At 48.7% G+C, this 576,716-nt stretch overlaps 6 protein-coding genes, 1 long non-coding RNA gene and 1 other non-coding gene across 9 annotated transcripts; 4 read left to right on the top strand and 4 right to left on the bottom strand.

Annotated features, from left to right (window-relative positions):
• The first annotated feature begins 18,766 nt into the window (after positions 1-18,766).
• On the top strand, positions 18,767-35,639 carry GPAT4 (glycerol-3-phosphate acyltransferase 4). 2 transcript variants are annotated; one of them, XM_052661271.1, is made up of 13 exons: positions 18,767-19,311; positions 26,972-27,041; positions 27,165-27,465; positions 28,156-28,230; positions 28,979-29,068; positions 29,205-29,298; positions 29,929-30,044; positions 30,789-30,844; positions 31,330-31,415; positions 34,507-34,635; positions 34,719-34,798; positions 34,978-35,055; positions 35,106-35,639. In XM_052661271.1, the coding sequence occupies exons 1-13, from the start codon at positions 19,147-19,149 to the stop codon at positions 35,203-35,205; spliced, it is 1,440 nt and encodes a 479-aa protein (XP_052517231.1). In that variant the 5' UTR covers positions 18,767-19,146; the 3' UTR covers positions 35,206-35,639. The 2 variants fall into 2 exon arrangements, with proteins under 2 accessions (XP_052517231.1, XP_052517233.1); XM_052661273.1 differs by having other exon boundaries at positions 34,978-35,639.
• Positions 35,640-51,228: 15,589 nt separating this feature from the next.
• NKX6-3 (NK6 homeobox 3) lies at positions 51,229-55,970 on the bottom strand. The gene is made up of 3 exons (XM_052661515.1): positions 55,378-55,970; positions 53,111-53,280; positions 51,229-51,468 (listed from the first exon to the last, which is right to left on the bottom strand). Exons 1-3 carry the CDS (start codon positions 55,757-55,759, stop codon positions 51,229-51,231), a joined length of 792 nt encoding a protein of 263 aa, XP_052517475.1. The 5' UTR covers positions 55,760-55,970.
• Positions 55,971-58,613: 2,643 nt separating this feature from the next.
• Positions 58,614-297,120, bottom strand: ANK1 (ankyrin 1). The gene is made up of 44 exons (XM_052661555.1): positions 296,995-297,120; positions 162,607-162,708; positions 139,986-140,084; positions 134,654-134,752; positions 133,993-134,091; positions 132,839-133,024; positions 131,725-131,823; positions 131,210-131,308; positions 130,849-130,947; positions 129,697-129,894; positions 127,630-127,728; positions 127,113-127,211; positions 126,549-126,647; positions 124,150-124,347; positions 123,667-123,765; positions 122,310-122,408; positions 118,964-119,161; positions 116,168-116,266; positions 113,851-113,949; positions 113,016-113,114; positions 111,884-111,976; positions 111,339-111,411; positions 110,556-110,579; positions 109,178-109,271; positions 107,683-107,761; positions 105,516-105,613; positions 105,206-105,430; positions 103,954-104,108; positions 103,457-103,668; positions 102,747-102,951; positions 102,360-102,456; positions 101,868-102,096; positions 100,105-100,230; positions 99,715-99,834; positions 98,417-98,495; positions 98,110-98,184; positions 95,400-95,531; positions 93,196-93,342; positions 77,664-78,222; positions 74,385-74,622; positions 69,190-69,273; positions 68,147-68,287; positions 67,772-67,905; positions 58,614-61,109 (listed from the first exon to the last, which is right to left on the bottom strand). Exons 1-43 carry the CDS (start codon positions 297,118-297,120, stop codon positions 67,807-67,809), a joined length of 5,778 nt encoding a protein of 1,925 aa, XP_052517515.1. The 3' UTR covers positions 58,614-61,109; positions 67,772-67,806.
• Positions 169,770-176,096, top strand: LOC128068406 (uncharacterized). The gene is made up of 3 exons (XR_008201476.1): positions 169,770-169,873; positions 175,303-175,415; positions 175,502-176,096. It is a non-coding gene; the product is annotated as an uncharacterized LOC128068406 (long non-coding RNA).
• Positions 297,121-333,594: 36,474 nt separating the features above from the next.
• On the bottom strand, positions 333,595-438,007 carry KAT6A (lysine acetyltransferase 6A). The gene is made up of 17 exons (XM_052661309.1): positions 437,926-438,007; positions 434,527-435,439; positions 385,270-385,378; positions 382,559-382,674; positions 381,720-381,801; positions 380,536-380,671; positions 378,890-379,206; positions 376,316-376,434; positions 357,590-357,705; positions 350,367-350,508; positions 348,607-348,768; positions 347,488-347,581; positions 345,416-345,647; positions 344,498-344,735; positions 342,500-343,132; positions 339,304-339,616; positions 333,595-337,811 (listed from the first exon to the last, which is right to left on the bottom strand). The coding sequence occupies exons 2-17, from the start codon at positions 435,124-435,126 to the stop codon at positions 335,167-335,169; spliced, it is 6,054 nt and encodes a 2,017-aa protein (XP_052517269.1). The 5' UTR covers positions 435,127-435,439; positions 437,926-438,007; the 3' UTR covers positions 333,595-335,166.
• On the top strand, positions 422,402-422,505 carry LOC128068424 (U6 spliceosomal RNA). The gene has a single exon (XR_008201487.1). It is a non-coding gene; the product is annotated as a U6 spliceosomal RNA (small nuclear RNA).
• Positions 438,008-510,006: 71,999 nt separating the features above from the next.
• Positions 510,007-529,076, top strand: AP3M2 (adaptor related protein complex 3 subunit mu 2). The gene is made up of 9 exons (XM_052661363.1): positions 510,007-510,051; positions 511,766-512,103; positions 517,384-517,555; positions 518,566-518,703; positions 523,064-523,149; positions 523,395-523,528; positions 525,097-525,304; positions 525,551-525,695; positions 527,035-529,076. Exons 2-9 carry the CDS (start codon positions 511,831-511,833, stop codon positions 527,133-527,135), a joined length of 1,257 nt encoding a protein of 418 aa, XP_052517323.1. The 5' UTR covers positions 510,007-510,051; positions 511,766-511,830; the 3' UTR covers positions 527,136-529,076.
• Positions 529,077-532,437: 3,361 nt separating this feature from the next.
• Positions 532,438-556,236, bottom strand: PLAT (plasminogen activator, tissue type). Its single transcript, XM_052661449.1, has 14 exons — positions 556,160-556,236; positions 543,660-543,754; positions 542,458-542,500; positions 540,775-540,912; positions 540,427-540,537; positions 539,980-540,154; positions 539,060-539,151; positions 537,564-537,744; positions 537,143-537,228; positions 536,499-536,694; positions 536,269-536,405; positions 535,994-536,134; positions 534,746-534,912; positions 532,438-533,210 (listed from the first exon to the last, which is right to left on the bottom strand). The coding sequence occupies exons 2-14, from the start codon at positions 543,729-543,731 to the stop codon at positions 533,052-533,054; spliced, it is 1,698 nt and encodes a 565-aa protein (XP_052517409.1). The 5' UTR covers positions 543,732-543,754; positions 556,160-556,236; the 3' UTR covers positions 532,438-533,051.
• Positions 556,237-576,716: the final 20,480 nt, after the last annotated feature.

Genomic DNA, 576,716 nt, shown 5'->3' on the forward strand with positions numbered 1-576,716 from the left:
ACTGAAGAGTAACTGGACTTGACGACAATCAAGATGACCCTGGTCAGACCATCGACGACCAATTTCAAGATGACGGTCAGAGCCGACTGCGCTGTTTCTACGAGTAGCCCACTCCCTCAGCTTATAAAAGCTCCTGCCCACTGGTTGGGGGCAGGGAGCCAGCCTTTGGTTAGGAGTCTGCCACTCCTCACGTTCCCCCCACCACCAGTTGCCAGCATCCAAAATAAAGCAAACTTCCCCTTCCACCAGCCTGGCCTCTTTTTTGGCTTTTGAGCAATGAGCAGCCAAACCCCACTTTGGGCTACATTAGATTGTAAATAGCACAGCGGTTGTGTATTGCCCCCTTTTTCTATTAAAATTATTAATTTCGGAAATATATATGTATTTTGTGTCACAACTGTAATCCTATAAAGTTTTTTCTAGTGATAATCTGAAAAAAAGAAAAAAGAAAGTGGCTCAGGACCCTTTTGACCTTTGAAGAATCGAGAGTAAGATAAACTGGCCTAATTTATAATGCTCTTTCTGTCTGGGTAATGTGTCCATTCACTGAGCTCTGGTGTTTTTCCTGTTAAAAACCCCTTTTACTATTTTTCCCTATATGGAGTATGTATTGTCTACCAAATTTCATGCTTTCAGTACTAACTTATTTCATGATTTCATTAACTGCATAATTTGTCATTTCTGATAGTTAAACTGTATAGTTTTTCCTCATTCAACAAACATTGATTTTTGAGCAACTGCTATGTGCCAGACTTTATATTCACTGTTAAGAATGGAAAGATGAATTTTAAAAATTCACAGCCCAGCAAAGGAAGCCAGACACATAAAGAGATAACAAAACAATGAAGAGGGAATTCCTTGCTGGTCTATGGTTAGGACTCCCCAGTTTCACTGTCAAGGGTGCGGGTTCAATCCCTGGAGTAAGAGTGTTCGGGACACTAGAGAGAAATCAGAGAACACGTCCTGTTGGAGTTGACTGCTAACATGAGTCTCTAAAGGGTGACCAGATGTTAGCCAGGAGAAATTGCATTTTAGTTAGCTTAAACTAAAGCTACTTTTTGAGTTATTATTAAACCAACTGAAGCTCTCCTTTTTTCTTTTCTTGAGACTCTCAGAAAGGCAACTTAAAGGAGGTGGTAATGACAAGTGGGTGTGAATGTTAGAAAACAAAGAGCTGGATGAAGAGAAGCAGTTTCCCATTTTCATCCAAGAGGATGCTCTGCTCAGCCAAGGTTTTCTCAGCCATGTGGCAGGTAGAAGGCTGTACAAGCAGACTTTGAGGGCGGCTGTATCCAATTAGAGCCTTTAGAGTCACACATTCCATTTTTCTTTTCTTAAATTTTATAGTCGTCAAACAACCTATTGATGTTGGTTTAGTTTCCCAGGTAGATTTCCTGCTACTAAGAGTATGAACTGATCTATGGATTCTCTTATCCCAAATCTACTATTATGCTAATTCTATTAGTTAATTTAGCATTTTCAGTTATCCAGCTAAATTAATGAATGAGCCTTATCTTGTTCTCAGAGACTCCTGTAGGTTTGATTTCTACAAAAATCAGTACCCAAAGCCAGATCATCCTGCTGTGAACTGGCAAAATCGAGTTCATGTATTTTTATACTGAGGACCACAAATACAAACTGAAAACCTTGTCTTCATTTTGCTCTTACCTGCAAAGTCCTACTGAAGTCCGAATGTTCTTGTATTACTCTCATCCAAAATCTATATCATCCATATTCTGATGAGTCTCAAATTTACATCACAAGCTTGGATTTCTCCTCCCAACTCCACACTCATGTATCGAAGAATAACATCTCAAATGGTGGTTCCCCTCAATATTACAAATAGAACTAAACAGTGCAAGCAATACAGCAACTCCATTTAGGGGGTGTCTAAATAAGAGAATTAAAAGCAGGATCTCATATACTTGTACATTCATATCATACCAGTGTTATTCACAGTATCCAAAAGGTGGAAGCAACTCAAACGCCCACCAATGGATGACTGGGTAAAGAAAATGTGATCTATACCTACAATGAAATATTATTTAGCCATAAAAAGGAAGGAAATTCTCGATGAAATTGGAGGACATTATTCTAAGTGAAATACGCCAGTCACAAAAAGACATGAATCTTATGACTTCATTTACATGAGGTTTGAGTATCAAACTCATAGAAACAGAAAGTAGAATGGTGGTTGCCTAGAGCTGGGGAAAGGGGGGATAGGGAGCTTTGTTGAGTGGATATAGTTTTCTTTTTTCAAGATGATAAATTTCTGGAGGTTAATTGCCCAACAATGTGAATATATTTAACACTACAGAATTGCATACTTAGAAGTGGTTAGGATGGTCAATTTTATGTGTGTTTCACCACAATACATTTTTTTAAAAAGAACCCAACTCTTGCTTACTTTGACATTTCCTCTTGAGGGTTGGAAATCAATGTTTCTAGTTGAGGATTCACCTCTCAATAAATGTCAAAGCTTTGCACACACAGCAGGTGACTTGGATAGGAGGAGAGAAGGCATACAACACACTTGCAGGATGTTTGTACTGGAGAAAGAGTATCTTTTGAAAGAAGTATCTTCCCAGTTCATAAGACCATGTGTCAGACACACGGTCACACACAACACACAACAAATACAGTGATTGTAGAGGCTCATTTCGGGAAATGAACTCAAAGTTAGGATAGTGTGGGAGGTTATTAAACTTCTCACTGAGCCTCTGAACCCTGTGATCCCCAACTCTTAAAGGACTATCCTTCATCAGGTTTTTAAAATTACTCATGTAGTTTTAGTAGTATGAGAGTATGCTCATTCTAGAATGTGAAAATACCTTTAATAATAATCTAAAAGTATAAATTCACAGTGACAAGGGATTTGCTGTTGGATATAAGCCTGATCATGCTTTCAGCAACAAGCGTCCTCTGTAGATAAACCTACTTTGTGTCTAATTTTTCAAGCATTCCTTGTTCATTTTCTTCCTCCCATTTGTATTACCCCTGCCTAGAAATGACCATGACAGAGATGTGCCCAGATTATCAGCCTTTGCAAACAAAACTGGAGCCTCATGGAATTACATTAACCCAGTTCTTATTGGCTTCCTCTTTGGGATGAAGTTTGATTACTTTCCTGAACTCAAAAGGTTTAGAGACAGTCCCAGGGAATGTGTGTGCCTATTCTCACATGTGTGTGTGTATGTGTGTGTTGATAACCAACAACTGAGTCTACTATTTGGCTGGGCAAAGAATCGATCAACAGCATTTGTGTTCATTCTCTAGTGTGTGTAAAATATTTTTAAATTTCAGAGTTACTATGCACAATGAGCAAAGCAGGTGAATGGACGACTTCTACGTTTTGACTGATCCTGGGTCAAGAAAGGAGAGCAGATGTAAGAACCTGAAAAGCAGTTATGATGGTGGTGGCCACTTTAAAGCCCGACCCCTGATACTGATGATGTCCAGTTTCTTCTTTTATGGAACTTAATCTAGTTGAAGATAGACATAGTCAGGCATCATTCAGCTCTGCACCACTGAGACCAAAGTTCGTTAAACGAATGAATAAATGATTAAGTTAGTGGATTCGGGAAAAGTCCCACAGGTATGGTAGCATTTAGCATGAGGAGGAGCAGCCCCGTGTCTGGGAGCAGAGCCATCATTCTTATATGTTGTTTTTGAGGTCTAAGAATGTGGACGTTACCTTCAAGACCCACTGTCAGGTCATTTAGTGTGGACTGGCAATCTGACAGCAGTGTGCAGAATAAACTAGGAGAGAGGGCTTGACCTTTTAAGAAGGAAATGGCTTATTTTTTTAAAAGGAGGATCAACTTTAAGACAGATGATATAAGCTCGGGTCAGGCATTTGAAGTTTGAAGACATGGTGAGAAAAACAAGTGCAAACTTCAGCAGGCAGTAACCAGACTTTAGCAGAGAGGTTGGTTCCAAGTTGAGGTAGACATTGGAAAGTTGCACCTTCGAGGGGACTCGGAAATACCTACACCAACCCTTGAACTCCTTGGCTTTTCGCTAGCTGGCAAAGGAGACTCTTATGATGGTGGTGGTGGTGGTGATGTCAGCTAGCATTTCTTGAGCGTGCCGACCGTAAGCGACCTGTATCTCACTGTATACTCACGACGGTCCCAAGATGACAAGGCCATTTGATGACTCAAGCCTCTTTAAGCTAATCAGGGCTGATTTCACTCTCTTCAGAACCTACAACGAGTGTTCCTAGGGCGAAGCAGCCAGTATTCAGGTCCTGGCGCAGCGCAGAAGCGTGGAGACCCGTCTTTAGGAAATGGCAACCCCCTCCAGTTTTGTTGCCTGGAGAATCCCATGGATGGAGGACCCTGGTGTGCTACAGTCCACGGGGTCGCAGAGTCGGACACAACTGAGCGAGTTCACTTTCACTTTTTCACTTTCCCCTTATTAGAGCAGGAGTCTCGGGAAGGCACGCGCCAGGAGCGCCCAGGGCGCTCAATACTGGTCTCTGCAGCAGCTAGCCCGGCGGGGTCAGCGGTCTTCGCCGCCAGCTGGCAGCTCCGCAGCTCCTGGGCGCGCCCACTTGGAGCTAGTGACGCGACAGCCCGTCTCTCCGCCTCTCGGAGCCCCGCCCCTCGGAGCCCCGCCTCTTCAGCCCCGCCCACCTCTGACCCCGCCTCCTCGGCCCACCACTCTGCGCCCGGTCGGCCCGTCTCTCCGCGGCCCGCCCCTCGAATCCCCGCCCACTTCTGGGCTCCGTCTCCCCTGCCCACCACTAGGCTCCCTGTCTGTCATCTCCCCGCGCCCCGCCCCTCAGAGCCCCGCCTCCTCAGCCCTGCCCACCTCTGGGCTCCGCCTCCCAGCCTCCCCGGCCCACCACTCGGCGCCCCGTCTGCTCATCTCCCGGAGCCCAGCCCCCTATCTCCCCGCCCCTCGGGGCCACGCCCAGCTCTGCCGGGCGGGGGTGGGGCTGGGACGCGAGGGTCACGTCAAGGCGGCGTAGACAAAGGGCGGGCGCGCGCACGTCCTTACGCACGCTCGGGGCCGGCGGCGGCGGCGAGGGCGGGACGGACGGTCCGCGGAGGGATTTGGCGCCCGGAGCCCCACGCTTGGTGAGTCGTCCGCTGCCGGGTGCTTCCTGAAGGTCACGAGCCTCTAGCAGGGCTGGGGGTTTGGGCGGGTACCCGCGAGGGCCTGGTCGGGGGACCGCCGTCTCCCTGCGCCGCCCCGGCGTCGGGAGGCACCACTGCCGCTCCCGGGGTGGGGGGTTCCGGGCGGTGGAGCGGCCCGCCCGTCCCCGCCGCGCCCTCCGTCCGGGGCCGGGCCCGCGCCCCCGCGCCCTCGCGCCCCCGGCGTGTGAGAGGTCATGGGGAGGCGCCTTCGCCGTAACGGCTGAGGCGGCCCCAGGATGTTGGTTTTCCGCTCTTGATACCCAAAGGAGCCCCATTTTGCCTTTCTTGGGGATTTCCCAAGCCTCGAAATCCTTGCCTTTTGGTTTTGATTTCACGCCCCGCGAAGCATCCTCCTACCAGAGGAATTAGTGTATTTGCTGGCTTACCGTGTCACCGAGGGCTTTTAACTTTTGCCGTTGAAAAGTTAGGGGAAATGTACACCGTATGAAACACCACACTTCTGTGGAAGACAGCCCCGTACCGGACCTTAGTGCCTCACCGCCCAGGGAAGGTCTCTGTGCCGTGTGGACCTGCTCATGAATAACTTTATTGAGGTCCGTTGAGGATTTCCCTTTCTGGTTCATTTCCCTTAATTTTGGTTGAAGTTCGAGTACCTCTGCTTAATTCCGTGTCGTGTAGATTCTACCTCAAACCAAGAGAAATGGCATGAAAAGCAGTTATCCTTAGACCAAAGATTGTAGAAAAAGAGCCCTGTGTTAATAACAGTTCGATATTTTCTCATTTGCACAACGTTTTTTTTTTCAATCTTGTATTATGTAGATTTTCAGACAGAGAAGTAGGTAGAGCAGTGAACCAGCGTGTATGCCTCATCCAAACTCAAGAGCTCACCTATGATTGAGCTTGTCTCATCCCCCTCACGCCGCCCCCATATCTCTGGGATAAATCCTTGATGTTAAAAGTAGCTTGAGAGTCAGAATAAGAATCTTACTTTATGACTTTGCATTGAGGCTGAGCCTACCATTACAAGGCCTTCAACTCAGAAGCACATAATGGCATTGAAGAAGGATCAGAAAAGGCATCTAAAATAGTTAAGCGGCTGGAGGACAGGTTAAAACAAAAGGTGGGGATGAGAGCTTCCAGAGCATCTTGTCTTAGCTTTCATTTCTGATGAGCCCTCAAGGCCCAGAGAGATTCAGTGACTTGTCCCTATCTGCAGAGAATGTAAGAAAGAGGTTGAACTGAGGCTGGAAAAGACGTCTCCCGAGGCTGCGTCTACCTCCTGTACCCTGCTGCTTGCCTTTGGGCGTTTTCTCTGGAAAAGAGAAAAGTGTGAAAGGGCTGTGATTGAAAACTCTTCCGATGAAGGGCTAGGGTGGGCAAATAGGATCCTTTCTGCCAAAATCTGGAATAACGAAACTTTGGGATAGATCTTAAATTATTTCTTAAGCTAGACTTGGGACAAACTGAGGAGTTTTCATCATAGCTTTGAGGAAACATGGGAAGATGCTGACCTTAAAGTGGAATTCCAGACTGAGAATGAGAAGAAACTTGAAGATTGAGATTAACACTCATAGCTATTTAATGAAGCATGACTAAGAGAAACTGGAATGATTTTTAGGGGGGTTTACCCTTGGCTTCCCTGGTGGCTCAGACAGGAAAGAATCTGCCTGGAACACAGGAGACCCAGATTCTATCCCTGGGTTGGGAAGATCTGGAGAAGGGCATGGCAACCCACTTCACTATTGCCTGGAGGATCCCATGCACAGAGGTGCCTGGTGGGCTACAGTCCATGGGATCACAAACAGTTGGACACGACTGAGCAAGTACCTTACTTACACTTGATGTTATGCTCTTGGTAGCATCAAAAACAATATCACCCTCCCATAAAACATCTTTCCTTGACATGAGCAGATAAGAATCCAGCACTATGTTCGTTATAGGTTAAACTTTTTTCTTTTGAACCATAATCTGCATTTTCTAGCATACTTTATCCAGTAAAGTTTCCTTGTCTCAAGTAAGACAGGTAAATTCAGTACCTGGGCCTTAATTTTTTTTTATCCTTAAATGCTGCCTGAGGGATGCTGTGAATTCTTGTATGTAGACTTCTCTGAGTTTGCTTGTAAGTTCAGTTTGTATGATATGACATAATTGTTTATAAATTTACTTTCAGGATGGAATTTTCTTCTGTGAGTTTGTGACCTAAATACAGTAATTGTCATGCACATCTAGCTTATGGAAATGCGGCTCCAGTGAACAGCATCTGGGTATCTTGGTAAATCATTACCCCTGAAGACATGGGGGGTTGGGGGAATTGTTTTGTTTTGTTTTGTTTTTGAGGGGCAAAGGTGGTGTGTGCTGGAGAATATGGTCCTGGTCAAGCTTGAGCTGTACTGCAGAACTGTTTCTTCAGGTAAAACAGAACCTCATCATAACAGGTGATTTACATCTTACTGTATCATTAGGCTCATGGCCGGGTGGGTACCTGAGCAAGTGTCGTTAATGCCCTGTATAATAGCGCTTACCGTAGCATGAGGAATGAATTTTAGAGTTAAGAGGAGCATTATCAGTTCTTGGGGTTCCTCATAAGTCCTTCAAGGCGCTCTTTCCTATAAAACATAGACATGCACATGCCAGCAGCCATATGGAGGCTGGCCTGCTCTCTTGGGGCACTAAGGCAATGGCACCCCTCTCTAGTACTCTTGCCTGGAAAATCCCATGGACGGAGGAGCCTGGTAGGCTGCAGTCCGTGGGGTCACTAAGAGTCAGACACGACTGAAGTGACTTAGCAGCAGTAGCAGTGTAAGAATTGTTAGGCTGTTTTGCTTCCTATTAAATGGTGAGCTCAAGATCTGCAGCTCCAGAAAAGTACTTTGTAAAACGTAGGCATATAGTACACTTCTGTTGACTTTTTAAATAGGAAAACAAACCAAAAAACCAGTGAGGGGACTTAAATCCACAAAAGGTGAATGACTTATTGACGGTCACACAGAGCAGAGAGTAACAGAGCTGAGCGTCCAACCTCAGACTGGACTCCTGAGTCCAGTTCTTAGCCCCTTCCTTTGCACGGTTCTCTTCACACCTCAGAGGACTAGGGAGGGGAAGGTACTATATGTGTAAATGTTTTTCCTTACCCGTTAGAGATTTCATTATCTTCAGGGTCTGCCTCAAAAGTTTGTGGTCAGTGTTGAGTAAAAGAAAACAGGTAATAATCTTAATAATTTAACTCAAATTATCCAGACTCTCTCTTCAACATGTAATCAACATACAATCCCTTTGTTACATTATCTGTTTTGAATTGGAGAATAATTGCTTTACAGCATTGTGTTGGTTTCTGGCGTGTATCAGCATGAATCAGCCATAGGCGTGTGTCCCCCCTTCCCACCTCCCACTGCATCTCACCCTTCTAGGTTGTCACAAAGCAGCAGACTTGAGCTCCTTGTATCATACAGCACATTCCCACTGGCTGTCTAATTTTACATACGGTAATGTATATGTTTCAGTAACATACAAGCTCTTAATGAGATCTTTTACATTCCTCTTTTTTCACCCTGAATCATTGAAATTCCAGTGTCTGTTTTTACAGCTCATTTCAATTTCGACTGTCCACGTTCTCCAGTGCTCAGGGGTTATACGTGGTTAGTGGCTGCTGTATCAGACAGCACAGAATCACTGTCAACTGAACACAGAGATGAAAGAGTGTTTTATGTTCCTGGTAGAATGCAGGTCTGAGGTTAGAGGGTTTTTTTCCATTGCACTGGGTCTTTATTGTGTGAGCAGGCTTTCTCGAATTTCGGTGAGCGGGGGCTGCTCCTCCTTGCAGCACACAGGCTTCTCACTGCGGTGGCTTATTTGTTGCAGAGTGTGGTCTCTAGAGCTTGGGCTTCAGCAGTTGAGGGGCCCAGCTTTAGTGGCTCCATGGCATGTGGGATCTTCTCAGACCAGGACCCTGTCCCCTGAATTGGCAGTCAGATTCCCATCCACTGTGCCATCAGGGAAGTTTGTGGTTTTGGTCATGAGGTTGTTTTTTTTTTCTTTCCTGTTTCAGAGATTTCTCTTTGCATATTTAGGGTTGTTTCAACCTTGTGGCAAGTTGAACAAAGAAGTCCCATGTTTTACAGATTTTGCTTTTGTGATGAAATGCTTTCTCATTTTAAGTAAGACTGCTTAGTCATAGGGGTGAGGGAGCTTGACTTTTAAAAAATGGGTAGCGACAAAACTCAGTAATAAAATAACCGAATAAAAAATAAAGATTTTCACACTTCACCAGGGAAAACATACAGATGGCCAGTAAGCACACGAAAGATGCTTCATATCGTTGGTCAGGAGGGAAACAAAACTGTGAGATAAACACCTCACGTCCATTAGCCTATCTAAAATTAAAAAGATCGATCGTAACAACTGTTGGTGAGGATGTAGAACAGATGGAACTTTGGTCACTTTCGGTGAGAATTAACAATTGATGGTCCAACCAGTTGAGAAACCGGTCTGGCAGTTTCATCAAAAGGTAAATGCTACCTCATTCCACTCCTAGGTATTTAGCCAGGAGAAGTGAAAGTATGTGTCCTTACGTGGCTGGTAGGTAGCGGCTTTATTTGTAACAGTCCCTGACTGGAAGGACCAATGGCTGGGTGAGTGGGTAAAGAAGCTGTGGCCTGTTCTACCCAGGGCCACAGCTCAGCAGTAGGGACTGACATGGGCAGCAGCTGAATGGTTCTCAAAGGGATTATGCCAAGTAAAATAAACCAGACACAAAGGTCCTGAAAAAAGAAGGGCAGGAAGTTGCTTCCAATTACACATACAATACTCAGATATCAAAGCACCAATTTTCAAATGGAGTTCTGAGAGTAGTGTTCAGGGTCTTAAAGCCCCAGCAAATCAAATTGTCCTTTCTTCAACTGATGACTCCAGAATAGCAATGTGTCCTGTATCTTTGTCCTTTTTTTTCTTTTCTGGTGATGTTGCTTTATGTTGAACTTGGTTCCACGTTACTTATTACCCAGACCCAACTCACATGAGGCCTTTCTGGGCAAGGAGAAAGTATTTAGGCCTTAACTGAGGTCGACCTCAGTTAAGATAATGGCCCTGAAGCTGACCATATTCCTGTCTTCTTCCCAGTAAGTTGAGTCATCCTTGAGCCTGACATGTCCTGGCTTTGTTTTGGACCATCTGTTTTATTCAGGATTGCTGTCGGCTGTAAGCGTATCCCTGGATTTTCAGCAGTTGAGGTTTGCTTCACCTAGCAGCTCTGGGCTGCCTGTCTCCTTGGAAATGGGTTTACAGCTTTCCTCCTGAGCAGCAGCATCCCACTCAAGCAAGTTTCGTACACTCCACTCCTCTGACACGCTCGACAGCAGATTCACCCCAGTGTACGTTTCCTCTGTGTGCATGCCTTTATTTACCATCACATCAAAATGGCATTTGCTGGTCTGTGACCTGACCGAGTAAACTCAGAAAAGTGGATACCTGCCCCAGAGCAAAGGAGAGGCTAGGACATAGAGAGACCCCTAGGTGGGGACACAGGTCTGAGGTGTAGTCCTGCCTCTCTAACGGGCCAGCTTTGCAGCTCGTCTCAGTCACTTAACTCTTCCAAGGCTCAATAATTTAAGCCATTAGAAGAGCTTGGCTTAGAGTTCTTGGTGATTGACTAATAAAGTCATGGCTTGCTCTAGCCATCTTTGGGGTTGTAAACGCCTTTCTGCAGCAGTGGTGTCAAAAGCAGATTTCTCCTTAGTGTTACGTCATGGCTTGGGAAACACATTCCAGTGCCCCTTCTCTGTAGTAACAGGAGCTTAGCATAGTAGTAATGATGTGTTTTGAACATTTCCCTTGTTCTAGGCACTGTGAAAAGTGAACAGGTTTTTTTGGTAGGTGGTGTTGAACAGAAGCTTAAAGAAATTAAAGTAATTTACTCAAAGTAACAGACTGGGCTTCCCAGCGCGGTGAGTGGTAAAGAATCTGCCTGCCAGTACAGAAGACTGGAGTTCTGTCCCTGGGTTGGGAAGATCCCCTGGAGGAGGAAATGGCAGCCCACTCCAGTCTTCTTGCCTGGGGAATCCCAGGGACAGAGCAGCCTGGTGGGCTGTAGTCCACGGGGTCGCAAAAGAGTCAGGCTTGACTGAAGAGCAGAGCACCCATATGCGCATGCACACTCAAACTAGTAAAGTGATCAAGTTAGGGTTCAAATCCTAGTGTCTTTCTTTCAATTCCTGTCTGCAGACATTACCAAATGGTCCCAAGGTGGGTAGAATCAATTGCCCCAGGCTGAGAATTACTGCTCCAGTTTATGTTTAGTATGAGTTTTTAGAAGTAGAGTTGCTGGACCTAAGGTTATATGTAATTTAAATTCTGATGGTAATTACCGAATTGTTCTCTGTAGACGTTGTACCTTTGTGCATGCCAGTCAGCGGTGTTTGAGGGTCTTTTCTTTTTTCGCCAATAGGACGGGTTATCAGAAACTTGTTTTGCCGCCTCACTGTGGTTTTCATTCACGTTTCTTGACAGCTGACCTTTGTCTGGGCTCTTAGTGCTTGCTAGGCACCATGTAGTAGCTTGTGGTCTGTGGATTTTGTGACATGCTTTGAAATGCCTTCCTCCCCATTCAGCCTCCTAAAGTTTGGTACTTAGTATTGTGGACAGCACCCAGGGTGTCCCCTGATCTTAATGAAGTGATCGTAGGTGCCATTTATTGAGATCTAACGCGTAACAGACGTTGTACTTAGTATGCTTTAAAAATACACTATCTCTGTGTTGCCTAAGCACTTACTTTTCATACAAAGGCCTGTCTCCTTGTTTCTGAGTGGGTGTGTGACATCTCCCTGGACAGCAGGTGTGGCCTCCTGAAGTGCAGGGTGTGTCACAGAGCCACCGAGAGCTGACAGAAAAGCAGTTTCTGCAGCCGGGAGTGTAGTAGTCCCTGCCTGGGCTTCCCAGGTGGCGCTAGTGGTAGGGACCCTGCCTGCCAGTGCAAGAGGCGAGTTCATCCCTGGGTCAGGAAGATCCCCCAGAGAAGGAAATGGCCACCCTTTCCGGTATTGCCCGGAGAATCCCAGCAACAGAGGAGCCTGGCGGGCTGTAGTCCATAGGATCCAGAGGGTCGGACACAACTGAAGCAGCTCGGCACACACATGCCTGGTGATTGAGTCAGAATTGGTTTAGAAGCCTCAATTTAAATTTGTAAGATCCCTCTGTTATTTTCTCTTCCAGAACTCGTTTTTTTAAATATAAATTGAAGTATAGTTGATGTATAATATATGTTACAAGTGAACCATATAGTGATTCATAATTTTTAAAGGTTATACTCCATTTATAGTTATTAGTATTGTAGAATATTGACTGTATCATCAATGTTGAATAGTATATCCTTGTAGCTTATTGTATACCTAATAGTTTATACCTCTTAATCACTTACCCTTTTACTACCCCTTCCCTCTCCCCACTGGTAACCACTGGCTTGTTCTCTATATCTGTGCGTCGGCTTCTTTTTTGTTACGTTCTCTAGTCTGTCTCTGTCTGACTTATGTCACTTGGCATAATGCCCTCCAAGTCCATCCACATTGCTGCAGGTGGCAGCATCTCACCTTTTTATGGCTGAATGCTGTTCCACTGTGTGTGTCCCGTACACCATCTCTGTGCGTTCATCTGTTGGTGGACACTTAGGTGCCTTCTGTGTCTTGGCTGTTGCAAACGATGCAGCCGGGAACATTGCAGTGCGTGTATCTTTTTGAAGTGCTGTTTTTTGTTTTCTTTGGATGTGTGCCGAAGAGTGAGATTGCTGGATCGCATGGTGCTTCTGTTTATAGTTTGTTGAGGAAGCACTATACTGTTTTCCACAGTGGACACGCCAGTTCACATTCTCACCAACAGTGTATGAGAGGCCCCTTGTCTCCACCCACAACTCTTCTTGTTGACAGTCATCAAAGTGTGAAGTGATGACTCTGTGTGTGCCTTTTTGCGGAAAATGTGCCTGTAGGTGTGTATGTTTACCACGACATGCTTTCATACCTAACGTGGTATGTGGCATGGAGTGTGTGTCCTGAGCTAGTCACCCTGAGAACTGAGAAGCCCTGAGAAGTGGCCCATTTGAGGGCTCCGGTTTGCACCCCAGGGTTGAAGAGTCTCGTTAGCTTAGAGGTGGACTGTCAGCTTCCTGGGATGAGGCCACCTTCCCTCCCGAAAGGCTCAGAACTCGTTGGTTCTTAGGGTTTCCTCGGACTGGCTGGACTCCTGGGGGAACGTTGGTCCAAGTGACTCTGGATTTGGCTGAAAGTGGGGGAGGTGAAGAGAAGGAGTGACTATTGCTTTGAGCTGATGACTTCCCCTGCTTCCTGTCAAGGAGTTGCAGTTCTGTTTACGTGAAGCAAAATGGTTGCCTTTCCTACAAGAGCATTTATCTAGACACTGGTGTGACAGAGTTCTGATGTGAGCAGTTTGCCACATTTCCAGAGACTGGAGTCCGTGTTGAGGGGCCTTAAGGCACCAGGACCTCGCTGTGACGGCTGCTCCGCGATCCAGCAACATGTTTGGGGGCCCATCTGATACCCACAGCTTTCTCACCTCGTCCCTGCTTCTAAGAATCCACAGGAGGATTGTTCAGCGTTGGCCGCAGAACTTGTTTGGCTGGTTGCTGTTCTGTGTTCTGGAGTCTGGTACTCCGGGGTGGAATCTGGGTAGGGGGCTAGGGACAGCGGGGCAGTTTGCTGCCTCTGAGGGGAGGAAGGAGCAGTGGGGTCAGGGGTTTGCAGGCTGCTGCTGTGAAGGGTCGCCTAGTAGATAGCTGAGGCTTTGCAGGCTGTGGTCTTGTCACATTATCCTTTAAGACTGTCTATAAAGATGTAAACACTGTTCCTAGGTCATGAACCTTGTCAAAACTGGCTCAGATTTGGCCTGGGGACCTGATGTGCCCACTTCTGAACTAGGTGAAGTAATTAGTTTATTGCTAAATGTGTTTACTTTCATGTTTTGAGGACATGAACCCAGAATAACCTTGGGAACTCTCAGTTGGTTGTGGTCCAGAGTAAAGAGATCTAAGCTCTGACTTGGGAAATCAAAGTCACCCTGGTGTCTGTCACCTTGGGCCCATGGACGTCAAGGTGACCGTGGCTACTGTGACAGCAGCTATCCACTGGCACAGGGGTGGGGGAGTCGGATGGAGATGTGGCCCTGGGATTAGGCTGGAATTTGACAGGTTTAAGGAATACAGTGACTCAGCAGATTGACTTGATTTTAGTCTCAGAAATAGATCTAAATTCCTGAATGTCCTTTGGGACACTGTTAGAAATCTGGCGTGTACCGACAGCTTGACCAGTTTATAGAAATGGGCAACCAGGTTTGTACCTTGGATTCTGAGAACAGCAAATTCTGCTACAGGAATCCAGATTTGTCTTGTGGTTTCTCCCTGGTCACAAGAAGTTCTACGCAGCTTGCCCGGCATGGAGGAAGTGTTAATGTAGCTCAGGGTGTTTGAGAGAGAGGAGGGCCTGGGGGTTACAGAGCGGGGCTGGGAAGTGGGCACCCTTGTCCACGTGCCTCCTGTGCTGGTTGCAGCTGTGCAGCCCCAGGCAGCTTCCCCCTCTCTTCCTCTGTTCCCTCACCTGTCCACAGCAGAGCTGACAGTAACTCCACTGTAGGGTGCGGTGGGAGTTCGGTGAGCTCAGCGTCCGTCTCGGTAGTGTTGCATGAGCGTTAGCAATGACCGTGTGGAAGCGGAAGTGGAGGACCACTGCCCCTGAAACAGCGTTGTCTTAGTTTCCCTGCCAGGGGTGTGGGACGTGGTGGGAGCAGTTAGGGGTCAGGGAATGGGGTCAGGGTCTCCCCCGCTTAGTTCCCTAAGTGGTAAAATGGAGAGAATACATATTGACAGGTTGTGAGACAACACAAGAAAGGCCTCTGAGCTCTGTACTGCAGTGGACAGGACTCATGGTGAAGTCAGGCACCTGCTCACCTGTTCCATTTCTTGAACTGTTAAATGTACTGGAACCAAGCCAGAAGGAGATTGGTATGAGGACAGAAATGTTTGCCAGAGAAAAGTGAGAGGATGCTCCCACGTTTGGAACAAGGGACAGTATTAAGTGAAAGAAGCCAAGAAGGCTACATCCTGTAAGATTCCAATTAGATGACATTCTGGGAAAAAATCTTAACTGGAGACAGTGAAAAGATCGGTTATTTCCAGGGGTTGAGGGCAGGGAGGGATGAAAAATCAGAGCCCAGAGGATTTTTAGAGCAGTGAAGATATTGTGTGCGCTACTGTAATGATGGGCACATATCACTGTCCACTGTGCAGTTGCCAAAACCCTTAGCATGTACAACCCCAAGAGTGAGCCCTAATGCAGACAGCCTTTCTAATAGCAGAGCGGGCGGAGCCCCTGGTGGTCTAGTGGTTAAGAATCCGCCTGCCGATACAGGGGACACAGGTTTGATCCCCAGACCGGGAAGGTCGCACCTGCCGCAGAGCAGCTAAGTCCACGCACCCCAGCTCCTGAGCCTGGACACAGCCCTCGAGCCAGGCGCTAGTGAAGCCCGTGCACCTGGAGCCGAGCTCACACCAAGGGCAGCCGCTGCAGTGAGGCGCCCGGGCGCCGCAGCTGCAGAGCAGCCCCTGCTCAGCGCAGCCAGAGGGAGCCCGAGCGCGTCAGCCAAGACCAGCACGGCCAAAACCAGAGCCAGAATAAGAAATCTTAAAAAAAAAAAAAAAAAAAAAAAAAAGTGGCCAGAAAGCCTGGAGGAGTTAACCTACGAGGAAAATGTGACGGTATCTCGTGAAACTAAAACTGTACTTCTGGGAATCCCCTGGTGGTCCCGGCATTAGAACCCCGCACTTCTACCACAGGGGCCACAGGTCCGATCCCCTTTTGGGGAACTCGGATCTCACAAGCCACACAGTGCAGCAAGAAAACTCCCTGTATTTCCCAAGTCAGAAGTGGAAGACAGATGCGGTATATTCTCACATAAATGTGGCGTCCAGAAAATACGAACTTGCAGAAACAGAAGAGTGGTGGTTCCCAGGGGCCAAGGGGTAGGAGAGATGGGGAAATGCTGGGCAAAGGGTCAGTGTGCACAGTTATGAGATGAGAACGTTCTGGCACAGTGATTACAGTTGAAAGTTGCGGAGAGGGTAGATCTTACATGTTCTCACCACATACACAGAAAAGGTGACTCTCTGACTAACACTCTGCTGCTGCTGCTGCTGCTGCTGCTACTGCTAAGTCGCTTCAGTCGTGTCCGACTCTGTGCGACCCCATAGACAGCAGCCCACCAGGCTCGTCCGTCCCTGGGCCTCTCCAGGCAAGAACACTGGAGTGGGTTGCCATTGCCTTCTCCAGTGCGTGAAAGTGAAAGTGAAGTCACTCAGTCGTGTGTGAGTCTTAGCGACCCCATGGACTGCAGCCCACCAGGCTTCTCCATCCATGGGATTTTCCAGGCAAGAGCACTGGAGTGGGGTGCCATATCAAATCCTGCTTTGGCTCTGCAGAGTTGCTCAGTGTTAATGTGTCGGTTTTGTCAGTTCAGTTCAGTCCCTCAGTCGTGTCTGACTCTTTGCAACCCCATGAATCGCAGCTTGCCAGGCCTCCCTGTCCATCACCAACTCCCAGAGTTTACCCAAACTCCTGTCCATCAAGTTGGTGATGCCATCCAGACATCTCATCCTCTGTCGCCCCCTTCTCCTCCTGCCCCCAATCCCTCCCAGCATCAGGGTCTTTTCCAGTGAGTCAACTCTTTGCGTGAGGTGGCCAAAGTATTGGAGTTTCAGCTTCAGCATCAGTCCTTCCACTGAACACCCAGGACTGATCTCCTTTAGGATGCACTGGTTGGATCTCCTTGCAGTCCAAGGGACTCTCAAGAGTCTTCTCCAACACCACAGTTCAAAAGCATCAATTCTTCGGCGCTCAGCTTGCTTCACAGTCCAACTCTCACATCCATACATGACCACTGGAAAAACCATAGCCTTAACTAGATGGACCTTCGTTAGCAAAGTAATGTCTCTGCTTTTGAATATGCTATCTAGGTTGGTCATAACTTTTCTTCCAAGGAGTAAGCGTCTTTTAATTTCATAGCTGCAGTCACCATCTGCAGTGATTTTGGAGCCCCCAAAATTAAGTCTGACGCTGTTTCCACTGTTTCCCCATCTATTTCCCATGAAGTGATGGGACCAGATGCCATGATCTTAGTTTTCTGAATGTTGAACTTTAAGCCAACTTTTGTCAGTAAATCAGGGGAAATAAAAACAAGGGTTACTTTTTTCCCTTAAACCTAGATTTCCTTTTCCCCTGCAATTCCATCTCTAGGAGGTTATCCTGAAGCTATATTTGCACGTGCATTTTGTATGCTAAATCACATATGCTCATTGCATTGTTTATAAGAGCAGAAGGGCAGAAACATTGGTGTCCACCCTCAGGAGAGCGCCGTAACCGACTCACGGAGCATTCTTGCAGCTGAGAACTGTACACCTGTCTACAGGAAGGGAGCTCCGTTGGCGCGGAGGCAGCACTGTCTCAGGACGTGTCAAGCTAGGAAACAGGACAGAAAGCAGCGTTCAGCGCAGGCCTCCTGCTGTCTGGGCGGCTGGGGCAGGAGCGGTCCCTGACGGTGTCCCGGGGTGTGCAGGGTGGTCTCAGGAAGCACCCGGAGCATCCTCATGTTGGGACTGCTTCTGCGGCCCCGAGCTCCAGGCAGTGGGGGACAGCGAAGAGGCCTGTCTTCTCCTCCTCGGAGTGTGCCCTCTTTATCTCTTGAAAGGTGTCTTGTGTCCATATATTTTCTTTTCCTTAATTCATTTTTTAAATTTGAGGTCTGTGATGATTTTTTTAAATTGAAGTGTGCTTGATTTATGGTGTTGGGTTAGTTCGTGCCGTGCAGCAGAGAGACTCAGTTTAGGCATATACATACGTTCCTTTTCATGTTCTTTTCCGTTATAGTTTTATCAGGACACTGCATATAGTTCCCTGTGCTGCACGCTGGGATCCTGTTTTCTGTCCAGTCTACATGTAGTGGTTTGCATCTGCTGAGCCCAGACACACGTGTATTTCCTGTTAGAAAAGTGTGAGCGGCCCCAGCTGGTACTTAGACCAGCGGGGTTGAAATCTAGATGAAACGCCTGCGGTTTTCGTCCACGCCCGCACACACCGCCTGTTTGCCCTGCCGGCTCCCCTCGACCTTGGGGAAGAGGAACGGCCGGGCGCTCGGCCCCCACCCCAAGCGCAGTGCACCCCTCCCCTCGGCGCCGTTTGTGTCGCATGCCTGACGGTGTTTCTGTCTCCTCCTCCAGCTTCAGCAGCATGTAAGCAACTTCCTGCCAAGAACCCAGGTCACCGCCGAGAAGAGGGCCTGAGGGAGGAGCATCCAGAGGAGCCTGATGCCAGGCGCGCCTGGGATTACACTCCCTGCGGGCAGCATGAGTCGTTCCCTGCCAGCGCCTCTGTGCCCCTGGCAAGGCCTGTAGCTCTCCGGGGAGGAGGGTCCCGGGAGCAGCGCACCAGGAGCCCCCAGAGGAAGGATGGGGCCAGATGTGAATGCAGTTTTCAGCTTATGAAGGAGTTTTAAGGAAAACAATTATTTAATTTCCACTTATTCACGTTCACAAGACTTCTGTGGGAAGTGCCAGCGAGTCACACCCCCCCTCCCCATCCCCACTGGAGTTATCAGGCTTTTTCTGGCAGCACGTTGAACTCTTCTTGGTACTTCTGGCAATGACGGACCTTCAGGACAGATTTATCTGCTAAATGCTCTTGGGCAGGAGATACAGGGAAACTTCTGGAAGCAGTGCCAGCAGAGCAGAGCCCAGAGCGCGCCCAGGGTGCTCACTGGCCGGGCTGCCCCGCCTGGCCTGAAGACTGAGCCCGCCCCGTCCGCTTGCAGCTTGTCTGCAGGGAGGCCCTCGGGGCCCCCTTCTGCTCTCATCCTCTGCCCAGTCTCCGTTCCGGCCGTCGAGGGATGCGAACTTGGGAATGGAGTTGGCCCTCCCCAGGCCGGTGCTGACGGAGAGGACCATCTGAGGCCAGCTTTGTTCACGGGGAGGAGGGCGCTGGCCTGGCCTGCATCCCCCACCATGTTCCTGCTGCTGCCTTTCGACAACCTGATTGTCAGCCTCCTGGGCATCTCCCTGACTGTCCTCTTCACCCTCCTCCTGGTTTTCATCATCGTCCCCGCCGTTTTCGGAGTCTCCTTTGGTATCCGAAAGCTCTACATGAAAACTCTGTTAAAGATCTTTGCGGTGAGTATGCTGTCTACAAACGGTTGCTTCCCCGAGGAGAGGAGAAGTGCCATTAGCCCAAAAAAAAAAAAAAAAAAAGAGTTGTTTCTGTCTGATTGGTTGTGAGCTCTCGGAGGGATGTGGAGAGTATGGGTAGGGTGGGAAGGAAGTGGCATTTTGAGCAGAAAGGGTAACTAACATGAGCTTGTGAAGCCTGTAGCAGTCTTTTCCTTTGAGCTCAGGTACTTGCATGTTTGGTCCATCTGAGCAGAGGGACCACACCTGGCCTATATGTTTCAAAAGGAGGGACTTAGAAACAGTCACTGCGGGACACCGCCTGTGATTATGTAACAGATACTGAAAGTCAGAGCTGCTGCTAGCGTGCTGCCTCACTGATAAGTATGGGAGAGTCTCTCTTTTCTGTTTCAAACATCTATCTTAAATAGGTTCTTAGACTTCAGGCAAAAAGAAGTCACAGAAAAGGACATTTGAAGAATTGTGCTAGTTTCTTTAAGACAGAGGAGAGGAAAAATATTTCCTAACATATGTCAGAACCTAAGTAGTTAGACCGCAGAACAGAACTGGTCATGGGGTTAAGGAAATGGGCAAGAAGTGGTATTTCCTGGAAGTTGATCTGTGCCGTGAGCTTTTCAGTATCTCTTCGGAGGTTTGGTAATTGATGAGCAGCATCTGTTTTCAGTAATCACCAGATCTTCAGCTGTTCTCTTCTACGGCTGAGACCATGTGTAACTGGGGAAATGCACTCGTAATAGTGAAAACACTGCAGGTGTATTTGTTCAGATAGTATCTTATAGTTCAGAATAATTTCACTTGCTGTCCTTTGGTTCTCTGTAGTTCTGCAGTGGACCAGGGTGTCTTATCAACGATAGATTTTATCAGTGAAGAAATAGTGATTCAGAAAGATGAAGTGAGCCAGATGAAATGCTCCATTACAGCAAAAAATATTTCTATGTATATTATTGAAACTTGTGTTTTGATATTTAATATTTGTCTAAGAATATAACTTTTTCACGTTTAAAAAATTGAGGTGAAATTGACACTATAGAAGATTAACCATTTTAAAGGGAACAGTTCTTCAGCATTTCCTGTAGTCACAGGGTTGTATGATAGCCACCTCTGAAGTCCCAGAGCCTCTTCATCACTCCAAAAGGAAACCCCATGTTCATTAAGCAGCTGCGTTTCTGTCCCCTCCCCCCACCCCCTGGCATCTGGCAGCCGTGAATCTGTGTTCTGTCTCTGGATTTACCTGTTCTTGGTATTTCATATTAACAAAATGCTATAAAATGTGCTCTCTTGTGAGTGCTTTTGTTTAGCATCACTTTGTAACTCGTGTCAATACTTTGGTTTTCGTGGCCGAGTAATATGCCACCGTGTGTTTGTACTGTGATGTGCTTATCCACTCATCCACTGATGGGCTGTTCACCTTTTGGCTCTTGTCCATCGTGAGCTATGGTGGGCTTGTACGTATTTGAGCACTCGGGTTTGGTACGAAGATTTCTGAGCACTCCATATGGTCTCTGGGGGTATCTTTGCTACTCAGAGAATGCTCTGAGACCAGCAGCTAAGTGTCACCTACGACATTGGAAATGCAGGCCACAGGCCCCCTTCAGACCTACTAATTCGAACCTGTGCTCCAAGAAGCCCAGGTGTGCAGTAAAGCTTGAGAAGTGGCAATCTAGTCAGTCATTAGTATTTGTTTTAATTAATTATGAAATGTAATTTTCTTGAACTTTAGTCCAAGAAAATCTTCAGCAGAACCCAGGGTTCCTGTGAACCAAGTAACTGCCCACACCCCCTTGCTGCTGGAAAGCGCACATCAGTATGGAGCGAGTCGGGCACCTGATAGCTCACAGCGATGGCGAGTTTTCATTCACACTTATTTAAGCACACGATTAATTCATAGACTTATGGGAATCCTTATTTTCAAAACAGAAAAATAAGAGTAATCAGATCAGAGTCCTTTTGTAGTAGCTAAATTCTTAAAGTTTGGGTCACTTTGGGTGAAGAAGACCTAGAATATATGTACATTCCCTATTCCATTTTGAAAATGTCTCCTCAAATCAGTATTTTAAAGTTCCATGGGACAGGTATTCCTGAGCCATCAGAGACTGCTGACCACATCTTGAAAATCACTGGAAATGGAAGTCGTGTATACGTGTGTGTGTGTGTGTGTGTGTGTGTGTGTGTGTGTGTGTGTGTGCGCGCGCGCGAGCACGCGTGTGTGCACGTGCTCATTGGTGACCTCAAGATTTCAGATTTCAGGATCTCAGTTTGTACCTCGTATTTCCTGGAGGTGTGTGTCAGGCACTTGGAGGGTTCTGGGTATCCCAGGGCTCCTGTCCTGTTGAGCTTCCTGGATGATGATAACAACTTGGCTGTGAGCCCAAGTAAGGGGTGGGTGAGGAAGGGCTGATGCGTCCCAGCAGGGCCAGTGGGTGGTTCTGCAAGAGTGGTCCTTCCTCACCGTCTGAGCAGGGTTGTTGCTCTCATTTGATCTTGGTGGACATTAAGAACTGAATGCCATTTTTATCAGCAGTATGAAATACAAGTTGGAGTTGGCCAAACTGATTTTAGATCTTGGAAATACATCAGGGTATCCATGTATACATCTGAAATACACCTAAACTTGTGGGTGGGTGCTTTTAATAAAGACAGCACCTTTAGTTTGCCTTTTTTTATCGTCTTCATCCCTTCATAAACTGGGGTGCTCTGTATGATTTTGCAGTGGGAAGGAGGCTTAGAGATCATCTTCATTTCATGGGTCTCTTCCTAACTACACATCTGAATGACCTGGGGAGCATTTAAAAAATGACTTGTTTGGGAGCACTCGACTACCCCCTGGAAAGTCTGGTCTAACTGGTTTTGGTGGGCATTTTTAAAAAGGTCCCCCAGTGACTCTAACATCTACCATCACGAGGTGGAATCTGATTGACTTCCTCCAGAGTGGGGCCCTGCCTTGGTGAATGTTTCTAACCTACAGAGCATGGTGGCCTTGACGCTGTGTGACCTGTGCGGTTAGGGTGGAGCGATAGCACAGCTTCCACCAGACTCTGGAGACTTGCCCCCGAGCCCGGCCGCCACGCCACGAGGAAGCCCAGGCCCCGTGGCGTTCCAGCTCCCAGTTCTGGGGAGGCTGTGACGACAGGCTGATGGCATCAGCTGCCACCCTCGGGAGCCCACGGGCCTTCAGGGAGTTCCAGCCCCTGCCTTCAGCCTCCACCAGCCCATGCCAGACCCTGTGCGGTTTGCAGATTCAAGAGCAGAGTAAATAGTGGTGGTCTTTTAAGCCAGTGGTAGATAACCAGACAAATAATAATAGTTTTGTGTTGCCTTTTGGTTGTGGTAATATTTTATGGGGGTCTTAACAGCCTGTGCATATAATTTTCTGTCTGCATTTTCTTTTCCAATCTTATCAGCCAGCTGTTCTGCACATTTACTCGATAATCTTCATCAGGATGAATCAAGCTGGTTGTCTGGTAGTCTGCACGTTGCATCAGGCTGTGCTTTCGGAGGGCCTGAGTCAGTGCAGCTGGTCTGCCACGATGGCACGCCTCCCCGCGTGCCTTGGTGCACCTGCCCAGGGGCTGGAGGGATGCGTAGTCGGTGTCTTTCCTCCTGGAGGACAGCTGGCAGGTCCTGTTAACGCTGAGTGGAAATGCTTTAGTTTTCTTAATGTTTGTGCTTCAGGTTTATTACACAGCACAATGGTGGTGATAATGTTTGGGGTACAGTTCCTAGAAGTGGACTTTGAACTGAGTTGAGAATGATTTGGGAAAGCAGTGAAGAAAGTCTGTATATAAAGGAGAAAGATAGGGGTGAGGAAATGACTTGAATTTTTTGCCCGATGTCAAAGCGATTGACCAGGTCAGAGGAGGCGGCTGTAATGTGCTTTGACGTCAGGCTCCACAGCAGAACTGGTTGGAAACCAGTGATGGAGGTGAGGAGGTCAAAGAGGCTGAACAAGCGGTGGCATTGTGGTGGGTAGGTGCGACCCTTTTGAGGGTTTTCTTACCAGCTGTGGGACGACGTAAGTCCTCAGACCTGGCAGTCTGCTTCCTCCAGGGAGTGGGAGTGTGGTGCATGCCTCCTTCACATGGTGCAGGTCCAAGAGGGGATGTGTGTCAGCGGCACCCCCTTCCCACCCCCGTGGGAAGGGTCATTCCAGTGTGACGGGGGGAAGTCGCTCAAAGGATGAACGGAAGGAGATAAGAGTGAGATTACGGCGGGGAGGATGCTCAGAAGTGGTTTTGGAGACCCTGATGAAGAGAAACCTTGGTCATTGGTGAATTAAACCCAGTCCTTTTTGACTGCCTAAGTGCTGCATGGCACTTGATCAGACTCCGCTGCCCCGCACGTCTGGGTGGATTCTGGCTTTTGCCCACTGACGCAGCTATAGTTGAGTAGGAAAGACCGATGTCTGCCTACAGAACCGATTCAGAATGTGACACCAGTTAAAATATGCGGGTGGGGGTGAGCTCTGACTGCAGGAGTTGGGGAGGTACCATTTCATCTAAGATGTGGCATTCGAATGGATTTACAAAGGCAGCAGTGCTCTAGGAATGCAGTGGGTAGAGGCGAGCAGGGGCAGTCTGGTTTAGAGACAGTGCCTGGCTCAGGATAGGAGAGCCATCGGGTTCCTGGAGGGGCTGGGATAGCTTATAAAACCGGCTGTTCTTTAGGCTTTGAGAAGCCATTGAAAAGCCCCTGAAAGCCCAGGCCAGGGGATGAGACCAGTGTGCGTCATTTGGCTTGGAGGGAGGAAGGAGCACAGTGGAACCTGTCGCACCTGTGTAGGAAAGAGAGGACGGTGGTGGCCTGACTCAGGCAGCTGGGGAGGAAGCGTCCGGGGCGGGCTGAAAGGACTGGGTGGACGCATGGGCAGCTTGGGGATCCCAGGAGGAGGGCGGGTGACGGGGAGCACGGTGGGGTCCGGGCGTGTGGTGGGGTCCGGGCGTGTGCATTTGCCTCTCCCTCTCACACCGGCTGTGAGGGCGGAGGGATGCTAGCACATGGTCACGACCAGCAGGTGATCAGAAACGTGAGGTGTGAAGTCAGGATTGTGAATTTGATAGCAGCTACCAAGTTATGGAGAAGGAAATGGCAACCCATTCCAGTATTCTTGCCTGGAGAATCCCATGGACAGAGGAGCCTGGTAGGCTACAGTCCACCGGGTTGCAAAGAGTCGGACACGACTGAGCGACTTCACTTTCTTTCTACCAAGTTATTCCCTCATAGCTCAGTTGGTAAAGAATCCACCTGCAATGCAGGAGACCCTGCTGGGTCAGAAAGATCCTCTGAAGAAGGGAAAGGCTACCCACCCCAATATTCTGGCCTGGAGAATCCCGTGGAATGTATAGTCTGCGGGGTCGCAAAGAGTCAGACACTTTTTCACTCACTGAGCGATTCTAGCCAAAGCAGGGAGGGAAGAGAGACTTGTTAAAAGATGCTATCTCTGTCGGGGAAGTGGGAGAGGGTGGGGTGCTGGGAGCCTGGCTTCTCTGGGGGCTGATTCTTGGGCATCCACAGTCTGGTCGGGGAAGGGGCGGTGCAGGCCAGCTGGAGAAGAGGGAGGTCTCACTGAGGCAAGGCTGCAGAGGCTGTCTGGCCTTCCCCGGGTGCTGGGCTTCTGAGCGGCAGCACAGCAGAGTGACTAACCAGCAAAGATGCGCCCGTCACCCCGCCCACCTTCTAAGGGTCCGGCCTGCCTGTCACCTGCCGAGGGCTGTCTTGGGTTTAGTCTACAGGGCAGCGTGTCTGTGCCCCTAACAGTCTCTGTGCAGGAGAAGCTGAGAAGGCAATAATTAAGTAATCTGACCCTGAACAGGGACTCAAGTGGCATGTTGGATCAAGGGAAGGAAGAGGAGATTTTGGCGAAATGAGCTCTGGACCTGGGGCTCTCACTTTATTCTGGATATCTGCATACGATACTTCTTAAAAATGAGGCTCAGAGAAGCCAGGCGTGCCATTCTCAGACGTTGCTGATGCCAGCACCCCCTCCCGAGTCCCTTCGCCTGGCAAAGCAGCCGGTCACTGGGTGCCTGTCCCAGGCGGCCCCTGCCCTGCCCTCTGCCCCTGTTCTGCTGACTTCATCCTTCATACAGACACATTTTGTGATGTCCCCGAAGTTTGGAAAAGCAAAGCTGGAAGAACAAAGCAGGAGGACAGGAGGATGTTTACCATGGAGCCAGAAGCCACAGGCTCACTGAACCAGCATCTTTCCAGTTAAAGCAGAAGCAACAGCCTTCTGGAACTTTCCATCCTGAGTCGGTGCTCACAGCTGTCTACTCTGGGGCTCCGGCGGCCTGGGGCGTGTGCTCCCTGCCTGTCACAGTCTGACCCGCGCGCCAGCACTGAGGTTCTCTGACTTGGGCCTGCAGCACTGAGGCAGTCTTGGCCAGAATGGAGACGTTTTGGGCGATCGAGCTGTGTCTGTACCAGGCTTGGCCCTGAATCGCCTCTTCCCTAGATGGCATTCCCGGGTGGGAGTTCGTCTTCCTGCACTGCAGCAGTTATGTTTACATTTTCTTCTAGAAAAAATGTCCTCCGTGCCAGAATCCATCAGGGGCTAAGAACCCGACAGGGGTCGTGTGTGTTTTCCCGCCTCAGACCTTGGCGTGGGTGGCTTTGTAAGCGGCCTGTCTTCTCTGGACCATGGCGTCCGAGAGGTTTCTGCACGTGCTCAGGTCGCTGAGGAGGCGCACGTCCTGCTGCTCGCTCCGCCACCCTGCTCACACCTCAGGCTCTACCAGCAGGGTCTCACAGAGGCTTTGGGCTGTGTGGATTCTGTGGCATCGTGGAGGGACAGGGTTCTTCTCTCCCTAGCATAGCTGTGGAGACAGGAGTTTGAAAGGACACCTTTGAAATGCGGGTTCTGTGTCCTTGTCATCGCGGTCCCAGCGTCGGGCAGGTGCGAGCTGGCATGCTCACCCCTCCCTCCTGCTAGTAGGAGCCGCCCAGCCCCGGGCTCTCGGTTGGCACTTAGGGTTCTGATGAAGGGCGAGAGGCTCTAGGAAGAGGCTCCCCTGTGGTCCCTGTTACTTCAGTAAGATGAGGGCACTGGGGGCTTGCAGTCTCCCAGAGCCTGTCACACACGGCCTCTCATGTCCTCGCCAAGGGAAGGTCGATGCACCTTCATCCAGTTTTGTGGGTGAAAGACCAGCGCGATGGGATGAATTGCTGAAGGCACACAGAACTCTCGAACTTGGGATTTGAACCTAGTTTTTTTTGCTTAACTTTTTTTTTTTTTAATTAACACTAAGCTACTTTCAAGCTTTTTGTGTCAAATTGTGGCATCTCCCGTTACATATTTATTACTCAGAGGGTAAATGGACAGTCCACGTATACATAGTATTTAAATCTTTTATCAACTTAAAAGCTAAAATTGTTGCTTTCTTGGAATAATTTGGGAAGCAGGCAGTACCTTCCCGGACGATTGGCTTGGCAGTTGGCGAAGAGCTGTCATTTGGCAGAAACGAAGGAAGCAGTCCAGGTCGTCAGGGACAGGTCTGCCTGGAGGAGAGGGCTCCAAGCTTCCCCAGAGCCCGCGCTCCAGGTGCAGTCTGATCCGGGGTGATTGGGCTTGAGGCTGCCACAGATCGGAAGTGGAGGAGCCCCCTGAGAGGAGAAGGGGCTCACCCTGTGTGTTGCTGTTCCCCTGCAGTGGGCTACCTTGAGGATGGAGAGAGGAGCCAAGGAGAACCACCACCAGCTTTACAAGCCCTACACCAATGGTAAGACAGGGCCCCGGGACCCCCCACCCCACCCCTGCTCCCTGCGGCAGGCAGGGAGTATGCCCTGAGCATTTCTGATGCCCTTCTCCCAGCGGACCACCTGACAGGGCTGTTGTCTTGCAGGAATCATTGCAAAAGACCCCACGTCACTAGAGGAAGAGATCAAAGAAATCCGCCGGAGCGGGAGCAGTAAGGCGCTGGACAACACTCCTGAGTTTGAGCTCTCGGACATTTTCTACTTCTGCCGGAAAGGAATGGAGACCATCATGGACGACGAGGTGACCAAGAGGTTCTCGGCAGAGGAGCTGGAGTCCTGGAACCTGCTGAGCAGGACCAATTACAACTTCCATTACATCAGCCTGCGGCTCACCGTGCTGTGGGGCTTGGGCGTGCTCATCCGCTACTGCTTCCTGCTGCCGCTCAGGTGAGGCCCGGCCCACGCCCCGTGCTCCCACTTCAGAGGAGGCTGGTGGAGTCCTCCCATCAGCCAGGCCGTCCGGCTCTCGGAAGGGTGCCCGGGCTTGTCCTTTAGAAAGGCCCTGGGTTGTCTGCATAGCAGACAGAAATAAGAAATAGTTGAGTTTCTCAAAGATAAATTGCTTGTCTGGACGGACTAAGCCCAGGGACAGGAGCACGGTGTTCTTTGTGGCCCCCCTCCCCGGGCCTGGCTGGTTCTTTCCTGCAGCTTCTTCTCCAGGACAGAGGCGATATTGATCTCCCGGGTCTCTGTGCCATGTGCTGTTCTGAGTAGGCCTTGCCGGCTGCTGGCACCTTTGGACCCTACTTCCTGCTGCTTCACAGAGAAGCTGTGCTTTTGCCAGGGGTTAAAGCCAAGGGGAAGGGGGAGGCTGCAGGACAGCAGGTGCCTGAGGGCAGCATGGCCAGCCATCGGCTGCCCTATCCTGGCTGCTTCCTGGTGCCAAGGCGGGGGTGTCTGTCAGCTGAGAACCAAGTCATGGCGCCCTGTCCCAGGAGAGTGAGCAGCCCCGGTTCCAATCCCAGTGGGAGCCCTGTGGGAGCCAGCGATCGCGTCTGGCGTTCTCACACATTCAGGTCTACACTCAGGGCAGGAGTTTGTCTGTCTGCTGTACTGTAACTTGTCTTCTCGTTACAGGATAGCTCTTGCTTTCACGGGGATCAGCCTCCTGGTGGTGGGCACAACGATGGTGGGGTACCTGCCAAACGGGAGGTGAGCGGAGCGTGGGCTTTGGACTCTGCGGGTACCACAGGGGGTGGGCGGTGCAGCCCAAACCACAGGCTCTTAGATGGAGTCAGTAGCTCCATGGTAACTGACTCGGCAGCAAAGCTCTGTCCCCCCTCACTGATCTTACCTGTGACTGTTCTTTTTGCCCTCCAGCCTTCTCATTCCTCCAGCTTTAAAGACAAAACAGAGAAACCACAAAATGGTAGTGTCCAGGGCTCGCAGGCTTTACAAAGCAAGTAGTTGAGTTTTGAGCATTCTACTGTGTTGATAAATTGTCGAGAGGGTAAGAAGTGTAGGTAGGTAGGTCCTTTTTGTTTGCTTTTTCCTTTTTTTTTTTTCTTTTTTAAGAAATGGGATCCTTCTGGGAAGTTCTGGGGCTGGCAGACCTCTCTTCTGCCCCAGCTGGTGGGGAGGTTTGACTCTCTGGCCTCCGCCTGCCTCTGGCTGTCACTGGCAAAGACTCTAGGGGACTCACCTTTGCTGGAAATTCTCAGGCTGAGACTTCTGAGTCCATCACCCGCGGTGAATGTGAGCCGTCCTCATCATTTCTTCCTTTGTCTGTAGACAGAAGGATGCTAATACTTACCGTAGACGCTAATAATTATAAAAATACTTCTATATACAGTTGTGAAGGGCGTAGGCAGAGATGGTTAGATGGTTAGACCCGGCACCCTTTGCTGACTCCCTGTGTGCACGTAAGGTGAAAGCAGAGCTCTCTGTCCCGTTGTCGCAGGTTCAAGGAGTTCCTGAGCAAGCACGTGCACCTCATGTGCTACCGGATCTGTGTGCGCGCCCTGACAGCCATCATCACCTACCACGACAGGTGAGCGTCCACGGGGGCGCCACGTGGCACGCGGGGTGGCGCTGCTGAAACTTGGGGGGCTGGACCCCGGCCAGATGCGCGTTCCAGACGCATCGTCTCACGCCGATTCCCCTTGCTCCTCGAACCTTGTGAACAGGAAGAACCGGCCTAGAGATGGCGGCATCTGCGTGGCCAACCACACGTCTCCCATTGACGTTATCATTCTGGCCAGTGATGGCTACTACGCCATGGTAAGGCCTCCCTCCCAGAGTCCTCTAGCTGGTCACGGCCGGGAGCTCTGTCTCCAGGGGGTGAGCGGGCAAGCGTCCTTTCAGACTCGGGCCCCAGCCTAGGCTGTCACCTTGGTTTCCGTGGCCTCAGGGGCTCCTTGGGACCTGGGTGCTGTGAGCCGAGTGGCTGAGCATGTGGGGAAAGTGGAGGTGGGCAGTGGAAAGGCGGGTGGAGGTGGGGAGGGGGGTTTTCTTTTTTCCCCCAGACTTTACACTTTTTATGTCGGGGTGTAGCTAATGACCAGTGTTGTGGTAGTTTCAGGTGAACAGCGAAGGGGCTCAGCCATATGTATACATGTATCCGTCTTCCCACAAGCCCCCCGAGAGGGGATTTGAAGGGACGGGGCGCAGAGGCCTTGGAGAATCCGCACAGGGAGGGCATTTGGACACAGGGGGCTCTGGTTCACGGTTCTTTGTAGGGTTTTCCGTTGCACATCTGCTGTCACAGGTTAGAAGGAGAATTTAAATTCAGAGAGTCTAACTAACAGAGGAACCTCTGGTTACCAGCAAAGCGTAGGGGGAAGGAGGTTGGGGACCGGGTACTTTGTGTGAGGATGGTCTCGCTGCCCTTGCCCCTTCCTCTGCGAGCAGGTGGGGCAGGTGCACGGCGGCCTCATGGGAGTCATCCAGAGAGCCATGGTCAAGGCCTGCCCCCACGTCTGGTTCGAGCGCTCCGAAGTGAAGGATCGCCACCTGGTGGCCAGAAGGTAAACGAGCGACACGTACACGCGCACAGCCCGATTTTAGGGGAGGTTGTGCCTCCAGCCTTCTCCACTGAGCCCAGCTGCTTCCGAATCTGAAATGTGGACTCTAGACAGTATGGAAACTGTAGTGTTAACGAGTTAGTAGTGTTTTTAACCTTTTTTTAATTGAATTCCTTGAACCCATTGTCATAACAACCTACAAACTTTTAATGTGGGTTCAAATCTCAAAATGAGCTCACTGTCACACGTGAAAGCACACTTTGAGCAATAGAATAAAGCGCAGCTCTGTTTCCAAGGAAGATAAAAGGCAGATGTGGCACAGGTTAGGGTGAGAGCTTTGTGTAACTCGAGGAGTCGAGGCTCCCCTGAGACCCGCTCCCCAGGGCCAGTGGGCCGCCCTGTTCCCTGCACTGCGTCTCAGGGCTGCAGGGCCACCCAGCACGGCCCTAGGAAGTCGGGGCAAGCGTTTCTCGAGGCTGCTCTGGCGGGTGAGCCCGTTAGGCAGTCTCAGATCAGAGCCAAAGGCTGTACACTCAGACTCACGTGCTTCACTCAACAGCTGTTCGTGCTAAATAGTAATCAACCCGGGTTCCCTGTCCAACTTAGGCCTTTTGTCTGTTAGATCGAGGGTTTATAAAAGGATCGTGTTCATTAGCCTGCTTTTATACCGCACCCAGCATCGCATCTAGGTGGATGGTGATGGACGTGAGGCTGTCTGGCCCTCCCTTCCATTTCTCTCTTCTGCAGGCTGACCGAGCACGTGCAGGATAAAAGCAAGTTGCCCATCCTCATCTTTCCGGAGGGTAAGCTGCTGTGTGGGGAGGCCGGGCAGGCAGGGGAGTCCAGGGCTGTGTTGGAAGAACCTGTCTTCACCGCCTCAGCTGGGGGCCCTTTGGGCTGGTCCTGGAACTGAGAGCTCAGGGGACTCAGTGTGGACTGCGAGCGCTGTCGTGTGGCCCCCTCCTGCGTCTTTGCCCCCAGGCTGCTTGAGCTTGTGGCACAGTCCTTCCCGGGCCTTCCCACCTCAGCGGGGGCTCTGGCCTCCCCTCTGGGCTCCCCGGGACCCTGGGACCCTGGGAGGGGGTCCTGTAAGGAGAGAAGAGGAGGCAGGGCGATGGTCTGCTCGCCCCCCTCCAGCGTGTGTTCCCGCGCTGGGGAGGCGACAGGCTTATCCTCTCGGAAGAGCTGTCAGAAGGACTTTTACTATTATATTGAATCCATAAACTGTTACTGATCTCTGAGGTAAAGGACTGAAAAGAAAAGCATTTTATTCTCTTCTGCATTTTAGGAACCTGCATCAATAATACATCGGTGATGATGTTCAAAAAGGGAAGTTTTGAAATTGGAGCCACAGTTTACCCTGTTGCTATCAAGGTAGGAGCCCTCCGAGCGCCAGTGGCCATCACCGCGGCCGTTGCGGAGAATGGGCGGCTGCAGCCCACGCCTCAGAGCCTTCGGGGTTTGGCAGAGCTCCCCACGTGCTCTCTTTGTTCATAAACCCACAGCTCGGAAGGCACTGCACCTGAAGGGGGCTTCCTGCGGGGCGGGGAGGCCCGGGGGTCTGCGCGTTTGCCCGGCGATGCGGGTGGGTGGGCAGAGGCCGTGTGGCCTTGTCACCGGAGAAGGAAGCAGCTCCTCGGCTTTGGCTCACGTGGCCGCTCTTGAGAACAAAGGGGCCTCAGGAGCCTGTCCTGTCTGCCCCACCTCTCGAGAATCCGAGCCTCTGGCTGTTCAGACCCGCTTGGAGAGAAGGGACGCACTTTGCCAGGCTTCCTTTTTCCTCCTCCTCTCCCCTCCTAGCCCTTTGCTCTTATAAATAGATGCACGTTGTTATTCATAAAAGAATGCCCAGTTACATTACTACCTCTACAAATACACAGCCTTTGTCACTGTGTTTAAATTATTTAGGTTGACAGATCAGGGTGAGGGTGAGCTTGAGTCAGAGTGGTGTTTGGGATCTCACGGGCCTCGGTCATCTGTAGGAATGGTCCTTGTTTTCACCTGGCAGCAGCTGGTGCAGCTGGGGAGGTGGCGTTGCCCTGGGGGAAGCGCAGGCTCCCAGGCCACGCCACTTTCTCAGGGAGGTGACAGGCCAGGCTGGTGGGGAATGAGTGGCTGCCGGGTGAGTAACGGGTCTCTGGACCAGGGCTGCCGGGGAGTTGTTGAGGATGCTGGTCTGGAGGAACAGGAGAGGCTCTGTCTTCAGGGTCTGCCGTGGTGTGAGAATGGGGAGCGTTGGTGTGGCACGCATGACGTCCCGCAGTGTAGCATCCTGGAGGCTCACGGCCTCCCCCTGGGTGTCTATTAAAAACCAGCTGCTGCACAGAAGCCCTTCTTCCTCGCTCCAGTGTTGGGCGTGTTTTTCTGGTTGTGGTGAGTCGGGGCTCCTATTCCTTGAGGTGTGCAGGCTTTTCACTGTAGTGCTGTTCTTACTGCAAGCACAGGCTCCAGGCGCACGGGCGCAGTAGTTGAGGCTCCCGGGCTTAGTTGCCCCATGGCAAGTGGGATCCTCCCAGACCACAGAAGTGGAGCCCGTGTCCCCTGCGTTGCCAGGTGATTCTTACCCATGGTGCCTGGAAGCCCCGGTGTTGGGTCTTCGCAGCTGTGTCAGCATCAGCTGGTGGGGCTATGAGCATGCCCGTCGTTGGGCCCCACGCCCAGAGTTTCAGAGCTTGCATTTCGACCCCATCCTGGGTGCTGCTGGTGTTGCTGGCCGGGAATCTCAGTAAGAAGCTGCCCTTGGTATTTTCAGAGTGTGGACCCTTGGACAGCTACATCCTCTCTGGAACACGGGCATGGCCATTTTCCTTACATCCGAGGCTGAGGAAAGCCCACATGTGATTAAGAACTTCTGCCACCCAAGTAGTTTTCTAGTTTTTGTGAAGCTGTCATTGGTAACCAAACTTGCATAACCTCAGCGGTTTCCAAGCTCTCCCTGCATTTCCACCAAAAGGAAGCCGTTGTCTGATCTGGAGCAATGTATTGCTGATCTGAGTGTTGGCCTTGCTTTTCTCTCCACGGTGTCTGCCCAGCGTGGAACAGAGACTCAGGCCTCAACAGAGGGCTCTCACACGTGAGGCCAGGGTTTCTCTCTGGTCCTGCTTCGTGAACCGTGGCAGTGTTTCCTTGCCATCCCACGTGAGATCCGTTCTCCCACATTTCCTATAAGTAAGCCTGAGTGCCTTCATCTCTGTAGTCGGGTCTGCAGTTAGGCACAGCTCTTTTAACCTTCACTCTAAGAGTCATAGAATGCAGGCTTGGACGTCCTGCAAGAAGAGCATGCAGTTCAAACCCAGCCCGCCAAGCGTGAGCGGCTGCGTGCGGGCGTCTCGGCCGGTGTCCCTCCCCGAGGGCTCCAGGGGGCGCCCGCCGTGGTGGCCACCGAGTCTCGCGGGGTCTCCTCTGCTTTTTCACTTGGGTCCTGGGTGCTTGCGCTGCAGTCACTCTCCGTCTGGCGTCGCATCTGGGAGAGCCCCAGACCCCGTGGCGGCCCAGCCCTGGCTCTTCTCAGGCTTTCTCCTCAAGGATGCGGCCCCGCACGCTGCCTGTCACCTCCCATCCCGCCCACCCCACTGCACTCGTGTTTGGGAGCATGTGGCTCACAGCAGTGGCCGCGTCACCCGCGACGTGCCCCTTGCCAGGGCCTCCACCAGAGGGGCGGGCAGGGGACAGCGTCTGACGGGCACTCCCCCGGGGAAGGCCTCTGTGCCTGGCCACCCAGGCGGCCTCTGGGCTTCTCACAGTCAGTGAGCCCCGTGAAGGGTCAGGACAAAAGCAGAGCTTCCTCGTCGTCTGCTCCCAGATCTGGGCCCCAGAGGTGGGCTTTGAAGGCTGGCCACCATGTAAGGTCTCTCTCTGGGGAGCTGCATGTCAAAGTGCTTGTGAGTGTGTGACGTGACGGGAGCAAGTGTGGGCATCCTGGTGATTGTTGACTCGGGGCTGGATCTGTGGCGCCGTGGTCCCGTCCTCTGCGCGCTGGTCGGTTGGCTTGAGGACCTAAAGAGTAGATGCTGGACGCCCGTGAGGGAGACAGGACGCGGCGGGGAAGGGCTGCGTCCCCGCTCTGCCAAGGAGGCAGGCACTGCTGGAGGCCAGCGGTGCCTGGGCTGCGCTTACTGGGGAGTGTTCGGGTCGTGGGGCGGGGAGCTGTGTCCTCCTGCTCACCTCACCCCGGGTTGGGGGCACTGTTCGGAAAGGTTGCTGTTCACACACACACACATGCACGCACACACACACACAGCCTGTTCACAGACACACACATAGAACACTGTTCACACACACAAACACACACTGTTGACACACACACACATGCACACAGACACATGCAGCCTGTTGACACACAAATACTGTTGACACCCATGCAAACGCACACACACTGTTGACATACACTCTTGCACGTGCGCGTGCGCGCGCGCGCACACACACACACACACACACACACACACCCCGCCCTGTCACCCCGCAGTATGACCCGCAGTTCGGGGACGCCTTCTATAACAGCAGCAAGTACGGGATGATGACCTACCTACTCAGGATGATGACCAGCTGGGCCATCGTCTGCAGCGTGTGGTACCTGCCCCCGATGACCAGACAGGTGGGTGCCCAGCCCATGCCCGGGGCCCCCGTGCTCTGTGCCCCACGCCCGGCTCGAGGGCTGGCACACGTCCTCTCTTGCAGGCGGAGGAGGACGCGGTCCAGTTTGCCAACAGGGTGAAGTCCGCCATCGCCAGGCAGGGTGGCCTGGTGGACCTGCTGTGGTGAGTCGGGCCAGGCTCTGCCCGCCGAGTCTGGGGATGGGATTTCTGAGGCGGGTGCTGCCGGCTTACTCCGTCCACTCAGACACCCCCTCCCCGGGTGTGGGGGGCGCACAGCTGGCCGGGAGCGGGGTGGGCTTGGGCTGCTGCTCGGATACCCAGCCCTGCCGTGCTCTCGTCAGGGACGGTGGCCTGAAGCGGGAGAAGGTGAAGGACACATTCAAGGAGGAGCAGCAGAAGCTGTACAGCAAGATGATCGTCGGCAACCACGAGGACCGGAGCCGGTCCTGAGCCCCGCCGCCGCCTGGACCGGCTCCACGCAAGGACTCCAGCGTCCGAGCCGCCCAGCCGCCCTGGGACAAACTGCCTTGTGTCCCTTTCCGCCAAGTCCATTGGAGGAATGCCATTAAAAGTCCCTCCCCACCGAGCCTGAGCGGCCTGAGTGCTGGGCGGGAGCCCGCGTCCCTGCAGGGGCCTGGGGCACCGTCTGTCTGAGGCCCGTGTGTGCGGGGGACCTCTCCGGGCAGCGCTGCCCCAGGAGCGCCCGGCCTCAGGGCCAGACTCATGGGAGAGGCTGTGTCTGCAGGGCCGGGGGAGTGCTGTTCTCCCCCCGAGGGGCCGGCGCGGCAGAGGCTGGTCCCCCCGCTCGGCAGCTGCCACACTCGTCTGCCCCCAGACCGGGGGGTGGGGACACCTGCCTCCCTGGGTTGTTGTGAGGGAAGGGCGGCCAGCCCAGTGTGGTGGTCCAGGGCTGGGAGGGGGGTGGGCGAGGGAGAGCCAGAGCCGTGCAGGGTTTGGGGTTCGTTCCTGTGAGTCAATAAAGCTGTCTTTGATGGTGACTGAATCGAGGGGTTTCTCCCTTCACCCTCTCTCCCCCGGCTGTGACCCTGAGTAGTGGGTTTCTCACCAGCATTGCGATTCTCTGAGTTAACCGGCATGGGGGCTTGGCTTCCAGAATGGGGGCTTGTGGTGTTGGGAAGAAGGTGATGCCCCCCTGTCAGATGTCTGCGCATCTCTGGGTGACTTGGAATCCCCAGCACTGTTCAGATGGCGTTTCCCCCCACATGGGTGCCGCAGGGTTGAAAGTATGTGACGTTGGGGGGTAGGAGATGATCTGGAAGTACGGGTAGGGAGATCCAGGCAGAGATCTGGGGGCCAGGTGGGAGCCGGGGCGGGCAGGCATGTGGTACCCTGCGGGCTTCGTGCAGCCAGAAGGAAGCTGTTGGTCTCCCTTGCCCGCCTGTGGTCACTGGAAGGCAGGTCCAAAGCCAGGCCCCTTCCCAGTGTCCACGTCCAGGCCTGACTGGGTTCAGTGCGCTCAGGACAGAGCTGCCTCTCCCCCCGACTCGTCCATCTATCCATGCATCCGTCCCCCGCCCCTGCCCCACCCCACCCCCACACTGGCACAGCAGCTCCCGCACCTTTGGGGGTCTTGCAGCAGCTGTGGGAAGTGTCACCTGGCCGAGCCATCCTCTGGACTCAACGTGGGGAAGTGGTGGCTCCAGGAGGAGCCTGGCTCAGGGAACCCCAGACTAGCAGCAGCATCTCCTGTGACCTCAGTCTGACTCTCAGCCTAGCTGCCCCCTTCCTCCCTGAACAATCTCCCGTCTCCTCCCACACATCCACCGCCAACCAGCGAGGAATTCTCTTTCTGCTCTATTCTCAAACCAAAACACTGTTTTAACAGTAAGAACATCCTCTTATGAACTGTTTTACAAAACGTGCAAGAATAAATAGTGATTTTTTTAGACTTTTATAGGCAGTACTGTTTGGTGGTTTAAAAGCTCTCTGGAATGATCTTCGCAAAAATCAAGTTCCCTTTTGGAAAAGCTTTCTGCCATTTGGTACGTTTGCTTCATGATTGTCATAGGTACTTTGAAACATGCTAGTTTTCGTTTTCTCGTGTTTTTTTCAGCACATTAGTTTGTTGCTGATCACACAGCAGAGTATTCTAAGAACCTGATCTAGAATAGCTGTTATGTAAAGAAATACTTGAGACTAACAGTTATTTTTACTTTCACCAACTGAGGAAGGATGGGAATTAACATTCCTATAAAAAGAAATCTCTGAAACTTCTACATAGTGCTTGTTATAAGCATACAGACTCATCAGACTGCTCCATCCTTTGAAACGGGGGACCCTGCTGCCCCCCAGGTAGTCATCAGTTAGTCATGATTGGTTTGGGGTAACTGTCAGTCAGTCATGTGGGAAGTCAGACAAAACCTCTCGACACTCGGGAATGACAAAAGAAACAGAGCAATGTGATGTACAAAACGCACCGGCTTCTGGGACCCTGGCAGCCATGAGGCCTGTCTTGGAGTGAAACCACGTGGTCTTAGTGGGATGAGCACTGCCTAGCTCCTAATCCCACCTGTGGGCCTGCTGCCGGTTTGCCGTTCGGGCCTTACTTCTCTGTGTCTGTTGTGACCCAGAACTAGGGACTTGGGCTGGATGACCTCTAAGGCCCTTCCCATGTCTGATATACAACTTTTAAATCCGTTGTTCAGATTTGAGCTCTGAGCTCTGAAGTGGTCTAGGTTCAGTCCTAGGTGAGCTTGGATCCCTTTGGTTTGTGCAGAACATAAGGCTAGTGAAACTCAACCCTTTCGGAGAGTGTCATACGTGTCAAGGAGGGTCCCAGGGTTTCTGGTGGTCGTGGGGCTGGGTGGATTTGATGGTGGATCTTAGATTTTTTTCACCAAAATGTGAGAGACTCCTTCCTCAGCTGTTTGGAGAAGGAACTTTGTGAAAAGGCAGGCAAAATCCCCTTGAGGGGAAGCCCTATATAGAAGTCTGTTTCCAGGCCAGGGCTCAGCGAGCAGCTTGGGATGAGGTCCAACTTGGGGACCTGATTCTTTACTGGGTCGGACCCTGCTCCAGGTTGCTGCCCTGCAGCCTGATGTGAAGGGGTGGGGCGGGGAACTGCTCCGCAGAACCCTCAGTGCCCAGACCAGGCAGCGACGAGGCCATGGGCATCAGCCTGGCTCAGCCCTTCTCAGCAGCATCTCCCCAGGGCACTAATCCTGCTGTCCTGCGAAAGTCTTCTGGGTCCATACACCCTGTTTCCTTCCCGAGTTGACCAGAACCTCAGATCTGTGAGACGGTGCCTCCCCACAAGTCCTTAATGACCAGATCCACCTGGGGTGCGTCCCAGGCAGCCAGACCTGAGTTCTTGGGTTGCCCTCGCCCCGAGTGGCTGGACGCCCGGGCTGGGAGGGCAGCTGCCCGCACACCGACTGTGGACGGGCTCAGAGACGACCATCCTGCCATCCATCTTGCCCCGTGCTCACCCCCTCTCCCCCTGAGTCAATACGTCTCTCTCCGATGGGAAAGTTAATAAATTTTGCTCTAGATTAAAAGTATTGATCATTTCATTTGTAAACGATAAATAAAAAGGGGGAACTTTTCATTGCACCAGGGGTAGCGTCTGGTGTGTGTTGCGAGTGGAATTGCGCCGGCCGGCCTGGGGGAGGGCTCCTTGTATGCATCCCGGCCGGCCGGTGCATCGATTTCCTATTAGTCTCCCAGCACCACCCAGTACCACATCATTCCAGTACCTGCTATTAATGGTCTTTTGATAAATAATCACTTGTAAGTCAATAAATTTTTATTAAACAGTGTGGCTCTCTGATTTATTAAAATCCGACCATGTTTGTCTGGGAGAAAAGGGATGCTGAATTGAAGTGGAGGTTTTCATACATCTTCCTGACGGGTGAGCAGTCACGGCCACCCTCCAGAGAAAAACAATTGCATTTTAACAGAAACAAAACAGCCGAGTTTGGAACTTGGGCTCGGGGAAACTTTATCTCCGTCAGCCTGAGGCTCACTCTGCAGGGAGAAGCTGCCAGCACCGGGGGGCTTCTGAGTCCAGAAGTTTGTGTTTGCTTCCAGGAGGGCTGAGGTGCCGGGGCTGGGCCTCCCCCGAGATTACTGTCTGGATAGCGCAGACCTTGTGCCGTAGACGGCCTGTGTGTGCCCTAGACGGCCTGTGTGTGCCCTGGAGTAGGCGCTCTCAGCAAACAGACTGAGATCCACGAGATCGCAGTCTTGGGATCCATGAAAAAGTTGCGTGGCGTCTTAGTTTCCTACCTGGCCAGATCACAGAAGTCACAGCTTGTGGCAGAGACTGCCCAAGAGATGGTTTGTATTTCACATGGAGATCTCTCTGTGCAGAGTGTCTTAGAAAGTGGGCCAAACTGCTGAAGATTGGAATCTTGTTTTGTCTGAGACTGTATGCTTTTTGTCATCAGCATACAGTTCGCTGGAGGAAGTTTAATTTGCGGTAGAGGGTTTGGCAAGTTTTCACTGAGACTAGTATGGCCCCAAACAGACTTGGGTCCAGAGAGGCCCGACCACGGGGTACAGAACCAGAACTCCCAGCCCAGAGGGAAGCATGAGGCTGGGAGCTCCCCGCCCTGACCCACCTCCTCCATTCGCATCCAGCGCGACCTATGTCAGCAGGAAGGGGTTCTGAAGCCAGGATGGCTAGTAAGTTCCGCTGAGGGCTTTAATGTTTTTAAAACATGTTAGCAAATCTTTAAATCACGTGTTAAGATGTCCTAAAAATTGAATGTTTTAAACCTGCTGTGAGATTTCTCTTGTTGCTTGAGTTCCTCTTCTGTCCTGGTCTTGGGGGCGACAGCCTGTGGCCTCAGGGGCAGTGAAGGTGGGCGGGACGAGGGCATTCAGGGGACGAGTGTGCCGCCGTCCTGCTGGGTGAGGCGGTGGTGACACGGCTTTCCTGGAGCACGGCCCGTCCTTCCCCCTGTGCAGGGGGTGCCCAAGGAGCTCTGGCCCATGCCTAACGCTCGGGTCCCCTCCCCTCAAGGGGGACGTAGAGGTGACCCCAGGCAGGGGAGCCACAGGACAGCCTTCTAGGACATGGTCACAGTAAGTATATTCTGCACTTCAGTGTTGAAGTGTTTGTCCGACTCTTTGCAACCCCCATGGAGGTAGCCCACCAGGCTCCTCTGTCCATGGGATTCTCCAGGCAAGAACATGGAGTGGGTTGACATGCCCTCCTCCAGGGCATCTTCCCGACTCCGGGATCGAACCCGGGTCTCCCGCATTGCAGGCAGATTCTTTACCATCTGAGCCACCAGGGAAGCCCATTCTGCACTTTACACACGCGCAACTCAAGTCCACTTCAGAGGTGAAACGGGAGACCTGGGCCTTGCTTCACCCGGGGTTCGCCTCTGGCCTTTGTTTATTCTCCCTCTCTTCTCTTCCCCCATCCTTGTTCATTCCACTCTGCGTTGGGGACACCGGAGAAGATCCATCTCAGGGTTTCTCCGTGAATCTACCTGCAGGGGAGTCTGAGTCAAGTACATTCATTACCTTGGGAGAAGGTGAGCCCTGCCGTGTGGCTTCTGTTAACCGCTGCTGGTGGTGGGGGCAGGGGGAGTGAGTGAGGTTGGCACGTGGAGTTACAGGGGCATCTGGGCAGTGCCAGGCAGGTGCTTGCACCGCCTGTAGGCAGAGCCAGGCAGGACAGTGGACAGGGTGGACAGCGAACAGGCTCTGTCTCTTGAGAATAAGGGCGGAGGCCTGAACCTTCTAGAATGGAGGACCTGGTGATAACAGAGTCCAGAGTTCTCAAGCTGCTCTTCACTGCATGTGACCCTCTGTGGGCTGCAGACTCAGTGAGGAGTGGCGGGCGGGAACTGGGGTTGAGAGGCAAGCTGGTCCCTTTGCATCTGATGCCATCCAGAGCCCTGAGCCTAGATGTTCTGTTCCCCCTGACCCCTCCTGCCCCCTTTTGGGGGGTCTGGGCAGACACTGCCCCTCCAGAGCTGAGGAGCTTCTTTGCAGGAGGGCCCCGGCGGGGAGGCCCAGCTCTTGGGGCGCTGGGTTGGGCGGCTGCAGCCTGGGCTCAGGAAGGGCTGCAAGCCCTCAGATTGATCCCCCAGCCGTGATCTGTCATTTCTGCGAGGCAGGCGCTGTTTTCTCTTGCTTCAGGAGCCCCTTCGACACCTGCTTTATTTTTCTTCCTGCGCTGACGTGACGGGAGACAGGTGTTAAACTACTTAATCACTTTAAAATTGTTTTAATTTTCTGTTTTTTATTGATCTCTCCAGCACCAATTAATCAGCTCACTGGACCAGGCAGTTAGTACATTAAAAATTGTCAGGGAGGCCGTGCATCTTGCAAAATGTCTAAAAAATATTCAGCTGGCAAATTTCGTTTTTCTTTGGCATGCAACAGTCAGGCGGCAGAACTCCCACTTATGAGGGGCCTCTGCCTCTGAGGCTCGCGTCCGGAGTATTCAGGGTACAGGGAGGCTTCCGGAAGGAGGTGACCTTTTCATCCCTGATATGCATCTTTCCTTCCACTTTTGTTCCCAGCATCCCACGCAGCGTGGGTCTCCTTTCCCCAAGAGCATTGGGAATTTCCAGGGAAGGGGCTCTTGCTCAGAACCTCCTTTCTGACCGCCATGTGGACAGGACCTCCCCATCTGTAACTGCGCTTGGGGCCGACCGGGCACCAGGCCTACAGTCAGGTCTCCTGTCCCTGGGATGTCGGCACTTTTAACGTGTCCTGATGGTGCCAAGGCCAGCTCTCTGGGGCACGGTCACTGCTAAACTTGGTAAACTCTGTCTGTTGGCAGGTGGCTGCGTATCACACTGCCCTGTCCCTGGCACCCGGCGATGCGCCTGAAGTCTGTCCATGGAATGTTCTGGAAGCCCCACCCACACAGTCACGCTGTCCTGTGTGGCAAACCCTTGCCACTTACCTTTTATCACCCCTCTTGAAAATGATTAACAGCTTGGCTGTACTTTCTTTTTTAATTTAAGTTTTGATTTTATTGAAGTGTAGTTGATTTACAAGGTTGTGTTAGCTCCAGGTATACAGCAGAGTGATTCAGTTATACAAACCCACGCACGCACACACACACACACACACACACACACACACACATATATTCGTTCTTTTTTAGATTCTTTTGTACTTTCTGAATTAAGTAAAACATGGGCAGCATAACCAGGGGCTTCAACATCATTTCTTGGGGGTAGAAATTTGTTTTCTGGTTTTCCCATTATTGCCATTGTTTTCCATTTTTTTTTCCGATCACTTTCCAAAGAAAGCCCCTTTTGTATTTTATTTCTGTGTGTGTACGGCAAGTGAAGTCCCAAGCAACCTACCTGCATGGTCTGAGCTGTCTGCTTCGTTCCGGAGGACTCCGTGCCCCCTCGCTCTCTCATCCACCAGGCCCTCTCCCTTGGCTCACCCCTGGCTGGGGGAAGCTCTGTGCATCTTCCCTCCCAGGCTACACAGTTCACTCCGGGCCCCCAACTCTGGAACCAGGGCTGGCAGCCCCCATCTGAGCCGCCTGTGGCCCCTGCCTGTGGCCAGTGGGTTTATCTCCCCCCTGCACCCAGCGCCACCCGCCCTTATTAATTGGTATACAATGGGGCTCAGGCATATAATCTCGTATTGATTTTCTCTCTGGACCCCGCAGCTTTATTTGCTCACATCTGCCTCGTGTTTAACAGGCGCTTTGCTCTGGAAACGAGAGACCTTATCGGGCAGCTTGGTTTCTTTTCCTGGGGCACACAGGCACGCACACACCCTCATGCTCGTCGGTGGCCCAGCCTGGCCTCTCCCTGACCCTCCCTTGGCGAGGCATTCCTAGGGAGGCGGGGCGGGGGACAGTGACCCGGAAAGTCCTTCTCCGAGACTTCCTGTCTTTGCACTTGACCTCACGTGCTGGGTCTGACCCTGCCTGCTGCGAAAGTGCCTTTGGCTTTGGGGATCAGACCTGGGTTCAAGCCCACTTACTCTCCGCAGATGCCCTTGATGTTGGCGTTGTTCTGCACCGCAGTATCTTTTTTAATGAATGAATGAATCTTATATTTTTAAGTTATTTATTTTGGGGTGCTCTGGGTCTTCGTTTCTGTGTGCAGGCTTTTCTCTGGTTGCAGCGAGTGGGGGTGTGCACTCTCGAGTTGTGGCGCACGGGCTTCTCACCGCGGTGGCTTCTCTCGTTGCAGAGCGCAAGCTCTAGGGCGCTCGGGCTCAGTAGCTGTGGTACATGGGCTTAAGTTGCCCCAAGGCATGTGGGATCTTCCCAGACCAGGGATCGAACCTGTGGCCCCTGCACAGGCCGGCAGAGTCCCAACCACTGGACCACCAGGGAAATCCTAATCTTAGAAGTATAGTTGATTCACAATGCTGTGTTAATGTCTGCTGAACAGCCTGCAGTATCTTCTTTATCTGAGAAGAAGACAGCATACCTGCTTTGTAGGACTCTTAGGAAACGAGTCTCAGGAACCATGCACAGTGCCAGGCACTTAGCAGGTGCTCAGTAAACAGTGGCCACAGTCAGCCCCCACTGGCGTGAGAGATCACAGCCTTGTGTGCTGGGGAGAAAAGGAAAAAGATACCCCTGGCCTGCCACCACGTCCCGTGGGGTGGGGAGCACATGTCCCCAACCCCAGGGACAGCGTCTGTGCCCTGAGGCACTTCTGTCTCTGCCCCCATGTCTGAGCCCCACCGGCCTCTGGGGGTTTTGATTTTCTCCTCTGATTACCTTCCTGCCTCTGGGCTGGTCCGCTCTGGGGTTTTGGTCGCAAAGGGAAGGCGTAGAGGCCAGAGGTAAACAGGAATTTCCTATTGACACAACATTAATTCTCCTGCTCAGACAGGTGAATGTGCTTCACTCACTTTACCAAGATTAATGATGTGTGTTTGCCCCACTAGAGAGGCCTAATGGGGGGTTCTGAACACGGGCCTTCTGGGGGACTCTGCAGAAGAGGCTGGCAAGCTGCTCCATGTGGGAAGGACCAGCCCCTCCGCCACTTCCAGCATCATCCCTCCCCCTGGAAGGAGCAGGAGGAATTGTTGGTTAAAGAATGTGTCCCGCCCCGGGGGGACTCTGACTGAGGGGGAGGCCTTCTCCCCACACCTGCACCGTAAGGTCTGGAGGTCAGCTCCCCACCCACCCCCTTGGCTGTCTCCTGAAGCTCTCTTCCCACCTGTGCAAGCTGGGGTCCTCACCTCCGCTCGCACCCGAGGCTGTTGTGAAAGGTCGGGTCCGTTTCTGGTGCATTGCTCTGAAGAGTGACAGAGAATTAGAGTGGACAGGCCAGGCCATCTGAAGTGGGGCTTCTGGTAGAGAAGCATCAGGACCACCATGGGAACAAGTTTGGACCCTGGCAGCTTCTGTTTTGTTACTTTGCAGGTTCAGTACAAAGCTTCCCTGATAGCGCAGTGGTAAAGCATCTGTCTGTCAAGCAAGAGATATGGGTTCCATCCCTGGGTCAGGAAGATCCCCTGGAGAAGGAAACGGCAATCCACTCCAGTATTCTGGCCTGGGGAATCCCATGGACAGAGGAGCCTGGTGGGCTACAATTCATAGGGTTGCAGAAAGTCAGACACAACTTAGTGACTGAACAAAAACAGTAGGTTCAGTACAGCTCAAAGACGGCAAGAAGCGGCCCACAGCTCCACTCTCTGTAGCCGAACAGCTCAAGACAGAGGAGGCTGGGGGGTCGGGGAAGGAAATGGAGGAGGTTGCTACTCCAAATCCTGGACTGTCAGGGTCCCCTGACGATGTCCTCAGCCTTGAGGGTGACAGAAAGACCAGGCCATCTCCTCCAAGGCAGCCTGAGTTGGCAGAGCCCCGCAAGGAAGCCATGTCGCTCCCCACAATGAGGACTGGGAGCTGCTCTCATCAGGAATTGACCCTGGCTTGGAGCTAATAAACACCCGAGAAAGGCAAAGTGAAAGTGAAAGTCGCTCAGTCCTGTCTGACTCTGCAACCCCATGGACTATACAGTCCATAGAATTCTCCAGGCCAGAATACTGGAGTGGGTAGCCTTTCCCTTCTCCAGGGGATCTTCCCAACCCAGGGATCGAACCTAGGTCTCCCTCATTGGAGGCAGATTCTTCACTAGCTGAGGCACGAGGGAAGCCCCAAGAATACTGGAGTGGGTAGCCTATCCCTTCTCCAGCCGGTCTTCCCGACCCAGGAATTGAACCAGGGTGTCCTGCATTACAGGTGGATTCTTTACCAACTGAGGTATGAGGGAAGACCGAAACACCCAGGATGGGAGGTTTAATCCAGTTTAACCCAGTTCCTTTCTGTCACTAAGGATGGTCCATTATCTGGGGGCCAGAGCTGAGAGAAGAGAGTGGGGAGTAAAGAGAGGGAACCTGGGAAATTCGAACCCAGGCAGCTCCCCTTCGTTCCTCTGTCCCCTTGTCCCCCACAGGCTCCGTGGCAGGGCCAGCCTGTACGCAAACAGCAAGGTTAACAGAAGCATTTTCTTGCTTTATTAGTATTCTTTCAGCTATAAATTTTAGAAGCCCAACTCATCAAGACACTAGAATGTGTCTTGTGTCCTGAGAAGGCTAGAGGGACACCACGCCTGGCTGAAAAAAGCGCCACTGGTCCAATTCCACTCTGTCCCGCCTCTCAGGTGCCCCTGGGGTGGCCCCCTTCCGGGACAGGCGGATGGCCAGCCCACAGGGTCCCGCGGGTAGAGCGGGAAGCCGGCGCTCCCAGAACAACCCGGTCCTTCGCTCATTGGCTGGGACCGAGCCGCAGGCCCATCCCTGGACTGACTGGTCACATGACCAAGGAGGTGGCTTTCACTGATTGGCTCAGGGCTGCGTCACTCATCCGCACCTGGAGATGGGGGTGAGCCCGCCCACCCAAACAGCATCAATCAAACGTGGCAGGAGGGTTGTTCTCGGTGGAAAATCAGGGTGGCCTTATCAGAGGCTGCAGGGATCCATGCTCGGCGAGCCCAAACCACACAAGCGCGTTCCTCCTTACAGGAAGGAAGCTGCCGTTCACTGGGCAGGGCACAGAACTCTACAGTGGCGCTGCAGCTGGGCCTTGGAGACCCCTGCCCTGGCCTGTTTCTTCCGTGGTCCGCCAATGGGCGCTGGAAATGCGAGGCCGACACTGCTTCCACACCAAGAACCTAGCGGTGGCGGGTGAGCAGATTCCCTAGTTCGAGCAGGGTCTCTCGCAAGAATCCTTGGAGGTTTGAGTGTATCGGACCTTCCCACAGAATCACAGCCACAAGGCTGATGCCGGTGACGGCGGAAAACTGGAAGGGTCCTGCCATCTCTCTGTCTTTCCTGGGGATGAGCATCTTTTCCACGTACACCCTGGCTGCCTTCCATGACTGTGCGATTCTCTGTCCCCTGGGCAGGAAGGGAAGGTTGCGGAACTCTTCGCGGGTCACCGAATAACTCAGCGAGAGCCGAAACTTGTGGATGTAAGTCAAACTGGCTGTTGAAGATCACCATTTGTGAGGGACTTTCCTGGTGGTCCAGTGGTTAAGACTCCACCCTCCCAAAGCAGGGGTCCTGGGTTCCATCCCTGGTTGGGGAGCTAAGACCCCACATACCTCAACTATAGAAGCCCTTGCCCCTCAAAGAAGAGTCCCATGGCAGCAAAGACCCAGCACAGCCAAAATCAACTGAGAGCTAGCTAGATTAAAATGTATTTGTTAAGATCACCGTTTGCCAAATTTGTCCATTCCCAAGTCCTGGGGCACTTGGTAAACCAGGCACATTCCAAGACATCCCATCCCAGAAGGGCCCTACGAATCTCTATCTCTGGCAAGTCCTGTGATCACACAAGCTTGGGAAACTATCGAAATGAACATCTTCTCTGGCTGTGGTGTGTCTGTTCCACGCAGGGATACTGGATGTCAATTATACAACAGCAGAGACCATGCGGAGGGAAACGGTATGTGCTGTAGTCGCACACTGCAAAGCACTGGATCGTGAGCCTTTGATGAGGGGCCTCACCAAGCCCTCCTAAGTCCTCTGCAGCTTTCGGGTTCTCATACACCTGCAAGGTGACACAGCCCTGGCTTTCCAGGGTGGCTCAAAACAGCAAAGAATCTGCCTGCAATGCGGGAAACCTGGGTTCCATCCCTGAAGAAGGGAATGGCTACCCACTCCAGTATTCTTGCCTGGAGAATCCTCATGGATAGAGGACCCTGGTGGGCTCCAGTTCATGGAGTTGCAAAGACGAGTGAGCGACCTTCGTTTTCACTTTCACATACCTGCGAGTTGACACAGCCCTGGCCTTAGACTGGAAGTCAAGGAATTCTGACCTTGGGTAGGTAGACCCACAGCATTTGAAGCCACGTATTAATAAAACAGGAGAAGGGAATGGCAACCCACTCCAGTATTCGTCTCTGGAAAATCCTACGGGCTACAGTCCACGGGGTTGCAAAGAGTCAGACATGACTGAGCCACTGAACAATAACAACAACAACGACTATAGCTGATTCACTTTACTGTATGGCAGAAACTAACACAACATCGGAAAGTAGAGATACTCTTAATAAAAGTGATAATAAATGTTGTTGTTCAGTTGCCAAGTCATGCCCAACTCTTCGTGACCCCGTGGACTGCAGTACACCAGGTTTCATAAATAAATACATAATTTGTTATTTAAAATAAATAATTTGTTATTTAAATAATAAATAAAAGGAGGAAAAAGGAGAACGGGGCATTTCAGAAGTATAGGCCCCCAGTGGGCATTTGGCGATACAAAACTCAGCTTAGGTCAGTGCACCTCTTTGCATCTAAGTTTTTCTGTTTGGTTTTGGTTTTGGTTGCACTGTGTCTGTTGTATTGCACCCGCTTTCTCTCTGTTGCAGAGCATGGGCTCCAGAGCACACAGGCTCGGTAGTTGCAGCCTGTGGGCCCCTCGAGTTGCGCAGGTTGACTTGCCTGTGGGATCTTAGTTCCCCAGCCAGTGATGGAACCTGTGTCCCCTGCCTTGGAAGGTGGGTTCTCAACCAGTGCACACCGGGGCAGTCCCCTGACAGTTTTTTTAATTGAGCTCCTAACTTGGGCCACACAGTGTGCTCTGCGGAAGGAATGGCTGTCTGCACCCAGTCGCGTGGTCATACCCACCCTCCATCTTCTCACACTCCCGTCATGTTCCTACAAGCCAACTGGAGAGCTTGTTAAAAATGCAGACATGGATTTGGGAGGATTGAGATGGGACCTGAGAGCCTGCCTTCCTGACAAGGTCCCAGGTGAGGCCGCTGCTGCTGGAGTGTGGACCGTGTCCAGGGTATCCAGGCTTCAGATCAGGCAGGGGATGGAGCCCATGGGGTCTAGGCCCAGAGATGTGCTGGGAAAGGGGGGGATCACTCACTGGCTGAGGTCTGCCCTGCCTATGGACCAGTTAAAGTTTCTATAGAAGGCACAATTCTGTCCCAGAGAAACATATATGCAAGCTGAATTCAGCCCTTGGCATCTGGCTTGGCACCCTGTCCCAGAGTCCAGGACCACAAGCTTTTATTAAGAGCAGGTAAATAGATCTGGTCACACACCAAGCCTTCTACAACCTCTATAGATAGCGACTGACTGGCTGGTGCTTGCGTACTTTCAGGAGTGGGTATCTGTGACTTTGAATCTGCCTGTCCCGCTGTACAGAAGACCCATTTAGGATGGGCTCTGCCACTGTCTGAGCTTTGCAGGTGGCGCTAGTGGTAAAGAAGCCCCCTGCCAATGCAGGAGAAGAGACATGGGTTTGATTCCTGGGTCGGGAAGATCCCCTGCAGGAGGGCAGGACAACCCACTCCACTATTCGTGCCTGGAGAATCCCATGGACAGAGGAGCCAGGCGTACTACAGTCCATGGGGTGGCACAGAGCCGGACACGACTGAAGCGGCTCAGCACGCATGCACTAGCACTTCCTGGCGGTCTGAATTTGAGGAGGAAGGAGAGGGCGTGAGCACCCTGATATGGGCGTGCCCACTCCATTTTATGCCTTGTAGGGGATTTCAGTGCATCTTTGCCTGGGTCTTGCTGACACCCATGTCAGCTTCACTTTACAGACTGGACTTCAAGAGGTTGCCTAATTTGGTCACAGTGACCCCGAGACTACTTGGTGATGTGGCAACGCAAACTGGGGACTGTTGGGGTCCACATCCCTCTCGAAATAACATAGCAGATGCTGTTGGGAGTCTGTACAGGTCAGGCATGCCTGTGGATTCTGATCTTGAAGACCCTGCAAGCTGTGTATAATTAGTCCCATCTTACGGATGAGTAGACTGAGGCTCAGAGGCCGTCACTCATCCAAGGACACAGAGAGTGGTGGTGCCAGCATTTGAGCCCAGCTCTAATGGAACACAGTTCCCTCTGCCACACTCAGGAAAGACTCAGGCCGGCTGATGTCTGGGGCAGGAAGAGGGGTTGCCAGCGGTGTGATTTTAGTTCCCAGTCTTCTCATTGATTGTCACCATTGGGATACGGCCACTCAGAACCTGCTAAGATGCTGCCATCCTTACCTTCACCCTCGCCCTACTCGGGACAGGCAGGTCTGGGTTCTTTCTACACTGGAAGCCACCGACAGGAGGGCTGTGGATGGGGCAGAGTCTTGCCTGCTTGCAGGAGCCTAGCCTGGGCTGCTGGCAGGGCAGAACTCTGTCACTCCTGGGAGCCCAGGCTGAATTGCTTTCTCTTTGCTCATCCCCAAAAAACTTGTCATGTGGTCAAATTGCAAAGCATGAATATTCTAAAAGTTGTGCTGTTTTGTTTCTTTGACTCAGCATATACAGGAAGGCCCTTTGTGACCAGGAATAAAAAGAAGTGAGGGGGAGTCTATGGCTTATGATTTCTTTATGATGGTTGAAGCAAAACAGTCCTGAGTTCCCCCCAGCTGCTGTTAGCACAGGTGGTTACAGCTGAAGGTGCTGAAAGCACTCTCCTCTCACCTCTTGCAAGAGGCCGTGAGTGGCATCAGCTCAGGTGGCCCCGCCCACTTCCGGGACTTGGTCTAGGGACTTCCTGGTGTCTGTTTTCCCATCCCAGGTTTCTGGTGGGGTCATGGGAGACGGTCAGGGCCTTCCACGTGGGAGGAGTAGTTGGTGTTCAGTGGGGTCCGTGCTGCTCTTCTCTGCTCTAGGATCTTTTCCTTAAGGTACCTCATTCCCCACAGATAAGTTCTCCCAGGAGGAAATTCCTGGGGGAACTCCTGGGAGGACTCTTGGGGGTCAGGGACCCCGCTAAACGCCCTTGGGTTTCTCTCCCACCGTGTTGTCTGGCCTTTACTAGCTAGACTTCGGGTTGCCCAATGCCCTGCAGGTTCCCTAACTCTGGAAGAAGAGATGCTGTCATCGGGAGGGACACCCACCCCCAGCCAGCACACCTGGGACCCCCACAGCCAGCACACCTGGGACCCCACAGCCAGTTTCACGGAAACACATGAGCCTTGGGGAGGGTTCTGGGACTTTTATTTTTACTTTTTATATTTTAAAAGCCAGGGAAGATGGGCCAACTCTTGGTCCCTTTTGCTGCTGCATGCCTCTAAGGCCACCCCCTCCCCCTCCCAAAGCCCCAGTCCCTCCCACCTGGTGGACAGCGCCCCCCTCTGCAGCACCCGCTCCAAGGCCTTGCCGCAGGGCATCCCAGGAAAGTGAGGGTCGTGGGTTCCATGCAAGCCCTGGATGCCATCCTTTCATCTCCTGCAGGGGTACCCCACCGGAGGAGCAGGGGTTCTGAGGTCCCTTCCAGCCCCGAGTGTCCCCCCAGGAAGGATGCTCCTCTCTCTCCAAGGGTCCCGTCCTTGCTTTGGCCCCGAGGGCTGCCCAGTGGGAGGCTCTGGGACAGCATCACTGCCAGGAGCCTCTCCTGTTTTCTCTGCTTCTGTCCACAGCCTTCCTCTTTCCCAGCCAGTGGGGGCTTCTAATCTCCTCCTGTCCTGGGTAGAGGTGGGGGTGCCCTCTTAGGGCAAGGTGGAGAAAGGATCGCAGGAGGACAGCTCCCTCCGGGAGTGTGATCTTTAAGTTGGGGTGTGGGGGTGTTCCTTCTTGGCTAGAACCCATTTTCCCGCCCCTGGTGGAGGTGGTGGTCCTCCAGCCTGGATTCAGCATTTAGGTGTTGCCTCTAAGGAGGGATCCTTCTTGTGCCAGGGTCTGGGGAGAGGCCCTGGACTTGCCTGCTCTTCTAATCAGCCTAGAGGGAGACCCCTGACTGAGCCAGGGAGGAAAGGCGCCCCCCCCCCCCCCTCCACCCCAGCTACCACGGTGGCTTGTCTGGGACCCCGCGGCCAGTGTGTTGGCTGCAGAGCTTGGTCGTTCAGGCCTGGGCCCACAGAGGCTCGCGTCTCCCTCTTGGCTCCCTCCCCGCGCCCCCCACCTGGAGGAGGGCAGGGCAACGCACTCCAGATTCGTGCCTGGAGAACCCCCATGGACGGAGGGGCCTGGAGGGCTACAGTCCATGGTGTCGCCAAGAGTCGGACACGACTGAGCGACTGAGCAGTGCGCACTAAGCACGCAGGCCCCGGGAGGCTGGCTTTTCCTCCCCCTCCTTCTTCCTCGCCATCTCCAGCTCCTCTCCCTCCTCCTCCTCCCCGCCCCCTCCGCCTCCTCCCCCCGCCCCCCCACGCAGCCCCCGTTAGTCCGCGCGGGGACCGCGGGGACCCCGGAGGCGGCAGGCGGGCGAAGTCACACGCCGTGCGCGCCCAGGCCGAGCACCGAGAAGGCGGCGCGATGCTTGCGCAGCAGCAGCCGGATCTTCTCGTCGTCCGAGTCGGGGTCCAGGGGCTTGTTATACTCGTCGTCCTCGGTCTCCGAGGCCGCGCGCTCCCCGCCCGCGCCGGCGCTGCCCGGGGCCCGCGGCGTGGACGACGAGGGCTCCAGGGCGCTCTTCTTCCGCCACTTGGTCCTCCGGTTCTGGAACCACACCTGGGACGAGAGGGGCTCTGAGGCTGGCGCACGCACGCCCCTCTTGGGCCGGAGGCTCCCCGCGGCGGCAAGCACTCTGCATGCTGGACTAGGCTCAGCAATGGACCAGGTTTTTTTTGTTTTTGTTTTTGTTTTTTTTTTTTTTGAGGAGGGCAATAAAATAAAAACTGAGTGCAGCAGCTTTTTCGGCTTCCCTGTAACCCTTCCGTGTGGTATACATCTTCTCCTTTGCCATCTTGGTATTGGGGTGGAAGGGGCTTAAAGGCTTTTAACCTCCTAGACGTGCACTGCACTTAATGAATAATTTCTCCAACAATAAAACTTAACATATGCTTACTGCTGGGGATAGAACCCTGCAGAAAGGACCCTGAGCGACTGAGCACCATGTGGAAACAGAGCCATGTGGAGAGGGCACTTCCTCTCCAGCCAAGTTAGTATTGGGCGGAGAAGGCTGCAGGGGGAGAAGGGGTATGGGGGGGACGGAGGACGGGGGATGACGGTGGTTTGGGAGCCCTGGGGGTGCCCAGACCGGGTCCCCAGCTGCCCCTGTGCCTCCCACTCCACTCAAGCCCATCACCTTGTCACAGATCCAGGCAGTTCCAGCACAGCTCAGAGCTAGCGGGAGATGGTGCCCCAATCCGAAGCCCCTCAGGGCACAGTGAGCCTCAGAGTTGCCAGGGTTGCCCTAGGAGCCCGAGGAAGCAGAAGCCTGCATACTCACTTTCAAATGAGAGGTGTGCAGTGAGAGAGAGTACCCGCGCTGAGCCTTGCCTCTGGCTGGGCAGTGAGGTTCATGGGCAGTTGTGGGGAGGAGTTATATTCACTTTCAAGTTCTTTAAATTTATTTTATATTGGTGGTGAACCAAGGCCAAGGCTGCCTAACAGAACAAGCCTGAAGTGAGTGCTGATCTGGCCCAGAGGCTGCCCATCAGCTCTTGAAGTTTCCAGCCTTGGCCGTGCAGGGGCTGGGGAAGGCATGGGGTTGGAGCCCTGTAATCCAGGTTTGACTCCCAACACTTACTAGCCAGTTACCTTGGGCAAAATACTTGGCTGAGTCAGTGGGTGGCTCAGACAGTAAAGAATCTGCCTATTGTGAAGCAAGTATCCTTCAATTAAAAAATAAATACATTAAAAAAAAAAAAAAGAATCTGCCCGCAATGCAGGAGACCTTGGTTCGAGCCCTCGGTTGGAAAGATCTCCTGGAGAAAGGAATGGCAACCCACTCCAGTATTCTTGCCTGGAGAATCCCGTGAACAGAGGTTATAATCTATGGGGTTGCAAAGAGTTGGACTTGACTGAACCATTAACATGTTCACTTTTCACTTTCAAGTTGGGTAATAAGTAATAAGACCCCACCATTGCCACCCCACCCCCAACACACACAAGGTTGCTGTGAGGTTTAAATGGGCAGTTACACATCCAGCTCTCAGAAGAGGGTGCCACGGACGACTGCCATCGGGGTGATGGTAACTGTTGCCGTCTCCAGGGTTGGGCAGGCAAGCGGTGCCCACACACCTGGACAGCCTCCCACTGAGCTGCAGTTGCCACGAGCGCGGGGCTGCCTCCCTGCCAGGCAGTGGCACCCCGTCCCGGCAGGCTCCTCACTGCCACACAGACAGCCTCTTCACCCGCCCGGACTCACCTTGACCTGCGACTCGGTCATCCCCAGCGAGTACGCCAGCCGCGCCCTCTCGGGGCCAGCCAAGTACTTGGTCTGCTCGAAGGTCTTCTCCAGGGCAAAGATCTGGTGGCCCGTGAAGGTGGGCCGGGTGTGCTTTTTCTTGTGGATGCTGTCGCCCAGGGGGTCCGCGGCTGGCGGGAGGAAGAAAGTGTGCCCTTAGTGCGTTGAGTGTGGGGGAGTCCCAGCCCTGCCCTGCCCTGCCCTGCCTGCCCCACAGGGTGAGCGCCCCTACCTAGAAGCTGCTGAGGTTGCGGGGTCATTGGGGCACCTCTCACCTGAGCAGCCTGCCTCTGCCTTGTCTGGGTGGGCAGGGACCTCAAGGGCACCTGCCCCCAAGCTGTAGCTAACTGCGGTCAGAGGGTGCTTAGAACTGCGTCTCCCTGTGGAACATCCTTGCTCCTCAGTGGTGTCGCCCTTAGGGCAGGAGAAGCCTCCTCTGGGTCTCCAGGACGTCCCTTCAGGTCACCAAGAAACAGATCTAATGCCTCTACCAACGATCAGGACCCCGGGGGCCTGGGAATTCCTCCATTTTCTTGCTCTTGGAATCCCGTTTCCAGGTTTCTGGGAAAACCAGAGCCTTAAGCTCCAAGTGACTGCCTGGTCCCCAGGCCTGGGAGCCACGAGGCTTCCACCCCACCGGAGAGTCTGAAGGTGAGGCCTCAAGAACTGAATCCTGTGTCATACAGCAGCTTCTCGCCAGCTCTCTGTTTAACGTGTGACAATATATATGCTTCAGTAATGCTGTCTCAGACACAGGGAGTTCAGCCCGGTGCTCCATGACTACCTAGAGGGGTGGAATGGAGTGTGGAGGTGGGAGGGAGGCTTAAGGGGGGATATATATATATATATATATATACATATATACTTATGGCTGATTCACATTGTTGTACGGCAGAAACTAACACAACATTGTTAAGGCAGTTATCCTCCAATTAAAAATAAATTTTAAAAAATACCCAAAAAAGCGTGGGAGGGGCATGGGAGAAGTGACCCCTGCCCATCCAGGGCAGCCTCTCAGGAGCTTGGTGTGGGGAGGGGAGGGGAGGAGAGTGTGGATGAGCCCCGGGGAAGCAGAAGGCCCATATGCTGGGCCTTGTTCAGCATAGTCTGACCTCCAAATCCCACATCCTCAGGTCACAGGTGAGGAAACCGAGGCAGAGCCAGGAGAGGAGACCTCCCGAGAGACGGTTACCTTTGGTCCCCTCCCCTTGAGTGAATCCAGCCCCTGACTCTCAGATGCTTTGCTGTGTGTGTGTGTGCATTCGGGGTTGAAGGGCAGGGTGCAGAGAGGGGGCTGTGTGTGCGAAGGGGGACATGGAGGGGAGGGTAAAGCACCCCCAAACCAGCTGTAAGATAGGCCCCCTGTGGGCCTTGCCGTGTTTCAGGCCAATGGGGGCCGTGGGGACCCCAGAGCACACAGGTGGGAGGCAGGCATGCTCCAGGCTTTCCTGGGCCACCCCAAGCCCCCGCCACAGTGGAGGCCCCCCAAAGGGGGACAGAAGTGGACGCCCCCTCTGCTTCTGCCTAATGCGGCCCGGGGGTGGCTCCGACAGCCACGGTCACCCCCCATGCCTCCCAGGGGAGGCCTCCCTGCCTCTGCACGACCCGCCACCTCCCCCAGGCCCTGACTGGCGGCCCGAGGCCCCCCACCAACTCTCTGAAAGCCACAGTCTGGAGAAGGGTGGGTGAGGGCCCCCCCACAACAAGGAGGGCCCCGCAGGATGGGGCTCAGCGGCGCCTCCTGGAGGCTAGGCGGCCTGCCTGCTGCTGTTGACCTGAACCTCCACCCCCCCCCAGGAGGGAACCGGCCCCCTGGATCGGAGCAGGACCCAGGTGGGGTTGGGGTACATTCCCTGAGTGCTGCTGGGGCGTGGGGGGACTCTGCGAAGGTGATGAGGGGGGAAATTCTCTTCACTGGCGTGAAGTGGTGACACGGCTCTGGGTGGGAGAAGTAAGGTGAGCAGGACCTTACAAAGGATGGGGTGGGCCGTGTGGTCCTCTCTGGACCTCAGGGTCCCCAGGAGGGCGGCTGGTAAAAGGGGTAGGTGCAGGGGTCAAGATGCCCATCCAGGCAAAGCCGGGGCGGGAGGGGGAGGGGAGAACCCCACGCTGGCCCGGGTGGAGGGACAGACCCAGGGTCTGCCCCAGGCAGTCCAACGGCTGCCAGGGGAACCCCCCCTACCTGCGCCCCCATGAGCGTCCGCTCCCCTCCCCCTCCCGGTACTCACTGCTGCCGCACTGCCGCCCGCCTCGCCAGTCCTGGCCCGCGTCCGCCCAGCAGTTCCGGGTCCGGGTGGGGTACTCGCTCCCCGCCTTGGAGAAGCTCCCCACCTGGGGGCCGTAGTAGACCCCCTGGGAGCCGAGGCCACCGAAGCCGGCCACGTGGGGGTAGCCAGGCAGGAGGCTGCTGTTGGGAGCGGCCACGGGCCTGCTCAGGATGTCCGTGATGCCGTGGGGGGTCCCGGCCGGCAGCTGGGGACCCAAGCCCGGGGGGCTGAGCTTGTAGAAGGAGTTCTGCATGGAGTACTGGCACACAGGTGCCTTCATCTCCGAGAACTGGGCCAGCGGCGTGTTGTTCAGCAGGAAGGGGCCCTGCAGGTTGGATTCCATGGCCCGCCCCCCACCAACAGGCCAAGGGGAGGCTAGAACTCCAAATCCAGGCCCCTAGAGCCCTTAAGGTCCAGTCCAAAACCCCATGACAGCTCCTGAGGGTCAAATCGGCTCAAGCCCTGGGCCGGCCTCCCCCCAGGGCGTCCAGCCCAGTCCTTGCCCTGGTCCCTGACCACGCCAGACACGGGAAGTCAGGTGTCTCCAGGCAGGTGCCAGCCCCCACCCCTTCCCCAGCGCCTCTGCCTTCTCCCCCTGCCTGGGGAGAGGCGGCTCCCCACACCTCAGCTCAGGCCCCTCTCTGCCTCAGAGTCCGGGGACCCTCCATGAGAAGTTTCCAGTTCAGAGAAGCAACATTTCCCTGATAAAGATGGGGCCCATTAGAATACAAACCCGAGACTGGCTGAGCAGCCGGAGTCGCCTCGCCATTGGTGGAAACCCTCTCGGGCCTCACATTGGCTTTTCCTAGACAAATTGCACTTTGAAAGATTGACTATAAAATCAGCCAGTGTGTGTGTGTGTGTGTGTGTGTGTGTGTGTGTGTGTGTGAGACAGAGAGAGAAAGACAGAAAGAGAAAGAGTGAGTGCTCAGGAACCTCTGTTCATTCTGAGAAGGTCTACCCGCTCCTGGTTCAAGTGAGTGTCTAGGAAAAAGTGAGTGCCTCGGGGGTGTCTCTGGGGCAGCTGGAGGGCACAGCTCCTCCCCTGTGGTCTCGGGAGATGCTACCCTGAGGTGCCTAGGCCCCTTTCTGAGCAGATGCCCAGGCTTCTTGGGGGAGTGTGCAGAGTGGACACGGAGGCTTGCCGCTCCTTCTCCATGCTGGGATGGGTAAGTGGGGAGGCTGGGCTTTGGGACCAGAGAGCCTGCAGGTGGGAGCCTGCCAGGCAGGCTGGGCCAGGGGTGGGAGTGGGACCCCTCTGAGGGTGCTGGCTGGGTGCTTCCCAGGCTCTGGCTCCGCCTCTGGCTCTCCCTGATCCCCTCTGTCTGCCCTTCCGCCTCCAAGGACTCATTTGTGCTTCTGCCTCATTCTGCCTGGCTTGGCACCTGGGTTGGATGGGTTGATGGCTTGAGATGGCCATTGATTCAGCGATGGGTGCCTGTGCCAGCTTTTGGTTGGTGCTCAGTAAATATTTAATGGGTGAGACGAGATTGAATCATAGGGCACCCATATGCCCTTTTTTTTTTCTAATAAATTTTTACAACATACAAGGCTCCATCAGGGTCTCTCTCTCATTTTACAAATAGGGAAAACACAGTAAGTACTTGGATCATTTCTGCATGGAACAGCATCCTTTCCTGCAGTTTATTTTTATTTATTACTTCCTTTTTTAATAATCAAATTTGTTTATTTTTAATCGATGGATAATTGCTCTACAATATTGTGCTGCAGTGTTAGTCGCTTAGTTGTGTACAACTCTTTGCGACCCCACGGACTGTAGCCGACCAGGCTCCTCTGTCCATGGAGTTCTCCAGGCAAGAATACTGGAGTGGGTTGCCATTTCCTTCTCCAGGGACAATATTGTGCTGGTTTTTGCCAAACGCCAACATCACTCAGTCATACGTCCCCTCCCTCTTGAACCTCCCTTCCACTCCCTCCCCGTCTGCAGTTTCTTTTTAAATGCCCATCAGCATGTTGCTGGTTTGGACATGCAACATGACAGGGAACACAGTGGCTGCCAGACAGATGGACTTGTGTCCCTTCTCTGCCTGGCGGTCCCAGAGCCCTTTCTTTCCAGCCCCTGGTCGCCCTTTGGCAGGCAGAGACAAGCCTGCTCCTGGGTTTTCAGCAGGAGGCCCAAGGCCCAGGTTGTAAGAATGGCTCCCCTTTCACAAAGAGCTGGCTCTGCCCACACTTCTGTTATCTGCTCGGGCTGGAACTGGCTGTGACCCTGCCACGCAAGTGACAGGCTAAACACAAGAAAGACTTCACTCCGGAAGTTTGGATTAAACACAAAAGGAAAGGTTTTTTTATCCATCTGAATTGGCTGGGCTACAAAGTTGTCCATCACCACCCTTTGGGAAGCCATATTCCAGCTCCTCATGTGGCCCCCAGAACCCACCCTGGCTGTTATGATTCAGAACCTGTGTCTTAAAATCCCTCTGGGTGATGGTGATGCACAGCATGGCTGGCCGCTTGGCCTGGATACTGACAGAGACGCTTCAGGATCAGACTGAGGCTGGGGGCGCTCCTAAGACCCTATGACTGTGACTTGGCTATATACCCTGCCTCCCGCCTCCACCAATGATGCAAACTTAGGAAGAGAAGCCAGAGTACATAATTTCTTATTTCACGCCAAGGTTGACAAAGGCGTTTGCATTCAGTGATCCCAGGATGACAGACTGAAGAGGCTTGACTACTTGCTTGATCCCTTCCCCCATTTGATGGGTGAGAAAACTGAGGCCAGCATGGTGGCTAGCCTTGCAAGAAGTGTTAGGAACTAGTTAGGATCAGAGCCATTTTGTTGGAAGTTCTTGAACTTTGGCACTGAGTGCAAGGCTCAGATACCTCCACAGGGAGCGCTGGGGGTCCCTCTTAAGTGTATGCCTGCTGTGGGCTTACCCACCTGCCTTGCTGTTTGTGGTTCCCTCTGCCCCTCTCCAAACATCTTGGACTTGCCCCCATCGCATGGTCTTTATGGGGTGGGACAGCAATCTGCTCTACCATCTGGGGGTGGTGAGTGGCCTCTAAGAGAATGGGTGGTCCTGGTTAAGGGGCTGCCCATGTTCCCAGAAGGTGGGCAGGTGGGGTGCAAGTCTCCCTGCAGACTGATCACCCCCAGACTCCAGTCTCCTCCAGCGCTGCTCCCCCCAACCCCCAACTCCCTAAAGATGAGCCAGAAGGAGAGAGGGCGCCTGTACCATGAATCGATTTCTTTATTAATTTTGACATTTGTTCAGCTGGTGTAGGGAGAATGGTCTATACATCAGAGAGGGGTGGGTAGGGGGGAGATTCCCTCCAGAGAACAGAGCCGTGTGGGAGAGTCAAGAAAAGAATCATTTTCATAACAATTTAAAAAAATCAAGGTAATTCCAAAACTTCTAAAAAGCGTCTAAGGTGCAGACTGCAGCATTCTCTAGGCATCGTGTGGCGACCCCAAACCCCTCCCCTACAAGCTCCTACTAGCAGCGAACGCGGCATGCCGCCGAGGGCCGGGGCCGGCGGGCCAAGCAGCCAAGCCAGACAGAGCGAGGGGCCAAAGCGCAGCCGGGGCCGAGGCCGGGGCTCTACCGGGGGCTACAGGGTCGGGGCGCCGGAGCGAGGCGGGGCCGATGGCGGCGGGAGGCGGCCCTGCGCCTTGTCTTCCTTGGCCTTCAGCGAGTCCAGCCGGCCGGGGGCGCTGGAGGGGTGGGGGGCGCCGGAGCCGGGCGAAGGGTCAGGCCGGCAGCGGCGAGGATGCTCTGAGCGCCACCCCGCGCGCTCGTTGGGGGGGGGGGGATCCTCCCTCTCCCCGCGCGCCCCTTGGAGGCCGGGCCGACCCCGACCCCGCCTGGACCCACGGGAACACGTGTGCTCCGGGGCCGGCCGGGGCCGGGGGGCGCTGGGGGTCGGGGGCGCGCTCTGCCGTCGAGGGAGCTTCTGTGCTACTTGGAAGGTTCGGATGTGTTCAGAGGACACCTCGGCAGAGCGGCGGGGAGGACGGGGGCGGACATCCACACACAGTGTGGCCCTTGGGCGGGCGAGAAGAGCCTGCAGTCTCTCTCCGGGCCTGGAGGGCGCCGCGGGGCGGGCGCGTTGTGCTGATTCGGGCCTCCCTCTGCCGGGGGTCGGGGTCGGGGGCTCTGGTGTAACTTTAAGGCTCTTCCCTGATGGCACCGAGGCGAGGAACTTCGTCTCCTTCCTGCCCTGACGGCGGGGGCGCCCTGGGCCGGGAGGGTCTCCTTCCTGGCTGGAGCCTCCAGGTAGTCAGCCGTCTGTCCCCCTGCGCTCCGCCCGCGCGCCCTGCGCTGCCTCTCCAGGAGGCGGGGGACGGAGTACCTTGACTGTCCAGCCCAGACCACCCCCACCCCCCGCCCCATCCCGCCGTCTACCTGGACTTACAGCACCAAGTTCGCTCCGGGAGACCTCGGGTGGCGGCTGACCTACGAACTGGGCAAGTCCGTATTCGCTAGCCCTATGCCCTTCCTTCTCTTTCACTGAAAGACAGGCTGTGGAGTTCCTTCTCCCGCAGCCTGGAGAAGTCCTCAGGAGCTGAGCTGTTTGTGAGTGCTCTGTACATACTGCTAAAGTGTTTCTATTGGTTTGCATAGTATTTATTGTTTTTCATATACACAAGGCTTGATTACTGTACAGTTTACACTTTGAACACAGACTAGGATATAAGTGCTTGAAGGTATAGAAAACCTCTTCTCTATTGAACATGCTGGTGCAATCCTGGGACAGCCATCGGCCCTCCCCCAGCTGAGAGCAAAGACCCTTCTGGATGGGGTGCTGGCTCCCTTGGAGCCCTGAAGCTAAGCCTGGGGGGTCCTCGCCTCAGATTCTTAAGTCCCTGACACAAGGAACCCCCAAATGCATTCTGAAGGTAATGATTTTCCATTGGAAGATGATTAATACTGGCAGAGAGAGAGAGAGAGAGAGAGGGAGAGAGAGAGAGAGAGAGAGACAACATAAAAAAAATTCCAGTTTATCCACAGGAGAGTCTATACAGCCTTGGACATCACAGTAAAATCTGTGTGTGTATACTGAGCAGAGGGGAGAGGTGTGCATATGCGGGCGTGTTTGTGTGTCCTGATGCCGTGTTGCACATTCTGGAAGGTTCTGGAAGGTTCGGTCCACCGGCAAGGATGGTCACACATGGAGCATGGAGGTGTGTGGGTGTGGAAGGCTGGCAGATGAGGGCAAGGGATTAATGGTGTGGAACTGATTTCATGTCTAGTTTTCTTTTTTTTTTCCTTTTCAGGAAGCTCTTTGTTTTTTTTTTCCCTTTCCAGGAAGCTCACATGGATTTCCTACAGAATGAGGTTGGGAAAAAAAAAAAAAAGTACCCTGTAACAAGTTGAAATTGAAATGATTTTAAAAATATCTCATCCCAGCCACAAAAGAGCCCTTGTTTTGCTGTAGCCTTCGGCGCTCTCCTGCGTGTGTTTTGCGTCCCTCTCTCTCTCTGCACACCCCCTCTTGCTGCTTCCGTCCACATTCCCCACAGAGATCCACCGTCGCTAGAGGCAGGATTGAAGACTGTAGGTCATGCGTCTACAGTCGTTCATGCGAATAGGTGACTAAAGGAAGTCCCTTACAGAGGTCATGCCGTCAGCCTCCAGGGACGCGTGCGCGGGGCCTCCGGGCCAGCTCTCCTCCTGGGTGCGTGGCAGAGTGTGTGAAGTTCAAGGGTTGGGTGTTGAGGTGTGATCCTGGGGGACACACAGAGAGGAGTCACTTAGAAGAGGCGCAACCCCCAGCAAAAAAAAAATAAACCCGCCATCCTGAGCTTTTGCACTGGTGGCCCCCGGGCAGGAGTGAATCAGGAAAAGCGGCCTCCCCAAGCAAGGCAGGAGCTGCAAGGTGCTGAGCCCGGCGGGGACCTTCCTGAAACCCCGGCTGGCCCGCTCCCAAACCCAGAGGCTGCCACTCATCCATGCCCTCGGATGAGTTCCCTGGATGGCACGGTCACCTGGGGAGAGGCCCCCCCATGTACCCAGCCCCCAGGAGAGGGGCCAGGCTAGGCGGCACTGCCCCGGCTCGTTCAGTTCAGTCCAGCCAAGAGGCACGGGTGTCTCCTGTGTACCAGCCTGCACGGAGTGGGCGTGGCCTTGGGAGCTCGTGGCCTCAAGGGACCTCAGTGCCGCTTCGGTTCTGTCCATGACTCTTCCTGTCAGCGGCCTCTGGCTCCTCTCCCCATGTCTTGTGGATGGACAGCCTCAACTGGGGCCAAGAGGTCTTTGAAAACCAGAGGCTTTCTCCCCAGGAGACAAGGTGTATCAGGCTGGAAGATGGCAGCTGTGTCGGCCTAGTGAAGTTGAACTCTGCAGCCTACAAGTCACAGCCACATGGCATGCCTGCCACTCCATGGGGCCGCATCTTCCAGCCTGGCGGGGTGGCATAAAACTCCAAGTTTGCAAGATCGGCCACCCGGGGTTCTATTTGTAGGAATTTAACACGAAGAGGAGCTGACAGCCTCCTAAGCGGGGCCAGAAGTGATACAGAGAGGCAGAAACTCATCTGAGGCACAGCTGTCTCCAGGCAGGGAGCTCGTTGTGGGTCCCACAGGAGCCAGGGTTGGGGAGGGGGCTGGAGATGACCAAGAGGAACTCAGCCCCGAGTGGCTCCCCAGGGATGGAGAGCGGGCTTAAGCTCCTCGCCAGACCAAAAAGCCAGGCTTGCTGCCGCTATGGTGTGAGCAAGCTGTCGCCCTGGAAGGGACCCCTCCACCACGGCCCATATCCCTGTTAGCAAAGCCACCTCCTCGGAGTCCAAACCCCTGTGCCTGCTGCTGCCTGCCTTTGACCTCGGCTCCTCTGTCAAGGACGCCATCCACTTTCCTCTTGGCCTAAGTTCAGCTCCTTGCCCTCCAGCCCTCTCCTCCAGGAAGCCCTCTCGAAAACTCCAGCTTCCCTTCTCTCTCCCATCTTGTGTCACTGCCTGGCATGTAACGAACAGCCTGGTTGAGAGCATGAACTCTGAAGCCAGGCTGGCTGCACTCATCTCCTGTCTCTGCCGGGTTCCTGCTGCGTGGTCTCGGTCAAGTTACTTATACTGTCGGGGACTCGGTTTCCCTTGTTATAAAGTGAGGCCATGAGGAGGACGCAGCTTGTTTGACTCTGTGATGTTGGACAGCTAACCATCTAGGAAGCGCTTGGGACACGGAGCGGTGCTGGATGCCGCCATGGTCGGGATCCAGAAACACTCCGTCCTGTCTGTCCTGTCTTTCATCTGCTTACCTCCCTGGCCGGAGTATCAACACTCTGAAGGCAGTAGCCAGCCTTTACTCTTCCTGTGGGGGGGGGGGCTTGCCAGGTGGTGCCAGTGGTAAAGAACCTGCCTCCCACTGCAGGAGATGTAAAAGACTCGGGTTTGATCCCTGGGTCAGGGAGATCCCCGGGAGGAGGGCATGGCAACCCACTCCAGTGTTCATGCCTGGAGAATCCCACGGACAGAGGAGCCTGGCGGGCTACAGTCCATGGGGTCGCAAAGAGTCGGGCATGACTGAAGCGACTGAGCACGCACATACATACCCTTCCTGTGGGCCCCGGAGTGCCTACCCTAGCGCTGTGCACACCTCATGTAAGAGCCCTTACAAAATCCTGAGCCTGGCGAAGATAAGCTAGGATCTTCCTCCCGCTCTTTGGCCCTGACACAGAGCAGAGGAGAAGGTTCAAGGCGGAGAGGGATGATTCTGGGGTAACTGCTCTTCCTGTCTCTGGGTGAGCTCAGCTCCAGGAGGCGTTGGGACCAGCCGGCAGCGGCAGGGGTGGCCAGGAAGTGCAGACCTCTGGTCGCCACTGCCGTGGGTGCCCCTCCAGAAAGGTCTCACCCCCCAAAACGCTAAGACGACAGCCACCTGCAGCTCCAAGTGGCTGGGCAGGTCAGGCTTTTCCCCTCATGTCATTTCTCTGTGTGTGCCACTGGCCCCCACCCCTCCAAGAGTCTGGGGATATCTCCTCTATCCTGCAGCCCCAGGCTCCACACCTGCGGAGGCTGGGGGTGAGAGTGGACTGTCACTTAAAAGAGGAAAGTAAGCAAAATATGACCTCAGCCCTCCTCGTCTCCTCCTACGGAGACTGTGCTGTGCTAAGACGCTTCAGTCGTGTCGACTCTTTGCGACCCCATGGACTGTAGCCCGCTAGGCTCCTCTGTCCATGGGATTCTCCAGGCAAGAATACCGGAGTGGGTGGCCATTCCTTTCTCCAGGGGATCTTCCCGACCCAGGGATTGAACCCGAGTCTCTTAGGTCTTCTGCACCGGCAGGTGGGTTCTTTATAGGTTAACTTTCATTTATTAAAATACTCTGGACTTCCCTGGTGGCTCAGACAGTAAAGAATCTGCCTGCAATACAGGAGACCTGGGTTCGATCCCAGGGTTGGGAAGAGCCCCTAGAGAAGGAAATGGCAACCCACTCTAGTATTCTTGCCTGGGAAATCCCATGGACAGAGGGGTGTGGTGCGGGGGTTGAAAAGAGTCAGACACGACTGAAGCAGCTAACAGTTACTTATTTACTATTAAAATACTTTCTTTGGTCAGAGCTAACACAAGGCCTTACAACCACAATGTCTGAATGAAAAGTGTCTCTTGAAAAAGGAAACGAAAAAAGCGACAGCTGTCCCATGTGTGGCACTGCCCAGCACCCAGCTGGGCACCTCTAACCTAGAGGGTATAGGCTGCCTGTTCCCTGCTGTGCCCTGGCAGCGCTGACACCCTGATTCTTGGACCTAGAGCAAAACCCACCAGCTGCTATTGCCTGCTGCGCACTGACCAGGCTTGACTCCACGGCAATTACCTCGATGCTTCAATGCGACTAGGAAGCTCCCTCCCCGACCTGCCAGAACTCATGGAAAATCCTCCCCTAGGGCAGGCGAGATAGGGGCAGAATTGGAGTGGGCACCGGGCGTCAGGGTCTTCTGCCCTCTGGGCTGTTCCCCTGCTTTGAACCAACTGTCACCGTCTCATCTCAGCTCACCTTTTAGGCGTCAAGTCTACAACTGTGCCACAGGATCTCTAGGCAATTTGGGAAGAAAAACCAGAACGGGTCCTACTAACCCACTCTTCAGTCTGCATCAAAATCCCTGGAGCTTGCCCCAGTCCCAAGCTCCAGGACCATGGTTCAGTAGTGCTGGGCAGGGCCGGGAGTCTGCACTGCACCAGGTGCCCAGATGAGGGTGATACAGGGATGTGGGCGGCACTTTGAGAATCAGTGGACGGGGACTGGACAATTTAGAAAATCCTTTCACGAACATAAACCCAGAGGTTGCCATATCCACCCCACAGGGGGAAGATGCTGGGGCACCTGAGGCTTGGAGAGGTCAGCTGACCCGCCTGGGTCACGCTGCACATAAGACCTGCAGTTGGCTGAGTGCCAGGATACACCTTGTATTCTCCTTACTCCTCATGGTTGCCCTCACGGTTACCATGGTTATTTTTAAGCCTAGAAGGAAATGACAACCCACTCCAGTATTCTTGCCTGGGAAATCCCATGGACAGAGAAGCCTGCTGGGCTATATAGTCCACGGGGTTGCAAAGAGTCAGACACAACTTAGTGGCTAAACAACAACAGCATCGGAGTGACAAGCATTCAGAGGGAGTAATTTCATCCTCCCCGTAGGAGACGGAAGCTTGAGAAGCAGGAGGAGCCAGGCCTGGACCCTGGACCCCTGCCCAGCTTCCACTCTCTCTCAAACAGTTAGTTCTCATTGTCTGCAGGGGGCATGTTCTCTCCAGTCGCCAGGACCCTTGAATTAGCCAGGCCTGGACCACTGCTCCCCAGCAAAGTGCTGCTCAGGGTTCCTGCCAGCCTCTGGTCATGACATGTTTTTCAACCTATGAACACACAACCCTGTGTATTTCTGATCAAAGACAACATATTTAATGTACCACTGACCCTTGAACAATATGGGTTTGAACTGCACGGACCCACTTATACATTGGCTTTCTTTTTCAATAAATACAGTACTTGCATTTTCATTTCACAGGATCTTTAAAAGAACTGAGGGTGGGGTCAAGTTCGTATTGGATTACAGATCACAGCACGTAGAGTTGAAAGAATGAGGGTTTGAACCCAGGATTCTATCCAGACTGTTCCAGCTTCTTGCCCTGGGGGTGAGTCTTTCATCAAAGCCTTTATTTTTTTAGGCAGACAGAGCAGTGCTGAGATTTTTAACTGCCTGGAGGGTCAGTGCCCCCTAAGTCCCAAGTTGTTCAAGGGTCAACTGGATATTGTTGCATTATTAATACTGAACTCGTGTCCTGCAGAGCTTTAACTCATGACTGAACGAAGCTCATCTAACACACGGATTTTCTGCACTCTGCCCACCACAGCCCTGCTGCTCTTAGCGACACTAGATGGCAGGACCATTTATAACAGCAAAATCACCCACCAAGAGCACAAAGATGCAAAAAAAATTTTTTAAAAGGTGGCACAAAATAGACACCAAAAGGACACTGGATCTGAGTGTGATCTGAAAGAGGGACAGAGAGACGGTCGCCTTGTTTGACCTCCACTGGGAACAGGCCCGCAGGGGACTCAGTGCTTCACCCCCTGCACATCCCTGAAAGGCCCCGGGAGGGAAGCGCTGGGCATGCTGGGTTTGGGGGTTACAATGAACTGTAGCTAGTAGGCGACTGTGCAAGTTAGCAATTGTTTGGAATCCATGAACCCCGGGGGCCTGTGCAAGCTTGCAAGTGGCAGGTAGCAAAGCATGAAGGACTGAGAGCCCTCAACCCCTTCCCCATCTTGTCTGCAGTCTGTCTTGCTCAGAGGGTAGAGCATTGCAGGCTGTCCCCTGGGTTCTTGGGACCTGACAGGAGCCTCCTCCACGCTGGCCCCAGCACTGCACACTTCCCTGGCCTCTTCCTGGCAGAAGCCTCAGCCCTAGGTGGTAGCCTGGCCGCTCTGCACCCCACCACCCACACCCGATGGTCTTGGACCTGCATCTCGTGCGCGCGCGTGCGTGTGTGTGTGTGTGTGTGTGTGTGTGTGTGTATGGCGGGGTTCAGCCACTTTGCAGATCTACAGAAAAAAATTTCCAAATGTTTAGGTTCCGTCCTTCCCCCTGCCTGCAGTCTAGGCCACCTGTCTCCTGTTCAGGAACATCAGCAGAACCCGAGCCAAACGTCGCTGCCCTACGCAAAATAAGGCCCAAGAGTGTCCTCTGCCTTCCACTGTGCTTTCGCAAAGTATCTGCACCTCTGGATTATTTCCAGGACTGACCACAGCTGATGCTCTAAACCAGCAGCCCACTGGGACCCTGGCAGTGTGGGGGTTAACACAGTGACCTCCTTAAGCTGCTGAGAAGTCAGGTCTAATTTTATCCTATGACTGGATGGGCCAGACTTTTTTTTTCCCCCAAGTGCTGAGGGAAGCCCAGAGTCAGCACTTCTGGGGGCTCGGGAGACAGCAGCCCTGCGTGTTTTGTTTTTTTTTTTTGCCGAGTGCAGAAAGCGAGCCTGCTGGCCGTGGGCCCAGGGCCAGGCCCTGGGGGTGTAAGTGACAACAACCCTGTGTGCGTGTGGGCACCGGGGCCACATGCTTCCTGCTTCCGGCCGACTCCCACCCCGACGCGCCCGGTACTGAGCTGACCCGAGCTGGGCACAGCGAAGGGCCTCGGGGCAGCTCAGTACAGGACCCGTCAGGGAGGACGCAGGTCCAAGCTGGCCTTGAAGCCCGCCCCCCACCCCCACCGCCCCCGCCGCCCCCGCCCAGCACTGCTCAGCCCACTGGAGAGCTTTCGCGGCGTCTTCACGGCCTCCTTCCCTCCTTCACTTCACATCACGCCCAGGCAACGCCCGCCCCCAGCCACCGTCGCCCCTACAGCCTCCTGTTGTTAACTTTGCCTCTTCCTAGAAAGCCAGGGAGTCACATACTTCAGGAAACACCAAGGAGGATGGAAGCCTTGGATTCCGGGTTCAAGGCACAGATGGATTCTAAGCCTCTCCCCAATCTTCCTGGGCACGTGCACTGAAACCTCACAGCTAGTGGACCCCAGTGTGCCCTCCGAGGCCCTGCCCCCCGCCTACCCGGGCTCCCTTGCTGGGCTGGGCTTCCAGGATAACGATCCTGCGGAGATGCACCCTGTGCTTCTCACTCAGGGAAGCACGTGTCCCGCGTCTGTTTTTGCACTCCCGAGGAACGGGTCAGCAGAGGCTGTGACGGTTCTCTCGGGGAGGAAACAGCTCAGAGGGCACTGTTAGTAAGCGGGAGTCTGAGCTTGGAGACCACAGCAATGCCTGGTCCTCCCACTTCATGCTGGGAGAGGCGGAAGTTGGCGGAAGGATGGGGATGCGAAGTGAGCGGCGTGGCGGAGGTTGGGGGTGGGGTCAGCGGGAGACCGGGCCATGCAGACAAGACTGATGCCTGTGTTACCTCCAAAGAGGCCATTCCACAGGAGGGGCTGGAGATCACTGCTTCCCCCTTTTGAGGCTGGCCCGCTTCACTATCTGAGCCCCCTTCCTGCCCTCTATCAGGTCCGGCTGCAGGCCACTTCCTCTCCGCTCCACCTGGAGACAGCAGTTCAGACAGAAGGCAGGACAGATCACACAGAGAGACGGCGGGAAGGCCAGAGAGGACAGACACCCTACAGAGGCGGCGGGAGAGGGGCCACCAGTGCCAGGAGGCTCGAGGGGGAGCCGGCAGACAGGTGAGAGGAGAGCCCCAGGCGGGCTGGCGCAGGGGGCAGCGGAGGTCACGGGCCGGCCCCTCGGAAGGGTGAGGGCCTGGGAGGCCGCGGCCCGGCAGTACCTTGGCGTGAGTCATAAAGGAATCAACGTCCGCCTCCATCTCACTAGGGTCCTCCGGGGGCCCCCTGGAAATCACCTCCTCGAGCTCCTGGGTGTCATCGGCTCCAGACGGGTCTATCTGGCGAACAACTTTGCGAATGATCTGGAAAAATGAGAGGGAGGGCAGGAGGGGGCTTGGGGAAGCCGTCGAGGAAGAGCTTGAAAGGGGGCAGGTCCCAGGGGGCGGTGCGGTGGGCGCGGGCTGTGGCCCCAGGCACCCTTCCCTGTGGTCAAGGTCAGGGGCAGCCTCTGATCCCCCTGGTTGGGTGTGGAGCCTGCACTGGGGGGGTCTCAGAAGGCCTGGAATTTGTGGGGGGTCTCAGCGGGGCTCAGGGACAAGTGGGTCTGATGCTGTGACTTCCATCTCTAGCCCAAGGGGTCCATTCTGCCTGCTGGTGTGTGACGGACGTTTACCCTGTCTTCCCTGCACGACAGTGAGCCCCTGATGGGGAGGGCGTGTCTGTCACTTCGACTGTCTGCTCCCTAGTCACACATCTGAATATGCCAATGACTATCTGCTCTGCACCGACCGTGTGCAAGGAGTGGGAAGGTGAGAATACGCATAAGCATGAAGCTCCTTGTGCGAAAGGAAAGACCAGGCCCTGCTCCAGCCGAGTGTGTGCCCTGGAGCCACACCGGTCATTCTCAGCCAGCACAGCCCCTGTCCGGCAGAATCACAGCTCCTGGTGTAAACTTTCGGCCAACCCCGTGCGTTCTCACATCCTTTTTATCTCAGGAAGCTCCATGGGGACCCCAATACTATTGTCACACAGCTGTTTTCAGGGTCAGGCATCACAGGACTAGGTTTGGGCTGTATCCACAGGGCCCCATCCTTCTGGAACACAGCCGCCCCAGATGAGCTCAGGCTGTATCAGGCAAAGTAAGGACCACCATGTCTGGAACTGTGGCAGGTACCCAAACCGTCCCATCTGAGCCGGGTGGCAGCAAGAAGCTGAGGGTGAGCCCAAAGCCCTCTGCCCGGCTCAGGGGGGACTCCGCACCCACCTTCTTGGTGACGACGTTGCCCTGCTCATCCGTAAAATGCTCCTCCGTCACCTGCTCCCCTGGAATATTCTGAAGCTCATTCCCCTGGAATCAGAGGAAGGGAGAAAACTCGAGATGGATAAGGGGGGATGAGATGGAAAGAAAGGGGAAGCGAAAGTTCCTCCGTCGCGTCCGATGTAGGCTATACAGTCCACGGAGTTCTCCAGGCTATACTGGAGTGGGTAGCCGTTCCCTTCTCCAGCGGATCTTCCCAAACCAGGAATTGAACATGGGTCTCCTGCATTGCAGGCGGATTCTTTACCCACTGAGCCATCAGGGAAGCCCGATTGGGAAATAAGTTAGCAGTAGCAGCAGCAGCCAGAGTCTGATCAGACCCCACCCTGGCAGGAAACCGAAACTCAGCAAGAAGTGGACTGACCAGTGGCTGCTCCAAGTTGAGGCGGGGGGTGGGGCACCGTGGGGGGCCCTGGGCCTGAGGTCAGGAGGGGAGCCCAGGCTCAGGAGTGCTGAGTGACAGATCCCTGCCATCATGCCCCGGAGTGGGCAAAACAGGTTGACGGAGGAACTCCCAGGAGAGGGAGGGAGAGCCTGACGTCTACTCAGACGGCACATCAAGGGGAAGAACGCCCCAGCCACAGATGCTTGCGCCCCGAGGTGCGGGGTCTTGCTGCCTCCCTGAGCTGGTTGTGGACAGAAGCAGGAGGGCCAGCTTCCTGAGTCACAGAGCGGAGCCTTCTCAGCCATCGTGAGGGACGGGGGATGGGGAGGGCGGGGAAGTGCCACCCAGCTCCGGCCTGACATCCCCAGCACCCTCCAGCCAGGCTGCGCGACCTCTCTTCCTGCGGGGCACCCGGTCTGGCAACCCCCGTGCCCCCACCCCACCCTGGGTTACCTTCAGGAGGACCCGGCGCCGGACCACCCTGGTGGAGATGGTCTCCTCGTCGTCACTCAGCCCCTCACTTTCCCCCAGCTCCTTGTCCAGCTCCTGGTGGACGTGCTTGAGCACGAAGCCCAGGGAGCCCCGGACGATGTGCGCCACATTCTGGCAGCTGACCAGGAAGAAGCCCAGCAGCACCAGGGTGACCAGGAGCTGGGTGATGAAGGTCCACATCCTTGACTGCTCACCAGCCCAGGCCTCCAGGGCCTGCGGAGCCAGGGCGGCGGGGCCAGCCACTCATTCTCCCCGGGGACTCTGGAGGCCCCCGGGGACCCGCTCCATTCTCCCCCGTGCACGGGAGGCTGCAGGGCCCCCACAGTGGAACTGCCGCCCGAGTGCCCGCCCGGCTGAGCACCCGCCTCTGCCCCCGGCCTGGCTGACGTCAGGCCCCAGTAATTCTAGCTCCCGAGCCAGCTGCCCCGGGCTGTCTGGCGAGGCCAGAGGGAAGCCGGCAGGTGTGCGCGTCCCGGGCACCAGACCTGCGTGTTAAAGGGCGTTGTGAACAACGCCACCCCCACCCTCACCACTGAGAGCCCGCCCCTGTGCCAGCCATGGGCAGCTTTAGCCGTGCCCAGGTAAAGGGTCCCGTTCAGGACTCAGGAAAAAAAATCAGACGTCTGCAGAATGCGGTTCCTGGTGTGTGTCCTAGGCGGCTACTGCCAGGACCACGGGGATGTCCACTCGCTTGCTCATGGGGTGGAGCCAGCTAACACCCTGGAGGGTGCAGGGTTTGTTTCAAAAACAGCACCCCCCCGGGGTGAGTGGTCAGCCCCAGGAGCACAGGCGTCCAGCACTGGTGGAGGGGACCTTGGGAGCCCGTGTGATTTCATGAGCCCCGCGGCCCTCGTCAGCCCCCTGCCCTGCCTTAGGCAGCTCAGCCATCCTAAATGCAAGTGAGTCCCCGGTGTGTCTATTTAAGGCCTCTCCGTCACAGCTCTTCCCCGGGCGGGGCTGGCAGCGCCAGGGTCAGGAACTAGGCACCCGCAACTCGCCTCTGCAGGCCTGGCTCCCCAAGGCAGCCCAGCAGCTGAGGCTCAAAGGAGTCCCATTTCCAGGATGGGGCTGCTCCTCTCTGGGCAGCAGCAGGCGTGGCAGGAAGAACCTGGATCAGGACTGGCACCCCGACCCTGCAGAAGTCTAGTGGGGTGGCTGGAGGCCTAGCAGAGTGGCTGGGAATGGGGGGACGCTCCTCTGGGCCTCGGTTTCTCCAGCCGTCAAGACAAGGGTGGGTTGTGAGCTCACCCACCGCTAGGGACCGTGACGGCCCTCACCCCACGCGGCCTGCTGCCCGGGGGGGGCTCTGCATGCCCTTTTACACATCAACTCAGGTTAACACCATTGTGTCTCTGGTGTTCCCACGTCACACAAGGGCAGCTGACGCACAGAGAGGTTAATGACTTGTCTCATCGCAACACAGGAGCACCGGGGACGCAGACACGGCGCATGCAGGGGGCCCTGGAGCCCTGGGTCTGAGCCTGGGCCAGGAGCCCAAGGTCAGATGCTGCCCACTGGGTCGAAGAGAGGGGCTGGCTGCCTTCCAGGTTGAGGTCCCTAGTTACAGTCACCCCCCCACCCCGAGTCCCCACTGTGCTTTGAGGCTCACTGAAATACCAGTCAACAGGTACTCTGCATGCTGTCACCTTAAACAGGCCTCTCGATTAATCAGCCCCCGGGGCCCCAGGAGACCGTGAAGAGACAGTTCGCCCACCCTCCCATCCGCCCTAGACCGGGAGGCACGGGCCCTGCCCGCTCCTGGGACCCGGACCAGGAGGTCTAGGACTCTCCCTGCCCTGGCGCCGGGCCTCCTGGGACTCAGTTTCCTCATCTGTAAACGAGGCAGCTGGGCACAATGACCCTGGAGGGCTTGCTTCTCCAGGATCCTGCCTTCTCTCCAGTCCTCCCCTGCCCCACGAAGCCGAGCACAGACAGGCTCCTGTGCGGTGTCGTCCCCAGGACTCACGGTGGGGTGGGGGGCACAGACCCAGGGTTGGGAGGGTGGGCCTGGTGCTTTGGGACAAGTGTGCATGATCAGGCGTCGCAGAAGCGGGTGCAGTCCGACCACCAAGAACGCCTGGGGTGGCCTGGGGTTACAAACGGGTGCAGCGGCCCGGCCACCGGAGGCGTGTCCTTGGCAGGGACGCCTTCTAAATAAAACCCTGTTTAATTCCTGGCACCTCTTGGCAGCCAGCAGCCCCGGCCATGGCGGAGCCCTCCTGGTCCTGGGGTCCTCAGAGGCGCCTGCGAGGCTCGGGCTGGGACAGGGGCGAGGGGAGAAGCCGGCAGTGAAGGGGAGGGCAGAAGAGGACATGCGCACATGGAAGACGAGGGACCGGGGAGGCGCGGAGCACCCGCTCCGCATGTGCTGCAAGTATCGATACGCGTTTACAGAGCAGTGACTCGCACTTCATGCAAACACAAATTAACACGATGTCGAGGACTTCCCTGGTGGCTCTGTGGATAAGAATGCACCTGCCAATTCAGGGGCTACAGGTTCAATCCCTGGTTCGGGAAGACTCCACGTGCCGCGGAGCAACTAAACCCAGTGCGCCGCAAAGACTGAGCCCGAGCTTCAGGGCCCATGAGCCCGTGAGCAGCAACGACTGAAGCCCACACGCCTACGGCCCGCGCTCAGCAGCAGGAGACGCCACCGCAAGGAAGAGCGGTCCCCGCTCATTGCAGCCAGTGAAAAGCCCGTGCCAACGAAGACCCAGCGCAGCCAAAAGTAAACAAATTAATAAAATTATTATTTTTTAAAATTATGTCAAGATCATAACGGGGTTCCCAAGTGGCACTAGTGGTAAAGAACCCGCCTGCTGATGCAGGAGATGTGAGAGAGGAGGGATGGATCCCTGGGTTGGGAAGACCCCCTGGAGGAGGAAATGGCAACCCACTCCAGTATTCTTGGGCTTCCCTGGTGGCTCAGAGGGTGAAGAATCCACCCCCAATGCGGGAGACCTGGGCTCCATCCCTGGGTTGGGAAGATCCCCTGGAGGAGGAAATGGCAACCTTCTCCAGTATTCGTGGGCTTGCTTGGTGGCTCAGAGGGTGAAGAATCCACCCGCAATGCAGGAGACCTGGGCTCCATCCCTGGGTTGGGAAGATCCCCTGGAGGAGGGCATGGCAACCCACTCCAGTATCCTTGCCTGGAGAATCCCATGGACACAGGAGCCTGGTGGGCTACGATCCATGGGGTTGAAAAGAGTCAAACATGACTGAAGCGAATGAGCACGCAGTGCAAGATCATGACATCTGGGATTAGTTTCAGGATAACGTCAGGGGGAAGTGTGTGTGCGCTGGAAGGTAATAGACTATCCTATCTGGTTTTGTATCTATTTGTAAGTTTTCACAATACAAAAAAGTTTCAAAGAACACATTGAAACAGATGTCCACAGAAATGGGGAGGAGTCAAGACAAAACAGAATAAATAAAGTAAGTAGCGGGACACGACTGAGCAACTGAACTGAACTGAACTGAAGGGAGGGTGGAGGCCACAGCCTGTGCGGGGGTTGCCCCCCGTCCCAGCCTGTCCCTATGGGGATCCACCTGCGTGGGCACAGACACCCCAGGGAATCCTGGCGACAATCCTTTCTCTACCCCATTTACACAAGGGGACCCAGGGGCCTGGAGGAGAGTAGCTGGTTATTGGCCCCAAAGACTGGGTAAGACCCAAATCAGCCAGCGGCCAGGCCTCTGGGTTCTAAGCCCTTCTTCCTAAAACAGGACGGAAAAAGAAAACAAACAAAACCAGCCCTCCAAAGACCCTGATGCTGGGAAAGATAGAAGGCAAGAGGAGAAGGGGGCGACAGAGGATGAGATGGTTGGATGGCATCACCGACTCAATGGACATCAGCTTGAGCAAGCTCTGGGGGAGATAGTGAAGGACAGGGAAGCCTGGCATGCTGTAGTACATGGGGTCGCAAACAGTCAGACATGACTTAGCAACTGAACATCAACTACAGAGCCCCCCTCTGATCCTGTGACCACCTTGGGCATACGAAGAGCGGCCGGCGGTGGGGAGCAGGAAGGGGGCATCATAGGTGTGCTTGGGAGTCTCTGGACCCCCATCAAGGAGACCCCCTCCCCGCCCTCAGAGGGGTCACAGAGGCCGACAGGTGGGCAGACAGAAAGAGAAGCCACTGCCCCAACCTTTATAGAGAAACCACTCCCAGCGGGGGTCTGAGAGAGTGAGCAGATGCCGGGGGCCTGGTCCTCTGGGCGGAGCATCAGGGGGGCCCTGCCCGAGGGCGCCCACCTTTACCTGGAGGGAGAAGGTGCCGCCAGCCTCCTGCGTCCACTCTTGGGGGCCGGGTGGTCTCCGCTCCCTGCCGACCTCGGACTGCTCAGCCACAGGCCCTGGGCCCTCCTCGAGCTCCGGCGAGCCGCCGACCGTTCTCTGGAATGAGCGTGGGCCCAGCGGGGCCTCCTCTGGCCGGGAGCCATGTGCAGCCTCTTGCAGGTAGGAGACGATAGAGCCTTCCGCATCCCAGTCGTGCACCCTGGCCCCCGGGAAGAGACCGAGGACACCGGTCACCCCTACCAACCTCTCTCGGGGGTCCTCCCCGTCCGGAGCCTGCCCTGCGCTCTGGAGGCTGGGAGGGCATGAACCATCACACAGCATCTGCCCTATCCAGAGAGACGCGGACGCCAGTGCCGCTGGGCCCCGTCCTCTGAGTGGACACCTCCGCTCCTGTGGCCCCGAGATGGCCTGGTCATTGGGGGTCTCCATACCCGCCATCCAGCTCCCACCCCACAGTCCTCATGCCAGGGCTCAGCTGGTGAGAAGAGCCCCCCCGCCCCTCGAAGCAGGCTCTCCCGCAGCCTCGGGAACACACGTGCCTGCTCCTCCCTCCCTCGCTGGCTGTCCCTTCTCAGTGTCCTCTGTGTCTCCTCCTAACTTCCCCGGCATCTGACCCTGGAAAGGCCCAGGCTCAGCTCTCAGACCTCTCTCCCTGTCTACACCCGCTTCCCAGGTGAGGTCATTCAACCCGTGGCTTTAAGCCCGCCGGCGGGTCCCCAGCAGCTTTTCCCTGAGCTGCAGGCCTGTGTGTCCGAGAGCCTCCTCGACACCTGCCCTGGAGGTCTCTGATGGGCATCTCGGGGGCTCAACTTCACTGACGGGCTCTTCCCCATGCCTGTTCCAGCCCCCTGGGTCCTTCAGGTGTCAGCTCAAGCTCACCTGTGTCCTCTGGGACACCCCCTCTTTCTCTCAATTGGTACATCTTCTTTGCCAGCAAATCCTTGGGATTCCACTTCCAAAAATACATCCTGAGCATGACTACTCCCAGCCAACCATCTGGGTCCACGTCACTGTGGACTCTTTCATGCAGCTCGTCTCTCTGCCTCTACTCCTGGCCGCATCTGGCTGTGGCCCGATCACCTTGGATCTCTGCTCAAAACCCTCTGATGGTTCTCCATCCCACCCAAGAAGCACCACAGTCCTTCTAGGACCCCAAGGCCTGCCATGTCGGGCCCCACCACCTCCCTGATCACCCTGCTCCGGGCACAGCCAGCTCCTTGCTGTCCCTGGAGTACAGTGGGTGTGCTCTGCTCCAAGGCTTTGCACCAACAGAGCCTCTGAGGGCACCTCTGCTCAGATGCTCACAGGGCTTGTCACCTGAATTCCTTTACGTCCTCCTCTGAGTCACTCTCAGGCGTCCCTGGCCGCCTTCTCTATAATTCCAACCTTCCCCTTTCCTGTTTTCTTTTTTCTTTTCCTTTCCTGCTTTATTTTTTCTTTTCAGCACTTGGCACTAATGAGCATTTCTTTTTTAAAATTAGTTTCCATTCCGTTTACTTTAACTTTATTGTCAGCTTCCCCCCCAGAACAGGGGTCCCCCACCTCCAGGATCCAGTGCCCGATGATCTGAGGTGGAGCTGATGTAATCAGAATAGAAATAAAGGGCTCAGTAAATGCAATACACTTGAATCATCCCCAAACCATCCCCCCCGCCCCCACCTCATGGAAAAACTGTCTTCCACGAAATCGGTCCTTGGTGCCAAAAAAGGTTGGGGACCGCTGCACAAGAACATAAATGTCTTGCGGGTGGGGACAGTGTTTTGCTTAAGGCCACAACCCTGGCTTGGAGGCATCTGCACAGGGGCCTGGCACACAGCTGGCCTCAATACACACTGTCGGGTGAATGAATGAAATCCATCTGTCCCCACGGGAGGGCTGGCCCAGGTCACAGAGCCCGCCAGTCATGCTCTGAGGCTTGGCCGCCAGGCCCCTGGTCCCTGTCTAGGGACACTGCTGTCACAGTGGTGCCCTGGCCAGCACACACGGGCATCCAATCCATGCTTGTTGAGCAAAGGGCCACTGCAGGTGCTTAGGAGGCCCAATTTCACCTTGGATCCTCACTGCTCAGACTGCCCAATTTTCCTCAAGAATCAAAGTGTTCATCTGGGGCACTGAATGAATCCCGGCTATCCTGTTTCCTATATGGCCTTGTTTGCCGTCCTGCTGGGGGATGGGGCCACACTGAGCAGCTGCTCCCTGGGGAGGCGCCATCTGCCAGGGCTTCTGGGAGGGGCACACAGGTGGGAAGGGGAAAGAGGAGCAGGTTTCCCACGGTCCGGCCGGACCTGAGCTCCACGGGGGTGGCCTCGGCCTCCCGGAAGCACAAGAACCGTGTGTGCTTTGGGGAAACTGAGGAGCAAAGCAACAGGGAGGAGAGGGCCTTGGCCACGCCCTTCCTGGGCCAGCCCCAGAGGCCACAGTGATACCTGTCACTCATCTGTCGGTCTGTCTCGCTCTCGCCCCAAGACCCCTCTGCACTTAGGCCAAGCGCCAGGGTGCGGCGGGCTCTCCATTGCATGGATGTAGCCTGGACACTCTGTGTCCACTGAGGTGCACGAGGCCCTTCCGCCTGCACTGCCAGCCTGGCTGAGTCCCAGGCCTTCTCACGGCGGGAAGCGTGGCCAGGAGCTACCCAGGAGAGGAACCATCTTCAATGGCTGAAGCTTTGTCCCGCCCAGATAAGTCCAGTCGGCCTCGCTCCTCCAGAGAGGCGTAACCAGAAAGGGCAGCCTTATCAGCTCCGTCACATGCAGGCCCTGTGACTGCCCACCCGCTTGCCTGGGCCCTGGAGCTTCCACGTTTCCAATTATGGTTTGCTTTCAACCATCAACACAGCAGCGACCGGGGCCCAGGGCCCCCGGCTCTGCTGTACTGCCAGGGCTGTGGCTTGTCCCAGCCTGACAGTCGCTTTCCCCATCCCAACACCCCCAGCCTCTCTCCTGGGGGCTGCACAGGAGTTGGGGGGTGGCTGGTTCGGGGAAGGGCTGGCCTTTGCAGACGCAGCTCCAGTCTTTATCACAACACAGAGGCCTGCGTGCCGGCTGGGAGGCACAGGGGCAAGCTGGCACCTTACTGAATTATTTCCTCCAGGGCGTTTGGCACACAAGGTTTTGGGGACAGCAGCATATAAAAGTCCCTCCTTACTCACTGCCAGACACAGGACCTCCCCCCCCCCCCCCCACCCCGGAAGCCCGGGACGGCAAAAGGCACCCCACCCGGCAGCCCAGCACTTGCCCTTACCTGTCCTGGCTCGAGTCCGTCGCCCAACTCACTGTGGGGGTTTCTGAGACGTGGGCATGTACCCTCTGCTGGCCTGAAACAAGAGACACTTCACGCTCTGAGTCCTGCCCTGCACTTGTCGAGTCCTCCTGCCTCTCATGACCTGGCAGCTTCTCTTCTGACCTCTGACCTTCCTCCTGGTCAAGCAAATCGATAAGGCCATTTGTGGCATCTGAATCCACCGTGTCGTCCTCCACGAGGTCCAGAGAGCCCAAGGTGGGGCCCCGGGGTCCCTCGGAGAGTGCCCCCTCCAGCTTCCACTCGTGCCCGGTGGCGTCCGAGTCCTCGGCCTTGCTGCACTCCAGAGAGGAGTCCTCAGCAGTGACCAGCGAGGGCGTGAGGCCCGAGGACCACACCTGCATGTCAGACATCTCCAGCAGGGCGTCATGCTCCGTGCCCGCCAAGGGGATGGCGTCTAGGACGGCCACCTCGTTCCAGTACTGGTCTGCGCGCAGCGGAGAGGGGAGCGCATAGTGCAGGGAGGCGGGGGACAGCAGCTCGTCCTGCAGCGACGAGTAACCTGGATGGGCAGACAGAGGACGACATGCTCCAGCGGCACCCTCCATCACGCGCGCGCACGTGCAGGGCCACTCACTCGCGCACAGGCTCGGCCACGATCGGGCATGCGCATTCCAGGGCGGGGCTGCCCAAGCCTTGTGGCTGAGACCCAGGCACGTGGGCAAGAGGACAAGGCTCTGGGGCGCGGGGCAAGCCGGGGGTGGAGGCTGGACGCCAAGAGAAGAGGATGGAACGCTTGCTCTTCCGAGTCCAGAGCAGGATCAAGACGCCTTGATCCAAAGGCTTGCACCCGAGCCTTCTGACAGCCTTGCGGAAGGAGGGGCTGCTCTCTCGTTGCACCCACGTCCCCTGGGCACAGCTCTGGGCAGGGGCGGGGGGCCTCTGTTAGGGAGGCACCTCCAAGGGAGGGGTGCAACCCCAGAGCCTCTGTGGGTGACTGTGCCCTCGCCGGGGATTGTGGGGGGCCGTCTGGCGAGCACAGAGAGCATCCGCAGACCTCGTCGCGGTGGCCAAACGGGAAACCCCGAGGAGGTTTGGGATGGGGTCAGCCGTCTGCAAGCAGCGGCGTATGGATTCCAGGAACTGGGAAGGGTCTAAAGCGGCACCGAGGTTGGCGGGGGGGTGGGGGGGTCCTACAGGGTTAACAGCCGGAGGCTGGGTCAGAGGGCCCACGAGGTGCCAGGCACATCACTGCTTCCTCGGAAGTCTGCCTACTCCGGCCGGGTCAGCCATGAACCCGTGGGCAGGGAGCCAGAGGGCCCGGGCCCCTGACTGCAGCCTGGTCCCACGCCTGTTCCCTGGGGACGTGCCCGGACCCTGCCCTCAGACAGTTTCCTGATTGGGTCTGGTGTGGAGATGTTAGGATCCTGTGGGGGTGCAGGCGTGAGTGTGAGATAGGTGTGTGTGTTAGGAGCCTCAGCCCTCCTCTAACTGAGGTGAGGGAAGGAATCACTGCCCTTGCTTTGGAGCCGGTGCTGATCCACAGGCAGGGGAAGGGCTAGAAGCCAAGATTCTCCACTGGGTCCAGCTAGTCTGGGGCCCCGGGTGCACGCCTGTGCCCACAACCTGTGAAGATCTGGCAGAGCCCAAAGGGACCTGCGGCGTGGGTGGGCTGCCCTGCAGGGCCTCCAGGGGCCCTTCCCGCAGCCCAGAGAGGCCCCTAACACAATGTCCACACTCTCCATCCCGCCACTCGACGTCACTCGGCCCCCTCCACTGTGTCCAGGCTTTCCGCCCCCCTCCTGGCCAGACCGGTGCACCTCATGCCCAGCTGGGCCTCAGCTCCTGCCCTCCAGCTGCTAGACTTCTGACAGAGCTCAGCTGTCCTCTCCCTCACTTCTCCCACCAAAAAATACTGAGGTCCGTCTCCATGACAGGCCCCGTATGTACTAAAGGGTTGGGGACTATAAACACACAGGTGCGCGCACACACACACACACAAACACACACAAACAGCGGCAGGTTCTCTTCCTCCTCTTTCTTTCACGACGTTTTCCCAATGACTCCAGCTCACCTGGATTCTCCATCTCTGAATCTGCCCCATGATCTCCCGAGCTGGTTCCTGGGACTGTCCACTCAGAGGACAAGGAGCCTGTCCCTATGCGGAGCCTTCAGATACGGGAGGGACACGGAAGCCAGGACGGATGACCTCGCCCGTAAATCATGAAAAGGCAACGGCTAGCCAGGACAGGTGCACAAGGCTGCGGGCAACCAAGCTACGTGCTTGACTCTCATCTTCCATGGGAGCTTTCCTCCTGCCTGATCTACAAGACTCCTACACGTCTACTTGGCTTTGCATCCCCAAATTAGGAGAAGGAGGAAGAAACCATGGTATCTGGGGGTGGTGTGAGCTGGTGGGAGGGCTGTGCAGTGACAGGGACCAAGGGAGCCCCCCAGCTCCGGCCAAACTGGGAGGGACAAAGCGGAGGGTGGGGGACACGTGTGCATCGGAGCTTCCCACAGTAGTGACGCCGAGTCATCATGTGTGAGATTATGACCGAACTGGGAAACCAGGGCCACGGCCTTCCAACCCTCCACAGAAACCTCTGCAGGGAGAGGTGAGCAGGCAGTTTAAGAATCACATAATTAGTTTTCTTCTTGTTATTATTCTTGAAAGCATTATTCCATTATTACCATTACTAACTGAGTTCTCTCTCATGAAAGTATATCCAACATGTTATTTTTATTTGTCACAATATTACTCCTACCTTATAGATGAGGAAACTAGAGATTTAGCCTAAGGGACACAGAGTGGTTCTAGATTTTGCCAATACAATATTTTAAAGATAGCTTCATGGAGGTACAGCTGGCATATGATAAATGCACACTATATATATAATTTATTTGGCTGTGCTGGGTCTTCGTTGCTCTGCAGGCTTTTCTCTAGTTGTGGCGAAGGGGGCTACTCTCTAGTTACCATGCGAGGCCTTCTCATTGTGGTGGCTCATTGTGGAGCACAGGCTTCAGGGTGTGCAGGCTTCAGCAGGTGAGGCATGTGCGCTCAGGAATTGCGGCTCCCAGGCTGTAGAGCAAAGGCTTAGTAGTTATGGCACACGGGCATAGCTGCTCCTCGGCATGTGGGATCTTCCTGGACCAGGGATTGAACCCGTGTCCCTTAGGTTGGTAGATGGACTCTTTATCACTCCATGAGCCATTGAGGAAGCCCTAAATGCATGCATTTAAAGTAGATAACTGGAGAAGGCGATGGCACCCCGCTCCAGTACTCTTGCCTGGAAAATCCCATGGACAGAGGAGCCTGGAAGGCTGCAGTCCACGAGGTCGCTAGGAGTCGGACACGACTGAGCGACTTCACTTTCACTTTTCACTTTCATGCATTGGAGAAAGAAATGGCAACCCACTCCAGTGTTCTTGCCTGGAGAATCCCAGGGACGGCGGAGCCTGGTGGGCTGCCGTCTATGGGGTTGCACAGAGTCGGACACGACTAAAGCGACTTAGCAGCAGCAGCAGCAAAGTACATAATCTGATAATTTCAGACACAGGGAAACACCCAGGAAACAAACCATCAGCACAGTGACGAGGAGGCCGTTCATCCTCCCTGAAAGTTTTCCTCAGGCTTCTTTGCAGTCCTTCCTTCCGCCACCCTGCCCCCAGGTAACCACTAATCTGCTTTCGGTCACGGTACGTCAGTTGCATTTGCCAGAATTTTATCTAAATGGAGCGATTCAGTGTGGAATCTTTGTGTCTGTTTTTTTTTTTTTTAAACTCAGCTTAACTTCATCCATGTTGTTGCATGTATTGACAATTCATCCATTGTTTTTGCTGAATGACTAGGTCACACTGTAGGGATATCTGTAACTTTCAAAGAAACAACCAAAGTTTTTTCCCAAGTGTCCCATTTACATTCCCACCAGCAGTGCACGGGGGTCCCAAGTCTCCCACATCCTCAACACTTGATGTGGTGAGTCTTTTTCACTCTAACTCTCCTTACAGATGTGTAGTGTAGCTCCTTATATGAATAGTTTTAATTTGTATTTCCCTGATGACTAATAATGCTGATTATTTTTGTGTGTGCTTGTTTGCCATTTGTATATCTTCTTGGTTAAGTTAAAATCTTATGCTCATTCTAAAGCGTGGGTTTTTTTTAATTATTGACTTTTGAGAGCTCTTTATATATTGTGGGGACAAGTCCTATAGCAGATGATTATTTGCCAATACTTTCTTCCAATCAGTAGCTTGTGGTTTCCCCCCCCCCCCCCCCCATTTTTTGTAGTGCATTTTGAAGGGCAGAAGTTTTTGATGAAGTCCAACTTGTTGATTTGTTCTTTTGTGGGCTGTGCTTTGCCTTATCCAAGATCTCTAAGGTTTTGGTTTTTTTTTCTTATGTTTTAATCAAGAAGTTTTATAGTTTCAGGTTTTACATTTGATCTATGATCTAGTTTGATTTTTGTATGTGATGTAAGGTATGACTCAAAGTTCATTTCTGCATGTAAATGTCTAATTGCTCCAGGATGAGGTGTGGTAAAAATGATCCACTGAATTCTCTTTGCTGAATATCAGTTGTTCCTGTATGTGCGGTTCTATGTCTGGACTCACTGACTTATCTGTCTTTATGGCAATACCACACTGTATTGGTCACTGTTGCTTTGTAATAAATCTTCTTGTTCAGTCACCAAGTTGTGTCCGACTCTTTTGTGACCCCAGGGACTACAGTCCCCCAGGCTCCTGTGTCCATGGGATTTCCCAGGCAAGAATACTGGAGTGGATTGCTATTTCTTGAAGTCACTGTAAATCCTTCAACTTTGTCCTTTTTCAAAGTTGGTTTGCATGTTCTAGGTCTTTTCCATATAAATTTTAGAACAACTTTGTTCACTTTTTACAAAAAAGCCTACTGGGGTTTGATTGGGCTGCATCAGATATTTAGATCATTTCAGGGAGAGCTGACGACAGTACTGAGTCTTCTGACCCATGAGAACAGTGTATCTCTCCATTTGTTTGTCGCTGCTCAGTTGCTGAGTCGTATCCAGCTCTTGGTGACTCCATGGACTGCAGCACATCAGGCTCTTCTGTCCTCCACTGTCTCCCGGAGTTTGCTCAGGTCTTCTTTCATTTCTCTCAGCAGTGTTTTCTAGTTTTCAGTGTATGTCTTCTACATCTTTTATCAGATTCACCTCCAAGTATCTCTGTTTTTTCAATGCTATTGTAAAGGCTATTTTTTTTTCAATTTCAGTTTGTACTTTTCCACTGCTAGTATATAGGATTCAATTGATTTTTTTATATACTGAAATTGTATCCTGCAACCTCACCAAACTCATTTGTTAGCTTCCATTGGATTTTTATATACATCACGTTGTCCATGAACAAAGACAGTTTACTTCTTCCTCTCCAGTCTAGCTGCCTCTTATTTCTCTTACTTGCCTTATTGTACCAGTGGCACCTCAAGGACAGTGCTGAACAGAAGCAGGGGTAGTGGGACTTCCCTGGTGGTCCAGTGGCTAAGACACCTCACTCCCCGTGCAGGGGGCCGGGTTTCCATTCCTGGTCAGGGAACAAGATATCGCATGCTGCAACTAAGAGAGCCCACACACTGCAAGGAAGATTGAAGACCTGAGTGGCCTAAGACCAGGTGCAGCCAAACAAATAAATACTTAGAAAAGAAAAGGAAAAAAGCAGCAGCTGGAGGAGCGGGCATGGCTGTCTTGTTACTGAATGTGGGAGGAAAGCATTCAGTCTTTCACCATCAAGTGTAATGTTAGCTTCAGGTTTTTTTTGTAGATGCCCTTAGGTCTCTGCTCCAGTCAACTGCTACTCTTCATATTCACTGATCAGACTGTCCGATTTGGGGGACAGTAATTTGCCCTAAGTCCTCACTTCTCCTACAGATTCTAGAAGAGTTACTGATTTTTCAAAGTGTTTAGCTTTTTACTTGTCGTCAGCATGGTGTGGTGACATCCACGATCCTTACATGCAAAACCAGATGCTGATTTATTTTTGAATATTCAACTATTTTGCATCCCTTGGATGAACCCCACTTGATCATGATGCATTGTCCTTTTATATAATGTTGGATTTGGATTTGCTAAAATTTAGAGTTTCTGCATAAATGCTCACTCCTTATCAGTCTGTAGTTTTTTCTTTAATGAATTTCTTTCTTTCCTTTTCTTTTTGACCAAAAATGTAAAGCGGCCCTCATAGGATGAGCTGGGAAATATTATGTCCTTTAAAATTTTCTGAGTGAGTTATTTCTTCCTTAATGTTTGCTAGCATTTGCCAGTGAAGTCATCTAGGCTTGGAGTTTTCTTGGTGGGAATGTTTTCTTTTCTTTTCTTTTTTTTTATTAATTTGTTTTATCGAAGTATAGTTGATTTACAATGTTGTCTTAATTTTCACTGTGCAGCAAAGTCATTCAGTTATATATATATATATTCTTCATATTCTTTGCCATTCTGTTTTATCATAGGATATTGAATATAGTTCCCTGTGCTATACAGTAGGAGCTTGTTGCTTATCCATCCTGTACATAATAGCTTGCATTTGCTGATCCCAAACTCCCAGTTCGCCCTTCCCCCAGCTCCCCTCCCCACTGGCAACCACAAGGCCTTTCTCTATGTCTGTGAATCTGTTTCTGTTTCACAGATAAGTTCATTGGTGCCATATTCTAGAGTCCACACATAAGTGACATGACATGGTAGTTGTCTTTCTCTGTCTGACTTACTGCACTTAGCATGATATTTTCTGGGTCCGTCCATGTTGCTGCAAATGGCATTATTTCATCCTTTTTCGTGGCTGAGTAATATTCCATTGTATATGTGTACCACATCCTCTTTATCCATTCATCTGTTGATGGACAGGTTGTTTCCATGTCTCGACAACTGTAAATAGTGCTTCAGCGAACATTAGGGTGCATGCATCTTCAAATAATAATTTTGTTTGGATATACACCCAGGAGTAGGATTGCAGGATTACACGGCAACTAGTTTTCTGAGGAACCTCCGTACTATTTTCCATAGTGGCGGCTGCTGCTGCTGCTGCTAAGTCACTTCAGTCGTGTCCAACTCTGTGCGACCCCATTGACGGTAGCCCACCAGGCTCCCCTGTCCCTGGGATTTTTCAGGCAAGAACATTGGAGTGGGTTGCCATTTCCTTCTCCAATGCAGGAAAGTGAGAAGTGAAAGTGAAGTCACTCAGTCGTGTCTGACTCTTTGCAACCCCATGGACTGCAGCCAACCAGGCTCCTCTGCCCATGGGATTTTCCAGGCAAGAGTACTGGAGTGGGTTGCCATTGCCTTCTCCAATAGTGGCGGCACCAACTTACAAACTGGTGGGAATGTTTTAAATTATACATTGAATTTCTTTACTATATTCAGAGTATCTCTTTCTTCCTGTGTGAGCTTTGATAGTTGGTATTTTCCAAGAACTTTGTCAATCTCACTTATGCTTTCAAATTTACTGGAATAAAATTATCATAGTATTATCATCCTTTTGCTGCCTATAGAATCTTTAGTGATGTTACCTCTTATTCTTGACATGTAATTCTTTTCTTCTCTTTCATGATCAGTCTGGCTGGATGCTTATCAATTTATCGATCATTTCAAAGAACCAGCTTTCGGTTTTAATGATTTTCTTTAGTGTTTTCTGTTTGTAGTTTCATCAGTTTCTGCTTTGATCTTTATTATCTTCCTTCTGCTTACTTTGAGTTTAATTTGTTCTTTTTAGAATATCTTAAAATATTACAAACCTGAGGTAACTGACTTGAGAACTTTTCTCTTGTCTAACGTGGATGTTTAATGCTATAAATTTCTCCCTAATACTGCTTTGCTGGCATCCCACACATTTTGCCATCTCATGTTTTTATTGTCATTCGATTCAAAATACTCTCTAATTTCCCTTTTGCTCTCTTCTTTGACCCACGGGTTACTTAGAACTGTATTATTTAGCTTCCACATGTCTGAGAGTTCCTACGTATCTTTTGGTTATTGCCTTGTAATTTAACTTACTGCGGTCAGAGAATATACTTTGAATGACTTAAATTCTTTGATATTTATCAAGACTTGCATTATAGTCTAGGGTGATGGTCTCCAACCTTTTTGGCACCAGGGGCCAGTTTCGTGGAAGACAATTTTTTTCATGAACCGGGTGCAGGAGATGATTTCAGGACCATTCAAGCACATTACATTTATTGTGTTCGATTTGTTGAGAATCGAACACCACGGTTGCTCTGACAGGAGATGGGGCCCCAGCAGTGATGCGGGTGTTGAGGAGAGCTGTACAAACAGATGAGGCTTCGCTCACTCGCCCACCACTCAATCCTGCTGTTCCTAACAGGTGGACTGTGGCCCAGGGGTCGGGGACCTCTGGTTGAGAATATGATCTATGTCAGTTTGTTCCAGGCGCAATTGAAAAGAGTGTGTATTCTGCTGTCGTTGGGTGGAATATTCTATGAATGTCAATCAGGTCAAGGTGAATGACTGTTGCTCAAATCTATTTGGGTACTCATTTTTCTACTTGTTCTATCAATTAGCAAGATGGGGGTATTGAAATCTCCCACTATAACTGTGGTCCTATCTATTCCTCACTGTGGTTTTCTCAGATTTTGCTCATGTATTTTAAAGCTATGTTACTGGTGCGTTAACATTTAAGACTGCAATGCCCTCTTGATGGACTGCTTATCCTTATGAAATTGTTTCCTTTATCCCTGATAACATTCTTTGTTCTGAAATCTACTTGTTTGCTATTACTACAGCCACTTCAGTCTTCTTTTAATTAGCGTTAGCATAGTTTATGTTTTCTCGCCCTTTGACTTTTAAGGAATTCGTGTTTTTACACTTAAAGACATTTCCTGTAGGCAGTATATAGTTGAAACCTTTATATCTGCCTTTTAATTTGTTTTTTTTTTAGATAATTTACAATAATGAGATTATTAATATGGTTAGGTTTAAATCTATCATTCGTTAATTTCTACTTCTGTCCTATCAGGTTTTTTGTTCTCTTTTCCCTTTCTTTATGCCTTTTTTTAAAAATAATAATTTTATTTGTTTATTTTTGGCTTCCTAGGTCTTCGCTGCTGCACAAGTCTTTCTCTAATTGTGGTGCGTGGGCTTCTCAGTGCAGCGCCTTCCCTTGTTGCAGAGCACCAGCTCTAGGGTGCTTGGACTCAGTAGCTGCGGCTCCCCGGCTCTAGACTACAGGTTCAGTAGTTGTGGTACACAGGCTTAGTAGCCCCATAGCATGTGGGATCTTCCCAGATCAGGCATCAAACCCATGTCTCCTGTACTGGCAGGTGGGTCCTTTACCACTGAGCCACCAGCGAAGCCCTTTTTATGCCTTCTTTTGGGTTAATTGAAAATTTCCATTTTATCTCTCTGGATGGCTGATAAGCTATGATTCTTTGAGTAGTTTAGTAGTTGCTTTCGGGCTTCTGGCATACATCATTAAACTATCCCAGTCTACTTTTAAGTGATATGATAACACTTTGCATATAGTATAAGAACCTTACAATAATATACTTCCGTTTTCCTCTCTCAACTTTTTCAACTTTTGTACCATCGTTGTAATACATTTTACTTTTATATATGTTATAAACACATCATTATATTATTTTGTTTAAACAGTTATCTTTTAAAGGGATTTAAATAATGAGAAAGTTATGTATTCTCCTTATAGTTAGCATTTTGGGCACTGTTCATTCGTTCATGTAAGTCCATATTTCTTTCCGGTGTCATTTTTCTTTTGGCCTGAAGGATGTTTTATGAAAAAAAAATTGCTTGTAGCAGTCACTTCCTGTTGACGACTTCCTTCTGTTTTCGTATGTCTGGAAATGTCTTTATTTGCTTTCATTTTTGGAAGTTATTTTTGCTGGGTATAGAATTCTAGGTTACTTTAGAGATGTTCTACTTTAAAGACGTGTTCTACTTTAAAGATATTGCTCTGCTGACTTACTTCCATTGTTTCCAGTGAGAAATATGATGTAATCCTTATCTTTATCTCCATATATAATGCATCTTTTCCCCCACCTTTGGCTACTTTAAAAACTTTATCACTGGTTCTAACTAATTTGTTTAAAATGTGCCCTGGTAAAGTAAATTTCATGTTTCATGTGGTTAACGGAACTTCTTGGATCTGTGTAATTATTGTTTGTGTCAACTTGGAAAATTCTGGGCCATTAATTCTTCAAATACTTTTTCAGCCCCTTTCTCTGTTGGAAACTAATTTCACAAATATTAGGGCACTTGAAATTGCCCCATAACTCACTGATGCTTTTAAAGATTTTTTTGTTGTTCTTGTGTTTCATTTTGGAGAGTTTCTATTACTATGTTGCCAAGTTCACTTTTTCTCCTTTAATGAAATTTAATTCAGTGTATTTTTCAACCTAGATCTTGTAGTTTCATCTCTAGGGGATTGGTTTGGGTCTTTAAAAACATCTTCTAAGTTTCTACTTGACTTTTAGAACATCCGAAATAGTTATAATAACTGTTTTACCATTCTTGTCTACTAATTCTAACATCTGCATCGGTTTTAATTGATTGATTTTTCTTCTCATTATGGGTTTTGTTTCCCTGCTTCTTTGAATGTGTGTCTGAGAATCTTTAACTGGATTATTTGAATGTCAGACACTGTGATTTTTATCTTGTTGGGTGCTGGAGATTTTGTATTCCTGTAACAATTCTTTAGAGTCCCTTGGACTGCAAGGAAAGCAAACCAGTCAATCCTAAAGGAAATCAACCTTGAATATTCATTGGAAAGGCTGTTGTTGAAGTTGAAGCTCCAATATTTTGGCCGCCTGATATGAAGAGCTGACTCATTGGAAAAGCCCCTAATGCTGGGGAAGATTGAAGGCAAAAAGGAGAAGGGAGCAGCAGAGGATGAGATGGTTGGACGGCATCACTGACTCAGTGGACATGAATTTCAGCAAACTCTGGGAGATAGTGGAGGACAGAGGAGCCAGTCTATGGGGTCATGAAGGGTCAGACATGACTTAGCACTGAACAACAACAAATGATTCTTGAGCTTTGTTCTGTTATGTCATTGAGTTACTTGAAAACAGTTTGATCCTCTTGAGTTTTGTTTTCAAGGTTAATTAGGTGGGAGCATTGATCAACCTAGGGCTAATCATTCTCCATTATTGAGAAGGACCACTCTGTGTTCCCTATGCAACGTCTGTGACAATCAGTCTGACTGTTGGGAATAGATGATTAATAATCAAAAATTTGTGGGGGACCTTCTGAAGCTCTCCAGAGTGCTGTCTCTGTGCAGCTGTCTCTTTAGGGAATTCCAGCTGCCCTGATCTCCTTGGACTGCCAGCAACTTCTCCTTAACCAGGGGGTCTTCTGGATTTCTCTTCCTTCCTCCATGACTTAGAAACTCTTTCAAGGCAGTAATCCAGGCAATTGTAGGGTTCATCTCATTTATTTTCCACTTTTCATATATCACTGACCTTTACTGCCTGATGTCAGTGTCTTGAAAACTGCTGTTTCACATAGCTTGTCCATTTTTTTGCTTGTTTTAAGCAGGAGGGATATGGTCAGTCCTTGTTGCCTTATCTTAGCCAGAAGTGGACTGCATCTCAGACAGCTCCTCAGATATGGTTGGATAAACATTCTATCACTCCTGGGAATCTCAGTAAGATTTCATTAAGGGTGAGAGAGGGTAATAACTCTGCCAGTCACAGTATGCCTGAGTCTCATTTTTGGTGACTTCACCACATTGAAACTTCCTGGGGTTCACATGAATGGAATTTCACCCAAATGAAAGTGTGTCCACCAAGAGAACTCATGCACACCCTTCCTCAGGACTTCTTTCTGCCTCGTGCTTATCCTGGAGCCTCTTCCCTGATCACAGGATTTGGGGGCTATGCTCCCTGTCCCCTCTCAGTCTCCAGAGGACCCCACTGAGCCCCCCGCCACACCCCCACAAGCATGGATCTGAGGCTGAGGTGGCCATACTCGATGGAGTGGGGATTCCTACTGAGCAGAGGCCATGCTCAGCGAGGACTATCAAACACAGTCTGGGTGGACTGGAGCACAGGAAGGTTGGCTGAGTCCTCTGGTTGAGATCCAGAAGTGCCTGTCTCTTGAGCAGTCTCTCATGACCCTACCATACCTGGGTCACCAGCCCATCCCTCTGTCTAGAGCTGTCCCCTAGGGGGTTGTATTTTGGGGAAATCGGGTAACAGGCAATCAAACACACAGCCTTGGGGCAGAACAATCCAGTAGTACCCACCCCCTGCTTCCAGCCCCTCCTTATCTCAGCTGTCACCCGGGGTCTCTGTTAACCCAGATGTAACGACGACCCTAATAATTTGATGTCAGCAGCAGACTCGACAAGAGGGGGACAGACAGCCTGACCTCAGATGGAAGCCACACTTCCCTAGCTGGGCTGAGTCGAAAGAAACGACATATTATATTTCCAAGTAGACGTTGCATCCAACCCATGAAATCAAATGGAGTTGACTGAATGGGATATGAGACAGCCATCTTTCCCTTTCATATGAGAAATCTGTTTTATTTTTAGGAACACTTTTTTTTTTTGCTCTATGGGCAAGTTTTTTTCCTTTACATTTATTCCCAGGGTCTGGGGCAGTTCCCTCCTGTACAGGAGAAGCAAACTGGCCCTTCTGTCCCGGCCAGTCCAGACAAACCCAGCAAGAAGAGCCAGGAAGGAAGGATGAGAGACCTCAGGCTCCTATCTTCCTGAAACCACAGAGCAACCAATCACCACCCCAAGTGCCCACGGTGGCCGAGGGAGGCTCAGACGAGCAGAGGGCAGGGAAAGCACAAAGGAAACAAGGGAATGCCGTGGCCATCAGCATGAGGGCCGGGCTGGCCCGGGGACAGAAAGCCAGAGGAAGGGCAGGGGGCAGCCGTCTGCCTGCTCTTCCACCTCTGATCCTTCCTGCTCCTCCTCTCCAGGCCAGAAGGGCATGGTCTTCCCGGGACAGGAAGGCAGAAGGCAGGAAAAACACACAAAGCCAGCTCTGGTGCCCCGAAAGGCCAGGATGGACCAAGCGGACCTCTGAGTGTCTGCTCCGGCCTGGCGGAAGTGAGCATGCAGGGCACACGGCCCACGTCTGCCGGGACACCCGTGGAATGAGGGGTTCGGAAGGGCTGACAGGCGACAGAGCGGCCAGGAAGCACACAAGTGTTCAGAGTATGTCTGCAATCAAAGCGGGGAGGACCCCTGGTCAACTCATCAGATCTCGGGACTCTTCTGCTCAGACCGGCCATGGCTCTCCACCACCCTCCCAGCAAAACCAGCGTCCCCACTGTGGCCTGGAGGAGCCGGCCTCCCGTGGCCCCTGCCCTCTTGTCCTCCTCTCTGGCCCTCCATGCTCTGCGGATGCACCAGGCTCACCTGCTCGGGGCCCCTGCCCCGACTGCTGGTCGGGGCTCTCTCTCTCCAGTTCACATGGCCACCCCGCCCCTCCCTCCAGCCTCTGTTCACATGCTACCCACTCCCACCCCACTATCTAACCCCTCAATCCCACACGCCAACCTTGCTTGACTCCAATTTTTTCCCCCCATCACCCTGCTAGTACATTACCTAACTCACTTCCATAAATTTTTGTTTGCCTGTCCCAACAGAAGGCAAGCTCCATGAAGACCGAGTTTGGGGCTTTGCTCCTTTTGGAGTCTGACTTATCTGCCTGGCTTAGAACAACCTCTGGCGGATGACAAGTGTTCAAAGAACATTTGCCAAATGAGTGGCCCAACTGGACTGCCCTTCCACAGTCACGGGGCACGGGGCCCAGGCCCATGGGGGTTAGAACTCTCTGCTCGGGCTTTAGAGTCTCCAGGCCCCACGGGAGTCCCAGGGCCAGAGGGACATTGATTAATACTTGGGTATGCAACTGCCCTTAAAACAAACCCTTTTTTATTGTGATAAGAACACTTGGCGTGGGATCTGTCCTCTTGACAGGTTTTTAATTGTTGTAATTGCCTTGTTTACCCTCATATAATTCTATGTGCACAGTGTCCATAGATTTGGGGTACCAAACCCCCAAAACATGCTGCCTTGCCTTGACTGAACCAACTCTGGGCTTCTGCTAATAAACCCAACCAAGTGACTGGTTATCTAGTTAAAAAAGGGAAAAGTGTCTTATCTCTTGATTTCCCCGTTTGCAGCGTTTCTCAGCCACTCTCCCTCCGTCCTTGTGAAAGCGAGTCGGTCACTTAGTGGTCCTCGTCATGTCCAGCCAGGCCCCTAAGGGGCAGGAAGAGGGCTGGTCTAGGAGCCCTGGACGCTGAGGCTGAGAGCGCGCCTCCTTCCTGGGCACAGCCCAGAACTTGCACACACAGGCCCGGGCCGGAAGGGCAGCCCCCTGCCCCCGGGGGGTCAGGCCGGGGATCTTCGGGAAAAGCATTTGGGAAGGCTAAGAGCCCTGAACCCCGGCTGCGGGGGGTTAGGCAGTGAAGGCAAGCAGTACGGGCCAGAGCAGCAGCCCAGGTGAGGTCAGAGGCAGAAGAGAAAGGCCCCAGGATGCGGTCACCCGATGAGCCTTGCGCTCGGGGGCGCTGGACGTCAGGTTTTGGGGAGAGAGACCAGTGTGAGGGGCATAGCGTTCACTGGGGAGGCCCATGCCCCCTGCCCCCTGCCTCCACTCTCTCACAAGCTCCGGTCACAGGGGCCTGCATGGGGGCATGCACGTGGGAGTGGCCAGGATGGCTGGTGACCTAGGAGCGGGGGGAAGTCGGTGGGCAAGCTGGAGGGGTAGGGTGGGGGGGGGCATACCCTGCACCTGGAAAGCCGGTCCCCAGAACCAAATTGTTTTTCGAGACCTGTAAGGAACCTCAGGTCTCTGATCCAACTTGTGGGTTTTAAAAAGAGTGATGGCTGAGCACGTGGAGTCAAGAGATCAAGAGGAAAGGAAGGGTCCCAGCTTCCACCATCCCAGCAGGAGGCGGCCGGGCCTGCCTCTGTGCGCTGGGATTACAGATGCAGATGGAGGGGAAAGGGGATCTGGGCCCTGCTCCCTACACGGCCCGTCCTCTGCTGCAAGGAAGGTGTCCTAAAGGCCGCAGAGGGGGTGCTGGAGGCAAAGGTCAAGCCCCCGTGGAGCGGGGTCACCGGAGGGGGAGGGGCTCCGTGCCAGGCCAAACCGCATCCAAACAAGTGATCCAGAAGGGATGGGGCGAGAAAAAAGGGAGACAAAAGCAGAAACCAGCTTGATGGAAAAAGCCCGCTTAGCCCCAGAGAAGGGGTAGCCCGAGGGCTTAAGGACACCTCTCCGCTGGTCCCCAACCGAGACCTGCGCCAGAACCTCGTGCCTACGGATGGACGGGGGTCGCAGGTGGGTCTGCGCAGAGCCGGAGGGCGCGGCAAGCAGGGGAGGGTAGCGGAGCGGGGGCGGCGGCCGCCCCTCTTATCCTGCTGCGCCCCCCTCCCCCGGGACCCCCATCACCTCTGCTCTCACCACCGCCCATCCAGAGGGAGACTGACCAGCCACCCGGCGAGAAGGTTCCAGGGAGGGTCAGGCGGCGGCGGCGGCTCGGCCTGCCCCCCACGCCCGGGGAACACTCACCATTCATCTGGGAGGGGGACGACGAGTAGTCCCGGTCGGCGGGCCGGCGGTCGGGCTTGAGGCTGCGGCCCTGCCTGCCCGAGCCCTCCAACATGTTCACAATCTCGCCGCGGTCGATGTTCCGCAGGGCGGCGTACAAGTTCTCCACTGCGGGCAGAGCGGAGAGAGAGGGCGCTCGCGGGCCGCTACCCAAGCGGGCCACGTGGGCCGCCCGCGGGCTCTGAATTCGAGTATGTGTGGTGTGGGCGGGGGTGAGGGGCTTGCAGGCCCCTTCTCTTCTAAAAGTCCAAACAAACTACCTCTAGGAGAAGTCAGGCAGACCTGGAGATGATGCAGTTTCCGTCCACACTATGCAATAAAGCCAACAAGAGCCAGAAACCAAACTTTCTGATTTTCCAGGGGCTTCCCTGGTGGCTCAGATGGTGAAGAATCTGCCGGCAATGTAGGAGACCCGGGTTCGATTCCTGGGTGGGGAAGATCCCCTGGAAAAGGGACTGGCAACCCACTCCAGTATTCTTGCCTGGAGAATTCCATGGAGGGAGGGGCCTGGAGGGCTGCAGTCGGTGGAGTCAGACACAACTGAGCAACTGATACACGGTGCATATGAAAGTTACATTTACACTACACTCTAGTCTATTAAGTGTGCAATAGCACTGTGTCTAGAAAAAAAAACTAGGTACATATCTTAAAGCTATTTTATGGCTAAAAAATGCAAACTCTCCTCTGAGCCTTCAGTGAGTCTTCATAGTCACATAAGGACCCTGATCACAGATCAGCGGGACAAACGAAGTCGTCATGAGAAAATGTGAAACGCTGAGAGAATTCCCCAAATGTGACAGACACAAAGTGAGCAGATGCTGCTGGAAATTGGCACCAACAGACTTGATGAATCTGAGGGGGGCAGGGTGGTGAAATGCAGTATCTCTGAAGCATAGTAAAGTGAGGGAGGCTTGGGTTTTGTTATCCTTTAACAGATCTTTTCCAAACCTGAAGGTGAATTTCAAGGCATGGAAAGACTGTTTTTTTCTTTTTTCTTTTTGTAACCCAAAAGGAATACTGGGGCTTCCCTGGTGGCTCAGCAGTAAAGAATCCACCTGCCAATGCAGGAAACACTGGGTCGGGAAGATCCGCTAGAGAAGGGAATGGCAACCCACTCCAGTATTCTTGCCTGGAGAATCCCATGGACAGAGGAGCCTGGCAAGCTACAGTCCATGGGGTTGCAGAGAGTTGGACACAACTTAGCGACAATGACAAGAAGAATACTACAAGAAAATGAGAGTGAGAAGAATTGGATCCTGTCCTTTGGAAATCTTTGGTCCTTGCCAGTTGATTTGAGATGCAAATGTAAACACTCAGTTTCTCTTAGTGTTTTGTGTTCGGAATGTGGTTGAGGAGCTGAAAAGAGTGAGTCACATCTTCCCTCCTGGTTGAAGAAAACCCTGGGGGAACAAGAACTGCATCCGAGGGGACTCCTGGCTGGGCTCTGAGGGGACAGTCCTCGTTTGAGAAATTCAACCAAGAGACACACACCCTACACAGATGCGATCTTTTAGGGGTCCTAGTGAGCGACTTCACTTTGACTTTTCACTTTCATGCACTGGAGAAGGAAATGGCAACCCACTCCAGTGTTCTTGCCTGGAGAATCCGAGGGACGGGGGAGCCTGGTGGGCTGCTGTATATGGGGTTGCACAGAGTCGGATACGACTGAAGTAACTTAACAGTAACAGTAACAGGGAGGGAGGTGGGAGGGGGGTTCATGTTTGGGAACGCATGTACACCTGTGGTGGATTCATGTCAATGTATGGCAAAACCAATACAGTATTATAAAGTAAAATAAAGTAAAAATAAAAATTAGAAAAAAATAAATAAATACAAAAAAAAACAAAAAACAAACAAACCAGTAACAGTAACAATGTGATTGCAAACTCATTCTGAGAATGGGAAGAGGTCATGGCCAAGGTTCTGATGTGCCCTCCTGGCGGGATTGCCCAGAAGACCAGGGACCCTCAGAGGTGTGTGCCTGAGTGTGTGTGCACTTGTGTATGTGTGTGTGAGAGACAGAGTGTGCAGAAGAGATTGGCTCCAAAGGTCAACAGCACCCCGGGAGTCTGGAGGGAGAAGTTCTGGAGAGAACTGCTTGGTGAGCTCCTGGCATGGGCTTTGGGGAGAGAAGGGTCCCAGCTGCGCCCCTGCCTGGTACTGACTCTTGGCGTCTTGGCCTTCACGGGTGACCCAGAGGTTCAGCAAGGCCAGGCTCTGCTCCAGCAAGGAGTTGGGGTTCTCCACGCGGATCCTGTTGATGTCGTCCACGCTGAACTGCAGCTCCCGGGCCAGCTCTGCACGCAAGGAACCAAGACCAGGGTGAGACCAGCTGGAGCCGGCCCCGGCCCCGAGCCTGAGTGGGGAGCAGGGCGCCCCGAGGAGTACCCCGAGATAGAGAACAGTCCCCTGTGGACTTGGAGCCTCCTTCCCAAGGGTGCCTAGTGTAAGGTGCCACCTGCCCTGTGGCATCCCCAGGAAATGCGCCAGGAGGAGGCGTGATCACGGGAGAGTAGTAAGGACTGACTAAATGAATGAACGGACACTCTCGCTGTCGTCACTTGGAACACGGGTGATGAGGCTCAGCCGCGGAAGGTCGCAGGACCGGCTGGGGTCCTGGGAGAGGGCTGAACAGCCGATGCCCTGGGCACTGTTGGTGAGGCAAAAGCCACCGCCCTTCCCTCGGGAAGCAGTCATAATGGAAACGCATCTGTGTATTTGTGTTTCTTCAGGGAAAGGCGCTGTTTACATTTAAAACGGGAATACAAGTCCCCATCTAAATGCAAGGCACCATCGCAGAAGGCAAGCTCTTCCTCTCCCGCTGTCTTCACGGCTGTTTCTCGCAGGTGCCTTAGAGGAGAGCACAGGAGCTGAGCCTCTTCAGGGATGAGGAAGACCAGTGTGGAAAGTGATGGTGAGAACCAGAATGTGCGTGTGCCACACACACCACACACACACCACTCCACGTACACATACACAACATGCCACATACACACACCACACACACACCACTCCATGTACACACACTACAGACACAACACTCCACATACCCACACCACATACACAACACACCACATACACACACCACACACACACCACTCCAAGCACACACACCACATACACAACACTCCACATACGCATACCACATACACAACACATACACACACCACATACACACCACTCCATGCACACACACCACATACACAACACACCACATACACACACCACATACACACCACTCCATGCACACACACCACATATACAACACTCCACATACACATACCACATACACAACACACCACATACACACACCACACACACACCACTCCATGCACACACCACAACACTCCACATACACATACCACATACATAACACATACACACACCACACACACAACACTCCACATACACATACCACATACACAACAGATACACACACCACACACACAACACTCCACATACACACACCACACACACAACACTCCACATACACACACCACACACACAACACTCCACATACACATACCACATACACAACAGATACACACACCACACACATACCACTCCATGTACACACACAATATACACAACACACCACACACACAACACATACACAACACTCCACATACATACACCACATACACACACCACACACACCACACACCACATACACATACGCACCATATACACACCACACTACATACATACATCACATACACAACACACCACGTACACACACCACACACACAACATTCCATGTACACATACCACACACACAACACTCCGTGTACATACACAACACACACACAACACATACACACCACATACACAACACACCACATACATACACCACATACACATCACATATACACACACCACACACATCACACACCACATAGACACACACACCATATACATACCACACTACATACACACATCACATATACATCACATACACACAAACCACACATACACACACTCACCACATACACAAAACACACACACCACATACACAACACACGGCATACACACAACCCATATACATCACATGCACATGCACCACACATACACATACACACACTCACACACCACACACACTACACACCACACACACACTCACATACCACAAAAACACATACCACATATACAATACACATAAACACACACACTGCATACACATACCACAATACACACTCACAAACCAGAAACACAACATATACGCAACACACACAGGACACATATGCAACACATATATACCACACACACACACACCAGACACATACATTACATACACAATACACATACACAACATACACACTCACCACATACAGAACACACACATATGAACATACACACCCATAAAACCAAGAACCAGCAGCAGAGGCTTTTTGCCCTTGTCTTTCCTCCTTTCCCTCAACAAAGCCCCTGGCAGGACAGATAACATGTGTGGTGTAGGGAGTGGCAGGCAGGCAGGGCACACATTTTGCGTTTGCTTGTGTGTTCTTGGTTTGCTTGTCTTTTCAAGGCTCTATCAATAACTCGCCGCACAACCAAAGTCACCCTTGTTAGTGGGATCTCAGCCTTCCCATCTGTAAAATGGGCAGACTGGATCTGCCCTAAGGTCTCCTGTAATGTCAGAAGTTGAGTTTTCAAGAGGAAAACTAGAGAGAAGTGGAGGAGGGCGGGAGCCACCTCCCTTGGTACCCAAAGGCATTATCTGGGCAACAGGCCCATCAGAGACAACCCTGGGTCAGGTGCTCAGTGAACGGTGGGAAGAGGCTTAGCAACACTGTCAGCGCTGCTATTCAGAGGGGAGGCGGTGCAGAGGGAGGTGTGGACAGGCACCCTGCTCTTTTGCCCCAATTCCTGACTCACCGGTCCAGCTGAGACCCAGGTGATCTGATATGAGAGTCATCTTCATGTCGGCCCGGTCTGTGCCACTGAGGAAACCTGGGGGAAGCACGGCATTCTGTTCAGAGCCCTTGGCAGGACACAGAACTGCCCAGCATGGGTGGGGGACCTAGAGAGCGCTCAGGTCACGCTCCGAGTCCCCCGATCAGCAGCTGAGCCTGGTAGAGACCCCAGCCGAGGGCTGAGCCAATGGTGTCTGCTCGGGGAGCTCCCGGCGACATGACCTCCCTCGCTGCCCCCTGGAAGCGAGTGAGCACAGAGAGGTGAGTACCCGTTGTGGACTCGCTGAGAAGGCTGTATCTCAGGGCCAGCGGTGTCAGCGTCCTCCTCCGTTCATCGGCTCCGCTGCCCTGCAGGAGAGAGACCAGGAGGGGGTGCTGTGGGTGTGGGGAGGACACCCTGGCGACGGGCAGCCCCATAACACACAGGCTGTAGGGGGCGGCGAGAGGGAGTCGATGAGGTTCACGTGCTTTATCTCTAGTGATAATAATAAGCTCGTGAGTGCATGCTAAGTGGCTTCAGTCATGTCCGCCTCTTTGCAACCCTGTGGACTGTAGACCGCCAGGCTCCTCTGTCCATGGGATTCTCCAGACAAGAATACTGGAGTGGGTTGCTGTGCCCTCATCCAGGGGGTCTTCCTGACTCAGGGATTGAACCAGCATCTCCTGACTTGCAGGTGGCTTCTTTACCTCTGAGCCACCGGGGAAGCCCAATAATAAGCTCACGCAGCCCTAATCACGTGCCAAGGCCTGCCTGATGGTCAAAGCTGCCTGAGGCAGGTACCAGCATTCTTCCCAAGTCACCAGCCCAGAGGCTGGGGCAACCCACCCAAGGCCACTCAGACAGTAATCAGTGGAGCTGGGGTTTGAATTCTAAAATAAAACAACAACAACGAGCTTTTCTTTCTGAATTCCTTTCTGCTCAAAAGACCTGTTTTGATGCCCAAGCCTTTGCATGCTGGCCCTTTGGCCAAGCAGCGGGGTGCTTGTTCAAGGCTTTAGGAGCCCCTCTGGTGAAAAAGAAGTTGGTTCCCCCTTGTCCTTAGGAAAGAAAACTAGCCTCGACATTTGGACGTGGCCTTGCTTGTCTTGTTGGGCATGAAAGGCTGATGGTGAAAACACCAACATGGGAGAGGAGGCCCCTCCATGCCTGGTGCAGCCTGGTGCTCCCTGGCCCTGGTGACGCGCGGTCCTCATGCCTCCGCTGAGCTCAGAGCCCTGGGCTGAGACACCAGGCTTCCCTTCTCTGGGGGGGCCTGGCCCCTCAGCAAGCTCAGGAGAAAGAGGCTCCGAAGAAGCCCTGCTGTGGCTGGGACACCTTCAGCCACCAGCCATCCGGTTCTCAGGCCTTGCCTTCCAACCTCCTGGAGGAGGCGTCCTGGGGAACTCGGGGCCTTGGGGTGGATACAGGTGTCACCCTTGCAGCCTGACGTTTGTTCCTGAGCTTTGCAGGAAAGACTGGGCCACAGCCTGTGTCAGAGAAGAGCCCAGGGCCTTTCTCCGCCCCGGGGGGTGGGGAGTGGGGGCTCTCGGGCCGTCTGTTGGCCGAGGGCCCCAGTGGGGTGCTCACCTTGGTGCAGGGCGGCATGGTGATGTTCAGGTGACAGAGGATGTGCTGCGTGTCCTCGTACTTCATTGCCTTGCGCAGGAAGGACAAGGACCCTGCAGGCTCCCGACTGCTGTCCCTCACCTGGACTCAGTGACACAGAACGGAGGGTCAGGGGCCACCCTCGCCCCACCGAGCCCAGCCACCAGCCCGGCCGGCTCAGAGGACCTCCCCTTCCCCGACCACCAGCCCGGCTGGCTCAGAGGACATCCCCTTCCCCAACCCCGGCCACCAGCCCGGCCGGCTCAGAGGACATCCCCCTCCCCGACCCTGGGCACCAGCCTGGCCGGCTCTGGAGCCTCTGCCTCCTGAACTTCTAGACCTGGGTGATAGGTGGGCGAGAGGAGGGCACACCTTGACGGGAATGGCCAACCGGTTCTCCCGGAAGGACTGGAAGAGGAAACTCCGTTGCTGAGTGGCCTTCTTGATGGGCACCAGGTTCCCCGAGAGCTCAGCAAAGAGGGGCATGCCCTCCAAAACCTGCGGGAAAGAGGCAGCAGCTGGGAACATGCAGACACTCGGTCCCACCTGGCAGCCTCGGTCTCTTCCTCCCCATGACCCCAGAGGCTGTGCCCTGGGAAGCCCCATGGAGGGTTTTAGAAAGGTCACGGCAGATGCTTCTTTACTTCAAAGGGTTTTTATAATAAGCAAGCCTTTTCATGTCTCCCTGTGTGGTTGATCACCACTGCTTATCAAAGGACTCCAGAACTCCACTGCTCCTGCTGCTGCTAAGTCGCTTCAGTCATGTCTGACTCTGTGCGACCCCACAGATGGTAGCCCACCAGGCTCCCCTGTCCCTGGGATTCTTCAGGCAAGAACACTGGAGTGGGCTGTCATTTCCTTCTCCAATGCATGAAAGTGAAAGTGAAGTCGTGTCCGACTCCTAGCGACCTCATGGACTGTAGCCTTCCAGGCTCCTCTGTCCATGGGATTTCCCAGGCAAGAGCACTGGAGTGGGGTGCCATCGCCTTCTCCACTAACAAATCATAATACAGCTCCCGAAAGCATTTCTCTCTTTTAATGCCCGTCCAGCAAGGTTTCGTTTATGCGAGTGCCAGAAATCACGCGGTATTTTCATCTAACCTATGGTATAACAATCCCTACTGTGTATATGATACTTTCCATGGAGAAGTTACCAAGAACCCATTTGACAGATGAGGAAACTGAGGCCCAAAGAGACACAACCCTTTGCCCGGTTAGTGCCCCAAACAGCCTTTGAGGCAGGTCCCAGCCTTGGGCTCCTCCTTCTGGCCCATCAGAACCCCCGGAAGGCTTAGGACAGCCTCTGAGGCCAGATCTTGGGCAAAGTCCTTGCTTGTTACACATCTTAACCTGAGTGAGGACTCCAGGATTGGCGACAGCTTCACACCAAGGCCCCGCATGTCACGGCTCTCCCGTTTGCCTAAGCTCTCCCCTGCTTCCCCGTCTGGGCACCGCCCAAACCCTGATATGGCGGAGAGAGTAGGACAAGTCCTTTCTCTACCATTAACTTAGCTGTGTGACCTCAGGCAGGTTACCTAATCTGCCCAGCCTGTTTCCTCATCTGTAAACTGGGGATAAGAAAAGGACACCCCTTTGTAAGAATCAGGGGAGATGATGTCACTTGAGTCTTTTTATTTTCTATTTTTAAAAAAATTTTTAAAGATTTTTTTGTCTTTGGTGTGAACCGTTTTTAAAGTCTTTATTGAATTTGTTACAATATCTCTTTTGTTTCATGTTTTGGATTCTGGGCTGTGAGGCATGTGGGATCTTAGTCCCCCGACTAGGGATCGAACCCATGTCCCTGGCATTGGAAGGTGAAGTCGTAACCACTGTACCACCAGGGAAGTCCCTCAAGCACTTTTAATAGCATCCGGGAAGTGAGGATTTTAATGAACGTCAGCTCTTAGTACCACTAGACCGACAGCCTGCTGCCTCCCTGAGAAACACAGGGCGGTGTCCTCAGCTTTGGGGTGGTCCCCCAAGGATGCTTTTCAAGAGACTCAGAGGGACACGCCCAGGAGCCCCCCCCCTCTGCAGAGGCCGCCCTCCTGACGGCTTGGGGCTCCAGCGCCACCTCCCCCCGACCCCTGGAGGTGCCATCCCCCTCGAGGCATGCGCCTGGGCGGGGCCCCCACCTCGATGTCCCTGCTCCGGGCCACCTCCACGAAGTTCTCGTGAAGCTCCAGCGTCTTGTCCACCTTGTCATCCGTCATGCAGTAGCATCGCAGACGCCCTTCCCGGGGGTCATTCATCTTGGCGAAAATGACAAACTTGGCCATGTAGGGCACCGCAGTCAGTTCCTTGTACAGCTGGTTGGCAAAGTTCACGGCTTCAGCCGTCCGGGGGCAGTCCGACAGCCAGAACCTGAAAGGAGGGCAGCTTTGAGCCAGTCCCTAAGTGTCCAGGGTGGGGGCGTCTCCTCCATCCAACAGGACAGGCTGTGAGCAGGGCGGTGGCTGCTCAGACAGCCCTGGTGGGGGTAGGGGGGCGGCGCTTTCAGGTGGAGAAGGGGAGGGACAGCGGAGGACCCTCGGGCACAAAGTCAGCCTGAGTGCGGCCGCCCCCAGGGACAGCGCCACCCGCTTCGTGCAGGGCCCGGGGAGTCGGGCCACAGGGCGGGGTCTCACCTGGCAGAGACGTTGGTGGTGAAGGTGGCGCACTCATTGGCGTAGACCAGCTTGGTGGTCCCCGTGATGTCTTCCCACTGGGCCTGGTCGGTTCCTCCTGGCACAGGTGTAGACAGGGCTGGGGGACCGTCTCCAGAGGCCGACGCAGGGCGTGCACACCTGGCTGAGGCCCTGATCCCAGGCCCCCCCGCACCCTGCCACCCTGCACCCCGTGACCTCGTCCCCCCTGGGAGGACCCCCTCCTCTGGGGTCTGGGGGCTCTTCAGCGACAGGGAGACTCTACCCAGAGGCAGAACCCCCATCCCTCCGAGGGCCCCATCACTCCCCAGCTCCATCCCCTCCCGTCTCCCCAGACGGCAGGACCAGGACCAAGGGGGCGCCCCTCACCGATGACGCTGCAGAGCAGCCGCAGGCTGGTGGTGTCCCCCTCCCCGCTGTCCCGGGGGTTGTCCATCCAGGACGGGGGCAGCGGGATGCGGAGGCCAATGGGGCGGTGGAACTTCCGGCGCCTCGGCTCCACGGTGACGATGGGGCTGAACGTGGCCTGGTTGCCCAGGAGTTTGGTGACCAGCTCATCAGGTACAGGCTGGGCCTGTGAGGTGCCCAAGGGGGATGCTCAGCCCGGAGCAGCCGAGGGGCTCATGGGCGGGGATGAGAGCAGCTGTCCTGGCAGGTTTGAAGGTCCCCTGGGGGCGTGTGGGGCCATCCTGCTGATGTCCTGCCCAGCTCCCCTGTCTGAGCCCCCACCCCCATTTCCCTGCTGCTCCCCATTCCTCGGGGCCTTGCTCGACATTAGGCACCTGTCCAGGGAGCCACGTGGCTTCCCCTCAATGCTGACCTGGCGGTTTGAACACGCCATCTAGGGTTTCCTGCAACTTAACAGAGCATCTGCCCTGTCCCGGCCACCCAACTCTCTTCTGAGCTTAAGGTCAGAGCTCTGACGAGATTGTTTTAGGCAGTGGACTGACAGGTGGAGACGTCCTGGGGGGCATGAAGCCTCTCTCCAAGGACGCGGGCTATCTCCGAGGGCCCTGACACCCTGAACCCAGTCCAGGTTGACGGGGCCCCAGCAGCCAAGGAGGGGCCGCGTGCATCACCTGCAGGGCCAGCTTCACCCTCTTGGTGACCGCATTCTCGGGGAAGGTGGCCTGCACCAGGGGCACCAGCTTGCTCGTCAGAGAGCCGCCCTCGGGGCCGATGGTGTCGTAGTCCTGGTAGAGCCGCGACATGATGACGAAGTACAGGGGGAAGTCGGTGGTGACGATGCGGCAGACGCGCTTCTTCTCCAGCTCCTCCAGGCTCCCTAGCTCTGCAACCACACGCACACGCCCGCCCGCGGTCACAGCCGCAGGCCTCCAGGGCCCCTCGTCCCAGCTCCAGTGGCCCCCTCCGGCAGCGGTGGGAGAGAGTCTAGGCCCCGAGGGAGCAGCAAAAGGAGACCAGGCTGCAGGGGGCCTGGGCGCCGGAGCTGGGCCGTCCCTAGACTCTCAGGGCGTCCCCTACCCCAGGAGGCCCCACCAGACCACCCCCAGCGTAGCCTCAAACCCCTCCTCCAGGAGGAAGGTGCTGCTTGGGCCCCCGGGCGCTCGCTCACCTTCATCCATCCCATTGAGGATCTGGTCCAGGTAGCTCTCTCCGTAGCGGTTCTTGTGTTCCTTCCACACGGAGCCGTTTTCACTCCGCAGCACCACGAGCTCGCGGTCCCCACGGCCTTGGGAGGCGAAGTGGGGGATCTCCACGATGACAGGGCTGAGGCGGACAGAGGGTACGGGGAGGGGCTGGACGAAGGTGTGTGTGCCGTGTGGGTGATGGCCGTGGGCTCGGGAAGCAAGAGCAGGCAGGCGGGGTGCAGCGGGGGGCCCCCAATGGGCCGGTCCTGACAGCGGACAGACCTGCCTCATATTCCCGGGACGCCCCAGGACCCTCTCATCAGGCCCAACCTCACTTCGCAGGGTGCATCCTGCCATGGCCAGAATAACCCTGACCTTGGACCTGACTTGGAGTACCCATCCATGTTCTGGACAGGGGACCAAACTCCTCTGAGCCTCAGCGTCCTCCTCTGTCAGTCTAGACAGTGGCATTTCCTCCGGAGAATGGTTGTAGTCATTGCTGTTATTTAGTCACTGAGTCGTGTCTGACTCTTTGCAACCCCATGGGCTATAGCCCACCAGGCTTCCTCTGTCCGTGGGATTCTCCAGGCAAGAATACTGGAGTGGGTTGCCATGCCCTTCTCCACGGGATCTTCCCTCTCCTGTACTGCAGGCAGATTCTTTACCGCTGAGCCACCAGGGAAGCGAAGAAGGACGGCTTTGAGCGTCACATTTAAAGGGGAAATGAACGTGAAAGTTTTTAGCTGCTCTGCAGCTGCTGGAGGAAAGACGGGGGCGGGGGGCGAGCCAGGCCACGGATGCAGACGGGAGGTCAGGGCCTCCTGGGCCAGGCCTGTGCCAGCATGGAGCCTGTGGTGCCTGAAGGATGCAGGGTTGCCAGGAGAAGCAGGTCTGTGGCAGGAAAGGTGAGGGGGGCCTCCGAAACCGTCAGTCTTGTCCTTGGGAACAAGGCTACAAGGCTGTCTTCTAGGAAGACCGTTTCAGAACTTAACTAAGGAGCCCCAGGTGGTCCTTCAAAGTAGCCGTCTTCATCCCCTTCTAAGAGCGTCACCCAGGACCTGAGGATGCTAAGCTCGCGCCAGGCACCAGCCTCCTATGTGTACCTAGGAGCCCAGGGGCTTCTAGTTCTGACAAGTCAGGACACAGAGAAAGCAGGTGGGGTGGGGACTCTGGGCTCGCCTCCCCTCAGCCCAGGCGCAGCAGGGACCGGTCAGGGGCAGGGGAGTGACCTCTCACCTCAGAAACTGGACGCCCGTGGGCCCCAGCGCGATGACCCTGCTGGCCAAGCCCTCCTCCTCGGCCAGCGGCGGCGGCGTGGGCAGCTTCTGGGGCTTCACCAGGCGGCAGGTGATACGGGTGGGTGCCGCGCATGTCCGCGGCGGGACCACCACCCTCAGGCCGTTGTGCCGGCTGCCCCGCATGGAGCCCCCGCGGGCATCCACCATGAAGCTCACCAGGAACCTAGGGCACAGCGGGTCCGTGTCGGCCTCTCCCAGGCAGGTGGGCGAGCGGGGCCAGGGCCGCCAGCCCCTCCCGGGGCACTCACCCTGTGTGCACCGGGCTGGCCACAGGGCTGATGTTGTCCGAGGTCTCTGTGGCCGGGCTGCTGGGGATCAGAGAGTCTTCATCGTACTCTTTGGACACCTGGGGACAGGGTGGGGGAAAGGCCAGCTGTTATCACCCGCGGACCATAGCTACCGCCGATAGTCCCGGCCAGTGGACCTCTCGCAGAGGCCAGGGAGGCTCGGCCAGCCACCAAGGGCCCAGAGAAGGAGGTGCTACCCGGAACTCACTGACCCTTTGGGACAAAGCTTACCCAGAGTCTAAAAGGGAGCACAGGCCTCCTGGGACCTACACAGCCTCTCCTTGGCTCAGGACCCTGGGCCAGACTTCCGATGCTGGAGCGAGTCCTTCTTCCCGTCCAGCCTCGGTCTCAGCTCACGTGCCACATGCACTTCCGGCCTGCCCCCTGCCCCACCTGCCCCGTGAACCCTGCCATGTGAGCTCCACACAGCTCCTTTTCACACGCAAGTTGGCGCCGGAGCCCACGCCATCACCTACGAGCTGCTTGGCTCTGGGCAAGCCACGTGAACTGGGGCATCAAGGGAAAAAGAACAGACCACCCCCCCGCCATCCCAGGGGCAGGGGCACTTCCCACTTCTTCCTCTGCAAACGGGCGGCTCCCCCTCCTCACAGTGATGCTGTAATTGCAGGCCCTCAGGGCTGCCTTGGCCCAAAGCATGTCCATCGTGAGGACTCGAAGCCTGTCGGTTCGGATCTACCCCTCCCGCTTTATTCTCAACTTGGCCCTCACTCTGGCATCTCCATCAGCCCAGGTGCCCATGTCCGTCTCCTTCGTTGGACCACTCTGTGCATCGTCCACCTCTCGCCTCCTCTGAGAGCCCTTGCCCTTGACTTTGATCTGGAAGGGCTCCCCACCACCGCCAATGCTACTGAGCCCTTGGGTAGTCACCCCCCTGCGTTCTGAGACCCTCCCCAGCTGGACCATCTGCTCCTGCATCCTCCCACACAGGGTCCCCTCCAGGGCGCCTGGCAGGACTCCAGGAAGCCCCTGCTGACTCGGTTCATGACTTAGAGGGCCTCAGAGCACACGGTTGGCCGGGGAACAGCAGAACCCGGGTCCCCTTGGAGCTTTCTCGTCGCTGTCTTCGGAAGCACCAGGCGAATGTGCCGTGGCAGTGCCAGGGCCGTATCTGACCGTATCTCCCAAACTCCCTCCCCGGCCCCACGGCATGACACCACCGTCAGCCCTGCGCCCTGCCCTAGGGTGGGAGGGCTGACCGGACCACGTCACAGCCATCCTCTCCCAATGCCACACTTGGGTCCAGGGCTTCCGCCGCTGCTTTCAGACACGCATCCCTTCAGGGTGGAGGCAGAGACCAGCCTTAGCTGGAAAAGGGACACAAACCGACACGTCTGGCTCAGTGACCAAGCTCAGGGCGGCCGTTTCCAACCTCTAAACACTACACTGCTTCCTTCTGATCCCAGAAAACCTCTTTGCCGCTGGGGGAAAAAAAAAGTGCCAGCTGGCATAAAAATTAAATCAAGGAGCATTACATTGTTTTAAGCCATCCCACCCATTTGGGGGACAAATTCAAGCAGCATTGGGGGAAGCCACAAATAGGGTACTATAATGAGTAACGGCCACGCCGGGGACAGCTCTCCTTGACATCCCCTTTCCACCTGGACTGGTATTTTTAAGCTCCCAGTAATCCCTTGGGGAAAGTGAGGCAGAAACTGTCCTGTTTTTATGGATGTGAAACAAAAAGGTGCTAAGTTCCAGACTTGCCCGCAGCTCCACAGAGGTGTGGCTGCAGCCTGGGGCTCCCTCTCTGGTACCGGGACCCATGGCCCCAACGGGTGCAGACAGCGTGTACTCAGGGCGTGAGTGCAAGAGAACACAGGCTTAGGAGCCAGAACTTGTGCTGCCAGTTCTCAGCCCCGCCGAGACTAGCACGAGGGTGTCCCAGGCACCCTCGGGCTCTCAGAGACTCAGATCTCCGATAGCTGGGGTTATATGAGTGCTGGGGGCGCAGCTGCTGCAGAAGAGTCGTGAAACCTGGGATCCGTGGGGCTTGGTAAGTGCTGTGAGCTTTATGAATTCTTCCCGTGCTTCAGGTCATCTCAGAGCAATCACTGCCCAGGGAATCTGTTCCCCGCCAAGAGGAGGTAAGAGAAAGGACGCGTCTCACCTGATCTGCCTCTTCGGCTCTGATCACCACTGTCTCAGGTGTGACGCAGGGAATCCGTGGGATGGCTGGGGATTCCACCCTGTACACCGAGGACATTGGGACATCAGGGCACAATCCTTCTGCATAGCCCGTCATCTTCCACTGGGCGCCTCAGTGAGACATTTCCGTACCCCCAGGATCACCTATCCAATCCAATCCCGCCCCTCCACCATCTGAACCCTACTGGCATAGGTGCTACATCCTGGCCTGCCCTCCTCCACCTTTAGGCCTTTCCCCAGAGCCTGTCTTGAGCCCGAGTTGAAAGACTGCCTCCTCCAGGAAGTCTTCCTGCACGCACCACCCCAGTTTTGTAGCCTTAGTCCCCTTGTTGAGGGAACTCTCGCTCTGGCCATAACATCTTATTCTGCATCATGGTCTGACCACTGGGTGTGTGTTTTCATTCTACCAAATACATATGTAGGTTCTCTGTGGTTGAGGTCTTGGTTTTGTGTTTCTAACTGAAGTTCAGTAATACTAATCACAGGGTCCCTTCTCCTTGGTCCGTGGCCCTCATAAGCCCTGGGACCAAGCCGGCACATGTCTGTCTTTTCAGAAAACCCCAAAAGGGCTCAGTGTTTCTACAAAGTTGTCACTTTCACCTTCGTTCACAGAATCCCTGTGTGCGCCAACACACGCACATGGGAATAGCTCACCGCATTCCCGGAGGAATGAGAAACACGTGCCAGGCAGATGCAGACCCTCTGTGGACGTTCCCTAATGGACCAGCTGATGGAGGGACGTGGCTGGCCTTTGAGCTCAGCTTAGCAATAGTTTCTTTCTTATTATTTAAATTTCTTAATTGAATGAAAGGTTCTCTAAATTCTACGGTGCTTTACAATTTCCAAAGTTTCACACATGTGATTTCATGTAATCCTATAATATGTGTGTATGTTAGTCACTCAGCTGTGTCTGATTCTTTGCGACCCCATGGACTGTAGCCCGTCAGGCTCCTCTGTCCATGAGATTCTCCAGGCAAAAATACTGGAGTGGGTTGCCGTGCCCTCCTCCAGGGGAATCTTCCCAACCCAGGGATCGAACCTGGGTCTCCTGCATTGCAGGCAGATTCTTTACCCTCTGAGCCACCAGGGAAACTCCATCCTATAATAACCCACCCCTTTTTTGACAATGGTTTCTAATGGGATTTCCCTGAGTGGATATTTCTGGTGCAAAACTGAGTGTTTGAAAGCGGGAGAGGTGTGGAGAGAGCACTGAGGGAGGGGGAGGAGGAACAGTGGGGGGCAGGGACCCCAGAGAGGGTGGCAGGCTCTAAGGGAGGCCTCGGCCCCCGCCTGGCACCCCCGGTGCAGGGCTGGCTTATACTAAGACACTGGACCGGCTCTCTGTCCAGGCCTGGGCTTCCTGGAACCTCCCTGCTCCGGAATCTTCTACCCTGAGTCTGGGGAGGGGGACCACCGTCCCCCCCCCGCCCCCCGCCGCCGATGGGAGCATTTCTCACACTTGGTCCAGCTTCGGCACGAAGTCCAGCAGCTCTTTCTCTTCATCTACATCCCTGGCATCCGGCCTCTCTGCCCTGGAGCCAAGATCCTCCCCTGAAACCACACAAGTTTAAGTGAGTGATAGGAAGGAAATACCCTCTTTCTTTTTAAAAAGTGTTTTTTCTGCTCCTCCTCTCAATGCTCGCCCCCGCCGGGGCATGGGGCAAGGTCTCTGATGCTCGAAGGGGACCATAGCAACATGTTCATCTTCCACCAACAGCCCTGGAGCCGGGCAGCCAGTCCCTAACATAGACTGCACCAGGCTTTGCAGAAGATAACAACTCAATCAAAAAGAACTTTCTTCCTTTTGGGGGTTGGGGGGAGGGGTGGTGGCGTGCCTCGCAACATGTGGGATTAGTTCCCTAAAAGTACAAGTCGCTCAGTCGTGTCCGACTCTTTGTCACCCCATGGACTATATGGTCCATGGAATTCTCCAGGCCAGAATACTGGAGTGGGTAGCCTTTCCTTCCTCCAGGGGATCTTCCCAACCTAGGGATCAAACCAGGGTCTCCTGCACTGCAGCTGGATTCTTTACCAGCTGAGCCACCAGGGAAGCCCAAGAGTACTGGAGTGGGTAGCTGTTCCCTTCTCCAGGGGATCTTCCCAACCAAGGAATCGAACCCAGGTCTCCCGCATTGCAGGGGGATTCTTTACCAGCTGAGCTACCAGGGAAGCTCTGACCAAGGGCTCAAACCCACAACCCCTGCTCTGGAAGTGCAAAGTCTTAACCACTAGACCACCAGGGAAAACCTGGAAGGAACCTTCTTTGCCTGACAAGTTCCACTTCAGAACAGCCCTTGAGGAGGGTGCTCTTTCTCTAAAGAGGTGCTTCTGTTCTTTTCCACACCACATGCAACAGAAGAACAAACGCCCGTGGAACACAGCCCCTCCGTCTGGAGAGGCACTAGGGACTTGTGTAACCTCAGCGGCTGAATCTGCATTCCCGAAGCCCATCGCCGGGAGGTTCAACCTCTGTCTGCAACCCCAACTCTGCCTCTTTGATTCTCTCTCCTCCTTGCCCTGGAGCGGGGGCCCTGGACCTCGCAGGGTCCTTTCCTGCCCCTCAGCGGCCCCTCCTGGCCTTGTTATCAGGAGCCTACAGGATGGAACCACAGCAGCTCATGCAGTTATGACCGCAGACACAGTGGCAGGTAGCACGGACGCAGACGTGGACAGGCTGGAGCCGCCCACCAGGGCGTGGACCTTACAGGCGGAAATGTCCTGTTTGAGTCAAGCTCCGATTGTTATGGAAAGCAGGGGTGGATTAGTGAGAGCTTGGGTTGCTGAGGGTGAAATGCACTCATGAGAAAGGACCACAGGGAACAGAGAGTTTCATACCCATTATAGTTATATGAGCAGTTCCTGGAAAGCAAAGAAAGAGCCACGTTGAAGGAAGGACAGGTTTGAAGTCAGGTAAAGTGAGGGGTGTTTCATTCAAGGGCGTTCAGGAGAGCTTTTACCACCTAGCCCACCAGGCTACACAACCCCTGGGTTACCAAGATGGAAGGGGGCAGAGAGATAATCTGGTCCAGCTCCACCCTTCTTTATCACGAGGATTCTCTTCCAATTTAAGCAAGGAGACAGGTGTACTTGAGGCAGGAAAAGTACTACAAGTACCCTGCGGCCCACAGAAGTGGGAAATATGGTCATTTCATAATGGATCCACCCCCAAAACTGACTGACCCACCATGTGGTCTGAAGAGCAGCTGATGAAAAGGAATTCTTAACGCATTTTATATCGAACAGCTTGCTATTCGTTCAAAGCACGAGGAACGCACCAGGTGGAATTTTATGACAGTTCCTTACAGCTCTGAGAGCTGATCTGAGCAGAATCACACTCCAGGTATGCTATATGCAAACACTCATGTATTTATGCAACTTTCTGGGATTTTCTATTTTTAATCTCTGTGATGTAGATTTCCTTCTCTTAAAATCACATTTAAGAAGCCCTTTCGATAACGGACAGCATCATTAGAAAGTGGTTCTGTCCAGCTGTGACTCTGATGACCTGGTGACCCGGGGTGGTGGCCAGAGGCCCCCTGAGTGAGTGTTCAGAGCCCCGAGTGCCCCCCTTCATTCAGCCTGACTCGACCCGCACGTGGTATGGATCCCAGCCTGTACCTTCATCTTCAGAGACATCCAGGATCTCATCCACCGTCTCTGGGAAGCTCATCCGGTGCTTGTCTGTGATCAACTGAAAAGAGAAAAAAGCGAGGAATTCAACCCCAACACCACAGTGGGCCTGTTCACCCAGCTGGCAGTTATCTGGTTATGACAGTGGAGACCAGAAGGAGATGAGAAAGGAGGTCTGTCCCAAACAAGGAAAAGGACAGCTAAGAGGGCCTCCAGGGGTCTGGCAGGAACTGTAAGGAGAGATGAAGGGAACCCCAGCTGCTGGTTGCCTGGTCCCTAACCTCAGCTCCATCTGGGCCACCCCTTGGTCTGATCGACACCCCAACTCTTCTGCCCACCAGGTGGCAGTAAAGCCCCACCTGATAGAGGAGGACCCCGCCTCCACTGCACCCCCAACCCTCAATTCTTTGGGCTTCAAGCTTCCCTCAGGAATCCAGGACTCCAGAACACGCTCCACTTCCTGGGGCACCCCCTGGGGCATCCTGCAGGCTGTGCGTGTCTGAGGTGGGTGTGCAGGGGAGGAACAGACGTACCTCGACGCTGGTTTCATCGGTGACAACCTTGAGCACGTCTGTTACAGAAATGTAGCCCAAGCGCTTGGCTATGGCCAGAGGCGTGGTTCCATCCTGGGGAGAAGAGCAGACGGACGGCGTGATCAGCCGAGACACACACCCCAATCGTTCACACTCAGAGCAAGACCCTGCACACGTGGTCAGTGGTGCTCAAGGAGACGAGGTGCCGAGGTACTTAAACCTCCAGTGCTGGATGTTCAGAGGAGATCTCGCCACTGAAGCCAAGAGCGGCCGAAAGGGAGGCAGTGGGAGGTCAGAGCCGGGGAGATACTAGCTGGGGTTGCAGGAACAGGAGGGCCCCGGGTGGTACTGCCCACAGCTCCCAAGGCTTGTTCTTCGGGTGTCAGTTACTGCTCATGGAAACGGTTCAAATAACCCACATACTTCGGTGAACTCTTCTCAGGCCAGCCGGAAATCACAAGTCACCAGAAAATAAGGGAGGGGTAAATTTCTACTCTGATTTTAAAGGGAAGAGCTAACTGAAACTAAATGGATAATGAGGCTTTCCTTCTTTTTTTAATTTTTTGGCCATATCACATGGCATATGGGACCTCAGTTCCCTGACCAGGGATTGAACCCACACCCTTTCAAAGTTCTCTGCTCGCAGGGTCTACCCCATGCAGACTGGGCCCCATCCACAGCGATGGCATCAGCAACCACAGTGACAATCAAAGGTCCTCACGCTCTCCAAGCTGGAAGCAGTCACGGAGATAAGCCAGTATCTCTGACAGTCCCACTGCTTGGGGAGGAAGTGACTGCTGAACAGTGACCACTGATGTGGCTGAAGACCCCGAGGCCCCCAAACATCAGGACCCACCCAAGACATTTGGTTCTGTTCACTCTCATCACACTGAGAACAGCTTCACAGATTTTAGCAGGGATTTTGCAGAAGGTTTTGACAACATTTAAATAAAAGTAAAAGGGAGAGGGTAAGCGGTGCTACTAGGATAAACTTCCACCTTCCCCATGCCCCGGGGAGCCTGTTCGGGCCCCAGACACACTGGAGGCTGACCTAAGCTTCCCGGGTGAAGGGACGTCTCAGCGGCCCCCATGAGAGCAGGTATCTGGAATCAGGGCCCCGGGCAGTACTCACCGAGCTGACCTCGTTTGGGGAAGCACCATGTTTGAGAAGCAGTGTCACGATGTCTGTATGGCCTTGTTGAGCCGCCTGGTGCAACGGGCTGTATCCGAGCTGTAAAGCGGGTAGACATTTGGGAGGATGAGCTAGCAACAGAAATGACCTAGCACTGCCCACCCACCACAGAGCCTATGTCTTCTGTATGCAAAGTTAAAAAAAAAAAAAAAAGCATTTTCCTCATTTCTTCCTCCAGCGTCAAAGCTGAAAATTGTGGCGGAGCCCCACGTGTGCCCAGAGTGATTATAGGTGCCTCTGAGTTTGGCACTGGTCTTGTTACTGACCAGGGTCCTTGGCTTTTCCAGTCAATAGAAATTGATCAGAGGCCAGACAAGAAACTCAGGCAAGGCTTTACTGGGGCCCCTGCTGCAGAGGGGATGGGGGGTTGAAAACAAGTAACAGGCTTCCTTGCTTGCTCCCCAGGGGGAAGGGACAAGCTGGTTCCTGACATGCAGCGACAGTAGGGCGGGTCCCAGGGTCAGGCTGGAGGGGTGACTCAGGTGGTTTGCCTTTGGGTGGTGTTGCATGCAGGGGGCATGCACAGGGCGCTGCTTTTGCTTCTGATAGCCTGTTTTTGCTCCCGGCTCTTTAGAAGCGGCAGTTGGGTTTGTGGTCTCTGTGTATCTTGTCGTCCATGACTTGCCCCAGCTGCTCAGGCACGCGGTTATTTTTAGTCCCTTATAGATTCTCTGTATTTTTGTTGCTGGAGGAGATGTTTGTCCAGGTGCAAGCCCTGCAGCAAAGGGGGGTGGGGGGTGGTCCCAGCGTGTCTCTGCCTCAGGCATCCCCGTACCTTGGTCTTGGCATTGACGTCTGCCTTGTGCTGCAGCAGAAACTTCACCAGCTTGATGTTCCCGTAATGACTGGCCACGTGGAGTGGAGTGTAACCCATCTGGAAAGTAAGAGAGGAGAGAGGGTGACCGGCAGGGCTTCTGGGGACAACACGAGTCACTCTGAGCTGGACGAGAAGGAAACTCGCACGGTAACGGCGGTAAAGGGGAGGATGGATGAGGAGGCCTTGGCAAGGCTGGCAGCGGCTCCCTGGGCTCAGCTGTCCAGGCTGTCGGAGGCCAGGGGCCTGGGAGGGGCACGGGGCTTGGCGTCGGGCAAGCGCAGTGTGAGGTGAGCAGGGGAGACTCAAGGCGGGCGGGCAAGCGGGTGATGGGAAAACTGGCCCTGGGTCTGGGGAAAGGGCCCGGCAAGGAGGCGCCCGTGGGTGTTAAGCCTTGGTGGTGAGTGAAGTTCCCCAGATGAAGTATGGTGAGAAAAAAGTGGGGCTCATGGAACTGAGGCAATAGTTACAGGGAGTTCAGAAAAGAGGGTGGGGAGGGGGCAGCAAAGAAGGAGGAGGAAAGCCAGGAGAGATCCGTGCTGCCGAAGCCAAGACAGGTCCCTTGGAGAGCCGGGGAAGCTGGGAGGGCAGAGGCCTTGCATGAGAAGGAGGTCCCTGCTGACCCGGACAAGACCTGCCTTGCCCTGCTGCCTGGGCTACCAGGTGGTACCATGAGGGTAGGAACTGGCCGTGGCTTGGAATGAATGGACTTTGGGTATTTATTCACTTGAATTTTGTCCGCAGGGGAGGTAATTCTCAAGGAAGCTATTTTGCTGAATATTTTAGCGCTCCCTCCACAAGCTGACAGGCCAAGGCTCTCTCGGCCCCTAAGTGTCCTGGGGAGCCTAATCCTGGAGTTCACCTGGATCCAGACCCTGCAGGCTGGACCTGAAGTGACGGGCTGGCTTTGAGATCTCAAAGGTCTAATAAAGGTCTGCCTAGTCAAAGCTATGGTTTTTCCAGTAGTCATGTATGGACATGGTAGTTGGACCATAAAGAAGGCTGAACGCTGAAGAACTGATGCTTTCCAACTGTGGTGTTAGAGAAGATTCTTAAGAGTCCGCTGGATAGCAAAGAGGTCACACCAGTCCGTCCTAAAGAAAATCAACCCTGAATCTTCATTGGAGGAAGGACTGATGCTGAAGCTGAAGCTGCAATACTTTGCCCACCTGGTGCGAAGAAACGACTCACCGGAAAAGGCACTTATGCTGGGAAAGATTGAAGGCAGGAGGAGAAGGGGGTGACAGAGGATGAGATGGTTGGATGACATCACTGACTCAATGGACATGAATTTGAACAAACTCCGGGCGATGGTGAAGGGCAGGGAAGCCTGGAGTGCTGCAGCGCATGAGGTCGCAGAGTTGGACAAGACTTAGCAACTGAACAAAAGCAGCAACAAGTTCTAACTCACAGTACAGGATCTCTCAGGGCAAGATCCCAAAAGACTAAACTGGGCTGGCGAGAGAACCTCAAAGGTCCAGAACATTCTTGGGTTTTAAGCAGGTTCCTGTAGAGGCTGTAGGCAGTTGGGGATAAAATACGTCTTGGATTTTTCTGGGAGCCTTTAATGTCACACTGCCGACTGGTGTTCCTGGTGGGCTCTGGAGGGGGCTGGGGCTGGAGGGGTGTTGCTTTGTCTCTTTCATTTAATACACTTGCCTTGCAGTGAAAAGGAACAAAATGATGCCTCTTCCAGGAAGCCTCCTTTTCCCACCAAATGGAGAGACCCTCCCCTCCCTCTATGCTCCTTCTGGTTCACTAGCGCCCTCCTTGCACCGGACATCACACCTGCTGTCCCTTTCTGCTCTTACATCATCTGCAGGTGCCTCGAGGCAGAATCCACTGTGTGCTGGGCACTGGGTTGTTCTCTATCCCCCACCCCAGAGCCGCCCCCCCAACCCCCCTGCCAACCCTCTGCACACAGAGGCTCAAGGAATGCTGACCTGCTCCGAGCCAAATGCCAGACTAGAAGGCACAGAATTCTCCAGTGCATCCAGGGAAGCCTGACATTTTGACACCTGGCTCATGTAAGACAGGGATTGGAATCATGACTTGCTACAGAGGCTCAAAGGTCCAACCAACTTCTTCAACTCCCCACTGGAAAGTGAGTCCGTTGGCCTGGGGTCCACTGCTGCCCCTAGGAAGTGGCAGACAGGAATGGGCCGCTGTGTCCTTGGGGTTTCCAAACTCCTGGGATGGACCAGTGAGGGAGGCCAGAGCGAGCAGGCACGCGGGTGCAGGGGGAAAGTGTGGACAAGATGCAGGCTGTGAGTCTTACCCGGGTGGTGGCATCTACCGTGACACCGTGTTTGATCAGCACGTCTGCCACTGGAACATGGCCTTCTTGTGCGACCAGATGGAGGGGAGTGAGTCCACTCTGGGAAGGAAAAGAAGTTCATCAGTTTGCAGCCAAGACAGAGTTCTAGGTCACGCTGGGAAAGCATTGAGGTTTGGGAGTCACACTTGGCTCTGTAGCCACCAACCAGCTGTTTGACCTCAGGCAAGCTCTTCTAGGCCTCGACATCCTTAACGAAAACATGAAGTGGTTGAACTAAACCAGAGGTCAGCAATGGCTTCTGCTAAGGGCCAGATCGTCAATATTTTAGGCTTAACTCCATCAGTTATAGTAAGAAAGTGTGCATGTCAACAGGTAAACAAATGGGCATGGCTGTGTTCCAATAAAACTTTATTTATACAAACAAGTGGTGGGCTGGATTTGGCCTTCAAGCTGTAGTTTGCTGATATCTGAACTACATGAACTTTATTGTCCATTTCAGTGGTAACATTTCTTATTTCCACAACTTGAGATGAGCTTCAAAGTCTTGGTTTGCTTATCAAGAAAACAGGGATTAGCAATGACAAATCTCAAGGGCAAAGGAAGGCTCACTCGAGAAAACATAAACAAAAACGTGTTGTAAAGCAAGATGTGCCATTTAAATGCAGTCTGTGATCTACACACCCAGCCAGTGATTTGCTGGAAAAAGGATGGAACGATAGAAGATCCTGCTGGGACTAAAAAAAGCCAGATTCTTGGAGTTCTTATCACTTCCTTCTCATAGTGCATAGTATAGTGTTAGTTGCTCAGTCATGTCCAACTCTTTGCGACCCCATGGACTGTAGCCCGCCAGGCTCCTCTGTCCATGGAATTTTCCAGGCAAGAATACTGGAGTGGGTAGCCATTCCCTTCTCCAGGGGATCTTCCTGACCCAGGGATCAAACCCACGTTTCCTGCATTATAGGTGTATTCTTTACCATCTGAGCTACCAGGGAAGTCCATCTGTCTCACAACAATGATAATACTCCAGAAATCTTGCTTGATATGTGGGCAGCACTCACACAAAAATGCCAGGAAAGCCTTCTATCTCCTGTTTCTGACTCTACAAGCCTTACTAACCATGGGGCAAATGGGGCTGCCCCCTCTCCAGAAACTCCATTCGCCTCCCCTGCCATCTGTCCTTTCCCCCTCAGCTGAAGGGAGGCCCAGGGGCAGTGCCCCCCCACACTGAAGCCAGCACAAGTGGGCAGGGAGGCCCAGAGAAGAACAGGTCCGGGCTCAGCCCCAGCTACCAGGCGCCGTGCCTGACCCCTGGGAAAACACAGAAGCCTGCCTGGTGATGGTGGGTGTGGATGGGTGGGCATGTCTCCAGGGCAAAGCTTCGCCATCCGGCCCCTGGTCCCCGACAGAGCTCACTTAAATGGCACCAGCAGGAGACCAGTATAATGGTGCTGCCCTAACGGTTCCCTCCTGGGGTCACTTGTTCAAACCTGTCCAGAAAGAGCCAGCAGATCCAGTAGATTCATAAAGAAATATTAAGTTATCTGAAAAATGCTTGCCCTTCTGAAACTGTATTATGTTCATGTATCATCTAAAGAAGTGACTCTTTATAGTGTATGATTCCATTTACAAGAAATGTCAGGAACAGGCAAATTCACAGTGACAGAGAGCAGATGAATGGTTGCCAGGGGACGGGGGTTTGAGGGCGATGGGATGTGGCCACTAATGGGTCTGAGGTTTCCTTTTGGGGTGGCGGGAATGTCTGGAAGTTAGGTAGTGGTGGTGTTCATTCAATTCTGCAAATATACCCCAAACCACCAAATAGTACAGTTCAAACCAGTGAAGTTTATGGTATGGGAGTTATATTTCAATAAAACAGCTGCTTAATGAAAGAAGTGACTCTTATAGACTTAGAGAACAAACTTATGGTTTCTGGAGGGATGGATTGGGGGAAGGGATAGTTAGGGAGTTGAGGATTGACATGTACACACTGTTATCTATTAAATGGATAACCATCAAGGTCTTACTGTATGGCACATGGAACTCTGCTCGATGTTATGTGGCACCCTGGATGGGAGGGGAGTTTGGGGGAGACTAGATACATGGATATGTAGGGCTGAGTCCCTTCACTGTTACCTGAAACTATCATGATGTTCCTAATTGGCTATACCCCAATACAAAACAAAACGCTTAAAAGTTACAAAACAAAACAAAAAACAAAAGAAGCGACTCTTAGCCTTTCTTGGGCCATGCATTCCTTGGAGACGCTGATGAAAACCACGAGGACATCAGCGGGGAACAAATTCCCAGGTGCCCCCTCCACAGGTTGCTACACCAGGAGGGTTTTCTACTCACACGCCAATAGTCCCTGGACTGATAATCCCATTTAAGGGACAGGTCAGCATTGAAAACAATGCCTTCGCTACAGAAAAAGAATATTTAGTTCCAACTTCATCGATTCCTGAATGTAGAAACTAACCTCTATGTGGGAAAGCGTGTGGTGGATTTCAACAGTGATCTTTGTGTGGGTTCTTGAGTCATTCTATTTAGGAAGGACCAGCTTTGGCATCAGGTAGGCATGGGGTCCTACAATCTTGGAATTAGCAACCTTTCTGAACCTGTTCATTCATTTATAAAACTGAGATAAAACCTACACAGGGCTGTTGTAAGGGTCACACACACATGCACACACGCGCACACACACACGTGCATCACCGGATTCAGAACCCGGGCACAGCACAGGCGCTCCCAGGCTTCAGCTGACCCCCAATGCGATCGAGTCTACAGACTCATGTTTACCTTGTTGCCCAGGTTACCGTTGGCCTGTTTGGACAGCAGGAGAGCCACCATCTCCGCGTGGCCCTCCTGAGCCGCCAGGTGGAGGGGGGTCACGCCTTGCACCGACTCTGCGTTCGCCGAGCCCCCATACTGTAGCAGACTGCGGGCCACCTCCAGCTGGTTCTGCTTGGCGGCAATGTGCAGAGGCGTGTAGCCATTCTGAAATGGAAGGGGCCCCCGGAGCCTGCTTACAGGAGTGCTGAGTTGACAAGCTGAGCGCATGCCTTCCGGTTTAGATCCTCCAAGGCGGGGCCAGGAGGTCTGATTTAAGGCTGGTGTCACCCGGGAGGGTCACTTCAGTAAACAAACAAACTGACCGAGTCCACTGGGTTTGGAGAGGCTCCCAGACCAGCAAAGCCCTGTTCCCGTTCTCTCCATCTATGTTCCGGGCGTGAGTGCCCTGTCCCCAACAGATGCTAGGATTCAGCCAGCCAGCCTATAGAACAACCAGCAGGCTAGGTGCGGATGAAAATACAAGACCTTCTTTCCTGCCATGAGAACAGCATCCCAGACAGTTCATGGAGGGGAAAGAAGAGAGCTCTTTCTGGTTCCCTGTGCGGCTGGCCCAAGAGCTCCCCCGAGCTCTGTGGCTTCAGGCAGGTGGCGTAAGAGGAGAAGCCCCTGGCGAGGGACCTGTGGACGTGGAGTCAGTCCTTGGCTCACTTTTACTTTATTTTTATTAATTTTTATGCGAGGACAGTTGCTCTACAAGTCCCTGATCTACTTTGACCAGCTGTGTGACCAGGGGCAAAAGAGTCACTGACCTCTACACGCCCTTTTGTACTTTTTTAAGCCATTAAAAGTGGATAGTGTAGCTAGGACATGGAAGCAACCTAGATGTCCTTTGACAGATGAATGGATACAGAAATGGTGGTACAAGGCGGAGGTGGACCAATACAGTAAAATTCCAGTTTAAAGCACTGAGGGACAGGGTAAGATCCATCTCCATAGTGGATTTTATGGGGAAAGGAAAAGTTGTCACTTCCAAAGAAGGAAACTGAATAACAAAAATCATTCTCTTTTGAGGAATTATGTAAAACCATTCTAGTGTTCCTCCTTTTAGATTGGATTATGTTATGAGAAAACGCTAAATCCTTTGGAGGCTGTGTTCCCCTGACAAGATTGGCATTTCTATTGTAGTAAAATTAATTAAACAAAATGAGTTTTGTACTGTATCAAGAGGGAGCAAAGGAAAGAGGCGGGATTCGGTGGATCAGGCCTGAGATCTGGAGTCAAGCCCACATGGAGAGCCTTCTCTCTGAGCATCAGAGAATCTTCTGACTTCAGAACGCAAGTGCTTTTAGCCAGAGCCCTGCTTCTCAGACTCGAGTGTGTATGAAATCACGTGGGATCTTGTTAAAGTGCAGATTCTGACTAGGCAGGCCCCGGATTCTGCATTCTGAAAACCTCTCGGGTCAGGATGCAATGTGGTGAGGCTGATGCTCACCCAGGGTGCCTCTCTGCAACCTGCGTTCCATTCCCTGCATGGAAGCAAGGATCAGGGACTCCCACTGTGAAGAGGACAGGAACTCCAGCAATTATTCTTGTTGGTATAATCAGGAGTCCAGGCCACTAGGGCAGACGGTGGAAGATGTCTGCTGGCAAGAACAGCATCCTGTCCTGGCAATGGGCAAGCTTGCCCTGGAGCTCAGGCTGCCAGGTGACCCCCGGTTAAAACTGAGATACAAGAGCAGTGTATCTCTGTCTGTCTCAAATCAGGGGCCAGCCCCTCGGAGCTCCCTCCAAGCCAGGACTACAGGGAATGAATGACCTTCTGTAGGTGATGAGAGAAGGGGCAGGAGAGTCAGGGAGAGATGATGTGAGCCGTAAAAGGCTCCTCTTTCCACAGGCAGTGAGCTTGTCCAAAGGAACGCACACAAGCTGGAGAGAGAGCTGCCTCAACGTTAAAACAACATCAGCATCAGAATTAGAAAGGGGCGGGTTTGGTTTGGGTGCAGAGAGATTTGCATGTGAAATTCTACAAAATTGCCAGACTACTTTGGAAACTATTTTTTGCCATGGAAACAAAACCCATCTGTACAGGGTTTATGTGTGGATAAAGCTCTCTTTAAATACCATGGGGCTGGCTCTGATTTCTTTTATATAAAGGGGGGTGCGAGGAGGAGGGGAGTCCAGCAGTTTTATTTTTAGAGGCAGGAGTAAGTCATGTCCCCCATGGGGCCGCATGCTGTCTGTGCAGCGATGCAGGCTCTGCTACAGCAGCGCAGTGGGGGGGGACTGAAGCCCAAGGAGACAGGGTGTCTGGGAGAGGCCGTGTGCTGTGTCTGCAGGAAGGTGATGCTGTACATTTCAGACGAGCATCCGATCTGAGCAGGGAGGGCAATCTGAAGGCTGACACGGATCTTCCCTGAGCCGGTTGTTTCCCCACGGGGGTCCGCAGGGGTGGGCTGGAATCATACTCTGACCCACCCGAGACCCCTCCTGCTGAAGGGCTGAGCACGAGGGTTCGCTCCCCGGCCCCAAAATCCGTAAATTATCCTCACTCTCACTTTCCTTTCTTCTGAGTCTCGACTGTCCATCTAACAGTGAGCAGAGAAACCGTATGTGTCCTTTGCCCCCAAGCCCTGCTCCCTCCCTTCACCCTCCTCCACATGGCCACCAACCCTCAAGGCCCCTCTGCCCTTGCAGATCTTGCCACCCTCTCATCTCATCCCGCAGGGGGGCAGTCTGCCCCCGCCAATGATGCTGGTGTCCAGCTTCATCTCTGTACCTCGTTCTGCCCCCTGCAGTCCACTCTAACATAAACCCCACCTGTTGCCTACACTCAGGGTCCCTCGGGGGTGATGGACCCGTGACTCTGAGGATCTCAAGGGCTGGCATGAGGCCGGCCAGTGGCCACGCGTCCCCGTGGAACATATGGACAGAAGGAGTACCACTACAGAGCCTGAACTCAGGAGGAAAACAGCTGGGGGAGACTACCCGTCTTTAAAACAGGTTCTGCCCTTCCAGGTTCTGGCAAGTTTACCCCCTGCCCCAAATATTCTCCAAGTGTGTCTGTCCCCTGTCTGAGCATCAAGAGCATGAGATCACCCCCCACCCAGAATGTTCTCCAGAGGGGCCCCTGTCCCAGCATCAAGAGCACGCTGTACATACTGACGTCTGACGTCAGGCTTGGGGACACACCTGTTGTGTGAACGAGTCCCCCTTCTGGGAGGTGACCTGTGGTGGGAAGTGCCCCCGCCTCCCGCCCTGCTCCTGGTCCCCCAGCAGCAGCCACAGCCCACCCCGGGGGATGAGAGCAGGGTCCTGAGGTGGGGCCGAGGTGGGCACCGGCCGGGAGGCTTACCCAGGCGGGGCTGTGCGGGGAGCCGCCCCGGGGCAGCAGCCGCTTGACGACGTCCAGGTGGTTGTGGTGCACGGCCACGTGCAGGGGGGTCAGTCCGCTCTGTGGGGGGACAGGGACAGCCTTCACTTGGGGAGCGGCCCCCTGGCCAGGCCCCAGGAGCGAGGCCTAGGGGTCCATGTTACTTCTGCTACCCAGGAAATCCACGCAAGAGCCATGTCAGAGCCAGGCCACTGGAGAACACAGCCAGCGGAACCTGGGCCACCTCCTCAGTCCTGGGGGTCACCTCCTCAGTCCTGAGGGTCACCCTCTCAGTCCTGGGGGTCACCTGCTCAGTCCTGAGAGGGTCACTTCCTCACCCCTGGGGGGTCACCTCCTGAGTCCTCGGGGGTCATCTCCTCAGTCCTGAGGGTCACCCCCTCAGTCCTGGGGGTCACCTCATTCCTGAAGGACCACCTCCTCAGTCTTAGGGGGTCACTTCCTCACTCCTGGGCGGTCACCTCCTCACTCCTGGGGGTCACCTCACTCCTGGGAGCCACCTCCTCACTCCTGGGGGTCACTTCCTCACTCTTGGGGGTCACCTCACTCCTGGGGGCCACCTCCTCACTCCTGGGGATCACTTCACTCCTGGGGGCCCACCTCCTCACTCCTGGGGATCACCTCACTCCTGGGGTCTACCTCCTCACTCCTGGGGGGTCACTTCACTCCTGGGGGCCCACCTCCTCACTCCTGGGGATCACCTCACTCCTGGGGGCCACCTCCTCACTCCTGGGGGCTACCTCCTCACTCCTGGGGATCACCTCACTCCTGGGGGCCACCTCCTCACTCCTGGGGGCCACCTCCTCACTCCTGGGAGGTCACCTCACTCCTGGGGGCCACCTCCTCACTCCTGGGGATCACCTCACTCCTGGGGGCCACCTCCTCACTCCTGAGGGGGCCACCTCCTCACTCCTGGGGGCCACCTCCTCACTCCTGGGAGGTCACCTCACTCCTGGGGGCCACCTCCTCACTCCTGGGAGCCACCTCCTCAGTCCTAGGGGGTCACTTCCTCACTCTTGGGGGGTCACCTTACTCCTGGGGGCCACCTCCTCACTCCTGGGGGTCATTTCACTCCTGGAGGGTCACCTCCTCAGTCCTGGGGCCGACGGGGCAGTGCCCTCATCACTCTGGCTCAGAGGGGCCAACCAGGTCTTTCTAGAAGGGCACAGTGTTGTCAGGAAGATCAGTCCCCCTAGAGGCCACTCTCCCCGGGTGGCTGCCCGTTCACAAGGTAGAGATGCCACCACCCGCGGGAAGCTGCGCCTCCATCCTGGCTCCACTCTGACCCCTGACCCCGGATGGGGCACGAGGTCAAGCTCACCTTCCCGGCGGCGTTGGGGTGCGCGTCATGCTCCAGCAGCAGCTCCGTCATAAACACCTTCCCGTACTTGGCTGCCACGTGGAGAGGGGTAAATCCTTTCTGAGGAGAAACACCAGCCGTCAGAAGCCTGGGAGCCCCTGCTGTCCTCCCCAGGGAAAGGGGGTGCCCACCCCGGCTGGCACAGAGATGCAGGAAAGGGCACGGAACAGGCGATCCCGCCTAGACACCTGGACCGGCAACCAACCACCGCCCCTCTCCCTCTTGTGACAGAGTCAGAACCGCTGGTGCTGTTATTTGACAGCCAGCAAGCTGAGGGCCGGGACTGGACCATCATCCTTCTCTCATCCCAGAACCTGCATGGATTGTTCATAGCAGACCCTGAGACATTCCATGATGAAAGGATGAAGGCTGGGTGGGTAGAAGGAAACTACAGTTCAAGGCAACACAGAGGCGGGACGGCCCTCCCCGGCCCGGAACCCATACCTTGGTCATGCACGCCTGGGACGCCTCCTTTTCCAGAAGGGCCAGTGCCGTCTCCATGTGGCCCTCTCGGGCTGCGATGTGCAGGGGGGTGTGCCCGGCAGTGGTGGCCAGGTTGGGGTTGGCGTTATTTTCTAGCAGGAGCTTCACCATGTTTGTGTGGCCAATGCGAGCTGCACAGTGAAGCGGGGTCTGGTCATCCTGGAACCCAGAGTGAAAACAAAGAACAGGAACGCTAAGGTTACCTAACCCAACTCTTCATTTTACACAGCAGGCAGGTGAGGCCCAGAGAGGTTAAGCGACTTTCTCAAAGACACATGGCTAGTAAGAGGAAGAGCTGAGATGCAAGTCTCCAAGTTACAGAAACCAGTATGTTCTTTCTCATTTAATCTTTATAACCCTCATTTAGTCCTATAACAACATTTCAAGTGAGTTCTTATTCCTACTTATTTGCCTAAAGCCTTAGCCTTCCCATCTGTAAAATGGGAATAATGGTATTGACCTCATAGGGCTGTGGTTAGGATCAAGCAGACTGCGTATATAAGAAGTCTCGCCCAAAGTATGGCGGAGTCAAGATTGCCGGGAGAAATATCAATAACCTCAGATATGCAGATGACACCACCCTTATGGCAGAAAGCGAAGAGGAACTAAAGAGCCTCTTGATGAAAGTGAAAGAGGAGAGTGAAAAAGTTGGCTTAAAACTTGATGTTCAGAAAACTAAGATCATGGCATCTGGTCCCATCACTTCATGGCAAATAGATGGGGAAACAGTGGAAAAGTGTGAAAGACTTTATTTTGGGGGGTACAAAATCACTGCAGGTGGTGACTTCAGCCATGAAATTAAAAGACGCTTCTTCCTTGGAAGAAAATATATGACCAACCTAGATAGCATGTTGAAAAGCAGAGACATTACTTTGCCAACAAAGGTCTGTCTAGTCAAAGCTATGGTTTTTCCAGTGGTCATGTATGGATGTGAGAGTTGGACTATAAAGAAAGCTGAGCACCAAAGAATTCATGCTTTTGAACTGTGGTGTTGGAGAAGACTCTTGAGAGTCCCTTGGACTGCAAGGAGATCCAACCAGTCCATCCTAAAGGAAATCAGTCCTGAATATTCACTGGAAGGACTGACACTAAAGCTGAAACTCCAATGCTTTGGCCACCTGATGTGAGGAACTGACTCATTGGAAAAGACCCTGATGCTGGGAAAGATTGAAGATCCAAAGATTGGTTGGATGGCATCACCAACTCGATGGACATGAGTTTGAGTCAGCTGCGGGAGTTAGTGATGGACAGGGAGGCCTGGTGTGCTCCAGTCCATGGGGTCGCAAAGAGTCGGAGCGGACTGAGTGACTGAACTGAGCTGAACTGATCCATTGTGGGTCTTCTTACATGCAGATCTCAGAGACACTGTGGGTTCAGCCCCAGACCACGGCAATAAAATGGGTTATCACAGTAAAGCGAGTCACACAAATTTTTTGGTTTCCCAGTGCATATAAAACTATTTTTATATGATACTATTCTCTGTTGTGTGTGCAGTGTCATTATGTTCAAATATATATATATATAGTAATTGAAAAATACTTTATTGCTAGAAAAATGCTAACTGCTTAGCAACCTGGGTTGCCACAAACCTTCAACCAGTAAAAAACACATGATTTGCAAAGTGCACTAAAGCAAAGGGCAATTAAACCAGGGTGTCTGTCCTGTCTGAGTGTTTGCTTGTCTTTCTGCCTGAAGGCTTTCCCCGGCTTTCTCTATGCCAAGGGTGATGGAGGGTCAGAACTGGGAAAGGGCAAGATGACCTTTCATCCCCTGTCCCCCGCCGCTGCCCGTTTCCCCCTGAAACGGAAGCAGTTGGTGGGCCAGATCTCTGTGTTATTGGGCCCAGGGGTGGAGGTTCTGTCACACGGTCCAAACCCAGACTGCAGTCCTGATACTCAACAGCACCTCTGTAGCCTGTTCAGTAGGGACATCTGATGGTGACCAAAGCCGGCCTGCAAACTCAGCAGCAATTCTTCCCCTTTGTTCACTCAGTTCTTCTGAGATGCCTGTTATTACCACCAAGGGGAATCTTTTGTTTTCAGGTTAAGTAATTCCTGATTTTCACCGGCAACACTTCCTTGAAAAAGTGACTTCTCTTCTGATACTGTGACTGTAACCATCATGCATCCTTTCAGCTCCCAAACACTGCTCACTGGGCTTTTGTTTTCCTAAAGAAACAGCTCTGATGCCAGCACACATCTGGCCTTCTCAGAAGCCCTGTAAAGCAGAACCTGAGCACTGGGTGCAACCACGTGGGTGGGACAGGGAATCTCGGCCCCATGAGCCCTGCAGCCCGGCCTCAGAGCTCCTCCTGCACTTCAAGGCTCATGTCCAGGACTGCTGCTGCCTCCGGAACCCACCTTGGCCTTGGCGTTGACTTTGGCTTTGTTCTGGAGCAAATATTTGGCCACTTCCGTGTGCCCTGCTCTGGCTGCCATGTGTAGTGGGGTCTCCACTTTCTGCAAAACAACAAAATTATAGAAGTGTTAACTCGCGCCGGGTTTCTAAAAGGGAACAGACAGAGCTCCACAGTGCCAGCTTGGGGGGTTTTCACCCAAGAGGTGGAGTTGCCTCAGCAAGCAACATCAGCCTTTGGCCCGCTGATGCCTGGTGTGTGTGTGTGTGTGTGTGTGTATGTATGAGTGTGTGTGCATGCAAGATACACTTAAAAGTAAACCCCGGAGCAAAGGAATGTTTATAAATGCACATATATTCCTAGAATAACACAGAAGTTTCCGAATAATTGTCCAAAATAAAATCCCAAGACTTACAGACGTGTAACAAGTTTCACTGAGATACAGACATTCTCCCCAAGTCAGAAGTCCCTGCTATTCTGAGATTTCTGCCTCTGTCCGGGAAAGGAAAGCTTGGGCTCCTCTGAGCCCTCGGTCCCCAGCAAGGGCTGGCTCTGCCCACGGACTCACCACGTTGGAGACGTTGGGCGATGCTTCCCGCTGCAGCAGGCTTTTCACGATGGGCAGGTGCCCCATGAAGGAGGCCACGTGGAGAGGCGTCAGGCCGGACTGGAACAGACCATACGGGAGTGAGACAGGAGCCCTCCCGGTTCCTCCAGAGACACAGTCAGAGGGAGCTTAGGCTTTCCTGCCTCTAAGTGCTTTGGAACAGTTTTCCCAGGAAAGGGAGTTCAAGGAAATGGGTCTGCTTCCAGGAAAAGGGTTGGGGAGGGAAGGGGAAATCCCATTGCAGGGTGATTCCATCCATATTCACAACTCAGAATATTGCATCTGACCTTGGACAGCTCCCTGAGCTCTGACACAAGCTCCGGGTCTTATCCATCCCTGATTCATTCCTTTGAGAGTTCTAGACTAGTACACATGCGGACATGGGCACCACAGAGGCAGCCACAAAGGACAACTCTGAAGATGGCTATTAGAAGAAGACCCTCGGAGACCCTTGGCTCGCCCACGGGGTTCCCCTTACCTCGGTGACTGCGTCGATGGAGGCCCCCATCTTCAGCAGCAGCTCCATGACACGGATGTGGTTCTTCTTGCAGGCAATGTGCAAGGGGGTAAAGCCATTCTGCAGCCCCACACAAAGGGAGACAGAGAGCAGGGGCTTACCCGCGAGCCCAGGGAAAACCCCAACCACCTCGCTGATGAGAAGGAAGCCTCGGGCCCAGCCCATCAGTGGTTCCCACAAACTGGAAGTGGCAGGCGGCATGCACCATGCACCAGGCATGGTCCTGAACATGTTGTCGGCACAGCTTTTTTTTTTTTTAATTTGGTCGTGTTTTTGGATGCACTGAAAGAGCCTGCTGTTTCAAGTTTCCTTGAGGGGAAATTTACAATGAAGAGAACTTCTACAAAGCACATCACATTCCCTCGTCCCTGGAACCGCTGATCAGCTTTCGGTCAAATGGATTCCTGTACCTCATCCCTACTGTAATGTGTCATGTGTGTTAGTTGTCCGATTCTTTGCGACTCCATGGACTATAACCCGCCAGGCTCCTCTGTCCATGGGATTCTCCAGGCAAGAATACTGGAGCGGGTTGCCATGCCCTCCTCCAGGGGATCTTCCCAACCCGGGGATCGAACTCAGATCTCCTGCACTGCAGGCAGACTCTTTACTGTGCAAGCAGGAAATACTAGAATATAAACTCCACAAGGGGAGGGATTTCTGTTTCCTAGGCTTTGTCTCTCTGCTTAATTTTTCAGTGCTTTATCCCCTAGGGCAGCAGTTCTCAAGGTAGCGGGAGGGGAGTTTGTCTCAACCATTCCCAACCCCAGGAATATTTGTGAATATCTAGGTGTTGGAGAAGACTCTTGAGAGTCCCTTGGACTGCAAGGAGGTCCAACCAGTCCATCCTAAAGGAGATCAGTCCTGGGTGTTCATTGGAAGGTCTGATGTTAAAGCTGAAACTCCAATACTTTGGCCACCTGATGCAAAGAGCTGACTCATTGGAAAAGATCCTGATGCTGGGAAAGATTGAGGGCAGGAGGAGAAGGGGACGACAGAGGATGAGATGGTTGGATGGCATCATCGACTCGATGGACATGGGTTTGTGTGGACTCCAGGAGTTGGTGATGGACAGGGAGGCCTGGTGTGCTGCAGTTCATGGGGTCTCGAAGAGTAGGACACGACTGAGCAACTGAACTGAACTGAACTGGGAGACATTTTTGATTGTCACCACTAGGGGAGGAGTGCTGTCAGTGCCTAGCGGGTGGAGACGGGATGTGCTAAATACCCTACTATTTGCAGGCCAGTCTCCACACAACAAAGAATCCTGTTTGTGCTCAGTTGCTTCAGTCGTGTCTGACTCCTTGCAACTCCATGGACTGTAGCCCACGAGGCCCCTCTGTCCGTGGGATTCTCCAGGCAAGATCTGGAGTGGGCTGCCGTGCCCTCCTCCAGGGGATCTTCCTGACCCAGGGATCAAATCCACGGCTCCTGCCTCTCCTGCTTTGCAGGCAGATTCTTTACCACTGAGCCACAGGGGAAGCCCACAACTAAGAATATCGGGCCCCCAAAGTCAGTAGAGCTGAGGTTAAAAAACCCCGACTGCCCCAGACAGTGCCCGGCTAGAGGGAGAGCTCAGGGAAAGCTTTCTGAATGAACGAATGAAGAGTGGACGAGCCATCCTTGTGGACCTGGAGGCTGTCCTGTCTTCTAGATTCTCCTCCTCTGGGAAGGGGCAGAGGGGATGGGGGCCATGGGCAGGCTCTGTGCAGCGCTCTGGCCCCACCAGGAACTTCCCTGGGAGCTCTCAGCCTGGGGCAAGGGAAGAGGAACCACGGACCCAGGAGGGAATTTGCTTTAGGCTTGAGCCCCTCTCTGCTTGAGCCCCACGAGCACTGTGTGTGCCCCTCGGCCTGTTATGGGGGCACGGTCATGAGGTGCAAAAACATGGCAGGCAGGGAGGTCATGGCTGCTTGACCCCTGGCCTCAGGACCCCAGCCTTCTGCCTGCCGGGAGTCTCCAGGGTGGAGACTCCGCCCTGCAGCTCTGGCCCTCGCCCCTCCAGCCCCTTCTCCACAGCCTCCCACTCACCAGGGCTCTGGAGTTGGGTTTGGCCCCTTTATCCAGAAGCACCTTGGCCACCCTGTGGTGGCCGCAGTGGGCGGCCACGTGGAGAGGGGTCAGATGATCCAGCGTGATGTCGTCAATCTCTGCGTTGTATTGCAATAGGAGTCGGACACAGTCGAGGTGGTCTCCCTGAGCCGCCATATGGATCGGGGACAGGCCATTCTGGTGAAGAGGGAAAGCAAGCAATTGCCAAGGAAATGAACACGGATATTCAGGGCACCGAGTCCAACCTCGCTTCCCATCTCCTCCCTAGCTGCAGTGCCTCCACGTGGCTCTCGAGCGAGCCTGGTTTGTTCTGGCCTCCACACTCCTGCTGGTCTCGGATAGCAAACTTTCCCCTTCCCACTTGGCCAAATCTTCCAGGCCTGGAGGTGGTGTACGCAGCACTGGGGCAGCCTGCCAGCTTTAGTCCCACCCAGGAAGATTAAGACCTCATATTAGAACTGAGGGCCTTCTAGCCCTGAAAGGACTTTGAGAACAACTATTTTGTTTTCCTTTTAGTATCATCCAGTCCACCCCAGGCTCTGAAGACTCCCTGACTGCTCCGTTTCTGTCTTCTCTGGAGCTCAGGTAAAAGAGGCGAGGCCTGACCTAGAGCTGAACAGACCAATGACAGCCCGAGGCTCAAATCTGGCCCACTGCCTGTGCTTGTCAGTAAAGTTTTATTAGAACAGGGCTGCTTGTTTACACATTTGCCAGGGCTCCTTTCCCACTACAGTGACGGACTTGAATCATTGTGACCTTGACCATGGCCTGCAAAGCCTAAAAGTATTTAATATCTGGCTCTTTAGAGAGAAAGTTAGCCAACCTTGATCTAGATAATAGAGCTGAGTGCCTCCCATGTGCCAGGCATTGGGGTCAACATTGCACACAATGGCCAAGTTAGTAGTATTCATTTGCCTGTCTATTTCTCAGAAATGGGATTCTACTCTGGGTCGGCCTGACCTGGCTACTGCTAAGTCACTTCAGTCGTGTCCGACTCTGTGTGACCCCATAGACGGCAGCTCACCAGGCTCCCCTGTCCCTGGGATTTTCCAGGCAAGAACACTGGAGTGGGTTGCCATTTGACCTGGAGCCCTGCCTAAAAGATGCTCCTCACAGAAAGGAAGCCCACACCTTGGTTTTGGCTTGGATGTGTGCCCCGTGGTCCAGCAGGATCTCTGAGATTCGCAGGTGCCCATTCCGAGCTGCACAGTGGAGAGGTGTCAATTCATCCTTTAAAAGACAGTCAAAAAGAGAAAGCCCCAGAGGCACCCATCAGAGGCTGCTGGAGAGAGCATCATCCCAGCCGTAGGGGCACGTCGAGTCCCTAAGGATCAGCTCCATGGAGCAGTCTGGTCTCCAGCTGCCCCTGCGGGCTGCTCTGGAGGCTGGATGCCCTTCCCCAGCTGGCCACGGAGAGCCCACCTCCCGGAGTGGGGCCCTGGCCAGTAGCACTCCCTCCCCTGGCCTCGCCGTGCAGCTTGCTGGCACCCACCTTGGTCCTTGTTTCTATCTGGGCCCCGCGATCCAGCAGCAGCCGCACCATGATCACGTTCCCCCTGCGGGAGGCGATGTGCAGCGGCGTGATGCCGTTCTGGAAGGAGGGATGGACTGTCAGGACGCACATCCTCCTGGGGGGAGGAGCAGCTGCCCCGTGGCCCCCACCCCCGTGCCCCCACCGCAAGACAGACAGCCAGCCTGAGCCCACTGTTAAGACTCTTCTCGCCTAAGAAAGATTTCCAAGCCTCTAAGGACAGGCCAGCATTGTGGTTCATCCCTGCAAGCTAGCCAAGCTGGGTCTCCTGGCGAGTCAACAACACGGGCTGGCTGCAATCTCTTTGAAACCCACCTGCTAGGAGCCTAAACAGACTCTAGGCTGTCCCACCTGCACTGCGAGGATGTCCTCGGTGCCACAAGAGGTGGGGGCACTGGATTCTAGACCCTCAGTCACCACATGTATGTGGGCACACACCCCCACCCCCCGCCCCACGTCGCCCCTGAGAGCCTCACCTGGGGCGTGAAGTTGACGCTGGCTCCGCGGTTGAGGAGCAGTTGGGCTACGTTGAGGTTCTCGTAATGAGCTGCGATGTGGAGGGGGGTGAATCCCGTCTGGGGCGCAATAGAGGACAGCAGCATTGTACTGCGTGTATTGTCATTTCTACCCAGGATCAGCCCAGGCTCCGAAAGGCTGGCAGGACCAGAGTACCCCTCACGTGGGCAGATTTGGACCGAAGGGCTCATCAGACATCCCACGGCAAGTTACATCCAAAAATGAGGTGCTGCCTGTAGGGGGGCGCCCAGTCTCTGGGTTCATGCGGACAAACCACAGACCAGGGTCACCTCCAGCCCTTCAGATAGGGCCCAATCTGAACGGCTACTTCTGAAGAGATTTTCATGAATGAGAGAAGTGTTATGGGGTTATGACTTTAATCCTCAAGACAGTTTCAGCCCCTACAGGGCTGCAATGACTCAGCTGGGTGGGCGAGGCAGACCTCTGACCTTTGGTGTGTCCCTTGCTATTACTCTGTTCCTGACCTTGCCCCACGACAAATAACCCAGGTAGAGTTTTCCAGATGGAACCCCGTGACTTAGGGGTGGGAGGTTGGTGGGTGCTGCATGACTGACTCGGTGCAAATACATCATCTCCCCTGGGAGGGAGACACTGACAGCCTAAACTTACAGACGGTGTGAACATTGAACAGTGTGGGCAGGTGGTGGGCTGGGCCAGGCCCCCAGGAGCCGCTCCAGGGTCCCCTCTCTGTGTGGGGACCCCCGCCTCCCTCTACCAGGGGATGGCCAGGGAAAGAGCTGGAATACAATTCTAACACACCACCAGGGGTCAGGGGCTGGATTCCAAAGCCCTACTCTGGTCAGACACCCCTCCTGTCTCTCCTGGACGCTGCTCTGAATGACCCAGCACGTGTTTCTCGGCATTGCCGGGGGATTTAAAGCGGGGCGCTCGTGTGGCTGCTGGGCATGGAGGGCGTGGCGCGACTTGCTCGGGGTGCACTCTGGGGCTTCTCTGGTGTGGGCTGGTTCCGGGGAACTAGCGGGGAACGCGTGGGGCCCCCGAGGCCTCCCGACCAGGGCCCCAGGGTGCTCCCAGCCCCACCGGGAGCCTCACCTTGGAAAGCACGTCGGGGTTGGGGTCGTTCTGCAGCAGCACGGCGGCCGTCCGCGTGTCGTCGTTGCGAGCCGCGATGTGCAGGGCGGGCAGGCGCACCTTGCCCTTCGTGCCATAGTTGATGAGGTGTGCCACCACGTTCTCGTGGCCCTGCTGCAGGGCCACGGCCAGCGGGGTGAAGCCGTCCTGGCCGGGCAGAGGAGAGACCCCTGTGCGCCGACCGTCCTGACCGCTCGGTCCTCGGGGACGGGACCTGCGCTTCCGCGCTTAGGGCCCTTGCCCTCGGCCTGGGAGTGCCTCCCTCCTCCAAGTCCTGCAAGCTCAGCTTAGATGCCGCCTCCTCCCTAATGCCTTCCTTGGCTCCTCCTTATTCTCTGCCATCTCACAGCACCTGCGATAGCACTCCTTTAGCACTTAGCTAACTTTTCCTTTATGACTTGCTTGGAGCACTTTTACCCAGCGCTTCACTGCCCTGTCTCTCTGCCTCCCTCCCTCTCACATCATCACCCAGTGTCAGGACAGGGCCCTGGACGGATGGCCGACAATCAGGCCTTCATTCATTTCACAAAGGTTACTGAACACCTACCAAACGCTGGAAACCACAGCCGACACCGAGGTTTCACTTCTGAGCTACTGCTATTAACGTCCTCGGTGTGTACAGGGGCACAGGGCCCTCTTGAACTGGTAAAGCAGAATGAAAATAGCCATCTAATCATTGAGTCGTCTGATGCTAAGAGTCAAGAGAAGCTTTGGTTTCATGTCCTTCATCATTTCACCAGTGACAAAACTCAGGGTCAAACAACTTGTCCAAAGGTGTTTGTGGGCTCAGAGCAAGACCTTTATACTTCTTATAAAGGTCCGAGGCACACCTGTCACCCACACGCACACATGCCCCCCACCCCTGCCCAGCCTCCAGTGTTGGTCACAGTGGGAATGACAGATTCACCCCTGCGGTCATTTCTCTGGTGTGTGTCTGGGCATCCCACAACAGCCATGACTTTGTCTCTCAGCTCCTTGCAGGGTCTGATAGCACCCTGGTCAGTCATCACGACAGAGGATGCGTACCAACCCGTGTCCTAGGAACCCATGCCTCCAAGACCCTGTCCTCCCCGAAGACATGTTCAGCCATGAGGCCACGTCCCCAAGGTACTTACTTCTGTGGCTACATTCTGATTAGCTCCATTTTCCAGCAAAAATTTAACCACCTCCAAGTGATTCTCCTGTGCTGCCATGTACAGGGGGGTAAAGCCTTTCTGTAAACCAAGAGGAAAAGCCATTGGAATCCAGCCACGTCACTGACCGATGCTAAAACCGATGCAAAATCCTCCGAACCGAAGGACGGCTCTTCCAACATCCTGTTTCCACCCAGCCCTGGGGGCAGCATCCCCACCTGTGTCTCCAGCTGTCAAAACTCATGACACTTTGCAGTTGGCGTAGCCAGGTTACTGCAAAAGGCCTCCAGGTGGGGCGACCCTCCCCAGAGGTCTGCTTCTGCCCCTCCCAGAATGGTCAGCCTCTTCTGTGCACACACACATCTCACTAATTTCACTCCCTTCTTCACACCACCCCCCTCCCCAGCCATAATACATAGACGAACCACAGCTAAACAAGACATATTATTCAACTCCAGGAACAGGGTCCACAATGACCCAGCCCACCGTGCTCAGAATGCCCACTGAAGCAGGAAAAGGCAAGAAAGCGCTTGGAGACACCTGAATAAACCCGGATTTGGCCACACAGTGTGTGTACCCCCCTCTACTCCCTGGGGTGAAGCGGACGGGCAGCCCCACCAGCCCCCCAGGGCCCGAGCATCACCTGGGACTGGGCGTTGACGTTGGCGCCATAGTTGACGAGCTCCCGGACCACTTCGTCCTGACCCGCCAGGGCTGCGATGTGCAGCGCCGTGTTCCCTTTCTGCAACACAGGGGAGGACAGGAGGTTCCCGGGACCTGCTGCAGCTGAGGAAAACACGCGCCAACCTGGGGCAGGCAGCAGGCTTCCTTTACGGCCCCAGGGGGCACAGAACACACACTTGTGTGCCTGACCCACCAGACCTCGTGAGCGGCAACGGAAGCCCGGGGAGGGAAACGCTTCCTGTCCTCCTGAAAAAACAATGCTCTGGAATAAGAGCGCCTCCTTCTCAGCTGATCGGCTGCAGGCAGGCTCAGGGTCCCATCATCGGCGGAGACCCGCTGAAGGACTGCCAAGCAAGCCGGCTCCTTGGATGACCAGCTCCTCGAAGGCCGAGGCTCTGCAGGAAGGTGTGGAGCCCCGTGAGGCCCGGAGCTCCGGGACAAAGGAGGCTGCAGATCCCGCGGGCCAGCACCCTGTGCCGTGACGGTAACACCCACTGGGCAGGGGATGGGGAAGCGGGAGGGTTGATCCTGTTGTTGTCGCCTACTGTGTCTGACTCTTTACAACCCTGTGGACTGTAGCCCGCCAGGCTCCTCTGTCCATGGGATTTCCCAGGCAAGAGTACTGGAGTGGGTTGCCATGCCCTCCTCCAGGGGATCTTCCCGACCCAGGGATTAAACCCACATCTCCTCCCTTGCGGGCAGATTCTTCACCGCTGAGCCACCAGGGGAAGCCTGTCGACATTGGTAAAGGGGTAGGGGAGGTTATAAAACGGACTATGTAATATATGGAGAAGAAAAAATATGAAATTAAGTGTGCGTGTGGGGGGGGATAAACAAAATAAAATCTGGCAACAGAAAATCCAAACAAAAAATATGAATAATAAAATACAGCAAGTCAGAGACCAGCAGGCAAGAGAGGAGAGAGTCCTCCTGTCTCAGAAGGAGCGCTAGGCGAAAGGGAGGGTCACAGCTGTTTCAAAGCCAGCTTTTCAGAAGGCCGCCTGTCTCCACTTCATTCAGCTGTTTCTCTGGGGTTTTATCTCGTCCCTAAAACCCGGGGCGTAACTTTCTGCTTTTTCACACTGATTCACTTTCTGTAACGTGGTTTGGTTTTAGTTACTGTGAGACTGTGATTCTTTCTTGCTTCTTCTGTCTGCCCTGTGATGGAGGAGACTGAGGCTTGTGTAAGCTTCCTGATGGGAGGGACTGGTTAAAGTAAACTTAAAAGCTGAGAACTGAGAGCCGAGACTAGGAAGCCAGGCCGGTTCTGAGAAGGTGGGGGGACAGGCAGGGTTTCTTGTCTGGCTCCGTCCTGGGTGTGTGTAACTGCACTTTCTGGACAGGCTCTGGTCCTGTAGGCGTTGTTTGTTTCCAGGATGCCGCCTCCCTGCTTGGCTCCTTCCTGCTTCCCTGTGAAGTCCCTCTCGCCCATGTGACTCCAAGGGCACCTCCGCTCCAGGAGGGGCAGGCACTTGACAACGTCCATCAAATAAGGACCACAGCTGCACCCATCTGGCCCTCTGCTACATAAGGAGCAGAGATTTCTCATGACCTCACTTTTTCTAGTTCAGGCGGATCAGCTCAGTTCAGTCGTTCAGCCGTGTCCAACTCTTTGTGACGCCATGGACTGCTTCCCTGTCCATCACCAACTCCTGGAGCGTACTCAAACTCGTGTCCATCGAGTCAGTGATGACATCATCGAGTCGGTGATGTGGCATATAGTTTTTAACTATAGTTAGTTTCTAACTAAACTAGCTCAGTTCAGTTCAGTCGCTCAGTCGTGTCTGACTTTTTGTGACCCTATGAATTGCAGCACACCAGGCCTCCCTGTCCATCACCATCTCGCGGAGTTCACTTAGACTCATGTCCATCGAGTCCGTGATGCCATCCAGCCATCGCATCCTGGGTTGTCCCCTTCTCCTCCTGCCCTCAGTCTCTCCCAGCATCAGAGTCTTTTCCAATGAGTCAACTCTTCGCATGAGGTGGCCAAAGTACTGGAGCTTCAGCTTTAGCATCATTCCTTCCAAAGAAATCCCAGGACTGATCTCCTTCAGAATGGACTGGTTGGATCTCCTTGCAGTCCAAGGGACTCTCAAGAGTCTTCTCCAACACCACAGTTCAAACGCATCAATTCTTCGGCGCTCAGCCTTCTTCAAACTAATCCACTTGCTAATCCATCTTGGGAAACCCACCAAACTGGGATTTCAAATTCGGTCCCGGTGATGGGACCAGTGACCAGTCACTAGGAACCAAGTGCCTCCCATGGGAGTCTGAGCAACAAATCCAAGCATCTGGGGGGTGAGGGGCCCCCACAGGTCACCACTGCCCCAGGGCCCCAGGGCTCAGGTTCTTGTCTCTACCTCGTGACATGATTCAGGCAGGAGTGTCCCTTGGTTACCTCTCGAACTTGTCTTTCTGATTTCTCCTTTTTGATAAGCAAAAGGGTTCTTTCTCAAATGTCCATCAGAGAGCAAGAGCCAGAAATGAGTATATAGATGCTAATTAACTGTTTTTCTTAGAAGTCCAAAGAGCCTACATTTAGAGGCCTTGGCACCTGGGTCTGACTCACTCCCTGTACCGAGAGGAACAGGGTGCTGGCACCAGAACCTTCTCTAGGAATCAGGACTGGGACCTCCGGGCCTCCCCACCTAGAAGGGGGCACGCTGTGTCCATCCATTTATTTGCACAGGCTGAGCACATGTGTGCCAGGCACCGGGCCAGCTCAGGAGGGGTTATCAAATGTTTCTTTCCATCTGCTCCTTCCTGCCTGATCCACTGCAACAGGGCTCAACCTATGAACCCACACAGAGGAAGCTGGCCAGGGAAGGCTGTCGGGCCCCAGCTGTGGGTCTCAGCCCGTGACATATTCAAGACCTGGGCCGAGGGCAGCCCAGGTTGAGGAAGGGACGCCCCACCCCCATCCACACACTTGCACACGCTGCAAGGCTCAGGATGAAGGCCCCAGCCTCGGGCTCAGAGTCACAGGGAGATGGGTTTTTCTCTGCCCCTCCTCTCAGCATGAAGGAACATGCCCTCAAAGCAGCAGGAAAAATTACTTAGCTATATTTGGATCCACAAAGACCCAGTTTCTCCATTTCCAGGGAGTCCCAGAGCTCACGGCAGGGCGGGTGGCTGCAGTGGGTGCTGAGTGAGGATGCGGGTGGGGGTGGGGGGGTCAACGATGTTTGAGCACCACCAGCCTGGATGCTCAGCTGGCCTCTGGAGGTGGAGGTGGGAGGCTGGGAACACATTTGCTTCCCGCTTTTAAAATTTCTAAGCACAGTTTAGGAATCTATATTGGTTTTGGCTCTTCAGTCGTGTCTTTTTTTAATCTTGCTCCTGCTTGCGAGACCCATTACAATTCCCCAATCTGTTGTGATTCTTGCTTTGCCCACGGTTTCAGCTTCATCTTTTTTTTTTTTTTTTAACTCCCTCTGTTGGGCCCTCAGAAACCACGCCAGCTTATACCATCTCTATAAATAACAAAGACACACCAAGTGTTCGCTTGCAAAATACCAATCAAAGGGGGAAACTCGGAGCTTGTAAAACGTGCTGAAGCGTCCTGTTTCTGCAGCTCCTGGGGGGACGCCAGAGAAAGCACAGCCGCTCCGCCCCCCACAGCCGATCAGATGGCCTTGTGCTTGCAGCCAGGTAGGCGAGAGCATCAGGAGAGAGCCACAGACCCTTCACGCACAGAAGAAGCGGGTGGAAACAGCCAGTATCCATCATTTGTCTGTTGTCAGTTGCGAAGCCGAGTCTGACTCTGCGACCCCAAGGACAGTCGCCCACCCGGCTATCCTCCACTATCTCCCAGAGCTTGCTCAAATTCACGTCCATCGAGTCGCTGACGCCATCCAACCATCCCATCCTCTGTCGTCCCCTTCTCCTCCTGCCCTCAATCTATCCCAGCCTCGGGGTCTTTTCCAATTGGTCAGCTCTTTGCATCAGGTGGTCAAGGTATTGGAGCTTCAGCTTCAGCGTCAGTCCTTCCAGTGAATACTCAATTTGTCATGGGGTTAGAAAATAAAATACCCTGTACACGTTCAGAAAGAGCAAGTCAGTCTATTTCACCCATGAGATCTCTTCACCTTCGGGAAATGACATGAAAATTACAGACTTCTACCTCAGAGATGATTCTACTTTCATAATATTTTGGTAGCTCACTTCATAACCATAAATTATGTCTGTTCTCTACGTGTTGTTCTTCTTGTTCTCAGCTTGCAAGGCAGCAAAACGCTTGCTGTGTGAAACAAATCAGTGCTGTGCTCGAGGCCACATTAAATAAACAGCAAATGAAAAATAAGACACAGAGAGGACCAGCCAAGGGGGGAAAAACCACCGGATGTACGTAACAAAGGAAGAGGAAGAGGAAACAGTACTGGACATGGTAAACAGAAGTGACTTTTTGATTTAATGTTGTTTGTCTTTAAACGCTGGCCGAAGGGTGCTGAATAAACAAATAAGATGCATAAGAAATAAAACTGATTTCACAACATGTATAAATGCACGTGCAACATGTACCAGTGCATCAATTTCATGATTGTAGTTTCCGGACTTGAGTCACTAGTGTTTATAATCTACTGCTTTGGGGAGAAGCCTCCTGTTATGAGAGGTGGGATGCCAGCCATGCTTGGAGTAAAAGAGAACTCTGTTTGCTGTTCAAGGGACCCAGTAAAGAGAGCAGATGGGTTTGGAAGTGATCAAGGAGCAGGGTCTCAAAATGATCAAGAACCTGCTGGAGAAGAATGAATGGGAGGGATCTGGATTCTTCCGAAGCCCTCACAAATGACATAGTCACCAATACTTATTGATTTATTTCTATGTAGACATTTTCTATATAGTACCATGTTTAACTTTCATAGCAATCCTGCAACTAACTATCAGAATTCCCATTTTAAAGATGAGTAAACTAAGGCCTCTCACTGGTTGAGTCACTCGCTTAAGATCACAGAGTATGAAGCACCTCAGCAAGGATTTGGACACAAGGCACCTGCCTGTGGACCTTCCAGTGCTCTCAGCCTGGGACAGTGTGAAGCCACCGGGAGAAAGTTTGTGTTTTTAGATTTATAGTCTAGCGATGAGGATAAAGGCCCCCTGAATTTTTGTGGAAATGGGATCCTGTGCTTTCCAAATGACTTCAGGGGCTCATAGACCTAGAAAGCGACTGAAAGAAGGAGAGGAATTCAGAAGCAGGACTGGGTTTCTGTCATGAAGGACTGGTTTCTATGGCTTGCTGGTTTGGGGCAATGCGTGAATTTCAGCGGAAAGCTCTGGCTCCCCAAGGGACGTACCTTGGTTGTGGTTTCCAAGATGATCTCTTTGTGCAGAAGTTCAACCACCATCTTCACGTGGCCTTCTTTAGAGGCCAGATGTAAGCCGTTCAACCCATTCTGTGGAGAGCAGAGAGGCAGGGAGGATGGGGTTAGAGGGTCTGTGTGTCCCGCCGGTCTGTGAGGCTGGACTGAGGCCCCAGCCCCCGAGGGGAAGCGAAAGGGCTGGAAGGGGAGAGCCGAGGAACCCCGTAGGGGTGTCTACACAGGCTCAGGACTGAGCCAGTCCGGCTCCAGAGCAGGGTTTCTGCAGCGAGTCAGATGGGAAGAAAGAGGGTGGTAACAAGCCCCCCATCCCCAGGTGTGAATGAAGTGTGGAAGCTCTCATAAAACCAGCAGCGACCTTGAAATTCACGTCTTAGCCAGGCGCAGGCACCACTTAACTGGGATGGTCTAGCTTTAACCCCCTGGTTAATTTTCACAGCAGCAACCAGAAACGGCAAAGCAGCAACACCTGGGTCTCCTAAGCATTTGTAGAGCTAGATGTTTGTTTAGTAAAATAATGCATTTCGAAAGAAGGTCATCTGAAAACTAAATAGCATCAATCATCTGGCTGTAAGATTTCCTCTACAGAAGAGTTAGTATTAAAATAGCCCCGTGGGGGAATTCCCTGGCAGTCCAGCTGTTGGGGCTCCTTGATTTCATTGCCAAGGGTGCAGGTTCAATCCCCGGTCAGGGAACTAAAATCACACAACCCTTGCAGTGTGGCCAAATAATAATAATAGTAAGATAAAGCCAATACTTTATTTAAGAAATAGTTCTAGGGTATATCATAAGTCTGAGAGAAAAAGTATATGATATCATTTATATGTGAAATCTAAAAAATAATACAAATGAATCTCTTTCCAAAACAAATAGGCTCACAGACACAGAATAAATGTATGGTTAACCAAAGAGGAAGTTGGGAAGGGATAAACTGGGAGTGTGGAATTAACAGATACAAACTACTATACGTAAAACAGATAAACAGCTAAGATTTACTGTACAGCACAGGGGCTATATTCAACATCTTGTAATAACTTATCATGGAAAAGAATCTGAAAATATATGTAACTATATACAGGGCTTTCCGGGTGGTGCTAGTGGTAAAGAACCTGCAAGCCAAAGCAGGAGATGTGAGAGATTCAGCTTCCATCCCTGCGTCGGGGAGATCCGCTGAAGGAGGGCATGGCAACCCTCTCCAGTTTTCTTGCCTGGAGAATCCCAGGGACAGAGGATCCTGGCAGGCTACAGTCCACGGGGTCACAAAGAGTCAGACACGACCGAAGCGACTTCGCACACACTCGTATATAATTGAATCACTTTGGTATATACCTGAAACTAACACCATATTGTAAATTAACTATACTTCAGTGAAACAAAATAGCCCCTTGGCCACCCTGGCATTTCAAATAGGACCAAAACTTGTCTGACAGTTACATTTTAGGGGAAAAAAAACCCAAGCAAACATTTTTCAGGCCCAACCATCAGTCCACAAAAGCAGAACTCTCTCAGTCAGCAGCTGCAGCTCCAAGCCACCCTGCTGGAGCTCCTCTGGGCCCCAGAGTCAGGAGCCAGGGCAGTCCCAGTGGTTCCTCTCTGCCTTTGATTCTTTTGCCCTCGCACTCAGATGTCTCGAAACTTCCTGGCAAAAGCTGAATTCAAAGAGAGTTACTCAGAGCACAGATAAGTGACTACATGATGGCTGTCAGTTCCAATGGAGAAGGAGATCTCGGTTCCACGTAGAGAATGGTTTTCATCAGTCACTGATCTCCAGCCACCTCCTTCCCCACCAGCAATTCTCCCTTCTTCCCACTTTCCCCTTCCTGTCTCCTCTGCTGCTCAACCCCGTGCTCACACGTCCCCTTTCAGGGGGTGCCCCGGGGCCACCCGGGCTCTGGCCAATAAGAAAGACCCTCGCCACCAGGATGGAGGGACTTGGTTCCTGCTGATGTGAGCGGAGGGGTCTCTGGCTCACCCATCTTCAAATACCTCTGCAGCTCCACCTCGGGGTCCCGAAACACCCTCTCTCACTTTGCATCCGGGCATCATTTTCAGAAGATTCCAGTTAAAGCACACATATTCTGCCTGGGAGTGGTAGTGTTCCCACCCATGAACAGATGGGTCCTGTTGCTTTGCTAAAACCACAGAGGAAAGTGCTGAGCGACCACTGCAGGCACGCGACACAGGTGCCTCGTGACGGGAGAGGGGGCCGGAGAGTAAAGACGTGTACGAGACCGTCTTTACGCTGGGGTCTTGGATGCAGCAAATACAGCAGGTACCTTGGGTGTCAGAAGACAGCCAAGAGTAGGCTTGAGGGCATCTCGGGGTTGAAGTACACCAGCCCCCCTCAAATCATCTTGGGAAACACAAACTTGCCGAAAAGCAATTTGTCAGGTGACCTGCTGGTGGCTCCAGGACCCACTCTCTCCAGCTTTGCATCCTGACTCAGTACTGGGCGGGGGGGGGGTGTCTTCACGGCAGAAGACCCTCTCCCTCCCCAGCACCGTGAGCTGCAATCCCGTCTACACACCCAACAGCCACCTAGTCTGGAAGGTTCAGGGTGCTCAGTGCAGGCACGCTGAGCGTGGTTATGTGGGTACTCGGGATGGCGTGTGCAGTCATGGGAATCGCAGTCTGCTCACTGCAGGGGTCTCGGCTGTGGCTGTGCATGTGTGTGCGTGTGTGTGTGTGTGTTTGTGTTGGCTGCTAGGGTTTCAGTGGTGTTGTGGGTTGCAGTCACCTTCCGGGGGCAGTTACTGGCCCTGAATATGCCTCAAAGCTGAGGAAGTGGCAAGTCTAGAAAGAAGACACTCATGTCTGCTGCTGAAGCCCCAGGGTGACTGTCCCTGCTCTTTGGAGCCACCGGGTCAGCGTGCTGTCTGCCCGGAGAAGGCTGGTGTCCAGCAGGATGCTGGAGATCCCTGGATGCTGCGGAAATGGAGGCCCAGAGCAGTCAAATGACTGGCTCAGGTCACACAGCCTTTCTAGGGCGCCACCACAGGCAGAGTTAACTCGGGTTCCCCAGAAGAAAGGGTTTGCATTTTTGTTTCTTTTCATCCAGAGGGAGAGGGACTACAATGTTTCTTTTCATAGATGATGAAGGCACAGTTTCCCTTTGTGATTACCAGGCAGCCTAGAGGGACTTCCCAGTCACCGTAAGCATCCCGGTGGGGCTGGCCACGAGGGCTGGAGATGGTCCCCAGGATTTTACTCGTCCGCTGCCCTGGTCCCCAGGAAGCCCCTCTGCTTCCCTCTGTAAGTCACATGCACTTCCCGAAGCTGCACTCCGGCAGAAGACAAGGGATCAGCGTCTGCAACGGCTCTGCTCAGCTTGCACCTCAGCTCCTGGTTCAAAGATGCCTTCTTGATGGCTTCATTTTTCTCACTTTGTAACACAGTCACCCTAAGGTCCTTTTAAGTCCATTTCTGGGATGATCTGAATCCAACGCCCTCACCAGGACTCCAGGGTAAGCCCCATGTGGCACAGCTATGACAAGCGTGCAAAAGGCTCCAGAGGTTTGTACAGAGTAAACTCACACAGGTCACGGCTGTGACAAACTCCTGTCCCAGCGATAGTCACTTCAGGCCGAGCACACGATTAATCTGCTTCAGCAGACATTTACTGAGGACCTATTCCGTGCGTGGCACCATGCTAGGGAGGCCTGAAACACAAAGCCTGAGTCTCAAAGGACTTCGTTTTACAGAGAAAAGAGATGCATAGCCAAATGCGAAGTCATGTGGAAAATGCCCCAAATGTAGGTATAGGACCACGCGGCACAGACAAGAAAGGAGTTGCTTGGTTAAAGGGGTCAGAAAGCGTTACGGAGGTCTTTTCAGGGCAGCCTGCACACAGCCACGGGTGCAGGTCCACTGACAGTGGCAATGCGAGCTTGAATTCCAAACCCATGAGCTCAAATTCTAGAAGCCATTCTCATCAAGCGCCCTCCTCTTTCTTCTGTGAAGTAGCTGAACACAAGGGATGCGCAAACCCCCAAACCCACTCCAGCAAGTCTTCTCCAGTAGGTGGCCTCAGAGGGTGGATGACTGCTCACCTCTAGCAGCTGAAGTCACTGAAAGCCTGAAAATGACTTTACTGCACATGTAGACGAAGAAACTTGTGCAACTGACTTCTTAGAGGCACAGCTAGTCTGTATAGGAGACTACGTTCAGTATTTCAAGAGCGTTTTATGAATAAACACCTCATTTCATACTACCTTTTTATTTCAGCAGACTTGTTATTGCTCAAATCCAAAGGGGGAGGGGTACAAATTCTGGGAGCTTCTTGTTCTTAGCTGTAACTATGGACAGAGGCGGACTGTAATCTACCACCCCTTTAAAATCAGGATCGTGTGCTGTATTGGAGTTAAATCGAGGTTCAAGTCGTTCAGTTCAGTTCAGTTACTCAGTCGTGTCCAACTCTTTGCAACCCCATGGACTATAGCATGCCAGGCCTTCCTGTCCATCACCAACTCCTGGAGCTTGCTCAAACTCATTTCCAGCGAGTCGGTGATACCATCCAACCATCTCAGCCTCTGTCATCTCCTTCTCCTCCTGCCTTCAATCTTTCCCAGCATCATGGTCTTTTCCAATGAGTCAGTTATTCACATAAGGTGGCCAAATTACTGGAGTTTCAGCTTCAGCATCAGTCCTTCCAATGAATATTCAGGACTGATTTCTTTAAGGATTGACTGGTTGGATCTCCTTGCAGTCTTAGGGACTCTCAAGACTCTTCTCCAACACCACAGTTCAAAAGCATCAATTCTTTGGCACTCAGCTTTCTTTATAGTCCAACTCTCACATCCATACATGACTATTGGAAAAACCATAGCTTTGACTAGATGGATCTTTGTCAGCAAAGTAATGTCTCTGTTTTTCAATATGCTGTCTAGGTTGGTCATAGCTTTTCTTCCAGGGAGCAAGCGTCTTTTAATTCATGACTACAGTCACCATCTGCAGTGATTTTGGAGCCCCCCTCCCCAAAATAAAGACTGTTACGCTTTCCATTGTTTCCCCATCTATTTGCCAAGATGTTGGCTATGAGTAAAAGGCTGCTGAATCTTCCTCGAACCTTTTCAGCTGGTCCAGCTAAACTGACAATGACTCCACTCCATGCCGAATAGCAGACAGGCTATTGAGGGGGACTGTGGGGAGAAATCACCTATTCCTTCGCTCAAATAACTGGGTGTAGAAGATAAACAAGAAGGAGATGGAGGGATATTAGAGGGAAAGATTCAGCTAAAGTAGAAACTGGGGAGCAAATCAGCAGCTACTTGTGGCCGTTTTCTAACGCGTGCCTTTCTCAGGAAAATGCCGGCTTGCCATTTCCTCTTCTTAAAGACACCTGCCTCTGGGTCTCCACCTACATACAGGTTAAACCAACTGCTTTTGTTCCAACAGCGCTTGCCTGCTCTGCTCTGTTTTTCTTTCATTACTCTTTTCCTCTTTTGTTCCAGTTTCGATCATTTCTATAGACTCATCACCAAGTTCTTTGATTCTTTTCTCAGATGCAACCAGTCTACTCTTTGGCCTGTTGAAGAAATTTCTCATCGCCAAGAAAGTGGTTTTTTTTGTTTTGTTTTGTTTTGAATTTCTAGCATTTCACTGGGCTCTTTCTTACAGTTGGGGCTTCCCTGGTGGCTCAGATGGTAAAGAATCTGCCTGTAATACAGATGTGGGTTCAAACCCTGGGTTGGGAAGATCCCCTGGAGAAGGAAATGGCAACCCACTCCAGTATTCTTGCTGGGAAATCCCATGGACAGAGGAGCCTGGTGGGCTACAGTCCATGGGGTTGCAAAGACTGGGACAGAACTGAGTGACTAAGACCTTTCTACATTCACCACTCTGCTAAAACTTCCTCTGTTCCTGAATGGTGTCCATTTTCCCTGCTGGATCCGTATTAAGCAAGTTAGAGTCCATCTGCTAGTTCCAACATGCAGGTCGTCAGCTCTGAGTCTGGTTCTGTTGATGGCTTTGTCTATTGACAATGCTGTGTTTTCTCTCACTTTGGGTGCGTGTGTGTATTGTAATTTTTAATTGAGTGCCAGACATTATGCACAGAAGAACAGTAGAGACTGGAGCCATTTGTGTCTGAAAACGGGCATGCTTCTTCTTCTGAGAAGCTGTGAGCACAGGAGTGGAGGTGGGGGAGCTGAGCCAGTCCACTCAGGAGTTGGCCTGCGCCTGGGTGTTTTGTGACCCCTGGCGCACACAGCCTTTGGCAGGCTGCTGTCACCTTGAGTCCAGAGCCGGAACTGGGACACCAGAGGCCTGTTCAGTGTTCCCGATCTCCCCTCAGCTTCCAACCCATCCTGGCACACCTGTGCCTCCACTGGGGTCTTTCTCCACACTCTTGCCCTGTTCCCTGCAGTCCTACGTTCTTCCTTGTTACAAGGTCGGAGCAGAGAGCTTCTCTTCTGTCCTGGGCCAGCTTCAGTCTTAGGCAGGCTTTGCTCTTGGACCTCAAAGGTGGAGGTTAATTTTTTTTTTTTTTTGTCATTTCTTCCCCTCTTCTCCGCAGCGAAACCTGCCTTGTGTCTATACTTGGTGCTGAGTGACAGTTCCTTGCTCTTCTTCCCCTAGCAGAAGCAGACCTCTGCTTTTTCTTGGTACAAGACAGTTACTGGCCCCAGGCTCCTACCTTCCCTAAGGGTGCAGAGGTTGTGCCCCCTTTTCCTGCAGGGGTCTCTGCCTGTGTCCTGGGGCTGGAAGCTCTCCCACCCTCACCAAAAGCAGAGGCAGTGTGACTCCACTTCTCCCCTCAAGACGGGATTTCTGCCTGGGGTCCGAAGGGGAGAGGCTCTATTTTTGCTTCACTTAAATGAAGAGTCTGAAACGTAGGCAAGGCTTTGTCTGTAGTCCCCTCCGCCCCGATCCCACAGTCACAGGCAACACCTGCTCTCCTGTGGTGAGCTCTCTGCTTGCCAGGGATGCTCTCTGATCTGATTTGCTCCAGTATTTCTCAGGAGCACCTCGTGGAGGCCTAAGGTTCCAGACACACTGCAGCCACGCTGGCCTGTTAGCCAAGAATCTGTTAAGACTTTGGTTTTACGGCAACTGCTTTTCTCTCCTGCATCTACCAAAACTGAGACAGTGGCCTCTCCTAGGAGGGTTTGTCCCTTTTGAGAATTCGGCCAACCTTGCTGCCTTGCGATCTCAGCCTTCTGATGGGCTTAGGGGAAACTGTAATTCTGCAGAGTATCCAGGTGTTTTTTTGTTTGTTTGTTTGTTTGTTTTTGCTGTTAGGGCGGGAGCAATGTTCTTCGAAGCTTTTCACATCCTAGAAACTATATCCTAAGTTTCCGAGGCCACCTGGCCACCATATGATCTTGTCCCACGTGGTCTTAACACGGCAGACAACCATTTTAGGATCTCTCTGGCAAAAAGATTCATGCCAAGCAAGCACACCTGGAGTTTTTCATCTGCCTTTGCTCTTCTTTTTTTTTTTTTTTTCAGGTAAAATGTCAATTTAGTGGGTTCTTCTGAGCAGCAATCTGTCTGATGGGAGGGAGATCTCAGCCAGGCTGTGTTTCTTTAACATTTTTAAGAAGAAAGGGAAAAAAATCATTCAGCCTGAATGATTTAATTTGCAGTATTTTCTTGTACCAACTGTGAAAAATTCCACTGGCAAAACAGACAATTCTAGACATTTGTTCTCAGTAAATGATCCCTCTGTTTCATGTCTCTGATTGCCCCAGTTACGCTAATTGATTTCTCAATGTACAAATACAGTAGACGTGTCACAGGAAATTCCAACTCTCGTCCTGTCCAGAGTAGAGGACTGTTCCAGATGGAGAGGCCATGGTGTCTGGAGACCCTTGGCCTCTGGAAACTCCAGAACACCTCCAAGGCTGACGCCGGCGTGCTGGTGTGGACATGCTGTGTTCCATGCCTTTTCTCACACTTGGTGATTCTTTCACCTGCACACACAGCTGGTCCTGCCCACATGGGTACAGTTTCTGGCTGTGTCCTAAGGGCCTCGTGCCCACCGCCCTCCCACCCCACTGCCCCCCCCAAACTCATGATTCTAGCTCCTACCCCTTTCCTCTGAGCTAAGCAATGTCGGCTCCTATAGCAACTGGGAAGCATGGCCTTTTTATTCATAAACACCTACTACCCTACTATTGATTGGGCTTATCAGATTAATTAGCTGTGCTACCGCCACAAGCAATGGAGCCCTGGGCAGGGGAAGCTTTGATGGGGAAGGAAAGGAGTGGAGTCCTGGAAGAACAAGCCAGAGTAGTGGCAGAGAAAGCCAAGAAGTCAAGGACCTCAGAGGGGAACAAGAGGAAGCCGGGGAGGGGCTTCTAGGTAACTTGCCTTCAGGTGGTCGGCAAAGAGTGAGAGCCTCTCCCATAACGCACAAGGACATGCACACAGCATCATACACCTCTAGTTCTTATATGTTATACCCTACTTTCCCATTCACTCTGGATCCTCTATTAGCTTGTTATATCTGTCCAGAGAAGATAAGTATTCTACTCTATGTTGCTGCTGCTGCTAAGTCACTTACAGAAGCTTAATTTCCTGAATAACAACTTGCTGATGCATCTGTGACCTCTGGCTTTGCTCTATTATTGGTTCTTATTCATGGAGCAAGATCACTGCCATTATATATTTGCAGGTCTGCAGCCCTGGAAGAAGTGAAGTGAAGTGAAGTGAATTGGAAGTCGCTCAGTCGTGTCCGACTCTTTGCGACCCCATGGACTGCAACCCACCAGGCTCATCCCTCCATGGGATTCTCCAGGCAAGAGTACTGGAGTGGGTTGTCATTTCCTTCTCCAGGAGATCTTCCCGACCCAGGGATCAAACCCAGGTCTCCCGCATTGCAGGCAGACGCTTTAACCTCTGAGCCACCAGGGAAGCCAGCAACAGAGCAGGAAATAAGAATCTGAAGGGGGCGCTGGAGAGAAACAAAAAGGTCGAAATGGTGGCCATCCCTCCTCTGAATCCTGAAATTGATGGGAAATAGAGAAAGGGTCAGGTAAGAAGGAGAGGCAGAGACCACGGAAACCAAAGGCCAAGGAGACGATGAGCAACCCAAGGTGATGGGGAAGGAGAGATGAGGCAACTGTTATCCTGGGCTCACGAGATAAGGGCTTGAACTAAGCTGCTGACAAAGAAATGGCTACAACAATGTAAATCTTGGGGCTTCTCCTCAAATTGGCTGCATTAAGTTTTCAGCCCAAACAGAAACAAAATCAAAAGGGAACGGGGATGTTCCCATCTTCCCTTTTCTTCCTCTTCCCTTCCCTCATCCCCCAGTCAGAAGATGCTGGCATCTGAGGATGCAGAACAGTGAACCAGAGGGGCGCCCTGCAGAGGCCTCTGAGAGGGAGGCGGGGGCTGCTCGGGAGTGCTTGGGAGGTGGGTACACAGAGCAAATAAACAAGAGCTTTGAAGGTGGTGCAAATCAGTGGAGTCAGGCTTCTCACTGAAGAAATCTAATCCCTGGAAAGAGGAAAGGCTGGGAAGAGCCCTGAGGTCTTGGATTAAGATTAGAAGTATTGGCCTGATCGCATGGATTTTTAAAAACACGCACACAGACAGATGTAGAAGTCGTTACAGATGTGTGTACACGCATGAAAGCAGCAGCCATGGGCACAGCGAGTGACCAGATTTGGTGTCTACATACCAGCCTCCACTCAAAGGAAACAGAGGCCTTGGAAAAGTGACTGATTCAGGACTGGGGCAGGGAAAGTACAAAATGGGATAACTTGCACCATAAAGTAAAGAAATCAAAGAATGATGCAGACATGTCAGAGAACACAGAAGCCAGCGTATTGGAAAGCCTGCTAGTGGCCTGGTTCCGATTTGAACATCCGCGAGTATCAGACTACAACCCACCAAATGAACCCATGAGTCTGAACAAGTATAAATAAATAATGAAAAAATGAATCAGTAAGAAAGAAGGGAAAGCTTATCCTTCAGTGGAATATCAGCTAATAAATGTAGAAGGAATGATGAAGATGGAGAAGCATTCCCTGGAACCATCACAGTGGTAACCAGTGCAGGCAGAAGCTAGCCGTGCTTGCCAAGAATGGTGGCTGGAAGTCTGATGAGAAACAGACTTGTATTGGCAATACCTGGGAATATTCCTCCCCAAGAAAATACTGAGGGAAAAATCGATGATTTTACAAGTTTTAGAAAAACTTGGCAGACACCAATATCAAGGTTAACATCCTCAGATATGGAAAGAGAGCTTGATTTCTACGGGACTCTGCCGAGAATGCATGGCCTCAGCCTGCTCACCAGGAAACATCTGCAGACACAGATGAGGTTCGAAGTACAGAATGGAAGATGGTCAAGACGGTGAGACGGGCCAAGACTGAGGAAGCATTCCAGATCGAAGGAGACCAACAAGACGTGACAAGTGACCCAAAGTGTACTCCTGGATAGATCCTGTATTATGCAGGAAAGTGTCCTGACTTCCGTATGGTACCCACCAGATGTTTAGCAGTGATGGGGAATGACACCATCTCTGTACATCTTACACATGGACAGACAGGAAAGGTCAGAGGATCTGGGTGACGGAGGATTCTTTGTAATATTCATGGAACTTTTCTATACGTGCGAAAGTTTAAAATTTTAAAAAACAAAGCCAGGGGCTGGGTAGGAGGGAGCCATGAGGAAAGGGTAGCAGAGGATGTCGGTGAAGCCGAGGCAGAGATAGGGGTGACCCTGGGCGCTGGCTATGGTGAGAGAGGATGGGCAGCCCACTGGGGTTCCTGCACGCCTAGGACCAGAGACGATGTGGGAGGCTGAGCACACACATCCCTGAGTTCTGCAGGCCCAAGAGGTGCCGCCTTTATCAGAGTCGAGAGACCGTTCTAGGCTAGAAACCCCAGAGAGCAGCCTAAGCCTTGTGTGGGAAGCAGCTGACGGGAGGGCAGGCCCCCCACTTGCAGCCTCCTCCTGACGCGGATATCATGTGACCGCTTGGTGGGAAAGGTCTGCTAAAAATACCTGATCCTGGATCTAATGCATTGGAAGCCAGAAAGAGCCGACGTGATGGCTATCACCCTGGCGGGAAATCACCCTTCGTCTCCTTTGCCAGCCTCTCTCTGGTCCAGGACCGGGGAAAGGAGGAGAAGCTCAGAAACTGGGGAGAAGGTGCAGGGCCCCAGAGGAACGCTCAGGGCCAGCTCTGAGCACGCCCCTTCTCTGCTCTATCACAACCGGAGTTTATCTACTGACCCAGGTACTGTTTGTGATTTTGGGTTTACTGGATATTCGCAAGGAGGGAAATACCTGAACGTTTTTCATTATCTTAAGAAGAAAAAAAAAAAAAGAAACCCACACGTCTTTGGGAGCTCTGGGAGGAGACGCTTCAACCTGGTCCCTTGTCCACTCCTCGCTGGACACACCTGGGCAGCCTCCCAGCTCAGCTGTCCAGCAGCTGCAGGGGCTGGAGGCCCCTAGGGACATGCAGAAAAGGGTGAGCTCAGGGCAATGAGACAATGGAACTCTGACATGCAGCTCCGCCACTAAGAATACCTCCTATGGACTGGACAGAGCGTCCATGTCCGAGATCTTGGCCTTCCTTTAAAAGGATAAAAACAGCCAGCCCCTCAGAAGCAGAGCAATGGGGTTTAGGGGATGGATATCAGATACCAAACAAAGCCCTCTCAGCTGTCCTCCTAATGTCTAGACATGTCACTTCACCTCCGGGGTCTCCGTCTGTGAGTCTTCAAAGTGGCAGGCCTGCTTCCTCTTATTTTGTATTTTTAAAATATTTATTTATTTGGCTGCAACAGGTCTTAATCGTGGCATGTGGGATCTAGTTCCCTGGCCAGGGATTGAACCCGGGCCCCCTGCATTGGGAGCGTGGAGTCTCAGCCACTGGACCACCAGGAAAGTCCCGGCCTGTTTCCTCTTAATTCCTCAATTCCAGAATCAAACAGTTGTATGCACTCTCAGGAGACAAACAAGAGATATGTTTCTGCTTGCAGAGATGCAGAGAAAGATACAAGACTGACGCCAAAGTGCTCACAGCGATCTGGGGGAAGTGGGGGCAGAAGGGGAGACTTACAGAGGACCGACTTTCTTTATTTATATAAAGGGTGACTTTTTCAGCAACCACCCTGTATTCATCTGCTATTATATTAAAAATCATGAAACAATGAAACCTAGGAAGATGGTTCTCACAAATGCCAAAAACGTGCTTATTAGAGAATTCACAGTTGAGTGTCAACGATGCCAGGACAAATTCACACGCCTGGTCGATTCTACTCGGAAAGAAAGCGAACTGTGCTTACACTTCCTCTGTTAGCCAGGGAGATAAACCTTCTTCCAAGGCCCAGACCCCGGGTCATTTTCCTCTGTGACTTCCCTTGTCCCTCCATCATCCCCCCTCTACACTGTATTCCCAGCTCCCTAAGTTAGTCGCTCTCCGACCGTGTCCCCAGGGCACTTGATGACTACCTTATCACTGAGTCTGCCAGCTCTCGTGTCTCTGACCCCAAGTAGGACTGTCAGCCTGGGGCCTGGGCACTCACTGTGTGCTCCCCAGGCGTTGGCAGAACTGAACTCACACGCGTGCCACCCGACACGCACACACAGCTATCTTTCTTTTCAGTCTCCTGAAACGAAGATGGCACATCTGGTCTTCACGTTATAAACTCAGAGCAGTCAAACCGCTGAGTGGACTTTGGAAACTGTGCTTTCCTTGTGATGCATGCCAGATCATTCCTGATGATGCTGTCAAGGTTTCTAGTCCCTAGGATCCCAGAGATGTCCCCATTGTTGCTACAAGTGGGCATCTTTATTTGCCCGAAGCAGGTCTGTTGACTCTTCCTTCACCAGGAGGGAAGGAAAATGAAAATAAAACCAGCTCAAGGAAGGACACCCAGAGAAGGGGGGGCCCACTGCACAGTCAGCCCATCCTTGGAGTTCAGTGTTGGGAGATCCCGGCTCCAGCCCAGGAAGACCTCTCTGCCGACCTTCCTAATCAAGCACCTGCTCTGTCATCCACCCCACAAGGGTGATGCGGGCCTTCAAAGTGGACGTGCCTGGAGGGGCTTGAGAAAGCAGAGACACCGCAGAACTGAAACCTACGATTCTTAAACACCACAGGTCACTCTGACTCCCATCAAGCAATCAACTTCCTTTCAAACGATAAATTAGTCACTGTAATTAGCAAGATGAACATCAAATAGCTCATTTCTGCTGCAATGCAGAAGTAATTTACCTACTTAAAATAATTCAGGGGAAGGAGGTTTTCAGGTTCTGGCTTTTTACAAACATCTTTTTCTGGTGGAAACTGGAATTCCAGGAAAGTCCCTGGAACTGGATGCTGGGGTATCTGGCACTACCCCCATTCACCTTCACTACCCTCCTCCCAGGACCACCTCTCTCCCCCAAGGGGGCTGCAACTACACATCCTTCCCCTCTCCTCATCACTAACCCAGAGCTGCACGCTTCCAGAAGGCTCGTGCGTATGCGCTCAGTTGCCTCAGTCGTGTCCGACTCTGCCACCAGGCTCCTCTTGTCCATGGGATTCTCCGGGCAAGAATACTGGAGTGGGTTGCCATGCCCTCCTCCAGGGGATCTTCCTGATCCAGGGATCGAACCCAGGTCTCCTGCATTACAAGTGGATTCTTTACCCATGAGTCCCCTGGGAAGCCCACCAGAAGGCTTAATGTTTTACCCTGTCATTCCATGGAGAGGCTTTCTGCGTGAGTTTGGGGGGTGGGTACAGGTAGAATTAGGGGAGGATGGAGTTGAAAACAATCTCTATGATGATCAGCAGTTCCTAAGCAAAAGATGAAGCCAGAGGGGAATTCCCCGGGGGCCCAGAGGTTAAGACTCTTCAAGTCCACTGCAGGGGGTGTGGGTTCAGTTCCTGGTCGGGGAACTAAGATCTTGCAAGCCACACGGTGCAGTAAAAAAAAAGAAAGAAAGATAAATCCAGAGGAGAGTAACAGGCTGCGTATCAACCTCGATCCAGACGTACCCTCCTAGCCTGACTGCCCCCATCCTGCCCTCTGACATTTCATTTCCCCCAGCCTCACTCCCTGCCTACTCCCCACACCCTTCACCATCTCTGCCTCTGCAGCCACCGCTCTCTCTCTCTACAATTCCCCGTGCCCAGTCTCCCTGGCAGACTCCCACTCTTTCTTCCGAGGCTTTCTCTGACTCACTGGCATCCTAGCCACCACCCCCAGACTGGGCGCGACAGGGTGTCGACGCCGGGACTCCCTCTTAGCGGCCAGCACGTGGCTTAGTACAGCAGCTCAAGAAGTGTGTGGAGTGAATGAATGAAAACAGCCTCTGTATTCCTCCTGGATGCTACTAGACGTGTAAGCTTCTATTTCCGAGCTGGGCTTCTTTACTAGCCTTCGAGTTCTTTGAGAGCAGGGCATGGATGAATTAAGTGTCTACCAATGTGCTGGGGGCGTTGTAAGTGCTCGGTTTATGTTTGCAGAACTCGTATATGTGCAGTGGGTAAAGAGCAAGGTCCTACTCTACGGCACAGGGAACTATTCAATGTCCTGTGGTGAACCATAATGAAAAAGCACATGAAAAAGTATTTATGTGCATAACCAAGTCGCTTTGCTGAACGGCAGAAATGAACACAGCATTGTAAATCAACTACACTTCAATAAAATGAAGTCTTAAAAAGGAAACAAACCAAATAGAAAATAAAATTTTAATACATCTAAAATTTTTAGAATGAATGAATGAGCAGAGAAACTTCAAGGGGTCTTTGCCAACCCGTCTCTCCAAATCCAAAGTCATAAAGCTCAGCAGGCATTCAGAAGCAACCTCTGAACCTCAGCTTTCCGAGCTACAAAAGTGAGAGTTGAATGCCCCGCTCTCCTCTAAGCTCTAAGTCTGTAATTTAGAAAGGTAGCAATTATCACAATCACCAGAGCCCAACGCATCCTGATCGGAAGACTTGGCATTTGGCTGCTGCAGAAAGGATTATTCTGTGGCTCTTGTTCAGGTGCTCCATGTATCTGAGATGCTGAGAACCCTTCACCTTGAAGATAAACGAGTACCCAGCAGTGGTGGGTTGTGTGTGGAAGGCACACGTGGAAATTTAGGGAACATCGATGGAACTCGGATGGTTTTACACGCTCTCGTGGGCTGTGCAGGAAATTGTTTATGTTTTTGTGATTGCTCAGATGGTCGAGCTTCTGGCTTCAGCAGCAAATATTGCCACATATTTGACGCATGTGGCTGGTGCCAAAACCGCCATCCTGCTAAAGAGTCATTATCCCGAGAGCGACTATTTCATTATGCTCTTAAAAGCGGCAGTGCTTACATTTGCAACGACGTGGATGGACCTAGAGATGATCACACTGGAGGAGGCAAGCCAGACAGAGAAAGACAAACACCATATGATATCACTTATATGTGGAATCAAAAAAAAAAAAAAAAAGACTACAAGTGAACTCACAAAACAGAAATAGATTCACAGACACAGAAAACAAACTCATAGTTACCAAAGGAGAAAGGAAGGAGGGAGAGATTAAAATACACACACTATCGTACGCAGAGGCTTCCCAGGTGGCTCAGGGGTAAAGGATCCGCCTGCCGATGCAAGGAGACTCAAGGGACATGGGTTCGATCCCTGGGCTGGGAAGATCCCCTTGGAGTAGGAAATGGCAACCCACTCCTGTGTTCTTGTCTGGAGAATCTCATGGACAGAGGAGCCTAGCGGGCTACAGCCCATCGGGGTCACAAAGAGTCGGACGCGACTGAGTGATTGGGCACATAAGCACACTACCATACACAAAAGAGAGAACCACCGAGGACCTACTGCATAGCAAGGGGAGCTAGAGTCAGGACCTTGTAACAGCCTATGATGGGAGGAAATGTAAGAAATGAATTATATGTCTATATATTGGAGAAGGCAATGGCACCCCACTCCAGTACTCTTGCCTGGAAAATCCCATGGACGGAGGAGCCTGGTGGGCTGCAGTCCATGGGGTCGCTAACAGTCGGACACGACTGAGTGTCTTCACTTTCAATTTTCACTTTCATGCATTGGAGAAGGAAATGGCAACCCACTCCAGTGTTCTTGCCTGGAGAATCCCAGGGATGGGAGAGCCTGGTGAGCTGCCATCTATGGGGTTGCACAGAGTCGGACACGACTGAAGCGACTTAGCAGCAGCATATATATATATATATATATATATATATATATATATATATATAACTGAACCACTTTGCTGAATCCCTGAAACTAGCATAGCATTGTAACTACATTTCAATAGAAATGCACACATAAATAAATTTTTAAGACAAAAAATAGTGGCAGTGCATAAGTGCAGTTCCTTCATGGGCTGGGCACCAAATACACAAGCGTTCACCTTTGGTGGTGCCAGCAGACTATACAGCTTGGGACTGAAATTATGAGCACCTGCCACGAGCCAGGCAGGATCCCTGACAAGGAGCACTGAACAGAGCAAAGCCCTGGCCCATCGGGGTGCCTCCACACCAGCGGGGAAGACAGAGAGTGATGACGAGACACAGAGACGCGTAGCAGTGGGTCAGGCAGCAGTAAGGGCCACGGAGAAGGATGACAGGCTAGGGGGTGGAGGTAACTGGGATGCTCCAGCTGATGCCCTCCTAACGCTCTGCCTTGGGCCAGCACTGAAGATGTGCAACTTCCCCCAAGGGTCTCAAGGAACTCTCCTCCTATCAAGAAGGCCAGAATTGGTCAGCATCAGAAGGACAGAGACGAAACCTCAAACAGTGAGGCTTTTCGTCCCTGGAGTTAGAGCAGGCTGTTCCTGGTTGGAGCCCTGTGTAGACCTGGCAATTCTAGGAATTCGGGAGAACAGAGGACTTTTGACTTGGTCTGCTCTCATTCTCTTTTCATTGGGCTGATGGCTAAGTGCATACAGCCAATCAGTTCATCCCAGAAAAGTATTATTTTACCTTGCTATGGCCTCCATAACAAAATATTTTAATTTGATACCACAATCTAGCACCCATTCTGGAAACTGGACGTAGGAAGCTGATGTCAGGATGTGCCTAATTATGCAGCCATTCATTCAGCTCAGTATTGACCACATGACACGTTGTGTGCCAGGTGCTGTGGGCAGAGGCAGCCGTGGACTTCGCCCCTAGACACCTAGAATCTACTGGGACAGATAAGACACAGCCGCTCTGGGCAGCTGGACACGCCAAGCTGTGAGAGGTATGGAGTGACCTTCAGGCCCTGAGAACCATGGGGTCTTCATGATGGCCTCTGAGTTTAGACACAGCCCAACCAGTCCGTTGCCGTGTGGTAGCCCCGGTGATGAGAATGAGACGGTCCTGGGCTGAGTGAGGGTCCCCAGGCCCCACATCCCATGTGCCCTAGCCAAGGCGATGACCCTGTGACCCTGGGGAGGCAAGCCACTGGGCTTTACCCTCTGCTCTGTCTCTCCCTTATTCAAAGCCCCCTCAGGGTTCTGCCTGGCCCCTCCCTCACACCCCACCATCTCCCTGCTTCCATTTCTGTGTCCCGAGACGATCCTCCACATGGCAGCCAGGGTGACCTCTTAAATATTAAGTCAGACAGAGCACCTTCTGAAGACTTCCCGTCACCCTTGGAGCGAAGCCCAGGTCCTCGCCGTGACCCGAAAGCCCTTCAAGATTCAGCCCCAGCAATGTCCCCTCCTCCCGCTCCATGCCTCCCTTCCATCTCTCCACCCTGTTCCTGCTCGTCCCCAGAGAAACCAACCCCACGCTGCCCCAGGGCCTTTGCATATCCCCCTGTCTTCCAAGACTGCTTGCCTCCGGAGACCACATGGTTCTCCCTTACTTCTTTTCAAATCACCCCCTGAGAGAGGCCTGCCTTAACCACCCTCGAGATGACACCCCTCACCCCCTCTCCTCCACGGGCTGTCTCACTAGCAGGCGGTAGGTATCTGCTCTCTCACTGCCCGTCTTCTTCACCAGATGTAAATGTTACAGATGTTGTCCCTTTAGACTGTCTTGCTCAGTGCCCAATACTTGGCACAAAGAAGGTGTTTAATAAACACGGGTGCACTGACCGCCACGTGTGCTGATTGACGCTGGGGGGTTGGCTTTGACATACCTCACCATCTTGTTCTCAACAGCCAATGGCCAGAACCTTGCTTCCTCGAGTGCTGAACAGTTTCCAAATATCTATCTTTGGGTTGGACCTCTTATCTGGGTTCCAGGCTCAAATATCCAGATTCCTCAAAGACTCTGTAAGAGGATCCCCACTCTGTTCTCGTCCTTCACCCCGATTCCACACACCGGCTCCTAGTTCTTGGGTCAGTGAGTGACGGTCACTCCCACCCACCCCCGGCACAAGCCAGACATCTGAGGGTCCCTTCTGAAGTCTCCTCCCCCTCCCCCCACACCTGTCCAACTCATCCATCCCCACGGCCACGACCCTTACCTGGGCCACTGACACGTCCCTCCCAGACCACTGCCATCGTCTGAAAACCGGCTCTCCTGTATCCGCCCGTGGGTCCTGCCACCTGCCGCCCCTGCTCCTGCGCTTGAATCTGTGGTCGCCCCCCTCGGCTCTCAGGGTAAAGACTGGCGCCCCTCACTGGGTCTATAGGCTGGGTGGACGCTCTACCAGGACACACGGTAGTGTAGGAGGTCAAAGGCTGAAATGCCTCCATCCCTCTCGGTCCGTCCCCCACCCCTGCCGCTCTGGCTGCTCCGGCCCTGCCCCGGACCCCCCGCTTCACTCTGCAACCAGAGGGTTCACATGCGGTGGAGCAGGAATCACACGGGCCCACACGGGCCCACACGGGCCCACACGCATGACGCACACACGCGGCTTGGGCCCTGACCCAGGTGTTGGCCGCTGTGACCGTCACCCCTGCCTCTCGCGTCCAGCCCCGAGGTCACCTCTCCTGCCGCATCTGGTGCCTGGTCTCTCCTTCCCACCTGCAGCCGCTCTGCCACCCTCCCCTCTAAACTCTCGGGGCTCTTCTCCACTTCTGGAATGTTCTTCCCTCTCTCCCCTCATTAACCCTGACTCACCCCTTAGCTCAATAGCTCTTCCTCCAGGAGTCTTCTCTGACGTCCTGCCCTACCCTGAGTCTCTCTTGCAGACTCTCCTAACTCCCTGTGACCTTCCTCCTGGGCTCCTAGCATAGCTTGTCTGCAGATGCGTTTGTGTGATTACTCGATTAACAGCTCTCACAGTCAGCAGACTATGGGTCAGAGTGGATGAGGAGGATGGCTTTTGTTTTTTAACTATTAAATCCCTAAAGCCCAGCTCTACACTTGAGGAGGTATCCAGGCAAGACATGGACGACGTGGGTCTGAAGCTTGAAAAACACTTGGATAAATGAAAGGAGTATATATGTAGAGATACTGGCATGGACACATGTGGCTGTGTGTCCCTGTGTGTGGATTTGTTCTTTTCTACAACCGTAATCATGGTGATAAAAATCAGTAGACAAAAATCTATGCACCAAGGAAGCTGCCCTGAATATTCAGATGTCTCTTATATAAGCCTCTTTCCACACTACTTAGAGTAATTATTTCCGATTATGGCAAACGACTCTCGTTCTTTCCACGAAACATCCTCTGAAAGTATGTTACTTATGTAAGGATCAGCGTTTGCCCTATCACTGTGATTGCAATCCATCAGTTCAAAAGGTTCCAACAGAAGCAAATTCTCGAGCAGTGACCCCAGGACAGGAGCCTGTGTTTTTCAATCTTCTCAGAACCTTGAACATGTGCTCTAAAGAGAAGATGCTCTCTTCCCCTAAGGGGGATGGGTCTGTGCACATCACAAAGTCAGGGCGCTGTCACAGGGGTGCGCCAGGGTGAGCTGAGCTTTAGGTTCTGACCCACCTTGCCCCAGCCCCCAGTGCCCTGTCATCCTCTCCACCTGTATCTCCACTCGGAGCAAAAGCCGGATCGCCCTGTAACACAGGAAGGAGGGTCCCGGCGACACTGGCGGTCCTGGGGCAGCTCTGCAGCAGGCACAGAGGGAAAGACGAGGACCAGCAGAGCCCAGATCCGGGGAGGGGGTGGGGGGGTGAAGGAGCTGCAGGACTAAGCCGACGGGAGGGGATCTGCTCAGTGGGGAGCCCTTCCTTTAACCATCATCCTCCCTCTTTCCTCGCTGGCAGCAGTTAGCAGTCTCCTCCGGCACTAAGCCTATCAGGGACGGCGCCCATAACGTGCAAATGTGGCCTGGGTGCTGGCTGAGCCCGTGATGGACCGAGGAGGGGCCCTGCGGAGTGGCGGCCCAGGGACAGGCCGGGCGCATGGGGCCTCACCGGCAGCAGCCCCATCAGGAGAGAGCCCTGCCCGTGTGCTCAGAACCTGCCTGTGGCTCAGGGCTCAGGACCATGCAGTTGCCCCTGATCCTGCTAAGCGGTTCCTTGGAGAGCGGGCATCTTAACCCTTGGAGGGCCTCTGGGGGACTGATGCTTCTCACTGGGAGCTGCCCTGCAGAGGGATGCTCAGCTGCATTTCTGGGCCTGAATGAGGGAAGTGGGGAGCTTGCTTCCTGGCCTCCCAGGAGTGTGTGTGCAGGTACCCCCACCTGGAGGGGGCGGGGACACCATGACGGCTCACACAGCCCCTCTCCTGAGCCCGCTGACCCCAGCACCCTATTGTGGCCCCAAGACTTTGCTCCTTTGTCCCTTCCCGAGAAAGAAATGGGGCCAGAGTGTCCATTTCCCCAAAGGCAACCTTTCACACTGAACCTATCAACTCAGTTCAGTCGTTTAGTCATGTCCAACTCTTTGCGACCCCATGGACTACAGGCTTCCCTGTCCCTCACCAACTCCCGGAGCTTACTCAAACTCATGTCCATTGAGATTGCAACGCCAACCAACCATCTCATCCTCTGTCGTCCCCTTATCCTGCCTTCAATCTTTCCCAGCAAGAGGGTCTTTTCCAATGAGTCAGTTCTTCGCATCAGGTGGTCAAAGTAGTGGAGCTTCAGCTTCAGCATCAGTCCTTCCAATGAATATTCAGGACTGATTTCCTTTAGGATTGACTGGTTGGATCTCCTTGCAGTCCAAGGGACTCTCAAGAGTCTTCTCCAACACCACAATTTGAAAGCATTAACTCTTTGATGCTCAGCCTTCTTTATGGTCCAAGTACATTTGTACATGACTACTGGAAAAACCATAGGTTTGACTAGATGGATTTTGTTTGTAAAGTAATGTCTCTGCTTTTTAATATGCTGTCTGGAACCGCCCAGAATGCCTCAGGTCGGGGATGTTTGGGGGGAGGGATGACAGAAGCAGGGGCTTGCTTCTCCCCATCCAGTGTGCACCCCGAGTCCATCCACACGCGTGTCTCCCCTCTGGAGTCCACTGGATGGCTGCTGCTCCGTATCATCCTCCCACCTCTGTTTTCTATCCCACACTCCCCGCCCCATCCTCTCTGCGCTTCCCCGTATGGATCTAGACCACAAAAGACCAGCTGGATCCTAAAGGAATCTCGGCACGTGGTCCCGTGCACTTTAAGTGGAGTAGGGGGAAGGGAGGCAAGGCTGAGGGGCCCGGACCGCCAGTGGAAAACTTAAGCTGCATCCTGGGTGTTTCCTCAGCTGGTTTGTGACAGTCACCCAGTCCAGCACCACACGGACAGACCCGGGGGAGCCCGTGCTCGGTGAAATAAGGCAGTCCGCAAAGCCAAACTCTGCGTGAGTTCACTGCCATGCGATTCCCAGAGACAGATAGGAGGGTGCTGGTCATGAGGGGCTGGGGAGTTAGTTTGCTGGGTGCTGAGGTTCAGTTTTGCGAGATGAAAAATGAACTGGGGATGGATATTGGTGATGGCTATGGATGTAACTCAGGCCACTGAACTGTATACTTACAAATGCTTAAGACAGTCAATTCTATGTGAGGTGCTTCTCAGCACAATCAAAAACAGTTTTTTAATGGTTAGGATGGCTTTTTATGAAGCCGGAAGGGGTAAATTTCTTCTCAGTTAGAAACGGAAATGGCCATGTAGCCGAACAACTCAACTGACTGGCAAAAACAGACAAAGGAAACCAAAGGCATCGGATCCACAGCCCTGGCCACACCCCGTCCTCTGTTCCCCAGGGAGCGCGCTCCTCTCGGTTCAGGCAGTGCCTCCAGCCTCGGGCCCCACACCTGCTGCAACTCTGTCCCCCTCCATCCCACGCACCTTCAGTTTCCTCCCCACACAGAGCCCCGTCACTCAGCACCAGAAACGTCCAGAGAACCCTTCCAGCCGCCCTGGTTCTCAGTCGGGCAATACCCGACGGGGAATCCCCAGCACTACCTCCTTCTCAGTGGCAAACCCACAAAGGCCGCCGGCGGACAAAGGAGATGAATGCCGCCGCAACACAGCATCCTTCAAAGTCTTTCCGCCCCACTCCCCTGCTTCAAAGGCCACAAAGTCCAAGACTGCAGCGGGCACCAGCGGGCACTTCTGAGGAGAGAGGCCTCGGGGAGCGGATGGGGGGCGGCCCACGCTGTTGGGGCACTAGCCCTTCGCCGTGGGGCCGTGGGCCATCTCAGGGCAGCACACACCCAGGGCAGGGCCTTCCGCGGGTGGGAGCCCCAGGCGGTGTTTGAGGCCACAGGAGAAAAAGGTTAATAGAGGCAGAGCCTTCAGGAAACGGCTCCAGGCAAGAGCCACTCTTCAGAGACCACATACCCGCCCGCGTCTCACTTACCTGGTTGCAGGTGTTAATGTCTACCCCATTCCGCAGGTGATCCAAAGCTTTGTCCAAGTTACCTGATCTGGCTGCCCTCAGAAAGCTGGTAGCAGCATCGGCCTGTGAGGACAGAGAGCAGCTGTGAGTGGGTCTGTGTGCTGAGGGGCTCACGGGCCGCTTGAGCCCAGGGCTGCGCACAGAACCGAGGTCCCAGCGGCAGCCACTACCCCCTCCCGTTAAGTGCCCACCATGGTCCCCAGTCGTGCACGGGTCTGGAGCCCCCCAGGACGGACGGCTCTTGGCCTGAGGGTGAGGCTGCCTTCAGAGCACGGCCTGCCTTCCTTCTGAAGTATTTATAAGGGACCCAGGAGGGGCCGCCTTCTAGAGGGTTCCGTTCCACCCAGGAGACGTCTCAGCAGGCCTGGCGTCTCCCTGCCTTGGGCCCTCCGCGGACTCCACCCTCCCACTCAGGAGCCCGGCCCCCACCACCCAGCCCCCATCACCCGGCCCCACCCATTGAGACAAGGGAGGGACTCCACGGGAACCAAACACAAGCACTTTGGTGCTGTTGTGCGGGTTTTGTTTTCACATAAATAGCACACAGCACTTACTACATGCCGAGAACCATTATCAGCACTTGACTATAATATGCATTTACACGGGGGGGCGGTGGGGGCGGTGGGGAGAGAGATGAATTTAGCCATTAAAGACATCCCCAGGAGGTAAGTACTCCTGCTATCCCCATTTCACAGATGTGGGAACTGAGGCCCAGAGAGCCCAAGTGACTTGTGCAGGGTCACAGAGTGGGGAAGAGGCGCAGCGACAGCCTGGCCCTGCCCCTTGACTTGGCAGGTGCCCCTCGCCAATCTTCCAGAACGAGAGTAAAGCACTTAGGGTCCGTAGGCTGAGGGTCAGCCCCCTACAGACGCAAGCAGGCCCTGCCCGGGATGCTGGCTCGTGTTAGGGATGAATGACAGTCAGAAAGGGAGAAGGGGTGAGAGAGTGGAAAAGGAGGTGCTAGACATAAGGTCTAGCGTGGCAGACAAGCGCAGGGGGCTCCGAGTAGCTCCCCCGAGTCTAGGGGGTCCTACGGTCTGCAGGTACCTCCATGCCTGCGTTCTTATCTGTAAGGGGAGGGCAAGGCTTGTCCCATACCCTGGCTGTGAAACTGAATGGAAATATTACAGATTATCTGTGATGATAATGATTACATCAGTGCGAGCACTGAGCACAGCTTGCACGTGGTGGGCACTCGGGGTGAGTGTAACAGGTGAGGGCTGTCACAGGACAGGCTGCGAGTGAAGGGGAGTGTTTAGGTTTGGGGGGATTGTGCCGCTCCTTCAGAAGATCCATCCGGGGGTGCTGTGTCTCCCTGTTTCACACTCCCCTCATCCAAGAACGTGCTGTCGTGGGCTGACGGGTGGTGCCCAAGGTAGGTCTGTACCCCAACCCCCGGAACCCCAGCATGTGCCCTCTGTGGAAAGTGTCTTTGTGGATGTAATGGTGTTGTAGGTCTTGAGATGCATGCCCTCGATACCCTGTAAGCTTTTGTGCTAAGGCACTTCATTTGTGTCCTACTCTTTGCCACCTCTAGTCCTACTCTTTGCAGGCGTCTCTGTCCCTGGAATTCCCCAGGCAAGAATACTGGAGTGGGTTACCATTTCCTCCTCCAGGGGATCTTCCTGACCCAAGGACTGACTTACATTTCTTGGGTCTCCTGCATTGGCAAGCAAGTTCTTTACCACCAGTGCCACCCGGGAAGCCAGCCCAAAATCCAATGATAAGTGTCCTTATAGAAGACAGAAAAACACGCACGTGGACACGCGCACACACACACACACACGAGATGTAGGCAGAGATAGCAGTGATGCGGCCACAAGCCAAGAAAGCTGGCAGCCAGCAGGAGCTAGAAGCGCAGAATCTCCGCTGGCACCTCCAGAGGGAGCTCAGCCCTGCCCACACCTTGAGTTCAGACCTCTGGCCTCCAGACTGTGAGAGAAGCTTCTCCTGGTTTTAAGCCACCAAGTTTGCAACAGTTTGTTAGAGCAGATGATGGTCCCTGACCATGGAAGATTCAAAATCTACAGCCAACAACTTCAACATCCTGCAATTAAACCAGAGTGGGGCTGCACACCTTTGCCAATCAAACAGCTAATCCAAGGCAAAAAAAGAGTCTCCAGCCTTACAGACCTTTACCCCCGAGGGCTGCTCCCAGCCATCTCAGCCCTCCAGTCCCGCTCCAAGACTCCTGGCTGATACTTCTCTACTCGACCCCGCTGCTCTTCCTAAAACCCTGATGTCCTGCCAGTCCTCCCCGACTCCAGGCCCGCGAGGGTCCTGGGACATTAGCTCCAAGCCAAGCCCTGAGTTTGCCGGTTCATGACATACATGCATCCCACACCCCCAGCACAGCAAGAGGGCGGGTTCCTCCCCGTCCTCCCCCACCCCGCTCCCCGGCATTCCCATCCTGTCTCCCAGCAGGCCCACACTCTGATGCGCTCTCGTTTGTTAAACCCAGTCTTCACAGCCCACTCAGGCCCTGTGTCCTCTGTGATGCCAACCTTGGACACTCAATCTTTACCATCTTTAAATCTAGGAACAAGAGCTTGATTTCTTAAAGTGCATTTTCAATAGACTCTCCTCTTTTATTCAAGTCTTGTTTCCCATGGGCAAATTATTTGCTTCTTGGGTCAGGGACCAAATCTTCTCTCTTTTGAATCCCTCAAAGCATGAATCGTTTGCTAGGCCAAGACATCCCTTGACCTAAAACACAGGGCACCTAGTGTCCCCAGGCTTCTTGGCAAGGCATCTGTAAAGGAGGAAGTATTTCAGAAATGAGGACCAATCCGTGGGTTCCCTATGAGCTGGATTCCCAGAGAAATCAGGCTCAAGGTTTAGTCCCTGGAAAAATGTCTGTGCCTGCTGGTTCAGAAGGCCTGTGTGGACTCAGCTGTTTAGAAAAATACAGTATACTACTCCCGGAAAATGAGAGTACTAGAAACACATCTCCCACCTGCCCAGACCATCTTCTGCAGCATACTAAGCATGGTGGATAAAAACAGATGCAACGCCAGCTAATGGCACTGTCACTGTTCAAAACAGTGAATCTAGGCAGCAAAGGAGAATATTTACAACAGACAGACAAGCAGATAGAGGGCAGGGGAAGCCCGACCTAGACTAGGCTGAGGAAGGCTGAATACTTTCTGTTGTGTATATAATTGAACGGTGACATTATAATATTTATACCAGTGACTGGGCAAGTATTGGGCTGGCCCAAAAGTTTGAGTTTTTCTGCAAGCTGTTAAGGAAAAATCCGAATGAACATTTTGGCCAATTCAATATATGACCAACATTCTATCTTTTAATCCTGATCACAAACTGGATTGTTGAGGTTGGTGTAATGATGACGTCCATTTTAGAAGTTGGGGGGAGGTGAAGAGTTTGCTCAGGTTCTGTGTTAGTTAATACTCGGGGATTCAGGCCACCACGACTCCCTGAACCAAGCCGACACCTTCCTACTGCCTTTCATCCCGAGGTGCATTCTCTGCAATTTCAAACCTGAGGGTGACCAGAAAGCCCTGACAGATGTAGCGGCGAGGAGGGGCCCATGCCTTTTCTAATTAAGCAGTGAACCCACAGCAGAGAAAGGGACCCGGCAGGTCTCTGCTCTGACCCTGGCCACTGCGTAGAGGTCACGACAGGTCCCTAGAAAGGAATCATCTAGTCCCAGTCCTTCCCTTCTCTGATGATAAAACTGATGGCAAAAAGGAAGTGACTGGCTAAGGTCACCTAGATAATCAGAGGTGAGGTTCAATTGCTAAGTCTTTTTCATTTCCTCTCTGGTCTTCTCTGGGCACAGGGTAGTCAGGACCTAAGCAGGATCCTGGGGGTATCTTACAGGTGGATTGCAGGTAATAATGGTGTCATTCCACTGGGTACCCCCTCAGTTAACCCTACAAGTATTTCCTGAGGTCCTGTTGCAAGTCCAGGATCCTGCCAGGGCAAAGACGGAAAGAGTAAAAATTCTGCATGTGGGTCCCTGCCCTCAAGATTTGAAGCGCAACGTGACAGAGTTAGAAAGTGACCCATTCAACAGGCATGCAGTGGGCACCTCCTGGGTGCCAGGGACTATCTCAGTTGCACAGCAAATGACCCACTTTGGAGTATGAGACCACCTCTTGCCAGCTCATTCTGCTGAGCCGCTAATTCAGTTACCTCCAACTCAGTGACATGTCCTGGGAACCGCTTCCTGGTGCATCTAGGAACAGTCTATAATCCAATAGGGTGGAAAGTCAAAAGACTCCAATAGGCTCCATTTTAGACTGTTCACATGAGTAAACACCAACCAGAAAAACAACAGGGGCAAATATGCACCAGACTGCCTCAGTGGTCGGACAGACCGGAGCAGAGTCCCTGGCCCTTCCTGAGCGCTTGTCCCTGCAGGGCAGCCTCTGAGTGGAGAGACCAGAGGGGCTAAAGAAGGCTGTTCTCTGCATCCAGAAAAGTCAATCCATGATGCCCCTAACCTCTGCATCACCCCCAAGAGCTGTCCCCCCTGATCACCCCACCAAGGCTTCCTGCGCGTACCTCTGCTCCGTCCTCATCTTGAGCTTTATTGAAATCTAATTTTTCCCATGAGAGAACCACCAGCACTGAGGGCAGGAGGGGACACACACATCTCATGGTGTCCCCACCCCCATCCCTACAGGTCAACTCACATGATGTCCCTGAACTTCCTTCCATCACAACAGGAGTTACCTTCATGAAGCCCTTCCTCTGTGTTAAGCCCTCTCCACCAACAGATTCATTGGCTACCCCCAGTAGTTTCTGGAGGCAGGTACTTCTTGTTTCCCCAGGGTCCTTTTTGAAGCTATCCACCCCGGTGCGAGGCCTGGGGGAAACCAGCCGTCCCCTTTCTGTGCTCCTCCGGCAGCGGGCTCGGAGGAGCTAAACGAGGCACGGAGAGGTTAAGCACTTTGTCCGAGGTCATACAGCGAATCCTGGCCGGGTCAGGACGTAACTTTCAGCAGTGCTTCCTCACTGCCCAGAGATTCCTCTCCAGCTCAGCTCTGGCTGGATGTGGGAAGCCTTCTGCCCACGCTCAGAGACTGTGCCCACTTCAGCCCTCCCCTCTGGAGGAAGGAAGTGGAAGGGAAGAAAGGGACCAGGATTCCTCCTGGGAGTCAAGTTCCCATCAGGACTGCTCTTCGGAAAAGGGAGGTAAGCCCTTGGTTACCTGAGACACCCAGACTATTATTAAACTTGCACTTCCTGAGTGGGGCCATACGAATATAGCAATAGATAGTAGCCCAGGGGGCTCCAGTGTCTCCAGGAGGGAGAGCCAGAAACCAGCTGCCAAATGTCAGCAAGCCTGGTGTCCGGAGGTGGGGGTGGGGGGAGTTGGGGGGGAGATTGCATCTAGGGGTGGGAGAGGCTCCCCAAGACCAGAGCCCAACACCAGAGCGAAGCTGAGGTTTAGACCAGGCGGCAGGGAGAACCCACGGTCTCCGCAGGCCTTGTGTGGAGCTTGAGAGGACCTGAGCGTTCCCAGGACGAATCATGACTTTTTCAAGGTCTTTCAGTGCAAAATTCTCATCTAAAACGATGACTAGAAACTGAGATCTTATCAGTTTCTGTACACAGCGGTAAGACGCGATCTCCTTCCCAAAGGGTGCTGTCTGGGCAAAAGGCAGTTAGTTGGCCAGAGTCAGGTTGGATCTCCCGGTCCGGGCTCTGGACCCTGTCCTAGGGGGCTGCGGCTCTACCAGGAGGCCAAGCAGAGCAGGGCCTGCGCGTCTGGCTAGCCCTCCAGTTCCGAGCGCCCTTGGGACTCAGCGCTCCTGGCCGTCCAGGTGGGGCCTCCAAAAGGAAGGCGCAGCGCCCGCGGGCGCACACCTGCCTGGCTCCTGCCTCAAGCCCACCGACCACAGAGAAGCAGCCGTGAACCCCTGCGGCCCCAGGGTGCGTTTTCATTGGGTCCCTTTCCTTTTTCTCTCTGGAAAGTTGAACTGTTAAAGGTGTCACTGACGAAACGAGGCGCGGAAGCTGGAAACCCTAGGGTCCTTTTTGAAGCCATCCACCCCGGTGCGAGGCCTGGGGGAAACCAGCCGTCCCCTTTCTGCGCTCCTCCGGCAGCGGGCTCGGAGGCTGGGCGATGCCGGAAGGGAGAAGAGCCACCCGCAGACCCTGACGGTGGGCAGCGCCGGCGGGGAGCCCCACTCTGCCACCTGATGCTGTGCCTCGGACAAGTTCCCAACCTCAACGTTCCCACTGCTAAAATGGGGACAGCACATAGCTCTCCGGGGGGAGGATGAGGATGACAAAGGACAGGCGGCCAGCTCCCTCTCCCCCCATTCATTTCCCGCTGCTTCTGGACGTCCGGTCCCTCGCGTTCCTGAGGTCTAAGGGTCAGGCGCGCCGCAGGCTAGAGAGGCGGCCCTTCTCCAGCCAAGGCCAAGCCCGGGGCATCCCAGCGGGTCCGAGGGGGTTCCCGCGAGGGGCGGCCGGGTGCCCACCCCGTCCTCCTCGCCCAACCGCAGAGCCGGCCCGGCGGGATTCTCCTCCGGGCACCTCCGCGCGCCAGCCCGTGCGCCCCGCTTTGCCCGCCCGCCTGCCCGCGGGGCACGCGTCCCGCACCAGCCCCTCCGCGGCGGTGGCCTCCGGTCAGAGGAATTTTCCTCCGGCTCCGGCTGGAAGCCTCGGCGCCCGCGGGCGTGAGGCAGCAGAAGGGCGGCCGGCGCGCGGCCCCGCCCGCGCCCCGAAAGTTGGCGCCCGGTGAGCCCGCGGCTGGGGGCGCGGCGGCGGCGGGGACCCCGCGCGGGCGCGGCGGCCAGGCACTCACCGCGGCGTCCGGACCCGACCTGCCCTGTCGCGCTGCCATCGTCCGGCGCCCGCGCGGAAACCCGAGCCCGCGCGCGGCTCCCCTCCCCCGTTATCTGCTCGGCGGCGCGCGGAGCGCCAGCAAGTTCCCTGGCATCGGGCTAAAAATACCGGCGCCGGCCGCTCGGCGGGGCCCGGCGGGGCTCCAGCCCCCGGGCCCCCGGGCCCCCGGCCCCGGCCCGCCCGCCAGCCCCTAGAGGGGTCTCTTCACTCTGTCCCCCATCCTCGCGTCTGCTGGGCAAGTTCACGCGAAGCGGGCTCCGGAGACGAGGCGCCTGCGGCCGAGCCCCGCGGCGCGGGCGCGGGGAGGCTGCGGCGGGCGCGCTGGCAGAGCGGCCGGGGCGGGCGGCCGGCGGGGGTCAGCGTCCTGCGGCGGCTGGAGGGGCGGCACCCACGTCCAACGGAGGTGAGGCGCTCCCAGCTGCATGGCGTTGCCGCCCTGCCTCCTGCCTCCCCGGCCGCCCGGGTGAATGGGCCGCGGGGCTGGCGGGGCCGGCCAGGGTGAGCTCAGCAGAGTCTATTTATGCCCATCGCCGCCTTGCGCGTTTCCAGCTCTCGCCCCGCGTGTGTCCCGAGATTTCAGCTCCAGCCGAGAGCGCGCAGCGGCGGAGGGAAGCCGCGAGGCCAGACTCTGTTACTACGTCTTCCTTCATCCTTCCAGGCTGACGCTGGGTTTAGGGCATTGTCACCTAGGGCCGGAGAAAGTGCCCAGATTCTGCTCCCGGACCATCCTCCCCTTCTCCCGAGGTCATTCCGGGGCGGGGACGGGGGGCGATGTCAAAGGCATGTCGGGGAGATGGGGGTGACACCAGGAATTACTCTGAGCGATGCCCGCAGAAGCACCCTGGGAGCTGTCACGGCCGCTGGCGACACGGCTTGCTCCAACATGAGTGTTTTGTATCGTGAGCCCAGCTTCACGCTTTCTGCAAAGAGCAGTCCAGATAGCATAGGATCTTCCCCCACCCCTCCCGCCCCGAAGCAGGGGCACAGGAGGGAGGGCCGCGTGTTTGGGAGGCATCAACCCCCGTTAACTAACTGTGAGGTGAAGGACATATGGCCATTACCTCATTTAACCCTCGCCGCCACCTCTTGAGCCAGAAGATGCTATTGGAGTTGTATGGGTAGACAAGCTGCGCCCAGAGAGGTTAAGGTCAGGTCCGAGGTTACTACTAGCAAACAGAGGGTCCAGCCAACCCAAAGCCCTTCTGTTAGCAGCACTGGCAAGATCCCCAATGCAAGTGCGGACAGTGCCAGGAGGGGACACCACGCGAGATGCTCTGAGGTTAGAAAAACTGACTGTTTTCCAAGGTAAGGTGCTCTTGCAAATTGGTGCAGCCACTGTGGAAAACGGTCTGGAGGTTCTTCAAAAAACTAAAAATAGAACTATCATATGATCCAGCAATCCCACTCCTGGGTATTTAGCCCAAGAAAATAGAACCGCTAATTCGAAAAAATGCATTCATAGTGGCACTATTTACGACAGCCAAGACAGCCAACCCACTCCAGTATTCTTGCCTGGAAAATCCCAAGGATGGAGGAGCCTGACGGGCTACAGTCCATACAGTCACAGAGTCGGACACGACTGAGTGACTTCACTTTCTTTTAAGACATGAAAGCAACCTATGTGTCCATCAACGGAGGAATGGGTAAAGAAGATGTGGTATATACAATGGAATATTGTAGCTGCTGCTGCTGCTGCTGCTAAGTCGCTTCAGTCGTGTCCGATTCTGTGTGACCCCATAGATGGCAGCCCACCGGGCTCCCCTGTCCCTGGGATTCTCCAGGCAAGAACACTGGAGTGGGCTGCCATTTTGTTCTCCAATCCATGAAAGTGAAAAGTGAAAGTGACGTCACTAAGTCATGTCCGACTTCTAGCGACCCCGTGGACTGCAGCCTACCAGGCTCCTCCTTCCATGAGATTCTCCAGGCAAGAGTTATGTGCTCACTAAGTCATGTCTGACTTATTATGACCCCGTGGACTGTAGCCTGGCAGCCTCTTCTGTCTAAGGGATTTCCCAGGCAAGAATACTGGAATGGGTTGTCATTCCCCTTTCCTGGGGATCTTCCCAATCCAGGGATTGAACCCGCATCCCCTGCGCTGGCAAGTGGATGCTTGATGACTGAGCAACTAAGGAAGCTGGTAATGGAATATTACTCAGCCATTAAAAGAATGAAAGTTTGCCATTGGCAACTGTGTGGATTGACCTGGAAGGTGTTACACTTAGTGAAATTAAGTCAGACAGAGAAAGACAAATAGCCATACATTTTCACTTATATGTGGAATCTAAACAGTAAAACAAACAAATGAATATAAAAAAAAGAGAAATAGCTTCACAGATACAGAAAACTAGTGCGGAGAGAGGTCGGTGAGGGGGAAGATAGGGGAGAGGGGAGAAAATTAAGAGATATAATCCACTAGGTGTTATATAAACAAGATATAAGGGTGTAATGTGCAGTGCAGGGACTATAGCCAATATTTTATAATAACTTTAAATGGAGTACAATCTGTAAACATTCTGAATCACTATGTTGTACACTTGAAACTGAACACTAATATTGTAAATCAACTATATTTCAATTGAAAAAAAAACAAGTAAGGTCCTCTTCAAAGCTATTCGACAATTAGGGGAAGGTCCCCAATAAAAGGGATAAATAGGGATCAAGAGAGAGGGATAGGAAGATCCCAGAAAAGAGTGACTTGCCGTGTATAATGCAATGAATTCGTGTGTGAGTGACAACACTGGTATTTGAAGACAGGGCATCAGAATTCTGCAGGCCTGCAAGAACCTTATCACCACCAGAGGACAGGCAACCTCTGCAAGGTGGAAAACATCACCTCCCTGTACCAAAGACAGGTGCCTGGGTGAGGGGGATTCACCACAGGCCCTCCTTCAGGCACAAAAATGCACACATTTTAAAAACACGCATTCTCTCACAGGTCTTTTGCTCCGGTGCCCCTTAAAACTGCCTCTCAGATTTGCTAAAAGCCTCTACACAGCGAACTTCAATTAATAAATGATGGTTACTGGAACAGCCCCGATCATAGCCCAGCGCAATATCTCAAGGGATTCCAAAGCACTGTTCCAACAGTAACATTTAGAGAGAGAGAAATGCCCTACTCAAATGGAAGAAGAACAGTACTTATAATTGTTTCAAAATCACGAATACAATTGACTCACACAATGAACTGAAAAACAGAGCATTTTGAACAGCTGTATTGAAGTATAATTGACACATTATAAACTACATATTTTAAATGTACTTGGTAAGCTTTTATACATACATAGCCTTATAAAACCATCACTACAGTCATGAGAAGGAACCTCCAAGATCACCTCCAACAGTTTCCTCCTGCCTGTTTGTAGCCCCTCCCACTGGTCCGTATCCTTGCTAATACTTGGTATTAGTTAGTCGCTCAGTCATGTCCAATATGTGACCCCGTGGACTGTAGCCTGCCAGGGTCCTGTGTCCATGGGGTTTTCCCAGGCAAGAATACTGAAGTGGGTTGCTGTTCCCTTCTCCAGGGGATCTTCCCGACCCAGGTATCAAACCCAAGTCTCCTGCATGGGCAGGAGGATTCTTTACCATCTGAACCACCAGGGAAGCCCACCCCAATGTTGATTGCAGCACTATTTACAATAGCTAGGACATGGAAGCCCCAACTTGGTATGGTCAGTCCCAAGTTAGACATTCTAATTGATGTGTAGTAGTATTTCATTGTTGGAGAAGGCAATGGCACCCCATTCCAGTACTCTTGCCTGGAAAATCCCATGGACAGAGGAGCCTGGTGGGCTGCAGTCCATGGGGTCGCTAAGAGTCGGACACGACTGAGGGACTTCACTTTCACTTTTCACTTTCATGGATTGGAGAAGGAAATGGCAACCCACTCCAGTGTTCTTGCCTGGAGAATCCCAGGGACAGGGGAGCCTGGTGGGCTGCCGTCTATGGGGTCGCACAGAGTCAGACATGACTGAAGTGACTTGGCGGCAGCAGCAGCAGCAATAACTAATGACGCTAGACATTTTTCAGGGGCTTTCTTGCCATCCACATATTGTCTTCAGTGATGTGTCTGTTCAAATGTTTTGCCCATTTTTTTAACTGGGTTGTTTGTCGTCTTATTACAGAGCTTTTTTCTAAACAGCACATCTATTTTTAAAAATTATTTTTATTGGAGTAGAGTTGTTTTATGATGTTGTGTTAATTTCTGCTGTACAGCAATATGAATCAGCCATACATATAGGTATATTTCCTCCCTTTCGAATTTCCTTCCCATTCAGCTCACCACAGAGCATTTAGTAGAGTTCCCTGTGTGCAACAGTATGTTTTCATTAGTTATTTATTGTATACCTAGTATCAATAGTGTATATGTGTCATTGCCAACCACCCAATTCCTCCCCAGAGCACAAAAACTGAGATCCTTCAAGTGAAATATTCAAAGTTAAATAGCAAAAAACTCCCAAACCAATTCTGATGCCCAGGGAATCTAACTCCGAAACCCAGGGTTCTTTACAGCATAAAGCTATGGGGTATATATTCAATGCAATCACAAACAAAAAAGAGAGTGGAACCAGAAACGGAATACAACCCATGGTTCTGCTGAGAATGGGAAAGGGCCCAAGATATTATCAGAGGACTTTGAGGACTCAGGACTTCCAAGAATTTTTGAGGTTGGTTGTGACCTCGGAAGGGTTGAGGTTTTTGCAACTTAGATATGCAGAGTCAGACAAAGCCCAAGAGGAGAAGGAAACAGCTCCAGGCACATTACTCAATAAAGGACCTGCGGTGGCTGACACTAAAGAAGAGAAGGCACGAGGCTTCCCTGGTGGTCCAGTGGCTAAGACTCTGTGCTTCCAATGCTGGGGGCACTGGTTCCATCTCCAGCCGTGGAACTGAGATCCCACATGCCACACGGCCAAAAAATAAAAAAAGACAGAAGGCTCGAGAAGATGGCTCTTAAGATGTATGCAACCCCCTCCAGCACTAGAACCCAGATCCCAGAGTGGGACGAATTATACGGCGCCCTTTCCCCAGCTGCTGCGGGCGCCATGACTCAGCTATAAGCTTCCCACAGGTAGAGACAGCTTGGTAAACGTGCCCTGTATGCCCAGCCCCTCTCCCTCACTCCACACAGAGCTGGGTGGTTGTGCCAAATAAATGCTTGCTGACCGATGTATGAATATTTCCATGGGTCATAAGGAAACTGTCAGTCATGGGGTTAAATTGATGTGAGGAAGGTTAGATCAGACAGAAGAATTTTCCTCCAGTGCTAAGGGATGTGGCATAATAGAATTCATTATTCAGAAAGAGCTGAATCCTTGCTGGGGGGCAGGGGCTTTGGAGCAGCAGAGAAACATAAAACTCATCATTTGATACAGCACATAGAAATGCAGGATAAACTTCATGACTTTTAAGGGTCTCTTTGGGCTCTAAGGATTCAGAAACATAAGCCCTTATTTTTCCCTCTTAATGGACTGTCCCTCTTCAACCTTCCATTACTCCCACATCCTTAGACAACAAGGAATCATACTGCTGCTCGTCCATTTCCTATATATTTTCATGCCTGAAGGCTGCTCTTCTCAATGTGTCTTAAAAAAAAAAAAAATTGGAGTATGATTGCTTTACAGTGTTGTTAGTTTCCACTCTACAACAAAGTGTATCAGCTATATGTTTTATATATCTCTCCCCTCCCTCTTGGACCTCCCCCCACCCCACCCCATCCCACCCCTCTAGGTCATCACAGAGCACTGAGTTGGGCCCCCTGTGCTATATAGCAATTTCCCACTATCTGTCTGTTTTATACATGGTAGTGCGTTTACATATTCAGTTTTATTACAGGTATTTAATGTGCCTGGGAGATCTGCCAGGAAAGTCACTGAAATCAAAGCAAACAGCCAACGCAAAGGAGCAGAAAGGAATTGATGGGCTAAGGAAAACATGAGGGCTGCTTGGTAAGGACCACTTGTTCCATCTTCTGGGTTCACGGCGTGTGCAGTTTTTTCCCAGTCGTGCTGAATATTTTACCAACTGTCTGCAGTTCCTTGCAGATGAGCCTAATGAGGTGCTGAAGGAGTTGTGGAGTTCTGTGCTCCGGGCCGCATCACCTACGCCAGGCAGAGATGGCACAGAGAGAAGAAAGGGACACGGCTCCCAGGCGCCCTGCCACGGAATCCCCTGTGAACCTTAGCTCCTTCCACAAACTGGGAGAATGCTTCCTTTTGCTCAGAAGCCTGAAGCAAAGGATCTCGGGTGCTTGGGGTCCTTGGATGACTGCCTCCCCAGAAGCCTTTCGGGGGAAACAGGAAGAGGCGGCTTCTGACAGGAGCCAGCTGTGACCCAAGCTGGTTCCTCTTTTCAGAGATGTCAAAGCTGAGACTCAGGGCAGAGCTGGGATTCCAGAGATGGCCCTCCTGGCAACTCACACCTGGAGCAGTGACCACGCCTCTCCCCCTGCAGGGAACTGGAGGACTCATGGGGCTCCTGTCCCTCCAGTTTTAATCCTCCTCTGTAATCAAGTTAAGCTCGGTCCTCGTGGAATGGCAATGTCACGATCACCATCTGCTTTTCTGGGCAGCTTTAAAATACTCTAAGTTAGCAGGCTCATGTACTTTTGATAAAAGGAAATAACTTTTCTGAGCATTTGCATCCTCATCGGTGAAATGAAAATAACCTTCCCCTGTCCCCTGCCCCAGGTATTGTGCGAATAACGTAAAAATGCCCAGCACCACCCCGGGCACGAAGTAGGTCCTCAATGAATGGCAAGGATGCTCTTTTCCTTCCTTCCCTCTAGCTTCCTTCATGAAAGCCTTGGTCAAAGGTGACCTCCTCCCCTCCCACCCTGAGACAGGGGGTATGACTGATTTGGCTTCTACGCTGGAAAATTAGGGCCCGGTCACTGCTTCTGCAAGGTCAGAACCGCCATGGCTGGGAACAGGATCCCAGCACCCCAAGCACGCTGCTGTGATGCTGTAGCAGCTGCACCTCCTGGGCTTTCTTTCGCTGCATTATTTTCCATTTCCACTTTCCCTGCAGCGGAGGACCAGGTCTCAGGGTATGCGTACAGCTGAAGCCCTGCTCCTGAGCCCTGCTCCGAGCCACAGCTCCTCCCCTGCCGGCAAGGCTGGCTTTGCCCCCGACTATTCTTCTATCTGCTGGGCCCCGCACCCACGCAGGGAGGTGCCCCGGCCCCGAGTCTCTGTCCAAGGCCGATAAGGGTGGGCGCCAGGGCTCCGCCCTTTACTGAGAAAGGCAGGCTGGCTTATCTGCACCTGGGGCAGCGGTCAGCCACCCCGGGACTCTGCGAACTGTCTAGAGCATTGTTGCTGCTGTGGGGGGGAGATGTCTTCCCTCTTGTGGACAGCATTGCACCCTCCTGCCCTGGCCCCCTCTCCAGTTAATTAGGAAGGGACTTCACAGAACAGATGGTACAACTGTCATGTTGAATGAACCGAGAAATCCAGTGGACCGAGAAATTCAGACCTGCAAAAGTGAGGAAAGCGAGAGAGGCGAGGGAAAGAGAGCCCGGCTTGCTCTCCTGTTGAACTTGGTGTGGGGAGTTCCCAGCAGTCAGTTCAGTGGCCGCGGGACCCAGAGCCCGGGGTCTATTTAGGGAGCTGATGAGAGCCGGGTGTCAGGTCCTACGATGCTGGCACTCCGCTCATCATGTTCCTTTTAAGAGGGTTGGCAGGCCTGGAGTCTATTTTTAAACCTACGAGAAGGTGCTACATGGATTCCAGGGAGGGCCAGCCTTAAACCCGAGCTCGCAGCGGGGAGGCGGGGAGTGCGCAGCTGAACCTAGGATTTTCCCTTCACCTACACACAGGGGTTCCCGTCCGTGCTGGAACTAGAGACCAACTGTCCATCACAGGCCCCTCTGGGACCTGACCTTGTGGAAGCTGCCCACTCACCATGAAGCCTTGAGTTGCCTGCTGGGTCTGTGTTTCAGTATTGAGATTTTAAAAATATACCCCCTCTCAGTGTGAAAAATCAGCCTGCCTTTATAGGTATCAGTCACCTCCCTCTCTTCTGGTTTTCAGATCAGAACTGGAAACCCCCTCTCCCCCTGCCCCTTAGTCCTGTGAGCCCACAGCCAAGCTTGCCAACAGGAGGAAGCAAAAAAAAAAACACCCTGACCCTTGAAGGGGTCTCTGTGCCCAGTCCCCACCCTGGAAATCCTGCCCTGTGCTGGAGAGAAGGTGGGGAGGGGGCTCGAGGGGCGTGTCTGCAGGGAACGAGATTATTTCCCCAATAGTGAGAAGCCAACATCAGTTTCTCATCAAATAGCCAAACAAAGAGAACAGAATGTTTGATGTTCAATAACAAGTTTCAGCGTCACTATCCATTTCTCTTTTGGGGTAAGACATAGACCCGGAACTCCTAAAGGATGAACTGCCTTGAGAACAAGCAAGTGCTTCTGCTGAGCAGCCCTGGGGCCACCGGACAGGGCAGTAAAGAAGCAATGAGGCATCTTCTCCTGTGCATCTCAGAGCCCCTGTGCCCAGCATGGAAGCAGCTCTCAGTACGTGTCTCAACCAAACGGGAGCTTTGGCCAGGCCGGGTCAAAACAAGACGTGAGTGTTAGCATGATTCTGCCTACACACCAGAGGCTCCAGGAACGTTAGCCAAATTGGAATCTGAATTGATCAGTTCAGATTTGTAAATGTCACATCAGTGAAAAAATAATCAGATGTCCAGGGCTATTTGACCCAATTGTTCATTTCCCTGTAAGCCACAATGGTGCCTGTGGATACAGCCTAGGGACCACTGTGGTTTTCTGAGTGGGGAGGTTACGGTCCTTAGGGGGGCTGCATTGCAGACAAGGGCCCCTCACCCCAGCCTGTGGCTCCCAGCCCTTCCCCCACAATCTCCATCAGCTCTAAATTGCCAGTCCGGGCCCCACAGAGCAACTCCAGCTCCTCAGGTCTGCAACAGTTCACATCTCTCTGTGGAGGCTGGGAGGGGGCGTGAGATGCCATGAGAGGCGTCGGTATCATTCCAAGAGCATCCCCCATCGGCAAGTGAACTGGCCCCCATCAGAACATCACACTTCACTTTCTCCATGGTGTGAGGTGCTAGCTACATTCAGATCATGTTGTCTGACTGCTGAGTGCAGAGCCCAGACCTGGGGTGGAAACTGCACGTTTCTGAAAACACACGTGCGATGCAATGTGATATCCTGTCGGATGGTCCCATTAACTAAACTATCCCCAGTGCTTCCTCACATCACAGGAATCTGCCCTGCAACCTGGGGGGGTGAGGAGGAGAGGTGGACACGCTGGAGAAACTGTACAACCGCACTCACTTCTCAGGTGCACATGCTAACACGGAAACCCTTGTTTTCTTTCAAGTAGTGCAACAGGCTTGTCTATCAGTAATGAAACCCGTCGTACCAGAGTTTCTGAAGGACGGTCAAGCGTCAGCCTTGACAGCCCTGCATGGCTGGGCTTTATGTGAACAGTTCTCCCTAAAGAGACAGAGCCAGGAGAGGGTGGCCCATTGTTAGCTACATGGAGACTTGCCTGAAGGATTCCAGAGTGGCCTTTGCCCCCGAGTTTGTCCAGCCTGGGTAGCAAGGCTTTCCCAGCTTGGCAGAGACATCCACTAGGAACTGGGGCTTGGGAAGATGATGCTGGGTGACCCCTTCCATGCTCCATGGCCGTGATACTTCACCATCATGACAATTCGATATGGGGATGATGAAAGGTAGGAGAAAGACATGATTCAAAAATAATGATAGCTGAAGTTTACAAGCCAGGCACTATTCTAAGCATTTTACTTGTCTTAACATCTTTTATCCTTAACAACCACTCCATGAGGTAGCTTCCATCATTGTCCCCATTGCACAGAAGACAAAGCTAAGGCATGAAGACATTAAGTAATTTACCCAAAGTCACCGAACAGTGATACGATGCTCTGGCTGGTATGCGGAGCAGAGTAGAGGCAGTTGCTCTGAGTTTTGCTTGATTCAATGAGCCGAAGGTGTGTTTAGGGTTTGTGAGAAACACGAAATTCAGAATTTTCCAGAAAGAATTGTTCAATCCTGGAAATCTGAGTGCAACTAGGACCTGTCTATGAATGTCGCCATTCTCTATAATCAGAAAAGACCCTAGCCACTGCCCTAAGGCATGTTTAATGCAGAATGTTAGACCACTGTTTCTATGAACCCAGGCCCCCAAAGTTTTTTTGTTTTATTTTTTCGTTGAGTGTAGTTGAGTAATTATATTAGTTTCAGATATACAGCATACTGAGTCAACATTTTCATAGATTATTCTCCATTTAGAGTCATTATGAAATATTAGCTCTATTTCCCTGTGCTGTACAATATATCCTTGTATTTATTTTATACATAGGAGTTTGTATCTCCTAAGCCCCTACCTGCACTGCTAACCACTATCTTGCTCTATGTGTCTGTAAGTCTGTTTCCGTTTCATTATATTAAAGGTTTAATAAGAGGTGATTGACACTGTCCTTCCCAGAGGGTTAGGGCAATGCACAGACTAAGGTTGACTTTAATCCCAGGCTCCCCAGTTGAGTTCTCTGGAATCATCACTGTGACTTCGGGGACACCCACTTCCAAACCAGGCGAAGGGAGGTCCAGGCCACAGGTGCTAAGCCTCCCCGGCTGCCCTGCGTGCTCAGCCCGAGGCAGTGCAGCCCTTGGGGATCCTCTGCAGTGGAACCAACTTCTCACCCCTTCCATTCAGGCCCTGACAGCCAAATGCTGACCGAAAAGGTTTCCCCTCTCTCTTCCTGGAGCCAAAACGTTTCAAGGCAATCAAACCCAATTAAACTAACACCCAGCCCACCAACTAGCCCCTGAAGGTTGCTGTTTTTCACAACTTGACAACAGGAAGGCAGGCTCTGTCCTTTAAGATGCTCTTAAGCTCCTTTCAACAGGGTACTTAGTGGTTACCACTGAAAAGCACGTTGGCAACTGCCTTTGCCTTCCCGGTGCTATTTTCTCTTTCCTACCAAGGCAACAGGGCAGATGCTACACAGAATATGTCACATAGGGCTCGTCATAGTACTCTTCATAATTGAATAGAGACCATTATCTCTCTATTTAATCCTCTTGTGAATTCCAGCTGGCTTCTCTTTCAAATATCTTTTCATGCAGTATTTATATCAGTCCTTTTATGATTATTTAAATAAAAAGGTGAGGAAATAAGCTATAAGTCATCAGGCCAATCTACATTTCTCTCTATCCGACTTCATCTGCAGAAAGCGCCAGCCACCATGGGTGAATTCTGAGATTTGTCTCTCACTTAGACATTTCTCATCTGGATAATGATGAAGGCAGACTAGACAGTCCTTCTCTGGAACCTTGGCTTCATATCTTTTTTAAAGAAATAAAATGTTATAGATGTTTTCATTCTCTTGCCATCTCCAAAATGTTATGACTTCATGAAGACCTCATTTCTACTCTAAAATCACTCTTGATAGCCATTCCCTAGCTACTTTTCAACACGGCCTTTCTTAGCGACACCCCCACACCTTGAAGCCCCCAATAAAGGTTAAGTATTAGAAAAAGAAAGAGAAATGGGCAGTGAATCATTTATCACTAAAACAAGTGTTATCATGTCTGTAATCACTGAGCTGGTTAGTTCTTGGCCATCAGAGACACATTTCCAGGACTTCTGAAATCAGATACCTAAAGGCCAAATCAGCACTTCCAAAAGAAAATCATTTGTCAATATTCACATCAACCTTGAGTTCTGTGAGTGTTTCGAGGATGAGGGTAGCAGAGAAAAATCATCCATACAAGACAATGGTACTAATAGCTCTGCTCTGAAGTATGAACTGCTGAATTGCTGTGTGCGGCCTGAGAACCCAGTAGAAGACACAGATAAGCATCTTCTGTGGTTCCTGGCGTTGGGAAGACTGCAAACTAGGAGAGGGGAAAGATACAGCTATATGGAAAATACATAGAACAATACACAGGCTAAAGATTCAGGAGGACAACAGCTCAAGAGATGCCCCGTGAGTGTCCGATTAAAAGGCCATGAGGAAGTCCTTCAACAGAAGAATGGATTTAAAGAAAAGATTTGGTACATATGTACCATGGAATGCTGCTCGGCCATAAGAACGAACGAAAGAATGCCGTCTGCAGCAACGTGGATGGATCTAGAGATGATCCTACTAAGCGCAATAACTCAGACAGAGAAAGACAAATATACAAGAGCCCTCATATGTGGAATCCAACTTAAAAATGATACGAAAGGATTTATTTAAAGAAGAGAAACAGACTTACAGATGCTGAAAACAGACGTACGGTTACCAGAGGGGGAACGTGGGAGCAGGGATCAGACAGGAATTTGGGATGAACCTGCACACACACTGTGTATAAGACAGATAACCAACAAGGATCTGCTGTGCGGCACTGGGGGCTCTACTCTTAGCCTACAATAACCTGCAAGAAAAACGCATCTGAAAAAGAATGAATATATCTGTATGTGTAACGGGATCACTTACTTTGCCGTACATCTGAAACTAACACACCACTGTAAGTGAACTCTATTCCGATTGTTTTTTTTTTTTTTTTAAAGGCAGTAAGAGGTTCCATCAAGAAGTACCAGAGATTCAAATCAAGAGTTGAAATCAGAGGGGAATAAGGCACTCGGGGGACTCTTTCATCCAGTAGTGATTCCTGAACCAAACCTTAAAGGCTGCCAGTTTTCAGGCAGTCGCTGGGATCCGTTTTAACACTACCGATTTGATCTGAAGCCCCCTGTTTGCTAGGTGTTTGGTTCTAGAAGATAAAGGGAATACACACTTCATAAACAGAAGGTAGGGATCCAGAGACACTTGTTGATGAAAAATATGCATGTTAGTCAACAAAACAAGCACACTTACTCTAGGGAATGGCTTGAAAACTACATCAAAGAATAGTTTATTCCCAATGATAGTACAGCCTATAGAGGTTTAAATGTCATGAGGCTGAAGGGAGCTCCCATCCCTCATACTGACGTTATGCAAGGGGAAGATAAGATGATGGTTGTTAGATGTGCTTGTTTCTTTAAAAAATATTTGTGTGCCTATTAGGCGTCAGGACTGTCTAGGACCCAGCATGTCCTCAGACAGACAGACATCCTGCTCTCACAGAGCTTTCCTTCTGGTGGGGAAGGGAAGGGGATAAGGCAATAAGACACGTGTACATAAAACACAGCAGGACCCTGCGGTCCTTACCCCCATGTCCTCTGCCTGGCTTTTGTCAGTAGAAAAACTTTAGCCGAAGAATAAGCTTAATCAGAGAAGTGAGAACATGCGGGAACAGGAGAGCAGCCAAAGGAGGCCAAATAATAACGTAGTTGTTGGGCACAGCCAAGGACCATTAGTTCCTTCTCAAGGGCTGTAGATAATATTCGGAGCCGTATCCTGTGAGCTGGCTCACAGATACTGAAACCCCAGGTGCAAGAGGTTAACTGCGTGATTACCAGACTGTGCCCATGACATAAGCTGCCACAATTCTGAGAACTGACCTCGAGAGATGGAAACAAACAGACTCTGGAACTTAGGAGTAACTCTACTTAAGCAAGGTGATGCTGGTCGGACCACTGAGCACCAGTTTGAAGATGACTGTCAGAGCTGACTCTGCTGTTTCTGCATGAAGCCCCCTCCCTCCATCTATAAAAGCTCTTGCCCAGTGATTGTTAGTTGGGAGGGGGAGTCGCTTTTTGGACAGGAGTCCACCCTCCCCATATTGCCAGCATCCAAAATAAAGCAAACCTGGTCTCTTTAATGGACTTCCCAGGTAGGGCTAGTGGTAAAGAACCAGTCTGCTAAGGCAGGGGATTTTAGAGACATAGGTTTGATCCCTGTGTCAGGAAGATCCCTTGGAGGAGGGCATGACAGCCCACTCCAGTGTGCTTGCCTGGAGAATCCCATGGAGAGAGGAGCCTGGTGGGCCACAGCCCATGGGGTCCCAAAGAGTCAGGCACGACTAAAGGGACTTGGTATGCAGCAGCAGACCCTGTCCGGGGGCCGACCAGGGAGGCTGAAGTCATGGACCTTCGCAGCCTCTTCCCAGGCCCTCCCGGGTCCTCACCTAGAGCCCAGCTGGCTAATCAGGCCAGATCGGAGGCCCAGGTTCACATCCTCTTCAGTTGGAGCCAATGTCTTTCCATGACTTCCTCTTGGACTCTGGATTCATACATAGCAGGAACATTTTTCAAGTGCCCGTAGGAGTTTGTTGAGTTAACCTGAGTGACTCATCATTAGAACATCCAGCTTCTTCTCCTCCTCGGGAAGGATGACTCATCCTTCTACACCCAACACCTGCCCCTCCCCACAGTGGGGAGCTGGGGAGCAGACGCCTACCTCTTACTAGATTCTTCCCACCCACGTGGGTGATGTTCCTGGGGCCACAGGGGCTGGTTTTCCTGGACTCCAAGGCCTGGGGGCTACAGTACTTGTTCAGGGATTATGTGTGTGCATCTGTGTGCATGCACGTACGTGCAAGCGTGCATGTGCGTGTGTGTGTGTGTGTGTGTGTGTGTGTGTGTGTGTGTGTGTGTATATGAGTGTGTAGATCATCACTGTCAGGGCAACATCAGACACGGAGATAAACAGTGGGTCAGAAGGCGTTGAGTCTGGGGCTGGGTGTGGGCAGGACGCTGAGGAGGGCAGAGAACCGCTGGGTTCACCGCTGTCTCTTCCATCGTTTCTGTGGCCAGGTGTGTCACAGTTTGGCCAGAGAGGTCACTTCTAGAGGGCACAAGCTGGTGGGAGTGGGGAGAGGCCATACCACTCACACACAGAAAACCAGAAGAGGTTTCGACATTTAACTTCTTCCCATGCCTTGCTGGGAAACGGGTGAAATCCCTTACCAGCGATGCTAAAGAGAAATGTCTGTGCCCTGTGCTTCTACATTCGTGGGAAAGTCTCCCTCTCTGGGAAAAGAGTTCTCCTTTTGTGTTTTAACTGGGGACTCCATTTGGAAGGCTCAGGAAAGGAGAAGACAGGCAGTCGGAAGTTGCCATAGGGAGCGGGATGCCCCTTGCCCTCCAGCCTCCTCAGCCACCTCCGCCATCCCAGCCCTCAGCCAGCTTCAGACCATCCCGAATGCACAGCCAGGACTCCCTGCCCTGGGCCCCTTCCTAACTGTTGTGCAATCCCCCTAATTTCCATGTGATCTGAGAGAAGCCTTTCAGGCCGGGTACCACAGGGCCCTAGCCCCTACCGACAGTGGTGTCACCTGCCTTCTGCCTGGGGGCCGCACCCCAGGGATGCCAGCACAGAGGGAGCTGGCGAGACCACCTTCCGGGCTCCCTGGCCCTGGTTCAGGCTCCTTCTCACCACCGTCCTTCCCCGCCCTCATTTTATTCCCACCACACACTGTGTTGTTGCCTTCTGCTGAGGGATCAGCGTGCAAGCATTCCTAACCCCAGCCAGAGTGGAAACCAAAGCTGGACTCAGAGAGAGCAGCACGCCCTGGATGAGCTGGAAAGGCACAGATTTGGGGACCCAGAAACCACCCTTCATCTTCAGGTCCGGAAAGATGGAGTGACCAGCTCAAGGTCACAGGTCATACGGTAGTATTTACCAGACCAGAAGCCAAGTCTCCATCTTCTGGTCCAGCATGGTCCACACCCCTGCGGTCTGCTCAGAAGGCCCCTTCTCCCTCCCCTTCCTGGGTGCAGGGTGTGCTCGGGAACCAGGAGAAGGGAGTGGGGGAAGGGAGGCACAAGGTTGCCAAGGTCCAGAAGGTCAAGTTCAGGTCCCATCCCAGAGCCCAGGGCTCGGGAGGCGAGAGCAGGTGCTGGGGGCATGGAACAAATTCAGCAGGGGCTGTGGGGGCCGGTCTGTGGCTGTTACCACCTGGCTTGCATGAGGCAGCTGGGGCCGGCCCCACTGCCTGAAGGTCAAAGGCAGAGTGGTCAGAACCTCTTTGGCCAAATGGGGAACGGCACTAAGAAACCCAAGAATGCAAATCACTGGGGTTTTAAATAACTGGTACAAGAGGAGGACCTCGGTCGTTGTATGCTGAGTCCTTGGTTTAGAGAAGGTAGACCTTTCAGATGCCGGACGCCAGCTTCTTCTGCCAGACACCAGCCAAAGGGGGCCAGGAGCCCCGCAGCGCAGGGGTGAGCCTGCCTTGCCCTCCTCCCAAATAGGAGGGCAGCCCCCAGCCCACCCCAGTTCTAGGGGGCTGCCTGATGGAAGACAGAATATTTCCTGGAAGGCTGTTACACGAAATGTGCACTCTCTCAAGGTCAAATACAGGGCCAGAAAAAAAGTAGGGGATGTACTAGAAACACCCGTCTGTGTCGATGAGGATATGCCTGGCATTCCCTGCGTGGGTATTTCAACTGGGAGAGCAGAGAGCTGCCATCCTCCGGGCTTCCTCATATCACCCCCTGCTTGTCTCCTTTGATCTGTTTGCCAGCAAGCAAGTCACCCAACCATTCCAGTCTCCACCTCCGTGAGATAAAATCTTATTTCCCAGCGGAAGCAGCACTCAGAGTGAGTCACTTCTGCGTTCTGCAGGCCTGTCCCTAAATATCTGTATGCCCCTCACCTGGGTATTTCCTAACACCCGTGTAGGGAAGGTGTTGCCTGCTGAGAATCATCTCTCAGGTGGTGGTCTCAGATCATTAGTGAATCAAGGTCTAAGCGTTTTATTTGAATCAAGAGATAGCATATTGCAGCCATTAATTTTTACACTTGGAGTTACGACCTCTCTATCTCTAACCACCCATGCAAATCTAAGTCAATAAGATGTCAGTCTGGATCCCCAAGTAGATGAGAGAATTCCATCCTGTTCACAATTTCAAGGATTTCATGGACTTGATCCCTAGACGTCAGTGGATCAGAGAGTCCTAAGATTCTTAGCCGCCATATATACTCAGTGGTAGAGGCATTCCAAAAACAGCCACACTGGAAAAAGCTCCTCTGATCATTCCAAATCCATTTCCCATGGAATGGTTTTCTCATTTCCACAGAGAGCTATGAAACCAGCCACGCGAGTGTTGAGGCCCACAGACCCAGCGGGAGAAGGAAATTAGACCAGCATTTGGACAAGTCAACCCCCTAACAAAGTAACAGTGCAAACACAGCACCTGGGTTCAATTTCTGGGTTGGGAAGATCCCCTGGAGAAGGCATAGGCTACCCACTCCAGTATTCTTGGGCTTCCCTTGTGGCTCAGCTGGTAAAGAATCTGCCTGCAATGCAGGAGACCTGGGTTTGATCACTGGGTTGGGAAGATCCGCTGGAGAAGGGAAAGGCTACCCACTCCAGTATTCTGGCCTGGAGAATTCCATGGACTGTATAGTCCATGGGGTTGCAAAGAGTCGGATGTGACTGAGCGACTTTCACTTTCACTTTCGATGCAAGAGCAAACTGTATTTAGTGGATTCCTTCCTAAAACAAAATATCCTTTGGGAATGTAAAGAATCAATTCCATAATTGTCCTGTTTGGGATGTGTGAGCTTTACTATATTTTCATTTCTTCAGTTAGACTTGTTAAAAAATTCAAGGCTACCATCTACACACAGACTCTCTTTTAGATGACTGATGTTTGCCATTAAATTCACAGACAAATATGAAAGGCAAGGAGAAAATCAGAGGCATTTTTAGATACCTTCAGCATGTACAGTACATCTGAATCCATTCTGTTAAAGCTTTATTTATATATATTTTTTTGCCTTCTGCAAAAGTTTTCATATATAATAATTTCCCTATACACTTGGGAGCTAGTCACTTAAAGAAACCCCGTGGTGAAGCTTTTGCAAATTAAGTAAACATCCTGCCATACATTTGTGCTTTGAGTTCAGATGGGGACACGATTCCTGAGGTGCTTCTGCTTTGGTTTATGGGGGGAGAGACCCCTGCGTACAGGGAAACCAGTAAGGCTCCACTGAAGGGATGAGAAGCAGGGGTGATGGGAAGGTTCCGAAAGTCGGGCCAACACGACCCTGCCACAGGGCTACCCCGGCACCCTGGGGTCAAAGGTTTAGCTGGAGGGCTCAGGAGTTCCAAAGGAAATGCTGCCACAGGACCCAGCAGGAGGGATGCCAGCCCCCTGCCCACCCCTGCCACACCTCCCAAGCCTCCTGCTTCATCTGGTCTAGTGAAAGCAGGAGAAGCCCCTGGTTCAGAAGCCAGGCGCTGGGGCCAGCTGTCCTGGCTGCTTATCCCAGTTCCACTGCACACTTGCTATCACAGCTGTGAGCATTTTCACCTCTCTGTACCTCCGTGTCCTCAGCATCACATGTAAGGCAGTCCTGCAGGCCAGGACCGGGATCCTGCCTAGTCCCAAGAGCACAGCCCACATGGGGCTCAGGAAGTGTCAGTGACAGTTCCTGCCCTCAGTTCTAACCATCACACGCATCCACTGTTTTCCATTTCACGCCTCGAATCAGGGCTTTATCATTCCTTACCTGGACCACTCAGTGGCCACCTCCGAGGCGCCGCCACCTCCAGACTCCCTCCTGTGAAACTTACATGCTGGTGCAAGAGTCAGTCTCCTGAACCTTCCTGGCTTACTGCTTTCCAGGTCCTTTGAACACCCTGGCAGGTCATCCCCAAGCCCTTCTTGGTCCCCCTTTCAGCTGCGTGTCTAGCCTGATCTCACCCCTCCCTTCCTCTCCTGCCCTGAACTGACTGATGACGTGCCACCCAATCAGGGCTGTCATCCCACTGTTCTCTTCCTCTGGGATGCCCTTCCATGCTCTCCTCTGCCTCCATTCTCAGCTCCTTGCACCAAACCTCTCTCTGACAGCCACCTTGGAGGCCCTATCTCCATGGAATTCCCCTCGGTTTCCTCTGCTTGCAGGATTTTCTCTCTTGGGAATTTCCAAAGCCTTTTATTCCCTGTGGCAAATTCCTCCCACCTTTGGGATCTCAAAGTTTCTGTGCACGCCAGGCTTCACTTCTGCAGGAGCTTGCCCATCTCGGGAGCTCAGGAATCACTCACCAGCTTGAGTGAGTGATGCTCCAGAGTGAGACTCTGAAGGGACAGGAGTAGGGGGCAGGGCTGGCTGGGGATGAGGGAGGGAGGAGGTTTTCTGGAGGAAGGTCTCCATGTGGGAAGGGCAGGATGGAAGGAAGTCTCCTGGCAGGTCACCTGGGGCCCTGGCAGAGCTGCCTCAGGAAGGGATCAACTGGATCGTGGGGGACCCCAGAGACAGACTCCCCAGGCCAGCCATCAGCAATTGCTCTAAGCAGGAGACACGTGCATTGTTACACAAACAAAACTAGACACCAACAAACCAAGGAAAGAGCTTCAATCAACAACTTAAGGCTGAAGACGTGGAAACAACCTAAGAGTCCACTGACATGAATGGATAAAGATGTGGTGCATATACACAATGGGATACACTGTGTACGCATAGACAGTGGGACACACTGGGTACACACAGACAGTGGGACACACTGGGTATGCATAGACACTGGGACACACTGGGTACACACAGACACTGGGACACACTGGGTACGCACAGACACTGGGACACACTGGGTATGCACAGACACTGGGACACACTGTGTACACAGAGATACTGGGACACACTGTGTATGCATAGACAGTGGGACACACTGTGTACACACACACACAGTGGGACACACTGTATACACACACACAATGGAATACTGCTCAGCCATAAAATGATGAAATAATGCCATTCTCAGCAACAGAGATGGACCCAGAGATTATCACACTAAGTGAAGTAGGTCAGAAAGAGAAAGACAAATGACGTATGATCTGACTTGCATGTGGAATCTAAAGCATGGCACAAATGAACTTCTCTACAAATCAGAAACAGATTCACTGACATAGAGAACAGACTTGCAGTTGTCAAGGAGAACGGGGTGGGTGAGGGCTGGAGGGGGAGGCTGGGGTTAGCAGTTGTAAACTGTTGCACACAGAATGGATAAACAAGGACCTACTGTATAGCACAGGGAACTATATTCAGTATCCTATGATAGACCACAGTGGAGAAGAATATTTCAAAAAGGGAATTCCTAAGTGGTCCAGTGGTTAAGACTCTCTGGTCCCCACACAGGGTGTGCGGCTTCAATCTCTGGTCAGGGAACTAAGAATCTACATGTCGCATGGCATGGCCAAAAAAAAGTATACATATGTGTAACGGAACCACTTTGCTGTGCAGCAGAAATTAACACAACATTGTAAATCAGCAATATTTCAATTAAAAAAAAACCAACAAGGCCAACGCATGCACTACATGCTTTAAACATATCCCACTTATTCAATGTCTGGAGTCAGAATTCCCAATAGCCACACTGGGATGAACGGGGTAGAGAGAAAGGACTAGGAGAGGCACCCTAACCCCGGAGCATCTATTTGAACATCGCTCTGTGCCCGAGGCATAAAGAACAACCCGCGAACACAAACAGCGCCTGACACCAAACTCCCTCATGGTCCTTGATGCCAAGCGTATTCTTCAGATGGAGAAACAAGAACTTTCCAAATGAAGTGTTAAAAAAAAAAAAAAAAAAACCTACAGGAAGACAGTTTAGATGAAGATGTAGAATCCAAACCTCCCAGCTTGTCAGTTCGTCACTCCATCTGCAAATACATCTTAACCAAATCTGAGAAAGACTGCAGTTCTCCTAAAAGGCTGTTTCAATGAGGGAGGGAGTTGTAAAGGAGAAGGAAAAAAGACAGCCGTGGAAACAAGTGCTGCTGAATTGTCATTCAGTGCAGCAAACTCGATACAGTGTTAAGTTTCACACACACACACTCAGAGCTGGGGTTCAGTTGCTATTGTTAAATTCTGGGGCACTGTGCTGGGTCTTTGTTGTGGCACGAGGGTTTAGTTGCCCATTAGCATGCAGAATCTTAGTTCCCAGAACAGGGATCGAATCGTATTGGAAGGAAGATTCTTACCACCCGGGGAAGTCTCTTGCTATTCACTTTTTTTTTTTTTTTTTTGATGCCGCACCTATTTGGAGCCAGAGGCATAGGAAAGCAGAGAGGATCGCCTGGAGGGGAGAGATCGGGGGCCGGGGGGGGGCGGGGCGGGGGAGGGTGGCATGGAGCTGGGGGGAGGAGGGACAATGGGACCCTTTCCTTCCCAAAGGAGGGTGGCTTTGAATGGGTGCAGAGAGATGGGGTTGGAGATCTACAGTCCAGGTTGGAAGGTGATTCTATCCAAAGCTTGGTTGAGGAACTTGGGTTGGAAATCTCCATTCAAACAGGTGAGATGAGTGGCAACTCACACAGCTGGTGATGAGCTGACCCCCACTACCATCCCTTCAGGGCTGGGGGCCAGCGGGCTCCATGCCTAGGTCTATGCATGGACCCTGCCACTTGCTGGCTCTCTCACGTGAATTTAACTCCTGAACCTGACAGTCACAGCCAGGGGAGACAGGGAAGATGGAACATGTGATACAGTCTCACTCTCTGAGAGGTAACCAGTGAAACCCACACCCAACGCACAGGGCTGGTTCGCTTCTGATGTCTCCTTGACAGACTGCATGTCTCTCAAATGAACAGCAGTCAGAACGTGGCTCATCTGATTACAGCTCAAAGGAAGAAGAAAGAGAAAGATGGAAGAGCAGAAAAAGCAAAACAATCAGGGACCAGAAATGGCTGCTATAACCCTCCCACCAGGACCCTAACCCTTCCCAACCTGGTGCCCAGAAGATGCTGCTAATTCATCACAGACACTTTCTCATGAGCCTGAAAGCGGCTCCAGGTTCCTGCTCAGCACAGCATCCCAGGCAGCTGGTACCACTCGGATCAGCGTGGACATGGGCGATGAGACCCATTTTCTATTCCCGTCTTGTTCAACCAGCCGCTAGTAACCAGTGTGATGCTCTTGGCTGTGGCGCGTGAATAGCTCATCAAGCCTCCCTGCAATGTTGATGACATCTTCTCCTGAATGCTTTTGCCCCTGTTTCGCTGACTGCGCACTCCTTGGACGCTGCTCTAACCGACTGGCCACTTAGATTCTCTTCATGGGGCGAATTCACTGGCCAGCGAACCTAAGTGCACGAGACAGCAGGGCGCCAGAGGACCGCAGGGGCCCTCCTCCTCCCTGCAAAGTCGGCCGGCCAGTGTCCACACGAGGCTCCTGCAGGCTGGGGTAGCATGAAGTCACTTCCTAGACGTGCTGTCTTCGGGTGGCGCCTCCAGAACAAGTTTCTGGGCCTGAAAGCTGAGGACCAGACCCCAGACCACAGGGGCGCCCCGACAATGCCGCAGAGAGCAGCCTGACTTCCTTGCCCCTCTTGGCTGCAACGAGACTCGGTTTCCTCATGGGTAACATGGGTAGTGATTCCTGGAGGGGCTGCTGTGAGCATGGGCTGAGCTGAGCTGAGTGACTCCCACAGCGTGGTGGCTGGTCCCCTTGGGAATATCAAAGGTCCGCCATCCCCTTAATCAGGACCTCACCCATTCTTGCCTGGAGAGGGCGACATTTTCCTACCTGGTTTCCACTCCCCGACACTCTAAAGACCCCCTTCCTCACCCAATCAGAAGGAATGTTCTACAGTCATGACAATGTCCTACCCAAAGCCCTTTGGGGGGGGGGGGGGGCTCCCCAGCAGCTGGAAAAGAAATTCGAGTCTGAAGCTGCCATTCAGAAATATTCACATTCCAGGGACTTCCCTGGTAGCCCACCGGTTAAGGTTCCACGCTCCCTCAGTGTGGGGGACACGGGTTCAATTCCTGGTGGAGGAAGAGTCCACACACTGTGGAGCAACTAAGCCTGGGTACTGCACCTCCTGAGCCCACCGAGCTGTGATCAGACAAGCTATGTTCTGACCGCTAGTGATCTGGGAGACACCCAATCTGTCAAGGAGGTGTCTCAGGAAAACTAGTTCAAGAGCATCACCGAGAAACTGGCAAGGAGCTTGGTGGCTGGACCACCGCAGTCATACCAGCCTTCGGTGATACTGGGGTGAGACCTCTGCCCCGTCCAGCTTTGGGCCATGGGATGCAGATCAGTGGGGAGACAGGCATATAAAATAATGGTTTCAGCACGACCAGGACGTGAAATGAAGAGAATGCAAAACCAGTGAACATCTACAGGGTGCTGGGAGACAGACAAGAGCCAGGAACCTGGCTGTGGGACTTGAGCCACTTAACTGACTGTGCAGCCTCTGTTTTCTCATCTGGAAAGTGGGCATAATAACACCCATCTCTCAGGCTAGTCTCAAGATCCCATTTAGATGAAGTGTGCAAAGCGAGTGCTACATGACTCTGCACAGATTAACATAATAATTCAGAACTACATTATTCTGGACAGCTCTTCAAAGTCTAGTGGAGGAACAAGGAGTAGTTCCCTGGGTAGTTTCCTGGGCTGACCTCACGACCCCCTGGATGGCCTACGAGGAGGGTTCAGAATCCGAGTGACTCCACCACTGGTCCCTACTCGCACTTTCAGTCCAACATCATTCATCAAGTTCTGCACTGTGACGGGCACATTGCCTGAAACCCACACTCCAGGACGCACAAATGCCTAGAGGTCTTGATCCCAGTCACTGTCCGGAGCAAAGTGACTTCCTTCCTACTCCTCTGTCCTCACCTCACCCCCCTCCGTCCCATCCTGTGTCCTTGCCTTAAACTCCACTCCTTGATTTAGCCTGATCCTCAGCTAAACCCACAAGATAAGAATTACTTCCTTCTATCTGTATGACTTGAGATCCTATTAGAAAGGCTTAAGTGAAGTGAAGTCGCTCAGTCGTGTCCGACTCTTTGCAACCCCATGGACTGCAGCCTATCGGGCTCCTCTGTCCATGAGATTTTCCAGGCAAGAGTGCTGGAGTGGATTGCCATTTCCTTCTCCAGGAGAAAGGCTTAAGCATATGCAATTAATAGAAGACTTTGAGAGATGAAAGCCCTTTCAAGAACCTAAGGAATGCTTTCTAACGGTGGAACTTGGGGCTTCCTTAGCCTAAGGGTACCTTGAAATCACACCACTTAAAAATGCCAACCAGCCCCCTCCCTGGGGGGGGGGGGGGCGCAGGGACAACCTACAGATGTCACACCCCAACCATTTCCTTCCTCAAGAGGAAAAGAAAACCACCACAGGTACACCCCGGATCCACCCCGCTGGGAGGAGAGGCTGCGGGAGTGGCAGAGGGAGCACAGCCCAGATTGGGTTTGCAGAGTAGCTGGAATTTCTTCCAATGTTTGCAAATCATCTTCGCCCTCCGTCCACGGCTGGACCAAAGCCAGCTTCTTTTCAGTTTTTACAGGCACACGTTTTCCACAGGAAACTGAAATCCGGCGCTCTTCCTGACAAGCTATGCGCTTCACAATCCATCATCCCGGGCGGAAAAGCAAGGCAGTGTTCTGACCAATATGGTCTCAGGGACGGGGCTGGGGGAGTGGGGTGGGGGTGGGGAGATGAGTTGGGGCGCGGGTGTGGGGAAGAGTGCGGGGGTGGGCAAGACAGGCCTCCCGCGGCCTCCTCCGTATCCTGGCAACTCCGGTACCTGTAGCTTCCTCGGGAGGGAACCTGCCTTCCAGGCCCCGGGCAGGAGAGAAGGTCTGGGGACAGGGGTGCGTTTGCCTTCAAGCGCGTTTCCCCTCAATCCATCCCGGCCGCCTGCGTCCGCCCACCTTCCACCGCCGGCGGCTCCGGCCGTTAGCCCTGGACCGCCTCCTGTCTACACAGCGCCTTCCCTCCCGGCAGCGACGGTCAGTTCAGATGAATCAGCCTGGTCTCCGCAAGCCGCCGCCGAGGGTCGGGGGTGAGCGGGAGGCCCGGGGGCGACAGTTCTGACTGTCACCGCCGGCAGGAGAACGACGACAAAGCTCGCGTCTGCCAGCGCCGGCCCCGCGGGCCTCGCCACGCCCCGGACACCGCAGGGAATCGGGGCGAGCCGCCGGCCGGGCAGCAGGCTGTGACTGCGGCTCCTGCGTGGGGCCTGCGGATTTTCCGAACAAACGCCCCCCATACGTTCCTAACACTCGGTCAGCGCTCACAAGGTGTGCAAGTGAAGGAGAAGCCAGAGTTCTGGCTCGTTCGTGGGTTTTAAACGACTTCCTTTAACAAATATGCTTTTTTTCTCGTCCCACTTTCAAGACCTGGGTGGGTGCTGGGGAGAAGAACCTGACTCGGAGATGAGTAGCCAGGCTGCACCCTCCCCCCACCTCCGTGCCCGGGGGAGATGACACCTGTCTAAATAAATGGAAAGCCGTAGTACCAGAAAACGACAAGAGCCTCAATGGAGGTTCCAATAAAACAAGGAGGGGAGCTTCCCTGCTGGTCCAGTCCGTCAGTTCAGTCGCTCGGTGGTGTCCCACTCTTTGCAACCCCATGGCCTGCAGCACGCCAGGCTTCCCTGTCCATCACCAACTCCCAGAGCTTGCTCAAACTCATGTCCATCGAGTCCATCCCTGTTGGTCCAGTGGATGAGAATTCACCTGCCAGTGCAGGGAACACAAATTCAATCCCTGGTCCGCGAAGATTTCACGCACCTAGTGGCAACTCAGCCCGTGCACGGCCACTACTGAGGCTGTGCTCTAGGGCCTGAGCTCTGCAACAAGAGAAGTCACCACAATGAGAAGCCACGGCAATGAGAAACCCCCACACCACGAGAGAGTAGCCCCCCACTTGCTGCAACTAGAGAAAACACAAGAGCAGCAACAAAGACCCAGTGCTAAATGAATCAATAAATATATATTTTTTTAATGCAGAAAGGGTTCAGAGGAAGCAGAAACAATCTTGTGGAGTTAAAAAAAAAAAATCCCCAGAGCAGAATGTATAAAAAGTCACACACACAAACCACTAGAGCTTGAATGGCAGCCTTGTGACCCAACGAGTGATCAGTCATGAGATGCTTTTTTGCAAGTCATGTACTGTTCGTTCATGAATTGCAATCAGATTTCAATTGCAATCAGACCTGCTATATGCAGGGCTCTGTGCTACATGCTGGGTAACCACAGTGAACAAAGCATGCGAGGGTGGAGTTCACATATAATAGAATAATTTCCAAACTCAGCCAGTTGAAGGAGCTGACAGTTCTACTGGGAAGTGTGGAGTAGGAAGCAGGGCAGGGAAAGATGGGCAGGCAGGGTGGGAGAGGTCTCAGAGAGGAGTTTGGACTCCATCCTAAGAGCAAGGTGAGGCCATAGAAGGTTCATAGCAGGGCAGTGACTGGGTAGGATGTGTTTCCTACAGAATCACTTTGGTTGTGTGTGAAAAATGGATCCCCAGGGAGCAAGGCCACTTAGAAGAAGACCATTCGTTGTTGTTTAGTCACTAACTTGTGTCCAACTCTTTGTGACCCCCTGGACTGTGGCCCGCCCGGCTTCTCTGTCCATGGGATTTTCCAGGCAAGAGTACTGGAATGAGTTGCCATTTCCTTCTCCCAGGTATCTTCCTGACCCAGAGATCGAACCCACATCTCTTGCATTGGCAGGGAGATTCTTTACCACTGAGGCACCTGGGAAGACCCAAGGAGACCACTGTGTGTGTGTGTGTGTGTGTGTGTGTGTGTCGCTCAGTCATGTCCAGCTCTTTGTGAGCCCCTGGACTGTAGCCTGCCAGCCTCCTTTGTCCTTGGGATTTCCTGGGCAAGAATACTGTAGTGGGTTGCCATTTCCTTCTCCAGGATATCTTCCCAACCCAGGGACTGAACCCAGATCTCCGGCATTAAAGGTAGATTTCTTTACCATCTGAGCCACCAGGGAAGACCAGGAAGACCACTGCTATTTTTCAAAACTTAGAACAAAGTCAAGCTTCTCCCTCTAGCAACTCTGCTTCCTCGTGTTCACGCAGTGAACTTTCTGGACAGCTAACTTCCAGGAGCTCCATCCACAATGAGCTCCACAGAAAACAATGAGCCACCAGCAACAGCTGTGATGGCAAGTTGCTGTCCTGCATACAAGTTATGATTTTATAGTGGCTTCCATTTCCTTTTCAATTTTACATATGGTAATTTTTTAAAGTCAAGAGTGTCTGTGACACTATTTCCTCATTAAATTGCAGAGTGTAAGGGAGAGGGGGTTATCAATACCTGGGTGTGACTATGAAATTGATCATCTGTAACTATGTCAGCAGCCAGCCCTGTGCAACCCAGGGTTGAAATAGGCAGAGAACAATTGCACGAGGGGTCAGCCATAACTCCACCTCCATACCTGAGAGTTTGGTTGCAAAAGCTTTCGGAGGGCATAGGTATAGGGATAAGTCAAGTCATCCCATTTGTTCAATCCCAAGACTGTCTTTAACGCTTCTTATCCTTCTCAGGGTTAAGGTAATGTCCTCATGATGGTGCACAAGGCCCCATGAGCTCTGCACCCCGCCCCTCCCCCACCCTTCTCTCCCACCTCCACAATGACCTTCTGCTAATCCAGCCACAGGGCCTTGGCTTGGCTGTTTCCCCCAGAGCCCTACAGGGCCTCCCTCACCTCCTTCAGGTCTTTGCTCAGTGGTTTGTTTGTATGTTTATACAGGAGATATGAAAACTAATGGGCTTCCCGTGTAGCTCAGTTGGTAAAGAATCTGCCTGCACTGCTGGAGACCTGGGTTTGATTCCTGGGTTGGGAAGATCCCCTGGAGAAGGGAATGGCCACCCACTCCAGGATTCTTGCTGAGGAGCCTGGCAGGCCACAGTTCATAGGGTTGCAGGAGTCGGACACGACTTAGCACTATCTTTCTTTATGAAAACTAATATTCTTTGTTCTTGAGAATATTCCTAACCAAGACCATCACATCTGTCAGTGCTCATAACACATTTAGCAAGCTCCCCCTTACCCCAAATCATAACGGGCAAATACAATCCTCAGCAGTTTGATGTGAGCAATCCTGGCAACCCCAGAGAGAAGAGGCCTAAAATGTCATCCATCCATCCAGCTGGGCCAGACAGAAAGTCCAGCACTGAGCCAGTCCCACTGGAGTCTGATAGCACGGCCTAAGCCAGCATCACAAATTCTGCTGCCCCATCTCTAGGTGCCCCGTCTCGACAGTGATGATGTAACTGAGAAATCCACAGCTTCCGACCCAACACAGTCTGATATTTAAGATTCCAGACAGCAAATTACAATCTTTTATTCATAGTCCTGTGGAATCTAGCTTTGAAACACAATGGCCAAAGTCAACCTCTCTGAGGCCTGCTGAGTGCCTATTTTGATGGCAGAAGCCCCCTGCCTGGTCCCTGCCCCAGCACCTCTCATCTTTGAATACATGAGCACCCATTTATTTTGTTTCTTGCCCGGCTCCTCGTCCTGCTGGGTGGTCAGCTCCACAGGACAGGGGTGCGTGTGTTTTGTTCATGGCCGCATCCCTAATGCCACCCCAGGACTGACCCAGCGGTACATGAGGAAGCCAGATTAAATGCTGAACAGACCTTGGAGACAGTCATTTTCAGTTACTTTGCCTTTAGAAAGCACTCTCTTATCTTTCTTCCTTTCTTTTATTTTTTCGGCCACAGCAACAATGAAAAACCTGCCTTTCTCAACATGGTTCGCTTAGCTAAACCTCCAGATAAATTGGCTCGTTTTGCAAAGACGCTGGGAGAGGAGGGGTAAGGGGTGGCCACCTGGGTCTAGAAACTCATTGTCTTTGAGCCCTGAAGTCAGGGCTCAGCTGAGCTTAGACAACCCTGCTTATAAAGGGGGACACACTCAAGACTCGTTTCCTTTCCTAAGGTTTTCACTTTCAGCCTCAGCACAGACCCAGCTTCCAGAGAAGATCCTCAATGCGGACCCACCAATCCCTGAGCCTGTGCCCTGGGGGTCTGGGTCTGGCCTGAATCTACCACCAAAAGCAAGAACCTCGCCCTGACCCAGGACACCTTACACAGGCACAGCCCACGGGGCCATGATGATACCTCCTATCATCATGGGGAGAATGGGGGATGGGGTGACCTCTGAAACATTCTGAGCCCGCTCTAAGAACACCCTGAGACCCCGTACCCCAGAGCCGCTTTCAGCCCTTCCTTCCTCAACTTTTCCCTCTCCTTAGTTAGCAACATGAATCCAAAGCACCCCGTTTCAGCAACAGAGCAGGCCAGACAACGCTTTGACTGGCTTTTGTGGGTCATTGAGAAAACAAGCCCCCTTCCAGACTGGGCTGACCCCAGGCCCCTGCAGAGCAGCCCCCAGAAAGCCACCTCATGCTCCCCCAGGGACACAGGCTTGTGACCACACTCCCGGAAGATGCGGGATTCAGTAGCTTCGGAGGAACGCTTCTAGAGACTCTTCAGACAGACCAAAGAAATAGCATCCAGAGTCTCCTTCCCGACCCCTAACACAGAGAATATAATTCAGAGAGCCAGGTAGGCGGAGCTCAAGTTGACAACAGATCTCGGGCAGTAAAAAATATGAACTGGATTAATTGAGTCAAGCAGAGGCCACCTGCTCCCTTCGACGGCAAAGAGAACGTGTGCTGATATGATTATAAAAGCCCAGCTTTATAATGCGCAGCTCCAGTCCTCCCTAGCCCCACAGGCCTCCTCTCTTTCGCATTGCCCCCTCCCCTCCCTGGAGTGGCTGCCCGAGCACTCACTCTGCCGAAGACTGGGAAGTGCATGCCGTCCCTGGCTGGGTCCCCGAGGTCAGTCACCGTGGGCTGTGGGTACAGCTGGGGCTGCCGGAGCCACCGTGCCTCTGCGAGGCCCTTGACGCTGGGCCCTCGGGGGCTTTATCAGCAGCACAGGCGCTATCGGGCCCAGGAGCCAAGCAGAGGGGAGGTGCCTGCCTGGGGCCTACAGATTGCTGGGGTGCCCTCGCCTGTGCTCAACCGGGAAGCCTGGCCCCACTCCCTGGGCCCCTCGGGCTGTGAGTAGGGTGGGGGGCCACTCCAAGCCCTGGCTGCTGAGTTTGGGTGCTGGAGTCCTGCAGAGCCGGGGGTGCTGCCTGGAGGAGGCATCCAGAGGGGACGAGTTCCCCAAGTGAAGGTAGCTTCCCTCCCAGGGGCAGAGGGCTCTTCAGAGGCCTGAGCTGCAGGGACACAGGGTCTATGTTTTCACAGGCTTTCCCGGGGGAGGGGGGGGCCTGTCTTCATTCACAGCTGATTTGCAGGGAATCTGGGCACCATTATAATAACATTGGGGCTCAAAATAACCACATTCCTGGGAACCAGAGGTGAGTCACCAGAAACAGTGCCTAGGAGGGAAAAGGGCCAAGAGTCAGGGCTGCCCAGTGGGTCCAGCCACCGCCACGCTCCTGAGGCCTGGCATGGAAGGCTTCTTTTGCAACATCCGTCCATCACTGACCGGATGAGGGGGCACCTGCCCGGAGCGGCTTTATCCGGTGAGGACACGGTGCCCTGGAATCGCAGTCGGTGGCGGAGGGAGTGGCTGAAACATGAGGCCTGCCCTGCATGGGCTGTGTTACACGCTCAGGTGTAATTAACACATGGGTGTTTTTGCTTCTCCAGCTATATTGACGCTGCTGGGTTCTGTCCTGCCTGAGAGAAGTCTCTCCAGCCTCTCTGCTGGCCCCTTGGCCACCCTCTGTGCTGAGGCTGGTCCAGAGGCCCCGACGGGCAGCCATCTGGCCTCAGCTTTTCCGCAGATCCAAACGGGCCCTGCTGTGAGGCTACAGCTGCGGTAAAAACCACCACCAAGGGCCACTCCATGACGCTCTGTTCTCACAGCAGCTGGAAACCCCCAGAGGGGGCCTGACCACCTCCCAGCAGCCCAGCACTGAGGCGGGTGGGGAGGGCAAAGCAGGTTCCAGGGCACCTTTAGGCTAAAAATACCCACTATAAGCATCAACAAACCAGCAGTGTTTAATAAAGGAAATCAGTCCTGATTGTTCACTGGAAGGACTGATGCTGCAGATGAAGCTCCAATCCTTTGACCACCTGATGGGAAGAACTGACTCATTGGAAAAGACCCCGATGCTGGGAAAGATTGAAGGCGGGAGGAGAAGGGGACGACAGAGGATGAGACGGTTGGATGGCATCACCGACTCAGTGGACATGAGTTTGAGTAAACTCTGGGAGTTGGTGATGGACAGGGAGGCCTGGTGTGCTGCAGTCCACGGGGTCGCAAAGAGTCGGACCCGACTCAGCGACTGAACAACAGGAATGATCATTACAGTGTTCAGTCACTCAGTCGTGTCTGGTTCTTATGCGACCCTGTGGACTATAGCCTGTCAGGCTCCTCTGTCCATGGGATTTCCCAGGCAAGAATACTGGAGTGGACTGCCATGCCCTCCTCCAGGGGATCTTTCCGACTCAGGGATCAAACCCAAGTCTCCTGAGGCTCCCACATTGGCAGGCAGGTTCTTTACCACTGAGCCACCAGGGAAGCCCACAATCATTATAGACAAAATTTCAAAACAATGTTCTTAGCACAGAATTTAAAAAAAAAATGTTAGGGTTTTTTTTTTTTTTTTTTTTGAGAGACCAGAAAAATGAAAAAAATGTCAAAGAAGCAGGTCACGTGAGGGTTGACTTCAAACAACTCAACCACAGAACAGATGATCTTACTTGGTGACAGAGGCTGGGCCAGGCTGGTTCATGGTGGCAGGGTGCTGCCCACACCCACTGGGCGTGGGACGGAGTGTGTAATTAGAGGAGTTGGCATGAAGGAAGTGCGCAGGGGAGGTTCCGGCCTGACCGTGGTGGTCACCAGCAGGGTGATGGGAGCGAGGAGCTGGGTCACCATCCCAGGAAGAACAGAAACCATAATAGTTTCCTCTTCAGAGTCCCTAGGCGCTGAAGAGAATGTGCCCCCAGCAACTAAACACGGAGCATAACAATGACTTAGAAAATGCCTGCAGTAGAGACTGTGACTTCAAATCTTTGGCAAAGGGACCATCAGGCAGGCTGTGAGGATTCTGCAAGGCCATTGAATGGTGCTTCAGGTAACAAGTCGGATCTCACAGGCCCCTGAGCCTGGAAAGTCCAGCAGCTCTGGGTCTCCCGAAGACCGCCCGGGTGCCTTGGAAGTTTCCCCAGAACCAGCCCCGTGGGCAGTGCAAGGCTCTCCTCCCATGGACCCATCAGGGGAAAGGCCAGTATACAAAGCACAAAACCAGCAACCAGGCTCAACTGGGCTCCAAAGTGCCGGCCTCATGGCGCACTGAGGCCCTGACTCTTCCCCAGGGCAGAGCTCCCGTGACAACCAGGATGAGAGAGGGCGAGTGGTGTGATGGGGAGCAAGGTGACGTTGTCAGCCCCTGGTCAGCAGGCTGCTCCCAGGAGCTTTTCATGCATTTTCTGCCTTTCTTTCCTCTTCATCTCTGAAAGGGAGCCATCGGCACTATCTCAGCACAGAAAGTACAAGGCCTGGTTATTCCAGGAACACGAGGATCCCTCCAATTTTCAGCACTGTCCCCTCTCCAAGCCCCGCCTCATTTGTTCCACTGACTTATGAATGTACAAGCTTATGCCCGGGGCTTCCTATATGCCAGGCTGTTCTAAGCACCGACAGTCACCTATATAATCCTTGTAACTGTCTCTGAGGCATCCGTAACCTTGGGCGCAGTTTACAGAAGAGGACATTGAGGCACAGAAAGAACAATGAACCTGCTCAAGCGACAGGGCCAGTTTCCAACCCGGGAGTCTGTACCCAGGGCCTGGAAGCCGAGTCGCCGTCTGGCTTTAGGGTGAGCACTGGGTTCGTTCACAGTGGACCAGTCCATTCCCTTAGTAAGGGTGGAATCCAGCAACTGTTTAAATGTCTCAAGGGTTCTTGGTGTTCCAATTTTAGAAGAGGAAAAATAAGTTGATAGAAGAAGTTTTTAATAGATTTTTTTTTAACTTTTAATGTTATTTGGAGTATAGCTGATTAACAATGCTGTGTTAGTTTCAGGTGTATGGCAAAGTGATTCATGTACACATATGTATGCTACTGCTAAGTCGCGTCAGTCGTGGCCGACTTGGTGCGACCCCATAGACGGCAGCCCACCAGGCTCCCCTGTCCCTGGGATTCTCCAGGCAAGAACACTGGAGTGGGTTTCCTTTTCCTTCTCCAATGCATGAAGGTGAAAAGTGAAAGTGAAGTCGCTCAGTCATGCCCGACTCTTAGCTACCTCATGGACTGCAGCCTACCAGGCTCCTCCGTCCACGGGATTTTCCAGGCGAGAGTACTGGAGTGGGGTGCCATTGCCTACTAGAGTTACACCATTACAATCATTGATCATATATCGAACTATACATTTGATCAACTGCTTCAAGTCTAGACATCGTGTCTGTTGAAGGCTCAATCATATATTTGGTAATACACATATGTATACATATTTATATGTGTATACTCATGTATACTTACATATATACACACATATTCCTTTTCAAATTCTTAAAAATCTTTAATAGACTTTTAATTATAAGAGTAATGACATCTTCATTGAAAATTTTTGAAAATTGCAGATTATCACCCACAATCTCAGCCCCTCCACAACCCCCTAATATGGTTACACTCAGATTTTGATGCATTTCCCTCCAGACTTTCCACACGTTTCTTTTCCTCTAATATTTTTATTAGGAAACATTTCAAACAAAATGAAAATTACAGAAAATGTCTGTGTAAATACTCCAGGACACATCTCTTCAGTTTCATTGAAATTTTGTCTCATGTCAGATTTTTTAAAGAAATAAAACATAATTGATACTGTTGAAGGCCCAGTGCGATGTACCTTAATCCCATCCCCTTTGGGCTTAGAGGTAACGACTAACCAGAATTTGGTATTTATTGGTCCCATGAATTTTCAATACCAAAAAAAAAAACAAAACCCACTATAGCCATGTGGAAGACAAAGAAAGATAATTAAATGAACGTCAGGTACTTTTTTATAGCTGAGGAGCATCCATTTTATATATGAGCCACATCTTTTTTTTTTATTGGCATATAGTTGCTTTATTGGAGAAGGTAATGGCACCCACTCCAGTACTCTTCCCTGGAAAATCCCACAGATGGAGGAGCCTGGTGGGCTGCAGTCCATGGAGTCGCTGAGGGTCGGACATGACTGAGCGACTTCACCTTCACTTTTCAGTTTCATGCATTGGAGAAGGAAATGGCAACCACTCCATTGTTCTTGCCTGGAGAATCCCAGGGACGGAGGAGCCTGGTGGGCTGACGTCTATGCGGTCGCACAGAGTCGGACACAACTGAAGCGACTTAGCAGTTGCTTTACACGGCTGTGTTCGTTTTTCTGCTGTTCAGGGAAGTGAATCAGCCATACAAATGAACTTATCTACAAAACAGAAGCAGACTCACAGACATAGAAAACAGACTTGTGCTTGCCGAGGGGAGGCAGGGAGGGAGAGGAATGGACTGGGAGTTTGGGGTTGGTAGATGCAGACAATCGCATTTAGAATGGATAGACAACAAGGCCCTACTGTATAGCAGGGCTTCCCTGGTGGCTCAGCTGGTAAAGAATCCGCCTGCAATGCGGGAGGCCTGGTTATATGCCTGGGTTGGGAAGATCCCCTGGAGAAGGGACAGGGTACCCACTCCAGTATTTTGGCCTGGAGAATTCCATGGATTGTGTAGTCCATGGGGTCACAAAGAGCTGGACATGACTGAGTGGCTTTCACTGTGTAGCACAGGGTTATATTCAATATCCTGTGATAAACCATAATGGAGAAGAATATATTTTTTTAAATGTGTAAAAAACCTGAGCACCAAGAACACTGACCCAGCTACTGAAGAGAGGGTTATAGGCGCCCGCATCCACACTTTCCTTCTGCTGCCCCCTGCCTGCTGCCCTCATCCCACCCACCAGGTGTAAACACCGTCCTGGATTCTGCTTATCCCTCCCTTGCCTCCTCTACAGCTTTACCGCCTCTGAATGTATCCCTCAACAACAAATTGCTTAGTTTTTCATGGTTTCTAACTTTGAATGCGTAGCATCATGCTATATGGATTCTTCTACTAATATTTGTATTTTTTATGCAGCGTAATTCCTGAGCTTCAGAGGGAGTCCTTTGTTCATTTCCGCTGCTGGAAAGTGTTCCTCAGTACTTGAATATCTCAAGTCATTTATCCATTTGGCAGATAATGGAGTTTGAGCCGTCTTCAGGTTTTTGCTACTTACTGGAACATTCTTAGACATGCTTCCTACTGCGCATGTGTAAGATCCATTTGGCGTGTGTGTCAGTGGGCGTGAAGTCACGGGGCTAATGTGCACACTCAGTTCTCCTAGAACCGTCAAGATGTGTATGGAACTCCCAAGAGCAGAAGATACAGTTGCTCCCCAGTTGAATCAGCACTCGACAGTGTCAGACTTTGACATTTTTCTCAGCCAGGTAGGTTCCCACGGACGGAGGAGACTGGCAGGCTATAGTCCACGGGGTCGCAAAGAGCTGGACACGACCGAGTGAGCACACAGGTGCGCGATGGCCATACTTTTCATTTGCATTTCCCAGATTCCTAATAAGGTTGGGCACCTTTTTACATGCTTCTGGGCCATTTATTTCTTCCTTCCAGTGAAAGGCTTGTGAAGCCTGTTTTCACCCATTTCTCTGTTCTGTTATTTGTCTTTTCCTTAGTGAGGTGTCGGAGTTCTTGACATGGTCTGGTATTCCTGACATGGTCTAGATACCAATCGTTTCTCAGTCACACACTTTGCAAGAAGCTTTTTCCTGGGTGGGCCTCACCTTTCTACTTTTTAAAATAGTGTCTTTTCATAGAGAACAGACTGGCTGTTGCCAAACGGAGGATGAGAATGGGGCAGGGAAGGACTAGAAGTTTGTGATTAGCAGATGCAAAGTATTACATGTGAATGGATAAACAAGGTCCTATGGACACCACAGGGGACTGCATTCAATATCCAGTGATAAACCGCAGTGGAAAAGAAGAAGAAAAAGAATATATCCATAAATATATATATATGTAAAACTGAGTCACCAAAGGGGAAAGGGGAGAATAAATCAGGAAGTTGGGATCAATACACACACACTCCTGTACATAAAACAGATAACCAACAAGGACCTCCTATACAGCACAGAGAACTCTACTCAATATTCTGTAATAACCTAAACGGGAAAAGAGCCTGAAAAAGAATAGATATGTGTAGGCGTATATATAACTGAGTTGCTTTGCTGTATACCTGAAACTAGTACCTTATAAATCAACTATTCTCCAATATAAAGTAAAAATTAGAAATAAAAAGAATTCAGGAGCAGCTTCTCTGGGTGACCCAGCTCAGGGTCTTTCATGAAATTGCAGGCAGGGCGTCACTAGGGCTACAATCATCTGATGGCTCAGCTGGGCTGGGGGCTCTGCTTGCGAGGTCCTCGGGTGGGCCACTTGGATGGCTATTGGCAAAAGGCTTCAACTCCTCACTGCACGGATCTCTCCACAGAGCTGCTTGCGTGTCCTCATAGCATGGCAGCCGGCTGCCCCCAGAAGGACCCAAGAGAGCAAGGCAGAAGCCACAAGCCTCTTAGGAGATGCTGGGCTACAGTCCATGGGGTCACAAAGAGTCAGACACGACTTAGCTAGCAACTAAACAGGACACCATGCATCATCACTTCTGCCAGATTCTACTTGCTGGAAGCAAGTCACTAAGCCCAGTCTGCACTCAAGGGCAAGCGTGTTGTCAAAGGGAGTATATCAAAGAGTTTGTGTTCATATTTTAAGCCATCACACTGGTTTATCATTTCTTTTTCCCATATTGTCTCCAGTTTTCTTATCATGCTATACTAAACTCAAGATGAGTTGGATAGCTTTTCTTCCCTGTCTATTCCCTGCCGTGGTTTGTCCACGAGAGGGGTGAGCTGTCGGCAAAATCCTTTTGTCCTCGTGCATTTTTCCAAGTGAAGGTGACTATTGGGAGGGGGAATACTAACTGTTTTAAAGTCACACATGTTTTCAGACTACAAGTTTGATAAGCATTCAATATTTTTAGAACATGTTCCAGACTGAAAACTTACTCCCATTCTCTTAAACCTGATACATCTTTCGTCTACCTTGCCCTAGTCTAGCCTGCTGCAAAATTCTTATGTTCAGCAAAACACTGAAACAAAGACGTAACCTCATTCACTTGAAGTATTTCAGCATGAGGAGTTGGGGAAGGTATACGGTTGAAGAGGTAAAATAACAGACACTTAACTAATAACAAGTAATCCATCGGTAGGCCCACTCATTCTCATAAATTTAGGACAGTGACTCTTCGACTTTTTTGGTTTCAGGACCCCTTTATCTTTTAAAAAAAATTGAGCATTTTCTTAAATGTGGGCTTTATCTATCAATATTTATTGTATTAGAAACTAAATCAGAAAGTTTTTTAAACTAGTGCTTATTAACTCACTTGAACATGGCACAGTAAGCCTATTTCACATGAATATCAGTTCAGTTCAGTTCAGTTGCTCAGTCGTGTCCAAGTCTTTGCGACCCCGTGGACCACAGCACGCCAGGCTTCCCTGTCCATCACCAACTCCTGGCGCTTGCTCAAACTCATGTCCATCAAGTTTGTGATGCCATCCAACCATCTCATCCTCTGTCATGTCCTTCTCCTCTCACCTTCAATCTTTCCCAGCATCGGGGTATTTTCAAATGAGTCAGTTCTTTGCATCAGGTGGCCAAAGTATTGGTGTTTCAGCTTCAGCATTGGTCCTTCCAATGAATATTCAGGACTGATCTCCTTTAGAATGGACTAGTTGGATCTCTTTGCAGTCCAAGGGACTCTCAAGAGTCTTCTCCAACACCACAGTTCAAAAGCATCAATTCTTCGGCCCTCAGCTTTCTTTGTGGTCCAACTCTCACATCCATACCTGACTACTGGAAAAACCATAGCTTTGACTAGATGGACCTAGATAACATCTTTATGGAAAACGACTGTACTTTCTTAAAAAGTAAGAAGAGAGTTGTTGTGTGTTCACAGGTCTGTCTGGTGTCTGGCTTAAAAGAAAAGGCAGCTGAATTCTCCTGTGCTTCTGCAGTCCAGTGTCGTAACCTGTTTAGGCTGAGGTCCATGAAGTCAGCCTCACTCGGATATGTAGGTGGGAAAGGGAGGGATGCTGCCACAGCCTTGTAAGTTAATCATAAACTTTCTTGTTGGATCCGACACCAACGCTCGGCAAGTGGGCATTTCTTAAAGGTTAGCGGCTGTGTGTAATCTCAGGGACTATCAGTGAAATCTCATATTCTTTACACTTGTGAGAGAGTGAGCTGCTACTGCTGCTAAGTCGTTCCAGTCATGGCCGACTCTGTGCGACCCCATAGACGGCAGCCCACCAGGCTCCCCTGTCCCTGGGATTCTCCAGGCAAGAACACTGGAGTGGGTTGCCATTGCCTTCTCCAACGCATGAAAGTGAAAAGTGAAAGTGAAGTTGCTCAGTCGTGACTGACTCTTAGTGACCCCATGGACTGCAGCCTACCAGGCTCCTCCATCTATGGGATTTGTCAGGCAAGAGGACTGGAGTGGGTTGCCAATGCCTTCTCTGGAGAGAGTGAGAGGAGAAAGCAAAATAAGATCTTAGTATTATGGGAATCGGTTTGCCCTTGGATACCATCCCACTGTTACCACCCCCTACCACTGACACCCCCCCCCCCACCCCCAACACACACACACACACTGAAAGCAGCTGAGAGACTCTCTAAGACTTTCCAAACTGCAGATACAGGGAATCAGACATCCTCTGACACTGAGCTATGAAAGGAAAATCATGGAGCCGGAGAGGCTGATCACAGCTCAGAGAGCAACCATGCCTGCGTCCTCACTGTGCAAATGAAATTCCCACCCGAGAGACACCGGAACTCATCCAGGACATCTGCAGAGCCAAATCCTGAGTCCTCCCCCTTCGCCCTGCTGGGTGAAAGAAGAGGAAGGATGCAGAGAAAGGGAAGAGGAGGACGCTAGTACAGCCGCAGCTCAGTGACCTAAGACAGCCGACTGCGACCCTTCTGTACTATCTCAGGTGCTGATCTTCCAGTGGTTTTCGCCAGGCCCTCCTCATCCCCAGACATCCCTTGTTAATGCTGCGTCGGATTTGTTCTCTTACTCCGAACAGTCTCACCATCAGGTAACCACACTCCAATCAACAGAACTGTACTTCTCCTTTCCAGGGGAGGGGTGGAAGGATTAAATGCTTGACAATAATAATAGTCAGCATTTATTAAGCACATATCATGAGCTTGTTCATTCACTTTTCTTTCCGCCGTCCCCACTTCCCTTCCCTTCTTTCTCTCCGTCTCTCTCTCTCTCTTTCCATCGTTCTGTCTTTCAGTATTTACAAGCGACAATTACATGCCAGGCATGGAACCACGGACATGGCGGTTAAGGAAATAGTCTAATGCTTCCATCATTCACCTCTCACTCCGTCAACCCCACAGCATAGATACTGTGATAACCCCATTTTCACGATGAAGTAACTAAGGCACAATAGGCTCGCCAAGGTCACGGAGCTCGAGAAGGAACGTGTATCTTACTCTGGAGCAGCCTCCGGTCCCCACAGCAGCGCATGAGCCTATGAATGGCTTTGAGCCGCTTGCAGTTCACGTATCTGAATTTACACCCTGCCCCCTGAAGACTAGCGTGGAAAATCAAGTCATTATTGCCCCACTCCTTTTGACCCTCTCACCCTCTCTCGGCGAGCATCTAACCCACACTTTGTGACCTTAGGTTCAGGATGACTTCACTGCTGCCACGTGACAGGAAGTGGAGCTTAAGAGACGGCTGCGCACTGCCCCACGCTGGGTCTCCTGGGGACGGTGGTGATGTGCTGAAGACAGTGGGCGGTTCCTGAAACCTCTGACCATCTCTAAGAGGTCCTGAGATAGTTGTAAGAAATCAAGGACATTTACTTCCTCTCTCTTTTTCTTTTTTTTTTTTTTTTTGGACAGGAAAGTAGGATTCATTGCTGGGCGTGAGTAAGGAGGGGACAGTGCCAAGGCTCTCACGGGTCCGGGACGGGTCATTTGTCCAGGGGGTTACCATTTGGGATATATCTGACCTGACTGCCATCGGGGATGAGCCGCTTTTCGGCCACCCTGTTTTCAAATTCATCGTCATTCGACCTTGTAAACCTCTACTTCTTGGAGGTGTGGATCTTCTGGCGGCCAGGGAACTTGAACTTGGCCGTGCAGGGGGCCTCAGTCACATGTTCTTTGTTCTACAGCCTGGTGTGGATGGACATTAGGACTTGGCCACTGTGGACCCTGGCCTCTGCCCTGGGGCTTTTCAGAGGCACCACACACACCTGAATGGAGCCTGGACCGGGGACAGCGTGCCAGTCATGGATGCCCAGGGCAGGGCTGTCTCCAGGTCCCTTAGGGCCAGCCGTGCAGGCAACGGGATGCATGCACTGCCAAGGAGGCTGCTCTCTTGGCTTTAAACTGGAGAATAAAACACTGGTCTTCAAGGGGGGCCTTAGTTGAAGAAGGTCAGATCCATGTCGCTGAAACTTCCTTCTCTACAAGTGTCTACAGGGTTGGGTTTCTCTCTAGAACAGTGGTCTGGAGGAGGAGAAGGAGAGGGGTCGGGGGGAGAGAAGGTTACTTTTCAGGAAAAAGAGCCTGTCTGGCCCATCTCCAGGTCAACCGCCCTCTGCTTTGAGCCAAACCCGAAAGGGTCTCAATTAGATGGATCAGTGCTCAACCTTCCACCTCCTCAGAGGTCATAGGGCTTTGTTTCCTGACCCAAGAACCCCTGTTGCAGACCCTCCACCCAACTTCAGTCCCACCCAAATTCCCAGGGGGTTCTTTCCACTCCAGAACACCTCTTTCTGAAAACCCCTTGTTATGTAAACAGCTCTGGACTAGGAGTTAGATGGTCTCAGTTTTAATGGATCCTTTGTTACTTCAGACCATGAAGCCTGGGACAGGCCACTTACAGGTGCCGAGCCTCTGTTTTCCTCATCTACAAAATGGGTATAAGAAACTGTCTCTGCTTGCTTCATAGAATTTTATGAGGACAAGTGCTGATCTAAAAGCACTTTATTTTTATCCCCTGAACAATGTCACACTCTAGTAATGGCCTGGGTTATGTAATCCCCTGTTCTTGCAATTCAATAAGCTGAGGACTGGAGGCCATTTTCAAAATGCCAGTAGCCTCATGTCAGTCATTCCCCATGCTGACATCCCCATCCAATCCAGTTGCGTGGAACACACATTTATGTAAATACACAGGAAATGAGAATTTATCATCAGATAAAAGGTTTTTCAAAGGTAGGTTTTAAATACATATCTATGTACTTATCTGGCAGTGCCAGGTCTTAGTTATGCATGCAGCATCCTTAGCTGAGCCTTGTGACCTTCCATCTGTGGCACATGGGATCCAGTCTCACAACCAGTGATCAAACCCAGGCCCCTTGCCGTGGGAGCTCAGTCTTAGCCACTGGACCACCAAGGAGGTCCTCAAAATAGTAAAATAACTCGTAATCTCACAGTCTGAATAGAACCACTACTGTGACAGAAAGGTTGGATCAGAAAAGGTTTGCCAACCCCAGCTTTGCAGTCAGACAGACCTGGGTTCTCCCCTGAGCAGCTGCGGGAGCCTGGCCTCCTACTCATTGCTCTCAGTCCCTAAATCCCCTCCACTGTGAGACAAGAACACACGTGCTCACTTCAGGGCTTGCTGACAGGTCAGAGGGGATAACACGCGTGCGGAGCCTGCCCCACAGCCAGCGCTCCAGAAATGGTAGCTGGCATTGCCACTTACGTGACCATCCCTCTAAACATGCATGTGCAACACGTATGAACATACACATGGCTCCAGACATAGGACTCACGGTGCTTTATAACCTGCCCTTGTTTACATGTGCAGGCATGCATGCTAAGTCACTTATGTCGTGTTCGACTCTTTGCAACCTCATGGACGGTAGCCCACCAGGCCCCTCTGTCCATGGGATTCTCCAGGCAAGAATACTGGAGTGGGTTGCCATGCCCTCCTCCAGGGGATTTTCCCGACCAAGGGATCGAACCTGTGTCTCTTGTGTCTCCTGCATTGGCAGGTGGGTTCCTTACCACCAGTGCCCCCTGGGAAGCCTCTCTTGTTAAATATTTTTCATATGAAATATTATTTAATATTAATATATTCAGATGTAAGAAAAATACACATCTTTTATTGGTTACAGAGTAAGGGTCCCTAAGAAAGTTTGCTATTTCACTTAAACTACCCTCTACTGCTGACCACTTAGGTGCTTCCTAAAATATTTTGCTAATTTATTTAAAAAATTTTTAAATGTATTTTTTCTCTTTTTAAATTAATTTTTTATCAAAGGATAATTGCTTTACAGAGTTTTGTTGTTTTCTGTCAAACCTCAACATGAATCAGCCATAGGTACACACATATCCCCTCCCTTTTGAACCTCCCTCCCGTCTTCTGCCCCATCCGACCCCTCTAGGTTGATACAGAGCCCCTGTTTGAGTTTCCTGAGCCATACAACAAATTCCCTAGTTTTAAACATAGCTAACTATTTTCCATATGGTAATGTAAGTTTCCATGTTCCTCTCTATACATCTCACCCTCTCCTCCCCTCTCCCCATATCCATAAGCCTATTCTCTATGTCTGTTTCTCCACTGATGCTCTGTAAATAAATTATTCAGAACCATTTTTCTAGATTGCATATATATGCATTAGAATACAATACCCCTAAGATCAGGAACAAGACAAGAGTGTCCACTTTCACCACTATTATTCAACATAGTTCTGCAAGTCTTGGGTACAGCAATCAGAGAAGAAAAAGAAATAAAAGGAATCCAGATCAGAAAATAAGAACTAAAGCTCTCACTGGTTTCAGATGACACGATCCTGTACATAGAAAGCCCTAAAGATAGTATCAGAAAACTGCTAGAGCTAATCAGTGAATTTAGTGAAGTTGCAGGATACAAAATCAATTCACAGAAATCACTTGCATTTCTATATACTAACAATGAAAAATCAGAAAGGGAAATTAAGGAATCAATCCCATTCACCATTGCAACAAAAAGAATTAAATATCTAGGAGTAAACTTACCTAAGGAGACAAAAGAACTGAACACAGAAAATTATAAGACACTAATGAAAGAAATCAAAGATGACATAAACAGATGGAGAGATAGTCCATGTTCCTGGGTAGGAAGAATCGATATTGTGAAAATGACTATACTACCAAATGCAATTTACAGATTCGGTGCAATCCCTATCAAATTACCAATGACATTTTTCACAGGACTAGAACAAAAAAATTCCCAATTCATATGGAAACACACAAGACCCTGAATAGCCAAAGTAGTCTTGAGAAAGAAGAATGAAGTTGGAGGAATCAACCTTCCTGACTTCAGATTATACTACAAAGCTACAGTCATCAAGACAGTATGATTCTGGCACAAAAGCAGAAATCCAAACTAATGGAACAAGATAAAAAGCCCAGAACTAAACCCATGCACCTACGGGTACCTGATTTTTGACAAAGGAATATACAATGGGGAAAAGACAGCCTCTTCAATAGATGGTGCTGGGAAAACTGGACAGCTACGTGTAAAAGAATGAAATTAGAACACTTCCTAACACCATACACAAAGATCAACTCAAAATGGATTAAAGACCCAAATGTAAGACCAGAAACTATAAAACACTTAGAGGAAAACATAGGCAGAACACTCGATGACATAAATCAAAGCAAGATTCTCTGTGACCCACCACTTAGAGTAACAGAAATAAAAACAAAAGTAAACAGTGTGGGCAAGTGGGACCTGATTAAACTTAAAGGCTTTTGCAGAGCAAAGGAAACTATAAGCCAGGTGAAAAAACAACCCTCAGAATGGGAGAAAATAATAGCAAAGGAAACAACTGACAAAGGATTAGTTTCCAAAATACACAAGCAGCTCATACAACGTAATGCCAGAAAAACAAACAACCCAACCAAACGTGGGGGAAAGACCTAAACAGACATTTCTCCAAAGAAGACATACAGATGGCTAACAAGCATATGAAAAGATGCTCAACATAGCTCATTATTAGAGAAATGCAGATCAAAACTACAATGAGATATCACCTCACACCAGTCAGAATGGCCATCATCAAGAAGTCTACAAACAATAAATGCTGCAGAGGGTGTGGAGAAAGGGAACACTCTTCCACTGTTGGTGGGAATGTAAACTGATACAGCCACTATGGAAGACGGTATGGCGATTCCTTAAAAAGACTAAGAATAAAACCACCATATGACCCAGCAATCCCACTCCTAGGCATATACCCTGAGGAAACCAAAATTGAAAAAGACACATGTATCCCATTGTTCACTGCAGCACTATTCACAACAGCTGGAACATGGAAGCAGCCTAGATGTCCATTGACAGATGAGTGGATAAAGAAGTTGTGGTACATATAACAATGGAATATTACTCAGCCATGAAAAGGAACGCATTTGAGTTGGTTCTGATGAGGTGGATGAACCTAGAACCTGTTATACAGAGTGAAGTGAGTCAGAAAGAGAAAGATAAATAAAATGTATTTGCTTTTGGCTGTACTGGGTCTTCATTGCTGTGTGTGGGCTTTCTCTAGGTGTGCTGATGGGGGACTACTTCTCGTTATGGAGCTTGGCTTCTCATTGTTGCGGAGAAGCCAATTCTGACTCCACACTGGAACTGTTTCTTTGACTTGCTTTTCGCTGCTTTTGTTATTATAATCGCACAGAATGGCCTGCCTCAGAGAATCCCGCCTCTCTGCCTGACTGTAAACTTAAGTGCCTTTGTTCAGAACCATGTGCTGTAGATGGCAGGAAGGAAGAAATTAACACATCCTCTGCCTGAGGCTGGGCGTCCTAGGAGAGGTTTGCAAGATTCAGGGCCTTTTTACTTTGCTTCCTCACCCCCCCTCATCTCTGATATAAAGAACCTGGCATCCAGACCCCATAAGGTGGTTATTTTGAGGCAGTAGCTGCCGTCTTTTCCATCAGCCAGCTCCCCAATCAAACTCTGTTCCTTGGTTCAACCCGTCACCTCTCAGAGTCATTGGCCCGCCGTGCAGTGAGCAGAGTGGGCTTGGACTTGGTAACATTTGCAGTGGCCTCTCTTGTTGCCCAGCACAGGCTCTAGAGCACTCAGGCTTCAGTAGCTGTGGTGCATGAGCTCAGCTGCCCCTGGGCATGTGGGATTTTCCTGGGTCAGCGATCAAACCCACGTCCCCCAAATTGGCAGAAGGATTCTTCATTGCTAGACCACCAGGGAAGTCCTATTTTGCCAGTTTAAACAATGTGACAGTTAATATCTTTGTGTTCTTGAATGTGATTATTCCCTTAGCATCTTTCCCAGACATTTTTCTAGGCTGGCTGGATCTGGGGCTTTGATGAGCATTGTCAATTTTCCTCCAGAAAATGGGTGGACTGTTTTCAGGCACCCCATTGGCAACGGGGACTAATCATTCTTTCACTCATAGAGAAGTGAAGTTCTTGAGGCAGCCTTATCACCCTATACCACTCATGAAGCTGCAAGCCAGTCCTGCAAGTCGTGGTCCGGCCTGGGGGCCTGAGGTGGACACCCAGACCCACCACACCGATGGGATTCCACCCAGGGCCTGCCTGAAGGCTTTTAAGAACTATCCTTATTTGGGGAGAAACACTGAATCCTCACCGTGATTCCACTCCTTACTGATCCTATTATAAGGTAACGGCAGGACCACCGGTTTAGGCAGTTACACATCCTGGCTTAGCAGAGATTTATTTATCTAATTATCCCAAGTGCTTGAGGGGCTGTAAATCAAACTCTGCTTTTATGGCAAATGTACACCTTTGTGTTCAAACTACCACACAACTGCACTCATCTCACATGCTAGTAAAGTAATGATCAAAATTCTCCAAGCCAGGCTTCAACAGTACGTGAACCTTGAACTTCCAGATGTTCAAACTGGATTTAGAAAACGCAGAGGAACCAGAGATCAAATTGCCAACATCCATTGGATCATTGAAAAAGCACAAGAGTTCCAGAAAAACATCTACTTCTGCTTTATTGACTATGCCAAAGCCTTTGACTGTGTGGATCACAACAAACTGTGGAAAATTCTTAAGGGAGATGGGAATACCAGACCACCTGACCTGCCTCCTGAGAAATATGTATTCAGATTTCTGTATGCAGGTCAGAAAGCAACAGTGAGAACCGGACATGGAACAACAGACTGTTTCCAAACAGGGAAAGGAGTACATCAAGGGTGTTTATTGTCACCCTGTTTATTTAACTTACATGCAGAGTACATCATGCAAAATGCCAGGATGGATGAAGCACAAGCTGGAATCAAGATTGCCAGGAGAAATATCAATAACCTCAGATATGCAGATGACACCACCCTTATGGCAGAAAGAGAAGAAGAACTAAAGGTCCTCTTGATGAAAGTGAAGGAGGAGAGTGAAAAAGTTGGCTTAAAACTCAACATTCAGAAAAAGAAGATCATGGCATCCAGTTCCATCACTTCAAGGGAAATAGATGGGAAAATAATGAAAACAGTGAGAGACTTTATTTTTTCTGGCTCCAAAATCACTGTAGATGGTGACTGCAGCCATGAAATTGAAAGACACTTGCTCCTTGGAAGAAAAGCTGTGACCAACTTAGACAGCATATTGAAAAGCAGAGACATTACTTTGCCAACAAAAGTCTGTCTAGTCAAAGCTATGGTTTTTCCAGTAGTCAGATATGGATATGAGGGTTGGACTATAAAGAAAGCTGAGTGCCGAAGAATTGATGCTTTTGAACTGTGGTGTTGGAGAAGACTCTTGAGAATCCCCAGGACTGCAAGGAGATCCAACCAGTCCATCCTAAAGGAAATCAGTCCTGAATGTTCACTGGAAGGACTGATGTTGAAGCTGACTCTCCAATACTTTGGCCAACTGATGCGAAGGACCGACTCATTTGCAAAGACCCTGATGCTGGGAAAGATTGAAGGCAGGAAGAAAAGGTGATGACAGAGGATGAGATGGGCGGATGGCATCACCAACACAATGGACATGAGTTTGAGTAAACTCCAGGAGTTGGTGATGGACAGGGAAGCTTGGCGCGCTGCAGTCCATGGGGTCACAAAGAGTCGGACACGACTGAACAACTGAAGTGAGTGAGTGAATGCACCTTTGTAAACAGCCTCCAAAGTCGCAGGAAGTTCCCCCTATAACAGCTGAGGTAATAATACGCATTTGTAGAGAGGTTTGCAGACAGATCAGCATACACTGTGATGTGTGATCCTCGGGACAACCCCAGAGTCTTTATTATTGTGAAAAGTGATGATTACCATTTGTTTTACAAATCGGGGAATGGAAACACGGAAAATCAAACTGAGTCACCGTGGTCCCACAACTAATTAGTGATCAAGGCTGGAATCCACTCTTCCAGCTAATCCCAGACTCACACCGCAGGGCTTCCTCGACTTCGTAAAAGGAAATTGGTCCTGTTGTTGGGCTTACCTGGTCACAGGGGCTCTCTGATCACCATTTTAGCATGGACCATATGTTACCAAAGGGCTTCCCTGGTGACTCAGACAGTAAAGAATCTGCTCACAATGTGGGAGACCCGGGTTCAATTGCTGGGTCAGGAAGATCCCTTGGAGAAGGGAATGGCTGCCCACTCCAGTATTCTTGCCTGGAGAATTCCATGGACAGAGGAGCCTGGCAAGCTACTGTCCATGGGGTCACAAAGAGTCAGACATGACTGAGCAACTCACACACACACACACACAGGTATCCGATGGATGGGGTCCTATGTTAGGGGTCACGGGCGGAGGAAAGAGAGAAGAGGCAGGGAAAGAAAGAGAGACATAGAGAATTTCCCTCGATCCCCCTCAGTTCTAGGTTTACCCTGGATCCAACGATGATAACATTTCAAGTGTGGAATGTTCTGTCTGGCGGTCATTTTCCAACTGGGAGGGCATTTAGATGCCTCGATTCTCCAAATTATGCTTCCTGACACAGCACAGTTTGTCTGATTATTTATACCTGGCATTTCCTACATCTCGGCAGCGTTTGGAGAGGAAGTCAGTCATAATGACAAATGCTGACTGTTCAAAATGCAGCTGAATAATCAGTGCATCTAAAGTTTCACATGAGATGATATAAAGGTTTGAAGGCTGATTTTTATTCCTCCCCTAAAAGGCAAATCTCAGGTAATAGCCACTCACACTGGTTCCCTCCGCCCCTCGGGCCAGGGATCTGGCCTCTGGAAGAGAGCTGGTGTCCACGGTGAAGCCATCTGCGCTCCTCCAAGGATGCTACCTGGAGCCAGATCAATGTCTCTTTTACGGCCGGCAAACCCGCCATCTACAAGTCCAATGTTTCACACACATCATGGAACTCAAAGTGGTAACATACCTTAAAGGTCATCTTGTGGCAGAATCTCGATGGGGAATGGGGCCGCCTCCCCTTGACCATCCAGGAGGACGGTCCCTGGGGTTCAGAAGCTCCTTCACATCTGGGGGCTTCCACCCTATAACCCCACCTCCTTTGGCTCCACCTCCTCAGGCTGCCTCCCCTCCTGGCCACAAGCCCAGGTCATTCCCCCAGTCCTGGGCAGCCAGGCAGGCTTGGGGACCCTCTATAAACGTCAGTGTGTCCAGCTGCCTGGTGGGAATGATCACAGAGGCCACCTCCCGGGGCTTCTGTGAGGACAAATGAGACCACATGTATACACGCTCACCAGGCACAATAGTGTGTGCTCAGGAAATGCAGCTATTACTATCTCATTATGTTTATTTCCTCCACATTCCTCCTCCTAGCCTGCCCATGTTTCTCAAAGTCTTTCATCTGAAGAGCCTGATGAAATATTCCAGAATGTTCCAACCCAGGACAGAGGGCAATCATGGTCTTCAGGCCTCAGAACACACACAGTGCTACCCCACCTGCAGAGTTAGGTGAATACGTTCACTGTGCCTGCAAGAAAACTGCAAACTAAGGGGTCAGCTAGTGCCCACCGAGGACGGGACCCCGTGCACATCACCAAAGCCCTCTCCCGGGGCTGGGAAAGGTTCACCAAGCAACCCACTTGGCTACGGCTGCTCAAGTAGTTTCAAGTTCCCTAACCATCTCATCCAACCCAAACTGTCTTTAGTTTTCTTCATTTTGTCCACAAAGACTTCTGAGCAACTCTGCCAGTATCAAACATATATGAAGTTAAAAAAAAAAGGAAATGCGATATTTCAAAATGAGCATTTTAGAAGTTCTAGGGTTTTCCTTCCTCTCTGAAGTGTGTGGTACTGCTGTCATGATCACTATCTCTAGACGGTCCCCCTGTTGCTGAATCCTGGTCACATTCATTTATGAAAGAACCACATTGCTTCTAATAGAACCACTTTGTGGCACCTATGGGCTTTCCTGGTGGCTCGGTGGTTAAAAAAAAAACCCAGCTGCCAGTGCAGGAAACATGTGTTTGATCCCTGGGTCAGGAAGATCCCCTGGAGAAGGCAATGGCAACTCACTCCAGTATTCTTGCCTGGGAAAAAGGAGAGGAGCCTGATGGGCTACAGTCCATGGGATCGCAAAGAGTGAGACAGGACTGAAGTGTTTGAACAACGACAAATGTGGCACTTAGTCTATTTTATTATAGGTACTTGTGCGCCTGCTGGTCTCCTTTACTAAAAGGAAAGCTCTTTGGGGGCAGAGATTCCAATACACCCATCGTTAGATGTCATTCAAACATGAGATTTTAAGCATACTAGATGCTCAGAAATTTCCTGCCAAGTGGACCATGAATTGTATGCACCTGTGAAAAAATGAATGAATGAAAATGTCTCCCAATAAACCACTGTCGAGAGTTATGAAGGACAGGAGTTCAGCTGGGCTGATGCATTCCTGCTGAACCCATGCTAGCTGCCAGAGCCCATGATTTTCCCCCTGACTGGCCATTAAACATCTGCTTATGTGAAAGTCACTCAGTCATGTCCAGCTCTTTGCAACTCCATGGACTGTAGCCCGCCAGGCTCTGCTGTCCACGGGATTCTTCAGGCAAGAACACTGGAGTGGGCTGCCATTCCCTTCTCCAGGGGAGCTTCCTGATCCAGGGACCCGAAGGGGTCTCCTACATTGCCAAGGTGGATTCTTTACCATCTGAGCCATCAAATTTTTTTTCCTGGAATGTGGCACTATGAAATCTGATTTCTTGAAAAGTGAGACATCTACCTGTCTCCAGGTTTCCTCTCTGAATTTCACCAACATTCCCCAGCGTGCCTCCGTGCCCACGTATCCAGTGCACTGAGCACCCAGGGAAGACGTGTGTCTGGACGAGAAGACCTGGGCTCTTTTCTCATGCGTGTGCTCACACCGTGGCTCACACGCCTGGGAAACAAGGTGGGCTGGGGCAGCTGAGTAGACTTTTCAAAGCCTCCAAACATTTTAAGTTGCACACTCCTATTAATACAAACATTTCTGAGCCTGTACCTTCAATATCTGGCTATTTATCTATAAATCATATACATGTACTGCTATGCCAATGTATTATGTGCACATAAAAAAACACAGCGAGGTAGAAACTGTTACAGGATGGAGATGTTCTTCCTGCACACCGAGGAGAGTACATGGACCCCAGTTTGGAGACCCCGGGACTGTCAGGATCATGAGCCAATACTTTCGAGGGCCAGAGCGGTTCACTGCCCTCCACAGCCACCTGGCTTGTATCCTTAACCCTCTAGCTCAGTTCAGTTGCTCAGTTGTGTCCAACTCTTTGCGACCCCACGAACTGCAGCACACCAGGCCTCCCTGTCCGTCACCAACTCCGGGAGTTCATTCAAACTCATGTCCATCGAGTCAGTGATGCCATCCAACCATCTCATCCTCTGTCGTCCCCTTCTCCTCCTGCCTTCAATCTTTCCCAGCATCAGGGTCTTTTCCGGTGAGTCACTTGGTACCCTCCTAAGCATCTCCCAAATGGGAGCCGCTCATCACAAGGCAGAAAGCCCCAACACGTGGCTGGATCTGCACCCCCTTCTGGGGACCACAGCTCAAGAAGGTGGGCAACTGAGGCCACTTTGGGCATGAGCCCCAAAGTGACTGTGACTGGGAACTCCTGGTGAAAGTGAAAGCTTTAGTCTCGGAGTCGTGTCCGACGCTTTGTGACCCCATAGGGGTCTATAAAGGACTACAGCCTACCAGGCTCCTCTGTCCATGGGATTCTCCAGGCAAGAACACTGGATTGGGTTGCCATTTCCTTCTCCAGGGGATCTTCCCAACCCAGGGACCAAACACGGGTCTCCTATATTGCAGGCAGATTCTTTAGCATCTGAGCTACCAGGCAAGCGCACAAGGACTCCCAGCGGCCGGCAGGGTGGAGGGGGGTGTGGAAACAGGGGGCACCTTATTCTGGGCAAGCTGCTGAGAACCACCAAGCTCCATCACTCATCTATAAAGTAGGAAGGCTAATACCTACATCTCAGGCTGTTATGAGAATTAAATGAGGTAACAGGTGCCTTGTGGCGTGGCCAGCCAACAACGTCTGCACACTCTCACGTATGATGCATGATCTTTTTATTTAGAAGCTGGTGTCTGGAAGAAATGAAGCTGCTCTGATCACAGCAGGAGCCCCCATCTTACTGCATGGATGTACTTTTCTTCTAGCCAGTGGTAGAAGATATAATTACTTAGAAACGCTGGAAGGCACAATCTAGGGAGAGAGAAGTGGTTGGTGTAGATAAGGAAGGGAGTGAGAAAAAAGGCGCCCAACTTTGGGGAGAAACAGACATTTACTCAGCTCTCCCGCCCTCCAGCTTTCTCCTGTGAAGCCATCTTTATATGAGATATCTTTCAAATGTAGTTCTATTTATATTTAAAATGTATCCTACCACATTGAAGACATACTAAAGGGGACAAAGAAAAATACAATAGCTGTGTATCCAATGCTCAGCTCAAGAAATAAAACATTGGAAACACTTAAACCCACCTTCTGCAACTTCCTCCCAACCCAATAACATTAATTTGGTGTTTGTCATTCCACACACATTTGCACACCTTTATAACATATGGATATATCCCTAAGCAGCGCCTAGTATCATTTGAAGTATTTTTAAACTTAAAAACATGTCTTCTCATTTCGTTATTGTAATCACATTGCCTTGTTAACTGATCCACACAACAGACAGTTATAAAGCACCTACAACACTCTCTGTGCCATGATGGATTGTGATACACAGGGAAATCCCTTCCCTACAAAGATGTCAGCACAAGCAACATGAAAAATGGTGCTTTGCAAAGTAATTTTCAGACTTTGCAAATTACGATTGCTTCTATTTCACTATCTCAAGAGAGAACCCACCACTTTGTTATTAGACAGAGTAAAGCTGGACTCTGCGATTTGAGAAGTGGGGCATAAAAACTTGCCACAAATGCCTAAACCGGCTCTCCCTCAGAAGGCAGGCAGGGTGTGCATGATGGGTGTGGAGGAGGAGTTACACCTGGAAACCCCACCTCCACAAAGCTTCGCTCTAGACATCAGAGTTCAGAACAGAGCAGGATTCTCCTGTACTGGATCCCTGGAAGTTCATTTATGGAGGCATCTGAGTAGCGTTGATGCTGAAAATACTTCTGACCCTCCATTCACCAGGGGCTTCGTGTGCAGAGGGCTGGCTACAAACCCGCTGTGGTGCCTGGGACCCGTGTTCCTTTCACAGGCTCCAACCCTGCATCTACTCAAGGGTGAAGACCTCAAGGCCCCCCTTTCTTGCTTTCCACGGGTCACCCGTGGGCGGGCCAAGAAAGTGAAGTCATTTTCACCAGTTCCCAGCAGAGGACCCAGGGCGCGCTGCAGCCAGTCTGATTACCTGTTCCCAGGGCTTCTAGGGTTCATGACCTCCTTGTCCTTGGGATGAGGTACACAGCAATCCTCCTGTGGACCTTAAGTGATTGATACACCATTCATTTTTTATTAAGATTGTTGGTAAGCTGCAGGACTCCTCCTGCCTCTGTGGCCCCAAGCAGTGGCCTTGGGGTCGTACTTTTAGTTAGTCCCACTCATGCTGGGATGCTCGCTGACTGAACCACTGCATTCTCGGTGGGAGAATCGCCTGCAGCCCCCGCGGGATGGAAGTCAGTGGCGTTTACCAGGGGAAACCCAGTGTTTCTCAGGCCTCTGGATGGGAGAGTCCCGATCAGGTGAGCAGTGACATTAGTGATGATTCTGTCCTAGGCAACATGTGGCCCAGGTTGCCCTTCCACACCTTGAAACGGCCATGCAGAACCCCAGGGCCCCCCGTATAGCTCCTGAGCTCAGGGCCACCTGTGTGGCGCTGCCTCTGAGAAGTTGCCCTGCTGACAAAGAGGAGGTTCTGGAGTCCCAGGCAGGCGCTGGGCACCAGCGAGCCACCACGTTTCCAGGTGGGGGTTTGGGACAGAGTGAAGGCATTGCACCCAGATCCTGCCTGCGAGTGACGGTCCACAGGCAACCACGATCCCTCCACCCCAGTCCAGAGGCCCAGCAACTCGGAAGTCTCGCCACTTGCTGAAGGAGGGGCTGGGTCTCAGAGTGGGTGGCTCCCAAATCCCCCTCCCTGGCACTCTGGTTACTTTGAATTCAAGTTACTAAGAAATGCAGGGGGCATGGGTTTGATTCCTGGTTGGGAAACTAAGATCTTACCTGCCTTGAAGCTCAGCCAAAAAGTACGTAAATAAAAATAAATTTAAGTAAGCATTAAAAAAAAAAAAAAAAAAGGAAAAGAAAAGACATACAAGAGGGACACTTTGACCCTCCTCTCTGTCTCCCAAAAAGCAGGACATAAATCTCCTCTTCAAAAGGTGACCTCCCGCATCTGGAGGTATAAAACGGGGAATAATGGCACCAGTGCAGGGGAACTGGGGCCAAGAAACCTGTATGAACAAACCTGTTACTTGTCTAGTTGACAACCCCGAGCCCAAGTTCTGCGTAGACTCTTCATTAAGTAAGCGCCCAAACCCAATTTCTTTGTCTAAAAAGTATGAAAGCTGCCTGCCTGGGCCACTTCTTAGGTCCCAGTTTCTGTGTGACCTCGATGGGCCCGAGCTCAGATATGTGTCTGTTTTCTCCTGTTAATCCATCCTGTGTTAATTTCATGATCAGTCCAGCCACAAAAACTCGAGATGAGTCCTGGGGATTAGTCCCCCTTGACCCGGGGCATCCAGTCCGAGGGATGGAACACGTCGTCTCAGGGCCCCTCAGCACCCCTGACAGCCCACTGTTAGATGTTTTATCCTTCTTTTCTTGCCTGTGCAATTGCTGTATTTTTCTAGAAGAGGCTTTTCTGGCCAAGCTCATTCCCTCAGTGCTCATGACCCACGAGGGCCAGGTCTTCTGTTCTCTTGGGTCTGAATTATTCCCTGAAAGGCCTCTGCGCGGGTCCCTTCCCACCAGGCCCCCTCCACTCCCCACTGCCGGACAGGATGCAATGCAGCCCGCAGGGCACCACCTGCCCTGCACCACCCACGGGTCCTCATCCCTCACCACTGTGGCCCGCCATGCGCACATTCACCCAGCGCTGGTCTGTGCGATCCCAGGCACGCCCTCCCAGGGCGCCAGGGTACTGGGCACAGGTCCATGAGTACACGGGTTTCCCAGGTGGTGCTCGTGGTAAAGAATCTGCTGGCCAAAGCATGAGATGCAAGAGATGTGGGTTCAATCCCTGAGTGGGGAAGATCCCTTGAGGGAGTCATGGCCACCCACGCCAGTCCTCTCATCTGGAGAATCCCATGGACGGAGGAGCCTGGCAGGCTGCAGTCCACAGGGTCGCAGAAGAACTGGACATGGGAAGACTCTTGAGAGTCCCTTGGACTGCAAGGAGGTCCAACCAGTCCATCCTAAAGGAAACCAGTCCTGAATATTCATTGGAAGGACCGATGCTGAAGCTGAAACTCCAATACTTTGGCCACCTGATGTGAAGAACTGACTCATTGGAAAAGACCCTGATGCTGGGAAAGCTTGAAGGTGGGAGGAGAAGGGGAAGACAGAGGATGAGATGGTTGGATGGTATCACCGACTCAATGGACATGGGTTTGAGTAAGCTCTGGGAGTTGGTGATGGACAGGGAAGCCTGGCGTGCTGCAGTCCACCAGGTCTCGAAGAGTCGGACAGGACTGAACTGAACTGAACTGAGCACACACACACACACATGAGTATATCTTTCTTTCCATAAGGAACAATGGGGACTTATATAGTAATCCAGTGGCTAAGACTCTGTACTCCCAATCCAGGAGGCCTGCGTTCAACTCCTGGGCAGGGAATTAGATCCTACATGCTGCTAACGAAAGATCCTGTGTGCCAGAACTAAGATCCAGCACAGCCAAATAAACAAATATTAAAAAATAAAGATAAGGAACCATGTGTTATTTTCCCCTCACTGTAAGACTAAATCATTTCATTATAAACAAAAAAATACCAACAAGTAAAAAGGAGAAACTAAAAACCATCCATCATCCCTCCATCATTCGACAAGCAGTGTTTATATTCTGATACACTTGCTTGCAGTTTTTTCTTGCATATGAATAAAACATATTTTTTCAAAATTGGATTTAGACCATGTATAATAGCTTGTACACTATGATTTTTTTTCCAGCCTCGCTCCAACAATAAACACACCACTCTTATTCTTCCCTCTGTAGCTCAGGCGCGCTGTTCACAAATTCTCATCCCTTCCCTCCATCCATTTAAATCTCCCACTACCTTTAATTCCCGGCCCTGCCAAGCCTGGCCTGATAATCCCAGTTGGTATTAATTCGGTTCCTGTCAATATGCTCTGCCTTTGTGATACAGATGGCACAATTCAGTGCTTCATCTCATGTCTTATCTTTTCTAATTGAATTGGTCTTATGTCCCTGGAATTAATGTGAGCCCCTAAAGGTCAGCAACTATGCCTCATGTATGATAAGTAAGTACTGCTGCTTTTCAGACAGTTTCTTATTTTGCGAATTCTGTTACGCTCCTTGCCCTCTGATGTTAGTGGAAATTCTCAGAGAAGTCGTCGCCAGAAGCCAGGAATAAACACCAATCTCACGAAAAGTATGGGGCTCACACCTCGTGTTCAGCCCCTCCTTTGGTGGGTGGAGGAGACTCAGCCTGGTTCTCTAAGAACTACCCTGGACCTTCCTGGGTCAGAATTTACCAAGGGTGGACCATCCCACAGTCTGGCCAGTTCATCAAACAAAGAAATAACGAAATGCAAACTCTCCTTCTGACTCTCTCTTCAAAACTTATATATGAGTAAAAAGGTCTTCCAAAGAAAATTTAGGTTCGATGGGACTGAAAATTAACAAGAGGTATTTGCTGACATTTAAGCAGATTTTTTTTCATTCATTCACTCAACATCTGTTGCTTTCTGTCAGGCACTGTTCTAGACACTGAGGATACACTAAAGACAGGCTGAAACAGCATTTCTTTCCTGACACTATTTTGCAAAGGCTGTTCCCTCCACTCCCACATACAGACCCCCACCCCCTACCCCCAGCTGGAGCAAGAAACAGCCAGCACCCCACTCTCTGAAACTCACTTGTTAGTAATATGGACCAAGATCGTTCACGAGTTCAGCACACTCCCAGGTCACAGAATCTAAACAGGACATTCCGCCCTAGATCATGGGGTGGGGCTGGGGAGGGGGTGTAATTCCAGACATCTACTTGGAGTTATCAATTCTTCATCACCTGATGTTTGATGTGGCCTTCCCCAGGAGCTTAGATGATAAAGAATCTGCCTGCAATGCAGCAGACCCAGGTTCAATGCCTGGGCCAGGAAGATACCCTGGCAAAAGGAACAGCAACCCACTCCAGTATTCTTGCTTGGAGAATCCCATGGAGAGAGGAGCCTGGTGGGCGACTGTCCATGGGGTTGCAAAAAGTCAGACACACTTTGGTGAGCGACCAACACTTGCTTTCACTCTGATGTTTGATGCTCCGTTTCACACTGAAGCTGTGTGCCGGGGGACAACGAAACGGGAAGTCTGGGTGCCCCCTCTTCCCTCCAGACCCCCACCACTCCCGCCCCACCCCTGCCCAGCCCCCGCCTGGTTAGCTGTGTGACTTGGGCCAATCGCTTTTCCTCTCCGACCTCCGTTTCCTTTTCGCTACAGGCGTGGCCGCCTCCCTCCCACTCCTGGGTCAGGTGTTCTATGGAAGAACCTTCTGCACCTCCCCCATCTCATGTTCCAGATTTTAAAGGGCCGTGGAGCTATCTGACTTGGGCAGAGGTGTGGGCTCCATCAGAGGCCACCAGCCTCTAAGTCCTGCCCAACGCCCCTTCCCTGAAACAGCGGCCCAGGTGCACCCCAGATGTCGCCTCCTCTAGGGAGCCCCTTTCCTTATAATTATCACCCCCGTCACCAGATGGAGCATCTCCTGTGTGCCCCAAGAGCGTTTTGCTTGCTCCTCTGTTTGAGTCTTATACCCACTCTTTGTCCTTGAAAGAGGAGCATTGAAATGTCCTTGAATGCAACTGTTAACTGAATTATTCCTGCTCACAGAGCTGGGCAGAGGGCACTTGTAACCAAAGCATGCCTTGTTCCTCACACGTGCCCCGCCAGCCGGGACACTATGGTAAAGTGAAAGTGAAAGTCGTTCAGTCATGTCCGACTCTTTGTGACCCTATGGAATAGGCCATGGAATTCTCCAGGCCAGAATACTGGAGTGGGCAGCCTTTCCCTTCTCCAGGGGATCTTCCCCACCCAGGGATCAAACCCAGGTTTCCCGCTTAGCGGGCAAATTCTTTAACTAGCTGAGCCACCAGGGAAGCCCAAGAATACTGGAGTGGGTCCCCTATCCCTTTTCCAAGGGATCTTCCCGACTCAGGAATCAAACTGGGGTCTTGTGCACTGCAGGCGGATTCTTTACCCACTGAGCTATGAGGGGGACGCTACGGTGGGGCAGTGATTTTTTTCATTTCCCTTTAAACGTTCCATGCAAGGCTGCAGACTTTGGGAAAAGTGTTTGCCAAAAGCGCTGGGGAGGGAGAAAGTGTTGGCGAGCTGTCCCTCCTCCTGGAGAACCCTGAAAATGAGCGGCGAGCAGCGGGTCCCCATCACTCCGCCCCGGAAGAGACCCAGAGCCCCGTCCCCGCTTTGGCCCAGCGGCGTCCCCCTCGCCGGCGCCCCCTGGCGGCCGCTGAGCCTTGCGGGGAGCGGACGCACCGCTTAAATATTAACACATACATGCATAATCTTGGAGAAGGGCATGGCAACCCACTCCAGCATTCTTGCCTGGAGAACCCCATGGACAGAGGAGCCTGTGGGCTACAGTCCACGGGGTCGCAGGAGTCGGACACGACTTAGTGACTAAACCAACCATATGTAGAATCTAAGAAAAAAGGGCACAGATGAACCTATGCCTAAGGCAGGAATAGAGATGCGGACAAAGAGAAGGGACGCGTGAAGACGGTGCGGGAAGCGGAGGGTGGGATGGATTGGGAGGCCAGGATTGACAGTATATCACCGCCACGGGTGAAACAGCCAGCCAGTGGGAACCTGCTGTGGAGCCTGGGGATCTCAGCTCAGGGCTCTGCGAAGACCTAGGGGAGGGTGGGGCTGGGAGGGTGGGGAGGGTGGGGGTGGGAGGGTGGGGAGGGTGGGGGTAGGAGGGTGGCCCAGGAGGAAGGGTATACATGGATGCATATGGCCAATTCACTTCACTGTACAGCAGAAACTGACCCAACATTGTAAAGCAATTATATTCCAATTTTTTTTAAAAAAGATCAAATGCAAGAAATGCTATTCTGACCCGACTTTACAATGGTTTGACATGGGGCTTCGGGGGGCAGGGGGCGCTCACTGCACAGCCTGCCACCATGCACTCAAGTCCCCTCCGCTCTCCTCCGCCTGCTGCAGGGACCACTGTTGACACAGCAGGGGTGTCAGGGAAGAACCTTTCCAGATCTATTAGCTGGTTTTCGGACGCTTCCTCCACAAGGCTGCAAGGCAAAACCTCAGTTGCAGCATTTTCTAGAAAAAAACCTCTGAGGTTTCTTCCTGTGGCTTCACGACCTTAGATGATGTTTCTGAGGGTTGCAGGTATGTCACTCAATCTTCACAGTGATTTTATGAGGGGGGAGACCATCTTTACCCCCACTTGCAGGTACAGAAGTTGAGGCTCAGAGAGACGAAATGCTCAAGACTACATGAGCAGCGAATGGAGCTGGATTTGAACCCAGGCACTCAGACTCCAGAGTCCCAGTCCTCACGTTTAGCTCTGTTTTCTCCTGGTCTCACCCTCTCACTAAAAGCTGGAATTTATAGTTCCTTAGCGAAGCGTACATCGTTTTCCAAAATTCAGATTCTGATTCTCCAAGCACAGGAGGAGACCTTATTGCTTATAAGCCTGCCATTCCCCTAAGTGACCTTTTACAAAGAAAAACCTGACCTGCCAAATCTTTTCATTTCTCAGGTTCCCTCACCTTTGCCCACATATTCCACAGATAATATAAATGAAAGCATCTAGCATGTTTTGCCTGGCACACGGGGAGTACTCAATATTTGTTGAATCTGATTTTTTGCCTGCCTGAATGCAACTGGAAAAAGCCCCTCGGCCTCGCCTGACTTCTCGGCTTGTGGAACACGGTGGGTCCCTGTGTAGAAGCCAGCGGGTCAAGCTGGAATGGCCAGTCTCTGCCCCAGTGCTCAGCTGCCAGGACGCCTTTCCTTTTCTTCAAAATACACACATTTCTTCAAAGCACTCAGCCTACCAGATAAGCAAGCAGTTGCTCTCTGGGGTCATCTGTTTCTGATGAGAATTATTAAAATGGGAAACTATTTTTAAGCCAAATCATCAATCAAAAGTAGTCTCCATTCTGGCATGGCTGCTCTCCACAGATAATAAAAATCCCATCAACTGCTCCAAAGAAAAAATGACCTACATACCAATGACAGCGTGAATAATAATTAACCCTCCGTGGAAATGTTCAAAAGCTGGGACTGTGGTCAAGGCAAGATTCCCAGAGAGTATCAGGTCCTGCCGTCTTGATTCTGAACTTGGAGCAGATACAGGAAGTGAGGGCTGGGGCTCAGACCTTCAGGGGCAGGACACAAGTCCCAGGTGGGGCGCTGGGGGGATGTAGTCAGACCCAAACGAGATGAAGCAAACAGTCGCCGGCAGTTTGAGGGGCTCTCAGAAGAATCATTGAGTAGATGAATCACAGAAAAATGCCTTTGTAGGTGACTCCATCAAGCCAACCACTCAGGGCCAGGACTGTGTCAGTGGTCCTCTCATTAAAGCCAGTTCAGCACATCGATGTGGCTGTGTTTAAGCCACTTGACTTTCTCCACCCAATGGATTAATCCTTATGGTCACGTTCCCCTTATCAGTGGATGGAGAACCTCCTCGGTCATTGCCACCGTGTCCCCTAAAGGACACATCAAGGCTACATGAGCAGCGATTGGAGCTGGATTTGAACCCAGGCACTCAGACTCCAGAGTCCCAGTCCTCACCTTAAGCTCTGCTTTCTCCTGGTCTCACCCTCTCGCTAGGAGCTGGAATTTTTAGTGCCCTAGCGAAGCGTACATCATCTTCCAAAATTCAGATTCTCTAAGTGCATGAGGAGGCCTTATTGTTTATAAGCCTGCCATCCCTTTAACTGATCTTTCACAAAGAAAAACCTGACCTGCCAAATCTTTTCCTTTTTCTAAGTGAGGTTCCCTTACCTTTGCCTACGTATTCCGCAGATAATATAAGGATGGAGCTGCAGCAGGAGCTGACGAAGATGTGAGAAGCAGCAGAAGGGTGACCTGGGAGAGGCCCGTGACACAGTCACTAGTCATGGGACCTCCTGGGCCTCCATCTCCTCGTCGGTAAAAGGGCCAAACCAGGGATATAGTGCCATCAACTGGAAAGTGTGGGAGGCTTGGATATCCACTGGTTTCCCCATAACCCTCAGGCCTGGAGAGCTTCTTATAACATCAAACATAGACTGGGTACGTGCTGGCAGGCCCACCAGTGTGTATGTGCCCAAGATAAGTAAGACCCTACTTACTTATAAGTAAGACCCTTCACACACGACACCTGTACGTGTTTTCGGTGGCTTTGTTTATAATCGCCCCAAACTGGACTCAACCCAGATGTCCTTGGCGGGCGAGTCAACGGGTCCTGTCACATCCGTGCAGTGGGTCACTGCTCAGGAATGAGCCACAGATACAGCCAGCGACACGCATGGCTCTCAGATGCAGCTGGCATGATCCTGGTACAGGCCACTCGGGAAGAGGCAGAACCAGGGGCGGGGAACAGAACTGTGGGGCTGGGCGGTGAGGCTGTGACTAGCGAGGAGCTGACTGAGAGAATCTGGGGGCCTGATGGAAACGTTCGGTCTCCACTGTGATGGATGTGGCTCCGTGCATTCATCACAACCCACAGGACTGAACTAAAGAGGTGGATTTCACTGTTACTGCTTTTTTTTTTTTTTTTTAAGTTAAAAACTGTTTTAAAACTCAAACCCAGATCCTCCAAGACTGAAAAGAAAGCTAGACTCCCCACTGGGAGGAAAGAAGGGGTTTCCAAGTGAACTCAGTTCCCGGGGGGCCCACCGCCCACACCCACCCGCTGGGCCTCGGTTGACACTGCTGCCCCCCAAGGACAACACCCTTCCGTCCCTTCTCTCAGCTCCCCCACAAAGGCTAGGGGGTCCAACAAGGGGGAAGGAAACCCAGAGGTTAAGGCCCAGCTCATGGGCTCCCTGCCTAGCTCTGCTCAGCATCAATGGGATGGGCACCCATTGATGCCTGTCACCACCACGTGGGCAAAGACCTGGAACCCCAAGAAAGTAAAGCCAAGAGGAACGACTTTGGTACCCGGGGCCCAGTTTCCCAGCCCCTCTTCTCCTGAAGGACTCGTCCTCTCCGGACTGACTGACACTGGGAACGCCCACCCCCTTCAAGGGCGCCGCCTCTACCAGGGTTGCCCGAGAAAAGACAGGAAGCTCCATAAATCGAAATTGCAGATAAGTAAGGAGTGGAAATCCCACGGATGGAGGAGCCTGGTGGGCTGCAGTCCATGGGGTCGCTGAGGGTCGGACATGACTGAGCGACTTCACTTTCGCTTTTCACTTTCATGCGGTGGAAAAGGCAATGGCAACCCACTCCAGTGTTCTTGCCTGGAGAGTCCCAGGGACAGGGGAGCCTGGTGGGCTGCCGTCTATGGGGTCGCACAGAGTCAGACACGACTGAAGTGATTTAGCAGTAGCAGCAACGTGTTGGTGTAAATGTGTTTGCTGTGTGTCCCGTGCGATATGTGCACGCATTTTTTTAACTGCTGGATTCCCCAAGTGAACTCTCGGGCAGCCCTATCCTCCGCCACGCCCCCCACCACGGTGTGGCCCCGCCTACCACGCGTCTGAAGATGGCTTGTTACGCCTTCCTGCGTCCAAATCCACGCACACACGTCGCTTGCCTCCTGGCGCCTCCCCTGGGAGCTACCTAGCTGGGTCTGTTAGGAAAACCTCTCTACAAACCTGGCCTCAAAGCAGACGGGGGCGCTGGGGAAGGAGCAGAAAAGGCCAGCAAGGGAGATACTCTCTTCAACCTCTACTCCCCACTGGAAGCTGGACTCCAGGGCCACGTGTGGGCAGGTAAGCGGGTGGGGAAGGGAAGCCCAGTCCGAGACTCTGCTCACAAGCAGGCTGAGGAGAAGGCAGCCCCTCCGGGATGCATCAGACCCCCTGAAAAAGACATCAGGGCTCATCCTCGAGACCCCCCCCACCCATCCTCAGATCGACTCTGCCACCAGCCTGGGTCCTCACCCCTAGGGAACTCTCAGTGGTCCCTACACTTTCCAAGGGCCCGTGATTGTGACAGGTGTCTGGGGGAGGTGTCACCAATGGGCCCCCACCATGTAGGGAAGGGGGTGTCACTTCCCTTCTTGGGTTTTTTTAATTTTGCCATTCAGTTCAGTTCAGTCGCTCGGTCGTGTCCGACTCTGCGACCCCATGAATCTAAATCGGTGCAGAATTTGTATTAAAAGCCCCAGCAGACTCGAAGCAGCTGCTCTCCGTCTGCAGGGGTAGACGGAACAAGGTTAAACGGAAGTGCCTGGAACTTGGGTTTAATTAGATCTCGGGAAGTTCCGATGGCCACAGAGGGAATGGTCCCCGCTTGCGATCGGGTCCTCTCCTGTTCCTGTCTGCCCCAAACTCGGGTGAGAGCTGCCCGGTGTGGGGACCGGGCGTGTCTCAGCCTCATCCTGCCCTACCTACCGGTCACCTGTTGCTATGACGACCGCGCAGCTCCTCTGTGTTCCCGCTGCTGTGCCAGCGCTGCGCTTACACAGCCACGTCCAGACAGTGCTGGCACTCAGGGAGGTCGCGTTCTGGGGGCAACCAGCACCCAACAGAGCTGGGAGCACGCGGGGGGCTGCAGGAGGGTCGGCTGGGTTTCCTGGAGGCCACGTCTGAGCTGACTCTGGGAGGACCGGCAGAGGTGGGCCCAGAGGAGGTGGGGAGTGGGGGGGCTCGCGGGGGTGGCGCTCCAGGGCGGGGACCCAGCTCGGCCAAAGGCCTGGAGGTTAAAAAAACAACAACAACAACACAAAGCGGAGGGTTTACAGGGAACAGTGCCGCCGGAGACAGGAGTGGAAGGACTGGCTAATTAGGGTTAGGGTTAGACACCAAGGTCACTGACCCTGGTGACCGGGGTCTAACTGGATGCTGAGGGCACGAGGGAGAGAGGACCAAGTCCAGGTGCATCTTAGGAGGACTGCTTGGTGGCAGAGGGGTGGGCTGGCCCAGGGTTAGGATGCCAAGGTCTTGAGCAGGAGACAGGTTTGAAAAGCACGTAGGAGGCGATTCAGCAGACCTGGGGATGAACTGGAGATGGGCGGTGAGGCAGGGGGAGGGGAGGGGCAGGTGAACCCCAACTTCAGATTTGGGACACCAGTCAACTAGCCAGGATGATAGGAAGTGGGTCTGACGTCAGGCGGCAGTACTGGGGTTTCATTCTTGCAAAGTCCAGGTGCACTCCCAAGCACCTGCCGGGCCACTCGGACCCGGCCCAGCCCAACAAGAGTCCGCTCTGCAGCCTCCGCCTGGCCCAGCCCCGCCCCCACAACTGCTGCATTGGTGCACGGAGCGGCTTGACCTGGACCTGCTGAGAGGTGATCAAGGTCCCAAGCGGACCTTTAGCGGTCACCGCGGGGATGTCCTAGAGGCATCAAAGAGGTCACCCAACGTAAAGGAATGTGGCCCAGTCTTGGAGGAAGCAATATGGCGGATGGAGCCCCCGGTAAGCATTCCGGAGCACCGGCCCCTGCTCTGGAGCGCAGCAGTCTTGTCTCCATCTCCTCCGGTGATGACGATGCAAAGGCCAGGGCCCTATTGGGTCTGAGGCTCTTGCTGAGGGTGAAATTAAATAAAGGTGGCTCAGTGCTGCCGCCTACTGCTCGCCTCGTGCCATTGCACACACTGGGCATCACTGAACACCTGGGCCCTCCCAGGGCAGGGCTCTGACCAGGATGGTTACTGAGCCCCAGGGCCGGGCTAATTCCCAACAGCTGAACGTCTGATCTGAAGACAGCGAGAAGGTGGGCGTAGCTAGAAGGCAGGAGGTGTCTTGGAGACCAAGGTCACTACCAGTGAGCCTTTTCACATTAATTAGCAAGAGTGATGGCTGATCGCTGCTGGGAAGACATTCAGGCTGGGGCTGGAGGAACACCTGGTTCAGGAGCAGGGGGCCAGGGAGGCTTCAGGAGGCAAGAGAAGGAACATGGACTAGATAGGGGTCTGCAAACTATGGCCCCCAGGCCAAATGCAGCCACTGGCTGATTTTTGTACAGCTCACAAGCTAAGTTTGTTTTTTTTTACATTTTTAAATGGTTGGGGAAAAAAAGATCAGGAATAACAGTTGTGACAAAAATTGCACGGTCTGCAAAATCTAAGGTATTTATCTGCTGTCTGGCCTTCCACGGAAGTTTCTTGACTCCTGGCTTCGGGACACCTGAGGTCTCTGCCATCTGAGATGTTGAGTGGGGGGCCAGGCTACTCTGGGACATTGTCACCCGGAGGTCTTGGCTCCCCCGAGCAGACAGACCCCCCACAACCCCCTGGGACCCTCGCACACAGCATCCAGGGTGGCCAATCTGCTGGGAGCCCCCACCAGGGAAAGGGGAGAGGACCTGCTGTGGGAGGGCGGAAGGACTGGAAGAGGAGCGGCTCGGGGCCACGTGCCGCCCCCCAGGGCGCTGCGCGCCCCGCCCAGCTGCTCCAGTGGAGGGAGTCACGCTCCCCCACGGACCCCGGTGGGGATGACGCGGCCCTCTGAGGCAGCAGCTCTGGAAGGCCCAGATGTGCCAGAAAGTTCCTCTGCACCCAGCGCAGCCCACAAGACTTGTCAAAATGGCCTCCTTTCGTGCTGCACATCCCTTCTTGATGAGGAAAACCTGCTGACCGTTCAGTTCCTTTGTTAACAACCCCAAGTTTTTTAAAGAAGGGGAAAAAAAAAACAACCTCAGTTCTTGCTCTTGTGGAGGGGAGAGGAAGCCATTTGTAACATAAATGAATGAAGCAGGGTTTTCGCCCTCCATTGATTCCTGCATCTCGCGTCTGCAATGTTAGGGGCCGTGTGATGAGAGCAAGAATGTCCGATGACCAGTCCTGTGCTGTGAGCACAGCTCACGTGCCGGACGCCATGCCAGGCCCTTTACTGACAACACTGTTGCAGCAGCGCAGGCGGGCTCCTGTCTCCCCATCCCCCCAGGGGCGGTTTTGGGGGGCTGGGCATCATCTTGTCTTAGGCCAAGCTCTATCTCTCAGCGCCCCGGGGTTTGAATGCTGGCAACTCAGCCTGGATTAAGGCCCACGAGGGCTTAGGGCTCCAGGACTCTCTGGAAAGGAGGGCAAGGGGTACCCAGGGCAGCACATGGGCCTGGGGGTCTGGACATGGATGGAGGCCGTTGTCCTGGCTCTCTGCAGTCTGCTGCCACGGGACACATCCTCAGAGTCCACTCGCCTGGATTAAACAAGGTTACACCTGCAACACATCCCTGCAGAACAGCCTGGGCCAGTGTTCATTTCCTATACATTTCCTTGACCCGGGAGCTGGAGATTACATTATCAGCCTCTTTCCCTCCAGGTGGTTCTGAGGCTGAGATGGGCTGAAGGATGAAACAGGGCTGTAAGCGATAAGCCTGACAGTCATGTATTCACTCAGCAAGCACTGATCACACCCTTACTCCATGCCACTTCCAGGACTAAGGTGTAGGAGGAAGGTCACAAGGCAGAAACAGCCCTTGCCCCTGGGAGAGATTTAAGTCTTCTTTTCATAATGAGGGTGCTGTGCTTTTAATTACTGGGGCACATGCTCTCTGTGGTCAAGCGTTGGGAAGCAAAAGCACAGATCCGTGGGCTTCCAAGCCCATTGCCAACAGTCTTGTGACCCGTGTATGGATACGTGAGCCTCTGTTTTCTATCTGTAAAATGGGATAACATTTGTGAAAATTGAGTGAAATCATATGTATGAAAGCATGGAGCGTGGCCTGTGGACAGGGCAGAACTTTAAAACTGTTACCTTACTCAGATGACACCCCAATAAACAATATGGGGTGGCAGAAACATATTCACCCTAAGGACTGAAGCTATGGGGAAAGTGCAGGTAACCTGAGCCCCCAGCGGAGGGGTGACTGGACCTCAAAGGCCACCTCTTGCACACATACATGCTTCCCACTACTGGTGATCTCTCCTGAGCCCCTGAACAGTGCATTCCACAAAGGCTGTTCCCACAGATGTGTTAATGACACCAATCATTCCCATTTATTGAGCACTTACTATATCCCACACCCATCATCTCATTTAACCCTGACAGCAATGCTACAAGGAAGTGCTACTATTATCTCCATTTTACAGTTGGGGAAAGTGAGGTGCAGAAAGGTTGGTGAACTACCTGAGATCACACAGCTGATGCTGACAGTGCTACCAGCCTGGGTTCTTGGCCTTCTACGGAACTCCAGATTACGGTTACAGCAAATATTGATCAGAGGCCAGACAAGGAATACAGACAAGGCTTTATCGGGGCTCATGCTGCAGCAGGGGGTGGGGCGGGGGGCAAGAACAAGTAACCGTTTCCCTTGCCTGCTCTCCAAGGAGGGCGAGCTTTTGCCTTATATGTGGTGAGGGTAGGGGGTGTGTGGCGATTGAGCCAGAGGATGGCTTAGGTGGTCTGCCCACGCCCTTGGTGGTGTTGCATGTAGGGGGCGTGCAGACCCTGCTTTTGCTCCCAACACACTGTTTTGTTCCCAGACCTTCAGAAGAGGTAGTTGGATTCTTGGCCTTTTTGTACCTTTTGTCCATAATTTGCACCAACTGCCCATGCACGCAGTTACTTTTAGTCCCTTATAGTTTCTTTGTACTTCGTTGCTGGAGGAGATGGTCCCAGGTCCCAGCCTGTCTCAAGAGCAGCCAGGATTTGAACCCTCATGCATCTGACCGCAGAGCCCATGGGTTACCCTTGGAGCTGTAAGACTGGAATCGCCTGGGAAGGCCAGGGGGCTGGCAATGACACGCTATCCTGACATTTGTAAAGACTTTACTACGTGCCGCACACTCCTGCGCTGTGTCTTAAAGGGGTCTTGCAAGTATAAAAACAGCCGTACCACCTGGGCGCTGCAGAACTCACCGGCCTCCTCCGGGTCAGTGGTTTCCAGTTACACTGGTACTGACGTCAGCACAGCCGTGCCTGCTCGGTGCTAGTAGGTCCAGGCACTCTGCATCCGCACCAGCTAACCAAGGCGGGTCTCCGGCACTCTCCCACGAACCGAGGCGGGGATGCGGAGTCACTGGCAGGGGGGTGGCTGCGGGGGCAGAGCGGGAAGCAGGCCCAGACCGTGGGGCTCCTCTCACCCCCGCTTCCCACCCCCTGCCCCCGAGCCTCGCAGGGTGCACAACAGGCTTGGCCACCCCGCTTCCCCACCCTGGATGCGGCTTCCATTGCCAGCTCGCACAGATGGGTGGGGTGAGAATTCCTCTGATTGAAATTTTGCCCGGGAAAATTGGTCTATTTAGCTCCAAATCCTCACCCACGGCAGGAACTTCCTAACATAAGATTTGGACAACTTCAGTGGGGACCTTGCCTTCCCAGGGACGGAAAACAGCCGATCGGCCGAATGACATCCTAGGAAACCAGTGGGTACCACGGCTCCCCAGACCATCAACATCATCAAAAACAAGGGCAGTCAGACACCGTCACAGCCAAGAGGAGCCTGACCCTCGATGACAAGATGTAGCATGGCGTCAGGATGTATCCTGGAACAGAAAAAGGACATGAGGAGAGGACTAAGGAAGCCTGAACAAAGTGGGCTTCCGGTGAAAAAACTGTGTCAACTTTGGCTCATTAACTGTAATCAGTGTACCACGCTAAGATGCTAACAACAGGAGAAAGTGGGTGCAGTGGGTTTGGGAGCCCTCTGTACTCTATGTGCAGTTTTCTGTAAATCTAAAATTGCTCTAAAAATATAAGACATGCATACTCATCAGTGGTACTACTTAAACTTACAGCTGTCTACTTTTTCACATTTCAGTTTGTCTTATTCAACTTGGGCTGCTATCACAAAATACCTTAGACAGGGTGGTTTAAACACAGGCACTACTTTTCTCACAGCTTGCTGGGAGTCCAAGAGCAAGGCGCCGGCTGACTCGGTTCCTGGTGAGGACCCTCTTCCTGGCTGGCAGATGGCTCTTTTCTTGCTGTGTCCCCACATAGCTGAGGCTTTCCCGTCTCTTCCTCCTCTTATAAGGGCATTCATCCCATCGTGAGGGGTTGCACCCTCACAACTTCATCTGACCCTATCCATCTCCCAAAGGCCCCAACCCCAACACCATCACATTAGGGGTTATAACTTCACTGCATTAGGGGTTATAACTTCACTGCATTAATTTGGGGAGAATGCAAACATTCAGTCCATAACACAACTGACTTTAACAGCAGTATGCATTCGTGGTAAGTCACTTTGGTTGGGTTTGACTCTCTGTGACACCACGGACTGTAGGCTGCCAGGCTCCTCTGTCCATGAGATTCTCCAGGCAGGAATACTGGAGTGGGTTGCCATGCTCTCTTCCAGGGGATCTTCCCAACGCAGGGACTGAACCTGCATCTCCAGTGGCTCCTGAACTGCAGGTGGATTCTTTACCACTGAGCCACCGTGGAAGCCTCAGAAGCAGTATATGCATGCCAAGAAGGAAAAAGCGGCCCCTTGAAAATGAAAGTGACCCTTCCTATCGCTTCACACTTGTCAGGATGGCTGTTATCAAAAAGGGTAACAAGGGTGGGCGAGGGGGTGGAGAAATTGGAGCCCGACTGCATTGTTGGTGGGCATGTAAAATGGTGCGACTGATTTCAGAACTAGTGTGGAGGTTCCTAAAAAAATGCAAAATAAGACCACCTTATAATCCAGCAACCCCTCTTCAGGTTGTATCCCCGAAAGAACTGAAATTGGGCTCTCAAAGAGATATTAGTAACCCCATGTTTATTGCAACGTTATTCAAAGTATCAATAGTATGGAAACCACTCCATATCCCTCGACAGATGAATGGATAAAGCAAATGTGGTTAATACACATATAATAAATATTACTCAGCCTCAAAGGAAAGGAAATTCTGCCACTTTTGACAACATGGATGGACCCGGAAGACATTATGCTGAGTGAAGTAAGTCAGTCGCAGAACAAACACTGCCTGACTCCACTTACACGAGGCGCCCAGAGTAGTGAAACTTACAGGTGTGGATGATGGGTCTGTGGTTGTCGGGGCTGCAGGCGGGGAAATGCAGCCAGGATGTTCGGTGGATACGGAGAACGACTCAAGGTGAGCAAGTTCCGGAGAGCTGCTGTACAGCTCTGTGCCCACAGTTAATGACCCGGCATTGCACCCTTCAAAGTTTGCTAAGAGGGTAGATCTCACGCTAAGTGTTCTTAAACAGGAAAAAAATACCCAAACTATCAGAACAAAATAAAGGGATGCAAGGAAACTTTTGGAAGCAATGGATATGTTTACCGCTATGAGTGTGGTGATAGCATAATAGGTGCACGCATGTGTCCAAAGTCATCAGGTTACACACATTAAACACATAGCTTTTTAATATATCAATTATGCTTTGATAAAGCTGAACGGAAAGCAGGAAGGAAGGGAGGGAGGGAGGGAGAAAAAGTGATGCTTCCCACCACTCACCCAGCCCCCCTCCTCCCCGGAGCATGCTCAGGCAGCTGCCGTGGGGCGGACAGAGCAGCTCACACCCCTCAGCCACCAGCTCTTGTCTCCTGGGAGCATCACTTCCGGAAGAAACAGACTGGGATCCTAGGGCTGCGATGACAGCCATGCTCCGAGCTGGGTGGAAGCGAGAGGGCGCTGTGCCTGTCGCTAGCCCGGCCTCGGAGCCAGAGGAGCCCCCTCCGGGTGGCGAGGGGGCCAGAGCTCCGGGGACAGCCAGGCAGAAAGAGGGGACGCACACAGTAGCCTTTTGGATGCGCTGTGGCTTTCGGGTAAAGGCAGGGAGGCAGGCCGTGGCTTGGCTGTGTCCCAGCTCCAGGGACCCTGAGGAAAGCACATGTCTCCTTTAAGACTCAGTCTCCTCATCTGTAAAATGGAGACACTAGGAGAAGCTGCCCCACGGGACTGCGGTGGAGACTAACCAAGAGCGTGTTAATATCAAGATAGGAGACAGCCACCCGAAAACGTGCATGGAGAAGCTGTTAAAGATGCTTTGTTGGGTGACGGGGTTGGATGAGAAGGGGCGGGGGTGGGGACCATTGCCTTCAGTGAACCACCTGCATCCATCATTTGGATAAAGTTACTTGGAAGGCGTGAGATTGTGCAGGCAGAGCTCGGCCCTGGGTCAGCACAGAGCCCGCACTTGGCGGCGATGCGGACCAGGTGGCTGGGGTCGCAAGAGTTGCTCTGTCCTGTGGGGCAGTCAAGCCCCGGGCCTTCCTGGAGAGGCTGAAGGGACAATGTGATAGGCGTCTGGGGAATCTCAAGGAGGGGGACCTGGGGATGGGGACTTCACCAAACCCCAGAACACGCCGCAAAGGACCTCTCTCGAGATTTGAAGGCGGTGATTTGGGAATGAATTTCCAGCAGCTTATAAGTGTATGGAGCTTGTTAGCCCCAGACATGGTGCAGTCTGGTGATCAGAGAGGGGGAGGTCAAGAAGGCTTCCAGAAACCTCCCATCGTGACACCACACATTCGTCACTGAGGGAGCCAGCAGGTGTGGCCTTCTGAAGCTGACGTCTCAGAAGCCGGCTGCGCCCAGCCCCTGTCCACCCTCTACCTGCTCGACCCTGGTACCCTCTCAGGAATGCCCACAGGCAAACCATGGGTGTGACCTGGTCCCATAAGGATGGCTGGACACAGGTGCAACGTGGACGCTGCAGGAATCCAGGCAGGCCCAGGGGAACAAGGCAGATGGACAGGCACCTGGCAGCCCAGGTGAGTGGACATAAAATTTCCCCCACCTCCATCGCCCCCACACCCTACACACACAGGCACGCACCCCACCACACACAGACACACTCCAGGCACAGCACGGCCCTCCACACACAGAGACACACACAGACTTCCCATCACACACACCCACGCCCCCACCCCTCACAGTGCTGCCCTGCAAGGGCGAGCACAGGACACAGTGCATGCGTGCGTGCTGAGTCGCTTCAGTCCTGTCTGACTCTGCAACCCCATGGACTGTAGCCCGCCAGGCTCCTCTGTCCATGGGATTCTCCAGGCAAGAATGCTGGAGTGGGTTTACCATGCCCTCCTCCAGGGGATCTTCCCCACCCAGGGATCAAACCTGCGTCTCCTGTCTCCTGCATCGGCAGAGGGGTTCTTTACCACGAGCATCACCTGGGAAGACTACAGGATAGAGAATCAGGCTCTACTGGTCCTAGGCACATCACTTAACCTCCCCACCACTCGAGATACAGACCTACCAACAAAGAGACTCAACATAGAACAAACAGGGGGGAGAAAAAAGTCTGAAAGAGCTGTGTAATTTATAAGTCAGATTGCAAAGGTAAGCTGTTGCTCTCATTAAGTAGTCAAGTGAGGCAGTCCCAGTGAGGGTGGGTGGGGTTGGCAGGGCTAGGGAGGGCGGGTCGGAAGCAGGAGCCTGGAAGGCACCCTTGGATCAGCTTTCTGGAGCCCCCTGCACCTCCCCGGGCCAGAAACGAGCCCTGGCATCAGCCATAGGATTGCAGGGAAGAAAAAGGCAAATCCTTTTTCTTACTAAACTAATCCACCTGTTCATTTTTATTCTGAAAGAGACACTTCACCCCCCGAAACAGCAGGGCAGCCGATCTCATCACATGAAGATGGGGATGTCTTAACCAGTGGGCTGGCAACTTCTTCACTCAGTTCTCATCCTTCAGTGGCCTCCTGGCTGGGGTTTTGTGCTGGGGCTGTTCCCTAAAAGGCACAAGAGACCCCAGGTGGGAAGGTGTGGGCCTTGGCGAGCAGGGGTTGAGACTTGGGGGGTTGGTGGTGAACCAGTGAGTCACTCCTGTTTTGCGGCACCTCCCTTACCTCCGTGGGGGGGAGGGGGTGGGGATGATTAATTGTAGGAAACCGCTCGCCAAGAGGAACATAAACCGTGCCTTCCCACGAAATAATCCACCCAGAGTCAAGGCAAAAGGAAATTGCCTCTCTGTTCCTCTTTCCCATCTGTTTTTCTCCCTCCCCTCCCACAACTGTCTTAAATATACCAACACGATTTTAAGCTTCCACAGGCAAAAAAGTATATGTCACTGCATATATTACAGAGATGTGCGGAATGTTTATATACTGGGCTCACCAACAAGTCCTGCTTGCTTCCATCGCTTCTCCCTACCTCATCCCCAAACTCAGCTCCACTATCTGGTCTGCAAAAGGAGGGGCTTCCAGTTCCAGGGTTCGCTGTCCACAGCCCCGGAGACTGCCTGTCTGCGGGACATGGACTGATGAACCGGACTGGAAGCTCCAAGAGGGCAGGGATGCTGCCAGCACCGGGACCGTCTCCCTGGGTCCAGAATTGGACAAACAGGCACCCCTCCCTGGCCATGGCAGAGAAGAGAAAACAGGCCCAGGGCATGGCTGCGTTGTGGCCAAGTTCACACGGCCCACTACTGGCACTTCCACAGTGCCCATCACACCAGCAAGCTTGCCCCCGGGACTGGCTCACCTTCATGCCCTAGAAGCCCCCCTTTGCAGCAGTATTCACCCACAGAACAGGAGCGCCAGAGGAGCCGGGCCCAGAGCTAGGGCAGGGCTCTGCCCAGGCCCACGTGCGCGTGTCACCTGCCCCTAGCCGAGCCGGCTCTGGAGCCGGCAGCTCTGAAGGCTCGTGGGGCCTGGCATTCGTCCCAGGAACAGGGGCCAAGGGCAAATCACTTCTTAATTCCTGCTTACAGTGCAGGGTTTCTGTTTTGGCCTGGGCGATGACCAATCCCCAACAACACATCCAGTCTCTTCTCAGCCTGCAGTGAATTGATCCTGGGAACTGAGCCTTGCCTGATCCACAGACTCTCCTGTAACTCGAGAAGTGGCAGCAACCATCTGCAGATGGAGGCTCCTCTCTGCAGCTGGCGGAGGCCTAGAAGCCCTCTTTGCGAGCCCTTCTCCCACCCACCATCCCTGGCCCTCCTGGAGTCTGAGACCAGGCCCTCCTCTCAGGAGCCTCACTGCCCAGCCTGGCCAGTACCGCATGGGCCCCTTCACAGCCCCTTCACAATCAGCTCTTATTGGATTTTCCAATATGGATTTAAGAAAAGATTCATTGGGTTGATTCTCACATCAGCGCTGACAGCGAACGACCCCCAAATCTCAGTGGTTCAACAAACTCGTTCGCTTTTTGCTCATGTCACCATCTAATGTGAGTCGGGTGGCTTTCTGAGTAGACGTCCTCTGAGACACGTTTATCTAACATTCACCTGGGGAGATAAAACATAAGGAGGATGGCGCGGGTGCGTCTGTGGTGAGGACAGGTAGACAGCACTTCCGCACACAGTTCGTCAGCCAGAGCCGGCCGTGTGACAGCCAACTGCAAGGCAGGCTGGGAAATGTAGTCTTCCTGTGGGACAGGAAGAGGAAATGGACAGGTGGGCATCCGATCGCTCGGCAACAGAAGGAATGATGACCCTGGCTCTTCTCGAGGGAGTTCTCTGTGCCACGCGTTGTGACGGCAGCTACATACACACCATCTCATTCAGTCCTGAAGACAGCTCACTGAAGACTCTGTGTGTGTGTGTGTGTGTGTGTGTGTGTGTGTGTGTTGCTCAGTCATGTCCAGCTCTTTGTAACCCCATGGACTGCAGCCCACCAGGCTCCTCAATCCATGGGATTTTCCAGGCAAGAATACTGGAGTGGATTGCCTTTCCCTTCTCCAGGGGATCTTCCCAACCCAGGGATCGAACCTGGGTCTCCCACATTGTAGGCAGATTCCTTACCACCTGAGCCACCAGGGGAGCTTACTCATCTTCATTTACACGTGAGGAGACTCGAAGAACACACAGTGCTCCAACTCCAAATTCCCTGCTCTAACACATGAGTATATTCTCCGCCAAACAAAACTGATGGAGAAGGAAATGGCAACCCACTCCAGTATTCTTGCCTGGAGAATCCCAGGGACAGAGGAGCCTGGTGGGCTGCCATCTATGGGGTCACACAGTAGGACACGACTGAAGTGACTTAGCAGCAAACAAAACCGAAACATCACAGAGAAGACTAGAATTCTTTTTGGCCACCCTACCTTCCATCCCAGATTTCCCCGAAATTCACGGTTGTTATCAGTTTGATGTGTAACTCTGTGGATATTTGTGTACATGGATTTATGTGCATGAATGTATTCACAGTGATTATTCAGTTGATTTGTCATTTTCTTTAAAAAATAGACCTATACTACACACAGTCCCTTGGACCACAAGGAGATCAAACTACTCAATCCTAAAGGAAATCAACACTGAATATTCACTGGGAAGACTGATGCTAAAGCTGAAACTCCAATACTTTGGCCACCCAATGCGAACAGCTGACTCATTGGAAAAGATCCTGATGCTGGGAAAGATTGAAGGCAAAAGAAGAAGGGATTGGCAGAGGACGAGATGGTTAGATAACATCACCGACTCAATGGACATGAACTTAAGCAAACTCCAGGAGATAGCGGAGGACAGAGGAACCTGCTGTGCTGCAGTCCACGGGGTCGCAGAGTCAGACGTGACTTGGCAACTGAACAACAACATCGGATACTACACACATCATTTTGTAACAAAATCTAATACACACCTCCTGATAAGTATCCAGAGTTTTATCACCAGATCTCTCAACCTCCCAGATTTCCATCAAGGAGCGATTCTTGTAGCATAAGGTACAATCTCCATAAGGTCTTGGCTAAAATACAAATACCTCCCAAGAGAAGTGCAGACATGAAACACCAATAGCCACTCACCCCTTAGCTTGACATCATTTGTCTCTGTAGAGCCAGACGCCGAAGGACAGAACCAATGTCTTCTCTTACCCTTGGCCCAGTGCCTGGCTTGGAGACACTCACATCTGCACCCGAGACTCTGTCCTATGTTGACTGTCTCTCATCAAACCACCCAGGGTATTGGGGGCCGGGAAAAATGGGTCCCTGGGGGGTGAAGGAAAAACTCACCCTTTCGAAAGTGGGATTAGATGAGACCAACTTGTAAACAACTCGAGTCTGTACAGCTGAATATACTGTGCCCTCAAGTCATCTTGTAATCCTCCCAACAATCCCTGCCATGTGGAGGGTTTGGTTACTCCTATTTTACAGCTGGAACCCCCAAGTCCAAGCAGGGAGGTGGATTGTCCAAGGCCGGCCCCTAAGTCATTCCCCCACTTGCACGCAACCCAGCCTCCAGGCCTGGGGGCAGCAGCCTGCCCTGAAGCTTTATTTAATGGGCTTCTCTCCAGTGCTGGACAGGAACCCAGAGATTTGAACCACACCTAAAAATGATTTAAAACTCACTGAAGGAATGATGCTGAAGCTGAAACTCCAGTACTTCGGCCACCTCATGCGAAGAGTTGACTCATTGGAAAAGACTCTGATGCTGGGAGGGATCGGGGGCAGGAGGAGAAGGGGACGACAGAGGATGAGATGGCTGGATGGCATCACTGACTCGATGGACGTGAGTCTGAGTGAACTCTGGGAGTTGGTGATGGACAGGGAGGCCTGGTGTGCCGCGATTCATGGGGTCACAAGAAGTCGGACACGACTGAGTGACTGAACTGGAATGAACTGAACTGAAACTCTATGCACTTTGAATCAAACTTGACATCACTGCACTGACCTCTGAACCATATTTGAGGGACTTTCTCTATCTCTCACATATGCTTGATGACTGAACAGAAATTCGTCTATCAGAAGAGGTTGATGATGGCTCTGCCTGAAGGGATCTCTTCTCCTCTGACCTTGGAGCATTTAACATCTGCACCATTAACGGCCGATTAATCCACTTCACCTGTGTCAGCTCCTCTTTTGCTATTTAAATAATACTTGTCAAAATTTATCAGGAGATTCTGTTGTGTCTCCCCCAAATAGAGGATGATCTCTTTGAAGGCAAAGGCAAACGCTTGACCTTGACTGTGAGCCGTGAGCCCCCAGAATGCACAGCCTGATGCCTTGCACATGGAAGGTCCTCAACCCACACTAGGGGGTTTTACATCATCTCAGCATTTTCATACTTTCATATTTTATATATTATTTTCACCAAACAGGATGATGTCTCTTCTAAGTGATCTCTTCACTTCCTTTCATTAGCACATAATTTTCTCTCTTCTCTTTTTTATCAACCATGTTTAAGTTCAAGAAAATGTATCTCACCACCCCATAATCATCATCACCACTATCATGATTACCACCATCAACATTATCATCACCATCATTACCATATCACTACCACTGCCATCACTATCATGTGACATCATCACCTCCACCATCACGATCATGATTACCACCACCAGCATCATCACTGTCAACATCATCACCACCATCACCACCATCATCTTCATCATCATCCTCGCCTACTGAGGGCCTCTGCTATTGGTCAGGCAGTGGCTGTAAGCAACCAGCGTCACAACCATGACAGGCCCACTAGCGCCACGCCCGCCCCATCACTACGCCGCCCTTCGCGGCATCCTCCCTGCAGCCCTGTGTTTGCTCATGGGTATGAGGCCCTCCCCAGCCTGCATGCAGGGCCCTAAGCGCAGCATTCAGTCTTCTGCACTGCCCTCTAAGGGAAGTACATTTCCCCCATTCTGCAGATGCAGAAACTGAGGTTTAGTGGGGCTCAGTAACTGACTTCAGGTCTCACGGCAACTGCTCCGGCACATGTTACAGTGCCCTGTAAGGCGGAGGGCAGTTAGTGAAAACTCTTCTTCTGGGTATATTTGACATTCCTCATAATAAAAATTTAAAATAAAGTGACCTCCTCAAGCAAGAAAAAAGGAAAATTGTTAAAACAGGTGTCAGGCTGAACTTCTTCACTTGTGTATTCCAAGTACCCAGTATATATGGGGTGCTCAATAAATGGTTACTGAATGGAAAACAAATGAATGAAAAGCTTGTGCAATACGCCAGGAAAGCAAGCGGGTGAGCTGGAGCCAAAGCCCAGTGGGCTTCACTCCAAAGCCCACTAGCACATCCCCACGCCACCTCAAGGAGGTCCTTCAAGAAGAGTCCAGGGGTCTCTGGAAGGGAGGTCCCCTCCACGGGAAGCTCACCCATGTCCCCTCACTCCAAAGGCGCTCCAGCACTCAAGCTGGCCGGCATGCCTACCTTCTGAGAGGAAGACGTTTTCCTTTTTAATTCTACTGCTTCGGGATCAATAGTGGGGCTGCAGAGTTCACAGACAGAAATCGATCGATCTGGATCGATGTTGGCAGCACAGCACGGTCATCAGCTTGCTCAGCAGCTCCTCCTGCTGTCTCCCTCTCCTCCTATCTCAAAGGCCTCATCAGGCCCGAGAACGGCCAGGGCTGTTACAGACTCAACTGGAAGGCCAGGGTCTGACCTGCCACCAACTGGACCCAAACCTCCTACAGCCAGACTCAGGGGACCCGGAGGCACAGAGAGGGTTCTCACCAGGCTAACCCGACGTGGAGGGCCCAGCGCAGGTCTCGGAACAGGGCGGGCTCTTGGTCACATTCTTCCCCTCCGTCCCTCCTGCCTGTGGTCCTCTTTCCTCAGCCCCTCTGCCTCCGGGGATGGCTCCTTTGCCTCCAAGTACAGAAAGCCTCTGCCAAATGCAGATAACATGTGCTAGCTCAGCTCAGACAGCTCAGAAAAATAACCGGCACTGGGGGCTCTCGCCACAGTGATCCTCGGTCTTTGGGATCTTCTCAGTCAGATATCAGCATCTTATCCTGTGGTTTTAGGATGAAGGCTGGTGGACCAGGCTCTCCGTAGGTGGCTGAGCCCTGGCCACCTTCCTAGGGGGAGAGATTCAAGTGGAGGGAAGGAGAGCAATGTTAGGGATGCTGAGCCTTGCAGGGGAGGCCGCAGGGCCCAAGGACACCTTGGAACGGCATCCAGGGTGGGAGAGAGGAGGCAGGAGGTGCATGGAGAGTTGGGGCTGTTCTGAGCCATTAGCCGTGAGACAGAGAGCCGGTCAGTTAAGAGCCAGGGGCCCCCTGAAGGTTCTGCCCTGGGCTGGGAACATGGGAGCAGCAGGTTGGTGTAAAAACTAGATGGTAAGGGATTTCCCTGGTGGTTCAGTGGTTAAGACTCTGCACTTCCAATGCAGGAGGCCTGGGTTCGATCTCTGGTTGGGGACCTAGATCCCACATCCTTCAAGTAAGACTGGCATAGCCAGATAAGTAAATAAAAATAAATATCGAAAGGGGCTTCCCTTGTGGCTCAATCAGTAAAGAATCTGCCTGCAATGCAGGAGACCCGGGTTCAATCCCTGGGCTAGGATTGAACAGGCTCCTCCCATAGAGGAGGAAATGGCAACCCACTCCAGTATTCTTGCCTGGAGAATCCCATGGACAGAGGAGCCTGGCAGGCTACAGTCCACGGGGAAGTAAGAGTCAGATACGACTTAGCAACCAAGTCACCACCAAATATTAAAAAAAAAAAAAAAAACCTAGATGGTGACTGTGACATTCTGGTTACGTTGTGAGAAACTCTGCTGATTGATCATGGCCCTCCCCGCACAGATCTCAGAGAGAAAGGTCATCCTTAGGAGACGGCAAGAACAGCTAAAGTAGGGACAAGAAAGAGAGAAGTGCGGGAAACACAGGATGTCCCTGTTGGGTCAAGGGACTCTGCGCCAAAACACCCCCTTGCTGCTGTTTAGTCGATCAGTCGTGTCCGACTCTTTGCGACCCCACAGACTGTAGCCCACCAGGGTCCTCCAGCCATGGGATTTTCCAGGCAAGAATACTGGAGTGGGTTGCCATTTCCTTCTCCAGAGAATCTTCCCAATCCAGGAATCAAACTCACGTCTCCTGCATTGCAGGCAGATTCTTTACCACTGAGCCACCTGGGAAACCCAAAAATACCCCGGGGCCCTCCCTAAACGCAGCCACCACTTACAGAGCATCTGTTGTTTGCTTGCTGCAGTCCTGGCTCACCCCCCAGCACTTTCTAAGGGAAACAGCTTCATCATAAACTTGAAGAGCTGCAGGCACTGAGGTCAGATGAGTTTTCTAGGGCACAGCTTGTAGGTGACAGAGCCAGGAGCCAAACCCAGGTTGGCCTGGCCCCTTGCCTGGCGCCCTCATCACCTGGGACGTGGGTTCGTCGGCTTCTGAAGACCTTCCGTGTAGAAGGCTGCTTGGAGGACCTCTGCATCTGGCCTGACTCCCTGAAAGGGTCTCCCAGCCTGGACCCCGAAGAGCATGATGAGACTGATTATTTTTCCTTCCCTTCTCTTTATCCACAGGTGGTCCCTGCTCTGAGCAGACAAAAGATACAAAATTCCAGACCTAGAGAAAACATTTTTAATTGCAAAATGAGAGAGAGAGAGTGAGAGAGGAAAAGTATTCATTTAACCAAAAGGCTTCTTGTTTTTATGGGATTCCTCTAGCACATTCAAAAATAAGACTCAATTTACAAAATTCATTTGATGCTCAACTTTTCAGGAACAGGACCATCATCAATTTACAAGAGAATGAAACTGCTCTCTTTCCTGGCTTTCCTCCTGATACCAACATGCCAGAGAGAACCAGGGTTTGCTGAAAAATGATTTACTCTACGAAAATGTTCTGGCAATTCTGCTTACAATGTCTTCTTAGCACAGTGTTCAAATACACTTTTGGAATTTCTGCATTGTGAAAACCAGCAAACTTAAAATGCTCTGATGAGGTCAGAGAAATATATTTTAGATTTCTTCCTTCTTCTGGGGGCCGAACACTTCATGTTTTTCTTCCTCTGGGTAATCTTTCACCTTGAAATTTCAGTGTTGCTTGTGCTCTAGGTGAGGTTGATGTACTGCTTTTACAAATCACATTTATTTTAATTTTTATATCTTAAAGAGAGTGAAAGGATGAGACTACAATAAACTGCTTCTTGTCTCCTCTCAGTTCAATCCCCTCACACCCCCACCACCTTATAACAGACACTTAAAGAGGGTGGATGTTCTTCCCAAAACACAAGGTCACCACCCCTTGGGTTAACACTGCATCAGTTAACAAAAGGGTACCATGCTCAACCTTGGAATAAGATTCATACCATTGCCTCAAAAAGGACAGACATACCTTTGTTAGGTTGACATCTTTACCAACCTAACATAGGATTTTTTCACCCATGGATGGAGCAGTCTGGAAGGCTGCAGTCCATGGGGTCACTAAGAGTCAGACACGACTGAGCGACTTCACTTACACTCTTCACTTTCATGCATTGGAGAAGGAAATGGCAACCCACTCCAGTGTTCTTCCCTGGAAAATCCCAGGGAAGGGAGAGCCTGGTGGGCTGCCGTCATGGGGTCACACAGAGTCGGACACGACTGATGCGACTTAGCAGCAGCAGCAGCAGCAACCTTGGATTAAACGTTTGGCTATTTAATATGGCTGCCAATCTTGCTGATTAAATAGCAAAACCACGTCTCTCTGCAGCAGGCCGCTGTTCCCTACTGAGTGCTCTGAGGTCCTGTGGGTGATACAGGGCCAGAGTAATCTCAAGAGAAAGAGAACATCCTTTGTAGAGAAGCTCACATGAAATAGAGGAGGGGAAGCAGGAAGAGGGGACTTAGTGCATGTGGCTGCTCAAGCTTTTTTTGAATTGAAGTATTTCACTTTCCACTTGCACGCACTGGAGAAGGAAATGGCAGCCCACTCCAGTGTTCTTGCCTAGAGAATCCCAGGGACGGGGGAGCCTGATGGGTTGTTGTCTCTGGGGTCGCACAGAGTCGGACACGACTGAAGCGACTTAGCAGCAGCAGCAGCAGCATAGGTGATTTACAACACTGTGCTATTTACAATACTGTGCTATTTACAATACTGTAAATACTGTGATTTACAATACTGTGCAGCAAAGTGATTCATATATATATGCATACATATATAGAGAGAGATGAATATATATTCAAAAGAATATATACATATTCATCAATGCTATCGGCCTGTAATTTTCTTTTTCAGTAGCATTTTTGTCCGGCTTTGGTATCAGTGTGATGGTGGCCTCACTGAATGTCTTTGAGAGCATTCCCTCCTCTTCAGTCTTTTGGAAGAGTTTGAGAAAGATTGGTAAAAGTTCTTTGCATGTTTGGTAGGATTTGCCTGTGAAGCAGATATATATAAGACTCTCTGGGATTGACATATACACACTACTATATATAAAACAGATAACCAACAAAGACCTACTGTATATCACAGGGAACTCTACTCAGTATTTTGTAATAACCTATAAGGGAAAAGAATCTGAGAAAGAACCCGATCTAACTTCAAATCAAGATTAAAACTTGAATCTTCCAGCATCCACATACCTTAGCTTGGCCCCGATTGCCCCGAATCAACAAGGTGGCCAAGAACACCTCCAGCAGAAGCATCTACGTCATGCAACTGTCTTGAAATCCAGCAAGAACAAACATCCTATTTGAGAGGATATATACATTGGGGCTTCCTTGGTGCCTCAGATGGTAAAGAATCTGCCTGCAATGCAGGAGACCCAGGTTCAATCCCTGGGAAGATCTCCTGGAGAAGGGAATGGCCACCTACTCCAGCATTCTTGCCTGGAGAACTCCATGGACAGAGGAGCCTGGAGGGCTACAGTCCATGGGATCGCAGTCAGACATGACTGAGTGACTGACACTAACGCTTTGTATACTGAATCCGCACGATAATGCTGAGAAGATGGGGGACACATTAAGGACCTCAGAGTCACTTGCTCCCAGGCCAGCAGCATCAGCACCACCTGTGAGCATCTTAAAAACACACAGCTTTGGGTCCAGACCCACAACTCAGTCTCTGCCTTTTAACAGGATTCCTGGAGATTTGTCTGTACACTGACATCGAGAAGCTCTTCTCTAGTATTTAGAGTTTAGAGACTATGTTTTATTTATCTTCACATTCCCAACGGCAGTGTCAGTTAATAGCTCATACTCAAGGAATGTTAGTTGAAGAGATAATAAATGATAGATGGACAGACAGCCAAACAATAGGCAGATGCCTGGACAATTATGTACATAAACAAGATACACTGTCTGATGGGACCCAGAAAATGTGAAGCGATCAAAGTCACAGAGATATGGACTGCGCAGAATCCAGGTCATCTCTAGATTCACCCTCTTCCCATTTTTAATTTGGAGGTGAAGAAAGTGGGCTGCAAGGCCTAAGACGAGCCCTCCATTTGGACCATGCGTGGGCAGAGGACAAACCACACTGTCGCATCCTTCTTCTGTCAACATTTCAGATCACTGGGTCATGTTTAGAGAGTATTTTTCACAGTCCAACTCAATGAAAGAAGCCACTAGATGTGCGGAAAAACCCACAGAGCCACTGTTTTCTGGCCACGTTGGAAATCAAATTATTCTGAGTGAGAGAAGTCAAGAGGAAGCGCTCTGCCTTACCCGAGATAACTGACTCTATTTTTATAAATGTGAAGGCCACGACGATACTGAATCATCCAGAACTGGACGTTACACTGCGGCGTGTCCTGCAGCCTAGACACATCCCTGCCCTCCGTTCCCCTGGCGTCAGCAAGTTCGCCGGAATGCATTAACCCGGGAAGGCAGAGCCTCCCTTGGAACCTGCCCCCGCCAAACGGAAAATCCTATAGGTCCTGGCTCCCTACCATCCACCGTCTGTCACATCCCATCCATCACCCAGCCCAGGACGGGCCTGGAGGCTGCAGGCTCCTCGGATGCAGAGCCAGGACATCTCGAATCCAGAGGTTCAAAGGGGCTTGGGGAGACCCTCCGGCACTGACTCCCTCCCGAACACATGTGAAACTCTGCCAGTGACCCAGGACAATGTCACCTCCATCAGAAGTCCGCGTATGAACTCTCCTTTGGGAATCTGTTTCCTGTCCCTCTAAACTGGAAGCCCTTGACCTTTTTCTGAGTCGTGAAACCTGTGAAAAGCTGATAAAGGCCCCTTTCCCTCTTCCAGGGAAAATGCACATGAATACAGTTCTTGCTTTTTATTTTAAGGGAAGTTCTTAAGAGCTATTTGCAGAATCTCTAGGGTCCAGAAATTCTAGGTTAACAACCCCTGATAGAAATGCAAGCTTGAAGCCTTTTGCTCTGGTTTTCTAACATGCCTGAACCTTATCAAATGTTGACACCAATGAGAGTTGACTTAAACCTTTGGCCTAAAGGTTACTTAAGAAATGAGAGAGAAAAGGATTTGTAAAGAGTGGGAACTATACAGAGTCTGATCAGAAAAAACTGGCTTTGAGTCCCAATTCTTCATTTAATAGCTCTGGGTATTGGCAAAGCCCCTTCACCTCTCTGAGTCTCATTTTCTCATCTGAACAGCAGGAATAATAACACTACCTCGTAGTTTTCAGATAACGCATTCAAAAAGTGACTACTGTGTATTACGCTTTGGTGCTTAACACATATTATTTCACAGTCTCTCCTTCTCCTTTCCTTTTCCTTCATAAGAACTGACAGATTCCCCAAGAAAGCTTCTCCCCCTCACACACCTTGAACCCCTTCTTTGACTCATCCCTTTATACTAAGACATTGATTGAAGAATTCTGCTAAAAATCCACCCGGGCTGAGGGGGTAACACCGACATCAACTGTCAAGAAACAATTTTTTTAACACTTCTTTCCATGTGAGTCACTGGGGGAGGTACCATGGGTGTGGTCCTCAGGGTGTAAGTTGAAATGAGCACAGTCCCCTAAAAAAGATAATATGACTTAAGGGTCATGGCTACCAAGAGCCAGGTGAGCCATTCAGACAGTAAGTGCAGACCCAGGGGGGCACCTGAGGGTCTGGTGATCAGAGCTTGGGCTCAGAGGGGCAGGCAGACCACGGTTTGAATGCTGTCCCCCTGACTTACCACCTATAAAACACAGGGCAAAGTCACCTTAGTCTCCTGGTCTGAAAAAACAAACAACAGAGAAGGGCAATAATGAAACCTACTTCACAGGGCTGTACGTGGATTAAGGGACTTGCTTACATAAACGCCGAGTCTGGGATGCCCCTTAGGGCATTGAACAGATCAAGGCTATTCTCAACGCCTGTGTGGGGTAAGGGTGACGGAGGAGGCTTCTGGGGGGAGGGAAGACAACGGGCAGTGAAGAGCAGAGAGGATTCAGAGCAGGAAAGGAGATGGGAGTGAGAACAGGGGTTCACCCAGGAACCTGGCCACCGTCATCAGAAATGGTACCTAGCGGAAGAAGGATGCTGAACAGGGGACTGGAATCTGGCATCAGAATCTGGGTTACCACTGGGTGGTCCCGGGGGAGGGGATATCTGAGACCCCACGGGGTTCCACAAGAGCCTCAGGCCGGGGAGCAGGAATAAGCACAAGGGGACAGCGGGTGGCTGGCTCCGAGGGCTGGGGCAGGAGGACAGTGTGGGCCGTCAGCTCCTAGAAGGCTGATCCCGGGGCCTGGCCCTCCGGCAAGAGCTAAGTTTCTTAAATCCAGATTGCTTTAGTGGCTACTGTTTTCGACAGTTACAGACTACATGCTCAATAAATAATGTACTGATTGATTTCTTCCTTGGCTACTGTTGCCAGAAATGAAACTACCCGCGCAGCAGCTCGGGTACAGGGTTATGAATGGCTGGTTTCCAACCTCTAAGGAACTGGAGTCCGACAGGTCCAGGCAGGGGTCGGTGGGGCTGCGGTCACACAGGGCAGCTCGACCCTGGCCCCAGGCACCCGGCAGAATTAATGTGCCCACCCCCCACATTCCCTGGAAAATTGCCGCTATCGTGCCTGACCTCTGCCTCCAAGAAGTCCCTTGCAGTGAAGAAGGGAACGTGAGGAGGCAGATACAGTCAGAGAAATGGTAGGGTCTGCAGCAAGGACATCGCCCTCCGGATAGCTACATCAGCAAATAAGACAGAGGCAGACAGAACCTGCTCAGACATTGATGACAAGATGCGGGTGGGGGCCAAGGGGGCAGGGCAGGCCTGCAGTTCTCACGGACTCTTTAAAATTCTGCACAGTCTCCAAAGCCCAGAGGAGCCAGGTCATTAAAATCTTGTCTCTGCAGGCCAAGAATAGCTCAAGATTTATGCCCCACGTTGGAGAGTCCTGCTTGGCCTGGTTGCTGCCTCTGGGAGAGAGGAGCAATCTTGCTTTGATCAGCTCCAAGGCTGGGGCTCACTGGCCAGGCTTCCCAAGGTCTAAAGGGGCCAGAGCCCCCCACCCCCACCCCACCCTTGGGGAAGGAGACAGGGCAGTCAACGAACAGTCGAGGCCAAACCTAACACCCAGAGTGAAAACATGGCCGGGACCAGACCATGACCCCCCATCACCCCAAGAAGGCATTCAGGAGACACCCGGAGGGTGAGCGCCACGCTCAGGGCTGTGAGTCACAGAGGATGCACTGGCTGTGTGACGTGGATGGGTCACTTAACCTCTCTGAACCTCAGCTTCCTCATCTGTAAGGTGGGAACAAAGAAAGTCCCCTTCCAAGGACTGTGGCGAGGGTCAGTACAGGCGATGCTCACAGGATGGTGCCTGAAACCAAGTAAGCAAAAAGAACAGGAGCTGCTGTTTTCCACGTAGGCATCTCTCTCAAGTTCAGGGAAAACACAGAAGCGAAGGAGTATCCAGGTAACTAAGAACATTCTCCAGGAGGTGGCTCTCCTAGGGTGCCCTGGGGGCCAAATGAGAAATAGACGGGGTGAGGTGGGTCCTCGGAGCACCACCCCGTGTGCCCAGAAAAACACCTGAGGTCAAGTCAACATTTCCACAACCAGGCTGCCACCAAAAGTGATACGAACAGGTCACACGTGCTCAGCCGCTACTTCCAGGACACCCCCCTGTCATTTGAACAACCTCAGAAACGCTCCATCCTAGAAACCCTGGGATGAGGGGCTGAAATACTAGCCAGGAACCCGGAACCATAGCTTCACTGGAAAATCAACAGGGGCCAATGTCTCCGAGTGCAGCTGAGGAGGAAGGCTGTCCAATGAGATGCTCTTGGAAGAGACAGATTGGTAGATACCAACCTTGCGTGGAATTAAGTCTCAACAAGCAGAGCAGCGACATGCACTGGATAAAGCAAGGCTCTCCTTCCGACGAGGCGGGGGCTGCCGGGCACGTCTTATGAGGTGCAGACTTAGACAGTCTGCAGGGAACCCCAGGGAACTGCACTTCCCAGAGTATCCGTGGAAACCATCCCGGAGTGTACTCCATTTTTAAAAGGTTCTGTGCTCAGAGGGTTTGGGAACTCTGCAGAAAGGAACCCCCATCGTCCACTTGCAACGCAGGAGAAACGGACCAAGGGGCCCTGCAGTTTGTCTGAAGCTACAAGTGTTCGATTTTGCAGTAGAACCCACCGAACACAACTTGTGGGGGTGCCACAGAGCTCTGCTATGGAAGAAAAGCCAGCCTGGGGGTCTGTACTCTGCTGCTAAGCCAGGGGTCACTTCCCATCCCCAGGACCCCACACTCATGACCCGCCAGCCCCCCAGCGAGCCCACCAGCAACAGCCAGGCCTAATGACACCGGGGCAGAAATGAATACCCGAGGAACCTGGGGGGTTGAGGTAGGGGCTTGCAGCCACTCTCTGGATTTCTGCCTCTCTTGCTAAGTCTTCATAGAGACTCGTATCCTATTTTACTAACATGCCTTCTTGGAAAAAATCATTATGATCTCATTGGCTAAAAGTAATTTTGAAACCGTGTACAACTTGTTGACCGTCCTCCTAGGCACATGGAGTTTGCAAATATTTACTTACTGACCAAAAGGACATCATACAAGATGTGCTGCTTGGTAATTTGCTTTTTTTTTTTTCCCATGAATTCACATTAATAGATGTATGTTATTGAGCCTATTCATACACAATAAACAAGAAGACATTTTTGCTTTTAACAATGTTCATGGAATCTAAGCTTTGGGTGTGAAGGCCCAGGCTGGACTAGCTGAAGAATTTTTCTGATAGCACCCTTTTCAGTGAGATGTTACTAACCCCATTTTGTGGATGAAACGGCTGAGGCCCATAACGGTGCCTGAGGAAGGTCAGACAAGCTGTACGTGGTGGACTGGGGCCCAGAGCTGAGGCTTCCTCCTTCCTGGAGCAGCGAAGAGTCTTCCTTTCAGGCTGTTCCTGAGAGTCTTGGAACTGAAAAAGCGCCAGAGGTCAGTTCAGGTTTGTTCTGATTACATAACACCAGGTGCAAAGAATGAGTCGGCTCTGTGCCGTCTTTCTTTAGCCACTTCACCCAAAAGCCGACTGGAGTAGTGTTTCTCCCACTGGATTATATACGAAAAAACCAACACAAAGGTCTCCTTATTTGCAGCCCCAGGATGACTTTCCAAGGTCACAGGGGCTGCAGACAGCCTGTCCTGTGGAGGCGAGGCGCTGGCGGGTGTGCCCGACAGTGAAGGGTCCATCTAAGCCCCAGGCCCTCCCCACCCGGGGCTCCTCCTTCTGTGGGAAAGGGCCTCGCGTTGGAGTGCAGGATTTATTCTCTGGTGACCATGCTGGGCTGCATCATAAACAATAGCAAACCGCAACCACTAGTTCGTCATCAATAAAATCAACAGAAGAATTTAAGGGAAAGTAAGCCCTTCGGGAGATTCGCATGGAGAGAGTGAAGCAGAAGGGGAGATCACTCGGGGCCCTCCAACACCCTCCTTGTGGGGGTCACTGAACCCGTGGATGCGGAGTGTGTATTGAGCGGTCCAGGACCACAGGGGACCTATCTCCCTGCGTCTCTCTTGTAGGCACCCCTGGTCCAAGCTGTGTGCACATGAAGCTGAATGCCTAGGTTTGTATAAAGTGTTCCCTACTCAACCTTCCCCCTGGAGGAGGGCATGGCAACCCACTCCAGTATTCTTGCCTGGAGAATCCTATGGACAGAGGAGCCTGGTGGGCTATAGCCCACGGGGTCACAAAGAGTCGGGCACAACTGAGCGTGCCTCCAGCAACATCAGCTAAACCTTCCACAGCCCGAGCAACCCCGATACACCTCTAGAAAGGTGTCTCTGGCTGGAATGTGGACCAGTTTGATCCTAAGCAAACGAGAGGGGCATCCAGGTAACTCTCCTTCAGGGAGCCTTGGTGCCCCCAGGGACCCAGGACATCATGCCCATTCCTGCCACCCAGTTGGGGCCCAGTTGTGAGCTCTGAGTGCGGGCCTGGCTGCAGACTCCATCAGGCTCTGTCCCTCAGATCCTCTGGCCTCCAGAGACCCCATGAGCTTCAGATCCATGGGTGCAAACAGCCTGCTGCCTCAGTGTGGATCTGTGAACACAGAGGCCTGAGTTTGTCACCCGGAACAAACTCCCTGTTTTAGTCTTGGCAAAAAAAAAAAACCCAGAACTTATCAGGCTGCCAACTTCTGCACTGCTGGCGGCTAGCAGACTTCACTCCCATAGACTCACACGTTACCAACCTGGCCACGGGCTTCCCTGGGGGCTCAGTAGTAAAGAATCTGCCTGCCAGTGCAGGAGACACGGGTTCGATCCCTGATCCAGGAGGATCCCACGTGCCTCGGAGCAACTAAGCCCGTGAGCCACAACTACTGAAACTGTGCTCTGGGGCCCGGAAGCCACAGCGACCGAGCTTGTGTGCCTCAGATCCCGTGCTCTGCAATAGGAGAAGCCACCGCCGTGAGAAGCGGCACATCTAGAGAGTAACTCTTGAGCACCGCAACTAGAGAAATGCCTGTGCAGAAATGAAGACCCAGCACAGAGGGAAATAAATGAAATTTAAAATAAAAATCATTAAAAGAAACAGACTCGGCCACGTGGCCCATGGGATTCCCTGATTTATAGGAACCACGTTGCCTGTTATGAAGGAGCCACTAGGTGAGCTGCTTTCAGGGGCTCTGCTGACTCCGCAGCGGGCCCTGGCCCTGGCATCCCAGCGAGTCTGAGGAGGGGCTTTAAGCCACCGTCTAAAGATGCCAGCTCTTGGGAGCAGCAGGGCCTGCTCTGGGCCAAGCTGGGCCTTCCCCCATCTGTATTCCTAGGGAGGGCTCAGTCCGCACCCAGTACTCAGCCCATCTCCCTGAGCATGTAACCAAGGGGACATGTTTCCCCTGGCTGTGCCCACCATGGTGTTTGACTTCAGCTGGATTCAGCGGACACTTGCTGGACAAGTAAGCCAGCAGCTTCCTTCCTTCCTTCCTGATCCACCTGGACCAGTGCTTTGCCTTCTCCCAAGGCTGCATCTGACAAAATGTGGTCCACTAGAGAAGGGAATGGCAAACCACTTCAGTATTCGTGCCTTGAGAACCCCATGAACAGTATGAAAAGGCAAAAAGATAGGTCACTGAAAGATGAACTCCCCAGGTCGGTAGGTGCCCAATATGCTACTGGAGATCAGTGGAGAAATAACTCCAGAAAGAATGAAGAGACAGGGCCAAAGCAAAAACGACATCCACCTGTGGATGTGACTGGTGATGGAAGTAAAGTCAGATAATGTAAAGAGCAATATTGCATAGGAACCTGGAATGTTAGGTCCATGAATCAAGGTAAATTGAAAGTGGTCAAACAGGAGATGGCAAGAGTGAACATTGACATTTTAGGAATCAGCCAACTAAAATGGACGGGAATGGGTGAATTTAACTCAGATGACCATTATATCTACTACTCTGGGCAGAAATCCCTTAGAAGAAATGGAGTAGCCATCATAGTCAACAAAAGAGTCCAAAATGCAGTACTTGGATGCAATCTCAAAAATGACAGAATGATCTCTGCTCATTTCCAAGGCAAACCATTCAATATCACAGTAATCCAAGTCTATGCCCCGACCAGTAACACTCAAGAAGTTGAAGCTGAACAGTTCTGCGAAGACCTACAAGACCTTTTCGAACTAACACCCAAAAAAGACGTCCTTTTCATCATAGGGGACTGGAATGCAAAAATAGGAAGTCAAGAAATACCTGGAGTAACAGGCAAATTTGGCCTTGGAGTACAGAATAAAGCAGGGCAAAGGCTAATAGAGTTTTGGCAAAAGAACACACTGGTCATAGCAAACACCCTCTTCCAACAACACAAGAGAAGACTCTACACGTGGACATCACCAGATGATCAATACTGACATCAGATTGGTTTTATTTTTCACAGCCAAAGATAGGAAAAGCTCTATATAGTCAGCAAAAACAAGACCAGGAGCTGACTGTGGCTCAGATCATGAACTCTTTATTGCCAAATTCAGACTTAAATTGAAGAAAGTGGGGAAAACCACTAGACCATTCAGGTATGACCTAAATCAAATCCCTTATGATTATACAGTAGAAGTGAGAAATAGATTCAAGGGATTAGATCTGATAGACAGAATGCCTGAAGAACTATAGACGGAGGTTCGTGACGTTGTATATGAGGCAGGGATGAAGACCTTCCCCAAGAAAAAGAAATGCAAAAAGGCAAAATGGTTGTCTGAGGAGGCCTTACAAATAGCTGTGAAAAGAAGAGAAGTGAAAGGCAAAGGAGAAAAGGAAAGATATACCCATCTGAATGCAGAATAGCAAGCCTTCCTCAGTGATTAGTGCAAAGAAATACAGGAAAATAATAGAATGGGAAAGACTAGAGATCTCTTCAAGGAAATTAGAGATACCAAGGGAACATTTCACGCAAAGATGGGCTCGATAAAGGACAGAAATGATATGGACCTAACAGAAGAAGAAGATATTGAGAAGAGGTAGCAAGACTACATAGAAGAACTATACAAAAAAGATCTTCGTGACCCAGATAACCATGATGGTGTGATCACTAACCTAGAGCCAGACATCCTGGAATGTGAAATCAAGTGGGCCTTTGGAAGCATCACTATGAACAAAGCTAGTGGAGGTGACGGAATTCCAGTTGAGCTGCTTCAAATCCTGACAGATGATGCTGTGAAAGTGCTGCACTCAATATGCCAGCAAATTTGGAAAACTCAGCAGTGGCCACAGGACTGGAAAAGGTCAGTTTTCATTCCAATCCCAAGAAAAGGCAATGCCAAAGAATGTTCAAACTACCGCACAATTGCACTTATCTCACATGCTAGCATCAGTTCAGTTCGGTCGCTCAGTCGTGTCCGACTCTTTGCGACCCCATGAATCGCAGCACGCCAGGCCTCCCTGTCCATCACCAACTCCCAGAGTTCACTCAGACTCAAGTCCATCGAGTCCGTGATGCCATCCAGCCATCTCATCCTCGGTCGTCCCCTTCTCCTCCTGCCCCCAATCCCTCCCAGCATCAGAGTCTTTTCCAATGAATCAACTCTTCGCATGAGGTGGCCAGAGTACTGGAGTTTCAGCTTCAGCATCATTCCTTCCAAAGAAATCCCAGGGCTGATCTCCTTCAGAATGGATTGGTTGGATCTCCTTGCAGTCCAAGAGACTCTCAAGAGTCTTCTCCAACACCACAGTTCAAAAGCATCAATTCTTTGGTGCTCAGCCTTCTTCACAGTCCAACTCTCACATCCATACATGGCCACAGGAATAGTAATGCTCAAAATTCTCCAAGTCAGGCTTCAACAGTATATGAACAGAGAACTTCCAGATGTTCAAGCTGGATTTAGAAAAGACAGAGGAACCAGAGATCAAATTGCCAAAATCCACTGGATCATCAAAAAAGCAAGAGAGTTCCAGAAAAACATCTACTTCTGCTTTATTGATTATGCCAAAGCCTTTGACTGTGTGGATCAAATTGTGGAAAATTTTTAAAGAGATGGAATACCAGATCACCTGATCTGCCTCCTGAGAAATCTGTATGCAGGTCAGGAAGCAACAGTGAGAACTGGACATGGAACAACAGACTGGTTCCAAACAGGGAAAGGAGTACATCAAGGCTGTATATTGTCATCCTGCTTATTTATCTTATATGCAGAGTACATCATGAGAAATGCTGGGCTGGAGGAAGCACAAGCTAGAATCAAGATTGCTGGGAGAAATATCAGTAACCTCAGGCAATGCAGATGATACCACCCTTATGGCAGAAAGCAAAGAAGAACTAAAGAGCCTCTTGATGAAAGTGAAAGAGGAGAGTGAAAAAGTTGGCTTAAACTCAACAATCAGAAAATGAAGATCATGGCATCTGGTCTCATCATTTCATGGCAAATAGATATAGATGGGGAAACAATGGAAAGGGTGACAGACTATTTTTTGGGGCTCCAAAATCACTGCAGATGGTGATTGCAGCCATGAAATTAAAAGACACTTGCTCCTTGGAAGAAAAGTTATGACCAACCTAGACAGCATATTAAACAACAAAGGTCTGTCTAGTTAAGGCTATGGTTTTTCCAGTAGTCATGCATGGATGTGAGAGTTGGACGATAAAGAAAGCTGACTGCTGAAGAATTGATGCTTTTGAACTGTGGTGTTGGAGAAGACTCTTGAGAGTCCCTTGGACTGCAAGGAGATCCAACCAGTCCATCCTAAAGGAAATCAGTCCTGAATTTTCACTGGAAGGACTGATGCTGAAGCTGAAACTCTCAACATGGCCACCTAATGTGAAGAACTGACTCATTTGAAAAGACCCTGATGCTGGGAAAGATTGAGGGCAGGAGGAAAAGGGGATGACAGAGGATGAGATGGTTGGATGGCATCACCAACTCAGTGGACACGAGTTTGAGTAAACTCAAGGAGTTGGTGATGGACAGGGAAGCCTGGCATGCTGCGATTCATGGGGTTGCAAAGAGTCGGACACAACTGAGTGACTGACCTGAACTGAACTGAAGGCTGCATCTCTGCCTTCTCCCAAGGCTTCAGTCTTTTCTCTAATTTTTTTTTTTTTTAGAGAGGAAATGATCTCTGCCCTCTTTTCTATTATTTATTTTTGGCTGTGCTGGGTCTTCGTTGCTGTGCAGTTTTCTCTAGTTGCAGCGAGCGGGGGCTAGTCTTCATTGTGGAGTGCGGGCTTCTCGTTGCAGTGGCTTCCTTCGTCGCCGAGCACAGGCTTCAGTAGTAGCAGCCCGTGGGCTCGGTACCTGTGGCTCCCGGACTGTAGAGTACAGCCTCAGTAGCTATGGCACGGGGCCTTAGTTGCTTTGCAGTACGTGGGATCTTCCCAGGTCAGGGATCGAACCTGTGTCTTTTGCATTGGCAGGTGAATTCTTTACCACTAAGCCACTAGAGAAGCCCCCAAACTTTCCTCCCCAATGCCAAATCCATGCCCACCACTGGCTACTAGAGCAGATGCCTGGAGGGTAGGGGGGGCCTCAGGCTGGAACCTTGCCTCCTCAGCTCCCCTCCTCCCAACCTAGGGCCTGGGGAACTGCCCCTCTCCACCTGCCTCCCCTGCTTCCCTCGGCTCCCATCAGCTCCCAGCTGAACCCCATATCGCCTCCCAAAGCCCTCGGGCTCCTCCCCAGCACCATCGCTCCCCTATCTCTGCAGCGTCCCTCAGAGCCGTGGACCACAGCGATCCTGGAAGGTCTCCCTAAATTGCCAGTGTGACACGGCGGCTCCATGGGCCTCCAGTACAAGTCGCTTCACACCCGGCCACCACCAGCCCCTCTGCCCACACTCCCCTGCCCCCACGCCGGCTTCCTCTGAACTTGGAGGGACTCTGCGGACACCCCTTCCATGGAGAAGCTGCCCTCCCCACTTTCTTACATTTCCTTTTCAGATACACAAGACCACCCAGTGGTAATCTGTATTCTCTTTTGTTCTATGCCTTCGACCTTTCCCCATATTGAATTTTCCTTTTTTTTTTAACAGGGTAAAATATACATAACATAAAATCTACCATTTGGAGCATTTTTAAGGGCACAGTTCGGTGGCATTAGGCATTTACAATTGTTGCACGCCCATCACCCCAGCTGTCCCCAGAACTCTCCTCATCACACAGCACTGAAATTCCATGTCCACGAGACAACGGCTCCCCACCCCTCTCCCCCAGCCCCTGGTGACCGCCTCCTACTTTCTGTTCCAGTGAATTTGACTCCTCTAGGGACTTCATCTGAATGGAAGCAGACAGTATTTGTCCCTTTGTGACTGGCTATTTTCACTCGGCATACTATCCTCAAGGTTCGTCCATACTGTGGCGTGTATCAGAATCTCCTTCCTTTTTAAGGCTAAAAATAATTTTTCATTGTATGCATGAACTACATTCTGCTTCTCCTTTCATCCTCCAGTGGACACTTGGGTTGCTTCCATGTTTTGACTTTTGCAAACAGTCTGCTGTGAACGTGAGTGGACAAATACTTATTTGAGTCTCTGCTCTCAGTTCCCCGGGGGTTGTGGCTCAGCTGGTAAAGAATCCGCCTGCAATGCGGGAGACCTGGGTTCAATCCTTGGGTGGGAAGAACCCCTGGAGGAGGGAAAGGCTACCCACTGCAGTATTTTGGCCTAGAGAATTCCATGGACTGTATAGTCCATGGGGTCGCAGGGTCGGACATGACTAAGCCACTTTCACAGATACCTTGGAGAAGGAAATGCCAGCCCACTCCAGTACTCTTGCCTGGAGAATTCTATGGACAGAGGAGCCTGGAGGGCTACAGTCCATGGGGTTGCAAAGAGTCAGACACGACTGAGTGATGGACAAACATAGATACCTAGGTGTGGAGTAGCTGGACCCAGAGTCATTTTGTTTAACTTTTTAGGAAGCACCAGACTGTCTTCCATTCAAATGTCATTTTATTTTCCGTCCTTCTCACTCATCAGCTCTGAACATGGAGAGGACAGACGCGGACCCCTGGAGAAGCAGTCAAGCTGCAAGTGTTGCAGAGAAGATGTGACTCTGACTCCATGTTGGAATTGTTTCTTTGGCTTGCTTTTCACTGCTTCTGTTACTATAATCATACAGAAGGGCCTGCCGCAGGGAATCCTGCCCCTCTGCCTGACTGTTTAACTAGAGTGCCTTTGTTCAGAACCCTATCCACATGCAGATGGCAGGAAGGAAGAAATTAACACACACCCCTGCCCGAGGCTTGCCATTCTAGATGTTTGCAAGACTCAAGGCCTGTGCTTCCTCACCTCCCCCCATCTCTGATCTATACAAGAACCTGGCACCCGCTTCCCAATAAGACACTCATTTGCAGGCACTAGCTGCCATCTTCTTGGTCAGCTGGCTCCCGATTAAAGTCTCTTCCTCACCTCAGCCCCTCTTCTCTCGGATTCATTGGCCCACTGTGTGGCAAGCAGGGTGAGCTTGGACTCAGTAACACAAGTTGCTAGGAGTTCCTTAAGAGGCAGAAGGAGATTTCTCAGCACAAGAGTCTCAGAGAGAAGGGTGGGGGCCAGGTGAGGCCCACAGCTCTGAGGACAGGCTCGTTCCAGGGCGGAAGGGGCGGACGAAGGGAGGAAGTGCGAAGGTCTGTAGAGGGAGGAGCTGTTTTCTCGGGAATAAGCCACCTGAGAGCCAAGTGGAGATGCTCTTGCCCTGGTGCCTGTGGCGTCCAGGTGATAGTATAGCCCCGAGAAAAATCCCTGTAAGGCAGGCCTAAGGAGCAACGCTTCTGAAAGAGGGGATCTGGACCAGGCACGCGCCCCTCCTCCCCAGGTGCTCTGCAGGCCGGCCGCGGCCAACGGCAGCCCCTCCATGTCTCCACCTGGAGCAGCTTCCCCCCAGGCTCTTACTGATGCCCCAGCATCTCATTCGAGCACCAACCTTCCCAGGAGAGCCTTCCTGGCCGCCCGCCCCCCACCCAGGCTGGTCATGCCCACTCGCTCAGCACGTCTCCACCACCAGGCTGCTGGCTTTCTGTTCATCACCCCATGAAGTTGTGTTCCTCGAAATGACACCTCTGTCTCCCCAAAACCTAGCATGGTTGAAGCTCTTCACATGTTTTTGGAGGGGTGAAGGATATTTCCCAGGTAAGTTTCTGTAGTCAAGGGCATTGGTACATACTGAGATAGGGTCTCTCTTGACCTCGGAACTCCTGACTTGGGGGCTGGAGAATTCTTTGCTGGGGTGGGGGGGCGGTACCTGTGCATTGTAGGATATTCAGCAGTACCCCTGGCCTTAACTCACTGGATGCCAGCACCCTTCAACCCACTCCCAACAACCGAAATGCTTCTAGACTTTGCCGAATTTCCCCTGGGGACTGGAGGGGGGCGGGTTGTGGACCATGTCCAGTGAGAACCTTTGCACCAAGATCCAGGCAGGGCCCCTTGGGGACATTCTAAAAGTGCAAAGCCTGGATGTGGACTCCAGACAATGTATGAAATCTCATCAGAAATACCACATTTATTATCATCTCCTGAATGATTTATAACTTTATATATCTTGTGAATAATTAAGAAACGGGCCTGGGAACCTCTTCCAACAGATCGTCTGATAGGAATCTTAAATCATTTGCTATAAGATATTGACCCTGGTCTGATTCATTATTTACAAACCTCACTAAAGCCTGGGCTGTGGAAATGCTGCGTCAAAGCAGTTCCCATCCAGATCTTATTTAAAAAGAGCTTAGAAAATTTGGAGGGAGGGGGAGGGGAGATGAAAATTTATAAAGGCCCAAACTTTCCGATGGAGGAAATTTCACCCAAAGCTTGTTTAACAGAAGAGGGTGAGGTTCGGGGAGGAGGAACGCCCAGAATTGTAGCCCCAGGTGAAGTATATCCTAATTAGAAAGGGATGGGTGAAACGTTTGCTAAATCATTTCATATTCTTGAGCTCCATATATACTGGCTTCCTTTGGGGGACCTTCCTTCCTGTGCGCAGAGGGGAAAAGTCACAGCCATTGAGCAGGGAGGGACGAGAAAATGAGGCCTCCTCGTCTCGAAGTCCGTGTGGCTGGACAAGGTTGGTCCCCAGAGGCTCCCATCTCCCAAGACCAGCAGGTCCCCCACCTCGCCCCATGCCATTGCGAAGGTCCCAGGTGGGGAGGTGAAGCCTGTGATTCTGGAATGTTCCCGAGCAAAAGAACATCCCACATTGGGGATCTGGCTGGAAATGCTGATTCAGGGACCACATCCACGGAGATCTTCCTTCTGTCATTCTGAGGCAGGACCCAGATGGTATTTTATATATTTATATATGTCTATATACTTTTTATGATGGGCTCTATGCCGGGACACAGGTAAGACAAGGACCCTGCTGAGAAATGCCACCCTAAAGAGGAAAAGGGCCAAGGGCTTGCAGGGGCTGCACCCCCGGGGGCCTGGAGGCGCATGCCAACACCTAGATGCTCTGTAGCTCTGGCCAGCTGACGCAAGATTTTGATTGGGTGACACCATACCCAGTAAAAAGGGCTTCCCAGGGGGCCCAGTGGTCAAGAATCCACCTGACAATGCAGGAGACTTGGGTTCAACCCCTAGGCCTCGGGAAGACTTCCTGGAGGAGGAAATGGCAACCCACTCTAGTATTCTTGCCTGGAAAATCCCATGGACAGAGGACTCTGGAGGGCTATGGTCCAAGGGGTTGCAAAGAGTTGGATACAACTTAGAGATTAAAATAACATAGTAAAACTGGATGGTAGTCAAAGGGAACTAGGAATTTGTGTATTTTCAGTTTTGTCACAAATCCAAACGTCCAGTCATTTAGCGATAATGTTGGCCTTTCAAATGTCACCGTCTAGAGACTTAACAAAAAGGATCCAACATACAGATTCTTAAGATCTACCCCCAGAAAATCCAGTTCAGTAGACTGAGGAGGGCAGGACTCTGGGATTTTAACAAGCACTGGGATTCACACGGTGGCAAGCACACTACTGCCAGAGGTCGCTCGTGAACCCCTAGCTCCACGGGTCTTGGAACAGCAAGGCTACCAGAGACCCGTGAAACATGCAGCCTTGGGCAAGACCATCCTAAGAGCCCCAGTTCCTGGGACGATGAGCAGGCACCAGTTCTAGAGAGAGGCAGCGCAATCAGCTCTGAGCTGTACAGAGTCGAGCTGGGGTGGGGGTCGGGGGGAAGGGGTCGGCCTGGCACCCACCAGCAGCAGCCCACGCTCACACCTGCAGAGCGCCTGGTCCTGCTGGAGATGCTCTGACTGGGGCACCTGGGTTCTGCATGCTGGGAGCACAGCTGGGGATGAAGGTCGCAGCCTCTGCTTGACGAAAGCTCCATCCAGAGTCAAGACAAGCTGCACCCCCTCCATGATTAAGGGGCCTATCTGTCCCTTTTCGCTCACTGTCCTCCAAACTCACGGGCAGCAGTCACCGTTCTCAAGAAGGGTCCTCTCTGCAGCCTCCATGTCCAGAGCAAGCCCCCGTCTCCTCCTGGACCACACACCTGCCCAGGCCAGCCCCTCCCACCAGGGAGGCCCACTCCCCTTTCCCGGGGTTTCAGTGCAGATTCCGACTTGTCTACTCACACCGATGTGGACTGCAACAGCTCTTGTATTAGTCTCCAATTTCTTTTTTTTTTTTTAATATTTATTGGAATACCATTGATTTACAATGTTGTGTTACTTTCTTTTGTACAGCCAAGTGAATCAGTTACACATATACATAAATCCACTCTTTTTTAGATTCTTTCCCCATATAAGGCCATTACAGAGTATTGAGTAGAGTGCCCTGTGCTCTGTAGTAGGGCCTTATTAGTTACCTATTATTTTAAACAAGAAGAATTTTTAAAAATTTATTTGGCGCACCGGGTCTTAGTTGAGAAATGCCGGATCTTCAGTCTTGGTTGGGGCATGCAGGATCGAATTACCTGACCAGGGATCAAACCCAGGCCCCTGCGCTGGATGTGAGAAGCCTTAGCCAGGGAAGTCCCTAGTTATCTGCTTTATATATGGCCGTGTGGATGCGTCAGTCCCAATTCTAATTCATTTCTGAGTCCGAATCTTCTCTCCCCAACGGGACTGGAAGCCACTGGAAGATAGGGCTCTGGATATGCCCACCTAACTTCCCACAACTCTAGGCAGGGGTTGAATCCAGAGTGGGGGCTTCAACAAATCCCCCCCTTAAGTATTGATTAGACTCTCCCTCTCCCCCGCTTTCCCACTGACCATTAGATTCAAGCGTCGCTCCCAAGGCAGCACTCAGTGGGAATGGAAAGGGAGAACTTTGCTGTGGACCAACTGGGTCCTAATTCCAGGCCCACCACTGCCCATGCAATGCAATCTCCGGCCAGTTACCTAACTTCTCTGAGCCTGGATTTTCTCATCTTAAAAATGTAGGTGGAAACTCAACAACAAAAAAATAAATCATCTGATTCAAAAATGGACAAAGGACTTGAGTAGACATTTCTCCAGAGAAGATAGACAAATATGCCCAACGAGCACATAGGAAGATGCTCAGCATCACTAATCACTAGAGAAATGCCAGTCAAAACTATAGTGAGGTACCATCTCACACCTATTAGGGGGCCACTATCCAAAACGCAGAGAACGAGTATTGAGGAGGCTGTGGGAAACCTGGAACTCCCAAATGGATGTTTGTAGACCATGTTCATGGAGGCATTATTCACAACAGCCAAAACACGGAAGCAACCCAAGTGTCCATGAGCAGACGGTCGTGTGTGTGTGGTGTGTGTGTAATGCAATGCTATTCAGCCTCAAATAGGAGGGAAAATCCTCTAGTATGTTACAACATACGTTAACCTTGAGGACTTGATGCTAAATGAAATAACCCAGCCACAAAAGACAAACACTGTATAAGTTCACTTATGCAAGGTCTTTAGAGGAGTCAAATTCATAGAGACAGTGAGTACGGTGGTGGTTGCAAGGGCTGCAGGGAGAGGGAAGGGGGCGTTATTGTTTAATGGGTACAGAACGTCAGATTTGTGAGATGAAAAGAGCTTGTGGATGGATGTTGGTGGTGGTGGTCGTGGCTGCACAAGTATGAAGGGACTTAATGCCACTGAACTTAAACATGGTTAAGATTGTAAATTTCATGTTTTATGCATTTTACAAGTAAAAGGGGAAAATGGGGATGGTCATAACCAGCATAGTTGTTCTCTTAAAAATCAAATGAGATGTGAAAGTACCTGGCACACCCTGAATGTTTCCTCCCCTCCTTCTTCCTCCTGGTCACAGGAATGCATGTGCTTGACCCAACAACAGGAGCAGAATGTAACAGCAAGTGGGGTCCAGGCAACCGACATTCTGCCTCAGGGGCTCCCCTCGTGGAGCTTATTCCTCATCAGTAAATGAGGAGGGAATCTCACCAGCTTCAAGAGCCCAGAGCCCCTCTCCAATGACAGTCAAGGGTTTCCGGTGTCCACAGCTTGTGACCCCCGGGTATGGGCTGAATTGTGTCATCCCCTAATCTCTCCCGGCAAAAATCGACATGTTGAGGTCCTAACCCCCAGGACCTCAGAATGTGACCTTACTTGGAAGCAGGCTCTTTACACAGGCAATTGAGTTAACATGAGGTCAGTGTGACTGGTAGCCTATAAAAAGGGAAAGTGTGGACACAGAGAGACACATACGGGGAGGATGTCACATGACACAAAGGCAGAGACGGGGTGACACGTCTACAAGTCAAGGAACACGGAAGACTTGGAGCAAACCACCCACAGTAAGAAGAGCGGGCTGGCACCTTTCCCCATCACAGCCTCAGAAGGAACCGTCCCTGCTGACATCTTGATCTCGGCCTTCCAGCCTCCAGAAATGCTAAAGAGTAAACCTCTGTGGTTCAAGCTGCCCAGTTTGTAGTCCACTGTTACAGCCGCTGACCTAGCAATCAAATATACTAAGTCCTGAAAGACAGTGCGGATTTAGAGTCTGGGAAGTTGCACAGAGCCCTGGAAGCTGCCTGGGAACAGAGGGCAGAGGCTGTGCTTGTCAGGATGCATGCGTCTTGTAAAGCCCCTCCCGAGGACCCTGGCTGGGGAGGAGAGCTCCCTGGAGCGGGGAGGGGCAGCCCGAGAGAGGCACCTACAGTCCCGAGGACAGGGCCTCAGCAGCCCCCGGTGGTTTATTATTTATAAGGTTCTGTCATCATTCTGCTCTAACTCACTTCAGAGAGTTTTTAATATTTCAGAAACAGATGAGCCTCGCATTGCCCAAGCTGATTCGTGCTCTTAGTCATACAAATCACTTCCTCCCAAGGAATGAGGCAAGATGACTTCAAGTTAAACGTCTCAGAGGTTGTGCAGAGGGAAGGAGCTGGTCCCCCTGGAGGCTCCAGCACCCCGAAACGGAGCTGGGACATAGCCATCGGGAGCTCTGGCTCCCGCTCTGAGCCCAGGTTGCCTCTGTCCATCCCCCACTGCCCTGCCTGGTACCGTCACTTGCCATCTGCTGGGCGCTGGGTCAGGCCCTCTGTGCCCACTATCCCACGGACCCCTCCAATACTGCTACCCCCAACCCATCTCAGAGAAAAAGAAACTTGGGTCCAAAGAAGTTCAGTTAACACGCCAGAAGCTCCCCTGATGGTGATCTGAAGCCAAGATTCTAGTCCAGCTCTAAAGCCCAAACACCCAGCTCCTCCTCCCAACTGACCCATCCTACTGAAGGTCATCCCGGGTGAAGGTGACAGTGATGGCAAAGATCCGGGGTCAGACCCCGAGAGTCGTGGGGACACAGCCAGCCGTGGGCGTCTGATTAGCACAGCTGGGGCGCCTGCCAAGCGGGTGCAGGCCCTCGCTTCATAATCCTCAATCTAGACTATAATAGGAATTTAAGATTTTTTTTTTTTTTTAAAGGTGACGCCTGCAGCAAGGCTTCATGAAGCCTTGGAAAGAAGGGAGGTTTGATCTGCTGGGGTCTCCCCTCCCCACTGCCCTGGCCCCAAATCTCAGAGCCTGTCCTACCCACTGTCCGAGGGCCCATGTCTCTGGGGACAGAGGCAGAGGTCTGACACAGAACCACCAGCAACGTGGACATGTAACAGGGAGGAGAGGGGCCCAGATTTTTGGACATCCTGGGGTGGGGGGAGGGCAGCTGCTCCCTGGGGTGGGCAAGGCCAGGGACATGTACCCGGGGCCTTTGAGGGGGTGCCCTGGGCTGTAGAGGGGAGGCCCGCTCTGGACTCAAGCTTCTACTTTCACTGAACGGCCCACTGCCACTTACCAAGGTCCCGCAGAAACCTGGAAATGCCTCTGTTTCAGATCATGCTTTGTCTCACATCCATTACAATTTGTTTTGACTAAATTAAATGTAATTTCAAAGGCTTCCCTGGGCCTAGGAGAAGGACAGGGAGTTGGGGTGAGAACTGTGAAGGAGCAGTTTCCTGAGGTCAGCCGGCTCATCTTCATGCCCGCCCCCGACCCCAGTCACATGCCCTCGGGCCCTTGGGCTGCCAGCGGTGCTGGACCAACACCCAGCTCTCGGAGTGCCCTGGAGAGAGCGGGCACCCGAGGGACCGTGAGTCCCCTCCACCCCTCTCTTCATGTCTGGGCACGCTGTCCTAATGAGGAGGCAACGACAAGCGCCCACGTCATCCCCGACAATAACCAAGGAGACCCTGACGGGCCTCCCCGATGGCCGCCCCACTCTCCGGGTCTGCAAGGACAAAGTTTAGCACCGAGGGCTTGGCTTCTGGCTCCAGCCTCATCTGCCTCTCTGCTCCCTTCAGTGTCGTGACTTACTACGTTTCTCCGGGATGACGGGCCCTCTGAGGGGCATTCCTCTGGGCCCTTTCACCACGGATGTCCAACTCTGAGAAGAAAGAGCATTGTCCCAGTGGCAGGACTCTCAGGACGCGCAGGTGGGAGACTGCAGTGGTCCAGGGGAAGGCACTGTGCTGGCCCCAGGGAGGCCCTTGGGACAATCTCCTCCAGGCATTTATGGAGCCTGGGGTGGCGGCTGGAAGAGCAGGGAACCAGGCTAGAAGGCACCAGAAGGACCACATCGCCGTCCTCCCACCCCCTTCCTCCCCTTTCTTCAAACCCCAGGCCATCCTGCCTTCCCCCAGGCTCTGGGGTCCGGAAGCTGGGTCTCTGTAGCCCCCTTGGCACACGGTGTCAGCCGTACCAGGCTCCTGCCCACAGGGACTGGCAGCACCAGCGGGGGCACAGGGATCTGGGTGAGGAGGAGAGAGGGGTGATGCACAGACGGGTCTGTGTGGAGGGAGATGAAAGCCTCCTTAGCCCTGGGCACCTAGAAGTCCTCAAGAGCATGGTCACTGGCCTCCCCACCCTACGCATCAGCAGCAGGGCCTCAGTGTTGACACTGAATAGCTACAAAGGTGTGAAGGGAAGAGCTCCAAGCGCCCCGGCCGAGTGGAGCCTAGACTCGACCCCCAGGCCCCCCAACCCCCAATTCCTGGCTCTTTCTAATGGGCCACCCAGCGTCAGGGCCAACTCAGTGCCCCAGTCAGACACGTGCACACACAGGAGGTGGACGCTCACAAGGTCCGGCTCGCCCCGCCAAGGACACCTCCTTCCTCCGCCTTCATCACTGAGTTACCTCCAAGGCTCCCCCTCCAGCTCAGAGCACGCCTGGTGGGGCCTGGGACAGTACCCTCCCACCAGGACAGAAGCCTCCGCCTCCCATTGACTTCCCTGGCCTTGCTGCCCCAACATGGAGGCCAGTCTCCTTTTCTGCAGGCTGTGAGCCGCCCTCCCCGACTGGCTGTCCTGTCCTGAGTCCGTGACCCTTCCCTACCCATCTCCCAGCCCCACCCGGGAACAGGGCTGACCTTGAGCATACACCTGAATGGGGGGTGGTGGGCATTTAACATTTCCCTTAACCTTTAAGCCACAGTTAAGGAGGAACTGCAGGCCTGTTTTACAGGGAAGAAAACTGAGGCTCATAAAGAAGCACACAGTGTGGCTTAGACTGAGCGGAAGTCTGTCCAGCCTCAGAAGCCAGGTGCTTTCCTTTACGTCAACCACTGAAAGGTCTGACTACCAACCTGAATGCTGAAGAACTGAGAAACAAACCTCCCAACCCCCTTCACCTGATCCTCACTGGACTGACTGATTTTATTAAGAAACCAAGAGTTGCTGGGTACCCTTCCCGTTTCTGTACGACTTCTAGGTTTTCTGAGCAGTTCTACATACATTGTCACATGTTGATGGGATGATCCATCAGGAGATTCCCTGGTGGCTGAGTTGGTAAAGAATCCACCTGCAATGCAAGAGACCCCAGTTCGATTCCTGGGTCAGGAAGATCCGCTGGAGAAGGGATAAGCTACCCACTCTAGGATTCTTGGGCTTCCCTTGTGGCTCAGCTGGTTAAGAGTCTGCCTGCAATGCAGGAGACCTGGGTTCGATTCCTGGGTTGGGAAGATCCCCCAGAGAAGGGAACAGCTACCCACTCCAGTAATCTGGCCTGGAGAATTCCATGGACTGTATAGCCCAAGAGGTCACAAGGAGTCAGACACGACTGAGTGATTTTCACTTCAATTTACTTCATTAGGGTTCAGGCAGGTGTTGTGGAACTTTTTCTTGTCAATAAAGGCCACTTGATCAATATAAAACTAACGAAAAATGTAGAACTGAATGTGCTTTAGTAGAAAGACTCATTTTAAAATTTGTAAATTTAAGCAATTTCGGCATCTAATATTTTAGAAAAACAACAATATTGTACGGAACTTCCACACTGACACAGAAGGACCCTGGGAAAGGGATCACCAGGCACATCAGAGGCTTGAAAAGTGAGAGCCCAGCTGCACGAGTGCACACACGCCCCTGACACGAACCCCAGGCTGGGGCAGGGGGCAGGGTCCTTGGGGAGGCGGGAGACCTCGGTCCTGGCGGCACACGCGGACTGTGGAGCCCGCAGAGTCCCTCCTCTCCAAGCAGTGGGACCTTGGGCAGGTTTCTGAATTGCTCTCGGGCCTCAGTCTCCCCATCTATGAGACTACTGGTGCCTAGTTTACAGGAGGGTAGAGTCATCATTTCATTCAACAAATACTTATTCAGACCTACTACTTCTAGACTCTTTCTAGACTCTGGAAGTAGAGTAGTGAATGAGCCAGACAAGGTCCCTGGTCTCAGAGAATGTGTTTTTTTTTTTTTTAACTTTTTATTTCTTAGTTGGGCTTTCCTGGTAGCTCAGTTGGTAAAGAATCTGCTTGCAGTGCAGGAGACCTGGGTTCGATCCCTGGGTCAGGAAGATTCCCTGGAGAAGGAAATGGCAACCCCCTCCAGTATGCTTGCCTGGCGAATCCCATGGACTGAGCAGCCTGGTGGGCTACAGTCCAGGGGGTCACAAAGAGTTGGACACGACTGAGCGACTAAACTACCACCACAATCGATAAACAACGTTGTGATGGTTTCGGGTGGACAGGGAAGGGATTCAGCCATACATATACATGGGAGAGAATGTATTTTTTTAACACAGGTAGAGGGAGGCAGATAAAGCACCAGAGATAGGATGATTCCAGATAATGAAGAAAATTAAACAGAATAACGTGCTGGTGGGTGGATGGACGGCTGGTGGCGAGCTGAGTGGGGACTTCGGAGCAGTCTTTTCTGGGAAGGTGACATTTGTGCTGAGACAGGCATGGAGGACCCAGGGAGCTCCAGGGGAAAGTGACACGGACATGCACCAAGCCCCTGAGTGGGGCGGGGGCCTGGGGAACAATCACGGGGCAGCACATAAGGGGGAGGCTTAGGCTTGGCAGTCACGCCTGGCACCCAGCTGGGGGTCAGTGACCCAGGGCATTGTCAGTCCTGGCAGGACACAGTCCACTAGAAGTCCAGACAGCGACATTCTGGTAGGGAGCGGGTCCGGCAGCAGTGGCTTCGCCCGCTCTGAGACCTGTGATGGCATCCCAAATGCCATCTGCAGCAACAAGAACTAATAGCGAGCTTTGTCTGCACCAGACGGGGAGAGCCAGGGTGGCCCCCAATACTCAACCCACTGGGGAAACAGCACCCAAAGATTGACTATGTGCCCAGCCTGGGCCGAATCCCCAGGCAGCGCTCGGAGGGCACGTCTTCGCATTTTCAACCTCGCCTCCGACAGGAGAGTCATCCCCTGCACGCACGCGGACACACACCTGCCCCGTGGTCCAGGGCGAAGGCGGAAGTGGGAGGAGCCAGGGGGTGACCAGCCGGCCTTCTTGCCAGACATCATCCAGGAACCTAACCTCGAGCCAGGGTCGGGGGACTTGTTTATGAAAAGATGCTCTTCTGAATATCCCAGCTGCCATGGCCAAGATCAGATCACATCCCAGGGTTAACAGGGTAGAAATATACAAGTGCCGGGCTGTGATCTCATGGCCAAAGCTGGCTGCGTGCTTTGCGTGGCCCTGAGCAAAATGAAAATGCAATGTTAAAAAATGAGGAATCTTTAAAAAAAACAAAACTCCCAATTGAGAACCTGATGTATAGCAGCGGGAGCTCAGCTAGGTGTTCTGTGATGACCTAGGTCAACGGGATGGTGGGGCAGGGGAGTAGGAAGGAGGTCCAAGAGGGAGGGGATATATGTGTACACACAGCTGATTCACGTTGCTGTATAGCAGAAACTAACACAGTATTGTAAAGCAATTATACTCCCATAAAAGAAAAAAACAACAAGGAATAATTCAAAAGGACCACAACAGCATGTAGGCAAGCACAGAAGCTTTGCAAGAACAGGGTTCCCAGCAACTTCGGGGGTTTCCAGCCTCACCCACAGCTCAAAAAAAGGCACAAAGTTTTCAAACTCCAGCACCAGTGAGACCGAGGCCTCCTAGAGCTCAGACCCATGTGACACCCCCCCACACACCCCCACCCGATGGCATCCTCTGGGCCATTGGCCTCCAAGTTTGTTGTGAGCGATCAGATCAGATAATGAAGGTGGAAGGGCCAGGGTGGCAGGCGCTACCCAAACAGGACGGATTACTATTATTCAGCCAGACCGACGAGCGCCGGGATTTCTGAAGAACATTGACATCCCCCGGCAATTAAGTCAAATTAACATAATTCCAACAAAACATCTAATTTTAGCTATGTGTAACAATCCCCCCTCAGCAGCACAGACACTGTGCCTCACATCGGAGCAGCGCAGCGCCAGAGACGCAGGAAGGAGACCAAGGCTCCGTGACACAGGCCTCCCCCCACAGGCAGGCACCAGATTGCTTCTATTTTCACAACCGAAAGACGTGCTCCTGGATGGCTGATCTCACCCTCGCGGCCAGCCGTCCTGCTGGCCTGGCTCCTCCGAGCTTCCCCAGTGACTGAGGGGGCCTCAACACCCAGAGCAGCCCCCCTGGGAAAAAGACATAGCAGCGCCCCTGCGGGAGGTGAGATCCTGAGACTCTCCCATGGACAAGTCCTCTGGCCTCAGTTTTCCGGTATGTGAAATGGGAGCAATAATGCTCATCACGTCTCCATGTGTCAAAAAGATCCTTTAAAAAGTCAACCATTGGGACTTCCCTGGTGGATCCCGTGGTTAAGAATCTGCCTTGCAGTACAAGGGACCTGGGTTGGATCCCTGGTCAGGGAACTAAGATCCCACCTGCCGCAGAGCAACTAAGCCTGCATACCGCAAGTACTGATGCAGCGGCTCTCTGGAGCCCTCACGCCACAACTAAAGCATCCGTGAGCCACAGCAGAAGATCCCACATGCCACAGCAAATATCCCGAGTGTGCGACTAACACCCAATGCAGCCAAAAAAAAAACCACAAAACTTCTTTTAAAAAAGAAGTCAGTGATTATTCTGTTTCTGCACACATGCTGAATGTAAATCATCAGATTCATTCATCCAACCAGCAGGTTCTAGGGACACAGAAATGACCACGGCACAGCCTCTCTGCAGGGTCTAACAAGGGGAGCAGCAGTCAGGCCAAGCCGAGGCAAGCTGCACCCAAGGATCGGAGCCAGCCTGCTGGCAGTTCTCATACAGTCCAGAAGCTGAGAATGGCTTTCACATTTTTAAATAGTAGGGGGGAAAATAAAAGAATAACATTTTGTAACACGTGAAAAGGTGCTGAAATCCAACTTTCAGTGTCCATAAATAAAGTTTTATTGGAACCCAGCCATGCTCATTCATCTGCACACTGTCTATGGCTGCCTCTTTGCCAGGCTGGCAGAGCTGAATGCCTCCAACCGAGGCTGAAAAATACTTCCTATCTGGCCTTTTAAAAGTTTGCCCAACTCTGGAGTTGCTTCTAGTAGGGTGACCTATTAGAAACTGTCCTGGTTTGTCTGGGACACAGGGCTTCCAATCCTAAAACCGGTTCAGTCCCAGGCAGACTGGGACAGCTGGTAATTTCTGGCATTTCAATCATCTATTCTGCCCCCTTTCCCTTAGTCAAGTGTGAGCCCCTAAAGAGCAGAAGCACATTTGCTCTGTGTAGGCCCCCACCCTAGACAAGAGAACTGAATAAAGAAAATAAAGGAAAAAAACTACAAAATTCTAAGTATGCTGTGTCCACAAAAACAGGAAACACAGGAACAGTCTAAAATAAATACATGCTAACATACAGGAACAGTGTATTAGAGAATAGAGCTATGGAGGATTTTTAAAAATGTTTCTCTGTTTAGTGAAATTCTTATAATGTTATTAGACCAGTTCTTAAAAACATTAAAAATAAAAGCATGCCAACCTCTGGTTAAAACAAAACAATGATTGCTGGAATGGTGAGACTAGTAGGATGGATGGAACACAAAAGAGGGGCAATTATTTCTGCTTGGTAGTCAGGGACGTCTTCTCGGAAGAGGTGATAGTTTTTCTGGACTTTAAGGATGAATAGGAGTTTGTTGGGTAGCCAAGGGGAGAGGGGTTTCAAACTTTGAGTGCAGCATGGGGTATGGCAACATGTAGGCAAGGACCCTGCACAAATAACGAAGAGGGGGAAGGGAAGAAGATAAGTGGGAAGGAAGAGCTTAGGCCAAGGATGGAGAACACAGAGTGCCTGCAAGAAGCTTTTCTTATCCCCTGTTTCCCCAAGAAAGAGCACAATGAAATAGAGGGCAACTAAGACAGATAGGGCTTCCCAGGTAAGGAAACTGCCTTCCCAGTGGGAAGTTAAGGCCTTCTCGGTGGTAAGGAAACTGTCTACAGTGTAGGAGACGCGGGTTCAACCTTTAAGTTGGGAAAATCCCCTGGAAAAGTAAATGGTCACTCGCTCCAGTATTCTTGCCTGGAAAATTCCATGGACAGAGGAGCCTGGCCAGCTGTAGTCCATGGGGTGGCAAAGAGTTGGACATGACTTAGCAACTGGACACAGCACAGCACAAGATAGATAACAGACAGACAGACAGACACACTTGGTAACTCAAGGGGCAACCAGGCCTTACCTCCCAGTAGTACCCAGAAGGCCCAGGTTTCAGAGCTTGCTCATGCATGTGCCTGGGAGAAGTGACCCCCCGACCCCTGCCCTGGTCTCAGTTCCTGCGTATAGAATGAGGAGGTTGTCCTTCACAAACGTGCCTCCGAGGCTGCGGATGCATGGAATAAACCCAGCATCCACAGCAGGCCGTGGCTGGCCGTGCACGGGTCCCAAGCCGGACCCGAGCTGCACGTGGGACCGGAGAGCACGAGTTAGGACAGCGGCTGAGGGCTCGTGGGAACAATCCATCCAGAGCACCTTTCCGTCCACCCGGCCTGGGGAGGGCTCAGGCTTCTCCACCCAAACTCAGCCCCCTGGCAGCCTCCTCTGTGCCAGGGTGCCTGGGGGGCCCCCCCGCCCACGGTGCAGGGGAAACACCCCATCTCTGCAGGTGCTCCCACTTGCTGCCTGGACGTGGCAGGGCCCTTTCCACAAAGAACCAAAGGACCAGAGCCCCTCAGTGCTTCTCCGAGTTCCTCCTACCAGGTCATGCTCGATGAATCCCAGCTCGTAAGGGCAGGGATTTCTCGCCACTTTTACACATGAGAGCTGAGCCTGGAGGCCTGGCTCTAGCGTGAGCTGGGCCACTAGGAACGGCTGTGTGATCTGATGAGCCACTTCCTGTCTCTGGACCACGGTCTCCCCACAAAGGGGCAGGGCTGTGAGATCCCCAAGGTCCCTTCCAAGATGCTGTGTTAGCTGGCCTACTCCAATCCCTCTGTGCTATGGGTGAGAGGCTCAGAGAGGCGAAGTAATGGTCCCAAGGTCGCCCAGCCACGTCTCAGCATCCTCAGTGCCGCACGCTCCCACGACCAGGTGCTGGTCGGGCACTGCCTCGGACGTCTCTCTGTATCCATCTCCAGGTCTCTGTGTGTCTTGAGTCTTCACAAGGGAGGGCTCATGCCTTCTCTGCCATGTGGTTTGGAGGCCCGCATAGAACCGGATGCATTTCACCTTGCAGAGTCATGGAACTGACCTGTGTGGCGTTCTTGTCCACCTCCAAGCTCGGTGCTAAGGGCTTTTAAAATGTCCTCCATTTCCAGCCCCTCATGGTTCCGCCCTTAGGAATGTATTTCATTCTGTCTGAGCCTCATCACAGCCCTAGAGGTGGTAAGGTGCAGGCTTTCCCATCTGGCAGTTGGTGTGAACCCCAGCCCTGGCTCTGATCAGCTGTGTGACCTGGGGCGGTTACTTAACCTTCCTGAGCCCTCCAAGGTCCTGTATAATGGCCCATTCAGCCAGCCTCCCGGGTGAAGTGGGCTCAGGTGAGTCACATCCCCCGCTGTCCCTTCTGTTCCTCAGTGGAAAGAACACGGGCCACTGATGGCCGGGCCTCGCTGCGTCCCTGCGGGCGGCGAGGTGGGCGGCTGGTGGATGCGGAAAACCAAATGCAACACGGATTTCAGTGCACCACACGCTACATCTGCTTCTGCCCGCTTGTTACAAAACTCCAGGACTTCAGAGAGAGACAGTCTGAAGACACACAGCACAGACGGTGCTGAACCACACTGAGTCCTCCCAGGCTCACTGTCCTCCCGAGAGAAATGCCTGTTACCTGCCTCTCTGCCCGGCCGCCAAGAGTACAGCAAAGTAACTCACTGGCCCTGCTGGCCACCCGCCCAGCTCCATGTGACGGTGGCTACTGTCCGTGGGGCTCTCTGAGGCCGGAGACCCAGGCACTCACCTCCTGGATGATGCAAGCACTGGAGAAGGTTCTAGTCCAACAGCCCTGGCCATCCCCCTCCTGGAACGCTGCTCCTTCCTCTCTCAGCCCCTGGAGAAAAGGGGATGGGTTTGCAGGGCCTGGGACATTGCATTCCCCAGACAAGGCAAGGACTATGGGGGACAGAGGCTGAAAAAAAGTAAACAAGCTTCGTCTGGGGCTGAATTGGGGGAGACCAACCTCTCCCTCATAGCTCAGCCAGTAATGAATCCGCCTGCAATGCAGGAGACTCAGGTTCAATTCCTGGGTCCGGAAGATCCCCTGGAGGAAGGAATGGCAACCCACTCCAGTATTCTTGCCTGGAGAATCCCATGGACAAAGGAGCCTGCTGGGCTACAGTCCTTGAGGCCACAAAAGTGGGACACGACTTAGCGACGAAACCACCACCAGCACCATCAACTTCTCCTGAAAATCTTGGCTCCTTGGGAGCTCAGTAAGTGACAAAGCAGGGATTTTCCAAAATTACGTAATTCGGCTCTAAAAGCCGAGTTTCTGAAGAGCCAGGATGGGCTGACAAACCGCAGGACGCATCTATCCCGCGATGCATCCCCTGTTCTTTGGGCCGGGGATCTGCCGCGTCTGCTCTCCAGGAAACGGCAGGCAGTGGGGACCCCTGGAGCCCCTTCCCCCATCAGAGTCAGGGCCTCCTGGGCTCCTTTGAGCTCAGGGAGGAGGCTGGCTTTGCTCATGACCTTGAAAGCAGGTGACAGCCTCCCTCGCCGAGCACTGAAAACAGAAGGTGCCCGCTCTCTCATTCTTTATTCACCTGGCAGGCACCCTCTGCCCTTCCAGAGGCTGCACTCGTGATAAACGTAGGAGGTGGCACCAAACTGGCCACAGCAGGGAGTCTGAGGAGTCACAGGGGATGCCTGATGAACCCTGTGCCCAGGGCACCGGACTGCTGACCTTGAGCACGGCCGCCTTCCGGCAGCCCGTGTGACCCCGGCCCTCGCCAGCATGCCCTCCTCTCCCTGGTCTGCCCATGATTGCGCCAGCCTCGAGGGGGTGACCCGTCAGAGGGGATGAGTGTCCACATACTGAGCCAGCACCTCGAGCTACGCAGTCTCCCACGCTGTTGCCAACATCCCTGTGCCTGGCGGCCTGGGGTCCATCAGAGCTGGACCTCAACACCCGAGGGCCTCCTGCATCCAAGTGTCTGCCCGGCACACCTTTGGCCACGGCGGGCCAGCTGCCCTGAGGCCTTGGAAATTCACATGTTCATGGAACTACCCTTACTCCCCCAGAAGGGCCTTAATTGCGTGCATGCGTGCTCATTCATGTCCGACTCTTTGTGACCCCAAGGACTGTAGCCTACCAGGTGCCTCTGTCTATGGAATTTTCCAGGCAAGAATACTGGGGTGGGTTGCCATGTCCTTCTCCAGAGGATCTTCCTGACCCAGGGATCAAACCTGGGTCTCCTGCATTGTAGGCATATTCTTTACCATCTAAGCCACCGGGGAAGCCCAGAAGAGTCTCAGAAGCCCTCTAAACCAGTTCCCTTGCTTAAGAGGTGGAGAGAAGAGAAGCGAAAGGCAAAGGAGAAAAGGGAAGATATATCCATTTGAATGCAGAGTTTCAAAGAATAGCAAGGAGAGATAAGAAAGTCTTCCTCAACAATCAATGCAAAGAAATAAAGGAAAACAATAGAATGGGAAAGACTAGAGATCTCTTCAAGAAAATTAGAGATACCAATGGAATATTTCATGCAAAGATGGGCACAATAAAGGACAGAAATGGTGTGGACTTAACAGAAGCAGAAGATGTTAAGAAGAGGTGGCAAGAATACACAGTAGAACTATACAAAAAAGATCTTCATGACCCAGGTAACCATGATGGTGTGATCACTCACTTAGAACCAGACATCCTGGAATGCAAAGTCAAGTGGGCCTTAGGAAGCATCACGACGAACAAAGCTAGTGGAGGTGATGGAATGCCAGTAGAGCTATTTCAAATCCCGAAAGATGATGCTGTGAAAGTGCTGCACTCAATATGCCAGCAAATTTGGAAAACTCAGCAGTGGCCACAGGACTGGAAAAGGTTACTTTTCATTCCAATCCCAAAGAAAGGCAATGCCAAAGAGTGCTCAAACTACCATACAACTGCACTCATCTCACAAGCTAGTAAAGTAATACTCAAAATTCTCCAAGCCAGACTTCAACAGTACATGAACTGTGAAACTTCCAGATGTTCAAGCTGGATTTAGAAAAGACAGAGGAACCAGAGATCAAATTGCTAACATCCATTGGATCATTGAAAAAGCAAGAGAGTTCCAGAAAAACATCTATTTCTGCTTTATTGACTATGCCAAAGCCTTTGACTGTGTGGATCACAGGAAACTGTGGGAAATTTTGAAAGAGATGGGAATACCACACCACCTGACCTGCCTCCTGAGAAATCTGTATGCAGGTCAAGAAGCAACAGTTATAACTGGACATGGAACAATAGACTGGTTCCAAATAGGGAAAGGAGTACGTCAAGGCTGTATATTGTCACCCTACTTATTTATCTTATATGCAGAGTACATCATGAGAAATGCTGGGCTGGATGAAGCACAAGCTAGAATCAAGATTGCTGGGAGAAGTATCAATAATGTCAGATATGCAGATGACACCACCCTTATGGCAGAAAGCAAGGAAGAACTAAAGAGCCTCTTAATGAAAATGAGAGTGAAAAAGTTTGCTTAAAACTCAACATTCAGAAAATGAAGACCATGGCATCTGGTTCCATCACTTCATGGCAAATAGATGGGGAAACAATGGAAACAGTGATAGACTTTATTTTTATTTTGGGGGGCTCCAAAATCACTGCAGATGGTGACTGCCACCATGAAATTAAAAGACGCTTGCTCCTTGGAAGAAAAGTTATGACCAACCTAGATAGCATATTGAAAAGCAGAGACGTTACTTTGCCAACAAAGGTCCATCTAGTTAAGGCTACGGTTTTTCCAGTAGTCAGGTATGGATGTGAGAATTGGACTATAAAGAAAGCTGAACACCAAAGAACTGATGCTTTTGAACTGTGGTGTTGGAGAAGACTCTTGAGAGTCCCTTGGACTGCAAGGAGATCCAACCAGTCCATCCTAAAGGAAATCAGCTCTGAATATTCATTGGAAGGACTGATGCTGAAGCTGAAACTCCAATCCTTTGGCTATCTGATGCGAAGAACTGACTCATTGGAAAAGACCCTGATGCTGGGAAAGACTGAAGGTGGGAGGAGAAGGGAATGACAGAGGATGAGATGGTTGGATGGCATCACCGACACAATGGACATGAGTTTGAGTAAGCTCTGGGAGTTGGTGAAGGACAGGGAGGCCTGGTGTGCTGCAGTCCATGGGGTCACAAAGAGTCAGACACGACTGAGAGACTGAACTGAACTGAGAGGTGGAGAACTGAGGCTGGAGAAGTGTCCAGAGCTGCTCCAGAAAGAAAAGAACTAGAACCCAGGCTCAGCTCTCCTGATCCCACAATCTGCTCTTTTCGTCCACAACCCGCGCAGCTAATGCTCGCACATCATCTGGGGGTGATGAGTGAGGAGGGGGAGGCCCCTACTATCCAGATCACACATAGTCATCACCCACTGAGAAACGCAAGGTTACGGGTCCATACCTTGTGTGGTCCTAGGACTTGGCGGCAAGTGCCATTCGCTGTGACAGACGGCAGAGTGGAAAGTTGTCCTGGACGTCCCCCTCCCTGACCTCCCTTCAGGCCAGGCACCTCTTCTCTGGTATCTCTGGCCCACACTTGGGAGAGCTTCTTGGAGGGGGTGACGGTGGGTACAGAAGGTGCAGGGGGCAGGGTGGCACCATAAACCCAGGCAGCACCGTGTGGGGCATGGGGTAAGACCCCAGGGGTAGGCAGGGTGTCAACAGCCTCGGAAGTCATGAGGAAAAGCCTGGCTTCAGTCTAAAGGTGACAAGTGGAAACTGGAAGAGCTCATGACGAGAAAGGACGTAGGCCAGACTGGAAGGGCAGCCTTAGAGGTTCCGGAAGGCACAGTGGAGGCACAAACTGGGTGGAGGAAGCTGAGTTCACGGGAGAGACCCTCACATGCTTCTCCGGAAGAATCTAATGATGTTATTGCGTTCACCTTGGTACAGAGTCATTTCATCTTGGTTCAGAGTCATGAAGGATACTCTTTCCATCTGCCTCTTCCAAGTCCTGTTGTGCGTAAGGCAACATCGACAAGTGGGTAAAAGTGCTAAGACTCAACCCTTTGTAGCCCAGATGTCCTTCAAAGGCAGATATGCTCAAGAATCAGGTCCTCAGGCCACAACACACACGCATAAGCCAGAAGATAACGTGAAAAGAAAGGCCAACCGTTGAACTATGGTCTGCTCCACTGACAGCAGAGCGCAAGGTCCGGCTTCAGCACTGTGTTTCCCAGGACATGGCTCCACGTCCACAGGGGCACAGGGTTCCATGCACACCGCATGAGCTGGGATCGGCTTCTCGTTTCCCAGGGGGCAGAGACTAAACCACCTCTTTCCAAGGGCAGTGAATGGATCTGCCAAACGTCCACACCACAGGAGAAAGTAACATCTCCATAGATTCAACACAACTCTACCGACATTTCAGACTTGGACATCTTTCTGACTTGGGCTGTTTCCGATTCTTCGCTTTCACTGGCATTTGAGATCAGGCTCACATTTATTCATTTTTCTTAATTCATTTAAGAAATTGGCAGTGATGCTGGATGAGCATACTAACCTTGAGAGGAATCCTTGATGGTCATCTCTGGAAAGGAACTCTGAGCCTATTAAGGGTCATGCCTTGGATCTCATTTGTTGCTCCCCATGGAGGGTAGGGGGATGGGTGCAAGCAGGAACTAAGGCATCGGACTGGCAGGTATTGAGTGAACTGTATGTCGGGTGCTTGGGGGCTTCCCTAGTGGCTCAGATGGTAAAGAATTTGCCTGCAATGTGGGAGACCTGGGTACGATCCCTGGGTCAAGAAGATCCCCTCCAGAAGCAGAATGGCAACCCACTCTGGTATTCTTGCCTAGAGAATTCCACAAACAGGGGAGCCTGGCGGGTTACAGTCCATGGGGTTGCAAAGAGTCAGACACAACTGATCAACTAACACTTTCACATACATTAACTCATTCAATCCTTCCAATAACCCTGAGTGGTTGTCCAGTAGATATTTCCTCTGCCCTACAAATGACAAAACCGAGACTCAGAGGAAAACTGAGAACCTTGCCCAGAATCGCCCAGTTAGCAAACATCTGGGACACAGTCCCTGGGCCACCTGACTCCACCTAAGGCCACTGTTTGCGTCTCTACAGCTTGGACATCTTGACCCAAGACACCCTCCTGGCATACACAGTGGTCCATACAATCTCCTGGCCTCCTTACTGGGCACCATGGCCTAACTTCATCTAGCACCCGCGAGGCGATATTGAAACTGAATTCTGACAGCGGAGCCGGTGTCCATGCTTGAGGCCAAAACCTCAGCCAATGGGAGATCCAAAGGCAGAGAGCACACACATATTCTGAGTCCTAGAAGAAGGTCGGAGGACAGCTGAGTGTAGCTTGCAGGAGAGATGAGACAGGAAAGGCAGCTCTGGGCTAGACTGGGGACCTTGGACGCTGGAGTGAACTTCTAGGACTTTATTTTAAGGGCAATTAGGAAGCCAGCGAAGGATTTAAAGGCAGGAGTGTCGGCATCTGATTTGCATTTTTGGAAGATCACTCTGGCTGTGGAATTGAGCATTCCACCCAACACACACACACACATACATTTTCAGGCTGGTTTACAATGGACAGCTCCCCATGCCAAGACCCAGCTGCCTGGACTCTCAGGACCACACTCCAGCTCCACTTGGCGCCAGAACATTCTGTCACCTACTGGGCTCCAGTCCACATCACCTTGGAATTCTTTACTGGCATGTGAGGTCATCCATCCATGCCAGCTTCCGTCTCTAGGAGACACACAAGCGGAGGATGCCTGGGACCCTCCTTGACAAGCAAGGCATTCTCTGTCTTTTAATTACATTACATTTTTAAATGCTATTACAGCTGAAGCCTATTCCTACTTCTTTATTAGAAGCATATTCTTAAAAACCTGTTCTCTTAAGCATCATTTTGAACAAATGCATAGCATTTCACAACTTGGGTGATGGCATCAAGGTAACATCTTTAAGAGTGGCAGTGATTTTCCTGGTGGTCCAGTGGTTAAGCATCCACCTGCCAATGCAAGAGACACAGGCTCGATCTCTGGTCCGGGAAGATCCCACATGTCTCAGGCCAACTAAGCCCACAATTACTGAGCCTGTGCTCTAAAGCCTCGGAACGCAACTACTGAGTCCACACACCCCAGAGCCCACGATCCACAGCAAAAGCCCCTGCAGTGAGAAGACCACCCACCACAACCAGCGAAAAGCCCACCATGTAGCAACGAAGATCCGGTCCGGCCAAAAAAGAGTGACGAGGGGATTCCCTGACGGTCCAGGCGTTAGGATTCCACACTTGTGTTGCCAAAGGCCTGGATTCAAGGCCTGGCCGGGGAGCTGAGATGGCAAGTCCTGTTCCCACTGCAGTCCACCTCTGCCCTGCGCCTCCCCTGCAGGCATGAGTATCCACCAGTCCAATGCCCGAACTCCCCCCAAGCCTAGTCTTGCAGGCTTGTTAGGTGCACGGGCCTTAATTAGGGCAATCTCTCAGATGCTCTGCACACCAGGGCTCTGCGGGAGAGCTCAGACTTGAACTGAGGGCCTTTCCTCTCCTTCCCATGGAGTCTGACAGCTTCCCCCCACATTGAGGAACACTTCCTATTAGCTCCCCCTCCATCACATGAGCCCCCGGAAGCTACCGAACAGTTCAGTTCAGTCGCTTAGTCGTGTCCGACTCTTTGCGACCCCATGGACTGCAGCACACCAGGCCTCCCTGTCCATCACCAACTCCCGGAGTTCACCCAAACTCCTGTCCATTGAGTCAGTGATGCCATCCAGCCATCTCATCCTCTGTCGTCCCCTTCTCCTCCTGCCCTCAATCTTTCCCGGCATCAGGGTCTTTTCAAACGAGTCAGCTCTTCGCATCAGGTGGCCAAAGTATTAGAGTTTCAGCTTCAGGATCAGTCCTTCCAATGAACATTCAAAACTGATTTCCTTTAGGATGGACTGGTTGGATCTCCTTGCATTCCAAGGGACTCTCAAGGGTCTTCTCCAACACCACATTTCAAAAGCATCAGTTCTTTGGCACTCAGCTTTCTTTATAGCCCAACTCTCACATCCATACCTGACTACTGAAAAAATCATAGCCTTGACTAAACAAACTGTAGATCCCATAAAAAGGACTCATCATTTTCCTCCTCACCCGCTCCATGAAGAGCACCCAGCTCCATGAAGGGCACCACCAACTAACCACCCCAGCGCCAAGTCAGATACGAGGCCTCACTGCCATTTCATATCACACACACGTGGATGTGTTAACATATGTCCAGAAGAAACCCACAGCATCATCCCCGATTGCTTACTCACACCCACTTTATTACTCACAAAGACCGACTTCCTCCACCACCCAGACATGTACAGTGTGTCACACGCTCCATCACCACTGGCTGCCGAGCACGACCACCTCACCCCCCTCGGGACCACTGCTCAGCATTCTCAGTGCCCTGCTCGCTGTGCGAGCGCCCTGTCCTGACCCACCCCTGCCCTGGAGACACAGCAGCTTTGCACGCTTCTCTCTGGAGGACCTCTGGCTTCCTCTGGGCTTTGGCCCTGGCCTGGCCCCAGCTCAGCTTCCTCTCTAGCTCCCCCTATCCTCCCAACCTCACTCTTTCAGCTCCTGCTACTGGGCTCAAAGGTCCTGGGCCAGCTCTGTCTCCAGACCCCACTGGCTCACCCTCCATCCTCGCTGTGGCCTCAGCTGAATGTCCCGTCCCTCATCACCTGGCTGACCCTCAACAGTCCATGAGGACCCAGCCTCTCCCCCAGAGAGCCTCCCCAGACCCTACTCCCAGCCAGGCTTACTCCTCCCACAAGACTGGCCACAGCGCGCAAGTCAACCCTTCCTTCCCCACGTCCTTTGGGAAAGTGGACACAGAACAAATAAGAAGTCCAGACAAACCTCCTTCCCTCTCCTCTCTTCCCTTCACCTGCTGGTTCGATTCGCCCTTGGTCTTGCCACGTCCACCAGCTGCTTCCTGTCTATCTGCTAGAACAGAGCCTCCACGCTGCTCTATGGAAGCATCATCACCCGGGGGACCTTACTGGACAGGTGGGCTCCTGGCCCCACCATCCCCAGTGGCCGATTCTGCAGGGAGGCAGTGGGGCAGGTGTGCCCGTGACAAACCCTCTCCTCAGGGTGGCTCTGAGCCTGGCAATGTGGGGGAACCGCCGGGGCCGTTTCTTTCTCTCCTCCCTCTTTCCTTGCGGGTCTCACCGTGAGCGTCTGGGGCTATCCCTTCCATCTCAGAACTGGGTTAGGTGTCACGGCTCCGGCCAGTCCATAATTAAGTGCCTCTTTCCTTCCCTCTCCTGGGATGCTTCCTCTGACTCCACCCTGACTTCTCCCAACTCGACTTTAAGGCTAGTCTATGCCTTTTCATCTCTTGAGTCTATTTTCTCTCTGACTGCACTGCTCCTCAAGGGCACCTCTAAGCCCACTGGACGTCTTCGGAACGGAAAATGAAACCGCAGAGATTCAAGGAGGGACTCAGGGCAGGAGTCTGGCCCTGCTGTTTCTGTTCCCACACATCCAAGTTGAGGTCTTGGCAAGCATTACACATAGAGGCCCAGGACCTCACAGGTATCCAGAAGAAAGCAAAAGTCCCAGAGAGTTAGAGGGAATGGACGAAAACGGAGACACGTCTTCACTACACCTCCATGTAGAAGCATGTTATTAAATGATTATACAGAGAAGATGCCAGCTCTGTGGCAGGAAGTGTGGCGGGCGCATGCTCAGTCATATCCAACTCTTTGCAACCCCATGGACTATAGCCCACAGGCTCCTCCATCCACGGAATTTTCCAAGCAAGAATACTGGAGTGGGTTGCCATTTCCTTCTCCAGGGGATGTTCCCAGCCCAGGGATCAAACCCGCATCTCTTGCATCTCATGCGCTGGCAGGAGGACTCTTCACCACTTGTATCACTGGTAGGAAGAGAAATCTCTAAAACAGGCAGTAAAGGGAGAAAGAACTGTTCTGTGAGGCAGGTGAGATGGAAACAGAGCAGGCCACCCCTGGGAGTCACTCATCATCCGGCCCCTTGTCTTAACCCAAGGCCTTAATAGGGTCTTCCCCATCCCATGGGCTGCTCCACGGATGTTCAGAGGAGCCCGTGGACCCCACCACCCACCTAGCATCCCGATGCCAGTGCTTCCGTCCTGAGCCCAGATCACCAGCCCCTGTTCTCAGCCTCTTCGGGTTACTTCCCACACTGGCAGCTTTCCCTCTAATGTGCAAATCCTTCCCGCGTAGGCAGGAAAAATACCGGCATTCTGGCTCCCCTCCCAGCACCTGGTAGCCTTGAACACACCGAGGATATAACAAATGGGTAAGAAGGCAGCCTAGTGCAGAGGCCTGTGAACGAGTTTTGGACCCAGGCCCCAGCTCTGAGGTCACTGGCTGCCAGAGGATCCAGCGAGATGATGCCTGTAGGACCCACAGCCTCTCATTACATACAGGCCCTCCTCGGATAAGCAAACAAGGGTGTTTGCAGCTGTCATGGTCAAGGATGCCCTGAAATGGATAAAAAGGCATTAACTGACACTGCAGAAGTATTATCACCTTAGCAAAAACACAGGAGAATTTTCTTCTCAGGAAAGCATCCAGTCACATGGGCAGCAAAGGAGAAACAAAAGGTTTTTTTGGTTTCAAACGGGCAGGCCACTCAGTCTTTGCTTTATCCCTGAGGGTTCCTCATGCAAGTTCTCCTTTCCTGGAGGATGTGCTGGGCTTACACTCCTGAGATGCACAGGGTCCTCCCTGGAGGAGTCTAGTCTGCCCATAACAACACATGTTTCATTGTCTGCAATATTCCACACCCAAGGTTTACCAGCCAGGGCTCTAACAGGGAGGGTATTCTCAGAAAGTTCAGGAACTACGTTTATGTGCCTCTCTTGGCAAGCAGCTGTAATTGTCACCCAGGGCTTTAATAAAGCCCATCTAAAAGTTGTAGACTGCACCCATGGAGATAACTAAGCCCGCAATAATAAATCTTGTCAAAATAGGAAATTCATTTCTTTCCTGAAAATGAAATGGAGAAAATGATTTAAAGTGTCCTTTTTCTCATTTACCAGCACTGAAATAATAATGGGCTGGCCTTGCCAAGCCAATGTCAAGATTTCACACCACCACTGGAAGTCAGGCCGGAGCTTTGGCTTTGAATTCATTAGAAAGAATAATTTAATTAACAAATGTTATTATGTTACTAACTGTAACCTCTTAAATAGACAGGATTTTTAAAGTTTACAAAGTACACCTCCTTTATTCTCATTTCAATTTCACAGATGAGAAAACTGAGGCTCAAAGAAATTTGGTGGCCAATAGGTACGAGAACTGAAACCAGAATCCAGGCGCCTGACTCCAAGCCCAGTGCTCTGTACGAGGTAGATGTTTGAGCTGCTTTTCAAGAACCAGGAATGGCGAGATGGAGCCAAGCAAAGCATATCTGCCTTTTCCAAAAACCAAAACACTGATGGCACCAGACTTTGCCTTAGTCGGAATAATTCAGGGAGGGGGAAAAGAAACCCCAGATTGACTTAGTTCCACCTCTATAGGGCCAACTCTTCAAACACCAAATAGAAAGACCAAGGGAAAAACTTCTGAACCAGTTAAATGTAGCTCCTGAATCATTTCAAGCCATAAATATTTGTTGAGTGGTTATGTGCAAAGACTGGCTTTGGCTTCAAGGAGCTTATAATCTAGTAGAAGGGATAAAATAAGAACACACATCTCATACACACACACCCATGCGCGTGCACACACACACCCAGAACAAAGGCTGGGGCAACCAAGAATGCAGAGAAAGAGTGATGGGGGATTTAAGAAAGCCACCTCATGCAAAGAGTTGACTCACTGGAAAAGACTTTGCTGCTGGGAGGGATTGCAGGCAGGAGGAGAAGGGGACGACCGAGGATGAAATGGCTAGATGGCATCACTGACTCAATGGACGTGAGTCTGAGTGAACTCTGGGAGTTGGTGATGGACAGGGAGGCCTGGCGTGCTGCAATTCATGGGGTTGCAAAGAGTCGGACACGACTGAGTGACTGAACTGAACTGAACTTGAAGAGTGATGGGCTTTGATGGTGAAGGAGGAAGGAATGGTTGATGGGTTCACCCTACGGAGACAAAGCCCGGGAATGAACCAACATACGTGAAAACTGTCTGGCACGTGGAACCCACTCACTAAAGCTTGCTTGTGTTTATGGAAAGACGGGAGGAAGAGTCCTTCAGTTCAGTTGTTCATTTGCTCTGTCATGTCTGACTCAACTGAACTGAACTGGAGAACTCTTTCCCCCTTCTTTCCAAAAAAAAACAAGCAAGTCCTTAGACTGAAGTGAAAAGATAAACTTTGTCATATTGAGAGGAGATAAGCAGAACTAACGAGCAAGAGAAGGGTCCCAGGGTTGGCTCCTGGTCCCCTCGGCAAGAGGTCCCTTGCTCCAGGTTCTGAATCTCAGCTGCTGCTCCACCTACTGTGAGCAGCGGCTATGATGCGCCAACCACATGCTGCTGGATACAACTAAGGGTCTAACACCTTCTTTGCCCATAAGACCCTGCTCTCTGGGTCTAGCGGATGGTTGAGGGTGACGTCACGTAGCCCCCAGGGAACGGCCCCACCAAAACTGCCCCTGCAGCAGGGAGGGAGGACTGGATTGGGAGATGGCCAGAGAGCGAGTTGGGAAAGTTCTCGCATCTTCAGCCAGTGCCAGCGCCTCCCAGCACTCCAGAGAAGAGCAAGGCCACGTTCCTGTATTGAGGCTCCCTGGTACTAAAATAAGAGACACCAAGGTGGCAGTTACCCAAGTCGTGGTACATTTTAAAGGCTTAAAACTAAATAAATGAGTGCATTTAATAGTGAACATGCAATCATGATGCTTTCCAAAAGCCAAATGGAGATTTCATATACACATATCAAGGCATACCGTGACATACACTACTGTAGTGATTTCATGGCAGGACCTTGGTTTAACGATGTGTGAGGAACGTGCTTCTTTCTGATCCTGTGCGTTCTTCTTGGGTTGAATGTATAGATTCACTTGAAGGTACCAGCAGACGTTTACATCTGGGACCCTTTACAAATGGGAAATGTGGGTTCACAGGACCCCCCTGCCTAATTTCCTGCCCTTCATCCCATTCTTATTCACCCACGCCTCCCTGCTCCATCCCACCCTCTTCCTGGGAATAAGCCCTGGCCACCCCACAGGGCCGACAGTCTCCCACAGGTCCCCCTAAATCTCCCTGTGATTCCAGTCACTGGATCAATGGAAGACATCTCCGCAGTCAAGGAGCAGGGCCTCGTCTGCTGCATGAGGAAGGCCCAGGGCCCCGGAGGATGCTGCGGAGGCTGGCAGGGCCGGCAACACTGTCTGCACAGCTAAGCAGAGATGGCCACTTTCTGCTCCCGGGCTTCCGTTTTTTTCCTTTCTGTAACCTCACCTGGGCTCCTCAGGGCCCTCTGCAAACACTGCTGTTCCAAATGGCTAAACTCACTTGACATTTAGTGCAGCAGGGACCCTGCAAGGAACTAACTGCAGGCTCGGTGGTAGAAATCACTGCACCAAAAAATTAGATGGTTCCACTGCCTGCCTACAAGGCTCCGGTGGTTTGCAAAGTGATCAGGAATGAAAGAAAAGTCGGGCTTTCTTTAGGTGCTCCCTAAAGACAGACAAGAGCGCACTGCTCACCTAACACAAGCAATGACCAAGAACCACCTGGGCAAACAGAGGCAGACATAAGACCCTACCCGTTCAGCCACCCATCCCCACCCCCACATTCATGGCATGCCTGCTGGGTATCAGATGGACAGCTGTGAACAGGGCCTGGTCCCCTTCTTCACCAACATCAGAGGATGAAGGAGATGGACAGAATAAGAGACGAGGAGAAAGCTCAGTAAATGCCACCCGGGGCACTTACAGGTGCTGCAGGCTGAGGGTCACCCCTTAAAGTAGGGCTGAGATTCCAGCCCCCTTCTCTGTTTGCCTCCCTCCCTCTTCTTACTTCCCCCACCCCTTTCTTGAATTCTGCCTCACCCCACCTTCGTCTCCAAACTCCTCATCCTCGTCTCCCAACCTCAAGCTCCAAGAAGGCAGAAAAAGCGTACATATCCTTATGCCCAAGGCTTCCTCAGCCCTAGAAAGCTGCCGTTCTTAATGCAAATGTCTGCTTAACACACGCCCTGCAATTTATTTACTTCTATCCCCATCTTCAGATGCAGGGGACTTATCAAGTCAGCATCATAAATACTGGATCTTTTTTTTTTTTTTCCAAAAAGCTGCAGTTCCAACAGCAGGCATCTGATGAGGACGTATGCTGCACAAGCAGAGAACTGAATGAAGCCCCAGAAGAATGCAGGCCTTTTTCCAGCTACAGAGTCTGAGCTCAATTCCCTGCGTCGAGGTGGTTTCTATCTGTGTCAGTCAGCACGTCACAACAGCAGCCTCCAGGCCCGCTGCACAGCACCCCTCAGCCAGCGCCTTCCCACACAATACCAGCAACTGTAAAAGCTGCAACCACCACTGAAGTTACAACCGTGATGATTTCTACAAACGGGGAGCGCTGCGGTTCTGCTCCGTCAGACCCCGATAAGTAGGTTACCCGTGGGACAAACGCCTTCCCTTTCCGTAAATCCAGAATGCCCTTGCTGAGCTCCGCGCTCCCCTGAATTACCGGTTCACTGGCATCAAACGACTATCTGCATGTGTGAATTCTTCCTTCGTGCTGAGATGAGGGTGGTTCCACAGCCTCCCCGAGTCTGGGTGACCAGGGTAGAGCCCTCAGCTGCTCGGTCTTAACATACTTCGCCTCAAACCATGAGTTCGTTGGTGAAAAATGGGTCTAACGAAGACCTCACCTTATGTGAACCCTCCCTTGGGCCCCCACCCCCACCTAGGCCATCTGCTCAACCAGCTCCTGCACGCGCGTCCTCAGCCCTCTCCAACCAGCCTTTCTGCTCTGCTGTGCCTCCCCTCACCTTTCCCCAAGGGCCTGCCACCTTCTTGCGATGTTGCCTTTTGCTATAAATTTTAACTCGGCACTCTGAAATGGCTCGCAAGACCAGGCTGATGGCAAAAAGAACTCACTAGCATTATGAAACACAAATACAGCACCCCAACACCTCATCTCATACCTTAGTGCCCCTCTAGCCCAAAAATCCCTTGAAGAGTTTACAGCATCGCTATCACTTTGAATTCAGGTTTCCTTATTATTGCTGTATCCCTCCTAGCACCCAGGATACTGCGTAAAATAATGAAAATCTGTGTGGAAGATTTTCAAATGCTTACTGACGCAGTATGCTGTGACCAGCTAGTAAAACAAAATAACCCAACTGGTTGGGCGGGGTGGGGTGGGGTGGGGGGGGAGTGCAGAATATGTTATCAGCTAGACTTGACATGGAGATTAAGTTGACTAAGAATGTCCAGATTAAGAAACAAAACGAATATTGGACTCGCTACTTTTCTAGGGGTGTCTTGCAGGCAGTTGGGATTCAGAGTTATACTGAAGGGAGTTACAGTGAATGGAAAGAATTCTGAGAAGAGAGGAAAGGGAGACTTTTGTTTTGATTCTGGCTCTCTCTCTCTCTCTCTCTCTCTCTCTATATATATATATATATATATATATATATATATATGGTCTCAGGAGCATCAAGGAAGAGGCTGGGGAGCAAAAAGTGGGATAAAAACATTGAGTGAGCAGTTTGGGAGAGGATGGGCTTGGCTCCTAATGCACGAGGCAGGGATGGAAATAGAGAACACGCCTTCCTAAGGAGAAGTTTACATTCATGCCAAGAAAGTGGGTGAGCACTGTCAGATATAACCAGACTGCCCCCCGGCTTGACTCACAAGATGGGCTCTGGGCTCCAGTATTTCAGACGCAGCAGAAAGGCCTGATGGAGCGTTCTAAGTGGCACCAACCCAAACTCCCGCTCCCCGTCAGTTTGGAGAAGGCTTCTTTTTAGGTCCCGCTAAAGTGGTGGTGCCTTGGTGCAACTACAATTTACACATGAGACGGCAATCCCTTGTGGGGGAGGAAGACTGCCTTTGGAAGGGATATAGGAAAGCCTAGCGCACCGGCCACTTGGGGTGCAATCAGAGAACGTCTTTGCTCCTGGATTTCATCTCGAGGAACTGGCTGGATGTGGGTCTTGCTAACTGGCTGGTACGAGGAGGAGTAGGACCCACAGGCAGCCTGTCCCCACGCTGCTCTCAACCACAGGCTTCAAACTTCCTTCTCAGAGGGAGCCAATTTCAAGAAAAAAAAAAAATGTTTCCTTCTCAACCAAGACCAGCGTCTCAGTCCTGGAACCCTGAGGGCCACATTCCCAGGCAATGGGCTCACAGGCCATGCCCCACCTCACCGTCCACAGGTTAAAACGGCTCTGCTGGAGCTGAAGTTCGGCCTGTCTCCAACCCAAAGAACCGCATCCATAGGCGCCTGGCCTCCTGCATGGGGGCCTCCAAAACACCCCGACTGGAGCCCTCGCCCAGTCAACTGACGCCCTCCCTTCACAAGTGAAGGTATTTCTCACCAAAGGTGTTTTTATTAAAAGGTGCTTTGAGTTGGGGGTAGAAAGGCCCCAGACCCAGAGTGCTGAACAGACAGCAATTGCCCTAAGGGGTCTGGGTCTTTGTGAGGGCTGTCTTGTCACTACCAGCCCCGGCCCCCACCACCAACCGACTCCTACACAAAAAGGAGACCTGTTCTCTGACCAGGCCCCTGAGCCAGGCTGGACAGCACCTGGGGCCGGTTTCCAAAGGGAAGTTCTTTTGGTCATCCGCTGCTCATCTTGAGTGACCCCACCTGGAAACGGTGCCAAATGCCCACCCGTCCCCTGCCTCCATCAGGCTAAGCAGTTCTGCCCCGGGGCCCCACAGGGCCAGTCAAGGTGCTTCCCGGGGTTCAAGGAGGGTGGGGAAAGGGCAGAGGCCCCACCATTGAGACCTGGGAAGGAGGCTCTCCGCGCCTCCGAGAGTGGGTCACTGGGGAGGCGGCGGGCAGAGCGGTCTCCGGAGCCCGGGGCCGCATTTCCCAAAGCGGCTTCCTTGGAAAGCCCCGGAGAGACGGCGAGCAGCCCCCAACCCGGCGCCGACCACGGGGGGCGGGGGGACGAAAAGTTCCTCCCGGCGGCGCCGGGCCCGCGGCGTCTGTCCAAGGTGCTGAAAGGTCTCCGCGGGCGGGCGGGCTCCTGCGCGCCCTCAGCCTCCGGGCCGCCCGCTCTGCCCTTCCAGCCCCTTGCCCCGTCCTCCTCCGGCCGCTGCGAAGCCCTCTCCCTCCACCGCTCCTGCCCCGCGCGCCCTGCACTCGGCAACATCGCCTCGACCGGCCGCGGGGCCCCGCGTCCCCCTGTCACTCCGGGCTCCGCCGCGCCCCTTCCCCCAGCGGCCACCTCCGGGCGCCTCTGCCTCCCGGCTTGCCGCCCGCCCCCCCAACCCGCCACCCCTTACCTTCTTCTTTCGGTCACGGGAGCGGTTCCTCCGCTTCCTGTTGGATTCCTCCTTCTCCTTCTGCTCCTGGAGGGCCTGCGCCTCGATGTCTTTGATTTTCTTCAGCTGTTTGGCCGCTTGAGCCATGGCCGGTCACCGTGCTCCGGTGGGTCCCCGCCTCCCGGGCCCTTCGCACTTGGCGATCCAGGTGGCGACACCCTCCCGGGGAGGAAAAACGGAGTCTGCCCTCCGCGGTGTGTGGTGGGGGGAGGGGGCGGGGGGGATCCGGGGCGGCGGGGGGCGCTGCCCTCCCCGCGGCGGGAGGCTGCGGCCGGGTCGGCGGGGACGCGGCCGCAAGAGGCGCTGAGGGCGAGGGGCGCGGCGGCTGCCCGGCGGCCCCCGGATGGCGCCTCCCGCCGCGGCCGGAGCTCCTGGCGGGCGCCCGGGACGGGCTCTGGGCTCTGCCCCACCGCCTCCCTCCTCCCCTCCCTCCGGCCCCCTCCCTCTCCTGCGGCGGCGGCGGCGGCGGCGCGGGGGGCGGGGGCGGGGAGGCGGCTCGTACTGCGGCGAGCGGCGGGCGGCGGGCCGCGGGGAGGGGGCGGACCCCAGCAGTTAACGCAGGAGGGCGCGGGGGCAGCTGGCAGCCGGGCTGCCCCGCCGGCCCGACGAGGCTCGGCGCGCGCGGCGCCCGCGCTGGCGCATTGCGAGCGCCCGGCAGCAGGCGCGCGGGCCGGCCCGGCTCCGCCACTGCAGTGCCGCCGCCGCCAGACGCACGGGCCCCCGCGCCGTCGGGTCGCGGGGAACAAAGCCGCCGCGCCGCCCGGAGCTGCCGGAGGGCCCCGCCGCAACGAGCCGGGGGACGCGGGGGAGGCTGCCCAGCCGACCAGCGCGCCTGGAAGCGGCGGCGGAAGCGACCGCATCGCGGGGCGCGGAGGCCAGGCCCGTGTGGCCCGGGCCGGGGTCGGGGGCGCGGCGGTTCCGGGCCTGGAGCGCCCCCGGGCGGCGGCCGAGGGGGCCGGGAAGCACCCCACCCCACCTGACCCCCGCCCGGCCTTCCGCCTCGGGCGCCCGCGGAGGGGCACGGTGTCCAGGCTCCCCGGAAGCGCCGGTTCCCCCAGCCGCTCGCCTAGAGCTTGATTTGCCCGGCCAGACCATGTGGGCCTTTCATTTGCATATTTACCAATTACAGATAGGAAACGCGTCCGAGATGAAGTTTGCCTTTAGTGGTCTCTTGAGAGGAGTGGATCTAGGTATCGGCCCCGGGGACGCCCCCCCGCCCCCATTCCTGGCATCTCACACCCCGTGCTGCGCGTGTGTGCGCGGCTGTACGAGCCACACCCCTGGTCGTGTGGGTCACCGGCCACAGACCCATGCTGCGGAGGGGAAGGGGCCTTTGGCTCATCCCCCAGCTCCCTGCATGACCCAGTGCCAGCCACCGTCCCTCAGTCTGGAGCCTTTCCCAGGCCCCTTCTAGCCCGGCCAGTGGGAGGGAGCTCTTGGTCCACCTAGAGCTAAAGAGGAATTGGTGGAGGACGGTATTTCAGAATTAGTGAAAAGTTTTGATCAAACAATCTGCTTCTTTCCACCCTCCGAAACAGGGCTTGAGGCAGGCTAACCAGCCGGACTAGAGCCTGGAAGTGAGCATTCGATCTCCATGTCCCTGGCAACCGTCTCCACCCAGCTGCTTGTCGGTAGCTTAGGTGCTGTCTGAAATCTTGCTTTGAACATCCTTCTTTCCCAGGGCTGGGTCCTAGACCCTCTCCCTTTCTCACCCTGGATCAGCGTTGTTCAGGCAAAACATGACAGGAGCCACTAATCCCAGTCCCACAAGTAATTCATTTTTTCAAGTACCATATTTCTTTTTAAGTTCAAAGACATTGGTACGATTCATTTTAATAATATATTTTATTCAATTCACTACATCCGAAATATTATCATTTCAACATGCAACCGATATAAAACTATCAGCGAGATAGTTCACATTGTCTTATACTGTTCTTGTTGTTGTTTAGCCGCTAAGTCGCGTCCAACTCTTGCGACCCCATGGACTGCAGCCGACCAGGCTTCTTGGTCCATGGGATTCTCCAGGCGAGAACACTGGAGTGGGCTGCCGTTTCCTTCTCCAGAGGATGTTCTTGACCCAGGGTTCAAACCCATGTCTCCTGCATTGGCAGGTGGATTTTTTACGGCTGAGCCATGAGGAAGTGCTGTTTTTATTAGTACGGTAAATGCCAAAATTCAAATAAATTCAAAATTCAGTGGGTGCTTTATACTCAGCACATCTAAATTCAGAGGAGGCGCGTTTTAGTCGCGTAAGAGCTGCAGGTGACTTGGTTGCTGGGATAAGGTGACTCTAGACTGTCTTCCCAGAGCAGCACCCCTGTGCCCCTGGCTGTAATTACCCTGCCAACAAGCACATATTTTATCTCCAGCCCAGACCTCTCCTCCGAATGCCAGTTCCACACACCGGTGCCCCACCCCTGTCCTCCTTCCATCTTCCCTGCATCCCCTCAGTCACCCACAACCCATCCTGAACACTGCAGTCACATGAACCTTCAGAAAACACCGATCTGATGGTTGTCACGTCTCAGCTCAGCATCCTTCTTTGGCTCTGGGGATGAAGAAAATCTTTGATGAGGCTCTCAAGGATCAGACGCTTCCTCCCACCGACTGGTCTTTCCTCAAACTGGCCCTAGTACCCCGGGCTCCAGCCTCCACAGCCTTTGAAGGGGTCAGTGCCGTCCCTCCGTGGGGACTTGGACCTCACTGCCCTCTGCTCAGACTGCTCTGCCTGACCACCCACCCCACCCCACCATCCCCAGGCTGCCTAAGTCCAGCTCATCCTCAGACATCAAGGTGGTTTTCACTTCTTCAAGGAAGCTCTTCTGGAGGCCCTGCCGACTCTTACCTTCCCCACTGTGCCTCCTGCATAGGACCTGCTGTGGTACAACTGCACACACGTGTGACTGTTTCCACCGATGCCCATCTTGCCCACTAGATGTTAAGGTCCATGAGGGAAGGAACGCTGTTTTGCCCACCCTTGTACTGTCAGCTCCTTGCAGGCCAGGCACACCATAGTGACTCAATAAACGTGTGTTGAAGAAATCAACAAGTCTACTCTCTGGCTCAAGGAAGACAGGCTATTGCATTTTATTGCATTTCACTTTCCTGCACTTCCCAAATACAACATTTTTTGCAAAATGAAATGTTGTGGTCTATGTGTGGGTTGGAAAAGAATTTCCAGACATGAGGCAGAATGAAAAGAAGAATAAAGTTTATGAGAGTAGGGAGGGGAGAGTGGCTGCTAGCACAGCGGGCTGGCTTCCCGATGGTCAGGGAGAGCCGACGCTCAACAGGGGTCCTTGATTCATTTTTATACCCTGGGTGTAAAGAGCGGGATAGGGGTCTTGCGGGTCATTTGCTGATTGGATGAGGCAGGTATATTGGGTCGGGGGGAAGAGTAAGGCAAATACCTTGTTCCTATATGGGGAAGGAGGGGAAACAGGTTATACTGGTCAGGAAGACCTAAATTCATTAATAGTTACAACATTGGGGATGGAAGGGAAGGTGGATAAGGGTCTGGTTTTTCCATTCCTGCATTCCAAGACCCTCCTTGGTTTCATCTGCTCTTTCGTCCTTGGGTCACCGCATGAAAGTTTGTGGCCACCGTGCATTGTCAGATGCTGCTTAGCACTTTGTAGCCATAAAGTGTTTTTTAATTAAGGTAGGCACGGTTTTAATGATGTCATGCTTTTGCACACTTAACAGACCACAGTGGAGTGTACCCATCATTTTATTTGTGCTGGGAAACCAGACAATTCGGATGACTCACTTTTTGCCATACTCGCTTTACCGTGGTGGTCTGGAACAGAACCCGCAGGATCTCTGCGACAATAAAATGAGCTGACCCTCACTCAGCCCTCCGCTGCACTGGATGTTAGCGTCATTTTTCAGATGGGGGCACTGGACACAGAGGGGTATACCAATTCACTCAAGGTCACACAGCTAGTCAACAATGGAGCCACAATTTGAACCTGAGCAGTCTGGTTCCATAGTGCATATTCTTAACCATCACATTGCGCTAAATCACTCAATTTGCTTATCTATATATAGACAGAGACACTGATAATATCTCCCTTAAAGGGTGGTCAGGAGGGCCAGGGAGAAACCATTCAGTAAACAGAAAGTGCTACAGTGAGCTTCGTTTCTTAAGGCAATGAGTTGGACAAATTGGTGTCTAAGCTCGTTTTTAGCTCCAGAATCCTGATTTCTCTATATCTAGATCTTTACAGGAGCCTTTCAAAGACCAAAAACAAAACACACAAAAACCCCTGAGGCGCAAAGGGGAAACACTGATCGACAGTGGGAGGTGGGTACAAAAGTCCTGCCTCGGTTCCCCCAAATACCCTCTGGATGGCCCTAGATTTCCAAAACCTCAGTGAGGGCAAGACGGAAATCTGGTCCACAGCTGGGGGTCACTTATAAGGTTGTTCCCTTAGATCTTAGGTACTAAGAAGGCTGCAAAATGAGAAGGAGAAGATGCGATTGAGCCATCTGAAGGTATTTGCTCCAACAGGGTGACCTGGACGTGGGTGCTCTAGCTGAGTCCTGTCAGCAGATGAAGAGATGGGAGAAAAGGGCAACGTCAGCTATCTTGGCCTCTGGAGGGGTTCCTGCGTCCTGGTCAGAGGACAGTGTTGGTCATCTGTGTGCCACCTTTGTGGCTCCAGGGATTGGTTTTGTGGAAGACAAGTTTTCCATGGGCCAGGTATGGGGGGGGGGGGGGGGCGGGGGCGGATGTTTTGGGATGATTCAAGTGCATTACATTTATTGTGCACTTTGTTTCTATTATGGTTACATCAGCTCCAGCTCAGATCACCAGGCGTTAGATCCCAGAAGTTGGGGACCCCCGACCTAGGGGGTTCAGAGTATAGCCCTTCTAGACACTCCCCATGTCACTGCCGCTGCTGCTGCTGAGTCGCTCAGCCGTGTCCGACTCTGTGCGGCCCCATAGGCGGCAGCCCACCAGGCTCCTCCATCCATGGGATTCCCCAGGCAAGAGTACTGGAGTGGGGTGCCACTGCCTTCTCCGCCCCATGTCAATAGATGACAGTAAAAGGAATCACATTTATTAACTGTGCCCAAAGCACTGATATGCATGGTGCACCATGTATTTCCTATGACAAGAGCCTTCTTATCCCTGCTTCTCACAGGAGGAAACAGGCCAGGTGGTGGTGGTTTAGTGGCACAGTCATCTCTGACTCTTTTGTGACCCTAAGGCCTCCAGGCCCCTCTGTCCATGGGATTCTCCAGGCAGGAATACTGGCGTGGGTTGCCATTTCCATCTCCAGGGGATCTTCCCGACCCAGGGATCGAATCTGGATCTCCTGCATTGCAGCCAGATTCTTTACCAAGTGTGTTGACCTAAATTCCCTGAGGTCATACATGTAATACTCAGAGTCAGAATTCAGACCCAAGCTCCTTAACTCCCAGGCTGACTTAAAGGGAACCAGCAGATGACTAGTTGCGCAGGTGACTCAGCAGGCCCCAAGGTGCGGAAGAAACAGCAATGACCTGAGTTGTGCCCATCGGTACTGTCCATAGGCAGGCAACCAAAGGACCAGCCTATCCCCCTGAAGCTGTAGAAGCAGAATCCACAGGGCTCTGCACAGCATTGCCAGGGACACCTTCCACACTCTTGACCAGCTGGCGGGGTAGGACCGTCACCCTCCTTGGGTTCTTCTTGCCTTTTCTTCTTGCTCCCCGGGGTCCTGTGTGCACCCACGGTCAGCACGGGCTGTCCACTCTGATGTCCGGGAAAGTGGCCGTGGGATGCGAGTTGAAACCCCAGTGTAGGCGATAGTCCCTGGAAGCCCCTATTTTTCTCTCCTCCCCAGAGACAATTACTACTCAAGTAAACTCTAGATTTCAGTGGAGTCTTTTAATTTTGCTATTAAGGGAAAGGCAGGGCATCCACTTTTATATTTTTGCTTTCTTCCCTAGAATTTCCAATTCCCAACCCCATTCTGTTATTATGAGTTTATGCAACTAGACCAATTTTTGTTCTTAAAAGAAACATTATTAATAATTAATAAAGCTTCCAGAGATAAAAGCTGACTCCTGAGCTAAATAATATAAATAGCTAAAATACCCTGAGTGCGCCAGGCCTTCTTCTGAGCATATTTGACCCCAAGAACAGCTCCATGTGGGAGCTGCCATCGTCACCATTGCCATTTTAGAGGTGAGGAAACTGAGGCACAGGGTGCATAACTTGTTCCAGGTCTCTGGCTGGTAAGCCAAGGGACCTAGTGTCTGTGCTGTGCTAAGTCGCTTCAGTCGTGTCAGACTGTCTGTGACCCTGTGGACTGTACCCCACAGGCCCCTCTGTCCATGGGATTCTCCAGGCAAGAATGCTGGAGTGGGTCGCCATGCCCTCCTCCAGGGGATCTTCCCGACCCAGGGATCAAACCTGCCTCTCTCATGTCTCTTGCACTGGCGGCTGGGTTCTTTACCACTAGTACCACCTAGGAAAGCTAAGGTTGGAACAAAAAATCAGTCTGTAGAGTCTGCGATTCTGGGGCTGACATCCTAGATGGAGGAGGGGTAGGAAAGTGAAAGAAAGTGAAGTAGCTCAGTTGTGTCTGACTCTTTGTGACCCCGTGGACTGTAGCCTACCAGGCACCTCTGTCCATGGGATTCTCCAGGCAAGAATACTGGAGTGGGTTGCCATGCCTGTCCAACTCTGTCCCTGAGCTCTTAATCCCTTTTTTTGGTTTGTTTGTTTGTTTCTTTTTTTTCTTAATGCCTTTTTAGCAAAGAAGGAACCGAGAAGTCTCGGGAAGCTCTGAGCCCTCTGAGAACAGAGGCTGTCCTGTCCCTCTGTGGGTCCCAACCCCCCCGCCAGTGCCACCTCCGCAGGTGTGCAAGTCAAATGTGAGCCAGAAAAAGCTCCAAATCCGAAACTCTTAGAATCCAAAGGAATTGCCTTTCCATTTCCCAACCAGTGTGAGCACTGGATCCCTCTGTTCGGTCCCATGTTCCCAAGCCAGGTCACTCCCCAGACAGCCTGGAGGGTCCGTTCTCTGCTCCATCTGCGCCCACAGCCTCTCCCTGAGTGCGTTTATCAGCCCCTGCACTGCCAACACAGAGACTCGTCAAACTTTTCTTCTGTGTGATGTCCCTTCCAATATTTGAGGAAGACTTTCCCTTGTCTCCCATCCTCGGCCGAAATAATGTCAGGAGCTCATCGCAAAGGTGATCACTGAGCTCTGGATTCCTCGTTTCCTGCCCAAGGTTTACTTATGATGAAACTTACCATTTTAATCATTGCTTTTTCCAGAGTGGGATTTGAAAAGATAAAGGAGCCCTAAAGCCAAGATACTTGGAGAAAACGGAAAACCAGAAGGAGGTATTACATTTGCATTCTTGGAAAATGCTGGAATCAAATTCATGCGCTCACTCACCTCGCCCTGGGCCCCAGAGCCCAAGGAGACCCTGTCTGCTCCGCTCCTGCCTGCCCCCCTGCACCTTGTGCTCCCCCCAACCAGGTCCTCCGTCGCTCTCCACCCGTGCCTGCGTCTTCCACGTCACAGAAGAAACCACCAGCTTGACCGAGCTCACCTCTCAGCACGTGGACCTGTCTACGCCCACTGCCCTGGTCCACACGCCTCCTTTGGCTTGTCCTCTGGACCTCTTCCCCTCCCTCCTCCTGAAATAATGCGGCTTCTGTCAGCCCTGCCTCCGCAGACCTCTCCACTAGCCATGATGCCCACAGGACCACTGGCTCTTCCTTCCACCGCCAAGCTGCGTGAAAGCGCAGTCGCTGCCTCCCACCGCTCACTCCTCACCCCGAACATGCTGTCCTCGCATCGCAGAACCTACGGCCACGTCTCCATCCTGAAGGTAACTCCCGAGGGCATCTGGCTCTGGCTTGGTTGTGTCTCCCTGAGTTCCTGGGTCTTGCCCCCGTCTTGCCTGCTTCCCCTCCTGTCTCCTGAACTCAGATCTTCCCAGGGCTCATGAGTAAGAACTCTGCCCAGGCCTCTTTCAGTTTAGCTCTCCTCCTGCTGTGATTCCCGAGCTTCCCTGGTGGCTCAGCTGGTAAAGAATCCACCTGCAATGCAGGAGACCTGGATTCGATCCCTGGGTGGAGAAGATCCCCTGGAGAAGGGAAAGGATACCCACTCCAGCATTCCGGGCTGGAGAATTCTATGGACTGTATGGTCCAGGGGGTCGCAAAGAGTCGGACATGACTGAGCGACTTTCACTTTCACTTTCCTGCCATGATCCCCAGCTTGGCAGTGACCTGCACCCACTTTCCAATGACACTGGGTCTCTAACCAGAGCTTTGATCTCTCTCCTGAGAGTCAAGCAGTGGACCAAGCCTTGGGGGCAGCATCGTCAGAGGACACACCCAGCCCCACCCCTCCCAGCGTCTCTTCCCAGATGACACGACCACCATTCACTTGCTCACTCAAGTCGGGAACCTGGGGTCCCACGGAGCTCCCCCTTTCCTCTCCTTTCCACACCCAGCTCTACTGCCCACTAGATAGCAGAGTCTTTCTTCAAAACCTGTTCTCAAATTTGAACTCGCATTCAAATCACCTAGGGATCTATTCAAGTTTGAACTCCTCCAAGGGAGGCGTGGCTTGCAACCAAGGCCCCTAGCCTCTGTCCCTCCCTTGCACAGCAATTCAACGCGTCCTGTGTACTGCCACCAGATGAAGGCGGGGAACGTTTCCAGCACGGCAGCAGGGTACGTCTGACCTCCTCCCTAACGGTGCCTGCCCCTAAGGTCAACATTCTTCTGACCTCCATCCCCTTCGGTAACTTGACCTGGGTTTAAACTTCATCTCGATGGAGTTACACAACATAGACCCTTTTGTATGGGCCTTCCTTCACCCAACATTGCCTCTCTGAGACCATCCATGTTGCCGCATCACTCAGGAGTCGCTTCCTTGCCATTACTGTGTAGCATATTCCATGGTGTGAATGTACAACAATTTACCCATCCTCATACTGATGTGTGCTCATCCCCAGTTGTTCAACTGTGTCTGACTCTTTTCGACCTCACGGACTGTAGCCCACCAGGCTCCTCTGTCCATGGGATTTTCCAGGCAAGAATACTGGAGTGGGTTGCCATGCCCTCCTCCAGGGGATCTTCTCAACCTAGGAATTGAACCTGCGTCTCCTGTGTTGCAGGCAGATCCTTTACCACTGAGCCACCTGAGAGGCCCCCTCATGCTGATGGACGTGAGCTATTTCTGCCTGGAGGCTGCTGTAAATAAAGCTGCTATGGACACAGCGATCACGTATATCCTTTCCATGGACAGAAGCACTGACACGCATCTGTGCTGGGTGAGGACCCAGGAGTGAAATGGCGTGATCGTCAGGCATGTGTGCATTTTGTTTGGCACAAGCACTTTTCTGAAGTGATTACACCGAGTTGTGTTCCCACCAGTGACGTTCCCACCAGTGGCTCTACACCCTTGCCCCCACTTGGCGTCACTGATGGTTTCGCCCTTCCGGTGAGCAAGAAGCACTTGCCTGCTGTGGTTTCAATTTGCATTTCTGATGGCGAGAGAAGCTGAGCACACTGCTAAGTGTTTATCAGCCTTTAGAATATTCCTCTTACCTGCAGCGTCTGCTCGGGTCTCCGGCTCGTCTTTATCGGGTCATGGCATTTTCCTCTCTGCGACTGTGGGCTCTTCCTCACTCCTGCCCTGCTCCAGTTCCCTTGTGGGGGCTCCTTGCCCAGCTGTGACCCCCCTGGCCAGTCCAGCCTCCAGCCTGACCCTCCTCATCTGATCACTCACCATGGTGTCTCCTAGGGGCTGCGGACGGTGCAGCTTGAACCACAGAAAAAGCTCGTCTAACAGATCTGGGGGCCAGGTGTCCAAATTTCTCCTGTTTATAAAAACACCAGTCATATTGGATTAGAACCCACCCTAACGACCTCACATTAACTTGTTCATCAGCAAAGACCATTTTTCTGTGTGGGATGGTCCTATGTCACACACAGGGCTGAGTGACACTCCCAGAGTCCCATCCACAGATGCTGAGGTCAGGACTGCAACATTTTCTGGGGACATAGTTCAACTCCCGACACTCACTTTCCTCTGTTACTGAGAAGCTTAGCAGCTGCCTTCCTGTTTGCTGCCCAGGGAAGTAAAGGGCCCCTCAGGGTGATGGTGATCAAGGCTGCCTCCCTGGCTCCCAGGCCCCTCGCCACACTCCCTCGCTATAGCCCCTCAGAGGACAGTGTCTGCACACCTCCCAACCCCGTGGTCATACTCACTCATGACCCCTGCCCTTCTCTTCCCTTCCATGTCCCCATCCACCCGGCTGGGCACCAAGCAAACTTCCCGAACTCCTGAGTTGTCGGATCAATCAGTCTCACTCACACAGGGGTCAGGACCACTGTGGTAAAAGCCAGCCTTGTGCCTGCTCGGGGCCACCCTCTCTCTCGCCCCACCACCCTCGCCTGGGCACCGTGGTGGACACCGTGTCTGTTGCCTCGTGTCATCCTTAGAACCCCCTGAGCTGCAGGTTATGGGAAACATCGGCACAGGTAGGCGAGCAGCCCCAGCACCACCTGGAGAGAAAGGCACCACCAGGGCCAGAGCTGGAGGCTTGTCTGTGTCACTACACATCCTGGACATCTGCAAGTAGGGGACACAGAGACCCCCTGAGGTTCTGAGAGACCCAGGTGAGTAAAGGGCGAACCCTGGGGACCCAGCAGTTTCCAGGGGGATGCGGGAGATGAGTCAGCGAAAGAACCAAGGAAGGATGGCTTTGAGGATTTTGAAGGCGTGCAGTTACCAGAGCTGGACCAGAGGTCCCCGTCCCCCCATCCCAGAGCCCGCACAGGGACGCCCAGGCCGTGTCAACAAGCCTCTGCTGAGTGATGAGGGAGGGAAGACGTCCACGGCCAGTGATGGTCCTGTCAAATCTCCAGATTACAGAATGGGGCCCCTCCCTAATTTAGGGCCTCCCTGGTGGCTCAGGTGGTAAAGAATCCACCTGCAATGCAGGAGACGTGGGTTCGATCCCTGTGTCGGGAAGATCCCCTAGAGGAGAGGATGGCAACCCACTCCGGTGTTCTTGCCTGGAGAATTCCACAGAGAGAGGAGCCTGGTGGGCTGCAGCCCATGGGATCGCCAAGAGTCGGACACGACTGAGTGACTAACACACACAAGCACCCGATTTAAAAGGCTTTCCAGCTTTTCCGTGTCCTTTTGCCCATGTCTTGGCCTTGGCCGCCCCTGGCTCCTCTCCTGACCTCGTTCTCCACCCCAGAGCCAGCTCTGGTCCACGTGACAATCCTCCGACTGCTGCCAGCAGAGACCCCTCTGCCCCTGGAGCCACACTCTTAGCTGAGACCCTCCATCTACCAACGAGGCCCGTGTCGATCTTCAGGCCACGCTTACCCCCAGATGGCCAGCGGTCTCCATCTGGATTTCCAGCAGCCAGTGTCAGGCCAGAGGCTCCAACACGCCCGACACGGAGCCCCGGTGCTCCGCCGCCTGCTGCCATCCTAGGTGCTGGCAGCTGCCTCCCTCCAGTGGATCAGTTGATGCAGAGCTCTTGACCCTTCTCTTTCCATCACTGTGTACAAGAGATTTGTCAGCCAATCCTACCAGCTCTGCCTCCAAAACACAACCAGAATCCAGCCACATTTTATCACGCCACCCCAGCCCACTCTCGCAGAGGCTGACATCATTTCTCACTGGAGGCCCTGACCAGCCTCCTAACTGGTCCCCCTGCGTACTTGCTGGTCTACCCAATATATGCTTGCAAGTCATACGGCAAGCAGCCGGGATGCTTCTGGTAAAATGTAGGTCAGACCATGTCTCACATCTCTGCTCAAAACCCTCTAGCGGTTTCCTGGCTCAGAGTAAAAGCCATAGGCTCCCCTGCCTCACCTCCCAGACCCCTTGCTACCCCTGCGTCCTCTCCTGCTGTGCTGTTCTGGCCCCACGGGCTGCACCGCTGCCTCAGGGCCCTTGTACCTGCTCAGCCACCTCACACTTCACAGCCCCTGCTGGCTCAGCCCTCGCTTTCTTCTGACCACTGCTCCAAAGTTCCCTTCTCAGTGAGGTCTTTGTGTGGGTTTGCCAAGGCTCCCGTAACAAAGTCCCACATGTGAGTGGCTTAGGGGGCAGAAATGGACTGTCTTGTGGATCTGGAGGCTACAAGTCCCAGACCAAGGTGTTTGCCCAGCAGGTTTCCTCCGAGACTTCCCTCCTGGGCTTGGAGATGGTCGTCTTCTCCCCGTGTCCCCCCATGAACTTCCTCGTGGGCATCTGTGTCCCTGTCTTTTCTTCCTACAAGGACACCAGCCAGCTTGGTTCAGGGCCCACACTCATGATCTCATTTTGACTTAACCAACTCTTTAAAGACCTGGTGTCCAAACACAGTCACACTCAGAAGTGCTGGCAAGTTAGGACTTCAGTATGGGCTGGGGAGGACACACCTCAAGCCCATATAACTCTTCCTGATCATGTTCCCTGAAGCCCCGTCCCCTCGGCCCCATTCCCTTCCTTCCCCTCTTTCCTGTGTCTATTTCGCTCCTGCGCTCTGGTCACTACCTGTCACACTGTGAGTGTCAGTTCTGTCTTTTTGTTTCTCCCCCTTGAATGTCAGCCCCGTGAGGGCAGGGTTGGGTCTGTGGTGGTCAGCGCGTTATTCCCAGGGCCTCTAACTGAGCCCAGGACCCAGCAGACACTCCGCTAATACAGCATCACTCACATATATAATTCACATGTGTTTAATGAATTGATTAAAGCCACAACTACTTTTAAAAGGCCTCCAGAACACCCTGGTGCTCATATTTCTTTCACTGAATACTTTTATTAAAGATCACGTAACGAGCTTGGAAATGGACTCGCCATCTCGACCACGTGCGCTCGTGGTGAGCGCCAGGCTTCGCTCAGCTGTTAGTGGACTGTTTCTCCCCCAGCGCCTTCTTCTCAATCCAACTGCAAAAGGCCTTTTCGTTTCTTAATCTCCTTTTGGCACCAGAAGGCGTGTAATTTTTTTCCCTCCTGCCCTTCTGTTTGGTATTTAAAAACACACCCTGAGAAGCATAAACGTAGCCTTTTTTTTTCCCCCTCCAGTGAAATTTTCTGTAATTGTGGGCCTGGCTTTAAGAAGATTCAATACATAAAAATTTGAAAATGCCAAAAACATCAAATAAAGGAAGGGGGCCAAAGGAAAGGGTGATTGCTACGTAGCGGATCTTAAAAAAAAAAAAATCTTATTTTCTTTTAAAGGATTCAGTGTGCATTTCCTTAATAGTGGTTTTCCTTGGGCGCTTTTAGAAAGTGGGTTGATGTCCACATCTGCCTTCATCTAATACCACCCAGGGCCCTCATCCTGTGCTGAGTTAGGCCCAGCCCTCCTGGCATTTCTTTGGACCTTTTTGTCTTTTCCCCCTAGAATTTCTACAAGGCTGCTCTGGGCTCCCAACTCTGGACTCAGGAGCGTGTGTGAGAGCAGAGGTTGCAGGATGGTGACCTGGGGTAACGTGGAGGGTTGAGGAGGGAGGCTGGTTCATGTGCGCCCCTGCCCACCAGCACCAAGGGGACCTTGCAGCTTCCTTTGAGATCCCCTGTGACCCAGGGACAAGGTGCGTCTCAGCATCAGGCTCAGAAGATCTCACAGGCATCCCCCACCCTCCTCAGGATGTCAAGGCCACCAATGAGGTCCAAAGCCCAAGACTCAGGTTGCTGGCGGAATCCCCATCAGAGCCAAAGGCAGGTCAAGTTTCTCTGACCCTCCTGCAGAGGGGGAATTGAGGCCTGGGAAGGGGGTGTGACTTGGAGGGGCCAGGAGAGCAGGCCAGGCAGCCTGAGACGTGCAGGGCCCCGGGCTCGGGGACCAAGGCACTTCCAAAGGGCTTTGTAGCCCAAGGTGAGTAAGCGCAGTCAGCCCGCTGGGAGCACGGGGTCAAGAGATCCATCCCCAGGTTGTGCCAGGAGCCAGCAGCCAAGAGTCTCCCTGATTCCCACTGGGCCCTGAGGGCAGGGAGGGCCCGAGACAGCCTTGGCAGGGGCAGCAGCAGGGAGGGAAGGGGCCGGGAGGAGGGGGCAGACCTCGGGGCCACACCACGCCAGCCCGAGCAGAGTCCAGAGCAGGCCAGGCCATGTGACCTTAAGCAGTGGCCCCTGGGATGTGCAATGAGGCTTGAATAAATGACTCACTGAGCCTCCGCAGGCAGCCTCTCTGTCCCCCCTTGGTGGTGGCCTCTGCCAGTGAATGTTGAGTGAATGAGCGAGACCCCTTTCCACACCTCCATCACATATAGCCTCAACGTGACCATCTATTTGTGTGACCACAGGGAGGCCACCTGCGCCTCACCACCCAGGACCCCGTCCCCCACCTCTACAAGGAGCTGCTCTGCAAGGACCCTGCACCCGGATACGGCCACAGCCCATGAAGTCCAAGTTACTGTGTCACCTACAAAGACCAAACACACTTTAAATGTAGACCTCTCCAGAAATACACTGGCACGTTGGATATTTGAATGTGGGTTGGGCTTTGGAGAAGGGAATGGCAAACCACTTCAGTATTCTTGTCTTGAGAACCCTATGAACAGTATGAAAAGGCAAAAATATAGGACACTGAAAGATGAATTCCTCAGGTCAGTAGGTGCCCAACATGCTACTGGAGATCAGTGGAGAAATAAATCCAGAAAGAATGAAGGGATGGAGCCAAAGCAAAAACAGCACCCAGTTGTGGATGTGACTGGTGATGGAAGTAAAGTTCAGTGCTGTAAAGAAAAATATTGCATAGGAACCTGGAATGTTAGGCCCACGAATCAAGGTAAATTGAAAGTGGTCAAACAGGAGATAGCAAGAGTAAACATTGACATTTTAGGAATCAGTGAACTAAAACAGACTGGAATGGGTGAATTTAACTCAGATGACCATTTTATCTACTACTGTGGGCAAGAATCCCTTAGAAGAAATAGAGTAGCCTTCATTGTCAGCAAAAGAGTCTGAAATGCAGTACTTGGATGCAATCTCAAAAATGACAGAATGATCTTTGTTCATTTCCAAGCCAAACCATTCAATATCACAGTAATCCAAGTGTATGCCCCAACCACTAATGCTGAAGAAGCTGAAGTTGAATGGTTCTATGAAGACCTACAGGACTTTCTAGAACTAACACCAGAAAAAGATGTCCTTTTCATCATAGGGGACTGGAATGCAAAAGTAGGAAGTCAAGAAATACCTGGAGTAACAGGCAAGTTTGGCCTTGGAGTATAGAATGAAGCAGGGCAAAGGCTAACAGAGTTTTGCCAAGAGAACGCACTGGTCATAGCAAACACCCTCTCCCAACAACACAAAAGAAGACTCTACACATGGACATCACTGGATGGTCAATATTGAAATCAGATTGATTATATTCTTTGTAGCCAAAGATGGAGAAGCTCTATTCAGTCAGCAAAAACAAGACCAGGAACTGACTATGGCTCAGATCATGAACTCCCTATTGCGAAATTCAGACTTAAATTGAAGAAAGTGGGGAAAACCACTAGACCATTCAGGCAGGACCTAAATCAAATCCCTTACAGTTATACAGTGGAAGTGACAAATAGATGCAAGGGATTGGATCTGATAACGTGCCTGAAGAATTAGGGACAAGGTTTGTGATGTTGTACAGGAGGCAGCGATCAAGACCATCCTCAAGAAAAAGAAATGCAAAAAAGGCAAAATGGTTGTCTGAGGAGGCCTTACAAATAGCTGTGAAAAGAAGAGAAGCTAAAGGCAAAGGAGAAAAGTAAAGATACACCCATCTGAATGCAGAGTTACAAAGAATAGCAAGGAGAGACAAGAAAGCCTTTTTCAGTGATCAATGCAAAGAAATAGAGGGAAATAATAGAATGGGAAAGACTAGAGATCTCTTCAAGAAAATTAGAGATACCAAGGGAACATCTCATGCAAAGATGGGACAGACAATAAAGGACAGAAATGGTATGGACCTAACAGAAGCAGAAGATATTAAGAAAAGGTAGCAAGAATACACAGAGTTCAGCTCAGTTCAGTCGCTCAGTCGTGTCCGACTCTTTGCGACCCCATGAATCGCAGCACGCCAGGCCTCCCTGTCCATCACCAACTCCTGGAGTTCACTCAGACTCACATCTATTGAGTCAGTGATGCCATCCAGCATCACTGACTTCTTCTCCTGCCCCCAATCCCTCCCAGCCTCAGAGTCTTTTCCAATGAGTCAACTCTTCACATGAGGTGGCCAAAGTACTGGAGTTTCAGCTTTAGCATCATTCCTTCCAAAGAAATCCCAGGGCTGATCTCCTTCAGAATGGACTGGTTGGATCTCCTTGCAGTCCAAGGGACTCTCAAGAGTCTCCTCCAATACCACAGTTCAAAAGCATCAATTCTTCGGTGCTCAGCCTTCTTCACAGTCCAACTCTCACATCCATACATGACCATTGGAAAAACCATAGCCTTGACTAGACAGACCTTAGTCAGCAAAGTAATGTCTCTGCTTTTGAATATACTATCTAGGTTGGTCATAACTTTCCTTCCAAGGAGTAAGCGTCTTCCAATTTCATGGCTGCAGTCACCATCTGCAGTGATTTTGGAGCCCCCAAATTAAAGTCTGACACTGTTTCCACTGTTTCCCCATCTATTTCCCATGAAGTGATGGGACCAGATGCCAAAAAAGATCTTCATGACCCAGATAACCATGATGGTATGATCACTCATCTAGAGCCAGACATTCTGGAGTCCAAAGTTAAGTGGGCCCTAGGAAGTATCACTATGAACAAAGTTAGTGGAGGTGATAGAATTCCAGTCAAGCTATTTCAGATCCTAAAAGATGATGCTGTGATATGCCAGCAAATTGCTGGACAACTCAGCAGTAGCCACAGGACATTTTTCAGTTCTAATTCCAATCCCAAATAAAAATAACACCAAAGAATATTCAAACTACTGCACAATTGCACACATCTCACACACTAGCAAAGTAATGCTCAAAATTATCCAAGCCAGGCTTCAACAGTACGTGAACCATGAACTTCCAGATGTTCAAGCTGTATTTAGAAAAGGCAGAGGAACCAGAGGTCAAATTGCCAACATCCATGATGATGGATCATCGAAAAAGCAAGAGAGTTTCAGAAAAACATCTATTTCTGCTTTATTGACTATGCCAAAGCCTTTGACTGTATGGATCACAAGAAACTGTGGAAAATTCTTCATGAGATAGGAACACCAGATCACCTTACCCGACTCCCAAGAAATCTGTATACAGGTCAAGAAGCAACAGTTAGAACAGGACATGGAACAATGGACTAGTTCCAAAATGGGAAAGGAGTGTCAAGCCTGTATATTGTCACCCTACTTATTTAACTGACATGCAGAATATATCATGGGAAATGCTGGGGTGGATGAAGCACAAGCTGGAATCAAGATTGCCGGGAGAAATATCAATAACCTCAGATATGCAGATGACACCACCCTTACAGCAGAAAGTGAAGAGGAACTGAAAGAGGAGAGTGAAAAAGTCGGCTTAAAGCTCAACATTCAGAAAATGAAGATCATGGCATCTGGTCCCATCACTTCATGGCAAATAGATGGGGAAACAATGGAAACAGTGACAGACTTTATTTTCTTGGGCTCCAAAAATCACTGCAGACAGTGACTGCAGCCATGAAATGAAAAGACACTTGCTCCTTGGAAGGAAAGCTATGACCAATCTATGACAGCATATTAAAAAGCAGAGACATTACTTTGCCAACAAAGGTCCATCTAGTCAGAGCTATGGTTTTTCCAGTAGTCAGGTATGGATGTGAGAGTTGGACTACAAAGAAAGCTGAGTGCCGAAGAACTGATGCTTTTGAACTGTGGTGTTGGAGAAGACTCTTGAGAGTCCCTTGGACTGCAAGGAAATCCAGCCAGTCAATAAAGGAAATCAGTCCTGAATATTCATTGGAAGGACTGATGCTGAAGCTGAAACTCCTTTGGCCACCTGATGTGAAGAACTGACTCATTGGAAAAGACCCTGATGCTGGGAAAGATTGAAGGCGGGAGGAGAAGGGGATGACAGAGGATGAGATGGTTGGATGGCATCACTGACTCAATGGACATGACTTTGAGCAGTCTCTGGGAGCTGGTGATGGACAGGGAGGACTGGGGTGCTGCAGTCCATGGGGTTACAAAGAGTCAGACATGACTGAGCAACTGAACTGAACTGACTAGGCTTTGTGTTCATCACACAGAAGGAAAAGCCTCTGGGGGGCCCGGCCGCCCGGGGCCGAGAGCAGAGGCTGAGGCCGCAACTCAGGAGGAAGGAGCCAGGCAGGAGGGAGGAGAGAAAATGAACAAGGAGGAGCCAGCACCTGACACGGAGAGGCTCCAGGAAGCCTGTGCAGGCAGGGCAGCGTCTAGGCGGCCTGGAGGCTGCAGCCTCCATGTGACTCACTGCAGGGCTGACCAAACACGTGGGCCTGTGCAGAGGAGACACCACGTGGCTAAGGCCCCAAGCGCCAGACCAGGCCACAGGAGAGGCTATGCGGCCCCAGAGAGAAGTGGAAAGGGGTCTGCATTTGCCTGTGATGAACATTTCCCCGCAAAGGAGAGCCATCCAGTGTTTACCAAAAATGAGTCAATGCCTGGTGTGGTGGTTGGAGCCCCGAGTCCCTGCCAAAGGGAGTGAGAAATTCAGAGAAGAGGAACAAGAGTGTTGATGGTGGATCTGAGTCTGGGTAGTGAAACTGGTGAGTGAACCACATACTCCACGCTGAAGGTTGTCGGGAAAGATCCAGGAAAATCCTTCACAAGGCTGCTCTTGGGGCAGGGCGTGGAGGAGGTGGGATGGGAGAGGAAAGAGCTGCTCATTGCAAACATACCTTTTTTTATTCTAACTAATTTTTACTGGAGTAAATTTCATTGGAGTTGCTTTAGAATGTTAATTTCTGCCTTACTGCAAAGTGAGTCAGACAGACATGCAAACGGACCCTCCTATGAGGTTCTCATTGTCTAACGCAGGTCTTACATTGTGCATGCGTGCACATGTTCTCAGTTGCTAAGTCGCGTCCGACACTCTGTGACCCCATGGACTGTAGCCCGCCAGGTTCCTCTGTCCATGGGATTATCCCAGGAAAAAATACTGCAGTGAGTTACCATTTCCTTCTCCAGGGGTTTTCACGACCCAGGGATCAAACCCACATCTCCTGCATTGCCAGGTGGGTTCTTTACCACTCAGCCACCAGGGAAGCCCACGTCTTAATTTACTTACTACTAATTAACTAGTTAATTGCACCCAGAAACATCACTTGCCAGGTCTTCTTTGGTTGCTGTCTCCAGGAAGGTCTCCATGACCTCCTTGCAGCCCTTGTAAAGGACTCATGTCTGAGCTAGTTACATAAGCCTCGCTCAGACAGCTCCCGTTCTCCTACATGTGTTCCCGTCTCGTGAGCACCGTCAGCAACTTTTCAGCCCTTCTCTCAGCAGCTGTGTGACCCGGCTGTGCCCAGTGGCAGACCCCCCCCCCACCCCCGCAAAATCTCATCTTGCTGGGAAATGGGCCCCTGACACACCCTTTGACCTGTAGTCTCAGAAGACTCAGGGAGAAAAATCTGATCCCCAGTGCCTCCCATTTGGTCTTTCCCTTCTCTTCTTTTAAAAATTGTTGTAAGATATATATAACCTAAATTTCAGCATTTTAAGCATTTTTAAATGACGTTAAGTTTATCCACATTGCTGTAAAACCACCACCAATTTACCTCTAAAACTTTTTCATTTTCCCAACTGAAACTGAACCCGTCAAATACTCCCCAGCCCTGTCTCCTCCTAAGACTCTAGTAATGACCCTTCTGCTTTCTCTCTGTGAACCTGACTCCTCCAGGTACATCCTCTAAGTGGTATCGTATAGCTTTTGTCCTTTTGTGTCTGGCTTATTTCACTGAACGTAATGTCTTCAAGGCCTTCCCAGGTGACAGTAGTGGTAACGAACCCACCTGCCAATGCAGGAGGTGCCAGAGACGTGGGTTTGATCCCTGAGTGGGGAAGATCCCCTGGAGGAGGGCATGGCAACCCACTTCAGTATTCTTGCCTGGGGAATCCCATGGACAGAGGAGCCTGGCGGGCTATAGCCTCCAGGGTTGCAAACAGTCGGATGTAACTGAAGCAAGTTAGAATGCACGCACGCAATGTCTTCCGATGTTATCCACATTGTCGCCTCTGTCAGAATTTCCCTCCTTTTTAAGACTGAATAGGGAGGTCCCTGGTGGCCTAGTGGTTAGGATTCTCAGCTTGTCATTGTCACGACCCAGGGTCAATCCCTGGTCTGGGAACTGAGATCCCGCAAGCCACATAGTACGGACAGGAAAAAAAGGCTCAGCATTGTTCCATTCTGCGCATAGACCACGCTTCGCTTGTCTATTCACCCATCAGTGGACACCTGGGCTGCTTACATTTTGGGGCTATTGCAAATAATGTAGCTGTGAACGTGCTTGTACATCTCTCGTTTGGTTTTTAAATCAAGTGTAATGAGGTAGAATTTATATACAACGATTTGACCCATTTCACACGTGCAGTTTGATTAGCTTGACTAGATACAGGACATGTCCTTCACCTCAAGAAGTCCTTCGTCCTTTTTTGCTGTTAATTCCTCACCCCACCCCTAGGCAATCACTGATCTATGTTCTGTCACTAAAGATCAGTTTTGCCTTTTCTAGAATTTCATTTAAAGGGAATGACACAGAAAGTCCTCTTTTGAGTCTAGCTTCTTGTGCGCTCAGCTTAGTGTTTTTCAGATCCATCTCTGTTGTTACACACCCATAGTTTTTCCTTTATTGCCGAGTTCATTGTTCCATTGGATGGATAAATTACATTGATTCATCCATTCAGCAGCTGTAGGACCCTGGGTTCTTTCCAGGGTTGGGCATTTGTGAACCAAGCTGCTGTATTTTCAGATCAGTCTTTGCAAGAGATGTCTGCTTCCATTGCTCTTGGGTGAAAACCAGGGAGTGGACGTGAGGTGAAGTGTGCAGTCAGTTTACAACTGACTTTATAAGAAACCGTCAAACTTCTTCCGAGTGGTGGCATTACACACACTCTCACCAGTACCATACGAAAGTTCAAAGTGCTCCACATCCAGGAATATAAGGTAGACCTGTTCATGAAGTGAGGTCTCTTCGTGGTCTTAATTTCCATTTCCTCCGTGACTAACGGTGTGAACATCTTTTCACCTACGTATTGGTGATTCACATACATTTTTTGATGAAGTGTCTAAGTCACGTGCCTATTTTTTTTAATCGGGGCCTCCCTGGTGGCTCGGTGGTGATGAGTCCTCCTGCCTGATCCCTGGTCTGGGAAGATTCCACATGCTGCAGGGCAACTAAGCCCGTGCACCACAACCACTGACTGTGCCCTAGAGCCCAGCAGCCACAGCTAGTGGAGCCCAAGCACCCTAGAGCCTGAGTTCTCCGACAAGGGAAACCACTGCAACGAGAAGCCCAGCGCTGCAACTCAGCAGACCCCATGCTCTGCAACTAGAGAAAGCCCACATGCAGCAACGAAGGCCCAGCACAGGCGAATAAACACATTTTTACAATTGAGCTGTTTGTCGTATTATTCTTTGTATATTCTGGATGCAAGTCCTTCGTCTGATATATGTATGGCAAACGTGTATGCCACGCAGCCTGTGGACGAAATTTCATTCTCTTATGGTGTCTTTTGAAGAGAAGCTTTTTCTTTTGATAAAATCCAGTTTATCAAATGTTTCACTGCATGGTTCGTGTCCTTGGTGTCCTATGGCTCTTTCACATTTGGTTTCTTTCGCTCAGCACTGTTCCTGGGACTGATTTATCACCAACTGTGGTTCCTTCACTGTGACTGGCGCGTGGCCCTGGCAGGTACGCAATGCACATTATTCACCCACTTTATTGGTGATGACATGAGGGTTGTCTTTGGCCATTACAAATTTCATTGCCATGAACTCTCTTATAACTGTATCCAGGGACACATTTCCATGTATTTCTTTAGGTTTATCAGTTCAGTTCAGTCGCTCAGTCTTGTCTGACTCTTTGCAACCCCATGGACTGCAGCATGCCAGGCCTCGCTGTCCATCACCAACTCCCAGAGCTTGATCAAACTCATGTCCATTGAGTCAGTGATGCCATCCAACCTCTCATCCTCTGTAGTCCCCTTTGCGTCCTGTCTTCAATCTTTCCCAGCATCAGGGTGTTTTCAAATGACTCAGTTCTTCGCATCAGGTGGCCAAAATATTGGAGTTTCAGCTTCAGCATCAGTCTTTCCAATGAATATTCAGGACTGACTTCCTTTAGGATGGACTCGTTGGATCTCCTTGCAGTCCAAGGGACTCTCAAGAGTTTTCTCCAACACCATAGTTCAAAAGCACCAATTCTTCTTCAGTGCTCAGCTTTCTTTATAGCCCAACTCTCACATCCATACATGACTCCTGGAAAAACCATAGCTTTCACTAGACAGACCTTTATGGGCAAAGTAATGTCTCTGCTTTTTAATATGCTGTCTAGGTTGGTAATGGAGAAGGAAATGGCAACCCACTCCAGTGTTCTTATCTGGAGAATCCCAGGGACGGCAGAGCCTGGTGGGTTGCTGTCTATGGGGTCGCACAGAGTTGGACACGACTGAAGCAACTTAGCAGTAGCAGCTAGGTTGGTAATACCTTTTCTTCCAAGGAGTAAGCGTCTTTTCATTTCATGGCTGCAGTCACCATCTGCAGTGATTTTGGAGCCCAAGAAAATAGTCTCTCACTCTTTCCATTGTTTCCCCATCCATTTGGCATGAAGTGATGGGACCGGATGCCATGATCTTAGTTTGATGAGTGTTGAGTTTTAAGCCAACTTTTTCACTCTCCTCTTTCATTTTCATCAAGAGGCTCTTCAGTTCCTGTTTGCTTTCTGCCATAAAGGTGGTGTCATCTGCATATCTGAGGTTATTGATATTTCTCCTGGCAATCTTAATTCCAGCTTGTATTGCATCCAGCCCAGCATTTCTCATGAGGTACTCTGCACATAAGTTAAATAAGCAGGGTGACAATATACAGCCTTGACATACTCCTTTCCCAACTTGGAACCATTCTGTTGCTCCATGTCCAGTTTTAACTATTACTTCTTGACCTGCACACAGATTTCTCAGGAGGCAGGTCGGGTGGCCAGGTATTCCCATCTCTTTCAGAATTTTCCACAGTTTGTTGTGATCCACACAGTCAAAGGCTTTGGTATAGTCAATAAAACAGAAGTAGATGTTTTTCTGGAATTCTCTTGCTTTTTCACTGATCCAGCAAATGTTGGCAATTTGATCTCTGGTTCCTCTGCCTTTTCTAAATCCAGTTTGAACATCTGGAAGTTCATGATTCATGTACTGTTTAAGCCTGGCTTGGGGAATTTTGAGCATTAATTTGCTAGCATATAAGATGAGCGCAATTGTATGGTAGTCTGAACTTTCTTTGGCATTGCCTTTCTTTGGGATTGCAATGAAAACTGATCTTTTCCAGCCTTATGGCCACTGCTGAATTTTCCAAATTTGCTGGTATATTGAGTGCAGCACTTTCACAGCATCATCTTTCAGGATTTGAAGTAGCTCAACTGGCATTCCATCACCTCCACTAGCTTTGTTCATAGTGATGCTCCCTGAGGCCCACTTGACTTCGCAACACCATCGTAATTATCTGGGTCATGAAGATCTTTTTTGTATCGTTATTCTGTGTATTCTTGCCACTTCTTAATATCTTCTGCTTCTGTTAGGTCCATACCATTTCTGTCCTTTATTGTGCCCATCTTTTCATGAAATGTTGCCTTGGTATCTCTAATTTTCTTGAAGAGAGCTCTAGTCTTTCGCATTCTATTGTTTTCCTCTATTTCTTTGCATTGATCACTGAGGAAGGTCTTCCTATCTCTCCTTGTTATTCTTTGGAACTCTGCATTCAGATGCTTATATCTTTCCTTTTTTCCTTTGCCTTCAGCTTCTCTTCTTTTCTCAGCTGTTTGTAAGTCCTCCTCAGACAACCATTTTGCATTTTTGCATTTCTTTTCTTGGGGGATGATCTTGATCACTGCCTCTTGTTACAATGTCACAAACCTCCATCCATAGTTCTTCAGGCACTCTGCCTAACAGATCTAATCCCTTGAATCTATTTGTCACTTCTACTGTATAATCGTAAGGAATTTGATTTGATAGAATTGTAAGGTCATACCTGAATGGTCTAGTGGTTTTCCCTACTTTCTTCAATTTAAGTCTGAATTTGGCAATAAGGAGTCCATGATCTGAGCCACAGTCAGCTCCTGGTCTTGTTTTTGCTGACTGTATAGAGCTTCTCCATCTTTGGCTGCAAAGAATATAATCAATCTGATTTCGGTGTTGACCATCTGGTGATGTCCATGTGTAGAGTCTTCTCTTGTGTAGTTGGAAGAGGGTGTTTGCTGTGACCAGTGCGTTCTCTTAGCTTTTGAATTGCTGGATGAGTGACAGGACGTGTGAAACTTCAACTGTACTGGGTGATCCCAAGAAGTTTCCAGAAGGAGGTGAACTAATTTACACTCTGCCAGCAGCTTATAAGAGTTCCATTTTCTTCTCATCCTCACCAGTAGTTTATATTTTCTATCCTTTTCACTTTTATTAACCTGGTGGGTACACAATAGCTGTTCATTTTTCAGACTTTCTTTCTGAATACAGCTGTTTCAGTGAAGCCATAAATTTCTCAAAATATTTCTTTGGTTGCATCTTGTGATTCTTAAAACCATTTTTCAGAAAAAATTTTAATGAATTCAAAAGTGGAGAAAATAGTATAACGAACTCTCCTATTCTCATTAGTGACTTTCAGCATTTATCAGCCCACTGCTAATACTATGTCATTTACAACATTACTGGGTTATTTTGAAGCAAATTCCATTCACACATATCCTCTCATTGATATACATATTTTAGCATTTAACTCTAAAAGAAAATGATCTTTCTTTTTGAGAATGGTCTTTTTAAAAAGAAACATGAAATGAAATCATTAGACTATACTTAAAGATGTGAATAACACAATAAAATCATAATAAACCTCCAGTATGATTCAATACACAGTGTTCAGACTCCCCTGTATCATGAGCATTTCTAAGCTAATTTCTTGGACTCAGGATTCAAACAAGGTCCCCACACATCTCTTAAATCTCTTAAGAGATTCCCTCTGCACTGCTGGTCTTCCACCACCTCCTGTCTTTCATTATTCTTTGCAATTTACCTATTGGGGAAATTGAGTCACTTATCCCGGAAAGTTTCTCACATTCTGGATTTTGTTGACTGCCTCACTGTGGTGGTGTTTAGCATGTTCTGTAGCCACTTGTGTTTCCTGCACACAGATAGACTGAGGTTGGTTCTGAATCAGGCTGACTTTCTGGCAGGAAGATTTTCATGGATGTGTCCTGGATGTCTCTCTCACTATGATGCTAGCAGTGTTTGATGGTCTCCCCTTGGATCCCCTATTTCATACAGGTGGCAAATAACTCAGCTTAAAATATTTTCTAATTTTTATTCTTCTTTGGACCATGAATTATCTAAAAGTGTATTTCTTAATTGCCACATATATGGAGATTTTCTAGTCATCTTTCTGTTACCAGTTTCCAGCATTATCACAGAGTAGTCAGAAGACTTACTCTGATTTCAGTCCTTTTCAGTCCTTTCCTATTTTTTTCTTTAAAGATTTTTGATGGGGACCATACTTAAAGTCTTTATTGAATTTGCTACAATATTGCTCCTACTTCATGCTTTGGTTTTTTGGCCGCAAGGCATGGGGGATCTCAGCTCCCCAACCAGAGATCGAATCTAGACACAGATCTTACATTCTGCACAAAACTCAAAACTCTACTCAAGGTGGATTATAAACCTAAATGGAAGACACAAAACTTTGTAAAACTCTCAAAAGATAACTTTGGAGACCACCTAGCTGACCTTGCATATAGCAATGATTTTTCAGGGACACCAAAGGCGTGATCCATGAAAGAAGTAGTTAATGAACTGGGCTTCATTAAAATGTAAAACTTCTGCTCTGCGAAAGACAACATCAAGAAAACAAATCAGGCTGGAAGAAAATATCTGCAAAATATATATCTAATAAAGGACTGTTATCCAAAATATTAAAAAAACTCTTAAAACTCAACAATAAGAAAAATAACAACATGATTAAATAATGAGCAAAAGATCTGAACAGATTCCTCACCAAAGATGACCACGGATTGCAAGCAAGCAAATAAAAAGATATGAAAGTGTGATTTTGCTGTGTGCTATGCTAAGTCGCTTCAGTTGTGCGTGTTTGGCTATTTGCAACCCTATGGACTCTAGCACGTCAGGCTCCTCTGTCCATTGGATTCTGGAGGTAAGAATACTGGAGTGGGTTGTCACACTCTCCTTCAGAGGATCCTCCCGACCCAGGGATAGAACCACATCTCTTTGTCTCCTGCATTGCCAGCCAGGTTCTCTACCACTAGCACCACCTGGGAAGCCCTCAAAGTGTCATTAGGGGACTATAAATTAATACGACAGTGAGATACTATCCGAATGGCCAAAATCTAAAACACTGATAACAGCAAATACTGGTGGGGATGTCAAGCAACAGAAACTCTTATTCATCGCCAGTGGGAATGCAAAATGGCACAGCCCACTTAGAAAGACAGTTTGGCAGCTTCTCAAAAAACTAAACACTCTCCTACTACACGATTCTTGGGATTTACCCAAATGAGTTTAAAACTTATGTCCACACAAAAACTTGCACATGGATGTTTATAGAAGCCTTGTTCATAATTGCCAAAACTTGGAAGCAAATATAAACTGTGGTATGTCTAGGCAATAGGATATAATTCAATGGTTAAAAAAAAGAATTTTCAAGACATGAAAAGACATTGAAGAACCTTGGATGGACACACCTAGGGGAAAGGACTCCATAGGTATGCTTCCAACCGCATGACATTTTGGAAAAGGCAAAATCAGGGAGACAGTAAAAAAAAAAAAAAAAAAAATCAGTGATTGGCAGGGTTTATGGTAGCGGAAGGAGAAGGAAATGGCAACCCACTCCAGTGTTTTTGCCTGGAGAATCCCAGGGATGGGGGAGCCTTGTGGGCTGCCGTCTATGGGGTCGCACAGAGTCGGACACGACTGATGTGACTTAGCAGCAGCAGCAGCAGCAGGGTAGAGGAAAAGATGAATAGGTGGAACCCAGAGGATTTTCAAGACGGTCAAAACTGTTCTGTATGACACCATGCTGGTGGATACATAATACGTATTTGTCAAAATCCATGGAAGCTGCACCATCAGGAGTGAACCCTAATGTCAACTACGAACTGCAGGTGATAATGATGTGAAATGTAGGCTCATCGACTGTAACAAATGCTCCATTGTGGGAGAGGGTTCCTTAGTGGGGAAGGTGTGCACACGTGTGGTACAGACACAGGGTTTTTATAGGAACTTTCTGTATACTTGGCTTAATTGGCTGTGCATCTAAAGCTGCTCTAATAAAACTTATTAATCTAGAAAGAAATTTCTTATATGACTGTAGATGTTTTTTAAATTTCTTTTCACAGTTTTGCCATTTTTGCTTTTGGAGTCATGACAATAAGTGTATATATGTATGTAGAATTTTTATAAATTAGCAGTGAATTAAAACTTTATCACTATTAAGTAGTCCTCTTTTAGTAATCCTTTTTGCTTTAAATTCTATTTTATCTCATGTTAATATAGCTACAGTAGTTTTCCTACTATATAGTAATTTCCTGACATACCTATTTTTTTATTTAAAATTTTGGATCATCCTTATGCTTTTGCTATTTCTCTTATAAACAGCACATAATAGAATTTTAAGGAGATTTTTAGGGTTTTTTTTTTTTCCAAAAAATGTTTAAGAAAGATTTTTTTAATCCTCTAACTAATGTGAAATTGTCATTTTTCATTTTAATGATATGTGTATATAATCAATTAGATTTATACACATACCAGTTAGTTTCTTTTCCTAAATACTGGTTTAACATTAGAAAAGCATCAATAGTTTGGCCACGTTGACAGATTATAGGAGAAAAAATATCCTATCAATTCTCAATAGATGCAGAAAAAGCATTTGATAATATTTAACATATATTTTTTATAAAAGCTCTTTTTAAAACACTAAGAACTAAATGAATCTTCTTTCATCTGATGAAGGATATGCCTACTTTTAACATTACACTGAGGGTCAAAAACAGCGCTGTGAGTCCTGAAAAAGGGAAAAGTTATAACAATTGGAAATAAGAAATAAAACTCTCATTTTAGAGATAATATGACAAAATAGGTAAATAGTCCAAGAATATGTAGGTAAATTATTAGAATTACTAGGTGAATTTTAAAAAGTTACTGGATACAAGGGCAAAATATAAAATCACTGAAATTTTTATATACCAAAAATAAACATAGAATAAAATTTTTTAAGTTAATGTTCCAAAAATATTAAATATACAAGAATAAAATAAGAAAGTACAGAACATCTATGCAAAAAGTCAATTAAAAATTTTTATATAAATTAATCAAACACATGCATTATGTTAAATGAATGCAACAGTCAGCGCTGTTAAGATGTCAACTTTTGTCAAACTGGCTTTAAGGGTCAATCCAATCACAATAAAATGTCCTTAGGACTTTTTAAGGAATCCAATAAGCTAATTCTAAAAATCTATGGGCAGACAAAAGACCTTGAAGGGTTGGTCATTTCTGAAGAAGAAAAACAAGCGGACTTGCTTTACTTAATATCAAGGCTTAGCTTAAGGCTAAAATGATTGAGATAGGATGGATATAGGAGATCAGTGGAACAGGATAAATAGTTCAGACATAGATCTACACATTGATATATTTTGAACTGTGGTGCTTTCAAACTCATGCTTTTGAACTGTGGTGTTGGAGAAGACTCTTGAGAGTCCCTTGGACCGCAAGGAGATCCAACCCGTCCATCCTAAAGGAGATCAGTCTTGAATATTCACTGGAAGGACTGATGCTGAAGCTGAAACTCCAATCCTTTGGCCAGCTGATGCGAAGAACCGACCCACTGGAAAAGACCCTGGTGCTGGGAGAGACTGAAGGCAGGCGGAGAAGGGGACGACAGAGGGTGAGATGGTAGGATGGTATCACCGACTCAATGGACATGAGTCTGAGCAAGCTCTGGGAGTTGGTGACTGACCAGGAGGCCTGGTGTGCTGCTGTCCATGGGGTCACAGAGAGTCAGACACGACTGAGTGACTGGTCTGAACTGAGTGAAATCTAGACATACACGGACACTTGATTGAGAGAGGTGGCGGAAGACAGCGGTGTTAAAACTGTATATCCATTCGGGAAGAGAATGAAACTGGTCCCCTACCTTGGTTTTGAACAAAAATCAACTTCAGATATTAGCTATGCAGGCAAAACAAGGAGGCTGTCATAAGTTACAGGGAATAATATTATAACCTCGGGATAGGAAAGGATTTCTTAATCCAGGCAGAAAAAGCACTATCCATAAAGGAAAAACTCTGTTCATCAAAAGACGGTTAAGAAAGTAAAAAAAGGCCAATGAGACTAGAAATCAACTGTAAGGAGAAACTGCAAACACATGGGGGCTGAACAACATGCTGCTGAAGAGGCAAAGGGATTACTGCAGAGATCAAAGAGGCAATTAAAGAAAAATGCCTGGAGACAAAGGGAAACAAAAACGCAACAAAGTCTGCGGGACACAGCAAAAGCAGGTTTAAAAGGGAAGTTCATAGCAATACGATCCTACCTCAGGAAACAAGAAAAATCTCAAAGAAACAACCTAATCCTACAACTAAAGCAACTAGAGGAAGAAGAGCAAACATAACTCAAAGTTGGCGGAAGGAAAGAAATCATAAAGGCGAGGAACTAAATGAAAGAGAAACAGAAAATAATCAATGAAACGAAAAGCTGGTTGTTTGAAAAGATAAACAAAATTGATAAAGCTTTAGCCAGACTTATCAAGAAAAAAAAGGGGGAGGATCCAAGTCAATAAAGTCAGAAATGAAAAAGAAGTTACAAACACCACAGAGATACAAAGGATCAGAGGAGACTATGAGCAGTAATACACCAATAAAATGGACAACCTAGAAGAAATGGACAACTTCTTGCTGCTGCAGCTGCTAAGTCGCTTCAGTCATGTCCGACTCTGCGCGACCCCATAGACAGCAACCCGCGAGGCTCCCCTGTCCCTGAGATTCTCCAGGCAAGAACACTGGAGTGGGTTGCCATTTCCTTCTCCAATGCATGCAAGTGAAAAGTGAAAGTGAAGTTGCTCAGTCGTGTCTGACTGTTAGCGACCCAATGGACTACAGCCTACCAGGCTCCTCCATCCCTGGGATTTTCCAGGCAGAAGTACTGGAGTGGGGTGCCATTGCCTTCTCCTGGACAACTTCTTAGAAAGGTACAATTTCCCAAGATTGAATCAGGAAGAAACAGAAAATATGAACAGCCCAATTACCAGTAATGAAATTTAGTCAGTACTTTTAGAACTCCCAACAAAGATTGGACCAGATGGCTTCACAGGTGAACTCTATCAAACATTTGGCAAAGAGTTAAAGCCTATCCTTCTCAAACTACTCCAAGAAATTGCAGAGAAAGGGACACTTCCAAACTCATTCTATGAGGCCAGTATTATCCTGATACCAAAACCAGACAAAGATATGACAGGAAAAGAAAATTACAGGCCAATATCAATAATGAATATAGATGCAAAAATCCTCACCAAAATACTAACAAACCAAACCCACAATATATTAAAAGGACCATGATCAAGATTTATCCCAGGGATGCAAGGATTTTTCCACATCTGCAAGTCTATCAGTGTGATACACAACACTGAAAAATTGAAGAATAAACACTATACAATCATCTCAATACCTGCAGTAAAAGCCTTTGGTAAAATTTAATATCCATTTATGATTAAAACTCTCGAGAAAGTGGGCATAGAGGGGACATACTTCAACATAAAGGCTATATATAACAAACCTACAGGTAACATCATTCTCAACGGCGAAAAGCTGAAAGGATTCCCCCTCAGATCAGGAACAAGACAAGGGTGCCCACTCACCACTTTTATTCAACAGAGTGTTACAAGTCCCAGCTGCAGCAAGCGGACAAGAAAAAGAAATAAAAGGGATATAAATTGGAAAAGAAGTAAAACTGTCACTGTTTGCAAATGACATGAAAATCCTAAAGATGCCACCAGAAAACGACTAATACGAGAATTCATCAGTGACTTCAGTGAGGCTGCAGGATACAAAATGTATAGAAATCTGTTCCATTTCTGTACACTAACAAGAAATTCTCAGAAAGATAAACCAAGGAAATGAGCCCATTCACAATCACACTGAAAGAGAATAAAATACCTTGGCACCCCAAAGAAATAACTAAGATAGGCTGTAGTGCCTGGCTGCGATCTCTTTGGCTTTGTTTTCCCTTGTGATTCTAATAGAATTTGTTTCTCGGCCTTCCACGGTTGTTCTTCCAATGTTTCATATCATTCAGTTTCAGATTCAAGACTTTCTTTCCATCAAGGACAAAACAGATATACAACAAGCAACAAAGGTTTACTGTAGTCAATATCTTGTAAAAAAAAAAAAAAAAAACCTATAATGGAAAAGAATTTTAAAAATAATATATGTGTATAACTGGATCACCTTGTATGCACCTGAAACATTGTAAGTGAACTATACATCAATACAAAACATATATTAAGAAAAAAAAAAACTTTCAGGGATGCCAAGTTAGGGGTTCTAGTCAATTCTAGTTTTTTTTTTTTCCCTTAAATAGGAGCTGAACAATGTTGTTGTTGTTTTTTAATTGTGTAATTATTCCATTTTTGCAAGAGGTCCTTGCCTCTAGCAAAGCCTTTGTCACTGTCTCCTAGTCAACATACAACTGCTCTCACTTTCTCTGGAAAACTATCAAATTCAGTCCTTTTGACATAATTGACTACAGCTGCTTTTTTCTACTTTCTTTTAAAAAGAAAATGAAATCAACCAATGTTATTATGCAGGTCAGGAGGCAACAGTCAGAACTGGACATGGAACAACAGACTGGTTCCAAATAGGAAAAGGAGTACGTCAAGGCTATATACTGTCACCCTGCTTATTTATCTTATATGCAGAGTACATCATGAGAAACGCTGGCCTGGAAGAAGCACAAGCTGGAATCAAGATTGCCGGGAGAAATATCCATAACCTCAGATATGCAGATGACACCACCCTTATGGCAGAAAGGGAAGAGGAACTAAAAAGCTTCTTGATGAAAGTGAAAGTGGAGAGTGAAAAAGTTGGCTTAAAGCTCAACATTTAGAAAACAAAGATCATGGCATCTGGTCCCATCACTTCACGGGAAATAGATGGGGAAACAGTGGAAACAGTGTCGGACTTTACTTTTTTGGGCTCCAAAATCACTGCATATGGTGACTGCAGCCATGAAATTAAAAGACGATTACTCCTTGGAAGAAAAGTTATGACCAACCTAGATAGCATGTTGAAAAGCAGAGACATTACTTTGCCAACAAAGGTCTGTCTAGTCAAGGCTATGGTTTTTCCAGTGGTCATGTATGGATGTGAGAGTTGGACTGTGAAGAAGGCTGAGTGCCGAAGAATTGATGCTTTTGAACTGTGGTGTTGGAGAAGACTCTTGAGAGTCCCTTGGACTGCAAGGAGATCCAACCAGTCCATTCTGAAGGAGATCAGCCCTGGGATTTCTTTGGAAGGAATGATGCTAAAGCTGAAACTCCAGTACTCTGGCCACCTCATGCGAAGTGTTGACCCATTGGAAAAGACTCTGATGCTGGGAAGGATTGGGGACAGGAGGAGAAGGGGACGACAGAGGATGAGATGGCTGGATGGCATCACTGACTCGATGGACGTGAGTCTGAGTGAACTCCGGGAGTTGCTGACGGACAGGGAGGCCTGGTGTGCTGCGATTCATGGGGTCGCAGAGTCGGACGCGACTGAGCGACTGAACTGAACTGAACTGTTATTAAATGGAATACATCAATTAAACAATTAGAGCCTGCCTGTACATGAGGCAGAGCCTCGCTCCTAGCAAAGAGGTTTTATGTACGAATGTTTTTCTTTACTTTGTTCGCAAGACTTTGAACTTAGGATAACAGCTGAAGGGCTTTAAATGACATTTTCAAAAATAGAAGATTCTGAGGCTCAAAAATCTCTTTAAGGCCAATGTAAATAACTTGAAAGGTGATCTGAATGGCTGGTCTAAAGGCATTAACCGGATGTAAGTTTTCTGACGCATATTCATAGAAACCCCGGGCAGTCCCAGCTGTAGTTCTCTGATGTAGGCACAGCCGATGCATTTATCTCAGTTCACCTGCTTGCCTTTGCTTGCTCTTTGTGCGTGCATAGACTAAAAATGATTAGAAACGAACACGTCACCCTAGAGAACGTTGTTTTTTTTTTTTATGTCGCTTAAATGAGGCTTTCAGAAATGTCTATTAGTATAGAGTTAAATGTTAGAACTTTTTTTCTTGCTAACAAGAATGTATCTCTCATTCTCAAAAAGTTTATTATTCACAACAGTTGCAGGAGAAAAATTCCCTATGTCTTTCTCCTGTTACAAAAGAATTCAGAAAGCCAAAGGCCACCACATTCCATGGCTTCCCTTATTTCAGGCAAAAATTACACCTGCCACCTTTCTGAGTTTCTATGTAATCTGTATACCAATCTTTAGGCTCTTTATTGAGGTAGCAAGGAATCACAGTTAAGTCCAATTTGTAGCCGTCACTCTGCAAAGCAAATCCATGGATCTGGGCTGAGTTCGGTAACCACACTGACTCACATAACAAACCCAACCTGCCCCTTAACAGAAATTTATTAATAGATGAGCTGGGTTTTGTTTGGGGGATTTTTGACTTTTAATTGGATGATCATGCTCAATAATTACAGCCATTTGACAATATAAATGTCACTCTGCAGGGTCTTGGGTTCACACACAGAACGTGTCGCTTGAAGTTTTAGATCTAAGTTCCATGAAGAGTATGGCACGCCTCCCCACCACCACCACTTTAACTGTTTACTCTGCCGGGCCAACAACAATCAGGTTTTCCTCTTTTCGCTACGCCTTCCCACTGTCATTTTTATGAAAAAGCAAGAGGAAGGACAAAAAAACACCACACCCAGCACAGGGTGTCCCAGAGAGATCCTAAAACAGTAATTCTCACCTGAAGAGCTGGAGCTATCACGCCAATCCCTGACGTTCAGTGAGCACACGGGGCTGTCCCCATAGTACAGAGGGGCCGGTCCACCTGGGATGCTCAGAGAGACTGCATGGGAACAGGGCTCCTGGAAGCCTAGGAAGGGAAGGTGCAGCAGCAGATTCTATCGTACCGGACCAAGGCGCTCAGCCACACACAGACATCAAGGGTATGGTCCTTTCCTCACTTACCCATCTGCTGAGAATGAAAAGGCCAGATGGCAAAGAAAAGAGAGGCTTTCCTCACCTGATTACTTGGGAGCTGGCTACACATGGAATTACTCCAATTTTACACTTAATATGTAGTGGGGGTTGCTCACACTTAAAAGAAGCCTATTTGGTCACATTATCTTGGTAGAAAAATCAGAATTGTTGCCATGTTGAAATCACTTAAAGCAGGGAATTTGCAGTAGCTTTAAAGGCAGTGTATGTTTTTGAGACAATTCACTACTAACTGCGTAGTGCAGTGACGACCTGGGGTCCAAGTTATGACTACTGAAGCAAGCAAATAAGCGGGGGAAAAAACATTTTTCTGGAGATGACGTGGCCTAAAACTCCAAAGGCACAAAGTTTAGAACAAATGTCTGCTATGAACATGATTCACGTCCACTTCCTAAACTCCTAACTCAGCAGCAAAGGGCATCAGATCAAGTTAGGAGGGCATGAAAACCTGCATCTGCCTCGCCTCCCTACCCCAAACAGCTGTCAGTTTCCCAAAGCCAAATCTGATTCTGGAATCTGCCTTATACCCAAAATTCTTAGATGAGAGGCGAGAACAGTAACTCAGAAAACGTCAAAAAAATGACTGATGTTTACGACCCGGATTTCTGGCAAACCTTCCTAGATTACACAATCAGGTCAACTGAGATGAGAAAAAACACTGCTTTGTTCCATGTCTGGGAGCTACTTGTTACTCTCTCTCTTTTTTTGGTTGGCTGAATTATAACCCCTTTAAAAGTTTTTCAAATGGGTCCCCCTCCCCACCCCAAAAATCCACCAAAGTGAAGTTCTAATATCATTTTCTCTGGAAAAGGGAAAACTATCTATATTCTTGGAAATGAAACATTATTTGAATCAAAACTGAAATTTAAGAGGAGTGTGAAAAGGCTAATCTTCCTGAGTTTGTGTGTAGAAAAAAGAATCAGAGAATTTGAAGCACTTGGGAGAAAAATTCCACTTGCAAGACAGACATCCAAAATGGCTCAACATAATTTATTTTTTTTTTAATGTTAAAATGTACAGAGTTCTTTTGAAAGTACTTGCTAGAAAGGGGGGAAAAAAAAGTGATATTACATACAGGAGAGGAAGGAGACCGGCTGGCCCAGGAGCGCGTGACATGGAGAAGTACAAAGGCATCTAGGCACCCCTTCCCCAGAGCTTACAAGTCACCATGAACAAAGTACAAAGAGGTTACAAAACAGGAAAAGCAAATATAAACAGACAGGAATAGACTTAGCTTCATTTGTACATGCGGCTTTTAGAGGCATCTGGAGCTCTATTCACACACTCTAGAGATCTCTTTAAAGAGAATTTTTATCTTTCTTAAAATAGTTTTTAATATTCTACAACAAAGATAAAAAATTTTAAAGATGGAATGAAATGAAAAAGCTCTTATTTTAAAAGGCATCAAAGTCACTAACAGTGAGTTTTTTAAATTTCTTTTTTTAGAAGATTACCCAAGTTATCTTGCTAAAAATACATTTTTTTTTTAAACAGAAGTGAAAAAATGACAGGTACCAATATTACTGTGTTGGATAATTTCTTTTATAATATAGAAAAGAACATTTTCTCTACAATAGTTCTAAAGTCACAAAAAGGCTTGTGGAAAAAGGGAGCTGCCCGATTGAAAATTGTTTTTTTTTTTTTTAAAAAGAAACAAAACCAAACACAACCGCAAACCAACAGAAACTGAATTCACGGCCCTCGTTTCAACAGCTTCTCCTTCTGCCCTGACCCACCCTCCTCCCAAGACACCTCCCTCCCCACCCACCCCGTCCCCACCCCAACCAGGAAGCAATGACAGCGCTGAAGAGTCGGCAGAGGGCAGCACAGGGCACGTTCTACACACAGGACTGGGGGCTGGAAAGGTATATACAGAGAGACTGGTCCTACTCAGCCTTGCGCATGCTCAGAATGCTCAGACAGCGGTTAGGAGGCGGGATTCTGTCTTGTTCTACCTAACACGTTTAATTGAGAAAGTCAATTAAAGTGTATATATATTTATAAAAAAAACCAACAAACCTGTGCATTTGAAAAAATTTAATGCCTAATTTGTTACTTCAAAAATTTATCTATATAAAATGTACAAATAAAGGAGAGAATTTAATGCTTACAGGCATTTCTTTAAGCAGTACTTCCTCCTTTTGGATATTTGACTGCACATACCAAGTGGTATAATAGTGTCCATCTTCCAATGATGGAACATATATACGTATATATATATACACATATATATATATATATACTTATATATATATATTTTTTTTTTTTTAACCTATCCCTGGAGCAAGTGACAAGAAGAGAATGGGCAAACTGGCTGCACAAGAGAAAAGAGAATGAAGTTGGAAGTAACATAGGAGCCTGCTAAAACCCTGCTGTCCAGATCTGCCCGACTATGCTGGTGGTTGGTTGATCCCTCTTCTCCTCAGCCTCTCCCCGGGGAAGGGCCGCGCATCCCGATTCACAGGGGAAGGGACTCAGGATCTCAAAAGACGAAGGAAAACTAGAGGTATGTTATCACTGAAGTAGCTATAAGACTCACGCCACGGTCTCCCTCACAACACGCTATCTGCGTCATCTCTTCCAACACGAAGTAAACAGTGTCAAAGGTTAGTCAGGTATTTCTCAAGTCGCTGACATGTACAGTCATCTGCCAACCCTTTAGATGAGGATGTAAGAGGCTCATCGCCAAATCACCGGGGACTGCTGTTCACTTTAATGAGTCAGGAAGGCTTGAGAATCGAGACCCTTAAGAGTCTCAAGGTATGTACTAAAATCAAGAGGCTGCGTGGAATTATGTGCGTATGGCTGATTCACCAGGTGGTTTAAAAAAACAAGAGGTTACGTTCCTCTTTTGATTGTTAACTGACCATCTATTCCTCCAAGGCTGATCAGGATTGCAAACAGCTTTCCTCTGAGATTCTGCTGTTAATTGAGACTTACAGTATTTTTGTGTCTCTGAGTGCTGAGTGGGAGTAGTTTTTAAAAAATTATATTACACTTGATCTAAGAAAAACATTTCAATGAAGTCCATCTATAAAGAAACATTCTTGGGGAAAGGTTTCAAGAGGTGTGTGTGTGCGCGTGTGTGTATGTGTAGGGAGTGGAGGGGATTTTAGGAGGAGAAGCATTTTCCTGCCTCGCTTTATTAATAATAATAATAATAATATTAACAATAATAATAAGTTTAAGGAGCTTGGGTTGTTCTCCATGTCCCCGTCCGAGACTCCCATAAGTGCCTCCTGCTGGAATGAAGTAGGGAATGAAAGGCTGGGTGTGGAGGAAAAGGGTCTGGCTAACCCTCGAGATGTATAAGTAACATTTAAAAATGACGACACTGGGAGCTGCAAACACTTGAGGGGAAACATACATTTTAAAATAAAATAAAGATAATTCACTTTTACACAAATTCTGTCCATGTGGCGTGTAAAGAAAGTAAGGCTCTTTTTAATTATGAAAAGATTTCTGTGCATGTTTCCCCTATCCCCAAATCCGTTTTTAGATGAGTTCTATTGTAAAATGTTCAAGATTGTGAAGAAAACCAAAACCCAGAACAAAATGAACCCCCCCAAAAAAAGACCAGGTTTTCTAAAAAATAAAATAAACCAAAGAAAAATTCCTCTAAATCTACAGCAATATTTTAACTGGAAAAAAGGTCCATTTTTCTCTGGTTTGTCAGTATAAAAGGTTCCTTTATTTATATATATTTAGGTTCTGAACTGCAAGTCCGTCTTGCTCATCTTCTCATGTAAGGTCCGTTGAGCGACTGCTTGGGCACACCCGCCGCGTTCATGTAGCTGTGATGGGAGGGGCCCGTGTACATCACGTTTCCGTGCGGGCTCGGCTGCATAGGCTGCTGGGGGTAGGCCTGGCCCCCCATCACCCCCATCTGCATCTGCATAGGATACTGTGCTGTCTGGTTCATGTAGGCCGGGTTACTATGGTAACTGCTGTTCATCATGGGCTGGGTCATTCGATAGCTGTTCATGGCGTTCAGGGTGTTCATATTCATGGAATTGACATTATAGGCAGGGGTGGGCATCAAGTTCACCCCCATGTTCATGCCACGCTGCACGGCCAAGGCACGCGGGCCGGCCTGCATGGCGACCGCGGGCGGGCTGCGGCCGTACAGCTGCTGCTGGTGAGCCGCCGCCGAGGGCAGGGGCGCCGACTTGGAGCGGATGGAGATGTGCCCCTTGACGGGCATCTGCCCTTGCAGCCGCTGAGTGTGGGGAATGCCAATGTTGGTGGCAGACATGTTGCACTGCAGCAGAGGGGACGTGAGGTTCATGGTGGTGGAGGCCAAGTTCGGGGGCGGCGTCATGGTGGCTTGTGCTTGAGGGGTCCCCGCTAAGGGATGCGATGGAGCCAGCTGAGCCAGTCCCGTGTTGGACAGAGAAACACTGGTTGCATAGGAAGTCACAGCAGGAGAATGGCTATAAGGCATGGCATGGGGGTCCATAATGGTGTTGGTCAGCTGCTGCAACTTGGCTAGACTGAAGGTGGCCGACGGCTGGGAGTAGCTGCCGGCCCCGAAGTCCCCGGGGATCCGCTCGTAGATGCTGATGTTCCCCGCACTGCCGGACTCGGGGATCTCCATGATCATGGGCGCTGGAGTGAAGCTGTTGTTCATGCTGCACTGTGACAGCGGGGGCTGCTGCTGGGGCGGGGGCGGGGGCTGTGGCTGCTGGGGCGGGGGCGGGGGCGGGGGCGGCGGCTGGGCCGGTGGTGGGGGCGGGGCCGGCGGCTGAGGCTGTGGCGGGGGCTGCTGCGACGGCTGGGGTGGCGGCGGCTGCTGCGTGCTGGGAGGCCTCTCGACCGCACAGCTCTGCGGGGACTTGATGCCGCAGTTGGCGGCGGGCGGCACGCTGCTCTGCGGCATCAGGCTGCAGCCGCCGCCCATGCCAGCCATCTGCTGGGTGACCACACAGCTGTTCTGGGTGAGGCTGCTGGAGGACGACAGGCCGTAGGAGCAGCTGCTCTGGGATGAGCTGTTCCCACAGATGCTGCCGCCCATGGTGGAGTCGTAGCTGCTGGGGTTCTCGTAGTTCTCCGTGGTGCTCTCGATGCTGCCCAGGTCACTGAAGCCGCTGTCCACCACCTGCTGGGAGTGGTCGGATACGGAAGGCACGTCCATCATGGGGCTGGTCTCCATGTTCTGCATAGACGGGGCGGACAGGGATCCTTGCTCCGGGCTGATCTGGGTGTAGCCCCCTTCGAGGGCGGGCACGCTGGGGCTGCTGACCGAGCGCACTGACTGGCTGGGGTGGGACTGGACGGAGGACAGCGGGCTGTTGTGCTCCGAGGCGTGGCAGTCCTCCACCAGGGCCAGCGGAGGGTCCTCGTCGGCCTGCGTATAGCTCTGCAGCGTCTGGCAGGCGGCCAGCGTCTCCTCGCAGTCCTGGTAGGCGCCCTCGTGCTCGCCGCGCTCCTCCTGCGTCAGGGACTGCACGGCCTGCACCGTCTCCAGGTCCAGCTCGCTGTGTGGGATCTCCTCCTCCTCCTTCAGCTCCAGCAGCTCCTCCTTCGAGCGCGAGTCCTCCTCGCGGTCGTCCTCAGAGCCCGGCATGTGCTCGGACACCACGGATGCCTCGTGTGAAGTCTGCTCCTCCTCAGAATCCGGCTCCGTCTCCTCCTTGTCTTTCGGGTTCTCCCCGCTGCCCTGCACGTTAGGATCTAAAAAAGCCTCCCGGCCGCCTGGCTCCTCCTTGACGCCCTCCCGCGCCGGCGGCTCCCCCGGCTCCTCCTCCTTCTTGGCAGGCTCCAGGTGGCCGTCGTCCTCATCATCCGCGTCATGGTCTTCGCTCTGGTTGGTCTCCGCAGCCGTGTCCTCCTCCTCCTCGGGCTCCCGCCTGGCCAGCTCCTGCGGCGCCTCCTCCGACGGCCGCTGCTCTGCGGGGACGCGGGGCTTCTCCTCCTCACCGGCCTCGGGCTCCTTGGCTTCGGCCTCGGGGCTGCTGGCGTCGGCAGGAGAGGCCGCCCTGACGTCACTGCTGGTGGTGTCCTCCTCCTCCCCCTCCTCGACCTCCTCCTCCGCTTCCAGGGGCAGCTCCTCCTCTTCCTTCCTTTCCTCCGTTAAAGGCAAGTCGTCTTTTGGTTCAACAGTTTCTTCGCTCTCTTCCATTTTGGATTTACGTCCCGCTTTCGGAAGGGGGACGATGGGCTCAACGACACACTCTTGGGCAGACAGGGGTACCATCTCCCGACTCAGCTTAAAGCCCGGCTTGCGACCAGCTCTCTTCTTCCAGTGGACTGGTTTGCGGCTCTTGCCCTTGGGCCATCCCTTCTTCTTCTTCATGGGCGTGGATGTATCTGGCTCAAGTGCAGCGTCCTTCACATCACATTTTCTCAAGAGAGACACTGGCTTTAGGACAGGAGTGTCTGCACAGGAAGGATAAAAAATAAAATAAATTACAGGATCTTGTATTTGCTAGTGCCGTTTTCCGAGCCCACATGTACAACAGAAATGATTTTATTATCACCCCAAACTCCTGACTATCTTCATTTTTAAGTTAAGAATCTAAAGGAGAAACCTATTTCATGATATCCTCTGAAGTCACAGAGTGAACTGGCAGAACAAGGAAAAGAATTCTGGTCCACCCACGAGGTTCAAGTGCATCATCAAAGCCAACTGCACATCTTTGGGAAGTTACCCTAAGACTCAGCATTATCATTTAAAAAATGGAGATATGATTTATACGGACACAAATACTAGTAGTTCTCACAGCTACTTTAGACAAGCTGTCTTTACCATGTAAGTTACATATCAGCTCACTTATCCCTCCCCCCCCCCCCCCCCATTTATATTATTGCTTTGGTTTTCTTAGTTTCTACAAAATCGTTACTTTGGGTAATATCATGAGCCAACTACTCCAGGCCATGTCTGAGCAATCCTACAGGAACATTTCCCAGCCAGTGTTGTGTTTGTGTAAAAAGAGCTGCAAGGCATGTAGTCCTGGACAAATACTAACCTGAAGCAAAGGGTTTACTAGAAATAAATTTGATATTAGCATCACTTTCTCACCATCACTTTTTCTAAAAACTATGAAATATCCATAGCATAATAAGTACATCCACATTTCCCATTAATTTTTAAAAATAAGACCAGCAAGGTAGGAACAGGAATTTTTTTAGGGGGTTGGTGGGTGGAACTGGCGACGATGTGAACAACTAGTTTGGGATCCAAGTCATATATGAGCCCCTTCTTTTCATCTTTAAAGAGGAAATGACAACCAGTCTTATCACTGGATTTTTAGCTATGCCATAAAATTTAACTTATTTTGAGGTAGCTGTTACCCTTTTAATTAGAAATTTACTACTCCTTGAATAGGACATATTACAGATATGATTCAGGAACAGATTTGAAGCAAGTCCAATTTACACGAGTCTGACCTTATTCGAGAGCCACTTCTAAGCACTTAGTCATTTAACTGTACTTACGGAGTGCCTATTTGAAGCACTCAGCACACATAATTAGCAGAACAGGCCAGGTCTATAGACTGCGCACTCCAGTAAAGGGTTATTAATTATCTTCTTCACGCTCAGTCTCATCTACCCATTAACTAAAGATACACGTAATGGCCGAGAAAGGACTAGGTAAAAAGTACAATTTCCAAACAGCAAGATTACTATCTGCGGAGGCAAAAACAGGTGCTATGGGGGAACTGGGAAAAACCACTGACAAAAGGACAGAGAACTAAGGCAGAAGGCGAGTATGAGCACACTCGACACAGCTCTTCGGAGGCTGCAAGCCATCCTGCACTTGCTCGGCGGGTCATCTGCCCTTCACCCTCTGCTGGACGCTTTGCAGCTACCACGGCTGTATGTTTCAAAACCAGGAAACTACAACAGGCAACCGCTCTGTGAAACATACCATCAGCATCATCTGACTCTTCGTCATCGTCTTCATCTTTAGACTTCCTCTTAGAATCGGACCGACACCTGAGAACGTCCTGGGAGGCCAAGCGATGAAAGTACCCTCGAGAGAAGAGTTCGCTCTCATCCTCTTCTTCCTCCTCCTCATCAATCTCGAACGTTGGCTCTAATCTCGGCATCGGCCTCTCGGAGTCGGAGTCTTCAAAAGGCTCGTCTAAGACCTCCGTGGTCTCAGAAATGGTCTCTGTGACCACACTGCTATTGTGGTGTTTGCGCTTTCGGACTCTCCTTCTTCGGTGAAGAATTGGTTTCTATTTAAGAGAGAAAGAAGCATTTTATTTACGGTAATGAACATCGTCATTTCCATTAATAACGATTAATAGTTTTTAAACCTGACAGAATTAGCACATATCAAATGAGTATGCTGTTTGCCAAAAGACACTTTGAACATTAGTTCAAAATACCATAGTTAAGATACTATATATACATAAAGTGTCACAGATACAAAAAGGAATCACTGAAAACAATTTTGTAAAAAAACAGAGTAAAGAGTGGATGTTATCATTCCCCTACTAACGGTTTGGTTACACTTAGTACCCTAGGGAGCAGCCTATTTCAATACTGAAATGACACAAAGGCTAGTTTCTTCTCTTTTCCTCAAAAGAGAAAAAAAGACATAAAGCAGCGTACATCTCACAGCTCCACTGTGCAGAACCAGCAGGAAGGCCATGCGCCGCTGCTATGCACTATCCAGAGTTAAAGTGGGGCACGGGAATGTGGAATCGGTATAGATCTCCTTGGTGTTAGCGAGCATTTCAGAAATAAACAAATGTGGTGTTGGGATGTGGCACAGTAGGCATACTTCCGTACTAGAGTTGATCTAACATCTTAAATCACATAATAGAGATCACAAAATGATATCATGTATTACCAAAGCTGATCTAATTCAATCCCCTCATTCTACAGAAGCCAGAAAGGTTACAGGACTCGCTTTAAGGTCACATTCAGACAGTAAAGAAATGGCTAAAAATTATTGGCGATTCCTAGTCAAGTAAATTTCTTCAAAACTTTACAAGTATCCTGTACATGTACTCACTGCCTGTTATAATATTCTCTTTTTACACAGGGAAATAGCATAATTTTATTTTGTAAAAAGGCAACATAAGCCTAGGATGGCAAAGATATATTCTTCACAGTCACGTAATGAACAGCAGGTTAATCAACTTTTCTCCACTTCAAACTTACTAGTCTTTCTAGTTGAGAACACAGTTTTTCAAACGAGGTTAAACACAGCTCTGCTCTAAGGAGAAATGGCTGATCCAAGGACTGGGGCATGAAAGTAAGTATCTATGAGGCCACACAGATATGTCAAGCAACAGGAAAAAATGGTTAACTCTCTCGAACAGACTTCCAAGTAATTAACACAGATATTCTGCTCTTAGGGAGCAGAGTATAACTTCCTGCATCTTAGACATGGGCTGCAGGCAGTCACTTCCCTCCAAAGAGTACAGTAGAAAAAGGGGTCTGAAAAAGGCAGTAACTTAAGAGTGAAGAGACCTGACAAGCCTGGCACCTGGAAGTTGACATCAACGTCAACAGTGACAAGTCACATGGACAGCAGATGCCGCTGTATTTGGTCCTGGTACAGCCTGATGGCAGATACCCTTCTATGATGTGATGAGAATGGCCCTCTACCTCTGTGGCCTTCTTCCCAAAACACTTCACCCCATTTTAATACCATAAGGGGCATTCTACAGAATATCTAGCAAGTACTCCTCAACACTGCCAAGGTCATCAAAAACGAGGAGTCTGAGAAACTGTCACCAACAACCAGGGAGCCTAAAAAGACATGACAACTGAATGCAATGTATGTGGTGTGCTGGGTGGTATCCTGGGGAAACTGGGGGAGATCTGAACAAAGTATGGGCTCCGGTTAACGAAGTATCTGTGCTGGGTCACTATTTGACAATGTGCCGCATCAAGGGAGAAGGGCAGTTAACAGGGGAGACGGGGTGTGGAGAACATAGGAACTCTTCATACTTCCTTTGTAATAAACCTGTGAATCTAAAACTGCTCCTAAAATGGAAAGCTCTTTTTTCTCTGATAAATAGCCCTATCTTTTTTTTCCCCCCAAGGCTCTGCTAAGGAGAAGAATGATTTTATTGCGCTGGGTGAAAGCTGCCACCTCTCTGGTCCAGGGTGGCTCATCCAGAGAGCCGGCATGCTTCAGCTTGGCTGGTCTGCAGCAATGTTTAAAGTTCACGCCACAGTTTGGGAGATCTCTGGTATACAGTTTAACAGAATCTGTGACTACCACCTCACAGCCTTCAGTAATAACCTGGCTATCATTCAAACTTTGCAAGATGATGAAATATAGCTTAGAAAATACTTTGAAAACAAAGTTAAGTGAAACCACAGAGGGTTGAAGAGGACAGAAACCCAGGCAGGACACAGCGCCATGCAGGGCGAGGGGATAGGCATCACTCTAGAGTACTGGGGCACTGTCCCGCCCACTCTCCATGCAACTATGGGTATCTGCCTCTCCTTTTCTAGTAGAAACATTTCTAACCCATGCTTTTGGCCTTGTGATTGTGGAATCTCAGCTCCCCGACCAGAGTTTGAACCCATGATCCCCACAGTGGAAACTCAAAGTCCTAACCACTGAACATGGGGGAAGTCCCCAGGGGATTTTTTAAATCCCTGCTGCTGCTGCTGCTGAGTCGCTTCAGTCGTGTCCGACTCTGTGCGACCCCATAGACGGCAGCCCACCAGGCCCCCCGTCCCTGGGATTCTCCAGGCAAGAACACTGGAGTGGCTTGCCATTTCCTTCTCCAATGCATGAAAGTGAAAAGTGAAAGTGAAGTTGCTCAGTCCTGTTCGACTCTTCACGACCCCATGGACTGCAGCCTACCGGGCTCCTCCGCCCGTGGGATTTTCCAGGCAAGAGTACTGGAGTAAGAAGTCATAATTTGAAATCAAACCAGCTAGCTGAAAACAGCCTGTCAGCCCTTAAATACACGGATGACTTCCAGGTGAGCACTCATGAACCAGACGAGCCAAGTGCACATCCCACACGCTCACTGGGAAGATCACAGGCTAGGAGGCACTGGGCCTGCAGCTGAAAGGCTAACACTCTGTGGACTCCTGCCCTGACCTCCCAGAGCTCCGGGACGGGGCAGGGAGGGGCGGCCCACCTTCCGCTTCAGCGTGGGCTTGGTGAGCACCGGGGGCGAGCTGGACCGGGGACTCTCGGGCTCCCCGTCCTCCTCGCTGCTCTCGCTGCAGCCCCGCAGCGCGGGGCGGTCCCCGTCAGCGTAGCGGCCTTCACAGTAGCGCCCCTCGCTGTAGCGACGGGGCAGCCGGTCGTGGGCGTCGGGCAGCCCGCACTTCAGGGGCTCAGGGCTCCTCTTCGGCGGGCCTCGCCAGAGCTCGAGCCCCTCGCCAGGTCTCCTCTTGGGCCCGTCCGGCTTCCCGTCCTGGCTCGGCTGCTCCTGGGAGGCTGCCGCCGGCTCCTCGCTCTCCACGTACTGCTCTTGGGAAGGTTCTGACTTTTCCTCACAGTCTCCGTACTGCTCCTGGGGGGCTGGCGTCTCTTCCAAGAGCAGTTTTGGGTCCTTATCACCAAAGCGTTCCTGGGCTTTTCTGTTCTTCCTCCCCCAGCGGCCTCGCCGAGACGGCTGACTATTGGCAGGAAGACTGTCACGGGGAAGGACCTGTTTGCTCAAACGAGTGGTACTGGCTGGTGTGGTAACTTCTGGTTTCTTCTCACTTTCTACTGAAGTGTAAGAATCCTGTTCTTTGTTCTCACGAGATGCAGACTTCCCCACCTGATTTTAGAAAATAAAACCATGCTGGTTAATTTCCAGTCTTACTTGCTTACATCTCCTATTCTGGCCTTTTAAATGCTGAGATAAGAAAACAGAGCTTCAAAGATGACATTATTTAATACTTAACATAAATATTTCTTGTGTGATAGGGACTGTTTTAAAAGCTGTATGGGTAAAATCCACACCAATTATGTGAAATATTATTAGTATATCCCCCTTTTACAGATGAGGTAACTGAGGCACAGAACATGTAAGTAACCTGCCCCAGGCCATGCAACAGCAAATGAAGAAGCTGGGATGTAACCCCAAAGAGTCCGATCCAAGAGCCAGTACTCTTAACCACTATGCAAGCAATAAACAAAGTGACTGTTATTGTCCTTAAGTGTTAGTCACTCAGTTGTGCCTGACTCTTTGTGACCCCACAGACTGCACCCCACCAAGCTCCTCTGTCCATGAGATTTTCCAGGCAAGGATACTGGAGTGGGTTGCCATTTCCTTCTCCAGGGTATCTTCCCAACCCAGGGATCGAAGCTGAGTCTCCTGCACTACTGGCAGATTCTTTACCTAGTGAGCTACAAGGGAAGCCTTGTACTATTTTCCTTATAATCTAGTAAATGTTAAATGAGACAGTTCATGAAATTTATCAGAAATTTATAAACAGAGAGGAGACAAACTCTGGGGCATGGGCAAGAGAAAGAGGATGCTCAAAAAATGTAAGAAAATTTCTGGAATGATTATGACTTATTTTATTCTGAATACTTAATTTTCCTTGGAAAATTACACTAAACAGGGGGCACTGAAACTATTAATATCTATCAAAAGAGAACACAGAGTTTTAAAGGATAAAAGCACTGCTTTTAAAAAAAAAAAAGGACAGAGAACAGTGTGCATCACATGAAGAAAAATGGTGAAAATGGTGTAGGAGCTTCCCTAACCCTTCAATGGCGAAAGGCACCAAAGCGTTTAGTGCTCTGTTAGGAGATACGCACTGCTTATATTATTTCCTTAATGTTTTAAGGAAAATGAATCTTCATTTTAAACAATGATCAGATTTAAATTTAATTCAGATTCCTCAATTCCTATACAGCTTCAAACTTAGCTACTTATAGGCACTCTTGATAAATACTCATAACTAACACAATATAACAAATTTGAAGGTTTCCTAATGATACAAGGCTTGAAAATATACCAATAAGTAAACAAAACCCAGTCTTCCTGAAATTTCTATCACTGAAATAAACTTGGAAATTCTAATGTGAGTTTATAGTACTGGTTTCAGATCCCATTATATGTACATCACAAACACGCCTGAAAACCAACACGCGCTCTTCCTTTACCAGCACCGGGGACCGTCCGTGCCCTTACATTTGGCTCCAATTCTCGTTCCTGGCTTTGACGCTCTTCCGGCTCTCTCTCCTCCTCCTCTTCCTCCTCCTCCTCCTCTTCCTCCTCCTCCTCCTCCTCCTCCTCTGAGACAACAGAATTGGACACTATGACGGGAGTCCAGCGCAAACACTCGGGATCTACATCTACAGGCCGCAGATTCAGCTGAAGCTTTGCCATGTGATCCTGGATAAGCTTTTCCCGGCGGATAATCACAAATCTGAAACCAGAGAAAAGTTTATAGCAATCAACGACGCACCAGGAGTACCAAACAATGAGTATGGAGCTGCACTCCCAGAAAGCCCTGGAAATGAGAGCAGATAAATGCTTCAAAAAAGCCTGCCTGGAAAGACACCACCGAGATGGCTCAGAAACACGAAGCTGGATAAAGACTTCACACTCAACTAGAGTGATGGAAGTGGTTGTTTCAGTCACTTCCCACCTCTCAAACTTCTGCCATTCTCTCGCATTCTGTCTTTTATTCTCCATCGTTCTGGCCCAAATGCCTCCTTTCTTTGTGACCTTTTCTCCATCACACTAGACAGGTAAGCTGTCTTTCCTCTGACCTGTAGCTCATTCTGTGCCATCTGTATGGAAATTAATCAAAGATGTATTTTAGTTGATACTATTTCTGCAGCTGTTACTTGTATTGTGAAGGTGCTTCCCATAAATAACAGATTCAGTAGCTTAGGTCTGAAAGTTAGACGGAAGACCAGAAAAAACGTTTTTTAAAAAATGATCACTAGTATAAAATATATAAAGGAAATGCTGTCTCAGGATCACCAAGTACACCACTTATGTCAGTTCATGCACTTTAACTGATATTAATCTGGCTGCCCGATCCAGACACCTTTACCCAATCACCTTTCAAAGGTTATACAAAGGGATGTTAATACTCACTGGTCACTCCGGAAGTCCAGCATTCGCAGGTGGTGGAGTGTGGAAGTAATGTCTTGAGGGCAGATTCCAGTCAACTTACTCAACTTCTTGATGCTGATCTGCTTGTCATTCTGGTGATAAAGGCACTCCAGTATTACACTTTTCCAGTAAGCCATGTAGGAAAGGCGACCTAGATCGGACAGCGGTTTCTCTGGAGACCCTGCTTGGCCTTCACGCTTTGATAACAAATAACCTAAAGAAACCCCCAAATCACAAATATGTCAGAGAGCCTAAAAGATAGAAGTTTACAAAAATAACAAGCCCTTCTTCCATAATCAATCCAAGTATTATAGGCTATAATTTCAGAGGCTAATTCCTTCAAGAACAAAATTACAAAATTACTTGAATACAAATTTGCAAGATTACACAATTTATATACTCTGGACATTGAATTAGTATTATTTTGTCTATAGTTAATATAAATCACATTGTTAGAAATATTCAAACCGTTAAAAATCAGGACTTCGTATTAACAGGCTGCACAGATAAGATCGAGGCAAGAATGCTTTTTGCCTCAATGTACGATGGGGGGAACCATCCCTGCATGTTTCACTTGGGCCACTAGATGGCAACAGAACTATTTGCTTGCACAAGACTGCCTTCAGTTTTTACATAGCCCCAAGACTGGGGTTCTATGAGGGGCCTCTATGACAATTTCTGGTTTCAACCGAAGCGTCCCTCGCAGTCGCCCACCACCCTAATTCTTGATACGCGCGAATGGCCACAGCCAGCATCACTGTGTGGTGCTGTTACTCTGCCTTCTTGTCCAATGCATGGAACAGGAAAAGGAAGGAGTAAACTGTAAGCGAAAGTATCAAAAATGGAGATGGCAGAAAAAGGCAGCATTTTGTCATCAAAGAAAATATCCATCCAAGAATGGTAAAGTGGGAAAATACATTACATTAGGAAAAGTTTTAAAATAAAAACAAATACTATAATCATATAGACTGTTGTGTGTATAGCTCCAAAAAAAAATGACTGAAAATATTCCTCCCAACTCTGCCACTTAATGGCATAACACATCCGATCATGAGTTCTATTTCAGAACAATATACTGATGCTAAAGGAAACAGTGTGTGTTATCCTCTACTACTAGTTGGAAAAACAGGAAAATATAAAAAATAACCACATATGGTGGTTATACTGTGTCACATATTGGCACATATTTCCAAGTAAATATGGTCAGGGACACAGTCTAAGGCTAAGCAGAATAAGCTTCACTGGTCCATGTGAGAGAATTAACACTAGAAATGTAACCATCTGATATTTAGAACTGCCTCTCAGAGTCCTTATAAGCATTATTTCTTAAAGTATTCCTTTAAATATTACTATTTTGAGCGAATATCTGAGGGAAAATATTCCCTCAAATACCACTATTTCATAATCAACAGAAGGCACGTGTGCGCAGTCATGTCCAACTCTTTGCAACCGCATGGACTATAGCCAGCCAGGCTCCTCTGTCCACAGAATTTTCTAGGCAATAATACTGGAGTGGGTTGCCATTTCCTTCTCCAGGAATCAATAGAAAATTTACCTCAAATACACATTTACTTTCAAAGCAAGATTATCAATGTATAAAACAAAATGCAAGTTCCACATGACCTTTTTAGAATAATTAGCTTTCAATTTTTAACTGAAATTACACTATCTACCCTATCATTTACTTCTATCATTTTTAAAGGTGCATCGCATATTTTTAACCATTAGATAGAGCCTGTAACTAAAACACGCTGCACACATTTCTCAGATAACTGGGTAAGAAAAACAGGGCAGGTGCTGCACTTCTTTATTAGTGCTAATTTAAGTAGTTCTACAAAGCTTTTTAATATTGTGAGATAGAATTATTGCATAAAATAAAACTAAGTTCCACTGTAAATTAATAACTACAAATTAAAACTATTTGCTATAAATCACATAGAAACTCATATCTAATATTAGCAATTTAAAAATACTTCATGTCCAACCAAAAGAAAGTCCACATGAAGATACAATGAGGATACAATGAAGAGCAGTTACGTTACTATAATCCTTACTGAAATCGATGAGAAACCTCCCATAGCCCTTGCGTTGGTACTGGGGAAGAATCATTATACAGGAAACGTTATATTTCTGTTGACAGTGCTTTTCCTGGTAAAGAAAACAAAAGTCTAGTTTTAAAACAACAGGCTGGTAAGACTAAACACTAATGTTAATTTTTAAAAAACAAAGATTAACAGTCAAAACCACAGCCCTGGTCCTTTGGGATTAGCAATGCACATCAAGAAAAAAATACCCCTCTGAGAGGGAGAGGATAGTGTTAAGTCCCTGGCATTCCCCACAAAGCAACCGTCCCCAGGAGAAAAACATAAACTGAAGCGACGCCACCCAACACCATCTGCAACTCAAAAACAGCATGTCAGCGCCTGAGATAAGCAGAGGAATCTGAGTCCTGACCCACCTGCAGAGCTACAAACGCTGCCGTCAATGTGGCCCCTAGAAGTAGGACAGTTCCTCACCGACTTCCAAGTGCCTTCTATTGTAGCACCTGCTTTGGCACTACATACGGTGGGTTTTTTATAAATACACCTCTATAGATCAAGCAATATATTTTAAATTATGCTTAACTACTGAAATGGCCTACCAACAGCTAGGGCTTTGCACTTGACTAGTTTACACAGTTAGATTTTATCTTAAACAGAACTGCATCTTCAACATTGACAACAAAAGAAACATTTTTTTCTCTTCAAGAGAATGGAAAATGGAAAGAGAGAAAGTATCCTTTAATAAAAAATGGCTTCTTAAAAATTCTTACTTCTATGCCTAAAATTCAAACTGGGGAGAGAAGATTTAAACAGAGAAAGAACTCAGACAGGTACTAACTCTGTTTATTTCACAAGTTCTCCGTATCATCACCATGGGAGTAGAGGCCATGGCAAAGCTTTCCCTCTGGGGTGCGGGTGGCAGTTCTGTGTTCCCAGCAGAGAACAGTCTGCTGAACGTCACTAGGCACCTGCTGGCACCTGCCAAGTGTCTCAGCGGTCCTCCTGCTTCCCTTTCCAGGAAGCTGCACGGCACCCAGAAGGGGCTGCGTCCTGTACTGCCTCCTGGACACGACCAAAGGCTGTTTCACATTTCCATATGAATTCAAGACACATTTCAGCTGCTGTACTTACTTTAGAAAAGTAGCCGACAAGGTGGCAGCCCTTGACATCATTCTGGGTTAGAACATAAAAAAGAAATGGCTCCACGTCATAATAGAGTGTTTTGTGGTCAAGAAACAACTTTGCCAAGAGACACAGGTTCTGACAATAAATGGTACTCACATTCCCATCAACCTAGAGGAAAAAAACAGACAAAACGGTCAGCGAGGTGTCTCTTTAATTCTAGAATAACACACGTCAGCAAAGAGTGCCTGTGAGTACTCACAGTCCAGCCCAGGAGGAGCTGGCAACTCTCAGAACACACTGGATCTGGAAGCCGTCCCTTGAAATGGCAGAGTACAGTGTCTGCTACTTTAAGACAACTAAATACACAAAACACTGCACTTCAACAAAGCACAAAAAAAGGCTGGACAAGGAGGTGATAGCCATTTTCAAAACAGCATTTTGCTTTTATAAAAAGACTGACTACAGGAATCCTTCAGATGGCAAGCTGATCTGATATAGTTTTAAAAGTATTTAATTCAACAAAAGATCTAAATGTAACCTCTTCTAAAATACATCTGTTAAGCAAAACAAAGTAAAACAACAGTTTAACGTGTGCCAGCAGCCAGAAGCAATGTAATCAGACTGCCAAAATGAGGTTTCCCCCTAAGTAAAGCTCCTTGAGGGATTATTATCTATTGTCAAAAGCAAGGAGCAGGTTCCCTGGGCGGCAATCTGGCAAGTGAGGTATTTCCTGGGCTCTGGTTGGCCAGGATCAGGCCAGCACGAGACTGCATGCTCCCAGCATCCTGCAGTGTGTGTTCCTCTGTGAGCACGCCAATGACTGCTTACATCAGACCCAAAGACACTGACATTTTAAGACTGCAACTTCTGGAAACTCCGTGGCAGTCCAGAGGTTAGCACTCTGTACTTTCACTGCTGAGGGTCTGGGGTTCAACCCCTGGTTGGGGAACTAAGATCCTAGAAGCCACAGTGTGTGGCCAAAAAAAAAAAAGACTGCCACTTCTTTAGCAATTTAATGTACAAAACACCTTTTCCCTCCCTGAAAGGTCAAGAGCTCCTCTATTCCTCACCTAAAATAAAAGCTCTGGGAAGATTAGGAAAGTGAGAGATGGAGCAGGTCCTGACAACCTGAAAGTCTGTCATCATCGGAATTAACAGAACCGAGCACGTGGTAGGCACTCAGTTAGTAGCTGGGCAATCAAACCAGAACTGAGATCAAGGAATTAAAAACCACTATTAACAAACAGAATCACAGAGGTAGCCTAAGTCAAACAATCATGATGAAGTCAGGAAATATTAGGATTTCCTACAGCTATTACATATATACCTCTACACAATATTCCTTTAAACAGAGCAGTAGAAATCTTTTAAGTGCCATGTTTCATAGAGTCTAAGACACAATCTTATCACATCTGTACAAAAGTAAAATCTGTTGGCATTAAAATATCAAATGGAGTCATATATATATGTATCTCATAATTTGCAGTACTTTTGCCTTCTGAGTGGAACATAAAATATGTTACAACTGATGTCTTTGATTCAATGAAATACAAAATAGTTTATTCAGAGATCAAGTTTGTGAACTGGTACCACTTAGACTGACCTAATTCTGATTCTCCCCTATAGAGCTGAACTACTGACTCCATAGTGAGTAAACAATAGTAAAACATTTCCAAAACAAATCAAGCTGTGCAATCGGATAAAGCACAGGGGGTGCTGTACTTGAAATGGATAGGAAAACAACTACTAAACATCTTCTACTTTACCTCAAAAACAGAAATGTTATTCTTTCTATAAATCTCATTAGCAGGAGGGTGGAACCAACCACACTTCTTCATGTGCTGCTGCAGGATAGCTCTACTTTTCATATATTTTAGACAGAATTCACAGAGATATAACTTAGGCAGCCTGTAAAAAAAAATAATTACACAAACAAGAGGGCTTTATATAAGACTTCAAACTTTCACTCTTATTCTTTCTCATTACTACCCAGGTAAAAAGGTAAAGAATGTATCATTATCCCCATTAATCAAATTTTTAAAACAGAAAACACAAAAATCAAAGATAAAACTAATTTGGATAATAGCATCCAACTAATCGATAGCAAGAGGGCAAGGGTGGGAAATCAATTCACACAATCCAGGGATCTCCCTAGTAAACTAATCTTTGTTCTCTTTTAAAGTTACCCACCAGACAGCCAAGAAAATCTCACCTTCTCTCCTCCTTGATAATCTCCAATAAGTAAAAAGTAAAGCCTACCTTGGGAACACAGCAATAAGTGAAGATTCTGTTAAGCTGTATATTCTTTCTTCCTTTATTAGATCATTCACTCATTAATTTCAGAAAATGAACATGTATTGAACACCATCAGGCCCTGCGTCAGGTATACTGGGTACAGAGGCTGAGTATGATGGACATATAGTGGGAATTGTAAAAGCAGATTCTGTGCACATTTTTAAGTATAAAATTATAGTACGGAAAACGGTTTTTCAAGCTAGGACACGCTACACTACCTCCTTCCTCCTGCTCTGAAATTCTGGCTTTCTCTCCAGTCAAATGTGACATTGAATCCTGTACCTCAAAGGTCTATTTTCAATGACTGAAATAAAATCTCTAACTATTGCTTCATCTATATTGTTATTTTTATACAGTAATTTACATTTATTCAATGCACTTGCTTTTTAGCAGGAGGACTTCTCCCTTGCAAAGTCTCTGTGATAAGGAGCCAGGCAATAAAGTGGTTGTGTGGGCATGTGTGCTCAGCCATGTCTGACTCTGCGACCTGATGGCCACAGCCCGCCAGGCTCCTCTGTCCATGGGGTTATCCTGGGAAGAATACTGGAGTGGGTTGCTACTTCCTCCTCCAGGGGACCTTCCCAACTCAGGGGTCGAACCCGAGTCTCCTGCCTCTCCTGCAATGCAGATGGATTCTTCACCACTGAGCCACCTGGGAAGCTCTGCTAAAGTGATTAGGCCAGTTCATAAAGCCACAGAAGGAGCATACCCTGAACTAAAAGCCAGTGGCTTCTGTAAGTATTTGAGTCCGGACTGAGAAGACTGCATGGCTCTCTATGATAAACACATACCCCATGTATCCTCAGCACAGAGGCTCCCCTGTATCCTGAACTATGTCCAAAACTGGTAAGCACGATCTGATACTATAACAAAAACTGTATATACAAAAATACTGGATGATACAATGACAAGAAATATAATTCAAAAAATCTTCTCTCATATAAATACGTACTGAGGCTGAAGGAAACTGAAAAAAAAAAAAAACCACCTCTGTTTATGTATTTTGGGTATTACTCCCTTATTGATCATATCACTTGCAAGCATTTTCTCCCATTCAGTAGGTTGTCTTTCATTCTGTCAATGGTTTCCTTTGCAGTACAAAAGGTTTAAGTCTAATTAGGCTCCATTTATTTACTTTTGCTTTTGTTTCCTTTGCTTTAGGAGACAGATCAGAACAAAACAAAACAAACCTGCTCCAATTTATATCAAAGAATATTCCAGCTATATTTTCTTTTAGGGATTTTATGGTTTCAGGTCTTATCTTTAGGACTTTAAACCATCCTGAGTTTATTGTTGATATAAGAAAACTGTAGTTTCATTCTGTTACATGTAACTGTCCAATCGTCCCAATATCATTTACTGAAGAATCTGACTTTTTCCCACTGTACATTCTTGCTTTCTCCATCACAGACTGACCATAAGTGGTGGGTTTATTTCTGGGCTATTATGTTTCATTGATCTCTGTGTGTCTGTGCCAGGACCACACTGTTTTGATTACTGTTGCTGTTGCTAAGTCGCTTCAGTCGTGTCCGACTCTGTGTGACCCCATAGACGGCAGCCCACCAGGCTCCCCCATCCCCGGGATTCTCCAGGCAAGAACACTGGAGTGGGTTGCCATTTCCTTCTCCAAAGCATGAAAGTGAAAAGTGAAAGGGAAGTCACTCAGTCGTGTCTGACTCTTAGTGACCCCATGGACTGCAGCCCACCAGGCTCCTCCGTCCATGGGATTCTCCAGGCAAGAGTACTGGAGTGGGGTGCCATCACCTTAGTCAACCCTCCAGCTCTGTTTTCTTTCTCAAGATTGCTTTCGCCATTCGGGGTCTTTTGCGTTTCTATACAAATTTTAAAAATTTTATCCTCGTTCTATGAAAAATGCCCTGAGTAATTTGACAGGAATTGCACATAATGAATAGATTGCTTTGCATGGTATTGTCGTTTTTAACAATAAGTTTTCCAATCTATAAACATAATATATCTTTCCATTTGTCTATGTCATCTTCAATTTCTTTCAGCAATGTCTTACTGTTTTCTGAGTACAGATCTTTTACTTCCTTAAGCAGGTTTATTCCCATGTATTTTATTCTTTTTGATGCAATGGAAAATGAGACTACTTCCTTACTTTCTGATAGTTCACTGTCAGTGTATAGAAATGCAACAGATTTCTGCATATTAATTCTATATCCTGCCAACTTTACCAAATTCATCAGTGAGCTCCGAACGTTTTGGCGGCCTCTTTGGGACTTCTCTCTGTATGGCGCCGTATTATCTGCCAACAGTGACAATTTTACTTGTTCCTTTCCGATCTGGATTCTTTATTCCTTTTTCTTGTCTGACTGCGGTAGCTAGGAGTTCCAATCTACACTGAATTAAAGTGGTCTTATTCCTTGGCTTGTTCCTGACCTGGTAAGAAATTCTTTCGGCGTTCCACAACTAAGTATGTAATTAGCTGTGGGCTCATCCTATGTGCCTTTATCATGTGTGTTCTCTCTATGCTCACTTTCTGGAGAGTTTTTATCAAATGAATGTTGAATTTTGTCAACAGCTTCTCGTGAATCTACTGAGATGGTCACACTATTCTTAGTGTGACCTTCAATTTGTTAATTCTTTTCTTCAGTGTGTTGTTTCACACTGATTTGCAGATATTGAAGAATCTTTGAATCCCTGTGATAAATCTCACCTGACTATTATTAATAATCATTGCTTATGATGATTTTAATACATTGCTGCATTCAGTTCAGTTCACTCTTTGCAACCCCATGAACCGCAGCACGCCAGGCCTCCCCGTCCATCACCAACTCCCAGAGTTCACTCAAACTCACGTCCATCGAGTCAGTGATGCCATCCAGCCATCTCATCCTCTGTCGGCCCCTTCTCCTCCTGCCCCCAACCCCTCCCAGCATCAGGGTCTTTTCCAATGAGTCAACTCTTCACGTGAGGTGGCCAAAGTACTGGAGTTTCAGCTTTAGCATCATTCCTTCCAAAGAAATCCCAGGGCTGATCTTCAGAATGGACTGGTTGGATCTCCTTGCAGTCCAAGGGACTCTCAAGAGTCTTCTCCAACACTACACTTCAAAAGCATTAATTCTTCGGTGCTCAGCCTTCTTCACAGTCCAACTCTCACATCCAAACATGACCACTGGAAAAACCATAGCCTTGACTAGATGGACCTTTGTTGGCAAAGTAATGTCTCTGCTTTTCAATATGCTATCAAGGTTGGTCATAACTTTTCTTCCAAGGAGTAAGCGTCTTTTAATTTCATGGCTGCAGTCACCATCTGTAGTGATTTTGGAGCCCCCCAAAAATAAAGTCTGACACTGTTTATTGTTTATCGTTGCATTGGTTTGCTAGTATTTTGTTAAGGATTTTTGTATCTATGTTCATCAGTGATACTGGCCTATAATTTTCTTTTCTTGTGGTATCTTTATCTTGTTTTGGTATCAAGGAGATGCTTGCCTCACAGAATGAGTTTGGGAGCACTATTTCCTCTGCAATTTTTTGGAATAGTTTGAGAAAAGACAGGTGCTACCACTTCACTGAATGTTTGGCAGAATTCACCTATAAAGCCATCTGGTCTTGAAGCTTTGTTTGCTGACAGTTGTTCTATTACTGATTCCATTTCATTACTGGTAATTGGTCTTTTCACATCTTCTATTTCTTCCTGCTTCAGCCTTGGAAGATTGTTCATTTCTAGGAACTTTCCCATTTCTTCTCGGTTGTCCATTTGATTGACATAGCTATGTGTCATAGTCTCTTATGATCCTTTGTATTTTAAAAGCCTGTGACTTTATTAAAACTAAGGCTACTGGGATGACACTGTTAGTCTAATGGCAACCATTCAATAAAACTCTAGAAAAGATCAAATATTTCTTCCAGTAAGAGTACAAATGGTTGCAGTTCTCTCATTGAAAAAATAGATCAAATAGGGAAAACATCAGATCACATGAAATGAAGTGCAGTTATTGAAATCAGGAACACTCCCCGACCTAAAGAACACTGCCGAGTACTGCTTTCTGCCATCTTCTCCTTGACAGCACCTAGGCCCGGACTATCGAGGAGATACACAGTCACTCTGACTAGCTGCACCATGGGGGTATGGCCCCCACACTTGCATTTATTTTACAGTCACCCATCACGTGGATACCACAGTCTCTGAAGTCAGGACTGGGCTGCAGCTGTACTGGTTCCCTTACCCCTAAGATAATGCAAATATTCTTCCTATTGTGGCTTTAGAACATTGCCCAAGATAGCAGCAGTTTGTGTGGCTTTTACAATACGTCAATAGTAAAATTTTAATACAATAGAAATTAACACCAAATACTCAAGTCAAAGATTATGGTACAAGCCATCTGAGATCAATCTAGATGTCAATGCTATATGGAGTAGTCATGTACAGTGTCTAAAAGTTATAGCTATATGGTAAGAGAAAAGTGGGATTAAATCCTGGTTCTCCCACTTATAAATTGTATGGTCTTGAATATGTTTGCTGGGTCCTGGCCTGTAAAAACAAAGATAGCAATATCCACCTCAAAGAATTACTCCAGAGATGTTTAGTAAGCTCAGTGAATGGTAACTATGGCTATTATTTAAGATTAATACTATGAATATTTTTATTCTCCTTTCATCCATTTTATTTCATCTTTTCTTCGTTTTTGCTCCAACTGTCCTACTTTGCATGCTTTACGATTTGGAAAATTTTTAAAGTGTTTAGAACTTTTATTCATAAGAAAATAATTTAAAAGTAATTTAGCAGAGAATAATAGTCATTAACAAATTAAAAATATAGGTTTATTATTTAGAAAACATGTGATCTCTAAACATTATAGTCAACTCAAATTTAAAGAACTCAGAAGTGAAACAAGTCTAAACTCAATAAAACATGGTTTTTTGAAAATGTAATTAAGAAAATTAAGACTATATAGATAGAAAAAAAATTACTAAAAAAACTTATAAATTACACAATATTATCTGCTATTTTCAGGGAACCCTTCACAATGGTGACTAATGAAAAGTACAGAAAATGTCTAAAATTCTACTTAGGTGGATGTTACAGTTTTTTTCCTACTGCTGCTTTCTGTTACAATTCCTGTTAAACGTCTTAGGTTATTTATTTTTCTGCTGGCAATGTTTGTTCTTTCTCTGGTAACTAACTCCCTCAAACTTGATTAAGAAGTCAAAGTCTAGGGACAAACTCATCAGAGCAAAATGCAACGTTTTTAATCAGACTTAGTATCTTAAAATTGACGGCCTTATTCTCATCTTCTCTGTCTCCACTCCTGACTAAATGAGCTCCTCTCATCCTCCCGCCCTGGAAAGGACAAGAGCAGGTGCCGGGGGCTCCACTCTCCACACAGCAGCCACTAGGACAGGCGACACACAGGCTGAACAGGCTTTCTGTCCCAGGCAGGGCACTCTTGTGATCTGCACAGCTGGTAAAGAGCTCACTTAAAAATGGTAATAATTCACTTTAAACCTAATGATGAAATTAATTCTTCAACTTTGCTGTTTTTGATTATACAATACCCTGGCTAGCCATAACTCCTGAGGAAGACATTGCACTGAATACCTGTGTTCTGTAGGTAGTTGAGGAATTTCTTTCCCTCTTTTAACATATATACATAATATATAATTAAATGTTTTTAACAAACTCAGATTGTTATTCTTCCATGAAATAAATAGAATATTGCCTTAAAGGTCTAACACAGAGTTTGGAGGTAACTGATCCTACAATAAATGGCTCTCAGCTACTGTGTTTCATAAGCTTGTATGTTAATTTCCTGGGGTTTTGCTTTCTACCCCCCTCTCTGTCACTGAGGTCTGGGTCTCACTCCTATTTTTCTAATTTGCTTAGATTTATAAACCAGATTGAAGAATTAATGACTGCTGTACTTCAAATACTAAGCCAATGATTAATTTTTTTGACTGAATCTTATTTTTCAACTCTTTTAATTTCAACCCTAAAGGAAAAAAATAACTGACATTATTGAGCACTCATCATTTTTAAGTGATTTACATGATTCTACTCATTTAATGTTCACAATAAACCTCCTGAGGTCAGAACTATTATTATCCCTGTTTTACAGATGAGGAAACTGAAGTACCAAGTTGCTAGGTAATTTCTAAGGTTATATAGCTTATAAACGTCAGAGCTGAGTCAAGAAACAATCTGGCTTCACTAAGCTCACTATATTACCCCAAAAAGCTGGTGTCTGATCCATTTTTATATCTAGAAACCCAAGCCATTTATATATAATTTTATACCATTTGGCTAATTATTCCTGGGAAAACAAATAATTTACCAAGTTTGTTAAATTATAAAAATTTAAATAAAAGGCTACTCAGTAAAACTTTATTTATAGTTAAGTATAAGAATATCTCTTTATAAGAAGTTTTTGGTGTGAGATATGAAGGTCAATTTCTCATAAAGAAAACATGTTCCCCTTTCATTCTGACCATGTGTCAGGTTTCCGATCGTAAGTAATAGTTTTTGGATAGGTTACAGAAAAGAAAATCTATTATAAAGCCAACTGAGACTAAGTGGCTGGCAAAGTATGCTGCTATTATGGACACTTAAAACCTACCAGTTTTCCTGAATGTAAAGAGATAAACTGGACCACAGCAATGTCTCCAAGATCACTTCTAGTGCTGGAGTTCCAGGAATCTAAGAGCAGAAGGTAAATGGCCTCTTAAAACATACCTTGAGTATTCTTGAGGATATGGAGAGGAGTACCAGGTATGAATCTCATACTTCCCAAACTCGATAACAGAAGGACAGCGGACTTGTGGGTCAGGAGGACCAGTCACTCCAACTTTCTGTGCAGGGAGAAAATACGTTGGTTACGTAAGTTAGCTACATTAGAAACACTAAAAGCGCAGTGAGAAAATACACTGGTTATATAAGTTAGCCACATTAAAAACACTAAGATAGGTAACAAACAAAACACAAAAACCACCTGAACTGAAGTGTCCTGTTCTCAGGATTCCACAAGGAATTAGAAAAGCCAGAAACAGGCTGATGAGTTTTGAAATAAGCTGTCTTATTCTTTAAAACGAGCAGCCAAACGAAAACTAAATATGCTAATAAATCTCCTAGAACCAAATGCAGCTGGTGACACTACAGTTTCCATATTTAACAATACTGTGAATATCCGCAACTAAACTCCTTCTTTAATGACTCAGTAGTTAAAGAGACACCGCGGGCACGTGCGGATTCGGAGTCAGGGGTGGGGAGGAGGGCCTGCTGCCCACAGGCTGCGATCAGACATACAGCGCCCCAGCTGACGGCAACAGCAACGACCTGCTCAACACAGGAGCGCACACAGAAAGCAATCATCCTCCAGCCTGCAAGAGTCAGTACTAAGAACAATATGAAAAGAATATACCAAAACAAGAGTCTTCAGTCCATTGTACACTTCTCCTGAAACTCCCTTCCTAGTAGCTTTTCACAAGGGGATTTGATTTGCCTTGCGCCCAATGTAACAAGACTCATATATGCATATAGGCATACCTCAGAGATACTGTGGATTCAGCTCCAGACCACAGGAACAAAGTAAGAAGCACAATAAAGCACGTCACAAATTTTTGGTTTCCCAGTACATATAAAAATTATGTTTACCCTCTGGTCTATTAAGTTTGCAATAGCATTATGTCTTAAAAAAAAAAAACGGACATGCCTTAATTTAAAAATATTTTATTACTGAAAAATGCCAACCATTATTTGAGCCTTCAGCAAGTCCCATAACAGATCACCAGAGCAAATATAATAATAATGAAAAAGTTTGAAATATTGCAAAAATTACCAAAATGTGATAAAGAGACATGAAATGAACAAATAAATGTTCTTAGAAAAATGGTGCTTGCTGATAACACTTGCTTAACTCAGAGTTGCCACAAATTTCAATTTGTAAAAACATTATTACCTGTGAAGCACAATAAACTGAAGAGCAATAAAAGAAGGTATGTCCCCGTGTGTGTTGTATATATAACATATAATACCTAACCACGTATAATTATCATGGATATTCTATAAACATGAATTAAGGTTTTTAAAAATGGAGCTGGGATTCAACCTAATTTAACACAAATATTAATAACTTTTAAAAGGAGCAATCAAAATTACCCTTCACCATTTTATGCTTTAAAAACCACTGAGAGATTACTAAAAGTCCCTTGCTGGAGCTCATGACAAACACACACCGCACCCCACCCCCACCTCTAACAAATCTGAAAAGATACAATATCAAATTTATATTCTTTATAAAGAAAAAGCCTCTTCACCATAACTCATCTCAGGACTCCCTCTGGTCTTTCTAACCACTCCCTTTTCTAAAAGGCCAAGGGACGTATCTCAGGTTTCATGTTGGAGCATAGCCAGGTGAAACCTCACCTCTTCCTTAAGACACCTCAAAACAAAAAACAAACATCTGTTAGTTTGATAAACTGTAATACGACACCAAGGAGCACTGAGGCTCTTTCAAGGGCAAAAATCAAAAAGAAAAACACAAGATGGGGTTAGAGTAAGATTTTGTTTCTCAAAAGCCAAACAGAGCTCTGCAAAAGGTTTTAAACACATTGTTCTTTAAACTACATTCCAGAATCATGTACTGTAATTCACAAAGTAGCAACTTTTAGCCTATTTTCACAGCTCCAAATAAGAAGAACAGTAACACAGAAAATATCAGAATAACCAGTCAGAAACCAAATCTAACCTCCTGAGCCAAGGATCACACAGGATGCACACAGGGCGAGACCACGCACCTGCGGCGACATCACCTGCTGCTGGAGAGCCTTCCCGTCCGCGGCCGGGCGCTCCTCCAGGCGGATGCCTGACGTGAAGGTGGACACCCAGCTCCAGTACAGCTGTTTGCACATCGCCGACACTAAGAGGGTCTGCGGAAGGCCGGAGGCACGGCACACCTCCCTGCCGTCAGGGCCCTCGGCCTCCTGCGCTAGGAAACACGCCCGGCCACCCTCCAGCTCCCTTGTGAAAGAAGCCTCTGAGCCAGCGTGCAGAAGCAACAAAGGCTGCGCAGTCAGGAAGGAACAGGTGCACCCAACCACCCGTTAACCCAGTCCTTGCCAAAATCGAACTGCCAAGTCTGAATTACAAGGTTATCTTTGATTTCCTGTGTAAATTTCAGTCAAAATGTCATTAAATATGCAACTTTCCAAAGTAGTGGGTATTTAACAAATCAAGAGCACATAAGTTTTTTAAGCTTTTAACTCAGGTGCTCCCACCCTGCGCCTTCCTTCTCATTTGAATACGCCAGAACGGCTAAAACAAGACGTACATTCTGGGCCAGAATGGACTGTCCAACCTAAGAAAACACGGGAGGGGGCACTGAACACACTAGTAATTGGGCTAAATCAAAAGAGGTATCTTTAAATATGCCTATTCTAAATAATGAAACTTATTACCAGCCATTTTGGAGAAAAGACTGTTACTTTTCTGCAAAAAAACTCCACTTCCATCCAATAGAGAGAGACCACTCTTGCATACAGAGACCCACAGTCTAGATCTGGTACAAAAGGAAAATCACAATTGAAGGTGACACAGCCCTGCCCCCTCCCCCGCCAGACGTTTCTTTTTCATTCCCTGTGGGAATGACACTTTGAGGTGGGAGTGGAAGGTAGGATTCCCCTTAGTATCAGCACGAGAATGTGCAATGGTGGGGGAAGATATGTCTTTCTGACATTGGAACATTTCCCATGAAAACTTTAATAAAAAACAGTCCTGTTCCTTAAGGATTAAAAGTTACCTGATGAAAGAGATGTGTAAGAATGAGGTCACATGCTGCGAGGTGGAGAGAGCATGAACTGGAAGAAAGAGCCTCAGCATGTGTGGGGTACTGCCTGGGCAGACCCTGCATCTTGCACTGTCTTCTCCATCATTCCCCATTCAGTCCTCAAAGCAGGAAACACATGCCCACTCCACAGACGGGGAGGGATGTCGGGGAGGGAAACCAGGCTCAGAGAAGTTGAGAGCTAGAGAAGGGCAGCACAGGGCCAGCAAGAGTGAAGCACAGACAGAAAAGAACCAGCAGGCACAAGCCGAGACAGGACAAATTATTAATTTCTGAACTCCAAAAGTTTGTAAAGTTTTTTGAACTAGAACTTAGCTTTCCAAAGTACACATCCATAGCCTCTTACCCAAAACGCTTGGAATAGAATGTGCTTTGGAATTGTGAACTTTCCTCGTTAGAAAGGTGTTACAGTATGTATATGTATCTTAAATCAACAGCCTCAGTAGGGTTTGGGACAACACTGCATAATCAGATACCTTAATATTTCTTCAGCAAAGCATATGAATATTCATATTAAATAGGATAACTAAAGAATATATTGGGCTTCCCTGGTAGCTCAGATGGTAAAGAATCTGTCTGTGTGCAGGAGACCCAAGTTTGATCCCTGGGTCAGGAAGATCCCCTGGAGAAGGGAATGGCAACCCACTCCAGTATTCTTGCCTGGAGAATTCCATGGACAGACCATGAAGAGTCGGGTCACGAAGAGTCGGGCATGACTGAGCGACTGACACAACAAAGACTATACATATGTGTACACATATATATACAGTCTCAAACCAGTTCAGATTATGTTTCCCAAACAACTGAATTAGGATAAGATCTTACAATATAATGACTTCTAATCGGTTTTCATTCTCTAAAGAAGATATATATACAGATGGGCAATATGCACATGAAAAGATGTTCAACATCACCAGTTACCAGGGAAATGCAACTGTAAATCACACCCATTCACACCCATTAGGACGGCTACTAAAAATAAATAAACCCCCAGAAAATGCCAAGTGTCGGCGAGCGCGTGGCCTTCGTGTATCTCCTGGACTGTTCCACGCACAAGCCCCTGCCCCCAGCCTGTGATTCCAATACTCTGCTGTTCACTCCCTCACCTTGTTCAGCCTTCTGCTACGTGGTAGACAGTCCCTAGCTCAACAATTCAAAACTGCACAAATCTATCCCTCCCCTCAGAGTTCTCTGCCCCCCACTGCCTGCTTTTTCTCCATAATGTTACCACATGATACAGTATTTACTTTAACCCATCCCCACTACTAAACTGTTCGCTCCTGAGAATAATAATTTTTTTTTTAAGAAAAGTCTGCTTTGGTCCCTGTTTTATCTCTAGTGCCCAACAGTACACACGGTAACCAGCACCCGGCAACGTTTACCGTTAAGTGAACGTCATCTACGTTAACAACTTCAGCTATTACCATGCAGTTTCAGCTGTCACCTGTGTGCTGATAACCTGGCAATCCTACCTGGAAGCCCTCCTGATCTCCACATCGATATACACGACAGTCTAGACTTCGCACAAGCACCCAATCTGTGTAACCACGACTGGCAGAGACCATCCAAAGAAGCTCCCCTTCCCACATCCAGGATCATCATCCACTCAGAAAAGAACACTGGGAACTATGTGGTCCTGTCCTTTCGTTTAACCCCAACTGAACCCAGCACTCTGCCTTTCCCATCCTATCCTAATCCTTCGCACAACCTCTGCCTCCTGGACGCCCTCCGCCTTCATCCAGGCCCTGGTCAGCCCTCACTGACCACTGTGAGCGCTGGACTGGAGGGCTTCTTTGACCCACTTCACACTGCATCACCAGAACTAGGTTTCTAAACGCAAATACAACCATGCTGTCCTCTTTAAAATTAATTCTTCAGGAGCTCCTCAAGAGCTATTTAACTACTTTAAAGAACCACCGTAACTAGAAAGCAAAGTACAGACTGCTTAACATGGACCACAGGATCTTCGTGACCTGGTCTTCTGGTCTGTACTCACCTTTCCAACCTCATCTCTTAACTGAACGCCAACCAAAGAAATTACACACAGTTCTAAGTGTTCAGTAACCTTTCTCAAACCCAAACTATTCCATGAGCAATGCCCTCCTCTCCCCATCCAGTAGCTAATTCTCATTCATTCCTTGAACACCCTAGTCAAATACCACCTGCTCCCTGAAGACGACATGCACAGCCTAGGCAGACGCCTCGCTGTCATTCTCCCGGCATCTCAAGCACATTTACCGCAGACTAGCAGTCAAGGGTTAAAGATCTGGAGTCACACGGCCTGGTTCAAATGCTAATTCTGATACTGATTAACTATGTAATTCCAGGTATGATAATCCTTCAAAGGCTTCAATTTCTTCAGATGTTTGAAACGGGAGCAAGTAACAGCAAGATTTTATTAAATGCAAAAGCTGACACATAATGGTGAAGGTAGTGAACCTAGAACGCAATAACAGGCCCCCCATGACGAACCACAAGGCTTCAGTTGCTGGCTTATGAACGCATGTTGTCTGGGGGGCAGGGACACAGCGCCTATGTGTCTGTGGGTTTCCAGCACCCACCACTAAAACAGCTAGCAGAAACTGGCACTGACTCAGTGCTCACCACATGTATGACACACCAAGTGCTTTGCAAATATCAATTCATTTAATCCTTTCAACAAACCTATTAGGTAACTTAGTTGACAAAGGTCACTCAGCAGAGACAGGATTTGAACCAGGGCAGCTTATTTCTAATACCTAGGCTCTTAACCACTATCTTAAATATTCAATAAAATTTTGCTAAACTGTCCAGTCCAGCAGGATGGTTCCCACAAAGAAGGGCAGCAAGAAGAAGAAGGGCCAGTCGGCCATCGACAAGGAGGTAACCGGAGAACACACCATGGACACGCCCAAGTGCAGCGTGGAGCGGACTTCAAGAAGCGTGCCCCGGGCACTCAAACAAACCCAGAAATCTGCCACGAAGGGGGCGGGAACTCCAGATGTGCGCCCTGACACCAGGCTCAACGCAGCTGCTGGGCCAGAGTAAGGACTGTCCCACACTGTGTCCAAGGTGGGCTGTCCAGAAGGTGAAGATTCACCAAACAAGCTCTATACACTGGTTACCTACCTGTCCACCACTGTCAAAAAATCTACAGACAGTTACTGTGGGTGAGAACTCACGGCTTAGAGTGAGTTTGCATCTTGATTTTCCTATTGGAGTAGTAGCTAATAGGCATGCCTATCTTCGAGCAGTTTCAAATTACAAAACTACCTAGAGAGCATTTCCTAATACTATGCCCGGGCCCTTTTCCCCAGTCGCTGGAGTTCATGAATATCTGAACAGGGCCTAGGCAGGAAAAGGTGATTTTAAAGTGCATTCTGGCTTGAGAATGACTGCTTAGGTAGTTGGGACATTGAGGGTAAAATGTCAATGCTTTCACATGCATTTTGGTAATTCTAAGATAAATATTTTCCAAGGAAAAAAATAATTAGATAGGGATAACAACTCTCAGAGTGAAGAGAGTTGCTGAACCTAGTTTATTTCATTTCTATAACTGTTAAATTCTTTATGCAAAGAAAAAAGTTATTTCAAAAACGCTATTTACTTTCTAGAAACACACACACACACAATCAAACCCTTCAAAATTAGAAAGCACTAAAATTACTAAGGAAATATAATACACTATTTGGTGATATTTTATGTAAAAACCCATTCTATATATTTCGAGGAGGCTGTCATGCTCTTCAACGTAATAACTTAAATACAAATGTTTCTTTTCAGTGATGAATCTTCTAAGAAAAACCATTCCTTCCAAGTTCACAAAATCACTTTTGGAAGATAATTCCAAATAAAACCCTATACTACCAATTTCTTATGCTTCTGTTTATGCTTCTGTTTTTTTTTTTTTTTAAGAGGTGGCTGTTTTTTTATGGAAGTGTTCACTGAATAGCTACTAACGATGGAACATAGTACCAGGCAAACTATACCCTTCTCCTGAAATTTTTTTTTTTTTCTTCAAAAAGCAAACAAAAAGCAAAACCAATTATTAAATGACCCTTCTTGAAGTGGGGGTGAAAAAAAGAAACCCTGTGAAATACTTCAATAATGTTTGACTTACTTAGGTAATATATCACACAAAATTTAATTGCTCAAGATCATCACTATAAGCTATCACTAAGGGGAGCTGCTTTTGTGACTGGTTAAAGCTCTATGAGAATTCAAATTATGTCTCACTCACAGCCCCTGCACCTAGCAATTTCTAGAACAGGGTAGGTACTTAAAATATGATGAGCTATTGATTGGATGGATTGCCATCTAAGACACTGTAATAAAATCTTCCTGCAAGATTTGTGGAACAATGGTTGAAGCAGTTTCTACTACAGCTTGTCTAGGCTCTCCAAAATGACTCTGTATGTTATGTTTATAAATGCTGTTATTATTTAAAAACATCATCTAATCTAATCAATAGTGAGTCCCCCCACTGCTTTAACTCACTTTGTCTAGGACATTAGGTCAGAGAGCCTGGAAGCTGTTCTTAACATCCCCTTACTCCTTTAAACTACACATCAAATCTACCAAGTTACACCGACTCCACCTCTGAAAAGGATTCTAAATTCATCTTCTCCCCCATCTCCACTGCCGCCTCTCTAGTCTAAGTCACCATCTTCTTTCTTCTCGATCACTGAAAAAGCCTCTACATTTGCTTCCCTGCTTCTGCTCTTGGCTTGGAATGTGAAGAATTTCAATCCATTCATATAGTGGCTAAAAAAAGAAAATTTAATTCATATTTGTTCTATTTCCTTGCTAAAATCATTCAATGATTAAAGAAGATGTGGTGTATACATACAATGGAATACTACTCAGCCATCAAAAGAATTATCATGACACCATTATTTGTAGACTCTAAAAAGAAAAAAAAGACACAAATACATTTATTTAAAAACCAGAAATAAGACACAAACATAGAAAACAAACTAATGGTTACCAAAGGGGAAAGGGACAGATGATATATACTACTATATACAAAAGAGATGAACAAGGGTATACTGTAGAGATATATCGTAGGTATATCCTACTATACTGTAGAGATATATCGTAGGTATATCCTGCTATACTGTAGAGATATACTGCAGGTATATCCTGCTATACTGTAGAGATATACTGCAGGTATATCCTGCTATACTGTAGAGATATACTGCAGGTATATCCTGCTATACTGTAGAGATATACTGCAGGTATATCCTGCTATACTGTAGAGATATACTGTAGGTATATCCTACTATACTGTAGAGATATATTGTAGGTATATCCTGCTATACTGTAGAGATATATTGTAGGTATATCCTGCTATACTGTAGAGATATATTGTAGGTATATCCTGCTATACTATAGAGATATACTGTAGGTATATCCTGCTATACTGTAGAGATATACTGTAGGTATATCCTACTATACTGTAGAGATATACTGTAGGTATATCCTACAATAAAACACAATGGAAACACCATCTTTTTAAATCATTCAATACCTTCGCACTACGAGTGCAATAAACACTCCAGTCCTAACTTATGTCCTCATTTTATCTCCGGCTTCATCGTCTGTGGCTTTTGCTCATTGCACTCTGGCTGTCCTGGCCTTCTCTCATTTCCTCAAATGTATCAAGTTCTTTTATGCCTCCACACGTGTACAGGCAGCCCCCCATGTCTCCTCAGTAGCTCTTTGCCTTGCTGACTTTCTACTCATCTTTTAAGTCCCTGTGTGAATTATCACTGCCTAGGAATACCAGAGACTGGTACAGGAAATGTCTACTATGCCCTCTCACCACCTTCTTACTTTGTTCCCACTACTTATCAGCTTGTAACAACAGACTTATTTGTACAACTGTTTACTATCTGTTGCACTCATGAGACTGAATGTTTCATGAAGGCAGAGTCTGTGACTGTCTGTCTACCCTATAGCTCCAGCTCCACGCCAGGCACATGAATTCTAAATGAGTGGACTTCATGGGGAGATATCATCATTAGAACTTCAGCTCACTGCACGGTAGTGCATTAAATTATTTCCATAGTGTGCTTATGAGGATCAGCACAGGTTAGGACGCACAAGTCTAGCTGCCTATTTCCTTGGTGCCAGATATGTACATGGACAATCACAAGCTTAATAAAACACTGGAAGAAACATACTGTCTCCACTGGGCCTCAGCAAGGCTCAGCACCCCTTTTAACTCTCCCTAGTCATTGTCCTCTTCACATCTTTTCTCTTCACACCTATTATTACAACTTCTGGCTCATTTCACCCAATAGAAAACTTCATTTAAATATCCACTCAGTAGACAAATATTTACTGAGCCTTTACTATATTCCAAATACTCAGTATAAAGCAGTGACCAAAAAAAAAGCACCTGCTCTCAAGGCACTGCCATTCCAGAAATGAGTATTTACATTGATAAGTTAAGTGGTGAGTAGCCTGTAGGACAAGCACGCAGGTAGGGGGACAAAGAGTGACACGGTGGGGATAAACGCACGTTGTTTCAGTTTGGGAGTTAGAAGAGCCTCTCTAACAGAAGACAGAAGCAGAGACCTAAACAGAGTGAGCAGTGAGCAGACTCGCTCTCTGGACCAGAGGAAGGACCATGCAGACCAGGAGCAGGAAGTGCAAAGGCTCCGAGGCGGAAGTGTGCCTGGTGCATCTGAGGAAGAGAGAGGAGGCCTGTGGCTGGTGAGGTGTGAACAAGGGCCAGAATGGGAGGACAATGTGCGACACGGGTAGGAACAGTCACAGTGGATCTCTTTAAATAGACTCAGCAGGACTGAATGACACTGGAGGCTTTCTGGGCAGAGGAGTGGAAAGTCTGAAAACATTTATTCTGGCCCCCGTGTAAAGAATACAGCTCAGACACTGGGGTGAGCAGCAGAAGTGGAAGCAAGCACATAAGTATGGAGACATCAGAGCAGCCCAAGAGGAAAGGAAGGCAGCTCAGGCTAAGAAGGCGGGTGGGGAAAGAAGCAGTCGTGTTTTGGAGATATTCTGGAGGTAGGACCAACAGGATGTGCTGATGAACTGAATATGTACGGGTATGAGACAGAAAAAATCAAGGATGACACTTCTTTGGGCCTGAGAAAGTGAAAGAACAGAGCTACTGCTGATGCCCATTTTCCAAAAAAGGAACCAGGGATTCTCAGAGAAATGGCTGAATCTACAACGTGAACGCAGGAGCCTAGGATATACTGCTGTGGCTAAAAGCAGATACGGAGATGGGCTATATAAATATTGAATCATTTCACTGTACGCTTGAAACTTTTTTACAGTTATATAAAATTGAGGCCAATTATACCTCAACTTTAAAAATCACCAAATGAATAGAATAAATTGGACAAAATAACACACACACACACACACACACAAAGAAGCTCTCCCTGCCCAAATCTGGAACAACCTGAGCATCTAAATAAATACCAGTAAAAACAAATGATAACTCATTAAATAAGAATCTGTAAGTCATAGAGAGGCGGATGGATGGAAGGATAGATAGATAGACAGAAAAAAGGAAAAGCTCTTCATTATAGTAGTATGCCAATTAAAAGACATATATGATGGAATTATAAAATCATCTAATTCCATCTAAAGCAACCAACAAAGTCTAGAGGGTAAAATCTGTTGAGAAACAGCACATATTTAAACAAAGTACATACCCCAAAATTACTTAATTACAGAGGGCAAATTAATTCACAGATAAGAAACATGGCATGATATCACTGTAACCAAGTGATCAAAGGACACATCACCACTGTGGATGTTCTACAAAATAAACGACCTGCACTCATCAGAAATGTCAAGGGCATGAAAAATAAAGACTGAGAAACTGTTCCAGGGTAAAGGAGAATAAGGAGACATAATGAGTAAACAAAACACACAATCCTCAGTTGGCTAGTTGACCAGGACAAGGCTTCCTTTCCTTTTGCTATAAAGAAAATTAGCAGTACAACTGGTGAAATCAGAATAAAGTCTCCAGATTAGATAACATGTTTCATGGGTGTAAACTCCTGATCTGGACTGTACTGTGGTCACCTATAAGAATGTCCTTGCTTTTAGGAAATATACACAAGTAAACAGGAGTAAAAAGCATTAGTACATATCTGCAACTTAATTCAGGAAAAAAGGTTCTTAAAAAGGGAAGAAACGACAACATGACTGAACAAGACGGCGGAGGAGTGTGTGGACGTGGAGGACATCTCTCCACGGATACATCAGGAGCACACCTTCAGACACAGAAGTGCGTGCACGACACGAGCTAGAGCAGACAGGGGGACCCCACCAGAGGACACGAAGACAGAAAACCACGCAAAACCTGAGATCAAGCCCCGGGCCTCTGGAGAGGGAGCACTGACGCCAAGAGCCTGGACTAGCAGAGAACTGACCTAGGGAGAGAAGAGTGAGAGCTCACACAGAGGACACCACCTGCACACAAGACCCGGCATCACCCGACCCCCAGCAGCACCCTGTGCAGCACACTGCACCTAAGCACCAGACCGAACAAAAACACAAACCCAGCCGTCAGCAGACAGGATTACCCTTCCGCAGCCTTGCCCATCAAGGGAAAGACAAACACACACACACTCAGCACAATCTCACCCTAGACGAAGCTTACTCAAACCACTGGACCAACCTTAGGAGCCCAGAAACCAAGAGGAAGAAAGAATTCAACCCTGAAGCCTGGGAAAAGGAGACCTCAAACACAGTATGTTAAAAAAAATAATGAAAAGGCAGAGAAATAATACACAAATGAAGGAACAAACTAGAAACAGAGAACTCCAAATAAATGAAGAGGAAATAGGCAAACTACCTGGAAAAGAATTTAGAATAGTGATAGTAAAGATGATCAAAAACCTTGAAAGCAAAATGGAGAAAATGCAACAATCAATTAACAAAGACCTATAAGAATTAAAGAATAAACATACAGAGACAAACAACACAGTCCCTGAAATTAAAAATACTCTAGAAGGAATCACAGAATATCTGAAGCAGAAGAATGAATCAGTGAGCTGGAAGATAAAACGGTGGAAATAACTTCTGGAGAGCAGAATAAAGTACAAAGAATGAAAAGAACTGAGGACAGTCTCAGAGACTCCTGGGACAATATCAAATGTATGAACATTTGAATTTTAGGGGTCTCAGAAGAAGAAGAGAAAAACAAAGAGTATGACAAAATTTTTGAAGAGATTATAGTTGAAAATTTTCCCAACATGAAAAAAGAAATAGTCAATCAAGTCTAAGAGGCACATAGTCCCATACAGGATAAACCCAAGGAGAAACATGGCAAGACACATATTAATCAAACAAAGACTAAACACAAAGAATATTAAAAACAGCAAGGGAGAAGCAACAAGCAACATACACTTAACATAAGCGTAAGGGAAACCTCATACACTTAACAGCTGATCTTTCAGCAGAAATTCTGCAGGCCAGAAGGGAATGGCAGGATATATTTCAAGTACTGAAAGATTACTGAACCTAGAAAGTAGTGAAAGTACAACCAAGATTACTGTACCTGGCAAGGATCTCATTCAAAATTGATGGAGAAATAAAAAGCTTTTCAGACAAGCAAAAGGTGAGAGAATTCAGTACCACCAAACAAAACTTACAACAATATATAGTCAAGAAATATGAGAAGGAAAAAAATCTACAAAATCAACCCCAAACAATTAAGAAAATGGCAATTGTAACAGATATATCAATAACTACTTCAAATGTAAATGGATTAAATGCTCCAACCAAAAGACACAGACTGGCTCAATGGATACAAAAACAAGACCCATATATATGCTGTCTACAAGAAATCCACTTCAGACCTCAAGACACATATAGACTGATAGTGAGAGGATGGAAAAATATATTCCATGCACATGAGAAGCAAAAGAAAGCTGGAGTAGCAATCCTCATATCAGAAAAAACAGACCTTAAAATAAAGATTACAAGAGATAAGGAAGGACACTACATAATAATCAAGGGATCAATCCAAGAGGAAGACAGAATAATTGTAAATATCTATGCACCCAACATAGGAGCATCTCAATACATAAGACAAACACGAACACATCTGACAGGAACACAGTAATAGCAGGAGACTCTAACAGCCCACTCACACCAATGGGCAGATCATCAAAACAGAAAATCAATAAGGAAACACAAGTCTTAAATGATACATTAGATGAGATGGATCTCATCGATATCTTCAGGGCATTCCATCCAAATGCAGAAGACGACGTCTTCTCAAGTGCATGTGGAACATTCTCCAGGCTAGACCACATCTTGGGTCACAAATCAAACCTCAGTAAATTTAAGAAAATTGAATTGTATCAAGCATCTTCTCCAACCATAATGCTATGAGACTAGATATCAATTTCAAGGAAAAAAAAAAAAACTGTAAGAAACACAAACACATGGAGATTGAACAACACGTTCTAAATAACTAACAGGCCACTGAAGCAACCAAAAGGGAAACCAAAGAATTTCTAGAAACAAGTGACAATGAAAACACAACAGCTCAAAACCTGTGGGATGCAGCAGCAGCAGCTCTAAGAGGGAAGGTTACAGCGAAACAATCCTGCCTCAAGAAGCAGGGCAACATCGGACAGACCACCTCGCTCTACACCTGCACTGGAAAACAACAACAACAAAACAAGATTAGTAGAAGGAAGAAGTCACAAAGATCAGAGCAGAAATAAATGGTAGAGAAATGAAACAAACAAGAGTAAAGATTAATAAAACTAAAAGTTAGTTCTTTGAGATGATAAACAAAATTGACAAACCTTCAGCCAGACTCATCAAGAAAAAAAGAGAGAAGAATCAAATCAACAAAATTAGAAATGAAAAGGAGAGGTTACAACAGACAATGCAGAAATACAAAGGATGATAAGAGACGATTATGAACAACTATATGGCAATAAAATGGACAACCTGGAAGAAATGGACAGATTCTTAGAAAAGCTCAATCTTCCAAGACTGAACCAGGAAGAAATAGAAATTATGAACAACCTAATTACAAGCACGGAAACTGAAGTTGTGATCAAAAATCTCCCAAAAATCAAAAGCCCAGGACTAGATGGCTTCACAGGAGCACTCTATCAAACATTTAGAGAAGAGCTAATGCCTATCCTTCTAAAACTCTTTCAAAAAATTGCAGAGGAAGGAACACTTCCAAACTCATTCTACGAGGCCACCATCACCTGATACCAAAACCAGATAAAGACAACACAGGAAAAGAAAACTACAGGCCAGTATCACTGATGAACATAGATGCAAAAATCCTCAACAAAATTTTAGCAAACAGAATTCAGCAACACATCAAAAAGCTCATACACAATGATCTTGTTGGGTTTATTCCAGGAATGTGCAAGGATTCTTCAATATACACAAATCAATCAATGTGATATACCATATTAACAAATTTAAAGATAAAAACCGTATGATAAAACCATATCTCAATAGATGCAGAAAAAGCCTTTGACAAAATTCAACACCCATTTATGATTAAAACTCTTCAAAAAATGGGCACAGAAGGAACCTACCTCAACATAGGAAAGGCCATATATGATAAGCCTAAAGCAAACATTATTCTCAACGGTGAAAAATGGAAAGCATTCCCCATAAACTCAACAAGACAACGGTGTCCACTTTCACCACTATTATTCAACATAGCTCTGGAAGTCTTAGTTACAGCAATCAGAGAAGAAAAAGAAATAAAAGGAATCCAGATTGGAAAAGAAGTAAAGCTCTCACTGTTTGCAGATGACATGTTATTGTACATGGAAAATCCTAAAGACAGTATCAGAAAACTGCTAGAGCTAATCAGTGAATTTAGCAAATCTTCAGGATACAAAATCAATACACAGAAATCACTTGCATTTCTATACATTAACAATGAAAAATCAGAAAGAGAAATTAAGGAATCAATCCCATTCACCACTGCAACAAAAAGAATTAAATATCTACGAGTAAACTTACCTCATGCGAAGAGTTGACTCATTGGAAAAGACCCTGATGCTGGGAAGGATTGGGGGCAGGAGGAGAAGGGGACGACATAGGATGAGATGGCTGGATGGCATCACCGACTCGATGGACATGAGTTTGGGTAAACTCCAGGAGTTGGTGATGGACAGGGAGGCCTGGCGTGCTGCCATTCATGGGGTCGCAAAGAGTCGGACACGACTGAGCAACTGAACTGAACTGAACTGAAACTTACCTAAGGAGACAAAAGAACTGTACACAGAAAATTATAAGACACTAATGAAAGAAATCAAAGATGACATAAACAGATGGAGAGATAGTCCATGTTCCTGGGTAGGAAGAATCGATATTGTGAAAATGACTATACTACCAAATGCAACCTATAGATTCAATGCAATCCCTATCAAATTACCAGCGGCATTTTTCTAGAACAAAATTTTTTAATTTTTTACTAGAACAAAAAATTCCCAATTCATATGGAAACACACAAGACCCTGAATAGCCAAAGCAGTCTTGAGAAAGAAGAATGAAGCTGGAGGAATCAACCTTCCTGACTTCAGATTATACTACAAAGCTACAGTCATCAAGACAGTATGATACTGGCACAAAAACAGAAATACAGACCCACGGAACAAGACAGAAAGCCCAGCACTAAACCCATGCACCTATGGGTACCTGATTTTTGACAAAGGAATATAGAGTGGGGCAAAGACAGCCTCTTCAATACATGGTGGTGGGAAAACTGGACAGCTACGTGTAAAAGAATGAAATTAGAACACTTCCTAACACCATACACAAAGATCAACTCAAAATGGATTAAAGACCCAAATGTAAGACCAGAAACTATAAAACGCTTAGAGGAAAACATAGGCAGAACACTGGATGACATAAATCAAAGCAAGATCCTCTATGACCCATCTCCTAGAGTAACAGAAATAAAAACAAAAGTAAACAGTGTGGGCAAGTGGGACCTGATTAAACTTAAAGGCTTTTGCAGAGTAAAGGAAACTATAAGCCAGGTGAAAAGACAACCCTCAGAATGGAAGAAAATAATAGCAAAGGAAACAACTGACAAAGGACTAGTTTCCAAAATACGCAAGCAGCTCATACAACTCAATGTCAGAAAAACAAACAACCCAACCAAACGTGGGGGAAAGACCTAAACAGACATTTCTCCAAAGAAGACATACAGATGGCTAACAAGCATATAAAAAGATGCTCAACATAGCTCATTATTAGAGAAATGCAGATCAACACTACAATGAGATATCACCTCACACCAGTCAGAATGGCCCTCATCAAGAAGTCTACAAACAATAAATGCTGCAGAGGGTGTGGAGAAAGGGAACACTCTTCCACTGTTGGTGGGAATGTAAACTGACGCAGCCACTGTGGAAGATAGTATGGAGATTCCTTAAAAAACTAGGAATAGAAGCAGCATATGACCCAGCAATCCCACTCCTAGGCATAGGCCCTGAGGAAACCAAAATTGAAAAAGACAACACATGTTCATTTTTCACTGAAGCACTATTTACAATAGCTAGAACATGGAAGCAACCTAGATGTCCATCGACAGGTGAATGGATAAAGAAGTTGTGGTACATGTAACAATGGAATATTACTCAGCCATAAAAACAAACACGTATGAGTCACAGTTCTGATGAGGTGGATGAACCTAGAACCTATTATACAGAGTGAAGTGAGCCAGAAAGAGCAAGATAAATACTGTATTCTAACCCATATATACAGAATCTAGAATAATGGTACTGAAGAATTTATTTACAGGGCAGCAGTGGAGAAACAGACATAGAGAACAGTCTTATGGACACGGGGAGAGGGCAAGAGAGGGTGAGATGTACGGAGAGAGGAACATGGAAAGTTACATTACCATATGTTAAATAGCCAATGGGAATTTGCTGTGTGACTCAGGAAACTCAAACAGAGGCTCTGTATCAACCTAGAGGGATGGGACAGGGTAGGAGATGGGAGGGAGGTTCAAAGGGGAGGGGATATAGGTATACATATGGCTGATTCGTGTTGAGGTTTGACAGAAAACAGCAAAATTCTGTAAAGCAAGTACCCTTCAATAAAAAAATAAATTAAAAAGAAAAAAAAATTTTTTTAAAGTGAGGAAACTCCTCTCTCCTTTGAATTCCCACTAAATACCATGTAAACGCCTACTAGAGTACCTGTAACACTTTTTTTTTTTTTACTTATTGTCAGGAAAAGAGCATGCCTTTAGAGGATAGGCAAGTTGTCTGAAGTATAAGTCAATAAAAGACCAAGGCTTGAACCCAGATCCCCCGACTCAAAGCCAAACCTGGTTAAGTCCTAAGATGGTGAAATGCTTGTTTCCTGAATATTCATACTGTTGTTGTTATTTCTCAAAAATGCATAGGAATGGAGGCGCAGATGTGGGGAGCAGAGTTGCAGACACAGTGGGGGAAAGAGAGGGCAGGACAGATGCGTAGAGCAGCCCCGACATACACACAGCCATGTGCAAAATAGACACCTGCCAAGAAGCAGCTGCGTGACAAAACGGGGGGCCAGCTCGGCGCTACACGACGGCCTGGGGGGGGACGGGGTGGGAGGGAGGCTCAGCGGCGGGGGGCATATGCACGCACGGCTGATTCACCTTGCTGTATGGCAGAAAGTGACACAATGTTGTAATGTGATTATCCTCCAATTAAAAGAAAATACATAAACAATCTGTTCACTAGTCAATCTTTGAATCCGAAGAGGTTCACCCACACATCAGGAATCCCCAGCAGTGGCCTTATAAATTCTTAATTTCAAGATAAGAGATAGAACTCAACTTGGCTTACACAGTGAGCTGATGGCAAAGGAGCAAGACAAAAGATAAGCAGAATCCAAGAGTCTTCATGATCCACACCTGCACTTTTCCTATCTTTTCTCCTGCCATTATCTACACCTTTGTTCTCTGCATTTCAAAGAATACTTCCAGATCTTTGCACTTCCGTTTTTCCTAACTAATGAGACCACATTCCTTGTCATCCAGATAAACTCCTTTACATTTCTAAGACCAGCTCAAGCAGTATTTCCCCTCAATGAAGCCTCTCCAACTCCCCAGAGAGAAGTACAGGCTTGCCTCCTCTACTCCCCACACTTCACCTATTCTATAATTAAACTTCCACATTAAGGAAATTATTTACAAGTCTCTCCTGGCTGGAGAAGGAATCCTGTCATTTACTTTGGCATCTCCAGCAGCTGGCACATAAGCAGGCTCTGTGTCTGCACGTTTATATCTTGCTATGTGACAACAAAGGATTAAGGCACAAGCATTTAATAAATATTTCCTGAGTTAATGAATATGTGTTTCATCACCTGAGAGAGGTTTGGTTTTCGTTTGTGTGCCAGTCAAATCCTAAACTCTTCTTCATATAAGACAGAAAATAAACCAAGCTCATTGGATAGTTAAAGCAATGTGTTTATCTGCAAAACCAAACCAATTACCATGGGTTTGGAAAGAACACCTTAACCAGCAATGGACATGCACAAACCACATCAGACCAGACGGATGAATAAACTGCTACTGCTTTACCCACAATATAATTAACCCTGTTTCTTACCCACGAACAAACTGACTGTCCAATGTGAGTATTCCACTTTACCTGCAGCGCTTGTTCTTGGATGTCACGAAATAATTCCATATCCTTCTCAGTCATGATTTCCTGGCTCCCAAAGAGCCGGTCCTCGCTTTCTTGTTTGCCATCCCAGCCGTCCTGATTGTCTGCACGTTAAGAAAGGGCTTACATGTTATTGATGCTATCATGACTTCAGCACCCAAACTAGAACAAATTTCAAAAGTCTTACTATTATTTATATAAGAGAGAAAAGGACAACACTAAGCTGACTTTCAGAAAGATCCTGGTCAATAAAGGATATGTACCTATTATATCTGCCTTATAATGAAAACCCTGAATTGACTTAAAGCTTTTTAAAAATATTACACAACTAAATTTAAACTTCGTTGAACAAGTCTGTATTTCAACATATACATACATGTATATATAAAAAGTAGAACAGGGAAAAGGTCTAAGGAATATGCAATCTATTCTGAAATAACAAGAATATAAAACTTTTAACACATGTCAACACGCAAATGTTGCTTTTTCATTCTTTGGTAGTATGGAAAAAGTTTATGGTATAGCAGGACATAATGTTCATCACTTTAGAGTAAAACAAGAAAACTCTGCTCCTCTTAAAATTCTCAATGATTCCACAGTCTTCATAAGGCCAACCCATTCTTATCTCAACAAAACAGTCAATTTCAAGTGGTTATTTTAACTGATGCCCAGTGCCAACTCCCCAACTCCCCTCCCATTCTGGGTGCCCGTTAAAAGTACAAAGTCCAAAGCCTGAGGATCACAGGCAGTAACCCTCTGGGAAAGTACAAGAAGTTAAAATGAGCATTCACTGAATGACACACCTTCCTCAAATGGGCAAAGAAGCGAGTGAGAGGGGTACCGGGGGAGCAAGCGGAGCATTGGCCTTTGCATTTGGAAATGACACTGATGCGGTCCTGCTGCTTCTCTCAACGTGTGCGGCTGAAAAGACCCGTTAGGGACAGTTCTTTATACACAGTTACTCATTTCGTGGAAGAAGGAACAGGACAGGGGCTCACTCTCCACGATAGTCCTAAACTGAAAAACACGTGTCTGATCTGAAGATACTCTGAGCCTTCACTGCCCCCTAGTGCGTGCCACAGTCGGACGCAGGCCCAGGTCGGGTACAGCCCTCCACGCACTCTACCAGATGGTGCAGGCTGCCTCCTGAACTGCAGCTCAGAGGCAAAATGATAGAGCCCGTCAAAGCCAACTCAGCAATGGTTCTCCACACACTCGATGCACTTGCTCTGACCGAAAATGTCTAACACTTGCAGCAGAGTCTTCTAATAATCTACCTCCAGTGAAACGGTTAATTCAGAAATCCCTTTTTATCACCCTCTGCTTTATGAGATTCTTTCCTAAGTCCAACCTGAACAGCCTGCATGTTTTCTCAGATAAATGTACTCGGAGTGGGCCTTATCTTCAGTCTACATGGCTGATAAAGACTTAAAAAGTAAAAGCCTAAACCGTAATTAGTTGATTGCCACTCAGGTGAAAAGTCAATCAATACAGCATAAAAGGGGGGCGGATCTGACAAGGATGAGGATCTTTCCCTCCTGCAGTGGCCTGGTCCATCCTTTACAGAAATAGGAATGATACGGAGTGGGAGTACAATTCCCGGTGGGACAGTCGGGGGAAGGAATCAGAGTTCAGACTGCCCCCTGCAGCCCATGAGGCACCATCTGGGCACACACAGTCCACGAACTGAGAGCCCACTCTCACTCTTCGACTTTGCTCAGAGCCCTTCCTACTTCCTTCACACTATCTGGTGCTGTCAGCTCCACAGCGATGAGACCAGCTCATCAACACTGTCTCCTCTGACCTGAATTATCTGCTACACTTTTAACTCTTCTTCACAGATCTTATCTAATCTGAAAATGAGGGAACTTAGCCTGAAACATAGGCAAACAGTCTGAAGCTGTGGCTCTCTAAGAATAATCCATGAAAAATTACAACTGTATCTGCCAAGATCTGAAGTAAAAAATCAATGACCTCATCATATTTCCAAATAAGTTGGTCTTTCACTTATGCTCAGATTAACAGCAGCCTATTTACCCCTACTCACTGCAGTTCCTTCCAGGAACAAAAGCGAGCATATGAAGCTCATCACATGATTTACTCTGTAATTTATGGAATATAAAGCTATCCCTGAGTCAAGGTTATAACCCACACTTCTGTAGGCAGATTCTTCGTGCTTCCACCAAAAAAAGCATCTTCTTTTCTCGAAAACTCCTACTTGTCCACTCTCCAGCTTCATCTCTAGGTTCTAAATTCCTGCCATTGTTATCACTTGCTGCTGCTGCTGCTGCTAAGTCACTTCAGTCGTGTCCAACTCTGTGTGACGCCATAGACGGCAGCCCACCAGGCTCCGCTGTCGCTGGGATTCTCCAGGCAAGAACACTGGAGTGGGTTGCCATCTCCTTCTCCCAAGTATCACCTAAATACATGACCTTGAACATATTCTCATATCCCAAGACCGATCTTTACTAAATCAAATATAAATCTACTCCAGATAAGTAGTGTTATTCCAAGCAACAGCCTTGGCATGCTCCTTGTTTCCAGGCGAGCAGCCTTTACCTGTGGGCCAATCTGAAGTGCTTGGCTTCCTGCTGCCCTTCTTCCGAGCTCTGTATTGCTCAGAGTAGTCTACCACTTCCCCCCGAGGCTTCCGCCCATCGGGAGAAGGGGTAAAGAATTTGGTAAGGCCATCGATGAGCCCTTTGGTTTTCTTATTGAACTTCAAGGGGACACTGCCATCTCTGCAGAAGTCCAAGCCATCTATCTGCTCTAGGTATCCTTCTTCTGATGACGATGCTGACTGGCTGGAGAGAGTGATTTTACGTTTCCGACCCCTTCCAGGGCCTGTTCGAACTTTGCTGAAGGGACCTTTTGACCTAAGGAATCAAACAGGGAAAGGGGGAGCTATTAAAAAGAAATCTTTATAAGGTTTCTGTTTAATACATAACATATAGTAAATATCTACAACTGTATGTTTTAAATCCATATTGTTAAGAATACTCCATAAACTGTAATGAGTATTATATGATTAAGAAGTAATATTATTAGAAACATCCACTTCCTGGAAGCCTATGCATTTTATAATGAAAAGAATCCTAGGCCGGGAGTCAGACAGCATATGTGAGTCATAACTCTGCCACTTACCAGCTGCACATCTTAGACAAATCACATTCTCTTTAAACAAGTATCTTTACCTACACAATGAGAGCTGTACCACAGAAGACCTAAGACCCTTCCTGGTATGAAGGCTCTTCCTAGGATCTTTGCACCAACTCAGAGTTAGACTGTTACCTCTCAACATAAGGATGGGTTACTCCCTGCAAGCCAGGAATCAAAAGATCTTTTTATAGGAAAATTAAAGCTTTATTTAAGATTTAAAAGCATGAATTACAGTACTGGTTCTGTGTATTTCAAACTGCTAATGCCCATTCACTTCAGTTATTATCACCTTCAAGATAGTCTTAAGTGTAGAAAAGGTGGGTAAATTTTAGGAGAGGTGGACAGGCTTAAAGGTAGTTTACATATCATCAAAGGTGAATTACTGAAGAGATACTTCTAAGAAAAAAGACAAAATTAGCTACTGAATCTTGCCCCACCTCCTCCAGACATAGCCCAATTTTCTAGTCCACAAGAGACAATTATATTCCTGATTTCTGCTAATAGGTGAAAATTCCACATTATTTTACTTTAGGACACAGAAATGGGACTTAGCTATGAGCAATAAGAGAAGCTATCCAGCAATTTGTACCTATAACACAAACTACTGAGATAACATTAAGAAAAGAATCTCTGAAATGCTTCAATAATGTAATTTTTTCTTCCTTGTTTTTCAGGTAAAAGAGAAAATTTAAGGAAACGGCTAAGAGCCAGACTTCGGTGCCAGCCTACTGGGGTTTTAATCTCAGTTCAACACTTACTATAAACTATGCAAGTTACTGCTCTATGCTATAGCTTCCTCCTTTGAAAAATCAGAGTACCAACAGTTCCTACTTCCCTGGGCTATTGGAAGAATTAAATGATTTAATACATGTAAAGTACTTAGAACAGGGGGTGCCTTGGCCCTCTGTTAAGGGCTCAATAAGCATTAGCCATTATTATTAGTACATAAAAGTCAACCTCCTTTTCCAAAGGCAAACAAGTGAGCCCTGCCCTGAAGAGAAGGCCCTGCCCTCTCCTCCCCTCACCCTGCCACAAGCGCAACTTACACCGTGGTTTGCTTCTTTAACCTGTTTTTTGGACGTCCTATTGGATTAGCATAGCGCCGTTTTATCTGTGCTGCCTTCTTCTGCAGAAGCTTCCTTCCTTTTTTCCTAGGTCGACATATCTGACATATCCACATGCCTGTAAAGAGATAAGATCCGAGTAAACGGAAGAGGTAGGGAGAGGGGACACTCGTTCCCCCAGTGCATACAGGTGTGACTCACGGAACAAGTAGGAAGAGGGGACACTTGTTCCCCCAGTGCATACAGGTGTGACTCACGGAACAGGTAGGGAGAGGGGACACTTGTTCCCCCAGTGCATACAGGTGTAACTCACGGAAGAGGTACGGAGAGGGGACACTCGTTCCCCCAGTGCATACAGGTGTGACTCTTTCAAAAGGTAACCATCAATAGTGGCACAGAGGGCTCAAGTAAAATCCTGAAGTGGAATAACTTGGCTACAACTAGGGCTGAGTCTCTTTCCATCAGCAGGAAACACTTTGTCAAAGAGACATAAAGTATCTCACAAGCATTTTACTTATATCTATGAATCACAAAAACCAAGGTTGAAAATGGAATTTATGATAAGACAAAGCAGAGAAGACTAATGATTTTTTTGAAGAAAGTGTAAGCATATGATAATATGGAAGTCCAAACAACAGGCAACTATATCTCAAGTAAATACCTTTCAGGGAACACGTGTCAAAAGAATAAAATAACAGTTTTAAGCTGTATTCTTCTGATTTGGGCACTTGTTTGCTTGCAAAATATTATAAAACTTTGTGAGGTTTTCGATAAACCAGAGGCTCTAACAGCTTTAAGCCCCTCATGATGAGTTGTGATATAATCAACATGACCTAATAGAATTTCACTTCTTCAAGAAATAAATATTTCAAAGTATTATATAAGTCAAGTATTTTGCCCTCTAGCTACAGGGCTGGCAAAAATTGGTAAATGGATATCTTCACCCTCATGGATGCGTAAACACTGAAAACAGAGGAAACTAATACTAAAGCCACACCACATAAGAACGTCATGAGACTGTCACATCCTTAGGGCCACAGCTCTCCACTCAAGACAGCCCAGAGGGGAAGATGCAAGCTATTCTTTCACTTCAACAAAGTAGGTTAAAAGGCGCTTTCACTACCCTGCCCCTTGTCGCCAGCCTGATTTCGGAAAGTGCCTCTTACCTTTGGGCATCCGAGTGAGTGGCGGATCACAACATTCCATGTGAAAACCCCGGTCACAGGAATCACAAAAGAGCATGTTATCCTAAAGCAAAGAAAGAACAGCTCTGCTCAGTCACATGGAACAGAAACATACTAGGGTCATGACTTTACGAAACCTAGGGGGCTCGTTTCCACAGAGGAGATGAGTTACCTAGTAATAAAAGTTCCCTTAATCTGTAGTAGTTGAGGAAACGCACAGCCTGAGTTAGCAAAAAGTTTTGCTTCATCCATCTTTAACAAGGAACTAAAGCTTCATTACTTCTAAAAAAAATGTGTGTCCAGTAGCCAGATACAAGATAACGTTTTTAGTCTGTTTTAATAAAAGAGAGAGGAAGATGACTGTAATTAATACAGCTGATCATTCCTAAATGAATACCTCCATAAGACTCAAATTTTGCAAGTATTTCTTTAAAGTAGCTAGTCTCTCTGCAAACATACAATTAAAGTGCTTTAGTAACTACCAAGAAATCTGGGAATTCCCTCGCAGTCCAGGGGCGAGGACTCTGCGCTTCTACGGCTGGGGGACCCAGGTTCAATCCTTGTCAGGGAACTAAGATCCCATAAGCTGCACAGTTTGGCCAAAAAAAACTGGGGAGTGGGGTAGAAAACTGCCTAGAAATAACTCAAGAATTATTCAATACTCGCTCATTCATCACTGAGCAAGTTCTCTAAACGAATGATGTGAACTTTAAGAGGCTACTGTTCTAAATTCTGCTGAACCAAGTGACTACAGAAGAAAATGCCAGTTGTGCACTCTACTTCTAAATGGAATATTCACAATGGAAGGCAAAGCTACTCACTGCATTTTTGCCTTGATCCCGACAGGAGCTGCACGTTTTACACTCGATGCACTGCCACCGTAAGGCCTTCACTCTAACCGTTAGTTCGGGGGAAAACTTCAAACAGGATGGATGACCTAATAAAAGGTGAAAAGTGGCAAACGAAACAATCAAGAATCATTCTGCAACTGTATGAAAGAAATGCTGTAGCTAAAAGGGAATCATCTTAAATCAAAACATCAAGGAAAATAAAGAGCTCCGGGAAGCCTGCCACACGCGCCTCACCAGGACCTGACACTCCAGTTCAGTTTTATGCGCACTACATACACCAGCCCCTCCCAATTTGATTATTAAAAAAACCTAAAAAAATTCCAAACTTGTATTAAGGCTGCATTAATTAAAGTACTGTGTGTGTGCACATGGTCCTATGTATATGAATGCATGATATGCCTGGGCCATTTCTGGAAGAATAAATACAAAAACTGTTTACAACTGTAACATCCTAGGATGCAGCGCTATGAATATTTTTCAGGAAAGGGATTTTACATTTCACTTTATACCCTTCTGTGCTCACATTTTTTAAACAATAATGTGTTACGTTTATAACTAATAAATAAATTTTTAAAATCCCATCATTTAAAAGCAAGTTATGTGCTCATGACTTAAGGCACTCAAGATAAAACTAACCCTAAGCAATATTTCCACTGTGATCAGAATTAACAGTAACAGGAAAAAAAAGGTTCCTCTCTCAAGAGTTACAATCAGTTTGATTCTCAAAAACAGGATAGCCAATTTGCTCGTAAAGATTTATCTGTTTCCTCTAAAAACTGGTTATGTTTATTTTTCTTCAGTGAGAGAAAGGGTTGGTTAAATTATCTTTCTCTTTTCTAGCAATAAATTTTCTTTTTTAAGAGATAAGAAATTTATCATCGAAACATCACTAACATCCAAGAAAAATGGTAGAAGTGTAAAAAAATCTCATCTGTAATCTCATCATCCCAGAAGAGCTATTTTCATGTTCTACTTTTCCTTTCTAAACTAACTAAAGCCCTTGAATGGTTTTAATTACAGGATATGTGCAGCTTTGCTCTGCTTTTTGTTATTTTATTCAAGCAGGCTTTATATTTACATCTCTTAAGCTGATTATACTCCAGAGCTGACACACTAGAACCTACCTGACCATCTGCCTGTTGTAAATATTTACACAATTAACCCATAACAGTTATCAGAATACCAAAATGAATTATTTCATGACTACAGATTCTTTCCTTCTTTTAAGTTAATTCCTTAGAATAAATTCCTAAAAGAGGAACTGGCAAGCGAAATGAAATAAACATTTCTATAGCTTGAGAGGTAGATCTGCCCTGCCAAAACATGCTCCAAGCCCTACGATGTAATATCCAGTGACATCAGCAGCGTACAAACCTTTTACCACAATTTTATCAGCTCCAGTTTGGGCTCTCTTATCTTTCAAGTTTTATAAAAGCTATAAAATAACACTTCACTGCTCCTTTGGTGGGTCTTCCTATTATTATTTGGGGAAAACATTTTTAATGTGCTCAACTCTTAATTTCTGTCACATAAATGGCCTATTCATCTCCTGTCCCCCTTGGACTTTAAAAATGTAAATGCGTTCCTTGTACTTCATAGCTTTTGGCCCTTTGCCAAATGTTTAACACAATTATTTTTCTCAAACAATTCTTACTGTTTAAAATTTGGGGTACTTCAGCTTTCAATGTGGAAAATGCCCAACTTTCATGTACTTGACCGTATCCATGGTCTCTTCCTTGGTTACTGTGACAGCCAAGCAGCCCTCCTGGCAACACCACCGGCTCACACCCTGTGAGTCCTCTCTGCACCAAACAGGACGCTGCTGCAATGGCCACCTGACTGCTAAGGTCAGAGTGAAAGCCGCTGCCATTCCACCTGACTTTTTCTCTCCGGTGGGCCACCTCTGGCCCGGGAATCAGGCCTCAAGGCCCGTCCAGAGCTTGCCTCTTCAGCCCTTCCAACAATCTTACAAAAACCTTATTCTGGTATTGAATTCCTCTCCTCTTGAAGCACGTAGTGTTTTTTGCTTTCTGGACTAAATCCTGTTTGTTACTGGTATAACACACTGAATATCAAGCCAATGATCAAAGATACTACAAAGCTTCATTAGTTCTTAAAATGTAGACAAAGAATGTCTCTGAAATTAACAAATTAGGAGACTCTGAAAAATCTTTTTTAGAGCCCCAAATTTCACACAGCTCACTAAATTGCAGTCAACACTCTGTTTCTCAATGTGACATATGTAAGTTTATGTCAAAAAAAAAAAAAAAATCTGTTATCCTGGTTCTATTCACAAAGGCTGAAGCATAAATCAAGGGTGAGTAGTGATTATTAAAGAAACCAGCAATAACTTCCAACTGACTGCTATGATTTGAATAGATGCTTGATAGTGAAATATAAAGACTAACAGAAAAAAATAAAAAAAGACTAACAGAAACAAAAAGAAGTCTATGGAACACTTCTTATAAAAAAACAGCTACTAAGACCTGGTTTAAGCTAACTGAATCAAACATTTCAAGTATACATTTAAACTCTTCCCTCATCTAGAAGCTCATCTCAGGTCCCTAAAACCAGAATCAAATGCAAATGTGACTCTCTTAAGGATCAAGCGTACAATTTCCAGCTAAACATGCTCTTGCCTGACAAACCCCGTGAGACCACGCGCACAGAGGGTCACCTACCACTGTTGCCGCAGTCCGCACAGGAGATGAGTTCCTCTGGCTTCTTTTCTCGGTTTTGCTCTTTTGTGCCAAGACAGAAACTACAGATGGGGATGGGTTCAGCAACCGGCTGCAAAGAAAAACACAATTCACTTGGTACTGGGGCTTTTCTTTAGTGTTAATATAAAGACAGCAGAAGTACAATTTAAATTCCTTTAAGAGTTGCATATAACTTTGGGACAAATGTATATCCCTCCGAAATTTCCAACTCACAAAGTAGATGGGTTTTTACCAAGCCTGCTTTGGCTACATCTTTACAAATGGTCCTGACACTGGCAACTTTGGTCTAAAAACTCATACCCCAATCAGTTGGTCACTTAGAAACTAAATGACCCAATATGGGTTAAGCAAAGCAATCGACTACCTAAGAATGAAAAATTCAACTAAATTAAGTACAAGAATCATAGTATTAGCCTTTACAAGGCATGTGATGTAAGAGAAAAATAATAACAATCATCATGAAAAGCAGGTCATTAGTGCAACGAGACAAACAGAGCTCTGTGCAAATGGGAAAAATACATTCCAATGTGGTCTGGAAGAGATGGGCTGAATGAGCAAGACAACACATATTAAGTGCCAGTACTTAACACATGGGTGTTATGGTAATCTAAGAAGCTTCTCCAAAGACAACAGATAGTAACTGTTAAAAGCAGGTTTAAACCTCGGTCTCTAGGTTCCTCCACAGCAGTGGATGCAGAGAAGGGCAGTACAGGCAGTATAAACAAGGTGAGCTTCGGTGTACAGTCTGCCAAGGCTAGTACTTTAAAGATAGAGTTTCTGTGATAAGCAGGGGCGGGGGGCGTGAGGGGACGAGAGAGAGAGGCTAGATCAGTTCTTTAAGACTGCCACTGAATGCCTTATAAAGAAGCTGGACTTCACTCTGCAGAAAAGAACAATAAGTTACTGAGCCAAGAGACGATCACCTGTACTTGAGAAAAATAGCCCTGTATCAATAAAAAAGGCAGACTGGGGAAAAGGCAATGGAAACGCAGAGCTAGCTACAGGCTCAGAAAGCGACCAGCAGTGGAAGTAACAGGAAAGGAAATGAATTAAACATGACACGACCCAGCAAGGGAACAACAACAACTTAACTGAAAAGGTGGTGACATCATCAACTACGAAAGTCATCCTAGAGAAGAAAGTCAGGAGGAAAGGAAAGAGCCGATGAGTCTGATTTCAGCTGTGTTTCATCGGGAGGTACTCTCGGTCACCTCTCAACTCCGCTAAGCAGGGTGCAGGACAGTGACACACAGCCCTCCACATGCTTTCAGTCTACTGGGGAGAGCAGACAGAGCGTCTACAGGTATCATGGCAGAAGGACAAGAGTGGGAGACAAAGGACCAGGTGATCAAGGAGGTGCAAGCAGGGCCAGGGAAAGGCTTCCTAGAGTTCTCTGACAGGCGCCGGCACACCTGAACGGGATGCTGAAAGAAAACACAGAATCACAGAGAATCAGATTTGAGAGCCAGGTGGAATGAGCTTAGTTTGGGTCTTAATAGAGCTTAAAATGCCTATGAAACATCCAAGGAGCAATGTCCATGGATCTGGAGCTCAAGAGAAAGGTTGATTTGGAAATTAAAATCTAGAAGTCATAGCCAGCCTTCCATATCCCTGGGTTCCACATTCTTGAATTCAACCAACTGTGGATCCAAATCAGTTGAATCTGGAATCCAGAACCCGCAGATACCTTGAGGGCTGACTATACATACAAAATAGCCGTAATGCCATCAGTTGAAGGGTTTTCCCATGGACAACAGGTGGAAAGGAGAGCCAAGAACACCAATATGTAAGGGACTGGCGGAGGAAAAAGCCTGGAAAAGAAATAGACTAGTCAGAGAGCTCAATGGTACATCAATATAAAAACGTCCAACACAAGCAAACCAACAGTACTGCTCAGCCAAGAGATGAAATGAGAGATGAACAGCTGGGAGTTGTCTTTTAACAACTGTGGCTGTGGTAAAGACAACCACATCCTTCCTTTAAAAAGAACCAGGGAATAAACCTGGGAAAGACATTATACAGGAGCAGAAGCTTGAAGTAACCTCTAAGAAGGCAGAAGCAAGGTCATGAGGTTTGAGCTTCATGCTGCAGCCTCGCAGGACCGCTAGAAGATTTTAACAGAGGAATGATATGAGCAAGATTTGAAGTTTTAAAAAGTCACTGTGTAAGTGGAAATGGTCGTGAAGGAATACGATCTACATGTGATCCAGGCCATGAGTAACCAGGGCCTGCATTAAGGCACCGACGAAATGACTGGAGGAGAGACATAACGGGACTGGAAAAGGCAGATCTGGCGGGAACTGACGGGTAACTCCTCAGGGGTAGCGGGCAGGGAGCAGAGAAGGATGGAAGACCAGAGGGACACCATCAGAGAAGCGAAGAGGCGAGCCACAGAAAGGCAGATCTTAGCGCACGTTTAACTAACAAATGTTCATATCCAATACTACCCAGAAAAACCCTTACATGTCAGTCAGGCAAAGACAGACGACTTCAACAGGTGCTTTACAGCAGAAAACACATGGAGCACAGGGCAGCGCAGCCGTCATCTCCTTGACCTAACCACATTACGAGGGTGTTTCTTCTCTGACCACATAAGACCAAGCATAAAAACAATAAATATTTTAGCTACCAAAAAAAACCGGAACCTGTAGAGAAATATTGTTATCAACTGATCATGATATTGTAACTTAACTGATAATTCCAGGGCTTTCTGTATTTTAATTTCAGGGCACTTTTTAAGCACAATTGGGGCAAGAGTAATAGTACTTTGAGAATTAGTCATTTTAGCTGATGAACTACAAGCAAGAAAGTGGTTTAAATAAATCATCTAGGTTACAACATAAATCTACGAGGTTTTCTGTGTGGATCAAATAGAAGTGCTAATCAGCTAATTGTGTGGTTTGTTTTGGCACATCCCTAACCATATCATGAAGTGTGAAAAAAAATTACAACTCCAGAGGATTCTCATTCCCGAAATATCATTGAGTATGAAGATCACTGAGACAGGCTAACACTACATTGTGTTTGCTCATTGTAAGAGGTGAGCCTGAACTGTACTGGAGTAGTGACATGCATAACATTTTCCAAGTAAAACTCTACCAGCTGATTTCAAGTATCCTGCATCACAAAAATAAAATGAGAACAACTGATAATCCAGGAGTAAATCTTAAAAATATGTATAGATACAGAACATGCCATATAGTCACTGATCCCAGAACTGTCCAAACATAGTCCTCATATCTCATCGTTTTCATATCTCCATAAAGTAAATCTATTCTACTGCTAATAAAACAAGAGAAAAAAATTGCAGCAAATGATGCCTCACACCATTAAACACAGAAGCCAGAGCGAGCCCGTAGCTTGGTGCCCACCTCTCATCCAGCCCAATGACATCCAGTTTCAAGACTCTGTGACCTGTACAGCCCCACACACACACCCACAGGGCCTCCCCAACCTCACCTGCTACAGCTCTCTCTCTTTTACACTCTGCTCTTTCTTTACGAGTCAGATATTCCAAGACCTTTGCCCCTGCTTTCCTTCTGTCTGGAGAGCACTTCCCTAGATCCTTCAGACCTCTACTCAAACGTCGCCTTCAGTAAGATTCTCTTTGACCACTCCATCTAACACCTCAAAACAATCTGCCAACCACAGAAAGTCATATCTCCCTTCCCTGCTTTATTTTTTCTTCTTAAACTCTTCTCACTAATTGAAATACTGTATGTGTCTCTTACCATTTGTTCCCCCAATGAAATGTAAACTACATGGAAGCTATGATTTCTGTTTGCTGAGGATTATATTCCTAGTACTAAGAACAGTGTCTAGCATGTAAGATGCATTTAATAAGTGTTGTTCAGTGCATTAATTAAATTACCCTGAAAAACTGGAAACAATAAGAAAAACAGTATCTTAGAAAGAACAATGAGTTGGTTACGAGACTGAGAGAGCTATGTTCAGCTCAATAATAATCTCAATAATATAAAAACACTCTACTGATTATTTAATTTATATGTAGAGTACATCGTGTGAAATGCTGGGTTGGATGAAGCACAAGCTGGAATCAAGATTGCTGGGAGAAATATCAATAACCTCAGATAGGCAGATGATACCACCCTTACGGCAGAAAGTGAAGAAGAACTAAAGAGCCTCTTGATGAAAGTGAAAGAGTGAAAAAGTTGGCTTAAAGCTCAACATTCAGAAAACTAAGATCATGGCATCCGGTCCCATCACCTCCTGGCAAATAGATGGGGAAACTGTGGGAACAGTGAGAGACTTTATTTTGGGGGGCTCCAAAGTCACTGCAGACGATGGCTACAGCCATGAAATTAAAAGACGCTTGCTCCCTGGAAGAAAACTATGACCAACCTAGACAGCATACTGAAAAGCAGAGACATTACTTTGCTGACAAAGGTCCAGAAAGTAAAGACTATGGTTTTTCCAGTGGTTATGTATGGATGTGAGAGTTGGATCATAAAGAAAGCTGAGCGCCAAAGAATTGATGCTTTTGAACTGTGGTTTGGAGAAGACTCTTGAGAGTCCCTTGGACTGCAAGGAGATCCAACCAGTCAATCCTAAAGGAAATCAGTCCTGAATGTTCATTGGAAGGACTGATAACTGAAGCTGAAACTCCAATGCTTTGGCCACCTGATGCGAAGAACTGACTCACTGGAAAAAGACCCTGATGCTGGGAAAGATTGAAGGCAGGAGGAGAAGGGATGACAGAGGATGAGATGGTTGGATGGCATCACCGACTCAATGGACATGAGTTTGAGCAAGTTCCCAGAGTTGGCGATGGACAGGGAGGCCTGGGTGCTGCAGTCCATGGGGTCGCAAAGAGTCGGACACGACTGAGCGACTGAACTGAACTACTGTTTCCAAGTGATTACATGGTCTCCATAACTAAGCAAGATTTCTGCCACAGCAACCTGCTGCTATTCGACTTCTCAAAAGCAGGGGGAGGTTTGTGGCCGGAGGCATTTAGATGGTACTGTGTCAAGGAGGGACACAGCGGGACTCAAGCTCCCTGTTGAGATACCCCAAATAATCACTAGATGGCAGCATTGAGACAAACACACAGTAGAGGTTCGGGTAAGTAGGCCGAAGGCTGCGTAGCATTCGGACTTGGGTTTTGGGAAATAACTTTGGAAAAAAAGAACAGCAAAAATTTTGCCCAATGATCTCTATTACATGAGGTTAAAACATGAAAAAAATAAATTTTGGACACAATCATTTAGACAATCTTAAATGTAACATTTTCTAGGCACTGAAATGCATCATCTGTTATTCCCATCTTTACTGAAGTACAATTTTATTTTTTCCCACATCTGACTTTAATTTTTTAACCTCTATATACTTGTCTGTGTCTCTATGTTCTCATATCTTCTGAGGACCTCAAACCTATCTTTATGTTGTCTCTCTTTCTAAACACTGACATAAAGGATAATCAAGAATCTGTTTTAATTATTTCTTTCAAAACGGAACTGAATGATAAATTCTAGAACTGTGACCACCAGAATTTTCAAGGACAAAACTGCATTTGTAAACTTAGATTTATGATTTCAGAAAACTCTAAGCGATCATATGTCACAGACTCTGAGGTAATAAAGCTTTGTGACTTCTTAAAAGTTACAAATCCTCATTTTATGACCACTGGAAATGATTAAGACAAGTTAGCAGAGCCAATATTAAGAGTATGAAAGAAATACATAATTCATATAAGATTCCTTGAACTATTCAAACATGCACTAAGCAGTAATAATAGTCATATCGTTCTTCCTTAGACTTGAATACAAAATATCTATAAAGCTCTATAAAGACAGATTTTAAGATGAAAAGCTTCTGGAAATGATAGTGGCAATGGTTTCAAAACACTGTAAATTTACTCAATGCCACTGAATTGTACACTAAAAAATGTTTAAAATTTTTATGTAAATTTTACCATAATAAAAAAATGAACAAAAAAATTAAGTGGTATAGATTTTTCATATTCTCACAAGTCAGATAATTAAAGTAGTAAGGTCAAAACTGATGAAGGTGAGAAGCAACTACTATAATCTGTCCTCATCTTGAAAACCTGTGTCTTTTAACTGTTCTTTGAGGACAGAAATTAGACTTAGAGATACAGTTTTAACACTCCCCTAAATGAAAATGTTTTTCATCACTAATAACAAATTCTGGTAACTGAATTTAACCATGTACCATTTTATTCTCATTCTCATTTTATTCTCATCTCTACCCTGAAGTTGGCTACCTTTTAATCTAATTACATGAAGACATCTCACCCTTAATGCCTTAAAATTTTTCTTGTAAAACAAGTCTAAGTATTAAGATGATTTAAGTAATAAGGTCAAAACTGATGAAGATGAGAAGAAACTACTATAGTCTTCCATCAAGCACCTCTCAGTCTCAAGCAGAAACCTCTTTCCGACCGCTGCGTATCTGAGCCAGCTGGGTTCTGAACCACCACAAGCTCCCCTCAAATCCACCCCCCAGACTTCTTTTCCTTATATTTAACTTCTCCTCAAGCTATGAACCTCACCTACCTCTTTGAATTCTTCTAGTGGTTCAGAGCTATCTGTTTATCCTGTCTCTTTCTGCTCCTGCAATTACAATCAAGTAAATTTAACTGCCAATTAACTTTCTTACATAGATATTTATTTCACACAACTTGAAACTTAAATAATTTTCAGCAGAGAGATAATTTATTAGTCGATAACACGTACTGCTAAAGTATTGTTATGTATAATAAAGCGAACAGAATGGCTTTGCTATATACATTAATAATAAGTACCCAAAGGATAAAGAGGAGGTAAGTCTTAGCTTAGAAAGAGGAAAACTGACTACTCGTAGGTATAGCATAGTGAAGTGAAGCAAAATGCTGCTCAGTGACCAAGAGCACAACAAAAACAAATATTGCTAGGTTTTCAAAATACTATACAAAGAATAAAATGTCTTATAAATGCTACTGTTTGGTAAGCACTATAATATAGAATAAAATTTGATAAGACAGAGAATCAGGACTCACATTTTCAAACCACCTACAAATGTCAGTACAAACAAAACCCATACAAAATAATTAGAAACCAATTAAACTGGTTTCACTTTTCACATTAACCACTTAACACACACACACACAAAACTCTAAAGCAAGCTCTCTGAGAGAGTGATGGCATGATTCATTATTTCCAGTGCTAGAGGGGAAGCAAACTGGCCCATAAGAAAGAGTTCACTTTAGGGAATGTTGGGAAGCATCGTACTCTGTGGAGAAGGCTGGACATTCTAACATACGCCGTCCTCTTCCAGTTGAGCGAGCCCTCCTCTCAGCCTTGCCCAGCTCTTCACGACCAATGGCCTCGGGTGAGCTCATGCTTCTCCCGAATCCTTCCCAACAGTTTAGAATTCAACCTGTCTTCATCTTTTCCAGAAAGACAACCCTAGTGTTAGCAGCTCAGTTGTATCCTACTCTTGGTGACCCAGTGGACTGCAGCCTGCCAGGCTCCTCTGTCCATGGGATTCTCCAGACAAGAGTGGGCTCCCATTTACTCCTCCAGGGAGAAAGACAACCCTAGGTAAGCAGAAATTACCCTAGAACTCTTAATTCATGTCTTAAGTGCCTTGCACACAGTATGTATTAAATAAATAAGCATTTATTGAAATTAAAACACAACAAAATTTTGCTTAGCTCCATACAGGTTTATCAGTTACTTACTCAAAGCCTTTCCTCCAAGAATCAATAACCTTCAGGGGAGATATACTTGGGCAGGATTTAATCCCTTCAAATTCTTCAGCACCCCGTATGCTAGTAAGTACTCTATGGTTGCTTATTAAACATTTTTTCAGGACAATCTTTTCCTTAAATGTATACAGTTGTAAAAGAAACACAGTAATAAAACAACATGAATGGCCTGGAAAAGAGTCCATTCTCTACTATTTATAGTCTACAATAAGGTAACCTTGCATAATTTTAATCAGTTCCAACATAACCAATTAGCCATTACAAAGCTTTAATAGGGGTACTAAATTGAGTTCTTTTATTATGAGTTCATTCATTCAATGACTTCTACAATTAGATATAATAACAAGATCATTGGGGAAAGAAAATAAGTTAATGATATAATTAGATCAGTAATGATCAATTTCAATTTACACTTTTACTATATAGATTACTGCACATTTAGATGAGAAAGCAATCATCTGTCAAGACAGTATAACAACTTTCTATTCCTTAATCAGAGGTGATATCAAAAATGGTAATATGCATATTTGCTAGATTTAAATTCTACACTAAGAAATAGTAACGAAATCGTTTTTCCCATATTCCTCAGTTATTTGAAAGCTCTGCTTTCTGTTTGTCAGACACATCACCACGTTATCAATTTCCTCATTCATCCAAATCCGACACTGCCAAGTTCTGACTGCCGCTCCCTTCCTCTGTGGCCTTTCCTTCCTACTTCTGTTTCTTTTATACACCCAGGGCTCTCCCCTAATTCTGAGTCACATCACCAATACAATCTTCTACACGGACTGACCAGCCTTTCTTTGATGTGTTTTTGCACACTACTACCAGATTGTCCGGATCATGGGTATGTGTGAAGCTGCTCCAGTCATGTCTGACTCTTTGCAACCCTCTGGACTGTAGCCCACCAGGCTCCTCTCTCCACGGGATTTTCCAGGCAAGAATACTGAAGTGGGCTGCCATGCCCTCCTCCAGGGGATCTTCCAGACCCAGGGATCGACCAAGGGATTGAACCCCAATCTCTTTTGTCTCCTGCACTGGCAGGAAGGTTATTTACGTCTACTGCCACCTGGTTTAATCCTCCTAAAATACTACCGTCTTTAATCCAGTTACTTGCCTGGCTCAAACTTACATACCCCCACTGCCAGCTCCTGTCACTGGTAAGCCTTTCTTCCACCACACACCAAACTGCCCTTCTCACACTGCCTTCGTCTACTCCCAACTACTCACTTGCCTTCAGATGTCATACTCAGTGCTCTTTCTCCAGGTTATTTTACCCCATCCCTCGAAGTTCTCTGTATCCCTGCCTCTAAGAATCAACTCAGGAGAGCTTAGGAACAGACTGGGTTTCCTTACTTACAGCATCACATTGGCCATGTTACATAACTCTTTGGTGCAAAATGGTACTACATACCCCCCTTTCGAGTTACCAAGAAGATTAAATGAGATAAAGTTACGAGACTGTAACTCAAACGTAAGCACCTAAAACAGCTGATTTCTTATACTTCAAAACTCTATCTATCCTTCAAAGTTTACCTTTGTTAAGTGACTATTTTTTTAAGTCAGAGCAAATTTTTGTTCTGACTCCCTCAAAAGGCACAGTGATTAAAATTTTCTATGAACTAAAAGACTTTCTATATATGGCATTTATTTGCATGACTGCATTCAGTTTTTTTAAGTCTTTCTGCACACACAATTACCACTTAAAAAAAAAAAGAACTATACAGGTACCTGAGTATAAGAGCATTAGCAAAACAATATTTTCTATGCTAAAAATATACAAAAGTGAGGATGGTTTACAAGGAGAAAGATGTTCAACAAGACTTTTGTGTTCTCTTACATTTTTTAAGAGACATTTATTTACCAGCATTTATTCTGATCAAACTATGGTCTAAAACAAGTAACAAATTGGCAAACAGCGTCATTCCCTCAAGTCCGACCAAAAATACTAACTGGCCCATATCTGACACAACACGCCGTGCCCTGCTCCTGTCAGTCTGGAACTAGAAGGGCCTTCAAAGCCACTACACATGCACTTCAGCAGGGGCTAACAGCGCTGTCCAAGGCTATACACGCCTAGTCAAGTGGCTACAGCTAACACCCAAAGTCAGGTGTGTACCCCAAATTCAACAGCGAGAGTACTGACTCTAGCCAAAAGCTTCAACTCCGTGACTCAATCTGAAGATACAATAATTTCTTAAAAATAGACAGACCTTACAGATGGGAAAGGCTGAGTTTCCATCACTGGTGAACAGTAGCACTATCACTAATAATATGGTGTGGCAGAATTTAATCTTACACACTGAAAACTGAAGCTGACCAAGGGTACGCCCCTGCCTTCCTCAATGAGGCGCGTCATCCACAGCAGTGAGAAATCACTCTCTGGGAGCCCACCCCGGCAGCCAGGGGTTAGGACACGGCGCTGTCACTGCCGGGGGCCAGGGTTCAACCCCTGGTCAGGGAGCTAAGATCTCGCAAGCAGCACAACACGGCCCAAACCAAGCTTGTTTAAAAAAGGAAAGCCATCTTTTACCTATTTTTCCCAATTCCAGAGAATGACTGAGGAGGGTATAAGAAAAACAAAAATGCAGAAGCCAGGGCAGGTCCCTGCTAGAGAGCTCTTGTGTTTTAGCACAGCACCTTAGGGGCCTGGTAAACAAGGCAGGCAAACTGCCTGCCTATGAACCCAGAGAGAGGGCAGTGACAGAGGGTCAAGGAAGCGGAAGCAGCGGGGAGTGTGGACAGAGAGGTGGCCGGGAACAAACCCCAAGAAGCAGGCTGGTCAAAGGACTGTGAAGAACCGTGTAACATCCCGTTCTAAGACTGTTTCTGTGCTACAACAGACATCTTCAAACTTGCACTCCACGTGAAAAAGAGAAGTGAGCAACTTTTCAGTAATGAAAAAAACAGTGAGGGAACTTCAGTTTGGTTCTTCCCGGAGCAGCGCAGAGGGCCACTCGGGGCCACTCAGGGAGCCACGGCGCGTGGCCCAGAGCCTGCCCGGAGCCCGGCCCGGGGCGGCGGGGGGACCTGCGTGGTGGGAGTCAGGAGCCACTGGGAGACCAGCCTCACCACTGCAGCTGCAGTGGGAAAGGCTCCCCTGCCTGCAGGTTCCAGGACCGCCAGAAGTAAGCGAGAACGCTTATTACAACTTGGTTGGAGTCTTCATTTTTAGTTTTAAAAGAAAACTTTATCCTCATAATTAAGTTATTACATCCTTGTTTAAAAAGTTAGGTAAGAAAGAGAGAGAAGACAGTAAAATTCCCCCTCCTCTTCCTCTCCGACAATAACCACTATCCACTGAGCACCCCAAGCGCTGTCATATACTCTTTACAGGCATCAACATGTTTAGACCCAACAACCACACTATGGGCTAGGGACGCTGATCACCACTTTCCAGATGGGAAAACAGATCCCCAGGAAGATTAATGCGGCAGAGCCCAGACAGAAACCTAGGTATGCTGGCTGCAGAGACCACGTGCTTCAATCTGGAACTGTGCAGTTTCTGTTCATGTACACTGTTCTCAACTTTTCCTCTGCAGACAGTTTAAAACACACACATTAATAGGCTCATATGACATAATGTATAATCTTCTTTCTGTTACATTTCCACATCAATAAATATAAATCAACATCACTTTCTAGTGGCTAGAAAACATCCATTACATGTTCTAAGATAACCAATCCCATATAGATGAACATTTAATGGTTCTAATATTTTATTATACCCAACACTATAATCAAATACCCTTGTATATACATCTTTGCTCACTTTGGGGACTGTTTCCTCAGGATATATTTCTTGACCTGAATTGCTGGGTCAAAGAGGTACTCCTCCCTAAGATTTCTGACACATGCTGCCGAGTGCATTTCAGCAAGGCTGGCTCCCACCGGCAGTATCTGTGCCAGCCAGGAGGCTGTCGTCTCTCAGCTCCACGCTCACCCTCAGGCGGCTCTGTAACGCTGGGCTCAGAGGGCCCGCTTCGCTTCTCCTCACTCCGCGGCCTTCCCAGGAGGCCCCAGCAACCGGGGCGCGGGAGGCCGAGCAGACGGTGAGCGGCAGAGAGTGGACGTGCCCCTTGCGGCCTGTCTCCTGGGCCGGCCAGGGCCGGCCGAGCAGCACGGTTGGCTGCGGTCTGCAGCTGCTAACAGCTCTCTCAGAACCACCTCCATCCTCTCGCGATTGCTGCTTTCCGACTGCATCTTGACTGATATGTCATCTCGTATCTTTTCTTAAAATGTTTACTTTATATTGGAGCACACTTGATTAACGATGATGTGTTAGTTATAGGTGTACAACAACGTGTGTTATCTCCTACCTTAGTAACTCAGCATGTCTATCTTCAGGTCAATGTTCTGGACGGATCTGTATCCCTCCAGGATTCATATGTTGAAGCTCTAACCCTCAACAGGACCGTACCTGGAGACAGGACTCTTAAGGAGTTAAAGTTAAGAGAGATTACAAGAGTGGGTCCCCAAGCCGAGAGGTCTGGTGTGCCATAGGAGCAGGAAGAGACTCCAGGAGTGTGTGCACCCAGAGGAAAAGAAGGTGACCGTCTGCAAGAGAAGGGGAGAGGCCTCAGGAGAAACAAGCCCTGCTGGAGCTCTCACCGTGGCCTTCAGCCTCCAGAACTGAGAAGAGGACGGCCTCTGTTTTGAGCTGCCCATCTGTGGGCTTCTGCATGGAAGCCTCAGATGACTGAGGCAGGTAAAATGACCTCACGCAGGTCTCACCCTCAGCGTACCTCTACACGCTATTGTCCACAGCACCTATTATGCAGAAGGACACTGAACGTGATGCTGGAGAAACAAGATACAACAAAACTAGTTCCTTGCTTCTGGGTCTTAGAATCTAGTTGTAAAAACAGAACATACACGTTAAAAATGCATTAGAATACAGGGTAGCACAAGAGAAGGAACAAAGACAGTGAAAATACTACACTGAACGGCACCCAAATGAACCTATTTATAATGATGCTTTCCCAAAATGAAAAAAAAAAAGCAGGACTTCATCTTATTTTTTAAAGGTTTATATAAATCTTTCCTTAATAGCTAAAACCATTTTCTTTAGACATGGATTTAAACAGTCTCACCAAACTATGGAAAAGCATAAAAATCTAATTTCTCTAAAATCACTGACACATTTTACACAGTCCAGATACTCAACTTCATTAGCAGCCTTGAAAAGAACTGCAAACTTCCAGATCTCATATTATCTTCTTTAATTCAACACAGTAAATAAACTGAATCACCTCTGTTCTAGAAAGGTCTGTCTGCAATGCTGATCTACAGTTAAAAATCAGTACTTCTCTCAGCTGTCTTCAAAGTCCTTTGAGGAGACATCCCTCTTCCTGAAGAAGAGATTTTTTTTTTTTAAGCAGTGTAATAAGCTCAGGGAGGTACCAGGACCGTACTTCTCTACACCACCTGGAGGCTGCCCAGGTGTAGGCATAAGGATGCTGTATCTTCACATCCCAAGCCGGTATTCTATCAAACTAAACTCTCTCTTTCAGATGTCAATATATTTCATCCTCAACACTACCCCCATAACAGTATAAATAAAGCCTGTAGGTTTCACAGGCCTGAAGCCTGAGGCCAGCAGCTTTTCAGAAGAAAGGACAGTGTCCTGAGGAGGAGAACACGGTGACGTCAGGGTCTACAGGGCGAGCCCTGAGCGTGCAGACCGCACATACTAGAAGAGTCGGGGAGGCGAGCCGGAGCAGCCAGCCTGGCTCACGCCCCACGTCTCTGGCAGACACTCAGCTCCTGCTGCTGCTTTCCGAGCTGGCGCATCCATCCATGTAATGTCACCAGGTCGCGGGAGGGAGCGAGGCTGAGAGCAGGGCGAGGAGAGAAACTGCTCTGCAGCCTGCCCGCCCCTCCGCACACGCCGTTACTATACAAAGCATGTCTGGAAAGCCAGTGCGCTGCCGCTGCACAGGCCCAAATGCTGCACACACACACACGCACACGCATGCACACGCACACAGGTGCACTCCACCCAAAGAACAACTGCAGAAGACAGAACTATCTTTGGAAAGAAGAAAGTCTATGATTAAAGTCCTAATTCACGAGAAATGACTCCCTTCTGAAACTGCTGTCAGTTCTTGGAAAAAGGAAGGGGATGGGGAGGTATTCTAACCCCGTGGGCAAGCAACTAGCGTCCACAGAGAGAGCCTGAGCCAGCCTGGCCCATGCCCACTACAAGCACATGCCGCCACGGAAATAAACCTGCAACACTGCTGAGAAGCAAAAGCATCCTGTGTGGCAACAACTACCTTACACACGCCTAACGCGGTTACCTTACACACGCCTAACGCAGTTACCTTACACACACCTAATACCTAACACAGTTACCTTACACACGCCTAATGCAGTTACCTTACACACACCTAATACCTAATGCGGTTACCTTACACACGCCTAACACAGTTACCTTACACACGCCTAACACAGTTACCTTACACACACCTAATGCAGTTACCTTACACACGCCTAATGCAAAAGCATCCTGTGTGGCAACAACTACCTTACACACACCTAACGCAGTTACCTTACACACACCTAACGCAGTTACCTTACACACACCTAATACCTAATGCAGTTACCTTACACACGCCTAATACCTAATGCAGTTACCTTACACACGCCTAATGCAAAAGCATCCTGTGTGGCGACAACTACCTTACACACGCCTAACGCAGTTACCTTACACACACCTAATACCTAATGCAGTTACCTTACACACGCCTAACGCAGTTACCTTACACACACCTAATACCTAATGCAGTTACCTTACACACGCCTAACGCAGTTACCTTACACACACCTAATACCTAATGCAGTTACCTTACACACGCCTAATACCTAATGCAGTTACCTTACACACGTCTAATGCAAAAGCATCCTGTGTGGCAACAACTACCTTACACACGCCTAATGCAGTTACCTTACACACACCTAACACCTAAGGCAGTTACCTTACACACACCTAATGCAGTTACCTTACATATGCCTAATGCAGTTCCTTGCCAATAACTACAGGGAAAAACAGAGAACCTTAAGAAGCAGTTCAGATGCCCCAGAAATGTAGTAAATGTAGGAAAGTTTGCTGTTCCTAGCATCCGGAGTGTGTCTGTGTGTCTGTGTGTGTGTACACAATAATACTGAAACCAAAACTGGAACTGAAATGTGAAAGTACAGATCAGAATTTAGAGCTCGTAGAAACTCAACACCATTAATTTCAATAAATAGATGCTCCAACCCCATGACACATTATATGAGTCACTGCTACCAAAAGCAATACGTAGAAAACAAAAAAAACCTGAGTATTTATTTAACCTGAGAAACTAATCTATTTTAGTCTAAAACCAAAACTGACTTTTCAAGATCAAAATGCTGTATCTCTGAAAACAGCATACAATCTGCCCTTAAGAATGTCTCGTAAGAAACAAACAGGAAATAGCGTGTGTTGAAATCAGTAGTTATAAATAACTCTGTTCTGCACTGATATAGTTTATACACAAAAATATAGTAGCTTCAACCAACAGTTGTGCTTAGGACTTCCTTCAATTTGAATTTTAAAATCAGCTAATTAAGGAGACAGCTTGACAGGAAGCTATCCAAGTTCTGTGGTCCAAGTTCTCCAACAAGGGGCAACTTCACCTCTCATGTTCTTCATTTGTAAATGAAAATATTTGCCATGATTATCTCTAAAGTCTCTTTCAGTTCTTAATTTCTAAAAGTACAGGAATTTTAAACACAAAATAGTTTTGTGTTTAGTAAGTTTCCTACTTCCAAGGAGCTCATAATCTAATTAAGGGTAACTGCAATGGGTAATCATACATGAATTAGCAAATAACGTAAGACAGAGGTGGACCAGAGGAGTGACATAACAGGTGCACGGACCAATGAGGCGCTGAGCTGAGAGTCCTGACGTTAAGGGCATAGCATCCGAAGCAAAGCTGAAGCTGAGATAACTCCAAAACAGAGCAAAGAGTTCTGCTGGGACCAAGAGGTTCATTAAGATTCAAACTGTCAACTTCATAAACCCAGTCAATTAATTCAAATTCCATGTAGTCGTTATTTCATTATCTGAGCTCTACTGACAAGGAAGATATTAAGCATTAAGGTTTAAAAGATGTTAAACATTAACAGCATAAAACACATTTGCAAATTTTGTATTCAGTTCAGTTCAGCTGCTCAGTCATATCCAACTCTTTGCAATCCCATGAACTGCAGCACACCAGACCTCCCTGTCCATCACCAACTCCCGGAGTTCACTCAGACTCACGTCCATCGAGTCAGTGATGCCATCCAGCCATCTCATCCTCTGTCGTCCCCTTTTCCTCCTGCCCCCAGTCCCTCCCAGCATCAGAGTCTTTTCCAATGAGTCAACTCTTCACATGAGGTGGCCAAAGTACTGGAGTTTCAGCTTCAGCATCATTCCTTCCAAAGAAATCTCAGGGCTGATCTCCTTCAGAATGGACTGGTTGGATCTCCTTGCAGTCCAAGGGACTCTCAAGAGTCTTCTCCAACACCACAGTTCAAAAGCATCAATTCTTCGGCGCTCAGCGTTCTTCACAGTCCAACTCTCACATCCATACATGACCATGGGAAAAACCATAGCCTTGACTAGACGGACCTTTGTTGGCAAAGTAATGTCTCTGCTTTTGAATATACTATCTAGGTTGGTCATAACTTTCCTTCCAAGGAATAAGCGTCTTTTAGTTTCATGGCTGCAATCACCATCTGCAGTGATTTTGGAGCCCCCCAAAATAAAGTCTGACCCTGTTTCCACTGTTTCCCCATCTATTTGCCATGAAGTGATGGGACCAGATGCCATGATCTTAGTTTTCTGAATGTTGAACTTTAAGCCAACTTTTTCACTCTCCACTTTCACTTTCATCAAGAGGCTTTTTAGTTCCTCTTCACTTTCTGCCATAAGGGTGGTGTCATCTGCATATCTGAGGTTATGGATATTTCTCCCGGCAATCTTGATTCCAGCTTGTGCTTCTTCCAGGCCAGCGTTTCTCATGATGTACCCTGCATATAAGTTAAATAAGCAGGGTGACAGTATACAGCCTTCACATACTCCTTTTCCTATTTGGAACCAGTCTGTTGTTCTATGTCCAGTTCTAACTGTCGCTTCCTGACTTGCATATAGGTTTCTCAAGAGGCAGGTCAGGTGGTTTGGTATTCCTATCTCTTTCAGAATTTTCCACAGTTTCTTGTGATCCACACAGTCAAAAACTCTGGCACAGTCAATAAAGCAGAAATAGATGTTTTTCTGGAACTCTTTTGCTTTTTCGATGATCCAGTGGATGTTGGCAATTTGATCTCTGGTTCCTCTGCCTTTTCTAAAACCAGCTTGAACATCTGGAAGTTCACGGTTCACGTATTGCTAAAGCCTGGCCTGGAGAATTTCGAGCATTACTTTACTAGCGTGTGAGATTTTGTATTACTTAGCCCCAAATACCTCAGCCTAGTCTGAGTGATTTACACAGAGCCAGAGAGACTAATAAAAGATTAGGGCAAGTGTGAGCATGACAAGCTTGATAAAGCCCAGCTCATTAGGAGAAATAATTGGAAGTTAACATTTTTAACGCCCAAAACCCCTAAAGCTTAATAAGCAAAAAACAAACCCTGTCCTCCCGTGATACTTTCTTTAACACTGTTCTTAACTGAACTTTCCATGATACTTTCCATGATGATGAAAATGTTCTAGATCTATGCTAACCAATGGCCACATGTGGGATACCAGGTACCTGAAATGTAGCTAAATTAATTTTTTTTAATTTTTAAATTGAATTAGCCACATGCAGTTAATGGCATCTGTATGGGTACCATTCTAGAAAATCTATATAGAAGGAAATCACATTTTAAAACTGATAAAGTTTTAAAGTTGATACATAAAAACAGATTACAAAAACTGAATACAACGTCTACAGGGCAAATTTTGACCATGAAAAAAAATTTTTGACGAACTATCCAGTGTATGACTACATGCACTGTGCCCTGTACAAGGCCAGTTTTTAATTCCAAGGGCCTTCCATCACATCTTCCCTCCCCTTTACTGTAACGCTGAGGGTTTAGTTTAGCCAGTCGCTGAAAGCACAGCCAGTTACCTCTACTCTACCCATTCTCACCATAAAATGGAGATAACTTATCTGACTTGATTAAATGAAACCAAATGGTAACCACTAATTACTCTGAATTAAAACATTAAGAGGCACTGTCGCTACTTTATATAGGAATATAATTTTAAGTACTATTTTTAATGTTGTTATCTCAAGAAATATCACAATAACTGTGATCCTCACTGAACAACCATATATAGTTCTATTTATTCAAGGCACATATAACAAGGAAGTTAAAAAAAAAATCTAAGAAAAGGCATAACAAAAGTGTCTTCATTAAAAATGTTACATATGAGGTGGCTCTAAGGTGACTGTGCGTGTGTTTTACAATCTTCATATAACTTTTAATGTTTTTTTTCTGTTTTCCCACAAAACATTTGATATTAGCATCCTTTGTCAAAAGCAAAAAATTTTTTAAAGAAAAAGCACGTGTTTACCTAATTTGAAAAGGTAAACCCAATTCTGGAGTGATAAGTTTACCTCTATAGAATCAGTCATGCTACATACTAACACAGCTATTCATCTCAATTACAGATTGGAACTGCAAAAGTGAAGACAAAATTCTACAGTGCGTACTTGGCTATAAAATTCTACCCTCTTTCTAATTTAAGAGTTCCAATTTGCTTCACATAAATAAGACTCAAAAACTACTCAAGGTCTGTCTTTCCAACCTACCCTCGCATGCACACTGCAACCACCGGCAGACAAACTGGCAGGGAGCTGTGAAGGGAAAACCCTACGCTAGTGCAGAAGACACTCAGTAACCCGCTGACAGGGAGCCAGGCGCCTGCAGACCACGCAGCCCGTGTATTCTGAGTGAACATCACAGCAAAACGCAAAACCAGCTTCCTATGGGAAAACAAAAAGAGAATCTGGTTCAGACCCTAGGAGTTCGACCTTATCCGTAAGGCATCTCCTCACTGGGACAGATCTATAGACCCCTTGGCTCGCTGTTTACATTCAGTCCTCAGAAAGACTACGGGAAGCCAAGAGCCCTGCCTGGCTCCCTCTTTCACACTGTTCTTAACTGAACTTTCTATGATACCTTCCGTGATGATGAAAATGTTCTCAGTTCAGTTCAGTCACTCAGTCGTGTCTGATTCTTTGCAACCCCATGAACCGCAGCACACTAGGCCTCCCGTCCATCACCAACTGCCGGAGTCTACCCAAACCCATGTCCATTGAGTCAGTGATGCCATCCAGCCATCTCATCCTCTGTCGTCCCCTTCTCCTCCTGCCCCCAATTCCTCCCAGCATCAGGGTCTTTTTCAATGAGTCAATTCCTCGGATGAGGTGGCCAAAGTATTGGAGTTTCAGCTTCAACATAAGTCCTTCCAATGAACATCCAGGACTGATCTCCTTTAGGATGGACTGGTTGGATCTCCTTGCAGTCCAAGGGACTCTCAAGAGTCTTCTCCAACACCACAGTTCAAAAGCATCAATTCTTCTGTGCTCAACTTTCTTTATAGTCCAACTCTCACATCCATACATGACCATAGGAAAAACCACAGCCTTGACTAGACGGACCTCTGTTGACAAAGCAATGTCTCTGCTTTTTAATATGCTGTCTAGATTGGTCATAACTTTCCTTCCAAGAAATAAGCGTCTTTTAGTTTCATGGCTGCAATCACCATCTGCAGTGATTCTGGAGCCCAGAAAAATAAAGTCAGCCACTGATTCCACTATTTCCCCATCTATTTGCTATGAAGTGATAGGACCGGACGCCATGATCCTAGTTGATCTATGCTAACCAATGGCCTCAAGTGGCAAGCCTCTTCCCAACCCAAAGCTCTCAGGCTCAGAGCACCCTACCCCACCTTGCAACAACAGACTGTCACCTCACCATCACTGGGCTCTGCAGGAAGGCCCAGGTTATAACTGTTTTCTCAGCACTCCCTTTCAGCTCAGAAACACCCTGCTTTGGATGTCAAGTTGTATGATCACCTGAAACCTCACTAACTCAGGAGTCATCCCAGGCAGGTCATGAACTTTTGTGTTCTACCGCATCTCCAAACATTCTTGACTTCAGATTCTCTCTGTCTTGAACTGCCCAGAGCTGATTAAGAGAGCAGCAAATAAGTGGACCATCCCAAGAAAAGTGACAGAAAGAGACAATACAGGAAGCTGAACAGAAGCTTCCCAGGGTAAGCACAACAGAGCAACACGAAGGGGAATGTTCTTACTGATGTTTTCAAACACCTAGCTGGCCCATAACATGGCCACACCGCACAAAGTATTAGAGGAAAGAGTGCTACTCAGACTCTTCTGGCTGTTCTTTTAAATCAAGATTTTAAACTTAGTTGAGACCAATGCCTACAAATAACCCTTAGAAATTATTTCTATTCAAATAAAAATAATAAACACAATGATTAATATCAGAATTAATCATTATTACTAGAAAAACTAAAAAACAAAAAAAAACAACATTAAGTGTGGCATCTTAACAGAGGTTCACTTGGAGCCTACTATGGTGCTACTGCAGTTCCGTCCATCCACCAACTCCCCACGCTGGGAGAGCACTAAACCCGAGTCAGGCCAACTGTGAAAGGCATTCTGATTCATTCATTCAAACACCTTCACGTCCCCAACATGCCCCACGCTGAACTAGAACCAGAGACACAGAGGCAAACATGACAGTCCCCAAACTCAAACTAGGTAGAGCCTGGCGGCGAAAAAGGCAAAATCCAAGAGAGGAAGATGGGTCAAATGACTCTCGACTGTTATAAGGAATGCTGGGAAGCAAATAAAGAGTTTGGAAAGAGATGGGGAAAAAGGAAGAGCTACATGCCTTAGAAAGAGGACCTCTCCAAGGTGGCGACACTCAAGCAGAGGCCTGCGGTAGAGTAGAAGCTACACCCTGGAGGGGTAAGTCACTGCACGCAGAAACACACAGCAGGTGCAAAGGCCTCAAGAAGAGTTTGGCAAATTGAGGAAACTGGAAAAGAGAAGTGTGGTTACAGAGCGGCAAGCAAGGGTGATGGTCTGCATGTGCAGGAAGAGGGCTATGCCTTAACGGAGATCAAGGAGGACCTCTTGTTCTCTGGTTTTGATAGAGAAAGGGTGGATTTGCTGATATAAAGAAAACTATGGGGAAAAGAGAAGGAAGAGATCAAGAATCTGTTTTGTTCCCATTAAACTTGAGCTAAGATGTTCAACTAGGGCAGAGTGACTGTTTTACTAATCTGCATATGCCTTCACGCTGAAAACCCAGGGGTTTTCTGAACAAAGTCTGAAGAGAGGATCCTTTTTTTCCTTTAGGGTCACCAGGGTGGAAGGATCTGAGTTCTGAGAGACCTACATCCAGTGAGAGAAAACCTGTCTGAGAAAGGAGACCACATCACCAATTCAAAGAGAGTGGCAGAGGAGAGAAGCAAGAATCCGCAGTTCTCTAGTCTTGGGCCAGCTGGCCAGAGAGCCAGCTCCCTCCCTCTCCTTCAGTCTGCTCACACGCATGAATAAATCACTCTTTCACAACCCTAGACCTAACCAACACACCCACCACAGGCTTATTTAGATTCTATCTCTTTTACATAGTAAATCTATTAGGAGCTCGAAAAGGACTCAAGTCTTTTCAGTTTTAGAAACTCAAAAAGGAAAGTGCACAGCAATGAAATCTAAGAAATGCCAAGGATCACAGAAGCACCGACATCTTCCTAAGTCCCTGGGGCCCAGGATGAGCTTGGGGAGAACAAAGTTGTGAAAAAAGGAACACACTCAACTGAGAAAATAACCCAATTTTTAAAATGGTAAAATACATGAACAGACATTTCACCAAAGAAGATATAAATAAATAAGCACATGAAAAGATGCTCAACATGACTAATCACTAAGGAAATGCAAATTAAATCACAATGATATATCTTATTAGAATACATTTTTTAAATGACAATACCAAGTGTTAGAATGCAGAGCAAATGAAACTCAAACATTGCTGGTAAAAATGTGAAACAGCACAGCCACTGTGGAAACAGGCTGGCAATTTGTTATAAAGTTAAACATACCTTTATCATTCAACCCTGCAGTCTCCCTCCTAGCTGTTTACCCAAGTGAAATGAAAACCTGCAGTAGCAGGCAGAATGACTGCTCCCAAAGATATTAGGTCTTAATCCCAGGAACCTGTAAATGTTCATTTATTTGGAAAAGGATCTTTGCAGATATGATTAAATGAAGCACTTTGATACTGCATTTATCCTGGATTACCATGTGAGCCATCATATTTATCCCTATGAGACAGGACAGAGGGAGACAGGACACACGCAGAGAGCAGAAGCTGACTTGAGGATGGAGGGGAGACAGGAGCGACCCCACCCCCTCAACAATGGGTGTGGGCAGGAAGAGGGGCGTGACCTTTAGGCACCAGAAATCTTTTGACTACACTACAATAAAATAAAGTAGCTCTGATCTGTTGAGCACTTTTAACTGTATACTTGCACCTTATGGCATTATTTAATTATTACAGAATGCCTACAGTATCAATTTCTCAGTTTCACAGATGATAAAAATTAGGCTTAGAAGAAAACAGTCTGCCTAAGACATAACAAAAGAGGGAACACCACTCTTTGCTGCTAAGTCACTTCAGTCGTGTCTGACTCTGTGTGACCCCACAGACGGCAGCCCACCAGGCTCCCCCGTCCCTGAGATTCTCCAGGCAAGAATGCTGGAGTAGGTTGCCATTTCCTTCTCCAATGCATGAAAGTGAAAAGTGAACGTGAATTCACTCAGTCGTGTCTGACCCTCAGCAACCCCATGGACTGCAGCCTTCCAGGCTCCTCCATCCATGGGGTTTTCCAGGCAGGAGTACTGGAGTGGGGTGCCATCGCCTTCTCCACACCACTCTTTACTGATATGAAAAAAAGGTACATAAAAAATAACGAGCTAGGGACTTGGGGTCTATACCTAGAAAGCTGTGCTACCCCAGAAAGCTAAGATAGCTTTCCAGGTCTCAACACAACCTTTGAAACAAGTGAGACGGATTACTTGTTCCAAATCTAAAGTTCTGTTATTTATGAATACCACCATAGAGAAATATCTTTCCACCCTGTAAGCAACCAAGAAGGTGCCTTACCTGTAAGTCAAAGGTTAGCAAACTGTTTCTGTAGGAGGGCAGAAAGTATTTTTAGGTTTTGTAGGCCACGTAAAGCCTGTGTCATCTACAGCATAGTCTTTTTTTTAATAACCCTTTAAAAATATAAAACTGGCTAAAAGTCCATTTAAACACAGGTCCTGGACAGGACTGGCTCACAGGCTGGGTCTAGTTTGCTGACCCCTGTTCTAAATCAACTGTTTCGAGGCTATTTCGAATTGAAAAAGGGAAGAGTGATGGACAAGGGGGAAGACATGCGGACGTCCTTATGGGCCTTTCTGTTTAGAAGCAGGACATCCAGCTCACTGTCCACCTAGCCGTTATCACTAAGCACAGCCTTGTTTTTTTCCCTTCCTCAATCACCTTCCAACATCACTTTTTAAATTTTTTATTTATTTTTCTTTTTTTTTTTTTTTGGCTGCACCCTGCAGCATGTAGGATCTTAGTTTTCCAACCAGAGGTCAAATCCACACCCACTGCACTGGAAAGGCAGAGTCTTAAAGCACTGGGCCAGGAGGGAAGTCTCAACATCACTTTTTTTTAATGGTGTCTTTCTAACTATACATATGTAGCCATTTGATTTAAAAAGAAACAAAATCATCTTGAAGAGTACTTGGTGTTGCTGAACTTCCTTCCCCCTGTGCTTCCGTATTTATCATCCAATAACCTATTTCTTACCAAGAAGTGGTAAATACATGCAGTGATAAGCATGAGAAAAATACTACTGGTAAAGAAAAAGTCTAGGGGTTATCAATTCACCTAGACGGATTCACTGCATAAAAACTTACTGAATACCAACTATGTGCCAGGCACTAAGTAAAAACCAGGAATCAAAAAGAAAGCTCTCTTGGAGCTTACATTCTAGGAGGAGGAGACGAACTATAACACAGAGTATGTCAACTGGCAGTACGTACTATGTACAGAAACCACACAGAAATGGCACTAGGGAGTCCCGGGTGTGATGGAGAGGCTGCAATTTCTACAGGGCAGTCAGGGAAGAAGGGGAGGGAGCCAAGCCATGCAAACACTGACTTTGGGGACCACCCCCTCCCACAGCCACTCCCAGAGATCTCTGCAGACGTCACTTTACCCACAAGGCCTCTCTCAGCACAGTCTGGTTTTTCCCATTGCATGTGTCTTATGACACATGGTATCCTTTACTTTTTATATCTGCTATTATTTTTACTGTCTACACACACACACACACACACACACACACACTCTCTCTCTCTCTCTCTCTCCTCCTGAAGTGAGCTACATAAGGTGTTAAGTTTTAGGTTTTGCTCACAGGTAAACCCCAGAAGTTGAGGACATTATCTGGTACATAGCAGGTACCCAACAGATACTGCCTGGGGGGTGAGGGGGGTGGTGGTGGTAATGTTCCAAGTAGAGGGCCTGGCACGTGCAAGGGTGCTTATGCGGGGATGTGCCGGGATAAAAGGAAAGTCCGGCGGCTGGTGGGCAGCAGAGGAGGTGAATAGCAGGACATACACCAGGAAATGTGTGTCACGTGGAAGGAAAGGGCTTGGGAAGCTTTCACACTCTCTAGAGCAGAAGTCAGAAAAAGCCCAGAGGCCGCACCAAGCTTAGCACCTGCTGCTGTGAATAAAGTTTTACTGGGACTCAGTCGTGTCCATCTGCTCCCACACTGCATGTCTGCTTTTACACCATGTCTGCAATCACCAACAGAGAAATCTGACACACTTTCCACACTCACTGAGCAAGGCAGCAAACCACTATAGATGGTTTTTAGCAAAGCAGTCACAAAATCTGATTTTAAAAAAAAAAGTCCTCTGACTGTGTAGATGCAGGTGGACAAGGACAAAAGCAAGGAGATAATCAGGAAGCAAAAGCAATGGTCAAGTCATAAGTCTGACCCAGAGTAGTGGTGGGGGGGAGAGACACGTGATGGCCTCTGCCGTGTGTTCCAGAGCTCGGCTTGGCAAGCTGTCTCTGGAAAGGGCCAGGCGGTGAATACTTTAGCCTCTGCGGGCCGCATTAGTTGCAACCACATTCACTGAAAAGTACGCAGTTAGTCATTCACTCATGCCCGACTCTTTGCGACTCCATGGACTGCAGCCCACCAGGCTCCTCTGTCCATGAGATTTTCCAGTCAAGGATACTGGAGTGGGTTGCTGTTTCCTTCTCCAGGGGATCGTCCCAACACAGGGATCGAACCTGGGTCTCCTGCACTGCAGGCAGCTTCTTTACCGACTGAGCTACAAGGGAAGCCTCGGAAACTACTCAATTCTTCTGTTAAGTGGGAGAGAAGAGAGAAGCCATGAAGCATGTGGCTGTGCTTCAATAAAACTTTAAAAGACACTGAAATTTGAATTACATATAATTTTCACCAAGTATGAAATATTATCCTTTAAATTTTTTCAACCATTTAATAATACGTTTAAAAACATTCTTACCTCATAGGTTGTACAAAAGAAGTGGGGGGCCAGTGTGGTTGGGGCCGTAAATCACCAACCTGCGCACTGAGGGCAGAGCCAGAAGCGTTTGCCGCTGGACTGCAGGTGACGTGTGAGACAAAGCTGTCAGACTCACCACCAGGCTCTGCTGCAGTCAGCACTCCTACCGAACTGCCCCCTACACAACACAGTGCGAAAGCACCTCTGTAAGAACGCTGCGACTCTTGTAATGAGCTACTACGCCATTCACAGTCACTGTGCCCACGCTATAGCTATCCAAGGCCAAAACTCACAGAAGAATCAACTGAAGGCAAATATACCAGGAAAAACAGCCACATTTTCAGCTTGAGAGTTAGGAAACTATGTTCTTTCTTAAAATACATACAGAGAGAAGTCTCAAGCTACCAGGGTTTTTTTCATATATATATATATAAAATTAAATCAACAAATATACCTTCAATCCTGAAATGCTGATCATGAAACAGCATGATCAGTTTCTGTTTTATTTTGAGTGGGGCAGAGATCACAGCTGTAAGACAAGGATAGACATGACAAATGAACATCAAAATAAGGAAAAAAGATATATACGTAGATACACACACACACACAAAGAAAGTCAGAGATGTGTTACTCAATTAGAATGAACAAATCCATATGCAAGGGAGACAGAAGCTGAAGCAGAATAACATACTTTGGCACATGCAATGATTAATCCTAGCTACAAATTCAGGATTAGGGTAGGTCAGATTATAGGTTCAAGCCTCTTTAATTAGCTGAGGAAACACTGTTGGTAATTCTTCAACTACTCCTTGTCCTTAAGCCTCAAGAGACAATTTCAAATGGTTGAACCACTGCATGAAAGAAGACACTAGGGCAATGAGAAGAACAGACCACGCTGGAAAATGCCAAGTCAGTCAGAGATGCTCCACCAACGTCATCCACAGAGACACACAAAGCCTCCCGTACACGACACATCAAACCCTCAAACGATCTGTCCAGTGAGGTCAGGGCCACGTCTGTGCCCCTTCTGTACTCGAGTCCTGACTCAAGCGAGCAGTCCTGTGCTAGGGTGAGCAGTTCTGCAGTTCACAGCCAGACCCCTTCAGCCGAGCGAGGCGGGGGGGGGGGGGGGGGGGGGGGGGTGGCGGGGCGGGGGGATGGAGCTGGGAAGCGAGGAGGGCAGATGAATCAGGAGGCAACTGCACAAACAACCTTCCGGATACGGCAATCGCATTGAACAGCTATCCCAGGCGATCGACAGTGCTGAGACACACAGGCGGCACTTGACAACTGAACACAAAGCCCTTCTTGCCGTAAATGAGGACACGAATTACTGCCTCACATGAAACAAGTAATTTGCCTGTGAGCGATAGAAAGATGGACACTTTCTCTTCAAGGTGCTTACAAATGAGGACATCTAAGGGAGCCTGCAATGCCAGCTCACAACTTCCTGTAAGCTTTCTGGGGACATTTCAATTCCTAGAATATGCATTAGTCTATCTTCTGAACAGAAAAACAGGTGATTAAAAAGGCTGAGCTAAACACTTATGTTTAAGAATATTTTTCTTCATTTAAAAGTTTTTCTTTTAAAAAAAGGCACTTTGATTTAATCAAAATTTTGTTTTAAACATTTTTTGTCCCTTCCAATGCCATGAAAAACTGAACTGAACATCAATTTATTCCTGCTCCAATAATCCAAACAGCCAACAAGTCTGATGTTCATTTAAGAACTAAAAGATAGCAGAGACGTCTACTCATGGACATAAACAGATGCCCTAGCCACAGGTTTTTCTGACTGACAATGACTGGCTCCTTTTCCCCTTTAAATATTAATAACTCCCACAGACATTTTTACTGCAAAAGCAGACAAGAGCAAAGACTCTACCTGCCACTAACCACCAAAAGGCCAGGATCTGCAAGCACATTAGAGCCCCAGAAAAAGTATAATCGCTGTGGTTCCTAAACAGATCTCAAGGGCAGTAAGAGGTGGGAAGGTGCCTTCCCTTATACAAACAGGCTTATTTAAGCAGAGTGAAAAGGCATTCCACATGCCTTTAATGTGCTTATGTGAACTATGAATATGCACTGTTCCTAAACTCACTGCGACAGGGATCCCTCTGTTCTCAGAACACAAACTCAGCAACCGGTACACCAAGGAAGCAATTTGGAAAACACAACCCTCTTCTGCTTACTGTTTTAAAATCAGTATGAAAACAGAGCAATAAAAATTAACACCAAGGCTCATCAAAGATTAATTAAACCTTTTCCTCATAACAAATATACACACACCTTATACTTTAACAATCCTTTCCAAAACTGCAGATTTACATATGCACATCCATGAACTGGAAACACCAGCATGAGGATACGAGACACTTCTAACATCCCTATAAACGTACAACAACTTCAGAGACCAGCAGTCACAGACACAGAAGCCACGGTGTGAAGCAAGAGTCAAAGAGACCGGCACTATGAAAGAGGCCAGAGTCCATTAGTCTTCAAAAAGGAGGGACGCTGGTGAAATTTGAGATGTACAAGCAGATAGCTCTATCACAAAGGTGAGAGGTAGGGGAACAGAAGAAATTTTCCTCCAAGGGTAACATTTAAAGGTCAAAATTCTGTTCTTAATCGGGGGAAGAAACCATTTAGAAGCCTTCACATTTTTAAAGAGAATAAACGCAATAATATTAATGAGGACAGTTGCTTAAAATACATTTTGTATGCTACTAAACTATCCAAATAACTTTGAATCTCTGAGGGGTGCAAAAAATACTAGTGCTTTCGTACACATCTATATGTCCAATCCCCCCGCTCCAGTTCTTTCCAAATTCTTATTACCTAAATTTTTAATGTAAACATATTAAGTGTTCTTATATTTTATCATATATTAATCTTGTGCAAACAAGAAAGAAAAATGTAAGCAAAAGTGTTTTACACCTTTCCTGACTTCAGAGTTCACCTCTTCTGGAACACTCTCCTGTTGCGAGTTGTCGGCGCTCATTTTTTGCTGGTGGTTCTTGCTCGTTTACAGTATCACTCTTTGAACCATCCAGGTGTCGGTGCTGCAGTAATTCTTAAAGACTATTTCACTGTGGTCTCCAAAATCTTCTTCCAAGCTAGTACCCCGTTCCTCCCAGTTTGGATGTAGACGCTTTCTTCATCTCGTCAGAAGGTGCCACAGAAGGTTTCCTGATAAACCAGGACTCACATTCCCTCCTCCTATGACCTTAAGATGGTTTGTGGATCCCGACATTTTCATCAGTCTCTATTCAATAGTTTAAAACACTGCTGTATGTGAAAGATACCATCAGCACTGGACTCTTGAGAATACACACTACTGATTCATCTGCACTATTTACGACATCTGTCGGGGGGGGGGGGGGGTTGGTAATGAGAAAAAAAAAAAGATAGCTTGTTGTAAAAGTGAGGAAGCTTGTTAGTCTTATCATAGACTCATCTGAGAGCAGGTCAGCTACTTATCTACTGCCTGGCACATAGTAAGCACTCCACAAATTCGAAGATTTCTTGCATGAACCCCCAACACTCTTTAGATATCTTGATAGTACTGAGATAGAAGTTCATGCATTTCATTCACTGTTCAATGGATTATTTCAAACTACCAGCCAGGCGCCCTGACAGACAAGGAAAAATAAATAAAGAAAGAGCAATTTGCTTTTAATTCCAGTAGGAGATGAAGCTAAACAGACTATCATAACCTAGGGAGAAAAACCAGCATGCCTAACATACCATGAGAATATATTTGCTATGGTCATACAGGAAGAAAGTCATCTCACCAAACCAGTAATGGTAGCGGGTCGTTCAAGGAGGTTTATTAGCTATTTTTGGTTTTGTCTGGAGGAATGTCTAAAAGAACGACATTCCAAACAGAAATAAATACACATAAAAACTGAAAGGCAAGAGAACATGGTGCTTACAAGGAACTGTGATAATGTTGAAAGACTGTGGGTCAAGAAGAGCGTGTCAACAGATAAAGCTGCAAAAAGGCTAAGGAGCTTGAATTTTATCCACATAGTAACAGAAGTCCAACAGGCTTGAAGGTTCTAAACAACGGAAGACGAGACATTTTAGAGAGGATAGTCAAACAACACAGACGTGAGCTTCAGAAGGAGAGACTGAAGTCTGCCAGGTAATACAAGCTCCATGAGGGCAGGGGTTTGTACCCATTTGGTTCACTGCTCAATTCGCAGCATTTATCACGCCAGGTATCATTACTACTTATTGGATGAATGAAGGAAAGCCAGCTGAAAGACAACTACAATAACCCAAGACAGAAAAGAACTGAGTTAAGCCATTAAATAGTAATTTATATATACACACACACACACACATAATGTATCATTTTTTGGCTTGTCAGTATTCCCTTCTACTGATGCAACTCAAAAAGACTAATACTATTGTAAATTTTTAAGTCTGCAAAAAAACCAAGCTAAAAGAACTACAAATATGTTATTAAAAATTTGTTCCTACTGGCAACATTAAATAAATCAAGATTATTTAATTTATAGTCAGGACTATAGTTACTCTTCATCTCTGCTGAAGACAAAATTATTTGAGTCAACATTTACCAAGGGTTCAAAATAAGCAAAGAAACCTATTAAGTGTTCAAAATGAAACAAGATGAATTTAGCTTAGAGATAAATTCCTAACCAAGAGCCAGAAACATCTGGTTAATGGATGAATGTTAGTCTCCTTCTTTACCTATTTACAAAGACAACATAGAGATACTTAGGGGAAGTCATGCAATCTCTTCTCGTCTGTAAAAATAGCAATTCAAATTGAAAGAATTTCTAAGACTTCAGTTCCAGAGTTAAATAATTCTTACCCACTTACTTCTCTATTAAGAGGCCTTACATTTGTCTGCACATTATTTTGAGCTGCTCCTCCGTCACTTTTTTTTTACCTCCAAGAAAATTTTAACATTCTCATGTGACAGAGACTTTTTTTTCTTAATTTTTCAAGCAGATCAGAAGGGAGGGAAAGTAACATCTACTGAGGGCCTACTGTTTACCAGTTCTATCAAATAGCATTTCTTATCATCCCCAAAACTGTGTTCAGGGTCATGATCCTACTAAGAAATTGAGGAGCAAAGAGTTTATAAATTCTTTGCTCAAGATCACAACTAGTTAAGTGGCGAGACCAGAAAGCAAACTCCAGAGCCTAAATTCTATTCATCACCTTAAATGATAATAACTGATCTGAGTACCCAACAACGTCATTCTCTTTTGATCCAGAAATTACATGTTTTTCAATACTGGCCAGAAAAAGTAAATTATGGAAATGTCTTATTACATAGCTGTACTGAAACTCCCTAACCCCTCTTACCTGTCATAGCTTCTTTCTCCATGTAAGAAAAGGATGAAACAGGCATTTGAGCTGCTCTTCAATAAGAGTATTAACTATAATTCTTTACCCATCTTTTCCCGATGATACACAGGACAAATGACAATTACATGCATGATCCATTCTCAGGGGTATCACTAGGTAAATGATCATGTTCCAAGAGAGCGCATTTTTTAAATAAATCATTCTTACTTTAAGTTATTTTCCACACAACTTACAACTGAGTGTAATATACAAGGTGTAATAACCAGGGTGGGCACACTGTGGCCTCCAGATCACATCCAGCCCGCCAGCGGTTCTGTAGGCAAAGCCTTCCAAGAAGATACGTGTGGCTGCTTTGCTCAGAGTTGGGTAGTTGGGTCAGAGACCACACAGTGGTCAGATAGACCAAAATGTTTACTATCTGGCCCTTCACAAAAAAAGAGTTTGCCAACATCTGTTTTAGACTAACAATTCAATCAGTTTCACTTTACATCTATTGAGAACTTACATGACAACGTATCAGAGAACCCAGTTTCAGGATCTCCATAAACCTGTTTAAAAAGTAGCTCTTGACTTAGATTTTTTTCAGAGTTCCCTGGACATGTCCATCACAACTTCACTACTGGACTGTTTTTATTTCCGTGGCTTTCCCTTGACTGACAGCAGTGTCTCCCTAGCATTCTCATTACGATCCCAGTCCTAGCCCAGTGCCTGGGACACAGACATTCAGGGGCAATCTGCTGAGCATCTGAAATTAAGCATATGACTTAGGACAGTCAAGAGTAAAGGAGAAATTCAGTCCTACAGAAACTTGCTGCTCAAAGGGTGTTTCTGTGCAGCAGCAGAATTGTTGAGCTTGTTAGAAATGCAAAATCTCAGGCAAAGAGCTGAAACTGCATTTTAACGAGATCTCCAGATGAAAATCTGAGAAGCAGTGCTACACAACACGGTGCTTAGCTACATTAAAGCTCTTGGTTTGATTTTCAATATGGGCCAGGGTGCTTTGCATGATGAAAAACAACAGCTCTAAGGCTTCATCCTTACTCTACTCTTGAACTTCAAGATACAAAATACAGACTTATTTTGACAACTTTAACAAAGGGGGTACTCTGGGGAGGTGGGGGTGGCGAGGGTTGTTGGTTTTTTGGTTATCATTTTTACTAGAGAAGAGAGAAATACTGTTACTTAAAAACAAGGCCAAAGGAGGGATTGTCATATATTGTCCCTATTTCTACAAGAATATGACCAGAGAATATCCACCCAAACTTAAAAGGATTATAGATGTGTGAAATATGTTTTTTAATCTATCTAAACGTCTGCTTCTATGTCCTGTTAAAAGTGGGTATGTGTTCATGAAAACTTCAGCCTTTAAAATATGATGGCACTATTTTGTGGGTTAATAAATCAATTTGTTTGGTTTTGTTCTGGTATTTTCTGGAGAAAGGAGAGGCAAATCAGCACTGTTTCCTGCTGCTTATTTTTTTTCAAGTGAAGGCAAAAAAAAAAGAAAGGAACCACCTGAGCCACGACTTGCTCAAGCTTGAAACAATCTTTAACAGGCAGTTGCTGGATGCATAAGGCGGTTACTTCTCTACAGGAAAGAAACTGAAGCTCATGGAGGGTAAAGTAATTTAAAAATCAAACAATAAGTAATCGATGAGGTCAAGATATGTGCTCTTAAATATAAGCCCTAAGTTAATCAGAGTTATTAATATAATTTAGGAAGCACTTTAAACCACTGCGTCAGTTTACCATAGTTTCAGTTTATCTCAACTCTGAATTCATAGTGTTTTTTTCTTTTGACCACTCCACTAGCCTCTACACTCTGGCACATACATACTAAAGCTATACAACCTTGGGCAAATCACTCAACCTCTATGAGCCTTTGTTTCCTCTATAAAAGAGACAACCTTCCTTAAAAGGTTGGTATGACCTAAATGTATTACCTAGCATACAATATTTATTCAAAATTATGTGTTTTCAAATATAAGCACTTAAAAAGATTGACGAACAAGGTCATACTAAATCATCAAGTAGTAAAGCGACAGGCTAAAATTTTTATGGCAGGCAAAGGGGGTTCATTGTACTCGACAGAAATCTATCAGTATAAGTCATTGCTTACAAGAGAGATTCAGCAAAAAGACCTATATGTTTTTTAAGGCAACAGTTAAAAGAAGATTTACAACGATCTCTAAAAACTGCGTATTTTCAAGTAATCAGGCAGAAAGGTTCAGAGGTGGATCAGAGGTGATCAGAGGCTGTCTGGTCACTAGGCTAGAAGAGCAAACTCCAACAAGAGCGAAAGAACAGAGTCAAAAATGGTAACGACTATGCATTTATCAGACTGTCAAAGACCAAAAGGTTTGAAAAAACTACTCCAAAGGGTGTAGGGAAACAAGGATTTTCATACACACAGTGGGTGGGTGGATCTCCACGGGGAGAAACTTAGAAATATCAAAATTACGAAGAAAAGACACACTCTGCTCAATCATTCCACTTCTAGGAATTTGTTAGTAAAACAACATACAAAGGAGGTTATTTAATTGAGTACTATTTGCAGTCACCAAAAAAACTGGAAACAAATGTCTATCAGCATGGGACTAGTTATATGAATTACAGCACACCCACACAAGGGAATACCACCAAACTTTACGTATTGATATGGAATGCACTTCAGCTATGTCATTAAGCAGGGAGGGAAAAAAAAGGAGGGTGCAGAACAGAATGTTAAGATACACTATCAACTGTGGAGGGGGGGGAACAAAGGGAAAAATGCATATAGAGAGTGACTGCTTACATACACACAGATCTCTTCGGAAGGCAAGAAGGAAACAAAGCTTACTGACAGCTACCCAGGAAGAGAACTGGTCGGCTAGGGCACTGGAGTTAGGAGGCCGTCTCATGGAATATTCCTCTTTTGTACTTTTAAAAATTTTACGTACTAGTGAATGTGTTACCTATGGGGGAAAGACAATTTCTTAAACTTTTAAAAACACTACATGGGTAACAGAACAAATATTACCCTGAAGGAAGTAGCAGAAGGCACTTTTCAGCTGAGGTGTCAAGTATTTGCAGAAAACATCAGAAACTGTCTCTCCCTTCAATCTATATATTTTAAGAGGATAAATGGTTTCAGCTTCTAAGTTCACTAGGAGACTTAATACTTAAAAAAAGAAGAAGGAAAAAAACCAACCACCTTGTTTCTATCATCCCCCTTTCCAGTTTAAACCTGACAGTTTCCACTCGACAAGCATTTTCTGAGTATCTAACACTATGTCAAGACCTGGTTATAAGGATTAATAACACGTCTGACTTGATGCGTGGTTTCACAGATGTATGTAACTAAAAATGCTAAAGAAGCACCCATTTGTGTTTTTTTTTAAACACTATCATTTTCATGAACAAGAGGCAGCCTAATGTGGCTGAAAGAGTACTGGGCTTGAAAGAGACCTGGTTCAGGAAGAAACAGACCAATCACAAGCATTGAAATTGAAAACCATGATTTAAAACCTCCCAACAAACAAAAGTCCAGGGCCTGACAGCTTCACAGGCGAATTTTATCAAACATTTAGAGAAGAGTTAACACCTATCCTTCTTAAACTGTTCCAAAAAATTGCAGAGGAAGGAAAACTTCCAAACTCATTCTATGAGGCCACCATCGCCCTGATACCCAAACCAAAGATACCACCAAAAAAAAGAGAGAGAGAGAAATCTGGTTCTAGTTCTATCTATTCCCTTAACTAACCACACAATTCTGAATAAGCAAAACCTGGTCACCCTAGACCTGGACTGCTTACCTTGCTACAAATACTGTGTCAAAAGAAAATATGTATGAAAGCAAAGCCCGTTTCAATCTGTGGAACACCAGAGCATGTTATTACCACCCATATAAAGTTTTGGGGGAAAACTTTCTCTTTTCCTTTCTCTAGCTTTCTAGGCTAACGTTAGGAGTTGTCTGCATTGCTGAAGTTATCAGAAACAAAACTGTGTGTTTTTTTTTCTTTCTCCAAAATTAGTAGTTGATGGAGACAAACTACTTGTAAAGCATTCTGAGAGTAAAAGATGAGTTTTTTACTAAAAAGCACACATATAAAGTCTCATACAGACAGAAGCAGGCATTCAACAGCTACAAAAAGGGAACTTACATAGCACCAAGGACTGATGCCCTTAAAACGGGGGGTTAATGAGAGCAACTAGAAGCCTGAGAGGCAGCAACAAGGGTAAAAAGGGCCGGTACAGCGTGGGGCTACAGGAGTGCCCACAGCTGCAACGGTCATGCTGGCCACCTTTCAGCCTTCCTCCGGACATGCTTCGTCAGTGCCCTTAATTTGAAGCTGCGTGCTTAAAACCTTGGCCTATTCTTATGCAATAAAAGCAATGTGTTTACCTGTGCTAGCACTGATGTGTCCCTCACTCTGTAGAAGAATGCTTCAGATAAATTCTTTCTTCTACCATATAAAAGGCAAAAAGGAAGGAAGAAAGAAAAAAGTTAAATGTATTGTGCTGGCTTGGAGGTCACCCTCTAAACATCAGCTCAAAGAAAGCATGATATCAAATATAAAAGCACCTTATCAAGTGCTAACTAAAGTTTGCTGGGGAGAGCGTAGCACTTCAAAAGTTAGACATGTGACTTGCTTTTTTTAAATTCGTATTCAATTAAACGCTTATTGTGGGCCTACAACGCTTTGCTTCCAGGCCTCTGCACATGCTGCTCCTTCTGCAGGAACCACTCTCTTTCCCACCCCACCCACTTGCTTCCCCACTTTCTAGCTGCTCACATGTGACTTCCTCTGAGAAGGCTTCCCTCACCTCCCCACCCCCTCCGCCTTTCCACGGCACACTGCTTCAGTCCTGCTTCAGTCCGCCAGAGCCCGACTACTGGAGTGTTAATGCCAGGGCTCTATCTCCCTCACTCAGGACCTGACCAGCGTGCTGGCACCTGGAAGGTGCTCCAGAAACACGTGCAAAGCACCAGACACTGTGCGAGATGGATGGGGCAGAGAGACGGACAACCAGACCCTCAGTCCACTATTGATATGATGCGAGTGGGCTAGGAGGAGCGTGTCCAGCACATCAGGGGCCCGGAGGAGGGAGTGGAGAAGGGAGAAGCCGTTCCTGGAGAACGGACTGGCTAAGTCAGCCTGGAAGCAAGACGGGTGACAGGGAACAGAGAACGTGTCTAGGCCGTGCCGAGGCTAAGCCTTCAAAGTTAAGGAAGAGCTAAGTGGTGAAGAGGAGAAAAAGGAACCGAGACAGGAGAAAAACAGGGGAGGAGGAAACACGGTGGACCCGCAGAATGCCAGGTGGCCGGGAACGCGCAGCGGTCCTCAAGCCCTAGCATGCACGCCTCAGAATCAACTGGGGGCTTATTAACCTACACACGGTTGTGCCCCCCCCGCCCCCCCGCCCCGTGCACGATTCAGCAGGCGTGAGAATGGCCCAAGAATCTGCGCCTCAAACAGGTTTTCCAGGGACATCACTGCTCCTTCTGGCCCTGGGACCACACTCCGAGCAGCGCCGCATCGAGGGGCACGGAGGGCACTGGAGCGACAGGGGAGGTAAAAAGGGGGTCAAGATCACACATACTCTGCAGGTCATGGAATCTGGCACTGAGGACCTTCAGCAGAGTTTTAGAAAGAGGCTAACACGTAACATTTATACAGCACGAGGCATGTGCAGCTCAGGGCTGCAGCTACTAGTCACAGGGGGCTATTTCAATTAAATTACAAGTATAGAAAATGTAAACTTCAGTTCTACAGTCAACCAGCCACATCTCATAGGCTCAAGAGCCACGTGGCGAGTGACAACTGCTTTGAGGACAGCCGTCATCGTACAAAGCTCTATTAGACAACACTGACATACACTCTATTAACTCATCATATCTTCAGAGCTTCACTACAAGACAGGCACTGTATTATCCCCATTCTATAGAAAGAAATGTGGCAAAGAAAGATTAAGCAAATTATGCGAGGTGATAAAGCAAGCAGTACCAACAGGAGATGCAAACCCAGACCCTCTGGTTCTTGAGCCTCTGTTCTCAACTGACTAGGTCAGGAGAGTGATGGTGAGGACGCACACCGAGAGGAGTGGCTGGAATGAAGAAGAAGCTCCCTAAAAGAGACGTTCCAGAAGTAAAGGAGCAAAGGCTGGGAATGGACTAGAGCTGAATCCCAAAGAGAGGCATGCGAGTGCAGAAGGCGGCACCAGAGTTCCAGCCCGCTAGGAATCAGAGTCAAGGGTAATGCCTCTCACAAAGCATGAGATCAAAAGAGCAAGCTGAGGAGGGTGATCAACTGAGATAAGACTCTACACAAGACAGTGATCCCTAAGTCCAGAGACCAAAAGAGCGGTCTGGGTTAAGATATGAATTTACAGACTGGTCTCTTCAGCAGCACATACACTACACCTGGAATGACACAGAGAAGGTTAGCAAGACCCTCACTCAAGAATGGCACCCAAATTCATGAAGCATTCCATATTTTGGGGCCTCCCTGGTAGTTCAGATGGTAAACAAGCTGCCTGCAAGGCAGGAGACCTGGGTTCAATCCCTGGGTTGGGAAGACCCCCTGGAGAAGGCAATGGCTACCCACTCTAGTATTCTTGCCTGGAGAATCCCATGGACAGAGGAGCCTGGTGGGCCACAGTCAATGCCAAAGAATGTTCAAACTACTGTACAATTGCGCTCATTTCACATGTAAGCAAGGTAATGCTCAAAATCCTCCAAGCTAGGCTTCAACAGAATGTGAACCGAGAACTTCCAGATATACAAGTTTGATTTAGAAAAGACAGAGGAACCAGAGCTCAAACTGCCAACATCTCTTGCATCATAGAAAAAGAAAGATAATTCCAGAAAAGTATCTACTTCTGTTTCAATGACTACACTAAAGCCTCTGACTGTGTGGATCACAACACATGGTGAAAAATTCTTAAAGAGATGGAAATACCAGACTACCTTACTTGTCTCCTGAGAAACCTGTATGCAGGTCAAGAAGCAACCAGACATGGAACGATGGACTGGTTCAAAACGGGGAAAGGAGTGTGTCAAGGCTGTACATCATCACCCTGCTTATTTAACTTATATGCATGCAAAATGCCGGGCTGGATGAGGCACAAGCTGGAATCCAGATCGCCAGGAGAAATATCAGCAACCTCAGATATGCAGATGATAGAACCCTAATGGCAGAAAATGAAGAAGAACTAAAGAGCCTCTTGGTGAGGGTGAAAGGAGAGTAAAAAAGCTAGCTTAAAACTCACACTCAAAAAGCGAAGATCATGACATCCAGTCCCACCACTTCCCAGCAAATAGAAGGGGGAAAGATAGAATCACTGGCACTGAAGAACTGATGCTTAAGAACTGTGGTGCTAGAGAAGACTCCTGAGAGTCCTGTGGACAGCAAAGAGATTAAACCGGTCACTCCTAAAGAAAATCAACCGTGAATATTCATTGGAAGGACTAATGCTGAAGCTGAAGGTCCAGTACTTTGGCCACTTGACGTAAAGAGCCGAATCGTTGGAAAAGACCCTGATGCTGGGAAAGACTGAGGGTAGAAGAAGGTGGCAACAGAGGATGAGATGGTTGCATGGCATCACCAACTCAATGGACATGAGTTTGAGCAAGCTCCGGAAGACAGTGAAGAACAGGGAAGCCTGGCATGCTGCAGTCCATGGGGTTGCACAAAGTCTGACACAACTTAGCAACTGAACAATAAATGAATTTAGAGTCATCAGTACAGAGAAGGTATGTCTAGAGATAATTCAGGAAGGTGAAAATAAGGAGACAAAGAATAGAACCTTAGGAAATTCAACAATCTAAGCTAAAAGCAAAAAACAGAAAGCCAGTGAACTGAAAATGAATCACCAGAAAGATGAGCGGAGTGGGCGAAGACCCAGGAAAGAATTATCCCAGAGGGCAAGGGAAGAGAGAATAATCAACAAGTGCTGAGTGCTGCTGAGACATCAGGAAAGATAAAGACTGAAAACTGTCCACAAGAGCTGTTTCAAATGGTGCTTAGGGCCAAAGGCAAGACTGCAACAGATTTGGAACAATTCTAGACTTTTTCCCAAGAAGTTTCAAGATGAAGGGAAGGACACAGGGTGAAGATGGAGAGAATCTGGAGCAGTGATGCTTGTTTCTATTCTAACCTGACAGGAGAGACGTCCCCATGTAACATGGCAAGGAGTGAAAAGATGGAACAAGACTCCAGGGCAAGAGAGGAGAGCATTCTGCACGTAAACAGACACGCTGCCTGTGGACGCTCCCCTCACGTCTTCTAAGTGGGCAGAAGAGGGGTAAACACAAGCACCCGTGCATTTAGGGTAGGGTGGGAGGCTAAAGCTGGATGAGCTCACGTGGCTGGAGACATTCTATTCTCTCTGAAGGAGTACATACGAGTATCCGTTGCAGACGAGGCAGAGGGCTGGAGAGAATACTGAACTCCTGCAGAGAGAAAAGACTGCAGACACAGACGTACAGCCCCAAGCAGACGACAGAGACAAAACTTGTAAGCGGCACCCTACCACTCTGTGAGTTTGCACAGTTCTCTTCACAATGTTCGAGTCCCACAGAAGAGCAAGGACAGGATGGTGGAGTGGTTGTGTAGTTTCGGAGTCATGTCCAACTCTTTGTGGCCCCGTGGACTGCAGCCCACCAGGCTCCTCTGTCCATGAGACTCCCCAGGCAAGAACACTGAAGTGGGCTGCCATTTCTTCCCCCAGGGCATCTTCCTGACCCAGGGATCGAACGCAAGTTTCCTGCCTGACAAGGCAGATTCCTTACCACTGGGCCACCTGGGAAGCCCATAGGGAGAGAACAGCTGGCGTAATTTCAAGGTTAGGGTTTGCCAATGAGGTGCGGGAGTAAAGCAAGTAACTAACCGCAGTGAAAAAAACTACAATGATAAACCATAAGGCCAAGCAATTAGAAGGAAAGCATTCATGGCGGGACACAGCAGAATCACAAAGGGAACCTTCCTTGAAGAACATACCCCACGGGAGACCTTCATGAGATAAAAGAGCAGGTGCAGCAAGAGGGAAAAGAGAGAACGGTGGAAACATAGGGCAGTTATAGTCAGGGACTAGAACAAAATTCAGGGGTACACTGTCCTGAGTTCAAGGTACGTTCAAGACAGTGTTTCCTATATTTGAATTTCAATTACAGGCAATTCCTTCCCCGCCCGTCCCATTCCTCCTCAACTCCCTCCGACAGTTCCCACCCCAGAACATGCTGGTTCTAAGCACTGGAGCAGTGGTTCTCAACCATGGCTGCATATCAGATGTGCAGGGAGATGTCAGCAAATAAACTGAAATCTGGGGCCCACCGCTGGAGTCTAATTTAATTGGTTTGTGTGTGTGTGCACGTATGTGTGTGTAAGTCACTTGGCTCGTGTCTGACTCTTTGGGACCCCATGCGCTATAGCCCACCATGCTCCTCTGTCCATGGGATTCTCCAGGCAAGAATACTGGAGTGGACTGCAATTTCCTTCTCCAATCTAACTGGTTTGGTGTTTGTCTTTTAAGCCTCCTCAGGTAATTCTGAAGTGGATTTAGTATTAAGAACCACTGCTTTAGAAAGAACAGAACTTTAGATCTGTGTTTAGATTTATGTTATGTTATTTATGTCTGTTTAAAGGAAAACAGACTAGCATGGGAAGAAAAGAAATAACTCAAGTTGGAAAATGGTGAAAGAGGATCTAAACCCTACGTCATACATTTAAAGATGTCCTGAACAGAAAAGCTGGGAAACTATTAAAGCACAGCACTACACTCAACACACACACACACACACACACACACACACACACAGCAATAATGTTTTCAAGAATTCTGTTACAGGTTCTAGAAAAGTCAGGAGTTAAGTGCCTCACTACAGCCAATGAGGAAGAAAAAAGACAAACCTGTACTCTACTAAGCAGAGAGAACTGAAAACCAACACTGAACAACAGCCTTCTGGGGCAACTGCAGTCCCCCACTCCCTGGAGGAAAGGCAGCCTACAGGGCAAGCATGATAACCACCTCACACACGTGGACCCCCTCTTCTGCACAAAAGCTAAAAAGGAAGCAGCTGCCTTCTTTCATACACACAACAATTTTAAGTTTTTTTAGGCTGCCTGATTGTCTTTCTACAGCAGTCACTTTCTCCTCTCAAAGTTTTCCAAGAACACTTTGCACCCACTGCAAAACTAAATGCTACGCGCTCCTATAGTCTCCATGCTTAATTTTAACCCAAACCAAATAGTGCCATATTACTCTACCCAATTATTTTATAAGTAACTGTCCCCAATCTTAACTTTTATTTGCCACTCACTAGTCCATTTGCTAAGTTTTACAACAAAGTAAAAGTAATGCAGAGATGACCTGTTGGTCATAAAAACCAAAAAAGACAAACATGACCTGTTGTCTGCTGCCTTTCCTGTAAAGTCTGTTTCCTGGCACTACAAAATCAGGGCTTCCCTGAGAGCTCAGTGGTAAAGAATCCACCTGCCAATGCAGGAGACACAGGTTCCATCTCTGGGTTAGGAAGATCTGCTGGAGAAGGAGATGGCAACCCATTCCAGTATTCGAGCCCGACAAATCTCAAGGACAGAGGAGCCTGCGGGCTACAGGCCATGGGGGTTGCGAAAGAGTTAAGACAGAGCAACTGAACAACAATTACAAAATCCAGAACCAAAATACTATGTGTACATAAGACTATACACTCCTAGGCCAACCATATTTATGCCTTTAACGAAAATCACTTCATTAATTGTTAATAATAGAAAGGCTTGTCCCTCCCTATCTCAGTCTTAAATTTAAGTTCAAACCAACTACCCAAGTCACTCAATCATCATCCATGACTTTCTGAAAATCAGACCTAACTGCAAGTGAACATTTTCTTCGAAACTCAAGGAGTATTTTATCTCCCAGTTTTAGGGTAGTTTAACATGTTCTCATAATATTTAGCTAAAACAGAAGGAAACTTTCTAATCCCTCGTCAGTCTCCCGCCACCAAAACACCTGCTCAACTTTCCAGAGTCTTCGAACGCTAAAACAAGCAGATTTATGGATCTGTGGTTTACAAAAACCAACAAAATCCTCTACACCAGGGTTCATCCTATGGTTTCCATCAAAGAAGAGATTTCTAACCATGTTATTTTATACTCTTTCCTCTCTTAAAACTATAAAGCAGTACTACCGCCTAATGAAAAAAGCACAGAACTGAGAAGGGCTTGATCACATTACCCAGATGTGATTTAACTTGCCGTGTGCCATTAAACAAAACTCATAAACCTCTCTGGATCTCAGCTTCTCTGTTTATGAAATAAGATTAGAATCATCCTTATCCAAGATGGCTACTGGCTCCAAGTTTTACAAAATGCAGATGACTGTATTCTTTTTCTTCCTGAGAATTAATCCATACTTTGTAAGCATTATTCAAAACAAAAATAATATACTTTAATAAAAACATATTTAATTAAAATTAATATAAAACACACAAAATATAAATATATAATATAAAATATATCATAGTTGAAAAATACAACTTACTCAACATTATATAGCCACACTTATTTTTTCACAGCAGGTCCTTTTCTGTAATTGCTAGCAGTTAAAAACTATTTTGACCCAGAATGGCATTCTCCAAATCTAAATGCTACACTCCTGTAATCTCCACGCTTAATTTCAACCCTAAACCAAATAGTGCCATGCTATGAACTGTTTCTTCACCTGTTCCCTAATGAAGCCAAAAGTATTTCTTTGGACTTGAATTTACAGAGTTATGTAAAGTGCTGATGAAAGCCATCTGTTGGGAACTTTGACATTCCTGTCAAAAGAAAAACCCAGAAGAAACCTAGATTTTCTTGGGAACCAGCTGCAGCTGCTGCTAAGTCGCTTCAGTCGTGTCCAACTCTGTGCGACCCCATGGACGGCAGCCCACCAGGCTCCTCTGTCCCTGGGATTCTCCGGGCAAGAACACGGGAGTGGGTGCCATGGCTTTCTCCACTAGCTGCAGCTGAAGGAGTCCAAATCCTACCCCAGCTGGAGAAGCAGAAGGTGAAGTCACTACAGGTTTAACTCACCTGCTGCAGACCCTGGGTGTGCCGACTCCACCCCTGAGCAGCCAGCTGATTCCCATACGTAACATTTATTTGATTCTTTAAAAAGTTTCAAAGCAGAACACATAAAGTATTATCATTATAAGTTTAAAAAAATTTCTCAGTTCACCAGAAAAAAAATTTTTTAACTCTAGTTTAACCAGCAAACTTGGCACCCTGAGTCAGTCCTTTCACACAGCTAAGAACCAGGTCAGTGTAATTATACTTTCGCCAGTATTCTAAACAGCAAGAGAAAAAAATATCTGTGAAGGAGACTCTTACAACTGCAAGAGGCCTGGAATGATACAATTTTTTTTTTCCGGATTCATTACACAGTTTCTGTTATCTATCTGCTTCATAGTATTAACATTAAATACAATGTAAGAAAGTGCTGGCCCACGGTGTCTGGATGAACTGAATAAAGGATTGGCAGAAGAATAAGAAAAAAGATAATATATTTGGCATACATTTATCTTCCATTTGGTGTTTTATGAGATGCCATTATGAACATTTGTATTATTAAACAGCTATTATATAAGTATACTATGCCTATAAACTTAACCATGTAAAGTTCTTCTGAGACTTCAATAAGAAAGTACACGCTGAAGCACTCACAGCAGTGGCCAAGACATGGTTGGGCCTTAACAAATGCTACCTGTCAACAGCTGCTGTAAGCAACTGCTCCCAGCTCCTTGGCCTCCCGGTGCAGGGCGAAGAAAGAGGCTAGACCATCTAAGCCCCTCCTCCCAAGCAATCCGCTGCAGTATCTGCTGTCTTCCTTAATTTCTCCCCTTTATTTCATCAATGTGCAAGAAGCTAGCCCAAGAAAGAGCAAAGTGCCAGCAACTGTGACTCAATGGTAAAGAATCCCCCTGCAATGCAGGAGACACAGGTTCAATCCCTGATCCAGGAACATCCCCTGGAGACGGAAATGGCAACCCACTGCAGTCTTCTTGCCTGGAAAATCCTATGGGCACAGTCCATGAGGTCGCAAAGAGTCTGACACGACTTAATGACTCAACAGCAAGTGGCTGAGTATAGAAGTTTTGATCAGCAATGACTAAATCAAAGGTTGTTTTAGTGGCTCAAGTTTTCTCTCAGGGTATATCACGGACTGAAAACAACCAAAGCACACAGAGCTCACAGGCTAACTTGAAGACCAAAAAATATCTGTACAACTGACTGTATTTAAATAAATACTGTATTACAAACATACCTCTGCCTGACTTATTTTTAATTTTGTTTTTAAATAAGAACAAGTCTGCTGAGACAAAGTCAATTTATACTAACCAAATTTATATTTAAGGCTTCCCTGGCGGCTCAGATGGTAAAGAATCTGCCTTCAATGCAGGAGACCTGCGTTCGATCCCTGGGTGGGGAAGATCCCCTGGAGAAAGGAATGGCAACCCACTCCAGTACTCTTGCCTGGAGAATTTCATGGACAGAGAAGCTTGGTGGGCGACAATCCACTGGGTCACAAAGAGTCCAACACGACTGAGCGACTAACATACACGCACACACATTTATATTTAACCCACCTCAATGACTTGTTAGTAACAAATTTTTATTTCTGGCCAGCTTCTCCTCAGGACCCTGCACAATTAAGGGTCATCAAAAAATGGTATAAACAATGATGTAAGAAGTGTACAATACTGTAATTACAATTGATGTAATTGACTATAATGTAAGAAAATACAGTTACTGAGATCAATCAGTTGCAAACTCGGTGACATCACAAAATCTACATTATTCATGTTGCTGTATACTTGCCATTACTTGAAAAAAAAAAGCCCGCAACATATGGTTAGGATAATTTTCTCTAAAGTAATCCTTCCTCACTTAAAGACTGATACAGTTGTCATTATCCTCCATTCCTTCTCCCACAGAATTAGAATTAAAACTTGCGTCTTAAAGAGTTTCCCAATAATTATACTATAAAATACACTTGCTTGCGTGCTCTCATAAGGATTTTAAATTGAGAACTTTTTTCACTTTTTACTACTAATTTATGTCATCTCAACTTTTCTGCAGTGTCTCACTTTCTGGTATTTGCTATGTGTGTGCATGTTTTAAGTAGACAAGCATTCTGCCAAGCAGTAAACACACCCCTGAATTTAACAGCATGGACGATTACTATAAAGTACCATAGCAACAAAATGTCTGAAAACATTACCAAGCTTACATTTATTAACAATTTTATCAGATCCACTATTCTAACACATAAAATGTGAAACAATTTTATGATTAAGGCCATTTCCAAATAGCTAAATCAAAACTCTCATTCTTAACTGTCCTAACTTGAAAATATATTTCCATTCTAATCAGCATCTCTACATCAAAAATCAAAGTTCCTGTCAAAGCCTCATTTATTCTATGCACTTAAAATGCCAAGCTCCAGTTACACAGAATAGTTTGGACTCTACTAAGAGTTTACTGAATTTCAGTACAACTTATCTTAGAAGGCTAGCAATTTATCATTTAATCTTTTAGCTCCAAGTCACTCAGCTGGGTAATGACCTAAACAATAACACTGGTTGACAGTATCTTCTCTTCCCTTCCCAACTGGAATGCTTCAGCAAAATATAATTCTGTTTCACAATACTTGACAGATTAACAGTTTCCTCATCTGGCTGATCACCACAGGAGCAGTTTTCTGGATTAGTAATATGGAACGTAAGATAAAGATATTCAATTACATTGTTCTGTGTGTTAAACGAACCCAGAAATTTGAAATGAAGGTGGAAATTATTCTTGAAAGGGAAATGGATCCTTCCAAGATTCGGTGTCCAAAGTAATTCTTTTAATGGACCATTCAAATCTCAGGTAATAATTAGCCTCACCCAGGAAACATCTTATTCTTTCTCAAGAGATTCACAGCACCTAATTGTTACACCAAAAAACAGTGAATGTAAAAACTAAAAGTTATATTTTGTGAACTAAAACAACGGTGTAAAAAAAGTTATTGCCCATTTCTATGCTGTCTGCCTTAATCCCCAACAGGACCTAAATCATAAATGCATTGTTCGTGGTAGGCACCTAAACACTTACTGAATAAATAAAGGTAAATGAACAAATTTTCTTACAGTAATGTTTATTTCAAAAAAAAAAAAAAAAAAGGAAATCTGCAAGCGGAAGTTCTTATCTAAGCCAGTTACACACACCACCTCCACCTATAGCCCATAATTCAAGGGAAAGCAACATTCTGTCCCAAACTAGAGCACTCTATTATAGCCACGCAACCGACCCCAAACTACAAATCAGAAGACTCCAGGGCCATCTGAAATGAAAATTACTACACACAGAAAAATAACTTTAAGGAAAAAAAAGTCACACAGAACAAACTTATTTTTTAGTTATGGATCTCGAGTATACAAAAATAAATTATTCATAATCTTTTACTTCTGCTCCATTCTTATTGCTGGTTTGAAATCAAATTCAGAATCCTTTCCACGACAGAAAGAGAAGAAAGGGATGCAAACAGTGAGGGGGAGCTCGGGACACGTCCTCTTCCCTGTGCCTCACAGTTAACACCAAGAACACTCACAGCTGTGCCCGAGAGCAGTGACAGGCATGACGCCGAACGACTCTCAGGGGGCAGCAGGCATCTCTGTGACAAAGACTCTGGAGCCAGGATGCCCACGGCCAAAACCGCGCCCTGTCTGTCACCTAACGCCTCTGAGACTTGGACAAGTTACTGAAGCTCTTATGCCTTGATTTCTTCACCTGTGAAATAACAGCACCTATCTCATTGAGCTGTATGAGGATGACATGAGTTAACTTATGTGTGGCCGTAAAGTAATGCCTGGCGCACAGCATAAACAAATCATTAAGGTAAACAAACACACCATCCACTACCACACCCTGAAGTTAGCACAGAAATTCCCCTTATGGTACAACTCTTCAATTACAGTACCTCCAGATTCTCCTGTTTATCAACGTGAAAACACACTTTAGCTCAAGCATCTTCACAAAAACTCTCAAAATTTTTTGTACACAGCCATCTCACTTTCAGAGCAAAGCAAAAACCACTCAGTTGCTGAAAAGTTAACATATAGCTCCTTCCAAAGGTTAACATCACAATTAAAAAGAAAAAATTAAAAGTTAGAGCTGATACAGAAAAAAATAAAGGGGAACTTGCTCAGTCTACTCCAGTCCCTGCACTCGATCTCTCAGCCACAGCCGAGCAGACCAGCAGGTACATGCGCCCTGCAGACACCGGGGAGGCCACTGCAGCTCCAAGCAGAGCACCCGGTCCCCAGCAGGCGCTCAGTGACTATTTGCTGAATTAATAATTACTTGTATCATTAAATACAATCTGGATAATTTCTTAAAGAACACCTAGGTTCATAATAGCAATCAATCAATTCCAAATGGGAACTGACTGGACAGTTTTTTAAAAACGAAGAAAGTAAATACAACAAAAGGAACAAACATAATCTGTTCATAGGAGAAATAATTCCTTGCCCTGAAGTTTACTGCACTATGATTTTCAATGTGAGCTTTTCATATCTTTGGGGAAAGTCATGCAGAAAACTTAACCCCTCAAAATAAGACTCCTATTAAAAAACATATAACAGATCTCATCAACCCTAACTTTGTAGATAACTACCATAAACTGGCTTCCCAATCAGACCAATACAAATACACAAAAATCTACTCAACAAAACTCAATTTTTCCACAGTCAGTTACTTTGGTTTACAATAGTGTATAATAAATAAGTTACATAGCCAAAGAGATATTTCTAACCAAAGCAAACCAACAGACCTCTACTGGATTAAATGTTTTTTTAATGCAAAGGTCCCCGGTCTAGCAGCAAAATAAGGACTGTTGGACTAGATGGTTTTCAAAAGTCCCTTTCAAAAGTACAACTTTAGGGTGATAAGACTCAGTTTTATCCTATACTGTACTATATCGACTACCTTTAAAAAAAGATATACACAACTGACATTTTATGTATGGCTAACATTTTTAAAAATTAAAATACCTAATTCAAGCGAGAGAAATTAAAGCACTCAGGAGTTCTAACAAGAATTTATAATACCCAATTCACAGATGTGACACTGATTTCCTTCTAAACTATAAAGTATTTCCCATTTCCAGGCAGTAAACCTAGAGATCATTTGATAACAGTTGTTGAAATCAATTGTTCTATTTCATTTAACTTCAGCCATGGGATCAAGAAACAATTCATACAATCCTTACAGCACTGAACTGCAGAATGAAGTATTTCAGTTCCTTGTCCACCTTGAATTTTCAATACACCCTTAATGAACGTTCCGATGGTACAGAACCATGTTATGAATGGGACTGCCTATTAATTCAAGACTCCATTAGAATCATTTTAAGGGTAATAACAGTTAAGATAATGCTTCTATTTCAAAGTCCACAGGGATAGCGGAACCCTAAAATAGATCTGTAAAACTTTGATCCAAAAAAACTGCTCATTTTCAATTGCTATTTAAACAAAAATCTACTGGCAGGTTATTAATTGCAAGAATCTAGATCAAACCTCAAATACTTTAAAATACATTTAAATACATTCAATGTTATTAACTTTAGAATGTTAACATGCTAGAAATAGCCTCCATGGTCTTCAGCAAAATGAAGATGATGTTACTGGCGTTCGCTAAGGTGTGCAACAGCCTTAAAGGACAACCACTTCCCACAGAACTACAACTCTGAGCACCTGAAATAAACTCACAGCTGTCACACCAGGTCAATGTGAAAAGGAGCTACTAACAACTCTCCTCATCCTGAATTTCTACTTAAGGGCCAAGGTTAACTGTTAAGAAGGTACTTTCAGCTGTACAAAATAATGGCATAAAACACAACACAGTAAGATGCCTATGTGTGCTGACTCCCAACTCCCCAGAGCTTTAGTGACGTGGACTACTCTACTTCCAACCCATGCAGCTACATCTGTCGTAAGTAATGTTTAGGACTTCATCGCATGCAAAAAATAACACATGATCAAAAATTAGAATACAAACAGCAGAAATAAGAATTGCTAAATCTGCTTTGCCACTGCTTTGGTCAAGATAATCAGTTTCATTCCTGTCTAGTAAGAAAACGAAGAAAGGAAAAAGACAGGTTCTTAGAGTTTCCAGCATTTGGCTGCTCAGCAACTTCAGCAGGAAGGTATTATAAAAACTTTTACAGAACAGTTTTAAAGTTGCTTAATCCTAAGGATGTTCTTTTAGGTGGAACAATACTCTACACTTTGAAATCTTAGGCATCAAATATGTCAAAGTATTAGAACAATCACATCTATTGAGTTCTCACATCTAGATTTCACCAATAAAAGCCAGGCAATGATTATCCACAAAGGGCCCTGAATGCCGAATGTAACCTCTATTGAACATCCTAGAAGTGTGGCTCTGTACCATGCTGTATCCCCAGCTCTGGGAACACTGATATGCACACCCTTCTTACCTTATCCTTTTCATGTGGAAGGAGTGACACTGGAGGTAAAGAGGAAAGAGACTCAGAACTCTCTTTCCCATCCACATTGGTTGCTTTAGTGTTGAGCCGATAAAGAGGTCCATCTTTAAGGAGTCTGCCGTGGCCAACGGCGCGTTTAATAGCCAATCGTAACTGCTGGTGAAGGCCAGAGGCAGCACCGCCTCCAAATAATGCAGACACATCCTTCTGACCTTTCAGAAAACGTTCAATGCTTTTCAGAGTTGAGCCGCCGGACTCCGCCAAGCCCTCAACTGCCCTCTTGATCAGTTTATTCCAGTCTACATTTTGCTTATTATCCAATTTTCCATGGTTTCGAGGTTTAGGAAGTGCTATTCGCCCAGGATTATCAGGATCTTTATAGGAATTGAGTCCTTTATTTGAGACCTTCAAAATTGTTCCATCCTTGACACTCAACTCCAGTTGCTCTAAAACAGTTTTACGATCCAAGCCATGGGATGAAGACACTGCATTGCATATCCTTTCTTCTGAAGGCCGCTGTTTTTGCTTCTTCACTTTTTTTATGGCCTCCAAAATCCACTCCGTGTACAGCGGGTTGGCGAGTTTTACCATGGTGAAGGATTCTGTATATCCATAGAGTCGCTATCCCTTATCCTGATGCTGCGTAAGTTTCACACCGCGGAAAACACCATTCTCGGAGGCTGGGAACCAGTTAACCATAGCATATAAGTTTCCTGGCCTCAGTCCTTTCTCCTTTCACAAAACAGAGGCCGCCCCACTTTTATTTTAGAAATGAAAACCTGTTATCTGAAAAGTCTTCAAACTTCCCAACCAACTTCTCAATAGCACCACATGTGGGTCTCTTCATAAAGGTGTAAAAACTCAAGAACATCTCATTCCCAGCAAAAAAATGTGCATCTTATGCCTGAAAAAGAATTAAAACAAAGTCAGTTTTCTATCAAGGTCCACTTTATAAATAAGTTGTAGCTTATTATAAAAGCATCCTAGCCTTTAAAGCACTCCAACAGCAAGTGTTCACTGAGCACCTGTAAAAGTGTGAACATGTTTCTATTACTGTTCAAAACAATCATGTGTGCAAACCATTGGGATAACAAAGAAAAGGAAAAAAAGATGATGAGGAAACAAGATGAGATGCACTGTAAATGACCTCAGGCTACAACTAACCAGAGGGTGCTGGCTATTCTGCTCTGCACAATCTCTGCTCACCTGTCTATGAACTGAAACTCTTCCTTGACAGCTTTCCCCAACAAACTAATCAGAACTTCAACAAGTTACCTGAATTAGTACAAAGAATCCTGCAATGAAAGTAAGAGTGAATCTTTCATCTTTCAAAATTCCAGACATTTAGACTGGATGAAAGCAGTCAATAAGAATGGCAAAAAACCACTGAGAAAATGTTTTAGCTATTTCATCTAGTAAAAGAAAATTTACACACAGCACAGTTCATATTTTAAGTACAATATTACTATATACATTCCAAATGGAAACAAAATAACAATGAAAATAGTCAAGTGTGAAAAGTGTTTGAAGAATTTTAAAATAAGCCAGTTTCATTCAGATTTTAAGAATCACATGCTGTGATAGCTTCTCCTAGTAACATTCAATATATTGGAGAGAGTCCAACAACTGTCAAAATGTTCGCAACCAATCTACAGATAGAGAAACTAGAAATGAGAATGGCCCGGAAATTCCTAGGTTCAAACGTACACTTATTTACATATCAAATGTACAGTTCAGAGGGCTGAAATATACTGCCAGTGTGTAGACTAAAGAGGAGGAGATCTCATGATTCAAGACTATTGTCCTGAAGTGAACATTAAGGAAAAAAAAAAAAACACAAACATTATGCATATACATGACGTTGCCACTCCACGATCAAAGTCAGTAACACTTTCAAACAAAAGAACGCGAAAGATCTGCATCTTTTTAAAAATCACCAAAATAATGAACCCTGTAACTCCGCTGCTTCCAAAAATAAACTTAACCTTACCTAAATGCTCCTGAGAACGCTTATTCTGAGGAGCCTTTACAACATAAACAATGTCATATAGTGGCTCGCACAGCAATCCTTCCTTAAAGAGTGCCACTAAACTCAAAAGAAAAAGTTTAACAAGATGCGAGGAAACCGATAGTACTATTAACTCTGATAGGAAAGAAAAGGCTCGAGTAAACACTCAAACCTAAGGCAAGAGGTAATTTTTAAATGAGCTCTGGCTGAAAAGCGTCCCCCCTATCCCCCGGAGAGAACTAAGCTACATTTGTGTGAGAAGCGTCTCGAGAGGACAGAAATCATAATAGCATTGCCGGAGAAGTTCATTATGGGGGCATATCTGCGCTGAAAGAAAGGAGCGGCTCCATCCCGGGTTTCAGCGGCCGGGCCCGTCCCGCACGGGCTCACCTGCCCCACAGGTAAGAAGAGAGAATGAATGACAGCCGCTGCCGGCCTCCCGGCTCCAGGCAGGGGCCCCGGGTCTGCGGCGAGCAGAGCGCCTGCAGACTTGAACTCCAACTCGGGGAAACTGCCCCCTCGCTCCCGACAGTCCTCCCGGGCCTCCTTCCCCGCCACCCCCACCCGCCTCCACCCTCCTCTATCCCCAGACACAGCTTCGCGCTCTCTTTTTTAAAAGAGCGAGAAAAACTTTAAAAACAACAGCAACAACAACTTGGCGTTGGCACCAGCCTGCGGCTTGCTTGCAGACGCGGGGGGCGGCCCGGCGGCTCCCACCGGACGGGAACGGAACCCGGGGACGAAGTTAACAATGAAATCACGTGAAAGAGTTGCGAGCGGCGCTCGTCTGCGCTCCCGGGCGCCCCGCAGCCGGGCCGGGTCCCGGCTGGAGCGGCGCGGGGCGCGGGGCGGGGTTGGGGGGCCCCGCCGGGCAGGTCGGCGCTGACAGGCGCCCGCCGCCCCCCGGCCCCGGGCTGACAGCGCGCGGACCCGCCGCCGCACGTGCGCCCTCCGCGCCCCCCGCACGGCCGCCTGTCAGCCCGCGCCGCGCGGCCGGGCCCGGGGCCGGTCGCGGGCACCCGGGCCGCGGGCGCCGGACGGTGGGCGCGCCCCGAGGGAGCCCCGGCCGGCCGCCTGCCCGCGCGCCCGCCCGCCCGCGGCCTGGCCGCCGCCCCCTCGCGGCTCCCCCGCTCCACGGAGCCGGGCCCGGGCGCTGGGCGCGGGCCGCGGGCGGGAGGCCGCCGGGCGCCCGGCGGGCGCGAGGGGGCGGCCGCGGAGCCCCAGCCCGAGGCCTGGCGCAGAGCAGCGGGAGGCGGCGCAGGCCGCGGCGGGGCCTGCAGCGGCCACTTGGGCCCGCGCGGCGGCGGGGCGAGGCCCCCAGGCGGCTCGGCCTCGGGCCTGGCGGCCGGGGGCGGCCGGGGGGCGGCCTCTCGGCTACTTACCGGGGGCGGAGAGCGCCGGGTGCCCGGGGCCCCGGGCCGGACCGCGGAGATGCCCCGAACTGACACGGCCGCCATCTTGGAGACAGTGCGCTCCGGCCGGGGGGAGGGGAGGCGAGGCGGCGGAACAGCCGCGGGGGGAGGGGTGGCGGCGCGAGGGAACGGCGGCCTGGGGGAGGGCGCGGGAACTGCGCGGGAGGGAGGCGGGTGGGAGGGGGAGGAGGGGGCCGCGCGGGCGGCGGGCCGGGGGGAGGCGGCCGCGGAGCGGGAAGAGCTGGGCCGGGCGCCGGGGAAGGCCGGAGGGCGGGGCGGGGGCAGCAGGGAAGAGCCGGCCGCGCGGGTCACGTGGGGCCGGTACAAAAGGCCAAAGTGGGAGGCGGCGCCGCGCGCCCCGAGCCCCGGCGGCCGGGGGCGCCCGTGCGCGGGCCGGGCAGGGCCGGGCGGCTCCCCACCCCGGGGCCGGAGCAGCCGCGGCGAGCCCCATGGCACCGCCGGGGGAGTGGAGGGCCGCGCCCGGGCGGGGAGGCTTCGGGGCGGCGCGGAAATCCGGTAGGATCCGAAGTCTTGATGGCGCCCCGTGTTTACAGCCACCGAGCCCGGCTCCTCGCCGCCTCTGAGGGCGGCCCTCCGGAGCCGGGGCCGGGACGGGGCGGAGGGCGAGGAAGCCGCCCCCCTTCATCACTGCGGTGTCCCCCCTTTCATCACTTCGATGTCCCCCCCTTCATCACTGCGGTGTCTCCACCCCCTTCGTCACTGCGGTGCCCCCCTCCATGGTCATCACTTCGATGCCCCCCCATGTACATCACTTCGGTGTCCCCCATCCATGTTCATCACTGCGGTGTCCCCACCTTCATCACTTTGGTGCCCCCCTCCGTGTTCATCACGTCGGTGCCCCCCCCATGTTCATCACGTCGGTGCCCCCCCCATGTTCATCATTTCGGTATCCCCTCGCAGGAAGAGGAGAGGACTCGAGGCGGGAGGGCCGGGGCGGAAAGTTGGACGGCGCGCGGAGCGCCGCCGCCTTGACCTCACCCTCCCCGCCCCGGGGGACCTGTTGGACCGCGCAGAGCCATCTCGCTCTGCAGGGGCAGGTGTGCGCTCGGCGGCTAGCCCCGCGCGGGTCCGCTGCGCGTCTGAGCCTGGAGCCTCCGTCGGGCTCCCACCACGACTCCCCAGTCCGGTGCGCCTGGCCCTGCTCGGGCCGGCTCTCTACCGAATCTACGGCCGAGCTGAGAACGGGGCCCTTTTCACGGCCCGTCTGTCCTCCTCTGGCCGCACGGATGTTTTCTTTGTCTGGTGTCCCATCGGTGGCAGGGACTACTGAGTCAGACCTTTTTATTAATCTGCATTCCAGGGAAGGGCAGTGCATGACAGATGACAGGCGAAATAACTCATACTTTTGTGTGCACACATTTTCCCGCCCCCGGACCATTTCACCGGCCAGACTGTTCTCCCGAAACATCTCCTGGATTTATCACAGCTTCACCACTTAAAGTCCGCGCTCTGGCTCACTCCCCTAACGTTGCCTTCGTGAACTTTTGCAGTTTGATCGCTTCCCCTATCCGTGTGGCACCTGTTGCATGGCCTTTTATCTGCGTTTTACGAGCGTATTCCCAGGTATATTCTGGAATGCCTCTTTGCATCTCTAGAGGCGTAGTGTTGTACGTGCAGTTCAGAGTCCAAAAAGGTGTTGCTAATGAATGAACAGTAAGGTGGAACTGTGCTTTTGAACTGTGATGTTGGAGAAGACTCTTGATAGTCCCTTGGATTGCAAGGAGATCCAACCAGTCCATTCTGAAGGAGATCAGTCCTGGGTGTTCATTGGAAGGACTGATGATGAAGCCGAAACTCCAATACTTTGGCCACCTGATGCAAAGAGCTGACTCGTTTGAAAAGACCCTGATGCTGGGAAAGATTGAGGGCAGGAGGAGAAGGGGATGACAGAGGATGAGATGGTTGGATGGCATCACCGACATGGGTTTGGTTAGACTCCAGCAGTTGGTGATGGACAGGGAGGCCTGGCATGCTGCAGTGGGGTCGCAAAGAGTCTGACAGGACTGAACTGAACTGACTGAGCTGAACTGAAGAGGTGGAATGTCCACCTCCACCCCCATCAAGCCCTCTTGTTTATGTCTCAACCTATCCTTTCTTGTCTCTGTAGCTTTTCTCCATTCTATTCCTTAGCCTTATTCCTCTATACTTCATAGACGGTCTAGGCCGTTCAATAATAACATAAAAACTTACATTTTGAACTCAGTATCCTACCAGTGACAACTGATAACAGTAATTGTAATGTAAGATTTACAGAATCATCCTTTTCTTTACTTACCACTAAGCCGCATCCCCTAATTAGAGAAATGTGGGGATAGAAAATAATATATTAGGGTAATTTCCATTCTAGATGAGTTAGATAGATGCATTCTCAGGAAAAATGAGAGACGATTGTAACGAAAATACACCTGTGGGCGGGGAGTGGGAGAGACTCTTTTAGAAGACTAAAGCAATGTTCTTATTTCCCAAAGAGGACAGGTAAAGTCATACTAATAGAAAATTAGTTCACGGGAGGTGAGTGCGTGGCCTTCAGAAGAAAATAACCAAGATGGCTCTTGTTTCCTTTTGGATAATTTGGAAGAAAACTAGCCACAGCCCTTGTTGTGAAAAGACCAAACTGGAGTTTAAGCACACAGCAGCAAGAATTTAAAACAATTTGCAACAACAAAGCACAGTTTAGCTTTTCAAACAGCTTCCATAGAGAGTCTTTGCTTTACATTTGCATAACTTAATGGCACATTCAGGCAATCTTCTCAAAAGACTGATTCAGGTCCTCATCTTTTGCATGCTAAAAAGAAATCCACAGTATCCAAAGGATAGTTTCTCTTGTTTCAAGCTTACTCAGAATTCAGCCCTGTTGGGCTGACAGCTCAAAGCTTGTCCCCCTTCCGCATTTCACTCTAGATATCCCTGCCTTTTCAGCTGTATCTGTTAACTACGTTTTATGCAGACCTCAGCTAAGCCTCAAACTGGATGGTTGCTCTATCCTTGTTTCAACAGGAGTTTTAGTCCATTTACATTTAATATAATTACTGTGAAATGAACACAACTGTATGGTAATTTGAACATTCTTTGGCATTGCTCTTCTTTGGAATTGGAAAGAAAACTGACCGTTTCCACTCCTGCGGCCACTGCTGCGTTCTCCAAATGTTCTAATATATTGAGTGCAGAGCTTTAACAGCATCACCTTTCAGGAGTTTAAATAGCCCAGCTGGAAGTCCATCACCTCCACTAACTTTGTTCATAATCATGCTTCCTAAGGCCCACTTGACTTTACATTCCAGGATGGCTGGCTCTAGGTGAGTGATCACAATCAATGTGGTCATATGGGTCATTAGGACCTTTTCTTGTATAATTTTTCTGTGTGATCTTGCCACCTTTTCTTAATCTCTTCTGCTTCTGTTAGGTCCTTGACGTTTCTGTCCTTTATTGTGCCCGTCTTTGCATGAAATATTCCCTTGATATCTCCAATTATCTTGAAGAGATCACTAGTCTTTCCCGTTGTATTGTTTTCCTCTATTTCTTTTCATTGTTCATTTAAGAAGTACTCCTTATCTCTCCTTGCTATTTTCTGGAACTCTGCACTTAGATGGGTATATCTTTCCCTTTCTCCCTTCATGGATCACAGCCTTGTTGTGGTGGAGAGGTTTGCATAACTCAATAAAGCTATGAGCCATGCCGAGCAGACCCATCCAAGATGGCCAGGTCACAGTGAAGAGTTCTGACAAAACAGTCCAGCAGAGAAGGAAATGGCAACCCACTCCCATATTCTTGCCTTGAGAACCCCATGAACACTATGAAAAAGCAAAAAGATTGACTTATTAGACTATAATATAAAGGATTATTTTTGCCACTTCCCTCTGAATGCTAAAAGCATAGAATAATATTGTTCCTCCACTTAGTCCTTCACCTTCTGTGTTTACCGTTATCATGGATTTTAATTGTGCACATATTTTAAATCTCACAGTTGAGACTGGGTTTTGGCCAGACTTGATCTCCTATTTTGCTGCAGCTCCTACAGCACAGCCTTCAGGGTTCCAACTGAAAGTCTGTGTTCCCTGGAGCCGACAGTGGTCACTGTGGACCCTGAAATCTAATGCTGGTTTCCTCAAAACCCTGAGATGGCAAAAACCTCCACTCTGCTTTCCCAGGGCTTAACCTTCTGGTTCAGTAGGTAAAGAATCCACCTGCAATGCAGGAGACCTGGGTTCGATCCCTGGGTCCAGAAAATCCCCTGAAGAAGGAAATGGCAACCCACTGCAGTATTCTCGCCTGCCAGGCTCTGGTCCGTGGGGTCACAAAGGGTCAGACACAAATGAGCAACCGACACACCTTCTGTCTTAGGCATCTTCAGAAACTCGAAGGAGGACTTTTCTGCTGGCCCAGCGGTTAAGACTTCACACTTCTCATTAGGGGGCCCGTGTTTGATCCCTGGTCAGGGAAGTTCCACATGCCACAAGGTACAGCCAAGAAAATAAAAATAAAGATCCATATATTTTAAAAGAGAGAGAGAGAGAGGAACTTGAGGAAACCAGCGGAGACTTAGGCTCAGTTACTCACTTGTCCCTTTTCACTGGAAACCTGGTCCCTCTATTTGATTTTGTCTTTCCAACCTAACTTAACTGCCACAGTTCCTGCTGGTCTCTTTGCCTCTGGGGGCCTCTTGTGGGTCTGTTCCCAAACTCGGACTCTGGCCATATGCCTCGAATTTCCCTGAGGAACAAAGGTGCTGGAGAATGTCACCCCACCTGTGTGTAAAGTTTCCCCTTAGTTGAGACTGGATCCTCTTAAGTCTGGTCCCTTAAGTTGCTTGCTGATGCCTTCAAGTAGGTGTTTTATCCTGTACCTGCTCGCCTTGTGGTTTTCAGCTGGATCTTTGGCCTGCTGTAAGTACCCCCACCATACTCAGAACCAGGAAAAGTGATGAAAATGAAAAGGTCTGTCCTTCCTTCTCATTCAAAGAATGTCTGAACAGGGCTTTTTGCCTGATGTATCAAGGTAAGTTTCCAATACTTCCTGTGTATCAGAATCACCTGAGTACTTTTTAATAAGATTCAAGGATTCCATTCCAGACTTATTGAATCGGAGTTTCTGAGAGTGAGATGACTCTGGCTCTGTGTTTTAAAAAACTGCAAGTAAGAACTTCTGCTCTGACCATGATCAAGTATTGGGGTTTATCCTCCCCCCCCCTTAAACAACTGCAAAGCCTGAAAGACTATATGAAACAATGGTTTTTAAGACATTAAACAGTAGACAGGGTAGCGCAGTGGTGACTGAAATGAGAAGTGAAGAAGTGGAACCAGCAAACTGCCCCGGCCTACTGCATTCAGACATGCTTAGACCTCAGCCCAGAGCCCAGCAATATTATTGCTCAGCTGAGGATACAGATATCACTGCTGAGAGAGAACAAGGTATCTAGCTAACATTTGCAGGACAGGGAACCAGAAAGGGGAAAGATGCATCTATCTAGAACCCCAGGTGTCTGCAGCCTGCGAATGAATATTCATCTGCACATGATTGAGAGCAAACTAACTGGGGAAAGAAACACCAAAAAAGAGCAAGTGAAGCTATTCCCAGAGCTCTCATATGCGTGGAAACAGTGTCTGTTTCCAGAAGCTAGAATGGAAGGCTTTCAACACTGTCAGCTTTGGGTATCATCTTAGTGTTGAGGCTGTTGCTGCTGCGGCTGCTAAGTCACTTCAGTCGTGTCCAACTCTGTGCGACCCCAGAGATGGCAGCCCACCAGGCTCCCCCATCCCCGGGATTCTCCAGGCAAGAATAGTGGAGTGGGTTGCCATTTCCTTCTCCAGTGCATGAAAGTGAAAAGTGAAAGTGAAGTCCCTCAGTCGTGTCCGACTACTTACCCTTTATTGGGGGTTAGGAGAGAGATTTGATGCAATAATGGCTGAAATACTCCCAAATTGAATGAAAACTATAAATCCACAAATTCAAGGAGTTTAATGAATACCAAGCACAATAAACAAAATCATAATCACACCAATGCACATTATCCTAAAGTTACTGAAAAATCAATGGTAAAGAGAAAAATCTTAACATTTACCAGAGGAATAAAAGCCACATTGTATATAAAGTGAAAGTTGCTCAGTCGTGTCCGACTCTTTGCGACCCCCATGGACTATACAGTCCATGGAATTCTCCAGGCCAGAATACTGGGGTGGGTAGACTTTCCCTTCTCCAGAGTTCCCAACCCAGTGATTGAACCCAGGTCTCCCGCACTGCAGGCGGATTCTTTACCAGCTGAGTCACAAGGGAAGCCAACATTATATATAAAGCTGCACAGAATTACATTAGACTTAATAGAAACTATATAACCGAGAAAGAGAAAAAAAAACTTTAGAATATTGAAACATTAAAAATCGACCTGAAATTCCTCATTCAGGAAAAAAAAAAAAGTCTTTTAGGAATGAGGGCGAAATAGCGAGTTTCTCAGACACAAAAAGAAAAGGCTAAGACAGTTTATCACTACTGACCTGAACTGCCAGAAATGTGGAAAACATTTCTTCAGAAAGAAGAGGAAAGAGTATATCCTTTATTAGGTGGAAATGTCGGTTTGTAGAAAGTAGTAGTACTAGAAATAAGAAATATATGGATAAGACTAATTTTTTTAAAAAAACTTATGATTGATTGTAAGGCAAATTAAAGACAATACGCGTGGAGTTTAAAATGTGAATAGAATAAAGTGGATGATGGGGTTGTCCAGGGAGATGGAAGTAGCTGTCACAAGGTTTTACACTGCACATAGAGTAGTGCATAATATTTGCAGGTACTGGGGTAAGTTGAAGATGCGTATTATAAATTCTAGAGCAGCCACTACAAGGAATAATAATAAATATGAGGTATAGTTCCTAGGCCAATACTAGAAATAAAATGGACTCACAAAATTATTCAGTCCAGAAGATAGGGAAAGGAAAAAAAAGGAGCAAAGAACAGACGAGACGAATAGAAAACTTTGGCAAAATGGTAGATTTAAATTCAACCATATTGGCAATTATATTAAATATATATAATATAAACATCCAAGTAAAAGGTACAGATAATCACATGGGATAAAAGTATGAGCCAAAATATGTAGTGTCTATAAGGAGGAAATTTTAAATACAAAGACAAATAAATTAGTAATAAAGAATAAGAAAAGATAGACCAGGCAAACATTAATCAAAAGAATACTGGAGGGACTTCTGTGGCGGTGCAGTGGTTAAGACTTTGCTTCCAAAGCAGGGTGTACAGGTTCAATCCCTGGTTGGGAAATTAAGATCCCACATGCCTTGTGGTCAAAAGTCCAAAACTTAAGACAGAAGCAATACTTTAACAAATTCATTAAGATTTGAAAAAGAACACTAGGATGGATGTATTAATATTAAAAAGGTGATTGTAGAATGAGGTTTATTACCAGGAATAAAAATGGATATTTTAGAATGATAAAAGGGTCAATTCATCAAGAGGATTTAACAATCATAAAGGTACATGAAACTAATTGCAGACCTTCGAAATACTGAAGCAAAAACGGAGAAAACGAAAAGAGACAAATCTACAATTAGAGTTAAAATTTCAACAGTCCCATATCAATAATTAATTTAAAACGTCAGTAGAAAGAAAATGGACAATGATATAGAATACGTGAGAAATAATGTCAACTAACTGAAACTTATAAAACACTGTACTCAACAACAGAAGAATCCACATTCTCACTAGTGTACAGAAAATATTCTGGGTCATAATAGACTATATTCTGGGTCATAAAACTAATTTTACTATATTTAAGATGATTGAAATTGTACACAGTGTGATCTCTGATAAAATGAAATTAAACTGGATATTAATTACAGAAGTGTATCTGGAAAATCAGCAAATGTTTGCCAATCAAGCAACACATGGGTCAACCAGGAAATTAAAAGAAATTAGAAAGTGTTTTATTGAATAAAAATGAAAAGAAACATATCAAAATGTGCAGCTAAATCGGTGCTTGGACATTTAGAGCACTAAACAGTTGTATTAGAAGCATGGACACATCTCAAATCAATTAATCAAGCTTCTACATTTAGAAATTAGAGAAAGAAAAGCAAATAAAAACCCCATAGTAAATGGAAGGGAGGAAGTAATAACGAGTTGCAGTCAATGAAATGAAAAGCAGGAAGGCAAAAGAAAAAATCAATGAAACTAAAAGATGGTTTGCTGTAAAGATTAATGAAATCAATTAAACTCTAAGGAGACTGGCCAGGAAGGCAAAAAGATAAGACAAGAATTAACAATATAAAGAGTGAAAGATCCAGGAATTTCCTGGTTGTCCAGTAGCTAGGATTCTATGCTTCTACTGCAGGAGGCACAAGTTCAATCCCTGGTTGGGGGACTAAGATCCCACATACTGTGCAGCACGGCCGAAATAGATTAAAGATAAAAGAATGAAAGATCCTACACATGTTAAAAGAATACAGAATAATATGAACAACCTTACACCAAAACACTGAACAACTTAAATGGAAAAATTCCTTGAATGACATAATCTACTAAAGGATATACAAGAAGAAATAATTCAAATAATCCTACATCTATCAGAGGATTGGAGCTTATAGTTTTAAAACCTTCCACAAAGATACTTCAGGCATTGTTCTCACTGGTAAATCCTACCAAACACTTAATAAATTGATAAAACCCGATCTACATAAATTCTTCCAGAAAATTGTAGGAGACTATTTCCCAACTTATTTTCTGAGGTCAGCATTACTCTGATTTCAATACTAGACAAAAGCATTACTAAAAAAAGAGAGTGTCCTTCATGAATGTGGATGCACAGATGCGAATTTCTTTCGAAAGTTGTAGCAAATGGAACCTGACTATACATAAAACGGTGCTAAGTTGCTTCAGTTGTGGCTGACTCTTTGCAACTCCATGGGCTGTAGCCTGCCAGACTTCTCTGTCCATGGGATTTCCCAGGCAAGAAAACTGGAGTGGGTAGCCTTTTCCTTCTCCAGGGGAGCTTTCTGACCCAGGGATTGAACTCCCCTGAAATGTGCATTTAAAAATGGTTAAGATTGGAGATTCTTTGCTGGTCCAGAGGTTAGGACCCTGCACTTTCACTGCTCAGGGCCTGGGTTTAATCCCTGGTTGAGGAATTAAGATCCCATAAGCCATGTGGCCCAGGGAGCATGACCCCCCCAAAAAAAGATGATTAAGATGGTGAGTTTTATGTGTATATTACTACTGTTAAAGATAATTTTTTTTTTTACTTTATTTTACTTTACAATACTGTATTGGTTTTGCCATACATTGACATGAATCAGCCATGGGTGTACATGTGTTTCCCATCCTGAACCCCCCTCCCACCTCCCTCCCCATCCCATCCCTCAGATCATCCCAGTGCACCAGCCCCAAGCACCCTGTATCATGCATCGAACCTGGACTGTTGATCTGTTTCACATATGATAATATACATGTTTCAATGCCATTCTCTCAAATCATCCCACCCTCACCTTCTCCCATAGAGTCCAAAAGACTGTTCTATACATCTGTGTCTCTTTTGCTGTCTCGCGTATAGGGTCATTGTTACCATCTTTCTAAATTCCATATATATGTGATAGTATAGTGTATTGATGTAAAAGATAAATTTTATTTCTACATACCAGCAACAATTAGAGATGAAAATATAATGTATATAGTTATATCAAAATATTTAGGAGTAAATCTGACGAATAATGTGCAAGATGTGTTTATTGAATATAAAATACTGCCAAGAATATTAAAGAAAGCCTAAGAAATGAGCGCCAAAGAATTGATGCTTTTGAACTGTGGTGTTGGAGAAGACTCTTGAGAGTCCCTTGGACTGCCGGGAGATCCAACCAATCCATTCTAAAGGAGATCAGTCCTGGGATTTCTTTGGAAGGAATGATGCCAAAGCTGAAACTCCAGTACTTTGGCCACCTCATGCGAAGTGTTGACTCACTGGAAAAGACTCTGATGCTGGGAGGGATTGGGGCAGGAGGAGAAGGGGACGACAGAGGATGAGATGGCTGGATGGCATCACTGACTCGATGGACATGAGTCTGAGTGAACTCCAGGAGTTGGTGATGGACAGGAAGGCCTGGCATGCTGCGATTCATGGGGTCGCAAAGAGTCGGACACAACTGAGCGACTGAACTGAACTGAAGAAAATAGAAAGATACATCTTCTGGATTGGAAAACTCAGTATTGTTAAGATGTCAGTTATCCCCAGATTGATTTATAGATTCAGTGCACTTGAACTCATAATCTGATCAAGATTCATTTCTACAAACTGACAAGCAGATCCTAAAATTCTCTTGGAACTACAAAAGATGTAGAAGTGCCATACAGCTTTGAAAATGAACAGAGTTGAAGGTGTTTTACGGTCTGACTTTATGACTTTCCAGGTTTTCTCCCGCAACACACATCAGGACTGACAGCTACCATTCTATCACGTCAGTCTGTTGTGAGAGTTTAAAGTTGCTACAGTCCTAGCACTGAAATAGTCTGCATTATATAATAAGCGCACTTGTTAGTATTGTTATTATTGTGGTATTTTAATGTGCATTTTCCCTGAGCATTAGTGAGACCAACCTTTTTTAAAAAAATACGTTTATTGGCCTTTTGAGTTTTCTGTGAAGTATTTTGTTCTAATCTTTTGCCTATTTTTCTATTGCATTACTTGCATCTCTCTTAATTCTTTGTATTTTCCAGGTCCCGCTACATGTCAGTTATATATGTTATATATTGTTTCCCCTAGTTTTTAATCTTGTCATTTCACTTTTCTTAGTGGTGTCTCTAGATGAACAGAAGTTCCTATTATAAAATTTTTATATATATGTGTGTATATATACATACTTATATAAATTACATAAATCTTTTCTTTTTATCATTTGTGTGGTGATAGTTTTCTCCTTTGTCTTTCTTCTAATCTTGCAAAAGAAATACTTTCAAATTGAGAATATTTGCTATAGTTTTTGAAGATACTCTTAATAAGAATGAGGAACTTCCCTTCGATTTCCACATTGCTAAGAGTCTTTATTACCAAATGCTGGATTTTGTCAAATGCCTGTTCTGCAATTAATGACATTGTCATTAATTTTTTTCCTTTAACCTGTGAAGGCAATGAATGGCAGCGGCTGTTTTTCTAATGTTAAATCCACTTTGCATCCTGGAACAGATTCAACTTGGTCATGATATGTTATCTTTTTATAAATAGCAGGATTTACGTGCATAAGTAAATTGTTTAGGATCTGTGTGATTATATCCACAAGTGAATCCAATCTATCATTTTCCTGCCTTGAATTCTTCTTTCATATTTTGGTATCAAAGTTGTGCTTGTCTCATGAAACGAGAAAGGATAGTTGCTGCTTTTTCTATTCTCCAGATAGTTTTGTAAGGTAAAATTATTTGTTCTTTAAACATTTGGAAAAATTCACCAGTAAAAGAAATTCTCCAGTAAAACCATCCAGAACTAGTTTTTCTCTGTGGAAAATGTTTGCATACTAAGTTATATATAATATATATGTATATCCCACATGCCATGGCTAAAAGCTGGTATAGTAGCCAAATAAATATATACCAAAAAAAGAAGTAAAATCATTTGGGAGTATTAAGACAGTATGTGTTCTATAAGTCCCCAGATGATGGTGTTGCTGATGCTGCTGCTGCTGCTGCTAAGTCGCTTCAGTCGTGTCCGACTCTGTGCGACCCCATAGACGGCAGCCCACCAGGCTCCCCCGTGCCTGGGATTCTCCAGGCAAGAACACTGGAGTGGGTTGCCATTTCCTTCTCCAGTGCATGAAAATGAAAAGTGAAAGGGAAGTCACTCAGTCATGTCTGACTCTTTGTGACCCCATGGACTGCAGCCCACCAGGCTCCTCCGTCCATGGGATTTTCCAGGCAAGAGTACTGGAGTGGGGTGCCATCGCCTTCTCCGAGATGATGGTGTTAGAAGGACAACAAAGGAAATGAATCCAAGACTTCCCTGGTGGTCCACTGGTTAAGAATCACCTGCCAGTGCAGGGGACACAGGTTCGATCCCTGGTCTGGAAAGATCCTACCTGCCACTGGGCAACTGAGCGCAGGCGCTGCAGCTACCGAAGCCCATACGCAGTGAGAAGCGCCTGCACTGCAGCTGGAGAGTAGCCCCCCTTGCCACAACTAGAGAAAACCTGCGCCAGAAGCAAAGACCCAGCACAGTCAGAAATAACTAACAATTTTTTTAATGCGAATTCAGAACAAGCATCCACCTTGTCAGGGTGGATTCCTGCCCTCCTTTGTAACTGAGGATGTCCCAGGGTATGTAATCAACCTACTACCAAGTGGCAACTGATATCCTTGGGAAGTGGTACCATACTGGGAGGCTAAGGATTGCTGCCACTGGCATGCCAGGCAATCAGCAGTGGCAGTTAGCCCACGATACACAAGGCTGGCTCTGATGAGGGCAAGTCCTTATTGATGAGGTTTTACACAGCTTCTGTCTTGACACCATTACGGCTTTATTCCCGAGCAAGCACTGAAATAGTCAGAAAAGGAAGTTGACCAGCATTCGCAAAGTGAGTTGTCTTGCTAAACTGATTTTTCTGAGCCTTCTTCACAGTAGAGGACCCTTGGTAAGCATTTAGCTGGGCACCAACTAGTTGCATCCTTTTGGCCCAGAGCTCCTTGCCAGTAAGCTCTCCACCATGGTCATTCCAAGCCACTGGTCATCCAGCCAAGACACTAGCCTTTGCCCAGGAATCCGTGCAGGGTCTTAGTTCAGGCTAACCTCTTCTGCTGGATAGAGCAGATGCGGAGATGTGTTGCTTCATGTTCACCCCCTGGGAGGATGTTTCTGCCTCCTCGTTCTTCAAGACAACTCTGAGAGGGGCTCCATCACAAGCACCATCTCTCAATCAGGCTCTCTCCCTCTGTCTCTCCTTCTCCCACACACGCACACACACACACACACACCCCCCTAAACACACTCAGGTTAATAAATAGAATATATACGGTGCTTTTGATGTTTTCCTCCTCCCCAAACTCCACGTGACTACTGTTGTTGCCTCTACATTTCCTCTTTCTGGACCTTCTATTACTTAGGTTTTGGACTCATTGGACAGATCGTGTTACTTTCTCACTTAGTCTAATTTTCTATCTCTTTGTCTTTTTTCTCCATTTTGGGGGGAAATTTCCAAAACTAATTTTCCGATACTTTTTTGAGCTCATTTCCACTAACGTGTATTCAATTTCTAAGAGCTGTTTTTTATTTTCTTAATGTTCCTTTTCATAGCATCCCTTTCTTGTTTCATGAATGTAGCACTAACTTTATCTCTCTGAGGATATGAGTAAGTCCCCTCCCCCTGGTTTTTTTTCTCCTTGCATGCTGTCTGATTCTCTAACTTGTGTGCTTGTTTGTTTTTTGATTTTGTGTCTTGCCTCTTTTATTCAGGATTAAATTCTGGTTACTCATACCCAGCCAGAATACTCCAAAAGTGATATAACCTTCTCAGGGAATCATCTTTAGAGGTACGTGAATTCCACTTGCCCCTCATTCATGAAGTTCATTTTTTAAAAACAACTTTGTTGAGATATAATTCACATACTGATTAATTTACCCATTTAAAGTGTACAATTCAACAACCACAGAAATAATAATTACAAAATATACAGTTCAACAGTTTTAATTCTCATGTTGTCCAAATTATCCATTTTTTTCTTTTATTGCTTACACCTTTGACATTATATCTAAGAAACCATTATCCTTCATTCAAGGTCATGAAGATTTATTCCTATGGTTCATTGTAAGAGTTTTTATCATTTCAGCTTTTACATTTAGGTGTTTGATCCATCTGGGTTATTTTTTGTGTACAGTGTGAACTAGGGGTTCAGCTATATCCTTTTGCATGCAGATATCCAGTTTTCCTAGTACATTTGGTTGAAAAGACAATTGTTAAAGCTCTCATCCAAATTCAATTGACCATAAATGTAAGGATTTCTTCTTTCTGGACTGTCAGTCCTACTCAATGGATCCATATGTCTGCCTGTAAACCATTACTATACCATCTTGATTATGGAAGTTTTGTAATAAGTTTTGAAGTTGGAAATTGTGAGTCCTCCAACTTTGTTCTTCTTGATTATTTTAATTCTTAGGGGTCTTTTGACTTCTATGTGTATTTTAGGATCCGTTTGTCAATTTCCATAAAGAATCCAAGTGGAATTTTGACCAGATTAAGTTGAATCTGCAAAGCAATGTGGAGAATATTGCCATCTTAACAATATTAAGCCTTTCTATCTGTGAACAGATATTTAACTTATATCTGATTTAACTTATATGCAGAGTACATCATGAGAAACGCTGGACTGGAAGAAACACAAGCTGGAATCAAGATTGCCAGGAGAAATATCAATAACCTCAGATACGCAGATGACACCACCCTTATGGCAGAAAGTGAAGAGGAACTAAAAAGCCTCTTGATGAAAGTGAAAGTGGAGAGTGAAAAAGCTGGCTTAAAGCTCAACATTCAGAAAACGAAGATCATGGCATCCAGTCCCATCACTTCATGGGAAATAGATGGGGAAACAGTGGAAACAGTGTCAGACTTTATTTTTGGGGGCTCCAAAATCACTGCAGATGGTGAGTGCAGCCATGAAATTAAAAGACGCTTACTCCTTGGAAGAAAAGTTATGACCAACCTAGATAGCATATTCAAAAGCAAAGACATGACATTACTGACTAAGGTCCGTCTAGTCAAGGCTATGGTTTTTCCTGTGGTCATGTATGAATGTGAGAGTTGGACTGTGAAGAAGGCTGAGCACCGAAGAATTGATGCTTTTTGAACTGTAGTGCTGGAGAAGACTCTTGAGGGTCCCTTGGACTGCAAGGAGATCCAACCAGTCCATTCTGAAGGAGATCAGGCCTGGGTGTTCTTTGGAAGGAATGATGCTAAAGCTGAAACTTCAGTACTTTGGCCACCTCATGCAAAGAGTTGACTCATTGGAAAAGACTGTGATGCTGGGAGGGATTGGGGGCAGGAGGAGAAGGGGATGACAGAGGATGAGATGGCTGGATGGTATCACTGACTTGATGGATGTGATTCTGAGTGAATTCCCAGAGTTGGTGATAGACAGAGAGGCCTGGTGTGCTGCAATTCATGGGGTTGCAAAGAGTCGGACACGACTGAGCAACTGAACTGAACTGATCTGTGAACATGGAAGGTCTTTCCATTTATGAGATTTCATTAAATATCTTTCAACAATGTTTCATGGTTTTCAATATACATCTTCTTTGTTAAACTTCTGTGTAAGTATTTTGTTCTTTTTGATGGTATTATTGAATGGAATTGTTAATTACATTTTTTTCCATGCTCATTGCTATTTATAAAAATATAATTTATGTTTATATATTGATCTGGTATCCTGCAAACTTGCTGACCCCATGTATTACCTCTCATAGTTTTTAATTCCTTAGTATTTTCTATATACAAGGTCACGTCATCTGCTTTACTTCTTTTCCAGTCTGGGTGCCTTTTATTTCTTTGATGTCTGATTGCTCTAGCTAGAAACTCCAATACAATGTGAAATAGATATGGTGAGAACAGACATCCTTGTCTTGCTGCTGCTGTTAGTGGGGAAGGCATTCAGGTTTTAAACATTAAGGATGATAGCTGTGAGTTTTTATGGATGTGCTTTACCAGGTTGAGGAAGTTCCTTTCTACTCTTGTTGAGCATTTTTATCACGAAAGGGTATTAGATTTTGTCAGAGTCTTTATCTGCATCTGTGGGGATGATCAAATGGTTTTTGCCCTAACTTTACTACTTTGGTATATTATGTTCCTTGATTTCCATATTTTACACCAACCTGAAATTCCTAGAGTAAGTCCTGCTTGGTCATGATATATAATCCTTTTTACATGTTGCTGGATTCAGTTTGGTGGCATTTTGCTGAGGATTTTTGCTTCTATATTCATAAGGGCTTTTTGTCTAGTTTGTTTGGTCTACCCCCTCTTCTTATGATATCTTTGTCTGATTTTGGAATCAGGGTAGCACTGGTCCACACTGAATGATATGGGAAGTGTTACATTCTATTCTATGTTATGGAAGCATTTGTAAAGGATTCGTATAATTCTTTAAATGTTTGGTAGTGGTGGTTTGGTCTCTTAAGTCGTGTCCAAATCTTGCGACCTCATGGACTGTACGCATAGCCCACCAGGCTCCTCTGTCCATGGGATTTTCCAGGCAAGAATACTGGAATGGGTTGCCATTCCCTTCTCCAGGGGATCTACCCAACTCAGGGATCGAACCCTGGTCTTCTGCATTGCAGGCAGATTCTTTGCAGTCTCAGCTGTGAGAGAATCCCAAATATTTGGTAGCTTTCACCAATATAGTCATTTGGGCCTGAGATTTTCTTTGTGGGAAGTTTTAAAACTATTAATTCAATCTCTAAATTTGTCATTCAGATTTTTTTTCTTTTTATCTTGCCAGTTTACTTTTTGTCTTTCTAGAATTTTGTCCATTTTATCTAGTTATCTAACTTAGATGCCATATGGCTGTTCATAGAATTCCCTTCTAATCCTTTCTCCCCGCCCCACCCCTATAAAGTTGGAGTGATGTCCTTTTTTCATTCCTGATTTTAGTAATTTGAATGTTCTCTGTTTTTCATTTTATAGTTTGGCTAAAGGTTTATCAATTCCATTGATCTTTCATTCTTTTTCAATATATCTGTTTATTGTATTTATTTACTTAAATTATTTTCATTTTGGCGGCACTGGTCCTTTGTGGTGCCTGGGCTTACTTGCCCCAAAGTGTGTGGGATCTTAGTTCCCGGCCGGGGACCAAACCTGCATCCTCTGCACTGGAAGGCAGAGTTTTAACCACTGGACCACAGAGGAAGTCGCCCTGTTGATCTTTCTGTTTATGTTAATCAGTGTACTTTTGGCTGCCCTCAGGCCTTGCTGCGTGAGGGCTTTCTCTAGCTGCGGCAAGCAGGGAATCTGCAAGCAGGGAATCGGTGTCTTTGTTACAGCGCTCCGGCTTCTCACCGCACTGGCTTCTCTTGCTGCAAGGTGTGGGCTCCAGCAGTTGTGTCGCAGGGCCTTCAGTTGCTCTGCAGTGCGTGGAATCCTCCCAGGCCAGAGATCGAACCATGTCCCCTGCATTGGCAGGGAGACTCCCGTCCACTAGACCACCAGGGAAGTCCCCACCGTTGATCTTCTAAGGAACCAAACTTTGGCTCTGTTGATTTCCTCTCTTGTTTTTTCTATCCTCTATTTCATTTATTTCCACTCTGGCCTTTCTTATTTTCCTGCTTCTGCTTGTTTGGGGTTTCTTTTTCTCTGTCCTCTTTCTAATTTCTTAAGTTGTAAGGCTAAGTTGCTGATTTGAGATCTCTCTTTTTTTAAAAAAAATACAGATGTTTCATTTGTGACGTTCATTTTGACCCCCCTGAGCAAGTTATTGTCTGGTTTCACTGCTGTAGAGTTACTGATCTTCCCCTTGTAACTAACAATCTCTGGGGAGACACTCCGTAAGGTTTTATGGTGAAGTAAACAGTTGTCCATATTTTTAAGGTACCAGCTATCAGTTAAAAGTTTCCATCTGCTTTGATGTCTAGTATTGTAAATCACATGGAACCTCATCTTGGGAGTAAATTTTTTTTCTAGCACCAATCATTTGAGTAGACCTTCTTAATTAGGTTCGATGGCTCAAGTGATGGAGAATCTGCCTGTAATGCAAGAGACACAGGAAGCTGCTCTGGAGGAAGAAATGGCAACCCTCTCCAGTATTCTTGCCTAGAAAATTCCATGGACAGAGGAGCCTGGCATTGCAGAGTGAACACACACGCACACGTTCGGCTCTGCGATAGAATATTAGCCTGAGCATTCTTTTTTTTTTTTTTAATATTTACTTATTTACTTGGCTATGCTGCGTTTTAGTTGTGGCAACCAGGATCTTCAGTTGTGGCACGCGGGATCTGATAGTTCCCTGACCGGGAATGAAACCAAGGGCCCTGCATTGGGAGTGTGACGTCTTAGCCACTGGACCACCAGGGAAAAGCATCTGTGCTTTTTGGTGAGCATTTGTGAGTAACTTGGCAAAAGTTGCCCTTCCCAGTACTCCTCGCTAAATGCCAAGGGGAGAAGAAATTTTGCACAGAGACCAAGACTCCCCTTCCAGGGTATTATAGAATCAAGACCCTCATGCACACATTTCTCCCCTCTGGAGGTACCATGTCAGCTCTCTTGAGTCAGGTCTGTCTGAAGTTCTCCATCAGGACTTCCCCGTTGTCCCTAGGGAGCCACTTACTCTGAAGGAAGGGGAACCTGAACCCAAACACAGGCTAGACTACCATGGTGGCAGTGTGCCCAGGAACAGTGTCACACGGACAAGGCTGGGCATGCCCCTCACAAGTCATCCGGGCCCTGGGGGAGAGTCTACGGGGCTAAGGAGTGCTAAGATGTGAAATAAAGAGCTTGCCCCTGGAGGACCCCGGCAGGGAGTGGATGCTGCAGCAACGGAAATGGGGTCCTGACCTCCATCAGAGTCTCTGCTCCTTTCCCCAATATGCTGGATGACTTTGAGTGTTCAAGGAGAGTGGCATTATATGTGGACCGAACTGGTGAAGTGGGTCATTCCAGTTGCTCTGTCTGGGTTTTTGGGGTTTTTGGGGGGGGATTTATTTACCTTTGGCTGGGTCTTCGTTGCTGCGTGCAGGCTTTCTCTAGTTGTGGAGAACAGTCTCTCGAGTTGCAGAGTACAGGCTTCTCTTTACGGCGGCTTCTCATGTGGCACACAGGATCTAGGTGTGTGGGCTTCAGTCGTTGCAGCACGTGGGTTCAGTAGCTGGGAACATGCCCTCAGTACCTGTGGGCTTTCTTGAGCCACGTGGGATCTTAGTTTCCGGACCAGGGATCAAATCCGTGTCCCCTGCATGGGCAGGCAGATTCTTAACCCCTGGACCACCAGGGAAGTTCCTGGGTTTTTATTTTTCGTGTGGCTACTTTCATTGATTTATGTTACGTGGTGTACGTTGAAAAAGATTACTTCTTAAAGTAAGATAAATAGAATTCTGAAAGAAATTCTGTTCCTTTTGTTTTACGCTTGTTCATAACCAAGCAGATAGGACCGCCTGGTTTAGATCTTCATATTTAAGCAACCCTTAACCTTAAGCAACCCTTTAACTTTTTTAAAGTCAAGATTGTTTGATTACTAAGGAACACAAGTTTCCGGCAATAAAATAAGCCAGAGGCTCTGCAAAACACTTAAGAAGCTAACAAAAATATGAAAATTTCTCTTTGAAATAAATGAATGCATCTGAAGAATTCAAGGGGAATTCCTCTGATGCCAGGAACAAACCAGCACGGAAGTTCGTAGGAGGAAGGATGTGAGCTTCGAATCTGCTGCGTAAGGACCCAGGGCACCTGGTACTAGGCGTGGGGTCTGTGTGGGGTGCAGAGTCCCCTTTCCCAGGACTCAGCAAAGGTAAGCCTTTGAGTGAGGAGAATACACCCCTAGAAGAGACAGATGGCAACAAAGGTGGGTTCCATGTTATCTTTATACTGAAATTATTTTTTTAAAGAAAGGAAAAACTTCATTGACACTCTGTGGCCACTAGCTTCTTTTTGAGGGCTCCTGGCCCAACTCTCACTCTTTGCACAGGCCAGAAAACCATCGCTGAAAATTGTGAAGTGGGCCAAATCTATAGTGCTCCCTACATCTGGCAGAAGCAAATGTAACGTTCTCTCAGCCTAGGCCTGGAAGGAATCTGGCAGAGAAATTTTAACCACGATAAGCCAATAACCCCAAATCACAAAGTACATAAGGAAATAAGCCATCACCAGCAAGATTGGGCAAAATAAATAAACCAGTCCTACAAAGACTCCAGGTATAAGAATCAGACAGGAGCCAGGCAAAATGCAGCACACCCAATTGAATGTGAATTTCAAATAAGTCATGAATACAGTTTAAGTATATTCCCTGCCATATTTGAGATATACTAAAAATGTGTCATTTACCTGAAATTCAAATTTAACTTGGTGGTCTGTAATTTTAATTGTTAAATTCAGCAGCCTCAGATGTAGACTATAAAGTAAAAAAAAAAAGTCTAATATATTTAAGAAATAAGAGAAGGAAAATTGGAAAGAAGCATGATGAGTGGAGAACATCAGAAGTGACCAAGTAGATATGGAAAAGGAACTTTCTAGAAAGGAAAAAACGAGAATCAAAAATAAACACTAGATGGGACAATTGGGAATAAGTGCCAGGATGCTGCAGAATACATTGATGTGCACAGAAGAAATTGGATTAATGGGTCCACAAAGGGGTGGATTTTTGATAAAGCAAGGACAGTTAAATCTGTAGAATATAGGCGGAGGGTATATGGGAATTTAGTGTAAAATTCTTTTAACAACTGTTCTTTGGAAATTGTCAAAATATTAAATAAAAACAGAAAATTTAGGCAGCTTAATAGACAAAGTTGGAACACTGAACTAGAAGACGACTCTGGAGAAATTTCAAAGAACACAGCCCAGAAACAAAAGAGATAGAGACTATGAAAGCCTGGTTAAGATTTATGCTGGAAGTAAGAAATAGCCATCCATCCTAGCAGAGTTCCAGAAGGAGGTAACGGAAAGTGGGAAAGGGAATATTCATGGTAACCATGGCTGAGAACTTTCCGTAACTGGTGAAGGACAGTAATCACATAGGCAGGAATCCCAATAACTTCCAAGAAGGATGAATAAAAAGAAACTTACTTTCTACTAAAGGAATTTCCAAAGGATATGCTCCACAAAGAACAAAGATGATCCTAGAAAGATATGAGATGTGAGTAGTTCTTTCTCATTTATGTTGTTATTGATCAGTTGCTAAGTCTTGTTCAACACTTTGCGACCCTGTGGACTGCAGCACGCCAGGCTTCTGTCCTTCACTGTCTCCCTGAGTTTGCTAAAACTCATGTGCACTGAATCAGTGATGCCATCCAACCATCTCATCCTCTGTCACCTCCTTCTCCTCCTGCCTTCAGTCTTCCCCAGAATCAGGGTCTTTTCCAATGAGTTGGCTCTTCACATCAGGTGGCCAAAGGATTGGAGCTTCAGCTTCGGCATCAGTCCTTCCAATGAATATTCAGGGTTGATTTCCTTTAGGATTGACTGTTTGATCTCTTTACAGTCCAAGAAACTCTCAAGAGTCTTCTCCAGGACCACAATTCAAAAGCATCAATTCTTCAGCGCTCAGCCTTCTTTCTGGTCCAACCCTCACATCCATACATGACTACTGGAAAAACTATAGCTTTGACTATATGGACCTTTGTCGGCAAAGTGATGACTCTGCTTTTTTAATACCCTGTCTAGGACTGCATAGTTTTACTGAAATATAGTTGACTTACAATGTTGTGGTAACTTCTACTGAACAACAAAGCAATTCAGCTATGTGCATATATACGTTCTTTTCATATGCTTTTCCAATATTGGTTATCACAGGATATTGAATATAGCTCCCTGTACTATACAGAAGGACCTTGTTGTGTATCCACCTATATATACTAGTTTGCATCTGCTAATCCCAAACTCCCAGCCCCTTGCCCAGCCCCCTCCCCTCTGGCAACTGCAAGTATGTTCTCTATCTCTGTGAATTTGTTTCTGTTTCATAGGTAAGTCATACGTCAGATTTTAGATTCATATTGTTAGTGGTGGCATATGGTATTTGTCTTTCTCTGTCTCACTTACTTCGCTTAGTATAATAATTTCTAGGTCCCTCCATGCTGCTACAAGTGACATCATTTCATTCTTTTTTATGGCTGGGCACTACTCCATTGTACATATGGACCACATCTTTATCCATTCATCTGGACGTTTGGGTTGTTTCTCTGTCTTGGCTATTGCAAATCATGCTCCTATAAGCACTGAGATGCAAATATCTTTTTGAATTAACTTTTTTATTTTCTTTGGATATATACCCAGGAGTGGAAATGTTGAGTCATATGGTAGTTCTGCTTTTAGTTTTTTGATACTGTTTTCCATAGTGGCTGCACCAGTTTACATTTCCACCAACAGCGTAAGAAGATTCCCTTTTCTCCAGATGAGGGTAATTCTAAACAAGCCCTGGTTGTTGTGCATGCTAAGTCTCTTCAGTCGCGTCTGACTCTTTGAGACCCTGTGGACTGTAGCCCAGCAGGCTCCTCTGTCAATGGGATTCTCCAGGCAAGAGTACTAGGTGGGTTGCCACGCCTTCCTTCAGGGGGTCTTCCCGACCCAGGGAATCTCTTATGTCCTGCATTGGTAAATGGGCTCTTTACCACCAGCACCACTTAATACAATTATTAGCATTAGGTGTATTAGTGTATTAGTAATAGCCCAATAATACTATTATTACAGTATTATTTGTGGGGTTTAAAAATTTGAGATAGAACAAACCGGTCAGAACACACTAGCAGTGTAAACCTGGAAGGGATTATTGGGCTTAAAAGATTATTTGGAAGTAATGATATCAGTTATCTTTAGATTTTCAAAAGTGAGGTAGGCAAGTTAAAATTCCAAGAGTAGCTAGTATAAGAAAAAAAAATTAATTCACATCTTTAAACCAATAAAGATCAAAAAGTTTAAAGATTTTTTCTTTAAACTTGATTTGTTCTTGCATATAAATAAATAAATCCAAATATATTAGTAATAATCAATATAAGTAGATTGAATAATACAGGTGGTAATTATAGATTTCCAGACTGGCTGTATCCCTTCTCCCTAATTCACCATTCAGATAAGTCACTCCTGCCCCCATAAGAGAGAGTAAGGGAGGGGATGGAGAGAGGGGTTTGCTGTCTCAGAAGCCCCTCTGCAGTAGAAACCAGAAGCCATAAAACCCACAACTTTAGTTACTCTCGGGTTCTAGACACAGTCCATTCTGTCTTCATGTTATTTCATAAAATTTAGTAAGATATGAATTCAAAAATAAAGAGTAAGATTTAACTACACATAAAGTTTTCTTAGAAAAATATGGGGAAAAAGGAAGCTCTTACCCAAAATAACAGTATGACTATGAAGTTGTGTGGCTCTATTCCCGCCCTCTTTCAATTTTACTTAATAAATTCATTCTTCATTTTACTGAACTTATTCATTTTTACTTAATAGATTCAATTTTTACAATTTCCAAGATAGTTTCATTTATAAGCAATCAAAAGTATTTTCAACCATTAGTCAAAAATATTGTAATACTTTGTATTTTGTCATAATAAGACCTGAATACAAAAATGTCTTCTGACTTATTTGTTCTGCAAAAGACCAAAAGTATACACCTGGTTGATGCTCCAATATCCTCCACCCTCTCCACCCCAGTAGCAGTGTGGCTGGGGGAACTGAGCTCAGCTTAAGGCACACAGGGTCCAATCAGTGTACAGGTGTTCTCACCTTGCTCCATGCTCCATTCAAGAAGAGACATCTTAAACCCTAAATAACAAACTGGAAAGACAACCTACAGACTAGGAAAAAATATTTGCAGATCATGTGACTGACAAGGGCTTCATTTCCTAAATATATAAACGGTGCATAAAACTCAATAGTGAAAAAACAGCCCAATCAGAAAATGGGCAGAAGACTTAAATAGACATTTCTCCAAAGAAGACATACAGATGGTCAACAGGCACGTGAAAAGATGCTGAACATCTCTACTATTAGAGAAATGTGATTCCGAGTTACAATGAAGTGTCACCTCACCCTAGTCAGAATGCCCATCAGCAAAAGTCTACAAAGAATAAATGCTGGAGAGGGTGTGGAGGAAAGGGAACCCTCCTGCACTGTTGGTGGGAATGCAAACTGGTGAAGCCACTATGGAGAACAGCATGGAGGTTCCTCAAAAAAACTAAAAATAGAGCTACCATATGATCCTGTGATCCCACTCCTGGGTGTCTATCCAGACAAAACTCTTAATTCAAAAAGATACATGAACCTCAAAGTTAATAGCAGCACTATTCACAATAGCGAAGACGTGAAAGCAACCTAGGTATGCATTAGCCTATGAATGGATGAAGATGTAGTGTACACAATAGAATACAACTCAGCCGTAAGAAAGAAGAATGCCATTTGCAGCAACATGGATGGACTTCGAATATATCATACTAAGTGATTCAGAGTCACTTAGACAGAGAAAGACAAATATACGAAATCCCTCGTATGTGGAATCTAAAAAAGAAACTTTTACAAATGAACTTGTTTGCAAAAGAGAAACAGGTTCGCAGACAGAGAACAAACTTTTGGTTACCAAAGGGGGAAGGGGAGAATGAAAAGAAAAGAAAAGGAAAAAAGAAGGGGCATCTTATTCTATGTGAGCTGATGAGCCGTGAGGAGAATCTGGACTGAAGATGTGTGGGAAGCTTCTTCCTTGAGCTTCAGGGAGAGACCGTGGGAGCCAGACCCATTCCCTTCCTGTGCGTGTGACCAGGAAGCATTTTCACCAGGAGTCGCTCTGCCTGACACATCTCCAAGGGCCCCTCTGCCTCTGGACTTCATCAGCTAACCCAATTAAGGTCTTTATTACTTAACTCAGCTGGAGTCCAGTTTTCTGCTCAGTTCAGTTCAGTTCAGTCGCTCAGTCATGTCCAACTCTTTGCAACCCCATGAACTGCAGCACGCTGGGCCTCCCCATCTGTCACCAACTCCCGAAGTTCACTCAAACTCACGTCCATCGAGTTGGTGATGCCATCCAGCCATCTCATCCTCTGTCGTCCCCTTTTCCTCCTGCCCCCAATCCCTCCCAGCATCAGGGTCTTTTCTAATGAGTCAACTCTTCGCATGAGGTGGCCCAAGTACTGGAGTTTAAGCTTTAGCATCATTCCTTCCAAAGAAATCCCAGGGCTGATCTCCAGAATGGACTGGTTGGATCTCCTTGCAGGGACTCTCAAGAGTTTTCTCCAACACCACAGTTCAAAAGCATCAATTCTTCGGTGCTCAGCCTTCTTCACAGTCCAACTCTCACATCCATACATGACCACAGGAAAAACCATAGCCTTGACTAGACGGACCTTTGTTGGCAAAGTAATGTCTCTGCTTTTGATTATGCTATCTAGGTTGGTCATAACTTTTCTTCCGAGGAGTAAGCGTCTTTTAATTTCATGGCTGCAGTCACCATCTGCAGTGATTTTGGAGCCCAAAAAAATAAAGTCTGACACTGTTTCCACTGTTTCCCCATCTATTTCCCATGAAGTGATGGGACCGGATGCCATGATCTTAGTTTTCTGAATGTTGAGCTTTAAGCCAACTTTCTCACTCTCCTCTTTCACTTTCATTGCCAGAATCTAATTCTAATGAATACATCACGTGCTGCCGTTAAGAACAGACGCTCTGGGACCAGACAGACCTGAAGCTGAGAACCTGCTTTAGTAGATAAGTGACCTAGGGGGCACAGAGGAGGTGATGGCACCCCACTCCAGTACTCTTGTCTGGAAAATCCCATGGACGGAGGAGCCTGGTACGCTGCAGTCCATGGGATCGCTAAGAGTTGGACACGACTGAGCGGCTTCACTTTCACTTTTCACTTTCATGCATTGAAGAAGGCAATGGCAACCCACTCCAGTGTTCTTGCCTGGAGAATCCCAGGCACGGGGGAGCCTGGTGGGCTGCCTTCTCTGGGGTCACACAGAGTTGGACATGACTGAAGCGACTTAGCAGCAGCAGCAGCAGACCTAGGGGGCAAGTTAGTTAAAAGTTTCTAAGTCTCAGTCCTTCATCTGTAAAATGAGGCTAATGAATGGTACCTACATCCAGCGTTGTGAAGATTCCCCATGCTCAGAAGGATGCCTGGCACAGATTAACCATTCAGCACATGTCAGTAGTATAGTCTATTAATTTCAAATATACAGGCTGGCTGAATCAAGCCATATGTATTACAGAAAAAAAAAAAAATTGGTGGTCTACAACCTAAGCTAAGACCTTGGCACTTCCTGTTAATTTTTCTTTGTATCTTTTGTCATCTGGTTCTCCTATTTCTCAAACTTCTTTCACATTCTTTTCCAACTTATACTTCTTCTCAAGAACTCTACCCTGTTGGCATATGATATTGCCTTCCGCGTCATGGAAAAAATTAAAAGTACTCAGAGTGAAACCCCCAGATGTCCTGCTTCTGTACCAAGGAAATTCTTTCCACAGGATTTCTTCTCCCTTCAGAAGCTGGTCATTCCTCCTGTGGTTTGGAGACAATTCTCTCGTCAACTCAGAGATGTTCACGCTCATCACACCCCAGCTCCCTCCCTTGCTTCTCAGTTGTAGACAGGCGCAAATCTCAGCCATCTTACGAAACTGCGACAAAACCAAACACTGTCCCTCTTTGACCCTTAGTGCCCTTTTCTCCTGCACCTCAAGGTCAAGCTGTTTATTAAGGGCATGGTCTACATCCGTTATATTCACTGCATTGCCTGCTATTTGCTGAACATTTACTATGTGCAGGGTGATTTACACACATTTATCTCCAATCTTCAAATCAGTACCACAAAGTGGGGCCATCCCGCCCCATCCCCACCCCTTTTTTCTTAAGAGGTGCCTGGGGCTCAAAGAGATTTCAGTATCTTGTTTCAGCTCAGAAAGCTAAAATCAGGATTGGAGCCCAGGTCACTCTGAATACAAGTCATGTTATTTGCATTCTCTCCATGGTTCCCAAACTTGGCAAGGGCATCAGCGTCATCCATACAGGTCCCACCCCAGATCTGCCAAACCATCATCTCTAGATGCAGAGCCCAGGAATCTGGAACGCCAGTCTCCTCTTGAATTTCCTCCCTTCCTTTCTGAGCTCTCTTTGCCTGTCGCTGTCCTCCCTGCGATGGGTCCATCTCTGGCCACATCCTAAATGTTGGCAACCCTCACCGTGGTTTCTAACCTCATCCTCTTCTCATGGCAGACGTCAGGCTTGAGTGAGCTCATTGCCATCAGTGGATCTAATTGCTGTTTACGTGTTAATGCCTCCCAAACTGGTATTTCTAGCCTCACTCAGCCTCGCTCTTGGCTGATGCCTCTGTAAGTCTATATATGAGAAGTTGCCAGTTGATTCTAACTTAGGTCCCTTAAATCTCAACAGGCCCACGATGGAATTCATGATGTTTCTCAAACAACCTGCTCCCAGGTCTGGCTTCAGAAGTGCCTTAGTCAGCTCGGGCTGCCTGCCATAACAAAATACCTCCAATTGGGTGACTTGGCCTACAGAAATGTGTTTTCTTGCAGTTCTGGAGGCTGGAAGTCTGAGTTCAGGGTGCTGCCACGGTGTGCGGGTCCTCTCCCTGGCTCTGTGTGCTCACTTGATCTTTCCTCAGTGTGTGCCTGCGTTCCTCTTCTTATAAGGCCACCAATCTTCTTAGATTAGGGCCCCACCCTTATGACCTCATTTAACCTTAACCATCCCCTAAAGGTTCTGTCTCCAAATAGAGCCACATTGGAGGGCAGAGAGCATCAATATAGGAATTCTGGGGGGACATAGACATTCAGTCCATAACAACAGGTCCTCCACCAGGCAGTCACTCAGGGGCCCAAGCTCAGAAGGATCTTGCACTTAGCATTTAATGTTCTGCATTAGCTGTTTTGAAATTCTTAATAACTTTATATCTTCAAATTTGTGTTCCGTAGGTGAAGTCCTACAAGACAGCGGAGCTCATGGATTGGTGCTCACTCACCATCCTGCGTCACACCACCTCCCTGCATTCCCAGGACAGTTCTCAACCTCCCACTCCTGGCCGCTCACACCGAGGGCCTCTGCTCTCCATCTCCTGTGACTCTGCACCCCTGTCCCCAGTGGGGAGATCCTGGGCACGAGTGCAAGGGGGATGGGCATGCTCACTGTATGTATCAGGGCAAAGCAGTGGCCATCCCAGCACCAGGCTGGCAGCACCTGGACAAATTCAGGGAGCAACTTGGCAGCTGTGTGAGCCTCTTGCCCACCCCTGTCCAGGTACCTAGTGCATCGCGGTACAGAAGTAACCATATTCTAGTTATGCAGGCGGTTGACCAGTGGCTGGGTTGGGTCTGAGGCCTCAAGGGAAGGGGAGCTGCCTGGCTTGAGTTCCAGGGGTGCTAGCCACTGGTTGGCAGGAGTGTAACCTGGCTGCTGTTTGCCTTGTCATCTGTATAGTCTGACTCCCTCTGTTTGTATCCCTGTGCCCAAGAAACTGTGACAGTAAGCAGGAAATAAAGACCACAAGTTAAGAGAGACACCGTGGAAGAAAGGAAAGAGTTCTCCCTGCATGTTGAACTAGGGACCTGCCTTTTCATTTTTCAGCGAGCCCTGTAAATTATGTACCAAGCCTGCCTGCTCTGACTTTATCCTTATGTCAGTCAGTGATTTCACCACTCTGATCATCCAAGCCAGAATTCTGGGAACCATCACCGACTTTTCCCCTTTTCCTCTCCCCCTAGATATTTCTAGTGTCTTCATTTCCAAATGCCACTGACTTAGTTCAGAGAAGTAAAAGAAATTTGGAATCATCCTGGTTTTGATTAAGCCACCTGTGATACTTATCCTCCATCAGATGGGGAAGAAGGAAGGACTTCCCAGCCTGCCCAACAGCTAAAACCCCACGCTTTCAATGCAAGGGGCAAGGGTTCGATTCCTGGTCAGAGAACTAAGATCTCATGCACCAGTGGCACAGCCAAGGCGGGGGGGGCGAGGGGTGGGGGCGGGGGGCGAGGGGTGGGGGCGGGGGGTGGAATAGATAAAGGATAGGGAAGAAAGAGGAAAAGAAACAACAGCCCATGCTTAGGTCATCCTTTCTGTTGTCTGTGTTTGTGGGAATGACATCAGTTGGAAAATAGTAAGAGGCAAGATCTGGGCTTCCCTGGTGGCTCAGTGGTAAAGAATTCACCTGCCAGTGAAGGAGACATGGGTTCAATCCCGGGTCCGGGAAAATCCCACATTCTGTGAAGCAACTAAGTGCATGTGCCACAACTATTGAGCCTGTGCTCTGGAGCCCAGGAACTGCAACTACTGAAGTCCACGCGGCCTAGAGCCCCTGTGCCATAGCAAGAGAAGCCCCTGAAATAAGAAGCCCGAACACCGCAGCTAAAGAGTAGCCCCCGCTCACTGCAATTAGAGAAAGCCCTCGTGCAGCAAAGAAGACCCAGCACAGCCAAAACAAATAAATAAACTTATTTTAAAACATTTTCTAAAGGAGGTATGGTCTAAAAACACTTACCTCCCTTACACTTTTATGCCCACACCAGCCCATTGTGAACACTTGATTTCTTTTCTGTTTCTATTTTAACATGGCCTGCTGGTTACTTCTATCCTGATAAATCAGGAAAGGCCCCTGCCACCCTCTTCTTAATTTCTGCACATCTTCACTCTGTTGTATCTTACAACAAAGCAAGCACATGACACGTATGCTGCAGACAGATCCACGGGCGTCTCTGTGGGTAAAAGAAAAGGAGAGAAACAAACAAGTAGGCAAGGGCTTAGCTCCCCTCACGGTTTGTTAGCACAAAATTACCTTCAATGAGGTTTTTCAACAGAGGAATCATCCAGGGATCAGTTCGGGCAGTGACTTGTATATCAGAGTTCAATGGCAGATTAAAAACTGCCGTGGGTACCTTGTGCAGAAAAGGAATTTAATCCAGGGAATTAGGTGCTTGCAAAATTGTGTGAGGGGTGAGAAAGGCAGGCTTTAAGTAGGACCTTTAGGACTGATTCTCAGGATGACTCTGTAGAAGTGATCCTGCATACTTCTCGGTGTTCACCTATCAGCTATGTTTGTTTGTTTCTTTTTGCTTAAGAGGCTTTATTGGAAGTGAACCTGCTTTCTTCTCAAAGCGAGCCCTGTTCATATAACCTAGAAACTCACAAAACGGTGCAATCCAAGAGGTTTAAATCTCTGTGTTCACTTCAAGGACACCTGTGAACCTGCCCAGGCCGTCAAGGGTGTGTGTATCCAAACGGCCCCGCTCAGGACAGATACTGTTGGCAACTGTGGGACAGGTTGATTCTTTTTTGCAGGACCTTCTTGTGCCTCGCGGGAGGGTTCACAGCATCCCTGACTTCTGCCCACTGGATGTGTGAGAGCGCATCCTCAGTCATGACCATCAAAAAGATCTCCAGGGGATTTCCCCAGTGGTCCAGTGGCGAAGAGTCTACCTTGTGGTGCTGGGGACACCAGTTCGATCCCTGGTCTGGGAAGCAGGATCCCACATGCTGCGGGACAATTAAACCTGTGTGCAGCAACTCCTGAGCCTGTGCACCATGTCAAGAGAATCCCTGCAACGGAAGACCTCAAATGATGTAATGAAGATCCCATCTGCTGCAACTAAGACCCCACTCAGACAAATAAATAAATAAAATACAATACTTTTAAAAAGTCTCCAGACTGCTAATGCCCCCTGGGTACAGAACGGCCCCTTAGTCAACAGCCACCGCTCTAGCCCAGGGCAGTCTAACCTCACAGTCCAGGGTTCAGGAACCTGTGGCTGTGCTGTGCTTAGTCGCTCAGTTGTATGTGACTCTTTGCAACCCCATGGACTGTGGTCCGCCTGGTTCCTCTATGGGAATTCTCCAGGCAAGAATACTGGAGTGTGTTGCCGTGCCTCTTCTCCAGGAGATCGTCCCAACCCAAGGATCAAACCCAGGTCCCCCACATTGCAGGCAGATTCTTTACCATCTGAGCCACCAGGGAAACCCAAGAATACTGGAATAAATAGGCTATCCCTTCTCCAGAGGATCTTCCCAACTCAGGAATCAAATCAGGGTTTCCTGCCTGGCAGGCGGATTCTTTACCATCTGAGCTACCAGGGAAGCCCCTGGAAGCTTTTGCCATGTTGTTACTTCCTGGACAAACTGCCTGGGCTGTGATATGTGGATCAGCAGGACAGCTGCCGTCCAGACCAGCCAACGCCCTGGCCCCACTTCCCACTTACTCAGCTTCACATACATTTCTCGTGTGAAGCCATCTCATGGGTGAAACCCAAAGAATTTCAAGACCCTAAGCTGCCAGGGAGCCTGGGGACAGGCGTGCTCAGCCTTCCTGTTTTTGCAGTAGGAGTAGGCACCCTACTCAAAGAAGCTGAAATAAGCCTGGAGAGACTCTATCCACCATCTTCACCACAACATGCAAACTTTTCGTTCTTGCCAAGCAAGCCAGTAGAGATGTGAATGTTAATCTGTTGAAGTGTTTTATGGTTATGTCCATTATCAGGAAGATAAATTCTTGCACGAGATGTTTTATCACTTAGTGTCATCATCAGTCACGTAAACATTAACAGTACTAGCCTGCAATTTCACTGTATGTGTATGAATTTACGTCTTGTCTCTCCAAGAAGCTGCAAGTTCTCTTTTTTTTTGGCAGGATCTTAGTTCCCTGATCAGGGATCAAACCTACCCTCCCTGCAATGGAAGAGAGTCTTGACCCCTGGATGGCCAGGGAAGTCTCCACAAGTTCTTTCAGAGTAGGACTGAGTGCTTCCCAAATGCGAGAGCATAGTTATGGGCACATTGTGGATGTTCCATAAGAATTAGTACAGATTTTTTTAAAGTAAGCTATCAGAAATTGATTCAGGACTGCTTCTAACCACTATCGTTCAACCAGAATCTAAGAGGCCCTTCGCTATCTCTCAGGATCATTTCATAATCTCCTAATGTTGAAACAATAAGGAGCCTGTAGCACACCTATTGTTGGCATTGAATCTGAATTGAGAAATACCTTAAGAGTGTAAGAGTTTTTTTTAATTTTTCATCTTAAATACATGCTGCTATTACTCCATTTCTACCCACGATGGAGTAACAGGAACCAGAGCTAGCCTTCTGCCTGAAACAACGGCAACACACACACACAGAAAGTATGACACTCTGCTTTTCAGGCCACCGGACATCGGGCCGTGGACAGTGATCCCTGAGAGAGGAAACACATGAGCTGGACACTCAGTCGCCTTGGGCACTGAGTGAGTCCCAGGCCGGCACCGGGAGGAGGAACTTGGGAGAGAGAGAGCCCACACGAGTCAGGGAGATGCAGGAGCCCTGCCCCTGGCGAGGTACAGCCCTCGGGACGGAGACCCCCAGAGGAGAGAGCTACACACAGAGAACACGGTGGGCCTTCCTGAGTCTCAGCTGAGTCCTGAGCAGCTGTATTTGGGAGGAAATGATGTGCAGCCTGGAAAGCACCATCCAAGAGCGCGAGAGGTGACGGGGCCGAGCTCACCCAGGCCCCGCCCAGGGCTGTTGGCACCAGCCAGGGCAGGAGCCTGCTGAGTCACGGGCACTGGCTGGAGCCATCAGAAGGGCCTCTGGTGGGAAGGGCGATTAGCCCTCAACGGAGCAGTGCTCAGGACTCTCTTAACAAAGCCTGAAAGGGGAAGTAAAAGTCCCTCAGTCGTGTCCCACTCTTTGCAACCCCATGGACTGCATAGTCCACGGGATTCTCCAGGCCAGAATACTGGAGTGGGCAGCCTCTCCCTTCTCCAGGGGATCTTCCCAACCCAGGGATCGAACCCAGGTCTCCCTCATTGCGGGCGGATTCTTAACTGGCTGAGCCACCAGGGAAGCCCAAGAATAATGGAGTGAGTAGCCTATCCCTTCTCCAGCAGATCTTCCTGACCCAGGAATTGAACCAGGGTCTCCTGCATTGCAGGCAGATTCTTCACCAACTGAGCTACCAGGGAAGCCCCAACAAAGCCTAAAAGCAACGCCCCAAAGGATCGCAGTGTTTACAACAAACTTAACTGCCTCCCGGAGCAGAGTCCAAGATATTACAGGATAGCAGAACACCCAAGGAGGCAAAGTTCACAGTGTCTGACATTCAGTAAAAAACAAACACCGGCGATGCAAGGAAGAAAAATATGACCCATATTAAGGAGATCTAGCAATAAGTCCAGACAGATGCAGAGCTGACATGGGTGCCCGAATCAGCAGTAATTATATTAATAACTGCATTCCAGACATTCCAAAGTTAGGTAGAGACATTTGTTGGCCTTCTTCCCTTCTTTGCCTCTTGGATAATTCGGTCCCAAAACCATTAGTGGGGCCAAAAAAGGTGGTGTCTGTGTAGGGAGCTGGGGCTGGTGCACGTCTGGGGTCTGAGCCCTGGCAGGAGACAAGGACATCCACAGGGTGGGGTCAGTAACTGGAGATTGATTACATGGGGAGGCGGGGCTTTATTCAGAAAGTGAATGAATGGAGGGAAATGGAAATCAGCTTCCTCATTGTCAGAAAAGGGAGTTGCAAAATGGGAAGGGAGAAAATTGGACGAATTAGAGGTATTGATGAGAACTCAAGTTGGGTAATAAAATGAATGTAGATATGGATATATATCTATGTATGTGGTCAGACACACATGTGTGTACATATATACGGGAATATATAACGGGCTTCCCTGGTGGTTCAGGCCATGAAGAATCTGCCTGCAATGTGGGAGACCCAGGTTCGATCCCTGTGTGGGGAAGATCCCCTGGAGAAGGGAATGGCAACCCACTCCAGTGTTCTTGCCTGGAGAACTCCATGGACAGAGGAACCTGGCGGGCGACAGTCCATGGGGTCGCAGAGAGTCAGACAAGGCTGAGCAACCAACTCAATGCTTTCATACATAGGGACTACATGTATGTGCTGCCGCTGCTGCTAAGTCGCCTCAGTCGTGTCCGACTCTGTGTGACCCCATGGACGGCAGCCCACCAGGCTCCCCCGTCCCTGGGATTCTCCAGGCAGGAACACTGGAGTGGGTTGCCATTTCCTTCTCCAATGCATGAACCTATATATCTGTGCCTAGTACGTCACTTCAGTCATGTCTGAATCTTTTGAGACCCCACACACTGTAGCCCACCAGGCTCCTCTGTCCATGGGACTTTGCAGGCAAAAATACTAAAATGGGGTGCCTTGTCCTCCTCCAGGGGATCTTCCTGACCCAGGAATTGAACCCACATCTCTTAATGCCTCCTGCATTGGCAGGCAGAGTATTTACCACTAGCGCCACCTGGATATCCACATACACGTATATGTGTACAACCACTGAGAGGGTCTGGGAGCAGCCTCACCCCAGTGTCATGGAGATTCTTCTGACTAAAGCTCAAAAAAGTCACACATCCACAGAGGACAAACCTCAGATCCAGATAGTGCTCGGTATTTGAGCAAATTTTCGTCTTTGAGGAAAGGCTTAAATCTTTACAAGTCATAGAGACCAAAAAAACATGCCAATAAACACTACATTTCTATACATGAAAAATGTATTTTATGGGCATTAATTTATTTGTCACATTTAAAAGGAATAGAAAAATCAAGTGTATGCTTTGGGTTAGTCCTGGGATCCAATTTCACCTCTAACATTTGCTAAGTCTGTGACCCCAAGGAATCATTGGAACTGAGTCTCAGTTTCCTCAAAAGTAAGGTATACACACTTAGTAGTCAGGGTTTTGTGTTGTAGACTGTGTATATTCCCACAGCGTCTGGCATGAGATAAATGCTCAGCAGATAAGAGCTGGGAGCACATTGGTCAGAGAAGGCAATGCCACCCCACTCCAGTACTCTTGCCTGGAAATATCCCATGGGCGGAGGAGCCTGGTGGGCTGCAGTCCATGGGGTCGCTAGGAGTTGGATATGACTGAGCGATGTCACTTTCAATTTTCACTTTCATGCATTGGAGAAGGAAATGTCATCCTACTCCAGTGTTCTTGCGTGGAGAATCCCAGGGACTGGGGAGCCTGGTGGGCTGCTGTCTATAGGGTTACAGAGTCAAACACGACTGAAGAGACTTAGCAGCAGCAGCACATCATTGGTGAGGTGCGTAACCTGGACAGGTTTTTACTATTTCGGTTGAACAGGGAAAGAAAGATGAAGAGGGGCAAAGACATTGGAGCAAAAAGTATCAATTAATTCAGACAACAAATGACTTTTAAGAAGGAACTAGACATGCCCAGAAAAAGGAAGATGTTCCAGAGAGTATGGAGGGAGGAACGCAGCTCCCAGGTGGGCAAGATCTGGAGACAGCAGGCACGTCAGCCCTGGGTCTGGTTGACCCAAAGATGCAAGAAGGATGTGAGAGTGATTCAATGCTGAGAGCTTCAGTAGAAGCTAGTCTATGCCCAAGAATGCTGGGCATTTCCCTACAGCAGAGAATCTTATATCTGTGACTTGTAGCCCAACCAACCATACCACATCCAGATATCCGATCATCGAGGGTACCCTCTGATTTAGAAGAGTCACCCATTGGATTGCTCTGTGTTCAAGCCAGCTTCTGCTGCCCTGGGTTTCCCACATGAACATGGCTTTTTGTTGCTTGATGAGGAGTATTTAAGAGTGAGGAGCTCTTGCTGACATGAATGAAAGTTTGGTACATGTAAATTCCCTGGAGCATTTTCCCAGCATCCAATAGACATCCGACACCCCCACAGCCTAAAGTGGGCTCAGGAAACACACTGGGAAAATGGATGATTCCAAAGAAGTTAGTGAAAGTTGCTTAGTCGTGTCTGACTCTTGGTGACCCCACGGACTGTAGCCTGCCAGGCTCCTCTGTCCAGGGAATTCTCCAGTCCAGAATACTGGAGTGGGTAGCCGTTCCCTTCTCCCTTCATCCCTTGGGTTGATTTTGCCAATCCAGGGATGGAACCCAGGTCTCCTGCATTACAGGCAGATTCTCTAACGTCTGAGTCACCAGGGAAGCCCCCAAAGAGGTGAAAGGAATGGTAATTATTTAATGAGAAAATACTTAAGTCAATAACCTCCCTCCCACTCAAAAAACTAGGCAAAGAAAGGACAATTGTAAAGAAAATGGATCTCTAGACCACAATCTCAGAGACTGGATTTTTCTCTTCCAGTTTTATTGGGATCTAGTTGACACACAGCACTGTAGACGTTTAAAGACCACAGATGATGATTTGACTCACATACATCATCAAGTGATTATCACAGTAAGTTGGGTGAGCATTCATCATCTCATAGATACATAATTAAAGAAATGGAAGACAATTTTTTTCTTGTGATGAGAACTTCAGAGATTGGATTTTGACATAACTTTTCTTTGACTTGAATCAGAAGTGTTTCCATGCTGTCTCTTACACGGTAGGACTTAATTAAAAGATACTGCAGATGTGGAGGTTTCACCCCTCAAAACAGTGAAGATTGAAAGCTAGCTTTAATGTTCCCTGTAAAAAGGTAGAACTTGTTTCTCCTCCCAGAAGGGTGGGGTGGAGCTGGGAGCTGTTTCTCAACCAGCGTGTCTTGGCACTTGTGTTTCCAGGACTGTTTGTGACATCTTGTCATCTTGGGCATATTCCATAATCCATTTTTGCACAGTTCTGCACAGGGGAAGCAGAGCTTGTGGTAACTGTTGTGGAGAGGGAAAAAGAGAACACACAGATTAACTAGGAAATAAGGTTCTAAGTGGGAGGTGTGGGAACTGGAATTGACCACTAAGAAAAGCACCTTTCCTAGAAAATGATGAAAATACAGCAAATATTAATCTGTAGAAGGTAATGAGTTTATTAAGATGAGTTCATTAATGCTACGGCAGGCCCCAAGGAAGTGGTAAATAAAGCCCAGTGTTATTCCCATTGAACTCTGAGACCGTGGGTTGGTCCTTGAGCAGCCTTAGGGCTGGCAGTGGGGAGGAGGGGGCATGGAGCTTCTGGAGAAGTCAAGGAAGGCCTGAGACTCCACAGCGCCGGACTGGGACTGGGAAGACCACCCAGCCCACCGACAACACAGATATCAAGGGCAAGGAGAGTAGCCACGTGTGAAGGCAGAGAGACCTGGGGAAGTGTGAGAGCTCCGGAGGGCGGCAGGGCCCTGTGGTTCAGAGGACCTGCCCCTCGGGGTGGATGGTGGGGAGCAGGGACTGATCACTGTGCACAGCATCGAGGCATCTCGGCCTGGCGGGCAGTGTTGAGAAGTTTGGGCTTACGGATGTGAACCTATGCATTGAGAAGGAGAGCCACCTGTAATACGGCACTGAAGGAAATGTCCCCCTGGATCGCCATCTTCAGAACTAGTACACACGAACCCTGAGATCGTGGACGCTTAAGCCAGTCTATCTGGGCTCCAGTCCCAGCTCTGAGACTTACCAGCTGTGAACACTTGGGTCCTAAACCATTATAAGCTCTCAATGCGTTCATTTGCTCACCTGTAAAATGAAGGTACAATAGTACCGATTTTACAGGATTGTTGGAGATTAAAGGAACTAATCTGTGGGAAGTGCTTAGAACCGAGCCTGGCATGCAGAAAGCACACGAGGCGGTTGCTATCACATACTGGGGAGATTTTGTGGGATTTTGATTCCTGAAAGAGGAAGCTGTTTTGTAGTATTACTGAGGTTTCCTTTCCTTTTTGTGTGTGCTCTGGATGCCTGGGTGCCTGGGAAGAGCTTAGAGAATGAAAGAAAGAAGGGAAATAACCAGAGACCCAGTCGCCCCACCGTGTCAGCTCACAGAGCCACTGTGTCCAGTGGGAGGATCGGGAATCAGGGTTCCCCTGTGACACCTTCCCAAAGGGCTGGAATGTAGCAGCATCTCTACCAGGAAACTGAACTGGAGGATCAAGGCTGACTTGCCCCTAAGCTCGCATGGGAGACTCAGAGGTAGCTGAGGGAGCCTTTGTGGGAGAGCTGTCAGAGGGACACCCAGTTGTGAGATGCTGTCTCAAAGCCACTGTAACGTAGGTGTTCACCTTGGTGATCTAATCGTTCCCAGAGGACATTCCTGTTACATAATATAGTATTAGCAGCTGTTATCTCTGCATGGCATCATTACAGGTGAATTTCAGCTTTTTCTTTGTGTTTATCTATATTGCCCAGTTTTTCTTTTTCTTTAAACCTTGATTCATTTGTTTACTTTGTTATTTTTTTAACTTCTTGTCTTATATTGGAGCATAGCCTGGAGAATCCCCTGGACAGAGGAGCCTGGCAGGCTCCAGTCCATGGGGTCACCAAGAGTCAGACACGACTGAGCGACTAATGCTTTCACTACTTCCACAGGTGAATAACAACGTTGTGAGAGTTTCAGATGCGTCGTGCAGGGACTCGGCCCTTCATATACATTCCGCCAGTCCCCTCTCATCCAGTCTCTCACATGTCACTGAGCAGAGTTCCCTGTGCTATACACTAGGACCTTGTTGCCCAGTTTTTATAATGTGCATATAGTAAGAAAATTTTTATTACATTTTGTTCTCAGTTCAAAGCAAAAGTTAGGAGCTTGTGGTGGAGAGTCAGGGTGGTTTTGTTAAAGGATTCCAGGCAGGGGAGTGAATTGACCAAGCCTGAGGGAACTCGGGTGGGCGCAAGCTAGAGGGGATGAGGATGAGACAGAAGAGTCCAGCAAGGGGGTGTTTGCAACAGAGGAGAAAATGACCAATGCTTTGGTGTCAGGAGTGGAGAGGTAAGGACACTTACAGGGACGCTTTAGGAGTCAGACTGCCTGGATCACACAATAAGGAAGGGAGAGAAGACCAGGGAAAACGCATAAAATTCTCTCTGGCCTCCTGGCAGCCCTTCATACCCACCCGCTGTGGCCTTCTGAGAGCAGACACACTTGATCCTCTGACAGGGCCCTGGATTCCGTTGCTCATCACCAGATGCAGCTCCGTCCTGCTGAACGGCACCCCACGCGTGAGCAAGGTCACACAGGAGTATGCTGCTCCCCACTCCTGGCAGGGGATTCCGCTGTGTGGCCAGAAAAATCAGCCACACAAGGACCTGTCGAATGGTCTCCCCATCTTAACCAGGTCCCCGCTTTGCTTCTTATTTCCACTGTAATGGCTGCAGAGTCCAGGAAATTTGGGATTTCTCATCCAAGTAGTAATCCTCGTGAAGGATCAACTCCTCAGAGGCAACGCAAGTCGTGCTTCTGAGAGATGACAGCGGCACGCGGCAGGAAGGTGGGTGGGCCTGCGGGCACACGCAAGGGCAGGTGCTCTTGTTGGCTTCATAGACGTTCTGAAGGGAGCCACTGCAAGCCTCATGGGACTCCACCAAAGCAACTTGGCCAGTGCAGCCAGGTTCCAACAGGTGTGGCCCCTCCTCACACCTAGAGAACGCTGACATTCCCAGATACGGACACATTTGAAACTCCCATGCATGGCGCACGGTGACTGTGGCCACATACCTTTCAGTCCATGAACTGCCACCCCCGTGGGTTCCCTTCAGCCTTGTTGGGCAACCGTCGGCAAGTCCCTTTGAGGACCCTGAACTGCCCTCAAGGACATTCATTTCAGTACTCAACTGGCAGTTTAAAGCACACAATCTTTCCTAACATGGGATCATGGGACCAAATGGCCCCAGATATATTTAGTTAGTGGAAAATAACTTATGACACACGCACCAGATGGTAAATGACTGGACTTGGGCAGAGGTAGTCTCAATTTGAAAAACGTTCATTGATTCTATTTCTTTTTCTGGATGGATATGTGGAACCTTAAACTGCCGTCACTTCTGCGTTCAAACCTCCAGGCACTTGCAGGATCCACTCTGCTCATTGCTTTTGGAAGCTGCTAGAAATGTTTGTTTGTTTTTTTTTTAAATTCCACTCAAAGTCCTCTCTCCTCTCACAGGCTCTCCTTCTAGCTAGGTTTGGTAGTGAGGGTGTTCAGCTCATACCTTTAGGGAACACACTTGGGCCACCTCATGATAACTTTAATTTGCTCCTCCTGAGCTCTTTCACCCCCTGACTCCTGGGGCACAATTTCTTTATCAGCCAAGGGCACAAGCTTTACAAGTGTCCCCTAAGAAAAGAGTCTATAGCACGGGTTTGTGGAAGACAGTTTTTCCACGGGCTGGCAGTGGGGAGGATTTCAGGATGATTCAAGCAAATTACATTTATTGTGCACTTTATTTCCATTTTTATTACATCAGCTCCACCTCAGATGATCAGGCATTAGATCCTGGAGATTGGGGGACCCTGTTCTAGAGCAGCTGATCCAGCCCCACCCCCACCAATCGTTTATCAGCAAAGCTTGAAACACATGAGTTTCAATAGTCCAGGCTCTGCTGGGGACATGCTGATGGGTCTTGAGATCCAGGGTGCTAAGCAAGCTTAGTGGTGGGAGTCAAGGCCCCCCTGTGCTCCCCAGGGCTCTCCGGGTGTTTGGGGGCTCGTGTGCATGATTGTCAAGTGCTCCTCAGCACCAAGGCCTCTTCCTCAGCCCAGACCAGGAACCTGTGTATTCCCTTGTGGTCACGGACCCAAAAATTCTGTCTTCTTTCCCGTTTCTCAGCAGCTGCCACCTCCACTCTAAACCCGGGGTGATTTTTCTGCATCCTCGCCTCCCCCTAAGCCTGCTGACCAAGGAGCACAAGTGGCCCACTTAACTTCAGAACTGCTCCCCGCAAAGGAGCACACAGGACTTTGGGGATCGATTCCTAACTGTGGTAGAGAAAACGTGGAGAGGTTTCTGAAAAGTTGGAATTTTGTCAATTAGCCTTTGCTGATCTGACGTGCCTAAGAGCCTTTGGAGCTGGCTAAGGCTTCACCCCACTACGTGGACTCCGAGGGTAGTTCCCTCTTTTTTAAAACGTTTATTTTATTATAGTTGACTGACAGTGCTGTATTCATTTCTGCTGAACAGCAAAAGGATTCAGTTATACATACATTCATTCCTTTTTAGTATTCTTTCTTAAAAATTGTTTGTTTCTGGTTGTGTTGGGTCTTCATCGCTGCACACGGGCTTTCTCCAGCTGCGGCAAGCAGGGGCTACTCTTCATCAGGGCACTCGGGCTTCTCACTGAAACAGCTTCTCTTGTTGTGGACCACAGGCTCTGGGACAATGGGCTTCGGTCATTTCGGTCCGGGGGCTTTAGAGCGCGGCTCACTAGTTGTGGTATGCGGGCTTAGTGGCTTCGAGTCACGTGGAATCTTCCCAGACAAGGAATGGAACCACTGCCCTCTGCTTTCGCAGGTATATTCTTATCCCCTGTACCACCAGGAAGTCCTCCTTTTTAAATATTCTTTTCCCTTGAATATAGTTCCCTGTGCTATACAGTAGGACCTTGTTTATCCATTCTCTACACAACAGTTTGCATCTGCTAAACTCAAACTCCCACTTTGTTCTTCCCCACCCCCTTCCCCTGGGCAACCACAAGTTCCTTCTCTGTGTCTGTGAGTTTCTGTTTCACAGATAAATTCACTTGTGTCATACTTCAGATTCCACAAATAAGTTACATCATATGGTATTTGTCTTTATCTGTCTGACCTATTCACTTAGTATGCTAATCTCTAGATCCATCCATGTTGCTGCAAATGGCATTATTTCATTTTTTTTTTTATGTCTGAGTACTACTCCACTTTATATATACCACATCTTCTCAATCCATTCATCTGGACATTTGGGTTGTTTCTATTTTGGCTATTGTAAACAGTGCTACTATGAGCATGGAGGTGCATATATCTTTTTGAATTAAAGTTTTTGTTTTCTTTGGATATATACCCAGGAGTGGAAATGTTGGGTCATATGGTTGTTCTACTTTTATTTTTTTGAGGACCCTCCATACTGTTTTCCATAGTGGCTGCACCAATTTACATTCTCATCAACAACGTGGAAGGGTGGTCTCAAGGGTGATTTTTGCTACCCTCTTACTCTCCTCCAACTGTTAGCCCCCGTGAGTACCTCTTGGAAACCCCCTTTCTAACCTCCAAATGTAAGGAGGTTAGAACTATACTAAAATAAACGTTTTAAAAAAGAGGGAACTACCCTCGGAGTCCACGTAGTGCGGTGAAGCCTTAGCCAGCTCCAAAGGCTCTTAGGCGCGTTAGATCAGGAGACGCTAATTTACAAAATTCCAACTTTTCGGAAACCTCTCCATGTTTTCTGTACCACAGTTAGGAATCGATCCCCAAAGTCCTGTGTGCTCCTTTGCGGGGAGCAGTTCTGAAGTTAAGTGGGCCATTTGTGCTCCTTGTAACCTCCACATATTGCCTTGCTTCATATGGGAAATTTCCATCTCTAGAATCATCTCTTCTGGGTGTTTAGTGCTTTGTGGAATATCCTCCCTTCTAAGGACCCACCTCAGACTCTCAGAGGGGAGGATGGTTATTCCTATCATTTTCACTCTTCTCACCTGTGGGAGGCAGAGAACTACTCCCATCAAAGATGTCCACATCTGTGATGGCTGGTCTGTGTGTCCACTTAGTTGGACTATATACCCAGTTATTTAATCAAATACTAATCTAGGTTTTGCTTTGAGGGCACTTCATAGATGTAGTCATCATCTACAATCAGTTGACTTTAAGTAAAGGATATGATCCTCAATAATATGGAGGAACTTCAATTGCAGGCCTTAAGAGCAAAAACTGAGGTTTGCGACAGAAGAACAAACTCTGCAAAAAGAACTATTCAAATCACAAAGTCCAAAGGGTGGCAAAATCAAATCTGATACAGAAGACTCAAGCCCTAATGTCTGAGGAATCTGAGACAGAAAGCATATAGCCATCCTCATGTGAATCACATGTTTTTATAAAATTGGTTTGTTTTATATTCATTTCAATAAAATACATCATTCATTTATAAAGCATGCATTAGTATTAAGTGTTATGATGTTCCAGGGCTGGAACATGGACCTGCACAGTAGCTTAGTTGAAGACAGTCCAGAATATGCAGGAATCAAGTAGAACTTGGGGGAGAGCAGTGCCCAGTCTTGGGAACTAGAGACCGGCAAGAGCTGTCAGCTGGGCTGAGGCTCAAGGCTGGGCTCCACCTCCAGGAGGTTGCCTGGCCTGAAGGCACGTGCTGCAGATGGACTGCCTGTGGACAGATGCAGAGAAGCGTGTAACCTCGAGTCCCGCCTCAACCTGCCCCCAGCACACTCCAACTTCAGAATTAGACACCCAGCTCTCGTCCCCTGATAGGAAAAACTTGCTTTTGAAAGTTTGAGACCTGTTCCAGAAACCTATTGCTGTATAATAAACCACCCCAAATGTATGATGTAAAATAATAACCATTTTATCGTGCTTATTGACTGTGCGGCCAGGTATTCGGACAGCACACAGTACTCCACCATGTCTGGGACCACAGTGGAGAACTGAAAAGTTGATAGTGACTTGTATGGCTGGAGGCTGGAATCATTTATTCACTTACATGTCTGGCACCTGAGCTGGGAAAATTCAAGGGATGGGTTTAGCATTTAGACGGTCACCTAGCCCCCTCCCCACCACGTCACTTGAGTTTATCATAGCATGAAGGCTGGGTTCCCAGAATAAGGATCCTGAGAGGGTAAGTATGGAGAGCAAGGATTCTAGAGAGACAGAGGATGCTTGGCCTTGCTGACCTCACCACCGAGGTCAGGAAGCTTCTCTTTCACCTTATTCTGCAGGCCACAGGTGAGTCAAAGAACTCCGTCCACATTCAAGGGGACACAAATGAGACTCTACTTCTCCTAGACTCTACTTCATCCGTGCGCCACCGTGTCTTGTCTTAGGCCAGTGTCTCATCCAGGAACTACAAATTCCACCACCTGTCATTTACCAGTTCCTCCTGTCTATCCTCCTGGCTTCCAGGGACCCTCCAACTTCAGGACCTCACCTTGACCAACTCTCTGGTGCCTAAATGTACCTGCTACTCACCCACCTCCTCTCAAACCCGCCCTGCGACTGCGTCTTCACTCTTCTGATGGAGGCCAATAGACACCACACATCTGACCCCTTTCAACTTTGCAGCGTAGCCCCAAGGACAATCGACAGGGTCCTGGAACTCCTGTGTCTAGCCTAAGCTGGTCTGGTAGGATCATCACTTCTAAGGACCTACAGGCACTTCTGGGTCTGGTGGTGCCTTTCCCTTTAAGACTTACTTCCTACCTGATGGCCAGGACACGACGGCCAAATATGAAAAAGACCTTGCTTTTCTGAAAGCCTGGTGTCCATAGCACCAATCGCCTGACCTTAGCCCATGTCTGCACCTCATCACATCTTTGCCTGCTCTGTGACTGAGCCCAGCTGGCCCCAACCATTTCTGGATATCCGTGTCCACCCTAGTCTCCCCCTAGTCCTTGGCTTACTGCTTATAATCTTCAGGCTCAGCCAGTCTGACCAACAGGAGAGATGACCTTCTGCTTGGTCCAGGCATGATCTCCATGTATCATCCACGTGCACCTGGGCCTCTGAATGCCACTCTGGCGGCTGAAAGTTCAGATAGCCCATGAACCCCTGGCCCTCAGACCCTGGCAGCCCTTCAACATCACAGCTACCCTGGGAGGGAAAACTTAAAATCTGATGAAGCAAGTGGGAGACAATGGGAGAACCATGCCCTTCCAAGCTCTGCAGGGATTCCTGTTTAGCAGGATAGCTTGAGAACATACAGTGGAGGGAACTCCCTTAACAGCCATGGAGACCCCTCTCCTCTTCACAAGGGGGCTGTAAGAGCCAGAAGTTCTGACCTGTCCCAGCAGAGCCAGCCTGGGGGTGGGCAGCCCATTCTCCATGGTGGAGCCAGCATGGTGGGCGTCAGCATAGTTGTGTTAGGATTGCATAACTGGGCAGGGTTTCTTACCTGAACTGCCACATCAGAAATTACACTGGTGAGATATAGGTCTAAGCCAAGTCCTTGAAGGAGAGCCAAAAATCAAGGCACAGGGTTCTAGAAAGGCCCAAGGGTGCCCCGTGTGATGAAACTGCTTAGGGCCCAAAGAGGGAAGGAAGCCTGGTGGAGACTGGCAGTGGCCAAGTGCCCACACACCTGCCTGCTGGCTCCCACATTCCTGGTCTATTGCTCTGGGCTGGAGCTGTGCCTGGCACAGCTCTCAGGACCCCTGCACCATCCATAGCATTTCTTACAAGCTGTACAAACTGACATGGAGGCTCCCAGTCATTCCCTATCTCAGGGGACGTGGTCACATTTCAAAGCACACAACCCCCACTGCCCACACCTCCAGCTCAGTGTGACCATCTACCCAGCTAATGGTCAGGTGTGGAAAGGATGCCTTGATACTGCTTAGCCTCACAGCAAACAGGCTCAGCCATGTCTCTTAGGCAGAATTCTCTACGGCCTCCTTTCCTGGCTCTGCTCTGAATTCACCTGTACTGGACCGCAGTCGCCTTAACTTCTCTCCAGGCCACGTGCCTCCCCCACGGCTGGTTACAGAGTTCCAACTTCTCATAGGGAACTCGTCCTGTGTGTTTCAGGTGGGGTCGGGGCTCCATCTTCCACTGAAGACCTGGCCAGACGAAGCAGGTCTGGAGAATTCTGTCGCACCATCCCCTGGTCTTCATGGTTGATACAGAAAAAAGCATTGACCCAAACCAGGCCAACCAGTCAAAGACTTGGGACTTTTCCCAGTGCTATGAAGGTAAAAGTGTTTTCTTTTCTGTGAGACCATGAGCTGAAGGATGAGAAAAACACAGCCTCGTCTTTAGCGGTGTTTGCATCCAAAAGGAAAGAGCGTGGCTGTGATGGAAATCAACATCAAGGACAGCAAACGAAGGAGATGGAATAGGAGGTGGAGTCCTGAGGACAAGTTTAAGTCTTGGATGAGTTATGCCTGAAGAGAGGCGGCTTCATTTTTTTTCCCCTCTCTTTTATATTCTTTTTTAAAACAAAGCTTTTTAAAAACTGGAGTATAGTTGTTTCACGATGTTGTGTTAATTGCTGCTGGACAGCAAAGTGATTCCGTTATATGCATATATACATTCTTTTTCTCATCCTTTTCCATTATGGTATATCTCAGGATATTGAATATAGTTCCCTGTGCCATACAGTAGGACCTTGTTGTTCATCCATTAAACTCATTCTTGACTTCTCTTTCTCTCACACTTACAGCCAACCTTTTGGCAAATATTTCTGGCCTCGTCTTCAGTTATATAGAGAATCCAACGCCTTCCACTCTCTACCCAGGCTGCCCTGGTCATTTCTCACCTTAATTACCAAAGTAGGTTTTCACCTGGAATCCCTGCTCCAGCCTGGCCTCCTTCCAACCTCCCTGCCGCTCCCAACTGGTAAAAGAGGCGGAAACCAAGCAACTAGTTCTTGAAGGCAGGAGGAGGCACATGGAGGTAGGAGGGACCAAGGAAAAGACCCCTACCCTGTGTTAGAGAATAAAAAATGTTTCACAAGCTGATCCCAAACATAAAGCACCCCAAACACAGAAGATAAAAAGAAATGCTAGTGGCCCAGGAACAATGAGGGGAGTGGAGGTGTCGGGAAGACATAACAGGGCCCTCCTTTCATTGGTATTCTTTTTATAGCTCTACTGAGTGTAGCTCATTTAAAGTACACGATTCAACGGTCATCATTCACAGAGTTGCGCCAGCATCACCACCGTCTAATTTCAGAGTGTTTTCACCTCCCCCCAGAGGAACCCCGTACACATCCCTTCCCATTTCCACTCTCCTTCACCCCAACTCCAGTCTTCCCTCTGAGCCTATGATTTACCTATTCTGGATATTTCGCACAAATGGAATCACCTGATGTGCGATCTTTCTCACGGGCTTCTCTCACTTAGCACAGTGCTCTCGAGGTTCCTTGTGTTGTAGCGCATGTCAGTACTTGTCCTTCCTGCCATGGTGTGGGTGCTGATTTTGTTTATCTCCTCAACAGTTGATGGATATTCGGGTTGTTTCCACCTCTTTGGCTTTTATGAATAATGAATATTCATTTACCAGTTTTTGTGTGAACATATGTTTTCAATTCTCTTGGGTATATATACCTGGGGATGCAATTGATGGGTCACATGGTTTATTCTATGTTTAATCTAAATAAAGCACAACCGAACTGATTTCCACAGCAGATGGAGCATTTCACATTCCCACCAGCCATAGAGAGTCTCATTTCTCCACATCCTCACCAATACTTGCTTTGCATCATCTTCCTAGTGGGTATGAAGTGGTATCTCACTGTGGTTTTGGTTGGCATTTTCTTGTTGACTAATGACCTTATGCATTAATATGCATAATGACCTTATGACTAATGACAGATATGCAGATGACACCACCCTTACGGCAGAAAGTGAAGAGGAACTAAAAAGCCTCTTGAAAGTGAAAGTGGAGAGTGAAAAAGTTGGCTTAAAGCTCAACATTCAGAAAATGAAGATCATGGCATCTGGTCCCATCACTTCATGGCAAATAGATGGGGAAACAGTGGAAACAGGGTCAGACTTTATTTTGGGGGGCTCCAACATCACTGCAGATGGTGAGTGCAGCCATGAAATTAAAAGACGCTTACTCCTTGGAAGAAAAGTTATGACCAACCTAGACAGCATATTCAAAAGCAGAGACATTACTTTGCCAACAAAGGTCCGTCTAGTCAAGGCTATGGTTTTTCCAGTGGTCATGTATGGATGTGAGAGTTGGACTGTGAAGAAAGCTGAGCGCCGAAGAATTGATGCTTTTGAACTGTGGTGTTGGAGAAGACTCTTGAGAGTCCCTTGGACTGCAAGGAGATCCAACCAGGCCATCTTAAAGGAAATCAGTCCTGAATATTCACTGGAAGGACTGATGCTGAAGCTGAAACTCCAGTACTTTGGCCACCTCATGTGAAGAGTTGACTCACTGGAAAAGACTGATGCTGGGAGGGATTGGGGGCAGGAGGAGAAGGGGACGACAGAGGATGAGATGGCTGGATGGCATCACCGACTCAATGGACGTGAGTCTGAGTGAACTCCGGGAGTTGGTGATGGACAGGGAGGCCCGGTGTGCTGCGGTTCATGGGGTTGCAAAGAGTTGGACATGACTGAGCGACTGAACTGAACTGAAGGTATTTCTACATTTAATTTTTTGGGGAACTGCCATACTATTTTTCATAGTGGCCACACCATTTTATATTCTCTCCAGTTGTGCAAAAAAAAAAAAAAAAATTTCAATTTCTCCATAGCCTGCCTAACACACTTTACTTTATTTATGAAACTGTCTTAATGAGTGTGAGGTGATAACTCACCTGTGGCTATGCTATGCATTTACATGATGTTTACTGATACTGAGCTTCATTCATAGGCTTGTTGGCCATTTGTATGTCATCTTTGGCAATATTTTCCATTCAGGTCTTCTGTCTATTTTTCAATTGGTGGTGGTGTTGAGTTGTAGAAGTTCTTTATATATTCTAGATATTAACTCATCGCTGATAAGCTAAGCAATATACTGGGTGACACTTTTTTTCTTGAATAACTTTGTTTCTCCTGAGGTCAATACTTATATTTTTCTTTGTTGGCTTGCTCAGGTTCCTATGTACCCAAATCATTTTTCTTTCACTCTCCGAAACAGTTATACCCCCCTCCTTATTATTTCCCCTTCTGTGATGCCTCTTCTTCCTCCCCCCTTCTTCTTTCCTTACTTCCTCCCTCTGCCCCTCCCTTTTTGTCTCCTTCTGCCTTCCTTCCCTCCCCCACCACCTCCCTTTTTCTTTCTCTTCCTCTTTCCCTTTTTTCCTATGTAAATTTTAGGCATTTCATTTCCTATCTGTGAGTTGGTTTCCATTCTTGGGAACTGGGTACCCCAGTGAGTTCTTTCCATTTAGATCCTCATCCCCTTCAGTACTGGGAAATTTACTAGATTAAAAAAATTTCCTTCTTACCCTTTGCTCTCTTCTCTACAGTATTTCTCTTAGTGAGACGTTAGGCTTCCCACACGGGTCTACTAATTTTTAGAATATTTTCTCTGCTTGTTTTAGTAAGATAAACACCTAAGTCTTATGCACTTAATCAAGAGGTTTCTGATAGAGTGGGTGATTGAAATTAGGGTGTCTAGTATAGTAACATGAAAAAAATTAGACAATAAACTGAGAAAACTCATGGTCTAATTGGCTGAATGCAAACGTTCATTAGTCCTGTCATATTCTTTCTTATTTAATTGCATTTGTGCCGACAGGGCTGACACATGGATTGAATAGAAATTAGTGGGTACTTCAGCAGTGGTGGGAAGAAATGCCCATGGATGCTTATTCTGGAGATGAGAGAAGAAGGAAGAGGAGGCCTTACGTCTGTATGAGGTTGAGGCCCTTTCAGAACTTCTGACGGATGAAAACCTACCAAGAGGGCAATCTGGGAGCCAGAAACAGGGAGTGACAACTTAAAATTGAATATGGAGGAAAAAAAGAATAGTCCATTCACACACACACAACCAGTGTTATTACCATGCTCTGAGAATCTTAGGCTAATACTGGGAAATATTTTATTAGAAAATGTCCACATATTATCCCCCAAGTGTTTTGAAGCTTAGGAAAAGATCACTGACATTATTTTAGACTCTGAACCCTACCCTGTGGTTTTTAAAGTTTTTATTTTATTCAAGTGAAGCTGATACACGATGTTCTGTTAATTTCTGCTGTACAGCAAAGTGATTCAGTTTACATATATATAATGTGCTATGTTGGAGAAGGCAATGGCACCCCACTCCAGTATTCTTGCCTGGAAAATCCCAGGGACGGAGGAGCCTGGTGGGCTGCCGTCTATGGGGTCGCACAGAGTCGGACACGACTGAAGTGACTTAGCATAGCATAGCATAGCAATGTGCTATGTAATATATACATGTAATATGTGTCTATGTAATATATGTATTGTTTTTCATATTCTTTTCCAGTATAATTTATCACAGGATATTGGCTCTAGTTCCCTGCGCTGTACAGTAGGGCCCTGCTTATCCATTCTCTCTCTAACAGTTTGCAGCTGCAAATTCCAGCCTCCCAACCCATCCCTCCCCTTCCCTCCCCCGTCCTTGGTAACCACGCGTCTGCTCTCTATGCCTGTAAGTCTGTTTCTGTTTCACAGACAGGTTCATTTGTCATATTTTAGATGCCACATATAAGTGATAAATATGGCATTCATCCTTTTCTTAAAACGATACCCTTAAGTCCATCCATGTTGCTGCAAATGGCATTATTTCATTCTTTTTTATGGCTGAGAATATGAGAAATACTCCGTTATATATATATAATGAGAATATATGTTGATATATAGAGAGAAATATTCCATTTTATATATATATATACCACATCCTCTTTATCTTTTCATTTGTCGATCCCTATCTGTGTTTTTATTATTCATAGTATCCTTATGATCTTAATGGAGGTGATCTTGTTTTGTTTTCTACAGAGGGGGATATGTTTCTGAATGAAATGTTCAAATATATTTTCTCAAATATCAGTCTTATTTTGTTCCTCAGAAACCCAGAGAAAATGGAACTTCCAGATAAGAATCTAATTTTGCCCCAACATCTGACCAGAAAAAAATTTCAAAACATACAGAAAATTGGAATTTAACAATGAACACCCTAATTCCCACAACCTAGGTTCTACAGTCAGAATTTAATTTTTATTGGCTTGAATTCATATTTGTTTAAGCCTCTGAGTGATGTTGCATGGAGCAACAGCTCTACCATAATTACATAGGAAATATTCTGTCCCTACTGGTAAGGCCAGTGCCTCACAAGAGCTCTGTACTGCGGCCAATTTCGTGAATGCCTTAAACAAGCCAATACAGGTCAGCTGTCAGCTGGGTGGAGGAGCTTCTGGAGAGTTCTTCCCAGCTTAAGGAAACAAAACTTCAGACTCAAAAGTCATCTGACTCGCTGCCCAAGACACCTACAGATGTTGGCTGTTATGAAAAGGTGTTGTCCATGGGCATAAGCTAGGAGCTTCTGGTTGGGTAACAAGGGAGAAAGAGCCACTGCCCTGGCCTAGAAGGTGACAGGAGGAGAGGGAAGGTAATGGGGTGACAATCCCCCAACGTGGATTTTCCTAAACATTTTACTCTAAGATCAGAGGCAACTGTCCCTGCGGACGGCACAGGGCTCTCCCCTGCAGGTTCTTTCCCACACATTCACACAATCTTCTCCAGCGTTTCCAGAGCCACGGAAGCCTTTAAAGGGAAAAGGGAACACAATTGTCTGAAATCGAAGGAACACGGTACCGACAGCCTCTCTGAGTGGGTTCCAGCTGCCGTGTGCAGTATCACAAACTACATATTTCAGTCGTCACAGTCGCTGCATTTTGGCAAAGCCTCACATGCCCACTCCAGCGTTCTCCTTCTTCTTCTTTCTTTTACTCCAGTGTTCCTGCCTGGAGAATCCCAGGGATGGTGGAGCCTGGTGGGCTGCCATCTATGGGATCGCACAGAGTCGGACATGACTGAAGCGACTTAGCAGCCGCAGAAGCAGCATGTATCTTTGGCTTCTGTCTTCTCCGGAAGTTCTTCAGTTAAGAACAACCTCCAAAGCAGAAAGATGGGTGCTCCCCGCAGGAAAAACAAATAGCTCTGTGCCTAAGGAAAACCTGTGTCAACACCGCTACCACTCTTATCCTGTAAGAACTGAAGTATAGCTCTCATTGCTGAAGCCCCTGGGGACAGCCCTGAATGCACAGCTTTGAACAGAAGTGAAAGTCCTGGGTGAATATTGAAATAAGAGAGTGGCGCTCGAAGTTTTAAATGATGCAAGTCCCTCCCTCTTTTGCCTTTCTTAACGCGTGATCAAGGATCTGTGAATATTTTCTGCAGGGACCAAATAGCAAATATTTTTTTAAAATTTATGTTATTGAAGTATGGCTGATTTACAATGTTGTCTTAATTTCTACTGTATAGTGAAGTGATTCAGTTATAAATACATTCTTTTTCATATTTTTTTCATTATGGTTTACAACAGGATATTGAAAATAGCTCCCTGTACTCTACTGTAGGACCTTGTTTATCTGTCCTACACGTAATAGTTGGCATCTGCGAATTTCAAACTCCCAATCCATCTGCCTTCCAAACTCCTCCACCCTCTGGCAACCACAAGTCCTTTCTCTGTTTGTGAGTCTCTTTCTGTTTCATAGATAAGTTCATTTCTGTCATATTTTAGATTACACATATAAGTGATATCATGTGATATTTGGCTTTCTCTTTCTGACTTACTTCACTTAGTGGGGTAACCTCTAGGTCCATCCACGCTACTGCAGATGGTATTATTTCATGCTTTTTGGTGGTATATGTATCAGTTCAGTTCAGTAACTCAGTGGTGTCCAACTCTTTGTGATCCCATGGACTGCAGCACGCCAGGCCTCCCTGTCCATCACCAACTCCCGGAGTTTACTCAAACTCATGTCCATTGAGTCAGTGATGCCATCCAACCATCTCATCCTCTGTTGTCCCCTTCTCCTCCTGCCTTCAATCTTTCCCAGCATCAGGGTCTTTTCCTATGAGTCAGTTCTTCGAATCAGGTGGCAAGAGTACTGGAGTTTCAGCTTTAGCATCAGTCCTTCCAATGAACATTCAGGACTGATTTGCTTTAGGATGGACTGGTTGGATCTCCTTGCAGTCCAAGGGACTCTCAAGAGTGTTCTCCAACACCACAGTTCAAAAGCATCAATTCTTCAGCTCTCAGATTTCTTTATAGTCCACCTCTCACATCCACACATGACTACTGGAAAAACCATAGCTTTGACTAGATGGACCTTTCTTGGCAAAGTAATGTATCTGCCTCTTTAATAAACTGTCTAGGTTGGTCATAACTTTTCTTCCAAGGAGTAAGCATCTTTTAATTTCATGGCTGCAGTCACCATCTGCAGTGATTTTGGAAAAAAGAAAAAACACAAAGTCTGTCGCTGTTTCCACTGTTTCCCCATCTATTTGCCATGAAGTGATGGGACCAGATGCCATGATCTTCATTTTCTGAATGTTGGACTTTAAGCCAACTTTTTCACTCTCCTCCTTCACTTTCATCAAGAGGCTCTTTAGTTATTCTTCGATTTCTGCCATAAGGCTGGTGTCATCTGCATATCTGAGGTTATTGATATTTCTCCCGGAAATCCTGATTCCAGTTTGTGCTTCATCCAGCCCAGCATTTCTCATGATGTATTCTGCATATAAGTTAAATAAGCATGGTGACAGTATACAGCCTTGATGCACACCTTTCCTGATCTGAAACCGGTCTGATGTCCCATGTCCAGTTCTAACTGTTGCTTCTTGACCCGCATACAGATTTCTCAGGAGGCAGGTAAGGTGGTCTGGTATTCCCATCTCTTGAAGAATTCTCCACAGCTTTTTGTGATCCACACAGTCAAAGGCTTTGATGTAGTCAATAAAACAGAAGTAGATGTTTTTCTGGAACTCTCTTGCTTTTTCAATGATCCAACGGATGTTGGCAATTTGGTCTCTGGTTCCTCTGCCTTTTCTAAATCCAGCTTGACTATCTGGAAGTTTATGCTTCACCTACTGTTGAAGCCTGGCTTGGAGAACTTTGAGCATTACTTTGCTAGCATGTGAGATGGTGCAATTGTGTGGTAGTTTGAGCATTCTTTGGTATTGCCTTTCTTTGGGATTGAAATGAAAACTGACCTTTTCCAGTCCTGTGGCCACTCCTAACTTTTCCAAATTTGCTGGCATATTGAGTGGAAAATTCTGAAAGAAATGGGAATACCAGACCACCTGACCTGCCTCTTGAGAAAACTATATGCAGGTCAGGAAGAAACAGTTAGAATTGGACATGGAACAACAGACTGGTTCCAAATAGGAAAAGGAGTACGTCAAGGCTGTATATTGTCACCCTGCTTATTTAACTTATATGCAGAATACATCGAGAGAAATGCTGGACTGGAAGAAGCACAAGCTGGAATCAAGATTGCCGGGAGAAATATCAATAACCTCAGATATGCAGATGACACCAGCCTTATGGCAGAAAGTGAGGAAGAACTAAAGAGCCTCTTGATGAAAGTGAAAGTGGAGAGTGAAAAAGTTGGCTTAAAGTCCAACATTCAGAAAACGAAGATCATGGCATCTGGTCCCATCACTTCATGGCAAATAGATGGGGAAACAGTGGAAACAGGGTCAGACTTTATTTTTGGGGGCTTCAAAATCACTGCAGATGGTGACTGCAGCCATGAAATTAAAAGACGCTTACTCCTTGGAAGGAAAGTTATGACCAAGCTAGACAGCATATTCAAAAGCAGAGATATTACTTTGCCAACAAAGGTCCGTCTAATCAAGGCTGTAGTTTTTCCAGTGGTCATGTATGGATGTGAGAGTTGGACTGTGAAGAAAGCTGAGCGCCGAAGAATTGATGCATTTGAACTGTAGTGTTGGAGAAGACTCTTGAGAGTTCTTGGACTGCAAGGAGATCCAACCAGTCCATTCTGAAGGAGATCAGTCCTGGGTGTTCATTGGAAGGACTGATGCTAAAGCTGAAACTCCAGTACTTTGGCCACCTCATGCGAAGAGTTGACTCACTGGAAAAGACCCTGATGCTGGGAGGGATTGGGGGCATGAGGAGAAGGGGACGACAGAGGATGAGATGGCTGGATGGCATCACTGACTCGATGGACGTGAGTTTGAGTGAACTCTGGGAGTTGGTGATGGACAGGGAGGCCTGGTGTGCTGGGATTCATGGGGTCACAAATAGTCGGACACGACTGAGCGACTGAACTGAACTGAGTCCAGCACTTTCACAGCATCATCTTTTAGGATTTGAAATAGCTCAACTGGAATTCTAGCACCTCCACTAGCTTTGTTTATAGTGATGCTTCCTAGGGCCCATTTAACTTTGCGTTCCAGGATGTCTGACTCTAGGTGAGTGATCACACCATCGTGATTTTCTGGGTCATGAAGATCTATTTGTATAGTTTTTCTGTGTATTCTTCCCACCTCTTCTTAATATCTTCTGCTTTGTTAGGTCCATACCATTTCTGTCATACCATAGGCACATACCATAAACTGTGCCCATCTTTGCATGAAAAGTTCCCTTGGTATCTCTAATTTTCTTCAAAAGATCTCTAGTCTTTCCCATTCTATTATTTTCCTCTATTTTTTTGCACCGATCACTGAAAAAGGCTTTCTTATCTCTCCTTTCTATTCTTTGGAACTCTGCATTCAGATGCTTATATCTTTCCTTTTCTCCTTTGCCTTTCACTTCTCTTCTTTTCATAGCTGTTTGTAAGGTCTCCTCACACAACCATTTTGTCTTGTTGCACTCTTTTTCTTGGTGATGGTCTTGATCGCTGCCTCGTGTACAATGTCACGAACCTCCATTCATAGTTCTTCAGGTACTCTATCAGATCTATTCCCTTGAATCTATTTGTCTCTCCACTGTATAGTAGTAAGGGATTTGATTTAGGTCATACCTGAATGGTCTAGTGGTTTTCCCTACTTTCTTCAATTTAAGTCTGAATTTGGCAATAAGGAGTTCATGATCTGAGCCACAGTCACCTTCTGGTCTTGTTTTTTCTGACTATATAGAGCTTCTCCGTCTTTGGCTGCAAAGAATATAATCAGTCTGATTTCAGTACTGACCATCTGGTGATGTCCATGTGTAGAGACTTCCCACGTGTAGAGACTTCTCATGTGTAGAGTCTCTTGTGTTGTTGGAAGACGGTGTTTGCTATGACCAGTGTCTTTTCTTAGCAAAACTGTTAGCCTTTGCCCTGCTTCATTGTGTACTCCAAGGCTAAATTTGCCCGTTACTCCAGGTATTTCTTGACTTCCTACTTTTGCATTCCAGTCCCTAATAATGAAAAGGACACCTTTTTGGTGTTAGTTCTAGAAGGTCTTGTATATCTTCATAGAACCATTCAGCTTCAGCTTCTTCAGCATTATTGATTGGGGCATAGACTTGGATTACTGTGATATTGAACAGTTTGCCTTGGAAACAAACAGAGATCATTCTGTCTTTGAGACTGCATCCAATCTACTGCATTTCAGACTCTTTTGTTGACAATCGTGGCTACTCCCTTTCTTCTAAGGGATTCTTGCCCACAGTAGTAGATATAATGGTCATCTGAATTAAAGTCACCCATTCCAGTCCATTTTAGTTTGCTGATTCCTAAAATGTCGATGTTTACCACTTCCAATTTGCCTTCATTCATGGACCATTCCAGGTTCCTATGCAATGTTGCTCTTTACAGCATCAGACTTTACTTCCATCACCAGTCACATGCATATCTGGGTGTTGTTTTTGCTTTGGCTTCGTCTCTTCATTCTTTCTGGAGTTACTTCTCCACTGATCTCCAGTAGCATACTGGGCACCTACCAACCTGGAAAGTTTATCTTTATGACTGTCTTTATAACTTTTCGTACTGTTCATGGGGTTCTCAAGGCAAGAATACTGACGTGGTTTGCCATTCCCTTCTTTAGTGGACCATGTATTCCATTGTATATATGTACGACGTCTTTTTTTATCCATTCATCTGTCGATGGACTTTTAGCTTGTTTCCAAGTCTTGGCTCAGCCAGCGAATATTTCAGTCTTTGTGGGCCATACAGTTGCTCTTACAAGTTTACAACTCTGCCACGGCAGTACAAAAGCAGCCAGACAATACATAGGGGAATGAGCACGTTTGCATTCCAATTCAACTTTATGTATGAACACCTAAATAAAGGCAGTATTATTTATTCACAAAACATGGACTTCATGTTTACTCTGCACAACCGAACTGGAGCATGAGTTAAGATTTCATAGGCCCAAGACACTGTTTACACCTCGCTGTGCTGTGTTCAGTGGCTTCAGTCGTGTCTGACTCTTTTCGACCTATGGACCATAGCCCGCCAGGCTCCTCTGTCCATGGGATTCTCCAGGCAAGAATAGTGGAGTGGGTTGCCATGCCCTCCTCCAGGGGGATCTTCCCGACCCAGGGATCAAGCCCATATCTCCAGCATCTCCTGCATTGCAGGCAGGTTCTTTACTCATTGAGCCACCTGGGAAGCTCATTTATAGCTTATGTTTCCTCAAATACAGTCTTAATTCTTAATAGCTAGAAATCTTTTATTCAGTTTGTGAAGTCCTATCCAACAAAGGCCTACTGTATAGCATAGCGAACTATACTCAATATTCTGTAATAACCTATAAAGGAAAAGAACTTGAAAAAGAAATATATCTATATTTATAACTGACTATATATATATACATAAAACTGAAAGTAACACAACATTGTAAATCAACTATATTTCAATTTAAAAAAATCTGTGAAGCCACAGGATTAGAGTCACCCTGAGCCTATATTTCCACCATAATTGAAAAAGTGAGGTATAGAGATTAGGAACATAGGTTTTAGAGTCAGTCAGATGTGAATTCAAATCCAGGCTCTGCAGCTTTCTTAGCTGTGTGATATCAGGTAAATGAAAGAACATCCTCCCATGTTTCTTCAGTTGTAAAACAGACAAATGGTTTGTTTGGAAGATTGAAAGAAATAATGGAAATCAAACTCTTAACATGGTGTTCAGTAAGTGCTCATAGATGTTAACTCATTATCATTAATAATGATTTTTATTTTTATCCATATGAAAAAAGCATCCATGTCATAGGGGTTCAATAGTTCATTTCACTGATTTTACACCATTCTGTAATTAGGAAAAATCACCCTAATGTAATTCGATATTTAACTGGGAAGCCTTGGGATTAATTTGATATAACAGATAGATTATACAGTGGGCTCCTGGAAGTGTGCGTTTCGATGTTTTATCACTCTGCCTTTCCATATCTGTGACTTAATGGTGTTTGTTGTCCATGTGTACTGTTTTATAAATTAATACTCATTAAAACATTTTTTTTAAAGAGCTCAGGCACCTTATAGAGAGCTCCAAATCTCATTAGACAGTGTTCAAATGCAATTTTAAGGTTATTTTTTGAAGTTTATTTCTTTTGGGGGTATTACAAGGTACATAGGACAAAATCCAAAAGGTACAAAAGATTACACAGTTTTTTAATTTGAGAAAAGATTTTTTTAAAATTTTGGCCACGCTGGGAAGCATGTGGGATGTTAGTTCCCTGACCAAGGATGGAACTCAAGTCCCCTGCACTGGAAGCATCAAGTCTTAACCACTAGACCACCCAGGGGAGAGCCCCCAAAGACTACCCTGTGAAAAGGAAGTTTTCATCATGCGCCCACTACATGCTTTATCTAGTTGCTCTCCTGAGGGAGATGCGAACACAACACGCACGTGCACAGTGATGTATGTGCACACGCAGGCACACAGGCCGCTCATGTGGCTGTGCACTTGCTTTATTTCTTAGAGCATGGGGGACATTCCCGCATCTCTGCAGATGGGGCCGCCCTGTAATTTTGAAGGACCGACCAACACTTCATCAGAGGCATGTGCCCACATTACCTTACCAGCCCGCAGGGGACAGACTTCTAGGCTGTCTCCAGTTGTTTGTTGTTTCAAGGGAACGTGCCAGGCTGCCTTGGAACTTTTCATCTGCTCTGCACCGTGATTTTGTTGTCTTTTCTCTTCCAGCAGGACTGGCAAGTGATTCTGCAGGGCTTTCCCCGAGGACCGTGGCCCCAGACTTCAGCTGACACTGGTGGAGTTCCTGGGCCTTGCCCATGAGCCTCCCGTGCACCTGCCGGCCCACGCCCGTGTGCGTGTGTGTGTGTGGGGGGGGCGCGCGCGTGTGCCGGCTGTTACCATGTGTCTGTGTGTGTGTGCCAGCTGTGTTACCGAGTGTGTGCGTGCACGTGTGCAGGCTGTTACCATGTGTGTGTGTGTGTGTGCGTGCGCGCGCGTGCCGGCTGTTACCGTGTGTCTGTGTGTCTGTGCATGTGTGTGCGCGCGCACACTCGCACGTGTCCCCAGCTGACAGCCGCACGCCCGCGTGGGAGGCTACGGTGCGGGCCCGAGGGGCCGCGGGGTCCCTGCGCGGTCCGAGACCCCCGCGGAGGCCGCAGCCGCGGTCCCCAGCCCTCCCGAGGCCGGGAGGTGTTTCAAGGTGTCTCCCAGAAACAGGCGCAGCCCGGGCCGCCCGCCTCCGGAACAATGGGTCCTTTCAGCCGCCCCGCAGACGGATGGCCCGTCGCCATGACAACCAGCATTGTGGGCCGTCTGAGCGGCCGGGTCCCGGCGCCCCCCGCCCCTCCCCCGGGCCCCGCCGTATGGTGCGTGTGGCGCTGGCAGCTGCTGTCCAAAGAAGGCACCTCTTTGTCTCCAGGGGATGAAAGGCATTTGGTTTTCATCGCCCCCTTTCTCTCCGCCGACCCCGCGCCCCGCGCCCCGACCCCAGAAGGTGCCCCCCGGCCCCCGCCCGGAGCCGAGGTCTGAGTTTCCTCTCGCCTTCGCCCTTCCCGGAGCACTTCTGCCTTTACCTCTAACTCTCGGAGTCCCCAGCAGTCCCACCCTCGAGTGTGGCGTCCAGACTAAGGGAGCTCGCTTTGGGCATCCCGGGAGCCTTTCCCAGCTCTGCTCCCGGAGCCGCGGCCCGCGTCGATCGCCCCTCAGATCCAACAGCACCACCTTCCGTAGCCGAGAGCTCATTACCGGGCCGGGCCGGGCTGCGCGGATGCTCTGGGCGCCGAGCTGGAAGTCGGCTCCGTCTGTTTGTGGCAACGAGGACTAGTGGGTTAACTGACCCAGGGCTGGCCTTGGAACAGCTGGACGCCTTCTGGTCAGAGAAAAGACCACACAGTATCAATATGACCGCTGTTGTGGTCAGGCTTCTAACTTAAAGGGATTAGTAAGCTTTTTTTTTTTTTTTAAGTTTTGTGTGACTGTTCGTGAGTAACTAAATAGGATTTCCTTTATTTTGACTGTGGAGGAACTTTGTGAAAATTAAATTCAAGAATGAGGGGGGAAAAATTCTTTGGCTGACGGTGTATTTGAGATTTGGAGTTGGAAGATTATTGTCCCCGGACTTATGATCCCTCCCCGCGACCTTAAAATTGGAACAGATGGTGTTTTCCAGACCTGTCTGCAAAGGAAAAAAAAGGTTACAGTGATGAGAGAAAAAGCAGGATCAAGAAGGAGGCCGGATACTGGCCTGGAGAAGAATGCAGAAGCTGGGTGGTGATTGCCAGCGTGGAGCGGAAGACAGAGAGCAAAACCGGCGTGTGTGGACCGATTATGGAGATAAAGACACGCTCCAGCAGAGATTCGGTGTGGGTAGGAAAAATAATCAGAGTGTTCATAAAATGTCATCTAATACTCAAAGGGTAGACGCAGTGGAGGGAGACATGTGAGGATAACGTGTTTCAGGTCTCACTGTCCCTTCTGTTTTTCTTTTTTTTTTTTTTTAATACATTAATGTTTTGGAAAGACATTTAAAAAAAAAACAAAACTTTGGGAATGTTAAAAGTATGACAAGTGTAACGGAAAGGAAGTTCAGCAGGTGACTGACAAGAGGTACATTTTTCTTGTCTTTGCTTCCAGTTACCAGCAATTACTTGTGGTAAACAGGAAGCAGCCACGTCTGGCACACAGGAAACAAGTATTTGCAAAGCAAGGGTTTGTTTTTTTCCTCTGAGAATCATTTTTATCTAAATAACTACCTAGAAAATAATAAGTGTGTTGCTCTGAAAACTTTTCTGTACCCTCCAAGCTCCTTCCCCCACCCCAACATTGCTGAATAAATTTTGGACGAAATTTGATCAAATTTTCGGTGAGAGTTGATGCCTATTTCCCCATGATTTCAAATGAGAGTCATAATAAAGTGTCACAGTTTGAAACTCTGGTTAACTTCATGGGTTTTAGAAAGTGTTTAAGATTGTTATTAACAAATGAAAACAATTTTCCTATATCTGCTGTCTTATTTATACCAGTAAACATCATATTATGAAAGTTACACATGGAACAATATAGAGATGTGCTCTTCGGAGCTCAGGGGCCACGGGGATTAAAACTGAGGCCAAGTGGAGAGAACTCCAGGGCTCCCCATCCCTAGGTCATTCAGAGCAGCTCCGACTTACCAGTTTGCTATGTCACCTTTCATTTGTCTGAAAGATTTCACTGCTTAAAAAAAAAAAGAAAGAAAAAAGACCGCTGTTACAAAAGAAGTTTAGAGTTGGAAAAGATCTTTGAGATAACTTAGTCCAGTCCTCCCATTTTACAGATCAGGACATTGAGAGCCAAGGAGTTTATCTAGGTAACTTGCCCAAGGTCAGGCCCTCTGCTTGTGCCTATTGATGACCCTGTGACCACTTGCGGTTCCTGACCAGTCCTTTCAGAGCAGAGCTGGACCCATTGCCCTTCCCTGCCCACTACTTACCGAACCTTCTTGTTCCTATGGCCATGTTTTTTGTCTTTCCCTCTGATTTCACTCTGTCTTCTGAAGATTAAGTCAAAGCTGTCTTGTAGAGCTTTCCTGTTTTCTAGGCCTTCCCAAAGGCCTTTGATTCCACGCTTGATTTAAAATATCCACTCTATCCATTGACTGTAGCCGCTCTATTCATTCCCAGGGGCTGTGGACAGGCTGTTAGTTGCCTATCCACTATCCAGTCTCTTATCTTCCTTGTAAACAGAATCCCCTGTTGGGGATGAAGGTAGTGTGCCCAGAAGAAAACATTCCCAGGACTAAGGGGCCGAGGGGAAAGATACGTTAGGAGTTCAGGATTAACAGATACTCACTTGTTGTTTAGACACTCAGTCATGTCCAACTCCTTGAGATCCCATGGACTGCAACATGCCAGGCTTCCCTGTCTTTCACTGTCTTCCAGAGTTTGCTCAAATTCATGTCCATTGAATCAGTGCTACTATTTAACCATCTCAACCTCTGCTGCCTTCTCCTTTTGCCTTCAATCTTTCCCAGCATCAGCTCTTTTGCATCAGGTGACCAAAGTATTGGAGCTTCAGCAACAGTCCTTCCAATGAATATTCAAGGTTGAGTTCCTTTAAGACTGACTGTTTGGATCTTCTTATAGAGCAAGGGACTCTCAAGAATCTTCCCCAGCACCACAATTCAAAAGCATCAGTTCTTCAACGCTCAGTCTTCTTTACGGCCCAACTTTCACATCTGTACATGACTACTGGAAAAACCATAGCTATCTGGATCCTTGTCGGCAAAGTGATGTCTCTGCTTTCCAAAACACTGTTGAGGTTTGTCATAGCTTACCTTGCAGGGAGCAAGTGTTTATCATTTCATGGCTGCAGTCACCGTCCACAGTGATTTTGGAGCCCAAGAAAATAAAATCTGTCACTGCTTCCACTTTTTCCCCTTCTATTTGCCATGAAGTGATGGGACTGGATGGCATGATCTTAGTTTTTTGAATGATGAGTTTTAAGCCAGGTTTTTAAGCTTTTTTAAGCCAGATTCACACTGCTATATATTAAATAGGTAAAAAACAAGACCTACAATATAGCACAGGGAACTATATCCAATATTTTATAATAACCTATAATGAAAAAGAATCTGAAAAAGAATATATACATGTAAATATAATTGAATCATTTTATTCAGGAAACATTGTAAATCAACTGTACTTCACTTTTTAAAAATCACAAAAAACTAAAACACACACACAAACTAAAAAAAAACAAGCAAAACAGAGCACTCCCAGGACTCCCTTTTTTTAAAAAAAAATTTATTTGGCTGTACCAGGTCTTAGTTGCGGTGTGTGAGATCTAGTTCCCTGACCGGGGATTGAACCCTGCATTGAGAACATGGAGTCTTAGCCACTGGACCATCAGGGAAGTCCCTCCCAGGACTTCTTTTAGCTTAATTCTGAGCAGTAGCCCACATGTGGGACTTCAGAAAAAGCTCAGTAAAGGAAATTAACTCCAGTGGCTCATGTCCATTTGTTCTTTGTCTTTCCTTCTTTCTACCTGGAATATAGTTTGATGGCTGGAGCCACAGCAACAATGTTGTGAACATGAAGGTGAAAGGTCAGCCCTAGAAATACTAATAATGGAATGCGGCAAGCTAAGAGAAGCCTGAGTCCTTGATGTGGCGTTGCCAACCTAGCCCTTGATCTCGAACCTCTTGTCTTCCCATAATAAGAGAAAAATAAACCCCTATCTTGTTTAAGTTAGTATTATTCAAGTTTTCTGTTATATGAAGTTGAACATAATCTCACTGGCTCTCATTTAGAATGAGAACAAAGTAGAAATTCAGTTTTATTGAATGATCCTTTTTTGAAACACTTACTTTTTAAAAGTACTTACCTACACCATCACAGCATAATAATATTGATAATTCATTCACTTACTCATGTAATGAAACAATCTCTTCCCCACCCCCCCCCCCCACACACACACTCTACCCACAGGTACTGTGTGTGCATGTCTTTTGAACAGATGTTACATCCATGTACTATAATACCTAAACTTTCAAGTGCTGCCTTGACGTCTTGGAGCATCATCAGACACCAAGGCCTCGCCAGATATGCTGCCACCAGCAGGAGAGACTGGTCCATGAAGGCCAGTCTCACGACTTATAACCTCCTGGAGGCCCCACAACCAAATGCCATTCCACTGGGCATTAGGGTTTTACACATGAGCTTTGAGGGGATGCAAATGTTTAGCCTGTAGCAAGGTGGTAAAGGCATTTGGATTGAAAGCTTCTGGGAGGCATTGAAGGGATCTGAGATGCAAGTAATTATTCACAGTTTGAAGATCTCTTTTGCTTCTACATAAAAACATGGATTGAAGGGGTGAATGTGGAACAGTCTGGAGGGGGTTTAGAGTCATTTGGTCCATGGTGGCCTGGACAAGGATGGAGAGAAAACGGATTCCTGATATACTTTAGAGACAGAATCTTTGTGGCTTGCTTCTGCATCCAATGAGGATGGAGGTAATGGAAGAATTCAGGGTAATTCGTGTATATTGGTTTGAGTAGTTGAATGGACAGTGATGTCATTTACTAAGATGATGAAAACAGGTGAAGTAGGGCTGGAGGAAGGAACAGATTTGGGAGGGAAACCCGAGAGTTCCTTTTTGCCCTAGTAAGATGTCTGTGAGGCAGGCCCCTAAGTGGAGAAGTCAAGTGGGCAATGGGATGTGTGTGTCTGGAAGTCTGTCTGTACCTACAGTCAAGTGTACATCATTCAGGACTTCCCTGGTGGGCCAGTGGTTAAGAATCTACTTCCTAATGCAGGGGACATGGCTTTGATCCCTCACCTTGGAAGACTCTACATGCCGAGGGCCAACTAAGCCCATGAGCCACAACTACTGACCCCAAACCCTAGAACCCACGCTCTTCAACAGGAGAAGCCACCCCAATGAGACGGCCGTGTGTGTGCGTGCTGGGTCACTGAAGTTGTGTCAGACTCTTTGTGACCCTATGGACTGTAGCCCGCTGGGCTCCTCTGTCCTTGGGATTCTCCAGACAAGAACGCTGGTGTGAGTGCCCATGCACCGCAACTACTGAGTAGCAACCCCCCACCACCACCCCACCCCCACCCCACTCACTGCAACTAGAGAAAGCCCTTGTGCAGCAGCAAAGACCTAAGGCAGCCAAAAATTAAAAAGAAAAAAAATTTAAGACTACATCATTCAGGGACTTCCCTGGTGGGCCAGTGGTTGAGATTTTGTCTTCCAGCGCAGGGGGTGCAGGTTCAGCCCCTGGTCAGGAAAAGATTTCACATGACACATGGCCAAAAAACCAAAACATAAAGCAGGAACAATATTGTAATAAATTTCAATCATGACTTAAAAAAATGGTTCACATCAGTAAAAGGGAAAAAAAATGTTAAAAAAAGAAGAGTGCATCATTCAAAGCGGACTTACACTTATGACGTCATCTAGACCGAGCGTAGGCAGAGAGCGGAGGAAGGGCTCTAACAAGCCGTAGAATGCCCAGGCCCCAGACATGTGAGTGTGGCCCCACGGTTGGATGTTCCGCAGGTAGCTATGTAGGGAAGGCACTTTGGTGCCGTGATTCCTTGCCCCTGGGGAGGGGAATGAGTGGGCCTGCCTGGGGCTGCTGCGAGAGGGATGCTGCTTGCTGTCTTCTTGTCATGCAGGGTTTGGGTTTCAGGAACTGGAGAGGGCTTTGCTGGGGCTTCTGAATATGAGGAGTGACAGAGGACCTCTGCCCCCTGGAAGAGGTGCACATCTCCAGACACCCTGATGACATCACAAGATGTGAGGTGGCCTGTTACTCTCTCTGCTGTTGCTGCTAAGTCCCTTCAGTCGTGTCTGACTCTGTATGACCCCATAGACGGCAGCCCACCAGGCTCCCCCGTCCCTGGGATTCTCCAGGCAAGAACGCTGGAGTGGGTTGCCATTTCCTTCTCCAATGCATTAAAGTGAAAAGTGAAAGTGAAGTTGCTCAGTCATGTCAGACTCTTCGCCACCCCACAGACTGCAGCCTACCAGGCTCCTCTGTCCATGAGATTTTCCAGGCAAGAGTACTGGAGTGGGTTGCCATTGCCTTCTCCGACTCTCTCTGCTCATTTCCCCTTATTCTTCCCAAGTCTTAATTTTTATTTATTTAGCCACACCAGGTCTTAGTTGTAGCACTGGGATCTTTTTATTTTAGTTGCAGCACGTGAGATCTTCAGCTGTGGCATGCGAACTCTTAGTTGAGGCATGTGGGATCTAGTTCCCTGCCCAGGGATCAAACCTGGGCCCCCTGCACTGGGAACACAGATTCTTAGCCACTGGACCACCAGGGAAGTCCCTATTATCCCCAAGTCTTTAGATGAGTTTTGTCTGTGTCCACCTGGTCTCAGCTCTGCTGTGGGAAATTAAACAAAAACTAGTGTGTCCACGCTGAAGATCTGGGGCCATGGAGCCTCCCAAGCATAGCGTGGTGGGGACAACAGCCAGCAGTGGGAGCTGCTTAAGGCAGAAATGGGTCTTTTGTTCCAGAGCAGGCGTGCCCAGCTCAAGCTCTCCTCTCCACAAGGATAGGCTCCTTCCACAGCCAGCCTTAAGGAAGCTGGTTTTGATTTTTTTTTTTTTAAGGGAGTGGTCTTTTCTTTGGAGTATTTGCCCACACTTGATTGTAAGGTCCATGAAACCATGCTTTAATTGTCTTTGCACCCTTAGTGTCCAGGCGATAGTAGACCCTCCATAGCTTTTGGGTTCTTAGGTGAAGCATGTACATAAAGCATTGAGTTATATATCTTGCGGTTCTCAAAGAGTCTGCAGTTCAGTGATGGGGAGCAGATTCATACCCGACGCACGGCTGAATGTCAAGAGCATCATAGGTTACAGGATAGAGCTGTGAAACGCTATTTGATCACAGAGGCAGCACGTGTGGATGGGAGGAGGAAGAGGCGGGCACCAGGGCACAAACTTCTTTTTCTGTAAACGAAGCCTTTAAGATCTTAAAAATTAGGTAACTAATTTTTAACCCCTGACAGCTGGGACTGACTTAAACTTCAATTTATTTTTACTAAAAAATGTATTGGAGTATAATTGATATACAATGTTCTGTGCATTTCAGGTATACAACAAAGTGAATCCATTCTTTTTTCCAAAAAATTATTTATCTATTTGGCTGCATCAGGTCTTAGTTGCAGCATGCAGGCTTAGTTCCCCAACCAGGGATCAAACCCATGTCCTCTGCATTGCAAGGCAGACTCCTAACTGCTGGACCACCAGGGAAGTCCCTGAATCCATTCTTTTTTAGAGTCTTTTCCTCATATAGGTCATTACAGAGTGCTGAGTAGAGTTCCCTGTCATCTGGGCTTCCCTGATAGCTCAGTTGGTTCAGAACCCACCTGCAATGCAAGAGACCCTGGTTCTATTCCTGGGTCAGGAAGATCCCTTGGAGAAGGGAAAGGCTACCCACTCCAGTATTCTGGCCTGGAGCCTTCCATGAACTGTATAGTCCATGGGGTCGTGGAGTCGGACATGACTGAGCGACTTTCACTATCAGTTATCTATTTTATATACAGTAGCATGTGTATGTCAGGATATGGTTCACAAGATGGCAGAGTGGTACTTACCCTGACACTTGTCTCTTCCTCCTACCGTCCACTCATGCCAACACCAATATGCCAGCAAATTTGGAAAACTCATCAGTGGCCACAGGACTGGAAAAGGTCAGTTTTCATTCCAGTCCCAAAGAAAGGCAATGCCAAAGGATGTTCAAACTACCGCCTGATTGCACTCATCTCACACACTAGCAAAATAATGCTCAATATTCTCCAAGCGAGGCTTCAACAGTATGTGAACCAAGAAATCCCAGATGTTCAAGCTGGATTTAGAAAAGGCAGAGGAACCAGAGTTCAAATTGCCAGCATCTGTTGGATCATCGAAAAAGCAAGAGAGTTCCAGAAAAACATCTATTTCTGCCTTATTGACTATGCCAAAGCGTTTGACTGTGTGGATCACAACAAACTGTGGAAAATCCTTAAAGAGGTAGGAACACCAGACCACCGTACCTGCCTCCTGGGAAATCTGTATGAAGGTCAAGAAGCAACAGTTAGAACTGAACATGGAACAATGGACTGGTTCCAAATTGGGAAAGAACGTCAAGGCTGTATACTGTCACTCTGCTTATCTAACTTTTATGCAGAGTACATCATGAGAAATGCTAGGGTGGATGAAGCACAAGCTGGAATCAAGATTTCCAGGAGAAATATCAATAACCTCAGATAGGCAGATGACACTACCCTTATGGCAGAAAAGTGAAAGTCTCTCAATCGTGTCTGACTCTTTGCGACCCCATGGACTATAGAGTCCATGGAATTCTCTAGGCCAGAATACTGGAGTGGGTAGCCTTTCCCTTCTCCAGGGGGTCTTCCCAACCCAGGGATCAGACCCTGGTCTCCTGCACTGCAGGTGGATTCTTTACCAGCTGACCCACAAGGGAAGTCCAGGAATACTGGAGTGGAATCTCCCTGACCCAGGAACTGAACTGGGGTCTCCTGCATTGCAGGCGGATTCTTTACCAACGGAGCTATCAGGGAAACCCTTATGGCATAAAGCAAAGAGGAAGAGCCCACTGATGCAAGTCAAAGGGGAGAGTGAAAAAGCTGGCCTAAAATTCAACATTCAAAAAACTAAGATCATGGCATCCAGTCCCATCACTTCAAGGCAAATAGATGGGAAAACAATGGAAACAGTGACAGACTTTATTTTCTTGGACTCCAAAATCACTGCAGATGGTGACTTCAGCCATGAAATTCAAAGACTCATGCTCCTTGGAAGAAAATCTATGTCCAACCTAGACATCATATTAAAAAGCAGGGACAATACTTTGCCAACAAAGGTCCATCTAGTCAAAGCTGTGGTTTTTCCAGTAGTCATGTATGGATGTGAGAGGTGGACTATAAAGAAAGCTAAGCATTACAGAGTTGATGCTTTTGAACTGTGGTGTTGGAGAAGACTCTTGAGAGTTCTTTGGACTGCAAGATCAAACCAGTCCATCCTAAAGAAAATCAGTCCTGAATATGCTTTGGAAGGACTGGTACTGAAGCTCCAAACTCCAATACTTTGGCCACCTGATTCAAAGAACTGACTCATTGGAAAAACCCCTGATTCTGGGAAAGACTGAAGGCAGGAGGAGAAGGGGATGCCAGAGGATAAAATGGTTGTATGGCATCACTGACTCGATGGATATGAATTTGAGCAAGCTACAGGAGCTGGTGATGGACAGGGAAGCCAGGCATCCTGCAGTCCATGGGGTTGCAAAGACTCAGACATGACTGAGAGACAACTGAACTGATCTGTATGTCATTCCTAGTCACCTAATTTGTCGCTTCCCCTCACATTCCCCCTTTGGAAATCATAAGTTTGATTTCAAGATCTGTGAGTCTATTTCTGTTTTCCAAATAAATTCATTTGTATCTTTTAAAGTTAGATTCCACATATAAGTGATATCACCTGATATTTTTCTTTGACTTACTCCATTTAGTACAATAATCTCTAGGTCCATTCCTGTCACTGCAAATGGCATTATTTCATTCTTTTTAATGACCAAGTAATATTCCATTGTATATATGTGTGACATCTTTACCTATTCATCTGCTGATGGACATTTAGGTTGCTTCCATATCTTAGCCATTGTAAACAGTGCTGCAATGAACATTAGGGTGCATGTATCTTTTTGAATTATGGTTTTTCTCTGAGTATATGCCCAGGAGTGGGATTGCTGGATCATATGGTAGTTCTATATTTAGTGTTTTTAAGGAACCTCCGTACTGTTCTCCATAATGGTTGTTATCAATTTACATTCTCACCAACAGTGTAAGAGGGTTGGCATTGGTTTTTATGGTATTAATAGAAAATTTCTCAGCAGTAAGAGCCGTTAAACACTAGAATGGTTAATCAGTGGCAGCTTTAGAAAATCTTTTCCTGGAGATTTTTTTTTAAAATCATACTTGCCTATGATTTCCTGTGGTCTCTCTTAAAACCATTGGAATGTATTATGAAGCATCCCAAATCCATGTTGTTTGACTCAACAAATATTTAGTGTTGGCTTATTTGTGACCCTGGGCATCACTACGACTGAATTCACACCATCTGTTCCTGCCTTCGGGGTGCCTTTCTTCCAAGGATCCCCATCTCAACTGATGACACTTTCATCAACGTAGTTGCCCAGATCAGAAACCTATGAATCATCTTTGATGTCTACTCTCCACACTACTCACTCCCAGTTAGTTTCACCCCGGATCTCTATCCTTCTACCTGTCACTGGGATTTGTTCACTTCTCTCCAAATCCCCACCCTGGCTGCAGTCACATAGCTCTCATGTGGATTACTGCAGTACCTAAATGACCTCCCTGCCCCCAAGCTTGGCCTTGCTTAAATTCCTCTATACGCACGGTGTCTCTGAAATGGAAGTCTGAAGGCCTTTCACTCTCCCACTTAAAATCCACAGTGGGCTCTCGGGGTCCCGAGAGGGACAGGAGGTGGGCACCTTGAGGTGGGCTTAGACCTCCCTGTGCGCTTCAATCCCAGCTCTGCCACCCATCTCCTGACCTGACCTTCTGCAGGTCACTTACACACTCCCTGCAGCTTTCTCAGTTGTAGAAAGGGGGTCAGAGCCATGACTCGTTTTAGGGTAGTTGGGAGGATCAGAGGAACCTGGGTCTGCCTCTCTTCCATGAACCCTTAATTTGGAGTCCCCCGACTCTGGGCCTCTCCTCTCTCTGTACTCACTCCCTGAGTCATCTCAATGGTCCCATGACTGACTCTCCCCATCCTGACAACTGTGAATTTCTGTGTCCAGCTCAGACCTCTCTCCCAGACCTTAAACTCATAGATTCTTTCCAACATCGCCACTTGGATGGCTACTAAGGGTGCAACGTTTTATAACTTAACATGCAAACTATTCTATACAGAATAGGTAGATAACAAGGTCCTACTATATGGAACAGGGAACTATACTCAATATCCTGTGATGAACCATGATGAAAAAGACCATGAAAATGAATGTCTACGTTATGTATGCTGCTAAGTTGCTCAATCGCATCTGACTCTGTGCGAGTCCATGGACTGCAGCCACCAGGCTCCTCTGTCCATGTGATTGTCTAGGCAAGAATACTGGACTGGGCTGCCGTCTCCTTCTCCAGGCTATATATGTATAACTGAATCATTTTGCTGTACAGAGGGAATTTGCACAACACTGTAAATCAACTGTACTTCAATAAGCTAAATAAAAGCAAATAATTATTACAAAACTCACAACCACTTGGCTCTTAACTTACCCACTAATCTCATTTAAGAAAAAAAAAACTGCACTCTTTATCCCGTTCCAACTCAGCTAAAGTTAACTCTCTCGTCTCCAGAGCTTCCCACGTGTACTCTTCTCTGTTCTTCCACCTCGATGGAGCCGTCAGTGTTTGTTTTTCAAGTGTTCGTTTAGATGGACTTCCCTGGCTCTAGTCTATTCCCCCCACCAGCAATGCCTGCTCCCCACGTGCTCCTTGCTCATCATACCATTTTTTTTCATTTGTTTAAACCTTTCGTTTGTTTTTCAATATTTATTTACTTGGCTTTATTGGATCTTAGTTGCAGCACGTGAGATCTTCACGGCATCACACATGCTCTTTAGTTGTGGCATACAGGCTCCAGAGCGTGTGCCATTAGTTGCTTCTTGAGGGCTTAGTTGCTCCATGGCATGTGGGATCTTAGTTCTCAGGGATCAAACCTGCGTCCCCTGCATTGCATAGCAGATTCTTGATCAGCAGGGAAGTCCCACAGCCTTTTGTAATTGCTTCTCATTTGTTTTTCCAGCTAGGCTCTCTGACAAGAGACTCGGCCTGTAATGTTGCTCACTGCACCATCCCAGACATGGGGCTTGATACATGGGAGGCTCTTAGCAAACATTAGTTCAGTGAAAGAGTGAAAACGGCTACAGCAGCGACAGCATCTCTGCACATTAAAGATACACACTGCTTAATAACTGTGTGTAACTGTATCTTGTGCGGCTTCCTAACTAGTAACCATTGCTAGCACTTTTCTAATTTAATCCCCACAACTTACTGAAGTAGGTACTATTACTGTCTTTATTTGAGAAGTAAGGAAATTGAAGTTTGGAGAAGTTAAGTTACCTTCTCAAGGACATAGCTGATAAGTGTTGGAGCAGGATTCAAACCCAAGCACTCTGGCACCAGAGCCCATAACCTAACAGGACTCCTCATCACGGAGCCATTTTGAGTTGGGATTGTCTCTCCTGTTTAGTTCAAAATTAGCCAAATATCTGCCCTTAGCAAGTATGGCAAAGAACAACCCACGTTACCTTCAATAAACATTTATCACGGGCCCACGTCAGAAGTTGCCACTCAAAGTGAAAACCAAAGCACCGGCAGGGCAACCCCCTCCTCGTTCAGATTACAACCATCATCACCACAGTTGACCATCTTATTGAATATATCCAATGTCCAGGCGCCACGGCAAACCCTTTCCACATCCCATCCCGTAACAAGTAAGTTTTCGTTGAACTGAACTTGAATCTTTTGACTTCTATCGCATGCTTTTCTGGGGAAGCCAAACTTAATCATCAGAGAGCCAATGCAATTTGGAGAAACAACTGTCCAATCCTCACATTTTCAGATCTGGGAACTGGGACTCTGAAAGGTGAAGGGCCTTGCCCAAGGTCAAGCAGGTGGCGGTTCAGCTAGGGCTGGAAGAGGCCTTTTGGATTCAGCTCCAGAGCTCTGGACACGGCGCTACACAGCCAATCACATCTCCTTTACTCAAGGTACGTTAAGTGAAAAGGCATCACGTCTCTTTTTAAACGCACTTGTTTAACGGAGACCAGTTATTGCTAGGTAGAGAGAAGTTGTTGCTGCTCACGACTTGTCATCTATGATGTGCTGTTCCGTAAGTCGTGCCCTGGAAGTCACACTTTCTCCGCATCCTCTTCCCGGCGTATCCCGCGGTTACGCAGGTGGCTTCGCAGCGCGCCGGGGCCTTTTGTGACTGGGTGACCAGGCGGAGCCGGGCGGGCCGCAGGCGGTTCGCGACAGCCAATCAGGGCTCAGAGCCCCGGAGCTGCACCAATCAGAGATTAACGGAGCGTGAGCCAGGGCCAATCGGGGGCTAGAGCCCGAGAACAGGGCGAGCGGCGGGACGCGGTCAATCAGAGCGGAGGACGAGGCCCAATCGGCAGCCTTCGGACGTGAGTCGCGGGCGGGCCGGGGGCGCCCGGGGGCGGGGCCTGTCCGCGCGGCCGCAAGGTGGGCTCCGCGAAGAGCGAGCGGGGTAAGGAGCGCGGACCGCCCGGGCAGGGGTGGGGCTGGGCGCGCGGCGGGGGCGCGGGGTCACGGGATGCGTCCGGAGCGACACTCGGAGCTGCGTGATGTCGCGGGGAGAGGCGAGGGGCCGAGTCCCGGGCTGGGGAGGTGGCCACTCAGGCCGGAGGGGTAGGGGGAGGAGGAGACCCTGTTGCCATGGCGACGCAGGTGCGCAGACGGGAGACCCTTCTCACCCTCGGATCGGGCAGCCCGTGGACACCCGGGCTCCAAGCGTCCTCCATCCTCCCCGCGACCCGAGCAAAAATAACCCGCTTTAGCCAGCAGCCTCTGCGCCCCCACAGCCTGGCTCCCCGCCGCCCCCTCCCTCCCGCCGGCCTGTCGCGGGCAGAGGGATTAAGCTCGCCCTGCTGCTCTTGGTTAACAAACAGCAGGCCTTTGCGGTTTGACCACCTGGACCAGTTCGCCGAGTGGCCACAGCTGGGGTCCAGCGCGGCCGCCTCGTTCCGGGGACTGGCATTAGAGATGCCGCCGCCTGAGGGACCTGGGGGATCCCCCAGAGGGATTTTTTTTTTTTTTAAGGCATCTAATATAGAGCCTTGTGCTTAACAAGGACTTACGAGAATGGGGTCTGACAGAGTAAATAAAGACCACAAGGACAGCTCCATTCCATGGATCAGCGCTGTCCAGTAGAAATAGGCAGCGACCCACATACTATGTAATTTTACATGTTCTATTAACCACATTAGAATGTTACAGCTTGTATTTATCCAGTATATCCAAAATATCAATATTAAATTTATGTTAATATTAGTAATTGATCTAATTAATTGATATTAAATTATTGGTAAACTGTCTTAAATTTTTTAAAAATTTCTTTTGTATTGGGTATAACTAATTAACAATGTTGTGACAGTTTCAGGTGAACAGCGAAGGGTCTCAGTCATACATATACATGTTTCCGTTCTCCCCCAAATTCCCCTCCCAACCCGGCTGCCACATAACATTGAGCAGAGTTCCATGTCCTGTATAGTAGGTCCTTGTTGGTTATCCTTTTAAATATAGCAGTGTGTACAGTGTCCACCCCAGACTCCCTGTCCTTCCCCCAACCTGTTCCCGCCAACAACCCTAAGTTTATTGTCTAAGTCGGTGAGTCAGTCTTTAAACACAATGCTTTTCCATATAAAGCCTTCAAAATCTGGTGTGTGTCTTCTATTCACATCTCAGTTTGGACCAGATTTCACATTTCAGATGCTCAATGGCCCTGTTTGGCCAATGGCTACCAAATGAGATGACGCAAACATAACCATTTCTTACATGTGAGTTGTTGCCACATACAGGGAACACCTCCATGTTCTTTGAAGCCTTCTGGTATGCAAGGAGATGGTGCTGTACAAGGAGGCAACAGAAACATGAGGCAAGGTCTCTTTTTCTCCAGGAGCTCCCAATCCACTTGAGAAAGTAGACACTCAACAATTAAGTCGAATTTTAAATTAATATGATTCAGGCAGTATTAAAGATAACTGTACAGTATATAATTAACTGACAAATGAGATGGCTGTTAATTACCCTTGGGGATCCTACGGAGGGACACTTCTGGCTCCTGCAGTGGTGGAAGATTGAGTCTAGTCTTAAAAGATGGGTAGGAAAGCTTGGGCTACTGGACGGATACGGAGGGGGCTTTGGTTGACTGCAATTGACCATAGCTTCTCTTATTTTTTTAGGGCTGAGCATTTGCAGAGGCTTTCAGACTGAAAAAGACTCTCTTCACTCACTGACAGTCTCCACCATGATTCACAGTCTTTTCTTGATCAACTCCTCTGGGGATATTTTCCTGGAGAAACACTGGAAGAGTGTGGTTAGCCGTTCCGTTTGTGATTACTTTTTCGAGGCACAAGAGCGAGCGACGGAGGCTGAAAACGTCCCTCCGGTTATCCCCACCCCGCACCACTATCTCTTAAGTGTTTACCGTCACAAGATCTTTTTTGTGGCTGTGATCCAGACGGAGGTGCCACCTCTGTTTGTCATCGAGTTCCTCCACCGGGTTGTGGACACGTTTCAGGTGCGTGAATGTGAGGAGGTTCATCTGTGGACCTCATGAAGTGTCTTTGTAGCTTTGTTTCCATGGTTTTCAGCCTCAGTTAAAGAACTAAAAGGGCTTCCTTGTTAGCTCAGTTGGTAACAAATCTGCCTGCAACACAGGAGACCCCAGTTCGATTCCTGGGTCGGGAACATCCCCTGGAGAAGGGATAGGCTACCCACTCCGGTATTCTTGGGCTTCCCTTGTGGCTCAGCTAGTAAAGAATCTGCCTGCAATGCAGGAGACCTGGGTTCGATCCCTGGGTTGGGAAGATCCCCTGGAGAAGGAAGAGGCTCCCCACTCCAGTATTCTGGCCTGGAGAATGCCATGAACTGTATAGTCCATGGGGTCGCAAAGAGTCGCACATGACTGAGTAACTTTCACTTTAAGGAACTAAAAAAGAAATCACGACTCTGACATTGCTCACTTCCTCTCCCATCTGATAAGATTCTTGTTTCTGTTTATTGAATGGGTTGTATCTTGAATGACAGACTGCACAGTTTTGAACCTGTGGCCTGAGACAGCCACTCTACTTAGTATGACTATGAAGTCGTTTCAGTTCTAGAGACTGGAATTGTCCTACGTTTTGTTCACAAAGCTAAGGAGTTTCCATTTTTTTAAGGCTTTTGTCAGGTTGGTTTCTCTCTCTCCCTTGGTTCTTGTCTCATCATAACAAAGATTTGGAATGGTGGGTTAATTATACCTCAAGCAGGCAGGATTTCTCAGCTCTTGTCTTGTCATAGCAAGGATTCGAAACAGCAGACTAGCTTCAGCTCAGTGGCAGCTCAAGAAGACAGAACTTTTACTAAACCGACAGCAGAGATAGTATACTGAGATGTGGGAACAGACCAGCCCCAAAGGAGAGGCTTGATTTTTTTATTTTTATGGCAGACTTGATGTTAACCATTGTTAACAGCATTGCTTTGAGTTGCATCAAAAACTGATGGGTGTGGAAAGATATTTTTTTAAACTGGAAGAACCTAAATAATGCTTGTTTCATTCTCCCTGGCAGGCTAATTTGGGAACCCACCCTTCAGCTTGAGTTTGTGCTCATCCACAGCATATGAGTACCAGAGATGGGCCCTGTTGCAGGCTTAGCACTTCTGTAAAATTTAAGGGCTACATTCTCCAAGATGCAGTTTTCACTTGGAGTTTTTCCTTCAGGAATAGATTTGGAGATTCTGGAGGCATGGGGGGCTGGTTGTGCCAGGATGTCAGCACCTGTTATGGGACAGGATTTCAGGCGGCCTAGACCCTGGCTTCCGACAGTGGCATCCTCTCCCTAAAAGAACTGCTCCAGCTCTCACAGTTGTGGTTATTTGCATAACTCAACGATCCATGAGAATCAAGGGTCCTCTGGTTTAACTTCTGTGTCATGTGAAGTCCGGAATTAGTCACATGAATACAGACATTGTGGGGTTGGAGGGGAGAAGGAGGACCCAGACCTTCTGATAAACATTAAAAAGCAAGTCAAAAAGAGTCCTTTCATTTGCTCTTATAAATATATGTTATGTGTTTGGAACAGCTTTCATCTCCAAAGAATGAGCGTATATTTAAGTTTCTCCCCCAGTCTTTCTGGTAGTGCTCTTCTGGGATTCCAGTGGCATATCGGCTCCTTCACACGGTGAGAACCTGAGAATTATAAATCCCAGTACGTGGAAGATGCAGAAGAACCCAGCAGTTATGATCTTCAGCTGCTCAAGCCTGGGCCTTGTTAGGATTTCCACACGGGATATTTCACCCCATTAACCGTTGCTCCGTATCTCCATAGTGATGTTATGTAACTTATTACAAGAGAGGAAGTGAAGAAAGTTGTTTAATCTACTTGGAACCACAGAGGAATCAGGGTAAACAGTGAAGTGGCTGCTTTAGAAGCCTGGGACTTCACAGCTTGCCAGTGTGGAAGAATTTGTTAGAAGTCTTTAAATGGACGCATCCTGATTTGAATGTCTTATGTGACGTGTATTCTCTGGCTTCTGTTCTTTCTCTGGCGCTGGGCTGTGACGGAGGAACCCCGCTGTGGAAGCGCACACGCGTTGCTGTAGCACTGTCCCCTTCCAGCTGCTGACTGATAAAATCACATTCTCCTTGATTTGGAAAATCAAGGGAGGTGTTTTTAAAATCTTATTTTATTGATGTATAGTTGATTGCAGCATCATGTTAATTTCTGCTGTATAACAAAGTGATTCAGTTATTTATATATATATGGGGCTTCCCTGGTGGCTCAGATGGTAAAGCATCTGCCTGCAGTGCAGGAGACCTGGGTTCGATTCCTGAGTTGGGAAGATCCCCTGGAGAAGGAAATGGCAATCCACTCCAGTAATCTTTCCTGGAAAATCCCATGGACCCAGAGGGGCCTGACAGGCTACAGTCCATGGGGTCGCAAGGAGTCGGACACGACTGAGCGACTTCACTTCACTTCATATATATATATGCACATTTTTCATAGTTTTCCACTATGGTTTATCATATTGACTATATTAATAGTTCCCTGGGCTGTATAGTAGGACCGTGTTGTTTATCCATTCTCCATACAGTAGTTTGTATCTGCTGATCCCAACCTCCCAATCCATCTCTCCCACACCTCACCTCCCCCTTGGCAACCACAAGTCTGTTCTCTACATCTGTGAATCTGTTTCTGTTTCACAGATAAGTTCCTCTGTGTTGTATTTTAGATTCCACGTATAAGTGATGGTTTAGTCACTAAATTGTGTCCGATTCTTGCCACCCCGTGGACTGTAATCTACCAGGTTCCTCTCTCCATGGGATTCTCCAGGCAAGAATACTGGAGCGGGTTGCCATTGCCTTCTCCAGTAGAAGTGCTATCATACGATATTTGTCTTTCTCTGTCTGACTTATTTCACTTAGTATGGTAAGGTCTAGGTCTATCCGTGTGGCTGCAGATGGCCTTATTCTGTTCTTTACACCTCGGTGGTCTTCCACTGTGCAGATGCACCCCATCTTTATCCGGTCATCTGGTGATGGATACTTAGGTTGCGTCCGTGTGTCGCCCATTGTGAATAGTGCCGCTATAAGCATAAGGGTGCATGTGTCTGTTTGAATTCCAGTTCTGTGTGGGTATATGCCCAGGAATGGGATTGCTGGATCATATGGTAGTTCTGTGTTTACTTTTTAAGGAACCTCCATCCTGTTCTCTGTAGTGGCTATACCAATTTGGCATTCTCACTAACAATGTAGGAGGATTTCCTTTTCTCGAGTGAAGAGTTTTATTTTTCAAAATGAAATCACTCATGAGAAGGAAATGTGTAGCTTTTTTTCCCTCTCTTCAATCTTCATTTTTTAAAGAAAAAATCTTTTTGTTTTAGAAACACATTCCTGACTCCTAAGTGCTCTTGGATATTGGAATGTGTCTGGGAGTTGACATCATTCTGATGTAATTTAGGTCACCTCTGGAGTCTGTGTTCAGTTTTGGATGTCATCATTTGAGGAGACTATTAGAAAATTAGGACAAATCCAAAGAAATGGCAAGAAAGTGAAACAATCTAGAAACCTTACCGTAGCATGAACAGTAGCAGGACCAAACAGGGAGTTTGGCCCTGAGAAGGAGACTTGAAGGCAAATGTTGTCTGGACCCTCTGATCACTGTGGGGCTGTTATGTAACCTTGTTCTGTAAGGCATATCTAGGAAGCAGGTTTCAATTTAGCCAAAGAAAGGACTTTCTAAGGATCAGCACTGCCCATGAATAGAATGGGCTTTGTCAAAAGGGGTGCATTTCCCATCAGTGGATGAATTCTTAGAGGACTCTCTGACCATCTGAGCGGCCCAGCAGCAGAAGCACGGATACTGTCAAGAAGGGCATGCCAGGTGCCTACAGGCCTTTCTCTCTGCATCATTTCATCATGGTGCATCACAGTTTACATAGTGCTTTATAGTTTACAAAGCACTTTCATACATGTTCTCATTTAATCCATCATGCTTAGTTTTTACAACCCTGTGTGTTCATGCAGGGTATTATCCAGATTATACTACTAGAGAAATCGAGACCTAATTAGTTAGCGTGAATTAATCAAGTAGGTGACAATTAAGATTATTGCCCAGGCATTCTGATTTGGAATTCAGTGCTTTTCCCACAACCCAGGTAATTTAGTGACTAAGTTTAGCCTTTTTTAATAAAGGGACCAAGTGTTATTAGAATCCTAGCATCTTAGAAAAAGGATGATCCAAAGAGATTTTCTGGTGTGCTAGCTCACACCCCTCATTTCATCTCTCTCTCAGTTCTTTTTTGCTCCATGAATGTTGAGGAATAGCACAACAGTAAGAGTTAAAAATTTTATTTTGGGGGGCTCCAAAATCACTGCAGATGGTGATTGCAGCCATGAAATTAAAAGATGCTTACTCCTTGGAAGAAAAGTTATGACCAACCTAGATAGCATATTCAAAAGCAGAGACATTACTTTGCCAACAAAGGTCCTAGTCAAGCCTTGTCTAGTCAAGGCTATGGTTTTTCCAGTAGTCATGTATGGATGTGAGAGTTGGACTGTGAAGAAAGCTGAGCACCGAAGAATAGATGCTTTTGAACTGTGGTGTTGGAGAAGACTCTTGAGAGTCCCTTGGACTGCAAGGAGATCCAACCAGTCCATTCTGAAGGAGATCAGCCCTGGGATTTCTTTGGAGGGAATGATGCTGAAGCTGAAACTCCAGTACTTTGGCCACCTCATGTGAAGAGTTGACTCATTGGAAAAGACTGATGCTGGGAGGGATTGGGGGCAGGAGGAGAAGGGGACGACAGAGGATGAGGTGGCTGGATGGCATCACTGACTCGATGGATGTGAGTCTGAGTGAACTCCGGGAGTTAGTGATGGACAGGGAGGCCTGGCAGGCTGCGATTCATGGGGCTGCAAAGAGTCGGACATGACTGAGTGACTGAACTGAACTGAACTGATAATATTGTATCAGATATTATCATTTCACATAGTTCAAATTCATGTTCAAAACCACATAATAGTCTAGACTCAGTTTTGTATTCTTCATATTAGTTGAAGAAACTAACCCAAAGGGATTAAATGACTCATGAAAGAAGTTATTAATGATACTTGCGTTATAATCCAGTCTAGTTTTCTTTCCACCAAACTGGGCTGCCTAAGAGAACCAGGGTTATGCTTCATCCCCTTATTGTAGAAGAAGGTCCCAGAAACGCTGCGTAAACACACGTGGACATTACTCGATAATCTCTGGGCGTGTTCCTTCACCCATCGCAGTCTCTGAGTGATAAATATATACGTGTATTGTGTTTTCATCAGGATTATTTTGGAGTCTGTTCGGAGCCAGTGATAAAAGACAATGTGGTTGTGGTTTATGAGGTGTTGGAAGAGATGCTTGACAATGGGTTTCCACTGGCTACCGAGTCGAACATCCTCAAAGAGCTGATAAAGCCGCCCACTATCCTTCGAACTGTTGTCAACACCATCACAGGTACGAGAGGGGCCCCGCGGGAGGCGGCCACCATCCTGAGTGTGGCTTAGTCCTCTGTTGTGCCTTGTTTTGAGTGCTTGTTTTTGGGGATCTCAAATGTCCAGGTGCTTTCATTTTGTTCTTTGTAGTCTTTAGTATAACCTAAAATAAAACTTTTGTATGTGTAGAAAATATTTCTGATTTCAATGACAGAATAAACTGTTCTCCTTTTAAAAGGAATTTTCCCTGGGCTTCCCTTATGGTCCAGTGGTTTAAAATGTGCCTTGCAATGCAAGGGACACTGGTCAGACCCCTCGTCTGGGAAGATTCCACAGGCCCTGGAACAGCTAAGACCGTGCGCCAGAACTGCTTCGCCTGTGTGCCCTAGAGCCTGTGGTCTGCAACGAGAAGCCCATGCACTGCGAGGAAGACCCAGCACAGCCAAAAACTAAAATAACCCGATCGTTAATAATCGTCAGGTTTCTTCCTGATTATAGAAGCAGCACATGATTATTGCAGAAGGTCAGAAATACATAAAAGCACAAAGAACATGAAATGAGCTCATAATCACTTTTAACATACAGTGTATATATATTTTTTTATCTTCTTTGGTGAGATGGATAATGTATGGACAGGTGGAATTTTTTAAAATGAGTTAGGATATTGTTTTTACCCATGAAATTTTTATATCAATATGTGGATTACCATCCCTACTGAAACCCAATGCATTATTTAAGCTGCAAGCTATTAGGGAATTTGAGAGACCGAGTTCAGGTTACTTTCAAAACCAAAATAATATGCTGTTTCTCAGGTAACTTTCTTACCTGTATTCTGCCTGAGGAGGCATACCAACTGAGGACAAGTGTTTTAAATGGACTAGGTTACCAAGATAGAATTTGGGAAAACTATAATCTTTATTTTGGAAAACTTCAAGTAAGCATGTAATTAGTGGATGCACAGAAACTTTTAGGGACGTGTTCTCTGGTTATTAGGTAATTGGGTTCATCTAATTAAAATATTCATGGTCTCAGGAAGCACCAACGTGGGCGACCAGCTTCCCACTGGGCAGCTGTCCGTGGTACCTTGGCGACGAACGGGGGTGAAATACACCAACAATGAGGCCTATTTTGATGTGATTGAAGAGATTGATGCCATCATTGACAAATCAGGTGGGTGCTTTCAGCCTGTTTACAGGACTGTGAAAACAGAGGCCCCTTTCAGACAGTGCTCGCTAGTTATCAGAATTGTCCCCCATTTAAGGCCATTCATCTAACTTAGTGTCCACTTTGTGTCAAGCATTGTGTATTAGGACTGGACTGAAATATCATGATGTAGATGATGAGATCCTACATGTAGAAACTCTAAAGACTCCAGCCTAACACTGTGGGAGCTAATAAACGTAATACAGTTGCAGGATATGAAATCAATACGGTTTTGTACACAAACGTACAGTGTTTTGTACACTGACCTTGTACAGTGATGTTTCTGTACACAAACAACAAACTATCCAAAAAGGGAGCTGAGAAAACAACCCCATTTACAATAGCAACAAAAAGAATAAAATACGTAGGAATAAACTTAACCAAAGAAACTTATACCCTGAAAACTGCAAAGTGTTGATGGAGGAAATAGCAAATAAATGGGAAGATGCTATATTTTCATGGATTGGGAGAATCAGTGTTGTTAAAATGTTTGAAATATCCAAAGACATCCGCGTCAGAATCCCAAATACTAGCCACATTAGTATCTCAATGGCATTCTTTATAGAAATAGAAAAAACAAAACTTGTATGGAACCACAAAAACCTCAAATCACCAAAGCAGTCTTGAGCAAGAACAAAGCTGGAGACTTCACAATTCTAGATTTCAAAATATATTACAAAATTATGGTAATCAGAACTGTAAGGTGGACTTCCCTAGTGGTCCAGCAGTTAAGAATCCACCTGCCAATGTGGGGGATGTGGGTTCAATCCTTAGTCCCGGAAGGTCCCACTTGCTAAGGGGCAGCTAAGCCCTCAAGCCACAAATGCTGAGCCCGCGTGCCACAGGTACTGAAGCCTGCACGCCGGGAGCCTGTGCTCCACAGCAAGGGAAGCCGCTGTGAGGAGAGGCCCAGGCAGCGTAACTGGAGAGGAGCCCCCGCTCGCCACAACTAGAGGAAGCCTGCATGCAGCAGTGAGGACCCAGCGCAGCCAAAGCTAACAAGCAAACATTTAAAAAACAACTGTAGGTAAGGTCATAAAAGTAGACATGTACACCAGTGAGGCGGAGTAGAAGGCTCAGCAATAAATCTGCCAACTGGTCTTCAGCAAGCGTGCCAAGCACATGCGATGGGGAAAGGCTAGTCTCTGCAGGGGGTGGTGTTGGGAAAACTGGATGTTCACATAAAGAAGAATAAAATCACCCTTAATCTCACACCACCCACAAAATCCAACTCACAACGTATTAAGGACCTAAATGTAAGACCTGGAACCATAAAATCTACTAGTAGAAAACAGGAACAGAGCTTCTTGACACTGATCTGGGCAGTGGTGGTTTTTTTTTTTCAAGATATGATACCAAAGCAAAGGCTTCAAAAGGAAAAATAGACCAATAGCATTGTATCAAAATAAAAGCCTCCATACAAGAAAGGAACCAGTCAGAGGAAAAAGACAGTCTGCAAATGAGAGGAAACGTATGCAAACCATATATCTGATAAGAGGTTAATATCCAAAATACATGAGAAACTTATATAGTTCAATAGCAAAAAAAAAAAAAAAACACCAGATAATCTCACTAAAAAAGTGGGCATAGGATCTGAAAGCGGCACTAGTGGTAAAGAACCTGCCTGCCAGTGCAGGAGAGACTTAAGAGACGTGGGTTCAATCCCTGGATCGGGAAGATCCCCTGGAGAAGGACGTGGCAACCCACTCGTGTTCTTGCCTGGAGAAGCCCCATGGACAGGGGAGCCTGGCGGGGTGCAGTCCTTGGGGTCGCAGAGTCGGACACGACTGAAGCGACTTAGCACACAAAGGATCCAAAGAGACGTACTGCAGGAAAGCCTACGAATGGCCAGCAGGTAAACGAAAATGTGCTCAGTGTCATTGGGGAAAAGCAAGTCAGAACCACAGTGAGGTATCACTCGCACCTCATATCAAAAAGACAAAAGACATAGCAGGTGCTGGCAGTGGTGTGGAGAAAGGGGAGCCCTATGCACTTGCTGGGGGAAATGTAAACTGGTGCAGCCCCTGTGGAAGCAGTATGGAGGCACCTCAAGAAACCAAAACTCCCTAGTGACCCAGCAGTCCCACTCCTGGGTCTAGACCCAGCGGAAACAGAGTTAGTATCTCCAAGAGGCATCCGCACCCCCGTGTTCACAGCGGCATTGTTGGCAGCAGCCAAGGCGTGGGAACAAACCAAGTGTCTGCTGATGGCTGATGGATAAGGAAGACGTGCGGCAGACACCCTCACACACAGGAACATCACTCGGCCGTGTGAAGAAGTAAATCCTGCCGTGTGTGAACACACGGGTGAACCTGGGGGACATGGTGCTGGGTGAAGGAAGCCGGACGCAGGAAGATAAACGTGGCGTGATCGCACGTAGAAAAACGTGATGTGGACCAGTGCCGGGCTCACCTTTTATGTGGAATCTGCAACAGTCAGGTCTGCAGAAGCAGAGAGTAGAAGGTGGTTACCAGGAGTCGGGAGGACGGGAGTGGGGAGAGGTTGGTGAGAGGTGCCAAGCTTCAGTTCTGCATGATGAAGAAGTTCTGAAGATTGACCACGCAGCACGGTGACTGCCGCAGTGTACTTTCTTTTCCATGTTATTGAGTGTAACTGACAAACTTGTAAGGTATTTGGAATGTTGATTATGGTGATTTGATCTACATGTACCTTGTGAAAGGATTCCCCCCTGACCCCAGCTAGTTAAATTATCACATCTGCCACCTCACAAGTATATCATCTACTTGAAATTTACTAAAAGGGAAAGTTTTAAGGGCTCTCACCACAAAAACCTAATTAACTGTGTGAGGTGATGGATGTGTCAGTCAGCTTCATCATGGTGATCACTTCCCAGGGTGTATGTGTATTAATACACAGTTTTTATTTGTTGACTATACCTCAACAACGCTGAAGAAAAGCCTTGGAAAAACATGATATAGACCCATGCTGGGCTCACATTTTCAGTGGTTTTAATCCTCTCAAGTGAAAAAGTAACAAACTGATCTCTTGTTGATGAGATGTCCTTTTGGAAGTATTTGACTCTCAGTTGTCGGGGCAGAACGGAAGTTTAATTACTAAAATTCAGAGAGTCGTCTTCTTTTCTATCCATTCAGAGAGATTAACACAACTACAAGTGCTTAGAGTGTGGGAATTTATAGAAAGTTCTCTTCACATGAGTGAACTCATTTATCCAGCAAGTGCTTACGGAGAATCCACGGTGCTGTAGCTGAGCACCAGGCAGTGGGCATGTGATGGTGATGAAGACGGGGCCTGTCGCTGCAGGAAGCTTCCTGAAAGTCTAGTGAGGGGGCAAGAAAGGGGAAAAGAGAGGTCTCCTCCCACCCAGACCTAAGTATAAAGCTCACACATGCTTCATCAATAGAATGAGTAGGAGTTAGTACAGGCTGCACGGATCTGGTAGCAAAGCAGGTGCAAACACTCTTAAGAAGAGTGAAATATTGCTGGAAAATTACGTAGCTCAGGATGACTGGACTGAGACGCATAAAGAAAGAAAAGTAACTGATGAGGCTTTAAAACCAAGTAAGCACAGCAGCTTTTCATATTATCCCCAGACTGGAAAGGTCCCAAATGTCTATCAGCAACAGAAAAGATGAACAAGTTTCAGTGTGATCATACCAGAAGGAGAAGAGCAGGAAAACCAGAAAATAGGAAGGGTTAGGAGAAAGGAACACTTGAAAGAAAGAAGTGGTTACAGGGGCTGCAGGAGAGAGAGCCTGTGAACTGAAGACAAAAGTGTCAGTTCTATTTGGCATCAGAGCTCCTTGGGTGCCTGTGAAGTGAATATACTGTCCATGGAATTCTCCAGGCCAGAATACCGGAGTTGGTTGCCTTTCCCTTCTCCAGGGGATCTTCTCAACCCAGGGATCGGACCCAGACCTCCCACATTGCAGGCGGATTCCTTAACCAGCCAAGCCACACGGGAGGCCCTTGGTGCCTGCAGGGAGAGCAGTTCCTGATGTGAATCCAGTGTTCCGAACCCTTGGTCAAGATAGCGATGTTGTGTTTGATCCTGGCACTAGATTGAAAGCTCCTCCAGGCTAACAGTCTCACCAGTCTTTATCCCCGTTGCTTCATCAGAGTGTCTTGTGTTTGCTGTGCAGTTGATAAAGGTTTGCGAGGACAGGTGGACTGGGTAGATGATTCAGATGGATGGATGGACAGAAGGAAGGAAGAACGGGAGGGGAGGAGGAAGGAAGGAAGGAAATGGGAAGGGAGGGGAAGACAGCGCTAAGGAGGGAGGAAGGAGTTAAGTTCGTTGGGAAGGACAGAGCGGGTCTCACCTTCTTCCTGTCTCATCCCGTCTCAGGGTCCACTATCACTGCCGAGATCCAGGGGGTGATTGACGCCTGCGTCAAACTGACCGGAATGCCTGACTTGACACTTTCCTTCATGGTAAAATCCTGGGCCAGAGATCTAGTCCTTAGGAAGTTAGATGCTTCTGGAAAGACAGAGCGGCGGGAGGGGATGGAACCGGAAGGGATGGTCAGGGCCAGCCACAACGCTCACGGGCGGCCTCGAATGTCCGGAGTAACAACAGAATGTGTGCATGTGTTTTCGTGAAAGCAGCACCTAAGTTACTTTCCTGAAAGATGCGTGGTTCTAATTCCCACCTGTGGCTGTTGCTTGATGTCGCCCAGAACCCCAGGCTGCTGGACGACGTCAGCTTCCACCCCTGCGTCCGCTTCAAGCGCTGGGAGTCCGAGCGCATCCTCTCCTTCATCCCCCCCGACGGCAACTTCCGCCTGCTGTCCTACCACGTCAGCGCGCAGAAGTAAGCGGCTCGCGTACCTGGGGGCGGAGTGCGTGCGCGTGCGTGCGTGCGTGCGTGCGTGTGTGTGTGTTTGGAGACAGTATCCGCAGCGATGAAGAACTCAGGCTCTGGAGTTACCTGGGCTCCAGGTAACTAATCAGGTAACCTCGGGTGAGTTTATCCTTCCCCGTGTCTGTTTTCTTTATCTAGGAAAGCTGAAGTAGTAAAAGTAGCACGTGATGAAGTAAGGGGCTTCCCTGGTGGCTCAGTGGGAAAGAATCTACCTGCTAATGCAGGAGACGCGGGTTCAATCCATGGGTCCGGAAGACCCCCTGGAGAAGGAAATGGCCACCCACTCCAGCATTCTTGCCTGGGAAATCCCATGGACAGAGGAGCCTGGCAGGCTACAGCCCACGGGGTCACAAAAGAGTCGGACACGACTGACCGACTAAACATCAACAGTAAAGTAATAAGTAACTTGAAAATAATAAAGGTGCCTTGTTATGAGGGTTAAATAAGAAACTCTAAATAGTGGCTTCCGCACAAAATAAGTGCTCATTACGTTTGCTTCTGTTAGTTTTGTTATTGTTGTGTGCCTAAACAGGAATGCTTTTTCCTCAGATTGGAATCTGAGAACACCTGTATTTCAGTCCCTTTCACCCCAAAAAAAGCAGTGAATGGTACTCTGAAGAGCCATACGATTCAGTGATTTGGGGTCTTGAACATTCTCTTTACTATGGACTCAGTTCTTTTGGGGGGAGGCGTAGAGAAGATGTGTAGATTGAAGAGAGCCTTGTACCTCTCAGCCACTGAGGCCTTCCTGTGGGATTCGGAATACATAATTTGGGGAAATATCTGAGTACTTGAGAGCAGAGGCTCTGGAATCAGACTGCCCGTGCTTAAGCCCCACCTGCAGTACTGATGATACATGACCTTGGCAAGTTATTGAATAGTTGACCTTGGTTAAGTGTAAGGACATCAGTATTAATGACATCAGGACAGAAGCAATGCCTGCCTCATACTTATGGGGGGGATTAAATGAATAATCAAGGGAAAACCTGTAGGGTTGTGCTGGCCCCAGGAAGTAGTACTCCACAGATGCCAAGGCTGGTTGCAACTTTAGTATCACCCTGCAGTTTCTCTGTCAGATCACACCGACCCCATCCCTTAGGGGTTTTTGTAAGGATCAAAGTCAAGTTAAAAGCACTCTCACAAATTTGTAAAAGCCCCATGAGGTATGAATGTTACTTTCCCAAGTGCGGATAATTATTGGTCACATGCAAAACGGTAAAACACGGAAATGTGATTTCTGTTTGCTGCGCCTGTTCCTCAGAGTCCACCGAGTCCGCTCTTTGGTTTTGTTGATTTCATTCTAAGAGTCCTTAGAAGAGTTAGTTGACTTACTAATCAACATCTTAGATTCACAGAAAGGAAACGATCAAAGACGTCTAGAGGGTTTTTCTCTGCATACTCTGTAAGACAAAGACGGAGGTGAGGGAGGAAAAGCTGCCAGCAGAACAGAAAAGCGAGAAGTGGCCGTTTTTCCGATACATTGACGATGTGGGCTTTTTGTCTCCTCTCTTTTCCAGCCTGGTGGCGATTCCAGTGTACGTGAAACATAACATCAGCTTCCGGGACAGTAGCTCACTCGGCCGCTTTGAAATAACGGTGGGGCCTAAGCAGACCATGGGGAAGACCATAGAGGGGGTGACCGTCACCAGCCAGATGCCCAGAGGCGTCCTGAACATGAGCCTCGCGCCATCTCAGGGGACGCACACGTTTGACCCAGTCACCAAGGTAGGAGAATACACAGGAGGTTCGAGTAGCCTGTATTCGAAATAGCAGGAGCTCTGCAACACTCCTTTCTGTCTTGTGGAAAGGCGAGCTTGACCAGAGGGATGTGGTTGAGGACACCGAGATAATTCACAGGAACAAGTAGCATTCTCTTCTGGGAAACCCCCAGGAGGTCATAAGAGCACGGTGAGCTCAGGCGTCCCAGGTGCAGTTTCCACCATAACTTCCTTCTTTTCTCTCTCTTTGGAGCTGCTCTCTTGGGATGTAGGAAAAATAAATCCCCAGAAGCTCCCAAGTTTGAAGGGAACCATGAGTCTCCAGGCCGGAGCTTCCAAACCGGATGAGAACCCCACGATCAACCTGCAGTTTAAGATCCAGCAGCTGGCCATTTCTGGTGAGTGACGCCCAGCTCAGGGTGGGGGGAAGGCAGGGGCCCAAGGCGGCGATGTCACAAAGCCCCCCTGGCCACTCCCTGGCCACAGAGTTGGGTTTCATTAGCTGATATGTGATCTTTAGTCAGATCTTTCCCAGCCCATTTCTGGAGGAACTCTGTGACCCTCCATTAGTATTGGAGATGAAAGTGCTCATGAGCCGTTGTTGAGTCACCCTGGGGGCACTGGTTGGGGCATCCCAGGGTCTTCAGTACGGGGATGTATCTGCATTCTCAGCTGGTGAGTGAAAAGAATCCCCTCCTTTCCCCCAATTTCAAAAGATTTCATGTGTGCTGTGATCATGTGGAACACTCAGCTGACCTGAGTTATCGACTGTAGGTTACACCCCACCACCCAGGGGGATATCAAGACTTGTTACCTCTCTGCAGGTGTCTACTATGTGCCAGGCACTAATTTAAGCTCTTTTCATCTATTTTCTTATTTAATTCTTAGGATGACCCTTTTGGATAGACAGGAGATGACTTCACCTTTACATGAAGTTCTTGTTTTCTTTGCCAACAGACCACATCTAGTTTAAGTGATTCGAATTCATTTAAACGATAAGCTCTTTTCATCTTAAAATGCTTAATAAACTTTAAAGCTCTGAATAGTATAAAATGTTCTTTTCTTAGTCCAGTGAGAATATTTAAGAAGCACTGAAGAATTAATTCATCACTTGTCATCATTAGTTTATTCACTCAGTTATACCTTTATTTGATTATGGATTTCTTAATTCTGTTATTATGAATTCATATGTTCAACCCCATAACTTAGAGAAAAATCTGGAGTGGTCTTATTCTTCCTTACCGTCATTTCAGCCTGCATATAACTTTCTGCCCTTTCTACCACAGGGACAGATCTCATTGGCTGGCTTTTTATTGGAGCAGGTTTTTATTTTCAGCCTATGTTCCAGGGGTGAAGAACCTGTCAGCTGTGTTTAAGTGACATAATTAAGTGTAGGTTCCCAGGTAGCGGAATGGTAAAGAATCGGCCTGCAATACCGGAGATGCAGGAGACTCGGGTTCGATCCCTGGGTTAGAAAGATCTCTTGGAGAAGGAAATGGAAACCCACTCCAGTATTCTTGCCTGGAGAATCCCATGGAGAGAGGAGCCTGGCGGGCTACGGTCCAAAGGATCCAAAGCATCCCAAAGAGTAGGACACAACTGAGCGACTGAACACACACACATTTTCCGGTTCACGGTTACAGCTTTCTCCAGCCCTCAGAGCTCTTTGAGTTGACATGAATTAACCAGTTATGCTACCTGCTTCTTTGGAATAATGCTTACCTTCCTTCCTTGCAGGCCTCAAAGTGAATCGTCTGGATATGTATGGAGAGAAGTACAAACCCTTCAAGGGCATAAAGTACATGACCAAAGCTGGGAAGTTCCAAGTTCGAACCTGAAGCGAGAATTTCGCAAAGCAGACGGTCATGAACACTTTTTCATTTCTTAACCTGTCTAGAAGTAAAACCTATCAGCCTGTCTTGTAGGTCTGTGCCCCCTCTGGACCCACAGGCTCCCGTTTTCCTTAGCCGTCAGCACCGTGGAGTGAATCCAGGGAGACAGGGTCGCCGGGGGCCGGGGCAGGACCCACCCACCAGCATCTCCAACCCAGTTCTCAGAGCAGAGGCGTGGGTCGCAGCGGGAGGTACCTGACCGCGTGTGAAAAAGACCAGCATTTGTTACTCGTTCGGCTGTAATTTTCTTCAGCCAAGGGAAGACCTCTTTGTTTTTTTTTAACCCCAGGGAAAAAAGAATTAGAGCACACACTTGGAAGGAAACGAATGTTAGTGGAGGAAGGTTTCTTGGAAGGCATGGAGTGTATGCACCCCAATTAAAGTTAAGAGAGAGGGGCACCCATCTCCACCCCTAGGAGGGGCTGCGAGGTACCGAGTGGAATGAGTTTCCTTCTGAGCCCTCTGTTTGTATACAGGCATAAAGATCTGTACTTCTAGAAGCAAGCTGGAAGCTTCTTTAGTTGGATCCCCCTGCTGACACGGAAGCCCCAGCGGGATGAGACTTTTCCCTCAGAGGCTGGGACGCCGCTCCCACCAGCTTGCAGAGGCTGAGGGCTGCCTGCCCGCAGCACCGGGCTGCCCTCTCCGGGGAGAGGGTGCCCTGCCCGCTCCCTGGGGGGCGGTGGTCCCAAATACCTCTTTCCTTGAGCCCCGCCCCCCCCACAAACAGCTCCACTCCTTCACAGAATTGCCGCTCCCTGAAGAGAGTTTCAGAGAAGCCAGCCCCGTCGGCCCCAGGGCGGCAGGCTGTGTGAGCCGCCCCCGAGGCCCAGCGGCTCCTCATCCATGTCCGTCGGGGGCTCCCTGGGGGCTGGAGCCTGAACCTCCCTTCGGCATGCTTTCCCGCGGTCACTCTCAGCCAGACACTGACAGGAGCGGCCAGTCCTGGGGGCCTTCCAGCAACGACATTTCCTCAGAGTCTCTTCTGTACCCCCACTGTATAATCTATTTATTAGCAACATATATCGACTAGTCCATGTTTGTTTTTAAGACCCCGCCCCCAGATCCCTTCAGTCATTGAATAAAACCGATGTTGTAGGAAGGTGGGTCCTGTTGAGCATGTGCGGCCCGGTTCAGGAAACACGGCAGCTGAAGGTGGTCTGCAGGCCTCCACAGCAGGAGGCTTTCCATTCAGCTCCGTGTGCCCAGCACCCATTCCAGTGTTTACAGATCAGACAGGTGTTTTTTGCAGCTTATGATGCAATATTGTGCTCTGCTCTGTGCATGGAGAGAAATGAAGACCTTGTGCTCTCCAAACCCTGTAATTTTTCTCTAATGCCCTGTTTCCAAGTACTTAGGTAGTGTGTTTTTGTTTTTTTTTTCCTATAGTTTTCTCTTCCTACTTCCTGGATTTGTTTTTTTGCTGCAGAATAACGCTGCTTTGTGGTTTTGCTCTGGGATCCGTTGTGCTGTGTCTCATAGCCAATCACTCCAAAATTTGTCCTGGATCCAAGATCCCATTCCTAGAATAACGGAACTACTACTGCTGAGGGCTCTGGAGGATTTTAGGGTTTCCTGGGTCACAGGAGACAACCCATCTTGGTCCCTGAATACCCTTAGATTTATAAGTCTAGCTGTCTTATTCCGTCCAGGGCAGCTCATCCTAATTTCAAGGGAAGAATTTAAGGAGAAGTAAAGTACTGGGGCTGTGGGGCCCACAGACGATAGCAGGAGAGGCCGCCCCGAGCTGCAGACCCTTGGACTCCCCCTCACCCCAGTGGTGTGTTAGCATAGGTGGTACCGGGTGCCCCCAGCAAGCCTCTCGGTTCCATATGTGTTTAACATGCAGAAGCATCTTCTCTGTTTAAATCTTAATAAAGTTGAGTGTTGCCAGTCCTTCATGTCCTGAGTGTCTTGTTATTAGGACCATGGGCGATGCTCTGCACACATGCCCAACGGAAGCAGAAAGAAAGGCAGGAATTCAGGGGATCTCGCTGCATCCGCACTTTCCTACCAGCAGACCCGAAGCTGTATATATGGTTTAAGTATGTCATCTTGCAGGTCGTGAGAACAAAGGTCCAGATCAATCAAATTACATTTCCCAGGGTACAAAAGACAAAACCACTGAAGCTGCTGGTGTCTGTTCTAGCGCTTTCCCTGTCCTGGCCTCTCGTGCTTCTTTGGTTGATTAATTCGGACGTGAAGCCAGGTGCAGGGGTCCTGGTTATCCTAATTGCAGTGAAGACTTCCTGGAGTCTCCTGGGATGTGGAGACGAGGGTCCTGCTCCCATATCTGTCCTGTCTCTCCTGGCCGGGGGAGACTAAGACAAGGACTTCTTCCTGCCTTCCAGCCCCAAGTGTTGTCAAGTGTGTATTGCCACCCCATCCTGTCTGTTTCAGCGACTCATCTCTCTGCCTTGGGTCTGGCTGTTTCCTAAGCCTCATGGTGTGACCAGGCAGTTTATAACACTTGTACTTTCCTCTGTGGCCAGTAGGTGGTGACTCAGTGCCAGCAATGACACTAATTTTTTTTTTAATTGTTAGAAAAATAATTTTTTTGAAGGAAATTGAAACTCTTAAATTTTGCCTTAAGATCCCAAGCTTGTGAGTCTTCGACTTTTGAGGTTTTAGATGTGGAACCAAAGTTTATTATCCTCTTTTGACAACCTGACCTAAGATGGGAGCTCCGGGGGAATGCTCGTTTCAATCGTTTGAGTTTCTCTAGGTCTTTACCCATTAAAGCTGTTTGCACAATTATATGAGGATCTTTTTTGCTCTTTGGGTTTCTATTGCTGTCTGTTTTATTAGCCAGCCAGAGATAGTAAAGCAGTGCTACCTATTTCCCCTTAGCGCCCTCTCCTTCCCCCAACACGGCCCAGACATTTCATCCCGACCCTCTGCACCCACATTGGGTAGTGATGTGCTGTGCTCTGTGTTTTAGCCTCATCCGAATGCAAGTGCGGGCTGGGGCCCTGCCTGGAGCTCTGTCAGTGGCCTCTGCTGAGCACCTGTCTTCAAGCAGCCTGTGGTTTCCAGGGCTTCACTCTGAGGAATGTGATGGGGGCCTTTTAACTTTGCATTTCCATCAAAGGAGCCTCCGCTGCTTCACTTCATTTCAATAACACAACTGTCCGGAGAAAAGCTCGTTCTGCAACGGGGGAGGGAATGAAACGAGCAGAACTCCCACCAGAGCTGCAGTTACAGGGGTCTTCCTTGCCACTGTCTTCCAGCCGTCTTCCCTCCAGAGGGCTAAGGTGCACAAAATCTGCCCCTTTCACAGGCTCAAGTCAGGAAATCTGTGACTTACGTTTGTGTGATCCGAGTTGATTGAACTGGTCCCGGGACCAAGCATTGTCAGAGAAATCCATGCCCTCTCCCCACCACTACCCCCACTGCCCACCGCTGGAATCAAGCTTCTGGGCTTTAGATTCTCTTTCTTTTGTGAGTTGAAACTATTCTTTTAAGAACCACGTTGAGCAGTTCTGACCGCCTCTCTGGAGAGAGAGAGGAGAGAGACCTATGACCACGTTTGCTCCAAGGAACTGTCAGCACGTAACCCAACACCAAGCCTTGCATCAGGTTTATTCTTAGATCCGGGGTGTCAGTGATAAGAAACTGTCAGGCAGCAGCCAGGGGTATGAGTTACATCTCAGGAGCAGTAAGAAAGTGTAAGAGAAGCGGAAAGCAGCATTGCTTAAGTAACATACTTGTGTGGACTGGTCTGGGAGTGAATTCTTTAAAAAAAATTTTCTTTATTGGAATATAGTTGATTTACAATGTTGTGTTAGTTCCAGGTATACAGCAAAGTGAATCCGTTTTATATTTAACATATATTCACTCTTATTTTTTTAGATTCTTTTCCCATGGAGGTCAGAGTTTGCAGTAGAGTTCCCTGTACTATACAGCAGGTTCTTATTCGTTATCTATTTTGCATAGAGCGGTGTGTATATGTCAGTCCCAATCTGTGTCAGCATCTTCTTGATGCTCATTCCTCTTTTACCTTGGAGTCCTGTCCGGGGTATCTTCTCACCTACTCCCCTCCCCGTGAATATCTACCCTGAGCCTCGCTTGGGCCATTGGCTCCCCTAACCCCAAGTGTCTGCGGCTCCCCGCTGCCAAGAGAATTAAGTGCAAAGTTCAGTTTAGCATTCAAAGTGCCATCATTAATTCTAACCTACGTCCTTCATGAACTTCACTTTGGACAAAATATAACTCAGTTCCTCCCCACACTGCCCTGCCTTTCTTGCCCTCCAGATCTTTAGATTTCCATGCAGTGGTAGCTCCTTGCCTCAGGAACTAGAGTCAATATCCTGTAGTAAACTATCATGGAAAAGAATACGAAAAAGAATGTATATGTGTGTATAACCGAATCACTTTGCTGTGCAGTAGAAATTAACATGACTTAACTATTCTTCAATAAAAATTTAAGAAAAATTTAAAAAAGAATGCCTTTCTCATTCCTCTCCACCAGCCCAAATCTTGCTCAATTTTTGAAAAGCCTACCCAATTCCATTTTTTCCTTAAGTTTCTCTGTTTTTTGGTCTTAGGTACAGCACATGAGGTCTTCATGGCTGCACACAGCACATACCTTCATTGGCATGTGGGATCTAGTTCCCTGGCCAGGGATTGAACCCAGGCCCCCTGTATTTGGAGCGCAGAGTCTCAAACCACTGCACCACCGGGGAAGTTCTTAAGTTTCTTCAATCCTTCCTGAGCTGAATTTCAGCAAAACTTTCTGTCCACCATTTGTGGTTCATCTCCACCCTGCCTTGTTATTTCTCTGAATCCCCATTCCCCTGTCAAACCAAGAGTTTCTTTCTTTCCTTTTACCTTTTACAGCATCTATTTGAATGTGTGTGTGTGTGTGCGTGCTAAGTCGCTTCAGTCGTGTCCGACTCTTTGTGACCTTACTGACTGTAGCCCGCCAGGCTCCTCTGTCCATGGGATTTTCTAGGCAAGAAGACTGGAGTGGATTGCCCTTTCCTACTCCAAGGGATCTTCCCGACCCAGAGATCAAACTCTCCTCTCGTGTCTCCTGCATTGGCAGGTGGGTTCTTTACCACTAGCACCACCTGGGAAGCCAATGAAAGGAAATATTCCCAATGATTGAAAGAATGTGGACGCGAGTAAGGAATAAAAGCTGTGAAGGTACTGCGTGTACCAGAAAGAGTCCACTCTGATTGGGGAAAATATGTGAAAAATATATCAGAATTTATTATTCCAGTATGGTATCATACAGGTAGTGGCAACAGAGTACGAACAAAAATAAACTGATATAAATATGCGAGAGCCTAGTTTATCAGTTATTAAAATGATACGTGTCTCCTGGTTCTATCATGAAACCTATAAAGAAAAAGAATTACACTGTACACAACAGGATTCCCTCCAAGAGCTGCAAAAAGGAAAGCCCAACACTTAAGGGCTGGAGTCGAGGAACGTGATCTGGCCAGCCAGCCCATCCCTTGGTAGGAGGTTCCTGCTGGGCTTCCTTGGGACTATAAATAGACATTCTATTTCTAGTAGAATACGTCTAACCCTTCTTTCCTGAAGGCTCGAGTTATCTTTGCCTACTGAGACATGCTTTCATCTTTGTGGTCCCCTTTCCAAAGATGCTCGTGTGCATAGAGGAGGAAGCGGGCTTCCGCCCTGGGGAGTGGTTTTCCATGAGGGACTGGCGTTTGTCCATCTTGTCTGACAGTACAGTTCAGCCCTTAAGCCCTGAAAACTTCCAGAATGGAAAAGTACCTGTGAAACTACATCTTCCCTCCACCTTCCGCTGTGTGAAGAAGCCCCTGCCGCAGTGAGTCTTCAGAGGTGGGAGAAGCAGGGTCTCTGTGATGTAGGGAAACAGGGTGTCCCTGATCACGGTCGCATGTTGTCTCGAATCCAGTCCAGGTAGTTAGTCACCTTGGTGTACACGCCCGGGATGTCCTTCTGCCCGCAGCCCAGGCCCCAGCTGATGATGCCGACCAAGGTCATGTGGTTGTCCTTCATACACACCAGGGGGCCACCCGAGTCACCCTGCAGAAGGGAGAAGAGGTCAGCTGTGTGCAAAAATGCAGACTCTTTGGGGGGATGTTAGGGTGAATGTTTGTAGCGCTGATATGTATTCTACATACCGCTAATATGTGGCACTGATGTGTATCCTTCAACGTGCTCAGTTTCAGGGAGGGAAATTTTTCCTCCCCAGTCTTGGACCATTAGAGGATTAGGCTGTAGTTTTGTCTTACAGTGGACAACATTGCTGACAAGTGCTCAGTTGAGTCCGACTCTCTGCAATCCCATGGACTGCAGCCCGCCAGGCTCCTCTGTCCATGGGCTTTTTCCAGGCAAGAACACTGGAGTGGGTTACCATTTCTTTCTCCAGGGGGCCTTCCCAACCCAGGGATCGAGCCCAGGTCTCTTGTGTCTGCTGCTGTGGCAGGCAAATTCTTTACCATTAGCCATACCTGGTCCCCACCGGGTGGTAAAGCCGCCACTAGCTGTGCGGCCCTAGGCAACTGGGCTTCAGTATTCTTACCTGAATGATACTAAATAATAATAATCTAAAACAGAAATCATAGTACTTCCCTTATGAGGTTATGGGAATTAACTGGAAAAGCTTGAAAAGCTCCTGAGAACAATGTAGGGCATTTAGTAGAACACTTGGCAATTGTTAGCTGTTATTGTCTTATTGAATTGAAATGACTTGTTTTTAACTTGGCGTTGGCTGATAGATCATGGTTTCACTTTGCACACAACCTTTTATGACCGTCAAGCTAGGTGGTGGAGGTGTCTGAGAAAACCTTTCAAAAAGAGACCAAAGGCTGTCACGGAGGCCAGAGGGGGAGATGTGGGTGTGATCCCAGCATCAGAACATGGTCCTCAGTGGGAGTGCCCAGCCTCACTGCCTCCAGCCATGCCCCCGTCCCCCAGCCTCAGTGAGAGCCCAGAGCACAACGGACGTGAAAACAGCCCCGAATTGAGGGTTCCTTTGCTCCATTAGGTCCTACCTTACACTAGTCTATGTCTTACACTCAGAGTTATCATGAAATAGAAGTACGTACCAGCTCTGATGGGGATGCCAGCCCAGAGACCCTGTAATGGTTACCAGGGGGAAGCCTCATCAGAGGGCTGAATGTGAGTTCCTAAAATTTCTTTCTCACAGATCATCTCTCTCCTATTTCCAGGAAGCTGCCGTTCCTCCCACGCTACCCAAGAGACCCCGATTCCCCAGCACCCACAGAAACCAAAGCTGTCTTAACTTGTGTGGCTTTATCCATCACTTTGATAGTTGTTTAATTGCCTGGGCTTACAGGAAATCCTGTACCAGGTGGGGGTTCCGGTGCAGACACTGGGGAAATTTACTGCCGTTTAGATGTCTTCAGTTTGGGTGACTTTGACCTTGGCTCCAGTTGCTTTATTCTCTGAGGCTCTCATCTAGATCCATCCCCTGCCCCAGATAAATCACTGCTTTCTGGCTATAGCTTTTTTTTCTTGGTTAAGAACCAGTTGGCTGAGGAACACTTCTGCCCTTGGATGGGGGAGGCTCAGGGAGGAGAGCTGCCTGCGCTCACCTGGCAGGCATCGTGCAGGTTTGTGTGGTCCCCGCCGCTCCGTGTGTCTCCGGCACACAGCATGTTGTTGGTGACGGTCCTATTAAACAAGTGCCGGGAAGTGCAGCGGCTAGATGGGTACAACCTGACGTGAGCCTCCTTCAGCCGCTCGGAAAAGAAAGGAGAAGCTGAAAGAGAGCAGGGAAGACAGCTTGTGGCTTTAGGGAAAGTTATTTAGAAACCTTTTGGAAGGAGAAAGCTGAACTTTGTGATGATAGCTAACACTGACTAATCTTTTACGTGTATTAAGTTGAATCCTACGAAACTGCCAATATATTAACCCTTTTGACCTACAGAAATGGGGATTTTCATAGGGTTTCACCCAGGGTTTCTCAAGAGCAGCACAAATGACATTTGGGGCCAGATAACTGTTTTTGCAGGGGGCTGCACTGGGTATTGAAGATGTCTGCCAGCATCCCTGGCTTTTGTGTGCGTGCGTGCTTAACCCCTCAGTCATGTCTGACTCTTTGCGACCCTATGGACTATAGCCACCACGCTCCTCTGTCCATGGGATTCTCCAGGCAAGAATACTGGAGTGGGCTGCCATGCCCTTCTCCAGGGGACCTTCCCGACCCAGGGATCAAACCAGGGTCTTCTGCAATGCAGGCGGATTCTTTACGACCTGAGCCACTAGGAAGCTCCACTGGCTTCTACTCACTAAATGTGGGTATAAACCTCCATCCTGAGTCGTCACAATAACTGACATTGCCACATGTTGCCTAGCGGGCAAGAGCACCCTAGCTGAGAACCACTGGTTTAATCTAATATCTCATTTAAGCCTCATACAATCTATTCATTTCTTACCAATGAGGAAACTGAGGCTTGGAGCAACATGAAATGAAAAATGCACGCCTGGATCACAGGGCTCACCAGGTGCAGGGTGAGGGCTACTGGGTGGCAGGCAGAGTCCAGGAACCGCACCCTTAACTAAGCTCACTCCTTATCTTATCAAAACCTCCTTGAAATCTTCAGCCCTTAAAGCTCTCCTGCCACTCAGACCTCTCTCTTGACCGACCGGGCCATCAGCTGGGAAGGTGGATGGTGGGGCTTCACTTAGCAGGAACTTGCCCAGACTATCATAGCAGCCGAGCCTGCCCTGGGGCTGGACTGGGACACTCTCAGGACCGCTCTTTCCTCTCTCTGGTCAGCAGCCACCCCCCACACTGCCCCCAGACAGACAGGATGGGACGGCGACTTCCTCCCACTCACAGGCCTCGTGTTTCCCATAGCCGGACAGCTCGCACTCCGTCCAGTCGGGCAGCTGCAGGCTGGCATCTGGGAGGCAGATGGTGCGGACCGACCCGCTCTCCTGGGCGCAGGTCAGCGAGTCCGATTTCAGGTGCAGCAGCGCTAGGAGAGGGGGATTGAGGAAAAGAGTGGGGATTTCCAGGGAGAGGAAGGAGGGGCCTGGGGCCTGGGAGGGCGAGGAGGGCAGGGTGGGGCTGGGGGGTCTAACTGGAGCCAGGGAGAGGGGGACATCTTACCGATGTCATTGTCGTAAGTGTCATCATCAAATTCCTTGTGGACGATGTATTTCTCTACTTCAAACATCTGCTCCTCCTCTCCAGGGACCAGCCGGTACGTCCTGCCCAGGACCACCTTGAGATGGTGAGGCGGGTACCTGATGGAGAAACGGGCGTGAGGATGCTCTTCTGTATCGGGCCTGGTCCGAGGCCTTAGCGGGAAGGCAAGCCGGCTGGGTGCGCATCCCTACCTCTCCTGGAAGCAGTGGGCGGCTGACAGCACCCAGCAGGAGCTGATCAGGATCCCCCCACACAGAAACCGCTGTCCCGGGGACCGCCTGTTCTTGACAAAGATGGCGGCCTGCCAGGGGTGGGAGGTGATGTCTGCGAAGAGGCCTCCTTTGATGCGGAACTGGGGCCGCTTGTACTGTCTCAGGCCACAGGTGACTGCAGAGGGGAGGACAGAGCGCAGTCTCAGACCTGCGGGCCTGGGCAAGGTCCCCAAGCCCCAGCCCAGTGTCTCGTCTGGGAACCCGGGTTTCCACCCACGGCTGTGCTTCTGCAGCGTCTGTACAGAGGGACGGAGCCTCTGCTTCCCTCCTCCTCGCATCCTGGCCGCCATCACTACTAACAAGGCATCTCCAGAGAGCAGCCTGGAGCCTGATGCCATCCATGAGAAATGGCTGCATCCTTTCCTTCTCTCTTGCCCCTCCCACCACCTGTCCAACAGCATCGCCATCCACCACGGCTCCAGCCGGACAAGCCCCTCCCCACCCAGGTCCGGCCTTCCTGAAAAGCTGGCCGCTGCGTAGCCTGAACCAGACAGCTTCCCAGATGTGGGAGGTGGCCGAGGACACGGGCAAGAATAATGCTGGCTGAGGGGAGCCGGCCTTACCGCACTGGGGCACATCACAGTACTCCCAGGTAGGCTGACGGTCCTTCCACACGTGGCACCAAGGCTGGGCGTCCCCATCGGGATTCCTGGGCGTGAGGAGGGACGGTTTTTTATCATATCACAAGCCAGAGAAGAGGGGAAGGCGGCCCAACTTGGGGGCAGGGAGCGAGGGGGTCGACCCTGAGTCCTGGGCTGGGCTCTGCCATAGATCCCCCACCACCACCTAGGAAATCATTCCTATCTTCTGCATTTTGTTCTCATCTCCCACTTGTGCTGGGATGTGCTCCCAGATGTGCCTCGGGAGGATGGAGCAGGTGAGGGCAGCCCCTCTTGGGATATGGGTCCCTCCCACCCACGTGACTTTCTCGTGGCCCCGCCCCGCCCTCCACGCGGACACGCCCCCGGGGTCCGGGAGGCGCACCTGCAGTGGTTGTGCTTCCCCAGGCCCAGGGCCCGCGCGTTGCTCTTCCAGGCGGTGTAAATCTTGCTCGTTAGGAACACGGAATTCCACGGGAGGCAGGAGGCCCCAGACTTGGTGCGGCTGCGGGTGCCGCGGTATGCCAGCCCGTTTCCAGTGTAGCAGTCCCCATCTTCTTCTGCAACTGGAACGCAGGAAATCCAAACTGAAACACAGCCGCTGAAGTGCCGAGCAGCGAGTGGGGTTTGCAGCAGGTCCTGAAGCCTGGGGCTGCAGGCAGCCCGCCCACCTCGCCCTTTACTCTCCTTCAAATGCTTTCGCTCAGGGTGGTCAGCGGTTCCATCTGGTGCCAGCCCCCCCATCACTGGGCTGTGTTAAGGGAGACCCTGAGGAATCTTCAGGTTCAGGAAAGGCTGCCCAGTTCAGCTAGTGGGGATCGATTAGAGCTGCTTGGAAGGCTGTTAGGGGTTTCCTTGTTTCTACTTGACAGGCTGCTGTCAACTTGGGGTCTTCTGTGGGGCGACACGTGTGCAGGCCCAGTTTTCTCGGATTTTGTCTGCCAGGGCCTTGAAGGATTTATTGGACTTGGGAGGGAAGCAAGAGTATGAACCTTCAAATGCTGCATATTTGCCCCCACTTTACCCTCTTTTCTCCCCATTTGAAACTGACACAGTACACTAGCGTGCACCGGTAACCTAATGAGAAGGGGCCTTTGAGATCATCAGTACCGGTGAATCCCAGTTTACACCAGATCCAGGGGGTGGGCAGGAGGCTTTAGAGTTACACTGTGCTGTGCTCCTGCTTAGTCACTCAGTCGTGTCCGACTCTGTGACCCCATAGACTGTAGCCCACCAGGCTCCTCTGTCCACAGGGATTCTCCAGGCAAGAATACTGGAGTGGGTAGCTCTTCCCTTCTTACTCTCAAGAGCCCTCAAATTCATAAGTCTATCAGCGTCACTTGTAGCCTGAATGTGCATTTGTATACACATATATTTAGAACTTTGAAACATATTTTTACACTATTATGATTAAATAGCATCATTATTTGGGAAAGCACCACTGAACTCATGGTGCCTTTTCGTAGCTGAGTACTTTTTAAATCTGGGAAATTTTCTCACATTAAAAGTCTTCAGAGACAGAGAGAGATCTTGAGAAACAGGCCAATTAATCAAAAAAGAGAGAACTTGCACACATTCTCAAAAGGACTGGAAACCACCGGTAGAGCCCCATCTTCTCTGCCCATGAGGAAACTGAGGGTCAGCAGGGTGCAGAGAGTGGCTCCAGGTCAAGCAGCTAGTTAGAGGCCAAGCCTGATGAGGACCTAAGCCTCTTGACTTCCTTCCTCTGATGCCAGAGTGACTGACCAGTTCACTCCTTTGTCTCCTCATCTGCAGAAGGACCATCAGCCTTGTCCTCCAGGTCTCCCTAGATCTCCCTTCCCCACCCCGCCCCCCTGGGACTCCGTGAGGCCACGGGGAACCTGGGGAAGCTGCACTTACCCTTAGTGCAGGCTGGAGTGCTGCAGAACTCAGAGACGTATTTCCCTGCCTTGAAGACGTAGCACCAGGGCTTTGAGTCTTGGTCCGGGTTTCTGAAAAATCAGCCGGGAAGGCCAGGGGAAGGGAATAGTTAAGCCTGTTTCCCAGGCCAAGGACTTTTCACCTTCTTCTGGGGAGAGAGTTATTTATGTTTGTTGTACATAGGAGAGTCGGATCATGTTGGGTGGAGGTATGACCTTGTAATCGCCTTTATGGGGAGATTAGACATGGTTTACAGAGAAGCATGTGGCTGCCACATTGACAAGGGGTGGACCGTGATGATGAGCTTTGTGTGTTAACTTGGCTGGGCTATTGCGCCCAGTCATTCGATCAAACGCCAGCCTTGGTGGTGCTGGGAAGGGATGTGTCGACGCGGTTCATGTATATGGTCAGCTGACTTCATCCAGTCAGCTGAAGGCATATTAAGAGCAAAAGCTGAGAAATTCTGTCTCACATTGCAGTGCCAAGTTGGGTCTGAGTTTCCAGCTTGGGGAGGGGGCTGCCTATGGATTCCAACCCTGCCAGCCCCACCGTCATGAGAGCCAATTCCTTAAAATGAATCTCTTTATGTAGATAGAAATATTTTTATCTCTCTATATAGGTATATATGTATCTATATCTATATATAAGATATATCTTTCTGGAGAGGAAATGGCAGCCCACTCCAATATTCTTCCCTGGAGAATCCCATGGACAGAGAAGCCTGGTGGGCTACAGTCCAAGGGGTCGCAAGAGTCGGACACGACTTAGCAACTGTGTTTCTGTGTCTGTATGCCTCCTGTGGGTTCTGCTCCTCTGGAAACTCTGGCACAGGTCTTTGCATGACTGCCCCAGCTTCTCACCAGAGGAAACCCTCCTGGGGGGGGAGGCGGCTGTCTCACCTGCAGTAGTTGTGGTTCCCAAGGCCGAGCCTGACGGCGTTGGGCCTGCGCCCACTGTATGGCTTCATGGCCAGGCCACTGCTGTTCCAGCTGGCGCACTCAGCCCCGCTCTCTGCCGTGCTCCACGTGCCTCTGTAGGCGACACCCTGGTCCTTATAGCACGTGGCGGTAGTGTCTGATGGGAAGCGGGACATGTGACACACCCCATGTGAGTCCCTCCTTTTTCATTTAGTTTCCGCGGGGGGGCGGGGGGTGGGGGGGCTCAGTGATGCCTCTGTCATCCCTGCAGAGGCAGCGCCAGGCTCCAGACTCGATTCCAGGGCTCTGACCACCCTCAGGTGATCCCATCCCTCATCACACCACACTTTGCTCTTCTTTCTCGATCGTTTTGCAGGTGGGATTTCCCCTGGTAGGTCCTCATCTCATAGACACCCGCCCGCCACTCACCGATTTCACAGAGCTTCCCCATGAACCCTTCCGGGCACTGGCAGACGAAGTCTGAAGAATAGAGGGCCTGCTGACATGTCCCCCCATTAAAACACCAAGGTTCACTGCAACCTGCCAAGTAAAAGCAAGGGGACCCCAAATTACTTTCCAGGCACCCCAAGAATACGTGGGTCAGAGTTGAAGAGGGCACCCTCCCCGTAGGCACAATTCTGAACACTTTCCAAAAATCAAACTCATTGACTCCTCACAGCTGACCCCACAGTCTATATGACTGTTCTCCCATATTACAGATGAGCAAACTGAGGCCCTGTTAGAAGGTTGGGCAGGCTGGGGACCGTGGACACTCACTTCTGACGGGCACCGAGTGGCACTGGGCCCGGCCGCCGTCACACCTGCAGTGCTCCACTTGGTTGCCCCTGAGCAGGGGTCGCAGCCAGGACTCGTGTTGGAGGTACGTCATCTGCGTTTTTCCATCTCTGCAGGTCACTGTAACAACAGACAGGCCGGCCTCTTTAGGGCCCCACTCACCCCACACTGACGCCTCCCCTCTTCCGTCCTGCTCACTCTCAGGAAAATCCATCCTTTATTCCTTCCTTGCTCTCAGCAGAAGACAACAAACATCCCATATTTTGTCACTAAAGACCCCTTTCATTTAAAATTTAAAAAAAAAAAACACACTTTAAAATCCAGCTTATTAGGGGGATGTGCCAATATTATTTTCCATATGACTATGTGAAAATTTTCCATATGACTTTACATTTAATTTCCCATGAAATCAGTTATTTTCTTGAAATAAGTAATAAAATATAATGGTGTATTTCTACTGCCTCCTTATGTTAGTTTCACTGAAGCGTGAAACCCACTTGGGAAAAACCATTCAGAAAGACCTCTTGTTTTTCCTCTGATGGGACCTTATTTTGAAAGAATTTATTTATCAAGACACATTTATTAAGTGATACTCTAATTTTTCATTTTAATTCATCAAAAAAGAGGCACGTGTATGCAATTGCCTACAAGAACGTTTGATTCGCACGAGTATTATCATTACTGAGATGATGCAATTCTGGCCCCAAACAAAGAAAAGTGACATTTTAGTCTATGCAGAAAATGTGTTACTTCCGTTAGTATTTCTGGTATAATGAAAATAGTTGAAAGAGTCCCATTAATAGGTGTTCCCTTTTTCTCTCTCTGTTTGCAAATCAGAATGCCAGCTCAAAAAATCTATAACTTTTAGTGGATTGAAGAAGTGACATGGACTCATGGGTCAGTGGTACTGCTGTTCTTTCAGCGGTAAGATATGCAGGCGCCAAGATACGCAGGCAGGAAAGGCCGAGCTGTCTGACGGCAAAGGCAGTGAGAGTTAAGCCTTGACTCACTCTGGGGAAGCTTCCACGATAAACGGGTGTTGCAGAGCCTTCCAGACCCAAAGGAAGTAGGTCCTAAGTGGGGAGAGGGGATCTGGGACCTGCAGTTCTTCGTATCAGGTTCAAGACACTCGGGCCTAAGCATCTTTTATTCTTGGGATCCTAGTGGAAATGGTGCGTGCGTTTTTAGTCTCAAATCTAGACACGGCCTTACAGAGGTCTTCCCAGAGCACTGCCATGAAATAAAGAAACCCAGGTTGGTCGTCTCTGAATTACCAACCGAAGCAACGGAGGCACAGAGACGCTGCGTGGAGTCCAGGGGGAAGGGGATCACAGCCCAAGGAAAGGTCCTGGAGGACCCTGCAGCCTGGTGGCTGTGTGACCCTGGGCAGGTCACTCAGGCCTTCTGGGCTCCATTCTCGTCTGTGTAACTGGTCTTTGGGCCACTGGGCTCCCAGCATTGTGTGACTCTCTGACATCCTGACACCTTGCCAGCACACCTGTTCCTGTGTGAGTGATAAGAGGGGACACAGGCATCTCTGCAGACTCTGACTTTCATGGAGCTTGAGTAAGCAGGTCACATGGAAGAAAATCCCCACTGGAGCCTCAGGCACCCTGACTCTGACCCTGCCTCTGTGGACCGCCCTCCATCCCAGCGACATCTCACCTCTGTACGATCTGGCGCCTCTCCTGAGTCGTCTGTAGGTTTCCTGCAAAGAAAGCAGGGGCAGAGGGTCAGCACATGCACGTGTCTGAAGAATAAAGGTGGTCAAACCAGAAGACGGCCCCCAACCCACCTGTCCAGAGCATCCCTCTCAGGTACCTGGCCCAGGTGCAATGTGCACACCTGTCTTCCCCTCTGATCCTTCTTCCCTTTCTAGCCTAGTCCTGTCCAGGACTTTCTCAGTGGTGAAAGGTTTAATACCCCTGCCATGTGACACGGCAGCCGCTGGTCACACGTGACAACTGAGCACTCATATGTCATGTAACTGAAGTGAATTTAGGTTTCATTTCATTTGAATTAGTTGTAGATGAAAATAGCCACCTGTGGGTTAGTGGGGGTGTGTGCCTTTATCCCATCTCCTCCGTGTAACTATCCACACTCTCCCGTCTCTAAAATCCTGCTGTGAAATTCTGCTCTAAAATCTAAAATCTAAAATCCTGCTCTAAAATCCATTGCTCACTTGGCCTGAATCACGGGCTTGGCCTGAATGATGCTCTTAGCTGCTGGGGATCTTCGGAGAGCACATCCTAACTAGATGGTAAGCAATACACGGGCAGCTTGCTCACAGAGCCTGCACTTTTATAAAAACTTCACAGATTCTGACTTCCCCAGTGGCGCAGTGGATAAGAATCCTGCCAATGCAGGTTCGATCCCTGGTCTGGGAAGATCCCTCGTGCCGCGGGGCAGCCAAGCACATGCACTGTTGCTACTGAGCCCGTGCTCTAGAGCCCGGGAGCCACAGGTCCTGACGGCTGCACGCCCTAGGGCCCGAGACCCACAACTTACGAGCGTCTGTGTTGCACCTACTGAAGCCAGTGCGCCTAGAGTCCACGCTCCACAACAAGAGACACCATCGCCGTGAGAAGCCCGTGCACTGCAACAAGAGCAGCCTCCGCTCTCCAGAACTAGAGAAAGCCCCAGTGCAGCAACAAAGACCCAGCACAGCCGGAAAAACTCGTAAAAAAAACTTCATGGATTCATTCAAACAAATCCTTTAAAAACAGCTCCAAAGAAGCCACTGAACGGTGGAGCTTACTCGTCAGAATGATGCACAGGGTTCCCGCCGGAAGCCTGGATCTCAAGCCTCGTCCACCGAGGAGAGTGTGTCCCGGTGTGTCCCAGCACAGACACGAGTGCGCACCTACCTGGCTGGGCCACGTGAAGACGGCTCCACAGAGCAGCAGGCACAGGAACTGTGTCTTCATTGCATTCGTCATTTCCTCCAAGCGGCCCTCCAATTCTGGAAGAGGAGGGGGAAATAAGCGTGAGACGTGAGAGGTCCAAGCGGGCAGCAGAGTTCAGAAGCCAGTCAGTCCTCCCAGCATTGGCTCCCAGGGCAGGAGAGGCCACGGCCAGCGTCTGGGAGATGGTGTTTTTGTTCTCATATATATATCTGTGGTTAAATACACAGAACACAGATATTTTCCATTTGAACCGCTTTTGAGTGTAAGTTCAGCGGCATGAAGTTCACTCACATTGTTGTGATGGCAACCATCACCGCCATCCGACTCCAAACGTTCATCTTCCCAGACTGAAGCTCTGTACCCCAAGAACCCTCAATCCCTGCTCCCCTGGCAACTGCCATCCTAGCTACTCTTTCCATGAGTCCGACTACTCCAGGCGCCTCATGTAAGTGGACTTATACTATATTTGTCCTTTTGTGTCTGACATTTCACTGGGCGTGATGATCGCAGGTCCATCCGTGCTGTAACGTGGGTCAGACTTTCCTTCGTTTTTAAGGCTGGATAATATTCCCCTGAGTAAATGGACCGTCTTGCTTATCCATGCATGCAGCGATGGACACAGGCTGCCGGAAGATGGCTTTGTTCAGACATTTCTGTGGGCTGAAGGCTGACACCACCTCTAGCACTGGCTGGAGCCCAGTTTCCCTTGAAGGAAGTGCCTGCCCTGGGGTTGACTAGATGGGCCCACAGCAATGCCCGCTGTCTGACTGTTTTAGAGGAAATCATAGGAGATCTGGGGCTGGCACATCTCAGAGCCAGCTCTCCTCAGATGGCCTGAGCCCAGTCCCGGAGGACTTCACATCTCCTTGTCCAACCAAGGGAAGTCTCCTCCACCACCACCTCTGTGCTCTGTCGGGAAGCCGGCCTTCTTTAATATTCAGGCCGTGTGAAGTGCAGTTTTGCAGGGCGGAGGGACAGCATCTGGTTTGGGTGTTCGGACTCAAATCCTCCTGGCCCCACGTCTCTGGTTCCGTGTGCCTGGTCCTAGCTAGGGCTCCAGCCCTCAGCTGCTCACAGTGGGTTAGTCGGTTGGGGTATTATTTTGTGGTCTGGCAGCCTCACTCGCTCCCTTGTCGGCAAGGATTAAACCAGGGCTCTTCTTCTTCCCTTGACTCATTTCCCCTCAGTCACAACAACTCTGCTCCCATCCCTCCCACCCCCTTCATCCCAAGCATCCGAAGGGCCCGCTTGGTTCGGGGCGCCCAGGACTTTGACCGCGGCGCTGGCTCGGGCTCCTTTGCTGTTAGAGAGGCTGTCCTCTCACATGGCCACAAGCCCCCTTCAGAGCAAGGATGAGAAAATAAGGAGCAGGAGGCTGGTGGGAGCCGATCTGTGCCCCAGTGACCTTCTGGGGCCCCTGGTGACAGGCAAGGCGCGCACGGAGCTGTGGGAGGAGGAGGGGGATGGGACCATCCGGGAAGATTCCTTGGGCTCAGAGGGCATCTTGCCAACCAGCACACCCCTCCCGCTCCATGCAAGAAATAGAAAGAAGCCAGGATCTGGGTCTTTGTTCCAGTTCGGCCTGCCCCCAGGGGAGGCCCTTCCCGGGCAGGGCAGGGTGTTCTGCAGGGGCTGGGGGGTGGGGTGGGACTTTTTCTCACCCAGAGCATGAAGCCTGCTGGCATGTGCTGGTTCCAGGCAGCTTCAGAAGGAAGACCTAGGGGTCGAGGGCATCTGAACAGGACCCGGAGTGGGGAGTCTTCAGATCACAGGACATCACCCCTGAATTTGGTGCTCAGCAGTCCTCCAATTTCCCTTTTCTCAAAATTTCCCCAATTATCCCAGTACTTTGAATCTTTAAAAATAGCTCTTCATAAACACATTCCCCCTCTCTCTTCCTGCTGTTAATCATGTTTCACATATTTGTAGGTGTCCCAGCTTTATTATCTCAGCCAAGCCTTGGGATGGGGAGAGGTCTGCCTGCCCAGGGCTCTTGGCAGAAATTCTGAACGAACCAATGAACCAGCCTGCGACTGGGGAACCTGGCTCCTCTTCCTCCTGTCTGACAATCAGCCAGGCCTTCCAGCAAGTTCGTTCCCCTCAGACGGGGGGCTTGTCTTTTCTCTGGATGCCCGTCATCAAGTGACTGTGCCATTTCAAGAATTCAAGGTCCTCCTTGAATGGAGCACATTCAAGGGGCATATGAATGGGCCCTACATGGAGCAGAAGTCTGGATGCTGGAAAGTTGCAGAGTGACAAGTGGAGCATTAAGACCTTTGCATTCATTGGACAGATGGGGGGAGGGGGCCCCCTGGGGCAGGGGAGGGGGCTGATAGGGGGAGGGATGCACTTAGGGCTGAGGGTAAAATGATCCAACAGCTGCAGCACCTCAGACCTTGTTGCAACTGAAGACTCAGCAGAAGGGGCGTATTTTTGTCTTCTGCTTTGGGACAGTCGGAGCCTGTCTCTCTTCTGTCAGTCCTTATCTTCCTCTGCTTCTTCTGGCCTTGCGAGGCCTGGAGCTGACCCAGTGCCAAAGAGCCTCACGCAAACCATGTGACGTTCCATCCTTGCTGCACAGAAGCGATGGGAGCAGCTGGACGGCCGAGTAGGGCAAGAGGATGACAAAGAAGTGAGTCATCCTGCCTGCAGTCAGCGCCTTCCCGAGACAAGGGAGCGAGACAAGGCAGCGAGACAAGGCGGCAAAGCAAGTCCTGGTGTTGCCTTTGTGGGGAGGGAGATGCAGAGGTCTGGGCGCAGCGTCTGGACAAAGAGTGAGTGACCCCAGAAATTCAGGAAGCACTCGGGACCCTGGGGAGTTGTGGACCTCAACCCTAGACCACAAGTTCCCACCAAAGGGAGAGGTGCCCAGTGCCCACGTGAGACTGGTAGGAGGGGAGATTTGAGAAATAAAGCACAAGAAACCTCTTGTCGGCTCACTTTGTAAATCCAAAACTTGTCATCTTTTTGGTGTGTTCCTTTTCTTTCATTGTATTTAATAGTTCCCCAGAATCAAAGAACTAAACGAAAAAAGAAAGGACTTCCCTGGGGGTCCAGTGGTTAAGATTTTGCCTTACAATGCCAGAGGTACGAGTTCGATCCCTGGTCGGGGAACTAAGATCCCACATGCCTCATAGCCAAAAAGCCAAAACATATTGTGACCAATTCAGTAAAGACCTTAAAAATGGTCCACATCCAAAAAAAGAAAAGAGCAAGGAAGGAAAGGAGGGAGGGAGGAAAGACAAGAAAAAGAAAACCACAAGGATGGGGATGGCTGGCTTTTGTGGGACTAGAATCCCTGAGTCACCAGCAGCATCACTGGGGGGGTCAGGCATGTATGGAATGATTCTAAGACCGCTGGTCCCCAAGGTCCCAAGGCCCCAGCCCTGGCAGGCCCACCTTGGCCCGTAAAGTCAATTTTTGCAGATTTGCAAACGGCTCTGCAGACAGACCTCTGGAGACACAGAGCTCGGCAAGTTGACAGAATCTGTGCAGGTTAGAAACATCAGGACACGTGGGGAGCAAAGCGTGGCCTGGATTCGCAGGCTGTGCCCACGGGCATCCTTGTGGAGGACAGCCTGCAATCACTGCCTCCAGGGTGCCCCCTCCTTCCGCTCCCCCATCTGCGTAGAAGACATGCAGGGCCCTGCTTGGCTGCAGAGACAAAGTGACTCTGTTCTCTGGCCTCTGAACAGCCGTGAGTGATGACTGCTCCGGAGGAGAACAATGGTCTGGTCACCAGGGAGGAGGGCTGGTCTCCAGGAGCCAAAGGTGCCTTTGTGGCTGGGAAAGCGATCTCGCCAGCCAGAAGCGCAGGACTCCTTTCTGCAGTGGTGGCAAGGGGAGTGCTGATTGATTGGCCCTGGAGTCTGGCTGGGGCGAGGCCATGGGAACCGCAGCAGGACAGTCGGGGGAAGGGCCTGGAGGGGGGTGGTGCAGTGGAGGGCTGTCCGCAGGGTCTCTCAATGCCCGCCACCTGACCCATTCCCACCACCTGCTCCCGAAAGGCCTGCCCTCGGGAAAAGCGTAGACACTCTCCTTCGCGTATGGTTTGACTGTATCAAAAGGAATGTTGCTGGCACTTCCCTGGGGGTCCAATGTTTAGGTTCTGGGCTTCCCCTGCAGGGAGCATGGGTTTAATCCCTGGTGGGGGAACTAAGATTCACACGCTGTTTGCCATGGCCAAAAAAAAAAAAAAAGTAATGTGCCACCTTTCCAAAAATCATCTTTGTGTTGAGACATCACATCTGCTCCCAGGGATGCAAAACCAAGTGGGCTAGACTCTCAAGGCTTCCTCCAGGGCTTGTCTTGTGATTTCTGCTGTTCTGAGTGTGCACGTGCTGTGTGACCTGTGAAACACTTAACGCGTGGGGATGAGAGCTTTCATGTAAACACTCAACCACATCCCATAACGTGACCTACGGTAAAGATCTGGGACCAACCAATCAAGTTCTATGCTTCTAGGCACAAACAGTACATTTGCTGGGATGTTAAAGCTGCTTCTACTCTTGGCAGCAAAAACAAAGCAGAAACACTGAGCCAGCTGGAGGACCATGGAAATTACAACGGAAAGATAAAGTTCAGTTGATACGGCTATTGAATTTTTGCAGCGTGCAAGGCTTGCTCACTTAATCTTTGGCAAAGAGGAGCCTTGGTTTGTTATTACTTCGCAAAGCCTTTGTCTCTGGAAATCTGAGTAAGAGAAAGTCAGTCTCCAAGAACACCAATACTCCGAAATGACTCACAGCTTTAAGACAAACATCGCCTTCCCTCCCCCCACCCAACCACTCTGCCCCGGATGGATGCCAGCAGATTAGAAAAGAGATGGTCAGAACTCCCTGAAGCAGCAAAGACCCATCACTGAGTCAGGACAAGAGATGCGGTGAGCCAGGAGGAGGAGGCAGGCTTTGGAAATTGGGGCTGAACTCCCGCAGAAAAGTGCACTTGTCCGCGCCAGCGTCAGAGCCCAGGGCCGGAGCCGTCAGCTCTATGGGTAACGGCTGTATTCCCATCTTCCTCCTACATGGGTCCTCCTTTTTATAGGGCCTCCCTGCTGGCTCAGATGCTAAAGAATCCACCTGCAATGTGGGAGACCCAGGTTCGATCCCTGAGTTGGGAAGATCCGTAGAGAAGGAAATGGCAACCTACTCCAGTATTCTTGCCTGGAGAATCCCACGGACAGAGGAGCCTGGTGGGCTGTAGCTCTTTCCTTCTCCCAAAGAGTCAGACACGACTGAGAGACTAACACATTTTTTTAGAGTTTATGTTCTCAGGATAGAGACCATTTTCCAAAACTGCCATCACAGAAGCAATTCTTAGCTCTTCCCCAGAGATTGTAATACTAAGTGAAGTCAAAGACTGGTATCATATGATATCACTCATATGTGGAATCTAATTGTTTTAATTATATAAATGAACTTATTTATAATATAGAAATGCACTTGCAGATGTTGAAAGCCAACTTCTTTACCAAAAGGGACATGGGAGGTGGAGGGGTGTAAATTGGGAGCTTGGGATTAGCATATACCCACTACTATACATAAAATAGATAACTAATAAGGACCTACGGTAAAGCATAGGGAACTCTGCTCAATATTCTATCATAACCTATATGCGAAAAGAATCTGAAAAAGAATGAAGGTATGTATAACTGAACCAGTATAACCACGTTATAGTTCTAACTATAACAAACACAACATTGTAAATCCACTATACGCCAATTAAAAAACAATTTTAAAGGTAATTTCCTGTGTGCTAAAGCTCATTTTCCCTCTTTCTGAACAGAATTCTTTATACCTAAGGAACAAGAGAGGAGTCTTTCTTATCTAACTGGATCAGTTCCAATGAGGTAAGTAGAATAAAGCCCTCTCCTGGCACCTCCCACCCACTCCCACATCTCCACTTCATTACTCAGGATGGAATTCTCTGCAAAGCATCTTTAAAATACAGGTACATGTCTACATATGTGCTAAGCCATTTCAGTGGTGTCTGACTCTGCGACCCCATGGACTGTAGCCCACCAGGCTCCTCTGTCCATGGATTTCTTCAGGCAAGATTGCTGGAGTGGGTTGCCATGCTCTCCTCCAGGGGATCTTCACGACTCAGGGATCTAACCCATGTTTCATGTTTCTTGCCTTGGCAGGTGGACTCTTTACCACTAGCGCCAGCTGGGAAGCCCCCATAGGCACATGACCTGTGTCTAAGTTTTATACGACATTGACCTACTCAAAACAATCTATCCTGAGCATTGTCGTCACCGAACTTCTCCACCCTCTGCCAGGTAACCCTGCTTATCTGGAGGGACTCAGGGAGTGCAGTTGTGGATCTGGGGGGAAAAAAGCCCATCCTGCCTCCTCCTCCGGTAAAAGCAAGAGAAACTTAGATCCTTGTGAAGAAAATGCAAAGAGCAGCTGGCAAAGCTCACCCCGTGAGTCAGGGCAAGGAGATACGATCCCCGAGTCTGAATCTCAGCAAACCTGCAACCGCACGTTAATCTAAGAGACAGTCTTGTTCTACAGTGAGGCGGTTTCTGGTGTTCCCTCCACGCCCTAAAGCAAACATCACCACGAGTAATGAAATACGCCATCACTCAGTAATTCTGCAGTCTTCCCTCCAGATTTCAACACACTTGAATCAGGAAAAGACGATCGGAGACGTTCATCGTATCACCCTACTTGGAATCTGTCCGCCTTTTATGAGACTCACGTGAAAGTGACGTGATAGCACAGTTTTGAGAAATGCATCTGGATGAATGCAATTTACTCATCAGGTCCTGGAGTGCTAACGCTTGTCAGGCATCCGCTAAATCATTTAAGTCAATATTATCTCTTGTTTATGGATGAGAGAATCGGACTTCAAAAAAAGTGTAATGAACCTACTCTCACGCGACACGTCTAAAGGGAGGCGTCGGGCCTCAGGACAACCAGCTCTATAGAAAACCTCCCAGTTGCTCTTTCCACGACTCTTACTGGGTCCTGATGCTGGACTGTCGTGTTCTGAATGTGCTCAGAGGTGTTGATGGAGAAGGGTGGCAATGGGAATGCAAGGAACGTAGTCCCTCCAACCTCCCCTTACCGGCTGTGTGTGTTCCCGGTTTTCCAGCGGTCCAGTCCTTTCCACCAGCTGGACAGTGCTGGCAATTAGGAGAGAAGCAGGTAAAGCCCCTTTGAACAGCTGGTGCACAGCACAGTTAACTGTACTTACTGCTAGGAGTGCCCTTAGAAGGAGAGCCAAAGTTTAAATCCTCTCCCCGGAACATGGACTCGAAAGGAAGCCAAGTTCTATGGGGTCACCATAGAGTTCAAGTGTTAATACCAAATCCCGCTGCCTAGATCATCTGAACATCTTGCAATGACCTATACCCAGATTCTTGATGACTGAAACCAAGTTTCCTGCCCTTCATCTGTAAGCACGGATCAGTATTAACAGGAGCCTGTACTTCCTGGATCACAGGGTAGTGTCTTTTATCTTATTTTCAATCTTTTTTTTTGTTTGCCTTTCCCAGGCCTATTTACGCCACACACTCCAGGGCTATTCAGAACTCTCAGAGGAAGCTGGGCTTCGCGGCCAAGGCAGCTGGAAGGTCAGGCCCTCCATGCTGATAATGGCTGTTTGATGCGGACCATGCGTTTGTTTAAGAACCAGAGTCGTGAGGCAAGAAAAAGGAGGAAACCAGAGCTTCTCAGAAAATAAAGCCAAAGCCCCCTCTTTCCCCCCAGCTCGTGTGGCAGGCCTAGGCTCTTGCTGCCAAATAAAGCAAGTTCCTCTTTCCTGCAAATAGGACGACCTGTGAATAGCCAGCAAAGGCCAGAGGCTGATGGGCTTTCTGTTTCAGATTATTCCTAGTCGGTTGCTGGGTTTTGCTTCCTACCAAGCCCTCTCCCCACACCTTTAAGGAACTGCCCCTGCAAAGATCTCTAACCAGAGGGCTTGGGGGCAGTCCTCCTGGTATCCATCAGATCTCTCATCCCATCCGCCGCAACCGGGAGCTCCGGCTCTCTGGTCTACTTCTTCTTGAATTCATAGGCGGTGACTTGCTCTGTAGCACCACCAAGCAAGAGCGCCAACAATGCCCCAGGCACGAATCTGCGGTATAAAGACACAGAAGCTCCATCCTCAACATCTCGGAGCCTAGGACTTCCCTGGCGGCCCAGTGGATAAGAATCCACCTGCCAACGCAGGGGACGTGAAGTTTGATCCCGGGTCCGGAAACTAAGATCGCACAAGCCCCGGAGCAACTAAGCCCCTGCGGCACGACTACTGAGCCCGTGCTCTGGAGCCTGTGAGCTGCAACTGCTGGTGCCTGCGTGCCCTGGAGCCCGTGCTCCACAACAAGAGAAGCCACCACAGTGAGAAACCCATGCCCTGCAACCAGGAGGAGCTCTTGCTCACTGCAACTAGAGAAAGCCCACGTGAGGCAACCAAGACCCAGCACAACCAAAAATAAAATAAATAAATACAATTATAAAAACCTCATAGCCTCGGGAGGGAACAGACAAATAGCTAGCCAACCCGAGCTCAGTGCCACCAGCACTGTGCTGTGAGGAGGTGGAGGTGAGCGGGCAGAGGAAGAAGGGGTCCTACCGGGATGTGAAGGAGGGGATGGAGCTCACTCCTGACGAGGTAGGGGTTGGTCAGCTTTCTGGAATGGATGCTATGCAGTCTGTTTATCAAACCAAAGGGGGAGGGAGCCAAGCTCTGGAGGGGTGTCACTGACAAAACCCTAAAATGGGACCATTGTTTGGGGTCCCACAGCAGCTAGCAGCCAGAGCCCCTTAACTTTCAGCACAAATACCTTTCCTTGTGCAAAGGAGTGCGAGTCACACACCCCAGGCTCTCCCTTCGAGGAGGGCGCCCCTAGGAGGCTGTCCCTAGAAGGAAGTGTGGCTTGAAAAGCCCAAGAGTTCTAAGGATGTAGGCGCCTCGGAGGAGAAGGTCACCTTGGATTCCCTAATGTCTAGCTGAAACTCCAATACTTTGGCCACCTGATGCGAACAGCTGACTCATTTGAAAAGACCCTGATGCTGGGAAAGATTGAGGGCAGGAGGAGAAGGGGATGACAGAAGATGAGATGGCTGGATGGCATCACCGACTCGATGGACATGGGTTTGGGTGGACTCCAGGAGCTGGTGATGGACAGGGAGGCCTGGCGTGCTATGGTTCATGGGGTCGCAAAGAGTCGGACAAGACTAAGCAACTGAACTGAACTGAACTGAAGTTAAAGCAATATTTATGGCCATGTAATAAGCAGAATAAGACTTCCCTGGTGGCTCAGACAGTAAAGTGTCTGCCTACAATGAGGGAGACCCGGGTTTGATCCCTGGGTCCAGAAGATCCCCTGGAGAAGGAAATGGCAACCCACTCCAGTATTCTTGCCTGGAAAATCCCATGGACGGAGGAGCCTAGCAGGCTACAGTCCATGGGGTTGAAAAGAGTTGGACACAATTCTTTTGTGTTGTGACTTCAAAAGAGCGACTTCATTTTTACTTTCAATAAGCAAAAAAGGATCTCAATGCCAAGGCTTCCCAGTATCTGGGTTTAGTCTGATACTGAAGTAGGCTTTCAGCGTCTCCAAGCGGAATCAGGTCTTAGAGGTCAAGTCCCAAACAAACCTCTCCAAGCCACTGTGGAGCACCACGTAGTGTCCTGTGCAGCTCAGCTGGACTTGTGGCCAAGACTCACCCTCCAGATCATGGCTGTTGGCATGGATGGTGTGGGCAGCTGCTGAAGACCCCCCAGTTGTACCAGTTCCCCAGGAAGAACTGCTGCTATCATTTTCCGGAGAATCATGATCAAAACCAGAACTTGCCTGGCTTGTACCTTCAAAACTGTTTATAAAATGCCTGCTGTGGGCCCAGCACCCAGTTCCTTTTCCCTTTGTCCTAAGTTTCAACTTTCAGGCGATCAAGAGGTCTGTTCATCTATCCCTCTATGCCCTTCTATAGAAGTCTTTTTCGCAGGTGGGAAAGTGGAATGTAAAATGCACAAGTATGACTGAGAAAGTGTGCTCTCCTTAATATGTAACTAGACGCTTAGGCGAATAGCAGGAGACCATGTGCCTGGACTTGAGGGCTGGACTAGGACAGATGGTTCAGAAGATTCTTCCTAGCTCGAGCTTTCTGTGAGTCTGGATCCTCCTCACCTTTTAATCTGGCTCCACTGGAGACCCAGCCCTTGGTTTTGTGAGCTGGTTGGCTAGGATGAGTTTTACCGCCTGAAACTAGGGACACAGTTTTTCTCTGTGCACAGAGAACAGGCCAAAGAAGGAATGAACAGAGTATTCTGGTCATTCACCGTCCACTCTGACCATCTTATCAGAACAAGGCAGAAAGTCACTCATAGGGAATACAGATTTTATTCTGAGACTGCACATGCCCGGGAGTCTTTGAAACTGAACACTTCAACTCAAGACACAAATGTTCCCTTCTCCCTCCCCCAGATATTCAGTATTCAGAGAAGCATATGGATTTTGAGTTTTGACTGGAACTAAGCCTACTATTGGGCTTCCCAGGTGGCGCTAGCGGTAAAGAACCTACCTGCCAACACAGGAGACATAAGAGATGCTGGTTCGATCCCTGGGTGGGGAAGATCCCCTGGAGGAGGGCATGGCAATCCATGCCAGTATTCTTGCCTAGAGACTCCCATGGACAGAGGAGCCTGGCAGGCTACAGTCAGTGGGGTTCCAAAGAGCCAGACACGACTGAAGTGACTTAGCACACACAGCAAGCCTGCTTGCTATTCATTCCATGAGCCATGCTGTCCCCTTGGCCTCTGATCCAAGACAGCCTACCCTCCCTCTGGAAGCTTTGGAAGTTTAAAGCCAACTGTGCTCCTCTCAAACGACGGTCTAGCCCAAGGCCCCTCACACTGCTGTAAAACCCCAGGCGGGACCAGAAGACCTGGAGGTGCAGTAGAGACAGGCCCCACCTGGGCAGGGACTTCCCAGATGGCCTGTGGTCCTGGCCACTCACTCACAAAAAGCCTTTCGTGGTGATGATAGCTTCACGTCACACCACCAGGGATCTGGCTGGGTTGCTCTTTACAATCGTTTGAAATCTACTGATCACCAGCTCTGCTCACCAACACGCTAGGTCCCCAGGTCCCCGAGTCCTGCCCCCACAAGCGAAAACTCATCATGGGACCATTTCTGTTCCTCCAGAAGCAGAAACTGTCCCAGGCCAGTGCAGAAGCCACAGAGAGCAGCCTCACTGGGAGAATCTGATCTAATGGTTTATAAAATAAACCGAGCGTCCGCAAAGAGCCTGGACCATTCGGGTGGAGAGCAAGCTCTCGCTTGCTCATGACAAGAGCCGGCGATTGCAGGCTGGTGTCTCTGAGAACGTTTTAGGTGCAATCAGTTGATGGGTAGGATGGAGCTCTTCCTATTTCAGTTATTTGCGCCGTCTCTGCTGGCGCCAGGTCTGGCTTTGCTCTCACAGGAAGCACTTAGCCGGCAGCTCCTCTGACTGTCATCTATTGATTCTGGAGCAGTCAGCGCCCAGATCCTGGGACGTCTTCTGCCCCCAGGCAAGACTTGCTAGGAAGCCCTTCTGAGGAAACTCCACTTAGCGGCTGTATTTCAGAATTTCTTCATGGGCTTGCACACACATGCACACGCACACACACGTAATGTTTTCTCTGTCATGCACCAGCTGCGGGAGGCCACCACTGCCGTCCACATCAGTCACCGCCACCACACGGCTTTGGGCTTGAGCGTGTCATCAGTTACCTGAGAGTGCCTTACTTCCCTCCCTCCCTCCCTCTCTGGGAGGTTAAGAAAATCAACATAATAACAGTGAAAGCCTAGAATGCCCAATACAGTTCCTGTAGAGAGCTTGGGGAAGAGAAGACTCTGTGCTACTTCCCTCTGTAACTGGAAAAGTCCTCAAAGAGCCCTCCCCTCGCATCCTGGGCAAAAAGCCAGAGGACAAAACCCGGCCTCGGAGGGAGACCGGAGGCTTCGCTCTGACGGTTTCCCCCTTCCTCTCACCCAGCACTTCCCACCCGGTGAATCCTCTGTGGGCAAGTCGCTCTCTGCCCAGCCCCGCCTCAGTTTCCCCGTGGACTCATGCCCCCGGGACCCTCTGGGCTCTGACCCCATCAGCCTGTCTCCCGTCTCTTGCCCGTGAGTGATGAGCCGGGCCCACCGTCTACTCAGAGCGGGTATGGATCACCCTTTTCACTTTCCCCTGTGCGAGCAGAGATTTCTGCTTCAGGAGACACATCCCTAGTGCCCTCTCTCTTGCCCTGACCGCTGCTGCCCCCGCGAACGCTTCAGCCCATCCCTGTAGGATGCACATTCAAAAAGAAACCTCCCTCCAGACATGGATTCTAGCGAACCCCACTTTTGGCCTGAGTGACGGAGTCAGCCCCCTCGGTGCCGACATTCCTTCAGTGGCTCAGAAAGACTTTTAAGAGAGAGAAGAGGAGCCAGGGACAGAGAGGCACAGAGTCCAACCTACCCCGCGCCCGAGCCTTCTCCCTCCTCCAGAGGCGTTGTCTTCGGTGCCAGGCTCTGCAGGACCGTGGCTGGCTCTCCCTGCAGGGCTCCGGCCTCCTTTAAATTTCAAGGCAGGGGGTGGGGTCGCTGGCCCCGGGTGGGCGGGCTTCGCTGCGGCAGGAGGATGCCCAGTGGACATTGGGCCCCGCAGGAGCCAAGCTGGGGCGGGCCTCTTTTCATAAAGAGGGGGAGGAATTTCCCCCATGGAAGCAGCCCAGCCCATCCTGGCTCGGGGCCAGGCTGATTATTCATGGTCCTGATGTCATCAACGAATCACAGGAATTTGGGAGTTGGATGTTGGAGGGGAACCCGAAGAAGAACCGTCTTCCTTTCAAACCCTAGTCTCAACCTCCTTAAAGGGACCCTGAGGATCCGTTAGCTCTAAGCCCCAGTCGGGGAGAGAGGCTTTTACAATTCTAAACAAAGACACACGGAGTGGATAGGGTTCTTCCGGAATCTCCAGCAGTCACTCTGCCCCTCTGGACACAGGAGATTGAAAGAGCGGGCCTGGCGCGGCCAGCCGCCCTGCGGGCTTGATCACCTGGGGCTGGGGTGAGGATAGGTTAGCAGAGGTAGGCAGGCCCCACCTGCACACCTGCAGTGCCCCAGCCTGGAGTGAGCCACTCCTATCTCCATCGCCCCGGGGGGAAATCATTTCACTTCTTCATAAAGTGAATCCTTGATTACTAAGGTCTGTTCAGCTCCAGAGATCGCTGGTTGGGCTGGGGGATACAGGCGGGGTTGCTGAGTTGATGCTCTGACTCCACGGGGCTGCCTGTGCTAGAAACTCCATCCCTGCCCGCCCACCCCGACACTGGCAAGTGTCTTAGTGTTCTGGAGTTTGCTCTTAATCGTAAACACTCCGTAGGATTTGGTAACCCCCTGCAGAGGACTCAAAAGTCAGGGCCCAGGGCTGAGCCATGTAGGGAAAGGCAGACGCTTGAATCAGCTGTACCGGGCATGAGGGATGTGACCTCAGTCAAGTTTTTCAATGATGCTGAGCTTTCACGTCTGAGGTCACATATGGATTAGAGAGAGACAAAGCACGCGAGATCCCTGGCACGTCACAGGGCGCAGTCGGTGGCATCTGTTATGTTGATGTCTAGCAGGGGCGCAGTCGGTGGCATCTGTTATGTTGATGTCTAGCGGAGACCAGGCACCATGAGGGTGAGAGAGGAGGACAAGGAAGGGTGCTGGAGAGGATGCTGGGGGCTGGCAGAGGAGAGTGGGAGGGACAGCCAGGTGTCCTGTATTCTAATCCTAAACACGCTCGTGTTTATCAAGCAATGAGAGCTGATTCGGGATTTGGAAAATAATGCTAGCGTGGCCAAGGTCGAACCAGTTTTCTACATTTTAATCAAACCAGATCCCTGCCAACGGCCATTACAGGAAAGGCAGTGGGGGACCAAGTCAGGCATATCCTGGTGCATCAGAGCCAGGCAAGCTGCAGACCAGCATCAGACAAGCTACAGCAGGCCGGGGGGAGTGCCTCGAGATGTCTACTTTGCCAGAATGAGGCTTGGAGGGTTTGGGGATTTTTTGGCATTTTGGTTCAGCAGGGGTAGGGGTGATAGTAACAGGACTTTAATCTGGGCTCCTGTAGCGGATGAACAATCACATAGAGACCGAAGTCTGGGCACGGGCTCTGAAAGCCTAGGCAGAGACCCTACGGGGAGTGGGGGAGGGGCAGGATGTGACTAAACAGGAGGGCAGAGAGATCCTCCCCCCACCCCACCCCAGCCCCCTTCCCCGTCAGGGTGCCTGCAGTTCCATCTATAGAAAAGTGATTCCTTGGTACATATATACAATGGGATATTGGCCATAAAAAAGAATGAAATAATGTCATTTGCAGCAACATGGGTAGACCTAGAGCTGGTCTTATTAAGTGAAATAAGTCAGACTGAGAAAGAAAAATACCCATATGATAGCACTTATATGTGCACTCTAAAAAAAAAAAGGAATACAAATGAACTTATTTATAAAACAGAAATAGACTCACAGATTTTGAAAATAAACCTATGGTTACCAAGGGGGAAATGTGGTGGGGGATAAATTAGGAGCATGGGATTGACATACACACATTACTATATGTCAAATAGATAAAACAAGGACCTACTGAATAGTACAGGGACCTCTACTCAATATTCTATAATGACCTATATGGGAAAATAGGCTTGAAAAGAACAGACATATGTACGTGTATAAATCACTTTGCGTACCCCTGAAACTAACACAACATTGTAAATCAGCTATGCACGCTTCCTAAGTCACTTCAGTCTTGTCCTACTCTTTGTTACGCTACGGACTAGAGTCCGCCAGGCTCCTCTGTCCTTGGGATTTCCCAGGCAAGAATACTAGAGCGGATTGCCATGCCCTCCTCCAGGGGATCTTCCCCATCCAGGGATCAAACCCGTATCTCTTAGTCTCCTGCATTGGCAGGTGGGTTCTTTACCATTAGCACCACCTGGGGGAAGCCCAAATACTCTAATATAAAATAAAAATTTAAAAAGAGAAACATGATCCCTTAGGTTTTCAGGCCCCAGTTAAAATAATATTTGATCAGTTAAACTTCAAAGCGGTCTCCGCTGGGGAGGAGCTGTGTGCTGGACCCGGGTTGGCCCAGCGTCTTGAGGCAGACTTAAGCACCAGGGATTGAGAGGGGAGAGTTTCTGGTCTCCAGCAGGTGCCCCAAGCTTTGTGCCCCGAAACACAATTCAGTGACTCATACCCATAAACACTCTGGTCCTAAGAACGGGTCTTTGTGTTCCTACTCAGTATGAGAGTGTCTTTCTCTTTCCTGAATTCTGGGGAAGGCTGACAGTGAGGAGGTGGGAGTTGAAACTCCGCTCTGATGACAATGGGAGCCTTGATTTTTTAGTCACAAGATCACTGCAGGAAAAAAAAGGGAAATGAAAATTAATCTTGGTGAAATCACATCCTGGGAAAATTGTATCAAAGGTTTTTGCTTTCAAGGAAGAGAAATAAAACCCAGGCATGGATAACACGGAGACCAAGTGGGCTCAGGGAACAGGAAGGAAACATTCCTACAGAATTCCAACAAGGCTGTCCAGCTGATGCTATTTCTCCAGCGGCCCCTCCCCTGCAAATCGTGAGTCACAAGCCCCGACCCCTTATCACCCAAGATGGGCTTGAGAACAGGGACTTCGCTGGGACCCCAATCAGCTGAGTAAGAAATGACGCGATGTCTGGAAACTCAAAGAAGAAAGAAATGGACAAGAGGCTTATGACAAGATGGCTTGGCACCAGAAAGCAGAAATGTTGTGTACGTTCTAAGAAGGTTTAATTTGGGTAGCCATCTGGTTTTTCAGGGATGGGATGAAAATCACAGTGGATCTGACACGGTGTCATTAGATATGTGCTCCCATGCCTTCATCCAGACCATGGTCTCCCGTTGGCCTGCTGTTCCGGTGACTTGCCAAACAGGACGGGCCCAGTGTCCAGGAAGTGCCCTGAAAAATGGCTCTTCTTGTACAAATCATACACCAGTGTGTATTTGAGTGTTGTGACATACTCTCACAACTTTTCTGCAAGTTGGAAATTATTTCAAAATAATACCACATATTGCCACACTAAATATAAGATAATACAGGAAGAGACAGAGATATTGGTAACTCCATTTTCTGCTTAATTTTTCTGTAAATAAAACTTTTCTAAAAATGTTGATTATTTCTAGAAATATTTCCTTGAAAATTCAAAAGGTGGCCATTTCTGATACAGAATGGCATAACAATATTATATTTATATATGCATATTTGACCAATTGTGAACAATAAATTTTACCTCTAATGTTATTTTCTAAATTGATTTTAAATATGGTGAGATTATATCTTATTTAAATAGATAGACCTAAGCTTGTTTTATAAGTTGATTTCAGTTGATGTGTAATCATCTCTAACATTTGAATATTTTTTTCAAATGACACCAAGAATCCAGGTTTTCGGGGCAGAGATTAACTGGTCTGTGAAACCAACCCACCACAATCTACTTATACACATGTCCCTCCTACCTAATCCGGCCTCCCAAGTGGCACAGTGGTTAAGAATCCAGCTGCCAGGGCAGGAGACCTGGGTTCCATCCCTGCATCAGGAAGATCCCCTGGAGAAGGCAATGGCACCCCACTCCAGTACTCCTGCCTGGACAATCTCATGGACGGAGGAGCCTGGTGTGCTACAGTCCATGGGGTCGCTAAGAGTTGGACATGACTGAGCGACTTCACTTTCACTTTTCACTTTCATGTATTGGAGAAGGAAATGGCAACCCACTCCAGTGTTCTTGCCTGGAGAGTCCCAGCGACAGCGGAGCCTGGTGGGCTGCATAGCCCAGTCTATGGGGTCGCATAGAGTCGGACACGACTGAAGCGACTTAGCAGTAGCAGCCAGTATTCTCGTCTCAAGAATTGGACAGAGGAGCCTGGTGGGCTATAGTCCATGGGGTAGCAAAGAATAGGACATGATAGAGTGACTGAGCTTGCACGCCTATCAATCAATATCTATAAGGATTCTATCAGCATCTTGGGATTGGGTGTCTGTGGTCCATTAAGTTTAGTTACATGAGCCTCAAAAGTGGCCATCGGAGTCACTCTCGAGGTGATGCCGGGGTGGGATGAGGGAGGTGAGGCTGGAGGTGAGGGGTGACGTCGTACTATATTCAGAGTCACCCAACGTGGCGGCCTCATCAGAAGCATATACTTGAGTTGTTTCCTTTCAGTCTTTCTGGTCATTTCCCTTTTGTTTTAAAATAACAACAGCAGTTATCACCAAATTAAGAGGCTATAGAAGTACCCAAAGCTGACTCCTGGGGTCAAGTCCTGGCTGCGACAGTTTCTCAGAGAGCATCAAAGCCCGCCGCACCTCCCATGACTTCACCCAGCACCGTAGTGGGGTGAGGCTGTCACCGAGGGGGAACTGCATGTGTCCAGGGCGACAGGATCACCAGTTTCCGCTGGACCCCCTCCAGCTGCAGCATCCCAGGCTCCCTGCCCACGGCCTCTTCCTGAGTGGAGCATTTTTGCCCGGTGAATCTCCTCTGGTGTGGCCTCCACAGCACCCGTCTCCTCCACCCCAGGGAAGTGATGTATTTTCTAGGGGATGCGCTCTTAACTCATCCTGACTGATTGTGCATTTCTTTCCCCTCTGAGGGGTTTGCACCAATCCGAACAAATCTGACATCAGATTTTTTTCCAGCTCCCCTTTATCTGAGGGGCACAGAGTTTCCTGTCTGACTCTAGGCCGATGGCTTTAATCCCATCCCGAATGTCACTTGTCCTGTCCCACTGTGTGGTTCAGGAATGGCCCAGGCCACAGCTTTTATTAGAAATGGAGGGAAGCTGCCTGGACACAGAGCACTGAACACCCACTTGTTGACCTGAATAATCTGACCTACCCCCCCAGTGTGAAAGAAAGACCTCTGTGGTCACGGACCCATCTACCTGCCACCACATCACGACAGCCACAGGGGAAGGGCACAGACCCACCATTCTCAAGGTCCTATTGATGTGTTTGGGATAAAGAGAAACTACTTTGGAAAGTGAAGAAGTAACCGGGTTATAATTGTCCATCCGCAACTGAACTGGGGCTTCCCAGGTGGCACTTCCCTGATAGCTCAGTTGGTAAAGAATCTGCCTGCAATGCAGGAGACCCTGGTTCTATTCCTGGGTCAGGAAGATGCCCTGGAGAAGGGATAGGCTACTCACTCCAGTATTCTTGGGCTTTTCCTGTGGCTCAGCCAGTAAAGAATCTGCCCACAATGCGGGAGACCTGGGTTCGATTCCTGGGTGGGGAAGATCCCTTGGAGAAGGGAAAGGCTACCCACTCCAGTATTCTGGCCTGGAGAATTTCATGGACTGGATAGTCCATGGTGTTGCAAAGAGTTATTCACGACTGAGGGACTTTCACAGGTGGCGCTAGTGGTGAAGAGTCCGCCTGCCAAGGCAGGAGACATAAGAGATTCAGGGTTCAGTCCCTGGGTCGGGAAGACCCCCTGGAGGAGGGCATAGCAGCCCACTCCAGTGTTCTTGCTGGAGAATCCCATGGACAGAGGACTCTGGCGGGCTACAGTCTACAGGATCTCAAAGAGTCGGACATGACTGAAGCAACTTAGCAGACGAAAAGAATGAAATCCTGCCGTTCGCAGCAACGTGAATGGGCCTAGAGATTACCATACTGAGCGAAGGAAGTCAGACAGAGAAAGAAAATGACGTATGTTATCACTTAGATGCGAGATCTAAAATACGCCAGAAATGAACTAATCTATGAAACAGAACCAGACCTAACAGAAGCAGAAGATAGTAAGAAGACGTGGTAAGAATACACAGAACTGTACAAAAAAGATCTGCACGACCCAGATAATCACAATGGGATGATCACTCACCTAGAGCCAGACATCCTGGAATGTGGAGTCAAGTGGGCCTTAGGAAGCATCACTGCGAACAAAGCTAGTGGAGGTGATGGAATTCCAGTTGAGCTATTTCAAATCCTAAAAGATGATGCTGTGAAAGTGCTTCACTCAATATGCCAGCAAATTTGGAAAACGCAGCAGTGACCACAGGACTAGAAAAGGTCGGTTTTCATTCCAGTCCCTAAGGAAGGCAATGCCAAAGAATGCTCAAATTATCGCACAATTGCACTCATCTCACACACTAGTAAAGTAATGCTCAAAATTCTCCAAGTCAAGCTTCAACAATACATGAACTATGAACTCCAGATGTTCAAGCTGGTTTTAGAAAAGGCAGGGGAACCGGAGATCAAATTGCCAACATCCGTTCGATCATCGAAAAAGCAAGAGTTCCAGAAAAACATCTATTTCTACTTTATTGACTATGCCAAAGCCTTTGGCTGTGTGGATCACAATAAACTGTGGAAAATTCTGAAAGAGATGGGAATACCAGACCACCTGACCTGCCTCTTGCGAAATCTGTATACAGATCAGGAAGCAACAGTTAGAACTGGACATGGAACAACAGACTGGTTCCAAATAGGAAAAGGAGTACGTCAAGGCTGTATATTGTCACCCTGCTTATTTAACTTATATGCAGAGTACATCATGAGAAATGCTGGACTGGAAGAAACACAAGCTGGAATCAAGATTGCCAGGAGAAATATCAATCACCTCAGATATGCAGATGACACCACCCTTATGGCAGAAAGTGAAGAGGAATTAAAGAGCCTCTTGATGAAAGTGAAAGAGGAGAGTGAAAAAGTTGGCTTAAAGCTCAACATTCAGAAAACTAAGATCATGGCATCCAGCCCCATCAATTCATGGCAAATAGATGGGTAAACAGTGACTGATTTTATTTTTGGGGGGCTCCAAATTCACTGCAGATGGTGACTGCAGCCATGAAATTAAAAGACGCTTCCTTCTTGGAAGGAAAGTTATGAGCAACCTAGATAGCAAGTCAAAAGCAGAGACATTACTTTGCCAACAAAGGTCTGTCTAGTCAAAGCTGTGGTTTTTCCAGTTGTCATGTATGGATGTGAGAGTTGGACTATAAAGAAAGCTGGGTGCTGAAGAATTGATGCTTTTGAACTGTGGTGTCGGAGAAGACTCTTGAGAGTCCCTTGGACTGCAAGAAGATCCAACCAGTCCATTCTGAAGGAGATCAGCCCTGGGATTTCTTTGGAAGGACTGATGTTGAAGCTGAAACTCTAATATTTTGGCCACCTGATGCGAAGAACTGACTCATTGGAAAAGCCCCTGATGCTTGGAAAGATTGAGGGCAGGAGAAGAAGGGGATGATAGAGGATTAGAAGGTTGGATGACATCAGTAACCCAACGGACATGAGTTTGAGTAAACTCTGGGAGTTGGTGATAGATAGAGAGGCCTGGTGTGCTGCAGTCCATGGGGTCACAAAGAGTCAGACACGACTGAGTGACTGAACTGAACTGAACTGAACTGAACTGATGAAATATAAAGACTCATAGACACAGAGAACAGACTGGTGGTTGCCAAGAGGAAGGAGGTAGGGAAGGGATGGGTTGGGAGTTTGGGATTAGTAGACGCAAACTATTATGTAGAGAATGGATAAACAGGGGGTCCTAGTGTACAGCCCAGGGAACTCTATTCAGTATCTGTGATAAACCATCATGGAAAAGAACATAGAAAAAGTGTACATATATGTATAACTGAATTGCTTTACTGTACAGCAGAAATTAACACACCACTGTGCATCAACTATATGTTTACAAAAAGGTTAAAAATAAAGAATATAAAATTTTTAAATGGGAAATAATCAAGTTACAAAGCATTTTGATGCCAACTTTTAAACAACACTCTCCCCATAGGGTTCCCAGCAGAGAAAAGGTTATAAGCTAATGATCTGAGAGGTGACTGCTCTGAAATAATATTTGCAAGCAAGGGAGTCAGGGAACCCCTCTGGAGGAAGTGTTGAGGGGTCAGGTCCAAACCTGGATTTAGAATAAAGAGTATTTCTAGCATATTCATGGGCATTGTGGTAAGAGGTCATTGGTCCCAGGCTGGCAGAGGGCAAAGGGGTCAGGGGTCAGTTGGGTGGTGCTGAAGGGCAGAGGTGATTCAAGAACTCTTGCTCCTTGAAGAGCAAGGGAGGCGGGGACCAGGGACAGCTCGGGGCAGCATGAGGCTGGGAGGAAAGACACCTTCCCTGCCCTTAACCTCGCTGGGGCATGAAAGCAGATCTGAGTCTGAAGGGTGAAGCTTCTCCTGCAGGGTGGTGCTGACCATGTGGTCCCCACAGCACTGTCCAAGGCTGTGGTACCCAAGGATGCTGAGTTCTTAGAGAAGAGATAGAGGGGAAGAGGGCTCAATCAGGGCTCAAGCCAAATGCTTCCAGGGTGAGCCTGCCTTGCAGACACCACGTGATTGTGTTAATAACTAATTTCGTGCAGTGCGTGGTCTCACACAAAGCTCTTTCAGGTACACACTCACTGCTGTTCACAAAGGTGGTCGCTTACAAGACGCAGACGATGTTGGACGCAATTCCCAGAGCAGCAGACAGAGGCCCAGAGAGGACTCGCCTGTGACCACAGAATTGCTCATGGTACTGGAGCGAGCCCTTCGAGGTTCCCTGAAATAGAAGCTGGGCTCAGCCGCAACAGCACAGAGCAGAGGGCTCCAGTCACCTGTCAGCCAGCAAGCCAAGAGCCCACAGCAGCTGCTGCCAGGCAGCAACTACAGGGAGCATTAAGTTTGTTGATGTTTTTGTCTGTCCTGCTCAAGCAGAACCCACATGGCATCAGAAGCCAACTGTCGCAGCGTGCTGGCCAGAGGGGCACCTTTGTGGTGGGCCACGTGGCCCCTAGAGCCAGTGCCTCTGGGCCTTCTCCGTGTCCTCAAGGCGGAGCCTCCTGGCAGGCCCCTGTCACCCCAGAAAGTTCCTGAAACTTGTGTGTCCTGTTTCCTCTGGCTCGGGTCCTGTGAGGATGGGAAGAGAAGACCCCGTCCCTGTATCCTGTGACATCCCGCCCCTCCTCTTGGGCATCTCAGCTCCTGGGAACCCCCCACCCCTGGTGGTGGCGGGGGGAGGAGGGCGTGGGCACCAAAGAGCTGGGAGCTGCTGCACAGGCTGCCCCCACCCTGCTGGGCTTGGACCGGTCACTCTTTTTCCATTCCGAGAGATGCCAAAGGCGTGCCCTTGCCAGAGTCGTTACACTTGGCCCCGTGGACTGACCTCCCACTGCGCCGGGAGTCCGGCTTTGGTGGTGATGGCGGCGGGGATGGGCTCCCCCAAGCGATCCTCTGCCAGCCCAGGATGGGGGGTCAGGAAGTTGTGCTTCTGTTGTGGGGGTGGGTGAGGGGTGGGTGAGGGGTGGTAGTCCTGCCAGGGGCGTTCCCCCCAAGAGAGGCAATAGGAGGCAGGTGGGACGGACGGGCACGTATCTGGACTATATCCCCCCACAGGCTCTCTGACTGCCTGTATTAGCGTGGACACGGTCCAGAGGTCAGACTAACTAAGCCTGGTCATTCGTCCCCAGGCCACTTTTCTCATCTGATAATTGGGAATGAAATCCAATCCTTCATAAAGGATACAGATGGGAATGGAGGTGGGGGCGGGGCAGGGCTGCCTGTATGGCCCCACCTGGCAGCACAGCTCCTGGGTCTTTCTCAGACCACCCTGGGGCCACCCAGCTCTATGGACAGGGTGCGGGAGGATGCTCCAGGGGGTGTAGGGTTGGAGAGACTAACCCGCACCGTTTCTCTTCAGCACTCTGTGCGTCCTAAATAGGAAGTGGCGCCCAAGTGCCGAATTCCTACAAGTGATTCAAGGTAAAGCAATTAACAAAAAATGCATCTGAAGTGATCCTATCCGGCCCGGGCTGAACAGAAAGCTAAACACAACTATTGATAGATGCGCTCAGGCACTGCCATGCCGAAGGGAGAGTGAGTCTTCATCAAGTCTAAACTTCCTGGGTTGCAACAGAGATGGTCTGAATTCCCAGGGAGAGTATAAACAGCCACATCTTACATGATGCTCCACAGGCAGGCCCTTGACACGTGCCCTGGGAGGGAGAGGCTGGAATCGTGCCCATTTTGCAGATGAGGAAACAGAGGCTCCGAGAGCTGAATGTCAGATGACTGCTGCTGCTGCTGCTGCTGCTGCTGCTAAGTCGCTTCAGTGTCTAACTCTGTGCGACCCCATAGATGACAGCCCACCAGGCTCCCCCATCCCTGGGATTCTCCAGGCAAGAACACTGGAGTGGGTTGCCATTTCCTCCTCTAATGCATGAAGGTGAAAAGGGAAAGAGAAGTCGTTCAGTTGTGTCTGACTCTTCGCAACCCCATGGACCACAGCCCACCAGGCTCCTCGGTCCACGGGATTTTCCAGGCAAGAGTACTGGAGTGGGTTGCCATTGCCTTCTCCAGGCCACATAACTAGTAAATGACAAACCATCATGAAGTCCAGCCTGACTCGAATCTCTTGCGCAGCTACTCTGCAACTTAGCCCAGCAAAAACTCTTCCGGAAAAGGCATCGGGGAGGGGGCCTTGGGGCCTTGAGCTACCTGAAGCCCTGAGAGAAGGCAGGACTCGGCTGTGTGCTGGGGAGGTCTGTCCCCTGCTTGGACTTCAGGACAGAGGGGATTTATTAACAAGGGAGCTGGTAAGCTGGCCTACCGGGCTGCAGGCCCTGGTCTTTGCCCACTGTCTGTCCCCTTCTCTCTGAGTGATGAGGCCTCTAAGATGGCACTCCCTGCCTCCAGGGGACACAGACAGGACAGTTCTCACAGCCCGTCACCACAGAACCAGCCTGGGGACCGGCCCAGCCTGGGTCGTGGGCCCATCACTGTGGCCTGGGGAGTGGGCTCTGTGAGCAAGAGAAGCAGAGAGGGTGCAGGAAGATAGAAGCAGAGGGTGCAGGCCATCTCGGGGAAGTCACATCGCCTCCATCTCCCTGGGACCCTGACACCACAGTCCCATGCGCCAGAAGAGGCTCCTGTATTCCCAAACCAAAGAGGGAACAAATCCGAGTTGCAGAGTTACAGAGCTGGAAGCAGCCCTGGATTCTGCTTGACTTAGCCTACGCGCTGCACGTTTGTGTCCCTGGACCAGCAGTGGCAGCACGGGGTCCCTATGGCTCCAGCACCCGGTCCAGGGCTCTCTCCAGGACACCACGAAATCCACCTTGCTGCTCCAAAGAAATGACTCAGACGAAGTGAAATACGACTGCAAGGTGAAAGTGCTGCTCCTCTGGAGGAAGGCTCACTTCTGACCCTCCAGGGAAAGAGGAACAGACAGCCGCCGGAAGCTTCACGCCTAAAACCACCACCAGTTCACGACGCGCTGATGCGGTCTCCGGGCTTCCCTCTTTACAGAATCTGACTGTGGACTCTCCTCGGATGGAGGCAGGCGCCCACAGCGTCCGCCTGGCTTCCCCGCTGTCCACCTGTCCAGGGACTCTGTCTTGCAGTCCCGGGGTGTCCTGGGGGCATCCTCAGAAGCACTGGCTGGGATGCAGCTTTTCGTCCTCCAGATAAGCTACTTTGGGTCACCATTTCATTCGGATATGCTTACTGGGGTCCCGGGGGCCTCATGGCAATCAAACAAATCCTGTGCCTGTATGTTCGAGCCCCTCGATGGATCCCCACTTCCCCTGGGGATGGGGAAAGTCAGAGACACGCATCCTTCTGTTAATGCGCTCCCAATTCACCCCTCTGAGGTCAGCTGGAATCTTGCTACTTGCCAGACAGGGCCGGGTGACCCTCACCCTGCCCTCAGGGAGCTGGCGATCTAGAAAGAGGAGATGGGGATGTACCTGCGGTGTTCCTGGTAGATTTCTACGCAACATGCCCCATGATCCAGGGCCATAGCATCCCCGTGTTGATTGCACAGTCCCATCACAGCAGCACAAAGCAGCCGCAAGTGCAGCCGTGCTCTGATACAGCCGTATGCACCTAGCCGGCGGCAAGCTGGATACAGCCCATGGGCTGGCATTTGCCCTTCCTGCCCCCGAGGGTGGTGCCTGGGCTACAGGTGACCTCCTGGCATAGCCAGATTCAGAGGGGCAGCCTGGCTGGAAAGGGAGACACACAGCCGAGCAAAGGCCCTGTGGTCAGCACCCCACAGGATGTTCAGGCTGCTACCAGCCAGTAATGTGGTTAGACTTGGGGGAATGCGAGTGGGAGGCTGGAGAAGCTGCTGGCAGCTCGGGGGGCTCTGTCCTCAGGGCCAAGGGGAAGAGGAAGAACAGGCTCAAGGCATCTGTGGTCAGCCCTCTTCCAGACGCTTTACATCCACAACCCCAGTTTCACTCTCACAGAACCCACTGAGGTCGGTATCATTACTTGGTTTATTTTTGGTTGCACTGGGTCTTTGTTGCGTTGCCCGGGTTTTCTCTTTGTAGCTTTGCATGGGCAAACTTGCACAGGCAACCTTGCACTTTGCACGGGCAAGCGGGGGTTCCTCTTCCTTGTGGTGCGTGAGCTTCTCATTTCGGTGGCTCGTCTGGTTGCACTCTCGGACTCTAGGCGCACTGCCCCAGTAGCTGTGGCTCACAGGCTTAGTTGTTCTGTGGCAGGTGGGATCTTTCTGGAGCAGGGATCAAACCCATGTGCCCTCCATGAGCAGGTAGACTCCTGTTCACTGGGCCACCAGGGAAGTCCGAGGTCGGCACTATTAATCCCATTTTGTGATGGAGCACTTGCCCAAAGGTCACCACCCGGCTGAATGGCCGGCGTGTTTGGTGCCAGACTCTGGCTGTCTCCCTGATGCCTCTAGAGACCCCCATCCCTGAGACCCCCCTCCCTCCCTCATCCCAGCACTGTGGCCTCCCCTGTCAGCGGGGAGAGAATGCCAGGATCTCTCAGAGTTGGAAGAAAGTTAAACCATGGGTGATGCAGTGCGGCAACGGTGCAGATCTTGAGAAGAGGCGCTGACCCATCACCCCATTAATCAGGCTGGAGCCTCCCACATGGCTGTGGGGAGCGAGGGGAGCCCCGTGGGGAGGGTGTGCCTCTGTGGCCGCCGTTTCCTGCTCGGTGGCATTACCCTGGCCGGGGCCCACCTGGAGCCCATGCTAGGCAGCAGGCTTCATGCCCGAGGTCACAGAGTGAGAGGAATTCCAGAGATTCCGGCTCTGCGCCTCCCTGCCCAGCTCTGCCCTGGGCCCCGTCTTCATGGTAGCTTAGCTGCTGGATGCTCCAGTTCTTTGAGCCCAGCCCTCTCTGATATTGAGAGTCATTTGCAGGAATTCTGTCTTCCATATCGGCCAGGCGTTTGGTGGGTACTCAGCAGACCCTTGATGAATCAAATAATAATTGACATCAAAGTGTATCATTTATCCAAATAACTTTCAGTTCGTTCTTCACATCATCTCCACACCAACACCTCCGAGGCCACTTGACAGAGGGTTGTCTTGACACGGGTCTGGTTCCTGGTTATTCAAGGTGTGAACTTGGATTGGAGCCCTGGGCCCCTCCTTGGACCTGCTAAATCAGAACCTTTTATCTAACAAGATCCCTGGGTGATTCATATGCACGTTGAAGTTTGAGAAACCCCAGGAATATGATTATGCAACTGTACCTGGAAGTGGTTACTAATCCCATCTTGATTCTTGGTTTTGGTTTTTTTTTTGCCTATGCTGGACCTTCACCTTTGCTGCATGGGCTCATCTCTAGCTGTGGGCAGCGGTGGGCAGGCTTCTCACTGCGGTGGGTCATCTTGTCGCGGAGCATGGGCTCTAGGCGCTTGGGTTCCGTAGTTGCAGGCTCTAGAATGTGGGGCTCAGCGGTCATGGTGCACCAGCTTAGCTGCATGTGGGATCTTCCCAGACCAGGAATCGAACCTGTGTCTCCTGCATTCTCAGGCAGATTCTTTACCACTGAGCCACCAGGGAAGGCCCCCATATCAATTCTTAAATCACCTCTAAAGAGATAGTCTATATATTCTGAATGCAGCTAGACGCTGAGTCCAGAAAAATGGTCACCACCCCACCCCCCCAGGGCTCTTCTGCTTCCCAGTCCTGTCAATTGCGTGCCCCTGCCCCATCCCTGCTTCTGGTGGTTACAGTGGCTGATAGCGACGGTGGTTCAATAGGTAAGAAGGAAGTGAGAGCAGAGAAATTTTAAAGTGACACACTTGAGAGTCAGAGCCAAATACCTTAGCTCTGAATTCCCATCTTACATCTGCCTCATGTCCCATTTCTTCATTCCTTTGCCCAACCTTTAGAGGGTGAGAGTGAGGGCACAGTGACTTTCAAGGTCCTGTGGTTATTAAAGTGGTGAAGGGGCCTCCCTGGTGGTTCTGTGGAAAGACTCCACCTACCCAGTGCAGGAGATATGGGTTGGATCCTTGGTCCGGGAGGATTCCACACATCCCAGAGCAACTAAGCCCATGCACCACAGCCGCTTGGCCTGTGCTCTAGAGCCTGGGAGCTGCAGCTACTGAAGCGTGCACACCCTAGAGCCTGTGTGCCAGCAAGAGAAGTTGCCGCAATGAGAAGCCCGCACACAGCAACAAGGAGTAGCCCCTGTTTGTTGAAACTAGAGAAAAGCTGGCACACAGCAACAGAGATACAATGCAACCAAAAATAAATAAATGCATTCATTTAAAAAATAAAATAAAGTGGTGAGGGAAGGAGCAAGGGGCTACGGATCCCCTGGGGTCAGCATGATCCCTGGAAAGATGGTAGAAACCCCAGTGCCCCTGGGTCCCCATCCCCAGGCCCAGCCCTCAATCCCCGAGGCACAGAGACAGGTCTCTGCGTTGTTGTCTGGGCAGGCGCTGCCTTTCTCCACGGCCACTGCCTGGGGCAGAGGAAACTATACCAGCTTCGGAATCAACAGACTTGTTTTGAACCTTAGTTCCACAATCTGCAAGCAGCGTGGCTTTGGGCAAGATACACACTCTCTGAGCCTTTTCTTCATTTGTAAACCAGGGGCAGGGTCCACGCTGCAGACCGGCTATGAGGCTGAGAGAGGGAATGTCCCCCCAGGCCTGCACCCAACCTGGCACTTATTGAATACCCCCAAATTAGCTACTAGCGTTTCTCAGAGAGTTGTTCCCTGTCAGTGCCCAGCAATGCCTTCTTCATATGATCTCCTGGCTTCACAACATTCACTGGCTCCCTACTGCCCGCAGCAGAATGTCCAGATCCCTTAGAAAAGGCCTCCCCCATTTAGTCCCCACCTCACCTTTCCAGCCTTTAGTCCTTCTTATTCTTTAAATGGAGCTATGCCAAGAAAAGGGCTTCTGACCACCAAGAAAAGTTGGCACTTGTGTTAAAGAACCAACCTGCCAATGCAAGAGACACAAGAGACACAGGTTTAACCCCTGGGTTGGGAAAGATCCCTTGGAGAAGGAAATGGCAAGCCACTCCAGTATTCTTGCCTGGAGAATCCCATGGACGGAGGAAGTTACAGTCCATAGGGTCACAAAGAGTCAGACACAACTGAAGTGACTTAGCATGCACACCCACGAGCACATGCCAAGAAATCGGATTTTCTTATTTTTAACTTATACAAATATTATCTCTTCTAAAATTTATAGTTTGGTTCAATAGTTGGTCAGGCGTGCTGGTTGATTAATAGAATTAAGCCACTTAAACTGATATCTTCTCATATGCCTACTACAAATTTTGGATGCTTTTAATTATTAACAAAGAATATTTACTATTTCAAAAGACCTGTGCCTTCTTTTTCTGTTAAGATAATCTTGAGGTTATGACTGTTAAGAGTATATTTAAAGTTTCACCTAAATTCCATTTTCTATAGCTGCCTATCTAGGTGGAGTTGGCCTTTCCCCCTGTTCTAATAGATCCTCCCATGATATTGCAACATAGTTGACTTCATTCTGCTCATTGTTTAAGAGTTGTTCATTTACTTACAGGATTTTTGGACCCATAAAATTTTGTGGGTTTAGTTCTGGTTAATTTTTTATGCTGAAGATATAAGCATTGATCTTGTCTCACTTTTACAATGACTTCAATGGTTTGCCATTTTCTTACAGCACTTGCTTAAAATCCCCAGTGTTGTTTTCCCTTCTTTAAGTGAGCATGAATGCTTTAAGAAATGTGAAACATAGTTTAACTAGACTTAGGGAAGGACTAGGGTGAGCTCAGGGTAATCAGGTACCCCCCAAGCCAACCCCAAGTCTACTTAGGCTGAGCTACAGTTGATTCATCCAAGCGCACCCTTCAGTCCACTTACCATGTTCGTGCCCATCGCCTCCCTGCGTTCCAATAAAATACAGCCTATTATGGATGAAGGATTTTTCATTGAGGTTGGGTATGAGTGCTTCATAGATTGTTTTATTAATTTTTAAACCCTCTTTTGAGCTTCTTTCATGGCTCTGTGGTAAAGAATCCACCTGGAATGCAAGAGATGTAGGAGACATGGGTTTGATCCCTGGGTTGGGACGACCCCCCTGGAGGAGGAAATCGCAACCCGCTCCAATATTCTTGCTGGAAAATTCCATGGACAGAGGAGCCTGGTGGGCTATCCACGGGGTTACAAACAGTTGGACACGACTGAAGTGACTTAGCACAGCTTACAAACCCTCTTTTGGACTATTTAACCTTGGAGACATTCACAAATGACATAGTCTCTAACCTAGAGAAGGTAGCTCCTTTGTTCTTAACCCAGATGCTGTCCCTTTTCCTGACAGTTTTATGTCTGTGTTTGTGCTTCCTCTTCTCAGCCAAGGCTTTGCTGATCTCAAGGGTGAGGAAGCTGAGGTCTGTAGGGGAGTATCAGCTATAGAACAGATTCCCAGAGAGATACGACCACCAAGTATTATATGACTTTTAAGGCATTACTACCAATCCCCTGGCCAAAAAAAAAAAAAAAACCTCGTTTGTGTTAGTTTAGGATAAAGCTCCAATACTTAAGCCACTTGATGCCAAGGGCCGATTCATTGTAGAAGACTGTGACTCTGGGAAAGATTGAGGGCAAGAGGAGATGGGGGCAACAGAGGATAAATGGTTGGATGGCATCACTGACTCAATGGATGTGAAACTGAGCAAACTCCAGGAGATAGTGAAGGACAGGGAAGCCAGGAGTGCTGCAGTCCATGGGGTCGCAGAGTCAGACACGACTGAGCGACTGAACAACAAGTTTGAAGCATGGTAAAGTACCTAACTCGTATCAGGATCTGGACTTAGGTGTTTCTCTAAACATCACTTTCTAAAAATCAGCAATTTGCAGGACTTCCTTGGTGGTCCAGTGGCTAAAACCTCACGCTCCCAATGCAAGGGGACCTGCGTTCAATTCCTGGCTGGAGCTAAAACCTGGCACAGCCAAATAAATAAATACATATTAAAAATGAAGTAAAACTCAGCAATTTGCAGCCTCACATATAATCATTCATTCAGTCAATGACCATCCACAGATGCTCAAACCATTAGGTGAGAGATTGTTCCATTCAGTTCAGTCGCTCAGTCATGGTTAGTGAACAGCATGTGTTTATAGCACCAAAGTACCATCCACAGCTTCACTGTGAACTGCAAAGAGAAAATGTGCCTTTGCAGTGGGGTGATCTGGTGGTCACCCCTTTAATTAGTGATCAAAATTAGCCGGGACCAACAGTGTGTGCCTCTTAGTGGGATGCAAAAAGTAGTCAACACCCCCATGAACAATGGTCCAAAATGTCTTATCTTCACCTCCCAAGGCTGCGAACCTAATTTCTGGTTCAGAGAAACGATACAGAGAAGGGAGGAAAAGTTCAGTGACATAAACAGGTGAATTAGATAAATCTGGGCAAATCCAGACTTGTGGGACATTCCACAAGATGACCGTCATAGCGCCATTATAAAGTCAAGATCACTGAGGGGAAAATAAAGGGTGGAGGATACTTGTGGACTGACTGAAGAGCATTAATGAGCAATTCCAAGGCAATAAAAGCTATAAAAACATTCTGAGCACAATTCAGGAAATTGAAATACGGATGCTCTTAAGGAAAGACTACCAGCTTTCTCAGGTGTTGTAATAGGACTGTGGTTAGGTAGGAGATTACCCTTGTTTTTAGAAGACTCTTGATGGAAGATTTAGGGATGACCCATCCTCTTGTCTGCAACTTAGTTTCAAATGACATAGCCAAGCATGAATATAAATTATAAAGCTGTACATCTATTGATCAATCTATTTACCCAGAGAGATTGAGAGAAAAAGAGAGAGCACGCGAATATGACAAAATGTTAACAGTTGTTTCATCTGGGTGGAAGGTATAAGGATTTCCACTGTACCTTTCTTTCAACTTTTCTGTATATTGGAAACCTACCCCATCCCAACTGGAAAAAAGGGAAAAAATAAAATATCTTCATTTTTATTTCAGCTGGAGCTCTATACAATTCAGTTGAATTTGTATTTCTTCTTCAAGGATTCAATTCTTCAGTGAATATTTCTTCTGAATATTCATTGAAAGGATTGCTACTGAAGCTGAAGCTCCAGTACTCTGGCCACCTGATGTGAAGAGCTGACTCATTGGAAAAGACCCTGACGCTGGGAAAGATTGAAGGCAGGAGAAAGGGACAACAGAGGACAAGATGGTTGGATGGCATCACCGACTCAATGGACATGAGTTTGAGCAAGCTCCAGGAGATGGTGAAGGACAGGGAGGTCTGGTGTGCTGCAGTCCATGGGGTCGCAAGGAGTTGGACATGACTGAGCACCTGAACTGATACTGATTCTTTCAACTTTTATGTTGGAAACCCACCCCACCTCAGTTGGAAAAAAGGGAAAAAATAAAATATCTCCATTCTTATTTTAGCTGGAGCTCTCCACAGTTCAGTTGAATTTGAATTTTATTTTCCAGTTCTTAGATGTGCTTTACACTGGGAAATGCTGGTTTGGATCAACTATATGAGCCCAATTGCTAGGGTGAAATATTCCATTCTAAGGACAGCTTAGTCAAACCATCCCTTATAGTTTGATAACTTAAAACTATCTGTTGATCATTTGGTTCCATGGGGATGTGGTCAAACAAGATGCGATGAGCTGCCTCATGGTGTTCTTGGCACTTCGGCCTTTCAGTTTTCTGAACTGGAGCCCCTGCCCCTTGGTTTGCTGGCACGTGCAATCCTGCTGACCCCCAACAAGGAAACCAGACCCCACCTTCGGGTTTGTGGGCCTGTGAAACCACCTGACTGTTCTCATTGTCCAGATTTAATGTAAGCAAGATCCACTCAGGAAGCGTTGTGTGTGGTGTCCATATTGAAGCATAAGGTCAGGTAATTTACATCCATGTCAGACCAAGGTGAAAATTCTATAGGCTACATTAGTCATTTTAACGTTATCTATACCTAAAATTTAGTCTTATAATAAAGGGTATTTGGGCTTCCTTAGTGGCTCAGGGGTGAAGAATCTGCCTGCCAATGCATGTGACACGGTTTCCATCCCTGGTCCTGGAAGATCTCTCCATGGAGCGACTGGGTCAGTGCGCCATGACTACTGAGTCCGTGCTCTAGAACCCCGGAGCTGCAAGTACTGAAGCCCATGTGCCCTGGAGCCTTGCTCCACAGCGAGAGAAAACCCGAGCAGCCGCAAAGACCCAGCATGGCCAAAAAATTAATAAATAAATTAAAAAAATTAAAATATATAGGATAATAGCTATTGCCATTGTATATATCACTATTACTTTAGAGGTTCAAACAAGATGTTAAAAGTAACAGGGCTAAGTAATTCAGGAAGCTTTGCAGTGGCTTCCCTCATAGCTCAGTTGGTAAAGAATTCGCCTGCAATGCAGGAGACCCTGGTTCGATTCTTGGGTCTGGAAGACCCACTGGAGAAGGGATAGGCTACCCATGCCAGTATTCTTGGGCTTCCCTGGTGGCTCAGCTGGTAAAGAATCCGCCTGCAATGCGGGAGACCTGGGCTTGATCCCGGAGTTGGGAAGATCCCCTGGAGAAGGGAAAGGTTACCCACTCCAGTATTCTGGCCTGGAGAAGTCTATGGACTGTATAGGCCATGGAGTTGCAAAGAGTGGGACACGACTGAGTGACTTTCATATTTATTTCTAGTTTATGCTTACCTACCTCATGTACCTTTGTGCCCATGTATGGATACTTATTACACATATTTTTGATAAAATATTTTG

Source organism: Budorcas taxicolor, chromosome 24 (genome assembly GCF_023091745.1).
Source record: "Budorcas taxicolor isolate Tak-1 chromosome 24, Takin1.1, whole genome shotgun sequence".
NCBI classification, from domain to species: Eukaryota; Metazoa; Chordata; class Mammalia; order Artiodactyla; family Bovidae; genus Budorcas; species Budorcas taxicolor.

What these genes read in the sequence shown, in the direction of transcription:
- GPAT4 (XM_052661271.1), top strand. Translation starts at nt 19,147, where the DNA reads ATGTTCCTGCTGCTGCCTTTCGACAACCTGATTGTCAGCCTCCTGGGC. An exon ending in CTCTGTTAAAGATCTTTGCG is followed by an intron (nt 19,312 to 26,971) that starts GTGAGTATGCTG and finishes GTTCCCCTGCAG; the next exon opens with TGGGCTACCTTGAGGATGGA. An exon ending in ATCATCACCTACCACGACAG is followed by an intron (nt 29,069 to 29,204) that starts GTGAGCGTCCAC and finishes CCTTGTGAACAG; the next exon opens with GAAGAACCGGCCTAGAGATG.
- NKX6-3 (XM_052661515.1), bottom strand. Translation starts at nt 55,759, where the DNA reads ATGGAATCCAACCTGCAGGGCCCCTTCCTGCTGAACAACACGCCGCTG. An exon ending in CGGGCGGCAGTGCGGCAGCA is followed by an intron (nt 53,281 to 55,377) that starts GTGAGTACCGGG and finishes TCCTCCCGCCAG; the next exon opens with CCGCGGACCCCCTGGGCGAC. An exon ending in TGACCGAGTCGCAGGTCAAG is followed by an intron (nt 51,469 to 53,110) that starts GTGAGTCCGGGC and finishes CTCTCGTCCCAG; the next exon opens with GTGTGGTTCCAGAACCGGAG.
- ANK1 (XM_052661555.1), bottom strand. Translation starts at nt 297,120, where the DNA reads ATGGCTCAAGCGGCCAAACAGCTGAAGAAAATCAAAGACATCGAGGCG. An exon ending in GCGTCAACTTCACGCCCCAG is followed by an intron (nt 131,309 to 131,724) that starts GTGAGGCTCTCA and finishes CCCTCCTTCCAG; the next exon opens with AACGGCATCACGCCGCTGCA. An exon ending in ACGGTAACCTGGGCAACAAG is followed by an intron (nt 116,267 to 118,963) that starts GTAAACATGAGT and finishes TTTCCTTCCCAG; the next exon opens with AGTGGACTCACTCCCCTCCA.
- KAT6A (XM_052661309.1), bottom strand. Translation starts at nt 435,126, where the DNA reads ATGGTAAAACTCGCCAACCCGCTGTACACGGAGTGGATTTTGGAGGCC. An exon ending in CTGGACTTCCGGAGTGACCA is followed by an intron (nt 344,736 to 345,415) that starts GTGAGTATTAAC and finishes CTCTGGTTTCAG; the next exon opens with ATTTGTGATTATCCGCCGGG. An exon ending in AGCCCACGCTGAAGCGGAAG is followed by an intron (nt 339,617 to 342,499) that starts GTGGGCCGCCCC and finishes TCTCTTAAATAG; the next exon opens with AAACCAATTCTTCACCGAAG.
- AP3M2 (XM_052661363.1), top strand. Translation starts at nt 511,831, where the DNA reads ATGATTCACAGTCTTTTCTTGATCAACTCCTCTGGGGATATTTTCCTG. An exon ending in GGGTTGTGGACACGTTTCAG is followed by an intron (nt 512,104 to 517,383) that starts GTGCGTGAATGT and finishes TGTTTTCATCAG; the next exon opens with GATTATTTTGGAGTCTGTTC. An exon ending in CCAGCAGCTGGCCATTTCTG is followed by an intron (nt 525,696 to 527,034) that starts GTGAGTGACGCC and finishes CCTTCCTTGCAG; the next exon opens with GCCTCAAAGTGAATCGTCTG.
- PLAT (XM_052661449.1), bottom strand. Translation starts at nt 543,731, where the DNA reads ATGACGAATGCAATGAAGACACAGTTCCTGTGCCTGCTGCTCTGTGGA. An exon ending in GGGGAAGCTCTGTGAAATCG is followed by an intron (nt 540,155 to 540,426) that starts GTGAGTGGCGGG and finishes GCTTCCCATCAG; the next exon opens with ACACTACCGCCACGTGCTAT. An exon ending in CTGTGATGTGCCCCAGTGCG is followed by an intron (nt 536,695 to 537,142) that starts GTAAGGCCGGCT and finishes TCCCCTCTGCAG; the next exon opens with TCACCTGTGGCCTGAGACAG.